General features: G+C 35.6%; 1 protein-coding gene, 1 non-coding gene and 2 pseudogenes across 12 annotated transcripts; 1 reads left to right on the forward strand and 3 right to left on the reverse strand.

Annotated features, from left to right (window-relative positions):
• Positions 1–2,451: 2,451 nt before the first annotated feature.
• Positions 2,452–330,765, reverse strand: BAZ2B (bromodomain adjacent to zinc finger domain 2B). Of its 11 annotated transcripts, none has more exons than XM_045479948.1 (39): positions 330,656–330,765; positions 245,348–245,390; positions 151,865–152,008; positions 130,538–130,726; positions 126,053–126,220; positions 124,270–124,463; positions 111,597–111,800; positions 110,663–111,061; positions 104,906–105,512; positions 103,017–103,310; positions 101,771–101,831; positions 100,878–100,986; positions 100,526–100,627; positions 89,040–89,250; positions 83,740–83,832; positions 83,563–83,624; positions 79,111–79,176; positions 77,392–77,457; positions 75,941–75,985; positions 75,665–75,697; positions 74,361–74,426; positions 64,115–64,255; positions 61,237–61,491; positions 60,283–60,497; positions 59,273–59,347; positions 58,225–58,468; positions 51,257–51,319; positions 50,124–50,268; positions 31,087–31,742; positions 30,536–30,809; positions 30,204–30,359; positions 29,666–29,826; positions 25,503–25,813; positions 24,982–25,117; positions 21,199–21,345; positions 15,653–15,918; positions 15,259–15,402; positions 11,369–11,513; positions 2,462–2,683 (listed from the first exon to the last, which is right to left on the reverse strand). In XM_045479948.1, exons 3-39 carry the CDS (start codon positions 152,004–152,006, stop codon positions 2,669–2,671), a joined length of 6,660 nt encoding a protein of 2,219 aa, XP_045335904.1. In that variant the 5' UTR covers positions 152,007–152,008; positions 245,348–245,390; positions 330,656–330,765; the 3' UTR covers positions 2,462–2,668. The 11 variants fall into 11 exon arrangements, with proteins under 11 accessions (XP_045335905.1, XP_045335912.1, XP_045335904.1 ...); XM_045479950.1 differs by lacking the exon at positions 330,656–330,765 and adding an exon at positions 278,002–278,022; XM_045479949.1 differs by lacking the exon at positions 245,348–245,390 and having other exon boundaries at positions 2,452–2,683; positions 330,656–330,748.
• Positions 277,614–279,194, forward strand: LOC123598968 (annotated as a pseudogene).
• Positions 300,313–302,196, reverse strand: LOC123598967 (annotated as a pseudogene).
• Positions 330,766–402,797: 72,032 nt separating the features above from the next.
• LOC123600154 lies at positions 402,798–402,904 on the reverse strand. Its single transcript, XR_006713530.1, has one exon. It is a non-coding gene; the product is annotated as a U6 spliceosomal RNA (small nuclear RNA).
• Positions 402,905–447,319: the final 44,415 nt, after the last annotated feature.

The following is a 447,319-nucleotide window of genomic DNA, read 5'->3' on the forward strand; positions in this document are numbered from 1 at the left end:
GCAGACCTTGAGATCATGACCTGAGCGAAGTCGGACACTTAACCGACTGAGCCACCCAGTCGCCCCTAAAATGCTCATTTTAAAGATGAAATTGAGATCACTGGAAATTATTTGTAATGAGAAAGACAAACAGAAAAGGGACAATCAAAATTCATGATTTTGAGATGCTCCTGTGATTTTTTAATTAAGGAGTGCATCATGACTGAGATTTTGGACACCTAATTACATGCCAAAGTATTGCCAAAACAGTATGTTTCTAAAAACAACTTTGTGACTGTATGAATAATAGAGCTCTTTGTAGGAAATAAAGGAAATATAAATAAGAAAAATAGCTAATAATTGCATCACTCAAAGATTACCCACTCAAAGGGTATTCTGCTAAGTGAAAGAAGTCAGAGAGCGAAAGACATATACCACATGATTTCACTTATATGTGGAATCCACAAAACAAAAGAGAAACCAACTCACAGGTACAAAAAACAAGCTGGTGGTTGCCAGAGAGTGGAGGAAGGTGGGAGATAGGCAAAATAGAGGAAGGGGATTAAAAGATACAACTTCTAGTTATAAAATAAGACACAGGGATACAATGTACAGCATCGGGAATATAGGTAAAAATGTGGCAGCTTTGTATGGTGATAGATGGTAGCTAGATTTATGGTGATCACTTCATGATGTATATAAACGTTGAATCACTGTGTTGTACCCCTTTAACTAATATGTTGTGTGTCAACTACACTTCCAAAAAAAAAAAAAAAAGAAAAAGCCCAGAGATAATATTTCCTTTCAGTCTTTCATTCATATAAATATCAATAATTTTACAAAGTCCTGCAAACTTCCTTTTTAAACTTACACTTATATCCTGAGTATCTTCCATGCCTAAAATGTCTCCAGTAGCTTATTATTCTGTATAATAGTTCACATTTCCAGCAACAATTTATTTAACATTTTCCCTGTTTCAGTATTTTTGTGATTATAAACAGTACTGGATTAGACGGCTTTGTACATAAATCTTTATCCACATTCATGAATATTTACTAAGGAAATTGTTAAATAGAAATAGAATTCCTGGGCAGAAGGGTGTAAAAATTCCTAATAGATACTTCCATATTGCTTTTCAGGGGGGCTGTATGGTTTGCACTTTAGGCAACATGTGGTTGTGTCTGTTTCTCCACACTTTTGACAGACTTGAGTAATATTTAATCTTCACTAATTTGATGAGCAAATTGGTTATAATATTCTGTAAGTAAAATATGTAAAACAACCCCCTGCCTACACATGACAGTAGTACAGCACAGAGACCTTGAGGCCAATATGGTTAGCTGCAGGGAAAGGCAAGTTCAGAGACGGAAGCCTTGCTGTAGCTGTTCTCTAGTCTATGAGTTTGCACTTTTGTGAGATATTAAAGTGTCTTGCCAATAGTCTAGAGAAACATTGTAACAATTCGTAGAGATCATTGATCACATAAGTGACTGGTTATCTTCTCTCACAGGACAGAGTCTCAAAATAGTTGGAACTTCAACATAGAATCTTAAAGATTCAAATTTTATTCATTTTTCTTTAATTATGTAACTGTGAGCAATAATCCTATTTTATCTTTATTTTCTAGTTGTTCCTTGTAATAATGCTACTTAAGGAACATAGAAGAACTTTTAAAATGATATATTTAAAGAAAAACTAACTTTGCAATTAAATAGTTAGCAATACATGCTCTCGAAATACAATTGCAATGGCAATGGAATGAGTGAGAATCAGTGAGTGAGTACAAAAATATATGGTTGAGGGTAGCCAAGAGCTCAAAGGAGGGAGACATGATAGGAGCTGGAGTGATTAGAACAGATGGGCATAGGAATGGGTCCTAAATTAGCTTGAAGTTTGGACCAGCTGAGAAATGAGCTTGGGAAATTACCCAGTTCCACAGTAACTACTCAGGAATGTATTAGGGTTGTTTCACTTTGCCCTTTCCTCTTCTTTAGTACAAGAAGTATTTTTCTTGTTTATGGATTTTTAAATTCTAAGTACCATAATTTAATTAAAAACTTTTCTTATTTCTCCTGTGTCATTTTCTCAGTTCTTTATTTTCTTTTTTTTTTTTTTAAATTTTTTTTTTAACGTTTATTCATTTTTGGGACAGAGAGAGACAGAGCATGAACGGGGGAGGGGCAGCGAGAGAGGGAGACACAGAATCGGAAACAGGCTCCAGGCTCTGAGCCATCAGCCCAGAGCCCGACGCGGGGCTCGAACTCACGGACCGCGAGATCGCGACCTGGCTGAAGTCGGACGCTTAACCGACTGCGCCACCCAGGCGCCCCTCAGTTCTTTATTTTCTAATGTCTTTTTATTAACGCTCTTTAAGAGAATTCAAGATGTTAAAAATGCGTTTTTGAAAAAAACACCGCACTTTTGGTTTCAGATTCATGTTTTTTTATTACATAAGAAGAAAATGTGATGGACATGATGTCCCTTATGGACAGTACTCCTCTGGAAAATTCTCCACAAGTCCCCTAGTAGACTTTCTCTCATCTGTCACTGCCCAGAATTGTATCACTTGCCCATTTGTGAAGCACTTTCAAGAGGTGTGTACTTGCCACTTTGGTGTACTAATTAAGATTTACATTCCTGGGGCTGATAAAGGGCCCACTTTCCCCTGAAGCAAATGGCCAACCAATATCTACAAGAGTGGATGCTGGAAGGAAATAAGGAGACAGCTAATGAATACAGTTAAAGTGTCTTCCACATGGAAAATATCTATACACTAGAAATGTATTTAACTTAAGAGAATAGATGTGAAAGTCACATCTCAATTATGTTATGCCTCAATCTTTAATCCTGAAATGGTATTATTCAGTATATTCACATTGTATTTACCACCTAAGTCTACCATACTTGGTTGTGTCTTTTTAAATGTGAAAATGAAAATAATGCACATTTGTTGCAAAGATAATTATGATATATGGATAAGGAAGATGACAGAGATGTTAGTCTTCTTAGATTCTACCAACCAGAGAAGAAACCACTGTGAACATTTTTATACATCCCTTCAGAATTTTCCCCACACTAAGTGCATTAAATATATTTTAACAGAATTACTATACATTCTATAGTATAATCACCTTTTACATTTACCAATATTGATATAGATCTACATGATAGTTTTTAATGGCTGCATAGAATCTATTTTTAAAAAGTCACTTCTATATTCAAAAGAATTTTAGCTTTGTGACAATGAAAATATTCAGAAAAGCGTATCACAAATGCTGAAAGCAATATTAAAAAAGAAATTGTAAATATGTTTTGACAATTGGAGGAGTCACTAGAATACGTATATAGATAGCTTCTCAAGGCATCACACTGTCTCCCATACAAACCTACATCAGGTAAGTGTCTCACTAACCTTTGGTAATCTAATGAACTCATTGAGCTTTCCTTTCACTTCAGAGCCCAAGATTTATTCCCAAAGGGCTCTAAGCCTTAGTCCTCTATCATCGCTACTGAATTCCCCCTCAATATTCACCATATTCTTTGATATCCACTACCATGATTATTAGGGCTATTTTTTTTTTTTTTTAATTAAAGGGGATGGTAAGGAATCTGTTCTGGGAGCATAAGAATACCCTTAGAAATAGGGGCGCCTGGGTGGCTCAGTCGGTTAAGCGGCCGACTTCGGCTCAGGTCATGATCTCGCGGTCCGTGAGTTCGAGCCCCGTGTCGGGCTCTGTGCTGACAGCCCAGAGCCTGGAGCCTGCTTCAGATTCTGTGTCTCCCTCTCCCTGACCCTCCCCCATTCATGCTCTGTCTCTCTCTGTCTCAAAAATAAACGTTAAAAAAAAAATTAAAAAAAAGAATACCCTTAGAAATCGAGCTTGATACTTATTTTTAAAAAAATGTTTTTAATTTTGGGGCACCTAGGTGTCTCAGTTAAGCCTCCGACTTCAACTCAGGCCATGACCTCACGATTCCTGAGTTTGAGCCCTGCATCTGGCTCTCTGCTGTCAGCACAGAGCCCACTTTGGATCCTCTGTCTCCCTCTCTCTCTGCCCCTCTCCTACTCACTCTCTCTCAAAAATGAACATATAGAAAAAATTATTTTAGTTAAAAAGTTAGAATTTTTTTTAAGTTCAAGAATGAACTATCTACAATTTATACCCCACAACACTTTTATTTAGTCATCCAATGAGAACAACCCAAATGATTTTCACGTGTATGATCAAGGTAAAGAAACAGATCTCATATTTTGCTACTGCCTCTCTCTTGATTTAAACACTAAGGTGCAAAATTCTCTTCGACTGAAGATCCAGAGGATCCAAATTACTTTTCCTGTAACCCTGCATGTAGCCAACTCCTTACCCACCACACCTCCAAGCACTACTTTTGCTGTAGTTAACTCATAAATATATACAGGCCCCAGGAATACCTAAGAACTTTCAATATTTTCTGTTCAATATACCTGAGCTTTTTCTTTAGCAATATCAGCTGTCCCAACTAACTAGGGCAAATGCAAATGTTTCATCTCCTGAATATCAATTTGAAAATAAAATTTGGTTGAAATAAAATTTGGTGCAGTTTTTACCATCCCTAGAAAGCAGATAGGGTTAGATATGACAGTTACATTAAAAAAAAAAAAAAAAAAAAAAAAAAAAAACTTCAAACATACACAAAGTTGAAGCTACTAATATGATTTAGATAAATTGCTTGATACTTTTCAAAACATGATATTCAAATTCAATATCTATAATAAATTGTTAGTGAAAAATAATACACACAAAAATTGAACATTTGTTGGAAGATGGGGAAGAAGAGTCCTCTTTCACTGCTGGTAGGTGTGTAAACTGGTGCAATCATCTGGAGAGTAATATGGCAAAAACGTGGAAAGCGTGCACATACCTAACTTGTATAGATCCTAGAGAAATTCTTATCGCAGTTAGTTTTCTACTGTTATGTAACAAATTACTCAAAACTGAGTGACTTAAAACAGTATTTATTATCTCATAGTTTCTGTAATAATTCAGTAACATGTAGAAATCAGTTCCATTTCTATACACTAATAACAAGCTATTGAACAAAAATTAAGAAAATAATCCCATTTATAATGACATAAAAAAGAATAAAATACCTAGGAATAAATTTAACCAAGGTGAAAGACTTGTACACCAAAAACTATAAACATTGATTAAAGACACAAATAAATGCAAAGATATTCTGTGCTCATAGACTGGAAGAATATTGTTAAAATGACCATAGTATCCAAAGCAATCTACAGATTCAGTACAATCCTCACCAAAATACCAATGGCGTTTTTCACAAAAAAGGAACAAACAATCCTAAAATTTGTATGGAACCACAAAGACCCAGAATAGCCAAAGCAATCTTGAGAAGGAATAACAAAGCTGAGGGCATTACACTTACTGATTTCAAACTATAATACAAAGCTATAGTAATCAAAACAGTATACTACTGGCATGAAAACAAACACATCAATGGAATAGAATAGAGAGCCCAGAAATAAAACCTATGCATATATGATCAATTAATCTATGACTAGGCAGGCAAGAATATGCAATGGGGAGAAGACAGTCTCTTTGATACATGGTGTTGGAAAAACTAGACAATTACATGAAAAATCATGAAATTGGACCATTATCTTATGCCATATACAAAGAAATTTACAAAATGGATTAACAACTTAAATGTGAGACCTAAAACCATAAAACTCTTAGAAGAAAACATAGCCAGTAAGCTGTTTGACATCAATCTTAGCAATATTTTTTGGAGCATTCTCCAGGCAACAAAAGCAAAAATAAACAAATGGGATTACATCAAATTGAAAAGCTTTTGCACAGTGAAGGAAACCACTAACAAACGAAAAGGCAACCTACTGCATGGGAGGAGATATTTGCAAGACATACATCCAATAAGGGATTAATATCCAAAATATATAAAGAATTCACACAATGTAATATCAAAAAACAACCCAAATAAAAAATGAGCAGAGAATTTGAATAGAAATTTTTCCAAAGGAGACATACAGATGGCCAATAGTCATGTGAAAAAGTGCTCAATATACTAATCAGGGAAATGCAAATCAAAACAAAAATGAGATATTACTTCATACTGATTAGATTGGTTATTATCAAAAAGACATAAAATAACAAGTATTGGCTAGGATGTGGAGAAAAGGGATACCTTATACACTGTTGGGAATATAAATTGGTGCAGCCACTATGGAAAACAGTATGGAGTTTCCTCAAAAAATTAAAACAATACCACAGGATCCAGCAATTCCATTTCTGGGTACTTCTCTGAAGAAAACAAAAACACCAACTTGAAGAGATGTATGCACCCTTATGTTCATTGTAACAACAGCCAAGATATAGAAGCAACCTAAATGTCTGTCAACAGATGAATGGACAAAGACGATACGTTGTGTGCATGCACACACACACACACACACACACCAGAGTATTAGCCACAAAAAAGGAATGAAATCTTGCCATTTGTGACAACATAGATGAACCTAGAGGGTATTATGGTAAATAAAATAAGTCAGACAAAGACAAATACCATATGATTTCACTTATATGTGGAGAAACAAAACAAGCAAAACAGATTCATAGATACAGGAAACACACCGTTACCAGAAGAGGAAGGGCTTGAGGGGGGCTGCAATAGGCAGGGGAATCAAGAGGTACAAACTTCCAGTTATAAAATAAAGTCATGGGGATATAATGTACAGCATAGGAACAGAGTCAATAATATTGTAATAACTTCATATGGTGGTAGACAGTAACTACATTTCTCATGGAGATCAATTCATAGTATATACAAAATAAATCACTATGATGTACACTTGACGCTAATATGTAAACTATCCTTTAAGTAAAAAAAAGCAACAACTCAGAAGTAGCTTGGTTGGGTAGTTTTGGCTCAGGGTCTTTAATGAAACTGTAGTCCAGATGTTGGGGGGGGGGGGCTCCAGTCATTTGAAAGTTTAACTCGGGCTGTAGGAGCCACTTCTAAGATGCTGCAGTCATTTGGCTTGCAAGCTGGTGCTAGCTATCGGCTGTTCCAGATGGGTATCCTCATAACACAATAGTTGGGCTTACCCAGAGCAAGTGATCCAAGAAAACAAGGTGGAAGCAGCAACGTATTTTATGACCTAGTCTGGGAATGCACAGGCCATCACTCTGCCATATTATGTTGGTCACCCAGGCTAACCCTGATACAATGTGGGAAAGGATTATACAAGAGCATGAATACCAGAAAGTGGAGATCATTTGGAAACATCTTGGAAACCGGCTTCCACACATAGGCCCATAGAAGATATGTATGACAATATTCACTGCAATATTAGATTTTCATTCTTAGAAAATTTGAAACCAAGTATGGTATGAGCCTGTGACGGAATATCTTGCAGCAATCAAAAGTAGTGAACTAGATGTACACATTACTTTTTGTAACTCAAAAGAAAAACAAATTTATAGCATAATGCAACTGATAAAGTTAAAAAAACACTATGCTTTGCACACTGTATATTTGTAAAAATACACATGTAGCTAAATAAATATGTAAAAGGCTAATTGGAAAGACACATCAAAGCATTTGTACGTGGGGGGAAGGAAACTGAAGAGTTGCTGAATGAAGAACTAGAAAAATAAACGAAAGTCTTTGCAAGAACAATGTGAAGGATGTGACAAGAATCGAGGAAAGAAATTACCTTCATTGTATACAGTTGAGGCTTAACTTTTTTTTTTCTTTAAGGTATAGTAGTGTAGCCCGCTTAGGTTTGGGAGATCCCTCACTAGAGCCAAGTTCCTAGTAGATAAGGCTCTATTAGTTTCCCAGTGTTGTATTTTTTTTTTTTATGAGTCATAATCCTATGGAAGGGAAATTTTGATTCTCTTAAAAATACCTACTCTGTCTCCTTGTTGGCATGAAATTCTTTTAACAGAACACAAACTTCTTTCATTTCTCAAATGGACATATTTAAGATACAAATGACCCTGAAGAGAGGGAGCCCACAAATAAAATTTACAGGAGGAGTAAATGATTGATACCAAATTTCCTGGTTGAGAATGTGTTTACGGGTGGCTAAATGAATAGGATTTTAAATTTCTTGAAAGGGGATGAGGTTGGAGGTGATGGAAAAGAGAAGGAACACAGTGGGGGTGCATAAGGTACCAAGGACAGATTAGATCCTCATAATTTTGATTAAATTGGTGATTTTAACAAATTTCGTTTGGGGGTTAAAACAAGAAAAAACAATCACCTTGCATTTACAGTAAGTTATTATGAGTTCAACGTGTACCCATAGATAAATTTTCACTGTTCAATTTTCATGACGGTTAACAACTAAATAAATACTGAATTATTCTTTACAGATTTCAAACTGATGACTATTTTCTGTGTTTTCTGTGTTTCTATTACTCAGTTATTCTTGGTTGGTTAGTCCTTGAGTGATAATCTAAATCTAAATATGTGGGGAAGCCACATATAACTTACAGAGCCATCAAAACTAAAGTGGAGAGTGTTCAGGTTTAAAGCCTAGTTTAAAGTATGTTGCGTATACTTGTTGTGTGACAGCAGAGGGTAAGGAAAATGTTATTATATTTAAAGTGAAAAAATGATACTGGTTTATTGTAGATATACCCAACCCAGGGTACTGTCAGTGCAAGATTCATTCACAAAACAAAGGATCCACAAATTTATAGTAACAATAGTTACCCAGACCAATTGCCCTTTTTCAATCATGTCCACTTCTTGAACGCCTACCCTTGGTGAGTAACAATAACGAAGACACTAATCTAAAGGAGCCACTATTGGACACCTGGGTGGCTCAGTTGGTTAAGTGGTTGATGTCAGCTCAGGTTATGATCTCACAGTCTGCAGGTTTGAGCCCTATGTCAGGCTCTGTGCTGACAGTTCAGAGCTTGGATCCTGCTTTGGATGCTGTGTCTCCTCTCTGCCCCTCCCCTGCTGGTACACTGTCTCTCTCTCTCTCTCTCTCTCTCTCAAAAGTAAATAAACATTAAAAAAATAAATAAAGGAGCCAGTATTTACCTAGATTTCCTTTTTTTTTTCAGGGACATTTATTTTTAAAAGAAAATTATCACTCTTGAAAAATTGTACTTTGTGTGTTTAAGCATTTTATTTCTCATTTATGAGCTCCTCAGACACCAGACATATTATTATCAAGCTGCTTATATACCATCTAATATAAATTAATGTAAGCATGTATCATCCCTAAGGCACAACACCCCCATGAAGAAGACTCCCCATGGAGCATCTGGCAGTTCAATAAACACAGAAACCAGACACTTTATTTACAGCACCACCTTGTTCTTTTCTTCACATAGTCTTTTTGATGAAGCACCAGCCCCTTAAGGCATCAGTGCAGTATATGGTAAACAAAAACTGACATATTTACATAACAACAGCTGATTTTCATAGAAGTCTCCACAAACAATCTAGAAATTTTGGAAAATACTCAGTGGCTTCGAAGCATTTTAAAGTTAGTAATATTTTCTTCAAAACTTTTCTACTCTTCCTTCACTATTAAAACCATTCTCTAAGGACATCGTCTCAGGACCACATCTTCACTAGGCTGTACGCTCCACGATGGGTCTGTGCCTGTCTCGTTCACCACTGATTCCTCAGAGCCCAGCAAGGCATCAAATCATATTTCAAGAATGCTTGAATTGGTAGCTCACGACTTATTAGACTAATTCATAGGATCAACTTTGCTTATTGACAACTGGGTTATATGTCTACCAGTAGAGACATTTCTCATTCAGAACAAGACTTTTAAAATGTATTCTAAAATTTTCATATTGAAAATATGAAAAAAACAAACAATAAAATGCTGTTCAGAGATGAAAGTCACATTTGACTTAAAACCACCCTCCTCCATCCAGCCCACTGTCCTTTGAGCTACAGTCTGTTGTTCCTCCTTTATGGTTTTGAAAAAATCAAATTTAAATGAACATTTTCAGGCTCATTAAGAAAAACTAAAAAACTAGTTTGTAAAAGTCTTTTATTGTATCCGTGCCACACATAGTAGTGAAAAATAACACTCCTAAAAAAAAGAATGCTACCTTTTTCACAACATTTTATTTTAAATAAAACTTCAAGTACTCTTACATAGGTACAAAAAAAATTCTGATCTATTTGCCTCCAACAGGCCACCACAACACACAGTAGATAAAACACAGTGGTTACAAATGTCTTTTAAATTTATTTCTGAGGCAAGGCAAATGGGAAGGAAATGTTTCTATGAAAAAATACTGTGTGTGTAGGAAATTGTCACAATTTTATTCCACATGGATACAAATGATTATACTTTAATTTAGGCCCTGGTGGCTTAAAATTATATAACAAAATAGAAAAATGGAAAACTAATATCCCCTACACCCTGTTTCAAAGGCAGGCACTACCAAGATCAAGGAGACGCCACAGTGTTGGTAGAGGATAATTACTGTACAAGCTGTATAGCTATAATTACCTTCAGACTAAAATAAAATGCTACAATCCTTCTAAGGCATAAACAATAATGTCTCCAAACAATATATACACATAATACATATTTAAAACAAGACTTAATATAAACAATAATGAACAGTATATACATGTCAATTTTTCTTCACTGTCTTGAAATACAATTTAACTACACAAGTGATGCAGCAACATATATATATATATATATATATATATATATATATATATATATATATAAATGTACTTGTAACTCTACAGTAAAGTTTATTTTTGGTGCTTTATAGCACATCAGTGTAAACAGTTTAACTTGGCTTTGTTTTATATTTTAAAACATTCCTTGTTGTATTTTCAAGATTTAAAGCAATTTTCTAGTTCTTCCTTTTCACAGAAAACGAAGATTCTGGATGTGGTTTAATCATAAATAATTCATAAAATTAAATACATTCACTAAAAAATAAACTACAAAGTAAAAAAATGAAAAATAGATATTTATTGAGAGGGAAAGGAGAACCATTTCCCACATTAGAGCTCTGGTGTTGAATATTCAGTGCGATTTGATATATTTTAATTGCTATTGCACTATAACACCCTTTCCTTTGAAAATTCTTTGGGTGTGCTTCCCTGTTCTACCTAAGTTAGCTGATAAATCACACAAACCAATAACCAAGGGCCTTGGTTGTTGTAGGAGTGAAGCCTTTAAAAATGGTATCATTCTTCTGATACTTTTTTTTTTTGTTTTTTTGTGATGCTTATTTTAAGGAAAAAAAAGTCATTATGTATGTGCCTTGCACATTTATGTAAATACAGTTCACATTGCTGGTCTCATTTGTCCTTGTTTAAAAGGAAAAAAAAAAGAGAGGTTATTATAACTTCAGCTCACTTTGAAAATATCTGTCCACTTTTTTTCAAAATACTTCCTCATACTGTGGCCAGCTCTGCCTATATCAGAATCATCTTCATTAAATGTTTCACAGTTGTCAAAAACAAGCCTGACATCTACAGCAAAGGTTTCAAGGTTTGGATATCTGAAAGAAAACACATGATTTAGAGATTGTGTTTACAGGGTGGCTTTCTTTTATCAACAAATGAAGATGTAATAAAAGGTAAAAGGAAAAATAAAACTGAAAGAAAAAAAGATTAGGATTAACTACATTTAAACTGACAGAAAACATATTATACTTTCTTATAGATAAACATTTAAAAAATTGCATGTGTTCTGAACCATGTAGGATTTAAAAAGATTAAATGGGGAAAAAAAAAAAAAACCATTTCTCTGAAGATCAAGATATATTTCAACTAACTAGCATTTTTCCCACATCCAATTTCCTGTCTGGCCTGTACACAGTTCTCCGTCCCAAGACTCATCCCACTTGAATGATTTATTAGTTCCTCTGACCAACTGTGGTACCCTATCATTCATATTAAAAAATATTTAGTTGTGGGGCACCTGGGTGGCTCAGTTGGTTAAGCATTTGACTTTGGCTCAGGTTGTGACCTCACAGCTCGTGAGTTCGAGCCCCACATCGGCTCTGTGCTGACAGCTCCGAGCCTGGAGCCTGCTTCAGATTCTGTGTCTCCCTCTCTCTCTGTTCCTCCCCTGCTCATGCTCTGTCCCTGTCTCTCTCAAAAATAAATAAACATAAAAAAAATATTTAGTCGCAATAATGTAAATACTTCCTATGCACTGTAAACGTTATACTTGCCCTGTAGCCTTTACACACATCTCAGGACATATTGCTCTGTGTTAAATCTGCCCTATTTCCCATTTCTGTTCTTTTCTCTCCAAATGTGCTCTTTTGCTAAAGCACTGGAGTGTGATAATCCAAAACAAGCCAAAAAAAAACCAACAACAAAAAAAAAAGTATGTGTTATCCCTTCATCAGAGGTACATTATGAGGACCTGCCTTTCCATAAGAAGCACTGTGGCTTCAAGTTCTTTTTTGGCAGAATAAGTCCAATCCTCTTTCTCTGTAAGAACATGGAGAAAAGAACAGAAAGGTGAATGAATCTACCTAAACTCATTAGTTAAAAAAAAAAAAAAAAAAAAAAGAGTGGTTTGTTTCAAGCCAACTGAAGCCAAACCAATACAGATCACAAGACGGCTTCTGGAAATTTAAATTAATTCTAGCTTACGGTAAGCTAGATACTAAAATAATTTACCTATTAGAAATACCCATGAAGTACACACTGAAGCTCTGAGACCTGGGAAGGTAGAATTACTTCTTTGATGGACTGTCTTGTATAGTCTTCCCCTCCTTCCCACTTCCATTCTACTATGGGCCGTAATAAAAGGAGTAACTTTTCTCTATCTGCAATGGGCTCACCAAATTAATTCAGAACTTATGTCACCTCACCCATTTTCCTGTTCTTCTGGGGATTATTTTTTAATGAAGGCAAATTCACATAAAATAAAGTTACCCATTTTAAGGTGGCATTTAGTACATTCACGACGTTTACTATTACCATTTCTATCTAGTTCCAAAACACTGCCATTATTCCCAAAGGAAACCCTGTATCCATTAAGCAGTTAATCCCCATCCCTCCCTATCTTGTCTCTGGCAACCACTAAACTGTCTTTCTCTGTGGATTTATCTACTCTGGAAGTTTAATATAAACGGAATCATACAACATGTGTGGGAATAATTTTTATAAAATATTTTAAGGTTACTTTGAGAAATGTTTACCTCTTTAGACTGTTCCTTACTGTAAGAGAAGGTTAATGATTTTTCCTGGGGAGACTAGAATCCAGGTGAAACAAACACTATTCTTATGTCTTGTCCCTCTTCCTTTACAGAAGGATGGAGCAGCATATGGAACCCAGAAAGAGTCGCTAAAGTAGGTACTTCCTCCACTCTACTTTATACATTTCTAGTTTAAACATTTGAAATAATGTTTATGAGTTTTGGTTCCAACTTATTAGTTTGGGTTTAATCAAACAACTTGGATTTAGAAGGGTTTGAATCCACTAAATTTTGCCTCCCACACAGCTGGCATCACCAACAGGATTATAGAGAACTGCTTCCCTCTCTCTGCCTGCTTCTGCTGTGACTTCCTCCATTCACCAGGCCTCATTCTCAAAAGGGTGTGCTAATGTTTGGTAATGTCTACGCTCTGCCTTGGTGTTTATTTTGGGGATCTGGAGGCTTAGGTTGATCCTCCATCCAGGAATTGGAGACACATGTCAAGTCTTTCTGTGTAAGTCTTGTCGTGGCCATGTTGACCATAGAGCCCACGATGCTGCCCACCTAAACATCTCATGTTTTTAAATTTTTTTTTTTCAACGTTTATTTATTTTTGGGACAGAGAGAGACAGAGCATGAACGAGGGAGGGGCAGAGAGAGAGGGAGACACAGAGTCGGAAACAGGCTCCAGGCTCTGAGCCATCAGCCCAGAGCCCGACGCGGGGCTCGAACTCACGGACCGCGAGATCGTGACCTGGCTGAAGTCAGACGCTTAACCGACTGCGCCACCCAGGCGCCCCTAACATCTCATGTTTTGAAAGAAAAAGCAAAAGAACTAGTTTATATCCAGACAGCAGCCATTGCTTTTTGGTTCACATTAGAACCGATAGTTTTAATAATTTTAAATGTTTTCTGATTTGGGGCAGATCCCTTCTATAATTTTTTAAAAAATAAAACAAAACAAACATAATCTTTTGAAAGGCTGACATTTCAGTCTCCAAAGAAATAAGCTGCTCATTTGATCAGTCTCTTAAATCCTTTCATACATGTGAGAAGGACACTGATTATTAGGAGTTAAATTCTACTTAACTCTTCTACACTGAATGTAAATTATAGAGCACAGTGATTTTCACCAAAAGAACATTTAGGAGGAACTAAACAACATATTGCATTGTAAGGATAACAACACCACCACCACCAACAATAATAATGTGATTAAAATCTATCTTGCAGTTATTCTTTCAGTGTAAAATTCCTTCTTTCTCCATATTTTTTGTGACCTTGCCTGAAATTACGGTCACAGGGTAGATTAAGCTAAACCAGTATGAAGGAGTAAGAGGAGCAGAGGAGAATGGAGAAGAGAACACACAAGCTCCCAGCTCCTGGCCACTTACATGGGGGATGCTTTTGTGTGGGCTTATTTGGTAAGTGAACAGCCTCATTTTTGTGGCTGCAAAATTGGCCACTGTTCAGAACCAACTCAATTCCACTAACAGCTGCTACTTGCTGGTAGGAATTTGAGGTAGTCTAACCAATATCATTAACTGTGGCCAGGAAGTCACTTTATTCTTTGGGTAGGATCACAAAGAATGTGGTAGAGAAGAGCAAATAGTAGTTTTCTTTCACATTTTAGTAAGTAAATTTTTAGTATTCTCCAAGACCTCACAAGAAAACTTTTAATATTTAAAATTTCCAATGACCTTCTATCTCTACATTATAACAATCTGAAAATATTACAGTCAATTTTTATTAAATCCACACGAGATGTTATCAATATTCCGCTGATGTATGATAAAAGCTCTCGATTATGTTATTTACTTACTTTGGGAGACTTCCCTGTTACTTTTTTTTTTTACCTCTTAGGCTGGGTCAGGTGGCCTTCAATGTCAAAAACAGCTTTATCACACTGCTTTTCCATTGTTCAAAAAATTTTAATTGACTTGTCTAACCAAACACACATACAGACAGACATATACACACACACCCCTCCAAAGGTAGGGCTTTTATTTAATGTGTCTTTGGCTCACTAGAGGACTACCCAACACATATTAAGCATTCAATAAATATTGAATTGAAATGATTTACTTACTGCCCACTACTTAATTTCTCTCTAATTGTGGAAAAATCCATAGGCTTCTTAATAACTTTCTTATAACCAGGAACGAGTTTCAAGTTTACAGGAAGTAGAAAAGGCCACGCATCCTCATGAGTTTCCATTTCAGTAAGGATCATACTAAAAAAAAAAAAATAATGTTTGAAGTCAGTATCTATGCTTTAGAATTATCTATTTTTATTAAAAACTTAGCTTTTATAATCCTTCAAGTAAAAACAACACAAATGCATTTATTAAAAGAGATGAAATACATTTACTGATATTGTAGACTGTACATTTTCCTATCTGTCAAAAGTTGTCCAAAAGTCACCTTTAATACAGTAGAAAGTTTCTAAACAAAAAAAATGAGTACGTGTGTCTGAAATAATACCTGCAAAGAGCGAGGTCTTTGGAGTCATCTCTTTTAGGTTTCTTAACAGAAGTAGAACTTTCCTGTTTTGACAAGTTAATAGAAGTGTTTTCCTCTATTTTTCTTTTTTTCAGGTCTTTGTTTCCTCTTTTCAGTGAACTATTTGTAGATGCAGAGTCTTCATCTTCAGTATCACCTGTTAAAGTTCCTTTCTTGCCTTTCTTTGACTCATTAGTCTTTTTTCCTTTGACATGAAGTTTTTTGATTTTTAGAGTTTGACCACTTGCCTTTAATTAAAAAAAATAAATAAATAAATAAGAAAATAACCATCTACAGACCTTTTATTACTTTAGCGGCGCCTGGGTGACCCCGTTGGTTGAGCATACGACTTTGGCTCAGGTCATGATCTCACTGTTTGTGGGTTCAGGCCCCGTGTCGGGCTCTGTGCTGACAGCGTGGAGCCTGGAGCCTGCTTTGGATTTTGTGTCTTCCTTCTCTCTCTGCCTCTCCCCCTCTCACGCTCTCTCTCCCTCTCTCCCTCTCTCTCTCAAAAATAAACATTAAATTTTTTTTAAATTATGTAAGTCTAACAGGACGAAAAGAATATTATCTCTGATCTAGAAGGCTGATAATTTTATTTTTAATAGAGATTTATGAATTTGTTTTCCCATAAGGTTAAAATCTAATAAAGCATGAAAAATCTAAAGAATGCTTAAAATTCGAAGATGTTGATCTTATGGTAATCTATCTTTGGTACTAAGGAACTTAGCAGTATTCCTTTAGTGTAGTCACTAACCAAATGAGTTTAAAGGTACAAAAGGACTATCTTTGAGAACACAGTTAGGAACAAAGGTGAAAATGAACAAAAATATAGACCTTATTAATAAGATACTTGAAGAGGTAGTTGAAAAGCTAGGCTAAAACATGAAAAATAGCTCAGAAAGTGTCAAATAAAGGAAAAGTCCTTTATATGTGATTAAATCTACTGGAAATTGATATATCTCTGTTTTTTTAAGATAAAGAAAAAAAAAAACATTTGCTATGAAAAGAGAGCTCCATAAAATTGTGGTTCTCAGGTGTGAATAAAGCAATGGTGAAAAATGAGAGAGAGAGAGAGAGAGAGAGAGAGATAGATGTCTGTTTTTGCAGAAAACAATAGACATAGTATAAAAGAGATCACATTTGAAATTTAAGGTTACGAATTCTAGCTATAGCTCTGTCAGTGACTAGCTATGGAATTTGCACAAAAATGTCTGTGAGGCCCTATTTCGTCATCTGTAAAATTAGAAAAGTAAGCCACACAACTGGTAAGGTCATTCTAGCTCTAAAATTACATGAACAAAAATCTCAGTGTGGCCTTCTGCAATGTAACTACCAACTGTAGATAGCACATTGATGTAACAATGAGCCCCCGTCCTTCATCTAGAAATAGGGAAACAAGTCTGTATTTTGACAGTTAAATGTTATAATAAATATAATGGATCCTAGGAGAGAGATAGGCAGTCACTGGTAATGCACGATTTTGTTTTGGTTTTCCAGAATAGTGCTAACCTTCTTTTTAAAAATGATTTTTTCTCCTACCCAGACTGTTAAAAATTCTTAGACCGCAGAGTCAGATATTTGGTCTAGCCTTAATCTAAAGTTGGCTCTATTCTTGAAATACAGTTGGCTGAAAACATTACTTTGGAGTATTTCATATTAATTTCTTTGACAATTTCATGAACTCTGCTATTAACATTTTAAAATAATTGCTCTTAAGCAATTAAAATTATTTGGTTCTCTATTGGGAAGTTAGAAATATAGTTAAGGAGATATTTTAATTGCCTAAAATAAGAAAGCAAACTATCAATCTGATACCTTCCCCATATCATACCAAAGAATCACTACCCCCTTGTCACTAAAATAATTAAAATGTTTTACTAAGTCTCCTTTCCATTTAGTTTATTAATTTTTATTCACTAATATCTGATATTCTGAGTTTTCATATAGCCTGAGCTTCTAGCACTCTTAAATCATAAGAAAACAGAAAGAGGATGCTTAATATAATGATGAAAAAGTCCATTTAATGAAGATTAAATTAAGTTAGATTGAATAATTATGCCACTTAACAAGGACAATATTTCATGAATACAGGCCAAAACTTCTAGTTCTTTATGTGAACTAAATTATTACTTGGGATAATTTTCTAATTACTCATAACTACGGCAGGAAAACATGAAACTTAAATCACAGAACCAAAAGGTTTTTGTGATGTTTCAAAAAGACAATGAAGTTTATACATTTCTTTAATAAATAATGTTTATCAGCTTGCCTCATTACACTGTACACATACACACACACACATATATATCTATATATTACATTTTCATTTTAGAAAGAGAGAGAGATAGCATGTGAGTGAGCAGAGGAGTGGGAGAGAGAGAATCTTTAATTAATTAAATTAATTAAATAATGATAAATGTATGTTAATAACATTAACTTTAAAAATCTTTTTACGGGGTGCCTGGATGGCTCAATCAGTTAAGCAACTGACTTCGGCTCAGATCATGATCTCATGGTTCGTGAGCTTGAGCCCCTCATTGGGCTCTCTCCTGTCAGCGTGGAGCCCACGTCAGATCCTCTGTACCCCTCTCTGCCCAAAAATAAATAAACATTAAAAAAGTCTTTTTACATCAAAATCAAATGTTTAATATTTTTATTGCTATAAGAAACGTAACATCTAATTCACTACATTAAATAAACAAAGAGAGCAGAGGCTTAGAAATCTGCATTACATAAAAGCACTTGGATTAGATCATAGGGTTTAGGATTCTTAGACCACTGCTTGAATGGAGTGATATAATTTAGGCAAATTTACTGAGAATAAAACCTCCTATAGTCTACCAGATGATTAACAAGAATTAACACACCAATTTGTTAGTAATTCGTGAAGCTTTAAAGAAGATTTCTATAAGTTGACAGTTAAGAAGCTAAAACATAATTTATGTACAACCAGTGAAAATTATTATTGAACTACACTTAACTAGATAGGATAAAATAATCAAGTAATGAAAAATTAAAAAGTGATTACTAGCGAATATAATGCCAGGAAGAACCATCTGCTGTTTTATAAAATATAAACATATAATAAAAGATATTATATATTATAAAAGTAAAATATAATAAAAATAAAATATAAATAATACAAATAAAATGTAATAAAGTATTATATACCTATGTCACCAAACTTTAAAGTCATAAAAACTCTCACACACATGACTATATTTGATCTTCAAAAATCTCTATAAATTAGATACTATCCCATTTTACAGATAACCCTGAAGCTAAGAATGTGGTCCAATGTTTATAAATCAGGGAGGTGAGAAAAACCACCAAGGGACCGAAAAAGAGCAAAGGCAGGTAGACAACCAGTTAAGTATGGTATCTTAGAAGCCAAGTGGAAACGGGGTTTTAAGGAGAGGAAGTGCTCCACTCTATTAAATGTAACTAATAGGTTAGATGAGGTCAAAGCACTGATCACTGAGTTGAGCAATGTGGAAGTCATTTGTGGTCATAATAAGAGCACTTATGGAGAAACTGTGGAAGTACAAATCTTACTGGAGTAAGTTCAAGAGTGATTTGGAGGAGAAAAATCAGAGAGAACCAGAACAGAAAACTTTCCACAAGTTCTTCTATAAAGAAAAGGGGAAAAATGGAGGCAGTGGAACAAGGAAGAAGTGAGGCCAGAAGAGGGTTTTTGTTTAGTTTTCTCAAGATGGAAGGAAGGAGGCTAGATGGAATTTTAGTAGGCTGATGAGAAGAACCCAGGGGAGAAAGAAAAACTGATGATGGTGCAGGAGAAGAGAGAACTGTTGGTCATACTCCTAAGAAAGTGAGGGGGGGGGTGCCTTGGGTGGCTCAGTTGGTTGAGCACCCAACTTTTGATTTTGGCTCCGGTCATGATCTCACAGTTGGTCATGAGATTGAGCCCCACACTGGCTCAAAGCTGAGCATGGAGCCTGCTTCAGATTCTCTCCCTCTACCTCTCTTTGCCCCTCCCCTGTTTACATTATCTTTCTCTCTCGCTCTCAGAAGAAGAAGAAGAAGGAGGAGGAGGAGGAGGAGGAGGAGGAAGAGAGAGGGGATGGGTTCCTCAAACCAACTTAGAGCCACTAGTAGTTCATGGCAACAGGAGAGAAGGGAGGGTATGTAAGCACACATACAGGAAGGATGGTGGATGTAGTGGCAAATTCTTACGATCTTTTCTTCTGGCGGCTTCTATTTTCACAGGGAAATGGAAGTAAGGTCATCAGTTGAAAATACAGATGGAGGAGACAGAGCTGGAGGTAAATCATCAGGCACCATTAAAGGCCCTCTTAATGCCTTCAATTTAAAGGGCTGGGTGTTTATTCCAACCACATTCAGATATAAAAGTATAGGTGCTAGAGAAGTCAAAGTTGGATTAGCCAGAATCATGGTTTTCCTAAGTGAAAGAGCGGCAAAGGGGATAAAGGTGGATACAGTGATTATGATAATGAAATGTTGACACATTACAAGCTAGGTTAGGAGAAAAGAAAGGACCTGAAGGGGGAGAGGGTCTTCAGATAAACGGTGAAAAGGTCTTCAGATAAACGGACTGGAGGCCAAAGGACTGTTGGAGTTAGAGTGAGAAAGGGGGTAGACAGAAGAGAAAGGAGGTGGTGAACAGATGCATGTTTGGAATTTACTTTATGGAGAGGCAGCAGTTACTGGTAATGATTAATGATAGCTAGTGGTCAAGAGATTAAACACGGGAAGGGAGTGCCTGAGTTAGGAAACACCTAACAAAGACTCTGGCCCTCAGTACACACTGACCCTTTCACACTTCTTACTTCTTACTTTCTAATTCTATTATCATGTTGCTTCTCTTTAATCAATCGGTATGAGTGGCCACAGGTTTCTAATTTAAATGTGACCAGAAAGTGACTTAAAATATATATTCTTGTTACCATGACCTAGCAATTTAACTCCTTAGATATATACCCAAGTGAAAACATTTATTCATACAAAAACTGTATGAATGTGTATGAATGTTTCACAGCAGCATTATTCATGGTAGCCAAACCATGGCAACAACCCAAATGTTCACTAACCGAAGAATGGATAAACAAAACGTGGTATATCCATATAATGGATTATCATTTGACTATAAAAAGGAAGTACTGATACATGCTAGAACATGAATGAACCCCGAAAATATTGTGCTAATGCAAGAAGTCAGGCACAAAAGGCAGTATATTGTAATGACCAGAATAGGTAAATCCACTGAGACAGAAAGTAGACTAGTGGTTGCCAAAGGCTAAGGGGAGACGAGGAATGGGGAGTGACTGCTCATGGGTACAAAGATATACTTTTTTAGGGTTGTGAAAATGCTGTGGAATTAAATAGTGCCAATGGTTGTACAACTTTGTGAATATTATAAAAACCACCGAACTGTATACTTTAAAAAGGTAATTTTTATGACTTATGAATTATATCTTTAAAAAATCTCCATACGACTCTGCATTTTGATTTGGCAATTAAAAAATTTAGTGTTAGATCAGTCTTACCTTAGCAATGCAAGCTGGACAAAACCAGTCCCCATCTGGTATGGTTGTAATCTTGGGTCTATGGCAGTATGTGTGACAGCCTTTGTCACAACCATCACAAAGGAGGAGCAGTTCTTCATTATCTCCCTTTCGACAGATCTGGCAGTACTATAATACATGAGAAATCATTTAAAATTAACTCTCTGCTATGAAGAAGAGTTATTGGGATATTAAACACACCATAATTCCTAATTTATATTAGTAACAAACATTCCGCTTGCTAACAAATATACAGTAGCCATACACATCTATGTATCTCTCATTACACAGATATGGACCACATGACGGGTGAGCAGTTCAATTGGGGTAAATGCACATTTCGGGTACACTGCAAAGAACAAAGCTAGAGGTTGAATGCCTGCACACACTTCAGAAGCATGTACACATTAACATATGAAATAATTAACATGACATTAGAGCACATAAAGCAATGAGTAGCTTTAATACATGGTGTTTTAATTTTTAATGTATTTCATCTTTTGCTTATCTTAGTATCCTCATGATATCCTGAGAAAGAAATAAGTAAGAGTTAGGGTAATTTTTAAGATAAAAATTAGGAAACTTGTATTAGTATCAAAATTACATATGGTAATAAAAAGATGACCCTATATATTGACTAAGTTATCCATCTATTTTTTGTGATTGATTAAAAAATGTGTCCAAACCAGGAAACTTTGGAATTCAACCCAAATCAAACAAGTGTGTCACAAGTGCAGAAAATGGATCCCACAAAATGTAAAGAGGAGAAAAGTGATACAATAAATTAAATCAAATAATTTAATTAGTTATGATTTATTTTGTAGAACAAAATAAAATTACTTCTCTGTGAAAAAGTTTCTAATGTCATTAAGAACTTTAAAATCTATAAGGAGAGTTTCCCCCCCATGCATGCATATTCTGTATAACAAGTTTCACAAAGGGAAAGAAACAAAGTCAGATAAGAAAAACTTTCAAGATGGCTTTATAAACTGTATTTTGACCTTTAGTTTATATTCTCAGTCATGGTAGTAAATGTCTTGTAGTAAATGTCTTGTAATCAATATTTAAAAAAATGGAAACATTTAAACTTTAAAGCATACCAATTTAAAGTTATATATTTATACTCTTAAAAACAAAATAGCTTAACTGCTCGAACTTATTTTTAAAATTTTCAATATAACAGTAAACCTTAAACTGGGAAAGTCTAAAATAGTGTTATATAACTCAATATGTACAATAATGATATCTTAAAATTTTTATCAAATTGCAGATACACACTATTCAGCTTAAAAATCTATCAAATATACGTAAAATACATAACACTAAAATTGGCATGTGTGCTAGGAGCAAAAACAGCAGAGGTTAACATTCCAACAGTAAGTATTTATTTTATGACCTTTCCTAACACCGTATCACTAAATACCTCAGCATGGTATTATTTCTCCAAATTTAAACTACAGCTTTAAAACTTCCACTGTAAAAACATTCATTGCGAAATAACATTTGGAAGGTTATATTTAAATCCCTATAACAGTAAAATTAAAACATCAGATTCACGAACATTAAGTAAATTCTGTTTCTATAACAGATAACTAAAAATACTATAAAGTGCGTCTTACATCTCACATTTATGATTGAAAAATAAAATTATTTTCTGATACTTATTAAGAAAGGATGGCAGGTATCAAGCTTATAACACTTGAAAAATCACAGCAGTAGCTCATAATATGCTAGAGCAAATGTAGAGCATAAACAGTAGATATTGCGTATGCTTAACATTACCAACAATATAAAGCAAACTGTGGACAGAGAATTATCCAGAGGCAGATTATGATAGCTTCTTCTTTCCTTGGTAAGCCTGATCTCTGACAAATGAGGAGTATCTACGGGTAACTGAATAATTTTGTTAGGACTTGTTATGAGGATTAGTATAGGCACTATTACATTACTAGTTAACAGTTAAAAAGTGCTCATTAATCTTTGAAAATGAAACTATGCCTTCTTTCAAAGATAGTTTCATAGAAAATAATGTATTATTAAATATTAAAAATGAAGATTATAACATGAAATTAAATAATAAATGTATATTAATAACATGCAAAACAGTTTACGAATTTGCTAAAAATGACATAAAGCTTTTAATTGCAGTAAGTATACTAATGTAAAGGCAGATTTTGGTAACAAGCTTTGGGTTTCTATATATAAATTACAACAAAACTGACCACACTGCAATGACTATTATGGTGCATATGAGAAAAATAATGGTTTGATGTAGGAATTCAATTGTTTTTAATCATTACAGCCTAGATTTCACTGAATAGATTTCTCCAAGGTGATTTTAAAACTGGTTTTAATATTAAATTCTAGAAGAAAAATTCTTTTTACCTGGTAAAAATGCTACCAGATGAACAAAACAATGCCTTAAAATTTATGGTAAATCATAATATGGATTGGAAAAGACCTAAATTTGAGAAGATTGTGAAAACTGCAGATTCATTATTCCATGGATATTTTATGAAGAAGGGAAAAACCACAGAAGAAAAAAAACACATTTTTTTCTTCACAGAAGTAAAGAAAAACCATATTTATTTGTAGGAATGAATTAAGTAGTCTAAACTTAGAGATGAAAATGAGGGCAGGAAGGCTAAATTATTTCAGGATCACTTCTTTTCTTTCGAAGTCATTAATAAAAACATATCTCAAATGTTTGGATTTTAAAGCTAATCTGTAATTCAAAAGCAAATGATAAATTAAGCCATAAAATTTCACATATTATAAATATTTCTATATACGATATATAAGAAGCAAGAGGGACATGAACACGACTTAAAATAAGTACCTCCCTGGAAGATATATGGAATATAGCTTTTATTTTGAGTATACTGTATTTGGTGACTGGTACAAAGTAGAGGCCACTACAGGATAATAACTACTTGGGCTTGAGCAAAGAGGTGAAAAACTAGTTTTTAACTGTGAGTGGAAAAAATAAAACATCTATTCTTCTCATCAGCTATATCCCATGTCAAATATACAACATCAAGTGCACAAACTAAGAGCTCTTATCCTGTATTTACTAATCTAAGCATTTCTCAGCATTACAAAAGAAGAAAAAGAAAATTGATAGAAATATAAAGACATTTTAAGAATGCAATGAATGGCTGTGCCTGGGTGGCTCAGTTAAGCGTCCGACTTTAGCTCAGGTCATGATCTCAGGGTTTGTGAGTTTGAGCTCTGCGTCGGGCTTTGTGCCGACAGCTCAGAGCCTGGAGCCTGCTTCACATTTTGTGTCTCCCTCTCTCTCTGCCCCTCCCCCACTCATGCTTTGTCTGTCTCTCTCAAAAACAAACATTAAAAATTTTTTAAAAAAATATTAAAAAAAGGAATGCCGTGAATGTCTGTAGCAGATAATGTTAGCAACTGGAATGTTTACACGTGTGAAAGGGTCTTCAAAATATTTAGATTAACAGCTATTATGTTGACAGAATACAGAAAACAACTTCAGTCAGTTATAAATGATATTCAATGGAATGTGAATCAAGATTTAAAAAAAAATAAGAGAACACATTTGGTAGGTTCCTTCAGAGAGCTCAAAATAAGGAAAAAAGTATCACACTAATACAGTATTTAAGAATTAAGCAAAGTGTCAAGTAAAGCATACATTCATTATTTTGACAATAAGTAATGTACAGTTAAGAAAGATTTAGAGGTTGGGAAAAACAGGACAAAGTAAATTAGTTATAGTATTTCTTAAATGAAAACACTTACAACTTTCATAATTGATTTTTCCCATGCTATTGATTTCTGTAACTGCTGAATGCACAGAGCTACCTGTGCAGCACTGCGAGCTTCTGACAATGCCCTTCTCCATACCCTGAGCCCTGGAGCAATATCCTCTTCAATTCTGCATTGAAATATAGAAAAATTAAGTAGGTCATATCCATATTTATGGTCACTGAATGTGAAACAATCATCACACTGAAAGCCAAGCAATGACAAAAACATGTAACAGCCAATAAGAATAAGGTTTAAGCAACTAAATTTGATGTAGTGCACAGACTGTGGCTACGTGCCTCAAAGCTTAGTCACAACCAGGTAAATGTAAGATCACTTTGCAGGATTATCAACGCACATAACAAAAAAAAATGTTTTTACAAAGCACCATGCAAATAGCATGATCCATATGGATCACAGACATACAAGAAGATACATAGATAACAGGCAATAGAAAATAGGCTCCAATTAGCAAAGAAGCACAATAATTTTTCAAGTTAATCTCAATAACCTACCCGTCACCATCACCACTAATGGATGGTGCAGGAGCAGGGACAGTAACTGTGCCCACATTATCCAGTTTGATCTGAATGGTGGTACTTAAGGGGCTCTTCAGATACCTTCTCTCAATGTTCCGCTCCAAATCAGCCAGCCTGGTTACAGCTATATCTAGGGGGTTGTCACTCTTCCGTTCTAGTGCATGTGCACTGCTTTCTTCTTCGCCAGTAAATTCTCCATCATGCTCCTTGCACAACTTAGAAAATGACTTATGTTCAAAATATACCAAGTCCTCCCTTTCTGATGCAGGCTCTGGACACATCCAACCCTATATATCAAGAGAATAATGTTATTATGGTTTCCTCTTAAAATGCCTGATGGGTGAATTACCTGTACTTAAAATACAGCAGCAGACACCAGCTGATCTCAAGGATCTTTACTGAAAATTTTTACCTTGTGTTTCCTAATGCTAGGTAGAGACAAAAACAGAAAATTAAAAGAAACAGGTGTAAGGAAGGATTGAAGAAGAAAATTTAGTAACTTTCGATATGAAAGGTATAATGAAAATCAGCAAATATTCCAAAGGACTTGAGAATACATGCTTATTGATTTCATGGGACCACTTAAATGAAAAGCTCTCAGTAGTCTCTAAACTTTGCTCTTCCTTTCCATTTTCATTCCTTCCACCACTCTTCCATACAGATCCTTGTACTTACCATTTTTGCTTCAGCCACACAAGCTTTGCCAAAGCTGTTACATTTGTCTGTATGGCTTCTCCCTCTTCTCTTTACCTACCTAACTCTACTCATCCTGTAGCTCTCATGTTAAAATTTAGTTCCTCAGGGAATTCTTCCCTGATGTCCTTTAGGAAGTGAAGTCTCCCCATTACAGGCTCTCACAGAACCACAAAATACTCCATAGCCCTATGATAGTCCCAATTTTACACTATGAGGGCAGGGGCCATGTCTGCTTTTAGTCACTTTATCTCCAGCATAGTGAAGGCAAACAGACGGCACTTAAGATAGAGATGTCGATTGAATAAATGATCTTACAATTCAGCTTGCTTATATCAACCTTCTAGCTCTAAGTCCTTCAAAAATTCCCTACTATTTAACTATTCCCTATATTTTTACCACAACATTCAAGTACCTCGAGCTACCCTTTCTTTCATGTTCCCATTTATGCATCCCCCACTGCAGTCAAAATCCATGACCTGTCACTCCACAAATATGTTCTGAGCTTCCTGATCCTTGTGCTCCATTCATGCTGTTCACTTTTCCTGGCTATTCCGGGACTGTCAAAAGCTTCCTCATCTCAAGTTCCAACTCAACTTCTACATGAAATCTTCCCTGATCGCTCCCATATCACCACCAGAAGTCATATATTCTTTTACTAAATTCATGTATGACTGTATACTTCCCTGCAATCAGTTACTAGATTCTGCAGAGATGTATACATCTCGTCTCCCTATTATATGACAAGCTTTCTGAGGGCAGAAACCACCTTTTATCCCATTTTGTGATGTCCACTGACTAATGTGGAATGGGTACATAGTAAATAAAAAACAAAATGAACACTATCCTTTTTATTAAATCTCTTTAGAGATAATTACCTTGTCTTATATATTGGGATGAATTCTTCCTCATTATATATATTTTTTTTAACGTTTTATTTATTTTCGAGACAGAGAGAGACAGAGCATGAACGGGGGAGGGGCAGAGAGAGAGGGAGACACAGAATCAGAAGCAGGCTCCAGGCTCTGAGCCATCAGCCCAGAGCCCGACGCGGGGCTCGAACTCACGGACCGTGAGATCGTGACCTGGCTGAAGTCGGACGCTTAACCGACTGCGCCACCCAGGAGCCCCTTCCTCATTATATTTAGAAAGGACATTTATATTTAGAAAGGGTGAAATTATGAATAGTACACATAAGTGCACTAGGTACAACTCGTGTCAAATGTCCTCATTCTTTTCTAAATTTTTTTTAATGTTTATTTATTTCTGAGACAGAGAGAGACAGAGCAAGGGTGGGGGAGGAGCAGAGAGAGATGGGGACACAGAATCCAAAGCAGGCTCCAGGCTCTGAGCTGTCAGCACAGAGCCCGACACAGGGCTCAAACTCACAGACTGCGAGATCATGACCTGAGCCGAGACTGGACGTTCAACCGACTGAGCCACCCAGGTGCTCCTCAAATGGCCTCATTCTTATAGTTTGAAAGGGACCCTACATCCCACTTAAAAAAAAAAAATTCCAGGGCGCCTGGGTGGCTCAGTCGGTTAAGTGTCTGACTTGGGCTCAGGTCATGATCTCACGATTGAGGAGTTCCAGCCCTTGGGCTCCTGCTGGCAGTGGGAGTCTGTTTGGGATTCTCTCTGTCCACCACTCCCCCACTTGCGCTTTCTCTCTCTCTCTCTCTCTCTCTCTCTCTCTCTCTCCAAATAAATAAGTAAACTTAAGAAAAAATTTCCACTTAGCTACTGAAAACACAGCCAAACACATCTAAGCAGCCAATAATGTGAAAGGGTCAGTGCACTAAAACCTGAGTGTGTCTCCAGGAAAATGTTTCAGGTCCATGTTCTGACTTTATACATAAGTTAGAAAAGCATGATGATATGTTTTTCCAACCAATAGCCAATCAGAACTGGCAAATTAGATAGAGGGAGGGAAGTTGGAGGAAAATAGGGCTATTAGAACCAAATTTATCTATTTATTTTGTTTTTGTTTTCGTGATTTTAGAGCCAATCAAATTTAAACCAGCAAGTAGAAACAACTGACCAGGAGAGAAAACAGACTATAGAAAGCAGATATTGCCATTTAAAAAGCAAAGCACACTAGGATCATTTAATGTAGGGATAAAACCTCTTCACATTTCCTGAGGGAATCATTATCTAATAATTGGTCTTCATACTGAAGATACTATGTCACCAATATAATTTAAATCAAACTCATTATTCTCAATTTAAGAAGGTAGTGTAATGCATAACATAAGTGACCCAACAAACACGTTAAAAAAATTATGCCACTAAAAGGAATAATTATAATTTCTCCAGAAAATTAATTTGTGTAGAAGAGTTCATTTGTTGAAGATGCCAGATAAATGAGTCAGTTTTATATTGTGTTACAGTACCAGGAAGAAGATTCATATAGTTGGCTAGGACAATGGTTACAGTAAATGATAAATTTTTGCTTCCCAAAGTAGTTATGGTAGTTATGTTTGTGGCAAGAAAAGGATATTTTATTGGCTCTGGAAAATGGTATTTTTTGGAGATCCCTGAAAGTTTCTGAATTCCAGCATTAAAGTAATTTTGAAGAAATATTTTAATTACCGGATAGGATAGTATTATGGCATAAGCTTCTCATTCCAGATAAAACATGAAATATCAAATCGAATTACATGGAAACTACATTTTCCAAACCTTTTCAGGTGTATGTCTCACACTTATTCATCATCAATCCATTTATATCCTCAGAGACCTCACCTTATTATCAATTGAGAGGACCTTTATACTCTTTACAAAACCAAAAAAGTCTTGCACAGAGATAAAGCTTTTCTTTTGCCTTTCCACTGGAAACCAGTTCTGATCGTTGTTTGTGACACGGTAATGCCCAGTAGATAAATACACATATTAAAAGCTTACATAATATGTAGTTTATGCGTGTCTGAGTACCGTAATATAACATACATTCAGATATAGCTACATTCTCCAATTTTACATTATATAGAGTGAAAGTCTGACACAGAACATGGCTTGTATAGAGGTTCTTCCTGGTCCTATATGAAACACTACAGTAGGAGTTTAATAGAGCATTATATTATCACGGGTAAAACTGTGAAAGTCTGCTTGCAGTAAAGAACTGCATACCATAAATGAGATTTTTGATTGTCATTAAGGACGCAGTGAGGTTTAATAAAAAGAGCATATGATCTGGAGTTAGACTGACAGAGTGACTTGGTTTGAACCCACATGTAGCCACTTACTCTAAGACTACTGGCAGGTTACTTACTCTGAGCCTGTTTTCTTACCTGTGCGATGGGAGAAATTAATTCAGGATTGTATGGAGACTTAAATGAGATAAAATGAAAACATTCAACACAGGAACTGGCATATATCAGGCATACAATCAATGTTAGTTACCTTCCATTATCCTAAAAACAGATTTTATTCCAAGCCAATTTTACCTTTACTTGCAAACTTGCTGATGCAACTCTCCTTTCTAGATCTTCTACCTGTTGAAGAATACTCAAATCCATTTCCATTGCTTGTTCTTCTACTGACCAGTTCTCCACAATATCTCGAGTTACCTGGTTTTCTTCATTTTCATTTAATTCAATAATAGCAACTACATTTGAAAAGAAATTAATTTTAAAATCTACTTTACTCCTCAGTGATTTCTCTCGGAAAGTAAACAAAATTCCATGGGAACTCATGCATGTAATCAAACACACACAAATGCACCTGTGCATATGCAGGCAGCTTATTTTTAAAAGCAGGAATATTCTTTTTTAAGAAACAACACAATATGTCTGCAGGTTGTAAAAAATTGTAAGTAATACCACTTCAAGGAATGTAAATAGTTACTGTTTGTTGAGTAAAATAGGAAAAAAAAGATGCCTTTTAGTAATAAATTAAGACATACTAAAATATATCCTAAGGTAAAAGAATTAGTAAAATCTTCATAAGTAAGCAAAAGAGCAGAAATTTCTTTTAGATACATACCATCCTTATTCTTGATGCAAGCTTGGGTAATATAATCCAAGTGTTTCTGAATTTGTTTCTGTAATGCCTTTTCTCTTATTCCTCTGAGATGCAGCACTTTGAGCAAAGCTTTTAGGTCCTCCGGGTCAATAATTCTCCACCAACCAAACTGCATTTCTAAGTCAAGATGAATATGTAGAACTTTTACAAATATCTTGAATACAAATTAATGGCACAATGCAAATCAAAAGATTTATAACTACATATATAACCATCAAAGATTCAGTTATAATACAGGATTCTATTAACAGTGAAATAATGTAAGTGACTAAACGCCATCTCAATGTACCCACCTTCTGGAATAGGTTTTGGACTAGGAAAATCTACTGGTTTTGCTACTTCAACAGCTGCAGGTTGAGTTGAAGAGACTTTTTCATTCTGTGGGACTGGAGATTCACTTTTACTTGAAGCAACATTGGGAGTCAAGAACGAATTACCATTTCCTTCAGATAATCCCAACCCCGATCCCAGACTAGGTAAAGGTGACGTAAATGGAATATTGGAGGTAAGCACGCCAGTGGGCCATCCACAAAACTGGAGTCCCATCATAGATACTCCACTTTTCATCTACAAAAAACAAAACATTTCATAAGTAGAATAAACTAAAAAGTTAGGAAAAATGTTTAGCATCTTAAATTATTTTTTAAATTCTGAAAACAAAGTTATTAAATACGCCTCTGCATTAGACTAGAAGTGCATAGGCTTGTAATGAAGCTTGGTAATAGCAATTCTGACTTTTCCCAGTTTTCAAACGGTGGCAGTCATCATACAAATATTCAATGGATTCCCCATCTTCATGGGGTCAAAGATTAAAGAAAGCAACATAAAAATGACCAGTACAAACCTGAAGAGGTGATACAGCAAATGGATTTAGGCCAACAGGATTCTGAGCAGAAGATGACCCCAAGAGGGGAGCCGGAGCAGGGGAGGGGGACTGGGATGGTGGCTGAGACTGAGGAGTCACCACAGAAGCAGCTGATGCATCAGTATGGGTGAGTGAACTGTCATCACAAGGGGTTCTTGGCAAAAGGCTGAACCACTGTCTATTCTTTTCAGTCAGTGTTTTTAACAGCTGGTCATTGGGTAGAGGGCTGTAGAACTTCCCTGGACCACTTGAACCAGGACTGAATGGATTATTAGAGTCTGTCTTCTCCATGTTGCTTTGTGTTGCTGTTGATTGAATGCTGGCCAATGAATGTTTTCCACTGTTTTGATAAGACAATGTACACCCGTTTGCACTGCTATTTGGTTTGGGGGTTATTATGTCTGACTCAGGAGACATTTTAGCTACTTCTAAAAGCTTGCTTAATTTTGAAAAAGAGCCAGGTTTCTGAAGAAACAAGTTTGTGTTATCTTTTTCTTTAGGATCTTCCTTTTGCTCACAAAAATCTGGATTTGAGCAATTTAAGGTATCTTCAGAAGTCTCAAATATTTCTTCTTTGATCTGGATACTTTCTGCCTTTTTTAGTTTTTCTCTTTCTTTTGCAATTTCTTCTAGTCCTATAAAATTGAAAAGTATGAAGGTCAGTTATTCTATCAAACCAGTATTTTAATTGAATTTTATTACTATTTATCAAGTTTATGCATAAATATCTAAACAAACTTCTAGATTACTAATATTCTCCATTTTTTCCCTTTCTTTATAGGCTAGATTTGTTTGCTCATTGGAAAATTAATGTAATTTTGTAACTAATCATTACAAAAAAATTAAAATATTAACATATTAAAAGCCCTAATACATGACAAAAATTACTATTAACATTTTTTTGTAAATCCTTCTAGGAGTTCTATATGCAAACACATATACACCTAAGCCTATAAAGTGAAAAGAAAAAAAGGAAATCCTATTATAATATTCTAACCTACATGTTTTACTGAATAATACTCCGTAAACATCCTGATATATCAATAAATATATAACTGCACCATAAATTTTAATGGCTATCTTCAATGGAATGCAATTAATTTAAATAATCAATCTTCTACTGATAGCTATTATTAGGGTCTAATTATTCTATTATAAACAATGATGTAAATGGTGAATGATCTAGTATCTGTATCATTGTACTTTAAAATTTTTTTTTCTGATTTACTTCCTTAGCATAAATTTCCAGAAAAAACCTTACTGAATGTTGAGATAGGTACTTTTCAGATTTTTGAAGTATAATTGTCTTACTCCCCTCTAGAAAGTCTAAATTGATACACATTAACACCAGAAGTACACAAAAGCATGTATTTCCCTTAGTCCTCAAATAAACTGAATACTATTCATATTTTTTGTCTTTTCCAATATCTGGGGGGTGAAAGTCCAAATTGTACTTTTTTTATGATCACTACGTAAGATTATCTTTTCATAGGTTTATTGGTATTTCTCCTTTGTGGACTTCTGGTTCATATGTTTGACCAATGTTTTAAAAAAATAATTCATAAACACCCTTTTAAAAATATAAATACAGGGGCACTTGGGTGGCTTAGTTGGTTAAGTGTCCGACTTTGGCTCTGGTCATATCTTGCAGTTCATGAGTTTGAGCCCCACATTAGGCTCTGCGCTGACAGCTCAGATCCTGGAGCCTGCTTCAGATACTGTGTCTCCCTCTCTCTCTGCCTCTCCCCAGTCACCATCTCCCACTCACACTCTGTCTCTCTCTCTCAAAAATAATTTAAAAAAACATTAAAAATATAAATATACTAGTTTATTTGAGAAGTAATATGTGCTCAAGGTAAAATATTTAGTAATGAGAGGCATAAGGTAAAACCGTTTCTGTCCTACTCCCTCAATCCCTATTTCTACTCTTCATAGGTAACCATGGTTAACCAATTATGCCTGTAGATCCTTCTGGAGATCTTACATGCATACGTGTGACCATCATTTTACACTGTTACATAAATGAGATACTACTCTTCACTTTTCTGCAACTTAGAATAAAAACCAAACTCCTACACAAGGCCTACAACAGTGTATGATCTAGTTCCTGAAAAACTCCACAACCTCTGACCACTATTGTCCTTGTTCTTCCTTTCTCCCTTTTTTTGGTTCTCAAACATGCTAAGTTCTGACCTTTCTTGAGGCCTTTACACTTGCTATTTCCTCTGCGTAGAATACTGTTGTAACTTTGTCCTCATATTTGAAACTAAGTGTCATTTTCTCAGTGAAGTTTTCTCTGACTGATTATCTAATTTTTTAAAAATGTTTATTTATTGAGAGAGAGAGAAAGAGAGAGAGAGAGAGAGAGAGAGACAGAGCGGGAGTGGGGGAGGGGCAGAGAGAGAGGGGGAGACACAGAATCCGAAGCAGGCTCCAGGCTCTGAGCTGTCAGCAGAGCCTGACGCAGGGCTCGAACCCATGAACCGTGAGATCATGATCTGAGATGAAGTCTGGCGCTTAACCAACTGAGCCACCCTCTGATCACCTTATCTAAAGTAGGGGCCCCATCCCATTCACCTTAGAATATCATTCTGTATATTTACTTTGCAGAATTTACCATTAGACACAATAATCTGTTTATTTTCTATTCTACACCCCCTCACCCACAAACTAGAATTTAAATCAACAAGTTTGCTTAAAGGTAGAGCAATGTCTATCTTGCTTATTATTGGATCCCAAATGCCTAACATGATGGCTGCTATCAAATGGAAACTCAATAAATGTTTTTTGAATGATGAAATAATGAATTTAATGTTTTCACTATATATATACCTTCAACAGCTTTCAATGGCAGAACACATAATTATACTTGATCAGCTGCATAATATTCTATTATCTAGGTATATCATGACTTATTTAACCAATTCTATTAATGTCTGAAATAGCTCTTCTATGCTTCTCTTGAAATTCATTTCTACCCCAAATTAAAAGTCTATAACTCAGACTTAGGCTTCTGGCCAATCAGGAGTCACAGGGACTAGATTTACCTCCTTGCATGAAACAACCAAAAAACAGACAAAATATATGAAACAACAGTTTGTAAGAAACTGGACATCAGGTGACAATGAGAGAAACCAAAAGCAGCAAGCCCTATGATTGCCCTAGTTTACTGCCTTGGGATAGTTTCCAGGCTACATCACAGAGAGAGAAATCCAGACACAGCTGGAAGACTCCTGAGATGAGGAGATGGAACTGAGAGTCCAGGGGAGACCCAAATGGCTAGAGTGCTCAGGAAGGAGAACTGGAGAGGAGAGAGCTGCCTGGAGAGAGAACTCCACAGATGAGTGGACAGACACCTTGAGTGTTCAGCTAAATAATGGTAAGTGGCTATGTGTCAGGAATGCACCTGAGACCAAGGAAAGAACCACCTGAAAAGGATTAGAGGTGAAAGTGCTAGATACTCACACATGCTGGGAATGGACCCATTCCTACCAGCCAGGCTTGGAAACCTCAAAACTCACAGGCATCAGGTAGAATACTCAAGAATCTTGCTTCAGTAGTTAGGGGATAATTAGCCCTAGAATAAACACTGTTCTAGTCCTGCCTAACAAATTTTAAAAGCAAGACCTGAAAGGATCAAACTTTTCCCAAGTACCTTAACAATATTTCAGTTAAACAAAGCTCAGAAATGTTTGTGGGAATTAAAAAATATCCAGTACCAAATGAGATAAAATTCACAATGTCAGGCATCCAATCAAAATTAGAAGGCATGCAAAGAAACAGGAAAACACGATGCATAATTAGAAAAAAATCAATCATAAAAACTGACCCCAAACTAACAAGATAATAGAATTAGCAGACAAGGACATTAAATTTGAAAAAATAATGGCTGACGCTCTGGAAAACAGTGTGGAGGTTACTCAAAAAATTAAAAATAGAACTACCCTATGACCCAGCAATAGCACTACTAGGTTTATCCAAAGGATACAGGAGTGCTGATTCATAGGGGCACATGTACCCCAATGTTTATAGCAGCGCTTTCAACAATAGCCAAATTATGGTAAGAGCTTAAATGTCCATCAACTGATGAATGGGTAAAGAAGAAGTGGTTTATATATACAATGGAATACTACTTGGCAATGAGAAAGAATGAAATCATGCCATTTGCAGCAACGTGGATGGAACTGGAAGGTATTATGCTGAGTGAAATAAGTCAGTCAGAGAAAGACAGATATCATATGTTTTCACTCATACATGGATCTTGAGAAACTTAACAGAAGACCATGGGGGAAGGGAAGGGGAAAAAAATAGTTACAAACAGAAAGGAAGGGAGGCAAACCATAAGAGACTCTTAAATACAGAGAACAAACTGAGGGTTGATGGCGGGGGTGGGGGGAGGGGAAAATGGGTGATGGGTATTGAGGAGGGCACTTGTTGGGATGAGCATTGGGTGTTGTATGTAAGTGATGAATCACGAGAATCTACCCCAAAAACCAAGAGCACACTTTACACACTGTATGTTAGCCAATTTGACAATAAATTATATTAAAAAAAAGAAACAATAATGGCTGAAAAAATTCCAAATTTGGTGAAAACTATAAAACACAGACCCACGAAACTCAGCAAACTCCCAGGAAAAGAAACATGAAGACAACTACACCAAGACATACAATCAAATTGTTTAACACCAATGGATACAGAAAACCTAAAAGGCAGGTAACAAAAAATCTTATGCCTCATATAATCTCTATGCACTTTGTACACATTTACTCTAAGAAAACCCTACTTTATCACCCTAATTAGGCACATGTGGAAAGTGTCACTGTGCTTTATTCAAGTTATTGTTTAGTAAGTACTACTACTTGTTCTTGATTTATTCTGAGAACTAGTATCTTAAACGACTGCTGTCATATGTCCCAAAACAAACAGATTAGCCAAACTAAAAAACCAACCAACCAACCAACCAATTTTTACTGGCTTGAGACTAGTAGATGATGCCCCATTTATATCTAATAAAGTAGATGGAGCTGATGATACATTTTAATAGCCCATTCATCGTTGTCTTCAACTTCTGTATTCAAATTACTTAATTATGAACAGTTAAACCTCTTATTAAAATGTAAAATTATTTTAATGTAAATTATTTAATTTACACAGGATGTTTAGCATAAAGAGATTTTTAGATTTTATTTAAAAAAAAATTTTTTTTTTCAACGTTTATTTATTTTTGGGACAGAGAGAGACAGAGCATGAACGGGGGAGGGGCAGAGAGAGAGGGAGACACAGAATCGGAAACAGGCTCCAGGCTCTGAGCCATCAGCCCAGAGCCTGACGCGGGGCTCGAACTCACGGACCGCGAGATCGTGACCTGGCTGAAGTCGGACGCCCAACCGACTGCGCCACCCAGGCGCCCCATAGATTTTAAATAATTTTCTATCTCCTATCTCATACAACCCCCCTGGTTCCTTCCAGTTCTTACTTTTCTGACATGTGTCAATAAGTATTAATAAATATCTTCAAAACAGACTGAAGGCAAGAGATGAAACAGGGAATGCTGTTCACTTGATTCATTTCCCTGGTAGTAAACGCTAGTGCATCATAACCAAGAAAATACCATTTCTCATTAAAACAAATCCTAAACAAATAACATGCTTTCTACTGGAAAGAGATGATGTCTTCTTGAATTTTATCAGAATCACGCTGAACCTTCTCAGTTCACCTAACAGTTGTCATTGGACACTAGGTGTCCACCACTCTGAGTTCAAGTGAAAAAATTTTCCTTTGCTCTCTTTAGTTAGGCTGAAGCAAACTGTATTTTTCAAATAAATTTTACTACACTGTAAGTAAAACACAGATAGAGAACATAAGAAAAGTAAAAACACTGGCATTTAGAATACAGGTCCCTGTGCAGTGGCTTCCTCCCAGGGCTCAAAGGCACTTTTCCCCAGAAGTACTCTCACTGATTTTTAGTTGTCTTCATGTTGAGAGAGCTCCCATGACCCAGCATCCAGGAGATTTCTTGCTATTATTACTGTGGAGAAGACTAAAGGAAGCAGATTCTTATCATTTGTCTCTCTAGGATTGTTCCTTCCCAGTCTGATTCAGGAATTAAAAAAAAAGATGATTGATACCATAATACCCTTTCCCTTCATATGAGAGTCCCCCACATATCCATAACAGGAATTATGTTTTATTTACACTTCTAGATCAAATGCTGTAATCATATCCTAATACAAAATAGAAGAGTAACATTCACATCATAGTATATACATATAATTAACAACAAACTTGTTTCATTTTTGTTGCAATACCAAATAAATTATCTATAATCTAACATACCCCTACACACACACACACACACACACACACACACACACACACACACACACACATCTTTGGTTTTAGCTGGGTGGCCATGGGGGCTTTTTTCCTTCCCACTTTGCTGAGGGACAGCAGGACACTACAGCCTTTTAGCAGCTAATATCAACACTGTTCTCAGAGTCCTACATGTGTAGACTTTGCTTTTTGGTGTGTATACCCCCAAGCACTGTTCCTAGACCCGAAGTTCCCTTGATACATTTACTGTTAGAGAAACAAAGTGCTTTCTACCCTTTCTCACACTAACCCATAAATACAGAGCAAGCCATAGGATATAGTATTTTATCTCTTGGAGTGCTTTTGTCACAAATCCAAGTCCTATGGAACCACTATGGGAGCTGGGAGAACTTTTGTATTGTTCCTTCTCTGCTTGTAAGTTGCCTTTACTAATAAACTTTGCTGCTATTAGCACTATGTGTGTCATTAGTGGTTTTGTAACTGTGCATCTTGTACAACAATTGGTGTCCAACAAAGTTTAATGTCATGGATATTTGGAAGGGAAGCATACAGGGGTGGAAGAATTTCTCCTTGGGGTCAGTGGTAATTCACTTGGTGGACTTAGGAAGGTCTCAGTAGCTATGCCCAAGGATGAAAGAAGCACTACAGTGTACACTAAAGAGGGGGACTAGTGGTGATAAGGTGGTTTGAAATTCAGTTCTGTCCTTCCTTCCTTACCAGCTTAGAGATTTTCATGAGCCCTAAGTGGGAGAGTGAACTAGAAAGAGTGATAGGAGCCCCTTTAGAAGAGAAAGTGGGGCAAACTCCCACTATTATGTTAACTCCCCTGTTATGATGTGAACTATCCCCTATGATATGAAGCCAGTTATTGTGAGGCATGCTCCATAGGAACCTGAATGGGAATCCCAGCAGAAGGAAATCCATCAATAAACAAAGTAAGAGCTGGGTTCTCAAACTACCATAAACACTTGGAAGGATCCTTACAGGCTTGGCTTGCTTGTTTGCACAATAGTGGTATTAAAACAAGTGGAGTAGGGGGAATGCCCTTGCTACACAATAAGCAGTCTGGGTTAACTTGTAGTGCTGGGACAGGCATTGTCACCATTTTCAAGTTGGATGCTTGGTAGCTTTGGTAAAATAGATCCCTGTTGGGGTGATTTTCCCAAGACTCTTTATGTGAACTGGACTTGATCCACAGCAGATGTAGACACTAGCTACGTTACCATAATTCTAAGAAAACCCAGGGCTTGGGAGGGGATGGGCCTGACAACATGCCCTTGGTATAAAGAATGTTAAATGACTGAATCAGAACAGGTCCATGTATGTGGATAATGGCTTTGATTTTACTCCTTCACCTGGGAGGCAATGTTAGAAATGAAATAGTTCTTTTGGGTCATACAAGCCTCATTTCAGGGAAGGAAATGGAAAGTGAGAGCCTAAAATGTGGCACAGGTTTCTATACAAAATAAAAAGAAAAAAGGTACAAAGGAAGAAGATAGGCTAGACTTCTGGTATTGCTCATAGAGAGAAGCAATGATAAGACAGAGGTGATGTGTTGTATAATTTTAGAGTATGGAAGTGTTATCCACTTCAAAAATCTGAGAAGGTGGAAAAGAGACCCATGGGATGAGACACAGAAGATCCAATGGCCACTGGCTTGAGGAGTTGTTACGAGAGGGGGAGTTGCCAGAAGATTAGGTGAAGAGAGTCCCTGCAAAGGACTATCCCTCAGACATTACAGTGGTTGAGCCTCACCACATTCACCATCTGGTAAGATCTCATAGTCTCTAGACTCTTCAGGAAAGGATTTGGAGAATAGAACCAAGGGAAATACCCTGTATCATCTCAACTCTTGAAACGGGATTATGGGTTGGAACATTCACAGTCATCAGCTCTACTTTATGAAATTGATTCAACTCCAGAAGCCAGGCTTTCTTTGTTCCCTGATCTGGGCTCTTTCAAACTTAAGAAGGACCAGGGCTGGGCTCTATCCCTGGGTCCCCCTCTAAAGGACTGCTAACCACACTTCTCAGTTCACTATGCTAGAAAGAAGGGCCTCAAATATTTATGGGCTTGCTAGAAATGAGGGCCCAAGTGTCTACTGTTCTAGAATGCAAAACAGCCTGGGCAAACAAGTTCCCTTATTGTGGCTGCGAGTTGGTGTTACCTATGACTCAAAGCCCAGAATCGCAATCAATGTAAAGGCTTTTGGACCTTTTTGTGTGAACTCCAATTGTTCCTTTATCAGACTGCATAACTGGCATGAAAATACTGTGGTATTTAAGTCCTGCACAAGCATGTCCACATATCAGTGGGACATATTTGTTGTGACTTCTACTGGCAGTTTTGGTAACTGTTGGCCAGGCATGTTGTCAATACCCAGATGCACTGACCAGGCCTGCCATGGCTGTACAAGAGTGCTACATACCTGGAAGAGAACGATTGCATTTCTCATGCAAGAATAGATTCAGATAGGGGTACTGAACAACACCAATGCACTATTTAACGACACTGTTTGACACTAGCATTGTAAGTGTCTATGACTGAAGTCAAGACACTCTGATGACATTTGTTAACTTTTGAATATCTCATTTCCTCTAGCTATTGAATGGTATACACACCTTTTCTGGATATCGAGATACTATGTCTCTCCATGTGTGGACCATATAATACTATTAAGACTGAAGCATATTTATCACATGGTAAGATTTCCAGAAATAATACAAACAATTGGAATGCCTTTCACAGTTGTTGCCAAAGCTTGCCAACATAGTGTTGAGTGGCTGACTTGTCCGTGTTCCCTCTTCTCTACAGGCAGTACAGAATGCTGGAATGATATTCTAAAAGATGGGTGCACCAACACCCCTCCATGGTGACCTCCGTACATTGTCCCAGTCTGGCTGTCCTCTTCCGTTTATACTTTGAGCACTTCTCATACCTCATAAAGGTCCTTACACTGTGGTGAAGTTCCTTGGCATATTGGAGTTGAAGAGCAGAAATGGAGAATATACTTGCTATGCCAGGACCCTGAGTTTTTATACCTCAAAATTTCTCTCCTTTTTTGGCACCTTTCAACAGGTGGCTGGGAAGTTACTGTTGTTCATATTACAGATGAATGGATGGACACAAATGTCAATATTCTCCTACTTTTCAGATGACATTTGAAAGTTACACCCAGAGGAATGGTAATTTTTATTCTCTCTTTGTTACAACAGTTTTAAATTTTTGTTGTGCACTCACTCTACAGGCAGGAGATTTTGCTGTAGTCCTTTTACCCATACAATATATTCTGTCTGGAGGACATCTTTGGTGGGAAAATGGCACCTCCTGGTTTTGTGTGGAACTTACTGTTCCAGAAAAAAAGGACAGTCCATATAGATCACCACTGAAGATAATGATGGACTTGGCATGGGCATAAACATAACTGACCACAGAAGGTGAGAGGGTGAATATAGCATGAATGATTCTCCTGTTGCCTTTCTTACAGATATTAACAAACTATACTGAATAATCCTCTACAGCTATCCCACACAATGACACTTATTTCAAAGCTATCAGGATGTTGTATTTGTCATCCTCAACCTTCTTAATTATGGAGGACATTCTGTGTATTCTACTCCCAGACAGTGTCATAGGAATTACTCATTACTTCAGAGTCCTCATTTGTTCGGGCTATCCATAATTCTGTCCTTACTAATTATGCTGTGTAAAACTCCCTGTATCTTCTTAGAGGCAGAAGGACACTCATATCCTGACATCTCAGCTCCCAGTGATCCATCAGGGCCACCTGGTAGCACTTTTCCCCACTTCAGACCTACAGTTGAGTCTGGCTAACAGCACACTGGCAGTGTGCTAACCCCAGGGAAACATAAATGCCACATAGATACAAAATGTAGCATTGAACCAGACTGGCTGGCACTCTCTGTGATCCAGGGGAACTTGTTTTCTTATGTGAAAAGCAAGGCCTTCCTACTTCCTATCTGGACATAATACTGTCTACATACTTTGGGAATAACTATGAGACCTTTTATAATGGCACTAACTGGCTGGTTAGCTCATTTGGTTAGAGTGTGGTGTTATATGACTCAAAATCTAAAAGGCACTGGCAACTTTCCCAGCTGTGATCTCTAGGGTCAGCATCAAACCTACCTGCAAGATGGCAGGTATGTAGGGATACGAGCTTTCATTACTTTGCACAAGGGCTCCTTCCTTGAATAGGCACCCATGAAGCTGAGGGTATGACCCCAAATCATCTACACTGAGGGACACTACCACTGAGAAGGCTTGGGCTGTTATCACTGAACAAAAATAGCACTGATTCCTTGACCCGAGTAATATTATAAATGCATAGCTTTGGACCATTTGTTGAATATACTATAGGCAGATTGCTCAGGGTAATTGATGTTGTGCAATATTGTTTGTTTTGGAATTTCTCTGGCTTATCTGATTTCTCCTTCAGAAGGCACCATTTAAAATCCAACTGATAACTGTTCCACCTAGTGAAGGCATATACCTACTGAGTCACAAGGGTCAGAGGGTAGACTGAAGCAGAATAAACCCTCAGTTTTAGCTAAATGGCTACAGGGGCTCTCTTCCTTCTCTCTTCCCAGAGGCCCAACAGAAAGCCAGATTAGTCACTGAGCTGGTTTGCAGATGGACAGTAGGGCCTTTGGCTGATGTTGGCACTGTTCCCAAGGCCCTCAGTATGTGGAACCTGCCCTTTGTAGTCATATTCCCTATTGCTGTTCCCAGGTACAGAATTCCTATATATATAGGACCTATATAAATATTTTATATATACATATATACATACATACACACACACACACACACACGTAATATGTTGTTCCTTAGAGAAACAAAGGGTTTTCTACCTCCTCTTGGACTAAGCTAAAAAAATAGAGTGTGAAAGAAGGCATCTCTCTCTTTGGGTGTTCTTGTTGCCTGTCTAGGCTGCAACTGGACGACACTCTTGTGGAACCAACATGGGGGCTTAGAAGATCCTGTGTGCTTTGTTATGTGCTCTACTCTTGAGTTACCATACTGATAAACTTTGTTATTAGCACCAAGTGTTTCACTCATGGTATGGGTTATCTTACACGAACACCCTGAATTTAATTAATAATTTTCTTTGGAGGTAATCCCAGACCTGATTTCTTTTTTGTTATAATATTGAGGATAAAGATAATTTTAGGGATTTTTAAAAAAACTTGGACATTTATTTTTTAAAGCTTGTGCATTCATACTTTTAAATAGATGAATGTTGTTAAACCTAACTTTATTAAGAATAGATGGTGTTTTTAGATAACTTTTAAAAAGTGACAAATGAGAGGAATAGAATATTGCATATCGTTAATATTGTATTAACTTTTGTTTTAAAGTGGGCTCCATGCCCAACATGGGGCTTGAACTCACAACCCTGAGATTAAAAGTCATGTACTCTACTGACTGAGCCAGCCAGGTGTCCCCTGTATTAACTTTTAATATCCAGTATTTTATGGTCGTTTCTACTAGTTGGTACTTATTCATCTTTATCAGCCTTGCCTCCCAGATATAGTATTTGTCTATATTACATATTAATATGCTTTTGTTCTTTGTCTTCATATATGGTATATCTTTCCAATTCGGTTGTGAGCTCTTTCTGGAAACAGGTTAATTGATTCTTTTGTATCTCCATAGTACTTAGTACAAGGCACAAAACAAGTGCAGATTAAACACTTGATTAAAATCATAAAGGTTTTTTTCTACTTTAATTAGCTGTAAGATAAAGAGAAGGAATCTACATCTGTTATTTATTTTATAAGTTTCATAGCACTTAGAATAATATAGCAGATGCACATTTATCAGCGAATTAATAAAACCTTTATGAGAAAACCTTTAGGTGAAAATTTATTCCTCCTTTTCCGCTGTACTATGCAATGACCACAAATAATAGTATAAAGTATGATTAATATTTATATATCACTTTGTACCTCTTTTAAATTCATTATTTGACATGATAATAACCAAAGAATTTATACAGAGCCTATTACAATTCTCTTGTAGAAAGAAAAATCAGGGTCCAGAGAGGTTAAATTGTGGGACCTGAAAAGAAACTGAGGTCCAGTAACTATAAATTCAATAAATGTTATTTAATTTGAGAGGCCTCAAATTAAAAAGTTTCCTGTAAGCTATTCTTATAAACCTGATAAAGACATTTAATTACTTACTTTCTTAAAGTATTTTTAATGTGCCTGTGATACATAAAGTACAATGTTTTACACTACGTAGAATCAAAAGTTGTACATATAAGGGCTATAAAACTTAAATAATATAAATAAACTGAATGTATATCAATTGCCAAGATAATGATACAATTATTTGGTTTTCTAGGAGTTCACAGGTAAGCTGGAGAAGAATTTATAAAAAGGCTAGAACTTGAGCTGGATCAAGAAAGGTGAAATTTAAAATGATTAAAGAAAAGGCAAATTAGCGTTATATTGAACAGAACTCAGCAAAACAAAGTATGCAAAGTAGGAAGAATGCACATGTGTTAAGCAGTGGTGAGTAGATTGGTCTATGTAAATTCATATTGGGGAACAGTATGAAGACATTTTGAAGTCAGATTTATAGAAGGCCATGAATGCTTGTATGCCAGGTTATACAAAGACTTATTACATCATCTTATAGGCAGTAGGAAGTCCTTCGAGGTTTTGAAGCAGAGACATGATATGATGACAGAATGTAATGGAAGGAAGAGATTGTATAGAGAGAAGTTGGGGGCAGCTGTAATAATCCACATATATATTAAGAAAGAACTGATTTCAGCAGTGTTGCAGAGATTGACTTTAGACATTTTGAAGGGAAAGCAAACATCCTAGATAACTTCAACTTTACAAGCTCAGGTGACTGAGATTAATGTGGACCTTAGTCAAATCGAACAATATGTAATTGGTCTGGGGTAGGGCTCAGGTTTTGTGATTTTTTTTTAAGGTTCTCATTTGATTCTTGTAGCTAAGGTCAAGTCAGTCATCGGGCACTTTATTGCTCTTAAGCTTTACCAAGGCTGTGCACCTCAGTGACTCACAATTTTATAATATTTTTTTCTGTAATTTTATAATTTTAAATTAAATCTCTAAAGATATATGCACCTTTATGTTTATTGCAGCATTTTTTAAAGTTTTTTAAAAAAATTCCAGTTAGTTAACATACAGTGAAATATTAGTTTCACGTGTATAATTTAGTGATTCAACACTTACATACAACAGCTGGTGCTCATCACAAGTGCACACCTAAATCCCCATCACCTAGTTAACCCAACCCCCCTAACCGCCTCCCTCTGGTAACCATCAGTTTGTTCTCTATAGTTAAGAGTTTGTTTCTTAGTTCGCTTCTCTCCCCCCCCCGCCCCGCCCCGCCCCGCCATGGTCGTTTGTTTTGTTTCTTAAATTCCACATAAGAGTGATATCATATGGTATTTGTCTTTCTCTGACTTATTTTGCTCAGCATAATACTCTCTAGCTCCATCCATATCATTGCAAATGGCAAGATTTCATTCTTTCTTATGACTAATATTCCATTTTGTGTGTGTGTGTATGTATAAAGAAGTGATATATATATCAGTTGATGGGCACCTGGACTCTTTCCATAAATTAGTTATTGTAGATAATGCTGCTATAAACATCAGGGTACATGTATCCCTTCGAATTAGTATTTTTGTATTCTTTGGGAAAATATCTAGTAGTGCAGTTGTTGGATTGCACAGTGGTTTTATTTTTAACTTTCTGAGGAACCTCCATACTGTTTTTAACAGTGGCTGTACCAGTTTGCATTCCCAGCAACAGTGTAAGAGGGTTCCCCTTTGTCCACATCCTTGCCAATACTTGTTGTTTCTTGTTAATTTTAGCCATTCTGACAGGTGTGAGGTGATAGCTCATTGTAGTTTTGATTTGCATTTCTCTAATGATGAGTGATGCTGAGCATCTTTTCATTATCTGCCATCTGTATGTCTTCTTTGGAAAAATGTCTATTTATGTCTTCTGCCTATTTTTAAATTGGATTATTTGTTTTTTGAGTGTTGAGCTTTATAAGTTCTTTATATATTTTGTATAATAATCCTTTATCAGATCTGTCATTTGCAAACATCTTCTCCATTCTGTAGGTTGCCTTTTAATTTTGTTGATTGTTTCCTTCACCATGCAGCTTTTTATTTTGAAGAAGTCCCAATAGTTTACTTTTGCTTTTGTTTCCCTTGCCTCAGGAGACATATCTAGTAAGAAGCTGCCAAAGCTGATGTCAAAGCTGATGTCAAAGAGGTTACTGCCTGTGTTCTCCTTTAGGATTTTAATGGTTTCCAGTCTCACATTTAGGTCTTTAATCCATTTTGAATTTATTTTCATGTATGGTCTAAGAAAGTGGTCCGGTTTCATTCTTTTGCATGAAGCATTATTTTTAATAGCCTAGATATGGAAGCAATCCAAGTGTCCTTCAATAGATGAATGGACAAGAAGATGTGGATGGACAAGAAGATGTGCTATGCATACATACGCATGTGCACATGCATGTGCGCATGCACACACATACACACAGGAATATTACTCAGCCATAAAAAAGAATGAAATCTAGGGCGACTGGTTGGCTCAGTCGAGTTAAGTGTCTGACTTTGGCTCAGGTCATGATCTCACGGTTCATGAGTTTGAGCCCCACATCAGGCTCTGTGCTGACAGCTCAAAGCCTGGAGCCTGCTTCAGATTCTGTGTGTGTGTGTCTCTCTCTCTCTGCTCCTCCCCTGCTTGTGCTCTGTCTCTCTCTCAAAAAAAAACATTACAATTAAAATTAAAAAAGAATGAAAATTTGCCATTTGTAACAACATGGGTGGGCCTAGAAGGTACAATGCTAGGTGAAATAAGTCAGAGAAAGACAAATTCCATAGGGTTTCACTCATATGTGGAATTTAAGACTCAAAAAAAAAAAAAAAAAAAGAACAAAGAAAAAAACAGACAAACAAACAAACCTAGACTCTTAAATACAAAGAACAAACTGGTGGTTGCCAGAGTGGAGGTGGGTTGGGGGATGGATGAAATAAAGGGGATTAAGGGTACACTTATTTTAATGGGCACTGAGTAATTTATAGAATTGTTGAATCATTATATTGTACACCTGAAACTAAAAACACTATGTTAAATTATACTTAAATAAAAAAATAGATTTCTATACTAAAACTTTTACTTAACATTTCATACTTAACAAGATCCTCCTCTTGACTTTTCTGATTCAGTTTAAAATATCACAATTTTTTTTTTTAATTTTTAAATGTTTATTATTTATTTTTGAGAGAGACAGAGTGAGAGTGGGGAAGTGGCAGAGAGAGAGAGGGACACACAGAATCCAAAGCAGCTCCAGGCTCCAAGCTGTCAGCACAGAGCCCAACGCGGGGCCTGAGCCCAAGAACTGCGAGATCATGACCTGAATTGAAGTTGGACACTCAATGGACTGAGCCACCGAGGCACCCCAATATCACAATTTTTCTATTAAGGATTAATTCATCCAATTTTTCTCTGATTTCATTTTTCTTACATCACATTCAATCTTTCTTATAGTGATTCTACATTCAAGATATCACACTCTGGGGGCACCCGGGTGGTTAAGCATTGGACTTCAGTTCAGGTCATGATTTCACGGTTTGTGAGTTCAAGCCCCACATTGGGCTCCCTGCTGTCAGCACGGAGCTGTCTTGGGATCCTTTGTCCTCCTCTCTTTCTGCCCCTCCCTATCACTCTCTCTCTCAAAAAGAAATAAACATTAAAAAAAAAGATATCATGGTCTTCCCATGTTTCTTGTTTGTACTTGAGCTTAGGGCCTCCCTACTTTTTTTCTAGGCTACCAGAATGATCCCACGACTGATTTCTCTGCCCCCTTTCTCCTCAATCCAATGTGTACTTTGCTCCAGATTATTTATTTTAGCATAGTTCTCCTGCCTATATTACTCTCTGCCTTCAAGACCTCACAGTCTAGTGCCAGAAATGGCCATGTATGCCAAAAATTGTAAATTATTAAAGTAGGCTATATAACATTTTCCTGGTTTGAGTATTTTAAAGCACTTTGTGTTTATTCCTTTGACTACCTCCAACTTCATTCACTCTCTGGTTTGCAAAGTCCTAACTTTTCTTAGAGTTGCCTTTGGGGCCACCCCTGGAATGAAAAACAAGTGTATAGGATATAGGTCTAACTGTAAAGGCTAGGAGTTCCCCAAATACATCAACCAGAACAATTCTGGTTTTGTTAGATATTGGGGCTCTGCATAAGATTTGTAAAATTTTAAACAATTTATTTAAACAAAAACAAAAACAAAAATAAAATCCCAGTTAACTCATTTCTTCCACCCCTCCCCCTAACCTCTGGCAACCACTAATCTGTTCTTTGTATCTATAACCTTGGTTTTCTTTTCCTTTTATTATTTTTTTAGATTACACATATAAGACAGATCATATGATATTTGTCTTTCTCTGATTTATTCCACTTAGCATAATGTCCTCAAGGTTTATCTATTTTGTGGCAAATAGCAAGATTTTATTCTTTTTTATGGCTGGGTAATATTCTACATGAGGTGTGTGTGTGTGTGTGTGTGTGTGTGTGTGTGTGTAGACCCTACCATCTTCATCCATTCATTCACTGATGGACACTTCGGTTGTTTCTATATCTTGGCTACTGTGAATAATGCTGCAGTGAAATGGGGGTGCATATATCTTTTTGAGTTAGTGTTTTCATTTTCTTTGGATAAATACCCAGAAGTGGAATTGCTACATCATATGGTAGTTCCATTTTTAATTTTTTGAAGACCCCTCATATTCTCTTCCATTGTGGCTGCACCAATTTACGTCTCTACCAATAGTGCATAAGGTTCCCTTTTTTTCACATTGTCACCAACATCTGTTATTTCTTGTCTTCTTGATACTAGCCATTCTAACAGGTGTGAGTGAGATCTCATTGTGGTTTTGATTTGCATTTCTCTGATGATTAGTGATGTTGAGCACTTTTCATATGCCTTTTGGCCATCTGTATGTTTTCTCTGGAAAAATGTCTCTTCAGATCTTCTGCCCATTTTTAAATCAAGTCATTTTTCTGCTTTGACTCACATGAGTTCTTTACATATTTTGGTTATTGGTACCTTATCAGATATATGATTTATAAATATCTTCTCCCACTCAGTAGATTACCTATTCATTTTGCTGATGGTTTCCTTTGCAGTGCAATAACTTTTTAGACCAATGTAGTCCCACTTACTTATTTATTACTATTTTTTCCATGCTTAAAATATTTTTATTTTAAAATATTTTATGTGAACAGTTAAAAAAGGAACCCATCACACTATTCTGTTGAATCAACAGGCTGACCCATCTACATCAATTTTTAAAAACAAGTACAATGCAATTGAAGCTTCCATGTACCCTCCCTGATACCATTAGCAACTCCTGCCCTGGAAAGGCAAGGGGTAACTTTCACATATAATTCCAATACATGATTTTATACTCTTACTTCATGTAATTTGAAGCCATAGGAAATATATTACTGTGTAAAACACTGCTTACTATATGCCAACAATGCTTAAATGCCAGCCACAACTTTAAGTACTTTACACGCATTATTAACTGCCCTCCTGCAAAAGATTTTTATTTTAAAAAGTTGTTGCTAAAAACAACTACTTTATAAAATTTTGGGTCTGGACATCGCTGTGATTAATCAAACCCCTCTTTCCACTGGACTGTTAAAGTATTACAATGCATGGATTTTGTTTTATCTATCTTTCAACCTCCTACAGTGCCTATAAATGCCTGGCATTAAATGGGTATTCAAAAAAAAATGTGTTAAAAGAAGTTTTGGCCTGCATGCATCACCATGGAACCATAGCTATATCCTGAAACTTGTAAGCACTGGCATAATACTCTCAGTGCCATCAGAATTTAAACATTTGGAAACACTCAAACATATAGTTCTGAAAAGTTCACTTCAAGACCATTTATCCAGCACATAAATGCACTGGGTACTGAGTTAGTTAATATAACACAAGTGGAGACAGCAAGAAAATAGCCTAAAGGTATAAATAAATAAATAAATAAATAAATAAATAAATAAATAAAATAAAATAAAATAAAAAATAAAAAATAAAAAATAAAAAATAAAAATCAAGGATTGTGTAGTTTAACACAAAACTCAAGAAAGAAAAAGGTTTAATGAAGAAGGAAGTGATCATAAATTTCAGACATGAACAAGATTTCAAGATGAATGAGATTATGATAAGGGTCTTACTTTAAGGGAGTTATTTCCAGGGATACTGGCAGGATGGACACTTTTTGCAAAGGTTAAAGAATAAACCACATATTAAAAAATTTGACAATGGGAAGGGAGAAAAAATAGAGAGGCAGCTATAGAGGGAAATACAGGGAAAGATCTTTGTCCACTAAGTAAGAAAAGAACAGTTTATGTGTGATGTCAGAAAGAGTGACAGAAGAGAAATCATGAACACAGAGGAAATATTTATCAGCGAAAGAGGCATGAGTTCAAAAGGAAGGGGAATCAAGGTTTTACACTGTTTATCCATAAAGCAAATTTGATTGTGGAAGCGCAAACTATAGTGAAGAAGTAACACGGTTTTTCAAAGTATGGTTTTTGATATTATTTTGTAACAGATTAATAGTTCCTACCTTCACCACTCTCCATGCCTTCTACAAAAATCCCCCCACATTGGGGAAGAATCCAGTACCGGCGTCTGTAACGATCCTGGCCAAACATCATCGAACGCAAAGAGTGAGAAGCGTCAAAGAGCTTCCTTCTGTACTGACTCTGTTGCTGTTAAAAAATGATGCATATAATTAAGCTATGGGTGTCAAGTGCTTTAAAAATTAATATAAAAGTGACTTTACACTTATTATGCCTTTACTAAGCAGATAAATTTCACTACTGAGAACAGACAGCAAAAGAGCTAAATATTCTATGCCTGACTTCAATTTCAGTAACACTTAATATAGTTAGTAATTAATTTGAAAGTAATTGGAATAGTCTTGTTACCATGGATTAAAAAGATGCTTTATTTTACCAGTTATCTTATAGTAAAGCAAATCTTAAGCTTGGTAGTAAACAATGTGATCAACTATTTTACTGGCCAGAACAAACTGGCTCAGTTCTATTGAGTATATAGTGTATAACAAATAACTCTCACAACATATGTAATTGACCGTATCTGTATTTGCTTATTTTTATACTCATACTGTAAACCTAAGCAACAAATTGCTAAATTTTGGGATAAATTTGGGATGAATCTAACATTGATATAATATACAGGTATCTCATAACACTAATACTTTTAAAAATACATCTTTTTTACAGAAGTCCATTTGAAACTTCACTAATACTACTGAAATTCAATTTTCAATTGAATTTTTAAAATCATAAGTATGTAAATATGTAATTTATAAATCCAGTGCAAATATAATCCACAAATATAGTAATGTAGAATAAAACATAAGATGCTGAAACTATTACCATGACATTTGATTGAATTTTAAAAACAATTACTTTCAAGAAATAAAACAATGCATTTATGCTATTTTGTATTTAGATGAAGAGCTGAAGAATATAGGCCCTGGTTAAGTTTAGGCTTTTAACCTTGTTAATAAACTTTTAAGGTTTAATTGTGAGAATGTTTCTAGAGCTCCTCATTTTACTTATTTATAAAAAACTTATTTTTATGTTAGCAGCCAGAAAAACTAATCCCATACAAGGTGGATCTTTAAAACACTGCAAAAAAGATGTTAACTGTAATCTGAAAAGTGCTTACTTTACTCAGTTTTTCAATCTGTTTTTCTAGCTCTTCAACACTTGCTGCTTGGTCACCTTCATCCTATACATAACAAAATACATATCATTTACCTGTTTTTAAGATTTATTTAATCAATCAGTCAGCAAATATATAATGAAAGTCTTCTATATGCAAGGTACTATAATATGCATATGGAAATGAGTAAGATTCAGTTGTTCTTCTTTATAAATTAATAATCTGGTAGGGAGACAAATAAAACATTAACACTAAAAAATGAAAACCACCAAATAGTAGGGAGCTATAAGGCTCTCAAGACAGGTAGAGATTAAGAGTCATGGAGTTCAGGGGAGGGAGAGATTTATTCTAGTGGGAATCTATACTAAGAATCTATACTTAGAATCTATACTAAGAAGTTGTGTTTTTTTTAATATGAAATTTATCGTCAAATTGGTTTCCATACAACATTCAGTGCTCATCCCAATAGGTGCCCTCCTCAATGCCCATCACCCACCCTCCCCACCCTCCCAACCCCCATCAACCCTCAGTTTGTTCTCAGTTTTTAAGAGTTTCTTATGCTTTGGCTCTCTCCCTCTCTAACTTTTTTGTTTGTTTGTTTCCTTCCCCTCCCCCATGGTCTTCTGTTAAGTTTCTCAGGATCCACATAAGAGTGAAAACATATGTTATCTGTCTTTCTCTGTATGACTTATTTCACTTAGCATAACACTCTCCAGTTCCATCCACGTTGCTACAAAAGGAATACAGGAGTGCTGATGCATAGGGGCACTTGTACCCCAATGTTTACAGCAGCACTTTCAACAATAGCCAGATTATGGACAGAGCTTAAATGTTCATCAACTGATGAATGGATAAAGAAATTGTGGTTTATATACACAATGGAATACTACTTGGCAATGAGAAAGAATGAAGAAGTTGTGTTTTAATCAGCTACTGAAGAATACTTAGGAATTGACTGATCAGAGAAAAAAAGGGCAGGGCATTCCAGAAAAAGTCTGGCATATCATGACCTCAAAGGTCCATCAAGAGATAAGGTGGGAGATGAGGAAAGGATGAGTTTAGGGCTAACCTGTCAGAGCTGTAAATGCTTGTCAATGGACAATGATATCCCTCAAGGGCCATTAAATATCAGAACTATGTTTTATAAAGATTAATCTGATAACAGTTACGAGATGGCCTAGAGCAGGGAAAGGACTAGAACTGCTAAATCTCATTAGTAGATTCCTGCAATGATTCAAGAGGGAAGGAGAATGTGGGCCTTGCTAGGGTCAAGGAAATAGAAAAGGAGAAAAGCAAATGGATATAAGAGACATTACATAATTAACACTGCTAAGTCCTGACAAGTCATGGATAGGAGGCAGAGAAGGGTGAGGGAGATGAAGGAAGGAGTAAACTATGATGTTCAGGCTTTACATCTGGGGACTGCAAAAATCTTAGTACCATTAATCAAGTCATTTTTAGAGCAAAGAAGGCATGTTACATTTTGAACACATTGAGCTTTTAGAAGAAAAATAATCTCTACTATAATTTCATAAATGGGAAGTATATATGTGACTATGAATTTCTTTCATTCTAGAAAATAAATATAGGAAAACTTGCCCCAAATTATATGTTTGAGAGGAAAAGCATGAAATAATAGAAGGTATATGTGCTTCTTTGAATCTCAGCTGCACTACTTCATGTAGGCCAAGTACTTAACTCTTCAAAGACTATTGTGTAATCTGTAAATTGATGATAACATTATCCGTGATATGGGATTTTTGTGAGAACTAAACAAGAAACAGATCTGAAACAACTGGCATAGTTCCTGGCATCTAATAAATAAATACAGTTACTTTCCTTCTTTCTGAAAATTGTACTTTAATGAGAAGATGCAGATACATCTTAGGACAAAAAAAAACCCACTTTGATATTCAGTTTCTACAAGCATTTTTACAAAGGTACACCGTCACCAACCACTCATGAACAGATATTTCTAGACCAGTATGGTTATCTCCCCAATACAAGGAAGTGAAAGGAAAATCACGTTAGTTTTACCATTACCCATCATTTATCCACCCCTTATCCAAATCAAGTGAACCAAATTATAGAAGCATTTAGGCATATTAATTGTGCTAATAGTAACAGGATTTCTATTTGGGATTAAAAGAAACCTAAAATCCTTAAATCTTGACTCTCAGAGACATATTTACGTATCTATATAATTCTAAATCAATCTTTTGACCAGAGGATAAATGTTTGATAATGTGCTTATGTAAAAATACAATTCAATCAATAGGTATTTGAAATAAGACATCGAAGTAGCTATCTGTCAGCCAAATTAACTAACTGCTATTTCTAAGACTCTTCCTATGATGAAAAGGGAGTAAACTGTCTACTGAAGTTTTACTTAAAGGAGTTTTTGGCTAATAGTCCTTATAATTTTAAGAGACACGAAGGAACTTGAAAGACCAGAGAGAAAGGCAATGACAAAATTAAGAACACAGAATCTATCCCTGCCATGGGTCTCCATGGTTTTTTATCCAAAGAGAGGGCCATTATTTGTCCTTATATACTGAAGGTTAATTGTCCACATAACCTGACATCCTAAAATGTGAGGTTAAAGTTCACAAGGGTTTCAACACAAATCTAAGTATTAGGGATATTCCATGTGTTGAAGGAATCAAGAGTGAGAAAAGGGAATCATAGCTGAGACAAAAGGCAGGATTTTCTATGACTTAGTCAAGGGCAGGATTTTCTAACTGAAAGAGGTCATGTGGGCCTCTGCAATTAATCCTCTAAGGAGTATAACTACTGACATGAACTATACTTTAAATAAGAGGCCACATACGTTTTTGGAGGAATAATGTGCCTATCAGTCAGATTCACTTAAATAGTTAAACTTTTATTAAATAGGAAATTGATAAGTGGCTGCCAGTTCTTCAATATAAAGAATAGCTCTCAAATCATTTAAAGGAAATGCTAATTTGGCTTCTTAGGTCCTAAAATATTTATTATTTTTAAAAGCTTTTAAACTGTTTTCTCACATGAATAACAAGATATACATTTTCCAGGGTTTTGATCAATGAAAACTTACTATCTAATTAACTCTATAATTCAACACTCATAAAAAAATAAAGTACTACTTTAAATAATACAGCTGGTCTAAAAAACATTAATGATGATTTTTAAATAATTAATAATGATTTTTAAATCCCCCTTTAAAGAAAAAAGAAATGGATAGTTTGTTAATTTTCCATGTGAGAAAAGAAAGCTAGACAAAACAAATAATTTCTGTAAATAAACTCTAATTTAGTGGGATAACTACCCAGTAGAATACACTGAAATCCCACTAGAGAATTTTAAAATTTATGAGAGTTAACATTGTAAAGCAATTTATACCATTAAGTGCTGAAGAGTGATACTAATTCTATGAAAAGGTGATTAATATTGGTCAGAAAGGTTTAATTCCTGCTATGGAGACAGCTCCACCTGGCAAATGAAGCAGATTGGTTATAAATGGTATCTTTTGTTTGAGTAATTACAATTCTGATATCCAAATTATATACCCTTCACATTATTTGTCACAGCATGAAACATACGATCAAGTGGTTTCAAAACTACAACATTATGAAATAATTGATTTATGCAAGGAATCTCAATGCAGTCTCTTTTCCGGATTGGTACTCAAGGAAGTAAAGCTTATTCTAGTGATTTTTATCATTTTGGGTTAAATATAAGATGGAGAAGAATTTATGAAAACATTTTGCATGTATGCTGTTTTTACTTAAGGGAACTGTATAGCACATCATCTTGTTAATTCCTCCACATTATCCAGATGCAGTCAAAATTTTGATTCAGTAATTTATCATTGGTCTTGATTAGACATTATTTTCACACATTCCATCAATAAATTCATCCCTCTAAGTCTTTTTTCTTTAATTCTCCAGCAGTACTTAGTTGATGCAGGAAAGGAAAATAGTTCTTTCTAGACTTTCTTAGCTAAATACTCCTGACATTGAGGGCAGAAGGAATGGTTGACAGTAAATTCTTTTTTGAGTGCCATTCTGCAGCCTTATCAATATTTCTAGCATTCCTTACTGGTAAAAGGTAAACCTCAACCTGTATCTTCCTCTTATACATGTCCATTTCTGTGGCTTATGGTAGTTTCCCTTAAACACACACACACACACACACACACACACACACACACACACACACACACACCTCTCTATGGCCTTGCCTTCTTTTCTGTAGGCAACTCTTCAAAGCTAGCCCATCCACCTTGACTGAATCCCCTCCAAAATCATTAGGGACCTTACACCATTAAATATTTTCCTCTCTTTATTCTTCAACCCCCCATCCCATTTTATTGACTCCTTCCCTTCAACCAAAAATTATCTCACGTCTTTCACATCTGAAAAATCCTTGGTCTTAGGAACTACCCTTTCTGCTAAGTCACAATGCTTAAAGCAGTCATATTCACTTTCTCACTTTCTAATTTTTCTCAGTCACAGCCTGGCTTCTGCTCCCATTCCTCTAATGAAACTGTGCTGGCTTTGGTTACCAATGGCATCTATGTTACCAAATCCAGAGAACACTCTCACTCCTAACAGCACTAGATTCCTGCTGCCTTAACACTGTTTATCACTCCCTCCTTTTTGAAATGCTTAATTTTCTGGGCTTTTATTACTACATGACTAGAAAAGAGTTAACATTATGGGTCTGCCTGCTATCCTTTGAAAGGATGCTCACAAGTTTGGCCCTTGGTGTCTGGGAACTTGGATTTTCAAGGGTTTCCTTCATTCTGATAAGACTGGCTCACTAAACTGATATAACAATGTGGGTCATACTTTTCTTCTGTGAGTCTGGAATTTTGGCACATGCTATGCAGGGGGTGCCCATGTGACAGGCCTCGGTAAAAACACTGGGCATCAAGTCTCTAATGGGCTGCCCTAGTATATAACATATTTCTCATATGTCCCAACTTATTGCTGGAAGAATTAAGCCCATTCTGTGTCACTCCCCTAGGAAAAGACTTTTAGAAACTTGAGCCTGGTTTTCTCTGGATTTTGGCCCATATGGCGTTTTTTCTTTGCTGGTTGTGCTTTGTTCCTTTTGCTGTAAGAATTCATAGGCATAGCATGACTAGATTCTGAGTTCTGTGAGCTCTCCTACTGAATCACAGATTCTGGAGGTGGTCTTGGGGATCCTTGACCCCCTAAAGAAGTCTTCTACCTCACTGACTATTCCTTCTTCAGCAAAAAGCCTTGTGAGATCTTAAATATTGATGTTCCCTGGGGTTCCAACCTCAGTCCACTACTCTTTTCACTAAATCAATCCTCCTGTGAAAACTTATCTACCTTATGACTTTAAATTATTGTTTAAATGCTAATAACTCCCAGATCTATATTTTAAAGACTAACTTCTTCAGGCTTTTTAAGTTTATGTATTTGGCAGAAAGAGAGAGAGAGAGAGAGAGAGAGAGAGAGAGAGAGAGAGAGAGAGGAGGAAGAGGCAGAGGGAGGAGACGGAGAGAGAGAGAATCCCAAGCAGGCTCCTCATGACATGGAACGCAAACCCACAAACTGTGAGATCATGACCTGAGCTGAAATGAAGAGTCCGATGCTCAACTGACTGAGCCATTCAGGTACCCCTGAGCTTCAGATTCTTAAATCCAACTGACTTCTCAAGTTCTGCATAGGCACCTCCAATTCAACATATCTAAAATAAGCCTACCATCATTTCCTATCTTCAACTATCTGTACTTCCTCCCCTCCTCCTCTATCATCTATTTACTTTGCTTCTCCTGATTTCTCTCAGTTAATGGCAACAATATCATGCAGTCTCCCAAGCCAGATAGTTGGGAATCAATCCTTCCCCTCTGTCAATCTACACAGCCCATCTTCAAATACTACTCATTCTTCCCACTGAGTATTTATTGAGTCCTTTCCTCCTTCTTCATCCCAACTACCATTGGTCTAGTTTCAGACCCCCTCACAATTCATCTAAACTATGGCAATATATCCTGACTGATCTTCCCACCTCTGATCTTGCCCTACCCAAAATCTATATCTATATTCCACTATATATAGTCACTTAAAACTCAAATCTGACTATGCAACTGCTTCACTTATAACCCTTCAATGGTTCCTATCACCAAAAAAAGTATAAAAGCCTAGTTCACAGCTATTGGATAGGAGCCCGTCTAGTACCCTTGAAGCACTTGTAATTCCCTTAAAGCAAAAAAGCATGTTGTGGTTTCAGGCTTCTGTGCCTCATGTTGTTCTCTCTGCCTGGAACATTTCTACAGATTCTTCCCCAGGCAACATGGAGCCCACTTTGTAGCCTCAGCTAATGAGTCCACAAAGCCTTTGTGAGAATTTAGTCCTCCAAAGGTTAAATGCCCTTCCTTTGTACTGTATAGTACGTTGTAAATACTGCTATCAAATCAGTGAACACTTAACACATTACATTTGGCTACTGCAAATCTTCCTCAATGAGAACATAAAATGAGAGGGGATTTTCAGTGTCTTAATCATCTTTGGTCAAAAGTGGCCAGAGCTAGACACATAATAAACTGGCATTTAAGAAATATATCAATCTCACTAAACCTGACAACACTTTTAAGGCATGAAGAATTTTACAAATGTAAGATATGATGCTAATAGATAAAAGAGAATACCTGAAATTAAGAATCAACCTAGTTCTCTGGAGAATGCTCAAATCATTATATAAAAAGAAAAACCTCACTTCTTTTATTCAGTATAAGTGCCTTCTATGTGTAGGCACTGTATTCAATAGCGACCTGATTATCACAAAAAACTGTGTGAGGTGAATATTGTAACATACAGTTTTCAGAGGAAGAAACTGAGGCCGGTAATTGTCAAAATGGAGTTTGAACACAAATCCATTGGACTCCAAATTCTGTGTTATTGTCCCAATATGTTGTGCAATATTAGTTGAGTTTAAAATCAACCTAATTTGATTACCTCATCTTCACAGATATCAGTCTTCTTTCCTTTTTTGTCTTCTTTATCTTCTTCATCCTCATCATCTTCATCAGCTTGTTCATCACTATCATCGTCATCATCATCATCAAAATCACTGTCTCCTCCCTTCCTTCTTCGTTTGCGTCCTGGTGTGGGGGTGCCCAATGGATGCTGTTCTTCTCCAAGATCAATGCCACCTGACGTGTCTCTTTTGCCTGTTTTCTTAGCATGAATGATCCTGAGCCTTTAAATATGAAAAAAAATGATGACATGGAAGAAAAGCCTTCTCTCTGTATTTTTTAAAAAACATGAGTTTTAAATAAAAATACCATAAGGTATTTTTGCCAGTAAGGAATAAATCAATGACAGTGAAAATTGGAATTAAGGAAATTTAACAAATATGTTTCCTGAAATTATAGAATATATTAACTTTCAAGAATTATTCAGGATATCCCTTTGGAATTAGAACACATTTAAAAAAATAAAACTTAGAAGGCTGAAAAGATTAACTCTAGCAATGGCCAAGTGATAATTCCTGATCTCATACTATCAGACCGAATAAATTTCAATTCAAATTACTGCAAAGAAACTACCCTTTTAACATAGAAGTTGCATAATTTCCTGGCAGGAGGCTAATTAGGTTTTAATGCTGAATACATTTGGATATGTTAGACGCTCTGTAAAAGCAAACTTTAATTAGAAAGCAATTTTTAAAAAGAAGTAGTTCCAAACAGATTCTATTTATGACAAAAGCAACCGGATGGCAACAACAATCTTAGAAAATGTGATTGTTTGACTTCTTTGAAATAAAGATAAATGGACTGTCTTCTAAGTTTGAAGAATATGAGCTTAATGAATCTCATTATATCTCTTGTCCATTGTAAATTCTGACCCTGAGTTTCATTAATTTCACATCTCATCTTAATTAAGCTGTAACTTTTCTAATTCTTAGATGAAGTTAAAATTCTATCTTTGCAATTTCTATGTTTTACAGGGGAATTTGTACAAATGAAAACCAGTAAACTAATTTTAATAAAACAGGACTTACTTGCGAAGTTTACCTTCTACTACCCATTTATCTCTCCTCAAGTTTGACATATAATCAATGTTCTTGTCAATTTCACTGTCAATGCAAAAATTCATTAGAAGACATAAATTAATCAATTATGTGACACTTTGATAATTTGATTTGGTAATAAGCAAATTGATAGTTTTTCAGTTAGTAAAAATAATGATTGCCTATGAATAGCAAAAATAATTGACAATTATATTAATATATTATCATAGCTTAGGGACATAGAGAAAACTTAAGATGTCCAATAATGGTAGAAATGTATGGCTCCAAAATATTTTGATTGATCCTTTTCATACAAAGGTAAAAGACTAAAACTAACATATTTAAATCTGTAAATAACAAATAGCAAGAACAAGATGAACATGGATTCATTCACCAAATCTTGAAATACTAGAGTGGAGAACTTACTTTGACCCTTGAATGAGGTTAAGTACTTTAAAAAAAAGCACAAATAAATTGATAAACTAAAATTATTAATATTGAATTAGCACATAATAAAATAAAAAGTAGCCAGGTAATTCTAGGAATGCCTTACTAAGGAAAATCAGGTAGTCATCTATGATTGAAAGATGTCAAAAAAAGAAAAATTCTGGATTCTTTCATTGGTGCTGGATTCTGGCACCACAGCAAAAATAAAAAAGCAAAACAAAACATTTTTACATTTCCGTATATAATTAACAAAATTATTATATAAACAAAAGACTATATTTATAGTCTTTTAAATATAGTTGAAAATAAATACAGTTTATTATATAAACAAAGACTATATTCAGTATGATCCCAATTTTTTAATAGACTTCAAACAAATACATTAAGATATTATTAGCAGTAATTATCTCTCAATGGTAAGATTAACTGTAATTGTTTTCTTTGTGTTACTCTGTAATTTCAAACTTTCTGTAAGAAAATTTGTATTACTTTGTGATTAGACAAACTCAAAACAGAAAAGAATCACCAACAGAAAAGTCTGGGTATATGCTTACCTCACCACACTCTTACTGCATGCCAGTTCATTGATCAGGAAAGCCAAGACTGAGGCTTTCTGTGCTGGAGTATGAGCCTGAAAAGCTTTGGTTTTCAAGCTTTCCGTAAGCTCAGTTTGTCCACAATGGGCTTCCATAAAAATCTGCAAGATCTCGGAAACATTGTCTCGGTTCACACCAACATTCAGCAAATGTTCTCCAAGAGCTGTTTTGGCCTATAAAAGTTTGGCATTTTTATCAGTATTGATCGTGGCCATTCGTAACATAAAAACAGTAAGATTTTAAAATATCGGTATCACATGGTATAGATATTACTGACAAAGACTTTATTCACATTCGATCAGTAGCGCTGTGGGGAGTAGGTTCCAGAGCACTAGTACTGTGGTGTCACGGGTTCTATTGCCTGCTATACTGAATGGATAGGGAAATGGAGGAGTAATTAACAGGCATATCTGGGAGCTTCTCACTGTACAACATATCAAGTGTGTATCGTAGTTGAAATTAAGATAAATTTTAATGTATTGGGTATCCACTGAGCACTACAGAGTTTTCATGTGCTGGTCTGTAGATGCTTTGATTAGCCTGAGTTATTCACAGTGATTCAGAGAGAACACAGTATAGTTTTGGAAAGCACGCATAAGTTCTAATTGCTTTATGAATTATGAATCCTGTTTTGTTTAATATCACATGGGTATTTCCTTAAGTCAACTTGGTTTTTGCTGTCAGCTAGAGAAAAAGAGGAATTTGGGAATGATCTATATTCCTTAGGTTCTGTGAATCAGATTTTTCTAGGTTTGTACCAATTTAACCTGAAGCAAATCTTCATTTAACTCGGTGAGACATGTGGGAAAAAACTGGATCAGTCTATACAACCTTCTGCTAATATGCTAACACCAGCTAACAATTCACAGATAGTACAAATTTTAAAAAAATTTATATTTTGTTTTTTTTTACCTTGTATCCTGTAATTAGACCTGGATCACATACAGCAGCTGAGAGGAGCCTCACAAGCAAGTCTTGTACTTCACCCATGCTGTCCCCTATATTTAGCAATCCCTCTTGAAGAACACTCAGGTTTGGAACATCAATATTCACATCAAAGCCCAAAACTTTACCAAAGTTTCGTAAGAACTGCACCACCATGAGACAGTCTGAAAATGTACTTCCAGAGAGAACAAGTCCTGGAATACGAGGCAAATCTGGCAAAGGCTGAAAAAAAATAAAATAAAATAAATAATAAATAATTTAAAAGCCATGGTTTTATATCTTCTGAAGTAAAACAGGTTGCTACTTTCTTTTTCCTGTATTATACCAATGATTTTCCCTCTGGATTTTAAATCCCCTGGGGGCATTTCTACAACCCCATGGTATTAAGTATAGATAGGTTCTTGATTGCAAGTAACCAACAATAAATTTTGGTTGAACTCAACATGAACTTAGATTTCTGCAAAAGAGAACACTAACTTTAATTAACTTACATATTTATAAAACATAGTTTATATAGCTGGAGCAAAAATTAGATAACATAAGGAATAGTTTGGGGGTGCCTGGGTGGCTCAGTTGGTTAAGCAACTTACTCTTGATCATGGCTTAGGTCATGATCTCATGATTCATGGGTTTGAGCCCCACATCAGGCTCTGTGCTGAAAGCATTGAGCCTACCTGGGATTCTCTCTCTCTCTCTGCCCCTCCCCCCACTTGCTGTCTTTCTCTCTCAGAACAAATAAAAATAAACTTAAAAAAAAAGAAACATTTAATTCAGAGACTTTTTTCTTGAACCTTATCATACACACACATTTCCGTATGATTCTAAAAATGTATATGACAAAGCTAACAAAAGTAAGGCTAAAAATGAACATATATTTGATACAGTGCATATGGACTTAAATAAAAAGAAAGATGCAGAAAGATAAAGCTCATTTGATGTTAAAAAATACTCACTATGAAGCTTATTAAATCTGTTAACTACTGTATATTCCCATTCTGGGCTTAGGAAATTTTCAACATCCAATTGAGCAAACCTAGTATGTATACTTTCACTTTTATTTACAAGCATTTATGCTAAGTAAATAAATAGAATATTAATACAATTAAATCCTCACTAGAGTGTTAAAAGTTTGCTTTAAGCACTTTATTTTGTTTTTGTTTTTAGTTTTTTTTTAATATTTATTTATCTTTGAGAGAGAGACACAGTGCTAGTGGAGGACAGGCAGAGAGAGAGGGAGGCACAGAATCCAAAGCAGGCTCCAGGCTCTGAGCTGTCAGCACAGGGGCCAAACTCATGAACCGTGAGATCATGACCTGAGCCAAAGTCGGTCACTTAACTGACTGAGGCACCCAGGCGCCCCACTTTAAGCACTTGAGAAGCGAGCCTGCACAAATCAAGAGACAATCATTATTTGTATATCAGATGACTATGGCATATAAGTAAATATAGATGCTATTGATCAAGTATAATAGTATTAAGATAATATTGTAGAGATGATATGCAGTATCGATATAATTCTCTAGAAATACCATCTTCTTAGCTATAGTCAAACAAAATGGATCTCTATTCATAAACATGTGAAATCATGCCCGATACCAAGATTATTTTGCTCTTTCCACATGTTTACTTATATATGTTTACTTTATTATATATATATGAATATATTTTAGCCACATTACATGTCTGTGAAGCATGATAGAGGAGAAAACACATATGAGGTATTTTGGCTGGATATACTTCCTGGCTTTTAGTGTAATAAACAGTATGAACTCTGGAATTGAACAAACTAGAGACTGAATCCAAGTTGCCATTTATTAGCAAGTTTGATCTTGGGCAAGTTCCTTAACCTCTTTGTGTCTCAGTTTTCCCATCTGTAAATGGGCATAATAAATACCAGTTCCACAGGACTATGGTGAGGATTAAATGAGAAAATTTATAAAGCACTTAGCACACTGCCTGGCATGTAGCAAACATACTCAAAAGTTAGCTATAATTGGGGCGCCTGGGTGGCGCAGTCGGTTAAGCGCCGACTTCAGCCAGGTCACGATCTCGCGGTCCGTGAGTTCGAGCCCCGCGTCGGGCTCTGGGCTGATGGCTCAGAGCCTGGAGCCTGTTTCCGATTCTGTGTCTCCCTCTCTCTCTGCCCCTCCCCCGTTCATGCTCTGTCTCTCTCTGTCCCAAAAATAAATATAAATGTTGAAAAAACAAATTAAAAAAAAAAAAAGTTAGCTATAATTACTAAAGCATTGAAGGAGATTATAGATTATAAACCTTAGTTTATGTAAATATCTATAGGGGCGTGGTGAGGAGTTAGAGATTTCTGTACTTAAATGCCTGGAAAGAATCAAATGACACATAGAAATCCTATCTACTTCTATAATTCATCTTTACGGATTTCTTCAGTATTTCTACTTAAATTTAAAAAGGTTTAGGGGTGCCTGGGTGACTTGGTGGGTTAAGTGTCCAATTCTTGGTTTGGGATCAGGTCATGATCTCATGGTTTGTGAGTTCAAGCCCACCTCAGGGATTCTCTCTCTCCCTCTCTCTGCTCCTCCCTGGTGCATGCTCTCTCTCTCTCTCTCTCTCTCAAAATACATAAACCTACAAAAATAAAAATAAAAAGATTTACAGTGCTCCATTTACGTACTAAGAAGTACCATTATTAGCATAGGAGCTCTAGAGAGGTTTATTGGTGGCCATCCAGGAAACACAGATTGACCTAGACATTGAAATCTACGGCTCTGGTTAAAAACAAAAGGCTTTCATAATGGCAACTCTGGCAAAGGAATCAGGTGAGATACAGAAAAATTAAATTTATTAATGAAATGGTTACATAATAAATTACCTTTTGGTCTGCTAAGCACATGTCTTCATTAGGCTTCTTTAGTTCCTTTGCCATTTCTAATTCTAATCTTCGTTGCTCCAGTTTACGCTCTTTATTTAATCTTTTCTCATCACGTTTTTCTTGCTTCAGCCGTTCTTTTTCCTTAAAAATAAAACCATGTCCAAAAGTCTCTTTAATCACTGGATGTATCTGAAAAATCTCCAGTTAACATTTAAAATGTTAACAAAGTGTTATTATTTCCACAAACAGAATTCCCCTAAGAGATTTAGGAATAGACTTTGAACTACATAGAAACAATGACTTATTTTGCTTTTTAGTGTTTTCACCCTTTGAATTTCAAATAGTCTTATGACTATATATGTGTGTGTGTGTGTGTGTGTGTGTGTGTGTGTGTGTGTGTGTGTTTATATTATCGATACTAGTTTAACTCAGATTATTCCATTATTCAGAATTTATTCAATCCTTCCCCAGGTTACAATAAGAGAATGAAATACTTATTAATAAGAGCAGATATATAAAATGCACATGGCTAAATAAATATAAAATATGGTTAGTTAGTATTAATACAAGTTTTTGTGTAGCTCTAGGAAGCAAGGGAGGATTTACAGCATGAAAGCAGAAGCAACATGCTTGAATTGCAAAAGCAGTTCTTTCAAAGTGCATTAGCTAGTCTTAAGATAGCACCTGTAACAAAATCAAAATATTATTTGCCACTATAAACAACACTTAAGGGAATGTAAAATGGATTCTGAAGGCAATTCCAAAAGCATTCAAAAAATATTTTCAGTAATGACAATAATATGGAAATAACTGTCCTGTCTCCCTGTTGTAGGAGATGACACTCTGCTGGAAGAAGAAGTCACGATATTTTCTTTAATAGTATTAGTGTCATTATTTTATTGCCATGCCTCAAATACAATTCTTATTTAGAGGAGAAATAACAGTAGAATCATCAGGCGGTTCTAACCTACTACCTCACACATTTGACACATTAATGATGGGCTTACTTTTGTAAAGCAGGTCATGTCTCTTTCTTGATTAAAAATCTTTCAATTTTGTTTTTAATTTTTAACAAAATAAAGTCCAACTCTTTACTTTTGAATTAAAACTCTTCATTTGCAATCTTATCTCCCATTTTTGTAGTTTATGTGGATTTAGTCTAACTATTTGCTATTCCTGATGAACATCTTGTTTCCTTACCTCCTTATATTGGTGCGCTCCAATCAGGAAGGTCATTACTCCCACCTAGTGGATCTGAATCCTAGTTAAACACTACCACCTCTTCTCTATTATCAATTTATCTTAATTCTCATAGCCCAACCTATAATTTTAACATTGCACTTATTGCTTCTTATTCTATAGTAGCATTTTTGCCCATATTCTAGCTATCTCTGTTTCCATTATCATGGCTAAGACAGCACATTGAGTGCTATGCCACAAGGAATAGGGGTAGGTGGGGGACAGAGAGGACTGGAGAGGATATATTCCAGGAAGAGTAGAGAAAGCACAGTGTATCTGAGAAATTGCTAGTAGTTTCCAGGGTGGAGTGTAGGTTGCAGGTTGAACAGTTGCTGAGTATCATGATACAGAGCCAGAGGCTGGGTCATGAGAGCCTTTTTATATGATATGCTCACGTCACTGCTCATTTTTATACTGCCTCTAAATTTCTGGGTTACTGGTTCAAGCAGGCATTTGGAAGGAAAATGTTAAGGAAGCTACTCCGTGAGATTATTGACACCAAAAAAGCGCTACAACTAATCTTATTGATTATAACTAAAAGTTTCTGAGGGTCTAATGACATAAAATATACACAATTAACATGCAACATTCCCACAATGCAGTATAGATTTTTCAAATCAAATTTTCATTGGTAGAACAATTTTTTCCCAGAGTTGGATTTTCAATTTATAAACACATGAAATGTTGCTCTAAGAATTTTTCCAGGGAAGGGAAAACTTTTTGGTCACTCAACAGAATAATGAATTACAATCACAAACAGAAAAAACAAATGTCTCATAGATTTCAAAGTGGCTGGTGTAAAATTTTCTACTATATAGGACTAACCCAGAATTCTAATCATTAAGAATCTTAATGATGTTCATAACAGTAATTACAAAACTAAAAATTGAGACTAAAATTCACTAAAAACTGTTGAAAATGGTCACCATTTCTTTTCAAAAAGAGAGAAAGGGCATGTGTGACACTAATGCTCTCTTTGTTGTGCCAACTTCACATTGGTGGCAATCTGGGGGTATGTAACACTTCAATGATACATCGACAATGAGTTAAAGCGCATTTCGTGTCATGAGGTAAATATGCCTGACATTCTTGAATACCAGTTTTAGCTAGTGATAGGCAGTATTTTTTCCAGTTAAAAGCATGGCTATAATATGGAATAGAGAGTAAAATGACATCAATTTTTAAGATAAAACAGAGCTTTCCAAGAAATCTTAGAAATTTGTAGGACCTTTATTACTTAAAGACAGGTATCCATTCTTATCTTGAAGTATTAGGGATACTTCTCAGGAAAGATGAAGTTTCTAAATGCAATGAATTTGGTGAATTTACTCACTAATTTATTTAATGAACCTTAATGAACTGTATAAGACTAATATAAATCCTGTGGTTCAGATACAAGATAACTTTCAAAGAACTAGAGCTTCTGGTCCCCTCAACAATCAACTAATATTTAAAATGGTTTATAAAGACAGTCACGATCTAGTCCCACACAAGTTTTGGTCTCCTATGTCATGATTCCCAGTTCATTTCCCATGCTCTGGTTACATTGTGTGATACACCTGTGTTGAGAAGATAATGTAACCAGATTGAGGCATTGTTTGGAGGAGGAGGAAGGGGAGGATGATGATGATGAAGAAAAAGGACAAGGAGGAGGACAGGGAGGAAGAGGAGAAGTAAAGAGAAGAAGAGGAGAAGGAGAAGAAGGAGAAAAGCAACAAAGCCAAGGTAGGTGCATACATATGGTGAAAACTAACTCCCTCTTTGCACCTTCCTCCTATCTGCCCCACAGGTCATTTTGAGTTACAACACTGTAGCTTTGTATACGCCATCTCCTCTGCCTGTAATATAGAACTTCTCTTCCTTAACACATAAATAAAGCCTGTTTTTTATTCTCCTCATAACTACTTCAGGCATTTTAATATTTCTCTTTTGGGGGCCTCTCATATAACTTAGCATTTATTGCACTGTGTGACAATTACTTGTCTAAAGTTGATCTTTTCCGCTTTAGTGTAAGCTTCTAGAGGTCAGAGGAACAAACTTATTCACCTATTTCTTTATGGACCTATTCAGTTCCCAGGAGTACAATCTGCCAGACACTTCAATGAAGTTTTTAATGATTTTATCTTTCTCCCGATCAAGCCTGTATGAGTTCAACTTTCCTCTCCCACTGGTCTCAATATTGTTCTTATTTCCATCTATAATAGTTGTCATATGTCTTTAACAGAAATATTCAGTGTGCCTTAGCAAATAAAAATTATTTAAACATTGATTAATTTGCTGAATGATTAATTCCACAAATGCCATATAAATAATGATGTTAATATTTGTACTAGTCATTAAACATATTCGATAGTCAATTTTTTCCTCTACTTTTTATATTTCATTCTGTGGACAAACATAATTGATGTCTTCTATTTTCAATTATACACAAAAGCAGATTTTAATACAAATTAATAATATTCTACTTATATTTGCAAATTTCAAAATATCTAAGACACAGTTCCCACATCTACTCCAAAATTATTAATTTCTTAATCATTTTAATTGCATACATTATGATTGGATGTGCTTGCAAATACACCTTCCCCATATCAAAATTAAATAGATTTCTTATTATCTGATACTTTTTTCCAGAAACTAAAGTTTAAAGTGGGTGTGCTATTTTAGGCCAAATTTAAAGATGTTTAAACTTGTGTAGTATTCTGTCTTCTAGAACTGATATACTGTTTGAAAGAGAAATATTTACCAACTTTTTACCTAAGCCTTTTCATGATATAATATTATGTTTTGTTGCTATGTCAAATACTAGGATTTCACAATGGAACTTTCTGATTTTGCAAGGACATTTCACAACAAACCATTTGACCTAGCAGAGAAGACTTAATACACCTATCACAATATGAAAGGAATGGTAAAACGTATTTTACATTAACATTGGTTAGACTTTAGGGAAATAACTTAGATTGCCTACAAATGACTAAAAAATATAGCTCCTGACTATATTTTAGATTGACTGTCAATGACGATAAACATTAGTATGGTTTCTCTTAATTTTTTTTGGCCTTCATCTTCCTACCCCCTCTAGTTTTCTAGATGTAGAAATTCTTTTTTTTTTTTTTTAATGTCTATTTATTTTTGAGAGAGAGACAGAGTGTGAGCAGGGGAGGGGCAGAGAGAGAGGGAGATACAGAATCTGAAGCAGGCTCCAGGCACAGAACTCGATGAGGGGCTTGAACTCACAAGCTGTGAGATCTTGACCTGAGCCGAAGTCAGATGCTTAACTGACTAGCCAGGTGCCCCTAGACGTAGAAATTCTTGAAGTAAATGAATTCTTGGAATATAAATAATGTATAATAAAATATTAATTTGTTCATCTTATAGTAATGGAATTTTCTGTATCAAAATATTACTGATATCTTAGTTAAGAAGTCCTTTAAATTTCATTTCAAAGTTGAAACACCTTTTCATAGCAAACGCATTAAATTTTGATTATCCTAAATAGCCCAAAATACATAGGGTGAAAATTTCAAAATCAGTTTTTTACTCACATAAAAAGATTACTTTATGGACTCTCAAGGCATAAATGACAGTATTTACAGAAATCTGTAGCACAACAATAAATGTATGAAATAAATTTATTCTATTTTAGTATTATAGAAGTTTAAAAACCAAACAATGGATGTGGTAGAATGACCTGCTATGGTAAACTTTTACAACTTATCAGATTGCAAAATAGGACATTTTTAAGAGACCATGTTGCAAAGATGCCTATGTTTTTTGCATTTTACGATGCTACTGGGTCTCTTAGGTGTTTGTTCTGGGCATAATTGGGAGAATACATTTCTTTTGACAGCAACTTGCACTTAAGTTTCAAAGATATAAATATAATTTAAGAGACACAGGTTTACCTCAGGGTGCAGGAAGAATACAAGTATAAATAAGATTAATAATACAAGCCATTTATAGAAGACAGATATAAAGATTAAAAAGAATATTGTTTTATGGTAACATGGAATGTGAGTAGAACAATCAGGGTAATTTTTTTTTTAAAGGGGACTATTTTTACATTTAAAATATTATGAAAATTATGTTTAAGCAAATGAAAAACTTATGAATCATATGACTGAAGAGACTCTTACATTTTATACTTTAATAATAATTTTACTTTATATGTGTAATATAATGATATTTAAAAAGAATAAAACCTCCCAGTTATTGTATTTTCTCAAAATCCACCACAGTATTACATAAAAGTCTGTACTTATTTTAGATTATGTATCTACTGCATAGAATAGTTTCTGTTATACAAATGTCTCCTAAGTTAAAATCAAAATTGTTAATAATTCTTGAGTCAGATAATCAGATTTTAATATATCTAAATTAAGTTGATAATAATTTCTCAAAAATTAAATTTGTTATATGACATTTAGTATTTTATTGTGCAGTTAACATAAAATCATTTCACATTTGTTTTTAGACTAATTAACTTTAAAATTAGAGTGCATTATAAGTACATTGTATAAGTACAATATACACTTATACCATATATTTACAATGTCTTCAACTGAAAAATGGGTTTGCTTAAACAAACCCACCTGCATATACAATTCTACTTTTTATTTTCATTTTTCACTAACTCATGATTAATATAAATATAGGATTATAAAATAGTCTCATGACTTGAATCATGGGTATTGTTTTCTGCTTTTAAATTGTTTATTAGGTAACTTCTGAAACCTGAACTATTCTCTTCTATTTTATGGTTTTGTTTCTTAAAGTGCTGACACAGTCATTCTGTGATAGCTGTATGTTTAACAACCTTTTGTAGTTTATTGATCCTTGGAGGGAGACATACAAAAGACACTAATAATTACTATGGTTGATTATTCAGTTAATATGAGTAAAATATTTATAAATTTGTGACTGGTATAATTTGAAGTTTTAATAAATGAAACAGGAGATTTTGAGCTACTTTGTCACATTGCTTAAATCAACCTCTTACTGGTGCTTAGTAATAATGAAAGCAGATGGGTCTCATATGATACTTGAATTATACTAAGAAATAAGCCTTTTTCATTCATGAGACTATTCTTTCTTACATTTTCTTATAAAAATATTCATAAACTATGATGATATGCTCACGACCCTTTAAAATTAATAAGAGAGTAATAACAAGTAAGATAATTTACAGAAGTCTGAATATTCTTACTAATTGCAGATGTACATAAAGGAAAATCTATAGAAATTGGGATTACTTTAGTAAAAATTTATTGAGTTAATACTAAATCTAAAAGTAAGATCATTGTAGTGTACACAGAGAAACATAAAAGTGATGTTTGTGTTATCTTCTTACTTTGATGGATATAGGGAATTTCTTGGAATAATTTCAGATGTTATAGATTTTTAACTAACAAGGTGAAAGTAATTCATTTTTTTAACCTCAAGTCTTTAAACATTAATCATAGAATTTGCAATTTTGTTTATCCTCTTTATTTTTATTTCTTCACAATAATTAAATGTTAAATGTAATAATTAAATGTTAGAATCAAGGGTTACATATTGGCCAGTTCAGAATTTTTTTTAATATTTCTTTAAATTTTATTTATTTATTTATTTATTTATTTATTTATTTATTTATATTTTTATTTTAGAGAGACAGATTACAAGCAGGGGAGAGGGGCAGAGAGAGAGAGACACAGTCTTAAGCAGGCTCCTTGCTCGCACAAAGCCCAAGGCAGGCTCGATCCCATGACCCTGGGATTGTGACCTGAGCTAAAATCAAGAGTTGGACGCTCACCTGATAGAGCCATTAAGATGCCCTCCAGTTGAGAATTTTTAGTTGGCCCTGCCTAGGTATCATATGACTTTAACTTTGTAAAAAGTTTGTTCTTTTAATAGTTAAAAATGGAAAAAAATATATAGGTAATAGGAGACAGAATATGAAGACAAGATATGACCATTATTGGCATTAAAGTTACATCTTTTGCATGTTAAGTAATAATAAGGAAATAGACAAGTGCCTATAGGAATATTTTGTTAATATTCACTGAGGTGGCAAGTTCTTGTAAAGATGTGATGAAGATTTGGATTGCCAGTAAAAACATATGCCTAGTTAATGCTTAACTGTTAACACTGTAAAGTTTTATCTCTCTGATATGCTAAAAAAACATCATTAATATTTATTTTGTTTTTCCTGCAGTATCTAATCTAATGCTGTCCACAAAATAATAGTTTAAGAAATTAAAAAAAATATTTAGTTGATCACAGATCTATAGGTACCATTCAGTAGAGGAACAAATCAGAATAACTGGTAAAATTATCTAGTTTTGTTCACAAGTCTATAGTTATCAGAGGATAACAACATTTTTAAAAAATTTTTCTAATGTTTATTTATTTTTGAGAGAGAGAGAGACAGAGACAGAGCATGAGAGGTGGAGGGGCAGAGAGAGGAGACACAGAATCTGAAGCAGGCTCCAGGCTCTGAGCTGTCAGCACAGAGCCTGATGTGGGGCTCAAACTAGGAGTGCAAGATCATGACCTGAGCCAAAGTCAGAGGCTTAACTGAGTGAGCCACCCAGGTGCCCCAGGATAACAACATTTTAGGAGCTCAATTTTACCTATGGGATTCTCTCATATATTCCAATAAAGGACTATTTGTGATATATGTTATTCTATTGCTATTTTAAATAATGGTTCTTTGGATGTTTAGCTTTAAGAAGGAAAATCACCTAGAGTAAAATAAAAGATTTTACTGTTATTACATAAAGAGAATTATATTGACAGGAAACATAATAATGTATTCATTCTTTAATGATTTTTTTATTGTCAATTTGTTTTCTTTAACTGCTACTTTCATTTTTATTTCATTCATTCATTCATTCAACTATAATTTTCTAAGCTCCAAACATATACAAATATATGCAGTGGCAGACAAGACAGACAAGATTCCTGTCCTCACAGATCTTACCCTCCTGGAAGAAAAAAGACCATAAACAAGTGCAAAATAAGTAAGACGATGGAACGGAGGTCCAGAAATGGGGTATAAAAAAGGCAACATTAGGTGTTCTAGGAAGGCCTCTTTGACAAGTTAACATTTGATCTATAACTAAACAGCAAATGAGGAGGGCCTGGGTGGCTCAGTCAGTTGAGCGTCCGACTTCGGCTCAGGTCATGAGAACTTAGGCTCAGGTCATGATCTCACAATTCGTGGGTTCGAGCCCCACATCAGGCTCTGTGCTGACCGCTTGCTCAGAGCCTGGAGCCTGCTTCAGATTCTGTGTCTCCTTCTCTCTCTGCCCCTTCCCCGCTCATGCTTTGTCTCACTCTGTTTCTCAAAAATAAATAAATGTAAATTAAAAATAAATAAATAAATAAATAAATAAACAGCAAATAAGAACCACTCGAATATTTGGTGCAAGAACAGCAATGGTAAAAACCCTTTGTCTAGAATAATAAAAAACAAAAATGATTGAAATACAGTACTTAAGAGACAAACTGTCTGAGGTAAAGTTGGAATGAGAGGTCAGAACATGCGGGACTGCTTTGTCATGGTGAGGAATTTGGACTTTATTACAATGGCAATGAGAAGCCACTGGAGAGTGTTAAGATGTAACCTGGTTTCCTTTCTGAAAAGATCACTCTGGCTGCTCTGTAGGGAATACATTAGAGAGTACTGAGGAAACCAAGAATGAAAACAAGGGAAGGCAGGTTTCTTGCATTATTGGGCTTTATATTAGTACTTTATATTTATAAAGTTATATATATTATTCTTGGTATATTATTCTTGGCATGTTGCCTTTCTATATTAGAAATCTATAATGATAGTTTAAACCAGAGCTGAGGACAAAATACTGAAATACAGGCCTCTCAACTCCTAGATGAAACAGTGTCATTTTCATTACATTTATTAAATGCTTATCTCACTCGATAATCTTATAATCCTAGGAGGTAGGTATCATTATCTCAATTTTAAAGAATAGCCTCAAGAGGTAAAGCAAGTTGGTTCAGAGTTGGCATGGCAAATCTGAGTCTCTCATACTCCAAAGCCCTGGATATAGTGCCATACCTCTATTTTTTTTTTTTTTTTTAATTTTTTTTTTTTTTCAACGTTTATTTATTTTTGGGACAGAGAGAGACAGAGCATGACTGGGGGAGGGGCAGAGAGAGAGCGAGACACAGAATCGGAAACAGGCTCCAGGCTCTGAGCCATCAGCCCAGAGCCCGACGCGGGGCTCGAACTCCCGGACCGCGAGATCGTGACCTGGCTGAAGTCGGACGCCCAACCGACTGCGCCACCCAGGCGCCCCTGTGCCATACCTCTATTTAACTACTTTAAGATACAATGCATTCCTTTGTAATATATATTTTAACCTTTAACTGATTTCTATTATGTTCTAAATAAGCTCATCTTGACCTATTTCAATACTTTTCTTATTCTTAATTGTCTGTTAAAAGTCTATTTTAAGGAAAGTACTTGGGGGCACCTGGCTGGTTCAGTCAGAGCAGCATGTGACTCTTGATCCTGGGGTCATGAGTTCGAGCCCCACCATGGTTGTAGAGATTACTTAAATAAATAAAACTTAAAAAAAATAAGGAAAATACTTAGGTCCAATTTTATACATAGAAGAGTAAAGAATAATTCTGAAAGCAGAAGTCCACGGTTGATCTGACTAGGGTTTGCGTTAGGACTTGTTTAGGCATGCTGTAATATTAATTTTGTGAAACTCTAGTTACAGTATTAAATAACTACTTTTATCCAAATGAATGCCGGTCACTACATTAAAAAAAGATAATTAAAATCTCAGCCGAGGAAATGAACACATATATCGGAATCCTGCCTACGTTCTTTCATGTTCTAACAGTTATTATTTAACATTTGATTTGCTTATGAAAGCCATTAAATCGCCACAAACCTATGTCCTGAAAAACTCACATTTAGAAAGACCATTACTTTAGGAAAAAATAGTTTTTTTTCTTAGATAATATTTTTCTAGAAACATGAACTTACTTCTGCTTTTTTACGAGCTTCCATAGCTTTCATAAGCATCATATGTTGTCGTCTTCTCTCTCGTTCCTATTAGGCCAGATAAAATTAGGAAAATAACTCTAGTTAATGGTTTGATTTTGAAATGGAAAAACAAAACAAAACAAAACAAAACTCAGTATAGCATGTTTAGCATTTATAGACAAGTCACAGTAAATACTAAATATAAGACAAGAATGGCCAGTCTGTGCATGTTTTAGTTCAGGTTTAGAAAGCAAATACAAGAACAATCAAAAGCAAAAAGGTAAAGCAATGAACATGGAGACAGTGTAAACAGAAGCATACAAGATTTACTTATGGTCAGTTGTGATGCTCCTTCAAAAGCTGGCAGAACAAAAAGCATAATGGTTGGCTGGAACAGGTCAGTTACCTTACATCTGCTATTAGAAAAGCCACAAATATGTACTAGAGGCCAATTAAACTAAAGGTTGTATTGTTCTTAAATTTTTAGATCAGGCAGAAATTTATAATCACTTTCGCTTCATGGTTTTAGAATTAGTTATTTTTATTTCAAGTACGCTATCATTTTGTAAATTCAATAAGCCACCGACAAATTAGAAAGAGTTTTTTAAAGCTTTTATACCAATTTAGTTAAACTAGTCGTGGTTCATATACAAGCACCAATGAAATGGGGTATTCCTGGTTACTGATGTCTGCCACCTGATGCGCTAGGTAAGACCATAAAAGCTGCACCATGGGCTAATAAATGGAATCTAAAAGGCACAGTATGAAAACAAGGTAAGCACTAGTTTTGTTTGATAATCTCATTTTATTTTAAAATAAAAAATCAGATAGTTATATATCTAATCATTTCTTTTTGTTTAAAAGTATTTGGTCCCCCCAAAGGGATGTTTCTAAAATTATTTCTAAAATTTGTCTATCAAACCGGAATATATTTCATATTCTCTCATCAACCTAACTCAAAATTCCCATTGTATTCAATGGCAGTTTTGCATCTAGAATTGATGGGAGAATATGGGTCATTATCACATCTAATTGTATAGTGATCCAACTTTCATTGTGACATCAGTAATGTAAATTTTTAGACAGCAGCCTTATATAAGGCTTGCACAAATCAATTAAAAATCCTGGAGATGTATCATACTTCTTTATAGACAGACAAGCAGATGTATGCAATGCACTGTGCTGTAAAGCCATGCAGCAGTATGTAATATGACAGCAGCCAGTGCTACACTTTATGCATTGCTATGACAACCATATCACAACCAAATCACAATGCGGTGTTAGATGTACAAAAATAAACATACCCATACCATATCTAGTCTATGCCTCTCCAACTCCTGGTAGAAAGAGTTGGCACAACATTATGAAACAGAAATCACAGAGTCATGAAACCAATTTTTAACCCCCCAAAAGACACCAATACCAAAGCAAGGCAATAAACTGTAAGATGAAGGAAAAACTTAAGCAGGAATTAAATTGGAAATTTTTAAGAAAATATTTTGAAGATTGTCCCCAAATCAGATTTAAGAAAAATCATAAAATGTACATTTTGACAATTGCATAACTGTATGTATACAGACCTGATGCTTCAGAAGAACGGCTTGTTGTCTTCTCATTTCTTTTTCCTTAAAAATAAGAAACTTTTAATATGCAATTTTTAGGGAAGATTTAGAACACAGTACAAATATTAAAAGTTTCTCTTCTGAGGTTCTATAGTCCTCCCTTAGGTCAAACCATATGAAATTGCAAATATTTAATCATTTTTTACTTATATGGTGGTAACTTCATATGGTTCTACATAATACAGAAAGATTATATGACAGTAGCAAGGATATTATTCAGTAGCCATTTAAACCTAAAATACAATAACCTAATAGCACATTTCAGTAGCACATTCACTGAACTGATTAGCTAGATGGTCAGATCATATAAGATACAACTGGCACGTGGACTTTTAAAATTACTTTAATACATTATGTAGTGCAACCTTCAAATCCAGCTGATTAGAACTCTGTCCATTCGGAACATAAATTCCCAAATAAACTCTATAATTAAAAGCATCTATATCATTTCTATACACTATCTATGAATGAAAGTAACAAGAGACTAAGAGATCAGTTTCAGATTTTCATGCTCAGCTATAATGCAGGGTACTACCCCAAGGGGGTCAGGCTTAATGCAAACAATTCTATGAATATCATCAATTTAAATATTCTTATAAAGGTAAAAATCTACATGATATTAATATCTTTTTTCTAAAGAAAAATGTAACAGAGTCCATGTAGAAAAGGTAACAAATAGTTCCCTGGCTTTATAAGGTATAATTGTGTCTGCTCCTGGAACCAGTAGGGCCTCATTTCACTCAGCAGTCCTTTCAGTAATCAATTATGAGAAAAAGTGGAAGGTGAGGGGTGGAATGTGTATGTTTGTATGTGTGTCTTGGGGAGGGTTGTGTGTGTGTGGGGGGGGAGGGCGGCGTTCAACTCTCTAATGCTTCACAACAGAAAATCAAAACCAAAACATTATAGTAATTAACAATGGCTAATTTTATTATTGGTAAGTAACAGTTGCTAAAATTAGATTTTTATTTCTGTAGGCTTCTCACTTTTTAATAGTTAAAATAGTTGGCTGGATATTAACCAAGATAAACTTGTAATCTAAGTAGAGAATCAGATTTGGAACACAATTTAAAACATAAACATCAACAACACAAAATAGCTTTGGGAAGATCATTCTGATTCAGCAAAACTATATACAGGTATTATGTAATAGTTTGCATTTCTGATTTGATGTTTGCTACTTAAGTAAGAGCTCAAAGCATCACATAAAACCTGTATAAGGAAATAAAAAAACATATACATACAATATACATACAATAAAAGCACACATTATACACATATTGTATCTGTGCTAAACATTTTAAGATAATTATTTTGAGGAGAGTTATTATTTTTGAATAATTAATACTGGTGTAATAGCGTATAGTTTTTATTTTTGAAAAATAAAAACTCTGGTTCTCATCTAAACTAACCTTTATTCGTTTTTCGGCCTCCAATAATTTGGCATTTGCTGCTTCTTCCTTCTTTTTCTTTTTAGCCTGTGCATGCAAAACAGGTCTCAAAGTCATGCAACAGCACCACTACAACTTGAAAATAATCTCAGACTTAAAAATGGAGCTACATGCCTCACAGGTACAAAACAATATGTAACATATATGTAGACAATTACATACCCCCCACCAGTTAACATTACATTTAACATACTAATCTCATTTTTAATGTATAATTAGCATTAAGATATACAAAAGTTTTAAAATGTATAAAAGTATGTCAGCTTTTCCTCTTCAAACTCTGTTAAAAGTCTGAAATAACTAAGCATTGATGTTATTTTAACTTAACACTTAAACACAGAAAAAACCATTTTGTAGCATGTATTGTCTTTTTTATAGTTTTTAAAAGTAAAACATGATTGCTGTAGAAAGTTTAGAAAATGGGGTGGATTTTAACTGATAAAAAAGTTACTTAATGAATAAATCAGTAACATAAAAATGCACATGTCCATCCACTTTATTTGAAATTTCTTCAACACTTGAAATTTGAGATAAATCTGTTCCTCAGATGATTTAAATGACACATTAAATCTCATTTTCCCTAGCTGTGCAATGTGGCTAATTAAAGGTTTTTTTTTTTTTAAATAGGATGGAAACATATTTCATGAAGCATATTTTGATTATTAAGATTGTGCCATCAAATTTGAGCTTCACAATCTTAAAGTCTTTAACTATCTTGTAGTTTTATAACTATCCAGTAGTTATTATCAGTTTACTTTAAGATAAGAATATTTACTATTTGGGAGGTTTTAAAATTAATTTGAAGGCGGTAAGGAAATATCTGTATATTTCTGGATGGAAAAAAACAGAAAACCTCAGTTATCTGGGGTCCTCAGAATTGTTTTACATAGCAATAGTTTTCTGAATAGCTGAGAGGTTATACTAATTTTAAACATTAGAAGTTTATTTTTACACTTATGGATGAAAATAATTTTGAGACCTATGCCTGTTTAGACATAGTACCACTAAACATAATTTAGCTTTTTCTTGATGACTCAGGACAATTGTTCTGAACATCAGTTATTATACTACACAGTTCAATAGAGTAATGTATTTTGGCGATTAAGGTGTTGAAAATTGCTTGCTATTCAACTAAAAATTACATGGTGTTGCTAGGTTTTTGAATTCCTATATATGTGGGTTGGAGTTTTTCTGCATTTTTCCCTTGCTGTCTTTTGGCTATTACTTCTGCTGTTGCCAACATGTCTTTAGCCCTATTCCAGTAGCTTCAGGGGAAGGATATATTAGAAACCAGAAAATCAAGCTAGTTAAACTGTTTCTACATTTAAAATTTACTTTTACTTTTGTAATGTTTTATTTCTAAATTAAAAATAAATATCTAACTATATGTCCTAATGAGTTTTCTAAAAGTAAAGAATATGAGTTTTAGCACATGAACTTTATGACAACTATATTGTCTGCTCAGAGGTCCTCTTTATTTTGTCTTATTTTCTGGGTTTTTATTAGACTAATTAGGATTAGATTAGCTTGCTACTTAAATAAGGTTCAGATAAGATCTTACTCTGCATTACTTTTAAAGAGAATTTCTGATGAATGTATTAATTTGTATGAGTGAGAGAATATGTGGGTAAAATTTTTATTTTTGCAAACTTTAAGATATATCAAATTTAAGAGCTCTACCTCTAGAATTTGTTGGGCTCGAAGTTCTTTTTCCAATCTGATTTGTTGTATTCTTTTAATTTTTTCCTGTAGAAAAAGTTATAATTTAAGACAATAAATATGTAGATGAACACATTTAAGTGGAATGAAATTAATTTAAGGTAAGTACACATTTGCCAAAGGTTGCCCATGCTGGATCTAAAACTTAATGATTTAGCTTAGCATCACAAATATATATATATATTCATGTCTTACTTAATAGGATTTTACAAAATTTCTCAAAACAATTTATAAAATACAAATTCTAACTAAGTATATAGAAGCCAGGTAAACCAAGGTGATTAAACTCATTTAGCCTGTTTGCAAGCATAAGTAATACCTACTTTGAAAAAAATATAGGTCAGAAGGATCAGAACAAATAATACATCAGGAATCAGAAAACTTAAAGCTAGTTCTGAGTTACTGTCATTCATTGCATGATCTTGAACATATAACTACTCTTGTATAAAACAGGGAGAAGTGCTTACCCTTTACTCACTATGTCATGACAAAATTACAATTCTTAAAAAAGCGTATAGTGCTATACAATTTTAATAGATTAACAATTTTTTCCATACCATAATTTCTTATTTCACATAGTGAATAACATGATAACATCACATTACAATATGCTAAATTCAGAAGTAATCTAACATTATTTTAAAATGGGTCAACTACAATTTAACATTGTAAGGAATAATTCACACAACATACTAGGTATTCACATTGTCTAAATTTAATGTTCTAGTTATTGTTTTAGAATTCAGTGATCATGTAAATTTTGATAAGAATTTTACAGCTGATTTAAAAATGATGCCATATGCTATAAGCACATTGTTAACAATTTCATGTTCATAAATCCCTTTGAAATTCCCAAATTGGCACTGATAAGAATACGTAGTTTAAAAAAACCCAAAAAAACAAACAAAAAAAAACCCACCAACCCCAATTGTCCTGCTTGCAAATTGCACTGTTCCTAGGATTTCTAGAACCAACCCATTTTACACTGCTTTCTATTACAATACCTACTCCAATCTCCGGATGCTAGTGTACCTTTTGAAGCTATGCTTTAACATGTTGTTTTTTTATTAAATTTCTTTTCTTTTTTAAAAATTTTTATTTAATTTATTTTTTTAACTTATGTCCAAGTTAGCATATAGTGCAACAATGATTTCAGGAGTAGATTCCTTAATGCACCTTACCCATTTAGCCCATCCCCCCTCCCACAACCCCTCCTGTAACCCTCAGTTTGTTCTCCGTATTTATGAGTCTCTTCTGTTTTGTCCCCTTCCCTGTTTTTATATTATTTTTGTTACCCTTCCCTTATGTTCACCTGTTTTGTCTCTTAAACCCCTCATATGAGTGAAGTCATATGATTTTTGTCTTTCTCTGACTAATTTCGCTTAGCATAATACCCTCTAGTTCCATCCACATAGTTGTGAATGGCTGCTTTAACATGTTTTTAAACTTACTCCTTTTTTTCCTAATACTAATGTTATTGATTCCCTGCAGGGCTCTCTGCTGCAGGAAAAGGAGATTTCTGAAATTACTGTTCTGATTTTAGAAGACTGATCACATTCCATAATTTTGTTTTTGGTGATCCTACTTGGTATTGAATATTAATTATAGCTTGCCAAACATAAAAACCCAAGAGTATCTTTTATTTCATTCCAGTCTTAGAGAAGGCTGTATTTGATCCACACTTGATATATTTATTTAGTTTAGAACTTGAGACCTAAGTAAAGCACACTTGTGATTTAATTTTCCTGCTCTTGTTAATCATAAGGTTATAAAATGGTATATTCTCAAGTCAGCAAAAGTGATTTATTATTTTCTTAGGCACAGAGATAGGTATGGAATCTTGGGCTTAAGTTCAACTCAGAGCTTTATCTTAGCTGTCCAAGTGATTCATATATATGTACATATATTTGGTAGTGCTGTCATTAGCATTAGGAGAAATAAACCTTGTTTATAAATTATTATAATATAAGTTCACCTTGTAATATTGAGTACCCAATCACTGAACTGGGCACTTTACTTAAAATATCTTAATGATCATTAAAAAAAAAAAAAAAAACACATGGGGCGCCTGGGTGGCTCAGTCGGTTGGGCGTCCGACTTTGGCTCAGGTCATGATCTCGCGGTCCGTGAGTTCGAGCCCCGCGTCAGGCTCTGTGCTGACAGCTCAGAGCCTGGAGCCTGTTTCGGATTCTGTGTCTCCCTCTCTCTGACCCTCCCCCATTCATGCTCTGTCTCTCTGTCTCAAAAATGAATAAACGTTAAAAAAAAAAATTAAAAAAAACCACAAAAACAAACAAACAAAAAACAACGGGGCGCCTGGGTGACTTGGTCAGTTAAGCATCTGACTTCCGCTCAGGTCATGATCTCACAGTTCATGGGTTTGAGCCCCACATTGGGCTCTGGGCTGACAACTCAGAGTCTGGATCCTGATTCGAATTATTTGTCACCCTCTCTCTCTCTCTCTGTCTTTCAAAAATAAATAAATGTAAAAATATTTTAAAAAAACGAAAACAAAAACACAGGTGTTGCGGATATCTTTTTTTTTTTCTTTTTAACCTAAGAGAAAATTGAAATTGCTGGAGGGTAAATATTTTGCCTAACATCGAATACTAAATATAGAGACCTGGTTAGATTCCAATGCTTTTGCTCCTTCTGCTTCATAATAATGCTTCTGCAAGTCTCTTGAAAATTGCTTTGGGGACTATATGCTGATATATTGGGGCCTACTCGCTGGAATAAAGAATCCGGACGATAAGAAGCATGTGATACCATTTAATCCTAGATCTAATGCTGACTTCAAAATAGGCATTGTGACTATGTGAGTAAACCCATGCTAGACTTTGATTCACTTTGTTGGCAACAACGAATAAGTCAAGTGGTATTAAAAGACTAGCCTCGGACAAATATCTTGATGAATATCTAAGATTAGTTCATTTGTATTCATGTTGCTGGAACCTTGGGACCCCAATGCTTTTTTGATGAGCAGCAAAAACTATGTAGGCTTAAGGTGTAGCCACTTTAAGAGCTTAGGAACACAAAACTGAACTTCAGAGGCTGATGAAATCTGGTGCGTCTCTAGGCATTAGGAAATAGGATAAGCTGCAAAAAATTAGTATTTCACTTAAAATAAAATATAGACTATTTTTACATATACATGGAATATATAATAAATATTTATGTTATTTTGATAAATATATATACAGTGCCTTTAGCAGTCACAATCAACAAACTAAGGAATGAATCTGAGTCTACAATTGACCACATTAAATTACAGTGAAGAGTATACCATATAGTTTGGTGTTTAATATCTGTCTCTTAAAAAGTGAACATCTGTTTGTGCCAGGCATTGTGGTATATACGCTACATTCCAAAATCTCGTTTAATCATTAGATAATGAGGTTATTTCCTTTTACCATGGAGGAAATAGAGACAAAGAGGATAATTCATCTAAGATGACAAAAATATTAAGCAGCAGAGCCCATATTCAACTCTTGGCTGCCTGACTACAGACTAAGTTCTGACTCCCCATTCCACATCAACTCTCTCTAATCCCACATCACATCCAACCCAAGCCATTTATTTAGCAGCTATTTATATAATAACACAATTTACTTCATTTCATACTCAGAAAAAACTACTTGCTGTTCAAAATATTAAATGAATAGTAGTTCCCTCATTTCCTTTCTGCTTTAATGATTATACGAATACATGGAGATAGGAAAGTAGCTCACACCCTCACATCTTAAATGCTCAATATCTTGTCATGCCATTGCATGAATTCTTAATTCACTTATAAAAATTTAAAAATCATTTCACCTACCTGTACTTCATTTTGAAAACTACGTAGGGGAGAGAGATTATAGATAGAAGATAGAATGTTGGATATGTTGAAATAGTGCATTCTTGGTTCTGTTTTTTTTGTTGTTGTTGTTTTTGTTTTTGTTTTTTTGCAGTAAGAATATTTAAGCATTCAGAAGCAGTGGAGACAAACCTTATTCTAGAAAGTTGAATTTAACTTTCTATGTATATTTTATGTATTTCAGAAGAAGAAGCTTCTCTTACTAAAATCTAAACATTTAAGCAATAGCCTTCATTTATTGATAATTAATTTTACAAGTTTGAAAGCTGTTCAGATGTCAACCTATATTCAAAGTCTATTAGGATATTAAAAATACTTATACAAATCTACTATTTGGTAAGCTTTAAAAACTTGGAAGTATGAGACTTGGTTCAAAAATGAGGTGAATTTTAATTAATGCAAGATGACAACTTTCTAAGTAAGATCCATAATATTAATGTGAAATGTGGTTAATTCAGAAATCAAGATGAAAATAATGTACATATCTACATATGCCAATAAAGCCTCAATATAACACTTGTGCTTTAAAAATCAGTTCTAATGCATAAACATACCTGTTGTTTCATAATCTTTATTTGTTCTTTTTGCTTTCTCTTCTCCTCAGCAGCCATTATTGCTGTGGTGAAAACCGAAGCACAGATATCATCAGCAAGGAAACAAAGAGGAGAAACTTCTTATAGAATTCCCCAACACTCACTCTTGATGTTTCTGTTTTCATTTAAATCACCTACCTTGTTGTTTTTTAGCTTCTTTGGCAACCCGAGCCTGTTCCTGCTTTTGAAGTTTTCTCAAAAGCTTTATTTGCGCTGCTTGTCTGGCTATTTCTGAAAAACACAACATTTCAAGAAATATTATTAACAACTTGACATAACTGTTAACCTAGAAACAATGACTGTGTGAAACTGGTATCATCATGAAAGGACATAATTTTTAAGAAAATCGCCTAAGGTTAGATACCAACTGAGAGAATGGTGTGGCAGCAAATTTCATGTTTATTTCCCCTAGAAACTGCTAAATTATGTCACCAAAGAAGATCCCACACACAGAACTACACAAAAATGATACTTCTTTTAATTCTCTTCACAAAGGGTAATCTGAGCACCCTGATCTGAGCACATCGATTTTTGTTGTTGTTGTTTTTTTTTTTTTCACATTTTGTGTAATCCCCACTTCGTAGGAAAGTAGTAGCTAGTATGCAAAAATAGTGCTTTAGCTTTGGTCTTAAAATAACAAAATACATGAAAAGGAAAAAGGACTCAAAATAGAACAAATGCAAAGCCTCCAAAACTCAGTATCACAATCAGCTATATAAATGGTAGTTTCTGAATCCAGTGACATTTTCATTTATGAAGGAGAGGGTCTAAATCTCCTAAATAAAAAGTACAGAATGTCAAGGGGTTTTAAAGACAACTTAGTTCTCATAATTTTTAAGGACAAATGCATGAAACTGGGATAGACTGACATGATGAGTGGCCCCAACTATTCATTCTTCCCTCTTCCATGTCATCTGCAATGTGACTTTGCAGTTCCTCTCATCAAGAGGTGACATATATTTATCTTCTTGTCCCTTGATTCTGAGTTCAGACATGTGATCTTCACTAGCTAATAGGATGTTAGCAGTTGTGATACACAAAGAAGGTTGAAAATATACTTGTACTCTTTCTATTTCTTCGCTTGTGCCGTGCTTGCCCTTTACTATAAAGACATGATTGGGCGAGGCTGCTGAAGGTTGGGACACATGGAGTCAGATGACTTCACGTGTGTGAAAACACCCAGCCAAGATCAGCAGAGCTGCCTAACTTGCCTCCAGCTGCTTTGATCTGCGCAACAATTAATGCTTAGTGTTATAAATCACTGAAATTGTGTGGTTGGTTGTTTTCCAACATTACTATGGCAATAGGTAACTGACATGGAAAGCATGTCATGCTTTCTTCTGCTGGCAAACCTTGTCAGCATATTTTTAACTATAAAAGTGCTGTATGGGGCGTCTGGGTGGCTCAGTCGGTTGAGCGTCCGACTTCAGCTCAGGTCATGATCTCGCGGTTCGTGAGTTCGAGCCCCGCGTCTGTGCTGACAGCTCAGAGCCTGGAGCCTGTTTCAGATTCTGTGTCTCCCTCTCTCTCTCTGACCCTCCCCCGTTCATGCTCTGTCTCTGTCTCAAAAATAAATAAACGTTAAAAAAAATAATAATTGGGGCGCCTGGGTGGCGCAGTCGGTTAAGCGTCTGACTTCAGCCAGGTCACGATCTCGCTGTCCGTGAGTTCGAGCCCCGCATCAGGCTCTGGGCTGATGGCTCAGAGCCTGGAGCCTGTTTCCGATTCTGTGTCTCCCTCTCTCTCTCTGCCCCTCCCCCGTTCATGCTCTGTCTCTCTCTGTCCCAAAAATAAATAAACGTTGAAAAAAAAAATTTTAAAAAAAAAATAATTAAATAAATAAATAATAAATAAATAAAGTGCTGTATCATAGTATCACTCATAAAATACCACCTTACATTAGACATTATTGTAAACTTTGTAGCAGATGAGTTTTAAGAAATCTATATATTATATTGAATAATGAATATTAATTACTTGAGTTCTACTAATTTTTTCCACCATTTATTGAACTGCTGTATTAAATTTACATAAACTTATTTAATCTTCATAACAATCTTATGAGATAGGCAACATTATGCCCAGTTTACAAAAGAAATAACTAAGGCTCACAAAGGTTAAATAACAAAGCCAAGATATAAACCCAAGTCTTTCTGACTTCACAGTCTATATCATCCTAGTTCTAAAAACCTTTAAGAAAAGTTGAGTGCCTTGAGATTTTAGATAAGAACTTAACCCTCTGTCCTGTAACAGCAGAAGTGACATTGGTTACTATGGCTGATTTTCTATTAATAAGACTTTAAAAAAGGGGAGGGGATGTAAAGGGTCTAACTTTATCTAGTAAACTGGAAGGGTTAATGGAAGATGATGCTAAAATATATCTCCAATCCTCCAATAACTCATAAATAACTTTTGAAATATTAATTTGAAAAAGATCTTTTATGGATTAAGAAATAACCTATCCATTTAATTTAAAGATAAAAGTTTACTTTTGAAATAGTTTATTTTCACACAGAACTAGGGATATTTTAGATACACCACATTTTCTTTGGTTCTAAGATGCAATTTTTAAACACAGTCTAAAATCAGAATATGTGTGACAATTGGCAGTACTTTTCTTTTGTAGTGGTACATCTTGAAATAATGGTACATTGCAATGACTATGGCATCTCAGATTCTATGACATATGAAAGGGAGAGGTACTATTTCATATCTTAGAAAACTTAAAGTATTAATAGTTTTGGCAGGTTTATTTATTAGGTCAATAGTCCTTTTCATATCAAAACTGCCAGATTCTTATCTTTATTTCCTAGAGAAATTAGAGAACTCTCATGTCATACTGCTTGGGTGTACATTCAAAATTTGCATTTATTTTGCTGTTCTGAACTTTACTTCAAATTAAGTCCAGTATTTCAGTCTAGGTGAGGCCTAGTAGGATAATATGACAGAAACTTCTAGAATACCTTCAAATAACCCCCTCAACCTGTTAATGTGGAAGCCTTTCAGAAATAAAAGGAGTGATAAAGTGATTCATTCCTTTCTTCCCAAGAAAAAAATATGCATATTTTACCATATATGCTGGTAAATATTAATAATTTACTTTTAAATATTTAACATTTATATAAATGTTGAGGAAAAAACATATACATAATCTTGTGAAAGGTAACAGAATTTGCAAAATGCAACATAATACAACAAGGGAGACTTACGTAACAGAATACAAACCAATTTGAAATCTCAAGGGAGAAAAAAACATTTGGGTAAAAGTTAAATAATTGCCTTTTACTTTGTTAAAATAAAATTTAGTTAATTTTCCATATATAAAGCTGCCATTTTAGATACTAAGTATTAATAGTATTTGTAGTAGATATTCAAGACATGCATGAAGAGCCCATGCTTTGGGTATCCATTAATTTCAAGCTTTCTTATTTTATGCAAATAATGCACACTCATCACTATTATACATTCATCAGAAGAGTCAGTGGTTTATTGACAATGTTAATTTTAAAAACCCATCATTTATAGCTGTATCTCTTAATATATTAACTTTTTATCAACCTTCACTAATAACTATTTAGGGGAGATAAAAATCATAACAGAAACCAAATAAAACAACATAAAAAATTTTCACTCTTGGGGCTCCTGACTGGCTCAGTCAGAATAGCATGTGATTCCTGACCTTGGGGTCATGAGTTTGAGGCCAACATTGGGTATAGAGATTACATACATACATACATACATGTATACATAAACAAGCAAACTAAAAAAATTCATTAACATACAAGAGAGAAAAACTTATATGACATTAAGTTACATGCCAGATAGTTAATTTACATGCCATCAGTGGAACTATGAATCAGCGCAACCTTTTTGGAGACAATATTTGCCTGCTAGCTTCCAAAACTGAAAATGCACATACCCTTTGATTCAAAGATTCTATCTCTACAATTTTATACTATGAAATAGCCATACCTATAGAAGGATATGAATAAATGTGTAATATGTGTTTATTGCAGGACCCTTTGTGGTAGCAATGATTGGGAAGCAGCTCAAATAGTCATCAAAAGAGACTGATTAACTGAAGTATGGTAGAGCCATATGTGGCATCACTTTACTATTCAGCTAGTAAAAGCCTAAGGTTGATTTTTAAGTGCAGATATAGAAATATGTTCGAGATAAATTAGGTGGAATAAATTAAGTGGATAAATCAAGCAAGTTGAATAGGATGTACATAAGCCCATCTATTTTACAAATGAAAAGATATATATGATACAATACAATATATTACATATGTATATGTACACATATATTGTGTCACATGACTGTGTGTGTGTATGTAGGAGTGTGTGTACACGTTTCTGGATGGATTTATAAAAAACTGTTAATAATGATGCCGCTCATGAGAGTCTTTTATTTTAAAGTGAGTGAGAACGAGTGTCTTATTTGTAAAGCATTCTATTCTTTGAGTTTTGTTGTGGGTGTTTATTTTATAATAAAAACAAAACAGCTCCAAAGAAGTCAATATTATGATAGTGTTTACAATAAAGAGAAATAAGTCAAGATTTTCTTCCGGAAAAAGAAAAACCATGCAAAGAAGTAAAATCCTGTTAGTCTTTCAAGTCAATTTTTATTATTAATCCTTTATTTTATATTGATTTATATGTTTTTATATATGCTTGTGAATATAAGACACCAATACATCTCTTTTGATGTATATTCAGATAGCCTTAAGAGGCTTCACATTTGTACCTAGTTACTCAAACTCATACAGAACTCTTTTATTTTAGTCTGCTTTCTGTGTCAGACATAGCATGGTAACTTCATGTTGATAATTTATGTGTAGCTTTTAGTTACAATACATTTGAGGTTATTATGAGCACTTTGTGCTTGAAAAGTAATACTTTCTGGTGATCTTAAAATAAATTATGATTTAAATCTATTAGATGGCCATTTTGAAAATATATGTGATATATCCAGACTACAAAGAACCCAAACTAAAAAGACTGGGGTTACTTACCAGTAATTGGAGTTCTCTGACTGAAAATTTACTCCACAGATCCACATATTTTGGAGTTATTCCCTTGTACCACCTCAAGGAATCGGGAGCTGTTAAAATGAGAATTTCCAGAAGGTTGGCACCACCTTAAGGCATGTGCCAAGTGCTGGGTGATTCCCTTTCTGTGCAAGCCTTGAAAGCTTATCCCCCACCTTTGTAATTCTAAACACACAAGATCTGATGTGTTTATGAGTATGGCTCTTGAAAGGAGCTTACCTAATCAAAGAACTCCAGTTACCAGTGAGATTCCTTATTTTCTCATTTTTATTCTAACACAAATATCTACTTTTCAGAAAGTGAGAGCAGTATCATTCATATTCAAAAACATAAGAAATGCGTAGACATATTAGTATGATCATTACAGTGTCATTCTATCTCTTACCTTGAGCTTGCAGTTTTCTTAGCAATTTGGCATCTGTGTTGTCTAGAAACTCAGCACTTCCCACGTTTGGAGGCCGACCCTTCCGACGTCTCATCCTGGATTCCTCTCTTGCTCGCTGTCTATCTGGATTTGGTGGTCTTCCTCTACGGCCTTCCATTGCCCTGATACGGGGAATGACATCCTCTTCTTTCAAAAGACACCACTGCATTCCCTTTTAATTAACATTTTACAGAAATAATATATTAAAAGAAAAATAAACACAAGTGATCAACATGTCAGAAAATTCTATGTAAATTCAGATATTCTGAAATTTATAAAGCTAGTATAAAGCTTAGAAATTTTAATTTTTAATTAAATTTATATCTATAATTGTTCATGGCCTTCGGCATATCTTTGGTTTTCTTACTTTAATGACTTCAACTTTAAATAGAGATCTAGATCTATAAAAATATATTTATAAACATATGTATCCATAAACCCATAAATAGAGATATATCAATCACATTTCCAAACTATAATGACCATAAAGTTGACAGATATTTGAAAATATTAGTTGTGTGATGACACCCCTATGGATTGTTTTCTTGTATTATCAGTTCAACCAAGCATGAAGCTATCCAAATAACTGAAAGAAGTTTCTCTTTATAGAAATATTACAGGGATGCCTGGGTGGCTCAGTCGATTAAGTGTCCTTAAGTGTCTGACTTCAGCTCAGGTCATGATCTCATGGTCCATGGGCTCGAGCCCCAGTTGGGCTCTGTGTGACAGTTAGGAGCCTGGAGCCTGCTTCAGATTCTGTGTCTCCCTCTCTTTCTGCCCCCCCCCCCACCTCCATCATGCTCTGTCTCTCAAAAATGAATAAACATTAAATAAAAAAAAAAGAAATATTACAGATAATAAATCAAGAAGGAATGTAAGAGTTAGAATACCAGCATTGTGTAATACCTGATGAATTCAGGGATCTAAGCATTGAACCTGAATGGTTGTCAATCACCAGAAAGAGAGACCACTAGGTAAACATCAGCCTTCTAATGGGGGTTCACTCCATCACGTATAAATTAATCCTGCCCTCTACCAAATGAATCAAACCTAAATGTGATGAGATTTCTGGACCTAATTACTATAACTTTACAGGAAAAATAGGATAAGAAGTGTATGTTAAACTACATAGCGAAATTCAGTCTGTAGGAAATTCTACAAATTACTGTTTTTTTGAGAAATAAATTTTAAGGAAAAAAAACTGTAAGATTAAAGGAGACTTAAAAGATGTATCAAATACATTTTATCTAAATATTGATTCAAATATAAAACCTTCAGAAAATTAGAATAATTAAAGAACTGAAACTGTGAACAATGCCTAACATTTGATGGTATCCAGAAATTATAATTTTAAAGTGTGATAATGGTACTCTTGTAGAAAACAAGAGTCCTTATCTTCTAGAGATACATATTGAATATTTTACAGATAAAACAAGACGTGTAAGATTTGCTTCAGCAAATGGAAAAGTAGAAGCAGATGGGGACATATGTAAAACAATACTGGCTATATGATTTCTAAAGCTGATGATGGGTACATCGTATATATTACATATTTGAGATTTCCCATTATAAGTCACCAAGAGAAACACATAAACTACCATAATGCTAATGCATTATAGGAATAATACTGCTCAGTGCATAGATACAATCTGAGTCTGGTTTTTATTATCCTCAATATGTCAATCAAAACAAATACACTGTTATATTACCTTCTTATTGTCTAAAGTAATATGTTCAGATAGAAGAATGGCACCCTTTTAAAATAATTTCTTACTTCTTGTTTAAAAATATTTATTTTGAGAAAGAGAGAGAGACAGAGAGAGAGAGAGAGAGAGTGTTGTGTGTGTGTGTGTGTGTGTGTGTGTGTGTGTGTGTGTGGGTGGAAGGGGCAGAGGGAGAATATGAGAGAATCTCAAGCAGGCTCCGTGCTGTCAGCACATCCGAAGATCATGACCTGAGCTGAAATCAAGAGTTGAACACTTAACCAACTGAGCCATTCAGGTACCCCTGTTACTTAATTTTTTAAGAGATAATTTCTCTAGGGGCGCTTGGGTGGCTCAGTCAGTTAAGCTCTGACTTTGGCTCAGGTCATGATCTCACAGTTTGTGGCTTCAGAGTTCCGCATCAGGCTCTGCACTGACAGTGTGGAGTCTGCTTAGGATTCTCTCTCCCCCCTCTCTGCTCTGCCCCCACTTGCACATGCTGTCTCTCTCTCTCTCAAAATAAATAAATAAACTTAAAGAGAGAGAGATAATTCCTTTAATATGAAGGTTAAGGAAATTTTCAAAATGTGCTTTCTTCTTAAAAGAATGTTAAACTAGGAATTTAGCTTGAACCACTGTAGTCAGTTCTGCAACCAAAAACAATAAAAAGTTGTTGAGTTACTTTTTATTCCATGATTCCTAATCTGGGGCAAGAAATCTTGATTATCTCATTCAATGGGTATTAAAAATACAAATACTACTCCTGCTACCATCCTGGATGAGAGTTACATCCCACATTGCAAGCACTGTGCTTTGTTCTAGGCATTTTCAATATATTAATGTTCACAACACTTCTAATGTGGTGGGTTTTATTGTTCCAACATTACAACTGAGGGAATTCACACCCAGTAAGGTTAAATAATTTCCTGAGATACAGAGGCAACAAGGAATAGAACTGTATTTTGAACCTAGGACTATCTCACTCTAAAACCTGGGCTCTTAACCTCTACATGTAATTGATTGATGTTACAAAGATGTTTTTATATTTGATAAGTGACTGACAACAATATTCAGCCACGAAAGCATGCATGACCAAGATTATGTCACAGAAAAATTGTGTCAAAAAACCCAAATGCATATAATCCATATTTGTATGTTAAAAATAATATCTATACTAATTATTTGCAGTAATTCTCATGTGAAAAATAATTTTAAAAAATCTTTTTTAATGTTTATTTTTTGAGAGAGAGAGAGAGAGAGAGAGACAGCAAGTGAGTGGGGGAGGGGCAGAGAGAGAGGGACATATAGAATCTGAAACAGGCTCCAGGCTCTGAGCTGTCAGCACAGAGCCCGATGTGGGGCTTGAACTCACGGACCTCAAGGTCATGACATGAGCCGAAGTTGGATGCTTAACCAACTGAGCCACCCAGGCACCCCTAATTTTACAAAGTAATTCTGAAGGAAGTAAAAATTTTTCCCTCAGATTTCAAATGAACAACAGTTCTACGAACTGCATTTTAATGCCACAAACCACTGAGAAGAAAGTCATCAAAACAGTTTTATGTTTACCAGTATGGGAAGCTTTTGATTCGTTTAGATTTTCATTTTTCTGTTATGCTTTTAGGCACCAAGGCAGTATGCATCACATAAATTGAAAAATAGAGAAGTGACATTTGTAACACTTGGAGAAGAGAGAGACTAATAAAAGAGTCTGTAAAGGAATCTACATTCAGTTTTTAAACTATCTTATTAATCATAAAGTCAACTTAAGCCAAAATTTAAAGGGTTTTATCAATTTATTTTTTTTATTCAGTTACAATTTTTACATAGTTATGTTTTATTCAGCTAGGAAAACATACCTACGTCAAGAAAGGAATAGATTATGTTGGTGTCCAAAATTTACCAAATATAGTGACATTTTCATTTACATTTTTGCCCTTGGCATTTATAAAGTAAATACTTGTTAAGGGAACTGCATATATTGTGCTACATATGCAGTCTTCTGACTCCTGGGTTTCAGAAAATGAGAAATAGACTGTAAGGAAAACCTGAAGCTTAAAATACATCCTTAATTCATGGAGTCGTCAAAATAAGTGAGAAGGAAAAAGAAAAAGTATTTTTCTCGATGAATGTTTCTTTAGAAAAAGGAAACAGAATTTATCAATTTATATGAATTGATTCATATGCTATAAGCTTTTTTGTCAATAAAAAATTATGCATCAAGAGAGTTAGCATATTATTTTTTCTTAATTTCTAAGACTAACATAGTAAATGGCTCCTGAAAATAATCTTTCTTGACTAAGACATGGATACAAAGAAAATGGATACAAAGAAAACAGATGATCAACATGATGGGGATGGTGACAGATTGCCTATTTTACCATTATTATTCTGCTTTCAAGAGTTACTAGTTTCAAACTTTAGCAGCAACACCTTCATTTCTATAAATACTACAAAGAAGAAAAAAGATTTATGTTTTATTTTAGAAGACTAAACAAAATAATTCATAAGCATACTACACCATATTGTCTGCAATGCACTATGAAAGTAAAATATAAGACTGTAAGGTTTTGGGGTGCCTGGGTGGCTCAGTTGGTTAAGCATCTGACTTTGGTTCAGGTCATTATCTCACAGTTCATGGTCGGGCTCTGTGCTGACAGCTCGGAGCCTGAAGCCTGCTTCCGATTCTGTGTCTCCCTCTCTCTCTGGCCCTCCCCTGCTCATGCTCTGTCTCACTCTTTCTCTCAAAAACAAATAAACATTAAAAAAAATTTTTTAAAAAGACTGTAAGGTTTTATAAACTTGTGTTGAGGCACCTATTTTGTACAAGACATAACAGCCGCTAAAGGTAAATGAGAATCTTCTAATGTACCGTGCTGAGTTGTAATAAATTTGAAAAAGGGTTTAGAGGTTGGGACAAGATGTTGTCGGAATTGTCCACTTAAAAAAAATAATGATGGTCTGAATTAGGGGTTGAGAATTAGAGTTGGAAAGAAAGGTGATTACATTGGTCTTTCAGGAGGGAGGACTACCTGTATATGAAAGAGAAAAGTCTGAATGGAGACCAGAGAGGTGATTAAAGTTGGGAGGGGTCTCTAGGTAACATGGAAAAGGGAAATGATAGTGAGGTTTTCATCCTGAACTGAAGATACAGGATGAAAAACTACTTGAGAAAACCTGCAAATAAAATCATTACTCTCAGGTATTTTACACCTTAAAAACTAAATAGAGCTTTAAAAAAACATTTATTTTAAATGAATAATTTAAAAATGTTTTCTATATTCAGAAATTCAAAAATTATATGAAATTGAATCTACATATGATTTTGTATTTCAACATTTCCATTATTCTTCATAAATGATACTCCAAAGTATTATTGAACATCTCATGAGCAATTTACTCGTTTTTTCCTTTACACTGAATTGTGTAATTAACTAGGATCCTACATTTTACTGGCAGCTAATGTCAATTTGTGGTTTACCAGCAATATGTTCAAGTTTTAATGAAATGTATTCTCAAGTCTCATTCCTGCTTCAATATTATATCAGAGTTTATCTTTATTTTTGTTTTGTTGCTCCCATTTTGTTTGATTTTACATACTTGTAGGCTGACTTATTTAGGGGATAAAGAGTATGTAAGTAAAAGAAGAAAACCAGTCCACCAAAAGTCAATTCACCGAGTAATCTATTTGCCAAGTCACTGATTTTGTTTTTGTTTTTGTTTTTTTAAGTTTTTATATCACCAAGACTTTCCTGCAGCAATTTCAGCATGGATTTGCAGTGCTGGGCCACTAAAAGTCTATTTCCCATGTTAACATTGGAGATGCCTAATACTTCTCCAATGCTCAATGTTATATAAGTGAATGGATAAATTTTACTCTTATTTTTCTGGATTGGGACCTATTTCTCTATTCCAGTCTTTGACTCTGGTAGTAAAACAGCTGAGGTGAAGATTTTAAAGCTGGAGTAAGATATTTGATCTGTCAATTTTAGGTTTGTTAGTCATTCAGTGAATTGATCATTTACCAAACTGATTTCAGGCTAGTTTTCAGTAAATTTAACCACAGTTCAAGTAAACAAAACTGATGTTTTCACTACTTTTTCTTTGTAAATGTACTTTCAGAATACTTTACTTCCCAATAATTAGTTTATAAAAAAGCTTTTAGAATGTGATACCTAAAAGGGAATTGATCTTAAAGACCTATGGTATATATACTGCACATCACAGGTGAGGATACTAAGGCCTAGAAAAGTAGGTTTCAGTTTTTCAAAGCAACATAGGATGCTGAATTATCCTGACAGGAGACTAAGAAAAAATCTTAAGAGCACAGGCAAAGTGAGGCATCAAATATTTTTGACAGGACTTCCTATTTTAAGAAAACACTAAAGCTAGTATCATGAGAAAAATCAAAGTTCTGCTGAATTTCCTTATGCTTATTTCATAATTTAGCATTATGTCTATATTTGGCTACTTTATGGTGCCAGAAGCAGGTAGTGAGAACTTTATGTACCATGAACTTTACAGCATTAGGGATTCTTAATCCACTGTAATCATATAGTTTATTAATATCATATACTAAATAGCATTTCAAAGATGTGAAAGAGTAAGATTATCTCCTGGGAGATGGGTATCACCTATTAAAAACCAGTGAGAAAGATGTGGTTTGATACAATTGTTCCACAAGGCTGGCCCTGCTTTCCAGTTACTCACAGTAGGTTACCCTCTAAGAGTCACGACCTTCAAATACTTCCTTAGCTCCACACTTGGATTCATACGGTTGGCCTCCTAGTATAGGCCCTTGCCTAGCCATCAGAAATCCTACCTGGTAGATTAGTGACATAAATTTTCAGTATTTTAGATTTCTGGTACTGATCTTTCATGTTCTCAGTGTCCATATAGCCCCACAGCTATGTTGCATTAGGTGTGACAGTTAACAGCAGAGTTGAATTAGAACCCTGGTTGCTGACTCCCAATCTTATATGAAATAATTACCAGCATTATAATCTTTGCCAGAGACTGTATGTTGTCTGCTTTATTGTGAAGTGTCCCTAAATTCCTTACTAATAAAACCCTGATTTTAACTTGATAGCATTGTACTTAGTGTTTTACCTCTTTAAGCCAGTAATCATAACTTTTATTTCTTTTGTACTTTTTAGTTTCTCTACAAACACTTGCTTTGTTTTGTTTTTTCAAAGCCAGGCCTTCAAGTTCACTTCTGTAGTGAAATGTGTTCACCGTTTTCTTTATGGTAAATGCCTTTAAGGAAAATTTACCTTGGGGAAAAATGCCTGGCACGTTAAGTATTTGCCACAAATATTTATTGATTAAATGACTAAGAAAAATGGTTCTTTTCAGTAAGAACAATAAATATCTTTCTTTTCTCATGGTCTTATGCCATTAAAAAAATATATATATATCTTTTAAAAATATATACATCTCAAATAGAAAAAGCAATATTTTCTAAGTCACTTTTAACTTGTTCCTTCTGTGCATCGTTCTTTTTCCTTTGTTTTTACAGCCTGAATACAGTAAACATTCATTAGTCTATGCATGTGAACATACTGGTTGAAAAATAAATTTTATCATTATATTTATGCTTAAATGTTTTCTTCTCTGCAGTTCACAACAATACTTTTCAAAGTAGATTATCATATATTTCAAATAATCTGTCATTAATAATTTACTGTGAAGCCTTCATATATTCCTAATAAAATATGAATACTCTTTTACCTAAATATAATATTTAGGTAAATAAAAATAATCTTATTTTATATTTACCAATGTATGCCTAGCTCATCCTTACTTTTTATTATCCTGACACCCAAAACCAAAATAAAATGAAAACAATGACAAACGTTAGGTTCAATAAGTTCTTTATAACGTGATGAAGCAGAAATCTATAAAAAATTTATTTACCTTATACTCTTTTCAAAAGGGTTTCACAGACTAACATAGAAGGTAGCCAGCTAGTAAACCATGGCCTTATAATATTGTTCATTTTGTTCCATGAAGCCTATTATCCCTAAAATCACAGTTTTTATAGAAGCCTGTAGGAAGTGTTTGACATGTAAGTATCAATAGATACTGACAAGTAGCTGATTCTATAAATATTTACCACATTTATAGACTGAAATAAATAACACTGATAATGAATAGAGTCTTTTCTCACCATCTCTTGTGTCAACTCTGAATTAAAGGCTTTTCTTTCTTACTTTAAAAAAATATTTTTTTAACATTTATTTATATTTAAGAGAGAGAGACAGAGTGCAAGTGGGGGAGGAGCAGAGAGAGAAAGGGAGACACAGAATCCGAAGTAGGCTCCAGGCTCTGAGACGTCAGCATAGAGCCCAACATGGGGCTCAAACTCACAAACAGTGAGATCATGACCTGAGCTGAAGTCGGACGCTTAACTGACTGAGCCACCCAGGCACCCTGCTTTCTTATTTTTGAAAGTAATCATTAGATTGTCCTTTAATGATGAATGTACTTAAATTTCAATAAATGTAAGTACTCATACCTCTCATCCCACTGTATTATATCCAAAGTTAGTCAATATTTTCAGATGCTTGCTGTTAATAAATATATGCATACTCTCTCTTAAGTTCAGAAATAATCTTGAGTTGAAAAATAACTGCTACAAAAAAACCATGGTTCTCTACTGCAGACTCGAATTATCTTCTAGTAGAAACTCCATTAATTTCATTTGTAAAAAAAAATATAGAGCTTTGCATTACCACTGTTGAAATTTTTGAAATGCCTTGAGAAAAATAACAACTTACAGAACTAATATTGGATACTTTTGATAAGCTTAAGAGGAAAAGGAAAAATATGATGGAGAAAGTTTATTTTTCCAATGCAAATGTTTAGGAAAGGGACTAAGAATAGCAATGAATCTGCAGATATTAAACACCCAAAATAGACAAATGGGGCTTGGAAAACTGTAGCAGTAATATCTGAAATCATTATGTACAACTTCCATGCCTTTGGAAAACTGAATGCTTAGCTTTATTAGAAGGGATTGAAGTATTTATTTTTTTTTAAGTTTATTTATTTATTTTGAGAGAGAGAGAGAGAGAGAGAATATCCCAAACAGGGTCCACACTAACAGCACAGAGCCTGACGTGGGGTTTGAACTCACAAACCACGGGATCATGACTTGAGCCAAAACCAAAAGTCGGACACTTAACTGACTGAGTCACCCAGGCGCACCATATGTATTTATTTAATAGAAAGTTGCTTTTCACGTTGTATGTAATACAAGCAAATTTAGAAAATGTGAAACTTGTAAGAAGTAAAAAGAAAAAAAACGATCCATTGTATCACCAATCATTACATCTATCATTAAAATTTTGACACATTTCTTCTCAGTCCTTCCAATATGCAGTTTTGTTTTTCAGTATATATACAGTCATCATTCCCTTTCTACAATTTGTATAAAGGCAGACATATTGTAAACACATACAGATCATCTCTGCATAGCAACAGTGGCTTGGACAAACTATATTTTACATCTTCTACAAAGTTTAGGCATATCAAATTATTACAGATCATAGTTTCTCTAACAAAAATATATAATCTTTGTTCATTTTCATAGAAAATTTTACATAATTATATACATTTCTAATTACCTATATCTTATACATTTTGATCATATATGGAAATGTATACGGTTCTACAACTGTATGTACTATATGTATCTCTAATTAATTAACTAAACTTTTTTGGGTTACTTACCTTTAATTTTTGTTCTCTGAAAGTATCTTAAAACGATCCAACTTACTAATTTTTTTAAACTGACAGAAGTGCTCTCAAAATTGCTAATATTTTCCCTGAGCAATCTACTGAAATGTTAGCAGCTTAACATATTCTAGATTTAGTAATTCATCATACTTCCTTCATGAATTGATCTCTCAACAAAGCAATATGCATTTGGAAAACACTGATTATGCTTAGTAAAAAGTGAATGGATGTCAAAGAACATTTTACTCTGCTTAATGAGGCTTTATAGATTAAGTCTAATTATCACTGATACAAAACTAAAAATCCTTTATGTATTGAACAGTAATTAGCTTTTCTCTCAGAAGAAAAATCTATTTAACTTAAAAACATAAGGATATCTTTGGCAGAAATAAGACAAGTAAAGATTTGATAACATGAACCAGAAGATTAAAGAATGATTCGAATTTTTAAATAAATTATTGTCTTCTAACATTTTTTTGTGACAAGAAACTGATCCAGCATATATGGAAGTGGGTAAAATAACTCCAAAAATCTGAAAATCTGTTTGGTGACAGATTTAGTTTAAGTTAAACATTTTTTTAAGTTTAAAAAATAAAAAAAGAAAAATTCTAGAATATATTTCAGTAAAGAAGCTAAACCTCAAATAAATCTATTTTGGCATTTTAGAAATACTAGGAAAGAAACAAGTGGACTTGGACATAACTTGTCCCTTAAAAAGTCATGGACAATAATAAAAAATAGGTAATAGTTTGAATGCAAAAGAACACTGTTAGAAACCCTGAGTTCTAGTTATGTCTCTGCCTGGTTGAGACTGTATGATCCTGGAAAATTCCCTTAATCTTTGAGCTCTCAAAATAAATCTCCTGCAGAATTAGGAAGGCCTTTCTTATTTCTCTAACTATAAAATTAGAGGGTAAGATATAATGGAAAAACTGCCCACTCACACTAGAAAATATTTATTGCCAGAAAAATTTTCTTTCTGTGCATTATAATGGGCCAAAAGGGAGAAAGATTCAATCAAGAAAGAAAATATCAACTGCAGTTGGCTGAGCAATTTAACCTTTTGAAACATTTTCATGCATATGATCTCATTTAACCTCACCATAATCCTAGGAGGCAGAAGTAAAATTAGTGCCTTTATTTTGCGGACAAAGAAATTGAGGAAAAGGGGGCATTATTCTGATGTTGTTTGAAATCACAGAACTATTTCATGGGTGAACAAGAATGGTCTCCTCACTCCTTAACTAGGACCTCTTTCAATGGAGCCGATAAAGTTAAAGCGAACAGTTAACCATATGCAGCTGAATCCAAGTAAGAAACAAAAGCAAAACAATAAAGGAAACATATAGGAAATGAAGTCTCTACAGTGGGTTCTTTGTGCTGATTGGTAAGGCTGTATACTTAACTCATAAGTAAAAAGGGAGTTATGGTGATATTTTCAGAGATGTATATAATTAACTAAAAAATTAAATTTCTGTAAAGAGCAGAAATTTTACATCCCTAATATTAAGGAACCTCCCTCCCTCCCTCCCCCCCCACGAAAATGGATCATGTAGCATGGCATAATCAGATGGAAAACATCTTTCAAAAAAACTAAGGCATATTTTTATTCCCTTCTGGACTGACTTCCAACAGCATGTTTTTCCTATTCAAATTAATTTACCTTTCAGTCAGTTTACCTTTCAGGGAACTAATGTTTTCCTATATTTCATGTGAACATGCAGATACTTTTATACCTGTATAAATTATAAAACTGTTGACAAAATTAATAAACAGGAAAAAGTTTACTTAAAAAATTTGAAAAAGAAATCTGTTATGTCAAAGCTCCTTGTTACTGGAATATAGTGGATTGAAGCCTTGGTGTGTGTTAACCACAAAGTTATATGTATAGCTGTATGAATTAACTAACAAAAGTCAATGCTCCAGAGTGTAGTGAAATTTACTTCATTTAGGTTATGGTACTACGTTTCGTTTTAAAGACTGTACTTTTTAAAAAGTGGATACCTGCGGTCCATCTCTGGCTTCATAGAAGTCACCCACTCTTATTTTTGCACTGAAGCTGAAATTGTCCCTTGAGATATCCATTATTCCATTTCTGCTGAGATACTGAAAAAATCACATATTTTTCCACTTCAGGTTTTAATAATTACAACCCAGCTTTGATGTATAGCTTTCTTCAGGACACTAATGTTTTGCATATTCTAGCAAGGGGCTATGGGTTTAGAGAAGATCACTTTAGGTTAAGTACATTAGTCTCATACAAGAGAATATTTTCTGAGAAAGGAGAGCACTTTTTCTTTCCCATAAACATGCGTAATAGGCACCAAATGTATGTTATTTGGTGAAAAGTATGTACCTTTATTACTTCAGGGTATTGCCTAAGTTTCTTTCCACATGGAGCATAATACGCTACTTCTCCTTGAAGGCGCCCTCCAAAGTTTCTTATTCTTGTCTCTCTTTGCCAGCTACACATAACAGAAATGAGGGTTATAACATATTTAATTTTAAGAAAGCTTTTTAAAAAAAAATTAAGAACACATGCTTTTTAGACGGCAGGAAAAATACAAATAAAACAAATATAAGTCCCTAATCATACGACTCAGATACATTTATCATTATTTTGATTAACTAAGTAATTCAATGAAAAATTCACCAGACCCAATTTACAAATATTAAACTCCATTAAATTTCTTAGAAATCGTTAACTGGTATTACTTTGGGTTTTCAGACCAATTCAGTAATGTGTCAATGTGTACTGATGTTTTACACCTGAAAAGCTTTAAGTGGAAAGAGTAAAGTGAACTTGGCTCTCTGCTCCTCGGGGATCATGTACTTCTAATGTAAACAGTCTCAGTTCCACCTAAACCATTTTAGCCAAACTCTGGGCAAGTCCCCCCAGTTTTGCCATAGTGGCTTTTACTGTCCTTTAACCCCATCTTCACAAAAACCTCTCATACTCTTAACTGTGTCCCAGCCCTTTGCCAATGACTCTCTCTTGCTTGCTTCTTTTTCAGTCCTATTCCCACCTGACTGTGTGATTCCATTCCAGATGCGCCATACCTAAACACTGCAGTTCGGCTGAATTTCAGTTTTCTAATATATTAACTTCTTTGCCCTTTGCTCTGGCTCTTCTGCTCTAATGAATACCATGCAGTCTATTCAGTTCTTTTACTAACAGCAGAGAGTGAGAAATCAAACATGCACACATATGTGGAGGAAAGGCCACGAGAGAAATCCTACTTTGCATACCCATATTCCAAAGGAATACGCAGCTCGCGCTCATCTGTTACTCTTCGCCTTTTGGAAGTGCCTTCAAGAAAATTCAGCCAGTTAACATAACAGATTAGCTTGTACAGATGATAATTTTTTGATAGTTTTGAAAATTTTCTTTAAATAATATATCTTAATGACTTGAATCATTTAATGTCTTTCTGCAACTTGTAGGTTATTTTTAGATGGTTTTCAATAAAACACTGTATCAAGTAAAGGCCTTTTTTCCTTCTTTGGTCTGCATGACAGAATAACTGGTCTTTCTAAAGAAAACACAATGGAAGACAAAAATACGTAGCTTTCCTCTCATTTTGTATTTAAAGAAATAGCTAAAGAAGGAGGAGGAAAATAGAAGACAGAGGTTTCAGAAAACCAGATACAGTTGTTTTGAGAATATGACTTTTTAAGATGCTGAAAAATTTCAACAGCTGGCTCATACACTTAAAACTACTATACATCTATGTTCGTATACATCCATAGTCAAAACTACTACCAGGTCTTTAAACCTAAGGGACAAATAGGATTATGATTACATGTAAAATTCTTTATAGACAATGACTAAGTTTCACAAATGCAAATACGTGCCTCTTAAATTAGCAGACTATCATACTGGACTGTGGCAAATGAAAGCAAAACCAGACATTTGTAAGAAAAGAGTGAAATACATAAAACAACATGATATTTTACTATATATCTCTATATTTCCTTAGCTACCAAAATAGAAATAAAAAGTCCTTTTGGAATTCATGTAAAAACTTTTAATGAAGACCTCAGGAAGTTTATAAAAGGTCAAATAGAAAAAAAAAAGATGTGGCATGTTAATGAAATAATAATGCTATTCACTAATACAAACGATATTTGGCTATATGTTGGACAGATATGCAATTGTATCTTAAGTAACCAAGTGAGCTCATTTTTATAAAGTACAAAAAAAGTCCAACTATCCATCAAATTCTAAATTCTAGAAGCATAAACTGAATACCAAAGCAGGAAAGTATTCAAAATCAAGAACTGTCATCAATCGTGTTCTTAAATTGGAAACACAGAAAAAAAAAATGGTAATGGGTCATATCCTTTGAAAATACACATGGACCTTTCTTAGCCAACCTGAAATCTAGCTGTCACACTTGATTCCAATGAGATCATCCCCAGAAAACTGTATAAATAAGAGTTCTTGCTATGGTTCGACTTCTACTTTATAATAATAAAAATAAAGTATAGGTACCAGAGTGTGGACTTGAAGTAAGTGTGGAAGAAGGTGTGCCAAGAAAAGCAGGTGACTGGGATTCAGAACATAAGGCAGCAGGAGCAGAGCCTGGGGCTTTTGCTATGTGGAGGTTACGAGGTGTTGGGTGAGCAGTGAGACTGATGGAAGGGCTTTTGACAGAGGAAGTTGTTTTATTCAGTTTCATTGACGTTTTCTCTCCTTCAGTATCACTATCTGATTCATCTTGGTCTTTATCATCATCATCATCTTCTTCTGATCCTTCTGTATCTGATTCTGAATTACTATCTGATTCTGGGAAGTAAAAGAAGCATTTGTATATTATAACTAGATAATCACCAACATTTGCAGTTTGTATCTAAATGGGATAGTTTAGGAATCAGAATCTGTGATTGAACTCAACTGAGCAACTTTCCTAAAGACTTAATGTAAAAATTACTATCTAACAATCTATTTGAGTACAATGTATGCAGACTACAAATCCTCAAAATTCATTAAAAGTATCAGCTTTACTCAACTCTTTAATCATAAAACAGTTCTTCTCACATGGCACTATTCACATGATGAGTTCTGCTTAGTGGCTTCAAAATCACTTTTAATTTAATATAGAAACTAAGGTATAGAGGGAATAGAATTGATTATTTAAATTAATAGATTCCAATAGCTTTAGAAGTATACGAGGTTCAGTATGAGGAAGAGAAGTCTGGAACTACCATCATTCTTTCATCTGGACTTTGAGGTAAAAGAAAACCATTTTCTGAGAGATTCTTGACTTTTCAGGCTGCAGTTATTCTATTTAGGTGCACAATTTCATCAGGCTTCACCAAAGACCAGGTTACAGATATAATTATGTGTGATCACTTAATGGTTTAATAATTTAAGTTTGTTCTAGCAATGTAGTTCTATAAAAGTATCTCTTCCTATAGATATGTATAATCTACTCCTGGATTAAACTTGATAAACGCAGGCCTGATGCTTGGAATGTATCTTAAAGGTTCCCAGAATAACAGCTTTTGTGGAATCTGCCTATGTTGAAATTTGTCATAAAAACTGTCTTCAAAAGTTATTAATAATGGTAGTCATATTCTATCATGTAAAGTTGTGTTTATGGGAATCCCAGGAAAAAATATTATCAGGAAAAGCTGTTCTTACACTGAGCGACTTTAGATACTTTAAGTTGTATAACTGACTATATTTTCCTATTTATATTGGTAGCTAGAAAATTTACCATTGGACTTGTGGAGGGTCAGTAATAAGTCCAAATATTATTTATAATATGTATTTCATCTTGGTATTTAAGATTTAAACTATCTTATATTTTATGCTTCCAATCTTCTGTGGAACAAGGAGGAGAGTTAAGGGGAAGAAAAACAGAAAGAAGTTTTAAAAAATACTAGAAAGCGAATTAAAAAATAAAATCAAGGAGTACTCTACTTGTTATTATACAAATTCTGTGTTGCTAATGGACAATCATAGGGATTTAGGTTTTTAGCACTTTCTAAATGACTGTGACTACAATTGTACCTCAGTGAAAATACCTGCTGAAACACTTAAACAGGTAGCAGAAGAGATGAAAAAGAAAAGACAAATGAGTGGTCATGAATTAAATGAAAATTAAGCCAAGTTTGTGATTTCTTAATTCCTGCATCATTTATATTCATTTAAAGTTATTTGTTTAATGTTAAATGAATAACAAAGCTGAGAATTTAACTAGGATTTCCAATTTCAGTTCCTCCTATATTTTACCAGCTCATTACAGAAAGGCACATAGCTGTGGGAAACACAGTGAATGACAATGATTATAAGTCTGTGAACTAAGATCCTCCTTAAAATGTTTTGGTTCAGATAGCATTTACAGAAATACTTCAAATTTAAAAATAAAAAATAACCTGATTGGCTGTCATCAGATTCATCATCTTCATCATCTTCCTCATCTTCTTCCTCATCATCTTCTTCTTCATCCTCATTTGAATCTTCAGAATCTTTACTACTGGGAATGTCTGAATCTGTTCCCCTGAACTGTTCCACTAAAGATTTTGCAGGGTGGGGGTGATGCTGTGTTTTCACTGGGTTTACATTATTGCTAACTGCTCTTTCCTTCCCTTGACTATGCAGTATGGGAGAGGCGGAGGGGGTTACAGTTGTCTGACTGCCAGGGGTTCTTCTCCCACCTGTACTCAAATTTACAGGTGAGGAAAAAGGGGTGCTGCTTGGAGTAGCGATGTTTTCATTAATCTTACTCTGCATTTTAGTTTTGGTAGTAAGTGCTAGAGGAGCTTCTTGAATGACACTTTGAATAACTCCATTTGGTTGGTGATTACCTAAAAGTGCATTTGTCAAGAATGGATTAGGGTGGTTGTTTTCTGACGTCTGTTTTGGATGTGCTGGTGAACTAGAGGTTGCTTTCGGATTTGACAAAGCTGCAATAACCTTCTTCAAGCTCTTGGATGACTCTTGTTTCTTTAACTGTGCTGGGAATGTCTGTTTATATTGTTCCTGTGAAAACAAAAGTTAAAAAACAAAACAACAATGTACCATAAAAACAAAGATTACTTGTATTTGCCTTCCATATCTGACAATGGCTACTCATATACAAATTTAAATCATGATATACAAGTGCTTAAAATTAGTGGCAGTGATGACTAGTTGGTTGCTGAAACTTGGCTAGACATAATATATATTTAAAATTCAGTTAGTCTTTGTCCTTTCAAAATATAGGTTTCCCCTCTCTCATTACTATGGTCCCCTGTGTCTCAATAATCTAAATTTGCAATGCTGAAAACATCTTTTACTTTTCTTTCTTCCAAGTCAGCCATATTCCTATGTCTTTTGGACTCTTTCATCAGAATATTGCTCATACATAAGCCATACCATCATTTCTTCCCACACAACTCCCAACATATATATCCTCATGCCATTTTTATCTTAATTTAAACTATTTTAGCGCCTTGGTCAAAAGCTTTAGTGTCTCCTCTGTCACTGACAACTTTATAAGGCCTAAATACTTAACTTTGAGCCTCAAGTTACTTTTCAAGTTATAACTTTCTAGTCAAACTGTACTATTTGCCATGCCCTGTTCATGTCATACTTCCACCACCTCCGCATTTTGCTATAATCCTTTTCTCTGTGTGAAACGTCCTCCTCTTCTAAATCGCAAGCTGACAAAATCTTGCTCATCCTTCAAAATCCAGCCCAAAAAGCTTTCCATGTTTGTTCCAGCCAGAAGCACTCATGACTTCTATCCTTTGAACCCCGTTACCTCTTATTTGTTACCGGATACTACCTGCAGTATGCATGATATGAAGCTGCTGGGATTGCTGGCTCAACATTGTGTGGAGTCTACCTTGGAGTCCCTTTAGCACATTAGCATTAGAAAGAGTATAATAAAACAGTTTAGAAAAAATACACTTTACTTGGAAAAAAATGATTTGTAAACCATTAAGCTATAAAATTTACATCTGTAAATAAGAAATAAAAACTTATTTGGCTCTCAGAATCTTGATAAGAATAAAACCACATGAACTTTATTAAATTTGTATAATTAAAATAGTACTTAAGTAGAGGGGCACCTGGGTGGCTCAGTCGGTTAAATGTCCGACTTCGGCTCAGGTCATGATCTCACGGTTCCTGGGTTCGAGCCCCGTGTCGGGCTCTGTGCTGACAGATCAGAGCCTGGAGCCTGCCTCAGATTCTGTGTCTCCCTCTCTCTCTGCTCCTCCCCACTCATGATCTGTCTCTCTCTCAAAAATTAAATAAACATTTAAAAAAATTAAAAACTTAAGTAGAATGATTAAAGTATTTTAAGTAGTGTTGAATTTCAGAAGGTCAAAGTCTGTAACGAAAATGGTTGCCTTAGAATTAAAATCGGTAGCACTGTCAGCATTGAACCTGGGCTCTGAACATTCTAGCCAGCAAAAATTTGTGGTGGGCATTTCAGAGTATAAATGCAGATGGAATGCAATATAGAATAATGTATTAAATCTTTTACAGCAGCAGTGCTAGTAAGCAGTATGCAATTCCTACATAAACTTCTTTATCTTATTTAATATCCTCACTGTATTAGTTTAGAAAATTAAGTTAATTCTTTGTAAACAAAGACTGTCACATAATATTCATACCTAAGGCAATGCTTCACAAAAGAACGTGCTTAATTAGCATTTATTCAGTGATTAAATATGGGAAGTTATACTAAATAATTGCATTTACCTTTTAAAAATAACTTCATGGCAAGATTCTTATATAAAATACATTATGTAAAAATGCATTAATATACTTAATTTTAAATAGTTTCAATATAAAAATATTGTATATTATATATAAGTATTTAATATGTACTGAGATTTCAGCAGAAAAATTTAGTATGTTTTCATTTCTTAGAACAAAATTATGTCACATAATCATTTTGTACTCTTTTTTATAGGTATTAAATTTTCCTTCTAAATACATAGGATCAAAACAGTCATGAAAACAAAACCTTGTCCTTTAGTTTTATATTTTAATTTTCTGAAATTCATTTTCACTTAATTCTAAAGAATCACTTTCCATATATTGACACCTGAAGGTTTTCAAAAAAACCCCAAAGATCACTGTATTTCACCCTATGACTAGTATCAGTTACTCCTTTAAAGCAAACATGTTGTCCTTTTTGATACTAGAGGTGGTACATAAAAAGGGAGGCGGGGGGGGGGGGAAATTGAGAACTGCACAACAGCAAATGTCTTGCTGCTTTAAGACAGCCACTTAGATGAGGAGAGTATGGGAAGACAGGTTTGAAGCTCTGTGCTTCCTTCAAGTTTTTGCTCCCCCAGCCCTTACCTGAGTCTGCAGTCCACAAAAAAAAAAAAAAAAAAATCTAAGCAAAACTTGATAAAGAATATTCACTACTGGTATCTATATCCAATTAATGTATATTGATTTGAATTAAATGTCTATATTATAAGGGTATAGAAAGAGCCAATGATTAAATAATACTAAAAAAAAAAAAATCATAGACTAGTAGGGGAGGCAGATACATGGCAGGTAACATGAAATAATTGAGATTATCATAGGAATAAACCAAAATTCTATATGTTAGACTGTCATATAAAGAAAGAGAGCTGATGTAAGAAAAATATTTATAAAATACCCTGTAACTCAATGCTAGGTACCAAGAAAAAGTACACAAAGTTATTTAGAGTTTAGTCTAATGCGAATGTCCATTCACATAAAATATTTCCCATGAACTACAATTATCAGTTCAGAAACACCACATTGTTTCATCTTATCATGGGCTTGGTTTAAGAATGACGTTGGTTTAAAATCCTTCTGTTCTTTAATTGTTATGTAATGTTAGCGAGGGATTTAATCTCTCTAAGCTTTAGTTTCTTTACCTCACACAATTTTGTAAGCATCACATAAGATCATATGTGTAGGAAGTCTGGCTTGGCCACATTTATTAAGCAAGTGTTTAATAAGTGACTTTCTAACAGGCAGTCATATAAAATTCTTTAAATAAGAAACATTTAAGAAACTCTTTGAAACTTAAGAAACCTTTCAAAATACAAATAACTCCTAATATGCTCTCTAATTTATCTTAAAGTAGGATACACATTAATTAAAAATTAAAATAACCCAAACAGTGTAAATTTTAGTTTGCTTAATTTACTCATAGGCAATAATGTGATGCCAGAAATAATACCTCCTTCTTATTGAGCATCACAAATTATCATATGCATGATATTATACCATTGGTCATTCTGTTTAGATCAGTGGTTTTCAAATCTGGCTATACATTTGAAAGCTTTTGATATGTGCAATACCTTGGTCTCAACAGACTAAGAGATTCTGATTTAATTGTTCTAAGGTATTATTCCTTTTTTTAAAGTTTTCCAAGTAATTCTAATGTATCCTTAGGCTTGAGAACTATGCATTTAGATTCTCAACAAAGCCTGATTTGTTCACGTAATTTTACTTTGACCCTGTTCTTAAATTCTTCTCAGTGCAGTAAGAGTTAATGGACAAGGACATTATAACTTTTTTGAGAAAGGCAGCTATCACAGAGGTTAAGAACAAGGATTCTAGTACTACTGCTTAGATTTGAATTTTAACTCTGTCACTAACTAGCAGTGTGATCTTGGGAGAGTTATTTTTTTTTTTTTTCCAGTTGTCAACCTTTGATTCTTTTATTTATACTACTAGCAACATTTAACAAAAATGGCCATGCCTCTTCTTTTTTTTTTTTTTTAAGCCTACTTTTTTTTTTCAATATATGAAATTTATTGTCAAATTGGTTTCCATACAACACCCAGTGCTCATCCCAAAAGGTGCCCTCCTCAATACCCATCACCCACCCTCCCCTCCCTCCCACCCCCCATCAACCCTCAGTTTGTTCTCAGTTTTTAACAGTCTCTTATGCTTTGGCTGGGAGAGTTATTTTTTATGAATCTCAATTTGATGATCTGTAAATGGGCATTATAATATTAGTAGCATTTACAGATGTTAGTGTCCAATGAGTAAATGCATATTCAGCACTTAAAACAACAGCTGGCAAACAGCAAGAGCTTTACAAGTTATCTAATGGGATTAAGAGGTCTAATGATAATTTTTGTAATCAAAAGACAGGATACTTTGTTCAAACATAATATTTTTTCTCTACTCTGGATTGGTTCTAGAATAAAAGGCACTGGTCATTTAATTACTAGAATTCTACTAGACATATGAATGTAGACTATGTAGAAATATAAAATCAATAGCAAGAAAATAAAGATGAAAAAATTCTCTGATTATTGGTTCTGGTATTTGTATAAATAAAAATTACTCAAAATATTTTATATTTCATGTAGTTGAGTCTAATGTGAATGTCCATTCACATGAAATATTTCCCATGAACTACCATTATCATTTCAGAAACACCAAATTATTTCATCTTAATCATGGGATTTGATACAAGAATGATCTTGGTTTAAAATCCTTCTGCTCTTTACTTGTTATTTAGAACAAGTAAAGACTCAGTCAGGTGAGTGTCCGACTTTGGCTCAGGTCATGATCTCACAGTTCCTGAGTTTGAGCCCTGCATCATGCTCTCTGCAGTCAGTGCAGAGCCTGCTTGAGATCTTCTGTCCTCCTCTCTCTTTGCCCCTCCCCACTTGGGCATTCAACCGTTCTCTCTCTCTCTCAAAAATAAATACACATTAAAATAAATGATTCTTCATAAAATCGTTCGTTCTCTCTCTCTCTTAAAAATAAATAACATTAAAATAAATGATTCTTCATGAAGGATTTTTATGCTTGTGGTTGATAAAGTATAGGACCACAGAGGTAAATGACTCAAGTTCATTTCTTTAAAGAAGAATATATTGATATTAGAAAAAAAGGACATTGATCTTAAAGAAAAGTAATTTGGAGTATATCTTATTCAAATGTATTTCTCCCCTTTCTGCTAAATCATTAAACCTCAGGAAAAATAACACGACTGTGTGCCAAAAATACATTAAGCAGATGTATATGTAAATATAAAATCAGAGAAATCTGATGTGCATATGCTATTCCTGGTAACTAATAAAGTATGAAAATAAGAGTAGAATTTCATTTAAACTAGCATATTGTAAGACTATATAAAAGCTCCTTTTCTAATAATAAAATTATTTTATAAATAATTTTTAACTCACCCGTTTGGATCGCATTTCACTGGTCAAAGGACTAGATTCTTCAGAGGTATTTTTATTCCCTGCTTTAAGTACATCAGGAGAAGAAGGAACTATGAGTTTCATGTAAGTTTCCTTTTTGGCTTGATTTACCAAAGATAAAGGTTTCACATTGGACACCAATCCCGTAGACTGTATTACACTTGTGTGTTTGTTCACAGATTCCTCCTTTGCCTGAGAGCTTTGGAAAATATATGGAAGCTGCTGTGACAAAACCTGAGGCTGCTTCTGCTGGGATTGGAATGATGGGTGAGTCTGGGACTCAGACACAAGAGGTAATGGCTGCTGTATTCTTTTTTCCTGGGCTTTTTCAGTTGCTTTCTGTCCATCTGCTTTTGGGTCTGAAATACCATGTAATAGCACCTGTAAATAAAAATAAAAAAGCAACTTTTCAATATCTATTAAAACAAAGAACATCAAGCAGTTGGAGAAAAAGGGTACTTTAAAAAGTTTTTTGGGGCGCCTGGGTGGCTCAGTCGGTTGAGCGTCCAACTTCGGCTCAGGTCATGATCTCTCGGCTTGTGAGTTCAGGCCCCGCCTCGGGCTCTGTGCTGACAGCTCAGAGCCTGGAGCCTCTTCAGATTCTGTGTCTTTCTCTCTCTGTCTCTGCCCCTCCCCCGCTCACACTGTCTCTCTCTGTCTCTCAAAAATAAATAAACATTAAAAAAAAAATTAGAAAGTTTTTCTAGTGACTTTAGGTAGATATATAAAGCTCACTAAAAAAATACACGAAATGTCCCTTTAAAAATGTTTCTCCATCTCCTATTCTTTCTTGTGCAAATATAAAAACTAACAGCAATGATTAACTTTAAACTTTAGGGACTCTTACAGTCAAGATAAAGCAGTTAATTCCTAAATATGCATAATGTGTGGATACTGCCAATGAAACTGTTTATACCTGGTTGTTACTTTTATGCTGTGCTTCGCTCTCTGAATCAGAATCATCATCTTCACTTTCTTCAATACTTTGATCTTCTTCTTCTTCATCTTCCTCTAGATCATCTGAATCACTACTACTAATGCCTTCACTTGAGGTGTCTGATGATGTACCCGAATCACTATCACTGTTGCTAGAACTTTCCATAGCTTTCTTCCTTGGTTTCTGGATAAAGACAAATTTTTAGCAAGACTTCATTTTTGAAAAAAATTCAAAGTTCAGTAAGAGGTATGATTTTTAATTTTCAAGTGGTATTTCAATTTCAAAATATCACTTTAGAAAAAAGGAAAAAGTCACATGTTGTAAGGGCAATTATTCAATAAATGAATCCAATTAACTTATCTGATAGGAATTCTCCAATAAAAAATACAGGCTCGGGGCACCTGGGTGGCGCAGTTGGTTAAGCGTCCGATTTCAGCCAGGTCACGATCTCGCGGTCCGTGAGTTCGAGCCCCGCGTCAGGCTCTGGGCTGATGGCTCAGAGCCTGGAGCCTGTTTCCGATTCTGTGTCTCCCTCTCTCTCTGCCCCTCCCCCGTTCATGCTCTGTCTCTCTCTGTCCCAAAAATAAATAAACGTTGAAAAAAAAAATTTAAATAAAAAAAAAAAAATACAGGCTCTGCATGTACGGAATATTAGAAACATCAAGCATATATGTAGATCTATTCATATGATGGCCATGCTTCAAAATGTATGACAGATTAAAAAGAGAAATTTACAAAATAATAATTCCAATTATTGTAAGGGTTACAGACACTGAAGTTCTCTATTTAGCTTTAGTCCTCTTTTTTATGCAGATGGTGAGTCAGTAGCCTAATATTTACATACAACATGCCAAACATACCCTTCCAGGTGCTGGACAACAATGATGTTTAAGACAGAGCCCTTGCCTTCAAGAAACTTACATTCTAGTGCTGGCGGTGGTAGAATAAATAAATGACTAATATAAAAGCAAAAAAATTCCATATAGTAGTAAGTACTGTAGAGAAAATAAAATATGTAGCAAAAGACTTAGGGGGCTGCTCTAGCAAGGAATTTAATTTTTGTATTTCACTTCACAAAAGATAGAAAATATGATAAAGACATTAATTTCTGGAACCTTTAAGGCTCTACAGGAAGAAGAAAATCCAAAATTGATACAAAGTGACATTAGGTCACATTAAAAAAGTTTTGTGTTTAAAGGACAGACAATGGTAGTGCATAAAAAGGAGGGAAAATCATGACATGAATTATAACTAAACAGCTATATAACAATGGAAAAGTTAAAAGTCTGCCAACAGGAAGACTGAAAAGAAGAAATATTAACAAGGTACAGGAATAGATTGAGTATAATTCAAAGTTACATAGGAACATTTCAGTAGGATTTGCTGATAGATAAAATAAAGAAAAAATATAGAAAAATCAGCAATAAATTACAAAAGTAATGAATTACAAAAGTTATGGTCTTAACGGAAATATACTCTGTCATGACTAATGAGTCTGGGGAATGAAAGACAATAATACACTTCCACAAAAAGAAGCCAGGTTGAAGTGATAGTTACAGACTGCAAATTAGGACTCTTTCCTTTTTGCTTTCTGAAATTTAAGTTAAATAAAATAAAATGCATATGAGTGAAGAGAGTCACTCCTGTTGAGATATTCTGCATGCAATGATACTCTGTATTAACTGCTCCAAATTAGCAACCATAATGCTTCCTCTGGAAATACAATAAGCCAAATACTGGTTACCATTATTCCTTGAACTATCTCTTTCCCTCAGAGTAAAGCAAGAGTGATGAGAAATAATGTGGGTAACACGGAATGAAAAAGACCAAAGTAGAGATTAAAGGGAAACAATAGTAACATAGAAAAATTAAGTCTACCATTTATTTGGCAGAGAAACATCTTCTTCATTGTAACCAAAATCTATTAGGGGTTTAGCAAGATTATGAAAATCATGGAGTCTAAACAGAAGTTATCACTTTGGGTTTTACTAGAGGCTAAGAAAGGAAAGGAAAAAAGTGAGATACAGTAATTTACCAGAGAAAAATAAACTCCTATTCCAATACCCAAGTAATCTGTATAGTTTTTAATTTAAAGGTGGCACGAGAAAGGGAGTCTACATGCCTCAAGAGTGGGTCTAGAGGTGTGGGTTCTAAAGTTTTAATGTGCAAAATATTTACTTGCTGAACTTGCAACAACCAGCAGATTCCAGAGTCCCAATTCCAAACAGGACACAGGGATCTACATTAACAAGCACTTTAATGTGATTCTGGTGCAGGTGGTCTTTGCAGACCATACACTGACAGTATACAAAGAGTCTGTGCCTCTATAATGTAACAAATTTAGTCCCCATATTAAAAAAATATATAGAAGTTAATGGACAAGTCGAGGTATTAGAGGAAAAGAGAAAATAAGTTTCAGTACAATCAATTTCATCTCCTTAATCTCTATTACGTGTGTGTGTGTGTCTGTCTTTTGTAGTCACACACAATTAAGTACACAATTAAGTAGTGAGTCTCTTTCCTGTCACTTAAACATTTTAAAAATGAATCTTCTTAAGTTATCAAAAAGCGATCAAAAAAGAGCTTATTAACCACCATTCGCACCCTATTCCAAGCTAGGAAAGCTTTTAAGAATCCTCTCCTTGAACTTTCATTTCATTGTATACTTCTTTCTTTCAATAACAAAACAAATTCAAGGCTATTATGTACCAGACATAGTTGCTCTAGTCTCTGGGGATACAAGGGTATGACAGCAACTCTGCCCTAGTGGTAACAGGGAGAACAGAATCAACAAACAATATAATTAGGTGTTTTTAGTGATGTATACCACAACTAAAATAGGATTCTTGGATTGATTGTGTGTGCTGGGGGTGAGGATGGGCATAAAGATTTAGATGCAGTTATCAGGTAAGACCATTTTGAGCTGAGACCTAAATGGAGAGTGAGAGACACTCACATGAAGATAAAAGTAGAGCCTTTCAACACAGGGGAAAGACCAAAGGCAACAGCCATGAAATAAGTTTGATATGTTCAAAGACTTGGAAAGGTCAGCTATCAGTTATAGCACAGGGAGCCAGAGAGAGAAAGAGCCACAGGAAACAAGGTTGAATGGACTGGCAGGGGTCAGATTATATGGGGTCTTATAAGACTTGACAAGGATTTTAGTCTGAGGGGGATAGGAAACACTGGAAGGAGTGATAACATAAAATTATTTTAAAACCACAAAAACTCACTTATGTTTTTAAGAAGACTGTCTGCATGTAAAAAGTAGCTTGTTACTGACTTGTAATAGCAGGAGTGGAACTTATTTAAACTTGAATTGTTTTATTTCCCCCCCCCCCCAACAGGCTGTATATGTATTTTAGTCTGTGACTTATATTGTTTAATTTGAAATATCTACATTTATTCTAAATAATCACACATTCTATATGAGGGAATTGGACTTAATGATTGTCAATGAACACTACTGACATAGCAACCCCCAGAAGGAATTACTGAAATTAGCTGAAGAACATTTTTTCAAACTACACATGAAAAAGGTTACCGAAGCAATGTTTAAAAAGCTTTTAAAAAGGAAAAACACTGGGCAAAAAATATATATAAGATTTTCTTCCTTAGTTCCAATGTCCTTCATTCCCATTTTACTTGACAACCTACTACCACAAATTCATGCCAGACAATGACTTACCCAGAGGCAGAAGTGCTCTTTTTCTGAAATTTTAAGTTCTAGTATCCCTCACTTTGATAACCAACCTCTCTCTAGTGTCATTTCAACATAGATGCCTACAGACACCACCACGGTACCTCAGAATCCAACACTTTATATCATTAAAAAAGTGCCCCTGTAAGTTTTTACTACTTGCTACAGGAAATATTTTTTACTTTAATAGCACCGATTTTGCTTAGAAATGTCGATGTAGATTCCTTACTAAAGCTAAGAACAGAATCTATTTCATACGTATGCTGCTAAAGTCTTGCTCAATGCCTTGTATACTGTGGAAGCACTGGAGAGTACAGATGTTACTAGATTTTAGCACTATTTCTAAGAGGTACATTCCATCCCCAAACAGCAGAAAACACATTCTTTTAAGTACATGTGGAACATTCTCCAGGATAGATCATGTTAGCCCACAAAAGAAGCCTCTATAAATTCCAAAAGACTAAAATCATATCATGCATCTTTTCCAACCACAACGTATGAAACTAGAAACCAAACACAAGAAAAAATTGGAAAGCACACAACTACATGAAGTCTAAATAACACACTACAAAACAATGAACAGATCAACTAAGAAATCAGAGGGGAATCAAAAAATATATGGAGGCAAATGAAAATACAACAGTCCCAAATCTTTGGGATGCAGCAAAAGCTGTTCAAGAAGGAAGTTTATAGCAATACAGGTATACCTAAAGGAACAAGAAAATCTCAAATAAACAATCTAAACTTGCAACCAAAAGTAAACAGAAAAAGAACAAAGCTCAAAGCCAGTAAAAGAACAAAAATAATAAAGATTGGAGCAGAAATAAATGAGAGAGATTGGAGCAGAAATAAATGAAAGAGACTAAAAGAACCAGGAGCTGGTTCTTTGAAAAGATAAAAAAAATTGATAAACCTTTAAGCCAGACTCATCAAGAAATTAAGACAGGACTCAAATAAATAAAATCAGAAATGAAAGATGAGAAATAATAACTGGTATTACAGAAATACAATGGATTATAAAAGAATACTCTGAAAAATTACATGCCAACAAACTGGACAACCCAGAAGAAATGGATAAATTCCCAGAAACATATAATCTTACAAAACTAAATCAAGAATAAATAGAAAATTTGAAGAGATCAATTACTAGTCATGAAACTGAATCAATAATCAAAAGCTCCCAACAAACGCCAGATGGCTTCACAGGTGAATTCTACCAAACTCTTAAAGAAGAGATACTTACTTTTTGCAAACTCTTCCAATAAATAGAAGAGGAAGGAAAGCTTCCAAGTTCATTCTATGAGACCAACATTACCCTGATACCAAAACCAGATAAAGACATTACAAAAAGGAAAAAAAAAAAAAAAAAAAAAGAAAGCTACAGGCCAATATCTCTGATGAACATTACAAAAATCCTCAACAAAATACTAGCAAACTGAATCCAAAAAAAGTCACTCACCACAATCAAGTGGGATTTACTCCAGAAATGCAGAAATGCAAGGGTGGTTCAATATTCACAAATCAATGTGATACATCATATTAATAAGAGGAAAGATAGAAAACATTTGATCATCTCAGTAGATCCATGATAGTATTTGACAAAGTACAACATTCATTCATGATAAACTATCAACAAAGTAAGTTTACAGGGAACATATCCCAACATAATAAAGGCCATATATGAAAACCCCACAGCTAACATCATATTTAATCATGAAAAACGGAGAGCTTTTCCTCTAAGATTAGGACCAAGACAAGGATGTCCATCCTTACCACTTTTATAATGGAAGTCCTGGTACATAGTACTAGAAGTCCTGGCCACAGCAATTACCGAAGGGGGGAAAATACATAAAAGGCATCCAAATTGGTAAAACTTCTTCCTTATTTGCAGTTGACATGATACTATATATAGAAAATCCTAAAGACTCTACCAACAAACTACTAGAACAGATTAATGAACTCAGTAAAGTTGCAAGATACAAAATTAATCTACAGAAATCTGTTGCGTTTCTATACACTAATAATGAAGTAGCAGGAAGAAAAATTAAGAAAACAATTCCACTTACAATTGCACCAAAATAATAAAATACCTAAAAATAAACCAAGGAGGTGAAAGACCTGTATATGGAAACTACAAAACATTGATGAAAGAAACTGAAAAGGACACAAACAAATACAAATATATTCCATGCTCATGGACTGGAGGAACTGATATTATTAAAATGTCCATATTACCTAAAGCTGTCTACAGATTTAATGCAATCTCTATCAAAATATCAACAACATTTTTCACAGAATTAGAAGAAATACTACTAAATTTGTATGGAACCACAGGAGATTCTGAATAGCCAAACTAATCTTGAAAAAGAAGAACAAAGCTGGAGTATCACAATCCCAGATTTCAAGATATACTACAAAGCTGTAGTAAACAAAACAGTGTGGTACTGGGGCACCCAGATGACTCCGTCAATTAAGTATCTGACTTGATTTTGGCTCAGGTCATGATCTCATGGCTGTGAGGCCTTATATTGGGCTCCCTGCTGGGCATGAAGCCTGCTTAACATTTTCTCTCTCCCTCTTCCTCTGCCCCTCCGTGCTCATGCTCTCGCTCTCTCTAAAAAACAAAATGAAACAAAACAAAACAACAACACAACAACAAAAACTAAACAGAACCAGAGTGCTACAGGCAAAAAATAGACACATAGCACAACAGAATAGAATAAAAACCCTGAAATAAACATACTTTTATGGTCAATTGATCTACAACAAAGGAGGCAAGAAAATACAATGGGTAAGAGATAATCTCTTCAACAAATGGTGCTGGGAAAATAGGACACTTACAAGCAAAAGAATAAAAACAAGACCACTTTCTTGTACTATGCACAAAAATAAACTCAAGATAAGTATCTAAATATGAGACATGAAACCATAAAACTTCTAGAAGAAAACACAGGCAGTAGTTTCTTAGACATCAGCCATAGAAACATTTTTATCTGTGTCTCCTCAGGTAAGGGAAACAAAAGCAAAATTAACCTACTAGGACTTTATCAAGTAAAAAGATTTTGCAACAGTGAAAGAAACCATCAACAAAACAAAAAAGGCAACCTGCTGAATGGGAGAAGATAGTTACTCATGGTACATCTGATAAGGGGTTCATAGTCAAAATATATAAAAAACTTAATACAACTCAATGCTAAAAAAAACCCAAATAATTTGATTTAAAAATGGGTAGGGGACCTGAATAGACACTTCTCCAAAGAAGACATACAGACGGCCAACAGACAGATGAAAAGGTACTCAACATCACTCATCACTCATCAGAGAAATGCAAATCAAATCCACAACAAATTATCACCTTACACTAGTCAAAATGGCTAAAATCAAAAATAAAAGAAATAAGATGTGCTGGCAAGGCCATATAGAAAAAAACCTCATGCATTATTGGTGGGAATATAAATTGGTACAGCCACTCTGGAAAACGGCATGGAGATTCATCAAAAAGTTTAAATACAATTACTATATGATTCAGTAAGTGCACTACTGGGTATTATCCAAAGAAAATGAAAGTGCTAATTCAACAAGGTATATGCACCCCTATGTTTATTCAGCATTATTTACAATAGCCAAGATACGGAAGCAACTCAAGTGTTCATCAATATATGAATGGATAAGAAGATGTGATGTATATATTACAGTAGATATTATTCAGCCATAAAAAGAATGAGATTTTGCTACTTGCCACAACATGGATAGAGCTAGAGACTATCATGCTAAGTGAAATCAGTCAGAAAAAGACAAATATCATATGATTTCAGTCATATATGGAATTTAAGAAACAAAACAAATGAACAAAGAAAAGAAGAGAGAAATTTAAAAATCGACTCCTAAATACAGAGAACAAATTGGTGGTTGCCAGAAAGCAGGTGGGTGGGGGCTGGGTGAAATAGATAAAGGGGATTAAGGGTATCTTTATCCTGATGAGCACTAAGTAATGTATAGAACTGTTGAATCATTACATTGTACATCTGAAACTAATATAACACTGTATGTTAATGATACTTGAATTTAAAAAAGAACATTTCTCCAAAAAGGTGAAAACAGCTTTATTACATATTTTTCAATTAAAAATACCAGTTTTATATGTTAAAAAAAAAAACACTATGGGAGTAAGGAGTGCATGCAGAGAAGGGGGCAGCAGTGTGGACATAGCTCCTTGGAGCTCATACTAATGAGAATACCCATGAAACAAATCATAAGATGAAGATTGAAGAGCAGTTAAAGAGCAACAGGTAGAGAATATGACCCTGAAACCTATGTCCCTGGAAGGAAACAACCAAGAGTCTTTTATCACAATTGCTCAGTGGGGTGGCTTAAAGAGGAAAGAAAATGTTTGCTTGGGGCCTAAGTACAGTTCTGTTGAGTTTTGTGGTGAGTACCATTAGACTTTTGGCTTTACCATATGACCTTCTCCAGACCTTCATATGTTTTACTGTATTCTGGAAAACATTTATCTTCTGTTGAAAAGGGAACTAAAAGATCTAGAGGAAATATTTCCGTGAAATATTCCGGGCAAAAGGAAAGAAATCTTTATTTGTTCAATTGATCCTGGAAAACATACGGGGCTTGACGCTGTATTCAAAAAGGACAAAAGAAAATTTTATGAAATAGTTCTTTAAGATTAAAGTTGGAACCTGGGAGGCATGTTGAAATCTGAAGATTTAAGGTTGGACCAATATCACCTATATTTTGCTGTGGTGTCAGAACTTCCTAGTCCCCTTGATATTACAGCTGAATGGGTGAAGAAAGTGATGTGTGCACAATCACAAACTGTTGACTCTGTTCCCCCAGAAACCAGGCCTTGAACGTGGTTTTTATAAAATTTAGAGATGACACCACTCTAGTTATTATCTTTGTTTCCAAAATGTTTGCAGTTGATGCTAAGACTTTAATTCAAAATAAACCAAGACCCCTCACTGAAGAGGAAATACAAATGAGAGTAGACCAAATTCACTAATATGGGTGCACTTACTAGAACTTCCAGATATAATGTGTTAGTTTGTATAGCTCGAGTTATCTCAGCTTACTTGTTTGGATACATGAAACCTGGACTCAGTGGTGGCCTACCTTTAATAACGTGGAAATGTCACAGCTTCCCTGGTATGATATGGAAGAAGAAATCTAAAGGCTTTGAGTAACCAGAATATTGGAGTAAATTTACCATATGCAATCTGCATATCCACCCTACTCCTAATAACATCACTTCTATGGCAGATAAAGTCTAGTCAGAAGACAGAAAACACATCAGCAATTTGAACAGGGGAATTTTATTATATAGAATTATTAACTAGTGGGATGCCTAGGTGGCTCAGTTACAGGACTGAGCGTCCAACTCTTGATTTCAGCTCTGATCGTGGTCTCACTGTTTGTGGGATTGAGCCCCTCAGCACGCTTTGCACTAACAGTGAGGAGTCTGCTTGGAAATACTCTCTTACCCACTCTCTCTGCCTCTTCCCCACTCATGCTCACATGTGTGCTCTCACTCTCTCTCTCAAAATAAATAAACTTAAAAAAAAGAATTATTAACTAGTAACAGAATATGAACTGCTAAGAGAGACAGACCTCTAAAGAATACAAAATAGCAGTGTTTTCACTCATGCGGAATTTGAGAAACTTAACAGAAGCCCATGGAGAAGAGAAGGGGAAAAAATAGTTTCAAATAGAGACAAAGGCAAACCATAAGAGACTCTTAAATACAGAGAACAAACTGGGGGTTGATGGGGAGGGGGAGATGGAAGAGAGGGGAAAATGGGTGACGGGCATTGAAGAGGGCACTTGTTGGGATGAGCACTGGGTGTTGTACGTAAGCGATGAATCATGGGAATCTACTCCCGAAGCCAAGAGCACACTGTATACACTGTATGTTAGCTAACTTGACAATAATTATATTTAAAAACAAAACAAAACAAAAGGAAACAATCAGCAAAACTAAAAGGCAACCGACAGAATGGGAGAAGATATTTGCAAACAACCTATCAGATAAAGGGTTAGTATCCAAAATCTATAAAGAACTTCTCAAACTCAACACCCACAAAACAAATAATCCAGTGAAGAAATGGGCAAAAGAAATGAATAGACACTTCTCCAAAGAAGACATCCAGATGGCCAACCGACACATGAAAAAATGCTCAACATCACTCATCATCAGGGAAATACAAATCAAAACCACAATGAGATACCACCTCACACCTGTCAGAATGGCTAACATTAACAACTCAGGCAACAACAGATGTTGGCGAGGATGCGGAGAAAAGAGGATCTCTTTTGCATTGTTGGTGGGAATGCAAGCTGGTGTAGCCACTCTGGAAAACAGTATGGAGGTTCCTTAAAAAACTAAAAATAGAACTACCCTACAACCCAGCAATCTCACTACTAGGCATTCATCCACGGGATACAGGTGTGCTGTTTCAAAGGGACACATGCACTCCCATGTTTACAGCAGCACTATCAACAATAGCCAAAGTATGGAAAGAGCCCAAATGTCCATCGATGGATGAATGGATAAAGATGTGGTATATATATATACAATGGAGTATGACTCGGCAATCAAAAAGAATAAAATCTTGCCATTTGCAACTACGTGGATGGAACTGGAGGGCATTATGCTAAGTGAAATTAGTCAGAGAAAGACAAAAATCATATGACTTCACTCATATGAGGACTTTAAGAGACAAAACAGGTGAACACAAGGGAAGGGAAGCAAAAATAATATAAAAACAGGGAGGGGGACAAAAACATGAGACTCTTAAATATGGAGAACAAACAGAGGGTTACTACAGGGGTTGTGGGAGGGGGGATGGGCTAAATGGTTAAGGGGAATTAAGGAATCTATTCCTAAAATCATTGTTGCACTATATGCTAACTAACTTGGATATAAATTTAAAAAATAAATAAATATTAGAAAGAAAGAAAGAAAGAAAGAAAGAAAGAAAGAAAGAAAGAAAGAAAGAAAGAAAGAAAAAGGAAAAGAAAGAAAGAAAATGGGACTTACATGGCTGGGTGTTGGGAGAGCAAGGATACAGAAACCACAGGGAGCCGGTACATCACTCTCTTCCCAGGCCAGGGCTCCCCTGGTGAGGGCACTTCGTTGTGCAGCCTGCTGATGCATTTCTGGCTATGGGCAGGCCACTGTTGGAAGGGCTCTAGTCCCACATAACCAGAGTTGGCGAGAGGAGAGAGTTTACCACAATGTGGTTTGCTGTTATTTGGCAAGGCAGCCTTGTGAGGGCCCGATGTTGTGCAGTTAATTATAGCTGACTGCCTTGCATATAATACTAGGGTCCCAGCTTGTTGAAAGGCTCTAGAGGTGGAAGAAACTCATGGGCAGGCAGTTAGAAAAAGGCCTCTTCCACCCACATCACTGCCTGGTATCCCAGGAGCCCACCCTTTAAATAAATATGGCCTCTGTAAGTCACTGGCTAAAATTCCCCCCAGTTAGGATTATTGCAGTGAGCACATAAAAATAACTTTCAGAGCTGCCAAAGTTTAAATGTTGCCTATATTCACCTCCCTATGTCTGTGCCTCTTAACAAATGCCTGAAGACCTCCTTAAAAATTGACCTAAATCACAAAACTATATAAAAGAGGCATTGCAACTATCAAATAGCAAAGCAATAATAATAGATACTGTCATCTGCAAATACTGATAAACCTGTCTTCCTCTCCATCACTATATCCCCTTTTTAATATTCATGCCCTATTGCACTGGCTTATTTGACTTATCCGAACATTAAATAATGCAGCTCTAACAGGGGAAAAAAAAGAATATTGAAATAGCAGATGTATGGAGTAGCCACTTACTGTAGGGCACAGCTACAGTACTAAAATAAAGGTAAACTTGGAAGACAGTCTCTCTCTTCCAACCTCATTCACCCAAGGCTGAACTTCAGACTTTGTTGTAGAGGAGGTGGCTGTTGCCCACTGTCTGGCAGAAAAGCTAACTGAGGTATCACAGGTCAGGCTGGCAAATAGAAAACATGCCAGCTGGAGTGCCAGGAAAAGTTGCTGGAAACCTCCGAGCTAGGGTGCCAGTAAAATTAGCTAGAAAGCCACCCACTGCTGTTTGGGTAAAACTTACTAATAAGGTCCCTGCTGGGATGCCCATGAAACCCACTAGAATGGGTGTACTACTAGTTCTCCTGAACAGAGCCCATGGAGAAGCAGCCAGCTGGTGACAAAGCTACCCACTGGCAACCACGGCATAAGAGCAAGAAGAAAACACCAGAAACAGAAACAGAAGCCCTTTCCTCTTTCAGGGATTCTCCAAGATCCTCTGCTGACAAAGTCTAACATTGTGCCAATTGGCAAAGGATAAGAGGGTGAATTTATAGAGCTGAAAGGCATAAATTGATAACGTGCATAGTTGGGGATAAAATGAAATAAAATTGGCCATGAGGGGATGACTGCTGAAACTGAATAATAGATGCACAAGATTATTATGCTATTCTGTCTATTCTATATATTTGAAACTTCCCATAATGTTTTCTTATTTTTGTTTTCCTAAAAACATAGGCTCTGGGGTCAACCTGCTTGACTTCAAATCCTGGCCACTTACCAGCCAACTATTTTCAGGCTCTGTTTCCCCATGTGTAATTGCAATACCTAGCTCATTAGAGGTATAGACAGGATTAAAATAGGTGTGATATGCAAAACGATTAGAGTAGACCTGGTATGTAGTAAGTTCTCCATAAATCTTAGCTATTATTGCTATTTGTATTATTTATACTGGTGCTGACAGTTTTAATTTTTAAGAGACATAATATTAGCATCACACCATAAAAATAAACGTGTAAAAATAAGAGTTGGTAATTCATAAGAAATGATTCCACGGAGTCAGGTGGTTTGACCTTTACAATGATCTGTTGTATATTTGTCCTAGAAGGAAGAGTAACTTACCTTATCTTTTATTTTGTCAGCTCTAGCATCCAAAGGCTGGTTTTTGTTTTGTTCCTGATTACATTTTCGATTTCCTCCACCTGAGCTTATACTTTTACTTTGTCCCACAGAACTTGAAGCAGTAGTGGATAGTACAGGTGTGTTGATACCAGATACAGATGATGTAGTGTTTCCATTTATTGACCCATTTACACCTTGAAAATAAAAATAAACATGTTTATACAAAAGAATATTAATCAGTCATAAGAAGGAATGAAGTAATGATATATGCTACAATATGAAGGACTCTCTAAAACATTACGCTAAGTGAAAGGAATCAGACACAAAAAGTCACATATTGGATGATTCCATCTGTATGAAATATTCACAATGGGTAAATCCATAGAAACAGAGCACAGGTTAGTGGTTGCCAGGTTCTGGGGGAGGGAAGAATGAGGAGAAACTGCTTAAGGGGTATGGAGTTTCCTTTTGGAGTGATGAAAATGTTTTGAAACTAGATAGAGGTAGTGGTTGTTCAGTACTGTGAATACATTAAATTTCACTGAATTATTCACTTTAAAATGGTAACTTTATATTTATCTGAATTTCACTTCAATTAAAATAACGTTTAGAAATATAATTAAGAATGAAGTCTTGCCATTTGCAACTACGTGGATGGAACTAGAGGGGATTATGCTAAGTGAAATTAGTCAGCCAGAGAAAGACAAAAATCCTATGACTTCACTCATATGAGGACGTTAAGAGACAAAACAGATGAACATAAGGGAAGGGAAACAAAAATAATGTAAAACCAGGGAGGGGGACAAAACAGAAGAGACTCATAAATATGGAGAACAAACTGAGGGTTACAGGAGGGGTTGTGGGAGGGGCAGATGGGCTAAATGGGTAAGGGGCACTAAGGAATCTACTCCTGAAATCATTGTTGCACTATACGCTAACTAATTTGGATGTAAATTTTAAAAAAATTAAAAATAAAATTAAAGGGGCGCCTGGGTGGCTCAGTCGGTTAAGCGTCCGACTTCAGCCAGGTCACGATCTCGCGGTCCGTGAGTTCGAGCCCCGCGTCGGGCTCTGGGCTGATGGCTCAGAGCCTGGAGCCTGTTTCCGATTCTGTGTCTCCCTCTCTCTCTGCCCCTCCCCCGTTCATGCTCTGTCTCTCTCTGTCCCAAAAATAAATAAACGTTGAAAAAAAAAATTAAAAAAAAAAAATAAATAAAAAATAAAATTAAAAACAAAGAAAAAATAAATATAATTAAATGCAAATATTTCCCCTTTCAGAGCAAACCCACTGACAACTCTTACTCAAGTAAAAAAAGATAATAATAAACCATCTAAAATGCTATTATAATTCACAGATGATCTTCTAGCAGTTATCAACTACAGCAATATTAAAAATCAGTTAAAAGAAAAAAGGAGGACTTGGATATTAATTTTGATGAATTTAATGCTGAATTACAGAAGAAGTAATATCTTATTTTGGGTTACACAAAAGAGGTAATGAGATACAGAGGAAAAAGCAGTGGAGCTCGGAGTTAGAAGGCCTGGGTTCAAATCCTGCCCATGCCACATTTACATGTAAGTGGTCCTTGAATCACTTACTTAACCTTGGATGAGAAATGAGAATACTTCCAATCTCTAAGAGTCATCATTGTAAGATTAAGCAAGACAGTATGAAAAAGGTGTCTAGTACAATGTTATATAAATGTCATTAAATCTAAACTCTACTGAAAATAGGTATTGAAATGGAGCACTTGTAGGACCTCACTTAAGTTAATATAAATACCTTTTTCAGGACCATTTCTATTACTTTTTCCTGAAGTCCTTGAATGGAAGGAAGAAGAATCATGGTTCTGGGCTGGAGGAGCAAACAGCGGTGGAATTCCCAGCAATGGTGGAAAGAAGGTCGCCCCTGTACGAGTATGAACATCTGTTGTTCGCCACCATTCTGCACCTCAAAACCAAACACCAAACAAACAAACAAAAGTACGTGAATTAACTTTCTAGTTGATGTAACAATTCTTGTAATTTTCAAGTTTCATCTTGGAACAAAATTGCTGAATCACACATAGTTCTGATCATCTAACTATAAGATAGTTGATTAGATATTGTACACTCATCATTCCTCTTATTAAGATAATATCCAAGGATCTTCACTTAGCAACTCCTTGAGTTCAAGTTTATGAAAAATAAAGGTAGTCTATGGTTTTAAAAATAAAATGGAAAACTTGGAATATTAAAGAACTATTTGACTCTTTGATAACTTAAACCATAATTTTCAAAATTAGCAAAGAAACAATATTTAAAAATACACTAATCTATTTTAAAACCTTAGAATTTAAGTTACCATCTACAACCTATGTTAAGAATTTCTTCAAGTTACATACTAATAAATCTGGGTCTGATAAATCATAAATAATAATACAAAGACTGCTACTGTAAACCGGTATACCTCAAATGCATTTATGAAAGAAAATAGTCTATACTCAAACAAAAACATAAAGATATCAAAATCAGCGTGGGTTTTTTTCTAAGAAATGAAAAGCATTCAAAGATTTCCAAAACAAGTCATATTAAAATATGCAAGGTTTATAAAATTCCTCTCCATAAATTTAATGAAGAAAACTTGGATTTTGTTTATATTTTCTCTCATAATTACAGATAACGATGATTGTTTTAAAAATGTAAAATGACTCAATGGTAGAAAATCATCAAATGCAATTTAAATGTTCAAACAGTGGCTCTTAGTTTAAACTTTTGAAGCCAAATTTTATAGAATATATTTTCCAAAAAGGGTGAAGATTAGGAAGAGATTTGAAAATAATCCAAAAGAAAGTCTTGTATTACCCCATTTAAAATCTCAGAAATAATCTTTCCACTTGGCTAACCTACCAGAGTAACAAATCATTTATTACCTTTGAGGCTAATCATCAAAGAGATATGCTATATTTTTCTTTGATTCTAACTACCAGAAGGAAATTATAGAAAAAAAAACCCCAATAATATAGTATAAGAAACATTCAATATTCGTCAGGGTATTGTGTGATCTTTAAATCTTTTGCAGGAATATCTCTTCATTAAAAATAGAATGTAATGCAATGTTCACCGTCATCATCAGATTTTGCCAAGTGAAATCTTCATGGTAGCTGTTATTCTAAAAGGTCTAAGAGACAGCATAAGCAGAAAACTGCAAAAACTATTCTTCTGCACTGCAGGAAGGCGCTGCCAGTGAAATGACACCAATGCATATTTAGCAGTGACTGAATGACGGAAACTGAACCAAGAATAACTATACAAAGGCATTAATCATTTATCCATTGTTTAGATGAAAGAAGTGTATGTAGGTGGGAAGAAAAACTGTGTATTTGGAGCTTGTATCAGCACAGTTGCAATCTATTATTATTTATAGGTTTGAAACCTAGGTACCAGATAGATAATAAAAAGGGACTGAGGTTTCCTAAAGGTATTTATATTATTTAATATAGAGTCTATAATTAAAGCATTACAGCTGAATGTATAGACTTCATAAATAAACAACAAATCGGTAAGGTAATCAAAGTATAAGATTCAAATACTTTAGATATAACCTCAGAAAAAAACATAACCATAACACTGTACTTTAGAGCATTACTATAAAATATGTACACAATGGGGAATAGAAAAAAAAATTGGAAAATGAATATGGTATATTTAAACTGACACTACAGGTAAAACAAACAAACAAACAAGTAAATACAATAAATCAAATAAAAATATGAAGATGGTAAAGCTTCTGACTAAACTTTGCAAATGTCTAATATTTCATAAGAAATAATATAATTTTTGTTAAGCGACAAGCTTATTTATCTTCCAAATTTAAGAAAATAGAAAGCAAATTTAGTCACTCACAAACTAGTTTGTTGATAAGATAAAATATACAAAATAGGGAGTACATAACCCAGCACATAATGAGTTTCCAAATGTATTTAAATGAGGTAATAGCATATTGGCAATATTAATCATATTCAACTGTAAGAGTTTAATATTTTAGATGATATTGAACCTAGAAAATATAGCAGACTTTTAAAATCTTTTGTACTTGATACAGCCAGATGCTTCACAGAATTCATGATGATATACAAAAATATAATTATCAAAAATTATAAATATTTTAAAAGAGATTACTGTGAAATGCTATTTCAATATAAAAAGGAAATAATATCACACTAATATCCATGAAATTATTTTGCATCATTGATTCAATCATCTGAAATAAATTATTCCTTATTTAAAATTTCTAGTAATTTCTTCCTTGTGTGTCTTATTTTTTAAGGCGATTTCAAAAATTTGGCATTTAAATGATTACTCTTTTAAATAAAGGCAATTATAGAGAATTTAAATTTAAATTATACCAAATCTACAACTTGAAAAATGAGTCCTCTGGGTCTGGGCATAGTCTCTGTTCATTTGGCAAAAACAGTATGCTTATATAGACAATACTTTCATCATTAAAGACTGCTTGTAATTGTTTATCTACCTCCTAAAAACTGTCAACAACACATACAATGTGAGTGTATTCCTCAACACACAGAATATGACAGATGCTCAAAGAACTTTGTACAATAAATGAATGAGTGAATCGTCCAGGTAGGCTAGAGAAGTTATTAACTTTTTTTCTGTACAGTGGAAGTTATCAACAGTATTTAAATCCAGATGAGTAACTCTTTAAAACTGATAACTATCATTTATCACTGTGATAAACTATTCATTATCACTGGTAACTATCAGTGCAGATAGTATCTGATTTTAATAATATAATAATTATATCATGGCTTAGTAATACTGAAAAGCTATGTATGGTATGATAATTTAAGTTACCATCTAAGAATTTCCTCAAATTACATACCAGATAAATCCGGGTCTGATAACTACGATAAAATGATTTAAAAAAATTTAAGATAATTAGTAACTATATTACTACTATCTATTTTGATTTTTGTTCAGAAATCCTAGATTTCAGCAAATATCTATTGAATTGATTATCTTGCTAAGCAACCATGCTAGAAACTGGCCAAAATAAATTCCTATCAGTATTTTTAAAGCAGATGCTAAAACTTAGTTTAAGACTTCATTTTAACTTTGCAGTCACATTATCCCTCCCCTTCAGCTCCTCTCTCCCAAACAACTGAATTAAAGGAATAATATGACTCAAAAAACAGTACTTGAAATATACATCTAACCATCTTTCCATTCTGTATATAGTTAAAATGAGATACTTGTTTCCTTTTAAAGGAGAACTTGACAATTTATTACCCATTAAAGTGGGCAAGAGGAAATAATAATGATAACTACAATTATGTACTAATTATATATGCTAAACTTTGCAATCAGTACTGATATGGCTTATCCTTAATCTTTACAAGAACACTAAGAGGCAGGTACTATTATTTATCCTCATTTGTCAGATGAGAAAACTGAGGCAGAGTGGTCATATTACTTGTTCAAGGTAGCAGTCACATTTAAATTCAGGTCTATTTGTCTCTAGAATTATGCTCTAATTTTTAAGCTATTTTATGTAACACTAAACCATGTGTCCCTTACTAAAATTTATTAAAGTAAAATCAATCACCAGAAACACATTAAAGTTTAGACTTTCAAAATAACATAATGAGACAAATCATAGCATGTTTGTCCAATTTAAGCTTTAACTGATGTCCTACGGAGCTCCTGAATTCTCATCTATAGAATTGGGATAATTCTAGTCTTGCTGCTATGCAAGTGGTGCAAATCTATAGTTGTTCTTATCAAATATGGAAAAATATAGAAATTTAAGAGCCAAGTTCATCTTCCTTAGGAAGTGAGAACTCAAAATAAAAGTATGGATATATTGATTGTAAGAACTGGAATGTACTTTCCACTGTGAATTAAATAATTTTTTAAAATCAAATAAAGCTGAGAAAAGTTCATCAAGCTCTACACTTAAGATATTTACACCTCCCTGAATGTTATATTTCAATAAAAGGCATGAGAAAAACATGGCCTAATTATTCACTTTTGTGGCAGATGCCCCCTTCTCTAAACACTTGAATATCTATAATTGCACTGCCACCTAGCTCAAATCGTTGTGGGGTTTTTTGCACATGGTAAATAGGATAGAGCCAATTCTTGTACAAGAGTTTTAATATACCAGGCATTAGACTACTCTTTTTGTTCAATTTAATAAACAAATTACCGCTTGAACATTTTCAAGCTTTCCTCCTCTCCTTGAACACTGTTTGTAACAGATGTTTACCTGGAAAAGATGCTAGTTGGGGATGTGCGGCTAAGGCTGTGGGTGTACCAAGTGTCCCCAAACCACCAAATTCTGAATGCCCTGAGCTGGCTGAATGTAGACCAAAGACTGGGTGGCTGACCATTGGGAAGGCACTCGACACTGTGGACAGGTTAAACGGTTGATCCCCAGCTGCTCTGAATAAATGTCCTGGGAGGGAAAAAAACACACTTAAAGTTGTACTATAAAAACAGATGAGATTTATCTGATTTCAGCGTTCATAATTAAAGTTTCTTATCCATTAAATTTCTACTTTACACTTTTTTCTTTTGTATTTTTGCTCTTCACACTCTATAGAATATTTCTAGAAATATTGAAGTACTCTAAATATCAAAATGAGTGGTATAACCTTATTTACTTTGAATTTGAGATTTGAAAAATAATGTTTCAGGTACATAATTTTCACTAATTATATAGTTTGACCTGCTGAAGTGAACTTTCTGTTAATGCATTACATTCTTAGCAAAATTTTACACTCATAAGAATGAAAATAAAAGCGTTCTATTAACAGAAGGTTGAAAACCAATGAAGTCAGTCCAGGATTTGTCACCAACCATTACTCAGATTCTCATACACTCTGGGCAAAGCATTCCCAGTTCCATGTACTAGAAGTGAAGCTATGGTCTCTGTCCAATACCTCTGAGGTGAGGAGTGTGCATACCAAAAACAGATTATATTTTGGCCTAATAAAGCAATGTAAAAGACAACGTAAAGATTTAATAAACCTACTAACATATTTCTAAATGCATCTAAGGGTGGCTATCAATACAAAAGTCATTTTGAACTTTGTGATGGAAAGATCATGTTCAATTCAAATGTGTGTCTGTTCAATTTCCACTCTAAAGAGAATCTAGTTCTGAGTGTCATGATTCCAGTTTGAAACGTTACACAATCAAAACCATGACTTATTTTTCATATTTTGTAAGAGACATAGCAGGAAATTTGTTAATACTTGGAAACCTTCCTTTAACTTCCAGGAAATAATTAAGTTTCCTTGGCCTGATACTATGAAAACAGAATATCAAATCCCACACTCTAGGCTATTTTAAGAATTTACTGTGTAAAAGGTATTATTATGCTCTGTGTCAAAATAAGGGTAAGTCTTCCTTATTATCTCCTGCTTATACCATACCTAACTGTGTACTGCAATTTAGGTTTAACATAATACATTTGAGAAATGTAATTATGTAAGTTAAAAAAATATATAAACTTTTTTTGTCATTTAGTTATCAAGGAAATATCTCCTCTGCTTTTTTTATTCCTGAAAACCAAGAGGAAGTCATCAAAAAGGTCAGAGTCCACCTTCAGAGATTAATATAAACTCTGTATTATTTACTGAAATAACACAACACTTTTTAACTGAAGTAGTAAGATTTAAATAAATTGCATCAACTATATCTTATATCAGCTTATCAGGTAAAAAGTTCCAATTGAGGGTGAATTTCCCATTATAATAACGCAGTAACTGGATCTCACAGGAAGATCCTCAAAGTGCCTTTGCAAGAAGGCCCACAAACAAACTGTAAGGGAGAGGACAAGGGAAGGACAGACTTGGGTATCCTTTCTAAGTCAGCCAATCTCTGTTTCTGTTCATCACAGCCTAAATAGAAATTTTGTGAATTTGGTACTTTTGTGTTATCAGAATTCTAGACCACATTAGCACTAAAGTTGAGTCAAAACAAAAATAGGGCATACTATAAGAAAAGGTCATTCAAAATCACTAAGAGTAGCAACAGGTCACCAGAAAGATTGTGTAAATTTTTTTTTTTTTTTTTTGCAAATTCTCAAAAACCCAGCCAGTTTCTCTAAAAAATGAACTGTAACATCAAGAACTAGTATTTATTTATTTTCACAGGTAAAATCCCTGGTTCTTACCAATCATTTCAACTTCATCAGTCAGATGCCCTTAATCAAATGTTTCATTTATAAACATACTATGATCAGTTACCTTTCCTTCTACATCAGTTTTCTTGATAAGCAAGTTAAACTAACCATTCCAGTTTGAGGATTTTAGAGTCACTTTTCATTTATATTTTATAAAATAATAATTCTTAAATTATATTTGTCAACTCTATTTATGTAACAATGATTTAATATGAAAAAAATCTGTGGGGTAAACTCAAAACTACACAAATATTATAAAAATTCAGAACAGATTGAAATTATAAAGGGTCAGAAACTGCTCGAAATACTTTCATAACAGCTAATGAATTAGTAGTTAACATTCCTAGATGCATAGTTAAAAGATCAATTTTATTTTTGTGAAGAAGTAAATGAGCTAAATCTTGGAGTCTCGTGAACAGAAAACATGAACAATACTTAAATGAAGTTGTCACTCTTGCAGCAGTAATTAAGAACCAATCATACACAATTTGATAACAAAAATGTTCTTTTTTTTTAACTCTAAAAAGAGTGGATATCTAGAAGGAAGTGAATCTAGAATTTCAACCAAATATGAGCTTCACTCACCATAGATTCAAATGGAAAAAAGAAAGCATAGTCCTGTACACAGAGTTACATTTATGCCCGGCAACATTACAAAGAAGCTAACTTATTCTATTTTTTACTCTTTCTTGTAAAACTCTTGGTGAAGATAATTAAAGCATAGAAAACACCCAGGTGACAATGGAATCTTTAGGGTTTATTCCCTATTGGCCTATCACTTTTGTATTTAGTAAAAAACACTAGGACCACATTATAATGATTATAGTGATGCCATGCGTTATCAAAAATACACATTCGAGATTTCCTCTGCCATATATGGATACAGTTGTACACAGAAGGGAAATGATTTCATAATGCATCTCATAATTTTTACTGTATTTTGCCTTTATAGCAAGAATCTAGAAGTCAATGATATAAAAAATACTTTCTCATTAAAATCTCTTAACATTATATATAATTTCAGTATTGTTTTTGTACCAACTTTTAAAACACACAGATACTAATTCCATGTAAAAATCTTCCAGAATTATTCTGTTCTTTTTTTTTTTTTTTTTTTTTTTCAACGTTTATTTATTTTCGGGACAGAGAGAGACAGAGCATGAACGGGGGAGGGGCAGAGAGAGAGGGAAACACAGAATCGGAAACAGGCTCCAGGCTCTGAGCCATCAGCCCAGAGCCTGACACGGGGCTCGAACTCACGGACCACGAGATCGTGACCTGGCTGAAGTCGGACGCTTAACCGACTGCGCCACCCAGGCAGCCCTATTCTGTTCTTTATTCAAAAGTTTCTGTAATTCAGGCATTTCATAAACATACCTATGAAGTGTCAGGTGCTATGTTTAGTATTTGGCATACAAGGAAGAATGAGACATAATCCCTGACCTCAAGAAACTCATAGTTGAACATAACTTAAATACTATTGAACTATTTTTTACACCACATTGTCTAAAACAAGTTAATATTTCAATATTATTTAAACTGGTACTTTCATATATAGGAGCTAGTAATAGATTCCAAACACCCAAAAATGGTGTTTCATACAAAGTAGACAGTAAATATCTGTTGAACAAATTAATTCACTACTCATGAAAAGTACATCCATGGGACTTATTTCAAAGACCTTCAATCAGAACAGGAAGTTCTGATGAATCATTTAAACTGACAAGTATACTTCCTAGTTTTCTTTTGCCTTACTTCACCAACCCCTGGTCCTGACTTTTTTTTTTTTTTTTTTGAATGTTTATTTATTTTTGAGAGAGAGACAGGGATTAGGGGCAGACAGAGAGGGAGACACAGAATCCAAAGCAGGCTCCAGACTCTGATCTGTCAGCATAGAGCCCAATGCGGGGCTCAAACCCACAAACCGTGAGATTATGACCTGAGCCAAAGTCGGGCACTTAACCCTGACTTTTTTTTTTTTCTTAAATTACCACTTCCTCCTTGATTCCATTTAGGTCACATATTAGTTTTGATCATTCAAAATTCTACCACCTCAAAACATCTTAAACTCTTAAGTTGCACTCTACCCACAGTTTCCACATTTCCATTTCCTTACTTCTTAGCATGACTCCCCCAATCTCCTACCATACCGACCCTATCTATTCTTCCTTCTCAATCTCATCGCCATATCTCCTGAGTTAATCTTGAAATAAAAGTCTTACCTGTATGTTTGTTCCCTCCCCACTTCTTGGGATCTTTACTATTTGTGCCAAACCTCAAGCCTCTCTTCCATTTTGTCTATAAAGTAACTAAAGTTTTCCTAATCATCAGGATGATGATGATGTCTAATCTTGACATGTCTCATTTTTAACCTCTCTGTATAAATCTGGCCTTCCTGAGTGCCTCTTCCTTATTAAAACCCACATTCAGGGGAGTGAGGGAGGGGAGGGGGACTTAAAACACACACACACACACACACACACACACACACACACACACACACACACAATCCATGTTCACCCTTAAGCTCCAGGTCATGGAACGGTCTTGATCGTCTTCTTAACTGTATCTTTTAATAATATTTCTGGTTTGCTTTATTGGATTCTCTTTTCTAATTGTAAGCATTCTTAAAGATTTTGTCCAGCTATCTTTTTTTCCCCCTGTATTCTTTCTTTCTCAGTTATTCATGTGTTTTCACTGTCTTAACTATCACTTCTATGCAAATAATTGGTAAACTAGGAATTTAGCTCCTTGAGAACAAAAACTGAATCTCATTTATCTCAGTATCCCCAATACCTGGCATGTGTGAAACATAATTGGTACTTAAGTAACAAATGTTTCCCATGTTGTATTTTTGGTCACGTTATTTCTTTTACTTCACATCCCCCACCTAAGTAACGTTTGTTTTTTTTTTTTTACTTCTTTTGCCTTTTATAATCTTATCTATCTTAACTATTTCAAAAACATATTGCCCAAGAAGTATTCCTGAACTTCCCAGACATGTTTTGGGTTTTTTTTTGAACTTTCATGATTATTTGCAATCTTTTACCACACTACATTTCTAGAATGTAAAGTTATAAAGAAAAAAGCCATCTCTTAATCATTTTTACTGTCTTTAAAACATTGCATAAAACAAACTGTTATCAGTTGCAAGGGCAATGCTTCCTAATACCTGCATACAGACAGCTAAAATGGTCGTTTTCTTTGTTTCCTTCTTCTTTTAAAAGGCTAGAACAACCAGGAATTATTTGAATGACTGAAAATACAGTTGATCCTTGCACAACATAGAAGGGGTGCCACCCCTCCTCCCACCCCTGCAGGTGAAACTCCACCTATACCTTTTGACTCCTTCCAAAACTTAACTACTAATAGCCTATTGTCAACTGGAAGCCTTACTGACAACATAACAGTCAAAATTAACACATATTTTGTATGTTATCTATATTCTATACAATATTCTTACAATTAAAATATTACAAATGTTAAGGGGCACCTGGGTGGCTCAGTCGGTTGAGTGTCCGACTTCAGCTCAGGTCATGATCTCACGGCCTGTGGGTTTGAGCCCTGCATCCGGCTCTGTGCTGACAGCTTGGAGCCTGAAGCCTGCTTTGGATTCTGTGTCTCCCTCCCTCTCTGCCCCTAACCCACTCGCATTCTGTCTCTGTCTCTCTCAAAAATAAATAAATATTAAAAAAATTTTTTTAATATTACAAATGTTAAAATCATAATGAAGAGAAGTACATTTATAATACTAAACGGTATTTATTGGGGGAAAAACGTCTGTATAAGGGGACCCACACAGTTCAAACCGTGTTGTTCAAGGAACAACTGTATATCTCACTGTTTCTATCCTCCAATTATAAAAAGCATTCACAAAGTTACTCAAAGCTCTTTGGGAAATTATATGCTGATTTAATGACTCTATGTTATGGCTTTAATCTTCTTATACAGCAGGGGGTGCTGTTTATATTACACCCTTGATTCCATCACCAGAACAATATCCTTAGCCTTTAGCTATATTGAAATTTCAAGCTCCTGTTCATAAAGTGACTTTTTATCAGGGACTGGTGGTGGCTCAATGAATGTCATAACTACATTTAAAACAAGACATATTCTGTATTAATAAAAATAACACAATAATTTTCTTACATGAAGCAAAATACAACATGAGTCAAACAGGTTCTGTTAACCTCATGACTACAAAATAAAGTTATTTGGATACTAGAATGTTCCATTTTTGGAGAAGTATTTTTTTTCTACATTAATATACCTGATGTCAGAAGATCCTCCAAAATAAACACTTGTTATGATTAAAATTCTTAAATTTTGCTCTGAGAAAACATTTGCAATCTGATAAATCATGTCATAAGATGAACATACTTTTAGAAGACTACAATTATTCTTTTTAACAGATACTAATATTCAAACATAGTTTCAATATTATGAATGCAACTTTTAGTTTCTATTTTAAGTGGTAGATAATAATGCGCACATCTTGAATAATAAAAATTAATATACATCTGTAATACCTAAGTTCTGACTTCCATTATAATAAGCTCAATATTTTTTAGCAGAGCTTTTTAAATTCTGCTAGCTAATCTATGTATAAGTAATTTAAAGAAGTTACACAAATGCCAGTGTCTTGCTAACAAGCCATGGTAACTAACAAGGCATGGTAACTGCAAGTGTCTTTATTAATGTTGGTGAATTTCATGCCAGAACACAATAAGGGTTTTCCCCCCATGAGAACAAAATAGTATAAATACTGTACTAATGCCTTGAACCTAAACTACCACTGAATAAAATCTCCTATCTACTAGAAAAGTCCAGATAGCCAATTGAAGCAAAATAATTAGGGGTGCCTGCATGGCGGTTCAGTTGGTTGAGCATTCGACTTTGGCTCAGGTTATGATCTCAATCTCATGGTTCATGAGTTCGAGTCCCACGTGGGGCTCTGTGCTGACAGCTCAGAGTCTGGAACCTGCTTCAGATTCTGTGTCTCCCTCTCTCTGCCCTTCCCCCGCTCATACTCGGTCTGTCTGTCTCTCTCCAAAATAAATAAATATTAAAAAAATAGTTTAAAAATAATTATAAAAAGTATGCTAAAGCATTTAATCTTTTTAAAAATCAAGGAGACTGCTTACTGTGAGAGAACTCCACAAATGTTGCCTTTTGTGCACTAGAAATAAAAATGTCTTTAATCTTTCAATGCTTCCCAAACTTGTTGCAACATGTCTTCAAACTCTTGTCTCCACTTACTTAAAATTATAAGCATAATTTTACAGCATTGCGAAATCAGCCTCTGCTATACAGGTAGGCTTACTTCTGCATAATCATCAAAACTGGCAGCACATTGAAATAAAGGTTATGTGCGTATTTTAACACTAGAAATGACTAAGTGTAAAAACAACTTGAACATCATCGAAATCACTGTAAATTCAAGAAATGCTCAAATGATTGGCTCGCATATTAAAATCCTTAAATATATTAATCTTCAAATATTCTAGAACTCAAAGTGTGTAAACTATATAAACTTGATCTCTGATTAGAGAACAAACAGAAAGAAATCTATAGTTAATGGTGATAAAACATTTCCCCAAATAAACTTCATTTCATTCCTGCAGTCTCAAAACGTTTTTAGCCAGTTAACCCTTATATTTTAACATTTAAAATGATGCATGGCATGGAAATAAAGTATTAATTTTTTTTTTAATTTTTTTTATTCAACGTTTATTTTTATTTTTGGGACAGAGAGAGACAGAGCATGAACGGGGGAGGGGCAGAGAGAGAGGGAGACACAAATCAGAAACAGGCTCCAGGCTCTGAGCCATCAGCCCAGAGCCCGACGCGGGGCTCGAACTCACGGACCGCGAGATCGTGACCTGGCTGAAGTCGGATGCTTAACCGACTGTGCCACCCAGGCGCCCCAAGTATTAATTTTTAAATATTTATTTTGAGATTATTTTAGGACTCACAAGAGTTGCAAAAACAGCAGAGTCTCAACCTCCCCTATGTTAACATCTTACGTGACAAAAAATAATTTTCAAAACCAGGAAATTAACCTTGATTAATTAATTAAAATTAAAAATTTATTCAGATCTTTTAAGGTTTAGTTGCTGTACCTCCTTAATTTTCCCTGATTTGTGACAGTTCCTCAGACTTGTCTTTCAGGACCTTGATACATTCAAGAGTACTGGTTCAGTATTTTGTAGAACATCTCTCAATGTGGTTTCTTTAATGCTTTCTCTCAATTTGAAGAGATTATGCATCATTGGGTAGGGTAACCAATGTGCCCTTCTTGGTGCAACATATCTGGGGCCCAAGATGTTGCTATGTGTACCAGAGAGACTAATTCCATCACTCGATTTAAGTTGTGATCTGCCTGGATTTTATGTAAAATTACCATTTTTCCTTTCAAATAGTTGTGGTGTGATAAAATTAGAAAACAAGTCATTAACAGCCTAGGTAACCTTGGGAACAAAAGCTGCCACTCTCTAACACTGAACATGGTAAACAGCTTTTGATTCAGTTTAGCAAATGACAGTTGTTAAAAGATAGGAGCAGTTCCTCTTTCATAATAAGCATTTTTGTTAGATCCGACGAAAAGATTTAGAGTTCACGGATTAAAATGCTAAAAATATACAATATTTTATATATACTTTTATCTTCAAATCCAACTGTACTTATTTTAGTAATGAAATAGAAAACTAAAAATAATCGAATTCCAAAATCTTATTTTACCTATGTCTTAATAAATAAAAAATACTTACAATGAGCAAAAATTATTAAATCAGCTTTGAAAAACATACTAAGTGTATTAATTTGCTGGGGTTGCTATAACAAAGTACCACAAACTGAGTGCCTCTGATTACAATTTATCATCACACAGTTTCAGAGGCTAGCAGTCAGAAATCAAAGAGGCTCTAAGGAAGGATCTGTTCCATGGTTCTCTCTTAGCTTTTGGTAACCTAGGTGTTCTTTGTAGGTCTTTACATGGGCTTCTCTGTGCATGTCTCTGTGTCCAAATTTCCCTCATTCATAAGGATACCAGTCATACAGGTTTAAAACCCACTCTAATAACCTCATTTTAACTTGATCTTCTGTAAGGACTCTATCTCCAAATAGGTCACATTCTGAGATATTGGGAGTTAGGACTCCAGTATGTTTTCTGGGAAGAGACAAAATTTAATCTATAGCACTGGGTTTATTTTTATGAGTACTTAATTGATTTTAAGATATTACCTTACTTTAGTAATTTACTGTTAAAATTCTAAGTTAAAACTACAAAGTTCTACTCATAAAAGTTAGGTAAAATAATATTTCAAAAATATTGGGTGCTCTGTCATCAAATCCGTCATTAAATAAACCCACTAAGTTGGAGGAAGTTTAGATACTTGAAAGTTTGAGGGCCTTTATTTATGAAATTTGTAGATATCTACAACATATACAAATCATCTAAAAAGGAAAATAATGATAGTTTATACTATAATGTAAATATTCAAAGAAACTGCGATGAAACTTTGGCTGTATCCCTAAACCCACAAGAATAGGTCTATCTCATTCCCTTGATGATTCACTAGTGATGTAAACTTAAGCCCTGGGTATCTTCTAAATAAGAAGTTCGAATAAAATAACAACTTTGAACTTGCAGGGTTTTATTTATTCCTTGTGTTTTCAGCAAGGTCAGCTGATACTTTAAGATTCTTTACCATGTGGCTTACAATGCCCATCCCCAGCTAAAATCTGCATAGCCGTTTGGTATTACCGAACAAAATATAGCATCATCTAGAAAATGTATTAATTAAAGTTAATTTATCATCTAATTTTCATGTCCAAGTCCTGCAAGTTCATCTCCTACCTTTCTTCAAAAATTGTTTCTTGAGCATATATTTTGTGCCAATCCCTGAATGGATAAATGTGGATTAAAAAAAAGCAGATATAGTTCTTGTCCTTTAAACACAGAAAAAGGACAAGTAAAATAACACCAACTGTATAATTAGATTGTGAAGAGTATGATGGAGGAAATTATTAGGGGCAAAAATATATAATAGTGGGACAATTACATAGACACTATGAACAGAGGAGAATTCTCCGATTAGTGTCTTAGGACATTTAACCTGAGACAAACCATAAGAAAGAATCAGCCACATGAAGATCTTCCAGACACAGGGGAAGCATGTTTGAGATCCTGATTTGGGAAAGAATGTTTTATATCTGAAGAAGTGAAAGGCTTAGGAGGCTGAAAGATAATGGGACCAGAGTGAGAACAGTACCGGATCAATTTGATGTAGTCAGAGATTTGATCATGGAGGGTATAGGGTGTTAGGTGTTAGGTCAAAAGGTACCAAACACCCAGCTCAAAAGTGGCTAAAGTAAAAAAGTGTATGTATTAACTCACATAATGTAAAAGCTTTGGAAAATGTTCACTTTAAATAAGGAAGATTGATTGAAAGTTTACCAGTACCTAATTTCTCTTTCTTCGTTTGGTTCTACTTCCTCAAATGGGCCCTTCCTCCTAGGTTTGTGGGACAAAAGGGTATCCTTTCTCACTAATAACAATCCCAGAATGGAATCCTTTGTCTTTGATTACTCTGACTTACATCATGTGGCCCTTATTCCTTAGCCAATCACTACTGCCTGAGAAATATATTTGGATTGGCTAGACTGGGTAACACACCACCCCTGGAGTCTTAGGCGAATTTTTTTTAAGTGATTTGTTCTGGGGGGGGCAACTTCAGGCAATACTGTAGTAGTAGTGAAGAGGTCACATGAACCATCCATAGAAAATAATTATAAAAATCGGATTTAAAATAACAACAACAAAATTAAAGGTACTGAAAAGCAACCAAAAGCTAAGAAAAGCCAAGGGAGAGTTTAATCTAGAAAAATCGTAATGAGAAGGGGGTAAGAAGTATGACTTTGTGGCTTTCTGGTCCGATATGCTGCCTAAACCTCACAGGTATAACTACAGAAAAGAGCGGAAGAAAACACATCAGGCTTATCAACTAAAGGTGCCAGAGGTCAGAATCCAGGGCTGAGAAAACATCGGGAAATTTAAAGGGGAAATTCTGGCAATGAGCAAACCACAGAAAGAATGAGACCCAAATTCAGAGCTTAAATTATCCAAATGCCTAGCTACAAGTACACTGTACATGAATAGGGAAGGATTCCAGGGCACTGCAAAATAGCTAGCAGAGAATGCAGAGAAATCTACTCCTGAAAGACAGAGCTACACATGGCAGATCAGCTGAGTTTGATGTATTTCTTTATTGAGTACAATCCCTCACCATGATAAGCTTAGACAGCAGAAAGCCTGAAGTGTCAGAGTACAGAGTCCAAAGCTAGCACAGCAGCTGGAAAGTAGAGGGTAATCTTAGAAGCAAGGAAACCACAGAGAGAAAGAGACTCATCTCTGCCTAAGTACTTGGCTGACCCAACAGTTTTCACAGGCACAGAAGAAACCAGCAGGGGGTTAGTCTAAAAAAAAAAAAAAAAAGAAAAAAGTAGAAAGTCAAAAAACAGAGGATAGATCATCATCAGTATGTTTTTGACCACAATGACATTAAAATGGACATCAATAAAGAATTGAGATGTTGGGAAACCCAAAAGTTTCCACCAAAAAACTGCTAGAATTGATTCATGAATTCAGCAAAGTTGCAGGATATAAAATCAACGCACAGAAATCAGTTGCATTCCTATACACCAAAAATGAAGTGACAGAAAGAGAAATCAAGGAATCGATCCCATTTACAGTTGCACAAAAAACCATAAAATACCTAGGAATAAATCTAACCAAAGAGGTGAAAAATCTATACACTGAAAACTATAGAAAGCTTATGAAAGAAATTGAAGAAGACACAAAAAAAAAAATGGAAAAAGATTCCATGCTCCTGGATAGGAAAAACAAATATTGTTAAAATGTCGATACTACCCAAAGCAATCTACATATTCAGTGCAATCCCTATCAAAGTAACACCAGCATTCTTCACAGAGCTAGAAAAAATTATCCTAAAATTTGTATGTAACCAGAAAAGACCCTGAATAGCCAAAGCAATCTTGAAAAAGGAAACCAAACCAAGAGGCATCACAATCCTGGACTTAAAGCTATACTACAAAGTTGTAATCATCAAGAACAGTATGGTACTGGCACAAGTACAGACACTCAGATCAATGGAACAGAATAGAGACTGCAGAAATGGACCCACAAACATATAGCCAACTAATCTTTGACAAAGCAGGAAAGAATATCCAATGGAATAAAGACAGTCTCTTCAGCAAGTGGTGTTGGGAAAACTGGACAGCGACATGCAGAAGAATGAACCTGGACCACTTTCTTATACCATACACAAAAATAAACTCAAAATGGATGAAAGACCTTAATGTAAGACAGGAAGCCATCAAAATCCTCGAGGAGAAAGCAGGCAAAACCCTCTTTGATCTTGGCCGCAGCAACTTCTTACTCAACACGTCTCCAGAGGCAAGGGAAACAAAAGCAAAAATGAACTACTGGGACCTCATCAAAATAAAAAGCTTCTGCACAGCGTAGGAAACAATCAGCAAAACTAAAAGGCAACCGACAAAATGGGAGAAGATATTTGCAAACAACCTGTCAGATAAAGGGTTAGTATCCAAAATCTATAAAGAACTCAAACTCAACACCCACAAAACAAATAATCCAGTGAAGAAATGGGCAAAAGAAATGAATAGACACTTCTCCAAAGAAGACATCCAGATGGCCAACCGACACATGAAAAAATGCTCAACATCACTCATCATCAGGGAAATACAAATCAAAACCACAATGAGATACCACCTCACACCTGTCAGAATGGCTAACATTAACAACTCAGGCAACAACAGATGTTGGCGAGGATGCGGAGAAAAGAGGATCTCTTTTGCATTGTTGGTGGGAATGCAAGCTGGTGCAGCCACTCTGGAAAACAGTATGGAGGTTCCTTAAAAAACTAAAAATAGAACTACCCTATAACCCAGCAATCGTACTATGAGGCATTTATCCACGGGATACAGGTGTGCTGTTTCAAAGGGACACATGCATGCCCATGTTTACAGCAGCACTATCAACAATAGCCAAAGTATGGAAAGAGCCCAAATGTCCATCGATGGATGAATGGATAAAGATGTGGTATATATATATATACAATGGAGCATGAGTCGGCAATCAAAAAGAATGAAATCTTGCCGAGGGGATTATGCTAAGTGAAATTAGTCAGAGAAAGACAAAAATCATATGACTTCACTCATATGAGGACTTTAAGAGACAAAATAGATGAACATAAGGGAAGGGAAACAAAAATAATATAAAAACAGGGAGGGGGACAAAACAGAACAGACTTATAAATATGGAGAACAAACAGGGTTACAGGAGGGGTTGTGGGGCGGGGGGGGAATGGGCTAAATGGGTAAGGGGCGCTAAGGAATCTACTCCTGAAATCATTGTTGCACTATATGCTAACTAATTTGGGAGTAAATTTTAAAAAATAAAAAATAAAATTAAAAAAACTTGAGATGTCAAATTACTGACTTCCAAATAACCCATTGGTGAAAGAAAAATTCAAAAGGCAACAAAATATTTTCACTAGAATGATACTGAAAACATCAAAATATGTGGGATATAGTTACAACAGTAGTTAACCAAGAAGTTTATAACATTAAATGCATACATAAGAAAAAGAAAAAGGTCTTGAATAAATGACCTAAGCTTTCCTTTTAAGAAGTTACCAAAAAGAAAGAAAGAAAGAAAGAAAGAAAGAAAGAAAGAAAGAAAGAAATTACACACACAAAAGAAAAAAAATCAGGAAATAATAAAGGACAGAAATAAATAAAACAGAAAAGTGAGAAAAACCAATGAAACCGAAAGCTAGTTTGTCAAAAAGATTAATAAAATTGATAAACCTCTAGTCACAAAGAAAAAAAAGGCACAAATTATTAATATCAATAATGAAAGAGGACATTCAAAGGATAAGTTACTATTTGGAACAACTTTGTGCTCATAAAGTCAATGATTTAGATGAAATGGACAAATTCCTTGAAAGACATCAACAACCAAGGCTCACTAACGAAAAACGATAAGCTGAATATATTCTCTATCAATATGTAAAAAGTTGAACTCATGGCTTAATATCTTCCAACAACAATTAAAACAACAACAAATTTTCCAAGCCCAGATGACTTCCACTGGTGGATTCTACCAAAAATTTAAGGAAGAAATAATACCAATTCGATACAAACTTTTCCCAAAAACAGGTTTTCAAGAAGGAGGAAGAGGTCAACTACGTAAACTCTGCCAAGAGGCTGAGATGAGAATAGAAAAGTAACAGGTATGGGTTGATGTGTACATAAGAGATGAGAAAAAGGAGAAAGCATATGCAACTTTGTCTTTTGAGGAATTTGCCTGTGAAGCAAGGCAGAAAATAGGGCAATGGCCAGAAGAATAGTTGAGATGAAAGGAAGGTTTTTGGTATGTGGTTTTGTTTTTTTTTGTTTTTTTTTTTTTTTTAGGATGAGAGATACTAACAGCATGCTTTTATATTGAGTGACATGATCCAGTAAATACAGAAAAATTAATGATATTGTATAGAAGGAATGAAGTCCTTAAAAGTCTTTTAAACATCTTTTTAAAAAGCAATAGGTATTTGCTATTGTCTGTGATGCTTAAGAGCCATATCTTTTGAGTGAAGCATTTTTTCTATTTGGTTTAATTTACATTGTTGTATGGAATAATATATCAAAAGAAATTTGTAATAAGTACACATGAGCTATTAGATGTTCTGAAGAAAAGAACTGCTGAAATTGGTATTAAGTTCATCTATATATACATCAGGAGTTTATTACACTTCACAGGTTGAGAGATATGGCAGAGGGCCTATCACCAGATGAGCTGACGTGCATAGATAATTGGCTCATTTAACATTAGTTCTAACCTCCTTTCAGTGTACCTTCCTGTGATGCAGAAGCTGGGCAGCTTAAAACTACATTTACCAGTCTCTCTTGCAGCCAGGATGGATATAGTTTAGATTCTGCCAATCAGATATGTTTGAAAAGAATTAAAACCTGAGTTAATCTGGCACATTAGCAGCACATAATGTGTATCCTTGAGGTGGGTGTACACCTAGGAGGCAACACAGAACAACCTTGGAGGCAGTTATGTCAGTGGTTCCCAAACACTGGATTGCAGCTGAGGTGGTATGATCCATGGAGACATTAGCTGGAACGGTGGTGTCCTGATTGACCCTTAAGCAGGCCAATTCAGTAGTAATGCCCTGAAAGCATGCATGACGACGAGGGAACCAGCTCCTCAATAATTTCATAAGTACCCAATTCCCTATATTAAATCTCTTTCTGCTGAAAACAGCTTTAGTGTTATCATGAGCTGAACTGGCTGAAATATCAACCAACAACCCCAACCAGTGACCGTTTCAAAACCAAAAAGCCAATTCAGTCTATCACAACTGGTCTGCTATCTGATTACCAAGGACTCTTCAAAGTAATACTGAAGGAAAGGAAAATGAAATCCTTAAAAATGTATGTATAACCTTGAAGGTTAAAGAGGAGTTCTTAAACTAGGATAACCATAAATAAAAATATTGAGAAATCTGACTACATTAAAACTGGAAGTTCTATTAATCAAAAGACAATTTGGAATAAAAAAAGACACACCACAGACTGGGTAAAGATAGGTCCCACAAATATAACTAACAAAAGGACCAGCATCCAAAATATAAAAGACTCCTAAATCTATAGGAAAAAGATACACAATCTGATGGAAAAATGTACCAAAGTCCTAAATAATCACTTCAAGAAAGAAGATCCAAAAGGCTAAAAATATAAAAAGGACCTCAGTGAGACACTTCATATTCATCATTGACAAAAATCAAAAAGGCTGACAATGGGAAGTGTTAGCATGGATGACAAGCCTCAGGATTCTAATACACAGTTGGTGGGAAAAGAAATTAGTACTACTGGTAAAGTTGGAAGACATTTTCAGAAATGTATGCTTATATGCACTGGGATCCTTGTTTATTGGTCCTAGCATTGTAATTAGCAAAAGTTGGAAACAACTCAAATGTCCACCAACAGGAATATGGATGTATATTCTATTAAGTGCAACATGCAAAAAGATAACTGAGCCTTTTCTCTTTTAAAACTTATTCCTCCTCCACATTTCTCATTACCTCACTCCTGACCCAGTTACTCAAGTCATGTCCGGGCTTCTCTCTCTCTCTAAACATTGCCTTGCCAAATTTGAATAGTCATTATGTCCTATATGTCCCTTCTTCTCTAACTCCTTAATTTGAGCCCATATAATTTCTCACCCAGATAAATATAACTAACTCCTAAAGGTCTTCTTTGCCTCTAGTGTCATTCCCACTGCAAACTGATGTTCAAATGTTGCTAAAGCTTTCATTTTCAAAGCCATGTGATGATAAAACCCTTCTACTTGGATGAAGTATGAATAAAAACAATGGTTATAATTTACTAGGCACCCACTGTATGTCAGGCATTATCTCATTCATCCCTATAAGGCTGCAAAATGGGTGATGTTATATCTATTCTATAGATGAGGCAACTAAATCTTGAAAGGGGTAAAATGGGGCCCCTGGGTGGCTCAGTCAGATGAATGTCTAACTCTTGCTTTCAACTTGGGTTATGATTCCGGGATCATGGGATCAAGCCCCACATCAGGCTCCCTGCTGACCATGGAGACTGCTTGATATTCTCATTCTCCCTCTCTCTGCCTCTCTCCTCCCTCACATATGTTCTCTCTCCTTAAAAAAAATAAAAAAAGTTAATTACCCAAATTCACACAGTTAATAAGTGAACAAGCCAAGATTCAATTTCAAGTTATTTCAATTACAAAATCTTTGCTTTTAATCATGACTCTGCCTAAATTCCTAAGCATCGCACATGAAGTTCTAAATGATCTGACAGTAGCCTATTCCCCAGCTTGACTTCCTGTTCCTCTTGCTTCCATTTCACCATGGTAGATATTGCCTATCCCTTACTAGTAACCTCTATTTTCTTCAGGAAAGCAGTATCCTCAGCTAAAAACTTGTTTTCCTGACCTTTCGGAAGCTGAGGTTATGATTCAGAGGAAAGAGATACAAGTGGAAATCTCTGGATGGGGTTTCTGGGAAAGCTCTTTAACAGGGGTCAAAGCAAGCTAGTATGCAACTTTTGCTGCACCCTCACCCCATCTTCTTCCTTCCTAGAAAATTATGCTGTACAGAAATCAGCTCTCTTACAGCCATGGGATATACATGTGAGCATGAAAGCCCCATACTCTAAAAGACAGAATATAAAATTAGAAGCCCAAGTCTGTGATGGCATTACCCACTCCAGGACTGCCTTTCTATGGGCTTGCATGTTTAATTGCCATGTTTTCCTACTCACAGTTAAGCACTGTCATAACTGACATATAGCCTAAGTTCAGGTATTTATTGGTCAACTTGCAATTTCCTCGATATATTATGATTTGGTACACTTCTGTAGAGGGAGGTGGCCTGCAAGTAAGACACATATATAAACCAGTCTTTAATTTCTAAAGGAAAAGTAATACTCTGGCTTAAGCCAGAGAATTTTTAAACCATTTATTTGTTTTGTGTATTCAGCGTTTTGATAAGCTTTTATTTAAAGGTTCTACCCTTAAAAATGGGTTGAAATTCAGCAACTATTACTGAAATTTCTCAAAGTTTTATCTTTGTGTTAGGTCAATGACCACAAATCTCAAACAAATTTGATAAAGTTTAATTGTGGAACTATTCTCTTAGCTTTTACTCAGAGTCAATATGTGGAATAATCTGAATATCTGTGAAATTGGTATGTAGGTACTATTTGGTTTTTTTATACAAAAGTTCTGGTGACATATTCCACATACCACTCAGGGCTAGAAAAAAAGGTTTATTTTTCTTCTGAAGAACTGATATACTTACTAACAGTGGTTATGAGTCATGTAACACATTATGTATTCCTTTTATTCTTAGCAACTAGTTTGGTAAGTTTTTTGGTCCAATATCAGTGGCTTTCTTTGGCTAACACCTTTTTACCTTTTAGAGCCTATTCTTTGATATTTTCGGGATTTTGTGTTTGCTTACTGTGCCAATACATTTATTGAAAGCTGTCTCAAATTATTTTTTAGAAATAGGTAAGTTCTTTTATTAAAAATTATAACTTAAAAGAAAAAGAAATATTACTCTTCTGATATGACCAACAAAAACTCATATGCAGATGCCCTTAGATTAATCAATCATTATTGCGATGTTGTTTTCTATCATAGTTACTGTAATAAAATTGAAGGTGTGTTGTGAGAGGCAATCCTCCCAGGTTTCTGCATATTATTGCTGGGTATGCCAAGAATGCAAAGCCTTGACCACTCTTTAAGCAGACCATTTCTCAGGATTGCATTTGCTGGGAGCAACCCTGAAGGATGAAGCAGCATCTTCTTCAAGACAGAGCAGGGTTGCTTCATTTAATATGAAAGCGCTGGATTCCCCAAGTTTGGTATTCCTCAGCTGCAACACAAACACACTTATAAGATTTATAAGATTCAACTGGGCCATTGTGTTGCCTCTTTAGGACTTGGGAGGCATGGGGAGCCAAGGCCAACACGATAGTCATGCTATTTGCTGCGAAAGAAATAAAATGTCTGACCAGGAGTCTCATGTCTTCTGCCAGCATGCACAATAGGGACAGGCTAATTTGGAGGTGGGTTTAGTCCCAAACCCCAACAAGGTATTCACTCAAAAAAATTAGTTGATCATTCAAAGTTTGAAAGTAGGTTTGAATTACATCCTTTGTAACTCAGAGGAATTCCTACAGGCATACCATTAATGAAGATGATGGAGAAAGGCCAATTAAAATAACTGTTTAAATCAACAGAATGTCCTCAAAGGATCCATTAAAGAACTGGTGAGGTTTTGACATTTTAAAAATGAAAATGGTTTTGTTGTCGCTATACATCAAATAAATTGAGGAGATTCAAGTTGTTTAAAACAAAGAGTCTAGATTCATTAACATTCTATGATCTTGTTATAAATGAAGAGAATTATCAGAATGAATGGGCCAAAAACAATGATTCAAATAAGGGAAGATAGGAAAATATGATAAATAGAGCTATGCAGGACAACTGAGCATTCTCTTATGCAACCCATCGGTTGTAAGTTAATATAAGGCTTTACTTTAAACATAAACCACAACACTGTGAAAGCTAAAAACAAAAAAGCATTTTCTTAGAAACTGAAAAAACTCATGCTGCACATACTCAAAGTATGATATGTTAATAACTAATATATGTCTGAATAAACATAGAAGCAAAATATGCTTTCATTCAATATAAGCAACTCACCATAAAAATTCTACAACTTTCAAGTTGGTAAATAAATGATAAAAATGATTTTTTTTTCTAGACAACAAAATTTCTGACGTAGAAAATGAAAAAAAATTCATGCTGTATATACGGAAAGTATAATGTGTTAATAACGAATATGTTTCTGAATAAATATAGAAATAAAATATGCCTTCATTCAACATAAGCAACTCAACATAAAAAGTCTATGACACTTTCAAGTTGGGAAATAAATGTAAAAAGTGAATTCTTTCCTAGATAAGGGAATTTCTGATGTTACTCTGCAACTCAGCATACCCCACCCCTTTTGCAACTCTCAACCACCACTAACAAAAAATAGTGCCAAACATGTTGTAAGTGTCCAAAGTTATAAGCAATTTAAGTGTCACTAATTCAGAAAACTAAGTAAGAAATTGGTAACAGCAAAGTGTCCAGAAAACTCATAGCTCTGTACTCAAGAATTGAAACCTTCAACATTAAAAAAAAAAAAAAATCTCTAGAAACACTATATAAAGACTAATACAAAGTAAGACAAGCAGATTGGAAGATACACTGAAATAAGCCGACAACAAAGGAAATAAGAAGAATTATAAAGCGCAGGAAAGAATAATTACAAAAGTACAACTGTGTACAATCATTTAGACAAACTAAGATAAAATGCCAATCACAGCATCACTATTTTTGAACACAGCATATTGTCAAAGGCATTCATCATTTTATATATAAGGGAAGTGTGCATGAAGTTGTGAACTGACTCAACTAAGACTGTACAGGATGCAGGATAGGGATTTCATTTATTATTTTTATTTTTTTATTAAAAAAAATTTAACATTTATTTATTATTGAGAGATAGAGAGATAAAGAGCGTGAGCAGGGGAGGGGTAGAGAGAGGGGGAAACACACAATCCGAAGTAGGCTCCAGGCTCCAAGCTGTTAGCACAGAGCCCGTCGTGGGGCTTGAACTCACAAACTGTGAGATCATGACCCAAGCCTAAGTTGGTCGCTCAACCAACTGAGCCACTCAGGCGCCCCTCAATTATTAGTTTTAAATAAAAGGCTATTTTATCTTACTTATTTTGTAATCCCTACGAAAATTCTAGAAAACTGTTCTGATAAATCAATGACAAAATGACATCCTTCTTATCATTCCATTGATTAAAAGAAATCAAAATAATTGAATAAATATATATTTGACAATTTACTAAGGTATTCTGTTAGCAAACATTCCATATTTATCCAAAATTATAAATCTAATTTTGAAAAAGATATCATTTAGTTCTTTGGCTTATAAACATATGAAATAATCTATATGATAAAAAATATTTAACTTTAAGACCTTCCTAGTGATAAAGGAATGAGTTAACCCTTTAGCATTTTCCTTTTTTTTTTTTTTTTTTTAAAAAAAGGAGGTATTCTACCAAATCTGCGTTTGGGCAAAGAATGATTTCGGGCAGTAATTAAAAACACCTATAAAATTAATCGAAATTTATGATATTTTCACTTCTGAAATCTAATTTTTATTATTGTCTTTTTAGCAGTCTGAACTTTGTTCATGTTAAAGAGAAACTTGTCATGCTGTTAATTTTTAGAACATTTTCCATCGAGTAGATGATCTCCTTTAGTACACATCATGAACTGGGGTAGTTGGGAGTTTGGTGAAAGATATTTCAAATAGCAGAAGCAAATTTAGAACAAAAGGTCCATGGCATTGGTACCTAATCTTACCACCAAGGACTCCTTTGTATTTCTTTCACCTCTTCATGGGTGTATTGCTTAAAAATGTTTTGCATGTACTCATTTATTAATTGAAATGGTCAAATTAAGACAAGATGAAGAGAGCTTCTCATAAGCATGTAAAGCATGAAAGATCCAGCGTGACACCTCAGTGTGCTGGCAAAATCCAGGAAAAGCAGAAACCTAGTTATTGTTCAACAGGTCAAGAGAGATGATGAAAACATTTTACTCAGAGTTCAGTAAAACACTATGAATGCAAATTAATAAATAGAAGGTATTCTAAAACTGAGTCAATAAAGGGTATTCACCACATGGGTTGATTGTAGAGCTCAGGGAAGCAGCTCCCGTGGAAAGGCCGCCTTTTGAAACTGATGAAGCCACAGAAGGTACTGAAGATGAAGGTGTAGTAGAGGAGGCTGTTGAGGATGGTAACCGTTCTCCAGACTCCATATCTATGAGAGGGAGAAAAACATTAATTCTCAGTATCTGATGGTGGCATTATTCAAAGAACTAAACATATTTAAATAATTCAAACATTTAGGCATATTTTTTAAAATATGAAAGTGTTTCAAAATACATGTTCTTCAGAAAGATAAATTATGGAATAAATAAAAACAAAATAAGTATAATTTAAAACACCAATTTATGAAATAAGGTTAATGTTTAGTATACCAAATCCTCTTTTAATAGACTTGCAGAATTTCCTTATAGCAAAAAAACATTAACAGTGGTTTGCATATATCTTCATACAAATGTGTTGCCACAATCTTAGAAAAATTAACATGTTAACTTCTTATTCTTCCTAAATCACCTCATCGTCTATTCACTTACAACATAACACCCATATTATCTTAACGAATCAAGAAAATAACACCAGATTTACTTTTTGTGTGTTTTTTTCAATTTTATTTTAGAGGGAGAGGAAGAGCATGCACTAGTGGGTGAGAAGGGCAGAGAGAGAGAGAGAGAGAGAGAGAGAGAGAGAGAGAGAGAGAGAATCCCAAGCAGGCTCCATACTCAGCATGGAGCCTGATGTGGGACTTGATCCGGAAACCCTAGGATCATGACCTGAGATGAAACCAAGAGTCGGACGCTCAGCCAACTGAGCCACCCAAGTGCCCCCAAAATAACACCACATTTGAATGTGTTGTAACCCTGTCTTCCAAACCTAAGTCTTGTAAGTCTTAAACATCCAAGAATCTGACTTGGTAATCCCCAACAGAGCAAGCACTCCTCCCTCACCAAAAAGATAAATCCATTTTACAGTTTTTAATCATGTCAAGTATGAACTACAATTAAAATGGCCTTAATATGACCCATTTATAATAACTGAGCCACTTATATGTATTTATATTTATTTGTTTAGCTATTTCAGGTGTAATCTTACATTGGTCTTACTGTAACAGTTAATGCTGATATTAAAAATTTAGAGTAGAAATGGGTGGAGGGGGATCAAAAAGTACAAACTTCCAGTTAAAATAAGTCATAGGATATAATGCACAGCATGGTGACTGTTGTTAGTAACACTGTTTTGTTTAAAAGTTGCTAAGAAAGTAGATCTTAAAAGTTCTCATCACAAAAGAAATTTGTAACTGTGTGGTGATGAATGTTAAGTATGCTTATCATGATGATCCTTTTGCAATACATACAAATATTTGCAATACATACAAACTATCAAATCATTATGTTGTATATGTGAAACAAATATAAAATGTTGTATGTCAATTGTATCCCAATATTTTTTTAAAAATATAGAATATTAAAATGGTTATTTTAATACTCTCTGCATACAGTGATCCTACAAGGAAGCAAGAAAATCATGACTTTCCCAACTGCTTTAATAAGTACACAATTTACAGGAAGAAACAAAATAAAGACACTGCTCACTTAAAACTGAATTTACAATCCACCACAAACTTTCACTATGGAAATAATCTAACCATAAAAAAGATTTCTGTATGGAATTCTACAGGCAATTCAAATAAAAAGAGTTTGTTTTAAAAATACTGTCCAATTAAAATAACGCAGAGTTAATGTTTAAATGTTGATTTAATCCATATGGTATCTAGATGATTTTTCTCTTAAGATGGATACATATAGTAAAGATTATCATCTCTGGTTGACACATAGCATCATTAGTAACCAGTTCAATAAGTTTTCCAATCATACACAATTCAAAACGTTCTGTTCATATTCTGGTATTGCTGTTAATCACCTTATAGATGATAATGCCATAATGAGTATGTTCATATTCTTAAATAACTTCTCTTTCTTTTTTTCAGCATTCATCATGGAAACGCGTAGCTGGTACCAATGGTTACATGAAACTAATGCTTACAGGGCAGGTTTTGGGTCATCAAGCAGTCACCAACAAACTTTGAAACATGAGGCTGGTCTGAGCCGAGGCCCCTACTGACATCTTTCACTACAAATTATTTTCACCAACAAGTCTCATTTTACTAAATGCAAAAAATATGAATCCTTTACCTAGAGTTTATAGAAAAGGCTATTTAAAAAAAATTATAGCTGATAACTTCACTGTGCCTAAATGCATTTAAAAAAATGGAAAGTTGTTTTTTTTTATTTGCTTTTGTACTATATAATTTGGTGATATAACATAGATAAGCACTTTAGTTGAGTATCTGGCATAAAAGAATTCAATAAATAATAGTTGTTACTTTTTTAGGATAATAAATTATAAGCTCTAGGTGCATTTCTTTCTGTTGCTGTAACTTGATTTGGGACTAAGGCAAGTAAAATCCAGAAAGTCAAACAAGCAGTCTCTACATATTGCTTATTGGAGATCATTTTTCCTGGAAATATTTATTAAAATTAAAAATATACATATACTTGGATCTTACAATCTATTTTTGAGAATCTATTCTGTAGTAATAAAATACTAGTAGGTTCTTTATTATAACATAGTTTAAAAATAAAATTTAAACCTGGCAATAAGAAAGAGTGGAACTACAGCTGGTAGTTACAGGTCTTTAGAACTACTCAGAGAAGAAGCCTTAAAATACATGTGTACGGAGGGATACTAAAAGCAGTAGAAAGTCTGGAAAAAGCAGGAGAGAGCAGAAAAAGCAGGAGAAAGTCTGAGGAGAAACAAGATATTGGCATAGTCTCCAAGTATCTGCTCCAAAGTTTTTACTAATTACAGATGGCAAAAAATTAACTTCACAGTGGAGAAACTATACAACTTGTAATAAAATATCATGTGCCCTCTGATGCCCTTAGAGGCACATACCACCTCTGTGGCATTCTTCCTGACAACACATAACCTCAGTCGAATCATGAGAAAACATCAGACAAACCAAAACTGACTAGTGTTCACCAAGTGTCCAGCTCATGAAAGTAAAGGAAAGACTAAAGAACAGCCAAAGGTTAAAGACTTAAAGCAGATACAATTAAATGTGATGTTGGATCCTAGGCTGAAATTTGGAACAGAAAAAGAACATTAATGGAAAAGCTAGTGAAATCCTTACAAAGTCTACAGTTCAGTTAATAGTGTTGTACCAGTGTTAATTTTCTGATTTTTATAATTTTGATAACTGTACTATGGTTATATAAATTATGAAAATTAGGGGGAAAATATATATGTGGGTAAAATATATACATGTGGGTAAAAAAATTTATATGAATGCTCTGTATTTGTTTTTTAACTGTTTTTAAGTCTAAGATTATTTCTAAATGAAAAGTAAAGAAAAACAAAAAACAGTCTGGCACATAGTAGGCACTCAAAAAAATACATATGGGTTGGAGTTGAGGAATATAAATCTAAACACTGAAGAAATGAAGACACAGATTACATTGGGATTACAGCATTATGTCAACAAGACATTTGATAACAGACACTATTTGAGTTCAAAAACAGTATCTGGAGCTTATCAGCTGTGACCTTGTACCAATTATATAACTTCAGTGAACTTTCAATTCCCTCATGAGTAATATGATGATGATATAATTAGGATTAACTGAGATAATGCATGTGAAGTGCTGAATACCTACCATTTAATAATTATTAGCTATTGTTTTTAATAAGTGAATATCTGTATATAATTACCCATGTGTATATGTGGCAGTAAAAGAAACCTTAAGGTATTTTAGATTATTCATTTCAAGTAAATATTTCAGAGTCATATCTATTTTAAGGTTATATGTATGTTTAGCATGTTATTACATTTTTTAGCGAGATAAATTTTGTGTTAAGAATTAAAAAAAAAGAATTTAAAATAAATGTCTTGCAATTGTATAAGTATGAATGGTGAAGTGTTTTGCCTTAAAACTTTCAAAATAAAGTGGAACACAAATATATGTGAAAATGAATACATTCATTTTCAGTTGAAAAAATATGATTACACTAAATTGTTATTCATTATTTAAGCATATTACACAAAAATGGCAGAAACCCATCTCTTCAAATCATTTAAGAAAAATATATTCAGAGGCTCCTGGGGGCTCAGTGGGTTGAGTGTCTGACTCTTGATTTCGGCTTGGGTCATGATCCCAGGGTCCTGGGATTGAGCCCTGCCTCGGGCTCCATGCTTAGCATGGAGCCTGTTTAAGATTCTCTCTCTCTCTCAACCTCTGCTCCCCTCCCCATGCTCTCTCTCTAAATAAAAAAATAATAATAATAATTTAAATAAAAGAAAAATATATTTTAAAATAAAAATGGTTAAGGTGTCCCAGAAGCACATATTTTCAGATTTCTGTTAGGGCCAGAGCATCCAGATCTGATACTGGCAATCCTATAACAGCCTCTCATTCTGACTCTATGTGTTAAGGATACCACCTTCATCTCAGGTTCAAACCACTACCAACAAACTTCTCTGTGACCAAAAACAGCCCAAATACCGTAAGATCAAAATGAAGGGGCTATATATTAATATGACTCTGCCATCACACACACTCAGCTATGGAAGAATATCAATTAGTAGGTGCATCTTCTAGCTTAAGGCCATTTATGAATATACTTTTTAATATATAACTTCAGAATTCTTTATTTGCAAAGTTAATAACCAAGGTAAGGTAAAGATTACTACAACTGAAAATTAACATAAAATACTACAGTAAAAAATAAATTTGTTGATGTGAACAATGGAAGAAAAACGTGCAGAAGGTGATGAAGAGATTATAAAAGATTTGATTCATTACATATCTTTCCCATAGTCTAAAGCACTAGCTCTCAACCAGGAGTGACTTTATAATGCCCTCTTTGGCCACTAGGAAACATTTGGCAAAGTCTGGAGACACTTTTGATGGCCACATCTGAGAGCATGCTACTGACAGTGCAGAGATAGAGTCTAGGGATGTTGCTCAACTCCTACAATGCAAAGGACATCCCCTCCACAGAGAATTAGCTGGCCCAAAATGTTAGCAGTGTGCTAAGGCTGAGAAATCCTGATCTAAAGTATCAAAAATTGTATAACTTGGAATTCAATTAACTAAAACTTTCTGTGAAGTAGTAATTATATGTAATTGTTATAAGATGATTCAAGCTGATTTAAACATTATATTCAACTAGGTTTTGTGCCAAACTCTGGTCTGTATTTTACATTTTGTCCTAATTGTTTAAAACTGATAATGTAGGATATGTAATTAACAGATATCAGAATATTTGCTCATCCTAGATAACATGAATTTACTATATTTTATTAAGATGATATTTACTAGGGTGCCAGGGTGGTGGCTCAGGCAGTTAAATATCTGACTCTTGATTTCAGCTCAAGTCACAATCTCATGGTTGTGAGATCAAGCCCCAAGTCAGACTCCATGGTGATAGTGCAGAGCCTGCTTGGGATTCTCTTCCCCTCTCTCTGCCCCTCCCCACTTCTCTTTCTCTCTCAAAATAAATAAACTTTAAAAAAATGTGACATTTACCAGTAACAATTCTGAGAATAGACAAAAATCAGAATTACTACAAACAACTTCCTCCCTGAATGATGATTTTCTATACTTCAGAAAGATCCAATGATCGCTTGTTACTGATAATATTGTTCAAATTCAGGCATATCAAACTTCCCTTTTGTGTAATCTGAGTTTATGAACACTGACAGCTGCTAGGCATAAACCTGAACAGGTGCTAATAGGGAAGGGCAAGACATGTTGGCTAAGAAATGCAAACGTGATCAGCTGCCTCTTGTTCCAGCTACGCGATTCTTTAGTACTGAAAGCATAGGGATAGAATAGACTGAATATTCAGATAGTAAACATAAGAACAGATGTAGGTTTTCTCCTGAGAGGTGTTCTGCCTTTATTGTTGCCAAAAACACCAAAAGTTCTCTGTGAGAACTCAAAACACGTAAGTAGATTTGGCGAAAGTTTACTTCTCAATGCATTATAAACTCGAGTGAAACAATCAAGAATAGTATCAGGAGGAAGTCACTATGCTGCTTCTTTAGGTTTAGTAGAACCACTAACTGTAGATTTACACGTCCATCATTTTCTAAAAGTTTTGAAAAAGGATTTCAGGGGCGCCTGGGTGGCGCAGTCGGTTAAGCGTCCGACTTCAGCCAGGTCACGATCTCGCGGTCCGTGAGTTCGAGCCCCGCGTCGGGCTCTGGGCTGATGGCTCAGAGCCTGGAGCCTGTTTCCGATTCTGTGTCTCCCTCTCTCTCTGCCCCTCCCCCGTTCATGCTCTGTCTCTCTCTGTCCCAAAAATAAATAAACGTTGAAAAAAAAATTAAAAAAAAAAAAAAAGAAAAAGGATTTCATATAACTCTTTTATTTACTTATTTTTTTGAAAGAGAGAGAAAGAGAGAGAGCACACGCACAAGTGGGAGAGAGGCAGAGGGAGACAGAATCCTAAGCAGGCTCCAAGCCCAGTGCAGAGCCTGACAGGGGCCTCGATCTCAGGACTGCGAGATCATGACCTGAGCCAAAATCAAGAGTCAGACGCTCAAATGACTGAGCTATCCGGAAGCCCCTATAACTATTTCTTTATATAACTTCCAGGTAACTGAACACGTAGACAAATAATATTTCAAGATATTAAGTAGCAAAACAAAAACAAAGTCAAGAATACACAAACATTTTTCTGGTAAGAGATTTTGTGAAAGAGGAGATGAGGCAGAAACACCTTATTAGACCTCAAACATTCTCCAAACATAATATGGTTTGAAGGAAAATCATTCTATTTACAAAACTTTCATTTGCCTACATTTAAAAAAATAGTTCTTTTGAGTTATTAAGTATGTATATTGTGATTTAAAAAATGAATACATAAAATGAATCAATTTCTTTTGCTGCTACACACATTTTAACTACCACTGTAAACAAACAGTTATATCCTCAAACATAAGGGGGCTGGCAATCAGGTGCTCTGTGTCATAACCTGTGATAAGGGCAAGTCCCAGACACCCTAAAGACTAGTTTCCTTCCCTGAAAAATGATAGGTTTTAATAAACTAGCCCTCAAGTCCCTATCACAGTTTTATCAAATTGATGGTAAAAAAAAAACAAAACAAAACAAATCAAAACGTTCACATTGTGTTAAAATATTTAACAATTTAATTCCACTTTTTCCTTATCCTCCCTTTCACTGGCCTTGGTTCCATCTCCAAACGTGTATCATGCTAAATTATAAATTTCTAAAATGTAAATGATAAATTTTTAAAGATTTGTTCATCTTTTTTTTTTTTTTAATTTTTTTTTCAACGTTTATTTATTTATTTTTGGGACAGAGACAGAGCATGAACAGGGGAGGGGCAGAGAGAGAGGGAGACACAGAATCGGAAACAGGCTCCAGGCTCTGAGCCATCAGCCCAGAGCCTGACGCGGGGCTCGAACTCACGGACCGCGAGATCGTGACCTGGCTGAAGTCGGACGCTTAACCGACTGCGCCACCCAGGCGCCCCAAGATTTGTTCATCTTATTTGTACCTCAAGAGATTTGATAAGAAAATTATTCAAGAGTAAAGCACTGATTTTCATACTATTCAGTAAATATCTAATCAGAGTATCCTTTTCCATCCAAAGGATTAAGTGTTCCTTTGCAAGCAGTTGTCTGTGAGGAAGAGGTTATCCTAAGATATAAAAGAATATTGTAGAAGATTTGAATAAAATTTAACATGTATAGATCAGCTAAACTATACATAGAGTATATGAATTTGAAAATTGACCAGAATTAGAAATTTCTGGGGTGCCTGGGTGGCTCAGCCGGTTAAGCATCGACTTTGGCTCAGACAAGTTCAAGCCCCATGTCAGGCTCTGTGCTGACAGCTCAGAGCCTCAATCCTGTTTCAGATTCTGTGTCTCCCTCTCTCTCTAACCCTTCCCACTCCCGCTGTATCTCAATCTCCCTCAAAAATAAATAAACGTTAAAAAATTTTAAAACAAATTTCTAACAAGGATACAAAAGTTGGAAGGATAAAAGGAGAGGCAAGATCTAGTTAATTGTTCCTTTCATCTACAAATGCAAGGCGTCCCAAAGTACAAGCAAAAGACCTAAAGCTTTGCTTACCTAGGAAATACAACTACATTAACTTAAATTTCTAAGATATTTCTGGAGAGTAACTGGGGATGATGAATAAGAGATTGAGAAAAATAAAGCAGGGTAACAAACAGAAGTGTATCCACATACAAAGAAAGAAAGCCGCCAAGTACTACATGTCTGATGAAGTAGAATAAAAACTCCCTTTTAGTGGGGAAAAAGCAGAGCTAACCTAGTGGGAAAAACATACTTCTTAAAGAATAAAATGAGGTTCACAGTTTGTGAATATCATGCTTTTGTTCTGGTAATCCTAACATTAGGTTTGTCTTTCTATATTATCACTCTCCTGTTCAAAATCTTCAGTTTATCCAAGAAATATATTCACACATATTAATTGTAAATGACTTTTAAGAGCAAAATATTCCATCAATTAGTAATTGTTAAATTATGCTACATCATTTTAATAGAATATTATACAGCTATTATAAAAGAATGAGGTAGATCTATACTAGATAATCTAATTAAATGAAAACAGTTAACTGGGAGGAATAGAAATAGAATGATCTCATGTGTGATGAAGAAAAAAGAGTATATTCTTATGTCTGTATGCTCAAAATACTTCTAAAAAATATGTAAGAAACTAGTAACTATTTACACCTAGGTAAAAGGACTAAGGAATTGGCATCTAGGATAGGTGAATTATTTTTCACCATATATCTTTTCTACCACCTGAATATTTTTTACTATGTGCTAGTATTAATGACAATTAATTTAATAGAAAAAAAAGATTTCTAAAGATTTGGTATTACTCAAAATTACCTTCCAGTATGTTCTACAGTGAGTTCCAATTCGAGATAGTGGTGCATAAGGATCCTTAATCCACCTTCTCCCACAGACATACTAAGTCTACAGCTACCTATGCAACAATTTACTTTCCAAAAAACACCTCAAGTCTGGCTGAGTAATGACTAGATATCAGGCAAACAAGAAAACCACATCAAAGCAGTTAAGAGGCTGGGACAGTCTTGCTATAAAATCCCACTCCCTGGCATAGAGACTCATCACCAGGAAGGAACTCAAAATCTAAGAAGTTCTCCATGAGGAGCAAAGGGCTCAAGCCCCACATTGGGCACCCCAACTTTTATGACACACACTTGAGAGATGAGCCCCCAAAACAATGAAGTCTGAAAAACAACAAGGTTTGCACCCCAAGACCTACAAGACTATAGCGATCCGAGAAACTGCTTTTAAGGGACTCATGCTCAGATTCACCCACCCCAGGATCCAACTCAGAGGCAGCCAATTGTGCCCAGACCTAATGTGAAGAAGGCTCACCTACTTAAGTTAAAGCATCGGCAAGAGGGAGCAGCATCTAATTTCACACACACATCCAGGAGCCTGCTGGAACGCTCCCCTGGGATGGAGACTAGAAGATGTCATCTTCACGCTTCCTTTTTGCTGTGCTCCAGACCATCAGTGCCTTTCAGAAGGAAGCTTTTACATACAATTAGTGCCCCAATTTTGAGGGCCACTGCCTAGGGAACACCTCTTGATTGCCTAGCTATGGAGGCCAGGGGAGACTGTCTTCCTGGTCCCACAGACTGTAATCATCATATCCCTCTCTAGAACACCAATTTTTATGACTGCTTTCAAGGGGCACCTGTACATCACTCGGCTCTGCTGGCTAGTGGGGCTTACATTCATGGGTCCACAGGACTGTTACAAGCAGAGAAAGGTTCTTAACCAGCTACCATCTCCAGGTCACAGCAAGAGGCAACAGACCCACAGACTGATCTTTCTGTGAGGGGGTCTATTAGCTAATCATCATGAATTTGACTTGAGCGGCAAGCAGCAAATTAAACATACATTGAGGGGCTGTAATCTCTTCCAGATACCTTGAAGGGTGGGTGCTATCTTCGAGTTCACCATGTGTCACACTCCAGAGTGCTAGTGTCTCTTACGGAGGGACTTTACACGCATCTGGTATCCTGGTTTTTATGTCTGGTGCCTGGTTTTTCTAGCTGTCACCCAGGGAACACCCTTGATTACCTGGCTCTGGTAGTACCTGAAAAGATGTTCAGTATCATTTATCATCAGGGTGATGCAAATTAAAACCACAATGAGATAACACCTCACACATGTAAAAATGGCTATTATCAGAAAGATAAGAAATAACAAGTATTGGCAAGAGTATGGAGAAAAAGGAACCCTTGTGCACAGTTGGTGGGAGTATAAATTGGTGCAGTTACTATGGAAAACAGTGTGGAGGTTCCTCAAAAAATTAAAAATATAATGCCCATATGATCCAGTAATTATATTTCTGGGTATTTATCAAAAGAAAACAAAAACACTAACTCAAAAAGATAATATGCAACTCCATGTTCATAGCAACATTATTTACAATAGCCAAGATGGGGAAACAACCTCCAATTAATGTATGGATAAAGAAACTGTGGTATATGCATATAATCGAATATTATTCAGCCATAGAATAGAATGAAATTTTGCTATTTGTGATCATATGAATGCACTTCAAGGGCATTATGCTACATGAAGTAAGTCCCAAAGAGAAAAACAAATGCTATAAGATCTTTCTCATGTGTATAAATCTAAAATAAAAGTTTAGAACTAAAAATAAAAGAAAATCAAGCTCATAGATACAGAGAACAGATTGGTGATTACCAGAGACTGTGGGTGGGGGGGCGGTGAGAGAAAAAGGTGAACTGTTTCTGTCTTCTTTTGATTTAAATAACTTGAATTTAAAAATGTTCTGCAGAGTCTTAGGTATCTTTTAAGTGTCTTGGAATATGGCACAAAGAGGAAGGAGAGGTTATGGCTCTCGCCCATATGCTACTGGCTTCTGTCAAAAGTCCTCTCATTTATTTTGTATATTGAGATTCCACATGAGATTTTGTTTGAAAAAAAGGATCCTATTGCCTTAAAAAATGTTTGCATATCACTGGTCTAAAGGATATGTCTCATATCACTTCTTCACAACACGGCCATCTGTCCAATCTTATTTGTTGTGACTTTAAAATCTGAGTCCTCAACCGGAGGTAGGAGGCACTGTCATTCTTGTTTGGTCTTTAAATCCTAATTTCAAGCCATTGCACAATTTGTCCTCAAATTAGATCTCATTCCCCTATGAAGAATACCCACCTAATTTAGCATCCCAAATACCCTGATTCTGGCAAGTTGCCTCCATTCACCCATTTGGGGAAGTTGTAAGTGACATAGCTTATTATCTACCTACTATCTCCTTGTCAATATCCCTCTGGATATTCAGTCCTCTCTTTTCTATCTTCATTTGCTTAAGAGAGGAAATCAAAAAGAATAAGAACAAAATAAGGTAATTGTAGAATAGAATGCTTGGCTCAACTGACATTAATTTTTAGTAACCTGTCCATTGGAGGTTAGGGGGAACTAAGTGATGGATTTACAACACTGTAATAAAACAATTTCTTCCTCTTAGAAATTTTAAAACTTAATGACTAATCCTTTCCTTCCTTCCTGTTAAAATGGAGGTGGACTTCCTTCATTCCCTTAAACTTATCATCACCTTTTTGCAGTTTTCAAGAACTTTGCTCAATTGATCTTTCCCTCTCTTTTCTATATCTCCCCTCTACTAGATTCTTCTCCATTATCTTCCATCTTTAAAAACAACAAAAACTCTCCTTTGACCACTCATCCCTATTTTGCCATCTCATATTTTATACTCTTACTTTCTTTTTTTTTTAATTCTTTTAACAATTATTTATCATTGAGAGACAGAGAGACACAGAGTTTGAGCAGAGAAGGGTCAGAGAGAGGGGGAGACACAGAATCTGAAGTAGGCTCCAGGCTCTGAGCTATCAGCACAGAGCCCGATGCGGGGCTCGAACCCACGAACTGTGAGATCATGACCTGAGCTGAAGTCGGTTGCCCAACCAACTGAGCCACCCAGGCACCCCTATACTCTTACTTTCAACCAAGACTATTTACAATGAAATTGTCTATATTTATGGCTTCCATTTTTTTTACCTGCCCTTCATAACTTCACTCACACTAGTCTGGCCCATCATTAGTATGACTTGAGTGCTGGGATCCTGCTGCCAAAACAACACATGTAAGCTAAGCAAAATCTAATTAGGGGAGTCTGTGGCCCTGCAGAAAGAAAGACTATAAAAAGAATACAGAAATCAACCAGGAGATAAAGAGAATTTTATAGTAAAAGTTGACAGCAATCTGACTGCGGTAATGCAAAGAAATCGATGAAAAAATTTGGACAACAGTATCATTAAGGTTGGAGGCCAAGTCATGAGAGAAACCCTGTATGCAAAGCATGGAATTTATGTACCATACAGGGGGATGAGCATGTATGTGTCTATCCTCCTGACACCCGAATGGAGTCCATCGCCTTGTCTTCTCAAGTTTACTTCCACCATAATCTGAAATCAATTTACGTTTTTCCATCTCCACAGTATCACCCTGATCCATGTCACTAATAGTTTTCCTCTAGAAACAAACTTGTCCCAATACCCTAATCATTCCTGCTAAAATCCATTCTTCACAGAGTATGGCACTTCCTTGCTTAAAGTATTCAATAACATTGCAGTTATATTTAAGATAAAAGTATAAAATCATTGACAGGCTCCACGAAGTTCCTCCATCTATCCCTTTAGCCTCATACATAGTATATGCTCAGTTATTTTTTGGCTGAATGAGCTAAATACAAAACATGAGGGGAAATTATAGAGACGTTTTTCATAGTCACCACTGTTTTCTTTGACGTTCTTATCATTAAACTCTAATAAAACTTAGTTAAGTGAAAAACTAGTTTCATAAAAATAGGATGAGGAAGATATTTAAATGCTGACCCTGTTATTACCCTTTTAGATTTTTGGTTATATATTTAGTAATCTGGAAAGGAATTAAAAATACATTCACCAAATTTTCAGTAAAACAATTTTAGTGAAATCACTTAATTTTATTGTAGGCAAAATAAAATTGATAACAGATATATTGTAAAACACACCGTTCAAAAGGAATAGGTTCAAAGTTGTATAAACAACCAAAAGTACCACAAATAAAAGATTGAAAAAAACCACTAAAAAGAAACAGAGCAAAAAAATATAATAATAGTAATGAAGTGGTCAGATTACATAACAAGTAAGTTACCTTAAAACTGAACATCAGGGTGGGAAAACTTGAGACAATGTATTAAATACATTTCTACTATTACTGACAGTATCATCACCACTTATAATCCTATTATAACTCCACCATCCTCGTATTAGTTCTTGAGAGCCCAGTATTTACATTAGGCACTATGTTAATAAGTATTTTCTCTTTGGAGTACTCTCCAAATGTATTATTGTCATCATTAACAATAATTTTCAGATGAGGAAACACAGGCATAGAAAAATTAAGTAACGTGCCATTGACAAAGGTATTAAGTGTCAGAGACAAAAGTCTGACCTCACTCTTGGTATTTAAGACATTTCATTATGATCTGAACTAATAAGGAACAGGTTAAGTTGTGGACACTATATTTTTTAACACTTTAAGAAATAAATGTGACAGAAAATAAATTTTATTTTAAAAATGAAAAAAAAAGTTTTAGGTCCAAAATAAGAAGACTAAAGAATGAAAATTGTAGTCTTAAAAACTACTGGTTTAGGGGCGCCTGGGTGACGCAGTCGGTTAAGCGTCCGACTTCAGCCAGGTCACGATCTCGCGGTCCCTGAGTTCGAGCCCCGCGTCAGGCTCTGGGCTGATGGCTCAGAGCCTGGAGCCTGTTTCCGATTCTGTGTCTCCCTCTCTCTCTGCCCCTCCCCCGTTCATGCTCTGTCTCTCTCTGTCCCAAAAATAAATAAACGTTGAAAAAAAAAATTAAAAAACAAAAAAAAAACAAAAAAAAAAACTACTGGTTTAGAAAAAGCATGTAAGGGCACCTGGCTGGCTCAGTCAGAAGAGCCTGTAAGTTTTGATCGTGGGGTTGTGAGTTCCAACATCATGTTGGGCATAGAGATTGCTAAAAAAAATACATTAGAAAAACCACTTAAAAGTAAGGAAAGAATGAAATAAAAAGTAAAAAAAAAAAAAGAATCTAAAAAAGTCTCTGATTCAGCCTTTTTCTTTTCCCTCCTAAATATCTATAAAACCCAGAAAAAGAAAATGTAATAGCATAAAAAAAATTAAGAGGGTTGATGACCTATCAAAATCTGGAAAGAATTTCTATACTGCAACAAAATAAAATGAGGAGATAAGTAAACTGAAATATTTAGTAAAGTATATACCACATAATCATTAAAAATCTTATTTTCTAATACTAGTTAACACAAGAAAACATTCATGGTATAATGCTAAGTGAAAAGAGCAATATATATAACATAAAGTATGATCTAATTTTGTTTAAAAAAAGTACAGGGGTACTTGGTGGCTTAGTCGGTAAAGTGCATGACTCTTGATTTCAGCTCAGGTCATGATCTCACAGTTTGTGTGATTGAGTCCTATGTTGGGCTTCATGCTGACAGCACAGAGCCTGCTTAAGATTGTCTCTCTCCCTCTCTCTGTGCCCCTCCCCTGCTCACATGTTCTCTCTCTCAAAAAATAAATAAACTTTTAAAAAGTACAGATAGGGGCGCCTGGGTGGAGCAGTCGGTTAAGCGTCCGACTTCAGCCAGGTCACGATCTCACGGTCCGTGAGTTCGAGCCCCGCGTCAGGCTCTGGGCTGATGGCTCGCCTGGAGCCTGTTTCCGATTCTGTGTCTCCCTCTCTCTCTGCCCCTCCCCCGTTCATGCTCTGTCTCTCTCTGTCCCAAAAAAATAAATAAACGTTGAAAAAAAAAATACAGATATATAAGTATAAATAAAATTTAAAAGAATGAAAGGACATACAACAAAATGTTAATAGTTATCTTAGAATGGTGGAATTTTGAGTGACTTCTACTTCTTTTAATCTTTTTAATCTCTTCCAATCTCTACATTAAAAGATATTACATAAAAATTAAACACAGTCATTTGTTTTAAAGGGGTAGAAATACAGCTGACCCTTGAACAACACAGGTTTGAACTGCACAGGTTCCCTTATATGTGATTTTTTGGATACTGTACAGTATTATTATTTTTTTTAATGAGAGACAAGAGACGAAGATGAGTGGGGGAGGGGCTGTGAGAAGTAGGGACAAAGAATCTGAAGCAGGCTGTGAGCTGACAGCAGACAGCCTGATATGGGGCTTGAATTCATGAACCCTGAGATCATGACCTGAGCTGAAGTTGGACACCCAACCAACTGAGCCACCCAGATGATCCACAGAACAGTACTTTAAATGTATCTTCTCTTTCTCATGATTTTCTTTTTTTTTTTTTTTAATTTTTTTTTTCAACGTTTATTTATTTTTGGGACAGAGAGAGACAGAGCATGAACGGGGGAGGGGCAGAGAGAGAGGGAGACACAGAATTGGAAGCAGGCTCCAGGCTCTGAGCCATCAGCCCAGAGCCCGACGCGGGGCTCGAACTCACGGACCGCGAGATCGTGACCTGGCTGAAGTCGGACGCTCAACCGACTGCGCCACCCAGGCGCCCCTCTTATGATTTTCTTGATAACATTTTCCTTTCTCTAGCTTACTTTACTATAAGGATAGAGTATACAATATATACACAAAATATGTGTTAAATGAGTATTCATGTTATTGGTAAGGCTTCTGGCCAAGAGTAGGCTATAAGCAGTTAAGTTTCTGGGGAATAAAAACTAATACACAGATTTTCAACTGCACAGGGGGGTGGGAGGTCCTAACTCCTCTATTGTTCAAGGGTCAAGTATAATCTTAAAATTTAAGTCTGGTATAGAAAAAATTCTTGATCAAGAATATAATAAGTAATTTTATAGATGCAAAATTTGTCCTTGAGGGTTCTTTAGGAAAAGGACCTACAACCATTTGCCCTACCATGGTTTAAGAGATAAATTAGTCACAAACTCTACATTTCCAGTTACCATTAACCAAGAGTCCAAAATTACAAAGGATACTAAAAAAAATTATTCCATAAAGAACCACATGTATTCTGAAAAGTGCTATATTACTGTTACTGGTTTAGACTACTTAACTGTTCACTAACTCAAATGCAAGATTCTAGATCAAGTCATAAAACCAGTTTCCTGTCAGCTATAGTATTCACTATTATAATAGTTTACTTAACCATAGACAAATTCTTATTTCTAGATGCCTATTACATAGCATAAATGAGCTGCTGATCATTGAACAAGTTATAATGAACATGCTTGAAACAAATGGAAAAACAGACTAAATGATGAAATAGAAGATATAAAGAACCAATGGAAATTTTAAAATTATAAAATGCAGTAAGAAAATTTAAAAACTCACTGGATGGACTCAGCACCTGAATGCAGCTGATAGAGAAAAGAATTAATGAACTTCAAGACAGATCAACAGAAATTATCCAATCTGAACAACAGAGAGAATAACCATTAAAAACAAATAATGAAACCTCAGGGACATGTGGGATAGCAACAAAAGGTCTAAATAGTTGTGTCACCAGAGTCATGGAAAGAGAGGTAAGAAAATGTGGTGTTGAAAAAGTACTTGGAAGAAATCATACCTGAAAACTTTCCACTATTGATACAAGACATAACACGTTAGATTCAAGAGGTTGAGCAAACTCGAAACTGGATAAATTCAAAGAAAAATCAGGATTTAGATAGAAATGGACAATATTTCAACTAAGTATACCACTTTTGCCAAACAAATTCAAGTTTTAAGAATTCCCTCTTAGGAAAGTACCAGAAAAACCCTGTTTTCCTGAAAGCTGAAATTTCTAATTATATTGTATTGTTTCTTTCCTATTCCTTCATTTTAGTCTGTGTCAAAAGCTTTGACTTCTTGGAAAGATATATTTTGCTTCTGATTACTATTTTACTATATTGCTAATTGTTTTTTCCTAAATTTATCACAAAATTTTATTAACGCTAAGGTCCAACAGAATATAGCAAAACCCATGCTTTGATTCTTCATGTGAATACTGAAATATGATTATGAATCTTTAATGAAAAAAATCTGGATTGGGGCACCTGGGTGGCTCAGTCAGTTAAGTTTCTGACTTCGGCTCAGGTCGTGATCTAGTGGTTCTTGAGTTTGAGCCCCACATTGAGCTCTGTGCTGACAGCTCAGAGCCTGGAGCCTGCTTCAGATTCTGTGTCTCCCTCTCTTTCTACCCTTACCCCATTCATTGTCTGCCTCTCTCTCAAAAATAAATAAACAGTAAAAAACAAATTTTAAAAAACCTGGATCAACTCATACATAAAATATATACATAAAACATGTAAACTAATCATGTGTAATCTTGTTATACTTTTTAATACAAGACTTAGAGAATGGTCAACTAATTTATACAACATTTTATACTACACAAGTCCAAAACAGCAATAGAATCTGTCCAACATCCTGGGAGTTTACTAGCATGGGTGTGACTCATCTAACCTAAACCTAATGTTAGGATTATAGTCTTATTTCATATTAATTCCTGCAAGACTAAGAAGTTCAAAAATACAGCTTGAGGAATTTTTGTTTTTTGAGAGAGTACAAGTGGGGGGAAAGGGCAGAGGGAGAAAGAGAGAGAATCCCAAACAGGCTCCAAGCTTAGCATGGAGCCTGATGTGGGGTTCAATTTTAGGACCTTGAGATTATAACCTGAGCTGAAATCAAGAGTCAGATGCTCAGCCAACTGAGCTACTCAGGTGCCCCTATACCTTGAGGAATTTTAAGTTAATATTGACAATCCTTGTCACAGAGTCTGTAAGAGACAAATGAAGCAATTCACATTTTTCACACTAAACAGTCCTTTGGCTAGCCCAATGCTAACCTCTAGAGCTCTAATATGTATGCTTGATCAGATTTCACTTTCTGAGGTTTATGATAAATGAAGACAAGATCAGGAAAAAAACTGCACCTATAATATTGTCCTTCCTCAGTATGCGTGAAAAGTTTTCAAAAAATAGCTTTTCCATAGCTTGTTATAATGATCTATAAAAACCCACAAGTTTGTAGGAATCTATTCATGGCCACTATTAAGTTTATACAATTTATATCTGTGTAATATGTCTTAGGGCCACATTAACCTTAAAATAATTTTAAAAACACCCTCACAAAAAATAAGCTTTGTCCTACCAACATTAATACCATGTCTTCCTCTGCTTTAGTTGGGTATTGATAACAATAAGCAAGCTTAAAATATATAAATCTAACCAAATTGCTTACAGAATATATTTATAGACAGGTTTAAAAGGTGATTTCAAACATTCCAAATGTAAGCAATTATGTGCATTTCTGATGTTTAATGCTTTCTAAAACTTGAATATGTCCCTATGTGCTAGAAAGCAAGTATATTAGTCGGCCCTTGAATGATGCAGGAGTTGGAGCACTGACCCCCCACCCCAGTGCAGTCAAAAATCTGCATAATTTTTGATTCATGAAAATTTTAACTATTAATAGCCTACTGTTAACCAGAAGCCTTATTGATAACATACAGTGGTTTAACACACATTTTATATATGTATTATATACTGTCTTCTTGCAATAAAGTAAACTAGAGAAAAGAAAATGTTACAAAAAAATCATATATTATTTTTAAAAAACCCTATGTAGATGTTACATGTTTTATTAACACTAGATATCAAAAATGTAAAGACAATGTAAAAAAATTCATGTTTATTTATAAGTATAATGATTCATGCATTGGTAATGAAAAAGTAGCAATATGAATGCTTTATGATAGCCTAGTATAATGGATACAATCGCTTCAAGTAACCAAGCCCATACACTAATGAGTAAATTGTTATAAAATTTAATGGTTCCATAGTATTGCAATTCCATTTGTAATACAGTTTTAGAAACACTGTTACATTTAAAAAAACACCTGTGAAGATAGGCTGATACACAGTTTCTCCAATTATAAGAGACAGGCATATTATATAGTAATGTAATTCTTTGAAAGCAAGGTTACAAAATGGTAAGAAAATGGATACACTGATTCTATATATTAAAAAAATTTTTTAATGTTTATTTGAGAGAGAGACAGACAGTGCAAGTCAGGGAGGGGCAGAGAAAGAGGGAGACACAGAATCTGAAGCAGGCTACGGGGTCTGAGCTGTCAGCACAGAGCCCGACACGGGGCTCAAACTCACAAACAGTGAGTTCATGACCTGAGCTGAAGTCGAATGCTTAACCGACTGAGCCACCCAGGTGCCCCATACACTGATTATATAGTAAATATCATTCACCTTATGCCTATGTTAAGTATAGGCTATCCACTTCCACTTCCATACAAATCTTTCACATAATGTTCTACATGATGAAAACTTAGGGGGTAATGATGGTAATAACACAAAAACATTCGGTTCTTGCTATACAGTTATTAGATTTTCACATCAAGACATACACAACAGATAAGCTTATTAACTGTACAGCATGATGATTATTTACTATTCATTAAGTGGAAGTAAATCACCACTTCCACGAGGTCTTCGTCCTCACCATCTTCACATTGAGTAGGCTGAGAAGGAGGAGGAAGGGGAGGACTTGCTCTTGTTGTCTCATGGGTGATAAACGTAGAAGAGGTGGAGGAGGTGGAAGGGGAGGCAGGAGAGGCAAGCACACCTGGTGTAACTTTATAGAAATACTGTACATTGTAATTTCTGACCCTTTTGCTTTCAATTTCTCTAGAAACACTTCCGTACAATACCAATCTTTCTACCATTTGTTTTAGTTTCAGTGCCCATAATCTCTGAAGGGTCCATTTTTTTAGTTTACTTATTTATTTTGAGAGAGGAAAAAAAGACAGAAAGAACACAGGCAGGACAGAGAGAGGGAGACAGAGAGAAACCCAAGCAGGCTCCATGCTGTCAGCTCAGAGCCTGACACAGAGCTTGGACTCCACAGATGGTAAGATCATGACCTGAGCCAAAATTAAGAGTTAGATGTCCAACCGACTGAGCCACCCAGGCTCCCCAGAAGAGTCTATACTATAAAGGAAGTAAAAAAACAGTCTTAAGTAATTAGAACACTTCTGTCAGATCATCTGATGTCATTTTGGCACTGCTTCTTCTATGTCTTCTTCCTCATCACGTGGCACCGGTTTGGAAGCATTCATTTCTACCAAGTCATCTTCTATTAATGCGTCTGGTATGGTGTCTATTAGCTCTTGAATTTCTCCAAGATCCATACCTTGAAACCCCTTTACCTCCCTTGTACCAATCTTTACATGATTTCCTTGATTGGCTATGTTGTAAATCCTGTGAAGTCAAGCACAACACATTTTCTCCAGCAGGAATTTGTTACAGGCTTGATGGCTTTCAAGGCATTTTCTATAATGATGGCATCTTCAATGGCATAATCCTTCCAGTCTTTCATGGTGTTTTTCTCTATCAAGGTTCTCTTCCATAGCATTGGCAAACCTTTCCATAGAGCACCATGTGTAATGAGCTCTAAAGGTTCTTATGATCCCTCTGATTTAGAAACTGAATTAGAGACATTGTGTTTGTGGGCAAGTAGGTCACTTCAACACCCGTCAGTGTTGAACTCATGGGGCTCTGGGTAGCCAGGGAGAATCGTCCAATATCAAAAGAACTTTAAAAGGCAGGGCACCTCCTGACTTCAGGGACAAAAGCATCAATGGAACCAATCCAGCAAAAGGGTTCTTGTTGTCCAGGCCTTCTTGTACAACCAAAAGACTGGCAGCTAGAATTTACCTTTCTCCTTTAACCAAAGGTTAGCAGCTTTACAAATAAAGGCAGTCCCAATCTTAAAACCTAACTGCATTTGTACAAAATAGTAGAGTTAGCCTATCCCTTCCTACCTTGGATCCTGGTGCTTGCTTGCCTTCCTTACTAATAAATGTCCTTTGTGACATTTTCCCCCCAGAATAGGGCACTTTTATCTGCATTAAAAAACTTGTTCAGGGGTGCCTGGGTGGGTCAGTTGGTTACACAACCAACTTTTGACTTTAGCTCAGATCATGATCTCTCAGTTTGTGGTGAGACTGAGCCTTGAGTTGGGCTCTGTGCTGACAGCACAGAACCTACCTGGGACTCCCTCTCTCCCTCTATCTCTGCCCCCCCCCCCCCATGCACTTGCATGGTCTCCCTCTCTCTCAAAACAAACAAACAAACAAACAAAAAACAAACTTAAAAAGAAAAAACCTGGTTCAGGCAGGTATCTTTCCTCCTCAATAACTTTCTTAATGGTACCTGGGAACCTGTCTAAGGCTTCTTGGTTGGCAGAAGCTACTTCTGTTATCTTGACATGTTTTAAGTCAAACCTCTTTCTAAAATTATCGCTATCCTTTGCTGGCATGAAAATTTCCACCTTTATATCCTTCACCCTCCTTTTACTTTGCCATACAAAATGATTTTGCTTTTTCTCAAATCGTATTGGAGTTTATAGGTATATAGTAAGCCTTTCTTATAGCAATCCTGCACCTACATAAAAGCTACATTTTTGGTACAAATTAAAAAGGTATTTCACAAAAAGTGCAAAGTTTTCATGCCTGTGGGTGTAGCTGCAGTAACCACTTCAGGAATTTCCTTTTCTTTTTTTACAATGGTCCTTATGCTGGATTCATTTATTTTGAAATTGCAGTCAACTATAGCTGCAGTACACAGCACGCAATTCAACTTTTTCTTGTAATGTCATGGCTTTTCTCTTGCTTCTTGGGAGCACTTCCATCATCCACTTCATATGGGTCCCAAGATGTGATTTAAGATTTATGGTATTGCATTAAACAATATGAAAAGTATGCAAGAACCAAGAGCGATCACTTTTTACTGCGATATGCAATTCACTAGAGAGACGAACTGCTCACACAGATGATTAGCATCACTCAGCGTTTTAACCAGATACTCGCAAAACTTTAGCTTGCTGTGATAGCAGTAGGAGGTGGCTACAAATTCATTACAGTAGTACATTATGTACTACAGTTGCTTTTATGCAGTTATAATCTCACACTGAAAGTGTGAAGCTTGCTTGGGATTCTCTCTCTCCCTTTGTCTCTGCCTTTCCTCCACTCCTGTTTCTCTCTCTCTTTCTCAAAATAAATAAATGAACTTAAAAAAAAAGATTATGGTAGCAGAAATCAGGTTTCTAGTATCTTACAGTTCCTACAGAGCCTTAGTGGGGTACTTTGCCCAAAATATTTGCTTATTAAATATTTGTCGAATAAATGAAAATTCATTATTTATGTACCTAAATTGATGGGTCCTATTCAAAAAGAAAATAAAGAGGAGTGCCTGGATGGCTTCTTAGGTTAAGCCTCTGACTCTTCATCATTATGCTCAAGTCATAATCTCACAGTTTGTGGGTTCAAGCCCCACATCAGGCTCTGAACTGACAGGTTGGAGCCTGCTTGGGATTCAGTCTCCTCCTCTCTCTGCCCCTCTCCCCTTGCTCTCTCTGTCTCTCTTTCAAAATAAGTAAGAAAGTAAGTAAGTAAGTAAGTAAGTAAATAAATAAATAAATAAATAAACCCCACAAAGATATGGCAAGAAAAACAGTAATGCTATAACTATCAAATTGTATTACCTGGATATTAGAGCCAGCATTCTATCAAATTTGTTTCAAAATGATCACAAGGAATATTAAAATAATATTTTAAAATTCTAGCATAGAAATCATAGGTACTCCTGGAAACACTGGGACAGATTTGAGTTTAATTGGTACCAAAATAATGTAATATTCCCAACATTATAAACAAAGAAAAAAGATCTTTCATATTTATAAAAATGTTTCTTTATTAACCTAAGAGTAACTTGCTTAGAGGGTGAAGATAATACAGCTAAAAAGTATTAATTCTACCTTATTTAATGTTACCCCAAAAGAAAAATAGTAGGTGGTCACATTTTAGATTTTACAATTCAAAGAAAATAATTCATTAAAGTTACTGTATTTCATTATAATGACTAAATGAATAAAAAAAAACAAGACCCAATTTGTATTGCTGCCTACAAGACCCTCACTTTAGATGTAAGAAAATACATAAACTAAAAGTGAAGGGATGGAAAAAGACATTGCATGCAAATATAAACCTAAAGAAAGCTAAGACAGCTATACTTATATCAATCAAAATTGGCTTTTATCAATCAAAATTGACTTTAAAGCAAGGACTATACTAAGAGACAAAGAAGGGCATTACATAATAATAAAGAATTCAATCCACAGTAGGATATAACATTTGTATTATGCACTCAAGATAGGAGCATCTCAGTAAATAAGCAAATATTAACAGACCTAAAGGGATAAATAGATGGCAATACAATAATTGTAGAGGACTTTAATACCCAATATATCAATGGATAGAACATCCAGACAGAAATCAATAAGGAAACCATCAGCCTTAAACAACATGTTAGATCAGACGGACTTAATAGATTTACACAGAACATTTCATCCAAAGGCAACAGAATATACGTTGTTTTTAAGCGCACATGGAACATCCTCCAGAATTCATACTCTAGGCCACAAAACAAGTCTTAATACATTTAGAAGGACTGAAATCATATCAAGCATCTTTTCTAACCACAATGAAATAAAACTAGAAATGAATTATGTGAAGAAACCTGGAAAATTCACAAGTATATGGAGACTAAACAACATGCTACTGAACAACCAATGGGTCAAAACTGAAAGAGAAAACAAAAACAATCCCTTGAGACAAATGAAAATGGAAAATATATCAAAATTTATGCGATGCAGCAAAAGCAATTCTAAGAGGGTATTTCATAGCAATAAATGCCTACACTCAAGAAACAAGAAGTCTCAAATAAACAACCTAAATTTAAACTTGAAGTAACCAGAAAAACAAGAATAAACAAAGCCCAATGTTAGTAGAAGTAGAAGATTAAAGCAGAAAAAGAGACTAAAAATAGAAAAGATCAATGAACAGAGCTGGTTCTTTGACAAAATCAACAAGATTGACAAACTTTTAGCTAGACTCACCAAGATAAAAAGGGAGAGCATCAAATAAAATCAGAAATGAAACAGATGTTACAATTATGCCACAGAAACATGGAGGATAATAAGAAACTACTATGAACAATTATATGCCAACAAATTGGACAGCCTAGAAGAAACAGATACAGTCCTAGAAACATACAAGCTACCAGAACAGAATCATGATGAAACAAAAAGCCTGAGAAGACCAATTACTAGTAAGGAAATTTAACCTGTATTGAAAAACTTTTTAACACAGAAGTCCAGCACCAGATACCTTCACTGGTGATTTCTACCAAACATCCAAAGAAGAATTAATATCAACCCTTCTCAAACTCTTCCACAAAGTACAAAAGGAGGAAACTCTTCTAAACTCATTTTAGGAGGCCATTACTTTGATTCCACAAGAAAAGAAAATTGCAGGCCAATATCCCTGATGTTCAGAGATGTAAAAATCCTCAACCAAATATTAACAAGCCAAATTCAACAATATGTTAAAAGGATCATACACCATGATCAAATGGGATTTACTCTAGAGATACAAGGTTGGTTCAACATCTACAAATCAGTAAATGCAATATACCACACTAACAAAACTGAAGGAAAATAATCATATGATCATCTCAAAGATGTAGGAAAAGCATTTGACAAAACTCAACATTCATTTATGATAAAAACTCTCAACAAAGCAGGTATAGAGGGAATGTACCTCAATATAATAAAGGTCATACATAACAAGCCCACAGCTAACATCATACTCAATGATAAAAACTAAAAGCTTTTTCCTCTAAGATTAAGACAAGAATGCCTAATTGCCCCACTTTTATTTAGCATAATATTGAAAATCCTAGCCAGATCAATTAGGCAAGAAAAAAGAAATACAAGGCATACAATTGGAAGGAAGAAGTAAAACTGTCTTTGCAGATGACATGATTTTACATATAGAGAACTCTAAAGACTCCATCAAAAACTATTATCAGTAAACTTGCAGCATATAAAAATTAATACACAAAAATCTGTTGTTTCTTTTCTTTTCTTTTCTTTTCTTTTCTTTTCTTTTCTTTTCTTTTCTTTTCTTTGTTTTTGAAAGACAGAGAGAGAGTGAGAATGAGCTTGTGAGTTGGGGAGAGGGACAGAGGGAGGGAGGAGGTGGGGGGGGGGGAGAGAGAGAGAGAGAGAGAGAGAGAGAGAGAGAGAGGATCCCAAGCAGGCTCTGCACGGAGCCAATGTGGGGCTCAACCTACAACCCTGGGACCATAACCCGAGGCAAAATCAAGAGTCGGATGCTCAACCAGCTAAGCCAGCCAGGTGCCCCATCTGTTATGTTTCCAATAATAATTATTATTAGAAAGAGAAATTAAGAAAACAATCCCATTTACAATTGCATCAAAAAGAAAAAATACCTAGGAAAAATTTAACCAAGAAAGTGAAAAAACAGTATACTGGAAACCATAAGACATTAATGAAAAAAAAATGAAGACACAAATAAATGGCAAAATATTCTGTGCTCGTGGATTGGAAGAATTAATATCGTTAAAATAACTATACTACCCAAAGAATCTATAGATTCAACATAATTTCTATCAAAATTCCAATGGCACTTTTCACAGAAATAGAACAAACAATCCTAAAATTTACATGGAACCACAATAGACCCTGAATAGCCACAGTAATCTTGAAAAAGAAAAACAATGCTAGAGGAATCATGCTCTCCTATTTCAAACTCTATTACAAAGCCAAAACAATTAAAACAGTATGGGATTGGCATAAAAACAGATATATAGATCAGTCGAACAGAACAGAAAGCCCAGAAACACACCCACGCATACATACATGGTTAATCAGTTTATGAAAAAGGAGGCAAGAATACACAATAGGAAAGGACAGTCTCTTCAATAAATGGTGTCAAGAAAATAACAGCCACATGCAAAAATAATGAAACTGGCCACATCTTACCATACACAAAATTACATACAAAAAAATAATTCAGAATGGATTAAAAACTTGAACTTAAGACCTGAATCCATAAAAGCCCGAGAAGAAAACGTAGGTAAGCTCTTTGACATAGGCCTTGGCAATGATTTTTTTAATCCAACATCAAAAGTAATAGCAACAACAACAAAAAATAAACAAGTGGGACTATATCAAACTAAAATATTTTCGAACAGCAAAGGAAACCATCAATAAAGTAAAAAGGCAACGTACTGAACGGGAGAAAATATCTGTAAATCATATATCTGATAAGGGGCTAATATCCAAAATATATAAAGAATTCATACGATTCAACAGCAAAACAAACCCAAAACAATCCAATTAAAAACTGGGCTAAAGATCTAAGTAGGGATTTTCCCCCCAAAAACATACAGATGGCTAACAAGTACATGAAAAGATACTCAACATTATTAATAATTAGGTTAATGTAAATCAAAACCATAATGACATATCACCTCATACCTGTTAGAACAGCTATTATCAAAAAGACAAGAAACAACAAGTGTTGGTGAGGATATGGAGGAAAGGGAATGCTTTGTGCACTGTTGATGGGAATATAAATTGGTGTGAAACAGTATGAAGGGCTCCTCAAAAACACTAAAAATGTTTGTATTTATCCAAAGGAAACAAAAACAGTAACTCAAAAAGATGTGCACCACTATGTTCATTGCAGCACTATTTACAATAGCAAAGATATGGAAATGATCTAACTGTTCATTGGTGATGAATGGATAAAGAAATAGTGCATGCCATTAAAAAGTAAAATCTTGCCATTTGCAACAACATGAATTGATCTTAAGGGCATTATGCTAAGTGCAGTAAGTCATAAAGAGAAAGACAAATACTGTTTGATCCCTATTATACGTGGAATCTAAAAAAATTAGAAAGAAAAAAAAAAAAGAAAACCAAGCTCACAGAGAACAGTTGGTGATTGCCAGAGGCAGGAGGTAGAGGGTGGGAAAACTCCGTGAAGGAGGTCAAAAGGTTTTAAAAAAGGGGGAGGGAGCCAGACATAATAAGGGGTCAAGAATATACTCATAACTGTGGGGAGTGAGAAGGTAGAATGTAGCCTCATGAGGGAAATGCAAGGCTTAGCAAAGAGTGCTGCACTTGTGAGTATAAGAAGTTAGGTAACAGGCCCCCTGGAATATAGAAAAAAATAAAATTTAAAAATAATTGTATTTCATTCTTTAAAGACAAAGGTCATGTAAGAGCACCTGGGTGGCTCAGTTGGTTAAGCATCTGACTCCGGCTCAGGTCATGATCTTGCAGTCTGGTCCATGGGTTCAAGCCCCATATCAGGCTCTGTGCTGACTGCTCACAGCCTGGAGCCTGCTTTGGATTCCGTGTCTCCCTCTCTCTCTGCCCCTCCCCTGCTCGCACTCTTGTCTCTCTCAAAAATAAATAAACATTAAAAAAAACACAATAAATAAATAAAGACAAAGGTCATGTCAACATGACCTTTAAAGTTAAACTTAAGAGTACAGGATTTTTATCATACCATATCCATTTTTACTTCTGTAGTTTTTTCCACTTGCCAAAAATTCTCAGTCCTTGTACCAAATATCAGTTCTTGACACTTTCAGCACGCAGCAGAGAATTATTCATGTAATTTATGACACAATATACAAACAGTAACCTCACTAACAAAATGAACACTAACACAAGTATATGGTTACTGAAAACACAATTAATTTGGTCTTTAGCATGTAGTCCACTAGGGATATACAGTCAAATTACAATATTTAGAAAATAGTTCTTCTCTGTGTGGTTACATTTTCAACTACATTTTTAAAAAGTCAAGTCTTTTTATTACATTACATTCCAATTTTTAAGGATAGCATTCAACTAGACAGCAAGCAATTTTGATGAACCAAAGACCAATGTATCAAAAGCAATGTCTAAATCTGCACAGTCCTATAGGGTGGCTATTAACCAACAACATGCAGATAATTAAATTTAAATTAATTAAAATTAAATAAAATTTAAAAGTCACACTAGCCAAAATTCAAGTGTTCAACAGCTATCACATTATCATTACAAAAGTTCTATTGTATAGCACGGGTCTAAATAATACTCTTCTCTCGGACATTGAAATTTTCTTGCTTAGTGAGGTAGCCTGCTTCATATTGAGTAATTTGAGCTGTTAAAACTGTTAAAGCATGAGTTGGCAGCTTTAGGGCAGATACTACCCTATTAAAGTTTTTTTTAAGGAAGGCTGATGTGTAAGAAGTTATCTGGGACAGCAGTTACCTTCATGAAGAAATTGAAACTATTATCACGCTATCATGACTGCTTCACAGAGTATATTTACCATTACCAAAATGATGGGAATATCATTAAAATCATTTGTACATTGTTTAAGGTGGAGGTTAACTATTTGTAAACTATTCACTTAAAAGCTTGCACTATTCATTTAGGAGGTAATCTCAAATAACTCTATTGTTATAACTTGTGTTTCTTCTTAACATTTCCATCAAAATATCCCTAGCACAAATCACAAATTTTGCTCTATTTGCAATATTATAGGTTCAGGTACTGTTATCAGAAGAGACCATATACATAAACTTACTATGCGTTCTCAATGCATTTAGTTAGAATTTAATAGGAGGAAAAAAAGGGTGGCTTCAGAAAACAGGAGTAGATACAGAATTTCTTTGCATAGGTTTCCCTTTGACCCTCTACTGATGCTGACAACACTCTCTCTATAGGTATTTCAAGGGTGAAAAAAAAGCTAAAGTCTTGGTATCCTAAGGCTTTGTCCTTTTACAAAGGACATAGAACTGACAAAGAACTGTCAGAGCAGCGCCCAGTGTGGGACTTGAACCCACGACCCACAAAATCATGACCTGAGCCGAAATCGGGTTGGACACTTAACGAACTGAGCCACTCAGGCACCCCTGAACCCTAAAATTTTAAGTCACTTCTATGATACTGAATTCTTTAGTCCCAGTTACAGAAAAATTTCAAAACTGTGACTCATTTATTGGAAGGTCATGAAATCAACATGTCAATGTCATAAAAAACAAGATATCCTTTTTTGATCTCCTTGGTTTCCCAGTAATGTATATTTTTTATGGGGAAGCACAGAAGGATTTTATAATTCCTAACCCGGGATGCCTGGGTGGCTCAGTCCGTTAAGCATATGACTCTTGGTTTTGGCTCATGGTTTGTGGGTTCGAGCCCTGCATTGGTCTGTGCACTGACAGTATGGAGCCTTCTTGGTATTCTCTTTCTGTCCCTTTCTCTCTGCCCCTCCCCTGTTCCCTTTCTCTCTCATTCTCAAACATAATTAAATAAAAACTAAAAAAAAAAAAAAAAAAAATACGAACAACCCTCTGAGGTAGGCACTATTATTAAAAAAAAAAAAACAAAAAAGGGGCGCCTGGGTGGCGCAGTCGGTTAAGCGTCCGACTTCAGCCAGGTCACAATCTCGCACTCCGTGAGTTCGAGCCCCGCGTCAGGCTCTGGGCTGATGGCTCAGAGCCTGGAGCCTGTTTCCGATTCTGTGTCTCCCTCTCTGCCCCTCCCCCGTTCATGCTCTGTCTCTCTCTGTCCCAAAAATAAATAAACATTGAAAAAAAAAATTAAAAAAAAAAAAACAAAAAAAAACCTAACCATACTACCTGCTATATTGGAATGATTACTACTACTACTAGGACTACTACTCTTACACACACACGTGTGCACACACACACATACACATGATTGTGTATACTGCTACACTAGCAGAATCCATGCTTTTTGCACACAGTCCACTAAAGTAAGAGCAGTTGTACAAAATTCTTAGAATTCCTCTAGAACTCAGGGACCTGTACTCCTAACTTTCCAATCTATGACAAAGAAATATGGGACATTATATTAGTTGGGCACCTGGGATGGCAGGTAAATGTTAGATTCTTAATTTTGAATATTCAGCTAATTAAAGGTAGATCAAAGTTCTTTCACTCAGACGCTATAAGGACACCAATTATACAAAGTTTAACCATGTATGAAAACATAATATGTTCAACCTTTCAGAAGACATTTATTAAACCATGAAGCATGCTAGGTGTTTGGGATATAATGAATAAGTCAAGTAGGTTAAGTAGTCTATCTCAAGGGTTCATAGTTTAGTAGACTGGAGCAATGGTGAAAACTTGATCAAAACTGAGTTAAACAGATTTTTCCTTGCTAAGGAAGTTGAGCTAAGTGACAGTCATGGTGATATCAGGTATTGGAAAATAGTATTCATTTAGGAAATTGAGTGGCCTTTTGGGGAGACGTATATGTAAATGAGCAAAAACAAAGTAGAAAATAAGTTTTATATACATTGGAAAGATATTACATTCATTCTTTACTTTATTAATGATTAGGGATATCTATATTAAAAGTTACACATTTTCTCCTAGTCAAATATATAAAAACATCTAGTATGAAAAACTAAAATGCGTCTGAAAACAAATTCCCATCTTAGAATGTAAGGACAGATTTATATTATTTTACAATACATAAGACATTACATAATTTTAATTATTCTTTAATGATTACATTTGTGATATAGATAAGTTACAGTCTTTGCCTTACAGAAGTTCATCATCTAATAATTTTCATTTTTTAATTTTCTCTCAATTTTTTTCATTTCATCCTGTTCTTGCCACAACTTAACGCAAATCTAAATTGCTACAATTTTTTTTAATTTTTTTTTTTAAGAGAGCGTGTGCATACACATGTGCAAGCAAGGACGGGGCAGAGGGAGAAAGAGAGAGAATCTTAAGCAGGCTCCATTCCCAGTGCAGAGCCCAACAACTCAGAGCTGGATCCTACCACTGTGAGACCATGACCTGAGCCCAAATCAAGAGTTGAGATATTTAAATGACTAAGCCACCCAGGCACCCCTGTAAATTACTACAAAGTTTAAAGAATTTTTTGTAGTAAACAGAAATGTATATGTTCACTTTACTAAATTCAGAAAGTATTTTAAAAATACAGGAGAAAATTTTTTTTAAAAATCCACCTCCTCACATATAACGTCTAAGTCTTAAACCTGTGTTGGGCACTAAGGTGCGTCTTATTGTTGTTCTCTCTTAACCCTGAAATAACTGAAGATTTCTATCCAATCTTTCCTCATCTTTAGGACCAGAAACGAGGAAGAGTCAGAAAGAAGAGCTAGGGGCTGGGAGGGGTAAGGAGGTTGAAAGGAGACTAGGAATTTGAAGAGATGCGACATCACTGGTAGACTAGGCTACCAGGAAGAAAAATAAAGATCTTTGCCTTGAAGTAATTTTTAAATGATGACAGTTTTCATGAAAGTAAAATTCTAGCCTTCACTCCCATCCAGGAAGTAGGAAGGTCCACACCGCATTGTGCTTTTCTCATGCTTCTCCCATATAAAAACATTTAATTCACCAAATAAGACTTCTTGCTACTGATATAATCCTTAACCCTCAACAGTGGGCCTCAAGACCCCACTCCCATGGTCAAAGCTGTCTGAACCAGAAATGACCTGGAGGAGACAATGGCTAGCCAGAAATCTATGACATGTATTAGCTGCCTCTAAAAGATTCTACGATTTAATCAGATTATCTTTGATATAGTCATTTTAACTAATAAAAACAGAAGTTGTTGCTGAGTGGGAAATCATGAAGCCCTAAGAACATACAAACTAAAGAAAAGTTGGTTGGAAAAAATGTTGGGAGAGCAGATATACAGAGAAGCGAAGTGGTACTGTGAGAGAGAAAATGAAAATATTGCCAATCTCAGGTTCTTTTCTTTAGACCTGCCTTTTTGTTTTTCTTGTATTCCCTATGACTTCTCTCTCGCCTTCTAAATTTTTTTTTAATGTTTATTTATTTTTGAGAGACAGAGACAAACAGACAGACAGACTGTGAGCGGGGGAGGGGCAGACAGAGAAGGAGGCACAGAATCTAAAGCAGGCTCCAGGTTCTGAGCTGTCAGCACAGAGCCCAACACGGGGCTTGAACTCATGAACGTGAGATCATGACCTGAGCTAAAGTCAGATGCTTAACCAACTGAGCCACCCAGATGCTCCTCTCTTGCCTTCTAAATACCCATCCTTCTAATGAGTTTTAGTGGGTTATTGTTACTTGCAACCAAAAGACACTGGTAGAAAACCTCCTAACAAATGTCACATTTAGTCTTGTCTTTTCTCATCCTTGTTCATCCTACTTATACCATTGAGACATAATCTGTTTTTCCTTTCCAACAATCCAAATGCTGTGCTCTTTCAAATATAGGCCCAAGAGTCACTTTATCCATAAAGCTGTCTCTGACTAACCCTAGGTCACAACTTCCCATCTTTGAAGTACAGAGCACTTTAGCTTCTACCCAGGAAGCTGCTAATTATATTGACTTGTTACTGCTCTGTATTTATGTTATAAATTCACTGTATTATTCAAAACATAGCCATTATGTCTGTTGAGTCTTAGTTTCTGAATCAGTAAAATGGGATTAATTACACCTACTTCAAAGACTTATTGTAAAGAGAGTGCCTAGCACACTTCCTGCTAGGTCTTTTGTTCTTCTGTGTTTGGCCAAAATTCAGAAGAAAATATCTTTATTTTCTTCAAACTAAATATACAAGAGTGGGCGAAAAGTTGATTAAAACTTAATACTATTTCTTTCATAAATTAAATGTGAACAAAACTATGTGAAAACCGTCAAGAGCATTTTCACTTCTAAGCACATTTCTTTCACAGGTAAACCTGAATAGATGTTGAAATATATTGGGTATCCCCTGTCTACATGCCCCTCAAACAGTGTTATTATTACTTTACCTATGGATAATAGTATAAAGCTTTAAGTTTTGGTGACAATAACATTTTCAGTTTAGTTTTTTGTTATTGTTGTTTATTTATTTTGAGAGAGAGACAGAGAAAGCATGGGAGGAGCAGAGGGAGAGCGAGAGAACACCAAGAATTGTGACACTGCAGAGCCTGATGCAGAGCTCGAAGCATAGACCATGAGATCATGACCTCAGCAAAAATCAAAAGTCAGAAGGTTAATCAACTGAGCCATCCAGACGCCTCTAGTTTTTAGATAACCAAATAGTAAAATTGCTTTTTCCTAAGAATACCTAAGAATCTCCCAAGAATGTTATAACTTTCATTATTCAAAAAAATTAATTTGCTCAGACTATAACTCCCTTTTCTCAGTAATTGAGGGATCAAATTTTTCTTTTATGACACAGATAATGTCAAGAGATTCATAAGTAGTTACAATAATTCCCTTCACCATTTTCTTAACTACAAAATTCAGTCAAATTATGTACTAATATCTTCTCAAATAGGTATCTTCCCTTTTCCTCTTAATTTTTTTTATTATTTTCAGTATTGCATATAATTCTTACATTTCTTACTGTACCAACAGGTCCAAATATTAATTAATACTCCAAGTTTGTATTTGAAGAATCAAGACCCTTCAAAATACTGCTCAGAGAGAATTTAACTGCCTACCTTCATAATAAAAGGCCTTAAGTATACATCTCAAACATGTCTCAACATGACCTGTGCTAAATACATGAAAATATTACTTAACAGTTAAATATAGTGATATAATGAATGTAACTACGAGACTTTTTTCTGCAGAGTTAAAACAAAGTGTCAACTCAATAATAAAATCACTCTAAAAGTGAGCATTGAAATGATAAAATTAAGTATTCTTTTGAAATAGCTCACTGATTACTAAAATAAATGCAATCTAATGATAGAACCATATATAGTTATTTGGACTACAAAACTGTGCTTTAAATGGTTATCTAAATATTCCACTTCAAATGTTCAAAAGTTAAGAACACTTGGGTTCTCAAAAGGCTAACATAGAGTTACCATATGACCCAGCAACTCTTTTCCTAAGTATATACTCAAGAGAAATGAAAACATATGTCCACATAAAAACTTGTGTATGAATGTGGAAATAATCCAAGTGACTATCAACTGATAAACAGATAAATAAAATGCAGTAGACCCACACAATGAAATATTATTCAGCAATAAAAAGGAATGAAATATTGATACATGCTACAACATGGAAGAACCTTGAAAACATGCAAAGTGAAAGAAGCCAGTCACAAATGACCACATAATGCATGATTCCATTAATACGAAATGTCTGGAAAAGGTAAATATGCAGAGACAGAATGTAGATTAGTGGTTGCCTTGGGCTGTGGGAAGGTTAGAGGAGAATGAGGAATTACTGTTAACGAGTACTGAGTTTCTTTTTGGGATGATAAAAATGTTTTAGTTGATTGTGATAATGGTTGCACAACTCTGAATACACTAAAAGCTGAACTGTATACTTTAGATAGATGAATTGTATGGTATGTGAATTATATGTCCATAAAGCTGGTTATTAAAAAAAAAGAGACTATTTGGGTCTCATGTTGATAAGATGCTATTTGACATAATGCATTCTCTACTGAAATTTTAAAGTTAGTATTTTCAATTTCAGTCTCTATATCTAAGACTGAATGTAGAATTGTCCCTAGAATGACCTTTCATGTATCAAATTCTCTCAGGAGCTTACCATTTAGTCAATTTCTCATCTCTGTGTGTGTGTGTGTGTGTGTGTGTGTGTGTGTGTGTGTGTGTGTATGCATGTGTATGTGTACATATATATAAACTTGCTAACTCTATATTAACTCAGTTTAGAAACTGAACAGGTTTATCCAACATTAAGTTTCTAAGTACTTACCAGACTTGTTGTACAACTTCATTCCAATGGTCATGTGACTAGCTAGATTTTTATAATAGAGGGATTTAATAAAGAAAAATAAGCCTGAGATTCTAAACCACATAAACTTTTCACTCTCTTCTGCTGATCCTGCTTCCTAAATACCTTCTTTCTATTCCTACGATCATTTTAGTACAATCCTAAATTAGTTCTTACTGAAAATACTGTTATAGCCTTCTTTAAGAGATCTGTTTCTCTCTTCCCCAATCCTTCTCTACACAGCCACAGTAATCCTACCAAAAAAATAGTAATCATTTTAATACAAAAACCTGATCCTACTACTCCCCTACTTAAAACTCTTTCAGTATCTCTGAATCATATGTATGGTAAAATCCCAGGTCCTCTGTGTGGCACAAGAAGCTCTTCTTAATGAGGTTTCTGACTTCCTCTCTGGTCTCACTCTCCTCTCATACACTCAGTGGCCAAACATCTTGCCATTCCCAAATATGCCCACGTCTCCCCTGCATCCATGCCACGTATCTGGTATATGATGTTCACTGTTCCTCACATGTCCTTCCTTTATCCCTGCCAAACTCCTATACATATTCTAGGTCTCATCTCATTAATTACTTAGTCTGGGAAGCCAGTCTGATTCACTGAAGAAGTCACAGGTACTCCTTTCTTGTTGCTCTTATATACTTACTAATTAAAGTACTTATAACACTGTACTGTGCAACAATTTTGTTTTGATATCTTGTTTCCTACTAAATGGTGAGATCCTTGTGAAAGCATGGACTATTGTTTATCATCTTTAAACCCTTATAATCTAGAATATAAGATCTTAATAAAAGGCTTTGAATCAAAGTGCATGATAATCATTAAAATTTATATGTAACTTGGTAATTTGGAAAAGCCAAGCCAAACCAAACAAAAAAACCACTGCACACATATTCTCATTTTACCCTAAGAACAAATCTTGAAGTAGGTAGTTTTGGTATTATTTTAATTTTATAGATGAGGAATTCCGCTTTAATATTTATCACCAATTGGCAGTTTAAAAGAATGAAAAAGAAACTTAAGATATAGAAAAAACCCTCTATTTCCTATAAAAATTTTAACATAGAAATAACTTTAAAATAAGCCTTCATAAACACACTTGTCAATAACTAAACAAGCTACTTATCAATTTTCAATTCCTGAAGTGGAAAAATGCTAGCCAGCATGGCCTACACATTTCCTTTCATCTATCACTCCAAACTCATAGCATTCAAGGTGGTTGGTAATAACGGCAGGTGTGAGAACTCTGTCATCCTCTTGTCATAACAAGGACAGAGCAATCTGAACCAAAGATCTGTACTTTCCAGGAGTCTTCTGCCTCTTCCCAAAGAACTCTTATAAGGGCTACTATAAGTAGATTGTTGAAACCAAGGTTTACATATGCAGTAGGTATACTGAGAGCCAGAAGGGAAAATACGACTGCTATACCTCCAAAAAAGTTTCTATGAGGACATGTGACTACCTGAGTAAAGCCCTCCACCAAGCCAGAAATCCCTTACCAGGTAACCCCTACAATGATCTATCACTATTTGAGGCTCCACCTCACCCCTGCACAGAGGAAGGCAGCGTGATGAAAGCAGAACTGGACCTAAAAATGGGCCCACCATCCCAACTCTCTGCATTCTCAGAGTTGTAATATGCCACATTGGATACCGGATGTCCACAAGGTTCACCTTCAATATCATGTCTAAGGAATGATTAATAAACAGATTACAACAAACCGATCCTACTTAAATAAAGAGTTAGAACAGCTTTCAGAGAGTAATGATGTACATTTCTATTAGCTATTATTAGATGAAGAAAATACCTTGGTAATTCTGAAGTATGGTAATTCATATACCATATGTATGGTATTTGTATTATATATATTGTAGTCTTACAAAAAACTACAGAAAATATTATGAAGAAAATCATCAGGAAGAAAAAATACATTTACAATGTTGTACTGTATTTATTGAAAAAAAAAATCCATGTGAAAATGGACCCACACAGTTCAAACCTGTGTCGTTCAAGGGTCAACTGTATATTTCAAAGATTAACCTATTTTCAGATATATAGTTTACAAGTATTTTCTCCCATTCCATACATTGCTTTTCCACTCTGTTGACTATTTCCTTTGCTGTGCAGAAAATTCATAGCTTGATGTAGTCTCATTTATTTTTGTTTTTGTTGCCTATGCTTTTGATGTCATATCCATGATAATCATTGCTGAAACCAATGTCACGAAGCTTTCCCACTCAGTTTTATTTAGGGAGTTTCACACCTTCACATCTTACATTGAGGTCCTTAATCTATTTTGAGTTGATTTTTGTGTGTAGTATATTTCATGTATGTTGTCCAATTTCATTCTTTTGCATGTCAATATGCAGTTTTTCCATTACCACTTATTGAACAGACTAGTTTTTCCTTACTGTGTATTCTTGGCACTCTTTTCAAAGATTACTTGACTATATATGCATAGATTTATTTCTGGGCTCTCTATTTCATTGGTCTATATGTCTGTCAATCCAGTACTATACTGTTTTGATTACTATGTCTTTATAATATATTTCAAAATCAGGAAGTGCGAAGCCTCCATCTTTGTTTTTCTTCCTACAGATTGATTTAGCTATCTGTGATCGTTTACGGTTCCACACTAATTTTAGAATTTTTTTTTGTATTTCTGTAAAAAGTGCTGTTGAGATTTTGATAGCGATTGTACTGAATCTGTGGACCACTTTGAATACTATGGAAAGTTTAACAATATTGTCTTCTAATCCTCCTCTTTAAATTTTCTGTTTCACTTAGTTTTTGATCGTTTTAAATTCTTTACTTTCTTACCATTTTGACAATGCCACAATAAGAACATTTTAAATATTTTATCTAATTATTTAATTTTCACTAGCTTATTCAAAGTATTTAAGTCTACCACAATTCTGTGTTCACTTAAGTATTATCTTTTTGGTTTTAACCAAATGGAAACTTTTTTCCCAAAAGCTATCTCTAAGTTTAACCTTTATTGATGACTTAGAGACTCTATAATCTCGTTCTCAGTTCCTATTTAATTGTGGAAAGACTCTAGGCTCAAATCACTACTAAGGCAACTTTCCTCAGAGGTTTGAACAAAGGAAAAAAGAAGATTCTGTGAGTTCTCCTGTGTCAATTTTCTCAAAATTGCTAGCTATTTCAAATGCCCTATTCATCAAATAGTCTCACGTACACCCTTTGATAAGAAATTTAAAGGAACCTTCTGATTGCTCTTCCTTTTATTTCCAGAAATTACTTCTCTAATGTCCTAAACAATATTCTTATTAGGGTGACCAATTATATCTGTTATTACTATTACCATATTGAATACACAAGTAATTCATTATTGTTTATGTGCTTATTATATTATATATACTTCCTAGGGAAGTTTGCAATTAGGTCAAAAAGTTTCCCTATTCCAATACCCCTTCCCATTTCCTCAGTTATATGACCTTATCAAGCCAGTGAAATAAGTCTGTCTTTTGGCTTTAGTGGCTCCTCACTGATCTAAAAAAGGTAAACGCTGTTCTACTAACTCACACTGAATTCTAGAATTTATACTTTCACAAGTCATCTCAAAAACCAGTCGTCTCTCTCAATACTTAAAGGCATAAAATGTTAATATAACTGAAATAAATAAATATAAAATGACTAAAAAGAATGTATTGGGAGTATTTTCCAGTTAGATATAATTAAGTGGGATTTTACTTTATAATGTGAAAAGGCAACTAAAAAATATCTTAGCCTTGGGCAGAATTACACTGAAGTTACATTACCAGTAGGCTTAATTATTAAAATTCACTTTAAGAGGTGGCTTTTTACACGTACACATTTCTTTTCTTTTCCTTTTAAGAAAAGCATATGTTATGTGCTGAACCCAGTATTCAGTCTAATCTTTTACATACTCTATAGCATAGTAAAAGGTTATTTTTAATGTTTATTTATTTTTGAGAGAGAGAGAGCATGAGCAGGGAGGGGTAGAGAGAGGGAGACAGAGAGTCTGAAGTAGGCTCCATGCTGTCAGTGGAAAGCCCAATGTGGGGCTTGAACCCACAAACCGTGAGATCATGACCTGGGCTGAAGTCAGATCAGAGGCTCAACCAACTGAGCCACCCAGATGCCCCTCTATATATAGTATGATAGAATAAAAATTAATGCTTGATGCAGTCACTGCAGACAACAGATTCCTCAAAAAGCTAAACATCAAATTACCACATGACCTAGCAATTTCATTCCAAGGTACATATATACCCTGAAAATAACTGAAAGCAGAGTACTATACAGATATTTGTACATTTAAACATCCATCAAAAGATGAATGGATAAATGTGATATATACATAAATATATACATACATATGTATGTCATATATGTGATAGATAGATAGATAGATAATGGGATATTACTGAGCCCTAAAGAGTAATGAGGTTCTGATACATGATATAACATAGATGAATCTTGGCACATTATACTAAGTGAAAGAAACCTGGCACAAAAGGACAGATATTATATGACTTGACTTACAGGAAACATCTAGAATAGACAAATTGATGGGGACAGAAAGTAGATTCAAGATTACCAGGGGTTGGGGAAAGGGGGAAATGGAGAATTAATTAGTGCTTAATGGTTACAGAGTTTCCATTTGGGTAATGAAAAAGTTTTGAAAATAAAGCAGTGACTGTCAGACAACATTGTAAATGTAATTAATGCCAATGAATTGTACGCTTAAAAATGTTTAAAATGGCAACTTTTATGTTATATATTTTTCCACAACTTAAAAAACTTAGTACTACTGAATATCCCAAATCATTGGATTATACACCCTAAATGGATAAATTGTAAATTGCAGTATGTGAAATATCTCAGGAAATATGTTATAAAATTAATGTTTGAAGTCTTTCTTCAATGCTTGAAGTTCAGGTCCCTTTTCCTTTTTCCAGACTTCCTTGGTCATTTTAGTGACCTTTCTCTTGTTCTCAAATCATATTTCACTTGTTTATATTACTTACTTAGCAATTAATCCTATCCTCTTTTTGGCATCACTGGTGTTTTAAAAATTACTGTTATACATTTAAGATTTGATTATGCTTTGTTTATAGAACAAGATTAGATGCTCATATTATCAAATCAAGACCAATATTTCATATCTGTTTGTACTCTGTTTACCAAACAAGATTAGTAGTAGCTCAAATTGTCAAATTAGGACCCAGTAGTTCTCTGCCATCTTCTAATCTTCAAAAAAATAATACTACATTTGCACAAATATAGAGAGTAAAAATTTCAATAACAAATGTTAAGAGAAAGCAGTCTCAGAAAAATATGATTGGAATACTCATTTGCTGGGCACTCCACAATTAATCAAGGATGTAATAGATTTAGTTCAGTAGTAATTATTTATTTTAATGTTTTATTTATTTTTGAGAGAGAAAGAGAGAGAGAGAGAGACAGAGTAAGAGCGGGAGGGGCAGAGAGAGGGGGAGACACAGAATCTGAAGTAGGCTCCAGGCTCTGAGCTGTCAACACAGAGCCCAATGCAGGGCTCAAACCCATGAAACCTGAGATTATGACTGAGGCAGAAGTCAGACGCTGAACTGACTGAGCCACACAGGCGCCCCTAGTTCAGTACAATTATTAAAAATAGGCAATAGGATACTTTCACCAGAAAATTTTCTGACTGACCATTTTTCTTTTTCCCCATAGACACTATACAAATAAATAAAACAAAATAGGTGAGGAATATACAAACATTTAACATATATGCTAATATTTTTTATGCCTAAGTAGATGTGTTTAGGATATATACTTCTCATCCTGAAAAGAATTAACTAAAACATGAGATTATACAGATAATTAAGTTACAACAGCCAACCAAAATTTTTGTTTACTGAAAAAGCTCATTTAATGATTACAGCAGTCTTGGAGCACCTGGGTGGCTGAGTCAGTTAAGTGGCCGACTTCAGCTCAGGTCATGATCTCATGGTTTGTGATTTTGAGCCCCATGTCGGGCTCTGCACTGACAGAGCCTGGAGCCTGCTTCAGATTCTGTGTCTCCCTCTCTCTTTCCCTCCCCCACTCGTGCTGTCTCTCTGTCTCTCTCTCTCTCTCTCTCTCTCCCTCTCTCTCTGCCTCTCAAAAAATAAATAAATGAGAAAAAAAATTAAAAAACAATTATAGCAGTCTTAAATTATACATATGTATTTTGGGGTATAAAATGAAAAAGAAGGTAGACTTTAGAAAAAGAAATAGGAAGGATAAATATCTTTTTTTCTTGTTCCTTTGAAAAATAGCATAAAAATTTGAGAAATATATAAAACAGTGCACTTGGAATAAAGTCATATAGTTACAGAACAGAAATATAAAGACTAGGTAAATTTCCTACATATGTCTTTAGTATATGCTTAAAATAACCTGTTAGGCATACAGACTATTTTAATCCACAGTGGAGTTTTTAATTGGTACTTTTAAAAATGTGCAAAATGCTTTTGTTAAAATATTTCTTTTCTACAGAATGTCTGAATGACCTTCTCTTAAGTGTGCTTTTAAAAACATATCATAAATTATATAAATTATATTTTGATCTAAAGGCAAATGTTTAAGCTTTTAAAGTATAGCATCAGTACCTCAAAAGTAAATCTGTTCCAATGAACAAGTATGTTTCAATTCTTTACTGAAGTAGAATGACTTATATTCACTTTTACAGTGAAAATATCCACTGACATCTCAGAGAATATTGCTTTTCCAGTCAGAAACACAGCTATTTATCAAATCACTTCCCCATAAAACAGCCAATAAAGGGAAGGAAACAAAAATAGGTTTCCATCAGATAAAATACATGAGTTAAACTCATTCTATATTAATTAAAAAGTCCTCATGCCCTTAATCTCTGAGGTTTTATAATTTACACATGACTCCAACAAACTTGGATTGTGATTTCAAGGTCACAGCATATTAGAAAGACGGATAAAGATGATAATGATAGCAGCTGTAATTTTTCTAAGCGTGTATTAAGCACTACGCAGGGGGACAGGGCTGACGGTGGAGGGACTGTCAGTAGTAGGTAATTGTATGAAAGTCGTGCAGAAATTAAAAAGAAAAACAAAACAAAACAAAACCCCCCAAAACAGCATCAACAAATGGCTTTAATTCTATGATGGAGAATCTATAAGCCTTATGTCCCAAGGGTATCCCTATGTTACAATACAGGGTAACAAAAAAAGACAACTCCATGAAACCTTAAACAAATGTTTGAAGTTTAATATATCAGACTTTTTTAAAATGAGCACAGGCAATAGAATCTAAAGATTTAGATTTGAACCCAGACCCATCACTTAATATATCAACGACCTCAGGCAATTAGAATCTCCCTCAGACTCAGTTTCTCCAAGTGTAAAGTGGGATAATATTTATTTTATGGCACTATACTGAGAATTAACATATGTAATAGCACCCAGTACAACTAATATAGTAGCCACTGAAATACTCTGAAAATTTAACTATCCAGAATAAATTGTTCTTTGAAATAAACAATTTTATTGCTTTCCAAAATATTATAACTTTTTAAATTTGTTTAATGTTTATTTATTTTTGGGAGAGAGAGAGAGAGAGAGAGAGAGAGAGCATGCGCGCGATAGTGGGGGAGGGGCAGAGAAAAAGGGAGATACAGAATCCAAAGCAGGTTCCAGGCTCTGAGCTGACAGCACAGAGCCCAATGCGGGGCTCAAACTCCTGAACTGGGAGATAGTGACCTGAGCCAAAGTCAGACACTTAACCAAAGTCAGACACTTAACTGACTGAGCCACCCAGGCGTCCCAAACATTATAACTTTTTAGATGTTACTCTGGAGTTTGTAAATACATGAAGTAGAAAATGCCAAGATTCATTTAAGTGTATGAAGAATGCTCTCAAATCTCATCATAAGGCACCTCTTTGACCAGGTAAGTCCAATTCATTCTTTAGCCTCAGTTTAGATAGTATCTCTTCTGGAAAGCCTTCCCACAATCTCTACTCTACTTCCAGACACTTAAAAATCTATCACATCCCAAACCGAAGTCCTGAATGCCCATCTCTATCCCAGACTTGTTCCATCTGAATACCTTCCCCATCTCACAGCCAATGGCAACACCATCCTTCTAAGTTGCTCAGCCAAAAACCTTAGAGTCATTTGTCTTCTTTTTCTCATATCCCACACCCAATCCACTGAAAGACCTTTTTGCTTGTACCTTAAAAACATCCAGAATTTGCTACCAACTTATTATTCTATTAGCCTTCTAACTAGTGGTCAATGCCACTAGTCTCAAAACAGCAACTGGAGTGATCCTTTAAAAATATAAGACAGATTTACTGATAGCCCTGCAATGGCTCCTCAAAGTCGTTGTAGTGGTCTGTAAAGTCCTATATGAAATGACCCTTCTACCCATTACCTACTCTCCTTCCCCCCTCACTCTGCTCTAATCACAATGGTTTCTGTTCATTACTCTGAACAATTGACATATATTCCTGCCTCAAGCCCTCTCCCTGGCAGGCTCTTCCTAAAGATTTCCACATAGCTAACCAATTCCTTGGTTTTTGGTTAAATATCACCTTCTCTGTAAATCCCTCTTCAGCCTCTGCTACCCATCACCACCAAAGCCTTATTCTGCTCTACTTTTTCTATCTTCCATAACACTTGTCACCTTTAAACATGCTATACGCTTTATTTATCATGCTTATTGTTTCTATCTACCCCACTATATGTTCCACAAGAACAGAGAGCTTTGAAAGTTTTATTTACTGATATATCCCATGTACCTAGAACAGCACACCAAATGCAAATTAAATATGTGAATAAAGGAATACATTAGAGGGATGCCTGGATGGCTCAGTCAGTTAAGCATCCAACTTCAGCTCAGGTCATGATCTCACAGTTTGTCAGTTTGAGACCTGTAGCAAGATCCTCTGTATCCCTTGCTCTCTGCCCCTCCCCCCACTCTCGCACACTCTCTCTCTCTCAAAAATAAACAAATATTAAGAAAAAAAAAAGAATACATTAGATACTTCTTATGTTGCCTGCATCCTGCACTGACTAGTGTTATATGTTATCACATTGTACTATAATATGTAATAGCCTGTTAATTTTCTGCCGCTTCAACTAAACTGTTTCTTGAAACAAAGAATTTTATTTTGTTTTCCATTATTGTTGCTAGTACTTCCTTATAGTGCCTGACACTTAGTAAGTACTCTGCATTATTTAATAAATTGATGGGAAAAAAAAAAAAAAACTATCTAAATCAAGGTGTAAGCACCTTATTATCTCCAAAATATAAACACAATGCTTAAAGGCATGACACCAAAGACTGAGTTCTGGATTCTGGATTCTGTTACTGTTTTTGGTCTGAATCTGGCCCTTACTGGCTAAGGAACACTATTGAAATTATTTAAATTCCCTACCACTATTTCCTTATCAGTACAAATAGGAGTAAGGATGGTTTCTAAACCTCAAGTGATTATCATGAATATAAAATACAGGTAATAGTGAAGGAGTTCAGAACATGCAACACTAGCATATTGACTATTTTGAGTTAAAGGCACTTGAAAAACAGTAAATATAAGGAAAGCAGATGACCTTCCTTCTTTTTCTTAAAAGCAAAAACTGAAATTCTTGTATGAAAGATGTCCTCCCTATACCAGAAGGAAAGTAGCACTCTTATCATCAAGGACAAAAAGTTGAGACTAACTTAATCCTACACAAACAGACTTTGTTAAAAATAATTATTCTCTCCCTTTGGCCTCTGCACATAGGTTAGTCACTTTTCCACAATTGCCTCTCTTTGTTCAACTTAATATAAAACAAGTAGGTTTTGCCATTTCTTTGGGTCATCATTTCTTATGCAGTCTCCCATGTCACACAAAACTTTTATTAAATACATGTGTATGCTTTTGTCCTGTTGATCTATTTTGAGTCCATTTAATTTTCAGGCCCAGACAAAAAGAACTCTAAAAGAGTAAAGGTAAATGTTTCTATCTCCTACAACAGAATTAGCTCAGTGATTGGTACATATTAAGCAGTCAATAATTGAAATCTATTACTTGTTATTACAAATTAAATAGAGGAACTACTATAAGTCCTATTTCAATAACTTGACTAAGCTAAAATATTCACTAAATATAATCTTTAGAATCTCCTAGAAAGCACCAATAATATATATTAAAAATTATTGAGTTACCTAAAATAATTTTGATAAGCATTTTGGAAAAGAAAATACATTAACTCAACAAAAGTAGAATTATATTTATATTATCCCAGAATATTTTTAAGTATTTCTAGATGTTAGGTTCTAAACTATATTCAATAATTGCCTTTAACGTTTAATAATTTCGTAATGTTTTCTTTTAAATGGCCAGGATACCTACTACTAGAGTTTAAAAATAAAACAACTTGGGGTGCCTGGTTGGCTCAGTCAGTTAAGCAGCTGCCGTCAGCTCAGGTCATGATCTCATGGTTCATGGGTTCGAGTCCTGCATTGGGCTCTGTGCTGACAGTTCGGAGCCTGGAGCCTGCTTCTAATTCCGTGTCTCCCTCTCTCTCTGTCCCTCCCCTGCTCATGCTCTGTCTCTGTCTCTCTCTCTTGAAAATAAATTAACATTAAAAAAATTTTTTTCTAATCAAATATCTTACTATTTAGATAAACTATGCTTATAGGCCTTTAATATATACGCACATTCTTCCTTCTACTCTGAATAATCTCATTTCCAGATATGAGGCTTTTGAGAAAAAGATTTAAGTACATTTGTGACTCTTTACTAAATCACCTCCAAGGTTTTCACTTCTCATTTTAGTCATGTATCCAACAATAAATATAATCTTTTGGTAATGTTATATTAAGAACTGAGCAAAACTAACAATTCAGTCCAAATTAAAAGACCAATTTTATGGTGTTTATTTTAAACCTTATTTTCTCTTATTTTATAATAAAAATGTTTCTATTGTTTTATAATAGAAATATTTTTTCTATTATTTCCCTGCCTACTGTGACTCCTAAATGTTTTCCTACTCTATCTCCAGAGTCAGTTCTCCATTTTATAAAATACTTGTGAAAACTAATTTTCTTTATAGTTTGTACTCACACAAAGAAATAAACAAACATACACATTTTACTAAACACTCATATGGGCAGTAGACAAGAAAACTGAGGTAAGCAGTTTAGATGATTGTCCCAAGAACACAGATGGAGTGACTGCCAGCTTTAGGATTAAAACTAAGAAGCTCATTATTCCCTTCTTATATTCCGAGTACTTAATATTGTTTTTACATCACAAGGATCTCTTAACTAATCTAAAAACAATAATTTAATAATTAAAACAATTATCAACAATAATTATGACAAATGTAAACAGATTTATGAAATCTAGTAAACAAAAGTAAAATTAATTTATCCAAATATTCCCTGAAAAAACCTGATTTACCACATAAGTTGTTTTTAAATTTTTCCTTAGAGAGCCAAGAAAGTGGCAGTCGAATATAATTTATCATTTCAATGTCTTTTTAAAAAACCAATTTCTTGAACCAAAATCTACAATGAGTATATGAGACCACACAGAAATCCTCTTCATTTAAAAAACAATTCTCCAAACTTAAAACACTAGTTTCAACTCTAATTGTAAACTTAAACTTCAGGATATATTTATAACACATATATCTATGAAAAGACAACGCTAAAAAGTAAAGAAAACACCAAACACTACTGCATTTACAAGAGAAAAAGACATACAGTATAACATTAACAGCTTACTGTGGAGAGTGGGTTTAATCAGGAAGTAGCCATTATCCTTTCGATTCAGAGCAGTGACAGCACTCCAAAACAACAAGCCGTGGTATTTTTCAGTTAAAAGGAATGAAAGAATACCTACTATTGTGTCCTAGCTTTGCTGACCCCAAAGGTCACCACATGTCTTTTAATCAAAAGCTATCATGAAAACATAATCCAAGTAAGCATTTACAATGCTCTATTTGTTGAAACACCTAAAATCTACCTAACACAACCTCTCTCCCTCAGTTACTCACAAAACATGGCTGTCTTATTCAGAGATTAGCAATTATTGTAATGAGATACTGTCGGAGAGGGTCAAATAGTACTTCCTGCAGTTTACACATCTTGATTTCCTGGTAAACAAACTGAAAGGCAGGTGGAGCACTTAGATCACCAGTAAACGTGAATGCTCACGTGACAAAACTAAGCCAGGTAAGGTGGATGTCTCAAGTAATCGCTCTTTTCTTAATTTTATTAACGTCAAAACAGACAATAAAGAGTTCCTTCTTCCTTTTTCTAAGGAGGGTTTATTCCTGACATGCATAGGCACAGTTTATAATAAGGAATGCTTGAAAATGAATCTGTTTAAGTAGGTTTTGAAAATTACTTCTGGCAAGTAAATTGTAAAAGACAAGGCAATGCTAACAAGGTATAGTAAAAAAAACCCACAACAACTAAGAATAACTGTTCAAACACCTGCTAAATATAAAGAAAAGTCTTTAAATTTCAACTGCTTCAAGAAAGTAGATAAAAGAAGTTTCTGAGTTATAATTAAATTTTAGTCAAAGCATAAACCTATTTTTATCAGGACAAGCTCCTACAAAAATATTACTTTATAATTTATGTGGCAGTCTTTGAAAAAAAACTATCTCAATTATTTGAATCAAAAAGTTTACACAACTTGAAGCTATTCCCAGCATCCTTTAAAATTCATATTTCAAAAAGAAAACAAAACTGAAAATATTTATCTGTGAGCATCTCAAAAAAATATTGTTAGCTTGAAGACTAAGTTTTCTTGTCCCTAGTTTTTTTCCCCCCAAAACTGCTGTTTTTTTCCCTGTCTGAAATTTCTAGTATAGGTGAACGAGGGTTGTTTTAAATTACCTAAGGGTATAAAACAAACAAACACATACTCTGTCAATGTGACAAACTAATTCACTACTTTAAAAATATTTAGGCGATTTTTTTCTTAATCTACAAAATTGCATTTATCTTAATTCTATTTATACCAAGGCCATGCATGCATCTATTTCCTAACTACTAAGAACATAGACTGCTTTGATTTTAAGGCAAAAAGCTCTTAATGACCCTTTTACAACAATATAATCATATCACGGCATTAAATTATATTATTTAAATCATATTTACTCTATTTGCAAATAAAATTCTAATGTACTGAAATAGAAAACAAAAGAAATTAATAACAGAACACCCAAGTATAGAAAATTGTGCCGAGAGTACAGAAACTCAGAATGGGTCTCATTTACAAACAATATGTCATTGGAAAGGAGTGTGTATTCAATATTAAACATTAACACAAGTCGCTAATCACCACCTTTACTACAATGACACATGAAATAGACAGCAAATTTTCAGAAAACTATGACTAAGGAGTTAACAAGTCCAGCTGAATTTCTTGGTCAAATGAAATAATTCAAATATTCTACAGTTACCTGAAAAACAAAACAAAGCCCTTACTTATTCCCTTTATAGAAAATTTAATATATAATTCATAATTAAATATGTAGCTTTGACTGTGATTCATATACCAAAACAAAAGTAAAGTTTAAATTAGAAAATTATCAGTTCAGTTATTTCAAAGATCCACGACTATCTTAGCTTTCTATAATAAGTCAAATTTAGAGGATAATGAAATAAAAATATAAAGGTAAGGAAGATAAATTTGAAATTTTGTTTCATTCAAGATGGCTTTTACCAACAAGCAGCAAGTTTTGGTATTAAGAATTTACAATTCAGCTGAAAGGGCTGGGGCAAAAACCAGGGTAATATATGTGGTCCTCTGTGAGCTAGAAAAAGACCCCTCTGAGCTCACATATGAGAAAAAGGCACCCTTTCCTCCTCTAGGATGTATTTCAGCCTTACTTGTTTCTCTCAAGTCAGGCACTCTTGTGTAGGCACACTTAGCACAATGAGCTATACCTGGTAGCCCTGTACAGGCAAAAAGCTTCAGAAAGGATTCCCCTGCCCCCCTGGCAAGTCTAAGAAACCACACAGGAGATTAGTCATCCATGACTTAAGAAATTTATACAGAAAGAAAAGAGGAGACAGGGGAGGGGACACCAGGGAGAAAGGTTCCTGCTTTTATTTGCTTGTCTTCTGCTGGCAATAAATAAGCTTTTATTGGTTATTTATATCCCATTTTATTCCAAAATAATTTAATGTGACTTACAGAAATATGAGTAGTAGAACAGATGCTTTCAAAATATAAATTAACATGAATAAAGGGAAAATTAAGAGGAAGGAAGATGAAACACAAGGTAAACTTGAAACACAGAAACACCTATCACAGTTGCCTTACACAATTCTAAGATGTGGGTGGTTCAGCTCTGAGCTTCCTAGCTATGGAAGTAAAGTGGGAAACAAGATCAAATTACAAAATTTTAATTCTCTGTAAGATGTGTTACAAACCAGCACCAAGGCTTTTCCTAGCACTCCAAATTGAGAGAAATTTCTTTTATACTTTTTAATAAAGTAACACTGGACAATTCAAATTTTTTCCCACAGCATCTTTACAGAAATTAAATAACAAACTTCATATGAAAGTTTCTTTTAACATTTCCTTAGCACAAGCTGAGGTCATAACACAATGAAAAGTTACCCAGAAAATAAGCCATCTTGCTAGGAAAGCTTCTGTAATTTGTCTAATCTGTTTTTTTTTTTTTTTTTAAACAAACACTAACCATCCCCAAGGATCTCTTGTTAAATTCACAGTCTACTCTCATGTTCCAAATTCATACTTTATTTTCTAAATTCAGGTTCTTTTGCTGGATGAGCAAGTAAAAACAGGGCATGTAAGCTCTAACTGTGGTTCCACATCAGACAAGAGAAGACACTGGTAGTTAGGTAAATCTAGATACTTAAAAGGGAACTTCTCTTTTTTTTACTTACAATAGTTCCTCTCTTCTTTGTTAGTGACTTTCCATAATCCTGCTCAATCCAACAGCCTGAGAGCCCAATCTATGATGACTTTTATTGCTCCTTAGTTTGGTATTTCCAACTAGGGTAAAGAAATCTGACTTAGGGTTTCTAGATTCCTAAATTGTCATTCAGTCTGCACCAGTTTAGATTCATTTTAGAGCATGATTTTTGAGTGCGTTTACAGCATTTGCTTTTAATATTCTTGGTTGGGGGAGGAATGGAAGACAGTAGTGAAATTAATACAAACAAGAATTCCTATCTCTCATTTTATTATACAAGAAAAACAAAGTTGGCAATGGTAGTATCTCAAAATACCACATATCTGGACTGAATACCACTAAAATTTAACAATGTTACAATCTGATTTTCACATGTGGCAAATAAGTAGTAGCAAATCACATCTTCCATTACAGCTGAGTTGGTTGCTTCTCAGTCTCCCCAAGATGCCAAATTTATGTTCTGTTTCCCATTGCTTTTCCACCTAATGATCAGCTTAGACCTTATCACTTTCAGCATTCTCCTCTCTCACAGCCTATTTGGTCCCATGAAACCTTCTTTCTCTACTTGATTTAGCACCATATTATTCTCTAATTATTTTAGGAATCTCCCTTACTAAATTTGGAAATTCCTTATTCTATATTACTCACTGTGAATCATAAGATGCAAACACCTTAAGTACAAATTAACTTACGCATTAATAAACTGCTGTACATATTTATTACAGCTCATGTTTGTCCAACATGACCAAGATATTTATTAAGATTGCATCAGGGGGCGCCTGGGTGGCTCAGTCGGTTAAGCATCCAGCTTCGGCTCAGGTCACGATCTCACGGTCCGCGAGTTCGAGCCCCGCGTCGGGCTCTGAGCTGATGGCTCAGAACCTGGAGCCTGCTTCTGATTCTGTGCCTCCCTCTCTCTCTGCCCCTCCCCCGTTCATGCTCTGTCTCTCTCTGTCTCAAAAATAAATAAACGTTAAAAAAAAAAATTTTTTTTTTAAAAAAGATTGCATCAGGTGAGCCAGAGGCCATTTTTTACTATATAGGTAATTTCTAAATGGTGTACACAGTCAACCCATATTAAATCAAACCTTAGGCTTTTCTACTTTCAAGATGGTCTAAGGAATTTTAGTTGTAAGAACAACTTTTGAGAACACTGCCAAAAATCAAACAGATTTGATAAAATTGTCAGACCTAAAAATGACCAAAATTAAATAACAACTGTGTCTAATACAGTTTGGTCCATATTTGAACTCATATACATAACCCAAAGAGTTAGGCAGCCTACTCCCTTATTAAATGAACTTTTTCAATGTGTAGCCACTAAAATGTGTTATATCTGAATTTCCTCTTTTATGAAAATTCAATCTAAGTATATAGTTAATCTCAAAGTTCAATTTTCGCTATTGCAAAAGGTAGCGATATTTACATTTGGCATAATGTGTACACTTGCTTAACATTTTTCTTGCGATAATAAAAAGCACTTCTAACATTTAAAAATGTTAGAAAGCATATGCTTAAGAAGCTCATGTCAATTAGCAGCTTAAATCAATCAAGATTATATTCTAGTCATTTAAAAAGTTATAGGATAATTAAAATGGTCACAATATTAACCGCCTTATAATTGTTTACCTCAAAGAACAAAAGTAGAAAACATATGTCTAAAATAAATCGAAAAGCTTTCAAACCAACTAAACAACAAAAGAAAGAATATAATCCAATTTTCTCTCTTTTCCTAAAAAGCAAACTGGAAAGAAGAAACCAAAGGAAGCTACAAATATATATTTTTTCATTTATTGCCACATAATAGATACACGCAGAGCCAGTGAGAATACAATATTCATTTTGCTGCAGAAGAACAGACATTGCATAACAATGAGATTTGCTAATGAAATCAACCATCAACCTGGAATACATATGTATTAAACCAAGACCTCAGTGTCATTTTCTTTTTGCATCGTTTGTTCTTTCTTTCATTTTCTTCTTGACCTTGTCAGTATTTTGTCCTTTAGATTTCGGAACTTTGGTAAAGCAAAATCAAGACTATAATATCATAGTGTAATGCTTTTTATTCATCACATTTATTTTTAATGTAAATTCCAATTGTTCTGCTTCTATCAGCACTATTAATGTACCTTACGAAAAAAAAAATCAATGGATGCTACCAGAAGAAACAAAGGAGGTTTATTTCTATACAAAATAGTTGGATCAGATCTGAAAAAAACTTTTATCAAGACTTGACATAAAATTCCACATAACAATTTTTAGAGCAATATTAGTGCTTGCTTATGTAATAAGAAATTTAAAAAAGAATATATTTTAAAGTCATTTTTGTAATAATATAAATCCTCTTATATAAATATAAATATATTTTGTAATAATATAAATCCTCTTATATAAATATAAATTTCTACTACAGAGAGTTATTAAGTGAAATAATGTGGGGCTGATAGAATAACTATCAACATGCAAATTATTCTAATGCTTTTAGATTAAAATCATAATTTTTCTCCCCAAAAATGCTCTGCTGTCCTGGTCTACAAAGTTAATCACCAATTTCCATCAATCAAAAGTAAATAATTCTGACAATTTTCTTAAAAATTTATTATTTTAATTTATGATTTAGTTATTACATATTTCTGCAAAGGCCCAAAAGACTATGAAAGTACTTGATATTATATATCTTTTTTAAAAAAGCACTAATGTCCCTCATAATTAATTTTTTTTTAGTATAAGCTATTTAACTAAATGACTGTCCTATTGGTTGACTGTTTACACAATTAGGTTTATCAATTCATGTGTGCTACAAATAAAATGAACAGACTAACCTGCTGTGGTATATAATTGCTACTAATTCATGATAATAACAACTTTTAAAAATAGCAATACTTATACCAATTAAAACAGCCTTAGTCAAAAAAATTAAGTTCTCTGTTTTTATTTTTGTAGTACCTTAATATCTAACCTCAAACAATATCCTTCAATATCTGTTGTAAAAGTAGACTGAATATTCCTTATAATTTAAACTGTCTGAAAGTTGCTACTGATAGTCGAAGAGTTCTCCAGACTATTTTAAAAACCATGAAGGATGATTTTAAGCAAAGAAACACATAATCACAGAACAATCATTAATCCACACACAAAGTATTTCCTTAAAAAACCCAGAAATTTCTATTAAAATGACAAAATATGAAGACGACCATAGGGAAACAGCCAGTTGAAACAAATATTTATGGCAATACTGAAAACCTACTTTCACTCAGGCAAAGGGGCAAAGGATACAATCCTAAAATGTAGTGATGGGATTTGGAAGGTCATCTAGCTCCTTGCTACTAAAAGTGTGGTCCGCAGATGACCAACATTCCAGCTGCTTCTTAGAAATGAAGATTCTCAAGCCCCCACCCAAACCTACTGAATCAGAATCTTATGTACCTTAAAAGTGAAGAAGCCATGGTCTAGAAAATTCTTCAGCCTACCTAAGAATTTGTATACCAATTCCAGTGACTTCTGATATTCTAACAACTCCTCAAAAATCCACAGTAAAATGCAGAACATTCAGAGGATGAACAATTTACTTGTCATACTCAAAGTCCATTACCTAGCATTTGCTTAATGACTTGAAGTTTCATACTCATATGGAAACTAATTAGACAATAAATTATATTTAATATAAAAAAATAAGTTTCATACTCCTATTGACTATTGATTTGACATTTGTGGTAATAAAAGAATAAGGGGGCAAGAATAATACCTTTTATGTAAGATCTTAGAAAATATTAAATAAATGGTAAAACAGCAGTATTTACATATCCTTAGCAATTATTTTAAATTTTTCAACAGAAGAGTTATTTCTTAAATAGAATCTTGTGAGGAAGCCCCACAGAGTAAAAAATAAACGAAGGCCTACTCTTTGGGGCCAAGGAGGCACCCAGCAGTAGCCAAGGCATCTCAACAGAACTACCTCATATGTTTCTTCAGAGTACAGTTGGAAAAACTCTGACTTAAAGAAACCACTTGAGAGCCTAAAAACAAACTAAACAACTGTTATACTGATCACAAATAAAATTTGCTGTTCATCAAAGTAAAATCTTAAAGATCACTATACTATAGAGAAACCTGTTTACTTTATTCTGTGGTGTTTTAAACTAAGAACACTAGATTGAATTACATAATAAAGCATTTTTTTGTTACTCAAATTGATCTTTCCCCAAATTGTTCTAATTGGCGCAGCTAGATTTCACTAACATGAGATCTTTAATTTAATTATTTTAGTTAATAGTATGCCTACCATTATACGAGACATTATGTGAAGTGCTACAAGGGCAACATAGATGAATGGACCAAGTATTCTACTGATCACCTTGGAAGGGTTAAGACAAATATATGGGATATAACAAGTGCCATAAAAGCAATATATCTATGGAAACATAATTAACTGAGGACCTCAGAAAAGTCTTCATGAAAGGTGACATCTGAAGCAGACTTTGAGAAGTGTGTAGGATTTTGAAAGGCAAAGGTGGCTGTGTTGGAGGAACTAGAAAAAATGGCATCATTTAAAAAAAATTTTTTTTAACGTTTATTCATTTTTGAGAGACAGAGAGAGAGAGCATGAGCGGGGAAGGGGCAGAGAGAGAGGGCGACACAGAATCTGAAGCAGCCTCCAGGCTCTGAGCTGTCAGCACAGAGCCTGACTCAGGGCTGGAACTCATGAACTGTGAGATCATGACCTGAGCCAAAGTCGGTCACTCAACCGACTGAGCCACCTAGGTGCCCTGAAAAAATGGCATCTTCAGTGGAGAGAAGACATATGCTGAGAAGCAGAAGCTGAAAAGGTCTGGGTATGTTTGAAGAACAGCTTGAGGCAGCTTGTACGCTCCCTAACCAGAATCTAAGGTGCCTGGGTGGCTGGGTCAGTTAAGTGCCCAACTCTTGATTTCCACTCAGGTCATGATCTCACGGTTTGTGAGCTGAAGCTCTGTGTTGGGTTCTGTGCTGACAGCACAGAGCCTGCTTGGGATTCTCTCTCTCTCCCTCTCTTGCTTGGGATTCTCTCTCTCTCTCCCTCTTTTTCTGTTCCTCTCTTGTTGGTGCACACATACTCTCTCTCAAAATAAAGAAACTTAAAAAAAAAGAATCATGAGTTGTTCATTTTATGACAGTAACACCCATAGAACTCAAGTGGGTGTTCTGTATAGTCCTGTAAGAGCATTAAATACCTGTTTGAATGAATTAATCAATCAATGAATGAATGTAATCTACCATGGCTAGTATATATGGCATATGTAGAAAATAGCGGGAGATATGGCTGAAAAGGTAGTTTATGACCTTATTGGAGACAACCTTGAATACTATATTAAGTACTTAAATTTAATGCTGCAAACAGTGGTAAGCCACCTGCATTAGAAATATTGATCAGGCAGTGTTAAGTAGGATGGATTGGGACAGGAAGAGAGTTCCAATAGGGATACTGAAATGTTCAGTCTGTTGCAATAGTTTAGGCAAGAGGTTGTGGGAGTAGAATCAGAAATACAAAGATGAGTATGAAAGACAAGAATAATCAATATTTTTTCCCGTTAGACAAAGTAGAGCAAGAAATAAAAAAATTATAGGGTCACCTGGGTGGCTCAGTTGGTTAAGCGTCCAACTTTGGCTCAGGTCATGATCTCACGCTCGTGAGTTTGACCACTCGTGAGTTTGAGTCCCAAGTCAGGCTCTGTGCTGGCAGCTCAGAGCCTGAAGCCTGCTTCGGATTCTGTGTCTCCCTCTCTCTCTGCTCCTCCCCTGCTCATGCTCTCTCTCTCTCTCTCTCTCTCTCTCTCTCTCAAAAATAAACACTAAAAAAAATTTTTTTTTAATTTATATTATAGAAGTAAAACCTGTTGGACTTCATAGCAGGTTCTATATAGAGGGAGTGGGAAGGGAAAAAGTAAAGAAATCCCAAAAGTTTGCAAGAATGTAAAACAGGAAATCTCTTATGCACTACTGGTGTAAACTGGTAGGACCAGCTAGAAAAAATTAATATGTTATAAAATCAAAGCTGTACATAGTCTGTATCACAGTAATTCCACTTCTACATATATAACCCAGAAAACTCACACATGTGCATAAAGGGGCATATACAAAAATGTAATTTGCAGCACTATTTTTATAATGAAATATTGGAAAATGAATAAATTAAAAGATTGTAGAATGTTTATATAATGAAATAGTATAGAGCAATTAAATGACCTAGAGCTACACATTTTAACATATATATCTTTAATAAGAGAAGATGAATTGTTTTATGAATGATCAATGAAACCAGTCTCTGGAGGACAATGAAAAGGGAAAAAAGTTAAAAAAAAAACAAAACATGAATAAATTCTTAGGTTTAGTGTGGAGGGGAAATAGGTTTTTTGTTTGTTTTTACCAGGATTTATTATTTTACAAATGGAAGTGTGTACCTTTGACCACCTTCACTCATTTTGCCCATCCCCCACCTCTGGCAACCAACAATCTAATGCTTTGTATCTATGAGTCCCAATTTTTGTTCCTTTTGTGTGTGTTTTGGGGTTTTGTTTTTTTTGTTCGTTTGTTTTAGATTCCACATGTAAGTGAGATCACATGGTATTGGTTTTTCTGTCTCACTTCACTTAGCACAATGCTCTCAGGGTCCATCCATGTTGTCAAAAATAGCAGGATTGCCTTCTTTTTGTGGCTAATATTCCATTGTATATAATTACCCATTCATCCATTGATGGACACTTAGGTTATTTCCATGTCTTGGGTATTATAAGTAATGCTGCAATGAACATGGGAGTATCAGGCAAACTTTTCTTCTCAGAAGTGGGTGGAGAGGTAGAAGAAGAAAAAAAACAGTTTTCTAACCTTTAATTTTGAAATAACTATATATGTATAGAAAGTTGCAAAACTTTACATAACTATAGCACAATATCAAAACCAGTAGACTAACTACAATGTATATGTATAGTTCTGTCATTTTATCCTATGTGTAGATTCATGTAACCAACACTGCAATCAAGGAACTATCCCATCATCAAAAAGATCTCTCTCATGACACTCTTTTACAGTCACACCCAAACCTCTCCTTCAGCATCCCAAATCCTGATAACCACTAATTTGTTCTTGAACTCTATAATTTCGTCTTTATATAGGTGGAATCATAGTGACCTTTTCAGTTTGGCTTTTTTCACTCAACCTAATGCCCTTGAGATCTATCCAATTGTTATGTATATCAATAATTGGAACCTTTTTATTGCTGAGTAGTACTGCACAAAATGGACATACCATACTGTCTTTAGCCATTCACTTATTTATTTTATTTATTTATTTTTAATTTTTTAATTTATTTTTGAGAGACAGAGAGAGACAGAGTGTGAGCAGGGGAGGGCACAGAGAGACAGATAGACACAGAATCTGAAGAGGCTCCAGGCTCCGAGCCGTCAGCACAGAGCTCGACGCGGGGCTTGAACTCACAAGCTGTGAGATCATGACCTGAGCCAAAGTCGGACGCTTAACCGACTGAGCCACCCAGGGGCCCCTAGCCATTCACCTATTGCAAGACATTTTGGTTGTTTCCAATTTGGGCTATTACAAATAAAGCTGCAATGAACAAATATGTACATTTTGCTGGGATATATGCTCAGGAGTGTGGTGGTGGTTTGGTCATGTAGTAAGAGTATGTTTAGCTGTTTGTTTCTTTTTTATTTTTTTTAAATAAACTGTCAAACTCTTTCCCAGAGTGGTTGTACCATTTTACATTCCCAGCAGCAATGGATAAAAGTTCCATTTTTCTCCACATCCTTGCCAGCATTTGATGTATGTCACTATGTTTTATTTTGGCTGTTCTGATGCGTGAGTAGTGATAGCTCATTTGTGCATTTCCCTGATGGCTTGTGATGTTGAACATCTTTTCATGTACTCACCTGATATCTGTACATTCTCTTTGGTCACATGTTTCTTCGTCTCTTTTAGCCATTTTCTAACTGGACTGTTGGCATTTTTACTGTTGAGTTTGAGAGTTTTTATATATCTGAGATATAAGTACTTTGTCAGATTTGTGGTTTTCAAATATTTTCTCCTAATATGTAGCTTGTGTTTTGGAAAGCAAAAGGTTTTACGTTTTATAAAGTCCAAATTACTGATCTCCACTGGTTTTTTTTTCTTTTATGGATTTTGTGGATTTTGTGTCATGTATAAGAACTCTTCAACAAGTTAGGTCCCGTAGATTTTCCCTTATGTTTTCTTCTAAAAGTTTTATATATTACATTTAATTTTATAATCCAAACAGATTTTAAATTAGAAAAAGGAGAAAATGATAAATCTGTCTATCAGAAGGTTTTCAACTACTTAATAGATTTAATGTCAACATTTATTTGGTATCCTATTACAGCAAAACACTTAAGATACATACAAGGTATAGGATCTAAAGAGTGGATACAACATATATTTTTATTTTATTCTTACAAGTGCTTTGTCAGAATTATACATCAGTGCACCTGACTTAGGAAGAACTTGTACGTGTTCTTGGGGGAACCTGTTACAGCTGTTCTAAACCTTTAATAGTGGAAAAACTAGTCTACTCACCAAAAGAAGGCTGTGTCAGGAAGAGATAATAGCACTGAACAAAGGCAAAAGAACTGTATGTCCACTGCATGTTTCAGGAAGTATACATGGTCTTAAAGTTAGAGAGCACTAAGTATGGGAGATTTAGGCAAAATTTTGGATGTAGGCAGGAGACAGATTATGGAAGATTTCATATGCCATGCAAATTAGATTAAATTTTACTCTGTTTGATGGGAAGCTAGTAAATTATTTTAAGTAGGTGAATAATCTAGTTAGATTTGTGATGTCAATTAAATTGTCACTGAGAGGATGATGAATTTGGACACAGCAAGACTAGGGGCAGAACCACCATTTGGGAGGCGATAGTGACATCCTAAGTAAGGCATGATGCAAACCTACCTAAGATTTAAGCATCGTAAATAGAAAAGAAAGGATGGATTTGAGAAATATTTAAAGAAAAAAAAAAAAAGAACTATAGTCTTCGTTATAAAAACAGGCAGGGAGAGGTGTTGACTTAAGGTAAACAGAGAAGTTATGAAACAGCATTTGTAGAAATGCTTTTATTAACTTTTAGTTAACTCATAGTTAACCTGTAGTATTAGATAACACAGTATTTACCGTGGCGTGAAAAACACTAGTACCATAAGACGATCTTTGAAGGGAGGGTCAAATGAGTTGGAGATTCACAAAACATAATTTAAAAAAATTATGTTTATTTATTTTTGAGACAGAGAGAGACAGACAGACAGACAGAGACACAGAGTATGGGGGAGAGGCAGAGAGAGAGGGAAACACAGAATCTGAAGCAGGCTCCAGGCTTTGATCTGTCAGCATAGAGCCTGATGTAGGACTCAAACCCACAAGCCGTGAGATCATGACCTAAGCTAAAGTTGGAAGTTTCAGGACTGAGCCATCCAAGCACCCCTTAGATTCACAAAACTTATTAGCACATTAAAAGATGCACAGAAACAGCTTTTAAAATGAATTTTGTAACTTTAATATTAACCCTATGTTTTCCAAACTTATTTGACCATGGAACTGTTTTTCATGCAATGCTCACACCATACAACCAATGCTCTACTGAGACTACTTTGGGGACTGCTGGTTTAGCAACAATGTGGGCTTTGGTTAAGCTTAGAACATAATTTTTTTAAGTCTTCCCTTAAAAAAAGAATTAAATCTCAAATGTAGGTTTAGGTGAAACTTCTATGACTTCATTTATTATTCTCCATTGGCTCACACCACTTCAGTCATGCTGGTTTCCTTATTGTTCTTCAAATATGCCCAACATAGTCTCCCTTAATGTCATTGCATTTACTGCTTTCCTTGGAAGAGTCCTCACTTAGATATATGCATGACTTGCTCCCCAAACGTTCTTATGATCCTTGTTAAACTGTCATCTTATTAGACAGGGCTTCACTGACCACCCTGAAAGAAATACTAATTCCACAACCCTTGCACTCATGACCCATTATTTGCTTCATCTCTCTTCAGTGTTGGTTGTCATCTTACATATTAAATATCAATTTATTAGCCACTATCCCTTTTGCTCATAGACTATAAGCCCCATGAGTGCAGAGTCTGTTCTGCTCACTGCCTTATCCTCAGCACTTGCATGTACTAAGCACTCAATAATTCACTATTGAATAATTCACTAATCATCATTTAACCTCTCCCATAGGTTGTTTACTTCATAACAAAAAAAATAATGGGGGAGCATCTGGCTGCCTCAGTTGGTAGAACAGATGTCTTGTGATCTCAGGGTTGTGAATTCAAGCCCTATGTTGGGTGTAGAGATTATTTAAAAATAATAATAATTAAATTAAAATTAAAAATAGATAATAGGTAAAATAGCTACCTATCAACATATCCATTAATAGGAATAGTATTGGAAGATGGCGGCCTAGGAGGACGCTGGGCTCACCGCGCATGCTCCTGATCACTTAGCTTCCACCTACACCTGCCTAAATAACCCAGAAAACCGCCAGAAGACTAGCAGAATGGAGTCTCTGGAGCCAAGCACAGACGAGAGGCCCACGGAAGAGGGTAGGAAGGGTGGAGAGTCGGTGCGCACTCCACGGACTGTAGGGAGGGAGCCGGGCGGAGGGGCGGCCCGCCTGCCAAGCAGAGCCCCCAAGTCTGGCTGGCAAAAGCGGAGGGGCCGGACGGAGTGTGTTCCAACAGCAAGCGGGACTTGACATCTGGAAGGTTATAAGCTAACAGCTCTGCTTGGAGAACGGGAGGGCCGGAGGACAACGGGAGGGAGAGTTGTTCAGCCCCGGATGACAGAGCTTAGCTTGGCGGGGAACAAAGGTGCTCGCCAGTGCCATCTCCCTCGCCCATCCCCCAGCCAAAACCCCAAAGGGAACCAGTTCCTGCCAGCGAACTTGCTTGCACCACGCAAACACCCAAAGCTGTGCTTCTGCGGATCCATCCCTCCGGCGGGTATGACTCCTTCCTGGTGCCGCAGGGCCCCTCCCAAAGCGGATCTCTGAAGGAAAAGCGAGCTGAGCCTGCCTCTCCCACCCCTGTGCACCTTGCCGATCCACCCCAGCTAATACGCCAGGATCCCGGCACCACAAGCCTGGCAGTGTGCAAGTAGCTCAGACGGGACACACCATACTACAGTGAATCCCACCCCTAGGAGAGGGGAAGAGAAGGCACACACCAGTCTGACTGTGGCCCCAGCGTTGGGCTAGGGGCAGACATCAGGTCTGACTGCGGCCCCACCCACCAACGCAAGTTATTCAAGACAGCACGGGGGAAGTGCCCCGCAGTCCGCACCACTCCAGGGACTATCCAAAATGACCAAATGGAAGAATTCCCCTCAGAAAAACGTCCAGGAAATAACAACAGCTAACGAACTGATCAAAATTATTTAAACAATATAACAGAAAGTGAATTTAGAATAATAGTCATAAAATTAATCGCTGGGCTTGAAAACAGTATAAAGGACAGCAGAGAATCTCTTGCTACAGAGATCAAGGGACTGAGGAACAGCCAGGAGGAGCTAAAAAAAAGGCTATCAACGAGCTGCAAAATAAAATGGAGACAACTACGGCTCGGATTGAAGAGGCAGAAGAGAGAACAGGTGAACTAGAAGATAAAATTATGGAAAAAGAAGAAGCTGAGAAAGAGATTAAAAAAATCCAAGAGTATGAGGGGAAAATTAGAGAACTAAGTGAAGCACTAAAGAGAAATAATATACGCATAATTGGTATTCCAGAGGAGGAAGAGAGAGGGAAAGGTGTTGAAGGTGTACTTGAAGAAATAATAGCTGAGAACTTCCTGGATCTGGGGAAGGAAACAGGCATTGAAATCCAAGAGGCACAGAGAACTCCCTTCAGACTTAACTTGAATCGATCTTCTGCACGACATATCATAGTGAAACTGGCAAAATACAAGGATAAAGAGAAAATTCTGAAAGCAGCTAGAGATAAACGTGCTCTAACATATAAAGGGAGACCGATAAGACTCGTGACCGATCTCTCTACTGAACCCTGGCAGGCCAGAAAGGAATGGCAGGAGATCTTCAATGTGATGAAAAGAAAAAATATGCAGCCAAGAATCCTTTATCCAGAAAGTCTGTCATTTAGAATAGAAGGAGAGATAAAGGTCTTCGCAAACAAACAAAAACTGAAGGAATTCCTCACTACTAAACCAGCCCTACAACAGATCCTAAGGGGGATCCTGTGAGACAAAGTACCAGAAACATCGCTACAAGCATGAAACCTACGGACATCACAATGACTCTGAACCCATATCTTTCAATAATAACACTGAATGTAAATGGACTAAATGCGCCAACCAAAAGACATAGGGTATCAGAATGGATAAAAAAAACAAGACCCATCTATTTGTTGTCTACAAGAGACTCATTTTAGACCTGAGGACACCTTCAGATTGAGAGTGAGGGGATGGAGAACTATTTATCATGCCACTGGAAGTCAAAAGAAAGTTGGAGTAGCCATACTTATATCAGACAAACTAGACTTTAAATTAAAGGCTGTAACAAGAGATGAAGAAGGGCATTATATAATAATCACAGGGTCTATCCATCAGAAGAGCTAACAATTATAAATGTCTATGCGTCGGATACAGGAGCCCCCAAATATATAAAACAATTACTCACAAACATAAGCAACCTTACTGATAAGAATGTGGTAATTGCAGGGGACTTTAACACTCCATTTACAGAAATGGATAGATCATCTAGACACACGGTCAATATAGAAACAAGGGCCCTGAATGATACATTGGATCAGATGGACTTGACAGATTTATTTAGAACTCTGCATCCCAAAGCAACAGAATATACTTTCTTCTCGAGTGCTCATGGAACATTCTCCAAGATAGATCACATACTGGGTCACAAAACAGCCCTTCATAAGTATACAAGAATTGAAATCATACCATGCATACTTTCAGACCACAATGCTATGAAGCTTGAAATCAACCACAGGAAAAAGTCTGGAAAACCTCCAAAAGCATGGAGGTTAAAGAACACCCTACTAAAGAATGAATGGGTCACCAGGCAATTAGAGAAGAAATTTAAAAATATATGGAAACAAATAAAAATGAAAATACAACAATGCAAACACTTTGGGATGCAGCGAAGGCAGTCCTGAGAGGAAAATACATTACAATCCAGGCCTATCTCAAGAAACAAGAAAAATCCCAAATACAAAATCCAAAAGCACACCTAAAGGAAATAGAAGCAGAACAGCAAAGACAGCCTAAATCCAGCAGAAGAAGAGAAATAATTAAGATCAGAGCAGAAATAAACAATATAGAATCTAAAAAAACTGTAGAGCAGATCAATGAAACCAAGAGTTGGTTTTTTGAAAAAATAAACAAAATTGATAAACCTCTAGCCAGGCTTCTCAAAAAGAAAAGGGAGATGACCCAAATAGATAAAATCATGAATGAAAATGGAATTATGACAACCAATCCCTCAGAAATACAAGCAATTATTAGGGAATACTATGAAGAATTATATGCCAACAAACTGGACAACCTGGAAGAAATGGACCAATTCCTAAACACCCACACACTTCCAAAACTCAATCAGGAGAAAGTAGAAAGCTTGAACAGACCCATAACCAGCGAAGAAATTGAATTGGTCATCAAAAATCTCCCAACAAATAAGAGTCCAGGACCAGATGGCTTCCCAGGGGAGTTCTACCAGACGTTTAAAGCAGAGATAAAACCTATCCTCCTCAAGCTATTCCAAAAAATAGAAAGGGAAGGAAAACTTCCAGACTCATTCTATGAAGCCAGTATTACTTTGATTCCTAAACCAGACAGAGACCCAGTAAAAAAAGAGAGCTACAGGCCAATATCCCTGATAAATATGGATGCAAAAATTCTCAATAAGATACTAGCAAATCAAATTCAACAGCATATAAAAAGAATTATTCACCATGATCAAGTGGGATTCATTCCTGGGATACAGGGCTGGTTCAACATTTGCAAATCAATCAATGTGATACATCACATTAATAAAAGAAAAGATAAGAACCATATGATCCTGTCAATCAATGCAGAAATGGCCTTTGACAAAATTCAGCAAACTTTCTTAATAAAAACCCTTGAGAAAGTCGGGATAGAAGGAACATACTTAAAGATCATAAAAGCCATTTATGAAAAGCCCACAGCTAACATCATCCTCAATGGGGAAAAACTGAGAGCTTTTTCCCTGAGATCAGGAACACGACAGGGATGTCCACTCTCACCGCTGTTGTTTAACATAGTGTTGGAAGTTCTAGCATCAGCAATCAGACAACAAAAGGAAATCAAAGGCATCAAAATTGGCAAAGATGAAGTTAAGCTTTCACTTTTTGCAGATGACATGATATTATACATGGAAAATCCGATAGACTCCACCGGAAGTCTGCTAGAACTGATACATGAATTTAGCAAAGTTGCAGATAACAAAATCAATGTACAGAAATCAGTTGCATTCTTATACACTAATAATGAAGCAACAGAAAGACAAATAAAGAAACTGATCCCATTCACAATTGCACCAAGAAGCATAAAATACCTAGGAATAAATCTAACCAAAGATGTAAAGGACCTGTATGCTGAAAACTATAGAAAGCTTATGAAGGAAATTGAAGAAGATATAACAAAATGGAAAAACATTCCGTGCTCATGGATTGGAAGAATAAATATTGTCAAAATGTCAATACTACCCAAAGCTATCTACACATTCAATGCAATCCCAATCAAAATTGCACCAGCATTCTCGAAACTAGAACAAGCAATCCTAAAATTCATATGGAACCACAAAAGGCCCCAAATAGCCAAAGGAATTTTGAAGAAGAAGACCAAAGCAGGAGGCATCACAATCCCATACTTTAGCCTCTACTACAAAGCTGTAATCATCAAGACAGCATGGTATTGGCACAAAAACAGACACATAGACCAATGGAATAGAATAGAAACCCCCAGAACTAGACCCACAAACGTATGGCCAACTCATCTTTGACAAAGCAGGAAAGAATATCCAATGGAAAAAAGACAGTCTCTTTAACAAATGGTGCTGGGAGAACTGGACAGCAACATGCAGAAGATTGAAACTAGACCACTTTCTCACACCATTCACAAAAATAAACTCAAAATGGATAAAGGACCTGAATGTGAGACAGGAAACCATCAAAACCCTATAGGAGAAAGCAGGAAAAGACCACTCTGACCTCAGCCGTAGCAATCTCTTACTCGACACATCTCCAAAGGCAAGGGAATTAAAAGCAAAAATGAATTACTGGGACCTTATGAAGATAAAAAGCTTCTGCACAGCAAAGGAAACAACCAACAAAACTAAAAGGCAACCAACGGAATGGGAAAAGATATTTGCAAATGACATATCAGACAAAGGGCTAGTATCCAAAATCTATAAAGAGCTCACCAAACTCCACACCCGAAAAACAAATAACCCAGTGAAGAAATGGGCAGAAAACGTGAATAGACACTTCTCTAGAGAAGACATCCAGATGGCCAACAGGCACATGAAGAGATGCTCAACGTCGCTCCTCATCAGGGAAATACAAATCAAAACCACACTCAGATATCACCTCACGCCAGTCAGAGTGGCCAAAATGAACAAATCAGGAGACTATAGATGCTGGAGAGGATGTGGAGAAACGGGAACCCTCTTGCACTGTTGGTGGGAATGCAAATTGGTGCAGCCACTCTGGAAAATTAAAAATAGATCTACCCTATGACGCAGCAATAGCACTGCCAGGAATTTACCCAAGGGATACAGGAGTACTGATGCATAGGGGCACTTGTACCCCAATGTTTATAGCAGCACTCTCAACAATAGCCAAATTATGGAAAGAGCCTAAATGTACATCAACTGATGAATGGATTAAAAAATTGTGGTTTATATACACAATGGAGTACTATGTGGCAATGAGAAAGAATGAAATATGGCCCTTTGTAGCAACATGGATGGAACTGGAGACTGTTATTCTAAATGAAATAAGCCATACAGAGAAAGACAGATACCATATGGTTTCACTCTTATGTGGATCCTGAGAAACTTAACAGAAACCCATGGGGGAGGGGAGGAAAAAAAAAAAAAGAGGTTTTAGTGGAAGAGAGCGAAAGCATAAGAGACTCTTGAAAACTGAGAACAAACTGAGGGTTGATGGGGGGTGGGAGGGAGGGGAGGGTGGGTGATGGGTATTGAGGAGGGCACATTTTGGGATGAGCACTGGGTGTTGTATGGAAACCAATTTGACAATAAACTTCATATATTGAAAAAAAATAGGAATAGTATTCTTCTTTATGATGTTAACAATTAATATTTTTCATGTCCACATTTTATCTACAAGGTCTGAGCAGTTTTATCCAAACAAAACTTACAAATAAAACCAAACACTTATTCAAGATTCTCACAGCTTTCAGCACTAACCTTTAAAAATTTTCTACTAACCAAACACATCTGTAAAGTTGTTGTATAATTTTATCATTAGAAAATGCACAGGCATCATTCTGTATAATTGTTGTCAAATTTCTCTTTAACTGTGCTTCTTTAGATACTGGCTTACAAAAGACTATAACTGGAAGCACTGAATGTAGCAACCTTGACCCTCTAAAGCAAAGGGTCCTTTTCTGCTGTAATATACAGTAATTCATTTCTATAACATTAGCAACTGTCAAATGCTTTGGTAGGTTTTAAGTGTGTGATGCTTCCACTTGTAATTTTAGTCATGATGTACACTTTAATATAGGCCAGCTGTCCAATTGAACATACTATACATGACAATACTCTCATGGATATATATATTCCACTAAAACTAGAAGAAATTCTCATGGATACATGCAACAGTTTTTCACAATATCTCAATAAAAAAATCTATAAAAACCTTAAATATTTAATATTTAATATAATATTCATATTTTCAATATCAAATGCAACATCTCTAACAGAACAGACTTTTAAAAATACTCACGTCAACACAAAAATATATTTGAATAGGTTCTGGTTTAAACAAAATATTGTTTAAATGTGTTTTTATTAAGGACTAAGAAGATATTTCATGCATATAGAACTTTATAACCCAGTATAAACTCTCCATTCAAGTAAAATTTTTCTATACTGCAATCTAGTGATGCAGACTAACATAAAAAACTATAGGGGTGCCTGGGTGGCTCTGTCGGTTAGGAGTCCGACTCTTGATTTCAGCTCAGGTCATGATCTCATGGTTAGTGAGACTGAGCCCAGGGTTGGGTTCTGCACTGTCAAGGTGAAGTCTGCTTGGGATTCTCCCTCTCCCTCTCCCTCTACCTCTCCTCCCTCCTGCGCACACACACACTCTCTCTCTCTATCTCCCTCAAAATAAATCTTTTTTAAAAATCACAAAACTTGAATTCTTTCCAATGAAAACATGTGCAATTGAATAGTAAATAAAAGTCTCTAAAGTTATGTACTCTTACACAGCTGTCATGAGTAAATAGATATATGTTGTGATTTTTTTTTCAGTTTATTTATTTTATTTTTGAGAGAGAAGGTACAACATTGGGAGGGGCAAAGAGAGAGGGAGAGGGAGAGAGACCCAAGCAGGCTCCACACTGTCAGCACAGAGCCCATTGCAGGGCTTGAAGTCACAAACCGTGAGATCACGACTTGAGCTGAAATCGAGAGTCAGTCAGTCGCTCAATCAGCTGAGGCCCCAGGTGCCCCTATGTTGTGGTATTCTAAGTTTTCTTCAGAGAGAGTAGTTTCTTTCACCTTCATAATTAAAGGTATTTTATATGTATACAAGAAATAATCTAACAGTTACCTAGTGTTTTTAATGAACTCATTTGGTTACCTTGGCTAAATCCCAGTCTCTGAGACTTGGTCTCTTCATCTGTAAAATGACAGTTTGTCTAGGATTTTTAATATACTTCCTAGCTTTAATATTCTATGACCCTATAAAATTGTTTTTCCTGTTAATCGCTATTGTTTTTCTTCTTGTTAACTGAGAAATACTTTTGATAGCAAGAAATGCACATTCCCTTAAAAGCTACTTCTTTAAGAACTAGATAATAAAACATATTTATGTCTCTCTATAATTAAACACCCCAATTTGTACTGAAATATGATAAGTACTGTTTATCTACTTTAGGTGAATAAAAGCTGAGGACAATTTATTAGAGCATAAGAAAGACGCCTCAACACTAGAAGGTCACAGCCTGTGTGCTGAGCTGCTAGCAAAACATCTATGATGCTCCAAAGCTGCCATTTTTCTTCCTTGACAAAGACTCCATCTGCCACTGAGCCATTTACAGCCTCTAAGTCAGAATATCAATGATTTCCGACTATTCTGCAAGCCTGCTTTCACCTTGACATCACCTCTGTAATACATCTAAAGCAAATGATACATATATCCCCAACTGTAAGCATGAAGCCCATGCTTTATTCACCTGATAGGTATTTAAGCTTCCCTCTAATGTACCATTTTTATTTATGCAGACTTGAAGAGAATTTTAAAGTGTATATATTTGCTCTAATTTTTGTTGCTTTACTTACCTGTTCTAAATCAAATATATTCATAAAACTTTAAAACCTGAAAAGGCTGTGCTAGGGAGTGTTCAGTAATGGCTTACTAACTAAGACAACAAAACTACATCATATTTACACCTAATACAATCTTCTATAAAATTGCTTCACATAAAATATTTCCTTAGAAACTGAAAACACTAAAGCAATGAAGAAATGTTGATAAAATTTATAGTTTTGTACTTAAATAAATGTTCTTCACACTGTAACAAGTGAAACCCATCTATGTAACAATTAAAAGAGACCCAGAGGGGCGCCTGGGTGGCGGAGTCGGTTAAGCGTCCGACTTCAACCAGGTCACAATCTCATGGTCTGTGAGTTCGAGCCCCACGTCGGGCTCTGGGCTGATGGCTCAGAGCCTGGAGCCTGTTTCCGATTCTGTGTCTCCCTCTCTCTCTGCCCCTCCCCCGTTCATGCTCTGTCTCTCTCTGTCCCCCCCCAAAAAAATAAATAAACTTAAAAAAAAAAAAGAGAGACCCAGAGAATTCTTCAGTTATATCTTGCTATTTCTTACTATTTTTGTTTAGTAAAGTATTAGAAATAGATGCAAACTTCCAAGAACTATTCAAAACTCTTCTTCCATCCCTTTTAAATAAAAGCAGTATAATCCTTGGTCATTAACATGTATAAAAATGGAAATAACCTTATTTACAATATTACTTTTATCTGAATATAATTCTCTATAAAACAAAGATTGTGTTAAGGCCTATTATACGCAAAACATTAAGGGGAGTACAAAAAAGTTTCAAGTAAGATTCTTGGGCTCAAGAAGGGGAAATTATAAATGAACTCATAAAAAATCGTCCAAGAAGACAAGGTACTTTAGAGTGAGAGGAAGTGTGATACACAGGAAGGAATTCTGGATTACAGGTTAGGAGACTGAAGTCTATTTATATCTTGGCTCTGAACCCTCCAAGTGCTTATATTAACCATTTAACTCTAGACAAAGTACTTACCCAACTGTAAAGTGAGGTGACTAGACTAGGTAATACCCAAAGTCTCTTGCTGCTCTAGCACTCTATAACAGGATCCATGAGTCTAGATGTCAAATGATTACAGACACTAACTGGCCCAAGATTTTAAGTGGCACTCTATTTAGGTAGATGTGGCTCATATCAAAAAGGAAATGAGATTTGGGTTTGGTACTGAAGGATGTGCAATATTTAACTATATATGTGGACTTAGAAAAAGAAACTTCCCCAAAAAGGAACAGCATAAATAAAGGTGGGACAAAGAAATCATGATTTCCCATGTGTTAATGTGGCAATGTTCCCTGCATTGAGTGAGAAGAGGAGACATGATACTGGAGACAGAAAAGCTAGAGAAACATCTAAATATGACCCAATAGGGTGGTGGTGGGAACACAAGGAAAACAAAAACGGCAAAAGGGTACAGGCCATAATGAAGCCAGAGCACGGTCACTTTCAAGTTTTGATTTAGAGTCAGGGGAAGGAGAACGATCCAACATGATACCAGGATTCATACAATGATGTGGAAAATGGTGATACTATTAACAGAAATAACTCTGAAATGTGATCCTCTTTCTAAAATAATGTGAAAAAAATAGAATACATTAAAAAGAAATAAAGTCATCTAATTATTGAAAAGGAACACTGAGCTGGGAATTAGACACTGATGCTGGATTCTGCCATGAACTAGCCGTGTAACATAGAGCCAGTCGCTCTAAGGTTTGGTTTTGCAAAATGAAAGCACTAGACTTAATATGACTTTAAGATGCTTTTCAGTTTTGTATATAATATGCATCTTAATTTCTGAACAAACTTGAAGTTGTAGAGGCAAGCAATCTTTTGTAATAGTCTTAATCCTGATTGAATATTTAGCATTTTTTACATATGAAATAAAAGTACTTCATACAAAAATAATAAGAATGGTTATTTCCACCTAACAGTTACAACCCCACAACCCCAGACACAACCACCCCAAAACCAAAGACAGAAGAAGCAATTTCAGAACTAACCCTGCAGTTTTGATCCTGAATTAATAATTAGCTAATACATTCATTAAATACCTTTTACTAGACACTAAGGGAAAGGCAAAAGAAGATACAGTTTCCATGTTTAAGCATGTAATAACTTTATTAATGAGATAAAATGAACTTGTGTGAACAATTAAAAACTGCCTTTTGATGCAGACTAACCCACATACCAAAAAATTCATTCCTTAACATCAATTCAAAGGAAGATAAATCCTGAAGCATAAACAGAAAGATGTAATGGATATGAAATTTGGTTAAAGGAGAAAATATTTTTAGAATGTTTCCTTTAACAAGAGAGGCCATAATCAAATTAAAATTTTTATTCCTTTTTCATAGTTATTTTTGCACAACAATTATTTTAATTTCAATAAAAACTTCATATTTATTATGATGTCATGACTCAAAATATATGGAGGATTTATAAAATTTACTCCTAGTAGAAGGTGTCAAACAAACGAGACAAATTTTTCTCTAAACATTATATTACAATTTATATCAAATTCTAAAATACTTTGTATTCCAAAACAAATTTTAAAATTTACCAACAATTTTAATTTTTTCAAGAAAGTAGTTAAATTTAACAAACATACAAAAGAGAGAACTTAATTTCTAGTAACTTGCCTCATTTCTTCCATTAAGTGTGCTTATAATAAATATTAAAGGGGCGCCTGGGTGGCTCAGTTGGTTGAGCATCCAACTTTGGCTCAGGTCACGATCTCGTGGCTGGTGGGTTCTGTGTCGGGCTCTGTGCTGACAGCTGGGAGCCTGGAGCCTACCTTGGATTCTGCATCTCCCTCTCTCCCTGCCCCTAACCCACTCGCATTCTGTCTCCGTCTCTCTCAAAAATAAATAAACATTAAAAAATAAATAAATTATAAAAATAATTAAAACAGCATATCAGAGCTTCTTAGTCTTTTTTTTTAAAGTTTCATTTATTTAAGTAATCTCTTCACCATACGTGGGGCTCAAATTCACGACCCCAAGATCAAGAATTGCATGCTCCTCCAACTGAGCCAGTTGGGCCCCCAGAGTTTATTACTCTTAATACTTAACATTATAGTCAACTGAAGATATAATATAATTAGCAGGTACTGCACATATTAGAGTATGATAAATTTTTATTCTTTGGAAAAATACTTCCATGTACTCACAGACTTTGATCTCCAAGATGACATCTTTTTTTAAAAAATACATCTTTATTTTACTTGAAGGGTATGAAGACTAAAAATAAACCTTCTTTATTTTGCCTAATAAGTCCAATATTCAGTATTCAAAAATAACCACAATAAAATGCTTAAAATAAGACAAAGCAAATGGATTAAAAACAATGAGACACTCACACACTACCAAAACTCAAACAGGAAGAAACAGAAAATTTGAACAGGCCCATAACCAGGAAAGAAATTGAATCGGTTATCAAAAATCTCTCAACAAATAAGAGTCCTGGGCAGATGGCTTCCCAGGGCAATTCTACCAGACATTTAAAGCAGAGTTAATACCTATTATTCTCAAACTGTTGCAAAAAATAGAAATGGAAAGAAAGCTTCCAAACTCATTCTACGAAGCCAGCATTACCTTGACTCCAAAACCAGACATAGACTCCACTAAAAAGCAGAACTACAAGCCAATATCCTTGATGAACACAGATGCAAAAATTCTCAACAAGATACGAGCAAACTGAATTCAACAATACATTAAAAGAATTCTTCACCATGATCAAGTGGGGTTTATTCCTGGGCTCCTGATATTTGCAAATCAATCAATGTGATACACCACGTTAATAAAAGAAAGGATAAGAACCATATGATCCTTTCAATAGATGCAGAAAAAGCACTTGACAAAATATAGCATCATTTCTTAATTTAAAAAAAAAAACCCTCAGGAAAGTAGGAATAGAAGGAACATACCTCAACATCATAAAAGTCATACATGAAAGGCCCAGAGCTAATATCATCCTCAGTGGGGAAAACACTGACAGCTTTCCCCCTAAGGTCAGGAACATGACAGGGATGGCCACTCTCATAACTATTATTCAACATAGTACTGGAAGCCCTAGCCTCAGCAATCAGACAACAAAACAAAATAAAAGGTATCCAAACTGGCAAAGAAGAAGTTAAACTTTCACTCTTTGCAGAAGACATGATATTCTACATGGAAAACCTGAAAGACTCCACCAAATAACTGCTAGAACTGATATGTGAATTCAGCAATGTCGCAGGATACAAAATCAATGTACAGAAATCGGTTGCATTTCTGTACATCAATAATGAAACAGCAAAGAGAGAAATCAAGGAATTGATCTCATTTACAACTGCACCAAGAACCATAAAATACCTAGGAATAAACCTAACCAAAGAGGTAAAAGATCTGTACGCTCAAAACTATAGAAAGCTTATGAAAGGAACTGAAGAAGAGACAAAGAAATGGAGAAACATACCATGCTCATGGATTGGAAGAGCAAATATTGTAAAAATGTCTATACTATCCAAAGAAATCTACACATTCAATGCAATCCCTATCAAAAATATCATCAGCATTCTTCACAGAGCTAGAACAAATAGTCATAAAATTTGTATGGAACCACAAAGACCCCAAATAGCCAAAGCAATGTTGAAAAAGATAACCAAAGCTGGAAGCACCACAATCCTGGGCTTTAACCTATATTACAAAGCTGTAATCATCAAGACAGTATGGTACTGGCACAAAAACAGACACCTAGATCAATGGAACAGAATAGAGAACCCAGAAGCGGACCTACAAACAAGTGCCAACTAATCTTTGACAAAGCAGGAAAGAATATCCAATGGAAAAAAGACAGTCTCTTTAGCAAATGGTGCTGGGTGAACTGGACAGTAACATGCGGAAGAATGAAACTGGACCACTTTCTTATGCCATACATAAGGGCATAAAGTGATAATTCAGCAAAACGAAAATATTGTATAATCCCACTTATATTAGGTATTTTGAGTAGTCAAAACACGGAAACAGCAAGTAGAATGGTGGTTGCCAAGGAATGCAGGGAAGAGGAAATGGAAACTTCTTTAATGGGTACAGAGTTTCAGTTCTGCAAAATGAAAAAGTTCTGGAAACTGGTTGCACAAACAATGTGAATATATTTAACACTACTGAATTTACAATTAGAAATGGTTAGCATGGCAAATTTTATATTAAAAAAAAAGATGTCTTTTAGGTGGGGGCGTCAGCACAGAGGCCACTTCATATCCTGTTTTTCATATCAAACTAAATGATAAAAGACCAAAAGCCTTCCCCCTAAGATCAGGAAGAAGACAAGAGTGACTGCTTTCACAACTGGAAGTTCTAGCCAGAATAATTAGGAAAAAAAAAAAAAAGAAGAAGAAAGGAAGAAAGAAAGGGAGGAAGAGAGGAAGGGAGGAAGGAAAAGACACTCAAATTGGGAAGGTAAAACTGTCGCTATTTGCAGATGACATGTTCCCAAAGACAGAATACCCCAACGATAAGAAAAAAAAAAAAAAACTACTCGCACTAATAAACAAACTCAGCAAAATTTTACAGAGTACAAGATGTTTACACACACACAAACATGCGTGCGTGCATACACACAGACACACACACACACACACACACACACACACACACACACAAAATCAGCTGGGTTCTATAGACCAACAATGAACAATCCAAAAAAGAAATTAAGAAAGCATTTACAATAACATCCAAAAGAACAAAATGCCTAGGAATAAATTTAACGAAGGAGGTGAAAGACTTCCACACTGAAAACTACAAAACATGGCTTAAAAAAAATGAAAGATGACCTGAATAAATGGAAAGGCATCCGATGCTTGATTTTAAGATTTAGTATTTTTAAGATAGCAACACTACCCAAAGTGATGTACAGATTCAATGCAATTACTACCAGTATTCCAACAACCTTTTTTTTCTTTACAGAAATAGAAAAGTTAATCCTCAAATTTATGTGGAATTGCAAGTGGCCCCAAATAACCAAAGTAATATTATGAAAGAAGAACAAAGTTGTGAAGGACTCACATTTCCCAAATTTCAAACTTATTACAAAGCTACAGCAATCAAACAGTGTGGCACTGGTGTGAGGACAAACATATAGACCCAATGGCATAAAACTAAAAGTACACATATTGAGTAAACACAAATATCTACGGCCAACTGATTTTTTGACAACAACATCAAGACCATTCAGTGAGAGGAAGAAGAGTCTCTTCAACAAATGGTGCTGGGAAAACTGGATATCTATATGCAAAAAAATTAAGTTGGACCCCTATCTCATAATATATATGAAAATTAATTCAAAATAGATTGGGGACCCTGGCTGGCTCAGTTGGTAGAACATGTGACTCTTGGTTTTGAGTTTGAGCCCCTGCTGTTGGATGTAGAGATATTTAAAAGTAAAATTGTATAAAAAATGGGCTAATGACCTAAACATAAGTGAAATAATAAAAAAAAATCTTAGAAGAAACATAGCGGTAAATCTTCACAAACTTGGATCTGGCAGTGGATTCTTAAATGTGATACCAAAAGCACAAACAAAAAAGAAAAAAAATAGATAAACTGGATTTTAAAGAATTAAAATCTGGGAGATAAATCAAATATTATTAAGAACGTGAAAAGATAGGGCACCTGGGTGGCTCAGCTGGTCAGGCATCCGACTTCAGCTCAGGTCACGATCTCATGGTTTGTGAGTTCGAGCCTGTATTGACAACTGTATTGGCAGCTCAGAGCCTGGAACCTGCTTCAGATTCTGTGTCTCTCTCTCTCAAAAAAAATTAATATTTTTTTTAAAAGGTGAAAAAAATCTACAGAAGAGGAGAAAATATTTGCAAATCACATAACTGTAACGGTCTAATATCCAAAATAGATAAAGAAATCTTACAACTCACAAAGACACAACAACACAAAGACAACAACCCAATTAAAAAATGGACAAAGGATTTGAATAAACGTCCAAAGAAGATATATATATATATATATATATATAGCCAATAACCACTTGAAAAGACACTCAAAATCATTAGCAATGTGTGAAATGCAAATCAAAACCACAATGAGGCAAATCAAAATCACTTCACACCCACTAGTATAGCTGTAATACTATATAAATAAATACTAAAAATTACAAATATTGACAAGGAAATGAAGAAATTGGAAATCTCATACATTGCTGGGAGGAAAGCTGGGGGGAAACGATTTGGTGGATTTTCTAACAGTTAAACAAAGAATTAACATCTAACCCAGCAATTCCATTCCTAGATATATACTCAAAAGAACTGAAAAGAGGCACTCAAGTGCAAGTATATGCATGTGTTCACAGCAGCATGACTCACAGTACTCAAAAAAGTGATAACAACCCAAATCTCCATCAATGAACAGACAGAAAAATTGTGCTATACACATACAATAAAATATTATTCAGATACAAATAACAATCAAAACTGATATCTACTACAAGGTACATGAACCTTCAAGGCAAGTGAACAGAGCCAGAAACCAAAGGCTTCATATCTGTATTATTCTATCTTACATCTTCAAAATAGGTGAATTCATAGACAGGATACAACATGGTGAATGCACTAAATTGTTCACGTTTTTTAATTTATTTTTTATTTTTTTATTTTTGAGAAAGAGAGAGAGCACAAGCAGAGAAGGGGCAGAGAAAGAGAGAGAGACAGAATCTGAAGCAGGCTCCAGGCTCCGAACTGCAGCAGAGACCGATGTGGGGCTCGAACTCGTGAACTGCAAGATCATGACCTGAGCCGATGTCAGATGTTCAACCGATTGAGCCACCCAGGCACCCCTAATTTGTCCACTTGTAAATGGGTTAATTTTATGTAATATGAATTTCACTTCAATAAAAATAAAAGTTTTTTTTTGTTTTTTTTTTTAAAGGGCAAACAGGACTTAATCAAGTTCTTTTCCAAGGAGAAAAGAGAAAAGTACACCAGGGTTAAGAACATTTTAAAAATGCCAAAGTTCTTTAGTATGAGGGAAAAAAATCTATAATTACTTATTACAGATATCATTCTCAATTTTTTCTTCTCTTACTCCCTCTGTCCCTCTCTCTATATATGTGTGTACATATTATATGTAAATTATTTATTTTCTCTCTGTCTCTCTCCTATAATTCAGATTATACCTTCTGTCTTGGTCCTACAATGATCTCTCTGCTGTTTTCTACTTCCTCTTATCTATTTTTTATGAGATGGCCTCAATGTTATCCTCTAATCCTTCTAAGTAAGCTTTTCATTTGATATTTTAACTTTTGAGAGCTTTCTGGGTTTTGCCCATTCATTTTTTTATAGCAAACTCTTGCAACATGGATACATTGTTTTCTCTTACTTCTCTAAAAATATTCATTATAATAATTATTTAATTTTTCTTCCTCTTGTAGGGTTTCTGTTTCATCTCATTTTTTTCCTACTTATCTTTTTTAGGTCTCTGTCATTTCTAACACAGGCTTTCCTCAAATGTCTGATGACCCTTGCCTATCCAATCATAGAATGGAACATTAAAACCTTAAGTGGAAACTCTGTCAAGCTGTATGAGGCTTATCAACTGCGGATTTCACTATAGGGTGACTTGGTTAAGCCATTTCACTTGAGAATCCCTTTGATGTTTTTATCTTTAGGTTTTTAAGACCCAAGTTAGCAAAGGTGACTAGGAGATCACAATACTCAGTATATAATAAGCCTTTACTCAAACTCAATTTTGTTACAATACCCTTGCCCACAAAGGTGTTTCATTTACCTAAGTCCAAAGACCCTCAGTTTTATCTACCCCAGAGGATAAACAATAAACCTCCAATCTTCTAGTGAGTAAAGGAGGCGCCCAACTGTGTTAAGTACAGGAGATCTGAGGAATATAACTGGTTCAACGGACTTTTTTATGTCTAATGAATGCTTAATAAACATTTTGTATTTTCATACAGTCTTTGTATTTAAAGATTCACTTGTATCTGTAACTGTACCCCACCACTACTGCTGCCCCTTCCAGAGATTCCTAGAACTGACCATTTCTGAGTGTTCAAGGTTTCCAAAGGTATAAACTGCACTTTTTCCAGCTCTCCTCATTGTTAGCTGATTATTCAGTTCTCACACTCTGCTAAATCGGTTACTACTCATCTGTCCACTTTCCAGATCCCAGAATTTTGTTGCTATTCATCCCTCTCCTATTTCTTTGCTTGTTTTCTTAAAATGCATTTTTCTATCAAATTAGTGGGCCTTCAGCAATTAGCCCACCCATGCTCAGCAAGCTAAGTATATTATATGTGTTCAAGCTACCTATTGGCATCTTCCCTCAGTCTAATGAAGTTTTTTCTATGTTAAAAATCATCTTCTATAAGAAGATACTGGTTTCAGGGGGAATTACTCTGTTGCAATTAATTTTAAAGGTCATTTTTTATTAGATAAAGGCTGGCTACCCTTTCTTGAAGTTCTGCTGTATTTTTCTTCTAACTTTCCTTTTTATATTCACTCTGTACAACACCGCACTGTCTGTTTTGATTGAACATTTAACTGCTAAGGAGGAAATAACACTGCCTCCTTCAGTTCCTTCAATTCTCTCAGTATACTTATGTTCTAAATCACACTGTGCTGGTTTCATTTCTCTTCATATCCTGGCATGCGGGTACTCTGCATTTGTTTTTAAGTTTGTACTTTCTCTTTAGGCATCTGCCTAGGTTTCATACAATTTAATTTTCTAAGAATCCTTCCTCTAATTCTTGACCAACAGACTTACAAAGCACATAGTTTTCGCTATAGACATGTTGCTCATTCCCATTGTACTCACATTCATCCCATGGCACTCTGGCCAGTTTATTTCTAAGAGGGCCTGCTTAATATTATGGTGGGAAACGTTATACATCTAGCTGGGATTTTGAGTGGGTGAAAGATCTAAGCTCCCAGTACAGGGCCATCAGCAAATGCTCAAAATCACCAGCTCAAAAAAAAGTAAGGTCCCTTTTTACAATCACACCTCCCCCCTCAAAAACAACTCCCAAAATTTGCTATGAATATGAAGCCTTCCTTCAAAACTTTTAACACCTCAAGTACAAACTTTCCCACCTCAAGTACACTTACAAAACTGGAGGATAAAGGGTGAGAGAGAATAGAACATGAAAAGGGCAGCAGTAACAAAGAACATCATGTTTTTACACGCTCTACTGTGAAAAGAAATTCAACTTTCTCATATATACGAAGTCAGGTACCACTTATTTATTTTGCTATATAGCTGGAAATCCTAAAGATTTTTTGCAGCATAAGCATCTGTTTTCAAATAGTAATACCTAGCCCCTATTATGCTTCAAAAGCAAGATGGGAAATCTTTGCAGAATGAAAAATTTTGATGAGTCCTTTCCCACCCCCAGGGATTACACCATCCTTTCTATATTCAAAAAACATGGTATATATACCTCTGTCATGGCATCTATCACATCCATAATGACTGGTTTGTGTGTCTGTTTCTTCACTATATCTTACACTCCTAAAGAAGGGAATACAATCAGTATATTTCCCATCTTTATAAATTTACTAAGTAATTCAAAAGACACAATGTAATGTTTATTGAGAATGCATATCCATGAATTTCTTTTAAGATGATGGAAACTTCTTAACTATGATAGCAATAGTATATAATTTAAGAATAAGAAAACAGAATACCTCCAAAAACATAAATTCATACAAATCACAAAGAATTTATACTATTACTTTAATGCCACCAATGTACTATATATACATGACTTCTTCTTTAAAAGCCTCTAATAGGAGAAAAGTTGAATTTGGAACATTTTCAAATTAAACATGATATGAAGGAAAATAAAATCCACTGCCAACCAAAAAAACTTCCAGTGGCTTCTCTTCACATTGGAAAGAAGTTCTAACTAGTTTTGATGACATATGCCTTCCCCTTCTCCACAGTTTGCAATGGTCTAGTCTCATCAGCACTGTGATTCCTATTTCCTCAGAACAGCTGGTTCCCTCTGGTGATGCATTTCTCGATACAAGTGTTGCCTCCTCACAGAGGCCTTCTCCAACTTTTATATGTATACTACCCTCAATTCTACCCTGCCCCCATATATGCTATCATATTTTTCTTACCTTTCACCCTCCTTAGGAGATCTTATCAATTATTAAAAATATTTTTTTAATGTTTATTCATTTTTGAGAGAGAGAGAGAGAGAGAGCATGTGTGTAAGCACAAGTGGGGGAGGGGCCCAGAGGGGGCGGTGGGACAAAGGATCCAGAGTGGGCTCTGGGCTGACAGCAGAGAGCCCGATGAGAGTCTCAGACTCCCAAACTACAAGATCATGTCCTGAGCCAAAGTCCAATGCTTAACCCACTGATCCACCCAGGTGCCCCCAAAATATTTTATGTATTAATTTACTTCTGCTCTCTTACCGAAAAGTAAACTTAATGAAAGTAAACAGTAGGAAATTTGTCTTACTGACATAGTATCTACATAGTATCTACAATAGCTAGCTGGGGGAAGCATGTAAGTCGATATTCCATAAATGTTTGTTAAATAAATGAATAAATGAGTGACTGAATGTGAAGCACATAATACATTGATTGACTGAATGAATGGCTCACAATTCTTTCATAGGGAATATTTTCTGAAGCAATACATTATAGTAGAAACATCACTGTCTTTAGAGAAGTATGGATTTGAATCCCAGTTACACCAATTACTAATTATGTCAACTTGGAACAGTTATTTATTATCAGTAAGACTAAGATAAAATGAAACTTGGAATCTGTCTGGCACACAATTAAGCCTTTGTTAACTCTCTGTTAGTGGGATGGAGATGAAAATAGAAGAAATCATAGCAACAGATCAAATATATGTTTGTTCTAATGGTCACTGTTGAGTATCATGGGTTAACCTATTTACTGAAAAGCAACAGGTCACAAGCAGAGCTAAAAAAATAATATAACCATGACTGCATTTGAAACAAGTAAAATCATATCCCCCAAATATAGTCAGCATTTTGTTATCTATTGAAATAACAAGGAACAATTTCAGGTCACAGAAATCTCAAGCTTATACATTGCTTTTTAAAAATTTTTTTTAACATTTATTTATTTTTGAGACAGAGAGAGAGAGAGCATGAACAGGGGAGGGTCAGGGGCGCCTGGGTGGCTCGGTCGGTTGAGCGTCTGACTTCGGCTCAGGTCACGATCTCACGGTCAGTGAGTTCGAGCCCTGCGTCGGGCTCTGGGCTGACGGCTCAGAGCCTGGAGCCTGCTTCTGATTCTGTGTCTCCCTCTCTCTCTGCCCCGCCCCCGTTCATGCTCTGTCTCTCTCTGTCTCAAAAATAAATAAATGTTACAAAAAAAAAAATTTAAAAAAAAATAATAAAGAACAGGGGAGGGTCAGAGAAAGAGGGAGACACAGAATCCGAAACAGGCTCCAGGCTCTGAGCTGTCAGCACAGAGCCCGACACGGGGCTCGAACTCACGGATCACGAGATCATGACCTGAGCCGAAGTCAGCCGCTCAACCGACTGAGCCACCCAGGTGCCCCATAAGCTTATAAATTTCTTAAATATTTCTTACATTTGTATTTATAAGAAATGCAGTAGTCAAAGTATTGGATCAAGGCAATCCTAGATTATGTTACTTGTTCTACCTCTTGATCACTGTACGATCTTAGGTGACTTGTTCAACCTCTGTAAGCCTCAATTAATATTGGGTTGTTGACAATTCAGCTTTAATTTACACTTCAAATATTTCTCTTTGCTCTTAAGGTAAAGGGGGAAAACACCTCATCTTATTCTACAATGCCCTTTATCTTCTGGTTGTTAGTCTCAAACCATAATCCTTGTTCTCTGTACTCTAGCTACACTGAACTTTTTTTTTTTCCTTCGAAGCACTATGTTCCCTACCTATTTACCTATGTAGTTACCTTTTATTTATTTCTTTTTATTTTTTTAACATTTATTTATTTTTGAGAGACACAGCACAAGTGGGGTAGGAGCAGATAGAGAGGGAGACACAGGATCTGAAGCAGACTCCAGGCTCTGAGCTGTCAGCACAGAGCCCGACGGCTTGATCTCACAAACCACAAGATCATGACATGAGTTGAAGTTTGATGCTTAACTGACTGAGCCACCCAGGAACCCCAGTAGTTAACTTTACTGGAGTTTTATACTGCTTTGTATGGCTTTTAGTTACTGTCTATATCTGTTCATTTCAGCCTGAAGAATTCCTTTTACCATTTCTTGCAGGGCAGGTCAACTAGCCCAACATACTCCTAAATATGCTCAAAGAGCTAAAGAAAACCATGGACAAAGAATAAGAAGAAACCAGGAAAATAATACATGAGCAAAATATCAATAAAGACATAGAAATTATAAAGAGGAAGTAGGGGAACCCAGGTGACTCAGTTGGTTAAGCACTGGACTCTTGATTTCGGCTCAAGTCATGAACTCACGGTTTGTGAGTTCAAGCCCCACATGGGGCTCTGTGCTAACAGGGCCTGCTTGAGATTCTCCGTTTCCTTCTCTTTCTGCCTTCCCCCATTCATCCTCTCTCAAAAATAAATAACATTTTAAAATAAATAAATAAATAAATAAATAAATAGGAACTAAATAAAAATGCTGGAGCTAAAAAGTACAAGAAGTGAAATTAAAGTCACTAGAGGGATTCAAAGCAAATCTGAGCAGACATAAGAAGGAACTAACAGACTTGAAGATAGGTCAATTTAGATTATCTAGTCTGAGGAACAGAAAAAACAAGTATGGAGAAGTGAACAGATGTATTATGGATGTCTCAAAAGAAGAAGAGAAAAAAGGGCAGAAAAAATATTTGAAGACATATGCTTGAAAACTTCCCAAATTTGGGGGGAAAAACATGAATCTACACATCTAACAAGCTCAGTACACTCCAAATAGGATAAACACAAAGGGAATCACACTGAGACACACAGCCAAGCTGATGAAAGACAAAGACAAGATAGAATCTTGAAAGCAGCAAGACACAAGCACCTTGTCATTTATAAGGAGTCTTCAATAAAATTAACAGCCAATTTCTCATCAGAAAGTATAGAAGCCAGAGGCAGTAAGATGATATATGTGAAGTGGTAGAAAAACTAAAAATTAAAAAAAAAATTGTCAACCAAGGATTCTATATCTAGCAAAACTACACTTTAAAAATGAAGGAGAAATTAAAACATTCCCAAATAAATGAAATAAAGGAGATAAATATTAAGAGCACCATGGCAAAAAGAGAAACAATGTAGCACAGTAAAGACACAGGCTCCATGTCAAACTGCCTTTAACTCTGAACTTCACTGCCTAATAACAATGTAACTCTGGGCAAATTGTTTAACCTCTCTACAGCTCAGTTTCCCAACTATTAAATGAGGATAATAACAATACCTACCTCATGAAGTTAGGAGGATAAAAGAAGTTAAAACAGTAAACTCATAAAAGGGTACGTGGTACATAATTAAACACTCAGATGTTGACTATCATCATCATCATCATCATCATTTTTATAGAAGTTCTAGAAACATTCATTTTTATTTTTTTCAACCACCTATATTTATGTAAAACAAATACTGAATATTGAGAAAGCATGATAAAATAGTGACATTTTTGTAGAACTGTGCATTAATGAAATAACAAAATTATTGGGACACCTGGGTGACTCAGTTGGTTAAGTGTCTGACTCTTGATTTCAGCTCAGGTCATGATCTCACAGTCATGAGATGGAGTTCTGTGTCAGGTTCTGTGTTGAGTGTGGAACGTGCTTAAGATTTTCTTTCTCTCTCCCTCTGCCCCTCTCCACCACTTGCACTCTCTCTCTCTCTCTCTCTCTCTCTCTCTCAAATAATTTTTTTTATCACAAAATTATATTTTATTTCTAATAAATGGTATTGAACTAAATATTTTATTACCCCCTTTTTCAGCGGCCAAGTAAAAAAAAAAGTGATTGGTTAAAGCACTTTTTTTCAAGCCTCTGACAAAGATGCTTATGTCTTTAGGGATAGACTTATGCTTTTTGCTTAAAAAACAGCCCAACACTACTATCTAACAATAATTCCTTAATATTAAATATTGAATCAGTATACACATTTCTTTGTCTTGTAATATTTTTAATTTTTTTTTTCAACGTTTATTTATTTTTGGGACAGAGAGAGACAGAGCATGAACGGGGGAGGGGCAGAGAGAGAGGGAGACACAGAATCGGAAACAGGCTCCAGGCTCTGAGCCATCAGCCCAGAGCCCGACGCGGGGCTCGAACTCACGGACCGCGAGATCGTGACCTGGCTGAAGTCGGACGCTTAACCGACTGCGCCACCCAGGCGCCCCTGTCTTGTAATATTTTTAAATTATTTGTTTGAATTTGGGCTCAAATATAATCTATACATTAGAATTGGCTGATATGTCTTTCAAACTCTGTTAATCTGTAACTGCTCCCACCACATCCCCAAGCCATTAATATTTTAGTTGAAGAAAATAGGTATTTTGTCTTTTAGAGTTTGCCAGTGTGAACTTATTCTAATTTTATCTCCCTGATGTCACTTAATATGTCATGTGGCCCTTACTATTTCTTAATCATATTCAATATTTTTTCCTGTTGTTTTAAATTGGATGGACAGCTTCATGGTGGTGGTGTGTACTTTTGTTAGCTAATAGATGTCTTTCTTACATAAAATAGGAATAATAAATAAAGTCGTTAGGAAGACTGAATGAGTTATTACATATCAAATTCTTAAATTAGTACCTGGAACACAGCAAACACTTCATAAACATTGGCTCTTATTATCATACTGCCTGTAGACAATCAATAGGATTTGATATTAAACAAGATAAGAATTTTTGAAGAAAGGGGTGCCTGGGTGGCTCAGTTGGTTAAACATTCAAGTTTGGCTCAGGTCATGATCCCATGTTTCATGAGTTCGAGCCCCATGTCGGGCTCTGTGCTGACAGCTCAGAACCTGGAGCCTGCTTCACATTCTGTGTCTCCCTCTTTCTCTGCCCCTACCCCCCGCTCATGTTCTGTCTCTCAAAAAATAAACAAAGATTAAAAAAATGTTTTTAAGGAATTTCTGAAGAAGTAGTTAAGAATAAGTAATATTTCTGGCTTGGGTGGCTGAGTGGATGTTGATGTCACTGACCAATACAGGGAGTACATAAAAAGGAAAAGGTTTTGGGGAAATTGGAAGAGAATGTGTTCAAGTTTAGAAATGTTAAATTTAGTGCCTGTGGGATAGCAAGGAACTGGAAACAGGGGTTCTAAAATTTAAAAGAGAAGTCTGTGGGCAGGAAATAAAGATAAAATGTTGAGAGGAAAGGGAGCTCAGTGAAGGTCAGAGTTGTCATAAAAGACTAGAAGACCACTCCTGGAATGACTTGGCATTGGATAAAGAGAGGTAACAACACTTCAAGCAAAGGAAATGATGTATGGAAAAAGGCACACAGAAAAAATCATCACTGTATGTTCTGGTCATAAGAATGTTCTGAATAGAAAACAATCTGTGTGTTGGAAAGTTCCATAGACAGAACAAAGCTAACTTTGAATGGCTCTAAAATTTAGGAATAGGTAATTCAATTTAAGTAGAAAATGGGAAGATGCTTAAGATGTTAGTAAGATGACTAAACTCTATGTTGTGGCAACATGATGCAAAAATCTACTATAAGAGAATTAGAAAGGTAGAAAATGTACTTACTATACTACCCTAGAGGATTTAAAATTTATGCCAGTTTTAATTCCACCTAAGCTAAAGAGAACACTGCCTAGGTACTGTGGCTTCAGGAAGTACCCCAAAAGTGCAAGATGGCATCTTTAGTGCTTTCCCATATTCCTTTCCATTCCATTCTCCTGTGTCTCCTCTTCCTTGGGAAACCAATGTTCTCAAGCTGCCCTAACTACATAAAACTACATTTTTGCAATGATGCATCATCTTATTCCCTGAAGCATGCTGGTTACATCTTCACATTTAGTTCTAACCTGCCATGTAATCTTTCATTCTCCCCCTACTACCCTAGAGATCCTTTGTCAAATCAAAGTAATTCATGCAACACGGTAAGCGATCAAAATCCTAGGGGATATTTAATTTAAAAAGAAGAATTTACTAACTTATATGACTTTCAAATTGTCAAAGTGCATGGTCTCCATATGTTTTCTATATATTTATCCATTCCAGTTCAATCTGAAATGATCACACTAAGAGACACACTAGCATAGGACAGTTTACTGAATACATTTTTGCTGTGCCACTACTGGAAGCAAAGCATTCTAACAGACTCTAAGGGAACTGCAAAAATGAATAAAAATCGATGCCTTTACCAGATGGTAAGGACTTTACAGTCTAACAGGTGAAATAGCCAAACACACAACTCATAAGGCAGGTAAGAGCTTTATAAGAATGTTTCTGAAGCTTAAGTTATGTATAGACCCTTACAAAGGGAGAAAAAATGCTTTCTGAACACATGGGTAGACTGAAATTAACTAAATCTTATATTACTGAAATACAGAGAAAACAAAAACTATGAATAAGCATAAACTCTTCTTGCTACTAGATCTAATTCAACATAGTACCAAAACAAATTTACAAAGTGTGCCCATAAGACCTATAAAACTAACTGTTACCATATGATGTCTTTTCTAAAATAAAATCATTGTACTCAACATGATGGAATATGGTACTGACTGCTGCTTCCCCATTATTTTCTAGTTACATTTGAGTTTGGCATGCCTATCTTATAATCTAGTGTTCCCTGAATGATTTAATATTCCCACCATTCTTTCTACTCAAACTGCTACAAAGCTTTAATTTAGTTCCCTCTGATGTCATCTGGCCTTCACTTGATACAAACAAACCACTTGCACATGTCAAATATATTTTTGTTCTTTTCTCATTAGACTGACATAATTAAAGACAGTCCTAGTCCTGGAAGTACTGGGAGTAATTGGTTATAAGGTAAGCATCCCAGGTGATTAAAAAAAAGGCTTGTGTTCATTTCTTTTATATTAACATTTGTAAATTATTGTAGCAAACTCTCTCTCCACAGAAAATATATCTACATAGTCAGGTGAGAACTGATCTTTAAACCAAGTGAGTGTGTAACATTGCATACTTCCTCTTGTTCAAAGAAGCTGAGTTGGGTCTCTGCAGCATGGTGTCATTTATACCTGCAGTCACTCACATGGGGAACATCATGCATGCTTTTAGCTCCATTAATGGTATAATGGTACAAGTTTGCAGGAGATGCATCTTGGGGGAGGAGTCTTTTATCCAAACATACATCTACTTTTGGTATTAAAAAAGTAGAAAAATAAAAGTCACTTAATACATACCAGACTTGCTCTAGAAATGGTTGATTTCTGTACTTTGCAAACAATGACTTAACTAATAAATCACACTGGGAAAGAGTCTTGCCCTTTCTGAGTCATAGTTTAGTTATCTGTAAAACGTAATAACAGGTCTTCTAAAATTGTTAAAGGCTCAAATAGAAAGCACTTACCATCTTAAAAAGCAGTGAATAAAGAAATATTAGTTTTGGTCTTCCTTCTTCAACACTTACATAAAATATATTTATCTTTAAAATATTTAATGGAGGGGTACCTGGCTGACTCAATCAGTAGAGCATAAAACTCTTGATCTTGGGGTTGTGAGTTTGAGCCCCATGTTGGGTGTAGAGATTATTTAAAACATCTTAAAATATTTCCTGGAAAAACCATGTATAATATTAAAATGATTAATATTAAAAGAAATCTTTGTTAGATACCTAGCATTTACCAAACATCTTGGTAAGTAAATTCCTACAAGATCTAAACTTTAGGCTCATTTACTTCGTCAAATTTTACATTTCAACAGTATTGGACCCAAATATTTGCGTGTCCCTAAACATATGCCCTTTCCAAATATATATGCATATTTCCTCTTTCTGGATTCTCTTCCTTAAAAAAAAACTTTTTTATTTTGAGTATAGTTGACACAAAATATTACATTAGTTTCAGGTGTACAACATAACGATCAACAAGTTTATACATTATGCACCAAAGTGTAGCTACCACCTGTCACCATACGACACTATTATAACATCACTGGCTATACTCCTAAACTGTGCCTCTTATTCCTGTGATTTAGTCATTCCATGATTGAAAGCCTATGTCTCCAACTACGCTTCCCTCATTTGCTCATTCCCCCCCCCCAACCCCTCACCTGCAACCACCAGTTTGTTCTCTGTATTTATAGGTCTGATCTACTTTTTGTTTTTTCATTTGTTTTGTTTTGTTTCAAGAGTATTTTCTACATATAAGTGCAATCATATGGTACTTGTCTTTCTCAGCCTTAGCATAATACCCTCTAGGTCTATCCATGTTGTCACAAATGGCACAATCTCATCCTTTTTATGGGTGCATAATAGCCCAGTGGAGTGTGTTGTGTGTGTGTGTGTGTGTGTGTGTGTGTGTGTGTGTGTACACGTACATGCACACACATATGCCACAATTTTCTCTACCGTTCATCTATTGATAGACACTTAGGTTGCTTCTGTATCTTGGCTATTGTAAATAATGCTCCATTAAACACAGGTGCATATATCTTTTGGAATTAGTGTTTTCTTCTAATTCATACTTCAAACATCTAGCCCTATGTCATCCTCTTCTCTGTAAAGGTTTCTTTAGTCTCCTAGACACAGTGAATAATTCCATTTTCTATCAAGCTATCAAAAATGGGGTGCTTGGGTGGCTCAGTTGGTTAAACGTCTGACTTTGGCTCAGGTCATGATCACACGGTTTGTGGGCTCGAGCCCCACGACCCACTCTGTGCTGACAGCTTGGAGCCTGGAGCATGCTTCAGATTCTGGGTCTCCCTCTCTCTGCCCCTCCCCCACTAACACTTTATGTCTCTCTATCTGTCTCTCTCAAAAATAAATAAACATTAAAAAATTTTTTAACAAGGCAGCAGAATTCAATAAAAATAAATAAAATATAAACAAATCAAAGACATTTAAAAACGGCATGAACTTTGTCAAATTATTTTGGTGTGTCAGGATTAGTTTTGACCATGTCTGACAGAAAATCCAAAACCAGTGGCTTACAAAAAAAAGCATATCTCTGTCATGTCAAGGAAGCCCAGATGGAGACAGGCTAGTGTAGACACAATGACAACCTGAAGATATTAGAAACTTTCTATCTTATTGCTTTGCCCATTCTTTGTTGTTTGTTTCTTTTTTTGTTATTTGAGAGAGAGAGAGACAGAGAGACAGAGAGAGAGATTGGGGGAGGGGCAGGAAGAGGGAGAGAGAGAGCATCCCAAGCAGGTTCCACACTGTCAGTGCGGAGCCCGACACAGGGCTCAATCCCACGAACTGTGAGATCATGACTTGAGCCAAAAGCAAGTGTAGGACGCTTAACTGACTGAGCCAACCAGGCGTCCTTGCTTTGCCTATTCTTAGTTTGTAGTTTCCACTCACTTCCAATTATCATGTCCACATTTTAGCCAGCAAGGAGGACAGGGGGGAAAAAGAGGGAATGTACCTCTTCCTTTAAGACTATTTTTTGCAAGTTGCACACATTACTGCTATTTACTTATCTCTAGCCAAGACTTAGTCACATGAGTAAGATGCAAGGGAAATAGGGAGATATTTTTATTCCAGGTATTGATATTCTGGGGAAAACATTAGTGCAAGGGGGTAGGGGAATCAACATTAGGGAACAACTAACAATCACTGCTGTATTTCATTTTATCTTATCTGTCATAGGTATCTGACATTTTAAATTTGCTATCTACCACCAATATTTCTAACAGTGTGTACACTAAAAATTATGTAATAATTCCTTCTAAATTTTAATTTTAAATGAAACATTTCTATTAGTAGATATTTGTCTCTGTAAAATTTAAGGAATATTTATAATAAAATTACCAAGGGAAAAACAGGAATGTTAATAAAAAACAGAAAAGGCCATTTCAATTATTTTAAAAGTTGCTTTGTAACAGATTAAAATATGTAGTAAAATGTGAAGTGAAAAGTAAAATAAAGCCACTGTATTAGTGAAAGTACATATGAACAAAACTGCATGTAAGTGAAATTGCATAAATACTCCCAAAGAAGAGGGAGAATTTGGAAAGATACAAGAAGAAAAAAATATATTGAGTTATTTTATCTTACTTCCTATAAATGCTGCTTACAGATATTTTTTAATCAAGTAATGGTGATCACAAAACAGAACACTAAAGAAGTATGGTGGAAGAAAGCAAAAGCAGGTTTAGGCCAAGATGTCACACTAGGTGACTCTGGTAAAGTAACTTCACAGGTGATGTCTATGATGAGGGGTCAAAAGAATCTAATACGTATCAGCCTCTGTGCTATGTTTCCTAAGCATTATGTCACTTAATATTCACAACAGTCCTAGAGGTATAAATATTATCTCTGCTTTAGAGAGGAAAAAAACTAGATCTTAAGAGTGTGTAATTGTCTCAAGATCACAACAGCTATATAAGTATCAGGGCGCAAACTTAAACAAAGGTTTTTCTGACCTCAGTTCATGTCCTTTACCATTTCGTATATTATCTCCCTTCAAATTCTGTGAACCTTGGTTTTCTCAACTGTGTATAAGGGGAATGTAGCACAATCTGAACCATTCTCAAGTCCATTCTGGCCTTTTAAGATGTTGGTATCCTGTAAGGTCTGACTCTCTTTCCCTAAATAAAACCACATCATATCAAAACATCTAATCAACCTCCTCCCAGGAATTTATATGTCAATTAAGTTATATATAACATAGAAAGTAGAAATTCATTTAATGAAATTTATAGACAAGGAGCTCCTGGGTGGCTCAGTTGGTTACACCTTGGGCTCTTGATTTCGGCTCAGGTCATTATCTCACGGTTCATGAGTTTGAGCCCTGCATCAGGCTCTGCCCTGACAGTGCACAGCCTGCTTGGGATTCTCTGCCTCCCTCTCTCTCTGCCCCTCCCCTGTGTGCGCTCTCTCTCTCTCTCAAAATAAATATTTAAAAAACTTTTTTTTACTTACAGATAAAAAGGACCACCATATTGGGGCACCTGGGTGGCTCAGTCAGTTGAGCATCTGACTCTTGGGTTTCGGCTCAGGTCATGATCTCATGGTTTCGTGGGTTCGAGCCCTGTATCGGGCTCTGCGATGGCAGTGCCAAGCCTGTTTGGGATTCTCTCTCTTTCCCTCTCTCTCTGCCCCTCCCCTGCTCGCACTCTCTCTGTCTCTCTCAAAATAAATAAATAAGCTTTAAAAAGTTAAAAAGAAAAAAAAAAAAGGACCACAATATGTAAGATAAATTCGGATGTTTGGGGTATATCCCTGATCTTTACAGCTGATTTTATGCACCTTTATCTAAATGTCAAGAAGACATATATAAAGTTAAGAGGGAGGAAAGTTAATGAACATTATATTTACATTTTGCATAGTAATCCTTTTAAATGTAACAGATTTTAGAGGTGAAGACACTGAGGCACAAGGAGGCTAATTTGCTGAAGGTCACATACCTAGTATACAGTTGCATCAGTACTTGAACTCCTTCTAGTTCTAAAATCTACATTCTTTCCCATCCACCCTACTTCCTGTGGTTCAATTTTGGATATCCATGCATTAATATACTTATTTCTATTTTAATATAGGAAAACTAAAGATACGATTTAACTTAGCTCTTTCTTAGGCATTTTTGATTACCGGCAAACATTTGCTGAATACTCATTTAGTGAGCACAGCTGAAATAAATGTATTAAAATATGTAAAATACAAGAGAATATATATCATCAGTAACATAGGAATAAAATATTAAGCATTACCAAACTACTAAGGAGAGAGAATCACTTTCAATTAGGATGATTAGGGAAGGCCTCGAACACATGATTACATGTGGACAGGGCATTAGAAGAGAAGTTTGAAATCATCAGAAAAAATTAAAAGCCTGAAAGGAAAAGAATATTCTAGGGAGGGGCACCTGGCTGGCTCAGTTGGTAGAGCATGCAACTCCTGATCTCAGGGTTGTGAGTTTAAGCCTCACGTTGGGTGTAGCGATTACTTAAAAATAAAATAAAAAAACCAAAAGGAATATTCTGGGGAAAAGGAAGTATGGAACCAAAATGAATATTCAACATGGAGTAGAGTCCACACAGGGTAGAGTGTAGGATTCTTCTTCTTGAATAATAAGATATTTGGCTGGGAAATATGCTAGAGCCAAATTGAGGAGGGAGCTTAAATACCAAGTTAGAATATCTAGAGTTGATCTTGTAGGAAAAGGGAAGTCACTGAACATCTTCAAGCAGAGAAATGAAAGAGAGCAGTGTTTTAGTAAGATTAAACTGAGATGTATAGGCTTCAAGGGAATTGATGATGGCCAGGAAGATGGGAGATTAGATTTGGACGTTTCTGTGAATTACAACATGGGAAAAACAGAAATTCTCTGGGGAAAAAAGTATAAAAGATGTATACTATATAATATATAAAAACTCATTACAGCTTCAACTCTGAAACAATCTGTAATATACCCCTCCCTAACCACAATATTCTATTCTTTTAGCTATTACTTTATCATCTGATTTCATCAGCTTATCTACTTCTGACTAGTCCCTTACCCTCTCCATTTTCTTTGACCACATCAGCCCTTCCCCGGCCTCACTTTATTTCTACCCCCATGGTCAATACTTGAACTACTCTGTCCATAGTCCCCTAAGACTGAATCAGTGTTGAAATCTACCCTCTTTTCTTGACTCAAGGGGCTGCAGAAGGCCTCAAAGTCCTGATATTATTACAAAGTAAGGGTTCCTCTTATTAGTCACTTATGAACATCTCAAATGAATACTTCTTAGTCTTTAACTTATTTAATATTTGATAATATTGGATAGTACCTCTTTTCCTGAAATTCTTGAATTTAGAACAGCTGCAATTACATACTCTCCTAATATTACCCTAAAAATGTACAGTAAAAGTCAGCATTTTCAAATTGAAAACCTTTTTCATCTGATTCTAATGCTAATCTCCTTGATTGTAAAGTACTAGATATAAACAGAAGGTTACTACAGAAATATGTTAATATCTTGTTGTAAACTATTCAGTTAGGATAATAAAGTTCTGATTAAGAAAAAACAAACAAGGAAAGAGCTACAAATCAGAGATAGCTAACTTGATCCCCTAGGAAAATAAATGAACATTCCATAAACATCTGAACATCTGTATACTCGATGATGATAAAGTCTTTAAAAATAGAATAAAATTCTCCCTGGCCTCTGAAAAACGTTAACCTTAAAAAATAAACCAGTTTTCAAAATAAGTGCTAAAACATAAACACAAAGATTACACATGAATTTACATTTCTGATAATTATTGCTTCTATAATTAGTGAACAATTAGAACAGGATTAAAGAAGCAGACTGTATAAATGATTTACTCTAAATTTATTTCTCTGTCATTTAAAAGAATTTTTCAAAAATACTATAAAATTTCATTACTGTAATTCAGATTTTACTATTTAGAATTTTACAATAATGTGGATCATGGCCTTGGATAAAGTTTTTTCATTAAGAAACATATTTCCTTATATATAGTAGAAATTAACAGTTTAAAATTAAAGAGGAAAAGTGTCAGTTACTTATGAGATCTGTTTTCAACAACTCTCCATATTTGGAAGAGTCTCTATAAATCATTCAAATATCAATGAAAAATTTAAGCAAGCCTAAGAATCCTTTCAAGGCTGTTTTCACAGTCTTGTGATTACAGTCTCAAGTAACTTTATTTTTGTAATTTTTTTCCTAATGTGGAGTCACCTTAAATGTTCTGCTATTTTTTAGTAAAAAAAATGTTAAAAGATGATGTTCAGATTATGATTCACACTGAAATACATTAATATAATTAGGCACATAATTTCAGGTATAAATTAAAAGTAGTTTTCATTTTAAATGTTTTTAAATCATTTAAAGCAATATTTTAAAAGTATTTAAATAACTACAAGCATGAGGTGTGGTTCATTGAAAATGTAAACATTCAATTGGCTGTTGAATGAAAGAATAATAATTTAAAATTATAAATAATTTCCAACTCAAGTGTTATTCTGGAGAAAACAAAACATCCTTAAAAGCTTAATTATTGTTTTAGTCTTACTGTGATCAATGTGGTCAATCTTGTGACATCACTGTTGAGAAATCTGCAATAGGAAAACAGAAATAGCATTCAGCTGAATCATATTTGAGTAAGTAATTTCAGAAACTAAAATGTTAGTTTAGTATTTTTGTCTTCCTTGATGCCATAAGTCATATTTAAATTAATCTAAAGTTGTCAGGGAAAGTACAATTGGCATGGCACAAATAAAGCATGAAGCACTTGCGGTTTTTTTATAGGTCATTATTTATTATAGCATGGTAAATTATGTTCTGTTTATAATCAGCAACACCCCAGGGTTACCATAATGTAACATATTAGTAATACCCTATAGGACATTTGGGTTAGTTTTATTTGTTTTCAAATATTTACTAAGAAGAGAATCACAGTGTGTTAAATATACTACAAACAAAAGAGTGGTACTGTTTATAGATAACTTTTTCTCTATGATCAGATTAGCAGTTCATTTTATGGCTAGAATGTGATCAATTTATTATCAATTAATAGGAGAAAGAGCTTTATGCTCATCCTTATGAAGAGTGACAAAACTAGTAAAGACTGAAAATATCATTGGGAAAGAACTATACACTATAAATCCCAAGGAAGTTACAAGTGAAACTATTTCCTGAACTGTAGATAGCTTAGAGTTCTTATCTCTGTAAAATCAAAGCTTTTAGAAATTTCTCAGTTAGTAAGGCATGGTTTCAGGTAAGCTTTTAGTTTTTTTTAATGTTTATTTATTTTTGAGAGAGACAGAGAGAGAGAAAGAGCAGGGGAGGGGCAGAGAGAGAAGGAGACACAGCATCCAAACCAGGCTCCAGGCTCTGAGCTGTCAACACAGAGCCTGACACAGGGCTTGAACTCACAAAATGTGACATCATGACCTGAGCCAAAGTTGGACGCTTAATTGACAGAGACACCCAGGTGCCCCAGGCAAGCTTTTAAATGTTTCATGTTAAAAAATAACACAATGTTATGGTGTTCTAATATTAATAACGGGCCTTCATATAATATTTCATCAGATTCTCATAACAATCCCTTCAAAGTAGTGGGAAAGAGATATTTTTTATTATACACTCATGGAAAATAGATGGTAGACAGTATACATGATTTGTCCAAGCACACACAACTGAGTTTCCCTTGGTTCCTTTTTTATCTCACACCTTTCATCCATTCCATTCTGCCAACAAACTCATTACCCTCTGTATCCAAAGACCTGCCTTCAAGGAGCTACTTCCTAGCATTATGCTCTCAACTTAAATCAATATAAAATGCAGTCTTATGGGGAGCCTGGTTGGCTCAGTCAGTAGAGCAATTGACTCTTAATCTCAGGGTCCTGAGTCCAAGCCCCACTTTAAACAAACAAACAAAACCAAAAACAAGCCAGTCTTGTGATGATAATGTGTCAACACAAAAAGTCTTATGAAAGAAGCAATTATACTTTCTATAAAACTCTGTAATTCAAAAAGGTATTAAAGTTTTTTTAAAGTTACATTCAAACAATATTTGTGATTGAATAAAAGATAAACGTTCCATTTTATTTTTTATTTCTTGGGGGAAAAATACAAGGTAATTAAGACTATCTATAAAGAACTAGTAGGGGCGCCTGGGTGGCTCAGTCTGTTGAGCATCCAACCTCAGCTCAGGTCATAATCTCATGGTTTGTGGGTTCAAGCTCCACATCAGGCTCTGAGCTAACAGCTCAGAGCTAGAGCCTACTTTGAATTCTGTGTCTCCCCTCTCTTTCTGTCCCTCCCCAACTTGTACTCTATCTCTATCTCTCTCTCTCTCAAAAATAAATAAACATTAAAAAAAAGTGTCTTAAAAAATATATACGTTTTACTGGGTACTTGCAAATGCAAAAAAAAATACATGAAATTAAAATAACACCAGATAAAATCAGACAAACCTTAAAGCTTCTCATAAAAACCCTAAGTGGCTTTTACAAGGAAAGGTAGTTCTTTAAAATCATCTTGAAACTAGGAAATATATTCAATGCATATTCATATATAAAAAGTAATATTAAATTTTATGAAAACATAAGTCAACTAATATATAGGTTATGTGCTTTTTCTCCACAAGTCACCATTCCAGTAAATATGCAGAGAAAATCTCAACCAAATTTACCCCCAGAAAACACCTGCCAGTGTTAAACTGTGGGATAAGTCAAGATATACAATTATATAAACATTTTTCAAGTAATTAGCATATAAGTGTCTTTATTTTTCCTCTTCTTCTGCCCCAAAACACAGTCTTTCTTTATATAATTGATTTTAACACACTCAAGTCTTAACCTTCACCTGACAGCACCACAGAAGTCTCAACATACACAAAGTAAGGATTCCTATCCCCACCCAGCGTATTGAAAAGATTCAAAGGAATAAATGGATACAATACCTACTTTTTCTCCCTTCACTCAAACTGAAGATAGGAATATATGCTGCTTAACTCTAAAATTCACTTAAACAATAGTCATTAAATATTTAATGTCTTTGCTGTGTTCTATGCTCTTTTCAAGGTGTGGTTATACAATAAAAAATATTTCTTTTTTTTTTTTAACATTTATTCATTTTTGAGAGTGAGAGAGACAGAGCATGAGTTGGGGAGGGGCAGAGAGAGAGGGAGACACAGAATCCAAAGCAGGCTCCAGGCTCTGAATTGCCAGCACAGGACCCAACACGGGGCTCAAACTCACAGACTGCGAGATCATGACCTGAGCTGAAGTCGGATGCTTAACCGACTGAGCCCCCCAGGTGCCCCTAAAAAATTATTTCTAAAATTTACGTAAGAAAAAATTTCACATGGGGAGCCTGAGTGGCTCACTTGGTTCAGCATCTGACTCTCGATTTCAGCTCAGGTAATGATCTCAGGGTTGTGAGACTGAGCCCCACATCTTCCCTTCTCCCTCTGACCCTCCCCTGTGTGCACACATGCGCTCTCAAAAAAAAAAAAAAAAAAAAAAAAAAAAAAGAAAAGAAAAGAAAAGAAAAGAAAAGAAAAAAAAGAAAAGAAAAGGAAAGAAAAAGAAAAAACAAGAGAAGAAAAATAATCTCACAAGTCATATGCTACTTGTAGGCCGTTTCAGTTTTGGCAGTCTTAGACTGCACACATGGAAAGCCTGCTTCTATCATTCTCTTTCTAAAGATTCACAACTACACATCTTTTGGCATGTATTTTTAAGGTTTACCAAAAACTTTTTTAAAAATCTAAACATGTTTCTACCATCATCTAGCTATTTCAAACCCTGACCATTATTTTTTTAATTAGGGAAATTATTTGATAAGTAAAAAAAAAAAAATCCACAGGCTTTGATAATAATACCTTTTTTTAGAAGGTAAGGACCAAATACTTGTAAATGCGAGGAAACTACTGAGGAAACTGGTAAAAATGTCATCTACCACCAATGGAATACTTTATCCAGTGCTGTGCAATGGAACTTTCTGCAATGATGGGAGTGTTTAGTATATGTGCTGTCCGATACCTAGCCCACAGCCAAATGTGACTATTGAGCACTTGTAATATTGTTACTATGACTAAGCAACCGACTTTTAAATTTTAATTAATTTTAATTATTTTTAATTTAGATTTAAATAACCAATGGTAGGTAGATAGCAGCTACCATATTAGAGCACCATATCAAGACTGAACTGTAAGTGATTCTTCTAAATATTTGAAAATGTTTTTCTCTAGTTTTTAGAAATGGAAAAAGGGGAGCCTGGGTGGCTCAGTCAGATGAGCTTCTGACTTCGGCTCAGGTCATGATCTCATGGTACGTGAGTTCGGGCTCTGTGCTGACAGCTCAGAGCCTGGAGTCTGCTTCAGATTCTGTGTCTCCCTCTCTCTCTGCCTCTTCCCTGCTCATGCTCTGTCTCTCCCTCTCTCTCAAAAATAAATACACATTAAAAAATTAAAAAAAATAAAAAGAAATGGAAAAAAAAACCCTCAACTGTGTTGTATAGGGTATGTTCATTTCAGAAAAATTGCTCCAAATTTGGAGGGGAACTATTTTATCTTTGAGTAACTTTCAAGTTTATGTTTGGTGGGGGGAAAAAAGAAAGATTTATTTTACCATCCTTAATGTATCATAGGGCTTACACAAGGAAACAGTCTTGGGTTTTGGAGAACTGTATTCTAAACATTTTCAGATTGCACTGATATTGCCTGCTATTTAAAAGTTTCAATTTACTTTACTTTGTTCAGCGGGGTAGAACATGTACTATTATAACTAAAACCTCAACAGAAGATAGGGAAAAAAAGAAATTTATTTTATTAACAACTTTGGTAGTCTTGATCCTTACAAGCCTCTTTTGCTATCAACTGTTTTCATTTATTATTTTACGAAAAACAATGAGCAAGCCTTAATAGCAAGACAAAAGTTTTAACTAAGCATGTAGGGGCACCTGAGTGGCTCAGTTAGTTAAGTGTCCAACTCTTGATTTTGGCTCAGGTCACAATCTCAGTTTGTGAGTTCGAGCCCCGCATCGGGCTCTGAGCTGACAATGTAGAGCCTGCTTGGGATACTCTCTCTTCCTCTCTCTTGCCCTTCCCCAACTCAAATACTCTCTCTCTCTCAAAAATAAATAAACATACTTTAAAAAAAAGTTTTTACTGAGCATGTAATATAATGTATATGAAAAAAGCCTGCTATCTAGTCTAAAGTGAGTATAGAAATAGAAGACATTAGGGGCACCTGGGTGGCTCAGTCGACTAAGCATTTGACTCTTTGTTTCGGCTCAGGTCATGACCTCACAGTTCATGAGTTCAAGCCCCTCATCAGGCTCTGTGCTGACAGTTTGGAGCCTACTTGGAATTCTCTCTCTCCCCCTCTCTCTGCCCACCCTGTCTCTGTCTCTCTCAAAATAAATTAAAAAATAAAGTTAAAAAAAATAGACATTATATAACATTAATATAAACTTCATTAAGCAGCTTTCTCAAGTTGGACAGGCACTGATCAATTTAGATATTTACTTTTATTTTACGTGCAAATAAAGTGATAGAAATAATTTCCTGATCTGTACAAACACTGGTATCCAGGCTAAAAGTTGTTTTCCTGATTTCTACATCCAAGGTAGAAAAAGAAAGGAAAACAGGCACCGTGAATAAATATGGATTCCAATCCCAAGCAGTATTTTTGGTGCATCGTACTCACTGAATGCCTCCTGTCCTCAGTTTCAACTGCGTCTAAGCAGGGCATGTAGTAAAATACCTGATGTGCTTCTTTCCTTGCTGTTCACAGAGAATATGAAGGCAGTAGCTGTAATTATTCTGCAACTGCACATTAATCCATGCTAAAATACACTGGAATTAGTAAAAATGATGGAACTTCCTATCCTTAAAACTGACAACTGACAGTCTCCCTGAAATAAAGTGTTCACACAACTTACAGAACTGAAAGAAAGAGTCCTACAGGTTCACCAATTCAAAGTCATCAGTTTTTATTTTGACTTGTAATTTTTTTAATTAGTTTGGAAGAGAGACAGAGCATGAGTGGGGGAGGAGCAGAAAGAGAGGGAGACACAGAAATCCAAGCAGTCTCCAGGTTCTGAGCTGTCAACACAGAGCCTGATGCAGGGCTCGAACTCATGAACTGCATTAATCATGACCCGATCCAAAGTCAGATGCTTAACCGACTGAGCCACCCAGATGTCCCGAATGTTTATAATTTTTTGATCAATAAAAGCAAGATTATTAATGCCTAGGTTCTATATGCTGGCACTGTTTGGCTTTGGAGATCTCATCAGGCTTTCTGGTAGGTTAAGTAGACCTCTAATTCAATACCTGCTGTTGATTATTTCAATCCCTGCTGTTAGAAAGAATCAGAAGGCCCCTATCTACACCAGAGAAACTCAGAAAGTTAGAAAGTGATGAAGGCTAGGAATAAAGCAAATTAGAGTTTTTCAGTTTAAAACCTCTCACTTTGTCATATACAACGTAGAGCCGAAGTGAGATTTCCCTTAAGAGAGCTTCCTTAAATGCTAAACAAAACCAAAAGCAAAAACAAAAAAGCATATGTAATCTTTTAAAGCCTTAAAAATGAATTACCAGGATTCTAACTTTTCGTCACCCTCTCCAAGTCACTACTCTCTTCAATTAAACAACTCATTGTCAGTACTACTACTTGAGATAAAACCAAATAAAACAAAGGTCATTTCAAAAGCACTTCTTGTATGGTCAATGATTTCACATTTCTTATAAAACAAATTTCCATATCCATAAGTTACTAAAATGTATCAATAATTTCACCTTCCTTACTCCAAAACACACACACACACACACAAAACCCTATCACCCCCTCAAAACGAATTACTTTATATGAAATGTTTGTCCTTATTGTTATGTATGATTGAAACTTCTCTAGAAAAGTTTTAATTCAGTCAACTCACAAAGTTTTTAAACAACTAACATAAGCCCGATTACATGAAGTTTCCCTACAGCTCAGATGGTAACTTCGTAATTCTGTTGATAATAAAAACCAGGCAAATGAAGCACAACCGGCTGTTAGACTTGGTGAAATCTTTTAAAAATGTAAGTATATGTAAGCTGCATGGTTTCCCCAACTTTACCACCCCACTCTTTCAACACTAATTAGCACTTCTCAAAATCTTTACTCACTGGTTCATAGGTTTCTGCTTTAGAGCCATAAATGGTCACCCAGCAGAGGAAGAAAGTGGTAGACTGCTAGTCGGTATTGAAACATTCTTGAGGTTAATATATACACAATATCCAAAAATGAACTAATCACTTGGGGGAAGTAACATAAAGAAGAGCTTCATTTGAGAAAAATTATATGCTGTTTTGGCTGTACTTTTATATCTCTAAATTCTTTAGGAAATTCAACTCAAATTGTAGCAACACAAATAGACAAAGCTTTTAGGAATTACTATTAACTAAATTAAAACACACTATCTGAATATAATTATGGGGAAATTTTACTTTTTTTTAATGTTTTTTATTTATTTTTTGAGACAGAGAGTGACAGAGCATGAGCAGGGGAGGGGCAGAGAGAGAGGGAGACACAGAATCTGAAGCAGGCTCCAGGCTCCAAGCTGTCAGCACAGAGCCCAACGCGGGGCTCAAACTCAGAGACTGTGAGATCATGACTTGAGCCGAAGTTGGACGCCCAACCGACTGAGCCACCCAGGCGCCCGGGGGAGATTTTACTTTTTATCAAAATCAGAGTGCATCTTAGTCCTCTCAACAAATGCCAATCGAAAATTTGCCACTTACAAGATTGCCTTTAAAAAAAGCAAAACAAACATCTCACTTGAACAAGCCAATAATTAAGACAAGCACCTAAGTTCACAGCTTTTTTTTTTTTAAGGGTTTCATGTTCCATAGCTAAAAGACTGAAATGAAACTATTCCCATTCAAACCTTCAAATATCCAATTCAGACTATGAAGACTGGTGAGGCAGTTAGCAATGTAACAAGTTAAAAAAAATAAGTTTGGGGTGCCCAGGTGGCTGAGTCAGTTAAGCATCTGACTTGATTTCGGCTCAGGTTCTGGTTTCATGGTTCGTGAGTTTGAGCCCCACATCAGGTTCTGCACTGACTATGCGAAGCCTGCTTGAGATTCTCTCTCCGTCCCTCACTCTCTGCCCGCACACGCCCCCGCCCCACCGCCCCACACTCTCTCTCTCAAAATAAATAAACTTAAAAAAAATTAGATCCAATAACTAAACATGCTATCACTAATAACAAAAACTAGGTTTCAGATAGCATATATTTTCCTCTTTCTGTTAAAACTTTGCCATGAATGTTAAGGGAGTTTAAATAATTATTACTGCTATTTTTTCTTGGAAACCTTGAATGATTTCCTCATTAACAAGAAATCTGGTCTACTGCTTTCAACAATACATTACATAACCTTCATCTTCATTTAGAATTTTGGCATATATTTATTATATACCTTGGGCAATCTCACAACTTTAGTTTGCCATAGCATAATTATCTACTTTACACCAAGGTTGTGAAGTTTAGTTAATTATGCTTATGAAATTTTTAGACATACACAGATGAAAGACATGGATAAGGCACTGATATATCTAACTGCATGTACTTAATGAAAAAATGCAACTTACAAACATTTAACAGCCACAATCTGAATGAATCTTAAAGACACTATGCTAAATGAAATAAGGCAATGCTTATTGACTTATTTTAAGGGTTGTGTCCATCCCCTGTCCCCTAATTCATTGGTTGAAATCTAACCCCCAATGTGGTGGCATTTGAAGGTGGGGATTTTGGGAGGGGGGGGGTGGTGATTGGGTCATGAGAGCAGAACCCTCCTGAATGGAATTAGTGCCCTTATAGAAGAGAACCCATAGAACTTCCTTGTTCCTTCCACCATGTGAAATTATAGAAAAAGACAGCCATCTATGAACCAGGAAGCAGGCCCTAACCACATACTGAAGCTGTCCACACCTTGATCTTGGGACTTCCCGGCCTCCAAAATTGTGAGAAACAAATTTCTATTGTTTATAAGCCACCCAGTCTATAGTACTTTGTTATAGTAATCCAAACAGGACTAAGACAGCCAATCACAACAAGACAATATATGAGAGGTACACTGAATAGTCAAATTCATAAAACAGAAAGTAGAATGGTGATTTGCCAGGGGCTAAGGGAGGGGCAAATGGGAAGTTATTGTTTAATGGGTACACAGTTTTAATTTTGGAAGATGAATGATGTATGGTGGTGATGATTGCACAACAATGTAAATGTACTTAAGGCCACTGAACTGTATATTTAAAAGTAGTTAAAACATTAAATTTAATGTTATGTATATTTTGCCACAATAAAAATTAACAAGTGGAAATCTTATATAAATCATAAACCAATCTTAAAATTTTTCTTTCACTAATACACACATTAAAACATTAATCAAATCAAGCAATTCACTTGTTCATTAACTATTGAGTGTTTTCTCTGTGCTGGAAATATGGCAGTGAAAAATACAAAATCTCTGTCTTCACAGAACTTATGCAGAAATAGTAAAGGCCTACAAAACAACAAAAAAGACAAATTTTATCCTTTCTCATAGTGACAAGTACTACAATGGAGGGTAAAGAGATGGAGTGGTGGCAAGGAAGGCCTCTCAGAGAAGATTACTGCCCAGACACCAGAATGCAGTAAGAAGAAACACTTCAGGTAGAGACAATAGCAAGTGCAAAGGTCCTAAAGCGGAAAGGTCTAGGTGTTTTAAAAAAATGAGGGGCGACTGGGTGGCTCAGTCGGTTGGGAGGCCGACTTCGGCTCAGGTCATGATCTTGCGGTCTGTGAGTTCGAGCCCCGCGTCGGGCTCCTTGCTGACTGCTTGGAGCCTGGAGCCTGCTTCAAATTCTGTGTCTCCCTCTCTCTCTGCCCCTTCCCCATTTACACTCTGTCTCTCTCTGTCTTTCAAAAATGAATAAATGTTAAAAAAAAAAAATTTAAAAAAATGACAAGAAGGCACAGTGCTGGTGCACAGTAAGTTATAAGTCAGTGGTAAGAGAGTTAGGTACAGATCACAGAGGGCCGGAAAAGCAACAGCAATAGTTTGAATATTATTTCAGGTGTTCTGAAAGCCACATGGGATGCTTTCACTAAGGGAGTGATCTGATTAAAACAAGCAAAGACACCTTAATTACTCTATACAGAATAATCTTGGAGATAGGAGAGGAAGAGATTAATCAAAACATAGAGATCAATTTAGAGAACAACTGTAGCAATTCAGGTGAAAATGAGATGACAATCATGGTAGCCATGTCAATGGTAGAAGTGGTTGGATATTTGTCGCTGATGGACTAAGAAAAAAAGCATCATAACAGTCAAGGATGACTCCAAGGTTTTGGTCAGATCAGTTGGGTGAACAATGCTGCCAAACACTGAGGAGGAGGACACTAGGGTAGGAATAGGTTTGGTGGTGTTGTTAGTGACAGTATTAAGAAACCAAGAATTTGGTTTTGGCAAAGTTAAGTACGCAAGTGAAAAGTTTCAGGAGAGACGACACAATGAACTGTGACAAATGGTGCTGGACAACACTTAATCTGAGGGCTGACAAATGACCATGGGATTTAGTGAGGTAAATTCATTGGTGCCCATGACAAGACTGCTGTCAGTCGAGTGATGAAGACAAAAGCATAAATAAAACAAGTAAAGCAAAGAAAGTGTGATGAGGTCATGCAAGTGGCATATACGGACAACTCTTTGAAGGAGTTTTGCTATAAAGGACTCTACAGAAATAGTACTATAGCTAAAGAGGGATGTGGGATCTTGAAATGCTTTTGTATTAAAATGAGGGAACAGTACAGCATGTATATATGCTGATGAGATGAGAAAAAAAATGAATGATGATAGGGAAAATTACAGAAGCAAAATCAATGATTACTAAGCATCAAATAAATGCATAAATCTGTCCTTTGCCACTAGAAATGCAAAGATAATAAATATACAACATGTAACTAATCTAAGGATTATATGGAAACTATATTGAAAATCAGAGGGGAATATAGTATATACATAATTAAATTAAAAATCCCTTAGAAACAGTATTATTTTATAATAGAGGCTGTCATGCTAAAAAGATTATGCAAAGCAATGTTGATCATTTTATGATGTGACAGCAATGTCCTTCTAAGCTATACACATGCAGCTGCACAGTATAAAAATAATGCCATACACAGCTTTTATTTGATTATGCACAGTGGGGCTTAAATAGGATCAACATTAGATAAAGAGTAAAGCCAGCAATTTTTAAAAACATCTCCATTGTACTTTCCCTTTTTCCTTCTCTGTATTGACCCATTTCCACTTTTGGACTTCCAACACCCTCTTCTGTAACTCACCACTCTACTCAAAACAGAAAGCAATACTCATATCAATCATTGACACAAATCTTCATCATTTCCAGAGTTTCCCTCTCTCTGCTCATTAATTATTTTCTGCAATGTTCCCTTGCCTCCTTAAAAAAGTTAAGAATTAGATAGTTGTAACAGGTGATGGGGATGAAAGCGTGCACTGGCTGTGATGAGCACCAGCTGTTGTACAGAAGTGCTGTATCACTATCTAGCACACCTGAAACTAATGTTACACTGCATGTTAACTGGAATTTAAATAAAAACTTAAAATAAAAAGAATTCGACAGTTATAAAGACCATCGAGGACATATTAGTGTAAATTAATATGTTATTCAAACACATTTGCATTTTAAGCTTTTTTCCCTCCAATTGTAAGATTTTTAATTCCTTCTTATTTTTATATTCTGTCCTGTTAAAACATAAGATATGAGATAATACACTTACGTACATAATAAACAAAATAAAAATAAGAAATTGAGAGAAAAATAACATTAGGCCAAAAATAAAGTTAGTTTCAAAAATGCATGCCACAAAGCCCTGTACTCTTATTTATGGTAGGGGGAAGGGGCAACCAAAGATAGGGGTTTCAGTTTCCTGATAGCCAAATGCAAAGAAGAAATGACTGTCATAGGCAGCTTTTATTGATTTATATTATTCACAGTACTCATAAAACTAAATCATTTTCTTGAAGAAAGCTCTTTTTGTTACTGAGACCTAAGAAAAGTCATTCTATTGAGTTGTCAAAAATATTCCAGCAATAACTAATCATTTTTGAACAAGGATTTCTTTAACATTCCTCCCAGACTGGCCAATGGCATAGTACTTAAGAGTCTTTCAGCAGCTAAACAGGGTTCAAGTATGTGACACACAACTTTAATTCAAGGATAAGATATGGAATATCCAGAGCAGTATTCTACCTATTACAGGTATTCCTCCCCAAAATATATTGTTAGAAATCACAATTAATTTTTAAACTTGAGATAAAATTCACATAACATAAAATTCACCATTTTAAAGTATATAACTCAGTGGTGTTAATAGATTCACAATGTTGTACAACTACTATTGAATTCCAGAACATTTTCATCATCCCACAGAGAAACACCATACCAATTAAGCAGTCATTGCCCATTCTCCTCCCCACTCTCCTTCTCAGGCCCTGGCAACCGCTAATCTACTTTCTGTCTCTATGAATTTGTCTATTCTGGACATTTTCACATAAATGGAATCATATAATATCTGACCTCTACTGTGTGGCTTCTTTCACTTATCATACTGTTTCCAAGGCTCATCCATACGATAGCATGTATTGGTACTTCATTCTCTTATACGTATTAATAATAGTCTATTGTATGTGCATTTTGTTTATCCATTCATTGGTTAATAGGAATTTAGGTTGTATCTACCTTTAGGCTCTTATAAATAATGCTATGAACATTCATATACAAGTTTTTGTGTGTACAAAAAGTGTCAGTTTTCTTAGATAAATACCTAGGAACAGAAATTTTGGGTGATATGGTGACTATATTCAACTTACTAACTGCCAAACTGTTTACCAAAACAGCTGTAGCATTTTACATTCCCACAAGCAGTACATGAGATTTTCAATTTTTCACATCTTTGCCAACCCTTGTTATTTTCCATTATTTTTTATAGTCATCTTAGTAGATATGAAGTATTATCTCATTAGAGCTTTAATTTGCATTTCCTGGTGGCTAATGATGTTGAGCACTTTGTCACGTGCTTATTGCCATTTGTATATCTTCTTGGAGAAATGTTCGAATCCTTTGCCTATTCCTTAATTGGCTTACTTATCATTTTGTTGTAAAGTTTTGTTCACAATGAATTTTTAAGGATTTTCATCTATTACCAGTTGTCAGATTAGGAGTGAAAAAATAAAATAAATTATAATATGTGCAAATGAAGATAGAAGATCAAAACTACTTTAGGACAGGGGCACCTGGATGGCTCAGTTGGTTAAGTGTCCGACTCTTGATTTCAGCTAGGTCATGATCTCACAGCTCGAGGGTTCGAGCTCCACATCGGGCTCTGTGCTGACAGCACGGAGACTGCTTGGGATTCTCTCTCCCTCTCTCTCTGCCTCTCCCCTGTTCACTTGCTCTCTGTTTCTCAAAAATAAATAAATAAACATTTAAAAAACCTACTTTGAGGCAGAAAACACATCTCCATATTACATGGAACTACTGTATAATAGTTACTAATATCAACACAAATCCTTGCACTGCTTGTGTATTTTCTTCCTCCTCAATACCAAATGTATTGCCTAGTTAATGAAGAGTTGGTATCCATAAAGAGGCATATTGTTTTAACATTTCAACAAAAACTGGCAATTGTCAAATAATTAGAAAAAAATGGATATTAAGACAGCTTGAAATATTTCAAAAGAAACTAACAAATAAATAGATTACAGCTTGAAAAAGTAAAGCATATAATATTTGCATGCTCACTGAGTTCTCCATGCAGACTTAAAAGCTTTAAAAAAAAAAAAAAAGTTAATAGCTCTTATTTGTAGCTTTAAAGGCAATGCTAGTTTGACTCTTTCAGTGACCAAAGATTTTATTCCAGTGTCTGGATTACTCTGGTCTGAATAGGCAACACTTTTCTTTAAAGTTCTAGGAATGGAAGATACTGACCATCAAGCTAGTTAACCAAATGCAATCACAAGCTTAAATTTATGGTAAGAAGGATGGTGAAAAGAACACTTCTGAGTTTCTTAAGAATGCGATTCTTATGGATGGAATTTGAAACAAATATAATACTGCCTTTGCTGGGGGAAGAGGGCAAGAACATGAGTGCTCCTAATAAGTTTCACCACTTCAATATCTAAGTTCTATTAGATATAATTTTAATTCACTACTGCCATAGTAAATGAATTTTATTATTCCATTTACTATTTTTTTCCTTATAGGATTTCCGTGACCTACCCCCTAACATTACTTGGCATGATCTCTGTTCTATCCAGTGATGCACAGGCAGCATTTATCAAACAACAATTAAGGTATGTGATCTATTCCATAACCAATTATGTCCTGACTTATAATTTCAATCTATATGTGTGATATTATCAATGATACACAGCATTAATGTCACCCAGCCTTGTTCTCAAAACAATGCATAAAGTTTTAAATTTAAAAAATGATTCTAATTCTCAAACTGCTAATGAATTAAACAAACATAAAAATTGGAATATTTCAAAGGGAACAGCTGCCTTCAGTTTCTAAAAAATATTGAGAAGTGAGCTATTCAAGATTAAACAATGATTGTTTTTACAGCAACCCAAAGAATAACCAACATACTACAAAATGTGCAGACTGTTTTCTTCCTTTTCTTATCATATACTTAAACAAAATAGGTAAAGAAGTTTCATTACATGAAAACAGGTTTAATGCTGAAGTTCTGTAATTACCCACTTGATCAGCAAGTTTACTAATATTAAGCAGAAATAGTATGAAAAGATGCAAATGTTTGCATTTTTTTAAGTTGGTAGATTTAGAATTTTTTAAAACAAAAATATATAAAAAAGATGCTTACATTTCTCATGATATATTTTTGACTCCATATGTTAAAAATGACTTCACTTTTCTAATTGCTTTATAGTCACTGTATTTCAAAAATGTATATGAATTAAAATTTCACCATTTCCAGCAATTAATTCACCTGGAAGATTATCTTTTTTTGTGCTTTAACTTAATCCAAAGAAAGCAGGTCAGTTCATTAAGATACAAAAATGTTCCATGACAGGGGTGCCTGGCTGGCTCAGTCAGTAGAGCATGCAGCTCTTGATCTCCAGGTTGTAAATAAGTTCAAGCCCTGTGTTGGGTGTAGTGATTACTTTAAAAAATAAAGTAAAATAAAATCTTAAAATAAGAAGGTCCATGATACAACAGTAAGCCTTGTGGAGTGTCTGATACATAGGTTTTCAATGCATGTCTACTAAACTAAGTTGTATATTTTATCTGTGCTTTAACTTCCTCTGATATACAATACCATAATGTAGAGAATAAAGATTCTGATCTTCAGTTGAAACTTTAAAACTTAAAATGTTCTGGGTCACCTGTGTGACTCAGTTGAGCATCCAACTTTGGCTCAGGTCATGATCTCACGGTTCATGAGTTCTAGTCCCACATCGGGCTCACTGCTGTCAGCACAGAGCCTGCTTTGGATCCTCTGTTCCCCCCTCTCTCTGTACCTCCACAGCTTGTGCTCTGTCAAAAATAAATAAACATTGAAACAAGAAAAAAAAAACTTAGAATGTTCTTACTTAGAAATCAATTTCACTTTAGAATATGGACAATTTGATTCCAGTATTTTACGTTTTAAAATTTTTTTTAAAGGACACTTGAGTTTTTTTTTAAGTTTTTATTTTAAGAGAGAGAGAGAGGGAGGGGCAGAGAGAAAGGGAGAGAGAGAATCCCAAGCAGGCTCCACGCTGTCAGTGCAGAGCCTGACACAGGGCTCAATCCCACAGATCATGAGATTATGACACAAGCTGAAATCAAGAATTGGTTGCTCAACCAATTAAGCCACCTAGTCACCCCTCATTCCAGTATTTAAATATGATTTCACTGTAGAAGAGGGCAATAGATAAAAAAGCAGAGTAATACCCAATTTGAGAGTCTCTCCAATATATCATCCTGAGGAAAAAGTGATCCCCATTAAATGACATTTTCCTGGGGGCGCCTGGGTGGCTCGTCGGTTGAGCGTCCGACTTCGGCTCAGGTCATGATCTCACAGTCTGTGGGTTCGAGCCCCGCATCGGGCTCTGGGCTGACAGCTCAGAGCCTGGAGCCTGCTTCCGATTCTGTGTCTCCCTCTCTCTCTGGCCCTCCCCGGCTCATGTTCTGTCTCTCTCTGTCGCAAAAATAAATTTAAAAAAATATTTTAAAAAATATTAAAAAAAAAATGATTTTCCTGTCATTTTTAGCCCCCAGACACTTTTTACCCTTTCTCTGTCTTCTCTCCTTTTGTCTAGAAAAGAGCAACTTCTCCTAACTTCTGCCATCTCTCCTCTGACCCCAGTGCCAACTTCCAGCACTCCCTACACCCTGTAGATAAATGTGGTGATCTTAACACCCCATCAGATGCTGTGCATATCTTTATCACTAATTAACTTATTCCTATTGTTAGGATCTTCTTTTTATTAATCTGTTTCCTTTCACTAGACTCGAAGTTTCATAAAAGTAATGGTTATGTCTAATATATAACAGATACTTGTAGTACAATAAAAAATAATCTAATATATAACAGATACTTGTAGTATAATAAAAAATAAATATTTAGTCTCTATCTCTGGTTCCTGACACAGAGCTCCAAAAAGTTCTGGAATTTAAATTTACTACGTCTATACGTTGGTGAGTGGACTCATGGGGAAGGTAGGTAGATAACTTCAGGATGGGGGTCAGTCACCAGAGAAAAACCAACCATTCAATTAGAGGGTTAGAACTTCCAGCTCCACTACCTCTGAAGACAGGTGAGGGACTTGAGATTGAATTCGTCAACAATGGGCCAATCAACGATACCTATGTAACCTTCATAAAAACCCCTAAATGATAGGAGTTAGGGAGCTTACAAGTTAGTGAACAGATCCATATGCCAAAAGCATCATATATACTAACTCCATGGAGACAGAAGATCCTGTGCTCGGGACCTTTCTAGACATCACCCTATAATATACTTATTGTGCCTGTCCATCTGTATCCTTTATTATAAACTGTGACAGTAAGTAGAACACTTTCTTGAGTTCTATTAAGTCCTCAGGGAGGGGGTCATGGGAACCCATGATTTATAGCTGGCCAGGCAGAAATGTGGGTAGCCTAGGGACCCCATTTGCAGCTGGCACTGGAAGCAGGCGGCAGTCTTGTGGGAGTAAGCCCTTAACCTGTGGGATCTGCACTGTGTCAGAATTGAATTAACTTGCCAGAGACTCACTGGGTGTTGGAGAATTGATGAATTTGTTGTTTTGGGAAAAAATACTCAATACATTTATTTTGGGAAAATGAATAAATGAGTGAAAAGTTAATTAAAAAAGAAGTAAACCAGGCCACCTGAGTGGCTCAGTTGGTTGAGCATCCAAATCTTGATTTCGGCTCAGGTCATGATCCCAGGGTTGTGATATTGAGCCCCGCGTCAGTCTGCTTGGGATTCTCTCTCCCTCTGCCACTCTTCCTCACTCATGCTTGCTCACTCTCTCTCTCTCTCTCTCAAATAAAAAATAAAAAAATAAAAAATAAAAAGAGGTAAAGCATATTTAATTTATTCACATTATAGTCATTCTTACATTAATTTTTAGAGCTTGTTTTTCCTTTATTGCTATTCATATACATTTAATTTCTCTACATAGACAATGTTTGCTTTTTTTCTCTTATAATTATTTTAACATAAATACTCTCTTTTAAACTGAATACGGCTTTCAAGTTTGCCAAAACTTAAACCAAAATATATTATCAAAATCAAAATCAAAACCAAAAAGTTGATTTCTCTTTTATGAAAGACTGAGAATTTAGCACGGACTTACGTGCCTCTTATTTTATTTTATTTATCATAAGCAACTTGAGAATAAAGATTGTGTTTAATTAGAATTTTCTTTCCCAGAGATTAACAGAGTGCTTAGGACATGAAGTGTACTCATGAGCTAAAAAAGAAAAAGAAATATTGTAAGGGGAAAAAAAGGTCAGAAAAGGATTGTTAATTGGAAAGGAAGAGGGAAAAGATCTTCCTAGAAAACTGGAAAAAAGAGGAATACATAACAGGAGAGAGGAATACTGAATTTGGCCAAAGTATATTTTGGGTAATCTTCAAGAAAATAATTTCAGATAAAAAATCTTTAACAAGCCCTCACAGAGGTAAGTCATGAAAGGAGAACTTGTTGTAAGAAATTTGGAAGGGACCCAAAATGGCCAAAACAATCTTGAAAAAGAGGAACAAAGCTGGAAAGTTAACACTTATTTTTTTTAAGACTTACTACAAAGCTACAGCAATCAAAGCAGTGTGATAATGGCTTAATACTAGATATTTATTTATTTTTTTAATGTTTATTTATTTTTGAGAGAAAGAGAGACAGAAAGCGAGCAGGGGAGGAGCAGAGAGGGAGGGACACAGAATCCCAACCAGGCTCCAGGCTCTGAGCTGTCAGCACGAAGTTGGATGCTTAACTGACTGAGCCACCAAGGTGCCCCAATACTAGATATTGAAATGAATACTATATCAATGAAATGAAATTGGGAATCGAAAAGCAAACCTTTACTTGTGTGGTTGATGGATACTTGACAAGAGTGCCTAAATACAACAGGTGCCTTTAAAACAAAAAAAGTGCTAGGACAACCAGATATCCAAATGCAGAAGAGTGAAGTTGGACCTTTACCTCATACCATGCACAGAATTAACTCAAAATGGATCAAAAATCCAAAAAAAAAAAAGCTAAAATTATAAAACTCTTGGAAGAAAATATAGGTGTAAATCTTCTTGACCTTGGATTAGGCAATGATTTCTTACATATGATGTCAAAAGTGAAGGCAATCAAAGTCAAAAGCACAAGCAATGAAAGAAAAATAGATAAATTGAACTTTATCTAAAGGTGACATTTTTGTGCCTCAAAAGACACTGTCAAGAAAGTGAAGAGACAACAGAAATGAAGGAAAATACTTGCAAAGCATTTGTCTAATAAAGAAATTGCATTATATATATAAATATACCTCTTAAAACTCAATTTGTTAAAAACGAATAATGCAATTTTAAAATGGACAAAGAATTTTAATAGAAATGTATCTAAAGAAGATATACAAATGAACCATAAACACACAAAAACATGCTCAACAACATTAGCCATCAGGGAAATGCAAATCAAGACCACAATGAGATACTACTTCATACCCCTAGATTGGCTAAAATGAAAAAGACAGAAAATAACAAGTGTCGGTGAAGATACAGAGAAACTGAAGCCTCTAAATATTGCTGGTGTGATTGCATGTTGCAGCCACTTTGGAAAATATGTGATAGTTCCTCAATAAGTTAAACAGAATTACCATATCATACAGTAATTCCTTTCCTATGTACCCAAGAGTATTGAAAATATATGTCACACAAATATCTACATGTTTGTGTAGGTTTTGTGCATGAATGATCATAGCAGCATTTTTCATAATTGTTTAATATTCACAATTATTCAAATGTCCATCACTGATAAACAAACAAAATGTGGTAATCCCTACAATGAAAGATCATTCAGTAATAAAATAAAGGAAGTGCAGATACATGCTACAACATGGATGAACCTAAAAAACACTGTTATGTGAAAGAAGTCAATCACAAAGGCAAAATACTGTAAATTTCCATTTTTATATGAAATTTCCAGATTAGGAAATTACTGGTTTCTCGGGCCCAGGGCAGTGGGAAACCATTAAATTGCTGGTCTCTAGGGGCTGGTTTCCAGGTAGTGGGAAATAGAGAGTGACTTCTAGTTTATATATGGGATTTCTTAATGAGGTGAAAAAAAATGTCATAAAATTATATAGTAGTGATGGTACACAACTCTGTAAATATATTAAAAACCATTGAATTGTATTGTATATTTATTTAAAAGGGTGCATTTTACAGGTGAATTATGTATCAACAAGCTTAGTTTAAAAAAAAAAAAACAGTTAAGGGGCGCCTGGGCGGCCCAATCAGCCCCATCAATTCTTGATTTCAGTTCAGGTCATAATCCCGGAGTTGTGAGATTGAGCCCCATATTGGGCTCCATCCTGAGCATGGAGCTTGCTTGGGATACTCTCTCTCTCCCTCTGCCCCTCTCCCCCACTCACGGTCTCTCTCTCAAATAAAAAAAAAATATAAATATAAATAAATAAACAGTTAAGAGATCTGTAGGCAACACTGAGAAGCTCCAACATGTAACTAATAGGTAGGTCCTAAAAAATGGATGGAGTTATAAAGAGGCAACATTTGAAGAGTTAACAACTGAATATCTTTTAGAATTGAAGAAGGAATTCGTTTCTCACAAAGTATAGTTTGTGTCCCAAGAAGGATAAAAAAATATATATCCGCATCTAGACAAAACATCAAGATGAAATTGCAGAACATTAGGTAGGATAAACAGGAAATCACAAAAGATGTCAAAGAGAAAAAGACATATATTACCTCATAAGGAATACCAACAGACTATTCCTCAGCAACAAGAGAAAACAAAACACAATGAAGTAATAGCTTCAAAACTGAGAAATTGTATACAAAATACAATCATTCCTTAAAGATTAGCTTGTTTATTTTTTCGTATTTTAGGGGAGGGCAATTTAATTGTTGATACTGTTTCTTTCTTGATTATTCATTTACTCAGGTTTTTAAAAATCCTGAAGCAATTTTGAAGTATAGATACTTTAAGTTCTTTTAGAAAATTATCTGTTTTACATAAGATTTCAAATTTCACATAAAGTTGTTCATTTTATTTTGTTACTTTTTAGGTGCCTGTGATTTTAGGATTTTTTTTATGTTTTGGTAACTCTTGATGAAAGCAATCCCTTATTATTAATTTCTGTGGTCCTTGATAATATATCTTGCTTTGATATCTACTCAGCCTGAAATTAATATAATCAATCCAGCTTTCTTTTGATTATTTGTCAAGTATACCTTTTATACCCTTTCACTTTTATTTTTTTTTTAATTCTTTTTTTTTTTAACGTTTATTTATTTTTGAGACAGAGAGAGACAGAGCATGAACGGGGGAGGGGCAGAGAGAGAGGGAGACACAGAATCGGAAGCAGGCTCCAGGCTCTGAGCCATCAGCCCAGAGCCTGACGCGGGGCTCGAACTCACAGACCGCGAGATCGTGACCTGAGCTGAAGTCGGACGCTTAACCGACTGAGCCACCCAGGCGCCCCTATACCCTTTCACTTTTAATCTACCTATGTCTTTATATTTAAAATGAGTTTTTCTTCAATAGCATATAGTTGGTTCTTACATTTTTATCCAATCTCTCTTAATTGAAGTATTTATACCATTTACATTAAATATAATTATCGATACGGCTGGATTTAAATCTACCATCATGATAGTTGTTTTCTATCAATCCTACTTTTTTCCTTTTCCTTCTTTACTTGTCTTCTTTTAGATTAATTATTTATTTATTATGGAAAAGAGAAAAGATAAAGAGGAAAAGACTCACTTTATGAAACTAGTTTAATTTTGAAAGTAAAACCAAACCAATTTCAGTTGTAAAATCCTAAACACACTGGTAAATCAAATATAGCAAAATATGAAAATACTATTAATAAATCATGATTAAGCAGTTTTTATTCAGAGAATACAAGGATAGCTCTATTTCTGAAAAGCTATTAATGTTAATCACAATATAATGAATTATAAGGAGAAAATTACAGTATCTCCTCAAGAATGCAAAAAAAGTATTCAATAAAATCCAAATATAAGTTTTGAGTAAAAACTCTTCACCAACTTAGTTAAAAAGTAGAAAATTTCTTTAACATGACAACTTACTACTGGTAGTAACAAATAATAATTAAAATGAAGAAGCATTCTCAATAGGGTCAATAAAAAAACTAAATGTTTGTTGTTACCACTTCTATTTAATATTGTCCTTTAGTTCCTAATCAACAAAGAACGTTAAGAATATAGGATTTCTGGCTGGCAGCCAAGCTGAAAACCCAGCCAACAATGAGCATCAACCATAAGACATGAGCAAAGGTATCTCCAGATTATTCCAGTTTACAGCTGGGAAGCCACCCCTAGACTCCATCCGAGGCATATGGAGCAGACACAAAGAAACCCTGCTATACTCTGTCTGAATTCCTAACACACAGAAACCATAAAATATAATAAAATAAGTGTTGTTTTAAGTCACTAAATTTTGGGTTACTCACTGGAACAGTGGGGAAAGATTTTTAAATTAAAAAAGCATAATCATAAAAGAAAAAACTAACAATTTTTAAATTTCTATACGACGTTTTAACCAAAGACAAGGCACTGAGAGAAGATATCGCCAAGTCATATAACTGTAGAATAACAGACAGCCTAAGTTTGAAAAATGGGCCAAGAATAGGAACAAACCACAAAAGAGGAAACTTAGATGACTCATAAACATATAAAAGATATTTAACCAGGCAATGGGAGAAATAAAAATAACAATTAGGAACCACTTAATAATCAGTCAGATTGGTAAAAATTTTAAGTCTAATAATATCAAATTCATTAAGGATCAAAAGATATGGAAATCTAGCATGCATTTTGTCATAGCAACTGTCCCCTGCATGATGATGTTATCCAGAAAAGCCAAGGATGTATGGCAGGGACAGCGGCTCCCAGAACCCACTCTCCAGATGTACAGACATCATTCCTCAGTGATCACTTGGGAGCAGTGAAGGGGACACCCTGAGGGACAGGGTGGATGTGGTCTGCTGCCAGCCATGAGGTCAGAGCTTTCCCAAATCACAACACAGACCTAGGGATTGTGGAATGTTAATGTACAACTATCAGAGAGCAATTTGTCATTAGATAAGCATTTCAAGGTACAAATACAATTCTAGATATATACCCTTCATAACTCCCACAGCTATGCCTAAGAAGACAGGCAGAAGAATATTCCTTTTAACACTTATAGTGAAAAACTATAAACACCCTATATATCAACTATTAGGAGAACAGATAAATTAACTGCATTATATTCATACAAAGAAATACTGTTCAGCAATGAAGATGAATACCTTACAGTACATGAATAAACACGGATAAATCTGAAAAACAAAGATTAGTGATAAAAAAATTTTGGAAAATGATATATACAGTATAAGCTATATAATAAGGTTTTAAAACATGCCAAACAATACTGCATATCATATACATATATGGTACAAATCCGTACACTTTCTTAGGAGTTTCTTAGGAGTGATTGACACAAATCTCTCTTCTATGAAGAAAAGGAAGAGAAAGAATGGGATTGGGTAGTTATATATAAGGTTTCAAGTGTACCTGGTTTTATTTATGTATAATAAGTTGAAACATATGTGGCAACAGATTAACATTTATTAAAGTAAGGTGATAGGTACAGTACAAACATTGTATTATTTTATAGTCTGTATGTCTGCAATGTTTTAAAATGTTTTTTAAGTTTTAAAAAACATTGCAAGGGACCATGGAGAGGTTGGAGGCTCGAGAAAGTGAAAAGATGTGGAATCTTGATTGTGGAAAATGTACTAAGCTCAGTTTATTAGAAATGAGTGATACAATTGCCAGTAAAAATACAGTAATTGGATCACATGGAAGCAATTTATGAAAAGATTCGAAACAGTGCCATTTTAAACAGATGTTCCCTTAATACATTTAATAATGTCTATTTATGAAACATTCTACTTGAATTTCTCTGCCCTACAAAATAAAGAGACAGTTATCAAATATTCAGAAACAAATCTCTGGGGGTGCCTGGCTGGCTGAGTCGATAAAACATGTGATTCTTAATCTCAGAGTTGTAGGTTTAAGCCCCACATTGGGTGTAGAGACTCTTTAAAAAATAAAATCTTAAAAAAAACCCAAAAATCTATGAAACCATAATATAAATTTACACAAAAGAATATTTTGTTTCTATTAGCAACTTTTACAGTTACCTCTATTCTAGAAGACATTTCTCTTGTCAAAGATATAGTAATTAAAATGCAGAGGATTCTGAATATATACATATCTGAATAGAAAATGCTTTGACTTTATTAACTAACACAGTTTAAAGGAGATCTGTAAAAATCTGCTTAGGTCCTTCAAACTCTAGACTCCAAAATTATTGTGTAACTTCATGCTTTATTGAAAATGGTTAGAAGTTATTAAAAAACAAAATTCCACCTTTTGTAATAGCCTTACACTTAAATAGCAACTAGAACCTGTACCTCTTCTCTCTGACTTTTGGAGTCTAAGCTTTATAGTTATCACTTGGTTTTTTAAGTATTTTGAGTAACCCTTCCTACTTTTTGAGAGCAGGAAATGTTTTATGCATCACTGTTTTCCCAATACCTAATTCATAAGAGATGTTCAATAAATAATTATTTGTTAAATGAATGAAATGAATCTAGCCCCTAGCACAGACACAGTCTCTAAAGCTCTGCAACAGACTGCACAGCCAAAGCAACTATCGTGGGTCAGACCAACTAGCTCATTCAGCTTAAGATTCTGGAAATTATTTAGAGACTTTACTATCCTCAGGAGCTCTACTTTTAATACTTCTCCCATACTATATCAGGCAGTAAGCCAATCATTTGGATCTAAAATTCTCTTGAAGATAGAAGACCAACAGACAGCTCTGTAAAATGTAATAAAAATATTTTTATATATGGGAATTTCACACTTCATGGACTAATTATGATTCAAGAGGCCAAGATTCACTGCTAATACTACAGGTAATGAGATGATGAGGAATAAGACAAGGTTACTGGATTTAAAAAAAAAGGACAATATAACTCATGATGCACAAAGGAACTATTTCAGTACAGTGGTAGGAACAGAAGACAAACTACTTTTTATAAATATGATAATAATAATTATCTAGTTTAGATTTCTTATATTTAGAGACAATGTGGCTGATTCTAAGGGATAATACCACAACAAAGGAGCAAGCATAATTCAAAAAAATCCTATGTATCCATATAATATAGGCCACGCTCAAAGGTAAGTTATCAACTATTTTGAGTTTACTATCTTTCTTTTTTTTTTTGCTTAAATGCTTATTTTTTATTTTTGAGAGGGGTAAGGGGCAGAGATAGAGCGGGACAGAGGACCTGAAGCGGGCTCTGTGCTGACAGCAGAGCTCCCAAAGGGGGGCTTGAACTCACGCAGTAGGAGATGGTGACCTGAGCTGAAGTCGGAAGCCCAACCGACTGAGCCACCCAGTCGCCTTGAGTTTATTATATTTCATATGCATTTTGATAAGACTGGAACATTAAGAGCAGGATGAGTTTTTTGTTTGCTTGTTTCTTAAGATTTTATTTTTAAGTAACTCTACACTCAAGGTGGGTTTTGAACTTACAACACCAAGATCAAAAGTCACATGCTCTACTGGCTGAGCCAGCCCGGTACCCTAGGATAAATTCTATTTTAAAGTACAGCAATTTATTAAATCACTTTTCTTTTGATTTTTATCGTGACACAAGAGAAAATATCAAAACAATTTAAGAATGTTGAGGACTAAAACTCCAAACTGCAAGGTGCAAGGTGGTAGGTGGGAAGTAAACAAGAGTAATAGTACACCATCATAGGAAAAGCAAGTCACACACAGAATAAAATTTATTCCTGGGGCACACAGGTGGCTCAGTTAGTTAAGCGTCCAACTCTTGATTTCTGCCCTGGTCATGATCCCAGGGTTGTGAGACTGAGCTCTGCGACAGGCTCCATGTACTGAGCATTCAGCCTACTTAAGATTCTCTCTCTCTCTCTCTCTCTCTCTCTTTTTTCTCCCTCTGCTCCTTCCCTACTTACACCCACATGTGTGCACTTTCTCTAAAAAAGAAAAAAAAAATTATTCCTGTACTACATTTACTAATTAAAATAATGATGCTAATAATTATAAAACAATTACCAAATCTTTTTAAAGGACATATTATATGTATAGGACTTTTTCTAGGCAACTGTGTTCATAAGAAATATAAAACCTAGGTCTATCATATGTTCTTTTTTCTCCCCATTTTAAAATTGTGTTAAAATAAACAAAGTTTACTCTCAAATGGTTCAGAATGAAAAAGCAAACGGTGAATTTTGAAAAAGGGATAAAAGCTATACTGGATGTTCTACACTATTCTTATTCTTGCAGCTTGACTGCAGCTTGAAATTTATGTAAATAAACAGTTAAAAATTGTGCCTAAGACATAGAAGCTACATATGGAATTCTAATTGATAACACTAAAGAATACAAGCAATTATTAGCAAGTAATTATGTAAAAATACAAAAATACATGTAATTTCAAAGCACTGTCAGTTTATCACACCCAAATTGTAAACAATGACAGATCTGTGTCTTTCATGAAACTGGATAAATATAATGGGGTCAATTATATCAGGACATTCTGTATATGGTCAGTAATTTCAATTAAGATTCAGAAATTGTGGAAATTACCTCTAGCAATGTTTATTAATATTAGTAATGCTGAAAACAGGTTTTTGTGCATCACTGAATTCAGTCCTCACTGACTAACATTTAATGGGTCAAAAAGAATGAGTTTTCTGTTGACTCAGCCAGTGCAGTGATTGACAAACATAATTCAATAATACCAGAAAGAATAAAATGTCAACTTCTGTGTCTGATACTTACAAGATTCTACCAATGCTTTATTTTTATTCTATCCTTTTAAAACTATTTTCTCTTACTTCTGATTTACTTCCTTGCTGCTGTTTTTGTTGTTGTTGTTTTGGGATTGTTTTTTGTTTGTTTGTTTTGTTTTGTTTTGTTTTGTTTGCAAGAGAGAGAGAGCATTCATGTGCACACATAAGCAAGGGAGAGGGAGACAGAGATGGAGACAGAGAATTCTAAGCAGGCTGCATGCCCAGCACAGAGCCAGACTCGGGGCTCTATCTTATGATGGTGAGATCATGACCTGAGCTGAAATCAGGAGTTGGATGCTCAACCAACTGAGCCACCCAGGTGCCCCTGCTTCATTGTTTTAATTTTTCAGTAGACTTTTTGTTTTATCTTTCATATTTTTTAATCTTAATTTTCCTTTCAATTGTCATTTTTATCTTATTTATTATTATTATATGAGTCTCAGTTTACACCAATAAGAAGAAAGCATTATATATGGATAACACAGATTATGAACATACGAATTGGAATCCTTTTTTTCCATCCATTTCTATATTAAGTCTCTACAAAATCTGAGATTTAGTATATCAGAAGTTATACATTCAGACAAAAACTCACTTCTACAATATTACTATACTTGTGCAGATATCATATTTAGACTGCTGAAACAATGTTGCTTTCTCATATTATTTACCATCATTGATTTTTGCCTTATATAACTATTAATAATTCTATAAACAATACAATATATATTACATAAAGTTAAATTAGAATTTATATTTATGGAAGGGCTTGATGTCCTTTGCTTATTACAGAAATGATGCAGGTAGGAAAGAATCTTCTGACAGAAATCCAACACTGTGTTATGATTGCTTTAGAGTATACTAGCTCAAATCTGGCCTATCTTTATGAAATTTGATAATTTATAAAGATAATTTATATATTTTTTCATATTTCTTAATGTATCAATGCATTAAGCTATCTTACACTATAAGATATATACTTGTAACATAACCATAAATCACAGAGAAAGTATCATCACAGAAAGGAAAATTGAAGTTTATAGACAGATTAAATGATTTACCAAAATTACATAGACAGCAAAGTAGCAGACTAGAGGATGTAAACACTAACATGTCCCTAGCCTAAAGAATGAGAAGAACTTCTCTTGGTCATGTCACAGGAGCAAGTGAAAAGAAATACAAAAGGTGGCTATGCAGAACCAAAAGCAGCATTGTGTGAATTGATCTAAACCATCAAGATTATCTCTATAATATCTGCTAGACACTTCATAGAACCATAGATACCTCAGCACTTTATTTTGTCTGCTCTGCAATGAGCAAATATGTCCTACTTCCAAAATTTCTACTATACCAGAACCACTGAATCAGACAGTGATTTTATTTATTTATTTATTTATTTATTTATTTATTTATTTATTTATTTATTTATTTTATTTTTTTACACACATGGCAGATTTTTAATAAAATGGGGCAAAAACCAGCTTTCTTGCCCGAGCAATTAATCTATAGAAGACAGTGTGTATATTTTACGTTTATAAACCAGCAACCAAAATGCTGAATATCCCCAGTAGATCTTATTGTTCAGTGGTTTGATGATTCTTTCTTTGTCTTGCCCACACCCATTGCCAGTGGTTGTACCAGATTTTTTCTAGGAGCATGCTGTCTACTCAGGCCTATGTCAGTGTACGTTTAGCCTTCAGACAGTGATTTTAAAAGCTTTTTGTTTTGAACTGATGGTTACCAGAGAGGAGGCAAGTAGGGGGAATGGGTGAAATAGGTGATGAGGATTAAGGAGTGCACTTGTTGTGATGAGTACTAGGTGATATATGCAATCGTGAATCACTATATTTTACATCTGAAACTAATATAACACTGTATGTTAACTATACTGGAATTAAAATTTTAAAAAGATAAAAAAATTTAAAAAAATATATAAGCTTTTTGTTTGGGACAGGTATAAAAAAGAACCAACAGGAGAGCAAATAGTATATAATGTTATAATATACATCAGTTCTGATTCTTTCAAGATAAGCTCTTCACTGAGAAGTTTTTTTTAGCCTGAATCATTGTAATTATAATCCAGAACCAATAAAATAAAGGATCAAATGTGTTAGAAACAAGGACTGAAGACTGAAGGGAGCCATGGAAAAGACTGGTTCACTACACGGGGATATTCTTACCCTTGCAAAAACTTTGATCAAAAGCATTGTTGCAAAAGCACAGCTAGAAGAGAATGAACATAGACACTCCTCAAAATTCACCTCTGACTCAGATTCCAAAGAGTGGTCAAGGATTGCTCTGATTTTGGTATGTGGTTGGAGGGAGACTATTTCAAACTGGTAATATATAAGGAGAAACACTACAGGTTAAGATAAACACCAATCTTCTTAGGGCTTTTTCACAGCTATACAATAATAGGAATGCAAGCTGCAATTGGTGTGGGGCGGTGGTAAGGAGTTGGGAGTATATAAGGATACACAGTCTTATCAGATAAAATGTTCTTAGGCAGTGAGGCAAATATTCAAAGTTGCCTTAGGCAGTGAGGCAAATATTCAAATATTCAAATATTCATCATGTAGGCAATCTAAAGTTGGAGTAAAGTGGCTCCAGGCTAGCTCAGTCTGAGAAGCATGAGAGTCTTGATCTTAGGGATGTGAGTTCAAGTCCCATGATGGATGTAGAGATTACTTAAAAATAAAATCTTTAGGAAAACCTGGGTGGCTCAGTCAATTAAGTGTTGACTCTTGACTTTGGGCACTGATCTCATGGTTCATGGGATTGAATCCTGCGTCAAGCTCTGGGCTGAAGGTGTGGAGACTGCTTGGGATTCTCTCTCTCTCTCTCTCTCTCTCTCTCTCTCTCTCTCTCTCCCCCTCCCCCACTCATGCTCTAAACAAACAGGGAGTTAAGATGGTGGAGAAGTAGGGGGATTAGGATTTTCCTCATACCTGAAACACAGCTGTATTGAGGTCAGATCACCTGCAACACCCAGGAAATCAATCTGGGGAGTGGCAGTATGATCTCCGTAGTTGGAGGGAGACAGCTTGGTGGGATTGGGGTGCGTGTATGTGAATGGGGGGAGATAAAACAGCGTCTGACTTCCGCTCAAGTCACAATCTCATGGTTCATGGGTTCAACCCCTGTCGGGCTCTGTGCTGACAGCTCAGAGCCTGGAGCCTGCTTCGGATTCTGTATCTCCCTCTCTCTATGCCCCTCCCCTGCTCATGCTCTGTCTCTCTCTCTCAAAAATAAATAAACGTTAAAAAAATTTTTTAAAGGAAGAGCTAAAAAAATCTGTAAGCTGAAAACAATAGAAAGCTTATTTAAAAAATTAAAGAAGACACAAAGAAATGGAAAAACATTCCACGTTCATGGATTGGAAGAACAAATATTGTTAAAATGTCAATACTACCCAAAGCAATCTGCATATTCAATGCAATCCCTATCAAAATAACACCAGCATTCTTCACAGAGCTAGAACAATCCTAAAATTTGTATGGAACCACAAAAGACCTGTATAGCCAAAGAAATGTTGAAAAAGAAAACCAAAGCTGGAGGCATCACAATCCCAGAATTTAACCTGTATTAAAAGCTGTAATCATCAAGACAGTATGGTACTGGCACAAAAAAAAAGATGCATAGATCAATGAAACAGAATAGAGAACCCAGAAATGGACCCACAAATACATGGCTAACTAATCTTCAACAAAGCAGGAAAGAATATCCAATGAAAAAATGAGAGTCTCTTTAGCAAATGGTTCTGGGAGAACTGGACAGCAACATGTAGAAAAATGAAACTGGACCACTCTCTTATACCATACACAGAAATAAATTCAAAAATGGATGAAAGACCTAAATGTGAGACAGGAAACCATCAAAATCCTACAAGAGAATACAGGCAGCAACCTCTTTGACCTTGGCCACAGCAACTTCTTACTTGACATGTCTCTAAAGACAAGGGAAGTAAAAGCAAAAATGAACTATTGAGACCTCATCCAGATAAAAAGCTTCTGCACAGCGAAGGGAACAATCAGCAAAACTAAAAGGCAACTGACAGAATGGGAGAACATATTTACAAATGACATGTCAAATAAAGAGTTAGTATCCACAATCTATAAAGAACTTAACCAAACTCAGCACCCAAAAAACAAATAATTCAGTGAAGAAATGGGCAGAAGACATGAATAGACACTTTTCCATAATAGACACCCAGATGCCAAATAGATACATGAAAAGATGCTCAATATTGCTCACCATCAGGGAAATACAAATTAAAATCACAATGAGATACCACTTCACACTGCTCAGAATAGCTAAAATTAACAACTTGCAGATCAACAGATGCTGGTAAGGATGTGGAGAAAAGGAAACCCTACGGCACTGTTGGTGGGAATGCAAACTGGCGTACGCACCCTGTAAAACAGTATGGAGGTTCTTCAAAAAATTAAAAGTGGAGCTACCCTATGACCCAGCAATTGCACTACTAGGAATTTATCCTAAGGATACAAAAATGCTGATTCCAAGGGGCACATGCACCTCAGTGGTTATAGTAGTGCTATCAACAATAGCCAAATTATGGAGAGAGCCCAAATGTCCATCAACTGATGAATCAATTGAGAAGATGTGGTGTGTGTGTGTGTGTATGTATACATATATATGCAATGGAATACTACCCAAAGATGGAAAAAGAATTAAGTCTTGCCATTTGCACAATGGAATTGGAGGAATAATTAGCGAAATAAGTCAGTCAGAGAAAGACAGATATCACATGATTTCACTTACGTGTGGAATTTGAGAAACTGAACAGATCAACATAGGGGAAGGGAAGGAAAAATAAGATAAATACAGAGAGGGAAGCAAAAGAGAAGAGACTCTTAAATACAGAGAACAAACTGAGAGTTGATGAGGGGGGTGGGTTTAATGGGTGATGGGCATTAAGGAGGGCACTTCTGGGGATGAGCACTAGGTGTATATGTAAGTGATGACTCACTAGGTCCACTTTGGAAGCCAAGACTACACTGTATGTTAACTAGCTTGAGAATTAAAAAAAAAGAAAAAACGGCACCTGTGGCTCAGTTGGTTAAGCATCTGACTTCGGCTCAGGTCTTGATCTCACAGTTCGTGGGTTCGAGTCCTGCCTCAGACTTTGCACTGACAGTGTGGAACCTACTTGGGATTCTCTCTCTCCCCCTCTCTCTCTGCCCCCCCCATGCTTCCTCTCTCTCTCAAAATAAATAAATAAATTTCTTTAAAAAAACAACAAAGTTCCTTAAAATAAAAATAATATATATGAAAAAATAAACATTTTTTTTAATTAAAATAAAATATTTTTTAAAAAGTAAATAAAATGGGAGTAAAAACAGAATTGGGACCTGGGCAGGCAGTTTTACCAAAGGTAGGAATCTACATATGAATGCAATGGTCACAAAGAAAGCAAAATAACAATCAACAAAAACAAAGACCAGTTCCCTCCCTAACTTCTCAGGCTTTTGAATGATGAACTAAATGACTGAATAAATCTATAGTATCAAAGCCTTCAGGATACAAAACAGTATACAGATAAACAGAGAAGGAAGTCAAGAAGAATCTACCTATATATTGTTAAGCAAATAGTAATTCTTTATAAATCTGCCCTTATATGAAGACGACTCATCTAGAAGAAAACCCCAGGCAAAAATTTTGTCATTAAAAGGTATGAAATAAACACAGTAGGTAAAAGATTAATGAAGAAGACACATACCAGGAAACAAGAATGAAAGACTGCTTTCTACACCCAGGAAAATTTCTCTCTGTAAAGTAAGTTATAAAATGAAATAAAAATAGAATGAATCAAAATTTGTGAATTTAGTTCAACTCTAGTCAAAACTCACAGGATTATTTTCTGTCACTTGACAAAAATGGTCAAAACATACCTGAGAAAAGCAACTAACATAAGAATTCTGAAATAAGTGAGCAAAGATGAGAGGTCTGTCCTAAGAAATATCGAAACTTAGGGCGCCTGGGTGGCTCAGTTGGTTAAGCGTCCAACTCTTGGTTTCAGCTCGGGTCATGATCTCACACTTGGTGGGTTCAAGCCCCATGCTGGGCTCTGTGCTGACAGTGCAGTCCTGCTTGGAATTCTCTCTCTCTGTCCCTCGTGCACTCTCTAGCTCTCTCTCAAAATAAGTTAATAATCTTAAAAAAATAAATAAATACCAAAACTTATACAGCTAACAATTAAAATTAAGGTATTGAGGAAGAAATAAGAATATGAAAGAAACCCTTCTGCCTCCGTGAGCAGTGCCATGGCAAGTGGCAAGAACAAGCACCTTACAAAAGGCAGCAAAAAGGGAGCCAAGAAAAAAGTGGTTGATCCATCTTCTAAGAAAGATTGGTATGATGTGAAAGCACCAGCTATGTTCAATAAAGTAACATTGAAAAAACACTAATTACAAAAGCTCAAGGAAACAAAATTGCATCTGATGGCCTTGAGTGTCATGTTTATGAATTAAGCCTTGCTTACCTGCAGAATGATGAAGGTACATTTAGAACTGAGGATGGTCAGGGCAAAAACTGCCTAATTTCCATGGCATGGATCTTACCTATAAAAAAATGTGTTCCATGGTCAAAAAATGGCATTACATGACTGAAGGTCATGTTTGATGTCAATACTCCCAAAAGTTATTTTGTCTGTTTTGTGTTGGTTTTACTAAAAAATGCAACAACCAGATTCAGAAGACTTTTTATGCTCGGCACCAACAAATTTGGTAAAAGATGATGGAAATCATGACCTAAGAGGTGCAGACAGGTGAATTGAAAGAAATGGTCAATAACTCCAGACACCATTGGTGTTAGGATGTCCTTGGAACCACAGTAGAAGAGACGGCCATCTTGCCAGCTCAACCCAATGAAAAGCCCCTAGTAGCTGCCAGAACGAATTGGAGGTCAACCAATCACCGAGCGACAGCAAGACCTGACAAGGAAAAAGGCCCACCCAGACCTAAACCCTGAACTGCTGCAGCTTAAAAACCCCACCCCACCACACCTGGGGGCGACTTCCCTGACTCTTCTCTCTCTCCCTGAGTCACAAAACCTCACCCAAGACCTTAGTTCCCAAATAAAGCCTTTGACTGCTAAAATTTTTTAGCCTCTGACTCCTATCTTTACCCTGCCTTACGCCTGACCCTAACAATTGGAAAAGACAGAAAAGGCTTGCCAGGAGCACCATGGTGGCTCAGTCAGTTGAGCATCTGATTCTAGGTTTTGACTCAGGTCATAATCACGCAGTTTGTGGGATCGAGCCCCGCGTCCAGCTCTGCACTGACAGCACAGAACCTGCTTGGGATTCTCTCTCTCTCTGCCCCTCCCCACTCACAATCAGGCTCACTCTCTCTCTCAAAATAAATAAACATTAAAAAAAAGGAAAGAAAAGGCTTGTCAGTCTATTTATCTGCTCCATGATGTCCTTGTTAGAGAAGTAAAAATGCTAAAGAAGCCTAAGTTTGAATTGGGAAAGCTCATGGCACTTCATTGTGAAGGTAGTACCTCTGGAAAAGCTACTGTTTATAAGACTGGTGCTACAGTTGACCATGTTGATAAACATGAGCCATCACTCCAAGAATTCAAAATTTAGACATTTAATGGTGAGAAATAAGAAATCTTATTTGCGATGTTTAAAAACAGAAGAATATGAAAGACATAATTCAAAGAATACAAAATGAGTCCTAATGGGTTTAATATATATTTTATTTTTTATTTATTTAATTTTAGAGAGAGTGCGTGTGTGTGCACACGCGGGCAATCAGGGGAGGGGCAGAGGGAGAGACAGAATCCCAGGCAGGCTCCACCTTCAGCATGGAGCCCAATGTGGGGCTCGATCCCATGACCCTGGGATCATGATCCCAGCCAAAATCAAGAATCGGACACTCAACCAACTGAGCAACCCAGGCACCCCAAATATATGTATATATATTATATATATTTTACGTTTGTTTATTTATTTCTTTATGAGAAAGCGAGCAAGTGGGCAAGGAGCAGAGAGAGAGGGAGACAGAGAATCCCAAGCACTTTCTGTACTGTCAGCACACAGCCCAATATGGGGCTTCAACTCACAAACCATGAGATCATAACCTGGCTCAAAATCAAGAGTCAGACATTCAACCAACTGAGCCACCCCAGTGCTATGCCCTTAATATGTATTTTTAAAGTGATATTTCAAATTAGTGAAAAAAGGAACAAGCATTCGATAAATAATATTGGGATAATGGGCTAAAAATCTGGGAGAAAAATTAAATGATCTATAACTCACAATTCTAGATTTCCAAATCAGACCAAAAAAGACATTTTAAAATATCAGCAGGAATATTTTTATCACCTTAGCACAGAGAATGGCCTCCTTCTAGAGGTGGCATCTGTGTCAAACACTGCTCATTATCCCTCAATGTCCATTCTCTTATTTCTAGCTGGAGGATAGAATCACACAAAAACCCAGATTTACCTGGGAACCTCCCCCTCAGCTAGCAGTTTCATTCCCCAATGCTCTCTTGCAATGTTGTGACAAAGTTATAAACAAGCACATATGAACAAAGTCATATGTGCAACTTCCCAGTTATATTCTTTAAACAGGTCTACCTTCCACTTCTTTCTCCCTTCCTGATGCTGGAAGAAAGTGACAACTAATACCATCCCCTTGGATTCACAGATGGAATTCACATAGTAGGACTGTCAAAGCCATTCTTGGACCACTCCCTATTAAACTGTTACATGGAAGAGAAATAAAGTTTTGTCTCATTTAAGCCACTGCAGCTTTGGTCTCTTTGTTCTAGCAGGTTGGCCTGTATTCTAATACGAAAGCTCTAAACCATACAGGAAAAGAAAGAGATCGTAGCACTTACAAAATAAAATTTTTTCACATGGAAAATGTATATAGTTAAATGTATACAAAATTATTCACACAAGGCTAAAAAGTAAAGAACAAATTGTTAAAAATATATTTTCAACATATGTGGTAAAAGTTTCATTCCTATGAATAAATAAAAAAAGGACACGCACCCAAAAGAAAAGTAGACAAAATATATGTGTGGACAATTCCAGAGAAAATACATACCAAAAAAACAGCCCTATTATTTACCTCTAATACTAATACCTCTAATACTCTAATACTTTACCTAATAAATACAAATCTAAGTAAGATACAACTTTTTCCTTATTAGATTGGTAAGGATTAAAAGTATCAGGAAAAGGGAACTCTCATACAAATTAGTGCAAGTTTTGTACAGGAATAATCTACCAAAATTGATAAAATTTAATGTACATACTCTTTGATCCAATAACTATTTTCTAAGAAAATGGTCACACACACACACACACACACACACACACACACACACACACACACATATTTCTCAACAATTTCTGTAATAGTAAAAAACTAGAAGCTTCCATTTCCTGAAATAAGAGGTTGGTTAAACAAATTAGAGTATATCCACAAAACAGAATATTCTGCTGCCATTAAAATGATATACTTTGATATGTTATGATACAGAAATATTCATGACATATAGTTGAATGAAAAACAGGTTCCCAAAAAAAAAAAAAAAAAAAAAAAAAGAAAAACAGGTTCCCAAAATAAAATGCTCAGTAGTATATTTGTATATACTGGTACAGGAATAAGTGTAATAAATTACACCAACACATTTAGTAATTATCTCTGGATGGTGAGATTTCTGTATTACCTGAACTTTTTTTTTTTAAACAAAAAACATAAGAGACTCTTAAATATAGAAGGAAAAAAGCCATTTTCACTTATAAACAAAAATACAGAAGTAATGACATATCAATATGTCAATTTCTACAGAGAAATCATCCATGAGAATTGAAAAATTCCCACAAAGAATTTAGCAATGAACAATTGTTAGTGATCTTCCTCAAGAAGAACAGTTTCACTGGAGTGATGGGAGTAAAAGAGCCTAGGAATCAGCTAACTACCTACAACTCTGAATTTAGTGACAAAGTGATTTAGAGTCACTAAATCAGTGATTCTAAATCACTGATAAGTCAGAACCACTTCTAAAACAAAAAGAACAAGTTCAGAAAGTGAATTCAAAAGAACTAAGCAAAGAATGACTACGCTTTCTATTGGCTATTAGTTTCTACTTCAAGACTATCTGCACACAGGTAATCAACTTCCATGATTGGCTGTCAGCATTTCAGTCTTTTGTGTATTCCTAAGAATTCAATTAATAGTATGCATGCGTGATTTGGCAAAGAAGTTAAAAAATTAACAATGAGTGAATGATCACTGGAATATGGGTTAGTTACCTATCTATTCTTAAAACTTGAGACTAAGCAAACTACCAAAACCCCTTTGATATTGACTTCATGATGTTTTACATAGACTATCGTTGTATAAAGCTCCTGAACCACCAGCATTGATCTTCATGAGAAAGTTCTGAACAGTTATATTATATTTCCAGAAATTATAAACTGCCTTCCTTCTTGAAGCCTGCCTAAACCAATTTCTGAGAAATTTCGTTCAGCTACAAAGCTATATAATTATTGCCAAATTAATCTTAACAAATTTACACATTTCTGCCATTTTGTCATTTCTATCCTATACTGTTACATGAGACCTTTGAACTAAATAGCATCTTAGTTCAGATTCTAAAAATCTACATGTTTATAATTTGATGCAATACTATTTAAGTTTTCACCTGCATTTATTAATTCAACATAGAATTCCAGAAGGACACTGGACTCAGGAAGAACACCTATGTTCTTGTTCAGTATACGAGTACCTATCAGCTATGAAATAAAAGGAGTGATCACAATAAAACCTAAAGAAAATGCGGTAGAAAACAAATTTAAATCATTCAAGAGGAGAGAGAATAAAATAAAAATGGAAACAAAAAAAAAAAAAACATAAGTAAATTTAATTCAGGGCACCTGCATGGCTGGGTCGGTTGAGCATCTGACTCTTGATTTTGGCCCAGGTCATGATCCGGGAGTCATGGGATTGAGCCTGGCATCAGACTCCACGCTGAGCATGGAACCTGTTTAAGAATCTCTCTCCCTCTGCCCCTCTTCCCTTTTCACCCCCACCTTTCTCTCAAAAATAAAAAACTCAATTCAATAGGCATTTTACCAAGTGCTTTTCATATTCTAGGCACGAAGTTATGTGTTAAGAATATAAAGGTAAATAGGGGTCCCTGGGTGGCTCAGTTGGTTGAATGTCCAACTCTTGATTCAGGCTCAAGTCATAATCCCAGGATTGTGGGATTGAGCCCGTGTCCAGCTCTATGCTGAGTGTGGAGCCTGCCTAAGATTCTCTCTCTCTCTCTCTCTCTCTCTCTCTCTCTCTTCCCCCCCCCTCTGTCTCTCTCCCCCACTCATGTTCTAAAAATAATATAAAGGTACATATGGGGTACGTGGGTGGCTCAGTTGGTCGTGTCCAACTCTTGGTTTCAGCTCAGGTCATGATTTCACAAATGGTAGGATCAAGCTCCTTGTCAGTGCAGAGCCTGCTTGGGATTCATTCTCCCTCTCTCTCTCCCTCTCTCTCTCTGCTCCTCTGTCACTCTCAAAATAAATAAAAACTTGGGGCGCCTGGGTGGCGCAGTCGGTTAGGCGTCCGACTTCAGCCAGGTCACGATCTCGCGGTCCGTGAGTTCGAGCCCCGCATCAGGCTCTGGGCTGATCTATTAATGATGGCTCAGAGCCTGGAGCCTGTTTCCGATTCTGTGTCTCCCTCTCTCTCTGCCCCTCCCCCGTTCATGCTCTGTCTCTCTCTGTCCCAAAAATGAATAAATGTTGAAAAAAAAATTTTTTTAAATAAATAAATAAATAAATAAATAAATAAATAAATAAAAACTTTAAAAAAGAATACAAATAGATTGAAGTATTAATTAACTTGGTAATGCTTAATAAGTCTTCAGCCAAAAAGAAGCAAGGACCCAAAAGCCCCAAATGAGATAAGTAAAATTGCTGTTTAGAGTTGAACCACAGCATTTGCCACTAATTAATTTACAAATCTATGTTTAAGGTTCCTAATCTGTATAATGAGGAATGCAGACTCAAGATCCTTCACTTCTAAAATTCTAAGGCTCAAAACCAAGTTAACAGAATAGAAATTGGGACAGTAGATCCAAATCTACAAAAAGTATAAAAAGATGATTATAGTGAACCAGTATGTACTTAAGGTATCAAAATTTCAAAAGAAAAAAATATTATAATATGGATATGTAATATGTATTTTAGATACAAAAGCTTCAAAAATACATCCAGATCTAGGAAAATAATCTCTACATCTTCCTTCATTCATAGGAATTGTTTTTAGACCATATAAAGTTAGGAGGACACTAAGCTAAATCTACAAATGGTAGCCTAAAATGCTAGGACCAAAACTTACAAACATTAGTAAAATATTTTTCCTTTAAGATCTAGAAGCTTACTAAATTCCTGAAAAACAAATAGCTTCAAATTATTACCAATTCATAAATTAAATTAAAATCATGAAATATATTCAGAATCTCAAGTAAATCTGGCTGACCTTACTGAGAGTACAGAAAATATGGATTTGAATCCTGCATTTACCATACACTAGCTCTGTCATCTTGGGCAAGTTATTTAACCACATCTCGGTTTCCTCAAGTGTGAAACAGAACAGACATAGAACCTACCTCAAAGAATTCTTGTGAGGATGAAATAAATACATGCCAAGTCCTAATAGTATAATACAAATATAAGTAAAAGATGCTAACAGATAATATACAGAAAAAATAAAAGTGGCCATTTTAAGGGGCACGTGGCTGGCTCAGTCAGTAGAGCAGGGGACACTTGATCTCTGAGTCGTGAGTTCAAGCCCCACATTGGGTGTAGAGTTCACTTATAAAAAAAAAAAGTGTCCATTACATGCAAATATATTAAATCTGACTAATAATCAAAGACACACAAATTTGAACAATCTTGAGTAATCATTATGGACCAACCAGATCATCAAAGGGTAAAAAAAAAAAAAAAAAAAAGCTTTTTGTTTGGTTTTTAATTTTTTTTAATGTTTATTTATTTTTGAGAGAGAGACAGAGCATGAGTTGGGGAAGGGCAGAAAGAGAGAGAGACACAGAATATGAAGCAGGCTCCAGGCTCTGAGCTGTCAGCACAGAGCCCAATGCGGAACTTGAACCCAAAACCCATGAGATCATGACCTGAGCCAAAGTCAGACACTTAACTGACTAAGCCACCCAGACACCCCCACAAAAAGTATTTTCTTTTGTTTTGTTTTTTTGAAGGTGTAGCAGCAAGTATGCTCTCATACAATTTTAGAGAGAGTATAAATTGTTACCATTGTTTGGAAAGTAGTTTGGTAACAATAACCAAAATTTTGATCCAGCCATTTCTCTTTTAGGAATTACACTATAAAAATAACCACAAGAGCATAAAGCCAAATCTACAAAATGTTCAGGAGGGAACTCCTCATAATTTGGAAAACTTTGAAGCCATTCAAAATATCTATTAATGAAGACACTTCTCTAAAGAAGACATCCAGATGGCCAACAGGCACATGAAAGGATGCTCAACGTCATCCTCATCAGGGAAATACAAATCAAAACCACACTGAGATATCACCTCATTCCAGTCAGAGTGGCTAAAATAAACACATCAGGAGACTATAGATGCTGGAGAGGATGTGGAGAAATGGGAACCCTCTTGCACTGTTGGTGGGAATGCAAACTGGTGCAGCCGCTCTGGAAAACAGTATGGAGGTTCCTCAAAAAAATAAAAATAGATCTACCCTATGACCCAGCAATAGCCCTGCTAGGAATTTATCCAAGGGATACAGGAGTACTGATGCACAGGGGCACATGTACCCCAATGTTTATAGCAGCACTTTCAACAATAGCCAAATTATGGAAAGAGCCTAAATGTCCATCAACTGATGAATGGATAAAGAAGATGTGGTTTATATATACAATGGAATACTACTTGGCAATGAGAAAGAATGACATATGGCCTTTTGTAGCAATGTGGATGGAACTGGAGAGTGTTATGCTAAGTGAAATAAGTCATACAGAGAAAGACAGATACCATATGTTTTCACTCTTATGTGGATCCTGAGAAACATGGGGGAGGGGGAGGGGAAAAAAAAGTTACAGAGAGGGAAGAAGGCAAACCATAAGAGACTCTTAAAGTGAGAATAAACTGAGGGTTGATGGGGGGTAGGAGGGAGGGGGAAATGGGTGATGGGCACTGAGGAGGGCACCTGTTGGGATGTGCACTGGGTATTGTATGGAAACCAATTTGACAATAAATTTCATATAAATAAATAAATAAATGTCTATTAATGAGCATTAATGCAATTTGGGTATATCCATAAAGTGACTTTGTAGTCATTAAGAAGTGATTTATATTCTCTATATTGATATGAAGCAAAGTGCTCCACAACATACTTTCTTGAGTAAAAGAGAAAATTACAAGCCAACAGAGTATGACCTTATATTTATAAATGTGTTATGTATTCTTATAGAGAAGAAAGTTCAATATTATAGTGTTAAAGTGCTTACCTCCAGATAGGATTTTAAGTGACTTAACTATCTTACATAAATTCTTCATGTATTACTTAAACTTTCTATATGAGTATTCATTACCTTTATAATCAGAAAAAAATCTATTTTCATTATTCAAATAATTTTATAAACAATTACTGAAAGAGGAATATAAATTCCTCCTCCAATGACTGTTTTCACCGCACGAAAGAACTGATCCAAACAAACATTATTACATAAGGAAAAGAAAACATACTCTGAATGTACCCTAAGATTAGAGGAACCTGACAACTCAAGGAAAGGAAAAGTAAGACAGACCAATTATGGCAAAAAGATTCAACAGTATCTCTATCATAAAACATATCCAACATTATGACTACAGTCTTCTTATATACTACAAGAAATAAAACTAGGAACCTGAATGAGGAAGAGAAAGGCAAAAGAAAGAGCTAAGAAATTTACTAGGCACAATCAAACTTAACACTGCTTTTCAAGTGACTCTTACTTTTCAAGTAATTGAAAGAATTATTCAAACATGAGAAAGGAACTAGTCCATTTATGTCACAGGACTTTAAGTTATTTAAGAAAACCTGTATCAAACTGGTCGAAATCTAACCTGTCTTCACTTGTCACTAATTATCTACTGAGATATCCCATGCTGATATAAAGAAAAACCTAAGGACATACAAATGTTAACTTTTCCTAGTATCAATACATGAAAACTATTTTTTCCCTTACAAAAAATTCTAGTGCTTAACTTTCCTATTTGAATTCAGGAAAAAGTACTAAATGATGATTAAATTTAAAGCATCAGGAGCAACACGGAACAACAGTCAAGAAACTGAGGGTATGGTTCCAATTTTCCATTTACTCAGTCTCAATTTCATTATAAGTAAAATGAGAAGATTGACGAGAGCTCCAAATATATTTAATGGAGCATCAGTGATATGACAGGCTCTTTGAAAGAATTACATGCTCCATGAAAATAAAGGTTCTATTGGTGAAGTAAGTTCAGGAAATTCTGCACACCACTTACCTCTCTGAAGAATCATAATGCACTGTACTGCAGAAAAGAAAGTATGTAACTTTGTATAACCACCATTTCTCATAATTAGAGACAAACTAAATGTCTGTCAATAGAGGAATAATTAATTATACAGCATAGTGTGATCTTTATAAAGAAGACATTCTATATACTGATATGGTAGATTTCTGTGACACAAGATAAAAAAGATAAACTACAGAATAATACATATATATGCTAGATTTTTTAGTTCTTGTATATATGTAGTCACATGCATACAAAAAGTTCTGAAAGAATACACAGCAAACTTTTTTGTTTTTATTTTTTTAGAGAGAGAAAGAGAGAGCACAGGAGTGGAGGACAGAGAAAGAAAGCACATAAGCGCGGGGGCGGGGGGGGGGAGAGAGAGAGAGAGAGAGAGAGAGAGAGAATCCAAAACAGGCTCCATGCTGCAGGGCTCAATCCCACAACTGTGGGACCATGACCAGAGTCAAAATCAAGAGTTGGGTGCTCAACTAACTGTGTCACCCAGGCACCACCCCACACAGCAAACTTTTTAAGAGTGATTCTGGAAATGGCAATTGGCAGGGTGAAGGGGAATACATTTCACAAATTTAACTTTTTCCAGTACAAACATACCTTTCTAAAATAAAACAAGTAGCCAAGAAAAAAATATAGATGCACTAGAGTAGTTCACACTATTTAAAGGGGATCTTTTCATAACGGAGATATATTGGCTCTTTTGTAAATATTAAACTTCATGCCTTTTTTTATAACATGATGTATCTCTAGGTCACTGAATTAAAGATTTACTAGGATATTCACTGAGACCTTGCCTTTAAAAACACAAGTTAGAAAACTTAAATGCTTGTAATAATAAATGACTATCAACTCAAGAAAAATTTTCAGTGTTATCTATTTTATGACTTGCTTGCATGATTTCATGCGAGTTTTGAAAGTTAACAAAATAATGTATATAATTATGCAGAACACATAACAACCAAAAATGTACCTATAACATAAAGAAAAAAATCCAATGTGTAATTCTGTTATGATTATACCTGTGTAAAGTGAGAAGTATATTCTTTTAATAACTGAACATATGTAATACAACAATGTGTGCTAAACACTGAAGAAATAGACACAGAAGTTGCAGCACTGGCCTCTCAGGAAGCTTTAGTCAAGTGGAATAAAGACGAGTAAATCAATAGTAATCGTACAATGAGATTCATGTACTCCCCCCCCCACACACACACACACACAAAACATATTCAGGGCACACCATATGCCAAATGCTGTCTAGATGCTATTTTTTGGTAGAAAGAAAAACAAAAATAATTCTGGTTTCTTCAGGAGAGAAAATTACAATAAAAATATGTGAAAGCCTTAAGTGCCAAAGGAAAAAATACAGCAAAAAAGGGATAGGGAATGCAGGGTGGAGAGTTTGCAATGTGGGTTAGGGTGTTAAAGAAAAGAATCATGTGGAAGAATACTTTGAAGCAATTGTTTGAAAGAGCTGAGAACAACCCATATGGTTATATGAAGGAATAGCAAATGCAAATGTTTTTCTTTTTTTTTAAGTTTATTTATTTATTTTGAGAGAAATAGACAATGCAAGTGGGGGAGGGAAAGAGAGAGAGAGAGAGAGAGAGAGAGAGAGAGAGAGAGAACCCAACTAGGCTCTACACTGTCAGCACAGAGCCTGACACAGGGCTCGAACTCACAAAACTGTGAGATAGTGACCTGAGCCAAAACCATGAGGCGGACACTTAACTGACTGAGCCACCCAGAAGCTCCATAAACGCAAATGTTTTACCTATTACCTATACAAGAAGTACCAAGGGGGCTAATGTAGTTAGGCCCAGAGTATACTATACAGAGTATATGTAGTAAGAAGTGACATGAGGCCCTGTAAGGAAGATCAGGTTGGGCCTTGTAGGCCACTGCAAAAACTCTGGTTATATGTATGGGTTCGTTGATTGGTTAGTTGCTTTTACAGATTGTATTTTTTAGAGCAGTTTTAGGTTCGCAGCAGAACTCATGGGTTGGTACAGAGATTTCCTTGGCCCCAAACATGCATACCTATTATCAACATACTCAGTCAAAGTGGTAGATTTGTTACAACCTAAGAACACGCAAAGTCCAGTTTACATTAGGGATTGCTCTTGGTATATACATCGTATGGGTTTGGACAAATATATAATGACATGTGTCTACCAATATAACATCATACAGAGTAGTTTCACTGCCTTAAAAACCCTTTGTGCTGCACCTAATTCATTCCTCCCATTCTTCTAACCTCTAGCAAACACTGATCTTTTTACTATCTCCAGTTTTGCCTCTTCCAAAATGTCATATATTTGGAATCATACAGTCTGCAGCCTCTTCAGATTGGCTTCTTTCACTCAGTAATAAGCAATTAAGGTTCCATCTTTCCATTGCTTGATAACTCACTTCTTTGTAATACTGAATAACAGTCCATTTCTGGATGTACCACAGTTTATTTATCCATTCACCTGCTAAAGGACATCTGCATTGCTTTCAGGTTTTAGCAATCATGAACGAAACTTCAGGCTTTTTTGTGGACATAAGTTTTCAACAAATTTGGGTAAATGCCAAGGAGAGTGATTGCTAAAATGTATGGTAAGAATATGGTTAATTTTGTAAGAAACTGTGAAACTGTATTCCAAGTGGCTGTACCATTTTGCATTCCCACCAGAAATCAATGAGAATTTCTGTTGCTTCAAATTCTCTCCATAATTTGATGTTGTCCGTGTTTAGATTTTGGACAATTTAATAGGTGTGTAGTAGTATATCATTGTTGATTCAGATTGCATTTCCCTGATGACATATGATGTAGAGCATTTTAATGTGTTTATTTGCCACCATGATTTCTTTGGTGAGCTTCAAGATCTTTGGGCTCTTTTAAAATTAGGTTGTTTAGGGGCACCTGTGTGGCTCAGTTGGTTAAGTGTCTGACATTGGCTCAGGTCACAGTATCATGATTTGTGAGTTTGAGCCCTGCATCAGGCTCTGTGCTAATCACACAAAGCCTGCTTTGGATTCTCTGTCTCCCTCTCTCTGTGCCCTGCTCGCATACTCTCTCTCTCAAAAATAAACATTTGAAAAAAAATAAAATAAAATTAGGTTGTTTTCTTATTGTTGAGGTTTTTTATTTTGTTTTCTTTTTTGTTTTTATTTTATTTAATTTATTTTTTTTTTTTTTTGAGAGAGAGAGAGCAAGCCAGGAAGGGGCAGAGAGAGAGAGAGAGAGAGGAAAGAGGAAAATCCCAAGCAGGGTCTGTGCCATCAGTGCAGAAGCCGACATGGGACTCAAACTCATTTCTTTTCTTTTTTCTTATAAGTTTATTTCTTTGAGAGAGAGACCAAGGAGGGGCAGAGAAAAAGAGAGAGAGAGAGAGAGAGAAAGAAAGAGAGAAAGAATACGAAGCAGGCTTTGCACTGACAATACAGAGCCTGATGTAGGGCATGAACCCACAAACCTATGAGATCATGACCTGAGTAGAAATCAAGAGTCAGATGCTTAACTGACTGAGCCACTCAGGTGCCCCAGTTCTGCCTTCTAATTTTTAGGTATGTAATTCATTTTAGGTTAATTTTTGTAAAGGATGTAAAGTCAGTGTCTAGATTCATTTTTGCATGTGGATGTCCAGTTATTACAGCACCATTTTCTGAAAAGACTATCTTTGTGTCATTTTATTATTGCCTTGCTTTGTCAAACATCAATTGCTTATGCTGATGTAGATCTATTTCTGGGTTTTCCAATCTGTTCCACTGATCTGTCTATTCTTGTGCCAATACCATACTGCCTTGATTACTATAGGTTTATTATACGTATTAAAGTTGGGTAATGTCAGTCCTCCAACTTTAACACTGAGAATCTTAAGTTTGAGATGCCTCATAAACATGTAGGCATAAGTGCCAAGAAAGCAGTTGGTATGAGAGTTTCAGTTTAGGGGGGAAAAACTCCAGGCTTATAAATTTATTTCATTAAGAAAAAAGAAAATGACCTTCTTAAACTCTTCCAAAAAAATAGAAGAGGAGGAGGAAACACTCCCAAATTCATCTTATGAGGCCAGCATCACCCTGATAAGAAAATCAAACAAGGACACTAGAAGAAATGAAAAGTATAGGCCAATATATCTGACCAACAGAGATGCAAAAATCCTCAACACGATAACAAACCAAAATCAACCCACCAATTGCACTACTAGCTATTTATCCAAGGGATACAGGTGTGTTGTTTTGAAGGGGCATATGCACCCCAATGTTTATAGCAGCACTATCAACAATAGCCGAAGTATGGAAAGAGCCCAAATGTCCATCAATGGATGAATGGATAAGAAGGTGTGGTGTACACGTACACACACACACACACACACACACACACACACACACACACACACAAAGGGAGTATTACTTAGCAATCAAAAATAACGAAATCTTGCCATTTGCAACCACATGGATGGAACTGAAGGGTATTATGCTAAGTGAAATTAGTTAGAGAAAGACAAAAATCCTATGACTTCACTCATATGAGGACTTTAAGAGACAAAACAGATGAACATAAGGGAAGGGAAACAAAAATAATATAAAAACAGGGAGGGGGACAAAACAGAAGAGACTCATAAATATGGAGAACAAACAGAGGGTTACAGGAGGGGTTGTGGGAGGGGGGGATGGGCTAAATGAGTAAGGGGCACTAAGGAATCTACTCCTGAAATCATTGTTGCACTATATGCTAACTAATTTGGATGTAAACTTAAAAAAATAAATAAAATTAATAAAAATAAATAAGTAAATAAACTTAAAAAAATAACAAACCAAAATAAACAATATATTAAAAGGATCATACACAATGATCAAGTGGGATGTATCCCTGGGATACATGGATGCTGCAACATTCACATATCAATCACATAATACACCACATTAATACAATGAAGGATACAAATCATGATTCTCTTAATAGATGTAGAAAAAGCATTTGACAAAATTCAACATCCATTTTTGATTTAAAAAATCTCAACAAAATGGGTATAAAGGGAATGTACCTCAACATAATAAATGCCATTATCTGACAATCCCACAGCAAACATCATTCTCAATGGTGAAAGCTAAAACTTTTTCCTCTAAGATCAGAAACAAGGCAAAAGAGAGACAAGTATGCCCATTCTCCTCACTTCTATTCAACATAATTTGAAAACTCTAGCCAGAGCAATTAGGCAAGAAAAAGAAATAATAGGCATCCAAATCGGAAATGGAAAAGTAAACCTGTCTCTATTTGCTGATGACAAGATATTATAAATAGAAAACACTAAAGACTGCACCAAAAAAACTACTAGAAGTAATAAATAACTTTAGTAAAGTTGCAGGATTCAAAATCAATATACAAAAGCTGCTGAATTTCTATTCACAAATAACAAACTATCACAAAAAGAAATTAAGAAAAGAATCCCATTTACAACTACATAAAAGAGAAAAAAAAAAGCCAAGGAATTTAGCCAAAGAGGTGAAAGACCTGTACACTAAAAACTGTAAGACACTGAAGAAGACACAAATAAATGGAAGAAATATTCCATAGTTATGGATTGGAGGAATTAATATTGTTAAAATGTTCTATGCTACTTAAAGCAACCTGCAGCTCAATGCAATCCCTATTTAAATTCCCATAGCATTTTTCACAGAAATGGAACAAACAGATCCTAAAATACATATGGAACTACAAAAGACTCCAAACAGCCAAAACAATCTTGAGAAAGAAGAACAAAGCTGGAGGCATCACACTTCCTGGTTTCAAACTGTATTACAAAACTATAGAAATCAAAACAGTAGAATATTGACATAAAAACAAACCAAGACACATAGATCAATGGTACAGAATAGAAAGCCCAGAAATAAATTCATGCATATATGGCCAACTAATTTATGACAAAGGAGGCAAGAATATACAATGGGGAAAGGACAATCTCTTCAAAAAATGGTATGGGGAAAACTGGATGGCTACATGCAAAAGAAAGTAATTGGATCACTATCTTACAACATATACAAAAATCACCTCAAAATGGATTAAAGACTTGAACATAAGACCTAAAACCACAAAAGTACTAGAAGAAAACAAAGGTGGTAAGCTCCTTGAGATTGACTTTAGCAATCATTTTTTAGATTTGACACCAAAATCAAAGGCAAAAGGTGCAAAAGTAAACACATAGAACTAAATCAAACTAATAAGCTTCTATACAGAAAAGGAAACCATCATTAAAAAAAAAAAAAAAAAGAGGGGGCACCTGGGTGGCTCAGTCAGTTGAGCCTTTGGCTCTTGGTTTCAGCTCAGGCTGTGATCTCGCAGTTCGTCCATGATGACAGAGCGGAGCCTGCTTGGAATCCTCTCTCTCCCTCTCTCTCTGCCCCTCCCCCATCCACACTCTCTCTCAAAATAAATAAATAAACTTAAAAAAAAAGAAAAGGCAACCTACTGCGTGGGAGAAAATATTTACAAATCATATATCTGATAAGAAGTTAACATCCAAAATATAGGAAGAACTACAACTCAATAGCAAAATAAAAAAAAAAAAATCTAATTAAAAAATGGGCAGAGGATCTGAGTATTTTTTTCAAAAAGATATGCAGATAGCCAACAGGTGTCTCAACATCAAGGATCATCAGAATGATGCAAATCAAAACCAAAACGAAGTACACCTCACATCTGTTAGAATGGCCATTATCAAGGGGCATCCAGGTGGCTCAGTTGGTTAAGCGGCCGACTTTGGCTCTGGTCATGATCTCATGGTCCCTGAATTCAAGCCCTACCTACGTCAGGCTCTGTGCTGACAGCTCAGAGCCTGGCACTTGCTTTGGATTCTGTGTTTCCCTATCTCTCTGCCCCTCCCCCACTCACACTGGGTCTCTGTCTCTGTCTCTCTCTCTCTCAAAAATAAACAAACATTAAAAAAAAAAAAAAAAAGGAGCAGCGCCTGGGTGGCTCAGTCTGTTAAGCCTCCAACTTCGGCTCAGGTCATGATCTCACAGTTCACGGGTTAGAGCCCCGTCCTCGGGCTCTGTGCTTCCAACTCAGAGCCTGGAGCTTGCTTCGGATTCTGTGTCTCCCTCTCTCCCTGCCCCTCCCCGACTCATGCTTTGTCTCTCTCTCCTTCAAAAAAAAAAAAAAAAAAAAAAAAATTAAAAAAAAAATTTAAAAAAATGGCTATTATCCAAAAAATCCAAGAAATAACAAGTATTGACAAGGATGAACAGAAAATGGAACCCTCGTGTACTGTTGGTTAACAATTTAAATTGGTGCAAGGGCGCCTGGGTGGCCTTGTTACAGTCTGGCTCTTGATTTCAGCTCAGGTCATGACCTCAGGGTTTTGTGAGTTTGAGCCCTGTGTGGGACTGGTGCTGATAGCAGGGAGCCTGCTTAACATTCTCCCTCTTTCTCTGCCCCTTCCCTGCTCGAGTGCTGTCTCTCTCAAAATAAATAAATAAACTTTACAAAAAGAAAAAAAAAAGTAAATTGGTGCAGCCACTATGGAAACCAGTATGGAGCTTCCTCAAAGAATGAAAAATTGATCTACCATGTGGTCTAGCAATTCCAGTTCTGGGTATTCATTAGAAGACAGTAAAAAATACTAACTCAAAAAGATATACGCACCCCCATGTTCACAGCAGCATTACTTACAATAGTCAAGAAGCAACCAAAGTATGTACCGATGGATGAATGGACAAGGAAAATGTTCGTATGTACAATGAAATATTACTCCACCATAAAACAGAAATACTGCCATTTGTGACAAAGTGGATGGACCTCAAGGGCATTATGCTAAGTGAAATAAGTCAGAGAAAGACAAATATGGTATCATCTCACTTACATGTAGAATCTTAAAAACAAACAAATAACCCCACAAGCTGATAGAACAGATTGATGGTTGCCAGTGGCAGGAGGGGAATAGGTGACATGGGTAAGGAAGTCAAAAGTTGCAAACTTGCAGTTACAAAATAAATAAGTCATGAGATGTAATACAGCGTGGTGACTATAGATAGTAAATTATATTGCATATTTGAAAGTTGCTAGGGGAATATATCTTAAAAGTTTTTATCACAAGAAAAAACATTTTGTAACTATGTACGGTGATAGATGTTAACCAGACTTAACGGGGTAATTATTTCACATCATACATAAGTATCATTAAACGAATATAACATTATACATCAATTATATTTCAATAGGAAAACTCCCCTCAAAAAATGGAATAAGCAACTTTGGGAGTCATTAGCATTTCAATGCTATCTAAATCCAAGGATTGAATTATTTCACCAAGAAAGTGATTACAGTGAAAGAACAGAAGTTGTGCAAGGAGTGAGGCCTGGGGCATGGGTGGAGAGATGAAGAGAAACCAGCAAAGAAAGGGAAAACAGAAAACTAGGAGGAAAACAAAATAAGAAAATTGTGGAAGGCAAAAGAAAAAGAACATTTAAAGGAGGATAGAGTGACAAACTTTGTTAAATCCTACAAGTCTTGTTAAAAAGTGAGAACTGAGAACTGACTGAAGTCACAGAAGTCATCACGAACACTGGCAATAACAGTTTTGTGGAGCTGATGTGAAGCAAAAGCATGACTACGGCCAGAATAAGAAAGAATGGCAGGAAAGCATTATAGGTAGCAAATTCAAGAGAGCTGAGAATTTATGGAAATAATGAAAGATATGAAAAGAAGTATCTTTTTTCCCTAGTATGTTGTAGTAATAATCCAAGAAGGGGAAACATGATGATTCAAGAGGGAGACATGTGAGTAATATGAAGCAACTATACGAAAACAAGAGGGATTATGGGGGAGCGGAAAGGCAAGTGTACCTACCTCTGGGCAGATCTCTTTGAGATACGTCTCAAAGATAATTTGATTTGATGATGGATTGGGTAATAAATACTAGGTACATGGAACAAACAAGCTTTGCAAAAGCAAAAATCTTACCGGCAACTATTTCTTTCTCTTTCTAGTTGGCCGTATTTTTGCTCCCACTATTTGATTTGCATACCTAGGAAATCTTGTTTGTTCTGCATTGTATTAGGCTAGTAATATTTGATACTGTATTTATGTTATTTCATTAATTACAACATAAAACAATGAAATGAGTGCAAAAAAAAGGTTATTTCCCTGAAAATTGAATGCTTCTGAAAAACTTGATAAAAATATTTGTTTTCTTAAAGTTACTGTTAATTAGACAAGGTAAGATAAGCATATATACTGACAGAAAACATCATAAATATATATAGGGACTGTGCACCCAGAAAGCTTTGTAAGAATGTAAGTTCTTGGTGCAGCCACTCTAGGGAACAGTATGGAGTTTCCTCAAAAAACTAAAAATAGACCTACCCTACAATCCAGCAATTGCACTTTTAGGTATTTACCCAAAGAACACAAAAAATACAGATACAAAGGGGTACATGCACCCCAATGTTTATAGCAGCATTACCAACAGTAGCCAAACTATGGAGAGAGCCCAAATATCCATCAACTGATGAATAAAGAGATGGTATACAAATACAATGGAATATTACTCAGTGATCATAAAGAATGAAATCTTGCCATTCATAATGACATGCCATTCATAACAACATTATGTTAAGTAAAATAAATCAGAGGAAGCCAAAGACCATATGATTTCACTCCTATGGGGAATTTGAGAAACAAAACAAATGGACATATGGGAGGAGGGAAGAAAAAGAGGAGAGAGGGAAACAAACAACAAAAAATAAAAGAGAACAAACTGAGGGTTGATAGAGTGAGGTAGGTGGGTGGGAGATGGGCTAGATGGGTAATGGGTATGAAGGAGGGCACTTGTGATGAGCACTGGGTTTTATACGTAAGTGATGAATCACTGAATTCTACCCCTGAAACCAATATTGCACTCTATGTTAACTAAAAAAAAAAAAAAAAAAAAAAAAGTATCTAGGTTTTCTCTACTCTAAAGAATCTAATAAACTTTTATTTTGGAAGTGTGGGTTCAGGAAAGACACAATGATTTCCACTTAGGGAATCAATCCTTAAATAAAAAGTACAAATTTACTCCCTCTCCTCCCATCCAACAGACAGATTTAAAAAAAAAAAAAAAAATCACAAATGGGGCACCTGGGTGGCTCAGTCAGTAGGGTCATGATCTCATGGTCTATGAGTTCAAGCCCCGTGTCAGGCTCTGTGCTGACAGTTCAGGGCCTGGAGCCTGCTTAGGATTCTCTCTCTCTCTCTCTCTCTCTCTCTGCCCCTCCCCTGATCATGCTCTCTCTCTGTCTCAAAAATAAATAAAAACATTAAAAAAAAATTTTTTTTTAATCACAAATGAATGTGAAAGTTTGGGTTATTAACAGCTCACATTAAAAAAACTAAATGTTGGGGTGCCTGGGTGGCTCAGTCGGTTGAGCATCACACTTCAGCTCAGGTCATGATATCGCGGTTTGTGGGTTCGAGCCCCGCGTTGGGCTCTGTGCTGACGGCTCAGAGCCTGGAGCCTGTTTCGGATTCTGTGTCTCCCTCTCTCTCTGACCCTCTCCCGTTGATGCTCTGTCTCTCTCTGTGTCAAAAAATAAATAAATGTTAAAAAAAAAAAATTAAAAACAAAACAAAACAAAACAAAAACTAAATGTTTTGGAGCACCTGGGTGGCTCAGTCCGTTAAGCATCCGACTTCAGCTCAGGTTATGGTCTCACAGTCCGTGAGTTCGAGCCCCAAGTCAGGCTCTGTGCCGACAGCTCAGAGCCTGGAGCAGGCTTCAATTCTGTGTCTCCCTCTCTCTCTGCTGCTGCCCCACTTGTGCTCACTCTGTCTCTTACTAATAAACATTAAAACAAAATTTCAAAAAAATAAATGTTTATTATATATGTATATGTATATATATATATATATTTTTTAATGATTTCCCATTTTGACTGTTTTGATTAAATGAATAGCTATCACCTCCAACTTGCATTGGATAAGAAGTTTCTGTTACTGTAAATTCAGCAAATAATAATTAGAAATCATTTTTTAAAATTTAAGTATCCATATTAGAAATATTCCAGATAAAATGGTGAACATACTTTCCCTTCCTCCTTCAATAAGACTCTGTCTTTTTTCCTAATACTCAGAATCATCTAAAAAAATCAATTAGGTATTTCCTATGTATTAGTTTTGTAACTGTAGTACAAGTGATGTCCGCATTAAATGAACTAGACTTTGTCCCTGTGCTTAATGGAAGCAGTAAGACTTCTTTCAGTTTTCCTCATCTCTCTCTTATCAGAAATCTCAGGACTTGTGACCTGCTTGCGACCTGAATGCTTACTTAAGATTAATCTTTTTAAGGGTGCCTGGCTGGCTCAGTCTGAAGAGCATATGACTCTTGATCTTGGAGTTGTGAGTTTGAGTCCCACGTAGGGTATAGAGATTACTTAAAAAAATAAAAAAACTTAAAAGAAAATAATTGTCTTTTCAAAACCTTGGCCTAAATAAATGACTTTTTCCCTTGCATGCCTACTCATTCTGTATTTTTAGCAAAAGTCACTCTTATGTTGTTCACTCACAAACTTCTCAATTAAGTATGAGTAAAGCAGATTTAATACTCAGAATTTAAATGTATTTAATAAATGATTTTATGTGTGGTAAAGATGCAGGTTATTATTTTTAGGATTCTATACTTATTTCACAATTACAGCCTTATTATTAAAATATCATATTAAACTTGAAAACCCACTGCCAATTGTTAATTTATTGATGATCTAGAGTTTGTGGTAATTATAGCATGATTAGAAGTTTACATCTGCTACAGCAAAAAAGGATTTGTAAAGATCAAGACTAAAAGTATTACTTAAACCTTGAAAATATCTGCCTCCATTTTGTTTTGTTTTTTATGTGTGTGGAAGGTGCTGGACTATATACAAATCTGCTGAATGGAAGTAATCAAATCACCTAATTCTACATACAATTCAGAACTTTTTTTGGCAAATTGCTACTAAGCTTATTATTAAGCTACCTTAAAGGTGTTAGCTAATCTCCAGTTGAACAAGTTCATCAACTTCAGGCTTATAAATTTCCTACTTAAAAAAAAAAAAATTAAGCAAGTTCACTAACTATTCTCCCTGATATGTATCCAAATACCACTAGTATATATGAATTGGTCATTTTGAATATTAAAATGTGTCATAAGGATAACTAAAAATATATTGAAAAATTAAAACTATTCAACATAAAATATATTTAGACTGGGATAATATAAACTCTAAAACTAAATAATATAAATTAATGTGTAAAAGCTTGAATTTAGATATTCAGTTAAATTTTGATCCTACAAGGTTTTACGTGTTGAAATTCATTACTAAGAAAAGATAACTTCCCTCTCTCTTTTCCCTCAATTACATCTTCCACAGTGCCAGTAGAGATCCTTTTCTAAAGCCTAAACCTGACTAAATCTAATCATGTCCCTCTCCTCCTTTCTAAAAACTTAATGAAAAAAAAAAAAACCCTCACTAATAATGTCCCATCACCTGCAAGATTCTTCATCACTTGCTAGCCTGATCTTCCAATATTATTTGCTAGCACTGTGCTTTCCCATTTTGCCCACGTGAACATATTTCAATTCTTCAAAAATCTGCTAATTTCAACTTGTTTAATCACTAATATTTATTGACTATGACTATATTATCAGTATTTTTTTAATGTTTATTCATTTTTGAGAGAGAGAGAGAAACAGACAGACAGACAGACAGAACATGTGTGGGAGAGGAGCAGAGAGAGCACAGAATCCGAAGCGGGCTCCAGGCTCTGAGCTGTCAGCACAGCCCCGACGCAGGGCTCGAACCCACAGACTGTGAGAACATGACCGGAGCCGAAGTCAGATGCTCAACCAACTGAGCCACCCAGGCACCCCAACTACATTACCAATTTTAAGGTCCAGGGCTATGTGTTATAAATATGTAACTTTTAGATGATAAAATGCAGCCCTTGCCTTCAGAGTAGAACAATATGGTGACTTTCTCCCTAAAATATTACCCATCTCACAGATACCTTCTTCAGAGCTACCTCTTTACGTTAAATCTAATTCTTCTGATGCATTTATCATCCTCTACTGTAATTATTTACAAGACTGTTTAAGTTCGAATTATTTTCAGTGATAATGAATGAGATGAAAACCATCTCAGAATACGTGTGTGTCTGACTTCAGAGTAGGTTTGTTTCCTGGCCAAAGCATACTATAAATCTAAGATGTTCAACGTCTTGTCTGTTCTACTGGCTCTTGGCAAAACTTCTGAGACCTTCGAGAAAAGCAATGTATTCCTGGTGCTCCCCAGGCAGTGCTGAGCTCCACCAACTCACCTGCAAAAGTGTTATCCACACTTCCGGCTGCCACGAAATCCATCAGGTAGTTATATAAGGCCCAGCCCAAGGAATTGGTGTTGAGTGTGTAATTTGTGTTCTTCCATGCAGATTTGCCAATGGACTGAAAGCTCACCTCACTGATGGAGAAAATGTCGCTCTCGTCCTCCTCTTCTTGCCCAACCTCATCTTCTGGATAGTGACAGTCCAGGAATAGGGCCTTCTTACCAGCATTCTTTATAACTTCAACCATGAAATTAGGAGTGGACAATTCAGGTTCCTGTTCTTCAACCTTCTCCCTCAGGGAAGGATCCTCCTCCCCATCAGATGTTGGCAGGATGCTATTGTTAATGTTGAAAGTGACAGTGATCTTTTCTTCAGCAACTTTCCATATTAATTTGACTTCTGTCCCATTCACTTCCAGCTCCTAACCTCCAGACATCTTGGAGAGGGACTTAATGATTCTGTATCTTTTTTCTCCTTGATTTCATCATCCAGGGATGCAACAAAAGCTTTGTCTTCCTGGTTATGCAGCATGCGGCAGCTGCAGCCACAGGGCCCTCAAGAGCTCAGGAGGCCCTGCTGATCCAGCCCATCTGCAGGTGAGGGGGCCTCAAGTGCCCCATACAAGGCCAGGCATGGCTGCAGCAGAGGCCAAGGCAGAGGGGCTGGGCTGGTCACAGAGCCCCCCCCCCCCAAAAAAAAAATGGGAACGCTAGGGAGCCCAGATCATGAGGCACTCAGTACAGCAGAGGCAACATCGGGGCCATAGACACATGTGGGCACAAAGGATGACCCAAGTGGAAGATCCCAGCCCATGCCCCACTGTAAATACCCTATTTCAAACTTTTTCATTATCATAAAATTTTTATAGTGATCTGTGAGCAGTGATCTTTGATGTTATGATTATAATTGTTTTGAGGTGCCATGAACCATGCCCATACAAGATGATGAACTTAATAAACGTTGGATGTGTTCTGATTGCTCCACTGATGGACAGATCTCCTGTCTCCTTCTCTCAACTTAGGCCTATTCCCCAAGACACAACAATATAGAAATTAGACCATTAATAACATTACAATGGCGTCTAAGTGTTAAAGGGAAAGGAATGTCTCCTACTTTAAATTGAAAGTAAAAATGATTATGCTTAATGATGAAGGCATGTTGAAAGCTGAGGCAGGCCGAAAATTAGGGATCTTGTGCCAAACAGCCAAGTTGTAAATGTAGAGGAAAAGTTCTTGAAGGAAATTAAAACTGCTACTCTAAAGAACACATGAATGATAAGAAGTGAAACCACATTATTGCTGATACGGAGAAAGTTTTAGTGATTTGGACAGAAGATCAAACCAGTCATAAAATCCTTTTAAGCCAAAGCCTAATCCAGTGCAAGGCACTAACTCTTCAATTGTACTGAGAGAGGAGAGGAGGTCGCAGAAGAAATGCTGGAAGCTAGCAGAGGTTGGCTCATGAGATTTAAGGAAAGAAGCCATCTTCATAACATAAAAGCATCAGGTGAAGCAGCAAGTGCTGATGTAGAAGCTGCAGCAAGTTATCCAGAAGATCTAACTAAGAGAATTAAAGAAGATGCCTACATTAAACAACATATTTTTCAATGTAGACAAATAGCCTTCAATTGGAAGATGTCATCTAGGACTTTCACAGCTAGAGAGGAAAGTCAATATCTGGCTTCAAACCTTGAAAGGACAGATTGACTCTTGTTAGGGACTAACACAGCTGGTGACTTGAAGTTGAAGCCAATACTGATTTGCCATTCCCAAACTCCTAGGCCCTTAAGAATTATGCTACATATACTCTGCCTATGCTCTATAAATGAAACAATAAAGCCTGCATGATAGCACATCATTGTGCACTGAATTAAGCCCACTGTTGAGAACTATTGCTCAAAAAAGATTCCTTTCAAAGTATTACTGCTCATTGACCATGCACCTGGTCACTACAGAGCTCTCATGCTGCTGTCATGCTTGCTAATACAATATCCATTCTGTAGCCAATGGATCAAGGAGTAATTCTGACATTCAAGTCTTACTATTTTTTTTAATGTTTATTTCTTCTGAGAGGGAGAGAGAGAAACAGCATGAGTGTGCAAGCAGGGGAAGGACAGAGAGAGAAGGAGAGAGAAAGAATCCCAAGCTCACAGCATAGAGCCCAACTCAGGGCTCCATCCCACGAACCATGAGATCATGACCTGAGCTGAGTTGCTCGGGGTGCCTGGGTGGCTCAATCAGTTAAGTTAATCCCTGCTTAGGATTCTCTCTGCCCCTCCACTGCTCACTCACATGCTCTCTCTCTCTCTCTCAAAATTAATAAACATTTAAAAAATATAAATAAATCGCTTATCTTCTAAAAGAAAAAAGGGTCAGACGCTCAACTGAGCCACCCAGGCACCCCAACATTTTACATTTTAAAAGTTGATTTTAGGGGGACCTGTGTGGTTCAGTCAGTTAAGCATCAGACTTCAGCTCAGGTCATGATCTCACGGCTCATGAGTTTAAGCCCCACGTGGGGCTCTGTGCTGACAGCTCAGAGCCTGGAGCCTACTTTAGATTCTGTGTCTCCTTCTCTCTCTGCCCCTCTGCCTCTCATGCTCTCTCTCTCTCTCTCTCAAAAGTAAGTAAACATTAAAAAATTAAAATAAAAGCTTATTTTAAAACATTTATTTCTTGACATGATAAGTAACAGTCTTAACTACATCTAATAATATTTTCAATACCTTCTCAGAATTTAAGATTTGTATTTTTCAGGGTTCACTTAAATAGCATGTGTGAAAATATACTGACCACAGTAGGCTTATATCACATAATATCAAATCTCATTCCCTAGAAAACGTGTTATTGTAATACCTATGAATGAAAAGCACATTATAAACATCTAAAGATACAGCAGCACAGAATAGATAGTAGTCGAACCATTCACAACAATGAAAAGCTCTTTTCCAAGCTGTTAGGCTCTTTCTCAATAGCTTTTTAGGCAAATGAACAAGTCTGAAGCAAATGAGAGTTAAGTTTCAGGTTATTTTTCCTCCTAGTCAACCAACCTTACACTGCATATCTTTAAAACAGGAGTTGTAAATTAAACACAACTACAGGTAAAGAATTAGACTCCTCATTAATTTCAGTTGGTGGCTGCTTTGCCAATTTCCCTAGTCCACTTCTGTTTCTATGGGAACAAAGGTAGACTCAAGAAGCAGAAGCAAATATTTTAAGTTAACAGTTATGTGGGGAGAGTCAAGTACTGAATGGCATATACAGTAATTTAATTTTAAGAAATAATCTAAACTATGAAAAGGAAGAAGGGAATCACAGTTCATTTAATCTAAAAGCAACTCAAAAGGAGGAGTCTGCCAGTCCAGTATTTTTTCCATGATTATCTTCATGGAAAAATATTTTCATTTTCATTTAACTTCTCTAAAAAATCTGGTCCCACTCCCACTATGGGTGGCCAAAAAAACAAAACCCTAAACTCACCAAGTGTCCAGATTTACTTTCTACCACAAAACTCATACTACTAACATGAAGGCTTTAAAATATGATAGTGTATTTTGTGATCTTAACTAGGACTCCATTTTAGACTGTGATTTTCTTTGAAACAGCTGATTCTAATATGACCTTTTATTTTTAAGCAAAGCAACTATATTTAAGAATGAAAACAAACCTGGGGCGCCTGGGTGGCGCAGTCGGTTAAGCGTCCGACTTCAGCCAGGTCACGATCTCGCGGTCCGTGAGTTCGAGCCCCGTGTCAGGCTCTGGGCTGATGGCTCAGAGCCTGGAGCCTGTTTCCGATTCTGTGTCTCCCTCTCTCTCTGCCCCTTCCCCGTTCATGCTCTGTCTCTCTCTGTCCCAAAAATAAATAAACGTTGAAAAAAAAAATTTTTTTTTAAAAAAAAGAATGAAAACAAACCTGTTAATACTGGTATGAATCTTTCATATATATGCATATAATGAAATACATATTTATATGGAATACGAATTTCTCTAGCAGAGTTTCTAAATATTTCTGGGATCATCTGAAGTTTGTGAGTATCTAAAATCCTGAATTAGTTAAATCCTTTCAACTGTTTTTTCTTTTCTAAGTTGCTTTAAGTTCAAATTTTTCTTTTTCCTCTCTTAAAACATTTTCACTCCAAAGAGACTATATTTCTGTCTCTGTCTCCCTCTCATTACTCTGGGGGAAGCAAAAAGCCATGTCAGAAGGAGCACTATGGAAATGACCATGTGGCAAAGAACTGAGGCCGCCTGCCAAAAGCCAACAAGGAACTGTCAATAAAAATGTGAGCTTGGCATCCAATCCTCCAGCACCAGTACAGCTTTGAGGTAACTGCTGTCCCAGCTGGAAGCCTGATAGCTACCTCAAAAGAGATGCTGAGTTAAAACAACCTAAGTCAATCCCAGTTTCCTGAGCCACAGAAATTAAAATACAAAGATTAGTGGAAAAAGCAGGTTGGAAAATGATACATACAGAATAATGATATGTAAGGTTTTCAAACATGCCATATAATGCTACTAAACATGAGTATTTTGCTAAATTTGATAATCAATAGGATATTATTCATCTTTTTACTTCCTCCCACCCCAACTCTGTGAGTTCCTTGCCTACAGCAAATACTTTTAATAAGTAAAGGACAAAGTAAAGCATTAAGATGTAATGCAGTTTGGCCAAAATTCATACCTAATGGGCTTGCTCTTACTGCTAAGGGAAGCAAACTTTAAGCCCCTACTTCTATGAGAGAACTAAATAATAAAAAGTAAATGTTCATTTATAAAATACATCAACTGCTAACCTGTAAACATCAGAAAACAAAGTATGTACAAAATCTATATTTTGACCACTATTTTCCAGAGTCAACATACAAACTTTGGCCAAATGTTTTCATTTTTATCTACAGACAATTTGGAATGTACCTCTGTTTAGTTCTATGCATCCAAAATATTACCTCTCTATTAAAAATGTTCCTATTGAACAAAAACAGACACTCAGATCAATGGAACAGAATAGAGAATGCAGAAATGGACCCACAAACGTATGGCCAACTAATCTTTGACAAAGCAGGAAAGAATATCCAATGGAGTAAAGACAGTCTCTTCAGCAAATGGTGCTGGGAAAACTGGACAGTGACATGCAGAAAAATGATTCTGGACCACTTTCTTACCCCATACACAAATATAAACTCAAAATGGATGAAAGACCTCAATGTAAGACAGGAAGCTATCAGAATCCTTGAGGAGAAAACAGGCAAAACCTCTTTGATCTTGACCGTAGCAACTTCTTACTCAACACATCTCCAGAGGCAAAGGAAACAAAGCAAAAATGAACTATTGGGACCTCATCAAAATAAAAAGCTTATGCACAGTGAAGGAAACAATCAGCAAAACTAAAAGGCAACCAATGGAATGGGAGAATATATTTGCAAATGACATATCAGATAAAGGGTTAGTATACAAAATCTATAAAGAATTATCAAACTTGACACCCAAAAAACAAATAGTGAAGAAATGGGTAAAAGACATGAATAGGCACTTCTCCAAAGAAAACCAGATGGCCAACTGACACATGAAAAAATGGTCAACATCACTCATCGTCAGGGAAATACAAGTCAAAACCACAATGAGATACCACCTCACACCTGTCAGAAAGGCTAACATTAACAACTCAGGGAACAACAGATGTTGGCGAAGATGCGAAGAAAGATCTCTTGTGCATTGTTGCCGGGAATGCAAGCTGGTGCAGCCACTCTGGAAAACAGTATGGAGGTTCCTCAAAAAATTAAAAATAGAACTACCCTATGAACACAGCAATTGCACTACTAGGTATTTATCCAAGGGATTCCAGGTGTGCTGTTTCAAAGGGACACATGCACCCCAATGTTTACAGCAGCATTATCAACAATATCCAAAGTATGGAAAGAACCCATATGTCCATCAATGGATGAATGGATAAAGAAGATGTGGTGTATATATATATATATATATATATATATATACACACACACACACACACACACACACACACATATATACATATACACACACACACAATGGAGTATTACTTGACAACCAAAAAGAATGAAATCTTGTTATTTGCAACTACGTGGATGGAACTAGAGGGTACTATGCTAAGCGAAATTAGTCAGAGAAAGACAAATATATGACTTCACTCATATGAGGATTTTAAGACACAGAATAGATGAACACAAGGGAAGGGAAGCAAAAATAATATAAAAACTGGGAGGAGGAGGGGCGCCTGGGTGGCTTGGTCGGTTAAGAGTCTGACTTCGGCTCATGTCATGATCTCATGGTCAGTGAGTTCGAGCCCCGCGTCGGGCTCTGTGCTGACAGCTCAGAGCCTGGAGCCTGTTTCAGATTCTGTGTCTTCCTCTCTCTCTGCCCCTCCCCTGTTCATGCTCTGTCTCTCTCTGTCTCAAAAATAAATAAACATTAAAAAAAAAATTAAAAAAAACTGGGAGGAGGATGAAACATAAGAGACTCTTAAATATGGAGAACAAACAGAGGGTTACTGGAGGGGTTCTGGGAGGGGGGATGGGCTAAATGAGTACAGGGGATTAAGGAATCTACCCCTGATATCATTGTTGTACTATATGCTAACTAACTTGGATGTACATTTAAAAAAATAAATTAAATTAAAAGAAAAAAGAAACAAAGAAGGTCAAATATGGAAGCATGGAAAACATAAAAATTATATTTTTATTCAAGTAACACGTGCACATTGTGGAAAAGTCAAAAGGTGTAGTTAATCACAAAATAAGCTCACTACCAATAAGCACATTTTCACATTTTGCTGCATGTCATTCTAGGCTTTTTATGTATAATCTATACATAAATATATAACTTTTGAAAATAGGCAGATTCAAAAGTGCCATCAAATTTTAGGGTTAGTAGAAATTGCATTCTGTTGACAAGAGGTTTGTTTTCACCATGTACAGCAATGCCCTTTAAATTTGGGAACTTCTGTATCATTCCTATGTGTACTTTTGCAGTTGTAAAAAGTATCAGATTCTAAAAAAAAAAAAAAAAAAAAAAAAAAGAATGTTCCTAAGAGAAAAAATTGTAGAAGACTTTAGCAAAGGCAAAAAGGGTTACAGATGGCCTATCCAGGACATCATATAAATTATCAGTGCCTTTCTTTTTTTGGGGGGGGTGGGGTGGTAAAATATACATAACATTTACCATTATAACCATTTTAAAATGTACATTTAAGCATTTCAAATTTAAAATTAGGTACTTTCACGATGTTGTGTAACCATTACCACCACCCATTTTCAGGCCTTTTACCGTCTGTAAAATTTCCAGAGAATAAAGAAATTAAACTTGTAATCTTTTATTTATTTAAAAAAATTTTTTTAATGTTTATTGCATTTTTGAGAGAAAGAGAGAGAGAGAGAAACAGAGCACAAACAGGTGAGGAGCAGAGAGAGAGAGAAGGATATACAGAATCTGTAACAGGCTCCAGGCTCCAAGCTGTCAGCATACAGTGGGGCTTGAAATCACGAACTGTGAGATCTTGACCAGAGCCAAAGTCGGCACTTAACCAACTGAGCCATCCAGGCGCCCCAAATCTCAGGACCACAAAGTGCCACAAAGTCAGGACGTTTTAAGAACCCCAGTTTGTATAATTAAGGCAAATATTTGGCAAATTAAACTAATTTAATAAATTTGGTTTTTAAAAGAAGTTATGGTGTTAACCAAACAAGCTAACATTAATCCCATACAATGTTTATAATTTTGAAAAATATAAACTCCTATGTTCAACTAAATTGAATCATTATTCTGGCAAATTTTTATTTCAACAGTAACTATGCTTTGTAGCTTAGCAGCTTGAAGGGAATTTTTTTTTAATATAATTTATTGTCAAATTGGTTTCCATACAACACCCAGTGCTCATCCCACAAGTGCCCTCCTCAATGGCCATCACCCACTTTCCCCTCTCCCCCAACCCCCATCAACCTTCAGTTTGTTCTCTGTATTTAAGAGTCTCTTATGGTTTGCCTCCTTCCCTCTCTGTAACTTTTTTTTTCCTCCTTTCCCTCCTCATGGTCTTCTGTTAAGTTTCTCAAGATCCACATATGAGTGAAAACATATGATATCTGCCTTTCTCTGACTGCCTTATTTCACTTAGCATAATACCCTCCAGTTCCATCCACGTTGCTACAAATGGCCAGATTTCATTCTTTCTCATTGCCAAGTAGTATTCCATTGTATATATAAACCACTACTTCTTTATCCATTCATTAGTTGATGGACATTTAGGCTCTTTCCATAATTTGGCTATTGTTGAAAGTGCTGCTATAAACATTGGGGTACATGTGCCCCTAAGCATCAGCACTCCTATATCCCTAGGGTAAATTCCTAGTAGTGTTATTGCTGGGTCATAGGGTAGTTCTATTTTTAGATTTTTGAGGAACCTCCACACTATTTTCCAGAGTGGCTGTACCAGTTTGCATTCCCATGAAGGTAATTTTCAAGATCTTTAGGTAATCAAAAACCTTGGAGTGGTATTAAATTGAGTTGATTATGCATGCCCGGATGACTCAGTTGGTTAAGTGTCTGACTTTGGCTCAGGTCATGATCTCATGGTTAGTGGATTTGAGTCCCATGTCGGGCTCTGTATGGGTGCAGAGCCTTCTAGGGATTCTCACTCTCTCCTCTCTCTGCTCCTCCGCAGCTCAAAATCTCTCTCTTTCAAGATAACTTAAAAAATTTTTGAGTTGATTAAATGATGATTATTAGATACATAATTTCTAAGGTAAAATACTGAAACATCGATTACTAAGCATAGTTGTATGCTTATATACTTTTGCTTCTTTTAAAAAAATTTTTTTGTAATGTTTATTTCTTTTTGAGAGAGAGACACACAGAGTGTGAGCAGGGGAAGGGTAGAGAGAGAGGTAGACACAGAACCCAAAGCAGGCTCCAGGCTCTGAGCTGTTAGCACAAAGCCCAACACGGGGCTCAAACTCACAGACCGTGAGATCACGACCTGAGCCGAAGTCGGAGGCTTAACTGACTGAGCCACCCAGGCACCCCTACATACTTTTGCTTCTTATTTTAATATTGATAAGCTACTGTTTTGAGTCATGTTAATGAAACTGTTCATTTTTGCCACTTTGAGGTGTAAAATGGATGAATGTGTGGCTGTAAAAAGTTGCGTTGCACATGCTCATGAGCTCTGCCTAGTCTGCTAAGATGCTGGAGCACGGCAGACAGTTCTCAATTATTCACCCCTAACTTTTCACTGTGAAACAGAAATCACTTAGTTTGACTAAAAGGTACAGTCAATAATGAGTGGTTGAGACTACATTAGGAGTAACAGTGACAGAGAAGTACAAATGGGTACGTGCATTTATTTCTCAAAAAAAAAAAAAAAAAAAGTTTTATCCTAAAGGAGGGATTCTCGGGTTTTTCGGTCTCCTGGTCCTTTTCTACTCTTAGAACTTATTGAAGACTTCAAAGAACTTTTATTTTATGTTGAATATAGCTATTGAAATTTACCATATTGGAAATTAAAAATGAGAAATAATTTTAAATATTTATTGATATATTTGAAGACAGCAATGATGAATGCTTTGAAGACAGTTTTGAGCTCATAGATCCCCTTAAAGAGAACCACTGACCTGTAGTAAAGTGTCCATTTATTTCAGAATATGAAAGACAATAAATAAAGGATCTAAATTGGAAAGTGAACCTTATTGGTTTTGATCGATAATAGCCAACTGAGAACAACAGATATGAAACATTTTAAATTTTAGTAAATTACATTCAATGTTGATGGACTTGCCTCCTTGGGGTAATTATTAATATCTTCATCTTCATACGAAAGGCTATTTTACACCTTCTACATCAGAAATGCTATGTTTTACCAGAATAATTTTCTGTGCATTATTTGACTTTATTAAGTCCTTGATTATATAAAGAAAAATTAAAAAAATAAAGATTCCTCCTCACTTATGAATCAGCAAAAGTATTATCTTCTATGTTTATTTAACTTTTTTTAAAGTTTATTTCTTTTGGGGGGGGGAGAGACAGAGGGAAAGAGGTAGACTCTCAAGCAGGCTCTGCACTGTCAGTGTAGAACGCAACGCAGGGCCCAAACCCATGAACTGTGAGATTGTGACCTGAGCCAAAACCAAGACCCAGATAATTAACTGACTGAACCACCCAGGCACCCTTTCTATGTTTATTTTTATTGCTACTTTGATTAAATAGATAACCAAATACTGTTTCTCAGGCATCCAGGTATCCTTTTTGAAGGATGATCATAATAATCTTAAAGATTTTTCTTGATTACCCCCAAAAGACTGGTCTTACTATGAGGTATGGCTGATTATTTTCATAGGAGCAGGCAAGAATGTTAACCAGCCTCTTTGAGTTTGTTTTTGCATGTCTTAATAAAGTCTATACACTTACTGTCCAACTACTATCACTACCAAATAAACTCAAGGAGGCTGGACCAGACTTTTGGGGAAATCAAGAAAAATCTTTAAGATTATTATGATTATCCTTCAAAAATCTTAGCAAAACCATTCCTTCTAAACAATTCAAATAGAAATATGATTCCCTAGTAAACAGAAACATATGATTATCTGTAAAAATTAAGAATACACAAATTAAAATTATTCCCATTAAAAATACAATAAGGGGAGCCTCGATGGTTCATTCAGTTGAGTGTCCAACTCTTGATTTCAGCTCAGGTCACGATCCCAGGGTCATGGGATCGGGCCCCACATTGGGCTCCACTCTCAGCATGCATCCTGCTTAAGATCCTCCAACTCTCTCTGTCTCTCTCTTTCTCTCTCTCTCTCGCTCTGCCCCTCTCCCCTGCTCATGTACATTCTCTCTCTCTCTCTCAAAAAATATTGGATAAAAGAATACAATAAAAAATAAGTGCCTGGAGGCGCCTGGGTAGCTCAGTCGGTTAAGCGTCCAACTCTTGGTTTCAGCTCGAGTACTGATCTTGTGGTTCCTGAGTTGGAGACCTGTGTCAGACTCTGTGCTGGCCAGCGTGGAGCCTGCTTGAGATTCTATGTCTCCCTCTCTCTCTATTTTCCCCTGCTCACAATCTCAATGTCTCTCTCTCTCTCTTTCAAAAATAAATAAGCATTAAAAAAAAAAAAAAGGCGCCTGGCTGGCTCAGTGGGAAAAGCATACAACTCTTGTTCTCAGGGTTGTGAGTTTGAGCCCCACACTGAGTATAGAGATTAGTAAAAAAAAAAAATAAAATAACTTCTACTAAATTTTTTTAACATTTATTCATTTTTTGAGAGACAGAGAGAGAGCACAAGCAGGGGAGGGGCAGAGAGAGAGGGAGACACAGAATCCGAAGCAGGCTCCAGGCTCTGAGCTGTCAGTACAGAGCCCGATACAACTCAAACTCATGAACCCCGAGATCATGACCTAAGCCAAAGTCAGACACTTAACTGACTGAGCCACTCAGCAACCCCCCTGACAAAAAATAAACTTTCAAAAAAAGAATAAAAAAAATTATCAAAGTCCAGTGCAAGGAGCATAAAATAGTACATTTTCTCCTGAGGAGCATTTCATGAATATGTGAAAGAAAGTTTTAAAATCTGAATAAAATTGCATTCATTCACATAATCCCTCCCAAAAATCTACCCAAAAGGACTAAAACCAGTACAAAAAAATGCCATCATCAAAGAAGTACGGGAAAATACCAACACTATAAGAAGACTCTGACTCTATACACATATGCCCCAAGAATAAAAGGTGGAGATTTTAGGAAAGAAGAATATTCTGAAATGTCCCAACCCATAACTTGTAGAATCAAAGTTTAGGGATATGGAAGGCCTGTAAGAGAAGTGGGAATCGCAGAGTTTGACACTCAGGTTCACATTGCAGAAAGACATCAAGGGCTACCTTTTGGCCTCATTGTTTTAATTTTCCTCAACCTGTGATTAGGTTTGAAAAGGAAACAGCTTTAAAGCGATGATGAAATCTGACTAAGCAGATACAAGTGCTAACTCGCCACACAAACCTCATAATCCACAGTACTACAGGGTAGCCATTTTCCCCGTGCTGATATTCCCCATCCACAGGTATGCCAGGCTCTCCCTGAAGCAGGGGAACTGTTAAAATCAAAGGTTGACTCTCAAACATAGGATCACAGGTATACCCACAACACAGATCTCAAGAGGTTCAGCAAAAAAGCTCTAGGAGAAAACTATATATCTTCTTGCCAGTTAATCTTGTTGCTTATCCAAAATGTTAAAAACCATCAACGTCTAAACCTCTATCTACCCCAATTATAAAATGAAAAACAAACTTAAAAAACACTAAGGTAAACAGAGAAAGCCATCAAGAATTACCAACTTGCCCATGCATTTAAATGAATTTCAACTTCCTTCCTGAATTTTTTAAAAGTCTTAATAAAATAAAAATAGATGAATACTTGCTTAGCATGATTTTCAAGAACATATGTAACAAACCAAAAGTATCACAGACAATGATGAGGTATTTGAAGCATTTCAAAATTCAGAAAAAAAAAAATAAGGGTGTGCTCAGTGTTAACACTGATACTAGTCAACTTCATTTTATTCTTTACACAGAAAAATAAAGTTATAAATATTAGAAGTGTGGCAGCAAAACTATTTGCATAAGATATGATTACGTATCTGGAAAACCTTGAGAATCAACTGAAAAATTATTAGAAACAATAGGAAAACTGAGTAATTCAGGGGCATCTAGGTGGCTGTGTCAGTTAAGCATCTGACTCTTGATTTTGGCTCCAGTTATGAACTTACAGTTATGAGATTAAGTCCTGTGACAGGCTCCATGCCCAGCATGGATTTGCTCTCCCTCTCCCCCTGTCCCTCATGCATGCTCTCGCTCCCTCTCAAAAAAGAAAGAAAGAAAGAAAGAAAGAAAGAAAGAAAGAAAGAAAGAAAGAAAGAGAAGGAAGAAAGAAAGAGAAGGAAGAGAAGGAAGGGAGGAAGGATGGAAGGAAGGAAGGAAGGAAGGAAGGAAGGAAGGAAGGAAGGAAGGAAAAAAAAAAAAGAGAAAGTTGAGTAATTTAATCGATAGCCAGTAGGAATTACTCCACAATGGTTTGGGGAAAACTGAATAGTCTTGTGGGAAAAAAAAAATAAAGCTCGGAGTTCACACCTTATTTTCACTTAAATAGATTCCATCTACAATAAACATTCTGGTGTAAAGCAAAACAAACCTTGAAGCTACACATAAAAAGGAATGAAACATTGGTCTTCTAAATACCTATACTTCTTCCTGTCCTGAAAACAACAATCTTGGGGGGAAAATTCTACAATAAATTTCAGAAAAGAAGGGAAGAAGAAGGAAAGGAAAAAGAGAAGAAAGGAGAAAGAAAAAACTAACCTAGCAGAATGTGCTAGGGCTTGCTCATAGAAGTTCACAAGAGTCAACTGTTAAAATTTTCAGGAATTTTGCAGTTGTTAAACACAGTCATTATTAAAAATTAAATTATATAAACTTACCATTCAATAAATTATTTTGAAAATAAGGTAGGGGTGCCTGGGTGGCTCAGTTGTTTGAGCGTCCGACTTCGGCTCAGGTCATGCTCTCACAGCTTGTGAGTTTGAGCCCCGTGTCAGGCTCTGTGCTGACAGCTCAGAGCCTGGAGCCTGCTTCAGATTCTGTGTCTCCCTCTCTCTCTGCCCCTAACCCACTCGCATTCTGTCTCTGTCTCTCTCAAAAAAAAAATAAATAAACATTAAAAACTTTTTTTTAATATAAATAAGGTAATAAGCACTCAAAACTTATCACTTCCTAATTATCTTACCACATTTTATTAATCTCTATGCTGTTGAGGTTATTTACACCTATTGTATCAGTTTGATACATATACTGTGTAATAATTGTATGCCTGCACATCTCAACTCTGCTCAGGGGTATTAAGTTGTTGGAATGAAATAGGCCATGTCAGGAGTTCTTACACCAGAGAAAAGAGCACACACTATAAATCAAGGCTCCCACCACCAGGCACACAAACCGGTTGTTAATATTTACCAGAATACCATTGTATATATGTAAATCATTCTTTATACTTTGACCCAGCAATTCAATCTCCAGGAATGTTTCCTACTGAAATATATCAGATTATGAAAAAAGGCTTAGTGATGTTTGAGGTTAAATTATTTCATTATATATATCTTAATCAAAAACAATCTAAATGCCCCAAACTTGGGTAGTTGAATAAATTATTATATACTGTTTGAAAATATTTAATGACATGAGAAAAAATGCTCATGATATAATCCAAAAAAGAACTAATGAAGTAAAAAAAAAAAAAAAAAAAAAGCAGAATGAAAAACTACATGTATAATAGCTACTCTGGAAAAGAAAAAAATACACACACAAATACATTTTTTAAAAAAATCAGAAATTAAAATTTTGTTTTATGAAAAAAAAACAGCAAAAAGGCATTTCTAGTTGAAGAATTTCTGATATTTGTAAGTTAAACTCTGAAATTTCTTTCTGTCAAAGCTCCAGTCTCACTGCTGTACATACCCACATCTTCCATTCCCTCTAATTACAGAGCGACCCCTCCTTCTAGTTAATGTTAATCAGTATCATATGGGTAAGGAACCCATGTCTTCCCACTTCTCACAGAATTTCTGAATTATATCCCTTGCCCCAGACCTTCATTCTTATCATTACAAAAGTCATTTTCAAGCCACATTTCCTTCTTAGAAACTTCCCAATTTCTTTTCCTTTCCCTTAACAAAAAACAAAAAACAAAAAAACAGAAAACTATCTAAACTCCATGTTCCTATTTCTTCAGCTTTAGTCCAAACTACTTGACTAAAACTATTATGGCCAAAGTCACCACTGTCCTTTTTGCCTAATTCAATAGGATTTTTTTGATTTGTTCTTACTCATTACCACAAAAACATTTCACTCCATGTCTGCTCCCCTCATTTTTTTCTTAGAAGTGAGGTTCATGGAACACACTTGCTGTTTTTTCATTTATGAAGACTTTCATTTCATTAAATAAACTTCAATAAAAAATAAAATAAAAATGCAAGTAATAGAGTTTTGGGCATTTGAAATTTTTATCTTAATACTTTTTCTGTATTTTTCAAAACTTTTAAGAATGTTATTAGTGAAAACTACACTTTTAATTTTGAAAAAGAAAAGTCCTTATATATCTAAAACATAATTATATGCCAATTGACCCTCAACTTTTAAAAAATGTTACCAAATAAACAAAATGAATATAAAGAAAATAATCAAAGGACAATTAAAATGTAAGAAGGAATAACAGGCAAGTTGTAGAGTTGCATGTACAATTCACTTTTATCATAAATAAGTATAGGGGCGCCTGGGTGGCGCAGTCGGTTAAGCGTCCGACTTCAGCCAGGTCACGATCTCGCGGTCCGTGAGTTCGAGCCCCGCGTCAGGCTCTGGGCTGATGGCTCAGAGCCTGGAGCCTGTTTCCGATTCTGTGTCTCCCTCTCTCTCTGCCCCTCCCCTGTTCATGCTCTGTCTCTCTCTGTCCCAAAAATAAATAAACGTTGAAAAAAAATAAAAAAAAAAAAAAAAAAAAAAAAAGAAAAAGAAAAAGAAAAAAAATAAGTATATAGCACAAATATAATAGAAGATCTGTTTGGTTTTTAAAGGTTCAAGTTGTATTCTCAAATAGTCATAATTCAGACATCTGATAAGTGTAACAGAACTATGTACCAGGATGATAACCCTACCTTATCAAGGAAAATTAATTTTTAATACACTCAGTATTATCTAATAAAATTAATATTTTTAGAAGGAATTCTATTTCTCCTTAGTTATCTAGTTCAATGTTCCTTATAATAGAGATTTTTTTATACTCTAAGTGTTGAAGGAAAGTTGGACCCTTACCTTGGGCATTAAGGGTAGTTTTACTACAAAAAGAATGGGGAAGAGGGTGCCTGGCTGGCTCAGTCAGTAGAGCATACAACTCTTGATCTTGGGGTCAGGATCCGAGCCTCACATTGGGCACAGAATTTACTTAAAAAAAAAAAAAGAATGAGAAGAATTATATGTCAAAAAACAAAATAAATATATGAGAAGTTACTATAAAAACTCCGGAAGTGCCTGGCTGGTTCAGTTGGAAGAGCATGGGGCTCTTCACTTGAGGTTGTGAGTTCGAGCCCCATGTTGGGTGTAGAGATGGCATAAATATATTTATAAACTAAAACACACACACACACACACACACACACACACACACACACACACACACACCAAAAAACAAAAACAACCTCTGGGGAGGAGTGGATTTTTTAAGTTTAAAATGGAAAGAATGTTTAAAATATATGAAGAAGTAATAAATCAGTATTTCATATTTCTGTAAATAAAAACTATTAAAAAGCAAAAGAATTATAATAAATATAATAAAAGCATATCATTAATATTAGGAACTTATAAATAGGTTATAATAAATACATTAAGACCTCTGGGCGGTAACAGGCAATATCAAAGACAAACCACAAAAGAGAAACAGGTTAAAGTACTGAAAAAATGCTCATTGTAACCAGTCACAGAAATGCAGATTAAATAAGGTACAATTTTTTTTGCAATAGGATTGGCAATGGCTAATAACGATGAATATAACCCAATCCAATGAAGGTGTTAGTAAAACAGGCACAGTCATATACCATTAGTGAGATACTGTAAACCCATACAATCCTTTTAAAAGCCAAGTTCACAATACATATATTAAGAGCCTTAAAACATTCCCAGCCTTTGATCCAGTAATTGCATTTTTGGGAATTTATCTTATGAAATGATGTCACACAGCCACAAATAAAAGTACTCTGCATAAAAATGTTCATTGAAGCATCATCTATAAAGGTTGGAAGTAGCGAATCAATCCATCTGTATGCACAACCATGTGCTCCATTATTAGCATTCCACTGTAGCACAAGGGAAGAATCAGATAACCATGTGAGGAGGCAGAGGGTTGAGAAGATTTCAAAAACATAACTCTTCACAAGAGTCTTAGAAAAGAAGCAGATTTTACCAAGCAGAAAGAGAGGGAATAAAAATTGCATACAGGGAACATCATGTGCAAAATTGTGGATTCATGAAAGTCTATCCTCAGGGATCCATAAAAACTATGGTTTGTAGTATGTTTAGAACCTGCTGCTTCCTACCTCCCAGTAGTTTTCAGAAAGTGATGTTTAGCAGTGGTTTAAACACATACAGAGCATCAGCACTCCTGTATCCCTTGGGTAAATTCCTAGCAGTGCTATTCCCGGGTCATAGGGTAGATCTATTTTTAATTTTTTGAGGAACCTCCACACTGTTTTCCAGAGTGGCTGCACCAGTTTGCATTCCCACCAATAGTGCAAAATGGTTCCCGTTTTCCACATCCTCTCCAACATCTATACTCTCTTGATTTGTTCATTTTAGCCACTCTGACTGGCGTGAGGTGATATCTCAGTGTGGTTTTGATTTGTATTTCCCTGACGAGAGGGTGGCAGGGAGGGGAAAGTGGGTGATGGGCATTGACGAGGGGACCTGTTGGGATGAGCACTGAGTGTTGTGTGGAAACCAATTTGACAATAAATTTCACATTGAAAAAAAGATGTGAAAAATAAACCACATACTGGGGCGCCTGGGTGGCTCGGTCGGTTAAGCGTCCGACTTTGGCTCAGGTCATGATCTCACGGTCCGTGGGTTTGAGCCCCGCGTCGGGCTCTGTGCTGACCGCTCAGAGCCTGGAGCCTGTTTCGGATTCTGTGTCTCCCTCTCTCTGTGACCCTCCCCCGTTCATGCTCTGTCTCTCTCTGTCTCAAAAATAAATAAACGTTAAAAAAAATTAAAAAAAAAAAAAAAGAAACCACATACTGAACAATAAATACAAACAAAAATGAAAAATATTAGGCTAACTGGATATGAGTATTCATCTTCATATAATGTGATACACCAGGAGGAAAGTAGAAGGGTTTTTAAAAACACTTGAGACTTTATCTTAAGCTAAACTCATCATGAGAGCATTATGATATTAGAAACAATATCTAACTACTGTCAAGTGATCAGCTACAGGCAATCTCTTTTGTTCTTACCTTCACTATCTGGCATGGAGGAAATAAGAGTTCAACTACATCAAATTACTGTTATGGTAATAAGAAATAGATTTGCATGAAGGTAATACAATCTCCAACTTCCCCAAACTAGTTCAACTCCATTCCTTTAAATTATCATGTACCTCATATTTATCCTTCTGCCCATTCTATTTCTATTCGTTTAGTCACTACCACCTGACACTGGAATGTCTGCAGTAAGTCACTGGTCATTCTTTTAATAGTCTCTACTTTCTGTACATTTAACCGATTTCTTCCAAATCTATCTTTCTAAATTTTTAATCACATCTCTGCTTAAAAATCTATTAGCTAACAGGGTGCCTGGGTGGCTCAGTCAGTTGAGAGTCCAGCTCTTGATTGTGGTTCTGATCATGATCTCACAAACATGTCACTGTTAGTGTAGAGCCAGCTTAGGATTCTCTCTCTCTCTCTGCCCCTTCTTGTTCATGTGCTCTCTCTCAAAATAAACAAACTTAAAAAAAAAATCAATTAGTTAACCCAAACTCCCCTTTGTAACTTTATCTCCCACTATTTTCAAACGAATTTTAGTTAGGTTTCCCTCCATCCTCTCCTTCATTCAGCTTGCTGTTCTAAAATATCTACCACTTCCTTCAAAACCCAACTGAAGAGTCACTATCTCCTTGAACCCTTTTAATTCTAGACCAATTATTTCTTTTCTCTCTCTTTCTCTCTCTCTCTCTTCCGTTCTTTCTTTCCATTTTGGGGTATCAATAGCAATACTTAAGTATATAAACTATCTTGAACCATGCTACCTTCAATATATACTAAAGACTCATCTTATTGGGGGTTGGGGAGTGTGGGTAGGTCCTAGTCAGTAAGCTGTATCAAAATATAGTAAACATTATCTTTGACATTAACCATACTGGAGACAGATACATGATCCTTCAATAAGTCCAACACAGCCAGTTTGCCAGCATTCAAACAGATGTCCAGAAACACACAGCTGGCCTGAATTTAGGAGCTATGATATTTAGTTGAGTTCCAGAAACACATAGCTGGCCTGAATTTAGGAGCTACGATATACCAAAAAAAAAAAAAAAAAAAAAAAATTTCTATTAAGACATAAGAGCCACACTTAGTGTAAGATGCCACACTATGAGAGCTACCCAGGAACAGAGAGTACCTGACTCTGGCATCCTGCCTGGAGACACCTTTACTGAATGAATGATGGTTACTGAAATTGTTTTTCCTTTCCCATCCTCAATTTTTCCTAACATAAACAGTTGAATTTCAATGGGTTAAAACCACAAAAGATGAGACTGTACTCTATGTACATCCTTTCACTCTGAGTAAATTATGACCTCCTTGAGCATATGCATTTTATTTCTGAGCACCTTGAATTGTTTCTAGTTACTAAGAAATAGATGCTGGCCTAATTCTTGTTTTCAATTTAATGATCAATTTATTTCACTAATAACTACTGCCTAATATGAGACTATTAGCACATCACAATAGTGTGAAACATGAAAAAATAAGTGATTTTTATTTGTTTCCATGGGCAATTACAGGATTACTTTTAGGTCTCTTGTGAAGTCCTGAGAGTAACAAATACAAAAATAAACATGCATTTTTGTCTGGGTACATGTAATTAATTTAGTTGGTACCTCTGGACTGAAGCTGAAACATACCAAATACTACCTACTAGGCATAAAATATTTGCAATAAATTGCAAAAAAATTACCTATTTTAAAAAGTGTCCCTCATTAAGATGAAAAAGGTCAAATTCAAGTTACTATGTCAATAGAACATTTCAGGAGTGCCTGGGTGGCTCAACTGGTAAAGCATCTAAATCTTGATTTTGGCTCAGGTCATGATCTCACAGTTCGTGGGTTAGAGCTCCACATGGGGCTCTGCACACAGAGCACGGAACCTGCTTGGGATCCTCTCTCGCTTCTCTCTGCCCCTCCCCTGCTTGCTCACTCTTCACTCAAAAAAATAATAAAATAAAATAAATTAAAAAATAGAACATTTCATTAAAAACAACCACCCAAAAAACCCCCAAAATCTGGAAAATTCTAGTCACATTCTATTTGGCTTTCTCCTTCCCCTGATCCCCAGCATGCTTTGGTCCTATCCTCCCATTTCACACGTGGTACAAAAGCACTTACACATTCTTTAAGCCAATTCTTCTCTTTTGAATTTTGGCTGTACATCTATGAACAATCTTTCTGGAAAGGAAAGGGAAAAGAAAGCTTTCACCTAACTGGCCAAAGTATTATATGCTCTCTTCCTGGACAGAATGTTTATTGTTTACACAGCCCTTCCCTTACCCTTCAACTTCCTACTTCAAATCCCTAAGGTATGATTATAGATAAGAGTTATTTTCTCAATAAGCTGCTGAAAATACTAATGACATTGCACAAAAATCTAATGCTACAGTACGTAGGCCACAATGGAGAAAATCTTGAGACTTTCCAAGAGGACTCAATTGCATAACAGTGCTCCATTTCTCTTAACCCCATTTAAAAGCTTCTTTAAAGCTGTCTCCTCTCTTTGATATTGTTACTATCCACCTCCTAACAACACTTCCTTTAGCTCTGCAGTAACCTCTCTTTTAAAATAAAGAGTTTTGACCCACAACCTCTGTCTGTTACTGTTGCCTGGCAGACCCTATTTCTTCCACTATGCTACACTAACCCATAAAAGGAGAAACATATCATCCTGTGACTTACGGGCTGCTCCCTGATTTTTTCAGATGCTCAAGATTGGCTTTGCTGCTTCATATGTTGCCATAATGGTTTATGTCAATAGTAATCCTTTTCCCAAGGAAGTCCAGAAGTATGTTTCAATAACCATGTTATCATGGAAACCACAAAAAGATGGTTAAGCGCGGCTTCTCTCTAAACTCAGTCACTAGACAGCCTTCTATTTCCACTCATTTCCACCTCTAATTTATCTCAAAACACATCATCGTACAAGAAATACTTATGTAAAAGTTTTAAGGTTTTCTTCTGACCTGTCTCCTGCAAGTAAATATTCATCACAACATTGTAAATAAGGAAAATGAAATAAATGTCATGGTCTTAGTGCAGCAATAATGAAGTTAGGAAAAGTCTAACCACTGAAAATTAAGCGGTTTTACATTCGTGAAGTTTTTTGAATCTTTCCTTTTCATACATTAAATTTTTTTTTTTTTTTTTTTTTTTTTTCTGAGAGAGCGAGTTCTTATAGGCACAAGCATGCGAGCAGAGGAGGGGCAGAGGGAGAGGAAGAAAATCTTAAGCAGACTCCATGCCCAGCCTGACCTGGGGCTCGATCTCATGACTTTGAGATCATGACCTGAGCCAAAATCAAGAGTCAGACACTTAACCAACTGAGCCACCCAGGCATCCCAATCATACTCTCTATTTTTAATGGTATTTCTATTAGTGTAATTCAGTACTGATGTAATTACAAGTAGGGGTTATAAATTTCTTTTTGTCCTTATGGATATTCCTATCATTGGCAGTTCAGACAGTTCCATCTTCTTTATTCATCCACAGTAACTACAAGAGGTAAAAGTGTTTTTTGAGTCAGTCATCAAATCCCCTTGGAAAGCTAGTTATTCATCAGTAAATGGAGAAAAGAGAAAAACAGATGCCCTCTCTTGCTCAATGTTCTTAGCAAGTATAATCATGCATTATGTTTCAAAACAAAAACAAAAACCACTTATAAAGCAGCGGAAAAGAATGAAGGAGAAAGGAATGGTTCTGATTAGTCTCACAAGAAACACAGTATTTCAATAACTCTGATCAGAAAGGACAGTTTTGTCAATTTTAAACTGGTTTCCACAAACAACAAGCCTATCATTGAAAGGGATGATTTGAAACTGATTAACCCATCTTCTCCAGAAAAAGCAGAGCAGTCATTTTTGAAAGCAATGGAGGAAAAGGATTCCAAAACATTTTCTTTTCTTCAGGATAACCTCAAGAAGGTTGCCCAACTACTCCAGACACCTAATAGACCTAGCTTTAATTTATTTGTTCTATGTGGGGCTCATAATGCCCTTCTTTTATTGCATGCTTTCTTCCTAATCCCTAAATATTCAGTTTACTCATTTTTCTAGGTCAAATTCAATGCTACCTAACCAAAGAATCTTTTCTAATGATTCCAACCAGAAGTCATGTCACCCCTATTCTAAGCTTTCACAAACTGTCATCCATAGCTTTTTAAGAATACTGAATACAGCATTCAGTATAAACTTGATGAATGAAGGTAGTTCTCCCCTCTTTCCCCCTATTATTAGTACTAGAACAATAAAAGTGTATCAAATACCTGACTCCCCTGTGGTTGTCATTACTGAGTCAACTCATTTTTCAAGGAATGGCTACATTTTCTACTGTTTTGTTGAGTTATTAGTATTTTAAAAATTCACTCCATTTCCTCATCTTTCTTTTTATCTAAATATAATCATCTGTTGCAATGAGAGCCAAAAAACGTAGACAAATAAAATTCCAAACATTCATTTTGGTGAAAATGTAAGAACTTCTTTCCTTCTGATTTATCAAGAAGTGGGAGAGGAAGGGAAAGAAAACTTATTTGAATTTTACTTCCTTTTATTTCCTCAGCTTATTCTGTGATGAGATTCCAAACAGGAAAATAACTGAACAGACAACAGTCAAAAGACACAACAGACAACAGTCAAAAGGCACACACACAAAAAGAAGATGTATAATAATTCATGAAATGATCAATGTAACCTCAAATGATGGCAAATTAACTGCGTATATAAAGTTATTATCCGATGCAACTCAAAACTAAAACATAACACATCGTCCTTTAATAACCTCTGAATTTATTATTTAGAAAAAAGTACAGCCTACTATCTGTTAGATTAAATTTGGCCATATATTCTGTTATATTACCAACACATCCAGCCATTTGTGAAACCAAGAAAGAGTAAAATGCACTCTTAGGAGTGGTACTCAACCTTGAAGTGCTGAAAGCTACTTCATCATCTAGCATGGGGACAAACACATGCATGCACATGTGAACATAACACTATGTTGTGTAGAAGGCTCAATATAATCACCATCCTTGTAAATCACTCAGGTATCCACTTATTTTAACATACACAAATCAAGGCAGAGCTCCCTGTGATTCCTACAAGGAGAGCGGAAATCACATTTAACACCTCTCCTCCCACTCTTCTCATTGAAAACTTGGGATTCACAGATTTTCTCTCTCCTTTCAGTCACTACTAGGCAGCACAACCTGCGGGAAACTATTACAGGTGGACTAGTTTATACATATCATTTAAATACTGTAGGAGTGCAGCTGTGCTCAATATTCCAGAAGTGAGCCAAAAAGCAGAAAAGACTCATTAGATTTCTTCTAAAAAAAGATTAAAGTAACTTCCTGGTTTTAGGATTAGCATTACTCTAATCAAAGCATAATGTCTTGCTGATCTTCCTATCTTGTCTTACACCACTCATAAACTACAAGTATTGTCACTTTTCTATGTATTATGTGAAATTGTTTTACAGGCTAATTAAGCACAATCTATTGCTTGTGTTGTTACCTAAATCTACATATAACTAGCAAAATATAATTAACCACATTTTCAAATCAGAGATAATTCAGTTACTCATCTATGAACAAAAATTATAAAACATATTTTCCAAAAATTACAATGGTGGTGTAATCTAGCTTTGTTTCCTTTCTGGCCAAGATGAGATATATGATGGGTAATATATTATTGACCTTTTACACTTGGTTCTTTCAAAGCTTCTTCATTTTATTCAGCATTTAGTTTAAATTAAATATTTAAAATTGAAGCTGTTCTATGTTGCAGACATAGCTAAAATGAAGAGCTTCTGTAGCAGCAGTGACCAGATTTTAAATGCAGGTAGATCAATAAAAAAAAAAAAAATCACCAAGCACAGGCTCCATGTGTGAGTGGAATGGTTTATAATAGCTTGCAAATGACTATGTGCTTGCTGTAACCAGCTGTTCTTAAATTATGAATATGCAACCAATTCATGTTAAAGCCAAATCCCTGCACTATTTCTACAGAGAAATCCCAGTAGTTTTGCTTGTTCTACATGTTAGCTCTGTTAAGGATACAAATAGCAGTAAGCTTCCGAACAAATAGGACCAAACTATTGGCATTTCATGCACTGGGTCCATTATCACAGTAGGGGATGTCAATCATTGGTACATTCCTATAACAGCTCAGGCAATATGACAATGATCTCGTAGGAAAAAAAATCAAAATCTCTGCAGCATACTCAAAGTCCTTCTGACAACCTAATGCTTTCTTACTTCAGCCAATCAGAATGTCAGACCTGACCTACTAGAAGACTTGCATCAAGCTTGAAACATTTAAAAACATCAATCATAAAAACAAAGACAGGACATTGAATTATACAGTATTAACCTCCAGGGTTTGCATACAAAGACCTTAGATTTATTTATGTCCCAGTGAGTTAAGAGCTTCAGTACACCGTTCTTTACACCAAACTGACTGCCAATTTGATGAACCTCTCTGCCCTCAGCAGGAGTGCACCGTCTTTGATTAATGAGTGCATGCTTGTGGAAAAGTGTTAAGAGGAGAAAACAGAGGAAAAACACACAATTATGTCTACACATAGCTGAAGTACCAATGCAATAATTATCTTCAAAACAAATACTCCTTTTTCCTTACATACACATGCACACATGTGCACACACAAAATTAGTAAAGGTTCTTATATGTATTACTTTCATCGTTATATCTAACATTTTTTTGAATGAAAGACATTCAAAAACCAAAGTACAAGTCAAATTTCATAGATTATAAAAACAACTATGTTAAAAGCATTAATGTAAAAAGATAGAAAACACCCTATCTTATATAGTAAATTTCTAGATATGTGGGATAAAAACTTTATTTTCACCTCATACTCTTATAAAAGCCTATTCATTTAAAAAACTCAATGTTTAATCTACAAATATCAAGACCATTAAATATTTTACACCTCAAACTGTATTATGAATTGCCACAATTTTCATAACATTCAAAATAGATTTAAAAGTCATATAAATTGTTTTGGTTTTCTTTCAGCAAAGATATTGCCAATATTTTATAATTTCATATGTAATTATAAATTATACTCATTGCCCATAACTTCAAAGCTAATATGGTCAACAGAAAAACTCATGAATGAAAGTTTAAATTCTTTATGATTCTTCTGTTTAGAATTGCCCTCTACCCAATGTAGGAAAATTCCTGCTTAAACAATGGAATGCTGATTTGCACTACACTATAATTAAGACTACATTACCTGTAAAAATGAGTTAAGCATTGAGATTCCTTTTTTAAAAAGTTGACATTTAATATATTTACCTTAATCCAGTTTATATGAGTATCTGCCTTGACACAAACATCTTATGAGTAAGTGTATTTCTTAAAAATTGAATCACAGGCTAAGGTTAACAGAATACTTTTCTTTTTAAGGAATTGTAAAGCTATTACATAAAAAGAGTTAGAAAGCATATTACCTGAAAGAAATCTTAGTAATGTGTGATCTATTTAAAAGGAAAACATCTCTATAAACTTATAATTTCAGGAAATCATAATTCTGGTATCACTCAGCATGTACTAAAAGTGCTTACAATTTGTTTATATTGTATAGGAAATCCTTCTAATGCTATTTAACTTAGCAAATCATATATTCGCATCATCAATTTCATATTTTAATATTTTTAAAGGCATCCTATTTTAAATGTTATGAATTTTATGCTCTTTGAAAAACTGTTTTAAAGATTTAAAAATTAAAAATGAATAAATACTGGAACTACAAAAGATCTCCTGACATAGTGAATAAAGTATATTATATCCTTAAACTAAATCCTTATCCTAAAGATTTTTTACACAATTTTTCAAAAAATGTTTTCTCTTTTAGAATACTTTATTCTTCCTTTCTATTTCTTCTCCCACTAAATAAATAAATAAACAAACAATTAAACAAATAAATAAATAAGTAGAAAACACTTAGGCACCAATGGGATGATTTGACACCATTTAGTACCATAGTCTGATAGTTGAAACTATCAATAAAAGTTATTAGTACAATAAAAATATAATTCCCATTTTAAAATCATTAAACGATCACCAATTATTTATTATCTTCACCTTTTTATACAGAAAATTAAACATAAAACTGCCTTTTCCTCAGCAATTCTTTTCTCTTCTGATTACCTTCTGCAACAAAAGTTTAAAGAAATATTTAATCAAACAAGTCAGTATTTATTAAATAAAGTACAATCTTTTAAAACCTTGTGGTATGAAATACTTAATTTTATATAATCAAAAACCTCTTAAAATACCTAACTAGGTAATTTAATTAATCCCTCAGGATATCAAGTATATTAAAAATCATTAAGATGATATAATCTCAACTAGGGATCAAAATCACATTATTTTGTTCGTGCTAAATCACTTCTTTTAGTAGTCCTAGCTAGGAGTAGGTCCGAAACTCAGAAATTACAACTTAAAATCTTTTTCTTTGAGAAATCTTTAAACCAAAAGTATTCAAGTTTAACACATTCTTTCACTAATTCAAGGAGGTAAGACAGAAAACAGAAACTTTCATGCAACTGTGATATCCTACATCTTGTATAGTAACACAAAAGTAGCAACAAAGACATTAACAATTGCAGTTCAAGCTGGGAGTGACTGTTCTGTTTCAATTCAATGACACCACTAATGGCTTCTTAGCAGCTCCATGAAATCAACCAGCTGTCAAGTTGATGCATCAGAAGGAACAGTTATGCACTCCCATAAGAAAAAGCAACACATCAGGATGTTTGGCAAAACATCTGCTCCTTTACACTGCAGTTCTATAATAAACATGCAAACAAAGAAATGAGAGAAAGGGCAACAGAATTAAAATTCCAAGGTTTCCATTACAGTCTTAAACGCATTTAAAATAAATGACATAAAAATAAAAACAAATTTCTGCCAACTTGAATACTTTTATTTTAAATCTTGAAAAATGCTAAATGTAATTACTCAGATTCTTCTAGAAAGGCAAAAACTACAGAAAAATCATTTCATTTTAAAAATTGAGAGTAAACTTGTTCACCAAGAAAAATCATTATCATAATGTTATGTACAAAACTCAAAAAATGATACCAAAATATATCCTTCATTCAATTAGTACTTAATAAATTATGTCAAATGCGTTTCCAAGACTGAATACTCTAAAAAATATTTTAAATAGTGTTTGAAAAAGTAAATGCCACTACAGTTCAGCAATAGCTTAACATATAAAACCAGTAAAGATACTATTCTCTGAATTTTAAAATATGTACCTACTCCTACTTTTCTCCAAAACATTATATGAAGACAACAATATTAAGTCCTGATAAATAACTTTTTTTAAACGCATACAATTTGATCACTCCCCCCCCTCCCAAAAGACTCTTCTTGTTTGCCATTACAGGCTGAAAATAATTTTGATTACAGCCATTCATTTCAAACACTTGTAAAATTTTACTTTTTTCTATCTGAAACTTGTAAGTGCCTCAATGTTGTCTAAATTATTGATTATGCAGCACAGTGACAATATGTACAGTGTTTACAATAGGTGTGAGACATCAAATGTACTTAACTACCATTTTCTTAAACTACTTATCCTCTGTTGCTTGCCATTTATAATCTGCCAAATCTTCTAGTCCTTTGTTGCATGTATAATTTAAAACCATCTGTTCTATGTGCTTTTAACTATTTAAACATTTTTCACCTACCTACAATTCACATAAATGGCAGACATTCAATTCAGTCAGGCTTTCTATATAGCGTTTTACATAAAGCAAATTCCAAGATAAATAGCATAGCAAACAACACCAAAGAAGACTGCTACAGAGATAAAAACATACTACTACATACAATGTAAGTTCTTATGTGTTAGACAAACCTTTTCAGAATTGTTTCTATTACTTCTTTTTTTTTTTTTTTAGTTAATTGTAGTCAGTGTTTTTTCCCAACCCAGAAGACAAAGAGAATGCAAATTAAATACAGACAGTTTCATGTCCTTGTTAGAAGAGAAGTAAATATGCTGACTGAAAATGACTACAGGAGACAGAATTCCACTTTCCCATTCAATTTACAGTGCTTTTATTTATATACCAGTCAGTGTATCATTAAGTTTGGTCATGTGACCCACCGAACTTCTGTGAGGTGAAAAACTACGTTAGACAAGCAAATTAAAACAACACTATTTTTATTGTTTATTTTTTCATAATGGCTGACAAGGAGCTTACAGCTTGAGGTTATAAAATATATTTTAAAATAAATTTTGTCTTTTAAATACTAACTACATTTTTACCAATCGTTTAATATCTGCTACTAAATTTTAAAAGTATCCAGTATCTCCAGGTATTTTCATAGTTGTTTTTGCAAAATGCAAGGAAATATGTAAAAAATAATTTAATTACAAAAGGGGATCTAGGTAATCTAAAGTCATTATACGTAAAATGTTAACCAAGCTGATTAAAGAAAAATCCACAGCAGAGTGGAGTAAATGAGAAAGGGAATATGCTGATTAAAAATAACATTTGAAACCTTTAAAGAATAATAAAAAAAAAAAAAAAACCAACACGTAGACAAAAGCTAGGTGAGTATCAATGACACTATAAAAGTTTATACCATTTTTTTTTTTACACATTTTCCACCTGTTACCAAAACAAAACGTATAGACGCTGAGGGTTCATTTTGAGAGCAGAACCCAAAAATAAGCAGCACAACTTCTCTAACCAGTAAGTTACACGGTCCTTTAAAGCAGGGAAAAAATTAAGCGAAAAATTGACTCTTGGGAAAATTTCTCGATAAAGTTTACATGACGTCACTGGGCCCCCTGAACATTCCCTAAACTTTGAGTCTTTTCCACACACACTTTTTTGCCTTTCTACGCCTTCTTTCCCTTTCTCAAAAATAAAAAAGGGGAGACTTGGGAATAAAAATTGCCCAAGATGGCGAAACGCTTGTTGTTTAGAGGGCAGGGGAAAAAATGGAGGATATTGTAATATACACAAAGGGATAAATTTCAACAACTCGGCCAAGGACTGCAGCTGCTTCTCTCTTTATAAGGAAGCAACACACAAAAGATAAATACAGAGGGAGAGAAAAGAAGAGAAAAATCTCCCAAATAGCAGGGCCAGCTCTTACTCTGCAAACACTTCCTTCCTTTCCCAAGTCCCAATTCTGGGGTTCATGGAACTACTTTAAGGGGAGGGTTGACGCGAAAGAGAAAGGGGGGAGGGGAGCGACAAGAAGATTAAAAGAGCGAGGAAGAGTTGAGGGCTGGCGGCTGTTCTCGGGGAGAACTGCTAGGAGACAGACATTACCGTAGGAAAAGCTGTGCTCCTCTAACCTCTGTGTACAGACGTACATCTTCCCAAGTATCCAGATCCTTTCCCAGTCCCACCTGCCCCCATAACACGCCCCGCGCCCTCAGCCCATTTTCTGAAAACTCTGAAGCTCCAAGCTACCCAGAGAGAGCTAAAGAGGCCCGAACTGGGGAGTGGGGGGGCGCAGCTCATCAGTCCTAAAGGGAAGAGGGGGCGGAGGCAAAAAGGGGCAGCAGTAGGCGGACTGGGGTGGGGGGGGGTATCTTGAAACTACCCCGACAGGGATTGGGGGAGCAGCGTATATTCCGTCGTAGGAACGGCGATCGCAACAGTGCCAGAGGTTATCGTTTGAGAAGCAAAAGTGTTGGCGGCCCCCCGAGCTCTGGAAGCCGAGAGGAGGAGGAGGCGCGCAGCCCCGGCGGCCAGGCTGGGCGGCCGGCACAAAGGAAGCGGACTCGCGGCGGCGGCGGCCCGCGGCCCTGCTGCACCGAAGTCCCGCACCGGCAGCCAGGAATAAAGTTTACATTCTCCGGAGACCGCACCCCCCACCTCCCACCCAGGACCGCGTCCTCCTCCCCCAAACTCCGCTCGGGACCCCGAGCACCGCCCCAGCCTTCCAGCCAGCACAACAAAGAGACACACCGACCGGCGAGGGTAAACAGCCGCTGAGGGCGAGCAGGGCGGGCAGGGCGAGCGCCGCGAGACCAGCAACTCCGGAGTCCCCGCTCGCAGGAGCGTAGTTTCTCCTGTTCTGCTGCAGCCGGCTCGGTAACATTTGCAATTTTCGACTTCACCCGCACCCCTCACACCCGAACATTTTGAACTCACCTTTACTTTCGAACTGAGAGTTGCGGTGGGTGGGATTTTTGTCTTCCCCAGATGGTTGAAGGTTACGATTTTTGTTTTTGGAAACCCTACCACCTCCTTATCTCGATTATTATTTTTGCAAGAAAAGTATAAAGAGAGTTGGAGTGGAGGTGAGATTTGTGATCGGGAAAGCCCTTGACTCCCTCCTTCTCCGCCTTCCGCCTCTGATTAGTTCCTATCCAGCAGCAGATTGAAGCAGGAGATGATTCTTCTCAAGGTTTGTTCAGCAGCTTCACTTCTAGGCGAAGGCTTCATGAACCAAGTGACGTCAACCAACAAGGCTTCTCTCTCTCTCCTCTCTCTAACAATGAAAGTTGCTGTTAACAAGGGAAAAAAGAGAGAGAATTGTTTATACCATTTCAGTTCCAATAATAAATGACCTATCAGCTCCTAAAGGAGCCAAGGGAGGGAGGGGGGTTCCTTCTTTCTCCAAGAATACTATAGCTTCGAGTTTGCAACCGTTCCTTGTCCCAGGAAAAAAGTTAAGAAACTAATTTTTTTTTTTTTTTTTTTTTTGCTTTCAAAAGTAGGGCAGAAAATAGGATTGAAAACCTAATTTTAAAAAACGTAAACTGGAAAATAGGGAGCATAAATTCATCATTCTCACCTAAACTTTTTTTCTCGTAAACTCATAATTCGGTTGAAGTCTGTAAACCAACTAAATTAATATGCCAAGAATTCATGGATGTTTGGAACTCAAAAAGAAGGACGCAAGATGGTCCGAGATAAAACGCTATTGCCCAAACACGGGCAAATTAAACTAGCTGTAGTGTTGATGCACTGAAATAAATTTAAATAAAACGTTAAAACAGTAAGTCGTTTTAAAGTTATAAATTAAAACTGTAAAGGGTAATCTCAATTGTAGTTTTTCCCTCCAATTTCTGAGGTCAAAAAAGTGGAGGGGGAGGGAACTAATTGTAGGAATTGAGCATTTTTTAAAGAATCAAGTTAAGACTGGTAGCTCATTGCTCCATTTTTAAACTACACAGGAGGTATGCTTTTTGTCTACCCCCCAATCTCCTCCCAACTTTCTGTTTACCCTTCCATTTCTCCCTCACCCCCCAATTCCAACATCCTGAAACCAATAAAGTTGAAATAAAGGTGAAGCACACCCTATTCCCTCCTGGATACACCACCCCATAGCTTCCTAAAAATGATTCTTAAAAAGACTTAACTTTGGCTAATGTTTTATTACACAGGAAGATATATATATATATATTTTTTCCCCACTGAGGTAGTGTTTTTTCCCCACAACACATTAAAATCTCAAAGTTCATATAATAAAAAATTTCATGAGTTAATTTTCAAGATGAAGAGCAAGTGAAAGGCAAGCTACGGAAGAATAATTTGACCATATATGTATATTTTGTACATACATTTGTGGATAAATGTATCTTAAAAGATGCTATTGTTTTATGTTTCCTCTTCAGCCACTGGCTGTGATTTTAATTGTGCTGGAGGATCTTCATTAGTATTAACACATGGGGAGATTTCACAAAGCTGCTTCATTAGGGGGGAAAAAAAAGCTTGGCAGACTAGGTCTTTTTGCATGCACTGAGAATGTCAGCCTTACCTCGGTCATTTGTAACATAATAAGTGCAAGTACAATGATTGCAATGCAGGAGCACTGGGGGAAGGGCAGAAATACTGCCTGTCTAATAGGGATATCTGAAAAAAAGGCTGCTCATTACACAGTAAAATGTATGCTAAAAATTAGTGAAGATGATGTCTCAGGAGACTGATGCTAAATAAATTAATGTGCTGATATGTTTTTAATTATTATTTTTGTAGTGGTTTATTTCGTTCTCAGGATTCACATTGAGCAGCAAAGCTGCGCTAGCACTTATTGATTTTTTTTCCCTGCCACATTCCCGGAATACAGATTTTAATCATTTCACTACACCACACTCAGTAATTTCATTAAAAACTGGAACCTTCCATCCCCAGAAAAGCATTTAATTTCAATGACATACAATTTCTCTCTTAGCAGAAAACTGTCTCTACAGTAAAAGCTGGCCTAAGGTTCAAATGCATAATTTAATCCTGAGTTTTCCATGCTCTGCATTCCTTTGAAGCTATAATTTGAGTAACTACCTAATAACTGTAATAAGGACAATAATTTCCTTATAATATATTATTAACTCATATTTAATTAACTCAGAGGCTAAGCTCTGTACATGTATGACTGGGTCAAGAGTTCTACAATCTCAAAATTTACCAATAATGTTCCAGAAGAAAAATATAGATTAAAATACAAGTATGAATGCTAGCATTTAGATATTCCAGCCAAATTAATATGCAAAAAAGTTCATGAATTTTAAATAATAGTGGTCATTACTCAAATAAACAGTATTTTAAAACATGTGGAAGGAAACCAGGCAACTCACTAATTCTATATATAAAGAATTATAATATTGATATTTCAAAACAATCCATTTCTGACAGTTTAATCACTAGATTTACTATTGAGAAAGTATTCAATTTTGAAAACATTTTTTTTAAAAGGGCTATATTTAAGTTGCCTCAATTTTCATACAGAATTCTCTTAAACATTTCTCTTAAAGTTAAATGGCACACTTGAGTAATTTGGATAACAAACGATATTTAAATACTTCAAAAACAATATACAGCAAAGTAGGTTTCAATTTTAGGTTACAGTAATATTCTGAGATGATAGTGGGTTGAAAATGGCACATTGGTTTTCCAAACAATAGGTTTTATACGGATATGTAATTTATATTGCCTGCTTTTAGAGAAGAAACCTGTGGGAAAAACATTTGATATAATTCACTTATTACTTTGAATATATATCTAATCAACAGAAAAGACTGATACATCTCTAATAAAAATGATTAACTTATATAAAAATCAAAACTCATATTAAAAATTCCTATCATTCCTCTGGGTGATTTTAAAACCATAATCCAAAAAAAAAAGTTTTAAGACTATGTATATATAATCTCAAGTTGCCATCACATACAACACAAAGCTTTTCCGTGGTTGAATGATGGAAGTAACTTACACAAAATAAGACTAAGTGTTGTCAAAATGTTAGAAAAAAGGATAAAAGTAGTGATAATACAGAACTTGGTTTTACTGCCTACAAAATATTTTAAAACTGTATATTTTATATTTTATTATCAAAACTATATATATTTATTATATAATTTGGAAAATATTTTTGCAATGCTCAGAGTTGAAATGCAATTAAATGTAAATCAATAATTAACAAAACAGTGGATAAACGAAAAACTCAGATTAACATCTAAAATTCATAAGATGAATTTCTACATTTCAATAAAAAAAGCTTCAATTTATATATTTAAGTATATATTTAAAATAATTTGGTGCTTTTTGGGAGTTCAAATATATTATCTAATTTATACATTTAAAACTGATTTTTTTTAAAAACAGTATACTAGAAATTTAAAACTGGATTATGCTAGTATTTGATACCCTCTTACTATGAAGTTGTGCTTATTTTTAATGATTCCTTCCTTTTTTTATGTTATCACATTTGATTGTTTCAGAGATTACAACACAGTCACAGAGTTGGGGGGTGGGGAGATAATTACTATAGTTATAAAATAATTTGGCTCCAGTAGCACTTAGTTCTTTGCCTAAGATCATCATCTAAATTAGTACTTCATTTTCAGAATTCTAAAATAAATTTAAAACACATCTTTTCTAATATTACTGATAACTATTTCTGAAATTCTATCTATGATACATACCTAACCCTGCTACCACTATATGCCACCACTAGATGTAAATTTTGCACCTTCTTCTGTAAAGTAGCATCTATTTTTAGGATCAAAATAGAACTTCTTAAATAGGTAGATACAGAGATAAAGATGGTCAGGTATCAAATTTATTACTATGGGTATAATACATGGATCTTCAAAGAGTAAGGAATTGACATGTACAGAGAACAAAGTCTATAAAGGCTGACTACAAAAAGCCAAACGAATGAGAGATCTCAATAGTGGAACAAGCTGGCCACCGTCATGTCTTGTTTCAGTTTCAATCAGTACAAACTAATGAAGAGTTATTTGTTTTCATTCATTGAACAAACATTTGAGTGCTCGCTATATGCTATGCGCTCTGCTACAGGCTGGAAAAACATGAAAAGCTCATATTCTGGTTGATGTTGAAAGTGTGAAATTCCTGGGAGATTAGAGACTCACATAAATCGTATTATAAAGATACAAATAATGAAGTTTTGTTAGAATAAAGAGGATGGGGCAACTAATTCTGACTGTGAGTCTAAAAAAGAGCTTTATCAAAGGGATGCCATTTGAACTGCATCTCAAAAACTGACAGCTTACCAGCTATTCGAGAAGGGGCAGATCCTAAGTAAAAGAAACCATAAGTTTAAATACAAAGAGCTACTAAGTCTGGTGCCCATCCACTAGTGAGAATACCAGTGCAACAGGAATTTCAGTGTGAGGTGTATCAGGGATGAAGTAGGAAAAGGAGGGTAGGATCTGAGAGTGAAAGGCCTGATACATACCATGGTAAGATGGCTGAATTTATTCTGAGCGCCAACAAAGGTGAGCAAAGGAGTGACATGATCAACCTTGTTTTTAGGGAGCAGCAACTGTCTAGGTGCATTGTCTAGTGCAAATGATAGACTGTAGTATCAAGTGCTTAACGGTCCATGAGAAAGACGGTAAAAGACAGAGGCATTAGAGATTCAAAGTCAGATATTTTTGAGGTAAAATGTGGATCTGGTGACCAACTGAAAACACATAGAGTTAAGGGAGAGGGACTGAAGGAAGACTAGTGGGATTTCTGGTTTAAAAAACCAGATAAATGGTAGAGTCATTTGTAAGGCCATTTTTAATGGAATTATCAGAATCCATTGCAAAGGTTTTTTTGTTGTTGTTTTTTCAATGTACATACCCAGGGACAATATCAAGAGATTCAAGTATTTCTTTTCCTTTTTAAAAGACCTCTGACAGTGCTTCAGGTAAACACTCCTAATTAAGAACAGTATTATAAAATTGATTATAAAATTCAGTTGGAAGAAAAAAAAAGCCCTGAAAAAGAAGAGCATTGAAAGTGTGTGTGGAGGTCCCACATCGGATACTAAAATATGCTATATATATGACCTTTATAATTTACATTTGGCCTTGGCACCTGAGAAAAAGACCAATGAAACGTAATAGAAAATTGAGAAACTGACCCAGGTGCATATGGAAATTTAACATAGATAAAAGCTGAATCTCAAAGCAGTGAGGAAGAAATGGACTTCTTAATAAGTGGTATTGGGATATCTGGGTAGTCATAAGAGATGAATTGGGATCTGTTCTAAAAATGAATTTTAAAAAGAACAGATACTTAAATATAAAAATTTGAACCACATCAGTACTAGGAGAATTTATGGGTCAATCCTTCTATAATTGGAGGGTAGAGAAAACATCTCTAGTAATGGTTAAAACTAAATGCAATAATGTGAAATACTGGCAATACATAAAATACATTCAAATACATGAAACTAAAAAGGTTAATATGGCACTTAAAGAAAAAGGTTTTAGGGGCGCCTGGGTGGCGCAGTCGGTTGGGCGTCCGACTTCAGCCAGGTCATGATCTCGCGGACCGTGAGTTCAAGCCCCGCGTCGGGCTCTGTGCTGGCAGCTCAGAGCCTGGAGCCTGCTTCCGATTCTGTGTCTCCCTCTCTCTGACCCTCCCCCATTCATGCTCTATCTCTCTCTGTCCCCAAAATAAATAAACGTTGAAAAAAAAAAATTAAAAAAAAAAAAAAAAGAAAAAGGTTTTATATGGCAAAAAAAAGAAAAGAAAAAATACCACAAGTTAAGAACAATGACAAATGAGAAGCTTAAAAAAATATTTTAACTTATATGAGATAATGGAATAACCCTATATATAAAGAGTATCTAAAAATGAATAAAAGACCAACACCCTGATAGAAAAATGGCAAGAGATATGAACAGATATTTTAACAAAAATAAATGCAAATGCCCCTTACACAGAAATATCCTCAACCTCGCTGATAAGAGAAACACAAATTAAGAATCACTGAGATAGGAGCGTCTGGGTGGCTCAGTCAGTTAAGCATCTGACTTGGCTCAGGTCATGACCTCATGGTTCCTAAGTTTGAGCCCTGCATCAGGCTCTCTGCTGTCAGCAGCAGAGAAACTCTGCCCCTCCCCGCTCATCTCTCTCTCTCTCTCAAAAATAAACATTAAAAAAAAAAAGAAGAAGAATCACCAAGATACTATTTCGCACCCAACAAATTGGCAAAAATCCAAGTTTCACAACTTGTTAGAAAGGCACTTGTGGGGAAAACGACCCTCTAAAATATGCTTATTGGAGTGAAAGATGTAAAATCCCCAACAACAGAGAATTTGACAGTATCTAGCAAAGTAACATATGCATTTCTTTTCTGACTAGCAAAACCCATTTCCAAGAATCTGATCAACACTGACAAAAATAAAAAATAGATATAAGAAGATATTCACTGAAGCACTGTTTGTTACCGCTAAAGTGTGGAAATAACCCAAATGTTCATCACAGGGAAATGGTTGAGTTAATTATGGTACATGCACAGTATGACACAATTTTTTTTAATTAAAAAAAATTTTTTTTAATGTTTATTTTTGAGAAAGAGAGACAGAGCATGAGCGGGGGAGGGGCAGAGAGAGAGGGAGACACAGAATCTGAAGCAGGCTCCAGGCTCTGAGCTGTCAACACAGAGCCCAAGGTGGGGCTCAAACCCATAAGCTGTGAGATCATGACCTCAGCTGAAGTCAGACACTTAACAGACTGAGCCACACAGGTGCCCCTATGCAATTTTTAAAAATAAATAAGGAAGGAATGCATATAGTATGAAGTATTTCACACCTACCGAATATATTGTTAAGTAAAACAAACAAAAAAAAAAGCAAGGTGGATAAAAACATCAATGGTATGCTACCATTCTTACATATATTTACCTAATTTTTTAAATGAAAGGAAAAAAGTCAAAACTTTAAAAACATGATCACCTATAAGGAGAAAAGGAACAAGGTAGAAAATACAGAATAGTAGGAAGTTTTCACATAAGACTTGTTTTGTAGATGTGATTTTAGAACCATATAAAGTAATTTACATAATTAGAAAACAAAAACAAATTAAACTTAAAAACACTCCCATTAAATGAAAGTTAATGAAATGAATGAACTTGATTGCATATGGAGTTCCATACAGAGAATATTTCAAGTGCCTTTACATACAATAATTTTTTTAAGTTTATTTATTTATTTTTGAGAGACACAGAGACAGAATGAGAATAAGTGGGGGGAGGGGCAGAGAGAAAGTGGGACAGAGGATCCAAAGCAGGGGCTGTGCTGGAAGCAGATAGCCTGGTGCAGGCACAAACTCACGCACCATGAGATCATTACCTGAGAGAAGTCTGACACTTAACTGACTGAACCACCCAGGTGCCCCTACATACAATAATTTTTAAAAACCACACACAAACAGTAATTTAACAGCATATCCCTCATAGGATATAAACTAAAAAATAACTTTAAAGCAGCAACAAAACAGGAACTTAAATTGCTATCACTAACCATATTTTTGTGGTATGAACTGGTGTTGTTACTGTAATATTGTTGCATGCACAGTCTGAGATAAAGCAAATGGATGTTTTGCAAACAGCAAAATTAGTGTTTTTAAAAATTAATTTTTGCTACGGGACAAAAAAGAAACAGATATAAAATGAATGAGTTACATGAACTCTCTGATCCTGAATTTGAACTCTGATCCTGAATTAGGATATATAAATGAACTCATTACATATTTTATATTTAAAAATATATACTTCTTAGTTTTGCTCACTGTAAAAGCCTTAAAAACAGGGACCATTGCAGAAGCAACAAGCACACACCTGTGTACCCATATTATAGTCTCTAAACACCATTTGCCCTGAAAAGAATTCCTTGATGTCAAGGCTGATTCCAGGTTCGGGATAGGAAATGTCCAAGATAAGCCTAGAATACCCTATTACACCATTAAGCATGGAAACTATCCAGATTATTGGCTTCATGCTAAAAGGACTAGAGAAACAATTTAAAGAGGACAAATAGAAGTGACTCCCACTGGCCAAAGATGAGACAATCTGAACAACTACAATGGAATGAAACATAAATATATCTTAATATATAAATTTATAATGATACTCTTTTAAAAATCTCATTTTTCATCTTTGACGGATGCCAGGAACCAACTCATAATTTTGAAAACTGGTAAATAAAGGAAACGAGAATTTATTCAACATTTCCTACCAAATGTGCCTTTGGGAATCTAATTTGAAATTGTGTTGCAATATATACTGCTATATATCTGAATGTATGTGTGTGTCTATATATACAAAGATTTCAACATTAGATTTCACTTTTTACAAAAGAAGCTTAAAAATGTTACTGGTCTGGGTGCCTGGGTGGTTCAGTCAGTTAAGCATCTGTTTCTTGATTTTGGCTCAGGTCATGATCTCACGGTTCTTGGGATGGAGCCCCCCCATGTTGGGCTCCATGTTGACAGCATGGGGCCTGCTTGGGATTCTCTCTCTGCCCCTCCCCCTGCTCATCCTGCACTCTTTCTCTCAAAATAAATAAATAAACATTGTTAAAAAATGTTATTGGCCTGTACTAATGGTTACTGTTCAAGTACACAATTAACCTGTGAGCTTCAAGGCAGAAAAAACAAAGAGGAAATATAATACCATTCTCCTTATCTGGTAAATAAGAAACTTACAACTTATTTTATTTATTTATTTATTTATTTTAATATAATTTATTGTTAAATTGGCTTACATACAACACCAAGAGCTCATCCCAACAAGTGCCCTCCTCAATGTCCATCACCCACTTTCCCCTCTCCCCCACCCCCATCAACCTTCAGTTTGTTCTCTGTATGTAAGAGTCTCTTATGGTTTGCCTCTCTCCCTCTCTGTTTGTAACTTTTTTTTTTTTCACCTTCCCTTTGCCCATGGTCTTCTGTTAAGCTTCTCAAGATCCACATATGAGTGAAAACATATGACATCTGTCTTTCTCTGACTGACTTATTTCACTTAGCATAATACCATCCATTTCCATCTGCATTGCTGCAAATGGCATGATTTCATTCTTTCTCATTGCCAAGTTGTATTCCATTGTATATATAAACCACATCTTCTTTATCCATTCATCAGTTGATGGACATTTATGCTTTTTCCATAATTTGGCTATTGTTGAAAGTGCTGCTATAAACATTATGGTACATGTGCCCCTATGCATCAGCACTCCTGTATCCCTTGGGTAAATTCCTAGCAGTGCTATTGCTGCGTCATAGGGTAGTTCTATTTTTAGTTTTTTGAGGAACCTCCACACTGTTTTCCAGAGTGGCTGTACCAGTTTGCATTCCCACCAACAGTGCAAGCGGGTTCCCATTTCTCCACATCTCTCCAGCATCTGTAGTCTCCTGATTTGTTCATTTTAGCCACTCTGATCATTGTGAGGTAGTGTCTCACACTGTATTTGTATCTCACACTTTGATTTGTATTTCCCTGATGATGAGTGGCACTGAGCATCGTTTCATGTGTCTGTTGGTCATCTGGATGTCTTCTTAGAAAAGTATCTATTCATGTCTTCTGCCCATTTCTTCACTGGATTATTTGTTTTTTGGGTGTAGAGTTTGGTGAGTTCTTTATAGATTTTGGATACTAGCCCTTTATCCAATAAGTCATTTGCAAATATCTTTCCCATTCCATTGGTTGCCTTTTAGTTTTGTTGACTGTTTCCTCTGCAGTGCAGAAGCTTTTTATCTTCATGAAGTCCCAATAGTTCATTTTTGCTTTTAATTCCTTTGCCTTTGGAGATGTGTTGAGTAAGAAATTGCAGTGGCTGACATCAAAGAGGTTGTTGCCTGTTTTATCCTCTAGGGTTTTGATGGTTTCCTGTCTCACATTTAGGTCTTTCATCCATTTTGAGTTTATTTTTGTGTATGGTGTAAGTGGTCTAGTTTCATTTTTCTGTATGTTGTTGTCCAGTTCTCTCAGTACCATTTGCTAAAGAGACTGTCTTTTTTTTATTGGATACTCTTTCCTGATTTGTCAAAGACTAGTTGGGCATACATTTGTGGGTCCAATTCTGGGTTCTCTATTCTATTACACTGGTCTATGTGTCTGTTTTTGTGCCAATACCATACTGTCTTGATAATTACAGCTTTGTAGTGGAGGCTAAAGTCTGGGATTGTGATGCCTCCCACTTTGGTTTTCTTCTTCAATATTACTTTAGCTATTTGGGGTTTTCTGTGGTTCCATACAAATTTAGGATTGTTTGTTCTAGTTTCTTACCCATTTAGTAAGATGAACTTAAAATAATGGAATAACATCAAACAAAATTTTATAACGAATGTATAAACAATATTTATATGGTTTCCATAGCAGTCCTCCATGAAGGCCAAGGGTGTAGTGATAAATATAATTAAGTTGATTGAATTTATTCAGTTAGACTCTTGCTCATGCAAGTCAATCATATAAGATTGTATATATTATGCCCAGCAGCACTCCAGGGGCCGCCACATGTTGAATCCAACTCATACCAACTCAGGACAATCAAAGTAAACTTTTCAGGAAATTTGCACGTTGGCTTTTCTTTTATTTATTTTTTTTATTTTTTTTAACGTTTATCTATTATTGAGAAACAGAGAGAGAGAGAGCATGAGCATGAGAGGGACAGAGAGAAGGGGAGACAGAATCTGAAGCAAGCTCCAGGCTCTGAGCTGTCAGCACAGAGCCTGACATGGGGCTTGAACTCATAAATTGCAAGATCATGACCTGAACCAAAGTTGGATGCTCAACTGACTGAGCCACCCAGGCGCCCCGCAAGTTGGTTTTTCAACACAGGCATTACCAAAAATAAATATTTTCAAACTTAAAAATCAAATAAACAATATTAAACACAAACACTCAAAACTCATCACTTCTTATTTTATTATGCTTTACTATCATAGGTGTATTTTAGGTTATTTATGTTTGCTGTAGTACAGCAAAAACAAATCAACAACAACAACAACAAAAACTACAGGTAGTTGTGTGCTACCTCTCATCTCTTCCCAACTCTGTGTTCAGTGATGGCACATTGGTAGCTTGAGATGGACCATGACGGGAACATTTACACAATGGAAACTGGCAAACACAACATGTCAGTGTGTAACAATGTGGTTTTTTTGCTAAGTCTAGACTTAAGAAGTTAATGGAAAAATGTTAATGCAAATTAAACTTAAATGTTACATTGGAATAACAGAAAAAATGGGAAAATAACAATCTTCTAATATTTGAAAACTATTAACAAGTTAGCAAGAAGTCACTCACATCATTGATGAACAAGTTTTTTTTTTTTTAATCTTATTCACTTAAACAAAAGTATCAATGGCTATTTATGTCAGAACTACATTCTTCAGCAATTTCAACTCCAGGTTGGCTACAGACACAAGAGTTTGGTAAAATCAACGAGAGCATTCTGTGAAAATAAACTGGCTATATCTATTTGACAATACAGTATTATATATTTTATTATTTGAAATTTATTCAAATAATTTTCCCAGATTTACCACCACATCTCTGTTGGAGAGGACCATAATGGCTACTAGCCCTTGAGGAATGCACAATCCAATTGAGAGAATCAATAATCTAAAATATCTGATACAATGTGATAAATAATCTAACAAAGGTATTCAAAGTAAAATAAGTGCACATTAGATATTTTCTCTGGGTAGAGATGGGGGAAGAAAAATGTGTATGAGTCAATCTCATAGTAATTAAGCCTTCTTTGCATTACAGTTTATCTTGATGTATAATTTTCAGCATTAAACTTTGTAATTTAGCTCTGAAGGATAGTTTCAAAGTATTCAAGGTACTGACATGCCATTTGGGCAAGCCCTCTAAAAATCACAGAAGTAGTGTTTTCTGGGTCAGGAAGAAATTTTTTTTTAAGTTATTTATTTATTTTGAGGTGGGGTGCAGACAGAGAAAGAAAATACGAAGCAGACTCCATACCACCAGTGTGGAGCCTGACATGACACTGGAACTCATGACCCATAAGATCATGATCTGAGCCAAAATCAATTGGGACACTCAACCGACTAAGCCACCCAGGCACCCCAGGAAGAAATATTTTTATATCCTATCTGATTTCAAACATTCATGTGACTCCCTTCCCAACTTACAGTCAACATGTTTCAAGTTTGAAAACCAGGGTTTTATATTCACTCCTCATTTATTTTCACAGCATCCTGAAACATATATATTCTAGGACCAAAATTCAATCCTAAGCATAATTTTCACTACTTCCCTTATATTTTGTTAGTTATCTTATTATTGTTATTTTTCTTTAAATAGACTTCATGCCCAGCATAGGGCTTGAACTCACAACCCTGAGATGAGGAGTTGGATCCTCTACTGAGCCAACCGGGTGTCCCCTTCACTCCTATTAAAAACTGAATCAACAGGCACCTGGCTGGCTGAGTTATAATAGAGCATATGACTCTTGATCTCCTGATTGTGACTTCAAGCCCCATGCTGGGCATAGAACTTACTTTATGAAAAAATAAAAAAAATAAAAACAATAAAAACTGAATCAGATCAGTCCATATTGTTTACAGACAATTGTGCCCTGGGAATAATGCAATATGAGAAATAATATTCAAGTGTCAACTCTTTAACTAGTATAGTAATGTTGTTCCTTGTCCTACAGCTTTCAGTCTATCAATATAGATTCCAACACACCTTTTCCAGGACATTTTTTGGCTCAAAATCTAATTGTGATCCAAATTTTTTCAATTTCTTCCCCTTTAACATGGATTTTCACTGACCTTAAAAAAGTTGTCAAGCATTTCACTCTCATAAGTGAAGTGCACATAGGTAAAAAGCTCATTCATACTCTTCACATAAAAGGTTTCATCCAACTGTAAAGCCAAGTATCTATTAGCATGTACATGTTAGAGTAACTGTGCATTCATACTGTATGTCATTAATAGTACAGTGTCCAAATGTATCACATTAAAGGAATATTGCCAAAAGTTCATTCTGACTTATTGCCAGACATAATATTTATTATTTTGTGGCTTGTTTAATAAGCTTGGCAAATGTGTGGCTTATAACTGCTTTTTTGCTCTGAGGAGTGCAACACTGAATTAATACTTTCTTAGCTTTAGTGTCTTCACTTTTAGAGACAAAAATACTGGAAAGTAATATTTTGTGTTTATTCTGGGAAGCTTTTACTATTTTACCAGAATAGTTTACAAAAAATGTCATTAGTTTGTTTTTTCTTTAAAAAGAGTCAAAGATATTAAAATATCCCTAGCCCAAATGAATTCAAATTACTTTTTATGATCTCACTCTTTCCCCCTATATATTTATAACCTTTCTTCCATTCTTTATTGAAGAAAGACAATCCAAAAGAGAGAGAAAAATTATCCTCCTGAGATACAAAACAAATGACAGAAATCACCTGGAAACAAGGTAATATAAACTGGATTTTAAAAAAATTTTTTAATGTTTATTTTTAAGAGAGAGAGAGAGAGAGAGAGAGCAGGGGCAGAGAGAGAGGGAGACACAGAATCCGAAGCAGGTTCCAGGCTCTGAGCTGTCAGCACAGAGCCCCAATATGGGCTCAAACTCATGAATCCTGAGATAATGACCTCAGTGGAAATTGGACACTTAACTGACTGAGTCACCCAGGCGCCCCAAGCTGGATCTTTTAAAAGAGGGGAAAAAATTATGAACACTGAGGTATTTATTATGGTTAAACTATAAGGAGAGGGAGACAATTCAGAAGGAGCTTTTTTTTTTAAGGTAATCTCTATACCTAATGTGGGGCTCAAACTCACAACTCCAATATAGAGTCAGTGGCCTACTGACTGAGCCTGTCAGGTGTTCCTCATCTAGAGCTTTTGTTGCAGCTTTTATGTGCAGCTTTTGTTGGAGGAATTAAGTCAAGTTCACTGAGATTTTCTTGGAAGTTCACCTTAACTCCTGAGAGGAGGAAACATATCTTTATTCTGAGGGACACAGCCCTTAGGATTCAGATTATTCCTTTAGTTTAGGAGTCTTGAAGCCTCTGTTTCTGCCTCAAAATTATCCTATCCTTCACGTTTCACCTTTCAGTCATCTCTTCCCAGCAGCTGTTTATATTTCTGCTTACTAAGAAAGAGAATAATATATTGAGACACTATACATCTATTCTCTACTATTGTAAGTGTATCAGTGATGAATCTCAAGATCATCATTAATCTTGAGATTAAGGGAAGCTTTTAGGGAGTAGATGTAAGGTTGGGCACCACACTGTGCTTCAACAAATCTTTTGTTTCTTTCTCTTGCTATCATCTTTTGAAATGTATGATATGAGATTCCATCCTGTTTCTCATTTCTGGTTACTGTTAGTGAACATTTTGTTTTGTTTTGGGTTTTCTTCTGGTTCTTACTTTCATCTTTTTAATGTTTATTTATTTGTTTTGATAGAGAGTGAGAAAGCAAGTGGCGCAAGGGCAGAGAGGGAGAGAGAGAACCCCAAGCAGGCTCTGCACTGTCAGCGTGGAGCCCAACCTCACGAATCATGAGATAATGACCTGAGTCGAAATCAAGAGTGGGACGCTTAACTGACTGGGCCACTCAGGTGCCTTCTGCTTTTTTTTTAATTGTTGTAGCTCATATCATTAACTATCAGAAGAATGAAATTCTGTAGCTTCTTTCTACCATCTTTACACAAAAGCCTCTTTTTAAAACAATTTTTAATGTTCATTTATTTTTGAGAGAGAGACAGAGTGTGAGCAGGGGAGGGGCAGAGACAGAGGGAGACACAGAATCCAAAGCAGGCTCCAGGCTCCGAACTGGCAGCACAGAACCCAATACAGAGCTCAAACTCACAGACCAGAAGATCATGATCTGAGCCTAAGTTGGATGCTTAACCAACTGAGCCACCCAGGACCCCTACACAAAGCCTCTTAACTGAAAACATAGTTAATTGAAAGCATATTTGTTATATTTAGATGGTATGACACATAATACCAAAGCTTATATCTAGAGGAATTTTTGTCTCTACTAAAATCTTTTCATACCTCCTTTAATTACTATACCATACCAGGTCTTTTGTTTCATTCAGTTGTTTAATTGTTCGAGAAATTCTTACTGAAATTCTATTTATATGTCAGGTATTATTATAGATGCTAGGGATGCAGCAATGAAAAAAGTAAACCTGCCTTATAGGGCTTACTTTCTTGTAAGGAGAGATAGGCAATAAACAAACAAGCAAACACAGTATGTACCAGGGTCAGCAAACTTCCTCTATCAAGGGCCAAACAGTAAATGTTTTAGGCTTTGTGGGCCATGCATCTGTTGCAATCTCCCAACTCTTACAGTGAAAAATTAAAATTAAAAAAAAAACCAGCCACAGACAATGTGTAAAAAGGCAGGCATAGCTGTCTCCTGAGAAAATCTTACGTATAAAAACAGACGGTAAGATTTAACTCACTGGCCATACTTTGCAGATTCCTGTTATATATGACTATAACAAGTATTATGGAGAAAAAATAGTAGAGGCAAGATGTATAAGTAGGTCTAGGAATAGTGAAAAAGGGCCCCACTAATAAGATATTTGGGCAAAAACCTAAAAAGAAGTGAGTGAATAAGGCATGTAGACATATAGGGGAAGAGCTTCCCAGGCAGAGGGAACGAGATTTGCAAAGGTCCTGTAGTGAGAGCATGCTTAGTTTGTTCAAGAACAGTAAATAGGAGGGGCGCCTGGGTGGCTCAGTCAGTTGAGCATCCCAGCTCAGGTCATGATATCACAGTTCGTGGGATCTAGCCATGCATCAGGCTCTGTGCTGACAGTGTGAGCCTACTTGGGATTCTCTCTCAAATAAAAATAAAATCTCAAAGTCAACTAAAGATTACATATTGACAATTGGGTTTACAACAAAGCATCATAGCTGTTTCACTGACGTGGTTAGAAAGATTTTTTAAAAACTTCTTTCAGTTAAGGAGTACGTCTTTATAAAGTTCCCCCCCCCCCCCCAACAACGCAGGGGTTTGGGAAGTATTTTATAAGCTCTTAAAGAATCTGGGAATATGTTTATGTTTCTTTTAGAAATGAGACACAAATCAGTCGAACACAAAATTCTTAAATCAATCTTTTCCCCTTAAAATTTTCTATTTCTTACAGAATTTTACTGTTATAAAATTGAGTCCATTCAATTGAGCCTGAAACATGTAAAAATTTTTTACGCTTTTACTGTTAAGTAATCTCTACACCCAACGTGGAGCTCACACTTACAACCCTAGATCAAGAGTCGCATGTTCTACTGACTGAGCCAGCCAGGTGCTCTAAGATTGCTTAACAATTAATGGAAATTACATTTTATTTCCTTATAGGTAACATGACTCTTCCGAGTGTCTATTCTTATTATAATTCAAAAATATAGTCAGGTGGATTTAAGAATTGTTCTCTGTTAGGGGTACCTGGGTAGCTCAGTCAGTTAAGCGTCTGACTTCAGCTTGGGTCATGATCTCACAGTCTGTGGGTTCAAGCCCCGCGTCGGGCTCTGTGCTGACAACTCAGAGCCTAGAGCCTGCTTCGGATTCTGTGTCTCCCTGTCTCTCTGCCCCTCCCCTGCTAGTCTCTCAAAAATAAATAAAACATTTAAAAAAAGTTAAAAAGAACGATTCTCTGTTGATTCTTCTTAGATTAGCTGAATTATTTAACTGGAATTCTTAGATTTAAAAATCTTCATAAATGTTTGATTTTTGCTCATTTTCTAGTTGCTTATTTTGTAACATACCTAAGTTGGATATGTTTAAAAAATAATATCATTGCATATATTCTTCTTCTGCTTACAGGGAAATTTCAAGATTACATCAATGATTTGTTTGCATGGTCATTTGGGTACATATTGCCACTAATAAAGACTTAAATTCCATCAGAGAAATTTTAATTTCCTCAAATTCTTTCCTGATATTACTTAACTCCCTTTTTACCCAATCTTAACATTTTTCTATTCTACTTTGGGTTTTCTGCTCAACTGTTACCAAAATCATACTTTCTAACTTATAGCAGATATTGAAAATGTTTATAGAATTTTCTTTTAAGTTTTAGTGTTATATTCTTTCCTTGATTTGGAGGATAATGTACATTTGCTCTTCTTCTGTAATATGTTTTTCATCCATTGCTTAATGACTTTTTTCTGTTTTCTTTCACCTTAATGAAGCGTTACCTATAACAACTTAGAGCTTGTCATAAGGCTATAGCATAGACCTTCTTTGTGCACACTTCAGTGATATACAGGTTCTCAGATTTACAGCTGGATATACGTATATATATATTATACCTATATGTGTATATCTTAGTTTGTGAGTGTATATAGTTTATCACTTAATTCCCAGTATCAAACAGGTCTTAATCAAGTGGTGAGAATCTTCTAGATATCAGGCCACCTCACCAAAAATCAATTTACTAAGAGCTAACCTTCAATTTACTAAATGATTTGTTAAATATATCAAACTCATTCACAAGTAACAAAGGTAAAGGCTTTAACATATTTTAAAAAAACATAAAAATATAATGAAATTTCAGAAAATAAAAGATCAGTGTTTCACATAAAAATATTTTTACATATTTAAAAATTTTTTTTAACATTCTCTTTTAGATTTTATTTTTAAGTAATCTCTAACATGGGCTTGAACTTACAACCCCAAGATCAAGAGTCACATGCTCCACCAACCCAGCCAGCCAGGCACTCCTTTTAACAAATTTTTGATTTGGGATTGTTTGTGCTAATTTTTATTTCTTTTCAAAGCTTTTGTTTTTATGCTTAACATTTTAATTTTATTTTATTTTTAAAAATTTTAATTCTAGTATAGTTAAAATACAGTGTTATATTAGTTTCAAGTGAACAATATAGTGATTCAAAAATTCTATACAGTACTCAGGGATCATGAAGATAAGTGTACTCTTAATCCCCATCAACTCTTTCACCCATCCATCCACCCATCCCTTCTGATAACCATCAGTTTGTTCTCTAAAGTTAAGAGTCTATCATTTATTTTTTTCCTTTGTTCATTTGTTTCTTAAATTCCACATATGAGAGAAACCACATGGTATTTGTCTTTCTCTGACTTATTTTGCTTAGCATTATATTCCATAGATCCATCCATGTTGTTGCAAATGGCAAGATGTAGTTACTTTTTATGGCTGAGTAATATTCCATTGTATATATATACCACTTCTTTACCCATTCATCTACTGATGGACACTTGGGATACTTCCATATTCTGGCTATTGTAAATAATGATGCAATAAACATAGGGTTGCATATATCTTGTTGAATTAGTGTTTTCACATTTTGGGGATAAATATCTAGTAGTGGAATTACTGGATTACATGGTAGTTCTTTTTTTTAAAGTAGGTTTCACACACAGCACAGAGCCCAGTGCAGGGTTTGAACTCACATCCCTGAGATCAAGACGTGAGATCAAGAATCAAATGCTTAACCAAGTGAGCCACCCAGGCACCCCTATGGTAGTTCTATTTTTTACTTTTTGAGGAACCTCCATACTCTTTTCCCACAGTGGCTGCACCCATTTGCATTCCTTCCAATAGTGCTCAAGGGTTCTTTTTCTCCACATCCTCACCAACACCTATTGTTTCTTGTGTTGTGGATTTTAGCCATTCTGATGGGTGTGACATGATATCCCATTGTGGTTTTGATGATCATTTTCCTGATGATTAGAGATGCTGAGCATATTTTCATGTGTCTGTTGGCCATCTGTATGTCTTTGTTGAAGAAATGTCTTTTCATGTCTTCTGCCCATTTTTAATTGGATTATTTGGGTGGTTTTTTTGGGGGGGGGTACTGAATTGTTATCAGTTCTTTATATATTTTAGAATCTAACCCTTTATCAAATAGGTTATTTGCAAATATCTTCTTCCATTACATACCTTGTCTTTTAGTCTTATTATTTCCTTCACTGGGCAGAAGCTTCTTATTTTGATGTAGTCCTAATAGTTTATTTTTACTTTTATCTCCTTTGCCTCAGGAGATATATCTAGAAATATGCTGCTATGGCTGATGTCAGAGAAATTACTGCCTGTGCTCTCTTCTAGGATTTTTATAGTTTCAGGTCTTACATTTAAGTACTTAATCCATTCTGTGTTTTTTTTTGTGTATGGTGTGAGAAAGTGGTCTAGTATTATTCTTTTGCATGTTAACTGCCCAGTTTTCACAACACTATTTGAAGAAACTGTCTTCTTCCCACTGCATCTTCTCATCTCATTTGTTGAAGATTAATTGACCACATAATTGTGGGCTTACTTATGGGCTCTCTATTCTGTTCTACTGATCTATGTGTCTATTTCTGTGCCAGTACCATACTGTTTTGTTTACTATAGCTTTGTAATAAAACTTGAAATCTGGACTATGATACCTTCAGTTTTGTTCTTCTTTTTCAAGATTACTTTGGCTATTTCAGGATCTTTGGTTATTCAGGATCTAAACACATTTTAGGAATTTGTTCTGGTTCTGTGAAAAATGCTGTTGGTGTTTTGATAGAGACTGCATCAAATCTGTAGAGTGCTTTGGGGAGTACGTACATTTTAACAATATTTGTTCTTCCAGTCCATGAGCATGGAATTTATTTCCATTTGTTTGTGTTGTCTTCAATTTCTTTCATCAGTGTTTTATAGTTTTCAGAGTTCAAGTCTTTCACATCCTTGGTTAAGTTTTTCCTATTTTATTATTTTTGGTGCAGTTGTAAATGGGATTTTCTTAATTTCTCTTTGTGCTGCTTCATTATTAGCATATAGAAATGCAATGGATTTCTGTACATTGATTTTGTATCCTGTGACCTTACTGAATTCATTAATCAGCTATAGTATTTGTTGGGTGGAGTCTTTAGGGTTTTCTATATATAGTAATATGCCATGTGCAAATAGTGAGAATTTTACTTTTTCTTTACCAATTTGGATGCCTTTTGTTTTCTTGTGTAATTGCTGTGGCTATGACTTCCAGTACTATGTAGAATAAAAGTATTGAGAGTGGACATGCTTGTTTTATTCCCCATCTTAGGGGAAAAGCTCTCAGTTTTTCACCGTTGAGTATGATGTTACCTGTGGGTTTTTCATATATGACGTTTATTATGTTGATAAGTTCCCTATAAATGTACTTTGTTGATGGTTTTTATCATTAATGGATGTTGTATTTTGTCAAACGCTTTTTCTGTATCTATTGAAATAATCATACGGTCTTTATCTTATTGCTGTGATTTTTTTGAAAGCTCTTGAATTTAATTGAATGAAACCTTTTAGGTGAATTTATACATTCATACTTCCTTCTGATGCCTTTGAATACAATTAAATTAAAAATAAAAAATTTAAATTATTACTAGTTTTAGTGGTTTTATTGAGATATACAATCTACACTTTGCACAATAATGCAGGAGAGTAAAAATGACTGTGTAATCTGAAGCATGTAAAGATTTTTATTAATGGAAAAAATTATGAAAGCTCCATAACGTTTACAAACTTTTGTCAAAACATGGAAAACTCTCTTACTGCTAACTACAAATTTATAGGGAAATGAAAAAAATATTAAAACCAACATTATATAGTGCATTAAAATTTTAAACATTAAACACATTGAGATTAAAGTATTTTCTTACTTCTTTGAAAAAAAAACTATTAAGAGTAGTTTGAACAGTATTTGCTTTCTCTTCCTTCTATAACTTAAGGTAGAGAATGAGCAGCTTTTCTATGCCTTGGTGTATTTCATACTGCATTTTAAGTCAGGATCAGCTTCCAACATTTCATCCTGGTGCTTTCAATGTCATGAAATATCCCTAAGAGTTATTTTGGAAAAATTTTACTGGATGACTTCTTCTGGGACATCTTAATCCTTTTCGTCACAACCACTTTCCTCATTTATGTTGATGACTTCACTTTCACTAAATTCCTCTGACTTAAGATCTAGAGTCTTTTGAATGACAGTGGTGTTAACATTCCCATGGTCAGGTATTTCATCTATAACTCCAATTAAGATAGATTTGAATTTCACTAACAACACTATCACAGTTTGGGTTTTTGGCTGCACTTTCATCTTTGTCAGTATTAGTCTGCTCAGCAATAACAAAATAGCACAGTCTGGGTGGCTTAAACAACAGAAATTTATTTCTCAGTTTTGTATGTTGGAAAGTTCAGTCCTTGTCAAGGTGCTAATGAGGTAGGCTTCATTCTGAATTCTCTTTTCTTGGTTTGTTGGTAGCTGCTATCTTCTGTGCCTTCATATAATGGAGAGAGAGAAAATAAGCTTTCTAGTTTCTTTTTAAGTTTATTTTTTTAGTAGCCTCTACACCCAACATGGGGCTTGAACTCACAACCTCAAGATCAAGAGTCACATGCTGCACTGACTGATGCAGCCAGGCATCCCTTGTATTTTCTTTTTCATAAGGCCTCCTCTCCTCCATGTCTGGTATCTCTCTCTCTCTCTCTCTCTCTCTCTCTTTTTAAGTTTATTTATTTTTGAGAGAGACAGAGCATGAGCAGACAAGGGGCAGAGAGAGAAGGAGACATAGAATCTGAAGCAGGCTCCAGGCTTTGAGCTGTCAGCACAAAGCCTGACATGGGGCTCGAACCCACCAACCATGAGATCATGACTTGAGCTGAAGTCCAGATGCTCAACCGACCGAGCCACTCAGGAACCCCCTTTGGTATCTCTTCTTAAAAGGACACTAATCTTATTGGGTAAGGGTCCACCCTTATGACCTCATTCAATCTTAATTACTGAGAAGCCTCATCTCTAATAAAAGTCACATTAGAGGTTAAGGTTTCAACGTAAGAAATTTGGTGGAATACAAACATCCAATCTGTAATATTCCACCTCTGGCACTCCAATATTCATACCCTTCCCATATACAAAATATATTTGTTTCATCCCAACAACCCCCAAAAGTCTTAATTCATTCCAGCATCAACTTTAAATTTTTTTTTTTCAACGTTTATTTATTTTTGGGACAGAGAGAGACAGAGCATGAACGGGGGAGGGGCAGAGAGAGAGGGAGACACAGAATGGGAAGCAGGCTCCAGGCTCTGAGCCATCAGCCCAGAGCCCGACGCGGGGCTCGAACTCACGGACCGCGAGATCGTGACCTGGCTGAAGTCGGACGCTCAAACGACTGCGCCACCCAGGCGCCCCAACCAGCATCAACTTTAAAGTCCAAAGTCTCATCTAAATATCAAGTATATTAGACATGGGTGAGATTCAAGGTAATTCATCATGAAAGAAAATTCTTCAGCTGTAAACCTGTGATACCAGACAAGTTTCAAAATACAATGGTGGGACATGCAGATGATAAACACTGCCATTTCAAAAGAAATAAACAGGAAACACAGGAGAGGTGATAGGTCACAAGAAAGTCAAAAATCTAACAAGGCAAATTCCATTAGATCTTAAGGTTTGAAAATAATCATCTTTGGCTCAATATTCTACCTTTTAGGCCCACTGGAATGGCAAGAATCACTCTGATAGCTCTGCAGGGAATCCCTAATCTTATGACTCCCTTTGAGAGCCCCTCTATCTTAAATTAAGTAGAAAAGAACCTTGCTCCCTAGGCCTGTAGTGAGAGTGGCAGCCTTAAAAACTCTGAGTCTCTTTTGGGGTCATTCTTCATTTTTCTTTAAGAATAGCATACATTTACAGCTGAATAGGTCTATGGTCCTGTCCTATAGAATCTAAAAGTCCTACAGCCTTCTTTCATTCTGTCCTGCTTTCCCTGTCCCCTTGAATTCAAATTGATAGAGTCTCTCATAGTACAATCTCCTCTCTATTCCTGGCTTCTGCTTAGATGGCTGATTGAATCCACAAATTGCACCCAGGATCTCTTTATCAAATGGTTGTTCAGCCACACCTTTAGTATTCTCTTCAGAACAAGCTTTTCAGTTTTTGCAATATGGATGGCCTGAAAATTTACCAAATCTTCAAATTCTGGTTCCTTTTTGCTTAACAATTCTGTCTTCAATTTATCTCACTTCTCACATTTTACCATAAGCAATAAAGTCTAGAGCAACACCTGTAATGCTTTGTTTAGAAATCTTCTTTGCCAAATATCCAATTTCATTATTCAGAAACTCTATCTTTCACAAAACACAAGAACAAAATTTGGCTAAGCTTTCAGCCACTTTACAACAGAGACTGCCTTTCCTTCAGTTCCTAATAACCTGTTCCTCCTTTCTGTCAGAGACCTCACCAAGAATGGTCTTTAATGCCCATTTTTCTGCCAACATTGTATTTATGATTATTTATATATTCTCTAAGAAGATGAAAACCTTCTCTTCAGCTCTTCTTTTTCTTTCTGAGCCCTCATCAGAATTGTCTTTAATGTTCATACTCTAGCATGCACTTCATAACTCATCTAGCTTCTGCCCATTATCCAGTTCCAAAGTCACTTCCACACGTTTAGGTATTTGATACAGTAGCAGCCCACTTGGTACCTGTTCTTGGTACCAAAATCTGTATCAGTCAGGGATCTCCAGAGAAACAGAACACTATATATATAGAAAGATTTATTATTACGAATTGACTCATGTAATAATAGAGGTTGAGTAGTCCTGTGAACTACAGTAGGCAAGCTGGAGATCCAGGAGAGCCAATGGTGTAGTTCCACACTGATACCGAAGTCCAAAGTACCAGGAGAATCTTTGTTGTAAGTTTCTCTACAAGAGCTGACAGGATCAAGACTCAAGAAGAGCCAAAGGCATGAAAAGACTTAAGTCACAGTGCATCAGACAGGCAGGAGGAGTATCCTCTTACTCAAGGGTCAGCCATTTAGTTTTATTTAGGCTTTCAAGTGACTTGATGAGAGCCACACACATAGTCGTTCAATCTGCTTTACTCAGTGTACTGGTTCAAATGTTAATTTCATCCAAAAACACCTTCACAGATACACACAGAATACTGTTTGACTAAATACCTGGGCACTCCATGGCCCTATCAAGTTGACACATAAAATTAACTATATCAGTCGGCTAATTCCCTCTTTTAGTTATCCATTTTCATAAACTGTAATGAGGGTTGATCACTGGGAGGCAACACAACTATGTGCTTTGCTGTTTGTCCATGAACTATTATATATGCAGTGAATAATCATCAACAAACTTTGAAAAAAAAGTAGTGTGACTAGTCACTATCATGACATGCATCTGTTATTTATTCATTTTCACTTATTAATTTTTTGAGACAGAGAGAGACAGAGAGCGCAAGTAGGGGAGGGGAAGAGAGAGTGGGAGACAGAATCTGAAGTAGGCTCTAGGCTCCAGGTTCCCAGCTGTCGGCACAGAGCCTGACGTGGGGCTCAAACTCACGAACCACAAGATCATGACCTGAGCCAAAGTCAGATGCTTAACCAACTGAGCCACACAGGCACTCCACATCTGTTATTTAAATAAATGGTGATTTGTGGGCTGAAGGGTTAGGAGCAAAGTTTGTAATCCATGCAATTATTTAAAAGAAATAGTCTGTAATGAATTAAATTCGGACCATATTTTTAAGGAGTGGGTATAATTTAATTAAATATGCAAAAATTTGTAAATATTGGAGACATGCAAAGTGAGGACTTCTTGTACATACAATAAGTTGTACATATTTAATACTTATAATTAGATCATTTTGTTATATGTTTATACCTTTCAACATAATCAGTGTTGTGAGTATATCCATTACCCTCAAAAAGATTTCTTATGCTCCTTTACTTGTTTTAATAGTTGATAATTTAATTTAGATTTGCTATCAGTTACCTTTAATTCTAACAGCATATGTCCTTGAGTTAGACCACCTGCATTTAAACTCTGCCTTCTGTATATACCAGGTCCTTATGCTCCTTTATAATACCTCCCTTCTATTATTTCATTTTACCCAACTCTGGAACCCAGGCAACCACTGCTTTGTTTTCAGTCACAATGGATTAGTTTGCACTTTCTAGAATTTTATTTAAATAAAATCATATGGTATGTACTCTTTTTTGTCTGGCTTCTTCCACTCGGTATAATTCTTTTGATATTCACCAATTCTGTTGCATGTATCAACTATTCATTCCCTTTACTGCTAAGTTGTATTCATTCTATGGATACCAAGTTCAATTTATCTGTTCATCAGTTAATATTTGGATTGTAATAGCCACTTTTTGGCTATTACAAACAATGCTGCTATAAAGTTTCATATACAAAATTGTATGCAGATGTACATTACCATTTTTTTAACCACTTCTTTTGAATATATACCAAGGAGTGGGATGACTGGATCATGTGGTAGGTATATATTCAATTTTGTAAGAAGTTCCAAAATGACTGTATCATTTTACATTCCCACCAGCAGTGTGTGAGTGCTCCAGATCTTTTACATTCAAGCCAAAACAAAGGGATGGTAATGTCTTTTCAATTCTGGTCGTTCTTATAGTTGCCTGGTAGTATACAGTGTCTGTGTTAATTTGAATTTCCCTCCAACTAATAATGTTGGATATCTTTTCATAAGCCTATTTACCATTCTTGTATCTTCTCTGATGAAGTATCTGCTCAAATCATTTGCCCCCCCCTTTTTAAATGTTTATTTATTTTTGAGAGAGAGAGAGAGAGAGAGATAGAGCACAAGCAGGGGAGGGGCAGAGAGATAGACACAGAATCCAGAGCAGACTCCAGGCTCTGAGCTGTCAGCACAGAGCCTGATGCAGGACTTGAACTCACAGTTCCTGAGTTCATGACCTGAGCCGAACTCGGATGCTTACTCAACTGAGCCACCCATTTGCCCTTTTTAAACTGGGTTGTAAATTTTCTAATTCCTGAATATTGAGAGTTCTTCATGCATTCTGGATACAAGTCTTTTTATCAGATTTGCAAATGTATCATCCCAGAGTGTGGTCTGTCTTTTCATTCCCTTAGGAGTATATTTTGAAAAGCTAAGATTTTCTTCTTGATAAAAAACAATTATCTATTTTTACATTTATAGATCCAGCTTTTGGAAAACTTCATGGAAAATCATGATGAATTTCACCTTCTCTTATGTTTTTTTTCTAGAAGCTTTATAGCTGAGGTTTTACATATAGGCCTATGTTCTATTTTGAGTTAGTTTTTAGGTATCATGCAAAGTACAGATGAAAACCCATTTCTGGTACATGGATATCCAATTTTTCCAATTCCATCTGTTGAAAGGAATAGCCTTTATCCATTAAATTGACTTTGTACCTTTATCAAAAATCACTAATCTTTCAGTTTCTGTCTGTATTTCTAGAAAAGACTTCATTTCCATGTTTGAAAGATTTTTGCTGGGTATAGAATTCTCTACTATTCTATAATAAAAACTATAGAATTCACAGTTATTTTTCTTTAAGTACTTTAAAGATATCAATCTATGGTCTTCTTGCTTACATTATTTCTGATGATGAATCTCCTAAAAGTCTTCTGTTTGTTGCTATGTAGGTCATGTGTCTCTTTCCCTCAAATTGCTTTCAAGATTTTCTCTTTTTTACTTGTTTTCATTAATTTCATGATGACCTACCCTGATGCAGTTTTCTTATTTCCTGGTTTTATGCTTTATTGAGTTTTTTCAATCTCCAGGTTTATAACTTTCATCAAATTCAGAAAATTTTCAGCCATTATTTCTTCAAATATTTTTTTCTGCATCTTTCTTTTTGGAGAAGTCCAATTACAAATATACTATTAGGCTATCTGAAATTATTCTAAAGCTCAATGATGTTCTATTAATTTTTTAAAAATTTACTTTATGATTCATTTTTAATAGTTCCTAATGTTGTATCATCATATTCATTAATCTTTTCTTCTGCAACATAAACTTTGCTGTTAATTCCATCCAATGCGTTTTTCATCTCAGGTATTATTTATCAGCACTAGACATTCATTTTGGGTCTTTTCTATATCTTCCATTATTCTATGGAAAAAATATTCATTTTCATGCTTATCTTTCCTCTACCTTTGTTTTACAAATGGAATATACTTATAATAACTTTGATCTCCTTATCTATTTCTACCATCTGTGTTAATTCTGAATCATTTGCAATTAATTGATTTCCTTATTATTCATCATATTTTCTTGCGTCTTTGCGTGCCCAGTAATTTTCTTCTTTTTCAACTTTATTTATTTATTTATTTTATTAAGTAATCTCTATCCCCAACATGGGGCTCAAACTCATGACCCCAAGATCAAGAGCCACATGCTCTACTGACTGAAACTGCCAGCTGCCCCCCAAAATCACGTGTTTCATATATTCCTTCTTTTTTCCATTTACTTCAGGTTGTGAGGTAAATCTTGTTCAGTGACTCCATCTTGTTCAGGAACAGAAATCCCTATTAATTTATTTTTAATTATTAAAACATTCCTGCTAAAAGCCATAGGAATTTAAATCCCCAGCACATAATGCTATCAGGGTACTACCTTTCTTCATATCTGTGGAGAACCATATATCCAAAAATTCAATCCATTTATTCCAGCAGTCACCTACTTTGTAAATAATGGGGAAAAAAATGGGAAAGGGCTGGTGCATTATAATGGCGATCTCAGAAAACAGTAATGGAATGGTTGTATAGCCTTCTGATTTTTAAAAAATTTTTTATTGTTTATTATTTTTGAGAAAGAGAGAGACAGAGAGACAGAGAGCAAGCAGGGAAAGGGCAGAGAGAGAGGGAGACACAGAATCTGAGGCAGGTTCCAGGCTCTGAGCGCTCAGGACAGAGCCCAATGTGGGGCTCGAACTCACAGGCTGCGAAATCATTACCTGAGCTGTAGTCGGCAGCCCAAATGACTGAGCCACCCAGGCGCCCCAATATAGCCTTCTGGTTAATAAAAACCCTACTGCAAGCAGGGGAACTAATAGTAGAGAGAAAAAGTTTTACATTTTTCCCCAATGACTACAACTATTTTTATTTTATGAAAGGATGTATGTGAGTTGTTTTTCCCATTCTAGCTCTACCTTTAGATTTAGTGAACACACCTTGTACATTCTCATAATTACTCTAATGACAATCTTAATTTTTGGCAGAAGTGTAGGTTTTCATTTATTGCTATTTCCACAGTTATACTTGTGTGATCAGGTATGACAGGGTTGCTTGGAAGATTTCATTTTTAAGATGTTTTTTATTACTGAGATATAATTCATTTACCATAAAATTTACCCCTTTAAAATGTGCAATTTAGTGTTTTTTAGAATATTTGCTAATTTGTGCAATCCCTACTACTATATAATTCCAGATTTTCATTACCCTAAAAAGACATCTCATAGCCATGAACAGTCACTACCAAATCTCCCCCAGTTCCTGGAAACCACTAGCTGACTTTCTCTATAGATTTGTGTCTATGGCCATACCACCCTGAACGCACCTGATCTTGTCTGATCTCCCCCTACGGATTTGTGTATTCTGGACATCACATAGAAAAAGAACCATACAAAAATTTGGTCTTTTGTGACTGGTTTCTTTCACACAGCATCATGTTTTTCAGGTTCACCCGTTCTGTACCATGTATCAGTACTTCATTTCATTTTATTTCTGAGTAATATTTATTGTATGGATATACCACATTTTATTTTTCCATTTGTCTGTTAACAAACATTTGGGAGTATTTCCACCTTTTGGCTATTTTGAATATTACTGCTATAAATATTTGCATACAGGTTTTTGTATGAGTATATGTTTTAAGTTCTCTTGGATGTATATAACTAAGAGTAAAATTGACAAGTCATATGGTAACTATATTTAACTTTTATTTTTAATTTTTTAATGTTTATTTTTGAGAAAGAGAGAGACAGAGCATGAGCGGGGAAGTCGAGAGAGAGAGGGAGGCACAGAATCTGAAACAGGCTCCAGGCTCTGAGCTGTCAGCACAGAGCCCCATACGGGGCTCGAACTTAGGAATGGTGAGATCATGACCTAGCCAAAGTCGGACACTTAACCAACTGAGACACCCAGGTGCCCCTCCCTGTTTAACTTTTTAAGCAACTACTAAACTGTTGTCCTAAGTGTCTATACATTTTACTTTCCAACTAGCAATGTATCCTCACCATCACTTCCTGGTCTCTGTCTTTTTTTTTTTTTTATTACAGCCAAATCTAGTGGGTATAAACAGTGTAAAGTGGTATCTCATTGTAGTTTTGATTTGAATTTCCCCATGATTAATGATGTTGAGTATGCAAGATGTCATTTTCAACTAACTTCCTACAATAACCCCTTATGAAAAATTCAATAAGAATTTCAACAAAAACCTGATAAACATTTGACATTAGTTTTTTAAATGTCACTTCTATAAGATTTCTATTAGACTATTTTTCAATTTGTTCAAATGTGTACATAAACTCAGCTGTGTACAGCTGAAATAGATATTCTGTAATTCCTCTAAAAAACATAAAAAATCGGAAAGAATCATAGTTTACAGGCTTCGTGTCACCTAGTACCTCTCACCAAAATATAAAGTAGTCTTTGCTTGTTGTCTTATAAATCAAAACAATTTAGAATTGAAATTTAAAACTTAAAGAAAACCTGAATCAACCAGCTTATATGCTCTATGTTGTAATTATAAATAAAATTCAGTGACTTCCAAAATCACTTAATTAGTGCTACATCTGTAATTAAAATTTAGATATATTGACCACTATATCAGTATTCCTTCTAATGGGGTTCACTGAAAAATAAGCTCAAACAGTAAAAGATGTAGCACAAAATAATGGCAAGGGCAATTGACTGGTAATCAGAAGACCTGCATATATTTTATTACATTTGGTTTTTCATGGAGGAATTGTATTTTTTTTAAGTTTTTAATGTTTATTTGTTTTTGAGAGAGAGAGAGACAGAGAATGAGCAGAAGAGGGGGAGAGAGAGAGGGAGACACAGAATCTGAAGCAGGCTCCAGGCTCTGAGCTGTCAGCACAGAGCCCAACATGGGGCTCAAACTCACAAACTGTGAGATCATGACCTGAGCCGAAGTCAGATACTCAGTGGACTGAGCCACCCAGGTGCCCCTGGAAGAATATTATCTTAACCTCTGGGACATATCTTGACCAAATGGAAAATTCTTTGTTTTTAAGTTTATTTATTTATTCTGAGAGAGAAAGCATGAGCAGGGGGAAGGTCAGAGATAGAGGATAATGAGAGAGAATCCCAAGCAGACTTCGCACCGCCAGTGCAGAGCCCAATATGGGCTCAAACTCACAACTGTGAGATCATGACCTGGGCTGAAGTCAGACACTCAACTGACTGAGCCACCCAGGCACCACTCAAATGGAAAATTCTAATGATAATATCTAGCAAATTCTTCCACATCTGAAATTCTTTGGGAGTTGGTAGAGTACAAAAGAGCATTAACAACTGAATTTGGGAGTTAACCTACAAAAAAAGAGTACAGGAACTTTAAATAATAAAAGCCAAAACCTTTGTCGAACTGTCACTGTTATAGCAATGGAATGGAATCAGAAGTACATTCCTTGAACAAGAATAGCACAGACTACCACAGGTAGGAAAAGAACTCAACACACACTCTGTTGTAATATATAATATTTCCCAATTGCACAGAGGCAGCCTGAATCAGAAGCATGCCAAAGGTTTCACCTTAGTTTCTTTTCTCTGTAATATCTTCAGAGTCTGTAACTGCTAGAATAAAATATATAAAGAAGCAGGGCACAGGGTGGGAATATATGAAATTATGCATACTGGGAGTGGAAAAAGGGTGGAAACGTGTACTTGAATATAGCACATATATCCAAAGCATTGTAAAATGAGGTCTGACACCAGTTTAGACAGAAAACCCAAACCTAAGTAGCCTAAATAGCCTACATAGCCAAAGCAACCATGAAAAAGAAAAAGTTGAGGTATCAATTCTGGACTTCAAGTTATATTACAAAGCTGTAGTAATCAAAACAGTATGGTACTAGCACAAAAACAGACACAGATCACTAGAATGAAATAGAAAACCCAGAAATAAACCAACAATTATATGGTCAATTAATCTTAGACAAAGCAAGAAAGAGTATTTAATGGGAAAAAAATCTCTTCAATAAACGATGCTGGGAAAACTAGACAGCCAATGTGCAAATGAATGAAACTAGACTACTTTCTCATCCCATACACAAATATGAATTCAAAATGGATTAAAGACCCAAATGTGAGACATGAAACCATAAAAATCTTAGAAGAGAACACAGACAGTAACTTCTCACATTGACCATGGCAACATTTTTCTAGATAGGTCTTCTGAAGCAAGGGAAACAAAGGCAAAAATATACTATTGGGACTACAGAAAAATAAAAAGCTTCTGGGGTGCCTGGGTGTCTCAGTTGGTTACAATGGCCAACTTTGACTCAGGTCATGATCTCATGATACATGAATTCCAGCCCCGCATGGTATCACAGCCCAGCCCCTGTGTTGACAGTGCAGAGTGTGCTTGGGATTCTCTCTCTCTCCCTCTCACTCTGCCCATCTCCCATTTGCTCGCTCTCTAAATAAACAAATAGCTTCTGCACAGTGAACAATCAACAAAGCTAAAAGGCAACCTATAGAATGGGAGAAAATATTGCAAATAACATATCTGACAAAGGGTTAGTATCCAAATTATACAAAGAACTGATACAACTCAACACTCAAAAAACAAACCAATTAAAATATGGGCAGGAAAAGCATAAGAGATTCTTAAAAACTGAGAACAGAGGGTTCATGGGGGGTGGGAGGAAGGGGAGGGTGGGTGATGGGTATTGAGGAGGGCACCTTTTGGAATGAGCACTAGGTGTTGTATGGAAACCAATTTGACAATAAACTTCATATATTGAATAAAATAAAATAAAATAAAATAAAATAAAATAAAATAAAATAAAAAATAAAAATAAAAATAAAATAAAATAAAATAAAATAAAATAAAATATGGGCAGGAGATATTTCTCCAAAGATGACATACAGATGGCCAACAGACACAATGAAAAGATACTCATCATTACATATCATCAGGGAAATGCAAATCCAAACTACAATGAGATGTCACCTCACATGTGTCAGAATGTCTAAAATAAAAAATAAAAGAAACAACAGATGTTGGTGAGGATGTGAAGAAAATGAAACCTTTCCTTGTGCACTGCTGGTGGGAATGCCAACTGGTGCAGCCACTGGAAAACAGTATAGAGGTTCCTCAAAAAGTAAAAGATAGAACTATCCTATGATCCAGCAATTGCACCACTGGATTTACCCAAGGAATATAAAAACACTAATTCATAATTTTTTAAAGTAACTTCTATGACAACGTGGGGCTTAAACTCATGACCCTGAGATTAAGAGTCATATACTCTACTGCCTGAGCCAATCAGGGCCCCTCACAAACACTAATTAAAAGAGGTACATGCACCCCTAAGTTTATAGCAGTGTTATTTACAATAGCCAAATTATGGAAGTAGCCCAAATGTCCATTGATTAATTAATGGATAAAGAAGATGTGTATGTGTGTGTGTGTGTGTGTGTGTACATATACATACAAACATATATATGGATATATGTTTATAATATACATATGGATAAAGAAGATGTTTATATATATCCATATGTGTATATACAATATATCCATATATATGTAAATATGTATGTATGTAAATATGTATGTATGTAAATATGTATGTATGTAAATAATATATATGTCTATGCTTATATAAATATATAATATATATCCATATATATATAAACATTCTATTATATAATGGAATGTTATACAGCCATGAAAAACAATGAAATCCTGCCATTTGCAATGACATGGATGGAACTAGAGAGTACAGTGCTAAGTGAAATGTAAGAGAACAACAAATACTGTATGATTTCAATCATATGTGGAATTTAAGAAACAGAACAAGCAAAAGGAAAAAGAGAGAGACACGCACCAAGAAAGAGACTCTTTAACTATAGAGAAGAAATTGATGATTACCAGAGAGGAGGTGGGTGGGGGATGAGTTAAATACACGATGACAATTAAGGAATGCATTTGTTGTGATGAGCACAGGGTGATGTATGGAGTGGTTGAATCATTACATCATATACCTGAAACTAATACATATACTGTATATTAACTAATGAGTTAAAATAAAAACTTAAAAATATATAAATAAAATAAAAAATATAAATAATTAATGAAAAAATCACAAGATAGGCCAACTCATCCACAGAAGATAAGTATCAATAGGTATTGCAAAATGAAGTAGAATCTTGGCTTCAAAGTCAATGCTTAAAGGGCTATTTTCCAGCAATTGTTTTTTGTTTTTTTTTTTTTTTCAACGTTTATTTATTTTTGGGACAGAGAGAGACAGAGCATGAACGGGGGAGGGGCAGAGAGAGAGGGAGACACAGAATCGGAAACAGGCTCCAGGCTCTGAGCCATCAGCCCAGAGCCCGACGCGGGGCTCGAACTCACGGACCGCGAGATCGTGACCTGGCTGAAGTCGGACGCTTAACCGACTGCGCCACCCAGGCGCCCCTTTAATTTTTTTTTTTTAACGTTTATTTATTTTTGAGACAGAGAGAGACAGAGCATGAACGGGGGAGGGGCAGAGAGAGAGGGAGACACAGAATCGGAAGCATGCTCCAGGCTCTGAGCCATCAGCCCAGAGCCCGACGCGGGGCTCGAACTCACGGACCGTGAGATCGTGACCTGAGCCGAAGTCGGACGCTTAACCGACTGAGCCACCCAGGTGCCCCTCCAGCAATTGTTTTAAGTGAGGATGCCTAGGGGTCTTTCTTCATTGCTATCTGTTGAAAAGAATGCTAGGTAGCCTTATAGGAGTATGCAGGCAAGAAAGAAAAAGAAAGAAAGAAAGAAAGAAAGAAAGAAAGAAAGAAAGAAAGAAAGAAAGGAAGGAAGGAAGGAAGGAAGGAAGGAAGAAAAGAAAGAAAAAGAAAAAGACTTTTAAAAAAAAGAAAAAAAAACACTGCAGCAAAAGTAAAAGACATGTTAAATGTATACATTCTATAAATAGTTTCCTCTGAACAAAACATAAACATTTAGTTTCATTTACTTGGTTACCTCAAAGAAGATGCAACAGGAAACACAGACAAAATAAAGAGACAATAGGGAAGGGTAGGGGTGGGGGAGACAACATGGATTCAGAAGCAATTAGCCCATATAAGGAATTACCTAATAAAAAATAACAAAAATAATTAAAATATGCATTATAGGCAGACTAAATCTGAAGATGTGAAAGACATAGTTTGAAATATTTTTTAGAATGAAGGAAAATATAAATATGGAACAATCCGGAAAAGAGAAGATGGCTGATATGAAGGAAAGAGAATGAATATCGTACCTAAAATAGCTCTATATATCAGCCAAGATTCTTCTCTCAGTACATAGATGGCACAATTTGGGATAATTCAAAGAAATTTAATGTACAAAGGTACTACTCATAAAAGTAAGTGAATAGAAACCACAAGGAACAGTACAATAACTCAGGGCTAATAGCAATAGAGCTTTTACTGTCCCTATAGTCGTAAGTTTGAGTAGGGAGGTTAGATACTGTAATTAGAAGGGAAGAGTGTAGAAAAAATCCATCTTCAGTATACAGACATAGATAGCCTAAGGTGTCTAATAGGGAGAGAGCCACAGGGATAAATACTTTGGCTACATACTCTACCCTTCTTCTGATATTTTTGAAGGGCTCTCTTCATTGGTGGAAATTGATCAAGTGCCAGAGGGTTTGTTTTTTTAACCCATATAATGCGTAAAAATCAGCATCCTAGGGTAAAAAGCAAAGTAGATCAAAAAGAAGAATGGATTTGTAAGGGTAAATGGAAGAAAAAATACTCTTCCATAGGAACAAAAAAATGTGAATGTCTGCCTTTTGAATGAAGTCCCTTCACAATTATTATAATTATTGACACAGTTGTACTTTTTTCATCATTATATTTGTTTTCTTTTTTTTTTTTTTTTTTTCAACGTTTATTTATTTTTGGGACAGAGAGAGACAGAGCATGAACGGGGGAGGGGCAGAGAGAGAGGGAGACACAGAATCGGAAACAGGCTCCAGGCTCCGAGCCATCAGCCCAGAGCCTGACGCGGGGCTCGAACTCCCGGACCGCGAGATCGTGACCTGGCCGAAGTTGGACGCCTAACCGACTGTGCCACCCAGGCGCCCCTATATTTGTTTTCTAAATGTCCTCTTGGTCTTCTATTACTCCTCTGAGGTCTTATATGTTAAATAAGTATGTTTTTAAATGTAACAGTGTAATTCCACTTTTGATTAAATTACCACATTTTGTTTAAGGTTTTTTTAGTCATTGCTTTAGGGGTTACAGAATGAATCTTTAATTTATGACAATCTACTTCAGATAAATACTGACTTAATTCTATTACAGCAAGTTGCTTCTATATGTTCCATTTCCTCCATCATCATTAGTACTATTAATGTCAATTACATTACTGTTATGTATGTTACACACTCAACAACAAAATACTAAAATTACTGCTTTAAACTACTTTTCTGAAGGTTTTTTTAATACGTTAAGAAAACAAAGAAAAATATTAGTCTTTTATGTTTACCCACATATATACCATTTCTAGTGCTCTTCATTCCTTCATATGGATCTGAGTTGCTGTTAAGTATTATTTCTTTTCAGCCTGAATAACTTTCTTAATGTTTGTAGTGCCAGTCGGTTGGCAACAAAATCTTAGATTTTGTTTTCTTAGGAATGTCTTTATGTCACTTTAATTTCTGAAAGATAATTTTACTGCATATAGAATTCTACTGTTGTTAGTTCCCCACCCAAACTCAACCCCAAGACTTTGAATATGTCATTACATTGTCTTTTCAATGCCATTGTTCCTGATGAGAGAAATCAGCTATTAGTAGTATCCTTGCTCCCTTGTATATTGTTGGGGTTTTTTGTTGTTGTTTTTGTTCTTGCTTCTTTCTAGAGTTCTTTTTGTCTTTGACTTTAAACAGTTTCATTCAGTATATCCAAGTGTGGCCCCATGTCTTTTTCACAGTTAGAGTTTGTTGAGCTTCTCTAACCTACAGATTAATATTCTTATCAAATTTTCATTAGTTATTTCTTTAATTTTTCCTGCCTCCCTCACCTGTCTTGTTTTTTTAGGATGCCCATTACATGTACATAGGGAACTTCACACATCCATAGTTATATGAGATTCTGTTCGTTTTCTTCAATCATTGTCTCTCTATTCCATGCATAGGGTAATTACAAATGATTTTCAAGTTCACGGATTCTATCTGCTATCGAGCCCATCTAGAGAGTTTTTAATTTCCGTTACAATACATTGAAGTGCTAGAATTTCTATTTGGTTCTTTTTCTATAGATTGTATTCTCTATTTAGATTCCCTTTTTATTGAGTTATTTCTACTATGTTTTCCATTAGTTCTTTAAACATAATTTTCAAAATATTAAAAAGCTATGTCTAAGAGTTGCTTTGAGATCATTGTCTGTAAAACCTAACATCTGGGTCTATCAGAGTTAATTTCTATTGACTTATTTCCTGGTATGTGTCATTCTTTCTTGTTTCTTTGCATGTCTAGTAGTTTTGAAAACATTTTAGAGAGCATATGTCAACTCTGGATTCTGCTCTATTTACTGACACGTTTCGTTTTGGTAACTTGCCTGGATTTAAACTGCAGAATCTGTCTCTGCATCAGTGGATATCATTGATAACTTTGCTCAAATAGAAAAAAATTAATGTTTTGGAGCAGTTTTAAAGAAAAATAAAGTACACATGTTCTCATATACCCTCTCATATCCCTCTATAATTTCCCATATTATATATATATGTATATGTATATATATACACATATATATGTATATATATGTGTATATATATACACATACACATATACATATATATACACATATATACATATACATAAATTTATCTATTTTTTATTTTTATATATACATATGTATATATACATTTATATTTATATATACGTATATACATATATATAAATTTATCTATTATTTTTAATTTTTTAGTGTTTACTTATTTTTTTAAAAAAATTTTTTTTTTCAACGTTTATTTATTTTTGGGACAGAGAGAGACAGAGCATGAACAGGGGAGGGGCAGAGAGAGAGGGAGACACAGAATCGGAAACAGGCTCCAGGCTCTGAGCCATCAGCCCAGAGCCCGACGCGGGGCTCGAACTCACGGACCGCGAGATCGTGACCTGGCTGAAGTCGGACGCTTAACCGACTGCGCCACCCAGGCGCCCCTAGTGTTTACTTATTTTTAAGAGAGAGAAACACAGCACCAGCAGCAGGGGAGGGGTAGAGAGAGAGACAGAATCTTAAGCAGGCTTTGGGCTGTCAGCAGAGAGCCTGATGTGGGGCTTGAACCCATAAACCATGAGATTGTGACCTGAGGTAAAGTCAGATGCTAAACCAACTGAGCCAACCAGGCATCCCAATATTTTGAATTACTATTGTGTATTTGTTAAAACTCATGAGTCAGATTTATACATTATTTTTAACTAATGCCATAGAGTACATTAGTGTTCACAATTTCTGTTATTCATTCTATGGTTTTTGACAAAGTATAATGACATATATCTACCATTTGAGTATCAAACAAAATAATTTCACTGCCCTAAAAATCTCATATGCTCCACCTATCCATCCCTGCTTTCCTTCCCTAAACCCTAGCAGCCACTAATTTTTTGTTTAATCTTTTTATAGTTTTGCCTTTTCCAGAATGTCATATATAATTGTCCTTATATAGTATGTAGTCTTTTCAGATTTTTTTTTCCCTTAACAATTTGTGTTTAAGTGTCTTCCATGTCTTTTAGTGGTTTGACAGCTCATTTACTTTTAGTGTTGAATAACATTCCATTGTATGAATTTATCACAGTTTGTCCATTCACCTATTAAAGGACATCTTGGTCACTTCCAGGTTTTGGCAGTTATAAGTAAAAATTCTAGAGGCACCTGGGTGGCTCAGTCAGATAAGCATCTGACTCTTGATTTCGGCTCAGGTCATGATCTCACAGTTCATGAGTTTGAGCCCTCTCTCAGTGTGGAGCCTATTTGGGATTCTTTCTCTCCCTCTTTCTCTGCTGCTCCGCTGCATGCTCTCTCTCTCTCAAACATTTTTTTTAATGCTATACATATCTGAAAGCAGATTTTTGTGTGGACATAAATTTTCAACTAATCTCAACTAATTCAAAGGAGCATGACTGCTGAATCATACATTAAGAGTATGTTTAGTTTTGTGTAAGAAGCTGCCAAACTATCTTCCAAAGTGGCTGTACCATTTGAACTCCCAACAGCAATGAATGAGAGCTCCTCTTGCTCCACATACCTGTTAGCATTTGCTTTGTGTTGTAGATTTTGACCATTATAACAAGTGTGTAGTGGTATCTTATTGTTTTGATTTACAATCACCTATTCAAATGATATTGAGCAGCTTTTCATATACCTATTTGCCATATATATATATATATATATATATATATATATATATATATATATATCTTCTTTGATGAGGTTTCTATTCAGGCATTTTTCCCATTTATTAATTGGGTTGTTTTCTTATTGTTGAGTTTTTGTAAGTTATTTGTATACTCTGAATACCAGTACTTTATCAGATATGTGTTTTATAAACATGTTTTCACAGTCTGTGACTTGTCTTCTCATATTCTTAACAATGTCTTTTTCATTTTCAATGAAATTTCAATGTCTTTTAAATTTTAATATGGTCTAATTTATCAATTTTTTGTTTCATGGATTATGCTTTTGTTGTTGTACATAAAAATTTATTGAAAACTCAAGGTTACATAGATTTTTTCCTATGTCATCTTCCTGGAATTTTACACTTTTGAATTTTACATGTAGGTTTATGATCCATTTTGAGCTCTTTTTTCATTTTGACTTAATTATTGTGAAAGTTATAAGGTTTGTGTCTAGATTAAATTTTGTGCATGTATATGTCCAGCTGTCCTGTATCTTTTATAAAGATTATCCTCCACTGAATTCTCTTTGCTCCTTTTTCAAAAATCAGTTAAATAAGTTTTTGTGGGACTATTTCTAGGTTCTTCATTCTCTTCCATTTGCCAATTTATCTATTCTTTTTTTTTTTAAAGTAAGCTCTATACCCATGTGGGGCTTGAAGTCACAGCCCTGAGAACAAGAGTTGACCCCAAGACCCAGAGTTGCATGCTGTACCAAATGAGCCAGGTAGGTGCCCCTCAATTTATCTTTTCTTTCATCAATACTGCACTGTCTGGAATACCGCAGCCTTATAGTAAAATCTTGAAATCAGGGAGTATCATTCCTTTAGCCTTTTTTCTCCTTCAATATTGTGTTGACTATTCTGAATCTTTGCATTTCCATTTAAGGTTGAAAATCAGTTTGTCAATATCCTCAAAATGGGTAGTATTTTGATTGGAACTGCATTAAATCTACACACCAAGTTAGGAAGAAATGACATCTTGACAATATTGAGTCTTCATATCCATGTACATAAACAAGCTCTCAATTTAATTCCATCTTTAATTTTTTTATCAGAGTTTAATAGGTTTTTTTTCACATACATCTTTCACATATTGTGTTATATTTGTATCTAAATATTTCATGTTTTTTTGGTAGTAATGTAAAAGGTATTGTGTTTTCAATTTCAAGCTCAAGTATCCATTGCTTGTATAAGAAGGCAATTGGCTTTTGTATATTAGGGTTGTACTCTATAATCTTTTTTTTAATACTTTATCTATTTTGAGACACAGAGAGTGAAAATGGGGGAGGGGTAGAGAGAATGGGAGAGAGAGAGAGTCCCAAGCTGGCTCTGCACTGAGTGCAGGGCTTGATCTCACAACTGTGAGATCATGACGTGAGCCAAAATCCAGAGTTGGATGCTTAACTGACTAAGCCATCCAGGTGCTCCTCTACAATCTTGCTATAATTCGTTATTTGTTCCAAAAGTTTTTTGGTTGATTCTTTAGATCTGAGAACAAAAGCAGTTTTATTTTTCCCTTCCCAATCTGTATACATTTAATTTCCTTTTCTTGTCTTATTGCATTAGCTAGACTGTCCAGTATGATGATGAATGGGAGTAGTGAGAATGGACATACTTGCCTTGTTACTGATGTTAGTGGGAAAGCGTAGTTTCTCACCATTAAGTATGTTAGCTGTAGGTTGTTTGTTTTTTAATACATTTTCTTTTTGAAGTTGAGATTTCTCTCTATTTTCAGTTGGTAAGTTATTATGAATGGTGCTGGATTGTCTCTAATTCTTTTCCTATATCAATATAATCATATCATTTTTCTTCTTTCACTTGTTGATGTGATGAATTACATTAGTTGATTTTTGAATACTGATGCTACCCTTACATATCTGAAATAAATCTGAGAGTCATGCTAAATAATTCTTTTTATACATTGTTGGATTCAATTTGCTAATATTTTGTGTAGTATTTTGCATCTATATTCCTCAGGGATACTGACCTGCAATTTCGTCTCTTGTAACTTATCTGTCTGGTTTTGGCATTTGGGTAATGCTGGCCTCACAGAATGAGTTAGGCAGTATTACTTCTGCTTCTGTCTTCTGGCAGAGATGATACAGCCTTTGTATAATATTCCTTGAATGCTGCTAGGTTTTTTTTCATTCCTATTATTATTATTTTGTAATGTGGCTTACTAGATGATGCGTCCTTTGTGGCATAACTTAGTGGTCAGCCAATGATTTGGCCAGAGTTTATATATTCATTCCCTTCCCGCCACCTCCAGATTTGTACACTTAGCAAAATGATCTTAAGATGCATTCATATTGTTATACGTGTGTTGATAGTTCATCCTTATGTATTGCTGAGGAGTATACCATTTTATAAATACATCACAGTTTGGTTATCCACTAACATTTCAGATGTTTCCAATTTGGGGCTATTACAAGTAAAGCTGATAGGAGCATTCCAGTACTAGAATTTATGTGGACATACGGTCTTGTCACTTGGGTAAATTCCTAAAGTGGAATAGTTGAATAATGTGGCAGGTGTATGTTTAACTCTTCAAAAAACTGTCAAACTGTTTTCAAAAGTGGCTTTACAATTTTACATTCTCATCAGCAGAGAATGAGTGTTCCAACTCCTCCACAACCATGCCAACACTTGGTATGGTCAAGCTTGTAAATTTTATCCATTCGAAGTATATTCGAGGTATCCATAGAGGTATCTCTATACATGTTTGTGTTATTATGGGAATTCACAGAACATGAAATTATCTATTTTAAGGGGAATAATTCAGTGGTACTCAGTACATTTACAATATCATGCAACCATCCCATTATTTAATTGGAAAACATTTACATCACCCCAAAATAAAATGTCATACCAAGTAGTTATTATATATTCTCTCCTTCTCCCAACCACTGGTGACCACCAATCTGTTTCTTCCCCCCAACCAATGTACTTTCTGTCTCTAGATTTATCCATTCTGGATATTCCACATAATTGGAATCATACAGTAGATATATGGCCTTATGTATTTGGCTTCTTTCACTTAGCATAATGTTATTGAGGCTCATCTACATTGCAGCATGTATCACTACGTCATTTTTTTTTTAATGTTCATTTATCTTTGAGAGAGCTACAGAGTGTGAGCAGGAGAACTACTTCATTTCTTCTAAGTGACTGAATAATATTCTATCATATGACTATACCCCAGCTGGTTTATTCATTCATCCACTGATGGACACTTAGGTTATTTCTACATTTTGGCTACTATGAATAGTGCTGCTATAAACATTTGTGTGCAAGGCCACCTGGGTGGCTCAGTTGGTTAAGCATCTGACTTTGGTTCAGGTCATGATTTCATGGTTCATGAGTTCAAGTCCCACATGTGGTGAGCTCGAGCCCCACTTCGGATGAGCTCATGCCCCACTTTGGGTGAACACGAGCCCTGCTTTGGGTGAGCCCTGCTTATCTCTGTCTGCCCCTTGTGGGATCCTCTCTCTTTTCCTCTCTCTCCACCCTCGCTTACTTGCACCCTCTCTCTCAAAAAATAAATAACATAAAAATAAACATTTGTGTACAGTATTTGTTTGAGTATCTGTTTTAACTTCTTTAGGGTATGTACCTAGGAGTGAAATTACTAGGTCATATGGTAATTATATGTTTAAGTTTTTCAGAAACTGCCAAACTGTTTTCCACAGTTGCTGAACCATTTTATATTCTCACCAGCAATGTATATATGAAAGGTTCCAATTTCTTCACAAATCACCAATGCTTTTTTCTTAATCCTTTGTTCAGAGGCCAACCTAGTAAATATGAATGGTATCTCACTATGGTTTTGATTTGTATTTCCTTAATGACTAATGATACTGATCATCTTTTTGTGTGCTTATTAGCCATTGAGTACACCTTCTTAAAAATTTTTTTTAATGTTTATTTATTTTTGAAGGAGAGAAAGAGCATGAGTAGGGGAGGGGCAGAGAGAGAGAGAGACAGACAGACACAAAATCTGAAGCAGGCTCTAAGGTCCGAGCTGTCAGCACAGAGCATGACATGGGGCTTGGACTCACGAACCATGAGATCATGACCTGAGCTGAAGTAGGAAGGGTACACCTTCTTTAGATAAATGTCTATTCAGATACTTTGCTCATTTTTCAATTGGGTTTTTGTCTTATTATTGAGTTGCAAGAGGCTTTCACATATTCAAGATACAAGTTTCTTATTAGATATTTCATTTGAAAATATTTTCCCCATTCTGTGGGCTGTCTTTTTACCTTCTTGATATTGGCCTTTGAAGTACAAAAGTTTTAATATTGATGAAGTCCAATTTATCTGTTTTTATTTTGTTGCTAACTTTTAAAAAACTATAAACCAGGAGGACAGAGTTAAGATAGAAGAGAAGTAGGGGGACTGGGATTTTCCTTGTCCCTCAAACACAGCTGTATTGTTTTCACTTGAAACACCCAGGAAATCGATCTGCAAAATGGCTGTAGGATCTCCACAGTTGGAGGGAGACAGCTTGGCAGGATTGAGGTGCATGTATGTGAATTGGGGGAGATAAAATGGCATATGCACGGAGAGGAGAGAAACCTTTCTGTGCAGAGACAAAAGGTAGAGAAAGAGGGGTTGTAAAAGTGCAGCATCAAGTTAGCATAAGAGGAAAACCTCTCTGCACCATGGACTGGGAAAGAAAAATAGAGAGTGCCAGTTTCTTTTTTGCAAATAGCCTTAGGAGCTGAAACTCAGAGGTTCAGAAGTGCACAATGTTCTCCTGAGCCTTGGCACACCCTCCTGGAGAGGACGGAGCTGGCCCCAGAGTGCACAGCCCAGTGTAGCGATCTAGAGGCCCACTGGGAAAGAATAGTCCCCTTATGAGAGTAATTTGGGAAGAGGGTTTATTGTCTTCCCAAGGACAAAAGACCCTGCAGGTGCCAGCCAAAGACCTTTATCAGAAGGGCAGAGTGGTTCTACTTCAGAACAGGGTCCACACAGTGTGGGGTCCTTTAAGACATGAGGTTTTGAATACCAGCCAAAGACCTAGAAGGAGTGTGAGAACTGTGAAGCAGGGCAAGCTGACTAACCTCGTTATTCTGTGAGAGCTGCCTGAACAGTGTGGTTTGAGATACACAGTCCGGGAATAAGAGATTAGGGTGTCACCATTTTTCTCTCCAACACCAACTTGAAGGGACTTTAGAGAGCAGCACAGCAGCCACCAGTGGAGGCGGGACATGTTTATACAAATCCTGCCCCTCCATGCCTGACAAGTGCTTATCTACTGGACAAGACTGACTGACCAATTGCAGCTGGCCTCTCCTCCAGAGCATCACAGTCATCAGTCCTAGGCACCAACAGAAAATTGTTTTTTGTTTTTTAATCTATTTTATTTTTATTTTATTGCTCTTTCTTCCCGCTTCTTTTTTTCTTTTGGAATCAGGCTCATAGTTTCTGACTTGTTTTTGGTCAATTCGTGTGTGTGTGTGTGTGTGTGTGTGTGTGTGTGTGTACATACACACACATACATGCACACATGCATATACACACATACATATACACATGCACATATATATATATATATGTATATATATATATATATATATATATACACACACACACACACACACACACACCCTTTTTTCTGATTAGGAATTTTTATTCTATTCTTTTCCTACCTTTTCTATTTATTCTTCTTTATTTTCCTTTCTCTTTCTCTGGATTAAGACATATTTTTTTAGTCTTTGTTTGGCCTTCTTTTCTCCCCTTTCATTTTTCTCTTTTTATGGTATCAGGCTTCCTCCACCTTCCTTTTTTTCCCTAGGGTTATTTCAACAAACAATCAAAGCACACCTGGCTGAAGGTCCAAACACTCCACCACTACAAGCAAGAGGGGCTCTGCAGAGGACTGATCAGTGGGATAGAGCAGCCAAAATGCAACAACATAGTGCACACAACATATACCAAAAACACTTCTTGAAGTGCCAGGCCCTGGACAGTGTATGGCCCCCCACCTTTTTTTAATGTTTATTTTTATTTTTGAGAGAGAGAGAGTGTAAGCAGGGAGTGTGGGCAGAGAGAGAGGGAGACACAGAATCCAAAGCATTCTCCAGGCTCTGAGCTGTCAGCACAGAGCCTGATGTGGGGCTCGAACCCACAAACTCTGAGATCATGACCTGAGCCAAAGTCAGATGCCCAACGGACTGAGCCACCCAGGTGCCCCAATGTATGACCCCTTTTTAACACAGTAGTACTCTCAGGTGCAGGACACATTACAAGCTTTTACAACATGCAAAAGACAGAAACTTAGCCAATATGACAAAACAGAGGAATTCTCCCCAAAAGAAAGTTCAAGAAGAAATCATAGCCAGAGAATTGCTCAAAACACATATAAACAATGTAGGTGAAAAAGAATTTATAGTGACAGTCATAAGACTTATCACTTGGCTTGAAAAAGCATATAAGACAGCAGAGAATATATTGCTGCAGAGAACAAAACCTAAGAACTAATAAAAATAAATTTAAAAATGCTATAAGATGCAAAATAAGCTAGATACAGTGACACTGAGGAGAGAAGAAGCAGAGGAGAGAATAGGTGAAATAGAAGATAAAATTACAGAAAATCATGAAGCTGAAATAAAGAAGGAAAGGAAATTACTAGATCATGAGGGGAGATTTAAAGAACTAAGTGATTCCATGAATTGAAAAAAAATATCTGTATCATAGGGGTTCCAGAAGAAGAAAAGAGAAAGGGGCAGAAGGTTTATTTGAACAAATTATAGCTGAGAACCTCCCTAATCTGGGGAAGGAAACAGGCATTCAAGTCCAAGAGGCACAGAGAACTCCCTTCAAAATCAACAAAACAGATCAACACCATGACATATCATAGTGAAACTGGCAAAATACAAAGATAAAGGGAGAATTCTGAAAGCAGCTAGGGGCAAATGGTCCTTGATCTACAAGGGTAGACAAATAAGGTGAGTACCAGACCTGTCCACTGAAACTTGGCAGGCCAGAAGGGAATGGCAGGAAAGATTCAATGTGCTGAATAGGGGAAAATATACAACCAAGAATCCTATATCCATCAAGGCTGTCATTCAAAATAGAAGGAGAGATAAAGACTTTCCCAGACAAACAAAAAGTAAAGGAGTCTGTAACCACTAAACAAGCCTGCAAGAGATTGTAAGGGGAACTCTGTGACTGGAAAGCATCAAAGACTACAAAGGACCATAGACATCACCACACCATGAAATCTACAGATAATACAATGGCACTAAATTCGTGTCTTTCAATAATTACTCTGAATGTAAATGGACTAAATGCCCCAATCAAAAGACACCAGGGTATCAGAATGGATAAAAGAACAAGATACATCTATATGCTGCCTACAAGAGACTCATTATAGACCTGAGGACACCTACAGATTGAAAGTGAGGGGATGGAGAACCATCTATCATGATAATGGACGTCAAAAGAAAGCTGGAGTAGCAATATTTGTATCAGACAAACTAGATTTTAAAACAAAGAATGTAATAAGAGATGAAGAAAGGCATAATTGAGGGGTCTATCCATCAAGAAGAGCTAAGAATTGTAAATATTTATGCTCCCAACGTGAAGGATCCCAAAAATATAAATCAACTAATCACAAACATAAGCAAACTTACTGATAATATTGCTGTAATTGTAGGAGACTGTTCACTTACAACAATGGACATATCATCTAGGCAGAAAGTCAGTAAGGAAACAACGGCTCTGAATGACACATTGAACCAGATGGACTTAACAGATATATATTCAGAACTTTTCATCCTAAAGCAGCAGAATACACATTCTTCTCAAGTGCATATAGAAAATTCTCCAAAACAGATCACATACTGGGTCACAAAACAGCCCTCAACAGGTGCAAAAAGACTGAGATCATACAATGCATATTTTCAGATCACATTGCTATGAAACTTGAAATCAACCACAAGAAAACTTTTGAAAAGCTCCCATATACATGGAGGTTAAAGAACATCCTACTAAGGAATGAATGAGTTAACCAGGAAATTAAAGAACAAATTATAAAATATACAGAAGCAAATGAAAATGAATATATGACAGTCCAAACCCTTTGGGATGCAGAAAAGGCAGTCCTAAGAGGAAAATACACTGTAATTCAGGCCTATCTCAAGAAGCAAGAAAGGCCCCAAATACACAATCTAACTTATACCTAAAGGAGCTAGAAAAGCAACAGCTAATAGAGCTCAGAGCCAGCAGAAGAAAGGAAATAATAAACATTAGAGCAGAAATAAACAACATAGAATCCAAAAAAACCCATAGAACAGATCAATGAAACTAAGAGCTGGTTTGCTGAAAGAATAAACAAAATTGATAAACCCCTATTAGCTAGACTTCTCAAAAAGAAGAGGACCCAAATAGATAAAATCACGAATGAAAGAGGACAGATCACAACCAACATCACAGAAGTTCAGTTATTAAAGAATACTATGAAAAATTATATGCCAACAAACTGGAAAATCTGGAAGAAATGGACAAATTCCTATACACTCACACACTACCAAAGCTCAAACAGGAAGAAACAGAAAATGTAAACAGAACCATAACCAGCAAAGAAACTGAATCGGCTATCAAAAATCTCCCAAGAAATAAGAGCCCTGAGTCAGACAGCTTCCCAGGGGAATTCCACTACACATTTAAAGCAGAGATAATATCTATTCTTCTCAAACTTTTTCAAAAAACAGAAATAGAAGGAAAGCTTCCACATTCATTCTATGAAACCAGCATTACCTTGACTCCAAAACCAAAAACCCCACTAAAAAGGAGAATTCAGGCCAATATCCCTGATGAACCTGGATACAAACATTGCAATAAGATACTAGCAAAGTGAATTCAACATAACATTAAAGGAATTATTCACCATGATCAAGTGGGATTTATTCCTGGGCTCCAGGACTGGTTCAATACTTGCAAATAAATCAACGTGATATACCACATTAATAGAGGAAAGGATAAGATCCATATGATCCTTTCAATAGACGCAGAAAGAGCATTTGACAAAATACAGCATCCTCTCTTGACAAAAACCCTTAAGAAAGTCAGGACAGAAGGAGCATACCTTAACATCATAAAAACCATACATGAAAGATCCACAGCTATTATCATTCTCAATGGGGAAAAACTGAGAGCTTTCCCCCTAATGTCAAGAACATGACAAGGATATCCACTCTCACCACTGCTGTTCAACATAGTGTTGGAAGTCCTAGTCTCAGCAATCAGACAACAAAATGAAATAAAAGGCATCCAAACTGGCAAAGAAGTCAAACTTTCACTCTTTGCAGATGACATGATACTCTACATGGAAAACCTGAAAGACTCCACAAAAACTGCTAGAAATTATCCATGAATTCAGCAAAGTCACAGGATATAAAATCAATGTACAGAAACTGGTTGCATTTCTTTACATCAATAACGAAGCAACAGAAAGAGATATCAAGGAATCAATCCCACTTACAATTGCACCCAGAACCATAAAATACCTAAGAATAAACCTAACCAAAGAGGTAAAAGATCTGTATGCTGAAAATTATAGAAAGCTTATGAAAGAAATTGAAGAAGACACAAAGAAATGGGAAAACATTCCATGCTCATGGATTGGAAGAACAAATATTAGTAAAATGTCGGTACTACCCATAGCAATCTACACATGCAATGTGGTTTCAATCAAAATAGAACCAGCATTTTTCACACAACTAGAACAAACTAAAATAAAATTTGTATGGAACCACAAAAGACCCTTAACAGACAAAGTAATGTTGAAAAAGACAACCAAAGTTGGAGGCATCACAATCCAGACTTTAGCCTGTATTACAAAGTTGCAATAATAAAGATAGTATGGTATTGGCCACAAAAACAGACACATAGACCAATGGAATAGAATAAAAAACTCAGAGATGGACTCACACATAAAATGGTTTAGCTTAGCTACATCTGAAAATGGTTTATTGTTTCTTTTCTTTTTTTTTTTTTTTTTAATTTATTTTCTAGTTAGTTAACATTCGGCCAGCTAATCTTTGACAAAGCAGGAAAGAGTATCCAATGGAAAAAACGTAGTCTCTTTAGCAAACAGTGCTGGGAAAACTGGACAGCAACATGCAGAATAATGAAATTGTACCATTTTCTTATACCATACACAAAAATAAACTCAAAATGGATGAAAGACCTAAATGTGAGACAGGAAACCATTAAAATCTTAGAGGAAAAAACAGGCAAGAACCTCTTTGACCTCAGCTCCAATAACTTCTTACTTGACATGTCTCCGAAGGCAAGGGGAAATAAAAGCAAAAATGAGTAAAAAGCTCATCAGAGTAAAAAGCTTCCACACAACAAAGACACAATCAACAAAACTAAAAGGCAGCCAACGGAATGGGAGAAGATATCACAAATGACATATCAGATAAAGGGTTAGTATCCCAAATCTATAAAGAACTTACCAAACTCAACATCCAAAAAACAAATAATCCAGTGAAGAAATAGGCAAAAGATATGAAGAGACATTTTTCCAAAGAAGACATCCAGATGACAAACAGATACATGAAATGATGCTCAACATTGCTCATCATCAGGGAAATACAAATCAAAATCACAATGAGATACCACCTCACACCTGTCAGAATGGCCAAAATTAACAACTCAGGAAACAACAGATGTTGGCGAAGATGTGGAGAAACAGGACCCCTATTGCACTGTTGGTGGGAATGCAAACTGGTACAGCCACTTTGTAAAACAGTATGAAGGTTACTCAAAAAATTAAAAATAGAATTACCCTATGACCCAACAATTGGAGCTACTAGGTATTTATCCAAAGGATTAAAAAAAATGCTGATTCAAAGAGGCACATGCATCCCAATGTTTATAGCAGTGCTATCAATATAGAAAGAGCCCAAATGTCCAACAACTAACGAATGGATTAAGAAGATGTGTGTGTATACACACACACACACACACACACACACACACCACACACAATGGAGTACTACTCAACAATAAAAAAAATCAAATCTTGCCATTTGCAACAACGTGAATGGAACTGGAGGGTATTATGCTAAGTGAAATAAGTCAACCAGAGAAAGATATATGATTTCACTCATACGTGGAATTTGAGAAACTGAACAAATGAACTTAAGGGAAGGGAATGAATAATAAGATAAAAACAGACAGGGGCAAACCATTAGAGACTCTTAAATACAGAGAACCGTGGATTGATGGGGAGGGTGGGTAGATGGGTTAAATAGTTGATGGGCATTAAGCAGGGCACCTTTCAGGATAAGCACTGGGTGTCAAATGTAAGAGATGAATCACTGGGTTCTACTCCTGAAGCCAAGACTACACTGTATGTTAACTAAAAAAAAAAAAAAGGTAAAGAAACCGTAAACCATTTTCAGATGTGGCTAAGCGAAACCATTTTATGTGTCCACCAGAATTTGCTGCAAATCCTAACCAACATTTAGTACTGACACCTTTTAAAGTTTAACAATATTAATGAGTATAAAAGGGGTCTCATTTTGATTTAAATTTTCATTTCTCTGTTGACTAATGATGTTGAACAATTTTCTTGTGACTATTTATTTCCCTATTCATGTATCTTTCTGGTGATGTGCCTGTGCAAAACTTTGGCCTATTTTTAAACTGGATCATTTTTCTTTTATTCCTTAAAAAATTTTTTAATGTTTATTTATTTTTGAGAGAGAGACGGAGAGACAGAGGCAAGGGGAGAGGGGTAGAGAAAGAGGGAGGAGAGTGTGTCACAGACTCAGAAACAGGCTCCAAGCTCCGAGGTGTCAGCCCAGAGCCCGCCGCAGGGCTCAAAACCACAGACCATGAGATCATGACCTGAGTCAAACTCGGACACTTAACCAAATGAGCCACCCAGGCACCCCAAGAAGTGACCTTTTCATAATGCTAAGTTTACGTCTTCTTTGGGATCTTTTTGGAATTTTTATGTTTTTACTCATATGGTTTTAGGCATTTTATATTAAATTTATGCCTAGATTTTTTTGCATTATTTTTGTTTTGTTATTGAAAATTAAGTCTTCTCTTCCATTATATCTTCTATTTACTTTTGTGTCTATGTGAGGATGTAAATTTTTTTATGTTGAACTTATAACTACTATTTAAATTCTCTTATGGCTTTTACTAGTTTTCACATTTCTTCTGGATATTTTTGGATATAGAGTCATACCATCTGCAAAGAGAAGTGGTTTACCTCTTCCTTTCCAATTTTTATGACTGAAAATTCTTTGTCTTGTCTAAAACTTCCATAGCTATATTAACCATCTTTATCTTTTCCTGACTTAGTGGCAATGCTTCTCTTGTTTGTTACTGTTGCTTTTGCTTGCTTTTTTGTTTTAAATAAGCTCTATATCCAACATGGGGATTGAATTCATGATCTTGAGATAAGGAGTCAGATGTTCTACCAACAAAGTCAGCTAGATGCCCCATACTGTCTATGAATAAAGACCTTAAACACAGGGAATCAGCTGAATATAAATCTGCAAGAAGGGCTGGAGGAACAGATTCTCTAAAGACTCTTTAAAAATGACTTCCAGAACAAAATCACTAAAAATCTTCCTGAATTGGCTGCCTGGTGGTGACAGCCAAGAGGAAGAGAAAAGTAGCCTTCACTTAACTTCTTCCTTCCAGATTTTGCAGGAATGCATTTTACTGAAGGGACTTCATGTGCATCCAGAACCTGCGAAACAAGAGATTCAGGAAATGCAATTTTTAGTTTCAAGGCTCCTTAATGCAAGAACACACGATAGAATGGGGGCACTTGGGTGGCTCAGTTGGTTACACCATGGACTCCTGATTTTGGTTCAGGTCACAATCTCACAGTTCCTGAGTTCAAACCCTGCCTCAGGCTCCACGCTGACAGCACCAATCCTGCTTGGGATTCTCTCTCTCCCTCTCTCTGCCCCTCTCCCGTTCATGCTCTTTCTCTCTCTTAAAATAAATAAACTTAAAAAAAAAAAAAAAAGATGGCAAAATAGAATGTAATTGAAGGGAAGGTGAATGAGCTAAATAACTCTAAAATCCCTCTGGTTCCTCACTCAGGGATAGGAAAATTTTGTGTGCATTAGTGAATTATTCTCTATTTTTACTCAGGATATGAGGGAATAACTTCAAGGTAAAGAATGTCTTAGCAACGTTAAGTAAAACATTAAAAAGAAAAACCCTTCCAGTTATAGAATTATGAAATCCAAGAAAGGCCATCTCAAGAGATATTAAAAATTAGATCAAGTAATTATTTTTTTCTGGGATAATTAAGGTACAGTTTTCTCTAAATGTACAGAAAATGGTTCTTCAAATTTCCTCAATGTATTTAATTATTATCCACTATATTTTTATATTTACTAGCATATCGACTTACTAGAGAATATAAAAAATTTTTAGCTTTCTTAAATGAAAGGCTTTAATTATCTCTATGTATCAATGCTGTTAAATATACCTACTTATGACATGAATTAAACTCTTAATTTTATTTTTATTTATTTTTTAATATGAAATTTATTGTCAAATTGGTTTCCACACTACACCCAGTGCTCATCCCAACAGGTGCCCTTCTCAAGGCCCATCACCCACTAAACTCTTAACTTTAGTACAGAAATTTCTACAAGGATTCTGCCCATTTATCTTTTGACCATGTATCTTCCCACTCACCAACACCAAAATCTGAAGCCTTTTATTAAATCATGAATCATGTCTACTAAATGTCCTCTTCATAAAATTCTAGGTGTGGACAGTTAATATTTGACACCACTCATTAAAATTCTCTATTTACTCTTGTTCAGAAAACTCCAGTGGCAATGTTTGGCTTATAGTGCAAGCAAACCTTTTCTTTAAAAATAGTTTTATCTGAGAAGCAGTTTCTTAAGATTAGTAAAACTATTTTTATACCACTTATTTGCTGTTTCTGTTGATATTTATGAACTAATATGTCTTATATAGAACTTGAAACAGTTAAACAGAACCTCTAAAACGAAAGACTTTTTTCCTTCTAATTCATATACCTCTATGTATTTTCTATGTCATACTGTTTTACTTCGTTTGTCACTTTGGTGTGAATAAAATGAGGATCTTAATTATATATGTATGTATGTATATTCCCTGACTTTTGTTCTAATATAAAGCCCATCATAAGAATTAAATAAAGATTTGTGAGCTCTCTTCTTCCTGAAAATACTGAGGATATCCTAAGAATAAATAAGATGGTTAGTAAACTTACTCATATGAGTAACTTGTTTCTTTGTGATGATTTACAGCTATTTCTGTGTCTGTGTATGTGTACATAGTACTGTTCAGTGTTATATTTTAGTTCTTCCAAATGACAATAATAGATCTTTACCATATTAAATATTTTTCAACTAAGGGAAAAATTTTAAAATATAAAATCATATTAAAATCAAGCTATTCAAGGCAAATTCTTAAGACAGGAAGTAGCTTAGAGGTTACCAGTAGCTGGGGAGTTATTGCTTAATGGTTACAGAGTTTCTGTTTGTGGTGATGAAAAAAGTTTTGCAAACTAGTAGATGGTTGCACAACAATATGAATGTAATTAATACCACTGAATTGTATATGAGAAAATGGTAAAACTTATGTATGTTACACATTTTCTAAATGGCTAGAATGGTAAATTGTATGTTATATATATTTTAAGCACGATCTTAAAAAAATGGTAACTCATTTACAAGAACGTTTATTCCCTTAAAAACTGCTACATTTGATATAAATGTTAAATATGTCATAGTCTCACACCTCCATTTCTGAGCTAGATTTTACCTAAAAATTTCACAGATATATAATAATCTATAATTCATCCCCATTATGCTAGAAATTGCCATATTTTCCTTGTTGAATAAATAATTTTAATTATAATACTACATATGGTAAGTCTTTTAATTTTAGTTGAGTCAAAATACTGATGAAAAAATCTAAGATGGACTCCTGAAAGAAAACAGGTGTCAGCCCTTATTGAATAGAAGTTCTGTACTGTGCTGAAAGGGAATCTTTAAGAGTGATACAATGTATACATACCAAAGCCCACATAATTATCAGAAATCATGTGTATTTGCCTGAAAAATAATAAAAACATGCAGTATGAGAGAAGAAAATCCTCAAGAAATAAGAAGACAATCTAACTCTTGAATATATACAGCTCTCCTCATTTCAGAGACAAAAAAAAAAAAAATTCCTTTTCATTTCCTACTTTTTTCTAAGTACTCTTTAAAAGACCGTTTGCAACACAACACAATGATATTTTGTTATAGAGCAATTTTCTAAAGATATTCTTAATGTAGCTATGTTTTTGATAATTATATGTAGAAGACTAAAAATCAATAATAAGCCATGAAATTAACATAATTTTAAACATATCTTTAAAAAGAGATAAATGATATTCATTCTTTCTTATAGTGTCAAAAAAAGGATTAAAAAAAAAAGACAGAGGAAATGAGGTTCCTGGGTGGCTCAGGGGGGTCTGATTCTTGATTCTGGCTCAGGTCATGATCTCACGATTCATGAGTTCGAGACCTACATCGGGCTTGATGCTAACAGTGTGGAGCCTGCTTGGGATTCTCTCTCTCTCCCTCTCTCTCTGCCACTTCCATGCATGCATAGTCTTTCTCTCAAAATAAGTAAAATAAATTTAATTTAAAAAAAAAACAGCAAATTAAAATACATCTTACTTGTTAAATTTTATTTCTGATTTCATATCTATCATGAAACATGTATCAGGACAAAATAAACCCATAAACAACAAGTATTACATATTGTGGCAATGAAGAGTCATTCAAAGAAAGTGGTTTCAGAATATGCTATTTGAGCACAGATAAACTTTATTTTTATTTCAGAAGCTTAATTTTGCCCAAATCCTAATTACCATAACATTTAGAAATATAAAAACAAGTACTTTTGTGGATTTGTTTGTTTGTTTTCTTCTCTCTTTTCAGGGAATCACCCTTATGCCTGTACCTATCAAGTTACTTCTAAGAACAAGAGAAATAACAAATGCCGTACTGTTTACATCCCCACCTAGTGGTCCTAAAGTTTTGTTCATCATAGCTATTAAAAAATGAATACTTAAAACATGAAAACTCAAATAAAGTTATCTGGCTAAAATTAGAACAAAACTTTACAGCTAGGAAAGGTATTATTAGATCATTTAATTCCATGCTATTACAATTAGGGAATGTATTCCTGTGCCAGAAACTATGTGAAGCCATCAGAAAAAAAAAATGGAGCATTTTCTTAGAACGTCTAGTTTACTTAATGCTGTGTATTAAAGCTAACACATATCCTGAAGTAAAATGTTTATTTATACCATTTCTATTACAAAATAGAAATCAAGTTCATGAGACACGAAATACTAATTCCAACTGCCAAATTTCTATACAGTATGTGTGTGTGTGTGGGGGGGGATTGTATATATCATTTCTTAGGTCTTTTATTCTAGTACTCAGAATTTTCCTTTCACTTCATATCATAGCACATGTACAACCTAAGGTCAACTCAAAAGTCCTATTCTACATTCTTTTTACAATCTGTTTAAAAATTTAATATTAAATTGAATTTTGGAAGAAGTAGATACTTCTATGATTTTTAATGCATGTACACATTCATGTTACTATCAGCACAATCAGGATAGAGAACACTTCTATCACCTTCCACCTTCAAAATCTCTTTTACTATATCTTTGTAGTCACACATTCCCACAATCCCTAGCCTCTGGCAACCACTGATCTATTTTCTATTAATATAAGTTTATCTTTCCAAAAACAGTTTATAAAGGTAATCATACGTAATGTAACCGCTTGAGAATGGTGTCTTTATTTCATGGTTCCCTTTGACATTCACTCAATTTTTTTCCCTTCATTTAACTTTCAGTTCATTCCTTTCAATTGTTTTTTTTTCTTTTTTTTAAAGTTTATTTATTTATTTTGAGAGTTTGTGGGGCTCAAACTTAAGAACTGTAAGATCATGATCTGAGCTAAAACCAAGAGGAGTCGGAGGTTCCAGACTGAGCCATCCAGGTGCCCTGATTTTTTTTTTAACCAATTTCTTAGTCCTATTTTATTTTTTTTAATTTAATTTTTTTTTATTTTAATTTCAGTTAACATACAGGGTTATATTACTTTCAAGTATACAACAAAGTGATTCCAAAATTCCATACATCACCCAATGCTCATCATGACAACTACACTCTTTAATCCCCATCAGCTATTGAACCCATCCCTCACTTCCTTCTCCTTTCTATTGAATAGTTCTATATAATATATGGGATAGTGTATCGTATATCATGGTATAAAAAGAAGTACCATAGTTTGTTTACACATTCAGCCACTAAAGAATTTTTGGCTTGTTTCTATTTCAGAGTGAATGTGAATAGAGTTCATAAACATTTGTGTTTAGGCTCTTTTCTAATTTATAAATGTAGGTGATTTACTATTAGAAGACTTTTGTAAGTCAACTATTTATAAAGAATGTGACATGAAAATACAACTTTCATAAAAGTAAGAATTTAAATAAACATTCATATTTTAAAGATTTTATTTTGAAGCAATTTCTACACCCAATGTGGGGCTTGAACCCACAACCCCAAGCAAGAGTCATATACTCTACCAACTCAGGCAGCCAGGTACTCCTAAATAAATATTTTCAATGCCTAGATTACTTCATCACTATTTAGGAATTAGCATTAAGAAGACAATTATTTCAGCTTATACATGAAAAAAGTAAAATAGAAAGGATGAATAATTAAACTTCTTTTAAATAAGAGTATATGTCATAATTTACTTAAAAAAATCTAGAAAGGGGAGACTTCCAAGGACGATAGTAGAGTAGAGGGATCCTAAACTCAACTCAACCCAGGGATACAACTAGATAAAACCCACATCAGTGCAAATAACCCAGAAAGTGATCCAAAGAATGGCAGAACAGATTCTCTACAGCTAAATATAGAGAAGAGGCCACATAAAAAAACATAGGAAGGGCAAAGATGTGGTCAGGAGCCAAAGGACCAGTGGGATTGTCTGATGGAGAAACACCATAGGTGCAGAGAGGAAAAAGAAACAGACCCTCACACCGAGCATCCCAGGCACAGAGAATCTGCATTAGGAAGATAAATCTCCATAACATTTGGCTTTGAAAACCTGAGGGTCCCAACAATCAGTGGGACTTAACATCTGAAAGTTTAAAAATCAGTGGACTCAGTTCTGGCAGAGCTGGGAGGGCAGCTTATTAAGAGACAGCACAATAAACAGACTTGCTGAGATACAACATAGAATCAGCAGTTTGAAAAATGCCTGGGGTATATGGGAGGAAGATTTATTTACTAATCTCAGAACCTGTGCTACAAGAGGAGGGATCATTGGGAGACCTCTCCAAGAGAAAAAAAGAGCTGGGGCATGCCAATTCTCTTTCCCATCCCTTGGTCTAAATACTCCTGTAGGAAAAAGCACAGTGCTACCCTCTCCAATTAGCTTGCTAACATTGCACCCCACCCCTTCTTGTGGGTATGAGCAGTGTGGGTATGGGCTGCAGGTCCACTCCCACAGTAGACCTGTGTGGAACGTGCTGGTACTGAGTGCCTTGTACCTGTTCTCCTGTAGATCTGCTCCCTGCAATACTGCCCTTGGCCAGAGCCCACTCAAAACACTGCCACAAGCCTGGTGGTGTGCAACTAGTACCCACAGGGGCCAACACCACTCCAAAGCGCTCCTGCCCCAGGGAAAGGGGAAGACAACCACTCATAACAGTACAACTACAACACCAGCAGTTCACAGTGAACCCCAGCAGTTCACTGGGGCAGACACCTGGTCTGACTGCAGGTCTCGCCCACCAAAGAAAAGTTCTCCAACACAGGGAAAATGCACTCAAATTCTCTGGTAAACATCTGGTCTGACTCAACTGAAACTCAACTAACAACACAGGAACCAAACACTGCCCACAAGAGGCAAAAGAGAGCCATTGCAGATGACTGACTGGACTGAAGGAAAATGTGGCTCAGCCACAACAGTAAGGCACACACAACACACATAAGAGGCACCCCTTAAGTGGCAGGTTCTCATGAACCAGGGACATTGCACTGAAAGGCACTATAGGACCTCTTCTCCATAAATCCACTACTTTCAAAGGCAAGAGATGTAGCTGATGTTCCTAACACACAGAAACAGATATAGAGAGTTGGACAAAATGAGGAGATGAGGAATATATCCCAAATGAAAGAACAGGACAAAATCACAGCAAGAGAGCAAAATGAAATGGAGATTAATTAATACACCTGATAGAGAATTTAAAGTAATTCTGGGGGGCCCTGGCTAGCTCAGTCAGTACAGTATGTGACTCTTGATCTTGAGTTCAGGCCCCATGTTGGATGTGGAGTTTAATTTTTTTTTTCAACGTTTATTTTTATTTTGGGGTCAGAGAGAGACAGAGCATGAACGGGGGAAGGGCAGAGAGAGGGAGACACAGAATCGGAAACAGGCTCCAGGCTCTGAGCCATCAGCCCAGAGCCTGATGCGGGGCTCGAACTCACGGACCGCGAGATTGTGACCTGGCTGAAGTCGGACGCTTAACCGACTGTGCCACCCAGGCGCCTCATGTGGAGTTTAATTTTAAAAATAAGATACTCACTTGACTTGAGTAAAGAGTGGAAGACCTCAATGAGACGCTCAAAAACAAAATATTTTTAAAAATCGGAGATGAAGAGGTCAGTTGAAATGAAAAACACACTAAATGAAATAAATGGTAGATTAGAGAAAGAAGAACAGACTGGCAACCTGGAGGACAGAGTAATTGAAAGCAATCAAGTTTAACAGGAGGAAAAAAAATGAAAATAGACTAGAGGAATTCAGCGGCCCCATCAAGTGTAATAACATTCGTATTATAGGGATCTCAGAAGGAAAAGAGGGAGAAAGGGAGCAGAAAATTTATTTGAAGAAATAATACCTGAATACTTCCTGAATCTGGGGAAGGAAACAGATCTTCAGATCTAGGAGGCATAGACAGCCTCCAACAAAGTCAGCCCAAGGAGGTACAACATCAAGATACACAGTAATTAAAATGGCAGAAAGTAAGTACACCTGGCTGGCTCAGTCTGTGGGGCATACAACTCTTGATCTCAGGGTTCTGAGTCTGAGCCTCACATTGGGTGCACAGATTACTTAAGAATAAAGTCTTTAAGGGGTGCCTGGGTGGCTCAGTCGACTGAACATCCGGCTTTGGCTCAGGTCATGATCTCATGGTTCACAAGTTCAAACTCCCCATCAGGCTTACTGCTGCCAGGGCGGAGCCCACTTTGGATCCTCTACCCACTCCCCACCCCTCCACTGCTTATACTCTCTCTCTCAAAAATAAACATTTAAAAAAAAAAGAACAAAATCTTTAGAAAAATACTTTAAAAACAAAGTTAAATAAAATGGCAGAAAGTAGTGATAAAGAGATAGTGATAAAGAGAGAATTTTAAAAGCAGCAAGAGAAAAGAAAACTATTTCATACCAAAGAAACCCGTTGGGAATGCTGGCTGATGTTTTAGCAAAAACTGCATTACAAGGAGTGGCACAATTATTAAAAATGCTGAAAGCAAAAACTTCGCAACCAAGAGTACTCTACCCAGTAAGGGTATCATTCAAAATAGAAAGAGAGATAAGCAGTTTCTCAGACAAAAGTTAAAGGAATACATCACCACTAAATCAGCTCTACAAGAAATGTTAAAGGAGACTCCTTGAGTGGAAAGGAAAGACCATAAGTAGGAATAAAAAAAAAGTGGGAAGTACAAAGGCAGTAAAATTAAGTATATTTATAAAAATCAGTCAAAGGATTCACAAAATAAAAGTATGTAAAGTATGATACCATGTACCTAAAATGTGACGGGGAAAGGAGTAAAGAAGGGGTTCAAACTTAAGTGACCATCACCTTAACATAGACTGCTATATGCATAAGATATTACATATAAACCTAGTGGTAACCACAAATTAAAAACCATTAATAGATATGCAAAAAATAAAGAGAAAGAAATCCAAGTATATCACTAAAGAAAGCCAGAAAACTGTGAGACAGCAAGAGAACAAAGGAACAGAGAAGAACAATGAAAACAACCATAAAATAACTAACAAAATAGCATTAAGTACATATTTATCAATAATTATTTTGGATGGGGGTACCGGTTGAGCGTCTGACTTCAGCTCAGGTCATGATCTCATGGTTTGTGAGTTCCAGCCTCACATCGGACTCTGTGTTGACAGCTCAGAGTCTGGAACCTGCTTTGGATTTTGTCTCCCTCTCTCCCTGCCCCTCCCCCACTTACACTCTGTCTCCCTCTCTCTCAAAAATAAATAAAGATTAAAAAAACATTTAAAAAATTATTATTTTGGATGTAAATGGACTAAATGTTCTTGCCAAAATACATAGTGTGACAGAATGGATTAAAAAAAGCAAGACCTATCTATATACTGCCTACACAACACTCATTTCAGACCTAAAGACACGTGCAGATTTAAAGTGAATGGATGTAAAAGCATTTATCAAGCAAATGGAAGTGAAAAGAAAACTGTGGTAGCAATACCTAGTATCAGACAAAATAGATTTTTAAAACAAAGATTGTCACAAGAGACAATGAAGGACACTATATAATCATAAAAGGAATAATCTAACAAGATATAATAGTTACAAATATTTATGCACCCAATATGAAAGCACCCAAATACATAAAGCAAATAAGAACAAACATAAAGGACATAACTGATAGTAATACAATAATAGTAGAGGACTTTAACACCCCACTTTTATCAATGGATAAATCATCCAAATAAAATCAAGAGGGAAAGAGTGGCTTTGAATAACACATTGAACCAGATGGATCTAACAGATATACTCAGAACATTCAATCATAATAAAGCAGAATATACATTCTTTTCAAGTGCACATGGAACATTCTCCAGAATAGATCACAAAATAAGTCTCAAAAAAATAAAAACAAAAGGAAGTTATACAATGCATCTTTTCTGACCACAATGGTATGAAACTGGAAAGCAACCAGAAGAATACAAACATGTGGAGGTTAAGTAACATGCTACTAAATATTTGAATGGATCAACCAATAAATCAAAGAAGAAATAAAAAAATACATGGAGACAAATAAAAATGAAAACTCAATGATCAAAAATCTTTGGGATGCAGAAAAAGCTGTTCTAAGAGGGAAGTTCATGGCAATACAGTTCTTACCTCAAGGAACAAAAAAATATCAAATAAAAAAACCTAACTTTATACCTAAAGGAGTCAGGAAAAGAACAAACAAAACCCAAATCCAATAAAAGGAAGGAAATAATAAAGAATACAGCAGAAATAGATTAAATACTAAATCAATTAATGAAACCAGGAGCTAGTTCTTTGAAAGGACCACCAAAATTCATAAACCTTTAGCCAAACTCATCGAAGAACAAAAAGAGGACTCAAATAAACAAAATCAGGGTTTCTCAGGACTCCAATAGATCTTGCTGCCACTGCTTGCCAAGGACCACAGTTGTCAATACAATGAACCAAGGAGACATCATGCCCTTGCTGGACCTGGAACTGGCAGATACCCCCACACTTGGCAGCCTGTACCACTAGAAGCAAGGTGACAACATGATCCAGCAAGTCCCCACCCAAAGGTGAAAGACTTCCTTTACCAAAGTCAGTCCATATAAGGCACCTGGGTGGCTCAGTCAGTTGAGTGTCTGACCCTTGATTTTGACTCAGGTCATGATCCCAGGGTCATGGAATCAAGCCCTATGTCAGGATCTAGGCTGAGCATGGAATCTGCTGGAGATTCTCTCTTTCTCTTTCCCTCTGCCCCTCTCCCCAGCTCACTCTCTTTCTTTCTAAAATTAAAGTCAGTCCATAAAGTCTGGAAAAAGAAACGGCTTCTTCAAATGCACAAATACCTATGCAAGGCTACAGGGACCTTGAAGAATCAGGGAAATCTATCTTCACCAAAGGAATACGTTAAATTCCTCCAGGAATTGCCTGACAAAGAATTCAAAGTAATTGTTCTACAGATGGTTGGAGAGCTACAAGAGAGAAACAATTATACAATATCAAAGGAACAAAAGAACAAAATGAGAAGTTGAACAAAGAGAAAACACAAAAAGAATGAAACAAAAACTTTGGAACTGAAGAATACAATGACTAAACTTAAAGTATTCAAGTAGAGAGCTTCAATAGTAGAATTGAACAAACAGGAGAGAGATTTAGAGAGATTATCCATTCAAAGGAGAAAAAAAAAATAATGAAAAGGAATGAAGAAAGCATCTGGTACTAATGGGACACTATCAAGTAAAATAATGTGTGTATCAGTAGAGCGCTAGAAAAGGAAGAGAAGGATAAAGGGGCAAACAGCTTATTTAAAGAAATAATGGATGAGAACTTCCCAAATCTGGGGTTTTATCTAGATATTAAAGTTCATGATGCTAATAGGTGGCCTCAAAATTTGAATACAAAACAATCATCTCCAAGATACATAATAATAAAGCTGTCTAAAACTGAAGAAAAAGAAAAGTGTTAAAGCAGTAAGAGAAAAAAAATTTCTCTCCTATACAGGAATCCCCATAAACCTATCAATGGATTTTTCAGATACCTTGTAGGCCAGAAGAAAACAGGATGACATATTGAAAGTGCTATAGGAAAGAAACTGCCAACCAAAAAAACTTTATACAGTAAAGTTGTCCTTCAGAATTGAAGGTGAAATACTTTCCCTAGTAAACAAAAGCTGAGCAAATTTATCATCAGTAAAACCTACCTCACAAGAAATGCTGTAAGGGGGTCTTCAACCTGAAGAAAAAAGGATGCTAATTTGTATCAAGCAAACACAGGAACAAGAGTGCCCAGCTGGCTCAATTGGTTAATCGTCTGACTCCTGATTTCAGCTCAAGTCATGATCTCATGGTTTCGTGAGTTCAAGCCCCATGTTGGGCTCTGCACTGCTTAGGATTCCCTCTCCCTCTTTCTCTGCCCCTCCTCCTCCCTCCCTCCCTCCTTCCCTCTAAAAAAGAATAAATAAACTTAAAAAAAAAAAACCCACAGGAACATATACAATACACTGGTAAAGGTAAGCATACAGCCAAATTTAGATACCCTAATACTGTAATATAGTTATGTATTAACCTCTTAATTTTAGAATAAAGGTTAAAGGACAAAAGCATTTAAAACAGGTATAGCTTCAACAAGTTGTTAAAGGGATTACAGGCATAGCTTCAAGTTGTTAAGGGATACACAATACAAAAAGATATAAATGATGACATAAAAAATATAAAAGGGAGGGAGTAAAAAGAGATTTTGTATGTGATCAAAGTTAAGTTGTTATCAACATAAAATAGACTATAAAATGATACATAAGCTTCATGATAACCACAAAGCAGAAACTTATAGTTGGTATCCAAAATGATAAAAAGAAAATCAAAGCATACTACCAATGAAAATAATTAATACAAAAATAGGTAGTGAGAAATGAAAAAAGGAATAACAAAACTAAAAAACAGTCAGAAAACAATAAGATGGCATTAACAAGTCCACATCTTTCAATAATTACTCTAAATATAAGAGGACTGAATTCTCTAATCAAAAGGAATAGAGTGGCTAGATGGACAAAAAAAAAAAACAAAAACAAAACACACACACACACCCAATTATATGCTGCTTACTCACTCCAGCTTTAAGGACATTTATAGGCACAAAGTGAAGGGATGGGAAAAAAAATCCACATAAGTGGAAACCAAAAGACAGCAGGGGTGACTATAGAGCTGACCTTGAACAACACAGGTTTAAACTGTGCAGGTCCACTTAATACGTGATTTTTTTTTTTTTTTACAAACACAGTATATAATATGTTTATCTTATGATTTCTTACCATTTTCTTTTCTTTAGTTTATTGTAAGAATATGGTATATAATACATATAACATACAAAATTATCTTAATTGAGTGTTTATGTGATTGGTCAACAGTATTCTAGTCAACAGTAGCCTATTAGTTAACTTTTCGGGGAGGCAAACGTTACATGTGGATTTTCAATTCTGTTGGGGGTCAGTACCCTTAAATCTCACATTGTTCAAGAATCAACTGTACTTATATCAGACAAAATAAACTTATAGCCAAAAATGGTAACAAGAGGTGAAGACGGTCATTATGTAACGATAAGGGAGTCCATTCATCAAGAAGCTGTAACAATCTTAAATATACATGCACTTAACATTAGAGCACCTAAATATATTAAGTAAACTCTAACAGATTTGAATGGAAAAATAGACATTGTATTGTAAGAGCAGTGGACTTCAATACCCCATTTTCAACAATGAATAGATCATTCAGATAGAAAATCAACAAGGAAATACTGGACTTGAACCATACTTTAGACCAAATGGAACAGATGTGCACAAAAAATTCCATCCAACAGTGGTAGAATACACATTCTTCACAAATGCACAAGGAACATTTTCCTGGATAGATCATATGATAGGCCACAAAACAACTCTTAGCAAATTTAAGACTGAAATCATACCAAGCATCTTTTCTGACCATAGTGCTATGAGAATAGAAATCAATAACAGGAATAAAGCTGGAAAATTCATAGATATGTGGTGATTAAACAACAAGCTCATGAATAACCAATGGATCAAAAACTAAATCAGAGAGAAATCAAGAACTCTCTTGAAACAAATGAAAATGGACCATAATATATCAAACCCTATGGTATGCTGCAAAATCAGTTCTTTATTTTTTTTAAGTTTTAATTTATTTTTAGTATTCTCTACACCCAACAACGGGCTTAAAACTCATGACAAGATCAAGAGTTGCACGATTTTCTGACTGAGCCAGCCAGATGCCCCTGCAAAATCAGTTATAAGAGGGAAGTTTACAGAGTAAACGCCTACATTAACAGGACAAATCTCAAAAAAGAAAAAAGAAAGGAAAAGAAAGAAAAAAGACAAGAAAGATCTCAAAACAAACAGCTTCACTTAACATCTTCAGGAACTAAAAAAGAAAAATCAGCTAAGTCCCAAATAAGCAGATGAAAGGAAGTAACAAATATCAGAGCAGAAATAAATGAGAGACAAGAAAAACAATATAAAATATCAATAAAACTAACCTACATTTTTGAAAAGATAAATAGAATTGATAAACGTTAGCTAGACTATCACTGAGTGGAGAAAAGCAAATGTTTGTGCACTGTTGGTGGGAATGTAAATTGGTACAACTACTATAGAAATCAGTATGTAAGTTCCTCAAAAAATTAAAGATAGAACTACCATATCTGATTTCTGGGTATATATTTAAAGGACATGAAAAGAGGCTCTCAAAGAGAATATCTGTACCATCATGTTCAGTACAGCATTATTTACAATAGCTAACATATGGCAATTTAGTGCCTTAAAAACACAAGTTTATACTTCTGCATGGAAGAAGTTTGACGTGAGTTTTTTTAAGATTTTACTTTTAAATAATCTCTACACCCAACATGGGGCTGGAACTCCCAACCTTGAAATCAAGAGTTGAATGCTCTACCAAGTGAGCCAGCGAGGCACTCCTAAAATGAGTTTTATTGGGCTAAAACTAAGGTGTTGACAGGTCTAATTCCTTCTGAGGGCTTCAAGGAAGAATCTGTTTCTTGCTTCATCCAGCTTCTGGAAACTACCCGTATACCTTGGTTCCTGGCCACATTACTCCAATCTCTGCTTTGTTGTCCCACTGCCACCTTCTCTTGCCTCCATCTTATAAAAACTCTTGTGATTAGATTTAAGGTTTTATCCAGATAACCCAGGATAACTGCCCATCTCCAGATCTTTAACTGAATTACATCTGCAAGTCCCTTTTGTCATATAAGGTGACATTTTTTGGTTCTTGAAATTAGAATGTGAGTACCACAGTAGTCAACTCTTCTGTTACCCAGCCACTGGCAACCACTGCTGATACATCTGTCTGTAGTAGTTTTACCTTTTCCAGAATTTCATATAAGTGCAATTACTACAGCATGTAGCCTTTGCAGTCTGGCTTCTTTCTCTCTTAGCATAATAAAATGCTATGGATGAAATTCATCCATGTCATCGCACCAATCAGTAGTTCATTCCTTTGCATTACTGAGAAATATTCCATTGCATGGACATACCATATCTTGTTTCTCCATTCACAAGTTGAAGGATATTTGTGTTTCCAGTTTTTGCCAAGTATGAAAAAAGCTGATAAAAACACTGATGTGCAGTTTTTTGTGGGAGCACAGTTTCATTCTCTTGGGTAATCACCTAGGAATAAGAATGCTAGTTTGTATGGTTAGCATGTTTAACGTTCTAAGAAACTGTCAAACTGCGCTGCAATGTACCTCTACCCCTTGTATCTTTTTTTAAAGTTTATTTATTTATTTTTAGAGAGAGTGAGTAAACAGAGAAGGGGCGGGGAAGGGAGAAAGAGGATCCCAAGCATGTTCTACACTGCCAAAGCAGAGCCCAACACAGGGCTCAAACTCATGAACTGTGAGACCTGAGCTGAAACCAAGCATTAGATGTTCAACCGACTGAGCCACCCATGCACACACCACCCCCTTTATCTTTTCTGATGCACATATAGTTAACCACTGCATAAACAAAGAAAAAGTGTTCGTAAAGAAAAAGTTAAGGAAATAGTTTTTGATTAGACAACACTGTTTACGAAAGTGCTAACAATGAATTCTCAATAGAGAAAGCCATAGATACAAAAATAGGAAAATACATTTAAAAGACAGGACAGATACTTCTAAAGGCTCTAACATGGGGCGCCTGGGTGGCGCAGTTGGTTAAGCGTCCGACTTCAGCCAGGTCACGATCTCGCGGTCCGTGAGTTCGAGCCCCGCGTCAGGCTCTGGGCTGATGGCTCAGAGCCTGGAGCCTGTTTCCGATTCTGTGTCTCCCTCTCTCTCTGCCCCTCCCCCGTTCATGCTCTGTCTCTCTCTGTCCCAAAAATAAATAAACGTTGAAAAAAAAAAAAATAAAGGCTCTAACATATATCTAAGAATAATTCCAGAAATTACTTAAGAGAATAAGAGAACACAATATTCAATAAATAACAGCTGAACATTTTCCAAAATTCTGGAGATATTTAAATCCACAGATTGATAATGCATAAACAGAATAGTCTTACCCAGACACACTATGATAAAAACAGTAAGGATAGTAAGAACAAAGAGAAAATCTTAAATCTACCATAATGAATAAACAGATTACCTAAAAGAATGAAAATTAAGATTGATAAAATATTTAACCAACAATAGCAGAAGCTAGACAACAATGAAAAAATCTACAACTTTTTATGTGAAATACTGGGACCAACAATATTTCAGAATTCAGATTTTTAGGGGGAAGAAGGATGTTAGAAAATTAATATGGTTCATATCCTCCTATACATTACATAGGACTTCCATTAGCACATTTAGCCAACCCCAAGGAATAATGCTTAAGTAGCAAGGTGAAAGGGGTAGATGTTAGGCTCCAGAAGCTTCTACAGAGATATGAAGAGATACATCACAGTAGAGAAGATTGGGCAGAATAATACTAAGTTTGTTTGGAAACTGCAAATTAAATCACCACTTTACATGGTTTTACCCTTTTCTGTATTGTTTATATAAAAAAATAAGTAACTTAGTTTCCAGATCTTTTCTTCTGAAATCCCTCTCCTGCAAAAGTCCATCTCCTACTCCCTGGAGGTCCACTCTTAAAGTGTTTTTGGTCTACAATCCTAGAACTGTATTTTTAAAAATACCTTTTTTGACCTAGATTCAAAATAAGAAATGTATTTTACATTACAATACACAAATCACTTGCTCACACACATAAACACCTGTAATAAAAGTTTCTGTAATAGTAATTATATTATGTGACTAGGACTGGCATTTTCTATTGTTTTATTCAACTTGAAAAATGTGACTTACTAAACTAACTTCATGACACACCAATTGGTAACAACCTGCAGGCTAAAAATGATCTAGAAATTTTCTATGCATGTATACAAATTTTATACAAAAATGTGATAAGACCATACAAATTATATCTCTGTTACATTGTAGCTGACTTTAAGAAAAATTTTATTTAAATTCAAGTTAGATAACATAAATGTAATATTAATTTCAGGTGTAAAATTTAGTGATTCAGCACTCACATATAACACCCAGAGTTCATCACAAGTGCACTGCTTAATCCCTATCACCTATTTAACCCCCCTACCCCCACACCTTTCCTCTGGTAAACCATCAGTTTGTTCTCTATAGTTAAGAGTCTGTTTTTTGGTTTGCCTCTCTCTCTCTCTCTCTCTCTCTCTCTTTTGCTTTGCTCATTTGTTTATTAAATTCCACATAAGAGTAAAATCATATGGTATTTGTCCTTCTCTGGCTTATTTTGCTTAACACAATACTCTCTAGCTCCATCCATGCTATTGTAAATAGACATTGTAGCTGTCTTTATTCAATCTTTTTTACACTGTTAATATGTTCTTAGTGTCACTAAGAGCTAAAGCATACCTATATCCTCATTTGCACTTTCTTTACTTGTAATTGTATTCTGGAAGCAATAAATTATTTTCTTGGGGCACCTGGGTGGCTCAGTTAGTTAAGCGTCTGACTCTTGATTTTTGGCTCAGGTCAGGGTCTCATGGTTTGTGGGTTTGAGGCAGTGCAGAGTCTGCTTAGGATTCTCTCTCTCCCTCTCTCTCTATCGCTCTCTTTCTCTCAAAAGTAAATAAACATTTAAAAATAAAACAAAATAAAATATTTTCTAAAACGACTTTCTAAGGGAGTGCCTGATTGGCTCAGTTGGAAGAGCATGAGACTCTTGATCTCAAGGTCATGAATTCAAGCCCCACATTGGGTGTAGATATTATTAGAAATAAATAATAAACTTTAAAAATAAATAAATAAAATAAAACGGCTTTCCAAGATATAGAACAGAAGTATCCGATAGAGTAGTAACCTTCTTATGTCACAGATCAAAGAGATATATTTTCAAACTTCCACAAGAAATCCTATATTTTTATATGGAATTTCCTGTCAAACAGGGCAAGCTGTCTACATCATTCTTACTCACTGAAGTGGAATTTGAGGGTGGAGGTATTATTGCTTGAAAGAGTTATGAGTAATGTCAAGATCTCCCTCCTTTATGCCCCTGCTATGCCCTTTTATGTATGCATGTTAAGCTAGACTGTTTAGTTATTAGTTTTGTTATGTAAATAGTGTCATGAATTTAATCACAGACCTTTATGCTTTTCATAAGAGGTGAGAAATATGAGAAAGTGTTTACATTTTAAGAAGTGCAAATAAAACGTACAAAAATGTCCTACTGCAGCTGTATAATTTTATTAATAATTTCTAGATACCAAGTAAGCTATAATTTTTATTTAGAAAGAATAAGCATCAACCAATTTTAAATGGTAACATTTGGTAACTGACATAATAAACTAAGGTATTGCACTTAAGAATAGCAAATAGGGTATGTTTCTTACAACTTTTAACTCTTTGGGTTTTTTTACTTTTTATGTTGAAGTGACTTCAGATTTAATAATAACGTTAGGGGTGCCTGGGTGGCTTGGTCAGTTAAATGCCAGATTTCGGCTCAGGTCATGATCTCACGGTTCATGGGTTTGAGCCCTGCATCAGGCTCTGTGCTGACAGCTCAGAGCCTGGAGCCTACTTCAGTTTCTGTGTTTCCCTCTCCTTCTGCCCCTCCCCACTTGCATTCTGTCCCTCTCTCTTAAAACTAAATAAACATTTAAAATAATAATAATAATAAAGTTACAAAATAGTACAAACCACTCAGCACCAAGATCTTGGTTTCTAAATATTATTCTTCAATAAAGGGAACAAGGTTCTGGAGAAATAGCCCATTTAGGACAGGGACAAGGAAAATACAAGATAAAAGAGAAGCATGTGGAAATATCAAAAAGCAAGGCAAAGCTCACAAACCAAAAGGATGGGGATATATCAAAAGGCCATAGGAGATCACCAGGATTTCCAGTAGTTAAATCTGGAACCATTTCGGTGATAGAATAAATAATGTATTAGATTTAACTCAAAGAATGAAATAAATACAGCTGAGTCCATAGAAATATAAATAATAAATAGACAGAAAAGAGTCAAATATCCATTATAAAGGACTCCAAATGGTATAACATAGAAACTATCCTGTCCAGGAGGTGAGGCTTAACCTGCACCCCACCCCAGCCTTTGAGACTGGGCTGGACTTAGTGACTCCCTCCCAGAGTAGGAAAAATTGGAACTTTACAGAGGAGAAACCTGGCAGATACTACCTTAAGATATCAAGGTTTACATCACCAGAGATAGCATGTTGATAGCATCTACTCCTGATATGATGTGACAGAAAGGGTACTTCACTTCTGTAGTATTCTAAGAAGCCATAACCCCAGTCTAACCATGAGAAATACATACAAAAAACAAAATCGAGGGATATTCTTAGAAATATTTCTAAGATTATTTCTAAGAAATATTTCTAAGATATTTGAGTTTCCTCAAAACTGTCAATGTCATGAAAATTTTTTTTTTTTTTAAAGGCTGAGAAACTGTCACAGACCAAAGGAGATTGAACAGAGATGACAAACAAATGCAATGTGGTACACTGGACTGCATCTTTGAATAGAAAAGGGACATTAAGGGGCACCTGGGTGGCTCAGTCTGTTAAGGGCCTGACTCTTGATTTTGGCTCAGATCATGATCTCATGGTTGGAGAGTTTGAGCCCTGCATTGGGCTCTGCACTGACAGTGTGCAGCCTGCTTAGGATTCTCTCTCTCTCCCCCCAACTCCTCTCTCTGTCCTTCCTCCACTTGTGCACACACTTGCTCTGTCTCTCTCTCTCTCTCTCTCTCAAAATACACTTAAAAAAAAAAAAAAGGACATTATGTGATTAAGGTCTGAAGTTTAGAGGAAAATTCATAGAAAACAGGTGAAATCTGAATAAAGTCAGATTTAGGGGTTTAGTTAATAGTAATGCAACAATATTGGTTTCTTAGTTTTCAAAAATGTACCATGGTAATTTAAAATGAAAACGAAAATTGGGCGAAGTGTGTACTACCTTTTAAACTTTTCTGTAACTCTGAAATTATTCCAAAACTTAGAAGTTTATTTTTTAAACAATACAATTTCCACAAACCCTTCTTCATTCAGATTCCCCAAACTTAACATGTGCTTTATCAGTGTCTTTCTCTCCCCTCTACAGACTTCTCTGAATTTGAAAACAAGTTGCAGACATCATTCCCCTTTATAAATATTTCAATGTAGTTCCTCAAAAAGTACATTAATCAAAATAAGGCACTTACCATTAATATAGCACTATCCAATTTACAGACCTTCACATTTTGCCAATTGTTCCACTACTATCTTTTATGACAAAAATAGAATAAAATAAAAGTAATTTTTTCCATCTTGACCAATGACTCAGCCCAGTGTCATACACTGTATTTAACTGTCATGTCTCTTTAGACTTTGATCTGAAGCAAGTTCCTCATTCTTTGTTTTTCTTGACCTTGACATTTTTTTAAAACAACAGGCCATTGTTGGTGAACTATCCCTCAGTTTGGGTTTAACTGAAGTTTTTTCATGTTTAAATTCAGGTTACATTTTTTTTTATAAGTTCATTTGCATTTTATTTTCTCTTTAAAAATAAAACACACACGTATACACAGAAGAAAGCAGATCCACTGAAAATGAGAGTGATATCCACTCAGTGCTACTAGCAGGATGGGCCAGGGTTTCCACTTCCATGGTCTGGATGAGAAGGGTTTTGCATTTGTTTGGCTGGGTCAGTTTCACCATTCATCAGGTGTTCCAGGTGAGTCATTCAGTTTTGGTTTCTCTCTGAAAGACCCCCTTTGGAGGTCGCTGTATGGCCCACATATGTTTGTTTCTGCTGCCAAGCTGGTCTAATCAGATGACAATATGGCAAAGGCTCCTGCATTTCCAGCTGCCCAGAATTTCTTTCTTTTTTTTTATTTTAATTGCAGTATAGCTAACATACAGTGTTATACAAGTCTCAGGTGTACAATTTAGTGATTCAACGATTCTATACATTACATAGTGCTCATCATAAATGTATTCTTTAATCCGCATCACCTAGCTCCCTCATTCCCCCACCCACCACACATCTTGGAACCATCAGTTTGTTCTCTATGGTTAAGAGTTTGTTTTTTGGTTTGTCTTTCTCTTTTTCCTTTGCTTCTTTGTTTTGTTTCTTAAATTCTACATATGAGTGAAACCATATGGCATTTGTCTTTCTCTGGCTGACTTATTCCACTTAGCATAAGAATCTCTACCTTCATCCATGTAGTTGCAAATGGCAAGATTTAATTCTTTATTATGGCTGAATATATTCCATTGTATATACATATCACTTCTTTATCCATTCATCTACTGATGGCCACTTGGGCTGCTTCCAAATTTTGGCTATTGTAAATAGTGCTTCAATAAACATAGGGGTACATGTATCCCTCTGAACTAGCATTTTTGTATGTTTTGGGTAAATACCCAGTAGTGTGATTTACAGAGGTAGGGTAGTTCTATTTTTAAATTTTTTTCTTTAACATGGAAAACTTCACAAATTTGAGTGTCATCCTTGTGCAGGAGTGCCATGCTAATCTGCTCTATATCATTCCAATTATAGTACATGCACTGCTGAAGAAAACACTCTATTTTTAACTTTTTGAAAAACCTCCATGCTGTTTTCCACAGTGGCTGCACCAGTTTGCATTCCCATCAACAGTGCAAGAGGCTTTTTTCTCCATATTCTCACCAGCACTTATTTCTTGTTGATGTCAGCCATTCTAACAGGTGTGAGGTGATATCTCATTGTAGTTCTGATTTGCATTTCCCTGATGAGGAATGATGTTGAACATCTTTTCATGTTGGCCATCTGTGTATCTTCTTTGTAGAAAAGTGTCTTCATGTCTTTTTTAAAAGTTTTTATTTAAATTCCAGTTAATTAACATACAGTATAATATTAGTTTCCTGTGTATAATTTAATGATTCAACACTTACATACAACACCCAGTGCTCATCCTTACAAGTGCACTTTTTTTTTTACATTTTATTTTGAGAGAGCTAGACAGAGCACAAGTGGGGGAGGGGCAGAGAGAGAGGAGGGGACACAGAATCCTAAGCAGGCTCCAGGCTCTGAGCTGTCAGCACAGAGCCTGACGCGGAGCCTGAACCCACCAACTGCGAGATCATGACCTGAGCTGAAGGTAGCCACCCAAATGACTGAGCCACCCAGGTGCCCCAATACAGCAAGTGCACTTCTTAGTCCCCATCACCTTTATAAACACTGGAGTGCTTTGAATTAGTGTTTTTGTATTCTCTGGGTAAATACCTAGTAGTACAATTACTGGATCATAGGGTAGTTCTATTTTTAACTTTTTGAGAAACCTCCATACTGTTTTCCACAGTGGTTGCACCAGTTTGCATTCCCACCAACAGTGTAAGAGGGTTCCCCTTTCTCCACATCCTCTCCAAGACCTCTTATTTCTATGCTGTAAATTTTAGCCATTCTGACAAATGGGTAGTGATATCTCATTGAAGTTTTGTTTTTCCCTGATGATGAGTGATATTGAGCATCTTTTCATGTGTCTGTTGACAATCTGTTTGTCAGATTGTCATGAAGAGAAGAGAAATGTCTCATGTCTTCTGCCCATTTTCTAATTGGATTTTTTGTGTGTTTTGGGTGTTGAGTTGTATCAATTCTTTATATATTTTGCATACAACCTTTTATCAGATATTCCATTTACTACTAACCTTTTATCAGATATATCATTTGCAAATATCTTCTTCCATTCTGTAGGTTGTCTCTTAGTTTTGTTGATTATTCCCTTCACTGTGCGGAAGATTTTTACTTTGATGTAGTCCAATAGTTTGGTTTTGCTTTTGTGTCCCTTGCCTGAGGAGACATATCTAGAAATATGTTGCTATGGATGATGTCAGAGAAATTACTGCTTGTGTTCTCTTTCAAGATTTTTATGACTTCAAGTCTTAAATTTAGGTCCTTAATCCATTTTGAGTTTATTTTTGTGTATGGTGTGAGAAAGTGGTCCATTTTCATTCATTTGCATGTAGCTGTCCAGTTTTTCCAACACCATTTATTGAAGAGACTATCTCTTTCCCGTTGCATATTCTTTCCTCCATTGTTAAGGATTAATTGATCATAGAATTGTGGGACATGTTACATATTTTGTAATACCACAGAAGTGATATTATGCTCTTCTCAGTACATACTATCAGGATATATTATGTCTATTTGTCCCATTACTAATAATGTTGACAACCTGGTAAAAATGCGGTAAAAATACTGTAAAGTTGCAATTTTTTTCCTTCAGTGATTAGTAAGTGTCTTGTGGGGAGGTATTTTGATACTGTAAAACCACCCTCCTTTGTCAACTCTTCATGTATTTGTGGTAGGATCCATAGATGCTAACTGCTTGAAACATTTCCCAGCTATGTTTACATAGATGACTTCCATATCAACTCATCTAGCTCTATAAAAAAGCATGATGGCATTTTCATTAAGATTATATTAAAATTATAAATTAAGGAGAACTATCTTTTCATTGGTTCAAATCTAGTTGTGTATCTTTAAGAAGTATATTAAAGATTTATTCAAATAGCTTTTGTATAATTCTTGTTATACTTATTCCTAAGTATTTTATCTTCTTTGTTGGTGTTAAATTGGGGTTTTCCCTAACATTATATCTGCTAACTGATAAGTGGTAAAGGATTTTAGGTTCTATTGAATTATACTGAATGCTAATTTTATAGCTTAGTGGTTACTGAATTATTTTGTCTGAGTTAGTTTTAATGATTCTCTAGGTCAGGAGTACACAATCTTTTTCTATAAGATGTTAAAATGTTTTCAGCTTTGTTGGGCCAGACCATTTTTACCACAACTCTCCAACTGGGCCAGTGGAAGGAAAAGTAGCTACACACAATACACAAACAAAATGATATGACTAGATTTGGTTACTGGGTTCCTTTACTGATCCCTGCTCTAGGGTTTTCTAGGTATACTACCTTAACTGCAAATAGAGATTGTTGCCTTATTTTCTAACTGTTATGACTCTACTGATTGCTCTGGTTTAATTGCATTGCCTAATATCTCCAATAAAATGTTTAATAGCGTTACTGGATATCCTTGCCTTGTTCCTAATGTTAGTAGTGAAAATGCCCTTAGTGTTACCCATTAAGAAGATGTTAAGAAAATATTCATTGATTCCTCTTTGTTGAGTGTTTTTACTAGGTGTTTAGTTTTGAAGGTCATTTAAGTGTCTATATATGATTTGTTTCCTTATGTACAACATGGCAGGGGCACCTGAGTGGCTCAGTGAGTTGAGCATCCAACTTTGGCTCAGGCCATGATTTCATGTGAGTTTGAGCCTCACGTCAGGCTTGATGCTGGCAGCTTGGGCCTGTCTGTCCCCTTTCTCTCTACCCTTCCTGGCTCATGTTCTCTCTCTCTCTCTCTCTCTCAAAAATAAATAAATAAATAAATAAAATATAAATATAAATATATACACACAATATGGCATATTCTATTAATGGGTTTCCTAATATTTAGCCAACCTTGTGTTCCCAGAATAAATCCCACACTGTCATGGTATATTATTTTCTTAATGCACAGGAATTTGTTAAGTAATATCTTATCTATTTATAGTTGATATCAGTCTTTAATTTCTTTTTTGCACTATCTTTAAGAATTGGTATTATTCTGGGGCGCCTGGGTGGCGCAGTCAGTTAAGCGTCCGACTTCAGCCAGGTCACGATCTCGCGGTCCGTGAGTTCAAGCCCCGCGTCAGGCTCTGGGCTGATGGCTCAGAGCCTAGAGCCTGTTTCCGATTCTGTGTCTCCCTCTCTCTCTGCCCCTCCCCCATTCATGCTCTGTCTCTCTCTGTCCCAAAAATAAAAATAAAAACGTTGAAAAAAAAATTAAAAAAAAAAAGAATTGGTATTATTCACTTTCAATGGTCTGGAATAATTTATAGAGCACTAAGACTATTTGGTGTTTAGATATTTCATAAAATATCCTTGTGGAACTATATGGGCCTGGTGCTTTTTTAGAAAGTAGGTCTTTGTTATCTTTCTCTATGTCTTCTACAGAAACTAGAGTATCTCAAATGTCAAATGTGTCAGGTTTTTTTTTTTTTTTAATATTTATTTATTTACTGGGATGGGGTTGGGGAGCAGAGAGAGAGGGAGAGAGACAGTCCCAAGCAGGCTCTGTGCTGTTAGTGCAGAGCCCAATGCAGGGCTTGATCTCACAAAGTGTGAGATCATGACTTGAGCTGAAATCAAGAGTCAGACACTTAACCAACTGAGACACCCAGGTGCCCCAACAGTTTCAAAAAACCATATTTACCTTGGAAATTACCTTTATCAACTAGGTTTTCAATTGTATTTAAAAAGAGGTTTGCAAAGGAGGTTCTTATAATATTTTTTTAATTGAGCTATAATTCCCATATCATAAAATTTACCTTTTTACACTAATATGCGATAAAGTGTACCCTCCTATCCCAAATTCATATGTTGAATTCATCTAGTACTTCAGAATGTGACTATATTTGGAGACAGGACCTTTAAAGAAGTAATTAAGGTAGAAGGAGGAGATATGGATGGGCCCTAATTCACTATGAATGGTCCTCATCTGAAGAGGAGATTGGACACAGACAACACACAGACCATAAGGTGATCATGTAAGGACACAGTGAGAACACAGCCATCTATGAGCCAAGGAGAGGCCACAGAATAAGATCGACCATGCTGACACCCTCATCTCAGACCTCTAGCCTCCAGAACTGTGAAAAATAAACTGCATTGTTTAAGTCACCCAGTCTGTGGTATTTGTGATGGCAATCCTAGCAAACTATTACATAAAATCCTCAATTCACATTTATGCAACCATCACCACTGTCTACTTCCAAAACACTTTCATCACATAACCCTGTACCCATTATCTGTAACTCCCAATTTCTGCTTTCCTTAGTCCCTGGCAACCACTAAATCTATTCTCTATCTCCTTACATGTTGATATCCATTTGTCCTGGCACCATTTGTTGAAAATACTTTTCTTTCCCCATTGAGTTTTCTTGGCATCCTTGGTGAAAATAAGCTGACCATAAAGACGTTTATTCTTGTGCTTTCAGTTCTATTCCATGGAACTATGTCTGTCTTTATGCCGTTTATTTTTGGTGGGGGAGTGAGGGGTAATAGACATTTTCATCAACTGAAACAGAACTTTTTATCCTCATTTTCTCTTTCGTTTTGGAAATTAGTTTTATGTAGTTCAAGTTGCTGTCACTTCTGCATTTCTGTGAACAGGACTGACTGGGGCAGTTTATAAGATTCCTGTATCTTACATAGGATAGAATATCCTCTGCTTTTAGTAAAGAATGATTTCTTTACTGATTGGATCTGAGGGGCAGGGCAACATGAAGGGATTTGCCCTTCTGTTTTTAAAAATATTCTTCTGTCTTGCAGGATCCTAAATTTTCCTCTCCTTTTTTTTCCTTTTAACTATTTAGTTTCCAAAGGGCAATTTCCCATCATTTTTTACCTTTCTTCCCCAAAAGATATGCCTTTCCAAAATTGCTTCTGTGTGTCCTTTACAAACATGTAAGTCCCTTTCCTGTAGTGTGCTCTGATTTATAAGTAAGCTTTTTTTTTTTTTTTTTCAAAACTTCAGTATTTAGGGAAGAACTTCCTTTCCTGAAGGTGATTTTAATCAATCGTAAGCATGTCACTAGCTCCTTTCTTGTTCTGTGCAATTTTTCCCAGACCATCCTTGCTGTGGTGGCTTCCACAGGGGCATGAATGATGGCTTATTATGATTTGATATTCATTTTTCTATTTACAGATAATCTGAAGTTTGAATACTCTCTTTGTTCTAGTTATGTTAAAACATGGGATTATGTATAGTTTTATTTGTTCTTTATTGTTTTTTGGAGGATGTGTAGGGAGATTCAGATTCATGCATTTGCGGTTACTTCAGTTATCCAGTCTATCTTTTAATATTTTTGTGAATATTTTGTTTGTTTTTCCTGGATGAAGAACTGTCAGCCTCTTAATGGTCTGAGGTATGTTTACTTTAGTATTGCAATGGTAATACTGCTCCAGAGCAATACTGCAACTGAATAATCTTCACTGACTCAATGGTCAATATAGTATAAAGGTAATTACTATAGATACTGTACTCCTACCATAGCATTAAAATAATTCATAAACTATGTGGCATTTAATCAGTAATGACAACTGTAGAAGAAAAACTTGTTAACTCAATGCAAAATAAAACAACAGTCTTACATACAGAAGGAAATTCTTTTAAGGTTCTTTTTCTACTAGAAAATTATTTTTCCTTAAACAGTCAGGTTTAATAAATTACAGGTTTATCATAATGTCTATATAAGAGAGCATTTGATTCACAGTCCATACTACTTTTGGCTTTTCTTGAGCTTTGCTTACCAGAATACAGCCCACATGAAAAACCTAATAAACACGATATTAAATATCAAATGAAATTACTGTCTCCTTATATCTTAAAGAATGTTTACCTATACTTAATAGAAATTAACCTGGAATTAGTTTTAGTAAAAGATATTTCGTTTTAGTAAAGAGATTTTTTTTTAAGTTTATTTATTTATTTTGAAAGACAAAGAATGAGTGGGGGAGTGGCAGAGAAAGGCAGAGAGAGAATCCCAAGCAGGCTCTACGCTGTCAGCATAGGCCCAACGCAGGGCTTGATCTCATGGAACCATGGATCATGACCTAAGCTGAAACCAAAAGTTGGATGCTTAACTGACTGAGCCACCCAGGTGCCCCAGTAAAGAGGTTTCTTTAAATTACTGTGACTTACTATTTTTATTCTTGGAGCTGCAATAGCATTACTTAGGTGTTATTATACTAATTTTACTTTACATACGAGTTAGAACTGATTACTGGGAATTTGAAACTATTCAGGTTCTATCAGTTAAACAATATGTGATCTTAGGTAAATAACTTTGCTTCTCTCAACTGTTGTTTTTTTCATATGAAACACGTAATTATTTGATAATATCTATTATGAGAGGTTGTGAAAGGTTTAATTAGTGTTTCCAAAATCCTTTTAAATATTCAAATGAAAAAGAGTCAATGCAAATTACCAATAATTATCAGTTTGGCTAGTACACATTACTCCACTAACCACTATTGCCAGAACACTCATTGCGGTATCTTAGGAAACTAAGTATATCTCCCAAAAACCTACTATTCCCCTCAATATAAAACGATTTTACTTTTTTTTTCTTTCTTGTTTTATTTTCAAATTTTTAGTTAAATTCTAGTTAGTTAACATTCAGTGCAATATTGGTTTCAGGAGTAGAATTCGGGTAATCATCACTTACAGACAACATCCAGTGCTCATCCTAACAAGTGCCCTCCTTAAATGCCATCACCCATCTAGCCCATCCCCTACCATCCCCTCCATCAACTCTCAGTTTGTTCTCTATTTTTAAGAGTCTTTTATGTTTGTTTCCCTTGTTCTTTTTTCCTTTTTTCCCTTCCCATATGTTCATCTGTTTTGTTTCTTAAATTCCACATATGAGGGAAATCATATGGTATTTGTCTTTCTCTGACTGACTTATTTCACTTAGCATAATACACTCTAGCTCCATCCATGTTGTTACAAATTGAAAGATTTCATTCTTTCTCATAAAATCATTTTACTAATAGGTATTGCTGTACCATACATATAAGAACGTTTAGCCCTTTTATCAAATACTATACATGGTATACTATTATAAAGTCTTCTTCTTTTTAACATAAAAATATTTTATGGGGACCTGGGTGGCTCTATCAGTTGAGTGTCTGACTCTTGATTTCAGCTTGGGTCATGATCCCAGGGTGCTGGGATCAAGCCCCATGTCAGGCTCCACACTGAGCGTGAGGCCTGCTTAAGATTCTCTCTTTCTCCCCACCTCTGTCCCCTCCCCTGCTCATGTGGGCATTCTCTCTCTAAAATATAAATAAATAAATAAATAAATAAATAAATAAATAAATAAATATTTTAATAGGAGCTACTGCTACTTCACGTAATAAAAATAATTAGTCTGGGCGCCTGGGTGGCTCAGTCAGTTAAGCATCCAACTTCAGCTCAGGTCATGATCTCACGGTTTGTGGGTTTGAGCCCCACATCAGGCTCTGTGCTTACAGCTCAGAGCCTGGAGCCTGCTCCAGATTCTGTGTCTCCCTCTCTGTTCCTCCCCTACTTGCACTCTGTCTCTCCCTCTCTCAAAAATAAACAAACATTTAAAAATAAATAAATAAATAAATAAATAAATAAAAATAAAATTAGTCCTTTGCACCATATTTCCACATAACAGTGAGTTGACTTTTAATATTGCCCTGAATCAATGTTTTCTTTCTTAATAGTTCTTGGAATCAAAAATTTTCTATTCAGGAGTGCCTGCGTGGCTAAGTCAGTTGAGCATCCGACTTCAGCTTAGGTCATGATCACATGGTTCTTGGGTTCTAACCCTGTGTCAGGCTCTGTGCTGACAGCTCAGAGCCTGGAGCCTGCTTCAGATTGTGTCTTCCTCTCTCTCTGCCCTACCACTGTTCATGCTCTGTCTGTCTCTCTCTGTGTCTCTCTTGTTCTCAAAAATAAACTTTAAAAAATTTTTTCAATAAAATTTTTCTATTCATATTATAATAGTATCCAAAAGTACTAACAATAATTTTTATATTTCTAATGAGTATAATCATGTCTTACACAATTAAATAGTGTCTTAAACTGAAGATTTCTCAGCAACAATATTTACTCTACCTGTCCAAAACATATTTAGTGAATATACACTACTATCATATAATTACCACTTAACTATTTTAAGCAACTTACAAAAAACAAAATCCCAAAACTTCCTTGTTTGCTCCTTTGTTTAACATTTAAATGAGTCTGGCTCTGTGCTGAGTGTGAAGCCTGCTTGAGATTCTTCCTTTCTCTCTCCCTCTTCCCTTCTCCCCTGCTTGAGCTCTCTCTCTCTCTCTCTCTCTCTCTCTCTCTAAAATAAAAAAAACAAAAACATTTACTGAGTGCCCATGGTTTACAAATACGGTCTCTAGTTATCTCAGATATTAGAAATAGCATGTGGTGACAGAGCAAGGAATACAGGATGGAGTTAGACATACCCAGTAGCCTCAGAAGGGACAATGACACACAACTGAAGAACAAGTATCCCTTGTTAAACTGAGCATGCCATTCCAAAGGACATTGTTGGATCTTATAGATTAAATCAATATTTAAGTTGGCCCAAGCACATCACTATTAAAAGGCCATGATTAGAAACAAAACCCTGAATTCTCATTCTTCATGGAACTTAGAATAAATGTCAGTGGACGAAAATCTAATATTTTGTCTCTGTGCTTTGATTATTCAGTCACCCCAAATATAGCTTCTCACTTACATGTATTTTTTAAATTTTTTGTTTATTTATTTCTGAGAGAGACAGAGAGAGAGAAAGCAAGTAGGAAAGGGGCAGAGAGAGGAGACACAGAATCCAAAGCAGGCTCTAGGCTCTGAGCTGTCAGCACAGAGCCCAATGCGGGGCTCAAACTCCTGAACCGCGAGATCATGACCTGAGCTGAAGTCGGATGCTTAACCTACTGAGCCACCCAGGTCCCCCTCACTTACATATTTTTTTGGAGTTTATTTATTTTGAGAGAAGAAAGTGTGAGTTGGGGAAGGGCAGAGATGGGAGACAGAATCTCAAGCATTTCGGTGCTTGACCTCAGGAACCATAGAATCATAACCAGAGCTGGAATCAAGAGTTGGATGCTTAACCAACTGATCCACCCAGCCACCCCTCACTTCTATTTGAATCCTATCCCTATGGCGGGTTCCAGTTGTAATACCACATCCAAAAATACTCCAATGGATTTTTTTCATCCTGTATTGCATTGCATCGTATGAATTTAGAATTCCTCCAATCTATGTATTGATCTTAGCTACTTATCTCCACTATAGGAGTCCATAGTCCTGGGACTTTTACTCATATGGCATTACAATACAAATGCCTTACTGGTAGAAAAAGCCAAACATGTAAGAATCCTTCGAAATTGTTAAAAAATTAAAAATGGGAAGTAATGAAAATGTTACCACCTTCACATTTTCTGACTTTGAAATATATAAGCTGTCAATACTATTTCTCATTGCTAGCATAAATAACTGAATCAAGTTATCCTAATAAAATTTTGAAAGTGTTTAAAACAGGAAACTAAAAAAATAATAAAAAACAGGAAACTATTTTAAGATACTTTTAAAATATTAATGAAAAGCATACTGAATGTCTATGCTAAATTATGAAACTACAACACCACACCGAATATGAGCGTAAAGTTTTCAAATTCTGTCTTACCAACTGCCTCAAAATAATGAATTTATTTTAAATAAGTCACAAATATAAGCAATCCTAGAAGAGTTGGCTATTCACCTTTTAGATAAACGTTCTTTTAAAGAGCCTTGAGAACTTGACATTAATACTGTATTTCTTTCTCATATTTTAACATCTATGAAAATTTGAAGGACATACAGAAAGTTTTATTCATATATTTTTGAAAAGTCTGTCTTTTGTATTTATTTATTTATTTATTTATTTATTTATTTATTTATTTTTTTAATTTTTTTTTCAACGTTTATTTATTTTTGGGACAGAGAGAGACAGAGCATGAACGGGGGAGGGGCAGAGAGAGAGGGAGACACAGAATCGGAAACAGGCTCCAGGCTCTGAGCCATCAGCCCAGAGCCCGACGCGGGGCTCGAACTCATGGACCACAAGATCGTGACCTGGCTGAAGTCGGACACTTAACCGACTGCGCCACCCAGGCGCCCCATGTCTTTTGTATTTAAAAACAAGGAGCGGAAGGTACATGCTTCCAGCTATGGAATGAATTAAGTCACAGGGATGAAAGAGAATATAGTTAATGGTATTAACTATATAATAGCATCATATAGTGCCAGTAGCTACATTTGTGGTAAGCATTGAATAATGTATAGAGTTACCAAATCACTATGTTGTACACCTGAAACTAATGCAACATTGTATGCCAACTCTATTTTTTTTTAAATTTTTTAATGTTTATTTATTTCTGAGACAGAGAGAGACAGAGCATGAACAAAGGAGGGTCAGAGAGAGGCAGACACAGAATCTAAAGCAGACTCCAGGCTCCAAGCTGTCAGTACAGAGCCCGATGCGGGGCTCGAACTCACAAACCGTGAGATCATGACCTGAGCTGAAGTCAGTAGCTCAACCGACTGAGCCACCCAGGTGCCCCTAACTCTACTTTAACAAACAAACAAATAAAGAAATAAAGTGAAAATACTGTACAGTTCTCCCAAGAAGAAAGGAAAAGAAGCAATAGTGCATCTGAAAAAAAAAAATCAATCCATAATAATGGCTTTTTAGAAGAAATTTAGAGTATGAACTGTATCTTCAGTTCTATTTAAAAGACTTTTTTAAAAGACTGTTTAAAAAAAACAATTTCCTGTTTTAAACACTTTCAAAATTTTATTAGGATAACTTGTTTAGTGATTTATACTATCAATGAGAGATAGTATTGACAGCTTATATATTTCCGAATCAAGAGAAAATGTGAAAGTGGTCACATTTTAATTACTTCCCATTTTTAATTTTTTAACAATTAAAAGACTTTTTTTTTGTTTGTTTGTTTTTTGTTTTTTGTTTTTTTTTTTAACGTTTTTATTTATTTTTGAGACAGAGAGAGACAGAGCATGAACGGGGGAGGGTCAGAGAGAGAGGGAGACACAGAATCGGAAGCAGGCTCCAGGCTCTGAGCCATCAGCCCAGAGCCTGACGCGGGGCTCGAACTCACAGACCGCGAGATTGTGACCTGGCTGAAGTCGGACGCTTAACCGACTGCGCCACCCAGGCGCCCCTAAAAGACTTTTTAAATAGAAAATATTTCAAGCCTATTTAAAATACTTCTTCAATCTATAAAAATTTTAAATGTCAATTTCTTCCTTTTAAATTATAGAAAGATACCATAACTAACTCAATGAGTTGCTATTCAAACATGTAGAATATAAATATTTGAATAATTTTATCTTATTTGCTATTAAGTTCAACAATTTATTTGTAGACGGCAATTTCTACCATAAACACTAATCATTTAAATCAACTAATCATTTTGCAACAACATGGACGGAGCTATAGAGTATAATGCAAAATAAAGTCAGTTAGAGAAAGATAAATACCATATGATTTCACTCATATGTGGACTTGAAAGAACAAAACAAATGAGCAACAACAACAACAACAACAACAAAAAGAAACAAAGCAAAAAATGCTCTTAACTATAGAGAACAAACTGATGGTTACCAGAAGGTAGCTGGGTTCGGGGATGAGTGAAATAGGTGAAGGGGATTAAGAGTACATTTATTATTATGAGCACTGAGTAACATATAGAATTGTTAAATCACTCTACTGTAACCTGAAACTAATGTAACACTGTATGTTTTATATACTGGAATTAAAATTTAAAAAAAATAATAAATAATAAAGTCTGGCAATTCAAAGATACTACTTTCCTAATATCAGGCATGCAATTTGCAAAGCAATTATAAAAGAGTAAATTCTACGAATTATAAATACCACTTCTAATTTTTTATACTATTTATTTTCTATTACTAGTACTTATTACCACTTATTTTATAACATCTTATTTAGTTACCTGGGCTGCTATAACAATATCACAGACAACATATCTCTCTCTCAGTTCTGGAGGCTGGGAAGTCCAAGATGAAGGTAACTGGTGAGGCTCCACTTCCTGGTTTATAGACTGCTGTCTTATCATTGTGTATTCACATTGCTCTCTCCTTCTTCTTACAAGGGTACTAATCCAATTATGAGGGTCCCACCATAATAACACAGACTAAACCTGTTTATTTCCCAAAGTTCCCACCACTAATATCATCACTTTGGGGATTAGGGTTTCAATATATGAATTTGGGGTGAGGGGTGGGGAAACATGTTTATTTCAATGCATATCACTAATGGACAGGATGAAAAGTTTCTCAATCTCATAAAGTGTTACAGTCTAACATTTCTTAGAAAAACGATGTTCAAGTAGAATTTATATTACCTATATATATTCTATGTGTTACATAGATTTCATGGTTAAACACGATTTAATCATGAAAAACGTTTGGGCAAATTTAACTGGCAAACAAAGTTTGATTAAAGAAAAATACTACAGGGGTGCCTGGCTGGCTCGGTCGGTTGAGTGTTTGACTCTTGATTTTGGCTCAGGTGATGATCCCATGGTTGTGGGATCGGGCTCGGCGCTGCCGAGTGCATCGGGGTGCATCGGGCTCGGCGCTGATCGTGAAGCCTGCTTAGGATTTTCTCTCCCTTCCTTTGCCCCTCACCCCCACTTGTTCACCCTAGCTCTCTAAAATAAAAATAAAAATAAATTACTACAAAACTTCATTTTGATGTGCTAAATAGAGCCATGCTTAGTTTTTAGTAAAATCTACAGAATTAAAACATTTCTAATCAATGGTAATCCAAAAGAATATTATGAAGTATTTAAAAAAAAAAAAAAGAAAAACCAAAAATATTCTATAAATTAAATCTAAATGTGATTAATTTCATAGTCATCAGCCACCATGAAAAAGACACATTATAAAATAAAATTTATGTACACATCTTACAGTGCAAATATTAAGAGAATGCATTCAGTTACAGATACATAGAATGTTTTTTTTCAATTTTTTCTCTAAGAATTTTTTAAGGATTGATGAAGGTTATTCTAATATATTCCTGAATTAAAAAAAGAAAAGACCTTATGTTTTAAGTTGGTTTCAGGATTTAAACTGAGAGAAAAGTACAAACATTTCTCATATGTATCCTGTCACCACACATGTATAGCCTTCCCCCATTATCAACATCAGATACCAAAATGGCATACATATATGTACATATATATGTGTGTGTGGGTGTACATACACACACACAAATACATACATATATATATATATACTTTTTTTTAAAAACCAGGGATGAACCTACATTGACCCCTCACTATTACTTAAAGTCCACCTTAGATTTCATTCTTGATATGTAAATTCTATGTTTGGACAAAAGCATAGTAACTTATATTTAGCATTATAACATTATACAGAATATTTCCACTATCCTACAAATCCTCTGTGGTATGCCTATTCATCTCTTCCCAATCCTACTCCTGGCAACCATCAATCTTTTTGTTGACTCCAGTATTGCCTTTTCTAAAATGTCATATACTTGGACATAGCCTTTTCAGAATGGTGGCTTTCACTTAACAATATGCACTTAAGTTTCTTCCATGTCTTTTCATCACTTGAAGCTCATTTATTTTTTAGCTCTGAATAATATTCAATCGCCTGGATGTGCCACAGTTTATTTACCCATTCACCTACTAAAGGACATCTTAGTTTCTTCCAAGAATAAAGCTGTTTTAAACATTCATGTTCAGGTTTTTCAAGGGACAAAAGTTTTCAACTCCTTTGGGTAAATACCAAGTAATGCAACTGCTGGATATTGTGGTGAGAGTATGTTTCATTTTGTAAAAAAACATTTTCATTTGTAAGAAACTATCTTCAAATGTGGGTATACCATTTTATATCCTCACCAGCATTATATGAGAGTTCTACTTCCTCATCAGCATTTGGTATTGTCAGTGTTCCGGATTTGGGCTGTTCTAATAGGTACACAGTGGTACCTCACTGTTTTAATTTGCAGTTCCCTGATGACATATGATGTGGAACATCTTTTAATATGCTTATTTGCCATCTGTACATCTTCTGTGGTGAAGTGTCTGTTAAGGCCCTTGGTTTATTTTAAAATTAGGTTATTTTCTTACTGCTGAGTTTTAGGTGTTCTTTATATATCTTGGATAACAGTTTTTTATCAGATGTGTCTTTGGCAAATATTTTCTCTCACTCTGTGGCTTGATTTCTCACTATCTTGACTGTCTTTCACAGAGCAGAGGTTTTTTATTTTAATGAAGTCCAGGTTACAATTATTTCTTTCATGGACCATGTTCTTGGTGTTTTATTTAAAAAGGTATAACCAGGGGCGCCTGGGTAGCTCAGTTGGTTGAGCGTCCGACTTCAGCTCAGGTCATGATCTCACAGTTTGTGGGTTCGAGCCCCAATCAGGCTCTGTGCTGACCTCTTGCTCAGAGCCTGGAGCCTGCTTCAGATTCTGTGTCTCCTTCTCTCTCTGCCCCTTCCCCGCTCATGCTTTGTCTCACTCTGTTTCTCAAAAATAAATAAATGTAAAAAAAAAAAAATTAAAAAATAAAAATAAAAAGGCATAACCAGGGGTTCCTGGTGGGCTCAACAGGGAGAGCATGCAACTTGATCTCCGGGTTGCTAAGTTCGAGCCCCACAATGGGTGTAGAGATTACTGAAAAATAAAATCTTTTTTTAAAAAAGGCATAACCATATCCAAGGTCTCTAAGTTTTCTCCTGTTTTAGCTTGTGTAGTTGTATAGTCTTGCATTTTATACTAGGCCTATGATCCACTTTGAGCTAATTTTGATGAAGGGTGTAAAGTCTACTTAGTTTCATTTTTTTTGGGGGGGGGGCATGTCGATATCCAGTTGGTCCAGCACCATTTGTTGCAGTGACTGTGTCCATCATGTTGCCTTTGCTACTTTGTCAAAAAACAGTTGACTACAGAGGCACCTGGGTGGCTCAGTCAGCTAAGTGTCTGTTTGACTTTGGCTCAGGTCATGATTTTAAGGTTCTGGAGTTTGATCCCTGCATTGGGCTCTGTACTGACAGCTCAGAGCCTGGCACCTACTTCAGATTCTGTGTCTTCTCTCTCTGCCCCTCACCCACTCGCATTCTGTCTCTCTCTCTCTCTAGAAAATAAACAAACATTAAAAAAACTTAAAAAGGGGAGGAGGGAAGATGGCGGCGTAGGAGGACGCTGGGCTCACCGCGCGTCCTGCTGATCACTTAGATTCCACCTACACCTGCCTAAATAACCCAGAAAACCGCCAGAGGATTAGCAGAACGGAGTCGCCGGAGCCAAGCGCAGACGAGAGGCCCACGGAAGAGGGTAGGAAGGGCGGCGAGGCGGTGCGCGCTCCACGGACTGGCGGGAGGGAGCTGAGGCGGAGGGGCGGCTCGCCGGCCAAGCAGAGCCCCCGAGTGTGGCGGGCAAAAGCGGAGGGGCCTGACGGACTGTGTTCCGACAGCAAGCGCGACTTAGCGTCTGGGAGGTCATAAGTTAACAGCTCTGCTCGGAAAGCGGGAAGGCTGGAGGACAAAGGGAGGGAGAGCTGCTGAGCCCCCGGACGACAGAGCTCAGTTTGGTGGGGAACAAAGGCGCTCGCCAGCGCCATCTCCCCCGCCATCCCCCAGCCAAAATCCCAAAGAGAACCAGTTCCTGCCAGGGAACTTCCTCGCTCCGCGCAAACACCCAACTCTGTGCTTCTGCGGAGGAGCCAAACCCCCTGCAGCGGATCTGACTCCCTCCCGCTGCCACAGGGCCCCTCCTGAAGTGGATCACCTAAGGAGAAGCGAGCTAAGCCTGCCCCTCCTGCCCCTGTGCACCTTGCCTACCCACCCGAGCTAATACGCCAGATCCCCAGCATCACAAGCCTGGCAGTGTGCAAGTAGCCCAGACGGGCCACGCCACCCCACAGTGAATCCCGCCCCTAGGAGAGGGGAAGAGAAGGCACACACCAGTCTGACTGTGGCCCCAGCGGTGGGCCGGGGGCAGACATCAGGTCGGACTGCGGCCCCGCCCACCAACTCCAGTTATACACCACAGCACAGGGGAAGTGCCCTGCAGGCCCTCACCACGCCAGGGACTATCCAAAATGACCAAACGGAAGAATTCCCCTCAGAAGAATCTCCAGGAAATAACAACAGCTAATGAGCTGATCAAAAAGGATTTAAATAATATAACAGAAAGTAAATTTAGAATAATAGTCATAAATTTAATCGCTGGGCTTGCAAACAGTATAGAGGACAGCAGAAAATCTCTTGCTACAGAGATCAAGGGACTAAGGAACAGTCACGAGGAGCTGAAAAATGCTTTAAATGAAATGCAAAACAAAATGAAAACCACCACGGCTCGGATTGAAGAGGCAGAGGAGAGAATAGGTGAACTAGAAGATAAAGTTATGGAAAAAGAGGAAGCTGAGAAAAAGAGAGATAAAAAAATCCAGGAGTATGAGGGGAAAATTAGAGAACTAAGTGATACACTAAAAAGAAATAATATATGCATAATTGGTATCCCAGAGGAGGAAGAGAGAGGGAAAGGTGCTGAAGGGGTACTTGAAGAAATAATAGCTGAGAACTTCCCTGAACTGGGGAAGGAAAAAGGCATTGAAATCCAAGAGGCACAGAGAACTCCCTTCAGACGTAACTTGAACCGATCTTCTGCACGACATATCATAGTGAAACTGGCAAAATACAAGGATAAAGAGAAAATTCTGAAAGCAGCAAGGGGTAAACGTGCCCTCACATATAAAGGGAGACCTATAAGACTCGTGACTGATCTCTCTTTTGAAACTTGGCAGGCCAGAAAGAATTGCCACGAGATTTTCAGTGTGCTAGACAGAAAAAATATGCAGCCGAGAATCCTTTATCCAGCAAGTCTGTCATTTAGAATAGAAGGAGAGATAAAGGTCTTCCCAAACAAACAAAAACTGAAGGAATCTGTCACCACTAAACCAGCCCTACAAGAGATCCTAAGGGGGACCCTGTGAGACAAAGTACCAGAGACAACACTACAAGCATAAAACATACAGACATCACAATGACTCTAAACCCGTATCTTTCTATAATAACACTGAATGTAAATGGATTAAATGCGCCAACCAAAAGACATAGGGTATCAGAATGGATAAAAAAACAAGACCCATCTATTTGCTGTCTACAAGAGACTCATTTTAGACCTGAGGACACCTTCAGATTGAGAGTGAGGGGATGGAGAACTATTTATCATGCCACTGGAAGCCAAAAGAAAGCTGGAGGAGCCATCCTTATATCAGACAAACTAGACTTTAAATTAAAGGCTGTAACAAGAGATGAAGAAGGACATTATATAATAGTTACAGGGTCTATTCATCAGGAAGAGCTAACAATTATAAATGTCTATGTGCCGAATACCGGAGCCCCCAAATATATAAAACAACTACTCATAAACATAAGCAACCTTATTGATAAGAATGTGGTAATTGCAGGGGACTTTAACACCTCACTTCCAGAAATGGATAGATCATCTAGACACACGGTCAGTAAAGAAACAAGGGCCCTGAATGAGACATTGGATCAGATGGACTTGACAGATATATTTAGAACTCTGCATCCCAAAGCAACAGAATATACTTTCTTCTCGAGTGCACATGGAACATTCTCCAAGATAGATCATATACTGGGTCACAAAACAGCCCCTCATAAGTTCACAAGAATTGAAATTATACCATGCATACTTTCAGACCACAATGCTATGAAGCTTGAAATCAACCACAGAAAAAAGTCTGGAAAACCTCCAAAAGCATGGAGGTTAAAGAACACCCTACTAACGAATGAGTGGGTCAACCAGGCAATTAGAGAAGAAATTAAAAAATATATGGAAACAAACGAAAATGAAAATACAACAATCCAAACGCTTTGGGAAGCAGCAAAGGCAGTCCTGAGAGGAAAATACATTGCAATCCAGGCCTATCTCAAGAAACAAGAAAAATCCCAAATACAAAATCTAACAGCACACCTAAAGGAAATAGAAGCAGAACAGCAAAGACACCCCAAACCCAGCAGAAGAAGAGAAATAATAAAGATCAGAGCAGAAATAAACAATATAGAGTCTAAAAAACTGTAGAGCAGATCAACGAAACCAAGAGTTGGTTTTTTGAAAAAATAAACAAAATTGACAAACCTCTAGCTAGGCTTCTCAAAAAGAAAAGGGAGATGACCCAAATAGATAAAATCATGAATGAAAATGGAATTATTATAACCAATCCCTCAGAGATACAAACAATTATCAGGGAATACTATGAAAAATTATATGCCAACAAATTGGACAACCTGGAAGAAATGGACAAATTCCTGAACACCCACACTCTTCCAAAACTCAATCAGGAGGAAATAGAAAGCTTGAACAGACCCATAACCAGTGAAGAAATTGAATCGGTTATCAAAAATCTCCCAACAAATAAGACTCCAGGACCAGATGGCTTCCCAGGGGAGTTCTACCAGACGTTTAAAGCAGAGATAATACCTATCCTTCTCAAGCTATTCCAAGAAATAGAAAGGGAAGGAAAACTTCCAGACTCATTCTATGAAGCCAGTATAACTTTGATTCCTAAACCAGACAGAGACCCAGTAAAAAAAGAGAGCTATAGGCCAATATCTTTGATGAATATGGATGCAAAAATTCTCAACAAGATACTAGCAAATCGAATTCAACGGCATATAAAAAAATTATTCACCATGATCAAGTGGGATTCATTCCTGGGATGCAGGGCTGGTTCAACATTCGCAAATCAATCAACGTGATACATCACATTAACAAAAAAAAAGAGAAGAACCATATGATCCTGTCAATCGATGCAGAAAAGGCCTTCGACAAAATCCAGCACCCTTTCTTAATAAAAACCCTTGAGAAAGTCGGGATAGAAGGAACATACTTAAAGATCATAAAAGCCATTTATGAAAAGCCCACAGCTAACATCATCCTCAACGGGGAAAAACTGAGAGCTTTTTCCCTGAGATCAGGAACACGACAGGGATGCCCACTCTCACCGCTGTTGTTTAACATAGTGCTGGATGGGGCGCCTGGGTGGCGCAGTCGGTTAAGCGTCCGACTTCAGCCAGGTCATGATCTCGCGGTCCCTGAGTTCGAGCCCCGCGTCAGGCTCTGGGCTGATGGCTCAGAGCCTGGAGCCTGTTTCCGATTCTGTGTCTCCCTCTCTCTCTGCCCCTCCCCTGTTCATGCTCTGTCTCTCTCTGTCCCAAAAATAAATAAACGTTGAAAAAAAAAAATTTAACATAGTGCTGGAAGTTCTAGCATCAGCAATCAGACAACAAAAGGAAATCAAAGGCATCAAAATTGGCAAAGATGAAATCAAGCTTTCGCTTTTTGCAGATGACATGATATTATACATGGAAAATCCGATAGACTCCACCAAAAGTCTGCTAGAATTGATACATGAATTCAGCAAAGTTGCAGGATAGAAAATCAATGTACAGAAATCAGTTGCATTCTTATACACTAACAATGAAGCAACAGAAAGACAAATAAAGAAACTGATCCCATTCACAATTGCACCAAGAAGCATAAAATACCTAGGAATAAATCTAACCAAAGATGTAAAGGATCTGTATGCTGAAAACTATAGAAAGCTTATGGAGGTAATTGAAGAAGATTTAAAGAAATGGAAAGACATTCCCTGCTCATGGATTGGAAAAATAAATATTGTCAAAATGTCAATATTACCCAAAGCTATCTACACATTCAATGCAATCCCAATCAAAATTGCACCAGCATTCTTCTCGAAACTAGAACAAGCCATCCTAAAATTCATATGGAACCACAAAAGGCCCCGAATAGCCAAAGGAATTTTGAAGAAGAAGACCAAAGCAGGAGGCATCACAATCCCATACTTTAGCCTCTACTACTTGATGTAATCATCAAGACAGCATGGTATTGGCACAAAAACAGACACATAGACCAATGGAATAGAATAGAAACCCCAGAACTAGACCCACAAACGTATGGCCAACTCATCTTTGACAAAGCAGGAAAGAACATCCAATGGAAAAAAGACAGCCTCTTTAACAAATGGTGCTGGGAGAAGTGGACAGCAACATGCAGAAGGTTGAAACTAGACCACTTTCTCACACCATTCACAAAAATAAACTCAAAATGGATAAAGGACCTGAATGTGAGACAGGAAACCATCAAAACCTTAGAGGAGAAAGCAGGAAAAGACCTCTCTGACCTCAGCCGTAGCAATCTCTTACTCGACACATCCCCAAAGGCAAGGGAATTAAAAGCAAAAGTGAATTACTGGGACCTTATGAAGATAAAAAGCTTCTGCACAGCAAAGGAAACAACCAACAAAACTAAAAGGCAACCAACGGAATGGGAAAAGATATTTGCAAATGACATATCGGACAAAGGGCTAGTATCCAAAATCTATAAAGAGCTCACCAAACTCCACACCCGAAAAACAAATAACCCAGTGAAGAAATGGGCAGAAAACGAGAATAGACACTTCTCTAAAGACAACATCCAGATGGCCAACAGGCACATGAAAAGATGTTCAGCGTCGCTCCTTATCAGGAAAATACAAATCAAAACCACACTCAGGTATCACCTCACGCCAGTCAGAGTGGCCAAAATGAACAAATCAGGAGACTATAGATGCTGGAGAGGATGTGGAGAAACGGGAACTTTCTTGCACTGTTGGTGGATGCAACATTGGTGCAGCCGCTCTGGAAAGCAGTGTGGAGGTTCCTCAGAAAATTAAAAATAGACCTACCCTATGACCCAGCAATAGCACTGCTAGGAATTTACCCAAGGGATAAAGGAGTGCTGATGCATAGGGGCCCTTGTACCCCAATGTTTATAGCAGCATTCTCAACAATAGCCAAATTATGGAAAGAGCCTAAATGTCCATCAACTGATGAATGGATAAAGAAATTGTGGTTTATACACACAATGGAATACTACGTGGCAATGAGAAAAAATGAAATATGGCCTTTTGTAGCAACGTGGATGGAACTGGAGAGTGTGATGCTAAGTGAAATAAGCCATACAGAGAAAGACAGATACCATATGGTTTCACTCTTATGTGGATCCTGAGAAACTTAACAGGAACCCATGGGGGAGGGGGAGGAAAAAAGAAAAAAAAAAAAAAAAAGAGGTTAGAGGGGGAGAGAGCCAAAGCATAAGAGACTGTTAAAAACTGAGAACAAACTGAGGGTTGATGGGGGGTGGGAGGGAGGAGAGGGTGGGTGATGGGTATTGAGGAGGGCACCTTTTGGGATGAGCACTGGGTGTTGTATGGAAACCAATTTGACAATAAATTTCATATAATAAAATAAAAAAATAAAATAAAAAAAAATAAAAAAAACTTAAAATTTTTTTCAAGTTGACTATAAATGTATATGTGTATAAATACATGTAAGTATATACAAATATATACACACCTATAAATATTTACATACATATACATATACATATACATACAAAGGTCTCTTTCTGGGCTCCCTATTCTATTCCATTCATCAATGTCTACTCTTTTGCCAACATCACACTACTCTGATTACTTTAGTTATATAGTAAGTCTAAATGTTGGGTAGCCATCAGTTCTCCAACTTTTTTCTTCTCCTCCAATACTGTGTTGGCTATTCTTAATTTTCTGAATAAACTTCAAAATCAGTTTGTCAGCATCTATGAAATGACTTGCTAGGATTTACTGAATGTATAGAACAAGTTGGGAAGAACTGACATCTTGATAATATTGAGTATTTCTATCTATGAACACGAAATTTCTCTCCATTTATTTAGTTCTTCTTTCATTTGTTTACCAGAATTTTAAAGTTTTCTTCATACAGATCTTATACATATTTTGTATATTAGCATTATATCCTGGAACTTTACTATAATTGCCTGTTAGTTCCAGGAGGTTTTTTTTTTTTTCCTTTTCAAATTTTCATTTAAATTCTAGTTAGTTAACATAGAGTACAATACTGGTTTCAGTAGGATTCAGTGATTCATCACTTACATACAATGCTTATAACAAGTGCTTCTTTGTATTTCTGTGGTATTGGTTGTGATCTCTCCTTTTTCATTCATGATTTTATTTATTTGGGTCTTTCCTCGTTTCTTTTTGATGAGTCTGGCTAGGGGTTTATCAATTTTATTAATTCTTTTGAAGAGTCAGCTCTTAGTTTTGTTGTTTCGTTCTACTGGCTTTTTTGTTTGTTTGTTTCTATACTGTTTATTTCTGCTCTAATCTCTACTATTTCCCTTCTTCTGCTGGTTTTAGGCTTTATTTGATGTTCCTTTTCTAGCTCCTTTAGGTGTAAGATTAGGTTTTATATTTGAGACATTTCCTGCTTCTTAAGGTAGGCCTCTATTATAATATACTTCCCTCTTAGGACTGCCTTTGCTGTAGCCCAAAGGTTTTGGACTACCGTGTTTGCATTTTCATTTGCTTCCATGTACTTTTAATTTCCTCTTTAATTTCCTGGTTAACTCATTCATTCTTTAAAATAGGATGTTCTTTAGCCTCCATGTATTTGTGGTCTTTACAAATTTTCTTCTTGTGGTTTGCTTCAAGTTTCAGAGTATTGTATTCTGAAAATATGTATGGAATGGTCTCAATATTTTTGAACTTGTGAGGGCTGATTTGCGATCCCGTATGCAATCTATTCTGGAGAATGTTCCATGTGCACTCAAAAAGAATGTGCATTTCATTTAGGATGAAATGCTCTGAATATATCTGTTAAGTCCATCTGGTCCAGGGTGTTATTCAAAACCATTGTTTCCTTGTTGATTTTCCTCTTAGGTTATCTGTCCATTGTGGTAAGTGGGGTGCTAAAGTCAATGACTTTCTTTATGTTTTTTATTAATTGACTTATATATTTGGGTGCTTCCAATTTGGGGACATAAATATTTACAATTGTTAGATCTTCGTGGTGGATAGACCCCTTAATTATGATATAATATCCTTCTTCGTCTCTTGTTACAGTCTTTGCTTTAAAATCTAGTTTGTCTTATATAAGTATGGCTACTCCAGGGGTGCCTGGGTGGCTCAGTCTGGTAAGTGTCTGACTTCAGCTCAGGTCATGATCTCGCAGTTCACAAGTTCAAGTCTGGCATTGGGCTCTGTGCTGACAGCTCAGAGCCTGGAGCCTCCTTTAGAATCTGTGTCTCCCTCTTTCTTTCTGCCCCTCCCCTGCTCATGCTTTGCCTCTCTCTCTCTCAAAAATAAATAAAAACATTTAAAAATTTTTTTTAAAAGTATGGCTACTCCAGCTGTCTTTTGATGTTTATTAGCATGATGGCTCTCAATCCCCTCAAATTTTTTAAATTAATTTTTTATGTTTATTTATTTTTGAGAGCAAAAGAGACAGAGTGCAAGCAGGGAAGGGGCAGAGAGAGAAAGGGGAACACAGAATCCAAAGCAAACTCCAGGCTCTGAGCTGTCAGCACAGAGCCCGACATAGGGCTTAAATCCACAAATTGTGACATCATGACCTGGGCTGAAGTCAGATGCTCAACTGACTGAGCCACCCAGGTGCCCCTCCCCTCAGCTTTCAATCTGCAGGTGTCTTTAGTTCTAAAATGAGTCTCTTGTAGCCACCATATAGATGGATCTTGTTTTTTTAATCCATTCTGATACCCTATGTCTTTTGATTGGAGCATTTAGTCCATCTATATTCAGAGTGATTACTGAAAGATATGAATTTAGTTCCATGGCATTACCTGTAAAGCTGGATTTCTGGTGATGTTCTCTGTTCCTGTCTAGTCTTTGTTGCTTTTGGTCTTTTTTTTTTTTCACAAAGAGTCCCCTTTAATATTTCTTGCAGGGTTGGTTTAGTAGTCATGAACTCCTTTAGTTTGTGTTTGTCTGGGAAACTCTTTATCTCTCCTTCCATTCTGAATGACAGCTTTTCTGAATAAAGTATTGTTGGCTGCATATTTTTCCCATTGAGCACATTGAATATATATATATATATATCCTGCCATTCCCTTCTGACCTGCCAAATTTTTGTGGACAGATCTCAAGCAAACATGATCTTCCCTCGTAGGTTAAAAACTTCTTTTCTCTTGCTGCTTCTAAGATTCTTTCCTTGTGTATTTATTTTGTGAATTTCACTATGTCTAGGCAATGGCAGGCTTTTAATTTAATGGGAGTTTTCTGTGCTTCATGGATTTCAGTGTCTGTGTCCTTCCCCAGATTGGGGGAGTTTTCAGCTATAATTTGCTCAAGTAAACTTTCTGTCCCTTTTTCTCTCTCTTCATCTTCTGGGACTCCTATGATAAGAATGTTATTACACTTTAAGAAGTCACTGAATTCCCTAAATCTACCTTCATGATCCAATGCCTTTCTTTCCCTTTTCTTAGCTTCATTAATTTCCACAATTTTATCTTCTATATTGCTGATTCATTCCTCAATGTCATTCATCCTTGTTGTTATGACATCCACTCAGGTTTGCATATTGGTTATAGCATTTGCAATTTCATTCTGACTAGGTTTTAGTTCTATTTTTTTTTTCTAATTTTAGAGAGAGAGTGAGTGCATGAGCAGGGGAGAGGGGCAGAGAGAGAGAGAATTTTAAGCAGGCTCTATGCTCAGCATGGAGCCCATCGTGGGGTTCGATCCCATGACCGTCTTGATTACAACCTGTGACAAAATCCAGAATCAGACACTCAACTGACTGAGCCATACAGGCACTCCTGATTTTAGTTCTTTTATCTCTGCAGTAAGGGATTCTCTACTGTCTTCTATGCTTTTTTCAAGCACAGCTAGTATTCTTGCAATTGCTTTTTAAAATTCTAGTTCAAACATCTTATATCTGTATTGATTAAGTTGCTACCATTAGTTCACTTCCTACTCTTTTGGGGTAAATTCTTCCATCTTGTCATTCTACCATATAGGAAAAAAAAAAAAAACCTAGATGCTGGGTGTCTTTGGTCTACTTGTTGAAGGAAGCTAGATCCAAAAAATAAAAGTAAAAAAATATATATGTACGTTTTTATAAATTAAAAAAAAAAAAAAATATATATATATATAAATTTAAAAAGTAAATACAAAAAGGAAGCTAGATCCTATTTCTCCTAGAGCTGAAGCTTTGTGGCACTCTATTATCAGTAGACTTACTGATAATAAGAGTAAGATAGACTTACTGATAATAAGAGTAAGTGCAAGAGGTTTGTGCTGGTCTTCTGCGTGAAGAAGTGCCTGTTGTACTGATTCTTGGGCTGGTTTGCCCTTCTAGAGATGCACCTGCCAGGCACAGGGAGGTGGGGTTTGGTGCAAGCTGCTCTGGCCTCCACTCAGTGGCAGCGCTGTTTATCTCACTCAGGTCAGTCAGTGCTGATGGGTAAGGGCAAAAGGACTTTACCCCGCTCTCTCATCCCTATAGCAGAAAGCTCACACTCACCACTCTTTAGAAAGCCCTCATACAACCCCTCTTATGTCCTGGGCTTCTATCAGATTCATGCCTTCACCCTGTTTTTGTCCAACCTGTTTTAGATCAGGTGTGTGGCTGGGTTTCTACACTCCAAATTTTAGGGACTTGTGCAGCACAGCCCTGTGTTGATCCTCTGGGGGGTGCACTCACTGCACTTTTGCCATTTGCCATCCCATGCCAGGAAAGCAGTTGCACAACCATGCAGCAGCTTGGATGTTATGGCAAAGCAGAGCAGAAACCAGCACCACGACTCACTGCCCTCAATTGCTGTCCCCACTCCTACGTCTGGGAACACTGCAGCACGTTGGTGCCACACTTTATTCGGTCCCTAGAGAGCCCTCGCTGCCACTCCCAAATGTACTCCAAGCAGGGGAACTGTGTCTCCACATGTGACCCAGGGGACCCTTAGGCCGTACTGTCTGCTCCTAGGCCTCCACCCTCCTTCCCCTAAGACTGGCACAACCCCAGTTGTGGTGGACTTCTAAAACTTCAGATTTTGTGTTCCACTGCTTATAATACCTAACGGTAGTCTCCAGAAGCAGGGCTCCCTCTCCTCCAGAGCACTTGCAGCACCTGCAGTTCTTATCTCCCCCAAATCAACTCTCCACAACTCCTACCACCCATGATTCTACCTGTAGACGTGCAGTTTTGCTCTTTCAGTCCTCAGATTGATTTCTTGGGTGTTCAGAATGATTAGACATATATTTGGCTATGTTCAAGGGATGAGACAAGCTTAGGGCCCTCCTACTCTTCTGCCATCTTAACTCCTCCCAGTTCCAGAAGTTTTTTTGTTCTTTTTTATTCTTTCATATTTTCTACATAGACAACCATATCATCTGCAAATAAAGACAGTTTTATGTCTTCTTTCCTAATCTATATTCCATTTTCTTAATTTTTTTTTACCAAATTTCAGCCTTATTTAGGTATAATTGGCATAAAATTTTAAGATTTTTTTCTTTTAGTAGGCTTCATGAACATCACAGGGCCCAACATAAGGCTTGAATTCATGACCCTGAGGTCAAGACCTGAGCTGATATTAAGAGCTGAACAAAGTGTACATCATGGTGATTTGATATATGTATATAATGTGAATCAATCTGTACACCTTTTAATGCCTTACTGCATTAGCCATGAGTTCCAGTACAATGTCGAGAAGGGGTGGTGAGATGAGACATCTTTGCGGTGTACCCAAACGTAGTGGGAAAGCTTCAAATTTCTCACCATTAAGAACATTAGCTGTAGGGGCGCCTGAATGGCTCAGTCAGTTAAGCGTCTGACTATGGCTCAAGTCATGATCTCACAGTAAGTTTGAGCCCTGCATTGGGCTGTGTGCTGACAGCTCAGAGCCTGGGGCCTGCTTCCAATTCTGTGTCTCCCCCACCCCCCCCCCCCCGCCTCTCCCCCACGTGTGCACATGCACTCTCTCTTAAAAATAAACTTAAAAAAAAATTAGTTGTAGACTGTAAACTTTTTACCAAGGTGAGAATGTTCCCCACTATTCCTAGTTTGCTGAGTCTTTATCATGAATGGGTGTTGGATTTTCTCAAATGTTTCTTTTACATTTGCTGATATGATCATGTGATTTTTTAGCCTGTTGATATAATAGATTACAGTAACTGATTTTTTTAATGCTGAAGCAGCCTTACATACCTGAGATAAACTGCACTTGCTTGTTATGTATAATTCTTTTTACACATTTGTGTATTTGACTTGTTAATATTTTACTCAGGACTTTGGCATTTATATTCATAAGAGATACTGGTGTCAAGTTTTTATTTTCTTGTAATGTCTTTGGTTTTGGGTAGTGCTAGCTTCACAGATCCGAAGTTAAGAAGTATTCCCTCTGCTTCAATCCTTTGAGGTTGCAAAGAATTGGTGTAATTTCTCCCTTAAATGTTTGGTACAATTCACTAGTGAACCCATGTGAGCCTGGGGCTTGCTGTTTTGGAAAGTTATGAATTATTATTTTTTAATTTTATTTTTTAAAATTTACATCCAAATTAGCATATAGTGCAACAATGATTTCAGGAGTAGATTCCTTAGTGCCCCTTACCCATTTAGCCCACCCCCCTCCCACAACCCCTCCAGAAACCCTCAGTTTCTTCTCCATATTTATGAGTCTCTTCTGTTTTGTCCCCCTCCCGGTTTTTATATTATTTTTGTTTCCCTTCCCTTATGTTTGTCTGTTTTGTCTCTTAAAGTCCTCATATGAGTGAAGTCATATGATTTTTGTCGGAAAGTTATGAATTATTGATTCAATTTCTTTAACATGTATAGGTCCATGCAAATCTGTATTTTTGTATGTATCTCGATAAATTGTGTCTATTTTTATTTTTTAAATACGAAATTTATTGTCAAATTGGTTTCCATACAACACCCAGTGCTCATCCCAAAAGGTGCCTTCCTCAATACCCATCACCCACCCTTCTCTCCCTCCCAGCCCCCATCAACCCTCAGTTTGTTCTCAGTTTTTAAGAGTCTCTTACACTTTGGCTCTCTCCCTCTCTAACCTCTTTTTTTTTTTTCTTCCCCTCCCCCATGGGCTTCTGTTAAGTTTCTCAGGATCCACATAAGAGTGAAAACATATGGTATCTGACTTTCCCTGTATGACTTATTTCACTTAGCATCACACTCTCCAGTTCCATCCACGTTGCTACAAAAGGCCGTATTTCATTCTTTCTCATTGCCACATAGTATTCCATTGTGTATATAAACCATAATTTCTTTATCCATTCATCAGTTGATGGACATTTAGCCTCTTTCCATAATTTGGCTATTGTTGAGAATGCTGCTATAAACATTGGGGTACAAGGGCCCCTATGCATCAGCACTCCTTTATCCCTTGGGTAAATTCCTAGCAGTGCTATTGCTGGGTCATAGGGTAGGTCTATTTTTAATTTTCTGAGGAACCTCCACACTTTTTTCCAGAGTGGCTGTACCAGTTTGCATTCCCACCAACAGTGCAACAGGGTTCCCATTTCTCCACATCCTCGCCAGCATCTATAGTCTCCTGATTTGTTCATTTTAGCCACTCTGACTGGTGTGAGGTGATATCTGAGTGTGGTTTTGATTTGTATTTCCTTGATGAGGAGCGACGTTGAGCATCTTTTCACGTGCCTGTTGGCCATCTGGATGTCGTCTTTAGGAAGTGTCTCTTCATGTTTTCTGCCCATTTCTTCACTGGATTATTTGTTTTTCGGGTGTGGAGTTTGGTGAGCTCTTTATAGATTTTGGATACTAGCCCTTTGTCCGATATGTCATTTGCAAATATCTTTTCCCATTCCGTTGGTTGCCTTTTAGTTTTGTTGATTGTTTCCTTTGCAGTGCAGAAGCTTTTTATCTTCATGAGGTCCCAATAGTTCATTTTTACTTTTAATTCCCTTGCCTTTGGGGATGTGTCAAGTAAGAAATTGCTGCAGTTGAGGTCAGGGAGGTTTTTTCCTGCTTTCTCCTCTAGGGTTTTGATGGTTTCCTGTCTCACATTCAGGTCCTTTATCCATTTTGAGTTTATTTTTGTGAATGGTGTGAGAAAGTGGTCTAGTTTCAACCTTTTGCTGTCCAGTTCTCCCAGCACCATTTGTTAAAGAGACTGTCTTTTTTCCATTGGATATTCTTTCCTGCTTTGTCAAAGATTAGTTGGCCATACGTTTGTGGGTCTAGTTCTGGGGTTTCTATTCTATACCATTGGTCTATGTGTCTGTTTTTGTGCCAATACCATGCTGTCTTGATGATTACAGCTTTGTAGTAGAGGCTAAAGTCTGGGATTGTGATGCCTCCTGCTTTGGTCTTCTTCTTCAAAATTACTTTGGCTATTCGGGGCCTTTTGTGGTTCCATATGAATTTTAGGATGGCTTGTTCTAGTTTCGAGAAGAATGCTGGTGCAATTTTGATTGGGATTGCATTGAATGTGTAGATAGCTTTGGGTAGTACTGACATTTTGACAATATTTATTCTTCCAATCCATGAGCATGGAATGTTTTTCCATTTCTTTATATCTTCTTCAATTTCCTTCATAAGCTTTCTATAGTTTTCAGCATACAGATCTTTTACATTTTGGGTAGGTTTATTCCTAGGTATTTTATGCTTCTTGGTGCAATTGTGAATGGGATTTTTTTTGTCTTTGTCTTTTTGTTGCTTCATTATTAGTGTATAAAAATGCAACTGATTTCTGTACATTGATTTTGTATCCTGCAACTTTGCTGAATTCATGTATCAGTTCTAGCAGACTTCTGGTGGAGTCTATCATCTGCAAAAAGTGAAAGCTTAACTTCATCTTTGCCAATTTTGATGCCTTTGATTTCCTTTTGTTGTCTGATTGCTGATGCTAGAACTTCCAACACTATGTTAAACAACAGCGGTGAGAGTGGACATTCCTGTCGTGTTACTGATCTCAGGGAGAAAGCTCTCAGTTTTTCCCCATTGAGGATATTAACTGTGGGCTTTTCATAAATGGCTTTCATGATGTTTAAGTATGTTCCTTATATCCTGACTTTCTCAAGGGTTTATATTAAGGATGCTGAATTTTGTCAAATGCTTTTTCTGCCTTGATTGACAGGATCATACGGTTCTTATTTTTTCTTTTATTAATGTGATGTGTCACATTGATTGATCTGCGAATATTGAAACAGCCCTGCAGCCCAGGAATGAATCCCATTTGATCATGGTGAGTAATTCTTTTTATATGCTGTTGAATTCAATTTGCTAGTATCTTATTGAGAATTTTTGCATCCATATTCATCAGGGATATTGGCCTGTAGTTCTCTTTTTTTGCTGGGTCTCTGTCTGGTTTAGGAATCAAAATAATGCTGGCTTCATAGAATGAGTCTGGAAGTTTTCCTTCCCTTTCTATTTTTTGGAATAGCTTGAGAAGGATAGGTATTATCTCTGCTTTAAATGTCTGGTAGAATTCTCCTGTGAAGCCATCTGTTCCTGGACTCTTATTTGTTAGGAGATTTTTGATAACTGATTCAATTTCTTTGCTAGTTATGGGTCTGTTCAAGCTTTCTATTTCTTCCTGTTTGAGTTTTGGAAGCGTGTGGGTGCTTAGGAATTTGTCCATTTCTTCCAGGTTGTCCAGTTTGTTGGCATATAATTCTTCATAGTATTCCCTGATAATTGCTTGTATTTCTGAGGGATTGGTTGTAATAATTCTATTTTCATTCATGATTTTATCTATTTGGGTCATCTCCCTTTTCTTTTTGAGAAGCCTAGCTAGAGGTTTATCAATTTTGTTTATTTTTTCAAAAAACCAACTCTTGGTTTCATTAATCTGCTCTACAGTTTTTTTTTAGATTCTATATTGTTTATTTCTGCTCTGATATTTATTATTTCTCTTCTTCTGCTGGGTTTGGGGTGTCTTTGCTGCTCTGCCTCTATTTCCTTTAGGTGTGCTGTTGGATTTTGTATTTGGGATTTTTCTTGTTTCTTGAGATAGGCCTGGATTGCAACGTATTTTCCTCTCAGGACTGCCTTCACTGCATCCCAAAGCATTTGGATTGTTGTATTTTCATTTTCATTTGTTTCCATATATTTTTAAATTTCTTCTCTAATTGCCTGGTTGACCCATTCATTCTTTAGTAGGGTGTTCTTTAACCTCCATGCTTTTGGAGGTTTTCCAGACTTTCCTGTGGTTTATTTCAAGCTTCATAGCATTGTGGTCTGAAAGTATGCATGGTATGATCTCAATTCTTGTATATTTTTGAAGAGCTGTTTTGTGACCCAGTACATGATCTATCTTGGAGAATGTTCCATGTGCACTCGAGAAGAAAGTATATTCTGTTGCTTTGGGATGCAGAGTTCTAAATAAATCTGTCAAGTCCATCTGATCCAATGTATCATTCAGGGCCCTTGTTTCTTTATTGATTCTGTGTGTAGATGATCTATCCACTGTTGTAAGTGGAGTATTAAAGTCCCCTGCAATTACCACATTCTTATCAATAAGGTTCCTTATGTTTATGAGTAATTGTTTCATATATTTGGGGGCTCCTGTATTCAGCGCATAGACATTTATAATTGTTAGCTCTTCCTGATGGATAGACCCTGTAATTATTATACAATGTCCTTCTTCATCTCTTGTTACAGCCTTTAATTTAAAGTCTAGTTTGTCTGATATAAGTATGGCTCCTCCAGCTTTCTTTTGACTTCCAGTAGCATGATAGATAGTTCTCCATCCCCTCACTTTCAATCTGAAGGTGTCCTCAGGTCTAAAATGAGTCTCTTGTAGACAGCAAATAGATGGGTCTTGTTTTTTTTATCCATTCTGATACCCTATGTCTTTTGGTTGGTGCATTTAGTCCACTCACATTCAGTGTTATTATAGAAAGATATGGGTTTAGAGTCATTGTGATGTCTGTAGGTTTCATGCTTGTAGTGATGTCTGTGGTACTTTGTCTCACAGTATCCCCCTTAGGATCTCTTGTAGGGCTGGTTTAGTGGTGACGAATTCCTTCAGTTTTTGTTTGTTTGGGAAGACCTTTATCTCTCTTTCTATTCTAAATGACAGACTTGCTGGATAAAGGTTTTTTGGCTGCATATTTTTTCTGTTCATCACATTGAAGATTTCCTGACATTCCTTTCTGGCCTGCCAAGTTTCAGTAGATAGATCCGTCACTAATCTTATCGGTCTCCCTTTATATGTTAGAGCACAATTATCCCTAGCTGTTTTCAGGATTTTCTCGTTATCCTTGTATTTTGCCAGGTGCACTATGATATGTCGTGCAGAAGATCGATTCAAGTTATGTTTGAAGGGAGTTCTCTGTGCCTCTTGGATTTCAATGCCTTTTTCCTTCCCCAGATCAGGGAAATTCTCAGCTATGATTTCTTCAAGTACACCTTCAGCACCTTTCTCTCTGTCTTCCTCCTCTGGAATCCCAATTATGCGTATGTTATTACATTTCATCACATCACTTAGTTCTCTAATTCTCCCCTCATACTCCTGGATTTTTGTATCTTTTTCTTAGCTTCCTCTTTTTCCATAATTTTATCTTCTGATTCACCTATTCTCTCCTCTGCCTCTTCAATCCGAGATGTGGTCGCCTCCATTTTATTTTGCAGCTCATTTATAGCATTTTTAGCTCCTCCTGACTGTTTTCTTAGTCCCTTGATCTTTGTAGCAATAGATTCTCTGCTGTCCTCTATACTGTTTTCAAGCCCAGCAATTAATTTTATGACGATTATTTTAAATTCGTTTTCTGTTATATTGCTTAAATCGTTTTTGATCAGTTCGTTAGCTGTCACTACTTCCTGGAGTTTCTTCTGAGGAGAATTATTCCGTTTCATCATATTGAATAGTCCCTGGAGTAGCGTAGAACTGCAGGGCTCTTCCTCTGTGCTGTCTGGAGTAACCTACGTTGGTGGGCAGGGCCTCAGTCAGACCTGATGTCTGCCCTATCCCACCACTGGGGCCACAGTCAGACTGGTGTGTACCTTATCTTCCCCTCTCCCAGGGGCAGGACTCACTGTGGAGTGGTGTGGCCCCTGTATGGGTACTAGCACACTGCCAGGCTTGTTGTGCTGCTTCTATGGGATCTGGCGTATTAGCCGGGGTGGATCCGCAAGGTGCACAGGGGCGGGAGGGGCAGACTCAGCTCACTTTGCCTTCAGTGGTCCACTTCGGGAAGGGCCCTGTGGTACCGGGCAGGAGGCAGACCCGTTGGAGGGATGGATCCACAGAAGCACGAGTTGGGGGTTTGCTCAGTGCAAGCAAGTTCTGTGACAGGAACTGGTTCCCTTTGGGATTTTTGCTGGGGGATGGGTGAGGGAGATGGCACTTCCCAGCGCCTTTATTCCCCGCCAAGCTGAGCTCTGTCCTCCGGGACTCAACAACTCTCCCTCCCAATGTCCTCTCGTCCTCCCCACTCTGAGAGCAGAGCTGTTGACTTATTAATATTCCAGATGTTAAGTCCCACTGGCTGTCAGAACATGCTCCATCTGACACCTGTGCTTTTGCAAGCCAGACTCGGGGGCTCTGCCTTACCAGGCGGCCTGCCCCTCCGCCACCCCAGCTCCCTCCCACCTGTCCCTATAGCACGTACCGCCTCTCCGCCCTTCCTACCCTCTTCCGTGGGCCTCTTGTCTATGCTTGGCGCCAGAGAGTCCATTCTGCTAGTCTTCTGGCAGTTTTCTGGGTTATTTAGGCAGATGTGGGTGGAAATTAAGTGATCAGTAGGATGCAGTGAGCCCAGTGTCCTCCTACGCCGCCATCTTCCACCAAACCTCGACAAATTGTGTCTTTAAAGGAATTGGCCCATTTTATCTAGGTTATCAAATATGTAGGCATAAAGTTGTTCATAGTATTCCTTTGTAATCCTTTTAGTTTCCATGGAATCTGTAGTGATGTCCTCTGTTTTCTGCCATTATTAATTTGTATCCTTTCTTCTTTTCTTAGTTAACTTGGCTAGAAATTTGTTGATTTTATCAATCTTTTCAAAGAACTGGCTTTTAGTTTTGTTGATTTTTACTATTGACTTCCTGGTTTTAATTTCATAGATTTTAGTCATAATTCTTACTATTTCTTTTCTTCTATTTACTTTGGACTTAATTTTCTCTTCCTTTTCTAGCTTTCTAAGGTGCAAACTTATTGAATTTAGATTTTTCTTCGTTTCTAACATATGAATTCAGTGCTATAAATTTACCTCTAAGCAATGCTTTACTGCTTCCCACAAATTTTGATTAAGTTGTATTTTCATTAAGTTCAAAATATTTTAAAATTTCTTATGAGATTTCTTCTTTGACCCCTATGTTTAGAAGGGTAATGTTTAATCTCCTGTATTTTAATGTTTTCTAGTTGTCTTTCTGTGATTGATTCCTAGTTTAATTCCATTATGGTCTGAGAACACACATTATATCTCTATTTTTAAATTTGTTAAAATGTGTTTCATGTCCTAGAATATAGTTTATCTTGGCAAATGCTCCACATGAGCTTGGATGGAGTCTATATATGTCAATTATATCTAGTCGATTAAAGACGTTGTTGAGTTCAAGTATGTCCTTACTGATTTTCTATCTGCTGAATTAACCAATCTGAGAGAGGAGTATGGATGTCTCCAACTATGATAGTGAATTCATCTATTTCTCTTTGCAATTCTATCATTTTTGTATCAGGTAGTTTGATGCTCCGTTGTTAGATGCATACGTTTAAACAATTGTTATGTCTTCTTGGAGAACTGATCCCTTTATCATTATGTAATGCTCTTCTTTATCCCTACTAGCTTTCTTTACTTTGAAGTCTGCTATATACATTTTACATATATACTTAAAATGAGTTTCTTGTAGAAAACATTGAGTTGGATCTTATTTTTTCATACATTCTGATGATGTCCTTTAACTGGTACATTTAGACCAATGATATTCAATTTAGTTATTACTAAGATAGTTGGATTACTAGCATTACATTTGTTACTGTTTTCTTTTTGTTGCCCTTGTTCTCTGTTCCTATTTTTGTCTTTCACTCTTTTCTGTCTTACAGTTTTAATTGAATGTTTTATATGATTCTATTTTGTCTTTCTTAGCATATCAATCTTAGTTCCTTTTTGCTGTTTTTACTGGCTGCCCCTAGAGTTTTCACTATACATTTGCAACTAATCCAAATCACCTTCAAATAATATCACACAACTTCACAAGTAGTGTATCTTATAATAACAAAATAATCCTAATTTTTTCCTTCCCGCTCTTGTATCATTGGTGTTAGTCATTTTGCTTATATATAAGTATACAGAAGCACTTATATACACATATACACATACATAATTGCATATATTGTTGGTATTATTTTGAACAAAAAAACTGCTATCTGTTAGATTAAGAAGAAAAATAAAAGTTCTTATTTTACCTTCACTTTTTCCTTCTTTGGTGTTCTTCCTTTCTTCATACATATCTGAATTTCTAAACTATATTATTTTCCTTCTCTGTAATGAATTTCTTTTAACATTTTTGTAAAGCAGGTCTACTGTCAGCAAGTTTTCTCAACAGCCATTTGTCAATTTCTCCCTCAGTTTTGAAGGGAATCTCACATGGCACAGAATTCTACACTAGTGGGTTTTTTCACAGCATTTTAAATATTTTAGTTCACTCTCTTTCCTTGCATGGCTTCTGAGGAGAAATTAGTGTAATTCTTATCTTTGTTCTTATTTGGATAAGGTATTTTTAACTCTGGCCTCTTTCAGGATTTTTTCTTTTGTCTTTGATTTTTTTTGTAATTTTAAAGTGATATGCTAAAGTGTAAGTTTTCTTGGACATTTTATCCTGCTCGGTGTTCTATGGATATCTGGTTTGGTGCCTGACAAAAATTTGGTAGAAATTCTGTCATTATTGTTTCCAATATTTCTTCTGTTCTTTTCTTTCTTCTCTTTGAGATAGTCCCATTAACCTATGTTACACCTTTTCTAGTTGTTCCACAGCCCCTGGAAATGTGTTGTTTTTTGATAGTTTTTGTTCTCTTTGACTTTTGGTTTTCATGGATTCTATTGTCATATACTCTAACTCAGAGATTCTTTCCTCAGTCATGTCTAATCTAATAAACTCATCAGAGATATTCTTCATTTCTGTAACAGTGTTTTTTTTTTTACCTGTAGCATTTTTTTGTTATTGTTCTTCCTTATGATTTGCATGATTCTGCTTACATTGCTCAGCTATTTTTGTGTGTTTATCCATTAGAGCCTTTAGCATATTAATTAATCATAGTTGTTGTAAATTCCTATTCTATGAAGAACATAGTATGTTAAGAATCTCAAATAGGAAAATGTGCACGGTGTTAAACTGGGGTGCTATGTTAAAAATAAATATATGATGGGAACAACAAAAAAATTCGAACATCTCTGCTATGTCTGGTTCTGATGCTTGCTTTTATCTCTTGAAATTATGTTTTTTTCCTTTTTGTTATGCCTTTTAATTTTTTCTTGATAGCCAGACATAATTTATTGGGATAAAAGGAACTGCTAAAAATAGACTTTTAGTGATATAATGGTGAGATATGGGGGGAGGGGAAGCATTGTATAATCCCATGATTATGTCTCAGTCTTTTAGTAAGCCAATGCCTATGGACTATGAACTTCACAATAGCTTTTCAGGGTTTTTTTTTTTTTCCCCTACTGCCTTAGGTGGGACAGGATGGTTAGAGTTGGCTACAGTTGGGCACTGCTCTTCTTCTGCAAGGAAGGATAGAGCTTGCTCTAGTTGGGGACTTCTCTTACCCAGACCAGTTAGGCTCTGATAATACCTCAGCAGGTTAGGTTTTGGTTAAGTAGTTTCCCCTGAAGGCAGGGTTTCTTTTCTTTTTTTTTTTTTTTAATTTTTTTTTTTTCAACGTTTATTTATTTTTGGGACAGAGAGACAGAGCATGAACGGGGGAGGGGCAGAGAGAGAGGGAGACACAGAATCGGAAACAGGCTCCAGGCTCCGAGCCATCAGCCCAGAGCCCGACGCGGGGCTCGAACTCACGGACCGCGAGATCGTGACCTGGCTGAAGTTGGATGCTTAACCGACTGCGCCACCCAGGCGCCCCAGAAGGCAGGGTTTCTTAAGAACAGAGTAATCTGGTGCATTTCAAAGTGGTTTCTTTCCTCCTTCCCTTGCCAGAAGTCCAAAAGAGTTTTCTTTGATACTTACTTTGGGAATCTGGTCTAGTTCCTGAAAGTGAATCTCACAACATTGTGGTGCCCCCCCACCCCATGAATAGGTCTCACTGGAGTTTTTAAGTCTCAGAATTGTCTACACTAAGCCTCCAGCAATTCATCAATTATAGTTCAGGTTTTCCTACCCAGGCACTGGTTCCTGTGGTCAGCTCCTGATTCTCCACTCCTATAAGCCACAGCTCACTGTATTTGTCTGGCTAGTCTCTCCAATCTTGGGGATAGTGTTTGTTTTGTGTCCTCCTCTCTCTTATGAATTCAAGAGCAGCTGCTGATTTTTAAGTCTGTTTAGCTTTTTACTTGTTGTTAGGATGGAATAGGGACTTTCAAGCTCTTTCAGTGTGTAACCAGAAAGTGGAACCACTAGTGATTGATCTTTAATAGGAACAGATGGTCCCATTCTTTAGCATTAAGTGCCTGTATCATTGATTTTTTCATAAATAAAGGTAGTTTATTTATCTGTATGAATTGATGGAATGCTAATTTAAAAATATTGGGGGGGGGGGTGCGTCGGTGGCTCAGTTCATTAGGTGTCTGACTTTGGCTCAGGTTGTGATCTCGCGGTTTGTGTGTTGGAGCCCCAAGTCAGGCTCCATGTTGACAGCTTGGAGCCTGAAGCTTGCTTCAGATTCCGTCTGTGTGTGTCTCTTTCTCCACCCGTCTCCTGCTTGTGTTTGCAAGCATTCTCTCTCTCTCTCTCTCTCTCAAAAATAAATGTTAAAAAAAGTTAAATTTTTTTTGTAAATTCAGGAAAAAAGGGAAATGTTCCCTTATTCCTACTTTAAAAGTAACAATGTAATGTTTAATAGTCGACTCTGTATTTTAAGAATTTACATTTTATTCTTAAAAGCATTTTTTCATCTACCTTATATTAATTTTTGTTCATTTCTTTTCCACAACATTTTCCTGAACAAAATAAGTTAGAAATATTGCAAATATAGTTCATGCCAATTTTGCTGTGAATAAAACTTAAACTCTACACACTGTTCTGATAGCAAGAAAACAAAAGTCTTCTAAAAAGGGTGTTAAAAACTTCTATTTGGCACCTAGGAGTTGATTTTCTCTCACTTTGATTTAGAAGCAGTGTTGCAATAGTATATTTAGGTCTTTCTACACATTTTTCTTTCATTAAAGAGAATAAATGCTAATAGTTTTTTATATGGCTTACTTCCAAGCATCGATAAGACTAAACACTAGCAGTTTTTATTTCTGGACATTGTAACAAAGAATTATTAAAATTTAAACTCTTTACTCAAACTTTTTAGATATAAATTTTCATCTACCCAATTAATTTCTTAATGCTATAATTTGATTAGTGTTTTATTTATTCAGATTAAAGATTGTTAATAAGGCCTATTAAAATCCTGATATATAATTTCATAAAAATAATTGTATTTTAGAAGTACTCTAGCAATTTGTAACAGGATGACTAATAGCAAAATTTATGTACCAAGAAAACATTTGGTTATCAACCTAAGGAAACAATGTCTAAAACAAAAGAGTCACGTCAATATATGTATTTATAAAACTGTTAAAGGAAATCAAATATTTCTTAAAATTGTATTTCTTATTTTCATTCACATCCTAAGACCCTAATATGAAAACACATGTTTAAAACTTTCAATTCAAGAATATTTGAGGTAAAGTTCATAAGATTAAAAAAATACCCTAATAGAGTTCCAAACAATAATCACTTTCCTGAGAAAAGCCTTTCCATAATTTATCATAACTGGCTATACACAAACAAAAAGTACTGATTTAGTATCTCTAAAAACTGAAAATATAATTTTTTAAAGTAGAGGGTTCTCAGCTTTGAAGAGAATAATATTCAAGCCACAACAAAATCGACAACTACCACCACTGTTTGCGTACTATACTAAAGTTAAGAATTACAAACATTTACTATAAATGAAATACTTAAAGTATGTCACTATTATCATAACATTTATGATGACATAATAGTGGAAAATGTAGAATTTCTTCTGTATCGTCCTTGGTACAAATGGCCAACTTGCTGTCAAGAGTGGACAAGGCTACACAGTGAAAATTGAGGTAAGACTCTTGGATAGGGAACAGGGTAAAGAAGCTAAGTAGTATATATGTATTTATATGTACAATTTAAAAAAAATATTATGATATATAAAAATATTAATAAGGTATTTTTAAATAATTAAGTATATTCAATGGCTTTAGCAAACTGCTGAGAAAAGGAAGTAAGAATAGTGGGAAAAAAATTAGATAATTCCTAGGCAGGCTAGTAGCATAACATGCACTGTATAATACAAAGTCAGTTAGGTGTATTGGGGGATTCTGGAAGAAACAGTTACCATTTCTTATTACTGAAACAGGCAGGTGACTGAAATGCAGAACAGTATCAATATGTGAAAAAGATTCAAAAGGGACCCAAACGATAGCACTCTATATAGTTCGGAACAGTCTAGTTTTCACAATATAAAATCCAGAAATAAATCCAATATAAATTTGAAAATTCAGTGTGTGACAAAGGTCATACATAAAGACAGGATTGTTTAAGAAATGCTACTAGCACAGCTGGCTATCCATTGAATGTAACATGAAACTGGATCCTATGATCTTATTCCATCACACAAACTAATCTGAGTTTAATTAAACATAATCTGGAAAATCTAGGATACTACATGATACAATCCAGGGAGAGGTTAAGATTTATTAAACTAAGTTATAAACCCAAAAGTCATAAACATTTTAACATATGAACGTATCTTTGGCAAAAGATACTAAATGGGAAGTCAACAGACAGATCAGAGAGTTGAAAAAACACTGTAAAGACAGGACAGAGTGGTAATAGCCATCACAAATTGAAAAGAAAGGATAAATAATCAATACAAATAGGGATTTAGGTAAAAGGTACTTTTGGTTGAAAAAAGCCAGATGCATATGATGCTATTTTATAAAATAAATGCTTAAAAAAAAACCTCCAAGTAGTTCTGTGTGTGTGTAGAGAAAAAGAGAGTGCATGTGCACATGTATGTGCATGTGTATATGTGTATTATAGAACTATTCTTTTAAGACTGTGTAGTTGTGCAGAAAAAAGTGCAGAAAGATACTGATTTTGCAAGGATATTTGTATAGTGGTAAGAGAGACAAATTATGAAGGAAAAGGGAAAAAATACTAAAATAGCTACTATGAATAATCACATACCTACATTGTTATAAAAGCATGCACATGAAGAAAAATTAAGTTAAGAAAGGTATAGTAACCAAACTTGCCAGAGGGAATACCCAAGGAATTTCTATCAGTAATTGGATGTTATTCTGCTTATAGTCTCATAAAATGTAATCTGAAGTGGCCATGGAGGCCTATTATTATCATTCTGATGTGTGTATGTTTAGCTTGGTTGTTATTAAAAGAACAAGGTCAGTTTGGTCTGGTTTCACAGTTTACTCCAAGGGTCAACAAACTTTCTGTAAAAAAACAAATAGTTGGGGCGCCTGGGTGGCGCAGTCGGTTAAGCGTCCGACTTCAGCCAGGTCACGATCTCGCGGTCCGTGAGTTCGAGCCCCGCGTCGGGCTCTGAGCTGATGGCTCAGAGCCTGGAGCCTGTTTCCGATTCTGTGTCTCCCTCTCTCTCTGCCCCTCCCCCATTCATGCTCTGTCTCTCTCTGTCCCAAAAATAAATAAACGTTGAAAAAAAAATTTAAAAACAAAACAAAACAAAAAAAACAAATAGTAAATGTTCTAGGCTTTTTGGGCCATATTGTCTCTGTCACAACTAGTCACCACTGTTGGGTAAAAGCACTCATTCATAGGTTGTGATGGTTAATTTTAAGTGTTAACTTAGCCAATGCAAAGCATCAAGTTATTTAATCAAATGCTAATTTAAGGCATTGCTGTGAAGATATTTTGTAAATGTGCTCAGTATCTACAGTGTGCTGATTTTAAGTCAAGGAGATTATCCTTGATAATACGATGGGCCCCATCTAATCAGCCTTGAGAGTAAAAACAGCGTTTCTGAACGCTGAGAGAATCAGCCTTGAGAGTAAAAACAGCGTTTCTTCTTCTGAGAGAAGAAATTCTGCCTCAAGACTGCACTATCCACTCCTATCAGAGTTTTGAGCCTTCTGGCCTGCCCTACAAATTTCAATGTTAACACTCCCTACAACTATGTTAGCCAATTCTCTAGATAGATAGTTCTGTTTCTCTGGCCAACTCTAATATACAGACAATACATAAACATAGTCTGGCTGTGTTCCAATAAAACGATTTACAATAACAGACAGTGAACCGGATTTGGCCTGTGTACGATATTTTTCCAACCCCTAGTATTATTAATAATAAAAGCTGCTTTTATTTAAAACTATGTCTCAGGCAGTGTGAAATGCGCTTCACATACAGATTCCAAGTGCCTTGTAAATTGGGAACTGCTCCTATTCGGCTCATGTATTCCGGAGCTAAATGAGCAAGAATGATATTCCTAGAACTAATGAGTTCTAGACCATGAGCTTAGGTGTAAGAAAGTGTTTCTCAGAGCGGGATTCAAGATGGTATTCTCTTTGTTTTTATATTGTTTCATCTATTGGCTCTGGGGATTGAAAATTATTGCAGCACAAGTCAACCGGGTGTCTTGCATGTTTATTAAATGTGGCACCTTTTAATTAAACTCAAATTTCTAAAATTCCATTCAATTAGAGGAGAAAAATTCACAAAAATCACTAAATCTGGGGCTTATCATTTTTGGAATGAATGGAATTCTTTATATCAAAGATTTAAAGCAAAGGATCTTTAAGGAGGAAGAGTCCTCAATCTGTAGACTATTATTATTATTATTATTACATACTTAAAATTACTTATAACTATTTTTGAGAGAGAGAGAGAGAGAGAGAGAGAGAGAGAGAGAGGGAGAGTGTGTGTGTGTGTGTGTGTGTGTGTGTGTGTGTGCATGCGCACACAGGGGAGGGGCAGACAGAGAGGAGGAGAGAAAGAATTCCAAGTAGAGTCTACACTGTCAGCGCAGGGTCCCACGCAGGGCTCGAACTCACAAACTGTGAGATCATGACCAGAGCCAAAAGCAAGAGCCGGATGCTTAACTGACTGAGCCACTCAGGCGCCCCTAAAATTACCTATAACTTTAAATAGTAGATCCTAAACTTGGTTGATGCCACAATGTTCCCTTCTCCAGGGATTAATAAGATTCCCATCTGAGAAGAAATTGGCATCCTTTGTTTGCAACTCAGGAACCTCTCTATAGCCACTCTTTTCTCATCCCAGGTATTACCTTCTGTTAGTCAAAGCTTAAGAAATAACCTACATTTAAAAATGATTTGATTTAGGAATACCTGGGTGGCTCAGTTGGTTAAGAGCATCGGGTTCTACGCTGACAGTGTAGAGCCTGCTTGGGATTCTCTCTCCCTCTCTGTTTCTCCCCGACTTGTACATTCTCTTTCTCTCTTTCAAAATAAACTTTAAAAATGCATTTAAAAATGATTTGATTTACGAAAAGCAAATATGACCACACTTTTTATTTTTTCTTCTTCTTTTTTTTTTTTTTAATTTTTTTTAATGTTTATTTATTTTTGAGACAGAGAGAGACAGAGCATGAACAGGGGAGGGGCAGAGACAGAGAGGGAGACACAGAATCTGAAACAGGCTCCAGGCTCTGAGCGGTCAGCCCAGAGCCCGACGCGGGGCTCGAACTCACAGACCGTGAGATCATGACCTGAGGCCAAGTCAGATGCTTAACCGACCGAGCCACCCAGGCGCCCCTGACCACACCTTTTAAAGACCACATAGCTTATGCAAAGTGAAAAATATCTATAAGATTGCTTTTACATAGAGAAGCTTCTTAGAAAGTTAGGTTGTGGGATGACAAAAAAGGAAGAAAAATTGGAACTTTGAAATTCAGTATCTGAAAGAGAATTCTCTAAGCTATCAGCTAGTTGAAGAACTATTAACATAAGAGGAAAGGACTGTTATGACCATGACCAAATGACAGGCAAATTTACAAAGTAGAAGGGGAAAAATTACTAGTAGTATGGAAACTAATTTAAGTGGTGTGGGCAAGTGGTGAACCAAGATATTTAGATAAAAAAAGGTACGTCAGAGTTGGTCATAAGGATAAAAAGCTTAGCAAAAGAAGGCTAATTAGGGGAATTTTGCACACAAAAAAACAACTATGGAGTCTAAATTGATCAGAACAGTTCTGATTTCAAATATTTTCCTGTCAAATCATTTTGTACTGATTTTTAGATCAGAAAATATAGTCACCATTTTACCCATCTGTATCCAATTCTATCAAATTGTCTTTAACATAGGAAAATTTCAAAAAATTTTTGATAATGAAAACTCATTAAAAACTCATGGAAACTCAAATCAGAGAAGGTACTTTAAAAACAATGAAAACTAACCATTCTTAAGGAATAAAAACACAGTTATCAGTGGTTTTTATGCAATTACTAGCATCAGTAATAGAGCGTGGAAAGTATGTTTAGCATAGAAAATTGGTGTCACGCTCACCTCTGCTGATATCATCAGTTCTGGGTGTGGATGAAGCCATAATCTGTCAAAATCTGATCCATTCTTGCCAGGTTTGGGGGTTCTGTAGAGAAGTTAGTGGTACCAGGTCTGACCGCCATAGCTCAGAAAAATGGTGCAGTCATTCCTCTTAGTGTAGAATATACTTGAGAAGATGTTTAAGGGACCTATATAATATTAAGCCCCAGAAAGACAATATTAGTGGTGGCTTAGACATGGGATATAATAGCTAACAGTTATGGAATGCTTACTATGTTCCAGGAACTAAGGCATTATCTTATTTAATATTTTCTTTTTTTTTATTATGAAATTTATTGTCAAATTGGTTTCCATACAACACCCAGTGCTCATCCCAACAGGTGCCCTCCTCAATACCCATCACCCACCCGCCCCTCCCTCCCATCCCCACCCATTTAATATTTTCAACAGCTCTGTGGGGCACAGGTATTGTTATTAATCCCATTTTACAGGAAACAGGCTTATCAAGGTTAAAGAATTGCTGGGGCCCCTGGATGGCTCAGTTGGTTGGGCGATCGAGTTCAGCTCAGGTCATGATCTCAGGGTTCGTGAGTCTGAGCCCCGCATCGGGCTCTGTGCTGACAGCTCAGAACTTGGAGCCTGCTTCCAATTATATGTCTCCCTCTCTCTGACCTTCTCCCACTCATGCTCTCTTTCTCTCAAAAATAAGTAAGTCCTAAATAAAATTTTAAAAAAGTTG

This window comes from Leopardus geoffroyi, chromosome C1, assembly GCF_018350155.1.
Source record: "Leopardus geoffroyi isolate Oge1 chromosome C1, O.geoffroyi_Oge1_pat1.0, whole genome shotgun sequence".
Taxonomy (NCBI): Eukaryota; Metazoa; Chordata; class Mammalia; order Carnivora; family Felidae; genus Leopardus; species Leopardus geoffroyi.

Bases quoted from the DNA above. Each gene is read 5' to 3' on its own strand.
- BAZ2B (XM_045479947.1), bottom strand. The intron at 30,810-31,086 runs GTTTGTACTGGT...TGTTTTTTGTAG, and splicing joins TTGCTGTATCACCTCTTCAG to ATGAAAAGTGGAGTATCTAT. The intron at 21,346-24,981 runs GTAAGTGTTTTC...CATGTATTATAG, and splicing joins AAAAATCAATTATGAAAGTT to TACTGCCAGATCTGTCGAAA.